The 576716-nt window shown below is 44.0% G+C and overlaps 1 protein-coding gene and 1 long non-coding RNA gene across 2 annotated transcripts; both read right to left on the reverse strand.

The window, feature by feature from the left end:
- Nucleotides 1-30958: 30958 nt before the first annotated feature.
- On the reverse strand, nt 30959-412816 carry arhgap39 (Rho GTPase activating protein 39). The gene is made up of 15 exons (XM_068052219.1): nt 412744-412816; nt 410238-410285; nt 391911-392339; nt 317930-317945; nt 309607-309637; nt 280874-280887; nt 239178-239200; nt 222448-223846; nt 196944-197505; nt 161981-162073; nt 132803-132876; nt 62652-62851; nt 44224-44315; nt 33340-33509; nt 30959-31434 (listed from the first exon to the last, which is right to left on the reverse strand). Exons 2-15 carry the CDS (start codon nt 410273-410275, stop codon nt 31240-31242), a joined length of 3336 nt encoding a protein of 1111 aa, XP_067908320.1. The 5' UTR covers nt 410276-410285; nt 412744-412816; the 3' UTR covers nt 30959-31239.
- A 71425-nt stretch (nt 412817-484241) lies between these two features.
- LOC137380310 (uncharacterized) lies at nt 484242-502475 on the reverse strand. The gene is made up of 3 exons (XR_010977003.1): nt 502403-502475; nt 502259-502291; nt 484242-484843 (listed from the first exon to the last, which is right to left on the reverse strand). It is a non-coding gene; the product is annotated as an uncharacterized lncRNA (long non-coding RNA).
- Between the last annotated feature and the right edge of the window lie 74241 nt (nt 502476-576716).

Here is a 576716-nt window from a genome sequence, read left to right on the forward strand (position 1 = left end):
CTTTAGCCTTCTATGTTCGAAGGAGAGCAAGCCCAGCTTCTCCAGTCTCTCCACATAACTGAAGTCCCTCATCCTGGTATTATCCTGGTAAACCTCCTCCGCATCCTCTCCAAGGCCTTGACATCCTTCCGAAAGTGGGGAGCCCAGAATTGACTCAATGCTCTACTTCGCTTACAATGAATTGCTTTGTGGTGTGTTGGACCTGGAGGCAAATGCAGCAGGCCATTTTTTTTGGACAGACCCAAATCCCACAAACAGGAATGAGGTGAATGACCAGTTCGTCTATGTTAACTGACCAAGACCAGGAGTGTAGCTGGATAGATTTTTCACTTCTCTGACCAAATGGCACTGAGGCCAATTTAACATTCTTATTATATTGGAGATGGGACAAAAAGACGAGTTGACTGACAGTCAAGAATTGTCCAATCAGGTAACAAACATTCTGTTTGCTTTCCAATTGGCTGTGGGAAGGTGTGTGTCAGGACGATTGACGTGTCAATTGACCAATGGTATGAACCTAGGGGGTGGGGGGGGAGGGAGGTAGTTGCAGGTCATGTGACAAAATCTCCAGGGACAGTTCAACCAGAGTTGGGAACCCAAAATTCACAGCCTTGTGAGGAAAACGCGTTCCAGATTTCCACATAAATATTTTCCCAAAACCAACAAGCTCGGGATAAATAAACATAAACCCTAAATTAAAAAGTGAAACAAAGGGTAGAATAGCCAGTTCAAATCCTCCGGGAAGAAAGGATTCATTGCGTTGAATACAAGAAATGGCAGAAATATGTTTTTAAAAACTGGTGATCAGTGAGGCAAAGAACGAAGTGAAAAAAGAGTAAAATATTCTTTCAGTCCTACAAGAACCAGGGCAATAAGAGAGGGGAAAAGGATTAATGATACAAACAGACTTAATACAAAAAACTTGCATTTATATAGCACCAAGGCGGACCTGCGAGGAGACAGGCACCGACGAGCGGGAGTTCCAGCAGTTTAAAAGAGGCGGCGAGGCGCCAGCGGACCTGCGAGGAGACAGGCATTCTCTCACAGGGACAGCGAGACAGTTCCACGACTGACATCACAGTTCAGAAAGTGACACGTTGCAGGGGGAGGCAGCTGATTGGTGAGTAGGAACAGGTGAGTATTTCTACCTTTTTTTACTAACAATAGCCGAAGTAAAGGTAGGGAATTTAGATTGTAGTAGGTAGTGTTTGGAGTGGAATAAGTAATTAGTACTCTGAATTAAAGGGAGTAACTAAGGAGCTTAATCTAAGGCTAAGTCATGGCAGGAGAGCTCAGTCCCATGGCATGCTCCTCCTGCGCTATGTGGGAAATCAGGGACACTTCCGCAGGTAATAGCTGCAGAGGCAGAAAAGGGATGGGTGACCACCAGGAGGAACAGTAGGCGCAGGCAGGTAGTGCAGGGGTCCTCTGTGGCCATTCATCTCTCAAACAGATACACTGCTTTGGATACTGTTGGGGGGGTGGGGGGCATGGCCTCCCAGGGGAAAGCAGCAACAGCCAAATTCGTGGCACCACGGATGGCTCTGCTGCACAAGAGAGGATGAAAAAGAGTGGGAATGCCATACTAATAGGGGATTCAGTTGTAAGGGGAACAGATAGGTGTTTCTGTGGCCGCAAGCAAGACTCCAGGATGGTATATTGCCTCCCTGGTGCTAGGGTCAAGGATGTCTCGGAGCGGCTGCAGCACATTCCGAAGGGAGAGGGTGAACAGTCAGAGGTCAAGGTACACATTGGTACCGACATAGGTAAAAAGAGGGATGAGGTCCTGCAACAGGAATTTAGGGAGCTGGGTGGCAGATTTAAAAAGGAGGACCTCAAAAGTTGTAATCTCTGGATTACTCCTGGTGCCACGCGCTAGTGAGTATAGGAAAAGGAGGATAGAGCAGATAAATGCGTGGCTGAGGAGGTGATGCAGGAGGGAAGGCTTTAGTTTCCTGGATCGCTGGGTCTGTTTCTGGCAAAGGTGGGACCTCTACAAGTTGGATGGCTTGCACCTGAACCGGAACAGGACCAACATCCTTGCTGGCAGGTTTGCTAGTGCTGTTGGGAGGGTTTTAAACTAATTTGGCAGGGGGATGGGATACTGAGTGGAGGTACAGTAGGGGGTGATACACAGTCAAATAAAGAAGAAAAACTGAGTCAGTCTGGAAGGCAGAGCAAATATAGACCTGTTAAGGCACAACTGATTGCATCTATTTTAATGCAAGGAGTCTTACTAGTAAGGCAGATGAATTGAGGGTGTTGATTAGTTTATGGGATTATGATATTATTGCTATCACAGAGACATGGTTGAGGGAGGGGCAGGACTGGCAGCTCAGTATTCCAGGGTATAGCATCTTCAGGCATGACAGGGGAGGGGGGTAAAAGAGGAGGTGGTGGTATTGCACTGTTGATCAATTACTGCAGTAAGGAGGGATGATATCTTAGAAGGTTCCTCAAATGGGGCCATGTGGGTAGAATTTAAAAACAAAAAGGGGGAAATCACTTAGCTGGGAGTGTACTGCAGGCCTCCAAACAGTCAGGGAGAGATAGAGGAGCAGATATGTAGGCAAATCTCAGAGAGATGTAAAAATAATAGGGTAATAATAGTAGGGGATTTCAACTTCCTCAATATTAACTGGGATAGTCTTAGTGCAAAAGGCTTAAAGGGGGCGGAATTCTTAAAATGCATACAGAAGAGCTTTTTGAGTCAGTACGTAGTGGATGAGGTTTATTTGGACTTTCAAAAGGCTTTCGACAAAGTCCCACATAAGAGATTAGCGTGTAAAATTAAAACGCATGGGATTGGGGGTAGTGTATTGCGATGGATAGAAAATTGGTTGGCAGACAGGAAACAAAGAGTAGGGACAAATGGGTCTTTTTCCGAATGGCAAGCAGTGACTAGTTGGGTACCACAGGGATCGATGCTAGGACCCCAGCTATTCACAATATATATTAATGATTTAGATGAGGGAACTAAATGTAATATCTCCAAATTTGCAGATGACACAAAACTGGGTGGGAGGGTGAGTTGTGAGGAGGATGCAGAGAGGCTTCAGGATGATTTGGACAAGTTGAGTGAGTGGGCTAATGCATGGCAGATGCAATATAATGTGGATAAATGTGAGGTTATCCACTTTGGTAGCAAAACAGGAAGGCAGATTATTATCTGAACGGCTATAAACTGAGAGAGGGGAATATGCAGCAAGACCTGGGTGTTCTCGTACACCAGTCGCTGAAGGTCAGCATGCAGGTGCAACAGGCGGTAAAAAAGGCAAATGGTATGTTGGCCTTCATAGTGAGAGGATTCAAGTACAGGAGCAGGGATGTCTTGCTGCAATTATACAGGGCCTTGGTGAGGCCACACCTGGAATATTGTGTGCAGTTTTGGTCTTCTTATCTGAGGAAGGATGCTCTTGCTATAGAGGGAGTGCAGCGAAGGTTTACCAGACTGATTCCTGGGATGGCGGGTCTGACGTATGAGGAGAGATTGAGTCAGTTAGGATTATATTCACTGGAGTTCAGAAAAATGATGGGGGAGGATCTCATAGAAACCTATGAAATTCTAACAGGACTTGACAGGCTAGATGCAGGAAGGATGTTCCCGATGGTGGGAGAGTCCAGAACCAGGGGTCATAGTCTAAGGATACAGGGTAAACCTTTCAGGACTGAGATGAGGAGAAATTTCTTCACCCAGAGAGTGGTGAGCCTGTGGAATTTGCTACCACAGAAAGCAGTTGAGGCCAAAACATTGTATGTTTTCAAAAAGGAGTTAGATATAGCTCTTGGGGCGAAAGGGATCAAAGGCTATGGGGTGAAAGCGGGAACAGGTTACTGAGTTGGATGATCAGCCATGATCATAATGAATGGCGGAGCAGGCTCGAGGGCCGAATGGCCAACTCCTGCTCCTATTTTCTATGTTTCTATGAGAGAAACATGGGGAAAGGGAGTGAGAGAAATACAGGAGAAATGAGAGGACGAAGAGAGAACACAGTTTGATTTGACCCCTCCTTGTGACCCACATGATGAAATTTTATCCACGTTATTGTGTTTGTTCACAGTTGATAATTGAGAACCTCGGCCTGGATTATGCCCAGTGCTGCCAGCTCTGGTATTCGAAGCAGGGCAGGGTAAGCAGATGTCTGATATCATTGATGCACACAGAAGTGGCCCTGACATCAGTAACATTTCTAGTGGGTTAAACACGCTGGCACTGTGGGCAGTGCGGTGTGAAATGGATGGAAAGGCTTCATTAACCTCTCGCTCCGGAAACCTCCCAGTTAATAAACCTGGGCTTTGAACTCCACACTAATTGTCACTAAAAAGTGATAAAAGCAGGATCTAGGAGGGTCACTCTGCCCCTCCCTCACTCAATCTGATTCTAAACAGCATGGCACTGAATGACAGCATCTCATTTGTGTGCGGTTGCATCAACCTGTGCATAGATCATCAGTACGCAAACACCAAGTGTCACTACGTGCTGAGGTTCTATCTGTCCCCGGTGTTGCGAAGGATGGGTCTGGTCACATTGCCGCGGAACGCTCCATCCAGTTGGACTGTGCCGTACCACCTATTCTTCGTGGGAAGGTTTCTGCAGGAAAACACCTTTGACCACCAATCCATCAGGCAGTGGTCTGCACGGAATGTCCTCAAGGCCCTATTGGAAAAGGAGATGGTGGATCCAGTCGGATGGTTCCCCGAGCAGACCGCCAAAGTCATTTGGCAGAATGCCTCATCACCAGAACTTTCAAATAAGCACCAAGACGTATCTTGGCTGGTGATGAGAAGGGCCCTCCCCGTCAGATCCTTCCTGCATGTCCGGAGTCTCACCCCCTCTGCACGCTGCCCTCGAGGTGGCTGTGGTAGGGAAGAGACAGTTGCCCACCTCCTTCTGGAATGTGTCTTTGTAAAGCAGGTGTGGAAAGAGATGCAGTGGTTTTTGTCGAGGTTCATCCCGAGCAGCTCTGTAACACAGGAGTCTGTGCTCTATGGGCTGTTCCCAGGGACGCACACCGAGATAAACATTAACTGCTGCTGGAGGACCATCAATTCGGTGAAAGACGCTCTTTGGTCTGCCCAAAACTCACTGGTCTTCCAGTGCAAAGAATTGTCCACAACTGAGTGTTTCAGACTGGCACATTCCAAGGTCCAGGACTACGTGCTGACGGACGCACTAAAGCTTGGGGCAGCCGCTGCAAAGGCTCAATGGGGAAAGGGCACTGTGTAAGGCCCTCGCACCAAAGTGAACTGAGGGGTGGAACTACGGGAAACCCCTCGGACTGTATACACCAAAATATGTTTTTGCTGTGTAATGCAAATGTACAATGCATGTAAAATGGAATGGTGAAGGTTGTGAGGCAACTTACATTCTGTATTGAAGGAATCTATTGTACTTTCTGAAACTGTTTTCTAATGTATTTTTTTACAGATTTTTTTATGAATAAAGTATATTTTTGGGGAAAAAATCTATCATATTTTTCACAGAGCTGTGAAACCCAACTTGACTGTACTGGAACAGGAGACCCATAGGAGATTCCTCAGTGCTACTTGTTTTGGAACGATACTTCTCTTGAGTACCTGAGTTTTCTTTCTCTCTCCGACCTGCACGATTTCCACACAGTAAACTCACCTCTGCAACAAACGCTCAATGACTTGAGTGTCTTTTAAAGGGGCAGACTTAAACAAAAACAAAATGCTGGAAATACTCAGAAGGTCTGACAGCATCTGTGAAGATAGAAACAGAGTTTACGTTTCGCGTCTGTGACCTTTCATCAGAACTGGAAGAAGTTAGAGATGTCACAGGCTTGTTACACTTTTAAAGGGAGAGGCCTTTAGACATTTACCAATTTCTAAACCTTATGTTCTAAGGAAAACTGAAACTATTTAAAATACGCAGTACCTCCTGTAAAGTTAGGAACATAAGAAATAGGAGCAGGAGTTGGCCTCTTGGCCCCTTGAGCCTGCTCCGCCATTCAATAAGATCATGGCTGATCTGATTGGCCTTAACTCCACTTTCCTGCTGGCCCCTCCATAACCTTTAACATTTCACAAGGACGTATCTCACCAGATCTTCAGAAACTGTGGTCATTTCTCATGTGCGAGGCTATTAGACAGTGCAGGAGAGGGAGGATCGGGTGGGGTGAGATAGTGAATCCTGTCCCCACCCAAAATCCTGCAGAGGCCTCCAGACAGCCTTCAGAAGTAGGACCCCCCTCGATCTTCACCCAGGGCCCAACTGTCCACTGAAATATTCGGGCTTCTCGATCTGAAGCTAGTCAGTTTCCCCCAATCACCGAGCGGATTTGGTTAAATAAACAGGGCATTTAACACATGGAATAAAGCCCTCAAGTAGATAGAAACCCTGGAATCATTTACAGAACAGCTGGATTTTGTGATGAGGAGACTGATGGATTTCTCCCGATGGACCAGCTAAGGATGGGCCTCCATTTATATCATGCGATCGATTAACCTTCAGGTTAAGAAGTTCTGCCTGAGTTCTCTTGTAAACTTCCTGAATTTTTAATTTGTGTCACCGGTATTTATTTTTCCACCAGCCAGATATCTGACACACATAGAGTCACAGAGTTATACAGCGCAGAAACAGGCCCTTCAGCCCATCATGTCTCTGCCGGCCATCAAGCATTTTCCAGCACTTGGCCCGTAGCCTTGTACGTTATGGCATTTCAAGTGCTCATCTAAATACTTCTTAAATGTTGTGAGGGTTCCTGCCTCTACCACCCCTTCAGGCAGTGCGTTCCAGATTCCAACCACTCTCTGGGTGAAATATTTTTTCGTCAAATCCCTCTAAACCTCTCGCCCCTTACCTTGAATCTATGCCCCCTGGTTATTGACAGCTCCGCTAAGGGAAAAAGTTTCCTCCTATCTAACCTACCTATGCCCCTCATAATTTTGTACACCTCAATCAGGTCCCCCCTTAGCCTTCTCCGCTCCAAGGAAAACAACCCTAGCCTATCCAGTCTCTCTTCATAGCTGAAATGCAATCACATCCTTCCTATAGTGTGGTGCCCAGAACTGTACACAGTACTCCAGCTGTGGCCTAACTAGTGTTTTGTACAGCTCCATCATAATTCCTGCTCTTATATTCTATGCCTTGGCTAATAAAGGCAAGTATCCCATATGCCTTCCTAACCACCTTATCTACCTGTGCTGCTGCCTTCAGTGATCTATGGACAAGTACACCAAGGCCCCTCTGATACTGTGTACTTCCTAGGGTCCTCCCATCCATTGTATATTCCCTTGCCTTGTTAGTCCTCCCAAAACGCATCACCTCACACTTCTCAGGATTAAATTCCATTTGCCACTGCTCCACCCATCTTACCAGCCCATCTCTATCGTCCTGTAATCTAAGGCTTTCCTCCTCACTATTTACGACACCACCAATTTCCGTGCCATCTGCGAACTTACTGATCATACCTCCTATATTCACGTCTAAATCATTAACATACACTACAAACAGCAAGGGTCCCAGCACCGATCCCTGTGGTACACCACTGGTCACAGGCTTCCAATCGCAAAAACAACCCTCGACCATCACCCTTTGCCTCCTGCCACTAAGCCAATTTTGGATCCAATTTGCCAAATTGCCCTGAATCTCATAGGTCTTACCTTCTTAACCAATCAACCCACTCAACAGCTTCCAAACTACTGAGACCTTAAAGACAAATGGCAGCATTTTTGCTCCAGGCCTCAGGATCCCACATGGGGGCTCGAGGCCGCACTATGTGGGGAACAGTCACTCATTGGTGAGTTTCCCCGAATTGGCCAACTAGTGACCAGAGGGTGGGCTCACTGACCTCTTAAGGATGGTGGGCAGGCTCTTGAAGCTGGTGGGCCAATAGGAGGCTCTCCAGCTCCAACAAAGCAGCAGGATGTCTTTCAAGGTAAATGAGAAGAGGGGGCCCCCAAGGCAGAGGCGCCTGCTCTCTCCAACTTCCTTAACTTTAAAATAAAAAATAGACCAAGCAGCCGGGTCACTGCTGTGTGGCTGCAGCTGAAGCCAAATTCCAGTTGGCCTCTGACAATAGGCCTTAATAGGCCATTAACCAGTTAAAGTGGCTACCTCCTGCTTGTGGGTGGGGAGCTCTGCGTCCTGTCCATCCTGCCTCCGGGAAAATAGCCCCATTGACAGGATGGAATTGGGGAACTAGCACACCAGCCAGCAGCAAGCAATTTCAAGGCTGCCTGCCTCCGTGCTTGCTCCCCCTCTCTCTCTCTCTCTCTCTCTCTCTCTCTGCCTGAAGCACACCTCAATTACTCATGTCCAGAGAATTTCAGCACTAGCCATGGCTGAGGTACTGCCAAGTACGATCAGGGTACTGCTAAAATATAACCAGCTAAAACCACACCATTTACTAGCATGGAGCAGTCATTAATTTCTGCCTCTTGGGTGGGCAGGACCACACTGGTTGGTCAGTTTCTGGCAGTGGTTTCAGGTAACTGTTTATCAAATCTGCTGTGACATGTTGATGGTTGGAGCCACTTTGATTGGATGGAAAACCTGCCCAAAGACGACAATACGTATCCAACTGACAGCAAGGGGGATTGGGCCCTCCTTAGACAGGCAGCCTTGGCAAGTATTGCTCCGTTAACGGCAAGATATCAGTGCAAGTTGTAGTTATCGATGACTAGAAGGTAACAGAGGCCAAAGTCCATATTCCGTTGTTTATATGGTAAACCTTATTATTTTGAACTGGATCACCCATCTCCTGGGAACCATTGCAAGGTGAGAGCAGTGAATAAACGTTCCTGGCTGAACTTGGTCAATCCCCGTGATGCACGTCTGCCCTTTATTCTCCTTCAGTGGCAGGTACAGTGAGGGAGGTGATAGTGAGATGAACAAAGCTGTTGCTGAGCAATAACTCCACATAGATGTGGGGGTCAGTCTTAAGACCAAGGCAGCACTGATTAAAATCATGGACAATATTCTTGGTGACCGTAACTGTGGTGCATAACACCTTGTTGTCCTTGACATTTGACATGTCGACCATTCCATTCTCCTCCATGATCCATTTCCCATGCAGTCTGTTTCATAGCTCCATTCCTACCGATCCCAATAAAGGCACAGATTGGAGAGACCTGTGCATGGATGTACACAAAGCTTTGAAGGGGGCAGGCCAGGTGGAGAAGGTTGTTTAAAAAAAATCATCTGGATGCAATGGCTTTATAAACAGAGGCATGAGTACAAATACAATAAAGTTATAACCAGAAGGCACAGGTTTAAAATGATTGACAATAGAACCAGATGCAACATGAGGAAAAAGCTTTTTATACGAGTGTTGGGATTTGGAATACACTGCCTAATAGAGGATACAGATTCAATAATAACTTTCAAAAGGGAATTGGAACAATACACAAAGGAGAAAAAAATTGCAGGAATGTGGGGAAAGCATAGGGGAGTGCTGCTATCTTCAAAAGAGCTAGTGTAGACTAGATGGGTTGAATGTCCGCCTTCTGTGCTGTACTGTTCTATGATCCTGTGCTAGACCTTTATAAAACACTGGTTAGGCCCCAGTTGGAGTACTGTGTCCAATTCTGGACATAGAAAACTTTAGGAAGGATGTCAATACCTTAGAGAGGGCGCAGAGATTTATTGGCATGGTACCTGGGACGGGGACTTCAGTTACATGCACTGGAGAAGTTGTGGTTGTTCTCCTTAGAACAGAGAAGGTTAAGAGGAGATTTGGTAGAGGTGTTAAAAATCATAAGGGGTTTTGATAAGAGTAGATCGGGGGAAAAATGAACAAAACACACAATTTGCTTAAAGTCTGTATGATGCATTTCTTTTTAATTCATTCATGGGACATGAGCGTCACTGGCATTAGTTGCCTCCCTACTTGCCCTTGAGAAGGTGGTGGTGAGCTGCCTTCTTGAACCGCTGCAGTCCATGTGGGGTAAGTACACCCAAAGTGCTGTTAGGAAGGGAGTTCCAGGATTATGACCTAGCGACAGTGAAGGAACGGTGATATAGTTCCAAGTCAGGATGTGACTTGGAGGGCAGCTTGCAGGTGGTGATGTTCCCATGCATTTGCTGCCCTTGTCCTTCGAGGTGATAGAGGTCGCTGGTTTGGAGGTTGATAGGTAAATTGGCCATTGTAAATTGCCCCTAGTGTAGGTAAGTGGTAGGAGAATGGTGGGGATGTGGTAGAGAATATGGGATTAATGTAGGATTAGTATAAATGGGTGGTTTTTGGTCAGCACAGACTCGGTGGGCCGAAGGGCCTGTTTCAGTGCTGTATCTCTAAATAAATAAATAAATAAATAAGATGCTGTCTAAGGAGCCTTGCTGCGTTGCTGCAGTGCATCTTGTAGATGGTACACACTGCTGCCACTGTGCGTCGGTGGTGGAGAGAGTGAATGTTTGTAGATGGGCTGTCAATTAAGCGGGCTGCTTTGTCCTGGATGGTGTCGAGGTTCTTGAGTGTTGTTGGAGCTGCACCCATCCAGGCAAGTGGAGAGTATTCCATCACACTCCTGACTTGTGCCTTGCAGATGGTGGACAGGCTTTGGGGAGCCAGGAGGTGAGTTATTCACCACTGAATCCCCAGCCTCTGGCCTGCTCTTGTTGTCACGATATTTATATGGCTACTCCAGTTCAGTTTCTGGTCAATGGTAACCTGCAGGATGTTGATAGTGGGGGATTCAGCGATCATAATGCCATTGAACAGCAAGAGGAGATGGTTAGATTCTCTCTTGTTGGAGATGGTCATTGCCTGGCACTTGTGTGGCATAAATATTACTTGCCACTTATCAGCCTAAGCTTGAATGTTGTCCAGGTCTTGCTGCGTGCTGGCATGGACTGCTTCAGTAACTGAGGAGTTATGAATGGCACAGAACACTGTGCAATAATCAGTGAACTTCTGACCTTATGATGGAGGAAAGGTCCTTAATGAAGCAGCTGAAGATGGTTGGGCCTAGGATGCTACCCTGAGGAACTCCTGCAGTGATGTCCTGGAGCTCAGATGATTGACCTCCAACAACCACAACCATCTTCTTTTGTGCTAGGTATGATTCCAACCAGTGGAGAGTTTCCCCCCTGATTCCCATTGACTCCAGTTTTGCTAGGGCTCCTTGATGCCATACTCGGTCAAATGCTGCCTTGATGTCAAAGACAGTGACTCTCACCTCACCTCTTGAGTTCAGCTCTTTTGTCCATGTTTGAAGCAAGGCTGTAATGAGGTCAGGAGCAGAGTGGCCCTGAGAGAACCCAAACTGAGCAGGTTATTGCTAAGCAAGTGCCGTTTGATTTTTTAGATTAGATTAGAGATACAGCACTGAAACAGGCCCTTCGGCCCACCGAGTCTGTGCCGACCATCAACCACCCATTTATACTAATCCTACACTAATTCCATATTCCTACCACATCCCCACCTGTCCCTATATTCCCCTACCACCTACCTATACTAGGGGCAGTTGCTAATGGCCAATTTACCTATCAACCTGCAAGTCTTTGGCATGTGAGAGGAAACCGGAGCACCCGGAGGAAACCCACGCAGACACAGGCAGTACCCGGAATTGAACCCGGGTCGCTGGAGCTGTGAGGCTGCGGTGCTAACCACTGCGCCACTGTGCCGCCCTGTTGATGACACTGTTGTTGACACCTTCCATCACTTTACTGATAACTGATGCTTTTTGTGAACATGACATACTTGGGCAATTTTCCACATTGTCAGGAACAGATTGGTTAAAGGCATGGCTAGTTTTGGAGCACAAGTCTTCAGTACTATTGCCAGAATTTTATCAGGGCCCATAGCGGTTTCTCTTTATTACGCGGAGGGAATCGGATTGGCTGAAGACTGACATCCGTGATACTGGGGATCTCAGGAGGAGGCTGAGATGAATCATTCACTCAGCACCTCTGGCTGAAGCTTGTTGCAAATGCTTCAGCCTTATCTTTTGCACTGATGTGCTGGGCTCCCCCATCGTTGAGGATGGGGATATTTGTGGAGCCTCCTCCTCCAGTTAGTTGTTATTTGTCCATCACCATTCATGACTGGGTGTGGCAGGACTGCAGAGCTTAAATCTGATCTGTTGGTTATGAGATTGCTTTCGTCTATCAATTGCTGTTTAGCATGCAAGTGGTCCTGTGTTGTAGCTTCAAGAGGCTGACACCTCATTTTTAGATATGCCCGGTGCTGCTCCTGGCATGCCCTCCTCATTGAACCAGAATTGGTCCACCGGCTTGATGGTAATGGTAGAGTGGGAAATATGCCGGGGCATGAGGTTACAGATTGTGGTTGAGTACAATTCTGCTGTTGCTGATGGTCCACAGTTTTGAGTTGCTAGATCTGTTCTAAATCTATCCCATTTAGCATGGTGGTGGTGCCTCACAACACAATGGAGGGTATCCTCAGTGTGAAGACAGGGCTTTGTGTCTACAAAGACTGTGCGGTGGTCAATCCTTCCAGTACTGTCATGGACAGATGCATCAGTGACAGGTAGATTGGTGAGGACGAGGTCAAGTAGGTTTTTCCCTCTTGGTTCCCTCACCACCTGCCACAGACCCAGTCTAGCAACTATGTCCTTTGGGATGTGGCCAGCTCGGTCAGTTTAGTTTAGTTTAGAGATACAGCACTGAAACAGGCCCTTCGGCCCACCGAGTCTGTGCCGACCATCAACCACCCATTTATACTAATCCTACACTAATCCCATATCCCCACCTGTCCCTATATTTCCCTACCACCTACCTATACTAGGGACAATTGCTAATGGCCAATTTACCTATCAACCTGCAAGTCTTTGGCATGTGGGAGGAAACCGGAGCACCCGGAGGAAACCCACGCAGACACAGGGAGACCTTGCAAACTCCACACAGGCAGTATCCAGAATTGAACCCGGGTGACTGGAGCTGTGAGGCTGCGGTGCTAACCACTGCGCCACTGTGCCGCCCAGTTGTGGTGCTTTTGAGCTACTATTGGTGATGGGCATTGAAGTCCCTCATCCAGAGTACATTCATTGCCCTCACTACCCTCAGTGCTTCTTCCAAGTGGCATTCAACGTGGAGGAGTACTGATTCATCAGAAAAGGGGTGGGGGGTGGGGGCAGTAGGTGATAATCAGCAGGAGGTTTCCTTGCGCATGTTTGAGCTGGTGCCATGAGACTTCATGGGGTCCGGAGTCAATATTGAGGACCCCATGAGGTCTCCCAGGACTGTATATCACTGTGCCGCCACCACTGGTGGGTCTGTCCTGCTGGTGGGACAGGACATAGCCTGGGATGGTAATGGTGGTGTCAGGGACATTGGCTGTAAGGTATGTTTTGGTGAGTATGACTATGTCAGGCTGTTGCTTGACTAGTCTGTGGGACAGTTCTCCCAATTTTGACATTGGTTATCTAGAAGCATACAGGGTAAGATAAAGCAGAAAAATAAAGCTTATGACAGTCACAAAAAACTTAATACTTTCGAAAAGCAAAGAGAGGTCCTGAAAAATTATTGGTAGGTAAATCAAGGAAAACTCAAAGATGTTTTATCAGTACATTAAGAGCAAGAGGATAACTAAGGAAAGGCTAGGGACTATCAGAGATGTACAAGGGAACTTATGCGTGGATGCAGAGGATATGGGCAGTGTTCTTAATGAGTTTTTTGTCTCTGTCTTCACAAAGGAGAGGGATGATGCAGACATTGTAGTAAAAGAGGAGGAGTGTGAAGTATTAGATACGATAAGCATAATGAGAGAGGAAGTACTAGAGGGTCTGACATCCTTGAAAGTGGATAAATCGCCAGGGCTGGATGGATTGTATCCCGGGTTGTTAAAGGAAGCTAGGGAGGAAATAACAGATGCTCTGAGAATCATTTTCAAATCCTCACGAGATACAGGAGAGGTACGAGAGATTTGGAGATCTGCGAATGTTGTACCATTGTTTAAAAAGGGTGTGAGGGCTAGACAAAATAATTATCGGCCGGTCAGTCTGACCTTGGTTGTGGGAATCAACTCTGAGAGATAGGATAAACTTCACTTAGAAAGACATGAATTAATCAGGGATAGTCAGCATGGATTTGTTAAGGGACGGTCATGCCTTACTAACTTAATTATATTTTTTGAGGAAGTAACAAGGAGGATTGATGAGGGTAGTGCAGTGGATGTGGTCTACATGGATTTTAGTAAGGCATTTGACAAGGTCCCAAATGGCAGATTGGTCGGAAAAAAAAAGCCCATGGGATACAGGGGAATGTGGCAGGTTGGATCTAAAATTGGCTCAGTGACAGAAAACAAAGGGCAGTAGTTGACGGATGTTTTTGCGATTGGCAAACGGTTTCCAGTGGCGTTCCACAGGGCTCAGTGTTGGGTCCCTTGCTGTTTGTTGTATATGTTAATGATTTGGACTTAAATGTGGGAGGCATGATTGGAAAATTTGCAAATGACACAAAAATTGGCCATATAGTTGATAATGAAGAGGATAGTCATAGACTCCAGAAAGATATCAATGGTTTGGTTGAGTGGGTGGAGAAGTGGCAAATGGCATTCAATCCAGAGAAGTGTGAGGTGATGCACTTGGGGAGGAAAAAAAGTGAGGGAATACACAATAAATGGGAGGATATTGAGAGGGGTAGAAAAAGTGAGAGACCTTGGAGTGCATGTCCACAGGTCCCTGAAGGTGGCAGGACAGGTAGATAGAGTGGTGAAGAAGGCATATGGAATGCTTTCCTTTATTGGCCGAGGTATAGAATACAAAAGCGGGGATGTAATGCTGGAACTGTATAAAATGCTGGTTAGGCCACAGCTGGAGTATTTCATACAGTTCTGGTCACCACATTACAGGAAGGACATAATTGCTCTGGAGAGAGTACAGAGGAGATTTACAAGAATGTTGCCAGACCTTGAATGCTGCAGCTTTGAAGAAAGATTGGATAGGCTAGGGTTGTTTTCCTTACAACAGAGGAGGTTGAGGGATGACTTAATTGAGGTGGACAAAATTATGAGGGGCCTAGAGTAGACAGGAAGGACCTGTTTCCTCTAGCGGAGAGGTCAAGTACCAGGGGACACAGTTTTAAGAGCAGGAGTAGGCAATTCAGCCCCTCAAGCCTGCTCCGCTATTCAATATGGTTGATCTCATCTCGGTCTCAACTCCACTTTCCTGCCCGTTCTGCATAACCCTTCAACACATTACTAATTAAAAATCTGTCCATCTCCTCCTTAAATTTACTCAATGTCCCGGCATCCACTGCACTCTGGGGTAGTGCATTCCACAGACTCACGACCCTTTTGAGAGAAGTAATTTCTCCTCATCTGTTTTAAATCTGCTACCCCTTATCCTAAAACCATGACCTCTCGTTCTAGATTGCCCCAGCAGAGGAAACATCCTCTCTACGTTTACTTTGTCAATCCCCTTAATCATCTTATATATCTCAATTAGATCTCCTCTCATTCTTCTAAACTCTAGACAGTAAAGGCCTAAACTGCTCAATCTCTCTTCATAAGACAAACCCCTCATCTCTGGAATCAATCTAGTGAACCTCCTCTGAACTGCCTCCAATGCAACTACATTCCTCCTCAAGTAAGGGGACCAAAACTGTATACAATGCTCTAGGTGCAGTCTCACTAATGCCTTTTACAGTTGCAGCAACACTTCCCTACTTTTATACTCTATTCTTTTAGCAATAAATGCCAAAATTCCATTTGCCTTCCTTATTACCTGCTACACCTGCATACTAGTTTCATATATGAGGACACCCAGATCCCTCTGCACTGAAACACTCTGAAGTTTCTCTCCGTTTAGATAATAATTTGCCTTTCTATTCTGACCAAAATGGATAACCTCACACTTATCCACGTTAAACTCCATCTGCCAAATTTTGGCCCATTCACCTAACCTATCCATTTGTAAATTTCTTTATTGCAACTTACTATCCCACCTATTTTAGTGTCATCTGCAAATTTGACTATAGTACCTTCTATCCCTGCATCCAAGTCATTAATATAGATTGTAAATAGTTGGGGCCCGAGGACCGAACCCTGTGGCACCCCACTAGTTACATCTTGCCAACCAGGGCGGCAAGTGGCGCAGTGGTTAGCACCGCAGCCTCACAGCTCCAGCAACCCGGGTTCAATTCTGGGTACTGCCTGTGTGGAGTTTGCAAGTTCTCCCTGTGTCTGCGTGGGTTTTCTCCGGGTGCTCCGGTTTCCTGCCAAAAGACTTGCAGGTTGATAGGTAAATTGGCCATTATAAATTGCCCCTAGTATAGGTAGGTGGTAGGGAAATATAGGGACAGGTGGGGATGTGGTAGGAATATGTGATTAGTGTAGGATTAGTATAAATGGGTGGTTGATGGTCGACACAGACTCGGTGGGCTGAAGGGCCTGTTTCAGTGCTGTATCTCTAAACTAAACTAAAACTAAAAAGGACCCATTTATGCCAACTCTGTTTCCTGTTGGTTAGCCAATCCTCTATCCAAGCTAATAAATTGCCCCTAAACCCATGTGATCGTACCTCGTGTATTAACCTTTTGTGCGGAACCTTATTAAATGCCTTCTGGAAGTCTAGATCTACTACATCCACAGGATCCCCATTATCCACGTTACATCTTCAAAGAACCCTGGCAAATTAGTCAAACATGATTTACCCTTCATAAAACCATGCTGACTCTGATGGATTGTGTTTTGATTTTCTAAATTTTAAACTTTAAGATGAATGGTAGAAGGATTAGAGGGGACATGAGGAAAAACCTTTTCACCCAGAGGGTGGTGGGTGTCTGGAATTCACTGCCAGGAATGGTGGTGGAAGCAGAAACCCTCAACTCATTTAAAAGTTACCTGGACATGCACCTTAAGTGCTGTAACCTGCAAGGCTATGGACCAGGAGTGGGAAGATGGGATTAGATTGGGCGCTAGTTTTTTTTTAGCTGGCACAGACACAATGGGCTGAATGGCCTCCTTCTGTGCCGTAACCTTTCTATGGTTTTATGACAGAATTTCCCAGATGTTAGTGAGGAAGTCTTTTTAGGGTCGACTGTGCCTTTGTTGTTTCTGGTGCCTTGGTCATGCCAGGTGGTCCATCTGGTTTTATTCTTTTTCGACTTTTCTTTAGCGGTTTGATACAATTGTGTGGTTTGCTTGACCATCTCAGAGGGCAGTTCAGAGTCAACCATATTGCTGTGGGTCTGGAGTCACATGTAGGCCAGACCAGGTAAGAGCAGCAGATTTCCTTCCCAAAAGGACATTAGTGAACCAGGTGGGGTTTTTTTTCGACAATTCAGTAGTTTCATGGTCATCATTATTGAGATTAGCTTTTAATTCCAGATTTATTTAAAACTAATTAATTGAATTTAAATTCTACCAGTTGCTGTGGTAGGATTGGAACTCGAGTTTCTGTATCATTAGTCCAGGCCTCTGGATTACTAGTCCAGTAACATTATCATCACGCTACCATTCCTATGGGTTGCTCACATCAGTGTCCTGGAGTTTCTTTCATTCCTGGAGACTCCAGGACAATGCTGGAGGTAGAAACTACTGGAAATTTATTAGATGTGCTTGCTGTAACCAGCAATGCTTGAAATATATATAGTCTGTATTTGAAATGTTGCAATCTCATAAGCTGATGTATTACTGAAAGCACACTCTTTCCCTCTTCATTTTAGGTAATATATTTAAGATGACCTCACCTACCTGAAGATGCTGATTCAGGCTAAAAAAATAGCTTGGCAGGTGCCAGGAACTTATTCTTTATGTGTAGCTTGGGTGTTGGTAGGCTATTTGCCTGCAAGTGCATCAAAGTCAAGCCCAATCCAGTCTTTGTCTGTTGTCCATACATTGAGAGCTTCGAGCAGGAGTCACAGGATGATGATCAGGTTGGGAGCGAGGGCATTATTTGATTCCTCCCCTCCTAAATGTAGTACCTCCTCTGTCAACCCAGCTGAGATCCGCTAAATCAGCACAGGCTGGAAACATGGGAACAGAAAGCCATTCAGTCCATCATGCCTGTTCCATTATTCAATCTCTGGACTTCAACTCCATTTACCCACATTAGTGGCATATTCCTTCATACCCTTACCCAACAAAAATCTATCAAACTCAGTCTTCAAATCTCTAAATGTCCCCCAGCATCAAAAGCCTTTTGAGGGGAAGACAGTTCAAGATTTCTGCTAAATGCTGTGAGAAAACATTGAGGTCTAGCTCTGATTTTAAGATTATTCCCCCTCCCCCCCACCCCGTCAATTTCCCCATCTAGGTTTCTATGTATCTACCCTTTCAAATCCAGTTAGTATTTTAATCACCTAGATTAGATCACCCTTTAATCTTCTATACTCAAGACAGTTGAACCTAGGTATTTCTGGAGTGTACGGTTTGGTGACATTTACTGATGTAACACAATTTAAGAGCTCCATAAATAGAGTAACGCCAACTATCCCTTTTTATGTTAGAGTCAAAACTCAGAACTGTGAAATGAGAAAAATAAAATAAGCAAAACTTCCATAATTTGCAACTACCATAACAATACATGAAATGCAACAGAAACACATAAATGGCACAAAAACAGAAATGTTAAGTGACTAAAAGATAATGTTGCAAATAGTAAAAGGAAGCATCCTGGAATTTGGCCATTTGCCCACCAGGTTTAGTGGCCTGTGCACCTCCTTTTCAAGTGCACTGGTTTCAGGCCAAGAGCTTGCTCTGTGGGACAGCTTGGACCAATAACAGCAGAGAGCTGAGGTGCATCTATCTCCCTCAAGAGAAAGGTGCATGTGGCATGGGAGGGAAATGGCTTATATAATGTGTATTTATATATCACCTTTAATGTAACACAATGCCCCAATGCGCTTCACAGGAGTGTTATAAAGCAAAATTTGACAACAAGCCACATAACGAGAAATTGGGGCAGATAGCCAAAAGCTTGGTCAAAGAGGTAGGTTTTAAGGAGTGCCTCAAAGGAGGAAAGCGTGGTGGAGAGACAGAGAGGGTATTCCAGAGCTTGGGACCTAGGCAACTGAAGGCGTGGCCACCAATGGTGCAGCGATTAAAATCAGGGATGCTCAAGAGGCCTGAATTTGAGCAGTACAGATATCTCAGAAGTTTATGGGACTGGAGGAGATTACAGAGATAGGGAGGGAAGAGACCAAGGAGGGATTTAAAAACAAGGATGAGAATTTAAGAACTGATAGAGAAATAAAACTAACCAAAAGAAACGAGCAAAGTTTTCAATAACTTGTTTATTCATTATTCACACAACATGGAGTCTCTATATATCCATGCGTTATAATTACAGAGTTAGGCTGACATTGTGCACCCTTTTGATCCCTGTAGTCCTTTCTAGCCTGGGCACTCTGAAATAGGCTGCAAAGGTGGAAGGTTAAGCATTGTGTACAAACAGCATTTCCACCTGCAGGGTCATTCATCCGACCTCCTATGTCTCATACAGCCTGTCAAATCACCAGCTTGTGACTCACTGGCTGAATAAATAATAATTCTCAGTTCTTCAAAGTCAACATATAAAAACTGGAGAAACTTTACAGCAAAAAAACCCAAAAAATTTACAAAGGTACATGTATAATCTGAGTCTTGTAAAAAAAAAGTTTCCTTACATGCAGCTCATTGTTTTCTGTGCTACGTGTGGATTAGGACAGGAATTTCCCCCTCACTTTATGGGATTTGTGTGCATGGGGTGGGGGGTGGTGTTTGTTCGTTTTATACAGTAAAACCCAAGAGGAGCCACTGATGCAGTTTAAAAAGAGCTGGTGTGTCTCTGCACTGAGAAACCACTTGTTCTATCGTTACCCGGTCATCCTATATCACACAGAGAGAAAAAAGATCCAATTTGCTATCTTTGTTTCTGACGTCCTTTTTGTTTCTCAGTACACAGTGTATATAAAATAAGTTATTCAAAGAATCAACGCCTGCACAACTTATGTGTATAATGATCGGGTACTGGTTGGCTGACAGCATGTTACAAGGCAACAATTCAAACCTCAGTGATCCTGGAATGGCTTGTCCCACGTGGGTGAAATGTGAACTGCTTACATTGATTAGCAGGAGTCCTCCCTTCCAGACCACCCGCCCTCACCACTTTAAAACACATATAGACATTCATACTTAAAATATAAAGTTTTGTTTTAAATAACATTCTTCGAACTTCCCTCACTGTTGACAAGTCACGGTTCCACAGCTGATAAGTAAATACACATCACATTTTTGGTACTGTAGCACTGAATTCTCCCTCCTCCCTGCCCCTTGTGCATTCAAGTTTTGTACATAACACTTCTTTAATATATTTTTAAAAATCTTAACATCTGCACCCACTTGCTGCCAATTTTTTCCATTGTAATTTCCTATGCCCACATTTATAATGGGAATTGCTGATGTAAACTTGTCTTGCTGCAGTTTTGTTCTCCTCCCCCGTGGAGGCATTGCAGGATGTAATTACAGCATGACAAATTCACATTGGCTGTTTCCATTGTAACTGTGGCCGCAGAAATTTGTAATGAAAATAGAATAGGGGCAAAAATGTGGGACATTAAAATCGGGACTGAATTTCGTCTGTGCAACTGCCCCAATTATCCTGTTCCCTAATCCATTTCACCCAAACACTATAATAAAAGCAAAATACTGCAGATGCTGGAAATCTGAAATAAAAACAAGAAATGCTGGAAATACTCAGCAGGTCTGCTGGCAACACCCAAACACTATACCTGGTCTTGATTTCTCGTGTGAAACGTCACAGAACAATTAGTCTTTGACATGGAAATAGTTTGGAAGTTTGAAACAAACATTAGTTATAAAGTGGGGACAGTATCATGTGATGAATTCTGCAAGATTGAAGAGCATTTATCTAAACACGCGATTATGATTACAGACTTTTACTCATACTCTGTTAGACCAGGATATTCATAGAACTACAGGAATGATGGACAAGGAGAGACAAAACCACACGGAGGACAGTCACTAGCTATTGTGCTATCACTGCAGCAGAATAACTTTATCAGGTGATTCACAAGCAGGTGCAATAAGAGAAACAAAGGCAACCGGTTGTTAGATTAGACGAGATGAGATCAATCTCGGCAGTCAGAGATCTGGATTTCCAATTAGTTTATCAGTGTGAAACCTGGTGAAGGATGGCAACCAAACTGTGTCAATACAAAGAACAAAGAACAGTACAGCACAGGAACTGGCCATTCGGCCCTCCAAGCCTGTGCCGATCTTGATGCCTGTCCAAACTAAAACCTTCTGCACTTCTGGGGACCGTGTCCCTCTATTCCCATCCTATTCATGTATTTGTCAAGATGCCTCTTAAACGTCGCTATCGTACCTGCTTCCACCACCTCCCCCGGCAGCACGTTCCAGGCACTCACCACCCTCTGTGTAAAGAACTTGCCTTGCACAATGTCCTGGAACTTCCTACACGTCAGCACTGGGGAGCACCTTCACAGCAGTGGATCAACAGGACGGTTCACAACCTTCTCAAGGGCAACTAGAGATGGACAATAAATGCTGGCCTTGAAGTGTCACTCATCCCAAGAAAGAATAAAGAAATCAAGGAAAGAGTTGGAGGGAAGCTGAGGTAAATCAGGAAGTTGTGATGAGGTGACAGCTGTAGGAAGGATGGAGGGAGATAAAGAGTTCCCACAATTTGGAAGTCTTGTAGGATACAGTGTAGTGAGCCATGATTAATAAATAGGACTTAGGAGCAGGAAAAGGCCATTTGGCCCTTCGAGCCTGCTCCACCATTTGATAAAATCATGGCTGATCCGGTTGTGGTCTCAACTCCACTTTCCTGTCTGCCCCCCATATGATTATAGGAACATGTAGAATCTTACACTGGTAGGTTGACAACTACAAAACAGAAGTGGATTTCTATGTTTTAATTAGAGGATGCATTGTTTAATAAGGAAAGGTGTATTATAGCATGTATTATTCCATTGCCAAAGTGCAGCCATTTAAGGGTGCAATGTGGAATTGTGTGTTCTTGAGGGCAATTAGAGGCAGGTTGTGCTTAGCAGCGTTTAAGGTCAATCAGAGTGCACATGAACTCTCATTGCCAAGTGTGACTCCTGAAGCCAATTAAAACCCATTTCTTTGTTGATTGGAAATGTTGGGCTTTCTTTCTCTTCAAGCCCCCTCCCCTTGAACAAACTTTATTTCCCATCTCTAACATTTGGATTGAGATAAATATGGGGCTGTTTGAAGCAAACTAACAGATGCTTACTGTGAGATGGAGGTTTTACAAGAACAGACGGTTACGCCAAATAATTTTACACAAGACACTGTTACCAATGCAGACACCTAGGAGAACTGGGAATGGGGGCAGACTGAGATCTCGCAGGACAGGTATAGAGTCCTGGTAAATACCGAATGAGAGTCCAGAGACATTCGGAATCTTCGATTAGTGGGAAAGGAATCCTGGGATTTGGGGAGAGGGAGGTTTCGGGATTTGGGAGCACTGGGTGGCCAGTTACTGGGATCAGGGAATAATGGAATGTGCTGGGGAATTTTTGAATATGAGGGGAAATCCCAGAATCCAGGGAGTGGTCTGAAGGTGAGGTGTTTGGGACTAGCAAGACTGGGCTGCTGGTTTTGCAGCATGAGGATAGGGGCGTCAAACAGGGGCCTAGGAGAATGAGACCCTAACTGCTGCTGGCCCACTTTCAAACCTTTAGACCCCAACCCTGGATTGTGTTTTCACTTGTCAGCCTTTCCCCACCACACCCCCGTCAAACCCATCTGTAGCATCTTTTACACACTGAGGTACCTTCCTCAATACTTTTCCCCCATCATCAACCAGTTCCTGTCCTAAAGTGTTTAAGTGTAAATCCTTAAGCTTAAGTTTTCTGCTTCTTAAATCACATGGTGGGAACGAGCTATTTCCTGCCTTTCAGTCCTGGTGTGTGTTAGGAGCAAAAGTAGAAAATTTTATGCAGCACTGGTGAGTTTACTGACCCAGTCTTTAACAATTAGACACTTCCATAAACAAAAAATACTTATCTAATATAATGCTCTAGAGTTCATAATTTATGGAATTTCTAAGCTTCTAAAAATGTAATTTTCAGATGTTTCAGAGAAGAGGATTTTGAACTGAATTTTTAACATTCCAAACACAGTAATCCATTCAATATAAACAGTCCCTTTGTTTTTCTTTCTAATTATTAGGAAAGAAACCACAATCTCAGCTGATTATGTCCATATAGCTTAATAAATTTACAGAAATGCCAGAACAGCCCAAAATAATAGTTTTGTCTGTTCAATCACCAGTTTCTTGTCAGGTCATTCGAACAAAGCAAATAAACTCTGAAATGCTCACAGAATGAGGGAAGCAGATCCTTATATTATTTAATTCATGCTGAAGTGCAGATCGTATGCTGGGAAACTCTGTAAACTGCATGGAGGTGGTTGGAAGCTTTCTGCAATTTTTCTGAGCTAAGAATTCCAGTCAAAGTTCAGGTTTTCAAGAAATGACCAAAACCTTCAAGTAAAAACTTCAAGGAAGGCAATAAGAGAAACATAAGTGATTCAATTCATAAAGAGTGGTTGGAAAATGCTCATAAATGGCAGTCCTCAGGTCAGAAGCACCAAATGTTAAATGGCAAACTTTCCCTTTTCTTTTAAAGACTGTTTCGCATTTATAAGAAATTGGGATGCTTGGAGTTTAAGAGACACAATGGACAGAATATTTAGGTCCCACCGAGGTCAGGAACAGAGGTGGACTGGGCGCAAAAATACCAGCGCTGGCCAGCATGCCTTTTTCTGACCCCATTCTCGGTGCCGGCCATTTTGGACGAGACAGGTTCAAGACCAGTTAGACTCATTAAGAGACTTGTTAAGGGCACAGACAGGAGGCAGACAGGAAAATCCCAATTTACAGATGCAAGAGAGGACAGTTCAACAGCCTGGAGGCGGGCACCCACAGGCAGGCTGGGATGCCAGCACTCCAGGCTGGCCTACAGACCCTGACTGCCTAGGTGCGGGTGCATCCTGTTGAGGCATTTCCCACAACACCCGCAGCCCTCCCCCCCCCCCCCCCGCCAAATCTGGCTACTTTCTCTATTTTTCATTTAAATTTTAAAGAAAGTTGATGAGAGGGCACCTTCATGTTGAAGCGCCCTCTCAGTTACTTACCCTTTACTGCTTCTCCTTTCAAGCTGGAAGGCCTCTGATTGGCTCTCCAGCTTCGACTGCTCATCTGCCGCCTTTAATTGGACAGGGAACCTGTCTCCATACCAAATAAGGGAGCATCTCCGTGAAAATCCCAGGTCAGAGCCAGTCTCCAACTGCCAGCGAGTCCCAACTCCTGTTTCCCACCACCAATGTGAAAATTCAGCCCAACCTAAAAATCCAATAATAAAAGCAAAATACTGCAGATGCTGGAAATCTGAAATAAAAACAAGAAATGCTGGAAATACTCAGCAGGTCTGGCAGCATCTGTGAAGAGAGAAGCAGAGTTAACCAGTTCTGATGAAGGGTCACTGACCTGAAACTCTCTCTCCACAGATGCCGCCAGACCTGCTGAGTATTTCCAGCATTTCTATTAAAATCCAAGAGTGGTTATGGTTAATACTGAGGAAGATGACAAGATACAGGATGATAATATTATAGAATGGGCATGTAAATGGCATTGAATTTCAACATAGATATGTGAGGTGACAGCAACTGGTGGAAGGATTAAGGAGGCTACTAACTCCCTGGGAAAGAAAATAGTTTAAATGGGGTAAAGGAGCAAAGGGATCTAGGGTACAGATTCACCAATCATTAAAAGCAGTGATGCAGGTTAACAAGGCCTTAAAATACAAACAAAGCAATGAAGTTCATTTCTAGAGGAATAGAATGGAAAAGCAGAGAAGTTATATTGCAGAGAACCTTGGTTAGACCACACTTGAAATACTTGCAAAGTACTGGTCTCCATACTACAAAAAGAATATAACAGCTTTGGGGAAGGTGCAAAAATATTTACATGGATGATACCAGAACTGAGAGGTTATATCTATCAGGAAATATTGAACAGGCTGGGGCTCTTTTCTCTAGAAAAGAGAAGGCTGGTTGTGGTCATTAAAATTATGAAGGGGGTTCGATAGTGTTGACACACAGAGGATGTTTCCACTTGTGGTGGAGTCCAAAACTAGAGATCATTAATATAAGACAGTGAATAATAAATTCAATAAGGAATTCAAGAGAAATTTCTTTACTCAGAGAATGTTTAGAATGTGGAACTTGCTACCACAAGGAATAGTTGAGGCTGATACCATAGAAACATTGAAGGGGAAGCTAGATAGACACATAGGGAGAAAGGAATTGAAGAATCTGCTGATAGGGTTAGATTAAGTAGAGTAGAAGGAGGTGTGGGTGGAACATAAACCAGTTAGGCCAAATGGTCCATTTTCTGTGCTGTAAATTCTATATAAATGTGCACACAAGCAGCTTATTTATATGCATTAGGAAGTCTGTATACTGTATCTGATATGAATCCTAAGTCATTGTTACTTAAAATAAATGCAATACTTTAAATAATTATTGACGGATTCATTTCCATGTCACTGAGTCTAATCCTGTTTTATGTCCCTTATCAACATAGAAACTGACCAGCCTCTTGTGTGCCATGGTCCCATATTAATTTTCAATCCAACTCTCTACAAAATGTTTCTAGTACCAGGCATGAAGAGAGTGACACTCTTTTCGATGATATTGTGGGAGTTCAGACTTGCAGTGTTGCTGAGCAATGGTATTTCGATCAACTGATGGTTTAAAAAATATAGCCAGACTATGCACAGAGCTGAGGACTAACCCAGGCTCCTTAATGTAGTTTTCCTTCATTACAACAGTGATGACACTTCAAAAGCATTGCATTGTCTGTAAAGTGTTTTGGGACATCCTAACGTCATAAGAGGTGTTGTTTAAATGCTAGTTCTTTCTTTAAGATGGTAACATGACTGAACTGATTCAATTTTCACAGGTGGACAAGCAGCGATGAGCTGCATTTTCTTCTGCATTCTCTCCATTTAGCCTCTCTCTAGATCTTTCCCATATCATGTATTAAGATTGGCTGAGAATGTCACATCAGCACAGAAGCTTCTCCTAGGATACTCTGTCTCAGTACTGTTCCCCATAACAATCTCCCAAAAAATGGGCACTGAGGCAAAGCAGGAGAATTTCATGAGTTAAACCCCTCCCCACTCACCAAAAGCAAGATCACTGATGCAGCTGATTTCCCACAGGGGAAACTGGGCTACACTCATCCTGTTATTGGCAGCTATCTCCGATCATATAATTGGAACGCTGGATAAATCTTGAAAATAAGTAAGAAATTGGCTGGAGGTTAGAACAAAGTGGGTACTTGCTACAGGAGTTATTTCAAGATCAGGGAGAAACACTGAGTGATGCACCCCCAGGCAACAGATTTGGGACCACTACTTTTTCTAATTTACTTTGATTCGAAAATCACAGCAAATTAGTGACTGAGAGCCCTGTTTTGTCCTGCCCTGATGGCCTTGCTCGTGAAAGCTTGGGTGTTGCATGATCCCAGCATCAGCTTATCAGTGTAAAACCTATATAGGAATTCTGGCTAGTCCCCTCCTGCAGGTGTCTCTAGCGACCCACAGCTGAGGCAAAGTTTTCATTGTAGCATTCACATCAGGCAGAGATTAATAGGGATTTGCGGGGATGTGAGAGCAATTACACAGGAAAATAATCATGTTGAAAGGTCCAGACTGTCACCTATGAGAGAAAAGCTTTAACTGATTGTGGTCTTTTTCCCAGAGAGAGATTTACACTGTAATTACTGTCACACATGTTTAAAAGAGAACCACACACACAGTGGGACCTCCAACATCCAACTTAACACAGGAGATTCCTGAGGACACAATGGGGATTAGTGGATTTATCTAGAGCCCTGGCTAGTGCTGTTACATACTGGTACAGTGATATCTTGGGCACCGGAGTCGAGGCCAATAATATCTAAATAATAAAAATATTACGATGCAGTGTTGTTCACCAAGAAAAGATGATGAGATAGACACAAGAAGTAGGCAGTGAGGTGATGCCTCACCCAAATCTTTATGCTGGGAAAATTCTGATTTATGATTGGTACGGTGGATACTAGGAGTGTGGATAATGGAGTTCCACTTTACTGCAGCGTTATACAGACTTGTAATAATTAAGTCTAACCTCTTATTCATAGTTGTGGATGACTTTTTGCTGTCAGCCTTCCAGTCATTGTCAGTGGCTGGACTGGCAGCTCCATTCAGTTGCTTTGTGCTATCTTGAAAAATGACACTCTGAAGCCATCTGAGGAGCACCTGAATGTGTGCAACCGGCAAATGAAACCAATCCATGCATTACACTAGGATCTTACACTGAGACTGCCACAGGTCTCAGCTCATCATTGTTTTGATATACTGGTAGTGGAAAAAATGTATTTTTAAAAAATAGCACATGGAATCGCTGGCTGCAGCTGTGGGAATGAGAAGGCTAGGTGTAAACCCACTTTGCGGGACTGGAAACACTTCTGTTCAGCGAAGGTTACGTCTTGTAGTTTCAGTGCAGGACTATGCATGCCTTACAGTGCCTAAAGTGAAAAAGAGGGAGCGATTTAATACCCGGCTGGCGGGGGTGGGGTGGGGTGGGGTGGGTGGGTGGGCAACGAGGTGAGGGGCAAACAGTATCATCATACTCCAGCCATAATGATCAGGAATATTCAGGCTGTGTGTTTTTCAATAGGATTCTCCGTCAAAATTTCAGTGTGTTTGGAAAAGACTTTTTGACTTTGGGACAGGCTTCTGACCACTCACGTCGAAATGTGGATGGACCAACTTTTGCAATCTAGGACCAGGAGAGGGACCCAGGTCCCATGTAGCACATTAAACACAACAATAGCTGCAAAGACTACCACTGTAGATCCCAGCTTCATACATTGCTACAGCAACACAGTCAGCAGTTCAAGTGGCAAGTTTCTGCTAACTTTACAGCAGTATTTATTCATTGTGGAATACCCAACAATGGCAGGACTCACCAAAATAATACGATAAGATACAAGACACATGGGAGAATGCAGGGCAGTAATTTAATTGAGGGCGGGGTCCTTGTACCCCTCCAGCTGTGCTTCTGCAGCTGGTAGCATCACCTGAACTTGGTGATTAAACCATCACTCTGCTGCTTGCTGTTAACCAAAGATCGCTGGTACAAGCAGGTTGGGCCAAATGACCTCCTTCTGTGCTAAGATTCTATGATCATTCATCCCTTCACATTATATAATGTGAACACCATCATGAATGTATATGAATGTGCATCATTCCTTCACAAATCCACAGTACATGAAGAGGTGGTAACATTATGTGACAAGAGAACGGTTCTGTCAATACAGAGCTGTGGGATATCAAGAATAATTCAATGTGATGGCTGGATAGTGGTGGCTTACAAGCTTGGAAGATGGGAATGTGATTTTACCATTCCATATACACGTCAGATGTCAGCAAATAATAACCAACATAATGTACAACCTTCCAATATGAATGCTAGGGATGGTTACGGGTTAACCCATGAGAATGACTCTATGACCTGAGGACACGAGTTACCATCAGCACATACAACTTTAAAAATCTGAAGAGAAAAAATGACCCACTGCCAGAATCTGAGTGGTTTAAAAAGAAACACTTGCTCATTTGAAGTTACATTCATGTTTAGTTGGAAAAAGTTGCTCTGCAGTTTCAGCTCTGAAAGTAGGTGAAGGAGATGGTGCTAAAAAGACAATCATCAACAGAAAGCCAAGTGTGAAAAAGAAAGTTCGGAAGGACAGGGACAACCGGGCAAAGCTTGAGGCACAGAAACCAAGAGTGATCCACTCGCAGAGCGCATGGATTGGGCAGGGTGGGTAGAGTCCTTCCTTCAGTGTTATATTTCCTCTCCAGTCTTAAAACAAGCACTCACTCTACAGAACAGTCCCAGCCAGAGCCTAACTACACCAGACCTTTACGTGATCTTTATAAATCGAAGGTTAATACGCTTAATTTAGACTGCAAAAAAGGCGGAGGCCCTGGTAAAACGGCTGAGCTTTAGAAAGTAGAACTAGTGTGCTCATTACAGCTGCCATCTGCATAAGGCTTTCAAGGTTCAGTGTGGAAATTGCTGGATCACTGTTAAGTGTTGCGGGTTGGTTGCTGAGGCAGCAAACAGGCTCTCGTGGAGAGACCAGTCATCAAGCCCGCACCATGCACTGAAAGTAAAACTAAAATGGGCAAAATCAACTCAAACAAAATGTCAATTCCACTCATAGTTAGTTAATCAAATGTCTTCCCAGCTGAGTCAGTTTGCTATTAGTTTAAACAAGAAACTGGAAGTTAATTGTAGCCACACTGAATAAGAGGAGCCAACTCAGCTGTACGACTCAGTCTGTAGGACTCAGCTGCTCTCTGGTCTACCGTCCAAACCATTAGGCAGAGAGTGGGGGAAGCAGGGATGGGGGTGTGGGGAAGCGGGGGGGGGGGGGTGAAGCAGGCGGTGGGTGGGGGGGGGGAAGGGGGGGGATTTGTGAGGGGGAGTGGGGATGGGTGAGGGGGGAAGTGGGGATGGGTGAGGGGGGAAGTGGGGATGGGTGAGGGGGGAAGTGGGGATGGGTGAGGGGGGAGTGGGGATGGGTGAGGGGGGAGTGGGGATGGGTGAGGGGGGAGTGGGGATGGGTGGAGATTTGTGAGGGGGAGTAGAGTGGGGATTGGTGACGGGGGGGGGAGGGATTGGTGACGGGGGGGGGAAGTGGGGATGGGTGGGGATTTGTGAGGCGGAGTGGGGATGGGTGGGGGGGGAGTGGGGAGGGGAAGCGGGGATGGGTGGGGATTTGTGAGGGGGAGTGGAGTGGGGATTGGTGACGGGGGGGGAAGCGGGGATGGGTGGGGGGGGGAGTGGGGATGTGTGGGGATTTGTGAGGGAGTGAGTGGGGATTTGTGAGGGGGGGGGAGTGGGGATTGGTGATGGGGGGGGGAGTGGGGATTGGTGATGGGGGGGGGGAGTGGAGATTTGTGAGGGGAAGCGGGGATGGGTGGGGATTTGTGGGGGGGGGAGTGGGGATTGGTGACGGGGGTGGGGAGTGGGGATTGGTGACGGGGGGGGAAGTGGGGATTTGTGACGGTGGGGTGAATTGGGGATTGGTGACGGGGGAGGGGGGGGAGTGGGGATTGGTGACGGGGGGGGGGGAGTGGGGATTGGTGGGAGGAAGAGGGGGAGAATGGGGAGGAAAGGTCACAGACCTGAAATGTTAACTTTGCTTTTCTCTCCACAGATGCTGCCAGACCTGCTGAGTATTTGAGATTATGAGCTGGTCACATTTCATTTACAGCTAAGTGGTTAATAATATTCGATAGAGAAAGAAAGCACAGTTCAACATTTTCTTTTAAAAACAGAATCATTATAAGCTATGGCATTACAGCAAGCAGATTAATTAAACACCCACTTTTACAAAGTGAGATTCTGGGATTTTCTGCCTGTGTTCTTGGCATTGACTACCATCATTCCGTGTAAATCTGAAAAACATGCAGACTTGCTCAAATCGATTAACCTTGAAAGCCCTAAACTGGGCACCTGGATGAAACACTTGCATCTAGGCTACCAGACTGATGAGATTTAGCACCAACGTGGGGCAATTCTACACTGCCCTGACACTTGAAAGGGATTTGAATTTTTTTTGTTGTTGGGAAAAAACCCCAGATTATTTACAGAGAGAGAAAAACACAGCAAAAACAATTCTTTCTAAAACTGTGGATCTTTTGAATGGCTTTCGCCCAAAATTTAAAATGACATAAGGTTTGGAATACGCTTGGCTACAATTCACAGCAATGTACCGTGGAATGGTAAGAAGTGAAGGAAGAAATAAATGGTATGAGGACGTCCCGCCCACATAAAGGGTGTCTTTTGTTTTCGGATTTTTTTATAGCCCTGTATAATTAAATGCTATAAAAATAAAGTTACTTTATAAAGAGGTTTAAAAACCCAAGTACGCATGCTAAACAAAAAAAAATAAACTATTAGTATACCGTGCCACAGGTGGGGAGGACCAGGATGGGAGCATCATACAGAGCAGACAAAAAAGCAGCATCAAAACCAGCATCAAAATTTACATATCAGACTATTTTTCTTGTTTTTTTTCCTTTTTTTTTTATAATGTAGACAACACCAACCAGTAAGGGACTGGCAAAAAGATCTCAAATCGGTATAAACAAAATGCAGACACAAACCCATTATGGTTTTTTTTTACAAGGCTTATCTTTGTGTTTTTTGTTTGTTTCTCTTCCTCCTTTCAATTTTTCCTAAACTTTCCTCGCTATAGCACATCTTTCATGAAGCTCGTGTCCAGGTGTTGGATTAGTACTCGGAGGAAGGACATCTCTTTCCGTGTGTTCTCAAATATTATCCGGGGGTTGTCGGATTGGCAGCGGAGGCAGTTGGGGGCCATGACCATGGCTAGGTTGTTGACATCCATCTTGGTAATGGAGACATTGGCCGGTTGGACGAAAATCTGAATGGCAGGAGAAAAGAGGGAAAACGCGATGGATTTTTCAGTTCAACCAACGTGTCTCAGGTCCCACTTGGCTTCGGTTAAGGGGGAGAGGAAGTGGACTTTAGATCTGAATTCTTTTTCTCCATCTCCTCATCTAGCCATACTGAACTCTGCAGTAACGGGAGGAGGTCATTCAGACACTCCAGCTAATGCAGTACTGACTGAGGGAGTGTGGCACTGTCGGAGATGCCGTCTTTAAGATGAGATATTAGATAGACATCGGGAACAGGAATAGGCCATTCAATCAGATCATGGCTGATTTGTATTTAAATTCCATTTACCCACACTGCTTCAATGTTCCTTAATACCCTTACCTAACAAAAATCTAGCAATCGCAGTTTTAAAATTTTCAAATGACCCCACCATCAACAACATTTTGGGGGAACACATTCCAGATTTCCAATACCCTTTGTGTGAAGTCCTTTCTGACATTACCCCTGAATGGCCGAGTTCTAATTTTAAGATTATGCCTCCTTGTTCTAGATTCCCTCATGAGAGGAAATTAATTTACTCTATCTACCCTTTCAACTCTTAACGCCTCAATTAGATCACCCCATAATCCTTTATATGCATGGTACAAGCCTAGCCTATATAACCTGCCCCCATAATTTAACCCCTTTTAGCTCCAGTATCGTTCTGCTGAATCTATGGTGCACCTCCTGCAGGCACCTCCCTCAGACGCAGTCCCAGAACTGAACACAATACTCCAAATGGGGTCTGAGTAGAGCTTCATACAATTCTAGGATAACTGCCACCCCTCTGTGCCACTCAGCGCCTTCAGTAAAGGAGGAGAAAACGAGAGGAAAAATAAAAGAACTGAAAAAGCCCCAGGTCAAACTGAAATTATACAGATCCTTTAATAGAGCAGGCCATTATGGTGCCATGAGAATTAAATATGGTTTTGAAGGGGGAAAAAAAACGTGTAATTCTCTAATCAAACCTGACCGTGGACTGTATAGGACTGAAGAAAATAACAAGTAAATTTCTGAATCTAGAGGAAAATAAAGTTGACAAAGACAGATCCTACCGCTAACAGTGGGCACGTTTGTGGGAATGCGAGTTAGCCGCTGTACACAATGGTGATACAGTGAGATTGCGCTATTATAACACTCTACCAGATAATAAGAATGTGTAGTGAAACTTTGCCATGTTGTTTCCAACTCTAGCCTGACCTGCAGCTTTATCTGAAGTGTAGTCAGTGCTTAATGCAAACTATAACTAAATGGGGGGCATAGTGGCGCAGTGGTTAGCACTGCAGCCTCACAGCTCCAGCGACCCGGGTTCAATTCTGGGTACTGCCTGTGTCTGCGTGGGTTTCCTCTGGGTGCTCCGGTTTCCTCCCACGTGCCAAAGACTTGCAGGTTGATAGGTAAATTGGCCATTATAAATTGCCCCTAGTATAGGTCGGTGGTAGGGAAATATAGGGACAGGTGGGGATGTGGTAGGAATATGGAATTAGTGTAGGATTAGTATAAATGGGTGGTTGATGGTCGGCACAGACTCGGTGGGCCGAAGGGTCTGTTTCAGTGCTGTATCTCTAAAATAAATAAAAATAAATAACCCCACATCACTTAGAGGGGATTAGAATGGTCTAAGTACACAAAAGGTAATTGAACATTATTGAGGTGTTATTTATTTACTTACTACACAAATTACAGCACAGAAATAGGTCATTCGGCCCAACTGTTCTATGCCAGTGTTTATGTTCCACATGAGCCTCCTCCTACCTTACTTTATCTAACCCTATCAGCAGATTCTTCTACTCCTCTCTTCTCTCGGCAGTTATCCAGCTTTATCCAATGTATCTGTGTGTTAACCGTAGATGTGTTAAGTGGTGGGAAGAGTCTGTAACAATTGTCGTACCTGTAGAAAGTGGATGAGGTAGCCGAGTACCAGACGGTTGAGCTTAGGTAAGGAGTGGACGACTGCAATCGCTGCCTCTGGGTTTTCATAATGATTGATGGACTGCTCGTAAAACTCATGAGGGATGAGTGGATCCTCTAGTTCACGGTACCATAATTTCAACAACGAGGCTGTCAGAAGTGTAAAGACAGAGAGAGAGAGAAAGATCCATTTCAATCTTATTGCTGAGGTTCATGCTTGGTTAGTGGAATGCAAACTCGAAGTCTCCGTGCCCAGCCTGTTACCAGCTATTACAATTTTTGATTTCGTTCAGACTTTTTTTTTTCCAAAAACCCTCAAGGCTTTTGATAACGGAATACAATCCATCCCAGTTCCAATTATAACATTTGAACATTAAAAAAAACACTTTAGTTAAGTATAAATGGATAAATAGGGCCCTTTGGTTGCAATGTGGGCTTGCTCCTGATGCTCTCTTCCTGCACTCATTGCAAGTTTAATTCCACAGTTAAGTTTATGATCCCTAGGAGTTGGAACCAAACATATGTTTTGGCATCTGGGATGGAATATGATGCAGGGGAGACAATCCTCCCACTGATTGTAAACTGCACGATACAAAGGATGCCACTGAGTCTCATCTCACTTCAGAAGATGGCTATAATTAACCATTCCCCACACTTCTAACAATAACAGCAACTTGCATTCATATATCGCCTTTAATGTAAGATGTCCCCATGAGCTTCACAGGAGTGTAGTCAGACAAAATAATTGACAAAGAGAGACAAAGGAGGAGACATGATGGCAATAACAGTCTGCAGTATTGAATGGGATTATTCACAAATAGAATTATTTATAAAAAGAAGTTATAGATGAGATATTGAATAGCCAAACAGGAGTCTGGAGAGAAAATCCGAAGGATTAATGAGGAATTAATCAAACAAGTCCCTTTCAATTCTTCTTACAGAATTTGAGATTGCACAAAGAAATAAGCAATCTTTCTTATCAGCATAAAGGAATAGGATCTTTCTTTGATCTGAAGCAAGCAGAAAGAACTTAGATCATCCGTGTGTGCCTTAGCAAGATAAACCAAAGTGAGCCATAACCGGCAGTCCTGTAACATTCATGATGCCCAGGATTCCACTTTGTTTTAAAAAGCAGTTTGTTCTGTTCTGACGAGCTTACACTATCCAAAAAACAGAAACAACGTGTATTTATATAGTACCTTTAACGCAGTAACATTCCCAAAGCATTTTACAGGAGCTAATCAGACAAAATTTGACACCGAGCCACATAAGGAGATTGTAGGGTAGCTGACTAAAAGCTTTGTCAAAGAGGTAGGCTTTAAGGAGCGTCTTAAAAGGATGAGAAGAGAGACGGAGAGGTGTAGGGAGATAATTCCAGAGCTTAGGACGTAGGCAGCAGAAGGCACTGTGGCCAAACAATCTAACAATTTAACCAGGTACGGTCGAACTGATGTGCAATTTATACAAAGAGTTAACTGTTGTGATCCCTGTGGACACCAACAAACCAAAAGAACCAAATTTACTGAACGACCCCAATAAAAAAAATTAAATGGACAATATTTCACTTTCATAACTTTTACATCATCAAACCAAAATCATAAATTAAACATGAATTAACAGTCAAATCACAGTCAATATATATTTTCCAAATTGCACATTAATAATAAGATATAACAAAGACAGATCTCACGGATTTACTGGCTCATCCACTCAGCAAATATGCACCAATTACAGCCACAAAGTTACAAAGTTCTTCAAAACACTGAACTTTTTCAGGTAGATTTCCAGCTCCAGTCTTCCAAGATGCAGTAAACAATTTTTACTCACTCTCCCTCTCCCCCATCTCCCCCTCCCTCTCCCCCATCTACCCCACTCCCTCTCTCCCCCTCCCCCCCCACTCTCGCCCCTCTCTCTTCCCCAACTCTCTCACTCCCCCCTCCCACCAACTCGCTCTCCCCCCAACTCTCCCTCCCTCTCTCCCCCTCTCCCTCCCCCAACTCTCTCACTCCCCCCACTCCCCCTCCCCCCGCACTCTCCTTCCCCATTCTCTCGCTCCTCCCCACTCTCTTCTACCCTCCCCCCACCTCTCGCTCTCTCTCCCCACCCCACTCTCTTTCCCCCCACCCCATTCTCTCTCCCCCACAACTCTCTCTCTTCCCCCCCACTCCCCCAACTCGCTCTGTCTCCCTCCCGATGAACCAGGATCAGAAACACATTGCCACTCGGTGCCGCCCCGCACTCTGACAGAAACCAAGGTGTTTGGAGAGCTGTGAAAGTTGACTGTCTGCCTATAAAAAAAAGTTTGCTCTGGCTCAAACAAGTCTTCCCTTTCCAGTTCTATCATTGCTTTCCTGTGCGCTATCCTATCTATTCTACTCACACAGACACTCTCCAGCTCAGATAATAAAAGCAAAATACTACAGATGCTGGAAATCTGAAACAAAAGCAAAAAGTGCTGGAAATGCTCAGCAGGTCTGGCAGCATCTGTGGAGAGAGAAACAGAGTTAACGTTTCAGGTCTGTGACCTTTCATCATCTCAGAGAGCACTTGATTGATGGCTCTGCCAGCTCCGCCTCCTATCCTTTCCCATTGGTCAGCGCCCCTGATTGATGGCTCCAATCTTCCCAGCGAGTCCTGCTTCCCTGTACCAGAACCGCCCCTGCCCTGCTCCCATTGGTCAGCGCGCCCTGATTGACAGCACCAGTGTCCCAGCGAGTCCCGCCTCCCCCGTGCTCCGACTGGACAGAGGTCTGTGCGCAGGCAAATCATTTGCGCTTTTGATTGGCAGGCTGGATACAATACTTTGGTGGGCTGTGGGAACTTGCCCGATGCCCCAATCCTTTGTCATTACTTTCACTCCTGATAATTATAAATGTTTTGCTCCATGCCTTTAAACTTGTGTTTGAGAAGGCAGGTGCGTACAGAGTCATAGCTGCCCCAGGGAATCACCCCAGCCCATAAGAGTGTCAGTGGGGCAAAGGGGGACTGGGCACTTGGTAAGGGGGTGTCTTAGGTGCTTCACAGGTGGCAGGGAGAGTGGGCACTCAGCGCCCAGGAATTGAACGGGGTCGGCACCCCCCTGGTATTATGGGGGCAGAAGAGCAGGGGGAAAGGCCTGGCCAGCTTGCAATGGGGCGAACTGTCAGTGGCGATGAGGGGCCAATACTCTCCACAGGAAGGGCAGAACCCTGGGTTCAGGAGGGCAATGTATGCCAAACCCTCAACTCAGGATCTACTGCCAAAGACAAAGCCACCTGGAGATGACCGAGAACCTGTGCGACAGGAGACTGCGACTCTCCAGGCAGATGGTCACAGACATCTGTGCCCTTGTTGCTGAAGATCTTGCATTGGTCACCATGCCCTGCCAGTGGTCGTCAAAGTCACTGTGGCCCTGAACATCTTCATTTATGGCTCCTCCCAAGGATCAGCTGCAGATCTGAGTGGCATCTCAAAAACGGCTGCATACCACTGCACTCACTGGTCACTGATGCCCTCCTAGCGAGAGCTGGAGAGCACATTCATTTAACGACAAACACTGCCTCGCAGGGGCAGAGAGTATTGGGTTTTGCCTCCATTGCTGGATTCCCCCAGGCAGGGTATCATCGATTGCACCCATGTGGCTATTAAGGCACCAAGTGACCGGCCAGTGAAATTATCAACAGGAAGGGCTTCTACTCCCTTGACATCCAACTCGTCTGCGACCACAACTAAAGCTTCTTCCATGGGTGTGGTCGCTTTCCTGGCAGCCGCTATGACTCCTTCATCCTCCACCAGTCCAGGCTGCCTTAAATCTTCACTCAATCCCCTAAAATACATGAATGGATCCTAGGGAACAAGGGTAATCCCTTGAAGAGATGGTTACACACCCATCTGCAGAAGCCCCATGCAGAGGCACAGAGGTGATGCAACCAATGCCATCTGTTCAGCAGGACAACCACTGAGCATGCCACCGGGCTTCTGAAGATGCAATTCCGTTGCCTGGACTGGTTGGTTGGTGCCCTCCAATACCCACCTGGAAGGGTCTCTGCCATTGTGGTGGTATGCTACGCTCTCTATAACAATGCCTTCCAGAAAGGTGAGGCCCTGGAAGGAGACAGCTGATTGGGGCAGCAATAGGGGGAGGGGGTGGAGGGAGATGACGCTGAACAGAAAGGTGCCTCTGCTGCATGATGAGGTGGCCTCCTTTTGCCACCCTCTGGGAACAGGAACTCCCACCTCTCCACTCACGGCCTTGAGCATTAGATCCAGATCAGAACGATGAAGCGAGGTTCCGCCCTGCCCCGGGTATCAGGCCTCCAGATCCCCATGCAAACAGGAGGTCAATCATCTCAGCTCCAGGACATCACTGCAGGAGTTCCTCAGGGTAGTGTCCTAGGTCCAACCATCTTCAGCTGCTTCATCAATGACCTTCCTTCAATCATAAGGTCAGAAGTGGGGATGTTCGCTGATGATTGCACAATGTTCAGCACCATTCGTGACTCCTCAGATCCTGAAGCAGTCTGTGTAGAAATGCAGCAAGACCTGGACAATATCCAGGCTTGGGCTGATAAGTGGCAAGTAACATTCGCACCACACAAGTGCCAGGCAATGACCATCTCCAACAACGGAGAATCTGACCACCTCCCCTTGACATTTAATGGCATTACCATTGCTGAATCCCCTACTATCAACGTCCTAGGGGCTACTATTGACCAGAAACTGAACTGGAGTAATCATATAAATACCATGGCTACAACAGCAGGTCAAAGACTAGGAATCCTGCGGCAAGTAACTCACCTCCTGACTCCCCAAAGCCTGTCCACCAACTACTAGGCACAAGTCAGGAGTGTGATGGAATATTCTCCTCTTGCCTGGATGGGTGCAGCTCCAACAACACTCAAGAAGCTCGACACCATCCAGGGCAAAGCAGCCCGCTTGATTGGCATCCCATCGACAAACATTCACTCCCTCCACCACTGACGCACAGTGGCAGCAGTGTGTACCATCTACAAGATGCACTGCAGCAATGCACCAAGGCTCCTTAGACAGCACTTTCCAAACCTGCGATCTTTACCAACTAGAAGGACAAGGGCAGCAAATGCATGGGAACACCTGCAAGTTCCCCTCCAAGTCACACACAATCCTGACTTGGAACTATATCGCTGTTCCTTCACTGTCGCTGTGTCAAAATCCTGGTACTCTCTTCCTAACAGCACTGTGGGTGTACCTACCTCACCTGGACTGCAGCTGTTCAAGAAGGCAGCTCACCACCACCTTCTCAAAGGCAATTAGGGATGGCCAATAAATGCTGGCCTGGCCAGTGACATCCCATGAATGAATAAAATTTAAAAAAAAATATACGGCACAGAAACAGGTCATTCAGCCCAACCAGCCATTGTTGGTGTTTATGCTGCACTCAACCCACCTCCTATCTTTCCTCTGGTGCAGTGGAAAGATTTGGCAAAAACCGCAGATCTCTCCCTCAGGACAACCAGCAGCTTCAGTGAAGGCTGCCACAGGGTGTCTCCTTGAGTCTCACACTTGATCTGACCCACCTCCATTCCTCCCCCCACTGGCTCTAAGTGGACACGAGCCCTGTCTCCATATCAATTAAGGGCTTAACCTCCTGAAAATCTGAACTTTAATCGGTTTCCCACCAGAGGCGGGTTTCTGACTAAAAAACAGACCCAGCTCCTGTTTCCTGCACTGTGGCAAAAATTCAGCCCCTTAACTCTATCTCCCAATAGCATTCCCTTCCCATCCTTTGCAGGGAATAGGGCAGAGAGCAGTACTGAAAAGCAGCTCAGTCACAGTGGGAACAAAGGTCCTGTCACAGGAACCAAGTCTGCCAGGTGAATGGGAGGTGAGCTAGCAAGTAACCCTCAGCATGTTTTATAAGAATCACATCGCCATGGCGTAAACACAATCTTTTTGATCAACTTATTTAAAATTTCCATCAGCATTCTCCTCGCCTGAAATGTTGACTCTCACTGAGCCACTCTTTATCGCCACCAACTGATCATTCCATAAGGGGGAAGCCGAGCATCAACCATGGCTTAGTGGGTAGCCCTCTTGCTTCTGTGTCAGAGGTTGTGGGTTCAAATCCCAGAGACTTGAGCTCAAAATCTATGCTGATGCCACCAGTGCAGTACAAAGGAGTGTTGCACTGGTGGAGGTGCTGTCTTTCAGATAAGACGTTAAGGCAGATGTTTCTCAGGTGAGCATAAAAGATCCCATGACATATTCTGAAGAAGAGCAGAGGAGTTTTTTTTTTAGCAGAGGCTAATATTTATCCCTCAACCAACATCACTAAATACAGATTAAATGCTCATTATCCCATTGCTGTTTGTGGGAAGCAGCTATGGGTACATTGGCTGTCATATTTCCTACATTACAACGGTGACTACACTTCAAAAGTACTTCATTGCCTGTAAAGTGCTTTGGGATGTCCTGAGATTGTAAAAGGAGCTATAAAAATGCAACTTTTCTTTTTTTTACTTCCAGCCTGCTTGTTTCCCCACCCCACCCTGCCTCAACCCAAAGTGCTGAGGTCAATTGTAGCAGCCCAACTCCAGCCCAGTCAAGTATCAACACAAGAACCTTTTCTTTGTCCAAGGTGCACGTGAGTAAAGCCAACACGCAGAACAGGGAAGGTAAATTTACAGATTTGCTATGCCCCACCATGACTGCTGCTGTCATGTGCTGTACCACAGCATGGGAGAGAAATCTTTTCTGGCACTAAAAGGGTTACTTTGGAAGAGAACATCAGAAGCATGGTAGGAATTCTAAACTGCTTCCTAACAAATTATGGCAGAACAGTACAGTTGCTTAATGTCTTCAAATGCGAAAGCAACTCCTGCTGCACTAATAGTGCCTCATGGGGCACTAATAGTGCCAAAATGTGTCTTATATTTAATTTGTCAGAATGACATCAAAGCACAGCTCTTGCATGTAGTGCAACATTTTGAGCAGAGGAATAGCAATACTATAATGTATCATTTTGTCAGTGCTCTCCACTTTCGTCTTTTGTAGGGTGACATGAGGAACGACATCCCATTGGCTTTCTTAATTTTAAAGCTGCTGCTGCTGCTTCTGGTGCATCGATGATTGCCAGCAATGCAATCTATTATCGAAGGCAAAGTCTGTTCTCTCTCTCACCATTTTGCTCCCCTAGTATGAATGCAATAACTTCTTGTTAAGGCACAGTCCCCACAGTGCCACGCTTAACTAGCTGTTCTTCTGGCAGAGAGCGTCTCCTGCTTATTCAATTGTTCAGATGGAGACATCACAATTGAGCCCAATTTTGCCGCTTATGGTGGGAGTGAGTGGAGAGTGATCAGAAGCAGGAGGATGGCTTTGGCTGATTTGATCCCCTTAAATCTGGAACATTTCTGCTCCGTATGGTTAGATAGCAAGGAGAAACTTTCTTTTTTTTTAAAGAAAGAAAATCTGATTAATGTAATAGATTTTGCAAGGACATGGCCAAAATAAACAAGCTACTGGTTATGAAAAGGGACTGGCAGCTAATCCAAAAGTCTACTACAGGCACATAAATAGTAAAAAGGTGGTATAAGGCGGAGTGGGGCCAATTAAAGACCAAAAGGGGGATTTACGCATGGAGGCAGAGGGCATGACTGAGATATCAAATGAATACTTTGCATCTGTCTTTATCAAGGAAGAAGATGCTGCGCAAGTCATGGTGAAAGAGGAGGTAATTCAGACTCTTGAAAGGTTTAAAATTGATAAGGAGGTGGTATTGGATAGACTGTCTGTACTTAAAGTTGATAAGGCACCAGGACCGGATGAGATGTATCCAAGGATACTGAGGGAAGTGAGAGTGGAAATTGCAGAGGCACTGGACATAACTTTCCAGTCTTCTTTAGACTCAGGGGTGATGCCAGAGGACTGAAGAATTGCACATCAGCCCAGCAATTTAGCAATAACCTGCTCAGTGACGCTCAGTTTGGGTTCCGCCAGGGCCACTCAGCTCCTGACCTCATTACAGCCTTGGTTCAAACATGGACAAAAGAGCTGAACTCCAGAGGTGAGGTGAGAGTGACTGCCCTCGATATCAAGGCAGCATTTGACTGAGTATGGCATCAAGGAGCCCTAGCAAAACTGAGGTCAATGGGAATCAGGGGGAAAACCCTCCACTGGCTGGAGTCATACCTAGCACAAAGGAAGATGGTTGTGGTTGTTGAAGGTCAATCATCTGAGCTCCAGGACATCAATGCAGGAGTTCCTCAGGGTAGTGTCCTAGGTCCAACCATCTTCAGCTGCTTCATCAATGACCTTCCTTCAATCATAACAGAAGTGGGGATGTTCGCTGATGATTGCACAATGTTCAGCACCACTCGCGACTCCTCAAATACTGAAGCAGTCCATGTAGAAATGCAGCAAGACCTGGACAATATCCAGGCTTGGGCTGATAAGTGGCAAGTATCATTTGTGCCACACAAGTGCCAGGTAATGAATCTAACCATCTCCCCTTGACATTCAATGGCATTACCGTTGCTGAATCCCCTGCTATCAACATCCTAGGGGCTACCATTGACCAGAAACTGAACTGGAGTAGCCATATAAATACCATGGCTGCATGAGCAAGTCAGAGGCTAGGAATCCTGCGGCAGGTAACTCATCTCCTGACTCCCCAAAGCCTGTCCACCATCTACAAGGCACAAGTCAGGAGTGTGATGGAATACTCTCCACTTGCCTGGATGGATGCAGCTCCAACAACACTCAAGAAGCTCGACACCATCCAGGACAAAGCCGCCCGCTTGACTGGCACCCCATCTACAAACATTCACTCCCTCCACCACCAACGCACAGTGGCAGCAGTGTGTACCATCTACAAGATGCACTGCAGCAATGCACCAAGGCTCCTTGGACAGCACCTTCCAAACCTGTGACCTGTACCAACTAGAAGGACAAGGGCAGTAAATGCATGGGATCACCACCGCCTGCAAGTTCCCCTCCAAGTCACACACCATCCTGACTTGGAACTATATCGCTGTTCCTTCACTGTCGCTGGGTCAAAATCCTGTAACTCCCTTCCTAACAGCACTGTGGGTGTACCTACCCCACATGGACTGCAGTGGTTCAGGAAGGCAGCTCACCACCACCTTCTCAAGGGCAATTAGGGATGGGCAATAAATGCTGGCCTGGCCAGCGACGCCCACATCCCATGAATGAATTTTAAAAAAAACTAAAGGCCTGTCAGTTTAATCTCGGTGGTGGGGAAGTTTCTAGAAACAATAATTTGGGACAAAATTAATAGCCACTTCAGCAAATGGGGATTAATTAAGGAAAGCCAGAACGGATTTGTTGAGGGTAAATCATGTTTAATTAACTTGGTGGAGTTTTTTGACGGGGTAACAGAGACGGCCGATGAGGGTAATGCTATTGATGTGGTGTACATGGACTTCCAAAAGGCATTTGATAAAGTGTCACACAACAGACTTGTGAGCAAAGTTACAGCTCACGGAATAAAAGGGACAGTAGCAACATGGATATGAAGTTGGCTGAGTGACAGGAAACAGTGGTTAATGATGTTTTTGGGCTGGAGGAAGGTTTGTAGTGGAGTTCCTCAGGGGTCGGTGTTGGACCCTTGCTCGTCCTGATATTATATTAATTACCTGGACCTTGGTGTATAGGGCACAATTTCAAAATTTGGGGATGATACAAAACTTGGAAGCATTGTGAACCGTGAGGAGGATAGTGTGGAACTTCAAAAGGACATAAGACAAGTTGGTGGAATGGGCAGATTAATGGCAGATGAAATTTAATGCAGCAAAGTGTGAAGTAGGAAGAATGCAGAGAGACAATATAAAATAAAAGGTACAATTCTAAAGGGGGTGCAGGAGCAGAGGGACCTGAGTGTATACGTGCATAAATCATTGAAGGTGGAAAGACAGGTTAAGAGAGCAGTTAATAACACATACAGCATCCTTGGCTTTATTAATAGGGGCATAAGGTACAAGAGCAAGTAAGTTATGTTAAACTTGTACAGGACACAGGTTCAGCCTCAACTGGAGTACTGTGTCCAGTTCTGGGCACCACAACTTAGGCAAGATGTGAAGGCCTCAGAGAGAGTGCAGAAAAGATTCACGAGAATGGTTCCAGGGATGAGGAACTTCAGTTATATGGATAGATTGGAGAAGTTGGGACTATTTCCTTCGAGAAGAGAAGGTTGAAAGGAGATTTGACAGAAGTTTTCAAAATCATGAAGGATCTGGACAGAGTAGAAAGGGAAAAACTGTTCCCATTGCTGGAAGGATCGAGGCACAGATTTAAGGCAATTGGCAAAAGGAGCAACAACAACATGAGGAAAATATTTTTGTTACACAGTAAGTGGTTGGGATCTAGAATGCACTGCCTGAGAGTGTGGTGGAGGCAGGTTCAATCGAAGTATTCAAGAGGGAATTGGATTGCTATCTGAAAAGGAAGAGAAGGCAGGGGAGTGGCACTAGGTGAATTGCTCCTTAGCAGAGCCAGCGCATACACGATAGGCCAAATGGCCTCACTCTTTTATATAATAATTCTGTGATTTTGTCTGCTGCCAGAGCAGAGGGAGAGGAAGCAAAGGGGAAAGAATATGTTATTGATGGTGCGTATGGGAATGATTGAGCCTTACTGCTCTGAGCTTTTGTAAGGGTCCTTAACGAAGATAAACAGGGCAAGATCACACAGAGTCAGCTTTGAGGAAAGGAGCTTGAGGTTCACTTCTCAGGTGTAATAGGGCGGGAGGGAGGGGGGTGGGGGATGGATGTGGCACAAATACTGACAAATGTGTCAAGCTGAAGAGCACCATCCCAACATACCAGTGACAACAAGTTGTACTCTCCTAGTACAGACATCCTTCACTGTGATTAGCAAGTGGCATTACCTGGAACATGGGGGTCTGTCAGCCCTTGTGGGATAACCCACTGATCCACTTGCAGCTTGAGGGCGTTGACCTCGTCGATGTCCCCGGGGACTCTGCAGAGAGACAGACAGAGCGCACAGGACTCAGCAGCAATGCTAATGTTATTCACAGCCATTTGTCAGTGAGTAGCCCGCACCAATAACCTGTCTTTGTCTCTGCACTGTGCTTCAAACTATCCATCTCTTAAGCAACTGACCCTCTTCCCTCCCTCCATCCCTGCCCGCCAAATGAAACAAGAGTCACGGCTTTCTGGAACAGAAGATTAATGTGGCCAATAGGATAATGCAGAGCTGAACAATGCAAAGCTAAAAACAAACGGGACAACTGATTTTCCTCTTTCAAAGCCTTTATCTCACTCTAATACTGAGGGATTGAGTGTCAAACCAGACTTCCAATGTTACCAACCTCCAGAGTCTCCAGGAATTAAAGGTTAATCTCCAGGATTCTGCTGTGAGCAGCACCCAGGAGAAAAATCACCGGAGCATTAAAAATACGTTTCTTCCCTTCTTTCAAAGTTTCATTTCTTAGTTATAAAAATATTGGAAAGAGGCCGTTTAACTGACAGTCAAGAATCATCCAATTGGGTAATGGAGAGTCTGCTTATTTTCCATTTGGGAATGGAAAGGTGAAGCGACACAAGGATACATATATCCGGTGACCAATGGTGGGTACCTGGGGACGAGGAGGTTGGAGGTGGGAAATCATGTGATGAAACTTCCAAAAATGCATCCAACCAGTGTTGACAATTGTCCAAAAAGTAAACAATTACCCGAAGAGGCATTTTGAGATGTTGGAACTCATATGAGTGAGCTAAATAGAAATGTTTTTAATAAGAGCAGAATACTGCAGCTGCTGGAACTCTGAAATGAGAACAGAAAATGCTGGAAATATTCAGCAGGTCGGGCAGCATCTGTGTAGCGATAAACAGAGTTAACGTTTCAAGTTTGTGACCCTTCATCAGAAATAATACCAAATTAGGGAATGTGGATGACTGTGAAACTTGTACAAAGGGTGACTGGATTCTGCTGGGCTGTGCAGTCCCTTGTGGTTAAAACACTTGATAATGCTCACCGCCAAGGTTTACACATGAATAATGGACGACGTGCTGGAGTATGCCAAATTCACATGGAACCGTGGTCAGGAAAAGAGGGGAGGAAAAACTGACAGCCCCAAAAATAAATAATGGAATTTTAAAAAAAAGAGATTTTAGTCACTGGAGTTGCTCAACATCACCCATTCCTGCCAGCACCACTCTGCAAGAAGGTTTCAAAGGGCAACTGGATAAATACTTGAAGGAGAAAAAATTGCTGGGCTTAGAGGAAAGTGCAGGGGAGTGGAACTAATTGGACCGCTCCTTGAAAGAGCCATTGCAGACTTTGATGGACCAAATGGCTTCCTTCAGTGCTGTACTATTATATAATTCTAGAAGGTGCACAGTCCAGGATCATGCTGCCTCCTCTTACCCTGTATGCACTGCCTGTGCTCTCCTTGCAGCTCCCCATATTAAGATGCTGAGACTGCACACAAACCCACGCTGCAATGCCCTGTGTTGCAGGACTCCCAAATGCTGAGGACTAATTTGAAGGGTTAGGTGGGAAAAAGCTGGGTTGCGAGACTAAATAGGACAGTTTTTTCAAAGATTGGCCAAATGGCCTCCTTCTGTCCTGTAAGATTCTATGATTCTGATGACTCAGAGCAGAGTAAAATAATGGCCCGGAGTTTGTGGTGTTAATGATAGCAAAACTTAGCATTCACAGTCATTACTCCATTGAAGCTGACAGCAATGAAACTGACAGCAACTTCTAGAGTCCGTATATGCACAGAATAACATGAAAATCCAGAAGTAGGTGTCAGTGATTCTACACTTTTCCAGAGGATGTGCTATTGGGCACAGCCCACCCCCCAACCCTGCCAGACTGCAATCAATAGGAAATCTATGAATTGATGAGAATTTCCACTCTTATGCTGTTAGCCTCATTGTAAAAATCCTTAAGATAAAGATCCTTAAGTTTTGCAGGACCAGTGTGGTAGCATGTGCGAGCTATTGTCTGAACAGATGACTTGTCGAATGTTCTGTTAGGTGCCCTCATCCTGGTTTCAAAGCTTGTTTTTTTTTTTGAGACAGACCCTAACTGAAAGGCAAACTAAAACTGAAACAGAAACTAAAACTTAGGTTTCTGGGGAAACAGAAACTGGTTGGAACCAGATAAAAGAGACACAGAGCCATCTAAGCTCAGATCACACAAGCAGTTATAGACCTGGTAAGGCACAAGGGAAAAATGCAAGGTTGGATTGCATCTATTTCAATGCAAGGTGTCTTACTAGTAAGGCAGATGAATTGAGGGCGTTGATTAGCACATGGGATTATGATATGATTGCTATCACAAAGACATGGTTGAGGGACAGGACTGGCAGCTCAATATTCCAGGGTATAGAATCTTCAGGCGTGACAGGGGAGGGGATAAAAGACGAGGTGGCATGCACTCTTGATCAAGGAGTCAATTACTGCAGTAAGGAGGGATGACATCTTAGAAGGTTCCTCAAATGAGGCTATTTGGGTAGAACTTAAAAACAAAAAGGGGGCCAATCACTTGGCTGATTACAGGCCTCCAAACAGTCAGGAAGAGATAGAGGAGCAGATATGTAGGCAAATCTCAGAGAGGTGTAAAAATAATAGGGTAATAATAGTAGGGGATTTCAACTTCCCCAATATTAACTGGGATAGTCTTAGTGCAAAAGGCTTAAAAGGGGCGGAATTCTTAAAATGCATACAGGAGAGCTTTTTGAGCCAGTATGTAGAAAGCCCTACAAGGGAAGGGGCAGTACTGGACTGAATCCTAGGGCATTAAGCCGGTCAAGTGGTAGAAGTGTCAGTGGGGGAGCATTTCGGGGATAGTGACCATAACTCTATTAGCTTCAAGATAGTTATGGAAAAGGATAGGACTGGTCCTCAAGTTGAAGTCCTAAATTGGGGGAAGGCTAATTTCAATGGCATCAGACAGGAACTCTCAAAAGTTGATTGGGAGAGGCTGCTTACAGGTAAAGGGACGTCTGGCAAGTGGGAGGCTTTTAAAAGTGAGATAGGAAGAGGTCAGGGCCAGCATATTCCTGTTAGATGGAAGGGCAAGGCTGGCAAGTTTAGGGAACCTTAGTTGACGAGGGATATTGAGGGTCTGCTCAGGACAAAGAAGGAGGCATATATCAGGTATAGGCAGCTGGGATCAAGCGAGTACCTCGAGAAGTAGAAGGGATGTAGCAGTACACTTAAGGAGGAAATTAGGAGGGCGAAAAGGGATTGAAAGGAATGAGATTTCCCTGGCAAATAAGAAAAAGGAGAATTCTAAAAGATTCTCTCAGAATATTAAGAGTAAAAAGGTAGCTAGAGAGAGAGTAGGTCCCCTTAAGGATCACTGTGGTAATCTATGTGTGGAGTCACGGGAAATGGGCGAGGTCTTAAATGAATACTTCTCGTCTGTATTTACCGTGGAGAAGGTCATAGAAGCTAGTGAGTTCAAGGGAGGGAACAGCGATATCCTGGAGCATATCAACATTACAAAGGAGGAGGTGTTGGAGGTTTTGAAGCGCATTAAGGTGGATAAATCCCCAGGGCCTGACCAGGTGTATCCCAGGATGCTATGGGAAGCAAGGGAGGAGATTGCTGGGGCCCTGGCAGAGATTTTTGTATCATCGTTAGCCACGGGTGAGGTACCGGAAGACTGGAGGATAGCTAATGTTGTGCCTTTATTTAAGAAGGGCAGCAGGGATAAGCCAGGGAACTACAGGCCGGTGAGCCTTACATCTGTGGTGGGAAAGTTATTGGAAGGGATTCTGAGAGACAGGATTTATATGCATTTGGAAAGGCAAGGTCTGATTAGGGATAGTCAGCATGGCTTTGTGCATGGGAAATCATGTCTCACGAATTTGATTGAGTTTTTTGAGAAGGTGACCAAGAGGATTGACGAGGGCAGGGTGGTGGATGTTGTCTACATGGACTTTAGCAAGGCCTTTGACAAGGTCCCGCTTGGTAGGTTGGTTTGGAAGGTTTGAACACATGGGATCCAAGGTGAGCTAGACAATTGGATACAAAATTGGCTTGGTGATAGGAGGCAGAGGGTGGTGGTGGAGGGTTGTTTTTCAAATTGGAGGCCGGTGACCAGTGGTGTGCCGCAGGGATCGGTGCTGGGCCCTCTGTTGCTTGTCATGTATATTAATGACTTGGATGAGAATGTCGGGAGCATGATTAGTAAATTTGCAGATGGCACCAAAATTGGTGGTATAGTGGACAGTGAAGAAGGTTGTCTAAGATTACAACAGGATATAGATCAACTGGGAAAGTGGGCAAGGGTTTGCAAATGGAATTTCATGCAGACAAGTGTGAAATGATGCATTTTGGGAAGTTAAACCAGGGCAGGACATATACAGTGAATGGCAGGGCCCTGGGGAGAGTTGTTGAGCAGAGAGACCTTGGGGTGCAAGTACATAGCTCCCTGAAAGTGGCAACACAGGTAGACAGGGTGGTGAAGAAGGTGTATGGCATGCTTGCCTTCATTGGACGAGACATTGAGTACAAGAGTTGGGACGTCATGTTACAGTTGTACATAACATTGGTTAGGCCGCACTTGGAGTACTGTGTGCAGTTCTGGTCACCGCACTACAGGAAAGATGTGATTAAGCTAGAGAGGGTGCAGAAAAGATTCACCAGCATGTTGCCTGTTTTGGAGGGCTTGAGTTATAAAGAGAGATTGGATAGGCTGGGTCTGTTTTCCCAAGAGCGAAGGAGGCTGAGAGGGGACATGATAGAGGCATATAAAATTATGAGGGGCATAGATAGGGTAGATAGCCAGAGTCTGTTTCCCATGGTAGGGGTGACTAAAACTAGCGGGCATAGATTTAAGGTGAAAGGGAGGAGGTTTAAAGGGGATCAAAGGGGTAAATTTTTCACACAAAGAATGGTGGGTATCTGGAATGAGCTGCCTGAGGAGGTGGTGGAGGCAGGAACAGTAGCAACATTTAAGAGGCATCTGGACAGGTACTTGAATGAGCAAGGCATAGAGGGATATGGAATTAATGCAGGCAGGTGGGATTAGTATAGATAGGCATTATGGTCGGCATGGACATGGTGGGCCAAAGGGCCTGTTTCTATGCTGTATGACTCTATGGCTAAGGGTGGAGTGCAGGTAGGTTGAAGAAAGTGAAGGCTGGATTGAGGAGCTGTTTCTGTTACTTAAGGTAACTGATTAATCAGGCACGGCCATAGAGTGCACAGGATTGTCACTGAAGGGCTCAGATAAAGATAAGACTAGTGGATTTATGTCATCAAGACTGTTGTGAGCAGAGCTGAGGTGGTTCTGGAGTAGTGCGTTGTTGTTTTGATGAAGACCGTACCCGTAGAGCTTGGGTTGAAGGGGAACTGCTGTCAGATGAGAATCAGGAGTACATCTTGGAAGACTACCTGAAAAAGTTCAGAAATTTGAAGAACTTTGTGGCTGTAATTGGTGCCATGCATGCTGAGTGGCCTGCCCAGTAAATCAGTGAGATCTATCTTTGTTGTATCTGATAGTTCATGTGTAATTTGTAAAATATATACTGATCGTGATTTGTCATGTTAATTTTGGTTTGATTGTTAAAGTAAAAGTTATCAAAGAGAAATCTTGTCTTTTTTTGGGGTCGTAAATTTGGTTCTTTTATTTTGTTGATCTCAATGGGGTTCATACAGGTGTAACTGGATTTTTAATGGCATAGTAATTTTATAATTACTGCTAAACACCCTCACTGGCCCTGAGAAACTAATTTTATATTTGTGGAATGTCAAACTACTCCATTGATAAAAAATTTAACCATTTTTTTAAAAGCTTGTTTATCTTTATTTTAGCTTCTATCTTAGTCCAATCATAATCATTTATTTTGTTACCTGAAAAATATTGGGCAGGATTGTCAAAGGCTGATGGGGGTGGGCCCGTAATTCCACGTCACTGGCCAGTGTGCCAGTTTGCCGGCACCTTCTCGCCTCTGAGCCATTTTGGAACAGGGAGTGTTGGGGGCAGAACAGTTACCTTCCTGCAAGCTGTGGGTAGCCAACTGAAATGATTAAGGGGCCTATTAAAGCAATTCTCCCATGCCAACTGGAATTTTGCAGTCGGCTTGCAGGCCCGCTGCAGTGGCCAAAACACAGCCAGTGAAGGGAGGTGGCCTCCCGGCAGCTGATGGGGGAAGAGCGCTTCATACAGATTTAAACCTCTAGTACCTATGGCGAACGATCGCTACAGTTGTGGCTGCAGCCCACCATTGTGGAGGGAATCTCCCTTCACAATGGCAGCCTGGCTGTTAGGGACCATCTGATTATTCAAAATTTTCAACGTGCTAAGAGGGCAACTCCATCCCCCATTTTGATATGTCCTCCCTCTCCCTCACCCGCATCGGCAGGCTACAGCTCCTATTGGCCCTCCAGCATCAGCAGCCCGACCACCATCCTTAATTGGATGGCGAGTGTGCCCTCTGGCCATTAATCGACTAATGCCATAAAAACCACGTCGGGTGACAATTTCTGACATGGTCCAGGGTCAAGACTTGGAAGTCGTCCCGACGCTGGGTTCCCGATCCTAAAATGAAAAATCCAGCCCACTAAGTGCTTTTAACTTCCTGGTTTGCAGTGTATGAATATTTCAATGTGATTGGCTGCTTACCTGCTTGCTGACATCACTGCTGCTACATGCCTGGAGATTCCCTTGACTTGGTGCTAGATTTAAACTGCCATCGGGAGAGGGAAAAAAATGCCAGAGATTGCTAGATTTGTGTGGGCAGCTTTCTTCAAGGTCTGTGGCGAGTGCTGTCGATTTGCCGCTGACCCAGTCCAATGAATGACTGTGATTTTTGTTTCCTCCACACCAACCCCCCCCCCCACCCCGCACCCCCCAGTCTCCTTTCTTCTTCCTCCTGAAGGTGCTGACTCTTACTGTGGTGTGGTTTCATGATGGGCAGTAACCCTGCAATACCTCACTGAAGTGACATTATTCATGAGAATGATTTGACCAAGGTTTATAAGATGATTAAGGGAACATTTTATGTTTGTGTAGAAAGTTTCTTTCAACTAAACAGGCTGGGAAAGATAGGGGTCACAGTCTCAAATTATACAAGACCAGATTGAGTTAGATATCAGGAGGAGGTTCTTTTCCCAGGGAATAGTGCAAGTCTGGAACAGGTTGCAAGCTCATGTACTGGATGTTGATTCACTGAATTCCTTCAAGCGAGAACCAGACCTGTTTCTGGCTGAGGCTGGGATCACCTCATACAAAAGGTAGGTTCATATAACATTAATCCAGGCCAGCCCCAACAACCCCACTGCCTTGTGGGCGTCTCGGGAGAGACCAAGGCTAAGGGAGTAAACCCTAACAGAAAATCCGGAGCGGAACCCCGTAGGCGGTCATGTGTCACCTTTGGCATGTTTCCGGCAGTTCCTGCAGCCATACTGGTGCCAAACGTCGTGTCCTGCACTCCTTTGGACCCCACCAGAAAGGCCGAGAGGGGGGTTTTGACGACTGGGCAACTCTCAACCTCCATAAATTTGCCCAGGCATGCGCCATGGAGAGGTCACTCCATAGTTGCCTCACAGCGACTGAAACAACACGGAAGGCAGCAGTTACGGGTTATAAGTCCAGCTGCAGCACCTGTGGAAGAGCCTGTCACTCCAGAATTGGCCTTTATAGCCACTCCAGGCGCTGCTTCACAAACCACTGACCACCTCCAGGCGCGTATCCATTGTCTCTCGAGATAAGGAGGCCCAAAAGAAAAGAAAAGAATCCAGGCCAGAGTGATCTCCTGGCCTAATTTTGATTGCCTAAGGGAGTCGGAGAGGAATTTTCTCGACTTTTTCCCCTAATAAGCCTGAATTTTTAAACTGGGTTTTCTCCTCCCCCCAGGTCTTATGAAAGTGCTTATGTTAATGTTAAATATAATTTTTGAGGAATTCATAGTCAAACTGAAGAAATGTTGGGCCAGTTTTTTTTTCCAAGAGGGTCATCAAGAAAACACTGAAAAGGCTTGTTTGACAACAATATTTACTGCTTGTCACATGACTCAAGTTAAAAATAGATCAGAAACCTTGGTAACCGGGGAAGATGTGTGCCGAGATGTGACAGGTCAGAAGGTGGACTTTCTGTTTCCAGTTTTACTTCTGAATTGTTTGGAGTTGCAGAAGAGAACTTCCAAGGAAAGCAGAGAATTCCCAAGGTAGGAGAGAAGACCACAACCCGGCTCATCTTTCCAGCACCTCTCTAAAAGACCCTGAGAAGTCCACCGTGTCAACTCATCTCATCTCCTGTCTGTGAAGAAAAGCCTGCTAAATTAATTTTTAACGCCGCCTGAAAAGAACTGTTCTAGAAGATCCCGGTGACCTGTCTACGTGTACTCAGAGGAAAGTGTGGGAACACAACATATCTCAGCTGCTGTTTCTTCAAGAATGAGCAAGTATTCAGTCCAAGTGTTTTTTTTTTGTCTGTTTTTTTAATAAGAGTTCTAAAATGCAAATCCCTTTATTTTTCCGGTTAACCGGTATATATGTGTGTGTCTGTCTGTCTGTGAGGGGCTAAGGTAAAAAGGGAACTTTAATATTTCAATCTATGTGTTTATGCTTTACTTCATTACTGGTTAAGACTTGTTTTATAATAAACTGATAATTTTGTTGTTTATTAAAGAAACCTGGTTGGTGTGTTTTATCCTGAGAAATACAGAGTATATGATTGACCGTATTGGTTAGTGGGAAAATTTAAATAGATGTTGTGACCTTTGGAGAAGTGGGACTGAATTAACAGTGCACTCCTCCCGCCTTGGTCGTAACACATGCAAGTACATGGCTTTCGGATAGTGTCTGTATAATGATGCACAAGGCATGTGTGGGAAAGGCTGGATAGAGCAGTCCAACAGTGTCGTATGTTTGTGGACTATGAGTATCCTTCCCTGACCTGATGTACACACAACATGCACACAGACACTTACATGTACAAACTTTCCATCAAGGACTACAGGAACCCTGGCTGGTTGATTATGTCTCTCTACCCCTCCCCTCACCTCACTCCTTAGCTCAGGAATATAGAAGCCAATTACAAGTGTAAAGGCCTAGAAGAGTTATGAGGAAGAAATTGGTGGAGTAATGTATCACAATATGATAAAAAGCATTCAGCATGAATTTAGAATGCAAGATTCTCTCTGACAAATCATCTTCATTTGTTTGAGAATGTCACAGATAGAATAGATAGTGGAACTCACTTTTATGTTGTTTCCTTGGACATTCATAAAGCTTTTGACAAAGTTCCATAAGAAAGACTTCTAAATGAACTAAAAGACATAGAAAGTGAGGGTAAAACAATGAAGGTGGATAAATGTTAGTCTAAAATAACAGACAACAGAAGGAGTAAAGGCACTTTGGGAGGTGCTGGATGGAGTACCATGATCTACATAAATGACCTTGATACTGAAGCTAATTCTACGTTTTCTAACAGAGTAGGGAAGACAGCAGAGACAAAGGATGCAGCTAAAGATTTAATAAAGGATTTAGACTGATTATATGATTGGGAGGACAAATGAAAATTTAACAATCAGCAATGGAAAGTAATGCACATTGATCAAAAATTATGCATCTAAATCAAAGTCATTAAATTGACTTTGGAAATCAAGAAATGGCAGACTTGCTAAATAATTAATTTGTATCGGTCTTCACAGCAGTGGAAGAGGATGAAGTACCAGACATACAAGTAAAACTAGAGGGAAATCAAGGGGATAAATTTACAAGATTGAATACAAGTTAAAAACAAAGGTAATGGAGAAAATAATGAGATTGACAATTGACAAGACTCCAGGACCTGATGGTTTCAATCTCAGGATATTAAAAAAGCAAGTGAAGACATTGTTGATGTGTTCGTGCTGATCTCCCAAACTCTCTTGATTCAGGCATTGTCTCCTTAGACTAGAAAATCTCTAATGTTTATTTAATGTCATTATTTAGGAAGGGTTGCAGAGAGAAACTAAGACATTATAGACCTATTAGTCTAATATCAGCTATGGAGATGTTACTAGATTCTGTGATTCGGGACAGAGTGACTGAGCACTCGGACAAGTATTAATTGATTAAGGAGAGTCGGTACAGGGCAAGTCATGCCTAACTAACCCAGCTGAATTTTGTTGTGCAGGTAAATAATGTGGTAGATAAGGGAATGTCTATGAATATTATATGGACTTCTAGAAGGCATTCAGTAAGAGAGTTATAATACACACACTGTTACACACACACACACCCTCAATATAGAATCTCAGTAGTAAGGGCGTGGAACGCCCTGCCTGCAGCAGTAGTAGATTCGCCAACTTTAAGGGCATTTAAGTGGTCATTGGATAGACATATGGATGAAAATGGAATAGTGTAGGTCAGATGGTTTCACAGGTCGGCGCAACATCGAGGGCCGAAGGGCCTGTACTGCGCTGTAATGTTCTAAAAAAAAGACTATTAGCAAAAATGAAAGTGTATGAAATTGGAGGCGACCTTTTGACATATCTAGGATATTGGTTAGGAGGTAGGAGAAAGAGAGTCGGGATAATGGCCGTGTACTCAAATTGGCAGGATGTGATTACTGGAGTCCCGCAGGGATCTGTACTGGGGCCTTAGCTTTTCACTATATTTATAAATGACTTGGATAAAGGAATAAAGAGCCATAAATTCAAGTTTGTTGATGAATCTAAGTTAAATGGCAAAGTAAGTAGTGTAGGTGAGGGCAGAAACTTGCAAAGGGACATTAATAGATTAAATGGACGGCACAGTGATTAGCACCGCAGCCTCACAGCTCCAGCGACCTGGGTTCAGTTCTGGGTACGGCCTGTGTGGAGTTTGCAAGTTCTCCCTGTGGGTTTCCTCCGGGTGCTCCGGTTTCCACTCACAGCCAAAGACTTGCAGTTGATAGGTAAATTGGCCATTGTAAATTGCCCCTAGTGTAGGTAGGTGGTAGGAGAATTGAGGGAAGGTGGGGATGTGGTAGGGAATATGGGATTAATGTAGGATTAGTACAAATGGGTGGTTGTTGGTCGGCACAGACTCGGTGGGCCGAAAGGCCTGTTTCAGTGCTGTATCAATAATAATAATAAAACTGTAGCTGATGGAGTTCAATGTTGGCACGTGTGAGGTCATTCACTTTGGACCTAAGATAGATAGATCAGAGTATATACTAAATGGTGAGAAGTTAGGAACTGTAATTTTAAGCTCACTAAAAGCTAGTAGACAGGTAAAAAACATTGAAAAGGCTAATGGAATGTTAGCCTTCATCTCAAAGGGGCTGGAATACAATGTCAGTTATACAAAGATCTGGTCAGACCCCATCTGGTGTATTGGGTTCAGTTCTGAGCAGTGCACCTCAGGAAGGATTTAAAAAAATTTGTTCATGGGATGTGGGCGTCGCGGTCTAGGCCAGCATTTATTGGCCATCCCTACTTGCCCTTGAGAAGATGGTGGTGAGCCGCCTTCTTGAACCGCTGCAGTCCACACCTGGTAGGTACACACACAATGCTGTTAGGAAGGGATTTTGACCCAGCTGCAGTGAAGGAACAGTGATATAGTTCCAAGTCAGGATGGTGTGTGGCTTGAAGGGGAACTTGAAGGTGGTGGTGTTCCCATGCATCTGCTGCCCTTGTCCTTCTGGGTGGTAGAGGTTGTGAGTTTGGAAGGTGCTGTCTAAGCAGCCTTGGTGAGTTGCTGCAGTCCATCGTGTAGCTGGTACACACTGCTGCCACTGTGTGTCGGTGGTAGAGGGAGTGAATGTTGAAGATGGTGGACGACGGTGCCCATCAAGCGGGCCACTTTGTCTGGATGGTGTTCAGCTTCCCGAGTATTGTTGGAGCTGCATCCATCCAGGCAAGTCGAGAGTATTCCATCACATTCCTGACTTGTGCCTTGTAGATGATGGACAGGCATTGGGGAATCAGGAGGTGAGTTACTCGCCGCAGAATTCACAGCCTCTGACCTGCTCCAGAAGCCACAGTATTTATGTGGCTGGTCCAGTTCAGTATCTGGTCAATGGTAACCCCCAGGATATTGATAGTAGGGGATTCAACAATGGAAATGCTGTTAAATATCAAGGGGTGATGGTTAGATTCTCTCTTCTTTGACATAGTCATTGCCTGGCACTTGTGTGGTGTCAATGTTACTTGCCACTTATCAGCCCAAGCCTGGATATTGTCCAGGCCTTGCTACATCTGGACATGGGCTGCTTCAGTATCTGAGGAATCGCGAATGGTGCTGAACATTGTACAATCATCAGCGAACATCCCCACTTCTGACCTTATGAAGAAGGTCATTGTTGAAGCTGCTGTAGATGGTTCGGCCTAGGACACTACCTTGAGGAACTCCTGCAGTGATGTCCTGGGACTGAGATGATTGCCCTCCAACAACCACAACCAACTTCTCTTGTGCTAGGTATGACTCCAACCAGCAGACGGTTTTCCCCGATTCCCATTGACTCCAGTTTTACTAGGGTTCCTTGATGCCATACTTGGTCAAATGCTGCCTTGATGTCAAGGGCAGTCACTCTCACCTCACCTCTGGAGTTCAGCTCTTTTGTCCATGTTTGAACCAAGGCTATAATGAGGTCAGGAGCTGAGTGGCCCTGGCCGAACCCAACCTGAGCATCAGTGGGCAGGTTATTGCTGAGCAAGTGCCGCTTGACAGCACTGTTGACGACACCTTCCATCACTTTGCTGATGATCGAGAGTAGACTGATGGGGCAGTAATTGGCCGGGTTGGATTTGTTCTGCTTTTTGTGTATAGACAAACCTGGGAAATTTTCCACATTGCCGGGTAGATGCCAGTGTTGTAGCTGTACTAAAACAGCTTGGCTAGGGGCATGGATAGTTCTGGAGCACAAGTCTTCAGTACCATTGCCAGAATGTTGTCAGGTTTGCAGTATCCAGTGCCGTCAGCTGTTTCTTGATGTCACGTGGAATGAATCGGATTGGCTGAAGACTGACATCTGTGATGCTGGGGACCTCAGGCGGAGGACGAGATGGATCATTCAAGTTGCACATCTGGCTGAAGATGGATGCAAATGCTTCAGCCTTGTCTTTTGCACTGATGTGCCGGGCTCCCCCATCATTGAGGATGGGGATGTTTTAAATTTTTTTTAGATTTAGAGATACAGCACTGAAACAGGCCCTTCGGCCCACCGAGTTTGTGCCGACCAATAACCACCCATTTATACTAATCCTGCACTAATCCCATATTCCTACCACATCCTCACCTGTCCCTATATTCCCCTACCACCTACCTATACTAGTGGCAATTTATAATGGCCAATTCACCTATCAACCTGCAAGTCTTTTGGCTGTGGGAGGAAACCGGAGCACCCGGAGAAAACCCACGCAGACACAGGGAGAACTTGCAAACTCCACACAGGCAGTACCCAGATTTGAACCCGGGTCGCTGGAGCTGTGAGGCTGTAGTGCTAACCACTGCGCCGCCCCTTGCGCCACTGTGCCGCCCCTAAATGTTTGTGGAGCCTCCTCCTCCTGTCAGTTGCATAAAGGCCTGAAAGGGAGTTGCTGTGCAGATTCACCAGAATGATACTGAGGGCTAAAAGGGTTAACTTATGTGGAAAGGTTGCATAGACTAGATTTGTATTCCTTTGAGTATAGATAAAGGGTGATCTAATTGACGTGTTTAAGATGATTAAAGAATTTGATTGGGTAGATCGGGAGAAACTATTTCCCCTGGTGGGGGCAGCCAGAACCATAAAATTAGAATTAGGCCATTTTGGGATGATGTCAGGAAGCATTTACTCTTACAAAGGTTAATGGAAATCTGGAACTCTCCCCCCCCAAAAAGCTGTTGAAGCTGGGAGTCAACTGAAAATGTCAAAACTGTGATCGATAGGTTAGGTATTAAGGGTTACGGAATCAAGGTGAATAAATGAAGTGAGGTTCATTCAGATCAGTCATGATCTACTTAAATGGCAGAACAGGCCCAAGGGATTGAATAATCTACTCCTATTCCTATGTTCCACTGTGTGGGCTCAAGACAGCTGAAGATGGCCAAATGTAGTGTGAAGGATATGGGATTGTAAAGGATACCAGGGTTTGAAGAGTAGAGCACGTCGGCGGTGCTATCAAGCAGCACTTGCTTAGCACTAACATGCTAGCTTGGTGACTGCAGAAGTATGGAGTGGCGAGGCTGTTGAAAGGCTTGTAGATAGGAACATGTAGATGAAAATGAGGTTTTGAATTTGACATGTTGGCAAATAGTGAGACAGAGAGTGAAGGCTGGCAAGGTTAGGGGAATGGGCGTTAGTCTGAGACATAATGTGCATAGAATAGTTCTGGTTAATGTTGAGATAGACAAGGAGAGTTTTGAAGTAGTCAAGACTTTCGATGACCAAGGCGTGGAGGAGGGTTTCGGCAACAGTAGAATGAGAAAGGTTGAACAAAGACAATATTGATTATAAATTATTATGGGGGAAGGCGGTGGCATAGTGGTAATGTCACTGAACTTGTAATCAAGAGGCCCAGGCTAATGCCCTGGGGACAGGGATTCAAATCCCACCATATCAGCTGGTGGAATTTAAATTCAATTAATTAATAAAAAACTGGAATTGAAAGCTAGTCTCAGTAATGGTGCCATGAAACTATCATCTGGTTCACTAATATCCTTTAGGGAAGGAAAGCTGTCATCCTTACTTAGTCCGGCCTACATGTGACTCCAGACCCACAGCAATGTGGTTGACTCTTAACTGCCCTCTGAAATAGTCTAGCAAGCCACTCAGTTGTCAAGAGCAATTAGGGATGGGCAACAAATGCTGGCCTTGCCAGTGATGCCCACATCCCATGAAAGAATTTAAAAAATGTGGGATTTGAAGGTCAGCTCAAGAGTCAAACAAGGTACCAAGTCCAGCTTGAGTGAATAACCTAGGAAAGAATGAAATCAGGGGATAATAAGTAGAGCCTCTAATGAAGAATTAGTAGGGTGGCTTGAGTGTTGCTGACATTAAATTGGAGAAGGTTTTTATTGATCTGTGACTTGATGTTGGACAAGTAGTGACTGTGGGCTCACGAGTGATGGCAGAGAAGTAGAGCTTGGTGGCATCTGTATATATTTTATTAAAGCTGACACCATGCCTATAGATGGTGTTGCCAAAGGAAAGCACGTAGATCGAGAAAAAGAAAGTACAGGATGAAACCTTGGGGGCTCACCCAAGATAATTATGTGGTGAAGGGGACAGAAACCATTGCGGGGAATATGCTGGAACAGAATCAAGGGCCACGCCGTGGAGGTAGATCACAGAGGGGACATGTTGGGAGGAAGATCTGGTTGACAATGAATAACTTTGTAGAGGGGAAGGGTTTCAACGATGGGAGGAAGGTGGTGTTGCGGGTCAGGATAGGTGGTTTTTGCGATAGTTATAAATGTGCGGTTTGAAGTTCAGCTCAGGCTCAAACAGGATAAGCTGGTTGAAAGCAGATATCTTCATTGAAGATTCTTAGCCACAGTGTTTATCTCTTTCCCTCTCATGATGAACTGCCCCAATAATCCTCCCAGCATATTAATATTGGATGGTTAATAAAAGGGCACAGCAATAAATGAGAGTGAAAGCATACATTTTACAATCATATCAATCTGTCATGCACCACTGGCTTTCCGACCTATTATTTGTGTAAAGGCATATTTGTTTTCTCTTTCCTGTCAGCTTCCTTCAATTGGTAGCAAGCACCAGTGCCTCTGAATCAGAAGTTATGAAGTCAAGGGGTGTGTGTGCAATTTGTCTTTGGGTCCAGGAATGCTTAAGTAGAAATTGCACCCTCGACCAACATTTTGTTGAGCACATATTCTAGGCTGTCACTTATCAGAGACTTACAGCACAGAAGGCGGCCTTTCAGCCCATTGTGCCTGTGCCAGCTCTTTTAATGATACAACTAGTCCCACTCCCTACTCTTACCCCACAGCCATGCAAACTTTTCTTTTTCAAGTATTTATCCAATTCCTTTTTGAAAGTTACTATTGAATCTGATGAAAGGTCACAGATCTGAAATGTTACCTCTGTCTCTCTCTCCACAGATGCTGCCTGACCTGCAGAATTTCCAGCACTTTCTGTTTTGATTTATTCTTGAATCTGCTTCCTCCTCTTTTGTGCATTGCATTCCATATCATGGAACTTGCTGAGTAAACAAATGTCGCCTCACTTTCTAGACCACATTTGCTTGTATGACTAACTCATTTTGTTGCATATTCCCTACCAGATCACTGAAGAAGGGCCTACCAGCTTCCCTTTTGACAATAAAAATGGGTCTGTGAGTGTGTGGGGTTTATCTTTGTATCCAGGATTGCTGACCTTCTAATTACACCCTTGGCCAAAACTTTCATTGGTTTTCCAGTCCTTGGGGTGAGGGCAAGTAGGTGAGTGCGAATGTAGCCTGTCTTTATCACCACTGCTTGCTTCCTAACAGTGTGCAGTGTACTGTAGGTTCTTTCTCACACTATACTCAAGGGTACCCCTTCCTTCCCCCCCCACCCATCAGAGTGCAGAGTTCACCTCTTCCCACCCACCCATCAGACTGCAGAGTTGACCTCTTCCCCCCCCCACCCATCAGAGTGCAGAGTTCACCCCTTCCCCCCCCACCCATCAGAGTGCAGAGTTCACCCCTTCCCCCCCACCCATCAGAGTGCAGAGTTCACCCCTTCCCCACCCCCACCCATCAGAGTGCAGAGTTCACCTCTTCTCCCCCACCCATCAGAGTGCAGAGTTCACCTCTTCTCCCCCACCATCAGACTGCAGAGTTCACCCCTTCCCCCCCACCCATCAGAGTGCAGAGTTCACCCCTTCCCCCCCACCCATCAGAGTGCAGAGTTCACCTCTTCTCCCCCACCATCAGACTGCAGAGTTCACCCCTTCCCCCCCACCCATCAGAGTGCAGAGTTCACCCCTTCCCCCCCACCCATCAGAGTGCAGACTTCACCCCTTCCCCCCCACCCATCAGAGTGCAGAGTTCACCTCTTCTCCCGCACCCATCAGAGTGCAGAGTTCACCTCTTCCCCCCCACCCATCAGAGTGCAGAGTTCACCCCTTCTCCAACTCAGTGATGCCAGTTTTTCCTGGACGCGAAAGTGAAGGCGCGTGTGTGCCGCTCGTTGCGATGAGGATTGGGAACTGAAGGGAAGATTGCAGTAGTTTAAATTTTAATTCATGCAAATACACAATTTAAATATGCTAACTTGGGTCCCGTCGCAGAGTGGTGGAGGGGCTCTCATTAGTTTCCCCACTGCTGAGAAGATCGGGGCCTGGCAATCCTGGCGTTGGGTTCCGTGGTGGCTGCTGCTGCTCCGATTTTCCAGCCCCCGCCCCCCGCCAGGGAACCTGATATCGGGCTGGGAACAAAATCCAACCCACAGTGTGCAGTGTACTGTAGGTTCTTTCTCACACTGCACTCATGATTGCTTCTAACCTCTGACAAGTGCTAGTCAATTCCAATTATTTTCTTAAACCAGCCAATGCATTTCTTAACTTTAGCTACACTAAGAGATGAAAAGATAGTGGCAGGAGGTTCATGTGGAGTATAAATGTCAGCATAGATCAGTCAGGCCAAATGGCCCATTTCCATGCTTTAGACTTGATGTAAGGACTCATCTTATTCATCAACACTGAATTTTGTTTTGGTATTTTTGAAAAAACTGGGTTGCTGCAGCTCCCCTTGATGGGTTTACCGGTCCAATTGTCATCCTACAATCCATGCTGGAAGTGTGTGCCAGGAAGAGATTGGGATTGGCTATGATGCCACTCACGGTCAAAGAGACCACCGACTTTTTTTTATTTGTTCATGGGAAGTGGGTGTCGTTGGCTAGGCCAGCATTTATTGCCCATCCCTAATTGCCCTTGAACTGAGTGGCAATTTCAGAGGGCATTTTAAGAGTCAACCACATCGTTGTGGGTCTGGAGTCACATGTAGGCCAGACCAGGTAAGGATGGCAGATTTCCTTCCCTAAAGGATATTAGTGAGCCAGATGGGTTTTTACAACAATCAACAATGGCTTCATGGTTGCTATTAGACTAGCTTTTTAATTCCAGATTTATTAATTGAATTCAAATTTCACCATCCGTCATAGTGGGATTCAAACCCACGTTCCCCAGAGCATTAGCCTGGACCTCTGGGCTACCAGTCCAGTGACATTACCACTACACCACCGCCTCCCTATAATAACCCAGGTCAGACTTGATGCAGATCAGCCATGAATGGTAGAACAGGTTCAAGAGGCTCTACCTATTGCTAGGTTCCACTTGTTCAATGTATTGGAGCATTCTTGGGGTGTGCGAACTGTATCCAAGTAAAGAGTTGACAATTACCAGTGTGATTCAACAACAGATAGCAAGTGTTACCTGAAGATCCCCTCAGTCTGTGCTCCATTGAGTTTCAGCACTTCCTCTGAGAGTCTAGTTTGGACCCATGGCAATTGTCGGTCTGGATAGTGCTCATTTTGCATGTTCATGATCTCTTCCAGGGAGCTGCCAAACATGGAAGGGCAGAAAACAGCATTTGTGGCATGCCTGATCTCGTCTGCACTGGGTTTCCGAAGTCCCTGTTGGATAGAAACAAAAAAAGACATTGTTCCTTTTTTCTACTTCAAAATCTACTTTCCATCCTTACATTTCAGTTTGAAGCACTGCACTCAAGGGCAGCAGCATGTGACCAAGGATTTTACTCTCAATTCATAATAGAATTACTAGAATTTACACCACAGAAACAGGCCATTCGACCCAACGAGTCCATGTCTGTGTTGATGCTCCACTCTAACCTTCCTGCAACATACTGTATATACTCGTGTAAAAGTCAACCTTAACTTTCAGACCACAGATAGAACATTCTAATCACGCACGAGTATAAATGCCAGAATGTTCAGCTAGGATCCCCACATTTTTTCAATACAGTGCCAAGGAAGAACAATAAATACACAGTGCAGTTTAAACTAAAAGTCATTGCGTGCACAGAGAAGGCAAATAATTCTGCGGCAGCAAGAGAATTCAAAGTATCAGAGAAGAAGGACAGAGATTGGAGAAAACTTTCCACACAGCTCATGAAGATGCCAAAGAATAAAAGTGCTAACAAGTGAAAGCCTAGTAAGTGGGCACAATTAGATGGTAAAGTTGCCGAATGGGTCAGTGAACGTCGCCAGAATGGATGCATAGTTCCCCGCACAGCCATCTGACTCTACGCCCTATCTCCATGGTGGCTATTATTTTGTGAATAAAAGTTTGAAAAGATGACTGGTAAAAGGCCAAATTTTAGCCTCAAAAATTCAACTTTTACACGGGTATATATGGCACTTCATCCCACTCTTAGCATAGCCTTCTATTCCTTTTTCCCTCATGTACTAACCTAGCTTTCCTTTAAATGAATTTATGCTATTTGTCTCAACTGCTCCATGTGGTAGCAACCTTCACGTTCTCATCACTCTCTGGGTAAAGAAGTTTCTTCTGAATTCCTCACTAGATTTATGAGTGACTATCATATTAGTGGCCTCTAGTTTTGGACTCCCCCACCAATGGAAACCGTTTCCCTACATTAACTAACTCTTACCCAAGCATCTATCACTTAAAATATTGACATCCTCAGAAATATGGAAGCATGGAAAGATTTATGACAAAGAAGGAGGCCATTTGGTCGTGCCAGCTGAAAAACAGCAATCCAGTCTAATCCCTCCTTCCAGCTCTTGGTCCATAGCCCTGTAGATTAAAGCAACTCAAATGCATATCCTTCTCTGGATTGGTTCAGCCATTCAATATGGATGCTGTATTTAGCCTAAAGCCTTCCCATCGCTTCATGCTACATTTCCATTTCAGGAGGCTGCCTGGGGGGTTGAGTAAGGGTTGAGTAGGGTTGAGTAAGGGGCGTGCACCTTGAATAGCAGCTCAAAGAAAATAACTCTTTACACAGTGGGTGTTAGAATATGAAATTCTCAGCCGTAAACCATTGACAAAGATGATTTCTTAAGTTATAACAAAAGAGAATTAGTTGCTTCTAAAACAGCAATGATAAAGGTTACGGGGAGCAAGCAGTAGACTGGATTAAGTAGCGGCCTCATGAGGAGAAAGACACCAGAATAGACTAGCTTGACTGAAGCATCTATTTCTTTGTTGTAACATTCTATCATTTCCCCCACTACAATTGCTCTAGTAATATTTACCTTTCGTTCTGCAGATGGAAGCTACGCTGCGGTGCTATGACAAGGCTGGTACAGTAATGTTGCATCACGGTGCCGTAACAAGGCTGGTACAGTGATGATGTGTCACTATCCTGTTACAAGGCTGGTACAGTAATGCTGTGTCACTATCCTGTAACAAGGCTGGTAAAGTGATGCTGTGTCACTATCCTGTAACAAGGCTGGTACAGTGATGCTGTGTCACTATCCTGTAACAAGGCTGGTACAGTGATGCTGTGTCACTATCCTGTAACAAGGCTGGTACAGTGATGCTGTGTCACTATCCTGTAACAAGGCTGGTACAGTGATGCTGTGTCACTATCCTGTAACAAGGCAGGTACAGTGATGCTGTGTCACTATTCTGTAACAAGGCTGGTACAGTGATGCTGTGTCACTATCCTGTAACAAGGCTGGTACAGTAATGCTGTGTCACTATCCTGTAACAAGGCTGATACAGTAATGCTGTGTCACTATCCTGTAACAAGGCTGGTACAGTAATGCTGTGTTACTATCCTGTAACAAGGCTGGTACAGTAATGCTGTGTCACTATCCTGTAACAAGGCTGGTACAGTAATGCTGTGTCATTATCCTGTAACAAGGCTGGTACAGTAATGCTGTGTTACTATGCTGTAACAAGGCTGGTACAGTGATGCTGTGTCACTATCGTGTAACAAGGCTGGTACAGTGATGCTGTGTCACTATCCTGTAACAAGGCTGGCACAGTGATGATGTGTCACTATCGTGTAACAAGGCTGGTACAGTGATGCTGTGTCACTATCCTGTAACAAGGCTGGTAAAGTGATGATGAGTCACTATCCTGTAACAAGGCTGGTACAGTGAGGCTGTATCACGGTGCCGTAACAAGGCTGGTACAGTGATGCTGTCTCACTATTCTGCAACAAGGCTGATACAGTAATGCTGTGTCACTATCCTGTAACAAGGCTGGTACAGTGAGGCTGTACCACGGTGCCGTTACAAATCTGGTACAGTGATGCTATGTCAGTATCCTGTAACAAGTTTGGTACAGTAATGTTGTATCATGGTGCCGTTACAAATCTGGTAAAGTAACGCTGTGTCACGGTGCCGTAACAAGGCTGGTACAGTAATGCTGTGTCACTATCCTGTAACAAAGCTGGTACAGTGATGATGTGTCACTATCCTCTAACAAGGCTGGTACAGTGATGCTGTGTCACAGTGCCGTAACAAGGCTGGTACAGTGATGCTGTGTCACTATCCTGTAACAAGGCTGGTACAGTGATGCTGTGTCACTATTCTGTAACAAGGCTGATACAGTAATGCTGTGTCACTATCCTGTAACAAGGCTGGTACAGTGAGGCTGTATCACGGTGCCGTAACAAGGCTGGTACAGTGATGCTGTCTCACTATTCTGCAACAAGGCTGATACAGTAATGCTGTGTTACTATCCTGTAACAAGGCTGGTACAGTAATGCTGTGTTCATATCCTGTAACAAGGCTGGTACAGTAATGCTGTGTTACTATCCTGTAACAAGGCTGGTACAGTAATGCTGTGTCACTATCCTGTAACAAGGCTGGTACAGTAATGCTGTGTTACTATGCTGTAACAAGGCTGGTACAGTAATGCTGTGTCACTATCCTGTAACAAGGCTGGTACAGTAATGCTGTGTTACTATCCTGTAACAAGGCTGGTACAGTAATGCTGTGTCACTATCCTGTAACAAGGCTGGTACAGTAATGCTGTGTCACTATCCTGTAACAAGGCTGATACAGTAATGCTGTGTCACTATCCTGTAACAAGGCTGGTACAGTAATGCTGTGTTACTATCCTGTAACAAGGCTGGTACAGTAATGCTGTGTCACTATCCTGTAACAAGGCTGGTACAGTAATGCTGTGTCACTATCCTGTAACAACGCTGGTACAGTAATGCTGTGTTACTATGCTGTAACAAGGCTGGTACAGTAATGCTGTGTCACTATCCTGTAACAAGGCTGGTACAGTAATGCTGTGTCTCTATCCTGTAACAAGGCTGGTACAGTGATGATGTGTCACTATCCTGTAACAAGGCTGATACAGTAATGCTGTGTTACTATCCTGTAACAAGGCTGGTACAGTGATGCTGTGTCTCTATCCTGTAACAAGGCTGGTACAGTAATGCTGTGTCACTATCCTGTAACAAGGCTGGTACAGTGATGCTGTGTCTCTATCCTGTAACAAGGCTGATACAGTAATGCTGTGTTACTATCCTGTAACAAGGCTGGTAGAGTAATGCTGTGTCACTATGCTGTAACAAGGCTGGTACAGTGATGATGTGTCACTATCCTGTAACAAAGCTGGTACAGTGATGCTGTGTCACTATGCTGTAACAAGACTTTTATGCAGCAGACCAAAAGGCTTGATACAATGACAAAAGTAAATCTTTAAGATGTACTGTCTGATGCACATTGCAATTGTCAGATAGCTGTAAGTACACTTGAGACTGCAATCTAACCTCTACCAATGAGCAGAAACCATTCTTTGTGATTTACAACCTTGTCAGAAGGTCCTGCCCTGCTCCCTGGTAATATACTGAAATGATAAATGTGGGGGTCCCAGAGCTTGAAAAGTAATAAATGGTTGCTGAATTCACAGGAGCTGCCTGTGTCTCCCCACTCCCCCACTGTGGCCAAGTAAATACTGCAGTCTTTGCATTAATCATTTTTTATATGTGCTGCGCTGTGCTTTGACAAGGCTCAGCTTGCAGTACATCTCATGATTGGTAGAAAGCAAACCAGAACTAGTGATTAGGTAACCAAGGGGGGAATTTTATGCTCTCCCCCACATCGACTTTGGAGGTGGTGAGAGCATATAATCGGGTCGGATGGTGGTGGTGGTGGGGTTTTGGGGGGCGGGAGACACTGGCACCTTTCTGCCTCCAACCCAATTAAGCATGTGGACGGCCTTCCTCCCCCACCATCAATTTAGGCTCTTAAGTGGGCAATTAATGCAAATTAAGGGCCTCATCCCACCTCTGCCGGTATTAGCCCAGAAGTGGGCGGGCCTGTTGCCGCACGGGGAGCACACCAAGCAAACCAATGTGGTTTCTTGCCAGCTCTGGGGTTGGGTGGTGGGGAGTCCCCCGTTAAAAGGCACTTAGTGCCTGATCGAGGGACCCGGCATCAGGAAGGTGTGGGGGGGGGTGGGGGGGGGGCTTGCTGAAAGCCAACCCCCTGCCTTTGCTGCCGACCCCCCACACCCCACCTCCCCATGACCCCTCATCCCGCAAAACCCCTCTCGCTGAGACATACCAGTGGCCTGGATCCAGTGCCTCAGGTGAATCCAGTACCGGCAGCAGCCCCACCTCTGCAGTGGTGCTGCTCAGTTAAAGAGCTGACGGCCTCTGATTGGCTGGCAGCTCTCACAGGCGGGACTTCCATCGGCAGGGTCCTTAATCCCAGGGAAGACCTGCTACTGACCACTTAAGTGCCTAATTGACTCCTGAGTTAGTAGTGGTGGGTTGGTGGGTGGGAGGGAGAACAAGAGGTGGATTCACCAGATAGTCTCAGTGCACCTAGGTTGTGGAGGGCAATGAATTCACAGCCTGAAATCCTACTCCTGGGAGCAATATCCAGTAACAACACCCCCACTCCACTTACTGGAAAGAGCATACATGTGGATGGAGGACAGGGTGGGGTTCACCTGCGATGCCACACATGTTGGCCTTTATTGCAATGGGATTGGAGTACAGGAATAAGGAAGTATTGCTACAATTGTACAAGGTTTTGGTGAGACCACATCTGGAATACTTTGCGCGGTTTTGGTCTCCACTTTTATGAAAGGATGTACTTGCATTGCAGGCAGTTCAGCAAAGTTTGATCCCTGGGATGAGGGGATTGTCCTATAACGAGAGACTAAGTAAACTGGGCCTGAATTCTCTGGAGTTTAGAAGAATGAGAGGTGATCTCATTGAAACATATAAGATTCTGAAGGGGCTGGATAGGGTCGACACTGAGAGATTATTTCTGCTGGTTGGGGAATCTAAAACATGGAGGCACAGTCTCAGGATAAGGGGCCGATCATTTAGGACTGAGTTGAGCAGAAATTACTTCACTCAAATGGTTGTGAATCTTTGGAATTCTCTACCCAGAGGGTTGTAGATGCTCCATCGTTTTAGTCTCTCAGGGAATCAAGGGATATGGCGAGCGGGTGGGAAAGTGGAGTTGAATCCGAAGATCAGCCATGATCGTACTGAATGGTGGATCAGGCTCGATGGGCCATATGGTCTACTCCTGCTCCTATTTCTTGTGTTCATGTGTTCTTGATTGAAAAGCTCATTCATTTCTGCCAGCATTCCTGCACCTGAAGGGGAGGGGAAGAGAGGGCAAAAGCAACCATTAAGAAGATAGATCAGATGAGGGGAGGCTGATTGTGGCCTCACCCAGGGGATGATTGAGTGCTGCTATTCAGCATTCTAGCATAACAAGGGCAGATAGAATACCAGTCACCTCCTATCCTTCTTCTCATTCCATCATTGCTGTGTGGCCTATATAACTTGACAAATATTTACACAGCTTCCACAGCCTCTGGCACTCACTGGAATAATACTGACCGTCAGACCACTTGTATGAAAAAAAAACACAACTTCTTCTCATCAGCCTGTTTGCTGCCTGAACAAAGTGCCTTTCTTTTCCTCCAACACATACAACAGGGTTCATGGGTTTGACTCTGGAGTTATTGGTGGTGGGTGGGAAGGAAAGAGGTAGAATTCACCAGACAGTCTCAGTGCACCTATTGTGGGGGTCAATGAATACACAGCCAGAATTCCCACTCCTGTTCAGAGGAACACTCAGTTCAGAAGAACACTCTCCTGCTCCCAGGAAGGGCACCACGTGGCAGTAATATTCCAAGGGACATCTTCAGACCAAAGACTTGTGATACTTCAACATAAAAACCCAATTATACAAGTGTTGGGAAATTAAAGCAATGGCAACATATTATTCTCGAAGGCAGGCGGGAGCGAGGTGGTGGAAGAATTTGGTTGAATTTTATACACATCACTCCAGCTCTCACGCCTTAGATTCAATGATGACTTTGTTCCTCCTTTCCAAATATTCACTGTGGGAGGAGATTTCATTTTGCAAGGTTGGCCTGAGTACGGTTTGGAAAATCGGGGCTACAGTTTGTTATAGCCCTATCTCTGCTGTGGTGCTCACTGCCAGTGAGGTTCCAATCTGGGCAGTGGAGCTTCACAAAATGATCCCGTTATATACAAATGCATATACAGTTGAAGTAATGTTCAACATGGTCTTTCAGTCTCATTCACTCACTCTCCTTATTCACTGCAGCACACGACAACAATGGAAAACGTTAATCTGACTGAGCATAGTTAGTTAGTTAATGACACCCTTGCCGGCCGCTGATTTGAGAGTCTATTTACTGTCACTCCCCTCCTGTAATTGTTTTTAAACATCAGATTCATCAAACACCACACTCCTGCAGAATGTGGGAGGTAAGGGTCGCCAAGAGTGTCCCTCCTGACTGCATCTGTGGGAAGTGCACCCAACTCCAGCTCCTCGAGAACCGCGTTAGGGAACTGGAGCTGGAGCTGGATGAACTTCGGATCATTCGGGAGGCGGAGGGGGTTATTGAGAGGAGTTATGGGGAGGTAGTCACACCTCAGGTAAAAGAAGTAGGTAGATGGGTTACCGTCAGGGGAAGGAGAGGGAACCATCAGGCAGTGCAGGGATCCCCTGTGGCCGTTTCCCTCAACAACAGGTATACCGTTTTGGATACTGTTGCGGGGGACGACTTACCAGGGGTAAGCAATGGGGTACAGGGTCTCTGGCACAGAGTCTGTCCCTGTTGCTCAGAAGGGAAGGGGGAAGAGGAGCAGAGCATTAGTCATTGAGGACTCCATAGTTAGGGGAACAGATAGGAGGTTCTGTGGGAACGAGAGAGACTCACGGTTGGTGTGTTGCCTCCCAGGTGCCAGGGTTCGTGATGTCTCGGATCGTGTTTTTGGGATCCTTAAGGGGGAGGGGGAGCAGCCCCAAGTCGTCGTCCACATAGGCACCAACGACATAGGTAGGAAGAGAGATGGGGATTTAAGGCAGAAATTCAGGGAGCTAGGGTGGAAGCTTAGAGCGAGAACAAACAGAGTTGTTATCTCTGGGTTGTTGCCCGTGCCACGTGATAGCGAAGCGAGGAATAGGGAGAGAGAGGAGTTGAACACGTGGCTGCAGGGATGGTGTAGGAGGGAGGGTTTTGGTTTCCTGGATAATTGGGGCTCTTTCTGGGGTAGGTGGGACCTCTACAAACAGGATGGTCTTCACCTGAACCAGAGGGGTACCAATATCCTGGGGGGGGGAGATTTGCTAGTGCTCTTCGGGGGGTTTAAACTAATTCAGCAGGGGAATGGGAACCTAAATTGTAGTTCCAGTGTACAGGATGTTGAGAGTAGTGAGGTCAGGGATAAGGTTACAAGGACGCAAGAGGGCACTGGCAAGCAAGAACCTGGTTTAAAGTGTGTCTACTTCAACGCCAGGAGCATCCGGAATAAGGTGGGTGAGCTTGCAGCATGGGTTGGTACCTGGGATCTCGATGTAGTGGCCATTTCGGAGACATGGGTAGAGCAGGGGCAGGAATGGATGTTGCAGGTTCCGGGATTTAGATGTTTCAGTAAGAACAGAGAAGATGGTAAAAGAGGGGGGGAGGTGTGGCATTGTTAATCAAGGAGAGTATTACAGCGGCAGAAAGGACGTTTGAGGACTCGTCTACTGAGGTGGTATGGGCCGAGGTTAGAAATAGGAGAGGAGAGGTCACACTGTTGAAAGTCTTCTATAGACCTCCGAATAGTTCCAGAGATGTAGAGGAAAGGATAGCGAAGATGATTCTCGACAGGGGCGAGAGTAACAGGGTAGTTGTTATGGGGGACTTTAACTTTCCAAATATTGACTGGAAATACTATAGTTCGAGTACTTTAGATGGGTCAGTTTTTAACCAGTGTGTGCAGGAGGGTTTTCTGACACAGTATGTAGACAGGCCAACCAGGGGCGATGCCACATTGGATTTGGTACCGGGTAATGAACCCGGCCAGGTGTTAGATTTAGATGCAGGTGAGCACTTTGGTGATAGTGATCACAATTCGGTTAGGTTTACCTTAGTGATGGACAGAGACAGGTATATACCGCAGGGCAAGAATTATAGCTGGGGGAAAGGAAATGATGATGCGATTATGCAAGATTTAGGATGCGTAGGATGGGGAAGGAAACTGCAGCGGCTGGGCACAATCGAAATGTGGAGCTTATTCAAGGAGCAGCTACTGCGTGTCCTTGATAAGTATGTACCTGTCAGGCAGGGAGGAAGTTGTCGAGCGAGGGAGCCGTGGTTTACTAAAGAAGTTGAAGCGCTTGTCAAGAGGAAGAAGAAGGCTTATGTTAGGATGAGACGTGAAGGCTCAGTTAGGGCGCTTGAGAGTTACAAGCTAGCCAGGAAGCATCTAAAGGGAGAGCTAAGAAGGGCAAGGAGAGGACACGAGAAGTCATTGGCGGATAGGATCAAGGAAAACCCTAAGGCTTTCTATAGGTATATCAGGAATAAAAGAATGACTAGAGTTAGATTAGGGCCAATCAAGGATAGTAGTGGGAAGTTGTGTGTGGAATCAGAGGAGATAGGGGAAGCGTTAAATGAATATTTTTCGTCAGTATTTACAGTAGAGAAAGAAAATGTTGTCGAGGAGAATACTGAGATTTAGACTACTAGGCTAGATGGGATTGAGGTTCACAAGGAGGAGGTGTTAGCAATTTTGGAAAGTGTGAAAATAGATAAGTTCCCTGGGCCTGATGGGATTTATCCTAGGATTCTCTGGGAAGCCAGGGAGGAGATTGCAGAGCCTTTGTCCTTGATCTTTATGTCGTCATTGTCGACAGGAATAGTGCCGGAAGACTGGAGGATAGCAAATGTTGTCCCCTTGTTCAAGAAGGGGAGTAGAGACAGCCCTGGTAATTATAGACCTGTGAGCCTTACTTCGGTTGTGGGTAAAATGCTGGAAAAGGTTATAAGAGACAGAATTTATAATCATCTTGAAAAGAATAAGTTCATTAGCGATAGTCAGCATGGTTTTGTGAAGGGTAGGTCGTGCCTCACAAACCTTATTGAGTTTTTCGAGAAGGTGACCAAACAGGTGGATGAGGGTAAAGCAGTGGATTAGAACATTAGAACATTACAGCGCAGTACAGGCCCTTCGGCCCTCGATGTTGCGCCGACCTGTGAAACCATCTGACCTACACTATTCCATTTTCATCCATATGTCTATCCAATGACCACTTAAATGCCCTTAAAGTTGGCGAGTCTACTACTGTTGCAGGCAGGGCGTTCCACGCCCCTACTACTCTCTGCGTAAAGAAACTACCTCTGACATCTGTCCTATATCTTTCACCCCTCAACTTAAAGCTATGTCCCCTCGTGTTTGCCATCATCATCCGAGGAAAAAGACTCTCACTATCCACCCTATCTAACCCTCTGATTATCTTGTATGTCTCTATTAAGTCACCTCTCCTCCTCCTTCTCTCTAACGAAAACAACCCCAAGTCCCTCAGCCTTTCCTCGTAAGACCTTCCTTCCATACCAGGCAACATCCTAGTAAATCTCCTCTGCACCCTTTCCAAAGCTTCCACATCCTTCCTATAATGCGGTGACCAGAACTGCACGCAATACTCAAGGTGCGGCCTCACCAGAGTTTTGTACAGCTGCATCATGACCTCGTGGCTCCGAAACTCGATCCCCCTACTAATAAAAGCTAACACACCATATGCCTTCTTAACAGCCCTATTAACCTGGGTAGCAACTTTCAGGGATTTATGTACCTGGAAACCAAGATCTCTCTGCTCATCTACACTACCAAGAATCTTCCCATTAGCCCAGTACTCTGCATTGCTGTTACTACTTCCAAAGTGAATCATCTCACACTTCTCCGCATTAAACTCCATTTGCCATCTCTCAGCCCAGCTCTGCAGCCTATCCATGTAGCTCTGTACCTTACAACATCCTTCGACACTATCCACAACTCCACCGACCTTCGTGTCATCCGCAAATTTACTAACCCACCCTTCTACACCCTCATCCAGGTCATTTATAAAAATGACAAACAGCAGTGGCCCCAAAACAGAACCTTGCGGTACACCACTAGTAACTAAACTCCAGGATGAACATTTGCCATCAACCACCACCCTCTGTCTTCTTTCAGCTAGCCAATTTCTGATCCAAAGCTCTAAATCACCTTCAACCCCATACTTCCGTATTTTCTGCAATAGCCTACCGTGGGGAACCTTATCAAACGCCTTACTGAAATCCATATACACCACATCCACGGCTTTACCCTCATCCACCTGTTTGGTCACCTTCTCGAAAAACTCAATAAGGTTTGTGAGGCACGACCTACCTTTCACAAAACCGTGCTGACTATCGCAAATGAACTTATTCTTTTCAAGATGATTATAAATCCTATCTCTTATAACCCTTTCCAACATTTTACCCACAACCGAAGTAAGGCTCACAGGTCTATAATTACCAGGGCTGTCTCTACTCCCCTTCTTGAACAAGGGGACAACATTTGCTATCTTCCAGTCCTCCGGCACTACTCCTGTCGACAATGACGACATAAAGATCAACAACAACGGCTCTGCAATCTCCTCCCTGGCTTCCCAGAGAATCCTAGGATAAATCCCATCTGGCCCAGGGGACTTATCTATTTTCACTCTTTCCAAAATTGCTAACACCTCCTCCTTGTGAATCTCAATCCCATCTAGCCTAGTAGGCTGTATCTCAGTAATCTCCTCGGCAACATTTTCTTTCTCTACTGTAAATACTGACGAAAAATATTCATTTAACGCTTCCCCTATCTCCTCTGATTCCACACACAGCTTCCCACTACTATCCTTGATTGGCCCTGTTCTAACTCTTATCATTCTTTTATTCCTGATATACCTATAGAAAGCCTTAGGGTTTTCTTTGATCCTATCCGCCAATGACTTCTCGTGTCCTCTCCTTGCTCTTCTTAGCCCTCCCTTTAGATCCTTCCTGGCTAGCTTGTAACTCTCAAGCGCCCTAACTGAGCCTTCACGTCTCATCCTAACATAAGCCGCCCTCTTCCTCTTGACAAGCGCTTCAACTTCTTGAGTAAACCACGGCTCCCTCGCTCGACAACTTCCTCCCTGCCTGACAGGTACATACTTATCAAGGACATGCATTAGCTGCTCCTTGAATAAGCTCCACATTTCGTTTGTGCCCATCCCCTGCAGTTTCCTTCCCCATCCTACACATCCTAAATCTTGCCTAATCGCATCATAATTTCCTTTCCCCCAGCTATAATTCTTGCCCTGCGGTATATACCTGTCCCTGCCCATCGCTAAGGTAAACCTAACCGAATTGTGATCACTATCGCCAAAGTGCTCACCTACATCTAAATCGAACACCTGGCCTGGTTCATTACCCAGTACCAAATCCAATGTGGCATCGCCCCTGGTTGGCCTGTCTACATACTGTGTCAGAAAACCCTCCTGCACACACTGGACAAAAACAGACCCATCTAAAGTACTCGAACTATAGTATTTCCAGTCAATATTTGGAAAGTTAAAGTCCCCCATAACCACTACCCTGTTACTCTCGCTCCTGTCGAGAATCATCTTTGCTATCCTTTCCTCTACATCTCTGGAACTATTCGGAGGTCTATAGAAAACTCCCAACAGGGTGACCTCTCCTCTCCTATTTCTAACCTCGGCCCATATTACCTCAGTAGACGAGTCCTCAAACGTCCTTTCTGCCGCTGTAATACTTTCCTTGATTAACAATGCCACACCCCCCCCTCTTTTACCCTCTTCTCTGTTCTTACTGAAACATCTAAATCCCGGAACCTGCAACATCCATTCCTGCCCCTGCTCTACCCATGTCTCTGAAATGGTCACAACATCAGGATCCCACATCATGGATGTGGTGTATATGGATTTCAGTAAGGCGTTTGATAAGGTTCCCCACGGTAGGTTATTGCAGAAAATACGGAAGTATGGGGTTGAAGGTGATTTAGAGCTTTGGATCAGAAATTGGCTAGCTGAAAGAAGACAGAGGGTGGTGGTTGATGGCAAATGTTCATCCTGGAGTTTAGTTACTAGTGGTGTACCGCAAGGTTCTGTTTTGGGGCCACTGCTGTTTGTCATTTTTATAAATGACCTGGATGAGGGTGTAGAAGGGTGGGTTAGTAAATTTGCGGATGACATGAAGGTCGGTGGAGTTGTGGATAGTGCCGAAGGATGTTGTAGGGAACAGAGGGACATAGATAGGCTGCAGAGCTGGGCTGAGAGATGGCAAATGGAGTTTAATGCGGAAAAGTGTGAGGTGATTCACTTTGGAAGGAGTAACAGGAATGCAGAGTACTGGGCTAATGGGAAGATTCTTGGTAGTGTAGATGAACAGAGAGATCTTGGTGTCCAGGTACATAAATCCCTGAAAGTTGCTACCCAGGTTAATAGGGCTGTTAAGAAGGCATATGGTGTGTTAGCTTTTATTAGTAGGGGGATCGAGTTTCGGAGCCACGAGGTCATGCTGCAGCTGGACAAAACTCTGGTGAGACCGCACCTGGAGTATTGCGTGCAGTTCTGGTCACCGCATTATAGGAAGGATGTGGAAGCTTTGGAAAGGGTGCAGAGGAGATTTACCAGGATGTTGCCTGGTATGGAGGGAAGGTCTTACGAGGAAAGGCTGAGGGACTTGAGATTGTTTTCGTTGGAGAGAAGGAGGAGGAGAGGTGACTTAATAGAGACATATAAGATAATCAGAGGGTTAGATAGGGTGGATAGTGAGAGTCTTTTTCCTTGGATGGTGATGGCAAACACGAGGGGACATAGCTTTAAGTTGAGGGGTGATAGATATAGGACAGATGTTAGAGGTAGTTTCTTTACTCAGAGAGTAGTAGGGGCGTGGAACGCCCTGCCTGCAACAGTAGTAGACTCGCCAACTTTAAGGGCATTTAAGTGGTCATTGGATAGACATATGGATGAAAATGGAATAGTGTAGGTCAGATGGTTTCACAGGTCGGTGCAACATCGAGGGCCGAAGGGCCTGTACTGCGCTGTAATGTTCTCAAAAAAAAGTAACATTTTTCAATAAGGATCAGGAATAGGCCATTAAGCTGATGAGTCTTTCCTTTCCTTTGAATAGACCTCCAACCCACCTGCCTTCTTGCCATAAATTCAATCACTTCCTTCTCCACACACCAACACTTTAATCCTCCCAAAACACACAAACTTCACCACCGAGAAGGATAAGGGCAGCAGGCACCTGGAAACACCATCTCCTCCAAATTCCCATTCAACTTAATTGTTCATACATTGCCATTCCTTCACTGTCGCTGGGTAAAACCCATGGAACTCTCTACCTAACAAAACTGTCGAAGCAACTGCACCCCACAGTCTGATTGGGTCAAGAAGAGGGAACCCCACCACCATCTGAAGGGCAACTCGGATGGACAATAAGTGCTGGCCTTCCTAATAATCCACAGATCATAAGTATGGATAATAAGAAACATAAAATTGCCCACTCCTCATTTTTTAATAAAGCGATTGTTTTTTTCTTGTTTCCTCTTCTTCCTGAAATCCTGAACAAGCCCAACTGCTTGTTGAAGTAGGGTTCCACAAAACGCCAAATGTTCCATGGGATACAGTTCCACAGGTACTAACTGCTTCATGGAGTATAGTTTCACATGCACCAAATGTTCCATGGGGTTTGGTTCCACAGTTACCAATTGCTCAAGGGGAATATAGTTATTACAGAAACCAAATGCTCAATGGGATTTATAGTTATTACAGACACCAATTGCTCAATGGGATTATGGAATTATAGTTTAACAGATACCAATTGCTCAATGGGATAATGGAATTAAAGTTATACAGATACCAACTCCTCAATGGGATTATAGTTAATACAGATACCAATTTCTCAATGGGATTATAGTTATACAGATACCAATTGCTCAATGGGATTATAGTTACACAGATACCAATTGCTCAATGGGATTATAGTTATACAGATACCAATTGCTCAATGGGATTATAGTTACACAGATACCAATTGCTCAATGGGATTATAGTTATACAGATTCCAATTTCTCAATGGGATTATAGTTATACAGATACCAATTGCTCAATGGGATTATAGTTATACAGAAACCAATTGCTCAATGGGATAATGGGATTATAGTTATACAGAAACCAATTGCTCAATGGGGTTATGGGATTATAGTTATACAGATACCAATTGCTCAATGGGGTTATAGTTATAGAGATTCCAAATGCTCAATGGGGTTATGGGATTATAGTTATACAGATACCAATTGCTCAATGGGGTTATAGTTATAGAGATTCCAAATGCTCAATGGGGTTATGCGATTATAGTTATACAGATACCAGTTGCTCAATGGGATTATAGTTATACAGATACCAGTTGCTCAATGGGATTATAGTTATACAGATACCAATTGCTCAATGGGGTTATGCGATTATAGTTATACAGATACCAATTGCTCAATGGGATTATAGTTATACAGATACCAGTTGCTCAATGGGATTATAGTTATACAGATACCAATTGCTCAATGGGGTTATGCGATTATAGTTATACAGATACCAATTGCTCAATGGGATTATAGTTATACAGATACCAGTTGCTCAATGGGATTATAGTTATATAGATACCAATTGCTCAATGGGGTTATGCGATTATAGTTATACAGATACCAGTTGCTCAATGGGATTTTAGTGATACAGATACCAATTGCTCAATGGGGTTATGCGATTATAGTTATACAGATACCAGTTGCTCAATGGGATTATAGTGAGACAGATACCAATTGCTCAATGGGGTTATGCGATTATAGTTATACAGATACCAATTGCTCAATGGGATTATAGTTATACAGATACCAATTGCTCAATGCGATTATAGTTATACAGATACCAGTTGCTCAATGGGATTATAGTTATACAGATACCAATTGCTCAATGGGGTTATGCGATTATAGTTATACAGATACCAGTTGCTCAATGGGATTATAGTGAGACAGATACCAATTGCTCAATGGGGTTATGCGATTATAGTTATACAGATACCAATTGCTCAATGGGATTATAGTTATACAGATACCAGTTGCTCAATGGGATTATAGTTATACAGATACCAATTGCTCAATGGGGTTATGCGATTATAGTTATACAGATACCAGTTGCTCAATGGGATTTTAGTGATACAGATACCAATTGCTCAATGGGGTTATGGGATTATAGTTATACAGATACCAGTTGCTCAATGGGATTATAGTTATACAGATACCAATTGCTCAATGGGGTTATGCGATTATAGTTATACAGATACCAGTCGCTCAATGGGATTATAGTTATACAGATACCAATTGCTCAATGGGATTATAGTTATACAGATACCAGTTGCTCAATGGGATTATAGTTATACAGATACCAATTGCACAATGGGGTTATGCGATTATAGTTATACAGATACCAGTTGCTCAATGGGATTTTAGTTAAACAGATACCAATTGCTCAATGGGGTTATGGGATTATAGTTATACAGATACCAATTGCTCAATGGGGTTATGCGATTATAGTTATACAGATACCAATTGCTCAATGGGGTTATGGGATTATAGTTATACAGATATCAATTGCTCAATGGGGTTATGCGATTATAGTTATACAGATACCAATTGCTCAATGGGGTTATGGGATTATAGTTATACAGATACCAATTGCTCAATGGGGTTATGGGATTATAGTTATACAGATACCAATTGCTCAATGGGATTTTAGTTAAACAGATACCAATTGCTCAATGGGGTTATGGGATTATAGTTATACAGATACCAATTGCTCAATGGGGTTATGCGATTATAGTTATACAGATACCAATTGCTCAATGGGGTTATGGGATTATAGTTATACAGATACCAATTGCTCAATGGGATTTTAGTTAAACAGATACCAATTGCTCAATGGGGTTATGGGATTATAGTTATACAGATATCAATTGCTCAATGGGGTTATGCGATTATAGTTATACAGATACCAATTGCTCAATGGGGTTATGGGATTATAGTTATACAGATACCAATTGCTCAATGGGATTTTAGTTAAACAGATACCAATTGCTCAATGGGGTTATGGGATTATAGTTAGACAGATACCAATTGCTCAATGGGGTTATGCGATTATAGTTATACAGATACCAATTGCTCAATGGGGTTATGGGATTATAGTTATACAGATACCAATTGCTCAATGGGGTTATAGTTATAGAGATTCCAAATGCTCAATGGGGTTATGGGATTATAGGTATACAGATACCAATTGTTCAATGGGGTTATAGTTATACAGATACCAATTGCTCAATGGGGTTATAGTTATAGAGATTCCAAATGCTCAATGGGATTATAGTTAATACAGATACCAATTGCTCAATGGGGTTATGGGAGTATAGTTATACAGATACCAATTGCTCAATGGGGTTATGGGATTATAGTTATCCAGATACAAGTTGCTCAATGGGATTATGGGATTATAGTTATACAGATACCAGTTGCTCAATGGGATTATAGTTATACAGATACCAATTGCTCAATGGGGTTATGGGATTATAGTTATACAGATACCAGTTGCTCAATGGGGTTATAGTTATACAGATACCAATTGCTCAATGGGGTTATGGGATTATAGTTATACAGATACCAGTTGCTCAAAGGGATTATAGTTATACAGATACCAATTGCTCAATGGGGTTATGGGATTATAGTTATACAGATACCAATTGCTCAATGGGGTTACGGGGTTATAGTAATACAGATACCAATTGCTTAATGGGGTTATGGGATGATAGTTATACAGATACCAATTGCTCAAAGGGTTATGGGATTAAAGTTATACAGATACCAATTGCGCAATGGGGTTACAGTTATACAGATTCCAAATGCTCAATGGGATTATCGTTATACAGATACCAATTGCTCAATTGGATTATGGGATTATAGTAATACAGATACAAATTGCTCAACAGGGTTATCGTTATTGAGATTCCAAATGCTCAATGGGATTATAGTTATACAGATACCAATTGCTCAATGGGATTATGGGATTATAGTTATACAGATACCAATTGCTCAATGGGATTATAGTAATACAGATACCGATTGCTCAATGGGATTATGGGATTATAGTTATACAGATACCAATTGCTCAAAGGGGTTATAGTTATTGAGATTCCAAATGCTCAATGGGGTTATAGTTATCCAGATTCCAAATGCTCAATGGGATTATAGTTATACAGATACCAATTGCTCAATGGGGTTATGGGATTATAGTTATACAGATACAAGTTGCTCATTGGGATTATGGGATTATAGTTATACAGATACCAGTTGCTCAATGGGATTATAGTTATACAGATACCAGTTGCTCAATGGGATTATAGTTATACAGATACCAATTGCTCAATGGGATTATAGTTATAGAGATACCAATTGCTCAATGGGGTTATGGGATTATAGTTATACAGATACCAATTGCTCAATGGGGTTATAGTTATAGAGATTCCAAATGCTCAATGGGGTTATGGGATTATAGTTATACAGATACCAATTGCTCAATGGGGTTATGGGATTATAGTTATACAGATACCAATTGCTCAATGGGGTTATAGTTATAGAGATTCCAAATGCTCAATGGGGTTATGGGATTATAGTTATACAGATACCAGTTGCTCAATGGGATTATAGTTATACAGATACCAATTGCTCAATGGGGTTATGGGATTATAGTTATAGAGACTCCAAATGCTCAATGGGGTTATGGGATTATAGTTATACAGATACCAGTTGCTCAATGGGATTATCGTTATACAGATACCAAGTTTTCAATGGGATTATAGTTATAGAGATTCCAAATGCTCAATGGGATTATAGTTATACAGATACCAATTGCTCAATGGGGTTATAGTAATACAGATACCAATTGCTCAATGGGGTTATAGTTATAGAGATTCCAAATGCTCAATGGGATTATAGTTAATACAAATACCAATTGCTCAATGGGATTATGGGATTATAGTTATACAGATACCAATTGCTCCATGGGATTATAGTAATACAGATACCAATTGTTCAATGGGTTTATGGGATTATAGTTATACAGATACCAATTGCTCAATGGGGTTATACTTATACAGATACCAATTGCTCAATGGGGTTATAGTTATAGAGATCACAAAAGTCCGAGTGTATCAGGCCTGTGTCCTCAGTACCTTGCTCTACGGCAGCGAGGCCTGGACAACGTATGCCAGCCAAGAGCGACGTCTCAATTCATTCCATCTTCGCTGCCTTCGGAGAATACTTGGCATCAGGTGGCAGGACTATATCTCCAACACAGAAGTCCTTGAAGCGGCCAATACCCCCAGCTTATACACACTACTGAGTCAGCGGCGCTTGAGATGGCTTGGCCATGTGAGCCGCATGGAAGATGGCAGGATCCCCAAAGACACATTGTACAGCAAGCTCGCCACTGGTATCAGACCCACCGGCCGTCCATGTCTCCGTTATAAAGACGTCTGCAAACGCGACATGAAATCGTGTGACATTGATCACAAGTCGTGGGAGTCAGTTGCCAGCATTCGCCAGAGCTGGCGGGCAGCCATAAAGACAGGGCTAAATTGTGGCGAGTCGAAGAGACTTAGTAGTTGGCAGGAAAAAAGACAGAGGCGCAAGGGGAGAGCCAACTGTGCAACAGCCCCAACAAACAAATTTCTCTGCAGCACCTGTGGAAGAGCCTGTCACTCCAGAATTGGCCTTTATAGCCACTCCAGGCGCTGCTTCACAAACCACTGACCACCTCCAGGCGCGTATCCATTGTCTCTCGAGATAAGGAGGCCCAAAGATACCAAATGGTCAATGGGATTATCGTTATACAGATACCAAGTGCTCAATGGGATTATAGTTATACAGATACCAATTGCTGAATGGGGTTATAGTTATACAGATACCAATTGCTCAATGGGGTTATAGTTATACAGATACCAATTGCTCAATGGGGTTATAGTTATACAGATACCAATTGCTCAATGGGGTTATAGTTATAGAGATTCCAAATGCTCAATGGGATTATCGTTATACAGATACCAAGTGCTCAATGGGGTTATGGGATTATTGTTCTACAGATACCAGTTGCTCAATGGGATTATAGTTATACAGATAACAATTGCTCAATGGGGTTGTGGGATTATAGTTATACAGATACCAATTGCTCAATGGGGTTCTTGTAATACAGATACCAATTGCTCAATGGGATTATGGTTATAGAGATTCCAAATGCTCAATGGGATTATCGTTATACAGATACCAATTGCTCAATGGGGTTTTGGGATTATTGTTATACAGATACCAGTTGCTCAATGGGGTTATGGGATTATAGTTATACAGATACCAGTTGATCAATGGTATTATAGTTATACAGATACCAATTGCTCAATGGGGTTATGGGATTATAGTTATACAGATACCAGTTGCTCAATGGGATTATAGTTATACAGATACCAGTTGCTCAATGGGATTATAGTTATACAGATACCAGTTGCTCAATGGGATTATAGTTATACAGATACCAATTGCTCAATGGGATTATAGTTATACAGATACCAATTGCTCAATGGGGTTATGGGATTATAGTTATACAGATACCAATTGCTCAATGGGGTTATAGTTATAGAGATTCCAAATGCTCAATGGGGTTATGGGATTATAGTTATACAGATACCAGTTGCTCAATGGGATTATAGTTATACAGATACCAATTGCTCAATGGGATTATAGTTATACAGATACCAATTGCTCAATGGGGTTATGGGATGATAGTTATACAGATACCAATTGCTCAAAGGGTTATGGGATTAAAGTTATACAGATACCAATTGCGCAATGGGGTTACAGTTATACAGATTCCAAATGCTCAATGGGATTATAGTTATACAGATACCAATTGCTCAACGGGGTTATAGTTATACAGATTCCAAATGCTCAATGGGGTTATACTTATACAGATATTTGTGGAGCCTCCTCCTCCTGTTCGTTGTTTAATTGTCTACCACCATTCACGCCTGAATGTGGCAGGACTCCAGAGATCTAATCTGTTAGTTGTGGGATCGCTTAGCCCTGTCTATCGCATGCTGCTTCCACTGTTTGGCATGCACGTAGTCCTGTATTGTAGTTTTATCAGGTTGACACCTCATTTTTAGATATGCCTGATGCTGCTCCTGGCATGCCCTCCTGCACTCTGTATTGAACCAGGGTTGATCTCCTGGCTTGATGGTAATGGTAGAGTGGGGGATATGCAAGGCCATGAGGTTACAGATTGTGGTTGAGTAAAATTCTGCTGCTGCTAATGGCCCACAGCACCTCATGGATGCCCAGTTTTGAGTTGCTAGATATTTTAGAAATCTATCCCATTTAGCACGGTGGTCGTGCCACACAACATGATGGTGGGTACCCTCAGTATGAAGATGGGACTTTGTCTCCACAAGGACTGCGCGGTAGTCGCTCCTACCAATACTGTCATGGACAGATGCATCTGTGACAGGTAGATTGGTAAGGACAAGGTCAAGTAGGTTTTTCCCTCTTGTTGTTTCCCTCACCACCTGCCGCATGCTCAGTCTGGCAGCTATGGCCTTTGGGACTCAGCCAGCTCAGTCAATAGTGGTGCGACCGAGGCATTCGCCCTTGCCACCCTCAGTGCTTCTTCCAGTTGATGTTCAACATGGAGAAGCACTGATTCATCAGCCAATGGGGGGTGGTAGCTGGTAATCAGCAGGAGGTTTCCTTAAGATGACTGACAGAGCTGATAGGTTCAAGAAAAGCTAATTCCTCTGGCAGAGAGTCCAGAACTGATAGCATGGCCTTAAAATTAGACCTAGACTCTTCAGGGGGTGATGTCAGGAAGCAGTTTTTCACACACAGGGTAGCAGAGATCTGGAACTCTCTCACCCAAAAAGCTGTTAAGGCTGGGGGTCAATTGAAAAATTCAAAACTGAGATTGATGTTGTTAGGCAAGAGTATTAAAGGTTATGGAGCCAGGATAGAAGATTGGCTGGCTGGCAGAAAACAGATAGTATGCATAAATGTCCTTTTTCAGATTGTCAGGATGTGACAAGTGGAGTCCCACAGGGGTCTGTACTGGGGCCTCAACTTTTTACAATTTATATCAATGACTTAGATGAGGGGAGTGATGGCATGCTAGCTAAATTTGCAGATGACACAAAGATAAGCAGGAAAGTATGTTATGAAGAGAACATAAGGAGGTTGCAGACCTGTATGGATAGGTTCAGTGAGTGGGCAGAAATCTGGCAGATGGAGCATCATGTATGAAAATGTGAAGTTGTTCACTTTGGCAGGAAGAAAAAGCAGAGTATTACTTAAACAGGGAAGGACTCAGAATTCTGAGGTGCCGAGGGATCTAGGCGTTCTAATGCATGAGTCACAAAAGGTTAGTATGCAGGTACAAGAAGTAATAAAGAAGGCTAACGGAATGCTATCCTTTATTATGAGTGGAACTGAAAATAAAAGTAAGGATGTTATGCTTCAGTTATACAGGGCATTGATGATTCTACATCTCGAATACTGTGTGCAGTTTTGGTCTCCTTGTTTAAGGAAGGATGTGAATGTGTTGGAGGCAGTTCAGAGGAGGTTTACAAAATTGATTCCTGGAATGAGTTGGTTGTCACATGAGGAAAGGTTGGACAGACTGGGCTTGTTTTCACTGGAGTTTAGAAGAGCGAGGGGAGACTTGATTGAAGTATATAAAATCCTAAACGATCTTGACAAGGTGGATGTGGAAAGGATGTTTCCTCTTGTGGGTGAGTCCAGAACTAGGGGACACTGTTTTAAAATTAGGGGTCGCCCTTTTAGGACAGAGATGAGAAGAATTTTTTTCTCTCAGTGGGTTGTGTGACTTTGGAATTCTCTGCCTCAGAAGGTGGTGGAGGCGGGGTCATGTAATATTTTTAAGGCGAAGGCAGATAGATTCTTGTTAGGCAAAGGAATCAAAGATTATTGGGGGTAGATGGGAGTGTGGAATTCGAGACAGAAACAGATCAGCCATGATCTTAGTGAATGGTGGAGTAGGCACAACAGGCTGAATGGTTTACTTCTGCTCCTAATAAATATGGTCGTATGGTTGGAAGACAGGTAGAAGGAGTTAAGCAGCAGATCAACTCCGATCTAACTGAGTGGTAGAATAGGCTCAAGGGGCTGAATGAGCTACTCCTGTCTCTACGTGAAAGCTTTGAAGAGAGTGCAGAGGAAATTTACGAGGATGGTACCAGGGATGGAGGACTTCAGTTACGTACAGAAACTAGGAGAAGCTGAAATTATTCTTAGAGCAAAAAATGGTTAAAGGGAGATTTAACAGAGTTGTTCAAAATTATGAAGGGTTTTGATAGCACATATAAGGAGAACCTGTTTCCACTAGCAGGACAGTCAGTAACCCAGAGGGCACAGATTTAAGATAGTTGCCAAAGGAAGCAGAGGGGAAAGAGGAGAATTTCTTTTTATGCAGCGAGTTGTTACGATCTGAATGCACTGCCTGGAAGGGAAGGCAAATTCAATAGTCGCTTTCAAAAGGGTATATACACTTGAAAAAAGGAAAATATATAGGGAGGAAAGGAACTAACTGGGCAGCTCTTTGAAAGAGCTGTCATAGGTACGATGGACTGAATGGCTTCCTTCTGTGCAATATGATTCTATGATTTGTCTGTACAATGTGATTGGACCACTTTATCTCCATGAAGTCACACTACACAGCCAAGCACAGAAAACTCACCTCTAAGAAACGAAAGACTCTTTTAAAGATTGTACGTTGACTTACGTAGCATAAAATCCTGCGCAAATAATTTCCCATTCTCCCATCCTCAGTTGCTTCCTCATATATACAAGTACACCATGCGATAGTCAGGGGACAGAAATACCAGTGGAAATGTTAAATTACATCACAATGATCAAGTGACATCACCTGGTTTCCATTCAGCTTTCCATGGGAAGGACAAGTTTCAAATTAAACACTTGCACACATGTTCTTCCCTTCCTTTCCTCTTGTTCGTACTTCAGGGGCTGGCACGGTATTGAGGTCAGCAATATGGTATGCTTCCCCGAGAGTGAGTTAGGGATTGTTACACACTCAGGGATGGGCAATAAATGCTGGCCTGGCCAGCGCACCCACGTCCCATAAACAAATTTTTAAAAAACCTTGCGCAATGTGGAGAAATGGCAAAATATCATTGATGTGGGATTGTTATGGATGTGGTTGTACTGGCCTGTGTAGTATAGCATTGCTGTACATCAGAGTTTACATTCAAGATGCATTTTCTGTTAATTTCACAGTGACAGAGGATAGCAGCCCCAGGCCAAGGGAAGTGTGGTGTTTCTCTAGGAACAGGAATGCTCTTCCTGTGTCCATAAAAAGTAGTAACGGTCTCTGGCCTCCTTTGACCTCTTTCTCAGTGATCGTGACACCCTCCCCTATACTTACCTTACTGCCAGCCGGGAGGTGGGGCCCAATATTGGTAGGTCTCAATCCAGTGAGCTGCACATGTCTGCTTGTCCCCCAGTAGCTGGCCCGGTGTCAATGAAGCTGTGATTCAGTATTACCCCAATTCTTCATGTGGGCGACTGGCCAGAGCAGTTTGTTTTTAAAATGATCAAGGGATTCAGTGGGGCAGATGCAATGAAACTAACTCCTTTAGCGAGGGATCCAGACCAAGCTCTTTAAATTAGAGCTGGACGGTTTAGGCATTAGATCAGTAAGCAAAGGATGGTTTTTTTTTTAGTTTTTAGATATACAGCACTGAAACAGGCCCTTCGGCCCAGCGAGTCTGTGCTGACCATCGACCATCCATTTATACTAATCCTACACTAATCCCATATTCCTACCACATCCCCACCTTCCCTCAATTCCCCTATCTATACTAGGGGCAATTGCTAATGGCCAATTTACCTATCAACCTGCAAGTCTTTGGCTGTGGGGGGAAACTGGAGCACCCGGCGAAAACCCACGCGGTCACAGGGAGAACTTGCAAACTCCACACAGGCAGTACACAGAATTGAACCTGGGTCGCTGGAGCTGTGAGGCTGTGGTGCTAACCACTGCACCACTTAATCTTCATATAGCTTGGACTAATCAAATTGGCAAAGGTAGCCTGGAGGATGAGTTCATAGAGTGTATTAGAAACAGTTTCTTTGCACAATACATTCTGGAACCAACCCAGGAGCAGGCTATTTTATGTACAATGAGTCAGGATTAATAAATGACCTCATAGTAAAGAATCCTCTAGGCAAGGGTGATCATAACATGATAGAATTTCACATTCAGTTTGAGGGTGAGAAGGGTCTGGACCGTGTCTTAAACTTAAATAAGGGTATGAAAACAGAGTTGGCTAAAGCTGACTGGGAAAATAAGTTAAAAGGTAAGACAGTACAGAAGCTGTGGTAGATGAGAGAAGGGGCAATACTGGACCTAATCCTAGGGAATGAAGCTGGACAAGTGGTAGAAGTGTCAGTGGGGGAGCATTTCAGGGATAGTGACCATAACTCTGTAAGATTTAAGGTAGTTATGGAAAAGGACAAAGACGGGCCAGAAATAAAGGTACTGAATTGGGGGAAGGCCGATTTCAATATGATAAAACAGAATTTGGCCAGAGTGGACTGGAAGCAGTGGAAGCAGCTACTGTAGGAAAGTCTACATCAGACCAGTGGGATTCATTCAAAGAGGAATTCAAAGGGTTCAGAGCCAACATGTACCTATTAAGGTGAAGGGTAGGACCAACAAGTCCAGGGAACCCTGGATGTCAAAGGATATAGGGGATTGGATCAGGAAAAAAAAGGAGGCTTATGGCAGATTCGGAGCACTGAAAACAGCGGAGACCGTAGAGGAGTATAGAAAGTGTAGGTGGGGGGGGGGGGTACTAAAAAAAGTAATTAGGAGAGCGAAGAGGGGACATGAAAAAACACTGGAGGGCAAGATAAAGGAAAATCCTAAGGCGTTTTATAAGTATATTAAGGGCAAGAGGAAAACCAGGGAAAGAGAAGGGCCCATTAGGGACCAAAGTGGCAATCTGTGTGTGGAGCTGGAGGACATAGGTGAGGTTTTAAATGATTACTTTTCATCTGTGTTCACTATGGAGAAGGACGATGTAGGTGTAGAGATCAGGCAGGGGGATTGTGATATACTTGAACATATTAGCATTGAAAGGGAGGAGGTATTAGACTGACGTATGAGGAGAGATTGAGTTGGTTCGGATTATATTCGCTGGAGTTCAGAAGAGTGAGGGGGGATCTCATAGAAACCTATAAAATTCTAACAGGACTTGACAGGGTAGATGTAGGAAGGATGTTCTCGATGGTGGGGGAGTCCAGAACCAGGGCTCATAGTCGAAGGATAAGGGGTAAACCTTTCAGGACTGAGATGAGGTGAAATTTCTTCACCCAGAGAACCTGTGGAATTCGCTACCACAGAAAACATTGCATGTTTTCAAAAAGGAGTTAGATATAGCTCTTGGGTCTAAAGAAATCAAAGGGTATGGGGCGAAAGCCAGAACAGGCTACTGAGTTGGATGATCATAATGAATGGTGGAGCAGGCTTGAAGGGCCGAATGGCCTACTCCTGCTCCAATTTTATATGTTTCTATCAGCTGTTTTAGCGGGCTTAAAAGTGGATAAATCCCCAGGCCCAGATGAGATGTATCCCAGGCTGCTATGTGAGACAAGGGAGGCGCTAGCAGGGGTTCTGACACAAATTTTCAAATCCTCTCTGGCCACAGGAGTGGTACCGGAGGACTGGAGGACAGCGAATGTGGTGCCATTATTCAAGAAGGGTAACCAGGGATAAACCAGGTAATTACATGCCGATGAGACTAACATCAGTGGTTGGGAAAATATTGGAAAAAATTCTGAGGGACAGGATTAATCTCCACTTGGAGAGGCAGGGATTAATCAGGGATAGTCAGCATGGCTTTGTCAGGGGGAGATTGTGTCTAATTAACTTGACTGAATTTTTTGAGGCGTGAATAGATGTGTAGATGAGGGTAGAGCAGTTGATGTAGTCTGCATGGACTTCAGTAAGGCTTTTGATAAGGTCCCGCATGGGAGATTGGTTAAGAAGGTTAAAGCCGATGGGATCCAGGGCAATTTTGCAAAGGGGATCCAAAATTGGCTCAGTGGCAAGAGGCAGAGGGTGATGGTCGAGGGCTGTTTTTGCGAGTAGAAGCCTGTGACCAGTGGTGTACCGCAGGGATCGGTGCTGGGACCCTTGCTGTTTGTAGGGTACATTAATGATTTAGACGTGAATATAGGAGGTATGATAAGTAAGTTCGCAGGTGACATGAAAATTGGTGGTGTCGTAAATAGTGAGGAGGAAAGCCTTAGATTACAGGATGATATAGATGGGCTGGTAAGATGGGCAGAGAAGTGGAATATGGAATTTAATCCTGAGAAGCGTGATGTGATGCATTTTGGGAGGACTAACAAGGCAAAGGAATATACAATGGATGGTAGGACCCTAGGAAGTACAGAGGGTCAGTGGGACCTTGGTGTACTTGTCCATAGATCACTGAAGGCAGCAGCACAGGTAGATAAGGTGGTTAGGAAGGCATATGGGATACTTGCCTTTATTAGCCGAGGCACAGAATATAAGAGCAGGGAGGTTATGATGGAGCTGCATAAAACACGAGTTAGGCCACAGCTGGAGTACTGTGTACAGTTCTGGGCACCACACTATAGGAAGGATGTGATTGCACTGGAGAGGGTGCAGAGGAGATTCACCAGGATGTTGCCGGGGCTGGAGCATTTCAGCTATGAAGAGAAACTGAAAAGGCTAGGGTTGTTTTCCTTGGAGCAGAGAAGGCTGAGGGGGGACATGATTGAAGTATACAAAATTATGAGGGGCATTGATAGGTTAGACCGGAAGAAACGTTTTCCCTTAGCAGAGGGTTCAATAACCAAGTGGCATAGATTTAAGGTAAAGGACAGGAGGTTCAGAGGGGATTTGAGGAAATATTTTTTCACCCAGAGGGTAGTTGGGATCTGGAACGCACTGCCTGAAGAGGTGGTACAAAGAACAAAGAAAATTACAGCACAGGAACAGGCCCTTCGGCCCTCCAAGCCTGCGCCGATCCAGATCCTCTATCTAAACATGTCGCTTATTTTCTAAGGGTCTGTATCTCTTTGCTTCCTGCCCATTCATGTATCTGTCTAGATACATCTTAAAAGATGCTATCGTGCCCGCGTCTACCACCTCCGCTGGCAACGCGTTCCAGGCACCCACCACCCTCTGCGTAAAGAACTTTCCACGCATATCCCCCCTAAACTTTTCCCCTCTCACTTTGAACTCGTGACCCCTAGTAATTGAATCCCCCACTCTGGGAAAAAGCTTCTTGCTATCCACCCTGTCTATACCTCTCATGATTTTGTACACCTCAATCAGGTCCCCCCTCAACCTCCGTCTTTCTAATGAAAATAATCCTAATCTGCTCAACCTCTCTTCATAGCTAGCGCCCTCCATACCAGGCAACATCCTGGTGAACCTCCTCTGCACCCTCTCCAAAGCATCTACATCCTTTTGGTAATGTGGCGACCAGAACTGCACGCAGTATTCCAAATGTGGCCGAACCAAAGTCTTATAGAACTGTAACATGACCTGCCAACCCTTGTACTCAATACCCCGTCCGATGAAGGAAAGCATGCCGTATGCCTTCTTGACCACACTATTGACCTGCGTTGCCACCTTCAGGGAACAATGGACCTGAACACCCAAATCTCTCTGTACATAAATTTTCCCCAGGACTTTTCCATTTACTGTATAGTTCACTCTTGAATTGGATCTTCCAAAATGCATCACCTCGCATTTGCCCTGATTGAACTCCATCTGCCATTTCTCTGCCCAACTCTCCAATCTATCTATATTCTGCTGTATTCTCTGACAGTCCCCTTCACTATCTGCTACTCCACCAATCTTAGTGTCGTCTGCAAACTTGCTAATCAGACCACCTATACTTTCCTCCAAATCATTTATGTACATCACAAACAACAGTGGTCCCAGCACAGATCCCTGTGGAACACCACTGGTCACACGTCTCCATTTTGAGAAACTCCCTTCCACTGCTACTCTCTGTCTCCTGTTGCCCAGCCAGTTCTTTATCCATCTAGCTAGTACACCATGGACCCCATGCGCCTTCACTTTCTCCATCAGCCTACCATGGGGAACCTTATCAAACGCCTTACTGAAGTCCATGTATATGACATCTACAGCCCTTCCCTCATCAATCAACTTTGTCACTTCCTCAAAGAATTCTATTAAGTTGGTAAGACATGACCTTCCCTGCACAAAACCATGTTGCCTATCACTGATAAGCCCATTTTCTTCCAAATGGGAATAGATCCTATCCCTCAGTATCTTCTCCAGCAGCTTCCCTACCACTGACGTCAGGCTCACCGGTCTATAATTACCTGGATTATCCCTGCTACCCTTCTTAAACAAGGGGACAACATTAGCAATTCTCCAGTCCTCCGGGACCTCACCCGTGTTTAAGGATGCTGCAAAGATATCTGTTAAGGCCCCAGCTATTTCCTCTCTCGCTTCCCTCAGTAACCTGGGATAGATCCCGTCCGGACCTGGGGACTTGTCCACCTTAATGCCTTTTAGAATACCCAACACTTCCTCCCTCCTTATGCTGACTTGACCGAGAGTAATCAAACATCTGTCCCTAACCTCAACATCCGTCATGTCCCTCTCCTCGGTGAATACCGATGCAAAGTACTCATTTAGAATCTCACCCATTTTCTCTGACTCCACGCATAACTTTCCTCCTTTGTCCTTGAGTGGGCCAATCCTTTCTCTAGTTACCCTCTTGCTCCTTATATATGAATAAAAGGCTTTGGGATTTTCCTTAACCCTGTTTGCTAAAGATATTTCATGACCCCTTTTAGCCCTCTTAATTCCTCGTTTCAGATTAGTCCTACATTCCCGATATTCTTTCAAAGCTTCGTCTTTCTTCAGCCTACTAGACCTTATGTATGCTTCCTTTTTCCTCTTAGCTAGTCTCACAATTTCACCTGTCATCCATAGTTCCCTAATCTTGCCATTTCTATCCCTCATTTTCACAGAAACATGTCTCTCCTGCACGCTAATCAACCTCTCTTTAAAAGCCTCCCACATATCAAATGTGGATTTACCTTCAAACAGCTGCTCCCAATCTACATTCCCCAGCTCCTGCCGAATTTTGGTATAGTTGGCCTTCCCCCAATTTAGCACTCTTCCTTTAGGACCACTCTCGTCTTTGTCCATGAGTATTCTAAAACTTACGGAATTGTGATCACTATTCCCAAAGTAGTCCCCTACTGAAACTTCAACCACCTGGCCGGGCTCATTCCCCAACACCAGGTCCAGTATGGCCCCTTCCCGAGTTGGGCTATTTACATACTGCTCTAGAAAACCCTCCTGGATGCTCCTTACAAATTCTGCTCCATCTGGACCTCTAACACTAAGTGAATCCCAGTCAATGTTGGGAAAATTAAAATCTTCTATCACCACCACCCTGTTGCTCCTACATCTTTCCATCATCTGTTTACATATTTGTACCTCTATCTCACGCTCTCTGTTGGGATGCCTGTAGTACAGCCCCAACATTGTTACCGCACCCGTCTTATTTCTGAGTTCTGCCCATATTGCCTCACTGCTCGAGTCCTCCATAGTGCCCTCCTTCAGCACAGCTGTGATATCCTCTTTGACCAGTAATGCAACTCCTCCACCCCTTTTACCTCCCTCTCTATCCCGCCTGAAGCATCGATATCCTGGGATATTTAGTTGCCAATCATGCCCTTCCCTCAACCAAGTCTCAGTAATAGCAATAACATCATACTCCCAGGTACTAATCCAAGCCCTAAGATCATCTGCCTTACCTACTACACTTCTTGCATTAAAACAAATGCACCTCAGACCACCAGTCCCTTTGCGTTCATCATCTGCTCCCTGCCTACTCTTTCCCTTAGTCACGCTGACTTCATTATCTAGTTAATCTGGTTCAGGCAGGAACCCTCACTACATTTAAGATGTATTTAGATGAGCACTTGAAACGCCATAGCATACAGGGCTACGGGCCGTGCTGGAAAATGGAATTAGAATAGGTAGGTGCTTGATGGACGGCACGGGCACAATGGGCCAAAGGGCCAGTTTCTGTGCTGTATGACTATGATTCCATGACGTTTAAGGAGATATTTCATAACTGTCAACAAAGATATATTCCATTGAGAAAGAAAGATTCTATGAGAAGGATGCACCATCCATGGCTAACGAAGGAAGTTAAGGTTGGTATCAAATTGAAAGAAAAGGCATATAATGCTGAAAAGGTTAGTGGTAGGCCAGAAGATTGGCAACATTTTAAAAACCAGCAGAGGATGTCTAAAAACAAGGGATCTAGAACTAGGGAGCAGTTTCAAAATAATGAGCCTCCCTTTTAACACGGAGATGAAGAGGAATTTCTTCTCTCAGAGGGCCGTTAATCTTTGGAATTCTCTGACCTAGCTTCCACTGTTCTCTGGGCAATTCAGTATATTCAAGGTTGAGTTAGATTTTTGATCTACAAGGGAGTTGAGGGTTATAAAGGGCAGGCAGGAAAATGGAGTTAAGACCACAATCAGATCAGCCATGATCTTATTAAATGGCGGAACTGTCTCAAGGGGCCAAATGGCCTACTCCTGCTCCTATTTCTTATCTTCTTATCCTGCTATATGGAAGCGCAAAGAAAATGCAGGGTCCCAAGGTAGCTCAGAAAAATTATCCAGTGAGAAGCTGAGCTGCAGAGGATGAGGAGAAGAAATCTGCAGTATTATGGGGAAAGGGCTGGGGAAAGGGCAGGGGAACAACTCTTTCAAAGAGCCAGCACTGGCACGATCAAATGAATAGCCTCCTTCTGTACTGTATAATTCTAAGAAGGTGCTGATCATGTTAGGAAATGATTCTACAAACACAGGTGCTTCCCCATCCTCCAGTCATTCTAAACACATCCTTTCTTCTTTCTTTGGCCTCCTTATCTCGAGAGACAATGGATAAGCGCCTGGAGGTGGTCAGTGGTTTGTGAAGCAGCGCCTGGAGTGGCTACAAAGGCCAATTCTAGAGTGACAGGCTCTTCCACAGGTGCTGCAGAGAAATTTGTTTGTCGGGGCTGTTACACAGTTGGCTCTCCTCTTGCGCCTCTGTCTTTTTTCCTGCCAACTGCTAAGTCTCTTCGACTCGCCACACTTTAGCCCCGTCTTTATGGCTGCCCGTCAGCTCTGGTGAACGCTGGCAACTGACTCCCACGACTTGTGATCAATGTCACAGGATATCATGTCGCGTTTGCAGACGTCTTTAAAGCGGAGACATGGACGGCCGGTGGGTCTGATACCAGTGGCGAGCTCGCTGTACAATGTGTCTTTGGGGATCCTGCCATCTTCCATGCGGCTCACATGGCCAAGCCATCTCAAGCGCCGCTGACTCAGTAGTGTGTATAAGCTGGGGATGTTGGCCGCCTCGAGGACTTCTGTGTTGGAGATACGGTCCTGCCACCTGATGCCAAGTATTCTCCCAAGAGATTATTCAACTCCAGGTGGCCTTTTACCCAGGCCTGCTCCTGTCCTCACTCGATGCCCACATACACATATTTTCTAGTAGGGTCTCTGGACAGTGATCAGCAGCAGGAATTCTGATTAAGTTTTTACCTCCTTAACCCGATATAAATATCTGACTAAGATTTCTGTTTCTGGGTTAAAAAGGTTAAGTTTTGAGGGCACGTTGCATAGCAGTGGCTTCCCTTGAATATAGAAGATTGAGGGTTGATCTAATTGAGGTGTAGAAAATTATTTCAGATTTTATAGGGTAGATAGTGAGAAACTATTTCCTCTGGTGAGTGAGTCCAGAACAAGGGGACGAAACTTAAAATTAGAGCTAGGCCGTTCAGGTGTGATGTCAGGAAGCACTTCACACAAAGGGTAGTGGAAATCTGGAACTCTCTTTCAAAAAAGCTGTTGAGGCTGTGGCAGGGAAGGGGGTGCAATTGAAAATGGAAAAACTAAGATTGATAGATTTTTGATAAGCAAGGATATTAAGGGTCTCTGCCTTTTGAAGACTTTCATTAGTTTGATCACCATTTGCTTTCTGTGGGTCTTCCTAGGCTGTGTATCCTGCAATTGTTCTGCTCTAAGGTTTATTCCAATGTCTGTTTACAATTGAGCGGCTGAGCATGACTTCTATTTAATTCCTGTTGGAAACGCACCTAGGCTGCGATGAACAGCAGGGCTGTGATCTGGGTCTCATGGAGTAGTGAGTGTGAACTCAGTGTACCATTGCCTTGGGTGAGCAATGACATGTTTGCATCCTTAAAATGTTACATGTTAGATAAAACGCAAAGCACAGAAACAGGCCCTTCAGCCTACTGATGAAAGGTCACTGACCAGAAACGTTAATTCTGCTTCTCTCTCCACAGATGCTGCCAGACCTGCTGAGTATTTCCAGCATTTCTTGTTTTTATTTCCCTTCAGCCTACTCCTGCTCCTAATTCGTATGTTCGTATGTAACTGGTCTATGCTGGTGATTATGCTCCATATAAGCCTCCTGTCACCCTATTTTATCCCACCCTATCAGTTTATCCTTTTATTCCTTTCTTCCTCATGTAGTTATCTTACTTCCCCTTCAATACATTTATGCTAATTGCTTCAACTGGTTCACGTGGTAGTGAGTTCCACATTCTCATCACTCTCTGGGTAAGAAATATCCGCTGAATTTCTTACTGGATTTATTGGTGACTATCTTTATATTTATGAGCTCTAGTTTAGGACACTCCCACAAGTGGAAACATCTCTACCCTATCAAACCCTTTCATAATTTTAAAAATGTGAATTCAGTCACCTCTCAGCCTTCTCTTTCCGAGAGAAAAGATCCCAGTCTGTTTAGTCTTTCCTGATAGTTAGAAACTCAGTTCTGGTATCATTCCTGCAAATATTTTTTTGCACTTTCTGCATATTCTTTTTGTAATATGGAGGCCTGAACTTTGCACAGTAAGCTAAGTGTATATAATGATATATATATTCATGCACACACGCTAATTAGATCCTAATCTCACCACACGAAACGGCACACATGGTTAGCTTGAGGTTTTACTGGAGAAGATTAATCTCACACAGTAATAGGAAGATATTTTTATAACCTACATGACAACATAAAGAAATGCCTTCACTGCTGCCGGTATGGCAATTACATTCCAAATTACCACTTATCTATTCAGAGGTATTGTGCTACTTATTTAGCATACAAGGCTACGGGCCAAGTGCTGGAAAATGGGATTAGAATAGATAGGTGCTTGATGGCCACCACGGACACGATGGGCCGAAGGGCCTGTTTCTGTGCTGCATAACTTTATGATTCTATGGGCTGCATTTTACCTTAAGCGGACGAGAATTTACGGGTCCCCAGGCTTTAATTGTCCTGAGGTGGGACTTCCACCCACTTGAGGGAGGAAGTCCCGCCTCAGTGAGCTGCCGGCCAATCAGCGGGCTGACAGCTCTTTGTCTCAGCAGCGCCACCAGGAGTGGTGGCGACTACTGGGACTGCAGCCCAGCCGACGACATGGAGCCAGGAGTGAAGGTAAGTTGGGCATGCTTCACCAGGGGGAATCGGTCATGCCCTGGTGAGGCTAGGGTGGTCGACTGGCAGGGGGGGGGTAAGTGTCTTATGTCCTGGAGGAGGGTTGGGAGGTGGGGGCGGCCCTCAATCGAGCACCCTGTGTGCCCTATCCGCCCCCACGCCACCATCTAACCTGCTGGGGCGGTATAAAAGTCATCCCTATGAATACTTCAGTCTCATCAAATCAAACTAGAAACAAACTCCACAATTCTTGGCATTGACCAGGGCTCGGACTACACTGGGCTTCCAGAGCACCAGAATATAAGTCTCAGTCTGAAAGCAATTCCTTACAATAGGGTGTTGCTGTGTATAAACCCCTTGCTGAAATAGGCCGATCCATGTGGTGTAATGAACGCCGAGAATAGCTGTGATCGCCCACTCATATGGATAATATGTGCCACTTTAAATAAGGGATGAAGAAAGTGTTAGTTTTAAATCACTACAGAAGAAATCCAAATGAAATCTCTGCTCCAGTTTGTTAACTTCAACTGATTAAGTAGAGCACAGCAGCTGAGGATGATTCATTTGTAATAAGTGTTCTCAGACAGGTAAACACAGGTCAGCACAGTCTCTGTCACACAGTAATTGGGTGTAAATTTTTTATAACACTGGTGTCTCTTCAGCCTGGATACAACGACAAGAACGAACCAGGGTCACACAATCACATTCATATTTACATGGCACACTCAGTAAGACTTTGCCACTGCAGAACCACTCACTCTGGGAGCCTTCTCCTGCTGTGGAACCACTCACTCTGGCAGCCTTCTCCTGCTGTGGAACCACTCACTCTGGGAGCCTTCTCCTGCTGTGGAACCACTCAGTCTGGGAGCCTTCTCCTGCTGTGGAACCACTCACTCTGGGAGCCTTCTCCTGCTGTGGAACCACTCACTCTGGGAGCCTTCTCCTGCTGTGGAACCACTGACTCTGGGAGCCTTCTCCTGCTGTGGAACCACTCACTCTGGGAGCCTTCTCCTGCTGTGGAACCACTCACTCTGGGAGCCTTCTCCTGTTGTGGAAACACTCACTCTGGGAGCCTTCTCCTGCTGTGGAGACACTCACTCTGGAAGCCTTCTCCTGCTGTGGAACCACTCACTCTGGGAGCCTTCTCCTGCTGTGGAGACGCTCACTCTGGGAGCCTTCTCCTGCTGTGGAAACACTCACTCTGGGAGCCCTGTCTTTTTGTGGAACTGGACATCTGATGAGCAAATGCCATATCTCAGAATTCTGTGTTGCCATGCACACCATGAGACCCTAGATGCCAACCATTCAAGGGAAGGATTAAAAGGAGGAAGAGAAAGGATATTAATGAGGCAATATTACAGTAATAGACCATAAAGACTTAAAAAGATCAGCAATCCAGCCAATATCACTTTGAAATGAGCTGGTGAATAGTAAGGGATCAGTTAATGGGAGTAGACCAGGTAGAGAGGAGAGTATGAAGAACAGTCAGACCCGAAGGAAATTTTAATTATCCTAAAACAATTGGGATAGGAAAAACATTTGTAAGAATGGGGAGGTCTTTTTCTTATCTTTTCTCAGCTCCTATTCCAACAACGAATGTAGCGCGTCTTGACCTAGTTCTGGGTAATGAAATACAGCAATAGGATGAGCTAAAAGTAAGGGAACATTGGGAAACCAGGATCTAATTAAGTTGTGTGAGGACTGAAACAAAAAGGAATAAAGTCAAAGGTAAATAACAGTGAGAAAGAAATCAATGAAAAGAAAAATAGGCAAACAGAACGACAGATCCACAATAGAAAATACTTAACTCGGAGCTGGAAAGGGTACAAATTAAGTACGTTCCAATAAGGAAACAGAAACTGAATCCAATTGAATGGATGAATACGGAGATTAGTTCAAATATGAAACAAAAAAAATTTAGTGCTTTTGGGTCAAGTTATAAAAGGTAAGCCAGGACAAATATGAAGAGAATACCTAAATGATAGAAAACTGAAAAGTGTAGATCCCTCAAGGCAGCAGGACAGATTGATAAGGTGGTTAAGAAGGCATATGGAATCATTTCCTTTATGGGTCGAGACATGGAATGCAAGAGCAGGGAGGTTCTGCTAGAACACTAGTTAGACCGGAGCTACGATACTGCATACAGTTCTAGTCACTGCATTACATTGCACTGCATTACACTGTGCAATCATCAGTGAGCATCCCCACTTCTGACTTTACAATGGAGGGAAATTCATTGATGAAGCAGATGAAGATTGTTGGGCCTAGGACACTGCCTGACAAACTCCTATGGTAATGTCTTGGGGCTGAGACACTTTGCCTCCAACAATCACAACTATCTTCCTTTGTGCTAGGTGGGGATGTGAGGAATAACTTTTTTTACACAGTGAGTGGTAATGAGCTCGAACCCGCTGCCTACGAGGGTGGTGGAAGTGGAGACAATGAATAATTTAAAAAAAAAATTGGCTGGGTACTTGAGGGAAATAAACTTACACGGCTACAGGGATACAGCTGGGGAACGGGACTGATTAGATTTCTCTGCAGAGAGCTGGCATAAACTTGATGGACCAAATGGCCTCCTTATGTGCCATTATGACTCTATGTACGAATCCAGCCAGTGGAGAGCTCCCCCCGCCCAATTCCCATTGATTTCAATTTTACTAGGGTTCCTTGATGCCATTCTCAGACAAATACAGACCAGATGACTCTCACCTCACCTCTGGAATTCAGCTTTTTGTCCATGTTTGGACCAAGGCTGCAATGAGATCTGGAACAAAGTAGTCCTGGCAGAACTCAAACTGAGCATCGGTGAGCAGATGTTTGGTGTGCAAGTGCCGCTTGATCGCACGATTGTCGAAACCTTCCATCACCCTGCTTGTGATTGAGAATAGACTGATGGGGTGATAATTGGCTGGATTGGGTTTCTCTGATCTGTGGGCAGGACATACCTGGGTAGTTTTTCACATTTTCGGGGAGATGCCCCTGTTGTAGCTGTACAGGAACAGCTTGGCTAGGGGCGTAGCTAGTACTGGAACACAAGTCTTCAACACTACAGCTCGGATGTTGTCAGGGCCCCCCAATAGCCTTTGCTGTATCCAGTGCCTTCAGCCATTTCTTGATATCATGAGGAGTGAATTGGTGGAATACACAGAAACAGACCATGATGGGCTGAATGACTTGTTTGAGCTGTAACATTCCATGGTTTTACATTCATACCTGTGTGAGTGGCCAGTCTTTTTTTAAAGCTGGGTCAAGCTTTTATTTTGAAGCTCTGGTTGGCCTTTTCTGCTTGTTCGGGATGCCATAGATGCAAAACTGCAAAGTCGACAAGGCAACATGCATTCAGCGAGCCCTCAAAAACTGAGCAAGTGCACTTGCTGAACCTCTGACTGTCACTGGAATCCCAACTAGAGGGCACAGATTTAAGATAATGGGCAAAAGAACCAAAGACAACATGAAGAAAAAATAAATTTACCTAGCCCGTTGTTATGATCTGGAATGTACTGCCAGAATGGTTTGTGGAAAGGGAATTGGATAAATACTTGAATGGGAAAAACTTGTAGGTCTATGGGGAAAGAGCAGGAGAGTGGTACTAATTGGACAGCTTTTTCAAAGAGCCAGCACAGGCACAATGGGCCGAAAGGCCTCCTTCTCTGCTTTAAGATTCTATAGTTCTGGTATCCTAACAACTGATGTGAATTCAACGATACTTGCTGACATGTTGCTGAATATAATATCTGCAAACTGGTTAGTATCAATCTGTATTGTATCCTTTCCATTGTGATGTCACAGATTAAGGTTCTCTGGCAAACAATGAGGGAGCAACTCTATGACACTAAACTCTCAGACAGCAGTGAGTTAGAGCAAACACAGCTAATACACAGAACTCACCATCTAATGGCAACTAGGCCAGTTTGTTTCTCATACCCTGGTAACCACAGCTATCCAATAGAACAGTAACTGAACTTGAGAATTGCTGATAAAAGGGACATGCTGTTGAAACTTTTTGTCTTGTACTCATCAGGCCAGATGCAAGAATGCCAAATTTCAAAGGGAGCAACAATTTATTTTGCATGAGAAGAGGGTGCGGACTGGTTGGCAAGTCAGCTCTGATTGCTCGAGGTGTTGCCATGGAAAATGCACCAGGGAACTATTGTTGCCCACGCTTTTGTTTAATTCAAAAAAGGCACAATGCCCGGACGTGCTCCTTTTACCTGCAGAGGACAGCCCCCTGCATATGAATATATGTAGCTTCTAGAAAGCGCAAGTGAGCCACATAGCAATACAAGTGATAGATATTTTCCACTTACAGGAGCTGCAGTCAAGCCAAAAATACTTTCTGCCTACCATACAAATAGGTAATGTGATAAATGAATTCCAGTGCCGGTGTGATGCCAGGTACATAAGCCATATGTCCCAACGACTAACGGATCATATCAAACAACACGTCTCTTCAGCTGTTTGCACAGGCAGAGTACTGACCGTACTCAATCAGTCCTTACGAGCAAAACTCAGAACATAATGTATAATGTTAGATATGATTCTGTGATTGGATAGCACTTACTGAGCAATCCAGAGTGTGCTAAGAATTACACTAACAACCAATTTAAGATTATCAGTCGGGCTCGCAATGTGGCTCACTTACGTTTGCTAGGAGCTACATATATTCATACGCAGGCATTGTCCTCTGCAGGCAAAAGGAACATGTCCAGGCATTGCGCCTTTTTTGAATTAAACAAAAGTGTGGGGGACGATAGTTCCCATGTGCATTCGCAATGGTAACGCCTTGACCAATCAGAGCCAACTTGCCAATCAGCCACCCTTTCCTCATGCAGTATAAATTGTTGCTCCCTTTGAAATTTGGCATTCTTGCATCTGTCCTGATGAGTGCAACTCGAAAAGCTTCAAAGGCGAGTCACTTTTTCAGCAATAGTCAAGAACTGTAACTATTCTCTTCTCACCACAATTTTCCATGTACTTTTCTCAGTGTGTACATTTTCCCAAACAATACCATAATGAACATGTAATGGGAATGGTCACATAGTGTTTATGTTTTGCATGAGTAAATCAAATGCCTGGACGAATGACCTGGAGGTATGAGTTCAAATTCCACCACAGCAGCTGGGGAACTTAAAATCCAGTTATTTAAATAAATCAGGAATTTAAAAAAGCTCATATCAGTCATAGTGAGCATGAAACTACCATTTTGTTGTTTAAAAACCCATCTGGTACACTAGTGTCCTTTAGGAAAGGAAATCTGCTGTCCTGACCTGGTCTGGCCTATATATGACTCCAAACCTACCAGCAATGTGGTTGACTCTCATCAACAATTCTCATCTTTGTTTTCAGTTCTCTCCATGGCCTTGCCCCTCCCGATCTCTGTAATTTCCTCCAGCCTCACAATGCTCCGAGATACCTGCACTCCTCTGAGATATCTGTCCTCTTGAGCAGCCCCGATTTTAATCACCTCACCATTGGTGGCCGCACCTTCAGTTGCCCTAAGCTCTGGAATACACTCCCGACACTTCTCTGCCTCTCTACCTCACATTCCTCTTTTAAGACACTCCTTAAAACCTACCTCTTTGATCAAGCTTTTGGTCATCTGGCCTAATATCTCCTTATGAGGCTTGGTGTCATATTTTATTTTATAATGCTCCTGCGAAGAGCCTTGGGACGTTTTATGACGTTAAAGGCACTATTTAAATATAAGTTGTTCTTGTTGTTGACTCTTAACTGTGCTCTGAAATGGCCTAGTAAACCACACAGTTGTCAAGAAAGTGCTCATCACCTTCTCAAGGGCTGTTAGGCTGGGCAATAAATGCTGGCCTTACCAATGACGTCCACATGCCGTAAATGGATAAAATATAACACAATAAAGCTATGTAAACAAGGAGCAGAACTAGGTCATTCAACACCTCCAGCCTGTTCTGCAATTTAATCAGGTCATGACTGTTCTGTACCTTAATCTCATTTTCCCATCTTTGTTCTCTTGATACCTTTATCTGACAAAAACCTGTCATTCGCTATCCTGAAAGTTACAATTGAGTAGAAAGGGCATGAAGGAAATATGTTTCTCCCATCTTCATTAATTACTTCAAGGAATTTGGAGTTGTGCTTTGGATTGTGATTGCCTAAGCCACTGTTTATATACTATTAAAATGTTGCATTCCCCCTACTTTCACAAAGATACTGCTGAGCTACATGAAAGGGCTCGGTCTAAATTCATCCAAACTCTTCTATAGGTTTCAGTCATCTGAAGACATTCATTTATGGAAAATATTGTGTAGTTCTCATACGACAAAGATTTCCCAAATTGCCCAAGAGTGACATAATGGGTTTATAATGAGAATAATTTATGAAAATTTCTTCATTATTGACTGTAACTATGGATTCTATATATCATTTTCTGTTCCACAGCTGGCACTGATTAAATATGAGTGCACCACAATGACTGCCTTGCGGTATATATATATATACTCTCCCTGAGCAGTAATTCTAGCTGGAGTCATCATATATACAACTGTAGCACAAATGTTTAAGCTGTGCAATGGGACATTGATTTCAATAGGATGAAATATATTCCCTCTCTTACTCGGTTACAGGAGTGCAGATTGAAAAGGGGTTTGAGCAATCTTAATCTACTTCTAGAGAGAGAAAAAAAGGACATCTTAATATTCCAGGTGGGGCACTTCATCAGAACAGTTATGACTTCTGACCAGGAATTCCACCTGGAGCACTAATGCTTTCATTGACCCACTGAGCCTTTCTGGCAATAGCTGTTTACATTTCAATTTTCCAGCAGTTTTTCTTTCCATCTCATTTTAGCTCCCAGCGGGTGCAACACAAAATCTGACACCGTATTGGCCGTGTTACTGAGAGGCAGTAATGCAATAAGGAAATGGAAATGTACCACTCCTGCATCAGGCTGTGCCTATCTATAGGTGAGGGATTGAGGCAGAGTTCTGAAGCAGAGAGGAAGAAAATTACTTTGCATCTACCAACTACTATATCTGATTTAGAAGCACTTAAAGAGCAAGAGCAGTACGATTTAACCCTCCTGTCTACTCGTGTTAAACCTGAACAAGGAGTGCTTGTTGCTTACACTATACTTATATTTAAAAAATTCAATAGAACTAAAGCTCCTTACTTTTACAGGTCATCAGAACACAATAATTAATTACTGTGCTGTAACAATTTCAGTGCTATCAGTTATTCAAATTCTGTTAATTTAAAAAGAGATTTGCTTGTTCTCTTGTCCTCCTGTCCCATGAGTGTCAGTGGGCCGTTCAATTGTGGAGCACATCACTTCTGAGCTGAATCCCAGCCCCACTTCACACCTTTGATACAGGCAATTTCCAGCAGGATTATGATCAGGAGCACAGGAACAGGGGAAGGCCACTTAGTCCCTTGAAAGAAAGACAAACTTGCATTTCTATAGCACCTTTGACAACCTCAGGATGTCCCGAAGTGCTTTACAGTAAATTAAATACTTTTTGAATTGTAGTCACTGTTCCAATGTAGGAAACACAGCAGCCAATTTACACACAAGTGATAAACATTGGTTAAAACATTCCTGCTCTTCTTTGAAATTATGCCATGGAATCTTTTACATTCATTTGAGGAGGCAGATAGGGCCTCGATTTGACATCTCATCTGAAAGTGCAACATCCTCTCAGTACGGTACTGGACTGTCAGCCTTGACTTTTATGCTCTAGTCTTGGGGCTGGATTTTAAGGGAAAAAATGGCAGCCCGCACATGCTGGCCAAACGCCACAGAGCCGCCGCGATCTACCGTGCAGCAGCTAACTTAAATACCCAGGTTGGCCCATCCCCGCCACCGCAAGCACGTGGGGGGAGGTGGGTTGTCCGACGCCAGCAACGTCATCAGCTGCCTCTGCACAGGCGCTGCCTCTATTTTTAAAGGGCAGCCAGGCCTGCTGGCAAGTTTAAATTTTTTAATACCCCTCAAAATGTACGGAATAAAATTCTAACGCCTCATTTCTACCCCCCAATAACAATTAAATTAGGTATCTGCCCTTCCCCGCCCCCCTCAAAACACTTATCTTTGGAATATGACCTTCCTCCCCCTCCACCAATACTGTACAAAATTCAGAGTTCACCCCTTTCCATTATCCCCTACACAGATGATTATTTTACCCCGTTCCCCCAAACCCGCACTAAAAGTCTTAAGTCTCTCCCACTCCACAACCACCCCCCCACCCCCTCCCAGTGTTGCACCTGCTTTCCCTAGTCGGGGAAGTGAAGGAGCGGGAGTGCTGGCTGCTGCTCTGAAGACCATAGAGGGCCCATTAGATCCCAAATAAGTTTATTTAAATTAATTAATTTCATTCATTTACATATGTAGATACAGGTCCCATTGCCCGGCGGTGGAGGGGCCACCACAGAGCCTCGCCACCGCTGGGAGGATTGGGCCTAGCCCTCCTGGCGTCGGGCTCCGTGGTAGGCTTCTGTCAGAACCATCTTCCAGCTCCCCCCGCCATGGAGCCCATGGACCCAGTAAAATCGACCCCTTGGAGTGGGACTTGAACCCACAAACTTCAGACTCAGAATTGAGAATGCTACCAACTGAGCCATAGCTGATTGCTCTGCTATTCAATTAGACCATGCTGATCTATACCTCAACTCTGTCACCACCTTTGCTCCATATCCTATCTGTACCTCAACTTTGTTACCCACCTTTGCTCCATATCCCTTATACCCCTACCAAACAAAAATTTATCGATCGTAGTTTTGAAAGCTCCAACTGATTCAACGTCCAAGGAGGACGGAATTCCAGATTTCCACTACCTTTTGTGTGGAAAAGGCACTTCCTAATTTAGCTCTAATTGTGAGATTGTGATCTCACACCAGAGGAAACAGTTTTTCTGAGTTTACCCCATCAAATCTGTTTAACATTTTAAACACCTCGATCACGTCACCCTGAACTTTCATATCTGAAGAGAAAATATGCCAAATTTATGCAACCTGTCCTCATCATTTAACCCTTTAAGCCTTGGTATCATTCGGTTGTACCTGTACTCCAGGAACCCTTGGCTAATTTTCCTCCTCCCTAGCATAGGGAACTGAGTTCCATTGTAGCAACCTAACTGCTGCTGAGCTGAGATTGTCACAAGTCATTAATCCATCCTGGGACTTCCTGCTCTGTACAGCTTTATTAACACATCAGTTGATGGGTGCCTTTTACCAAAGCTGTCTGTGTTGAGACTTTGCTCGGGTCATTGCACCAACAGGCGTTGAATGCCAATGTGCTTGGCGCTGTTTATGAGCAATGACATTCGCACCACTGGATAAATGAGTGTCACGCCACTTTTGCAGTTTCACAGGGATGTAATTTGCAGCTGATTACAAGGAAATTGTGCGACCGCTTAGACAACCTGCTTATTAGGAAGCAGTCAGCACATTTGCCCCTGCTAGTGAAACGGATACAATGTAAATGAGATACAGCTGGGACAACAGGAGGCTGCCCTCCATCTCCATTTACATACCGTGACCTATACTGAAATAGTAAACACACAGCACCCGCTAAATATTCTGTTAGGAATATCATCTTCAGCGATGTGTACTGTTTCTCTCTCAATTTACAGAGTGGGATCATTTCACCTCTTCAACCTTGAAGCACACACTTGATATATAACCTTTAGCTTTTGTAATGAGTTGTTTCTGTCCACGTTATGTGCTATTCTTAATTTGAGATGCCAAGCTAGTGATTTACCCAAAAGTCTGTCAATGCCTCTCAACCTTTTTCTTTCTTCAGCAGTTGCACATGTTAAGTTCCACACGTATGTACGTTAGCGTAGGGCTTATGGTACTGGACTAGCAATCCAGAGATCACGGGGGTGGGGGAGAGATTTGTCTCGGGCAGCAGCGTAAAACTGTAGTATCTCACCTGCTGCCTGTTATTCGCTCAGTTTGATATTCAGTTCTATTGATTTCCATTGAAACTGGATATCAGGCGGGTGTATATCAGGTGGGCAATGCCACACTGCCCATTTTGTGCTGTTGCTCCAAGACGAATTTCTAACCCCTGGGAGTTTAAATCCTGCCATTGCAAGTTGCAAAATTGACTTCAATGAATTTGGTCATTTACGGGCTGGCATCGGGGCAGGGAAGTAAGAGGATGGGGGAACGGCCAAGAAAGCTGTTGGTTGTTGTAAAAACCCAACTTGCGCAGCCATCTTCTAGGTCCCAGGCAGCATTTTGCTCTTAATGCCCTCTGAGGTAGCTGAACAAGCCAACCAGGGCTGGCCAAGGAATGCAGCATTGCCAATGTCACTCATCCTGAGAAGAAGAATACTGCTTCCCTCCCTCACCCTCGCAGTGCTTTGCCATTCTTTACCTGTGAACTAGAGAATGACCAGCACCATGGGCATCACATCCGAGTCTGATCTTTTTATCACACAAATGGGCCATTTTAACTGTTGGCAATAGTGCCAAACAGGATCAGACAACCATGGTAAACCTCTCCCAATTTTCATTCCCACTCACTTCAATGGAAATAAAACATCAGGAGAGATGCACAATCTGATATTGCTTGTTCTATGCCTGTCTCCACAAATCAGTTTTCCCAGTGGCTGCTGATTTTTGGACTCCTTATGACTGGTTGTGGCATCCCTCCCCATTGTCATGTTCAGAGATCAAACCTGGGGCTTCTGGTATTTTGCTTCAGCATCACACCAGCGTTTACTCAAGCACAGTTCTGCGCAGCATCTCCCAACATTATAAACTCCACAAGAGGGTTATTACATGCAGAGAGTTATCCAATTAGCCTCACTTCCACGCTCTTTCCCCATAGCCCAGGAGTTGTCTCCCTTCAAGTCTATATCCAATTCCCTTTTGAAATTACTCTTGAATCTGCCTCCATTGCCCTCTCAGGCAATGCATTCTAGATCACAATAACTCAACGTGAAAATCATTTCTCTGCATCTCTTGTCTGGTTCTTTTGGTGATTATCTTAGATTACTCTGATTACTGAGCCTACCACAAATGGAAACACTTTCTCCACATTTATTCTATCATTATTTTGAACACCTCTATTAAATCTCCCCTTAACCTTCTCTACTCCAAGGGTAAGAATCCCAGCTTCTCCAGTCTCTCCATGTAACCAAAGCCCATCATACCTGGTACCATTCTAGTAAATCTCTTCTCCATTCTCTCCAAGATCTTGCCATCCTTCCTCAAGTCTGGTGCCCAGATCTGAACAATAACTCCAGCTGAGGATCCAGCAGGAGTTAACTTGAATGGAGACAATGTATGTAATATACCGAAGGAATTAAAACCACATCTTTCTGCAGTGCTGGGCACCCATAGGGAAGACCAAGTTGATCTCCTAGTTTGTATACATTGGACTTGTAGGATAAAGGAAGAATTTCATATTGTCAGTTTGAATTTCTAGACAGCTGCACCCTTTAACTTGGCCATGGGATAGTGAACCCTAAACTAGCAATAAAGAAATAATTAGAATGGTCACAAGAAACAGAAAATTAATTGAAGCACCAGACAGATTACACCTTCAATAGGTAGCAGCGGTCATAATATGATTGAATTTTACATTCAGCTTGAGGGAGAAAAGAGTGGGTCCAAGACCAGTATTTTAAACTTAAATAAGGGCAATTATGAGGGCATGAAAGCAGAGCTAGCTAAAGTAAACCGGCAAATTAGGTTAAGAGATAGGTCAATAGAGATGCAGTGGCAGACATTTAAGGGGATATTTCAGAATACACAGATTAGATACAGTCCAATGAGAAAGAATAATTCCAAGGGGGGGACCTACCATCCGTGGTTAACTAAAACATTAAAGATAGTATCAAACTTAAAGAAAAAGCATATAATTGCGCAGAGAGGGGTGGCAGGTCAGAAGATTGAACAGAATATAAAAACCACCAAAGATTGTCTAAAGGATTGATAAGGAAGGTAAAATTAGAGTACGAGAGAGAGCTAGCTAGAAATATAAAAACAGATAGTAAGAATTTCTATAGATATTTAAAAAAGAAAAGAGTTAACAAAGTGAACGTTGGTCCTATAGAAAGTGAGTCTGGGGAATAAATAATGGATAACAAGGCGATGGCAGATGAATTGAACAGGTATTTTGCATCGGTCTTCACCATAGAGGATACAAGTAACATCCCAGAATTAGCTGTAAGTCAGGAAATGGAAGGGAGGGAGGAACTCAAGAAAATTACAATCACTCGGGAAGTGGTACTGAACAAATTGTTGGAGCTGTGGGCTGACAGGTCCTGATGGAATTCATCCTAGGGAATTAAAAGAAGTGGCTAGTGAGATCGTTGATGCATTGGTTTTAAATTCCCTAGATTCAGGGAAGGTTCTGCTAGACTGGAAAATAGCGAATATAACTCCTTTATTCAAAAAGGGAGACAGAAAGCAGGAAGCTATAGGCCAGTTAGCTTAACATCTGTCTTAGGGAAAATGTTAGAAGCTATTATTAAAGACGTTATAGCAGGGCACTTAGAAAGATTGAAGGTAATCAGGCAGAGTCAACATGGTTTTGTTAAAGAGAAATCATGTTTAACCAATTTATTGGAGTTTTTTGAGGGAGTTACATGTGCTGTGGATGAAGGGGAACCAGTGGATGTATTGTACTTAGATTTCCAGAAGGTATTTGATAAGGTGCCACATCAAAGGATATTGCAAAAAATAAAAGCTAATGGTGTAGGGGACAACATATTGGCATGGATAGAAGATTGGCTAGCTAACAGGAAACAGAGAGTGGGTATAAATGGGTCATTTTCTGGTTGGCAAGATGTAACGAGTGGTGTGCCACAGGGATCTGTGCTGGGGCCTCAATTTTTTACAATTTATATAAATGACTTAGATGAAGGGACCGAAGGTATGGTTGCTAAATTTACTGATGACACAAAGATAGGTAGGAAAGTAGGACAAAGCAGCCCGCTTGATTGGCACCCCATCTACAAACATTCACTCCCTCCACCACCGACGCACAGTGGCAGCAGTGTGCACCATCTACAAGATGCACTGCAGCAATGCACCAAGGCTCCTTAGACAGCACCTTTCAAACCCGCGACCTCTACCAACTAGAAGGACAAGGGCAGCAAATACATGGGAACATCACCACCTGCAAGTTCTCCTCCAAGTCACACACCATCCTGACTTGGAACTATATTGCCGTTCCTTCACTGTCGTTGGGTCAAAATCCTGGAACTCCCTTCCTAACAGCACTGTGGGTATACCGACCCCAAATGGACTGCAGCGGTTCAAGAAGGCAGCTCACCACCACCTTCTCAAGGGCAATTAGGGATGGGCAATAAATGCTGGCCTGGCCAGCGTCGCCCACATCCCATGAATGAATTTAAAAAAAGAGGACATAAGGAGGCTACAAAGGGCTATAGATGGGTTAAGTGAGTGGGCAAAAATCTGGCAGATGGAGTAGAATGTGAGAAAATGTGAAGTTGTCCATTTTGGCAGGAAGAATAAGAAAGAAGCATATTATCTAAATGGTGAGAGATTGCGTTGCTCGGAGATGGAGAGGGATCTAGGTGTCCTGGTGCATCAATCGCGAAAGGTTAATATACAGGTACAGCACGTAATTAGGAAAGCTAATAGAATGTATCGTTTATCGCAAGGGGAATAGAATACAAAAGTAGGGAGGTTTTGCTTCAGCTATACAGGGCATTGGTGAGACCACATCTGGAGTACTGTGTACAGTATTGGTCTCCTTATTTAAGGAAGGATGTAAATGCGTTCGAAGCAGTTCAAAGAAGGTTTACTAGACTGATACCCGGAATGGGCGGGCAATCTTATGAGGAACGATTGGACAGGCCAGGTTTGTACCTGCTGGAATTTAGAAGAGTAAGAGGCAACTTGATTGAAACATATAAGATCCTGAGGGGTCTTGACAGGGTGGATGTGGAAAGGATGTTTCCCCTTGTGGGAGAATCTAGAACTAGGGGTCACTGTTTAAAAATAAGGGGTCGCCCATTTAAGACAGAGATGAGGAGAATTTTTTTCTCTCAGAGGGTCATGAGTCTTTGGAACTCTCTTCCTCAAAAGGCAGTGGAGGCAGAGTCTTTGAATATATTTAAGGCAGAGGTAGATAGATTCTTGATAAGCAAGGGGGCGAATGGTTATCGGGGGTCGGTGGTAATGTGGAGCAATCAGTTCAGCCATGAACTTATTGAATGGTGGAGCAGGCTCGAGGGGCTAAGTGGCCTACTCCTGCTCCTAATTCGTATGTTCACTTAGTCTTCCCACTGTACAGGAGACTCCATTGAGATCTGCAAATACAGTTTACAAAGATTTAAATATCTCTTGCAATTTAATATATTTTATCAATAAACTATATTTACTGCTCACAATGTGGTCTGTAACATCTTCCAGCTCTGATGAAAGGCCATCATCTTGAAACATTAACTCTATTTCTCTCTCCACAGGTGCTACCTATTCTGCTGATCATTTTCTGTTGTTAATTCAGACTTCCAGCATCCACAATATTTTGCCACTGACTATTTGAAATCTGCATGCACCCATCAAAATTGATTGACATACTGGAAGGGATGTGTCTAACACAGTTAATCCTTTGGTTTTTTTAAAACAAAAATTGTCACATGGATGACACTTGCAAAGTCAGATTGTTACCTATCCCGAGTTGCCTGACAAGGCAGTGGCTGGTCTTCTCCTTGAAATGCTGTAGTGCTTGTGACGATGGGGTTCCAATGCTAGCATTAGGCAGATCATCCCAGCTTTCTGACCCAGCGACAGTGAAACAACGGAGAATTATGTCCAAGCCGGACATGGGCGGCACAGTGGTTAGCACTGCAGCCTCACAGCTCCAGGGACCCGGGTTCAATTCTGGGTACTGCCCGTGCGGAGTTTGCAAGTTCTCCCTGTGACCGCGTGGGTTTTCCCCGGGTGCTCCGGTTTCCTCCCACCGCCAAAGACTTGCAGGTGATAGGTAAATTGGCCATTGCAAATTGCCCCTAGTGTAGGTAGGTGGTCGGGAATATGGGATTACTGTAGGGTTAGTATAGATGGGTGGTTCTTGGTCGGCACAGACTCGATGGGCTGAAGGGCCTGTTTCAGTGCTGTATCTCTAAATAAAATAAAATAGAAATAAATAAGCCAGGATAGTTGTGGACTTAACGTTTCGGGTCAGTGTCTCTTCTTCAGAACTGACAAATATTAGAAAAGTCACAGACTATAAGCAAGTGAGGTGGGGGTGGGGCAAGAGATAACAAAATGAGAAGGTGCAGATTGGACAAGGCCACATAGCTGACCAAAAGGTCATGGAGCAAAGGCAAACAATATGTTAATGGTGTGTTGAAAGACAAAGCATGAGTACAGAATAGGTGTTAACGGACTGAATATTGAACAGCAGCAAGTGCAAACATGAAAAAAAAGTGGGTAAGCAAACTAAACAAACTAAGATGAAATGAAATGGGTACCCGCATGGGTCCTAGTTATGCCTGTCTTTTTGTGGGATATGTCGAGCATTCTTTGTTCCAGTCCTACTCAGGCCCCCTCCCCCAACTCTTTTTCCGGTACATTGATGACTGTATCAGTGCTGTTTCCTGCTCCCGCCCCGAACTGGAAAACTTTATCAACTTTGCTTCCAATTTTTGCCCTTCTCTCACCTTTACATGGTCCATCTCTGACACTTCCCTTCCCTTCCTCGACTTCTCTGTCTCCATCTCTGGGGATAGGTTGTCTACTAATATCCATTATAAGCCCACCGACTCCCACAGCTACCTCGACTACACTTCTTCACACCCTACCTCCTGTAAGGACTCCATTCCATTCTCCCAGTTTCTCCGTCTTCGACGCATCTGCTCTGATGATGCTACCTTCCATGACGGTGCTTCTGGTATGACCTTTTTCCTCAACCGAGGATTCCTCCCCCACTGTGGTTGACAGGGCCCTCAACCGTGTCCGGCCCATTTCCCGTACCTCTGCCCTCAACCCTTCCCCTCCCTCCCAGAACCGTGACAGGGTTCCCCTTGTCCTCACTTTCCACCCCATCAGCCTCCATTTCCAAAGGATCATCCTCCGCCATTTCCGCCACCTCCAGCGTGATGCCACTACCAAACGCATCTTCCCCTCCCTTCCCCTGTCAGCATTCCGAAGGGATCGTTCCCTCCGCGACACCCTGGTCCACTCCTCCATTACGCCCACCACCTCGTCCCCATCCCATGGCACCTTCCCCTGCAATCGCAGGAGGTGTAATACCTGCCCTTTTACCTCCTCTCTCCTCACTATCCCAGGCCCCAAACACTCCTTTCAGGTGAAGCAGCGATTTACTTGTACTTCTTTCAATGTAGTATACTGTATTCGCTGCTCACAATGTGGTCTCCTCTACATTGGGGAGACCAAGCGCAAACTGGGTGACCGTTTTGCAGAACACCTCCGCTCGGTCTGCAAGCAGGACCCTGAACTTCCGGTTGCTTGTCATTTCAACACTCCCCCCTGCTCTCATGCCCACATCTCTGTCCTGGGATTGCTGCAGTGTTCCAGTGAACATCAAGCTCGAGGAACAGCATCTCATCTACCGATTAGGCACACTACAGCCTGCCAGACTGAACATTGAGTTCAATAATTTGAGAGCATGACAGACCCCCATTTTACTTTCATTTTTAGTTGTTTTTTCTTTTTTCTTCTTTTTATCTTTTTTACAACCTTTTTTTTTGCATTTATTTCATTTCATCTTAGTATGTTCAGTTTGCTTACCCACTGTTTCTTTCATGTTTGCACTTGCTGCTGTTCAATATTCAGTGTATTTACACCTATTCTGTACTAATGCTTTGTCTTTCAACACACCATTAACATATTGTTTGCCTTTGCTCCATGACCTTTTGGTCAGCTATGTGGCCTTGTCCAATCTACACCTTCTCTTTTATTATCTCTTGCCCCACCCCCATCTCACTTGCTTATAATCTGTGACTTTTCTAATATTTGTCAGTTCAGAAGAAGGGTCACCGATCCGAAATGTTAACTCTGCTTCTCTTTCCACAGATGCTGCCAGACCTGCTGAGTGGTTCCAGCATTTCTTGTTTTTATTTATGGTTCAAATCCTGCTGCGTAAAGTAAAAGGTTAATTGTGAATGTGACTGGTTAGGGAGAACAACTGCAAACTATAGCAGTCAAGTTAAAAACTCCAGGATATCAACTGAAAAGCAAGGTACTTCTCAGAGCATTTCATGGAATACACAACAGATTTAGGGAATATGATTTCCAAAACTGTTTTAAAAGGTACGGCAAAAATCCTAGAATTCCATGTAAAAAAATTGGAATTATTCAGTCACTAACAGTGCCAATTATAAATGCATAGAACTCCAAAACAAGGTCTCAATATCAACCCTGAATCCTGAGATACAACAAAAAGTGAATTTGACTTAAATCAATCACTCTAAAACAGTGGGGACAATTACACATGCACGGGTGACAGCCGATCCTGCAGCAGAAACATATTTTTATGCATAGCATGTTACAGTATCATTTCAAGGCTGCTAATCCTCCAGGAATTAAAGACTGATCTCCTGGACATTGCTGTAAGCAGTCCAGGGAGGAAAGAAATGTACATAAAAAAAGTGTGTGCATTTTTTCCATTTTATTTGTACACTTTTATTAGTTATAAAAATTTTAGAGATGGGGAAAAAAAGCTGTTTGATTGGGTGGGCGATGCAGTCCATGGGATGAAACCAGAGTTGGCAGCACGATGTCAGGCAGCCAGAACTACTTTTCATTCATTAGAAATATTATGTAGTTGACTGACACAGTTTCCATTAATCTGTACACTGGGAATACCTTCCGTAAAGTCACCCTTGGTGAGAGAACCGTATCATAGACTCCTCCCTCCTTATTATGTCCAGATTTTGAAGAGCGTGTAGCACAGAACAACTTTTAAGGATACCTTTGACAATGCTAATCCCAAACCACAATTGATAACAGGGTTTCACTAGATTTCGATTAAACTGTCGTGTACATCAAGCAGCTCATGTAGACGCTGGAACACACATTATCAACAATCTGGACAATATAAAAATTCACCTGCCAAGATTAAGATCACAAGGCAACAGTTTGAGCAATTCAAATGATCGAGGGCTCAGGCGAACACTTAGAACAAAACACTTTCAGTCAATCTGAGGCTTTGTTGCACTGCAGTGTTGATCAGTCACTCATCGACTAACTTTACCACAGAACAAAGGAATTTTCTAACCACATCCAAAAATGGTAGCTGGCTCCTGCCATTTCAAACAAGCCCACCATAAATGTTCTAAAGGAAATTTCCTTTGACTTCTTAAAAAAAGAGCATTATGTCAACACAGAAATTCTATTTTAAACATATTTCTTTCCTTCTACAACCTTCAAACTTTTAAAACCCAAACTTGAGTGGCAATCAAACATTAGCCCCTGCTCTATCTCAGGTTCACTGACCTGGGGTTCGGCCTTTACCAGGGCTCCAGAAATTAAATCAATGTCTCCTTGACAAAAAGTTGCTGATAATTTCCTAAGTTTTACATTTTAACTTGCATTTATTTAGTTCTTTTAGTTTTTTTTTAGTTTTTAGAGATACAGCACTGAAACAGGCCCTTCGGCCCACCGAGTCTGTGCCGACCATCAACCACCCATTTATACTAATCCTACACTAATCTCATATTCCTATCACATCCCCACCTGTCCCTATATATTTCCCTACCACCTACCTATACGAGGGGCAATTTATAATGGCCAATTAACCTATCAACCTGCAAGTCTTTGGCATGTGGGAGGAAACCGGAGCGCCCGGAGGAAACCCACGCAGACACAGGGAGAACTTGCAAACTCCGCACAGGCAGTACCCAGAATCGAACCCGGGTCCCTGGAGCTGTGAGGCTGCGGTGCTAACCACTGCGCCACTGTGCCGCCCATATATAGTGCCTCTTTCACAACCACAGGGCACCCTAAAGTGCTTTTACAGCTAATTCAGTACTGTTTGAAGTGCAGCCATTGTTGCATTAGAGGTAATGTAGTAGCTAATGTGCAACAGCCCCGACAAACAAATTTCTCTGCAGCACCTGTGGAAAAGCCTGTCACTCTAGAATTGGCCTTTATAGCCACTCCAGGCGCTGCTTCACAAACCACTGACCACCTCCAGGCGCGTATCCATTGTCTCTCGAGATAAGGAGGCCCAAAAGAAAGAAGTAGCTAATGTGCACACAGAGAGCTCCCACAAACAGATAATGACCAGGTAATCTGCTTATTTAGTGCTGTTGATTGAGGGATAAATATTAGCCAAGGTGCTGGGGAGAACTGAACTGTCAGCCTGGATTGTGCACTCAAGTCTCTGGAGTGGGACTCGACAGGTGAGATTGCTCCCCACTGAACCAAGGCTGACACCATGTGGACAACTGGTGAATTGAAACAGTGGTGAGGTCACTGCTGGAATTAAGAGGCCTAATTATGATCACGCTCGTTTACATACAAGGTCAGGCACCAACATGTTGCACCACAGACATTTTGACAAAATTAGTGACTCAGCCACGGTCAGGAGGGCAATTAATCTGTATAAAGTGTATAGCTAAACTAACCTCATCAAAACACAGTCTGATTTAAAACACATTTATCCTCAAAAATAAAGTAGCTAAGCATACAAACATCAATGGAGAGCAGCACAACAGTATTAGCTAGCTAGCAAGCAAAATAGCATGCAATGCCAATGCGAATTATTTTTGTTGACAGAATACAGTTAGTTACACCATGTCACACGGTGGTAGATGGACCTTCATGGATGACCCTTGTGGATTCACACTGTGTCAGGAGTGCAAATTCATCCAATAAACCATGAACCTCAAGGAAAGGATTGTTATTGTGGTTACTGAGGTGAGGCAGTAGAAAAATCAGCAATAGGAAGACGGACCATTTCTCATACTGCTGTTGTCACAAGACAATTTAACCTGTGATGGTCATTGTGCAACTTCTCCACCTGCTTTTAATAGGAGTCTGAAGACAGAGGCAGCCAACAAAAGGGCAGTAATCTCCAAATCAAGAGACTTTTATAGGGTGAAGCAGATAGCACTTCAGAAGAGTCATGTAAAACAGAAAAGCAGAGTAGGATAGGAAGGGACAGAGATATTAACGGTAGGTAGTCAAGACTAGTTTATTCATCTTGACAGGCTATTAAACCAGGTCCTGTATTCTGATTCAGAAATAACAGAATCTCCCACAGACAAAACATTATTTGTTCACCAAAGCTAGTGACAAAATTAGATGAACAGTATTACAAATAAAGAGTGCCCTTCAGTTCTTCCAATAAAGTGACTCTCTTAAATCCACTTGCATCTATAACTCAGACTACCACTGTTGATTCTGATTCAGCTCTGACAACATAATAACAAAAAGCTTCTCTGTAAAATGTTGAGCGGTTGTTACTGCATGTATTATTCAGTTACAAAATGTTTAGTCACTATCTGTAAGAGTGTACTCCAGACTAACCAATTCATGTCCAAGCCAGATCTAGTACCTGTTAGAAAACATGCACTTTTAACGTAATGTGATAGTAATGTGACACAGACAACTTTCAAATGACACTGGCCACTCAAGTTATCTGCCCTCAAGCTGGAGAGTAAATGATGCACATTGTAGTTACTGATCTTTGACAAACTTGTGAAACTTGCCCTTTAATCCAATTACGTAAAAAAATCAGTTAATGACTGGTTCTAACATGTTCATTGAAACATGATAAATTTTTACTATGTCTTCCCTGACAGCTTTTAAAACTGCAAATGCAGCATAGATTTTGTTAAGGAATCAAAGACAATTCATCACAGATTAAGGTTTTTAAAAGTTATTCGTTACATTGTATTTACTAACTATTGTATATGGGTCAGCAGCATTCTGTTTTTGCCAATATCACTCAGCCCATTATACCACACTCTTGTATCAATGAGGAACTTACAGTGATGGCATCCGGAGATACCTTGGATTTTCTTGCCTGTTTTCCCCTCAATACTAGTTCTGGAACAATGTGATTCCAAATGAATAGCAGCAGAATTGCAACATTTATATAGAAGTAAAAGTCCAGTAACTTTCAACATGTCACTGAGCTTGTGACCCAGGTGAAAGTAATGCATGCCAGAGTGGAGAAATTGATATATTCCCTAAGAGACTTTTACCATTATTATTACGATATTTTAAAACCTAAGGTCAAAGTCGTAAAGCAGGGATATCCAACCTCTTTGCATGGGGAGGGGGCACATCACAATTTTTGACTTACATAGGGGGCCAGTGAGACAATTTCGGAAAGATAAAGGCATTAAAAATTTATCTTACTATCAAAACAACAAAAGTACATTTTTGTGAAGAAGCTTTAAATGAGAAGACTAACTTTTTGACTTACTTCCTTGTCACTACGTTGGACACTGATTCAGTGACATAACTGGCATTTTTTAATGCTTGCACAAGTAGATATTGTGTAGCAATGCAGAGTATTCCGGATAGATGTCCATCTGTCAGGAGTGTTCTTGATCTCTCTTGCCTCTCTCTGTCTCTCTCCCCCTCCCTCTCTGTGACCCTCACTCTGTGTTGTCCCACCTCTCTGTGTCATCTACCACTCTCTCTGTCCCCCCTCTCTGTTCCCCACTCTCTCTCTCTCTGTCCTTGATGGCTCCGATTTGCTTCAAAGTAGGACTGGTCTGGAAGAAGGACCATAGAAAAATTTCAGTGCAGGAGGCCATTCAGCCCATCGTGTCTGCGCCGGCTGAAAAATCTAGCCGCTCAATCTAATCCCATCTTCCAGCACCTGGTCCGTAGCCTTGCCGGTTACAGCACTTCAGGTGCATGTCCAGGTACCTTTTAAATGAGTTGAGAGTTTCTGCCTCCAATACCGATCTGGGCAGTGAATTCCAGACACCCACCACCCTCTAGGTGAAAAGATCTTTCCTCAGGTCCCTTCTGATCCATCTACCAATCACCTTAAATCTGTGCCCCCTGGTAACTGACCTCTCCACTAGGGGAAACAGGTTCTTCCTGTCTACTCTATCTCGGCCCCTCATAATTTTGTACACCTCAATTAAGTCACCCCTCAGCCTCCTCTATTCTAAGGAAACAACCCAAACCGATCCAATCTTTCCTCATTGCTGCAATTTTCAAGTCCTGGCAACATTCTTGTAAATCTCCATGTACTCTCTCCAGAGCAATTATGTCCTTCCTGTAATGCAGTGACCAGACTGTATACAATACTCCAGCTGTGGCCTAACCACCATTTTATACAGTTTCAGCATTACATCCCTTCTTTTTGTATTCTATACCTCGGCCAATAAAGGAAAGCATTTCATCAGTGAGAAAGCTTCAGTCTGCCATTACAGGTAATGGAGAGAGCGGGCACCTCAAAATGGAGGTGTTCCCTTAGCCCTTTTCAAATCTTCGAGAATAACAATGGCCACAGCTGCCAGACCAGCTTTATGGAGGGAATATCCCTTCATAGGGTGGCCAGTTGCCGCAGCTGAGGCAATTTTCCTGCATCAGCAGTGAATCATAGAAAATTTATGGCATAGCAAGAGGCCACTTGGCTCATTGTGTCTGCACTGGCTGAAAGAAAAGAGCCACCCAGCCCAGCCTAATCTTACTTTCCAGCATTTAGTCCATAGCCCTGCAGGTTATGGGACTTCAGATGCACGTCTGGGCACCTTTTAAATGAGTTGAGGGTTTCGACCTTTCAGGCAGTGAGTTCCAGACCCCAAACACCATCTGGGTGAAAAACCTTTTCCTCATCTCCCCTCTAATCCTTCTACCAATCAATTTAAATCTATGCCCCCTAGTCACTGACCTCTCTGCTAAGGTAAATAGGCCCTTCCCATCCACTCTAACCAGGCTCCTCACAATTTTGTACATCTCAATCAAATCTCCCCTCAGCCTCCTCTATTCCAAGGAGAACAACCCCAGCCTATCCAATCTTTCCTCATGGCTGCATTTTTCCCAGTCCTGGCAACATCCTCGTAAATCTCCTCTGTACCATCTCTAGTGCAACTACATCCTTTCTGTAATGAGGTGACCAGAACTGCATACAGTACTCAAGTTGAGGCCTAACTAATGATTTATGCAGTTCCAGCATAACCTCCCTGCTCTTATATTCTATACCTCGGCTAATAAAGGAAAGGATTCCATATGCTTTTTTAACCACCTTATCGATGTGTCTTGCGACCTTCAGGGATCTGTGGACATTCACTCCAAGGTCCTTCACTTCCTCTACACCTCTCAGTATTCTCCTGTTAATTATGTATTCCTTTGCCTTGTTTGACCTCCCCAAATGCATCACCTCACACTCCTCCGGGTTAAATTCCATTTGCCACTTTTCTGCCCACCTGACCAGTCCATTGATATCTTCCTGCATCCTATAGCTATCCTCCTCTCTATCAACCACGAGGTCAATCTTTGTGTCATAGAGTCATAGAGTTGTGTCGTCTGCAAACTTCTTGATCACTCCCGCTACATTTACATCAAAATCGTTAATACATACCACAAAAAGCAGGGGACCCAGTACTGAGCCCTGCAGAACCCCACTGAAAACCGCAGTGGAGGGAAGGAACGGGGGAGTGGGGTGGAATTTTAAAGTGCCTCAGGAGCACTGGTTCCCCCAGTATACCATCAGGAGGCCACCTCCTTTCATTGGCTGTGTTTTGGCCACAGCTGGAAAATTCTAGTCCAGGAAAACTCCTTAATGGCCTCAATTGGCTACCTGCAGCTTGCGGGTGGGTAGCCATCTCGGCTTCCTTAAAAATGGCCCGGAGGTGGGACTGTGCTGGCAAACCGGCAAACTGGCTGGCAGCAGGAAATTCCAGGCTATAATAAAAGCAAAATACTGCGGATACTGGAAATCTGAAATAAAAACAAGAAATGCTGGAAATACTCAGAAGGTCTGGCAGCATCTATGGAGAGAGAAGCAGAGTTAACGTTTCAGGTCAGTGACCCTTCTTCAAAACTGGCAGATATAAGAAATGTAAAAGATTTGCAGCAAGTAAAGCGGGGGTCGGGCAAGAGATAAGAAAAGACAAGGTGTTGATAGGACAAGGTCACAGAATAGCTGACCAGAAGGTCATGGAGCAAAGGCAAACAATATGTTAATGGTGTGCTGAAAGACAAAGCATTAGTACAGACAGGGTGTTAATGGACTGAAAACTGAACAGCCAAAAGCACAAACATGAAAAAAAAAACAGTGGGTAGGCACAGTAGAAACAAACTGAACAAACTAAAACAAAATAAACACAAAAAATAAAAAATAAAAAAATAACTAAAAATGAAAGTAAAATGGGGGCCTGTCATGCTCTGAAATGATTGAACTCAACGTTCAGTCCGGCAGGCTGTAGTGTGACTAATTGGTAAATGGGATGCTGTTCCTCGAGCTTGCGTTGATGTTCACTGGAACACTGCAGCAATCCCAGGACAGAGATGTGAGCATGAGAGCAGGGGGGAGTGTTGAAATGGCAAGCAACCGGAAGCTCGGGGTCCTGCTTGCGGACTGAGCGGAGGTGTTCCGCAAAGCGGTCACCCAGTCTGCGTTTGGTCTCCCCAATGTAGAGGAGACCACATTGTGAGCAGCGAATACAGTATACTACATTGAAAGAAGTACAAGTAAATTGCTGCTTCACCTGAAAGGAGCGTTTGGGGACTTGGATAGTGAGGAGAGTGGAGTCAAATGGGCAGGTATTACACCTCCTGCGATTGCAGGGGAAGGTGCCATGGGAAGGATATGAGGTGGTGGGGGTAATGGAGGAGTGGACCAGGCTGTCACAGAGGGAATGATCCCTTCGGAATGCAGACAGGGGAAGGGAGGGGAAGATGCGTTTGGTAGTGGCAGCACGCTGGAGGTGGTGGAAAGGGCAGAGGATTATCCTTTGGATATGGAGGCTTATGGGATGGAAAGTGAGGAAAAGGGGAACCCTGTCGCGTTCTGGTTCTGGGAGGGAGAGGAAGAGGTGAGGGTAGAGGTGCGGGAAATGGGCCGGACACGGTTGAGGGCCCTGTCAACCACAGTGGGGGGGAAATCCTCGGTTGAGGAAAAAGGAAGACATATCAGAAGCGCTGTCATGGAAGGTAGCATCATCAGAGCAAATGCGTCGGAGATGGAGAAACTGGGAGAATGGAATGGAGTCCTTACAGGAGGCAGGGTGTGAAGAAGTGTAGTCGAGGGAGCTGTGGGAGTCGGTGGGCTTATAAAGAATATTAGTAGACAGCCTATCCCTAGAGAAGGAGACAGAGAAGTCGACGAAGGGAAGGGAAGTGTCAGAGATGGACCATGTAAAGGTGAGAGAAGGGTGAAAATTGGAAGCAAAGTTGATAATGTTTTCCAGTTCGGGGCGGGAGCAGGAAACGGCACTGATACAGTCATCAATGTACCGGAAAAAGAGTTGGGGGAGGGGGCCTGAGTAGGACTGGAACAAGGAATGTTCGACATATCCCACAAAAAGACAGGCATAACTAGGGCCCATGCGGGTACCCATAGCAACACCTTTTACTTGAAGGAAGTGAGTGGGGTTGAAGGAGAAGTTATTCAATGTAAGAACAAGTTCAGCCAGGCGGAGGAGGGTTGCGGTGGATGGAGACTGGTTGGGCCTCTGTTCAAGGAAGAAGCGGAGAGCCCTCAACCCGTCCTGGTGGGGGATGGAGGTGTAGAGAGATTGGATGTCCATAGTGAGGAGGAGGCAGTTGGGGCCAGGAAACTGGAAATTGTCAAAATGACGTAGGGCGTCAGAAGAGTCACGGATGTAGGTGGGAAGAGACTGGACCAGCAGAGAAAAGACAGAGTCAAGATAGGAAGAAATAAGTGCAGTGGGGCAGGAACAGGCTGAAACAATGGGTCTGCTGGGACAGTCCTGCTTGTGGATTTTGGGAAGGAGGTAGAAGCGGGCTGTCTGTGGTTGCGGGACTGTGAGGTTGGAAGCTGTAGAGGGAAGATCTCCAGAGAACTGAGGTCAGTGACATTCCTGTGGTCAGTTACTTGATTTTTGGTGGTGGGGTCATGTTCCAGGGGGAAGTAGGAAGAAATGACTGAGAGTTGGTGCTGAGCCTCTACAAGGTGGAGGTCGGTACGCCATACAACAACAGTACCACCCTTGTCTGCCGGTTTGATGACAATTTCAGTGTTAGACCTGAGAGTATGGAGTGTGGCAAGTTCAGAGGGGGACAGGTTAAAGTGAGTGAGGGGCGCCGAGAAATTGAGATGACCAATGTCTCGCCGATAGTTTTCAATGAAATTCCAGGTTGTCTGCCTCCATTCCCACCTCTGGCACGCTTCCAAAATTCAGCCCACAAAGTCAATTACCTTTACTAAACATTTCGAGTGATCAGGTTTAATTGTCCTGTTTGTTCTGAAATGCAAAGTTCTGCATCCTGGAAAAGCAAATTCAGTGACTTTTTCTTCTTGTATCACCTTCATTATTGGTGAATCACAATGTAAACCATTTATCTTGCACAGAGGGAGCAGAAAAAGAGCCTTCCAGCTGTTTGAACAACAGAAATTGTCAGCATTTTGTTTCAATGTCCTACTGTTAAGCCCTCAATGCTTTTCAAGACAAGGTTCCCAATGACAATACAATTCTTAACCACAAAGCCACAATCAACAATTCCAACATTTAGATTTAAAAAAAGTGGAGCTTGATAGGATTCACACAGTACAATCAACAGGAAAACATTTGAATCTGCTAGAACCACTCGATAAATAGGTGCTGAAGCATTTACATTAGATAAAGTATTTACTCATTCAAGAGTTACACTGATGCACTCATAAGCAATTTAAATCCACAAGCCACTCTTGATTTAGGACCCCTTAAGCTACAGTCATTATATTTAAAGATGCAATCTATATATTTACAGCAGTTATGCTGTTACATTGACTCCAAATAAAAATTGTTCTGTTAATTTTTCTCCCTCCTTTTATAACAATAAATTACTTTCCACTGATATAGTACTCGTTACATCCCCAGGACGCCCAAAGCACTTCCCAGCATTCTCACAAAGGGAAGTTTCACAGGTGTTTACCACCCTCCATAGGAACAGGAGGAGGTCATTCACTCACTCCAGCCTGCTCTGTCATTCAATAAAATCATGGCTGATATCTAACCTAACTCCATCTTTTCTTTTGGGCCTCCTCATCTCGAGAGACAATGGATACGTGCCTGGAGGTGGTCAGTGGTTTGTGAAGCAGCGCCTGGAGTGGCTATAAAGGCCAATTCTAGAGTGACAGGCTCTTCCACAGGTGCTGCAGAAAAATTTGTTTGTCGGGGCTGTTGCACAGTTGGCTCTCCCCTTGCGCCTCTGTCTTTTTTCATGCCAACTACTAAGTCTCTTCGACTCGCCACATTTTAGCCCCGTCTTTATGGCTGCCTGCCAGCTCTGGCGAACGCTGGCAACTGACTCCCACGACTTGTGATCAATGTCACAGGATTTCATGTTGCGTTTGCAGACGTCTTTATAGCGGAGACATGGACGGCCGGTGGGTCTGATACCAGTGGCGATCCCGCTGTACAATGTGTCTTTGGGGATCCTGCCATCTTCCATGCGGCTCACATGGCCAAGCCATCTCAAGCGCCGCTGACTCAGTAGTGTGTACAAGCTGGGGATGTTGGCCGCCTCGAGGACTTCTGTGTTGGAGATACGGTCCTGCCACCTGATGCCAAGTATTCTCCAGAGGCAGCGAAGATGGAATGAATTGAGACGTCGCTCTTGGCTGACATACGTTGTCCAGGCCTCGCTGCCATAGAGCAAGGTACTGAGGACACAGGCCTGATACACTCGGACTTTTGTGTTCCGTGTCAGTGCGCCATTTTCCCACACTCTCTTGGCCAGTCTGGACATAGCAGCGGAAGCCTTTCCCATGCGCTTGTTGATTTCTGCATCTAGAGACAGGTTACTGGTGATAGTTGAGCCTAGGTAGGTGAACTCTTGAACCACTTCCAGAGCGTGGTCGCCAATATTGATGGATGGAGCATTTCTGACGTCCTGCCCCATGATGTTTGTTTTCTTGAGGCTGATGGTTAGGCCAAATTCATTGCAGGCAGCCGCAAACCTGTCGTTGAGTCTCTGCAGGCACTCTTCAGTGTGAGATGTTAAAGCAGCATCGTCAGCAAAGAGAGTTCCCTGATGAGGACTTTCCGTACTTTGGACTTCGCTCTTAGACGGGCAAGGTTGAACAACCTGCCCCCTGATCTTGTGTGGAGGAAAATTCCTTCTTCAGAGGACTTGAACGCATGTGAAAGCAGCAGGGAGAAGAAAATCCCAAAAAGTGTGGGTGCGAGAACACAGCACTGTTTCACGCCACTCAGGATCGGAAAGGGCTCTGTAGACCTGCCTTTATCCCACATCCCTTCATACCTTTGGTTAACAAAAATCTATCAATCTCATTTTTAAAATTAACTACTGATCCAGCATCAATTGTCATTTGCAGAAGAAAATTCCAAACTTGTACCACCCTTTCTGTGAAGAAATGTTTCCCAATTTCACTCCTGAAAGGTCTGGCTCTAATTTTCAGACTATGCCCCCAATCTAGACTCCACAACTAGTGGAAATAGTTTCTCCCAATCTACTCTATCTGCTCCCCTTAATATCTTGAAAACTTCAATCAAACCACTCCTTAACCTTCTAAATTCCAGGGAATGCAACCCTAGTTTGTTTAATCTTTCCTCATAGCTTGGTCCTTTGAGCCCAGGCATCATCCTATAAAATTTACGCTGCATTCCCTCCAAGGCCAATATATCTTTACTAAGGTGTGATGCCTAGAACTGCTCACAGTACTCCCAGTATAGTCTAACCAGTGCTTTGTCTAGCTGAAGCATGACTCCTACCCCCTTTATATCTACAGGACATGTACCTAATCCAAATGGCCCATTATTCACACCCAAATCTGATCAATAAGGTGTATGGGAGCAGTATGAATATATGTTATGTAAAGGAAATTACAGCTGAGCCTGCTTGTGTCCTCATTTGATTCTCATACAAATGTACTTTGCCTTCCAATAATCATTGCTGCTTTCAGTGGTGAGAAATGGAACTGATTTTCTTTTCCATCTGGAGATTGTTACACTTATGGTCTTGTTAGTTCATTTGCGCTTTGGCTTTACCAAGGGAGCGACTGGGAGAGTGTTCTACATGTCTTCGAAGAGAGGGAGTGGAGGAATAAAATAATTAGAGTCATAGTCCAGGATTTTATCTGGGAGACGGGGTTGCGACCTCCAGCAAAAGCGCCGCCGAGAACCCCGTGTTGCCTCTTCTATGAGAGCTCTGATGAATCAAGTAATAATTAGGCACTTAAGTGAACAGCAGCAGGCCTTCCACGGGATCAAGAACCCCAGCAGCAGAAGTTCTGCACTCTGAGAGCTGCCAGCCAATCAGAGACTGGTAGCTCTTTAACTGAGCAGCGTCACCACAGAGGCGGTGGCCTCTGCCGGTCGAACACCCATCCGAGGCCGAGAAACGTTGCTGGGCCCAGGCCACAGGTAGATCAGGGCGGGAGGGATCTTGCGATGTGGGGGTCATGGGGAAGGGGCGTGTCGGCCAGTCAGTAGCAAGGGCAGGGGCGTGGCTCTCAGTGGGCTCCCCCCTTCCCGATGCTGGGTCCCTCGTTCAGGCACTGTGCCTTTTAACGAGCGACCTCCCCCCCTCCTACCACCCCCCCCACCAAAGCTGGTTTTTCTTGCTGTGCTTCCTGTGATGCAACAGGTCCCTGGCTAATTGCGATGGCAGGATGAGGTCCTTAACTGGGCATTAATTGCCCACTTAAGGGCCTCAATTGGTGGCAGGCCAAGACAGCCATTCACAGGCCTTCCCGCCCCGAACTTAATTTTGGCAGAAGCAGGAAGGTGGCGGGGTCCTCCACCCCACCCAATTATATGCTCTCTCTGCCTCCAAACCCACCGCAGATGAGAGTATATAATTCTGCCATGAAGTCATTACGGCAGAGAAGGCAGCCCTTTGGCCCATCAAGTTGATATCGGCTCTCTGTAGAGCAATCCAGTCAGTCCCTATTGCACTGCTCTATCCCCATAGTCCTGCAAGTTTATTTCCCTCAAGTACCCATCCAATTTCCTTTTGAAATCATTCATCATTTCTGTTTCCACCACCCTCATAGTCAGCGAGTTCTAGGTCATTACCACTCACTGCGTTAAAAAGCTCTTGCCCCAAACCTTCAATCTGTGTCCTCTGGTCCTTGTACCATCAGCTCACGGAACAGCTTTTCTTGACTACCTTATTTAAGCCTGTCATAATCTTCTACACCTCTATCAAATCACCCCTCAATCTTCTTTGCTCCAAGGAGAACAATCCCAGCTTCTCCAAACTAACTCTGTAGCTAAAATCCCTCATCCCTGGAACCTTTCTGGTAAATCTCCTCTGCACCCTCTCAAGGACCCTCATATCCTTCCTAAAGTGTGGTGACCAAACTGGATGCAATACTCCAGCTGTTGCCTAACCAGAGCTTTATAAAGGTTCAGCATATCTTCCCTGCTTTTGTACTCAATACCTTTATTTATGAAGCCCAAGATCCCATATGCTTTGCTAACTACTCTCTCAAAATGTCCTCCCACCTTCAAAGATCTGTGCATATGGACCCCAGGTCCCTCTGTCCCTATATATTCTTTAAAACTGTGCCATTAAGTCTATATTGCTTTCTCTATCCCTTCTGCCAAAATGCATCACCTCACACTTCTCTGTATTAAACGTCATCTGCCACTTATCTTCCCATTCTGCTAGCCTATCTATGTCCCATCGTAGTCGATTGGTATCATCCTGTCTGCCACAACTCCAAGTTTCGTATCATTGGCAAATTTTGAAATTTTACTCTGTATTCGAACAACCAAGTCATTTATATATCCATCAAAAAAGCAGTGGTCATAGCACTGATTCTTGGGGAACACCACTGCCTACCACTGTTTACTATCCTATAGTCTGAAAAAGAATCATTTACCACGACTCGCTGTTTTCTGCCCTTAGCCAATTTTTTAAATCCAAGCTGACACTATTCCATAATCCTCAGTTTTGTTAACCAGTCTTTTATGTGGTACTTTGTCAAACGCTTTCTTAAAATTCATATAGACAACATCCATTGCTTTCCCTTCATCAACCTTCTCTGTTACTTCATCAAAAAAATAAATAAATTAGTCAAGCATGATCTGTCTTTTACAAATCCATGCAGGCGATCCTTAACTCATACCTTTCCAAGTGCCTATTGATTTTTTCCATGATTATAGTTTCTAAAACCTTACCCAACACTGATGTTAAATTAACTTGCCTGTAGTTGCTAGCACTGTCCTTACATGCTTTCTGAATAAGGGTGTCACATTTACCACTCTCCAAAACTTCGGCACCTTCCCCAGATCTGGGGAAGATTGGAAGGTTATGGCAAGCCCTTCTGCTATCTCCATCCCCACATCCTTTAGCAAGCCACCCGGATCAGGTGATTTATCTACCCTAAGCATAGCCAGCCTTTCCAGTACATCTTTCCTCTCGATTTTTACCCTATCCATTGCCTCTACTCTTCTTCTACTGCACTTTAATCAGTATTCTCTTCCTTAGTAAACACTGATACAAAGTATCCATTAAGTATTGTACCCTTGCCCTACGCCTCTGAGCATGCATCATCCTCTCTGACCCTAACAGGACCTACCCTGCCTCTTACTATTTACATGCTGGTAGAAGATTTTTGGATTTCCTTTTATGTTAACTGCCATTCTGTTCTCATTTCTCTCTTTGCCAGTCTTATTTTCCTCTTCACTTCCTCTCTCAACTTATTGTATTTGGACTGGTTCTCCCCTGAAAAATTCACCTGCATCATACACACTCATTTTTTTTTGTTTCATCATATTCTCTATCTCTCTTGTGTCCAACTAATCTAAACCTTGTTACAAGAGTGCCCCTGTGTTTTGTTAAGTATATTTTTTGAGGATTCATTTTTGAAATAAAAGAGCAAAAAGAGAAATACTGACCAACCAATCACATACCTGCTTTCCTGTAACATCATACTCATCTTTTTTTCAAACTTTTGAGTTGAACACGCTCCATCAGCTGCCAACAGAGCTCTTTATATCCCCGCCTCTGCTCTCACTACTGCTGCTGCTGCTGTTTCTGGTAATTGGCAGCCTTGGCTGATCGGTTATGGGTTCAAGTTCCACCTTGGACTGCAGCACAAAATCTAAGCCAATACTTCAGTGCAGGACTGAGGGAGTGCTGAATTGTCACAAAGTTCGTCTTTCTAAAGAGATATTAAACCAGTCCTTATCTGCCAGCTTTGTCTAAAAAAGTTTGAGATATATACCCCTGGCAGGGCTGTATGTGTCACCCATATCTAATTGCCCTGAGAAGGTGGTATTGGGCCCTTTCCTTAAACTGGTGTAGTTGTTGTGGCTGAAGGTGCTCCCAACATGGTGTCTGGTAGGAAATTCCAAGATTTTTACCCAGCAATAACGAAGGAACTTTAATATATATCCAAGTCAGGACGGTGATGATCTAAGGGGGCAGATGTTCTTATGACATTGCTGCTCTTGTTTTGGTAGTAGAAGGTGCAGGATTTAGCAGGTGCTGTTGAAGTAACCTTGCAGAGTTGCTGCAGGCCAACCTGTAATTTTATACTGGAACCACAGTGTGTCGGTGATGGGGACAGATGAAGAGCTCAGTGGCAGAGGTGGTAATCAGAGAATTGCTCAGTCCTGGATGGTGTTGAGCTTGAGTTTGCTGTGGCTGCACTCACCCAGGCAAGAGATGAAATTCCATCACACTCCTGATCTGGGCCTTGTAGGCTTTAAGGTGTCAGGAGGTGAGCCACTTGTCAGAGAGTGCCTAGGCCCTGATTAGGTCTTGTAGCTATGTTGGTCCGGTTAAACTTCTGGATAATGGTGATCCCGGGAGGTTGCTTGGGTATTTTCTTTTTGGAGATGGTCATTGCCTGGCACTTATGTGGCATGAACGGTACAAGCCACTTGTCAGTTCAAGGTTGGATGCTGTCCAGGTCACACTGTAGGCTGACATGGGTTGCTCCATTATCGCAGCAGTTGCGAATGGAGCTGAACTACGCAGAATCACCAACAGATAGTCCCAATCTTGACAGCGGGAAGGTCACTGATGAAGCTGAGGATTTGGGGCTGTGATGATTGGTCTCTGAAAACCACAACTATTACTTTATGTGCCAGCTATGACTCCAGCCACTGAAGGGTTTTGTTAGGGTTCCTTGGTGCCATACTTGATCAAATAGTGCCTTGATGTCGAGGATAACTACTCTCAATTCTCCTCTTAGGTATTTCTGAAAGACCCCTTTTTTATTTGTTCAGGGGATGTGGGCATTGCTGGCTAGGGAAGCATTTATTGCGCATCCCTAATTACCCTTGAGAAGGTGGTGGTGAGCTGGTCATATTTGAAGCACAGAAAATCTTCCCGATGTCCTGGCCAATCAATACCACCAAAAACAGATTCTCTGGTCATTTCATTCATTTTCCATTGATGTGGGCAAACTGGTATCACATTAACCCACGTACCAACCTATTGTACATGATAAAAGTAATCCATTGTATGTAAAGTGCTTTGTGACCTCCTGAGGAGGTGAGTAACAGTTATATTGTTTTATTTATTGTTTTAAGGTCCTATAGAAAAGTAGGTGGCTACTCTCCTGTTAATCTGGCTCTCTATTCACTCAAATCTGGCTGAGACTGATTATGCAAAGTTGTGTCTAATTCAATTTCTACTTCTGCTTTGATAAGGCAATTACACATCAGAGGTGCTGAGCACACTTCCATGCTCAATAAAATATTTCTGTTGAAAGAGACATTTGTTCTTCATTAAAGTGGACCTTAACTGCCACAGATTAAAGGCAACTCCCAGACCGTGAAGGAAAGGGTTTACAATGATTTTCTCTTGTTTGATGTGAGACAAATCAGCAGTCAAATGGTGGAATGAAGGATGGCAGGATTAACATCTGCTATAGGAGATGGTAACCTTACAGTGATTTCAGTTGCCAGCTAGAATCCTCTGGAGCTCACATTTGTTTCTAATTTGCAGTCAGTTCAGATTATGTTTAAACATAAATATCTGTTCCCCTCATAAACATAAAAAAAAGGAGCAGGAGTAGGCCATATGACCCCTCGAGCTTGCTCTGCAACTGCCTTCCAGGCAGTTCTGTTTAATTGAGTCACTTGCACCAGCAGGCCCTGGGGTTCGATCCCCTAAGTGCATTGAACAAGTAGTTTAAAGCTGAGGTGATGGCAGGGCTGCTGCAATTAGCAAGAATCCTGGTCCTAATTAGTGACCCCTCCCACTCATTGGAAATTTTAACAAGACTTGCCAAGGAGGAAATGGGCTTCAGTGAAGAGTAAAATCTATGGATATAGGAACAAGAGTCAGGCCATTCACCCTCTCAAGTCTGTTGCGCCATTCAGTTAGATCATGGCTGATCGGTATCTTAAATGCCTCTACCTGCCTTGGTTCCATATCCCTTAATACCATTACTGAATAAAAATCTATCATTTTCAGTTTTAAAATTGAGAGTTGCGTGGAAAGAGTTCCAGATTTCCACTACCCTTTTGTGTGAAGAAGTACTTTCGAACATCACACCTTGGCTTTAATTTTAAGATTAAACCACCTTGTTCTGGACTCACCCACCAGGCGAAATAGTTTCTCTCCATTTACCTTATCAAATTGTTATTAATCATCTTAAACACCTCAATTAGATCACCCCTTAATCTCTACACTTGAGGAAATACAAGTCTGGTCTATGTAACCTGTCCTCATAATTTAACTCTTTTAGCCCTGATGGTGTGTAAAATGAGCATCCAACCTTGCTCCCACTGGACGGGTTAGATTAAACTCAGGGCTAATGTGTGGCTAGACACTAGTGCGGAAAGAAGCAGGCTTATCTGTGACATTCTCGTCAGTCACACTGTCTAGCTTTGTGCGTTCAGAAAGGCCACTTCAGCAAGATCCTGGAGTACGTCCCATGCTCCTGGAATCACACCACAGCAGAAGTCAACTCATTCAGCTGGAGAAACTGCATGTAATGTATTCTAATGCCAGCATGTTGCATCATGAAGTTCTGAGTCATGTATTCATCATTGCTTCAACTCAGCCACTGTACTGCAATTTCTGATTTCACCTGAACCATCAGAGAGAGAGTAGTAAGGCACTTTCTCACAGGACCTGAATTAACATACAAAGATCACTACAATTCCAAAGTACAACACATTAATAAACATATTTCTATTAACGTTAATATAGGCCCCTCAATGCTCCCTAGCCAGTGTACCTGTGTTACAATCTCCACTGATGTTAAACCAGTTTTCTTGCACCATCAGGCTCAGTATCTCCACCCAGCCAGTCCCCTTGTGTTATTGAACATCTCAAGTGATGGTAATTCAGCTCTTACACTCAGCTGGATTGAATAAGTGGATCCTTTGATCTAATTGTCATAGAACTGATCACATCTTTATCCTGGATATCAACACTCAGTGTTCTCCTCTCCCTTCACCTCACAACATCATTCCTCCCAAAACATTGGAGCTTTTCTCTTTAGCATTTTTAGCTAGTGAAGGCCAGTACAAATGAACAAACATAGTTATGCATACATATTTACAGATCAGCACAATTTATACAGGAAAAAAAGGAATGAGGAAACTCAGTTACCTTCTTTGCTCCAGTCAGAGCCGATTTCTGCAGTTTACGGTAGCAGTACTTAGCATACGTGCTAATAGCAACACCTATCAAAGAAGAACAGAAAGCTATTAGACTTGGGATGTACACTGGGTTTAAGGGGGAGGCGGGTTGGGAGGGGGGGGTAAGGCATGCATCCACATGTACACATTGTCTTTTTGCTAAAACATCACCGCCTTTCAGTGCAACTGCTCATTGACTTAGCATTGAAAAGAGATTCTCATAATACACTGTTAATCTAGTCAAAAGGATATCTCAATTCCTTTTACTGAGTTGTAGATATATAGACGGTCTGACTGTCAGTACACTGGTGAGGTATTAAGTGCTCAAAGGGGGTTAGAGTCTCTCTTGATTGGCCTGGGCAGGGCTCATCAAACAAAGTGATGTGGGTTAGAGAGAAACTTTAGGTTAGTGGGATCCTGGGATCCTCCATGGGAATCCTGGCTCCCTACAGCTACTGAGCTAAGGAGAATGGTGCTAAGAGTCAAGTGAGCTAGCTGGAAGGATGTCTTGTGCTTCCTCGGCTCCAGAAAGTTTGTCACCTGATATGTAATCTCTCTCTCTCTTGCTATTTACCACAACCTTTCTAAATTGCATTGATACTACAGCCCAAGTTCTTCTAAAGTTTCATCTCCTGTCCATCCTAAGCTTCAAACTTCCACTGCCCACACTTCCTCCTCCAAGTTATCAGCTTAGCATTAATAGTAGTCTTGCCTCAGAATTAGAACATTATGGTTTCTGGCCTCCCCCCCCCCCGCCCCCCCCACCCCCCCATCAGGTCTTCAGCTGCATAATCCAGTTTGAGGATTGCCAGAGGTGTTGTCTTTTAGAGGAACTTTTAAATTGAGGCCTCTGGTACAGATGGAGTTTGAAGATCGCACAGGTGTTATTCCAAGAGAAGCAGCAAATTTTCCCGTGTCCAATCCAACATTCTTCCCTCAAGTAAACACCAAAAAAGGCAATTTATCTCATTTAAATGGTCATTTATCTCATTTGCAAGATCTTACTTTGTGCAAATTGCCTACAGAACAGTGACATCATTACAAAATACTATGTTTTGAAGTGCTTTGGGATGTCCTGAGGATATGAAAGGGGTTTTATTAATGCAAGTTATAACTTTTCCGACAGCCGCACTGTGCTGAAGTAAAGAATCTTCACACTGTCTCCGAGAACTCCCAAAACCTTGTTTCTCACCTTCTTACTTATATCCATCACGACCATCTTAACTAGGTAAGCAGGAAGTGGCCTGCTCCAAAACCTCAACAAATGCAGTCACCCAGTGAGTCTCAATCTGACGTTCCCTCACTCCCTGTTGGGAAACCTCACGTCCTCCGCTCAACCTATCTTCACAATGATATAGACAGACAACTTGCTCTGTGAACAGTCATGAATAGCAGTAAAAAAATTTCAGCCTTAATATGCTGCTATACAATTGCACTGTCCTTCAGCGAGTAATTTGAGCAAACACAGAGCAGTCATCATCCAATACAGTAACAACAGCTGCAGATAGAGAGCACGGCTCCTGTAATTGAAATACATGACTTATATTTGATGGTATCAGTGCAAAGGTGCAAATATGGTATAGATCTTGTCTCTTGCTCAGACTGAATCAATGGCACGACTTGAAGCCGAGCAAGGAGTTTTCCAATGTCCTGGTCAGCATTCCTCCCTCAACTAACATGCCCAGAAATCAGATGAACTACTCATTCAATCACCGATACTTGTGGCTATCAAAAACAAAATACCAGGATGAGAAATGTATTTTTTTCTTAAACCTGCTTATAGTTGAAATTAAAATCAAACAATAACATTTATCACATTCATTTTTCTTCAAGTACATATACATTTAAAATATTCTGGGCTTCACTTCACTTACCTACAAAAAAACAAAGACTAATACCAATTTTACTTTTTGATTTTTATAGAGGAAAATTGCATTAATCTATGGTCAGGTTAATATCTCGCAATGCTCTTAATTGCTCCAGTGATAGAATTGCGACCACCAGTACCTCACCCTAACATTGTATTACATAGAATTTACAGCAACGAAAAAGGCCATTCAGCGCAATGGATCTATTCCGAGAGAGCGGTGGAGGCAGATTCTTGACAAACTAGGGAGTCAAAGTGTAGCAAGGTTAGGCAGGAAAGTGCACAAACAGATCAGCCATGATCTTACAAGGGACCGAATGGCCTACTCCTGCTCCCAGTTCGTATGTTGTTGTTTATGCTCCACATGAGTGTCCTCCCACCCCTCTTCATCTAACCCTATCAACATAACTATCTATTCTTGGAAACATAGAAAGATTTGCATCATAGAAGGAGGCCATTCAGCTCATCGTCTCCATGTCGGCTGAAAAAAAGCTATCCAGTCTGATCCCACCTTCCTGAAAGTGAAGTGAAACCAAAGATCAACCATGATCATATTGAATGGCGCAGCAGACTCGACAGGCCTTGTGGTCCACTTCTTCTCCTATTTCTTATGTTCTTCTGTTCAAGTGCATATCCAAGTGTTTTTTAAATGTGATGAGGGTTTTTGCCTTTACCACCCTTTCAGTGAGTTCCAGACCCTTTCCACCCTCTGGGTGAAAAAATTACTCCTCAACTCCCCTCTAATCTTCTACCAATTACTTTAAAGTGATTTGCTAGCGTCACTCGGGAGGATTTAAACTAGTGTGGCAGGGGGGTGGGAACCAGAGCAGTAGGTCAGCAGGGGAAATAACTGAGGGGGAATTAGTAAATAAGGCCAGTAAGACTAAGAGGAAGAGCAGGCAGGGAGATGTTGCTGAGCACAGCGGGACTGGTGGTCTGAAGTGCATTTGTTTCAATGCGAGAAGTATAACAGGTAAGGCAGATGAACTTAGAGCTTGGATTAGTACTTGGAACTATGATGTTGTTGCTATTACAGAGACTTGGTTGAGGGAAGGACAGGATTGGCAGCTAAATGTTCCGGGATTTAGAAGCTTCAGGCGGGATAGAGAGGAATGTAAAAGGGGTGCGGGAGTTGCATTACTGGTTAAGGAGAATATCACAGCTGTACTGCGGGAGGACACCTCAGAGGGCTCAAGCAGCAAAGCAATATGGGTAGGGCTCAGGAATAGGAAGGGTGCAGTCACAATGTTGGGGGTTTACTACAGGCCTCCCAACAGCCAGCGGGAGATAGAGGAGCAGATATGTAGACAGATTTTGGAAAGATGTAAAAGCAACAGGGTTGCAGTAGTGGGTGATTTTAACTTGCCCTAGATTGACGAGGACTCACTTAGTGCGAGGGGCTTGGATGGGGCAGAATTTATAAGCAGCATCCACGAGGGATTCTTGAAACAATATGTAGATCGTGCAACTAGGGAAGGGGCCGTACTGGACCTAGTATTGGGGAATGAGCCCGGCCAGGTGGTCGAAGTTTCAGTAGGGGAGCATTTCGGGAACAGTGACCATAATTTAAAAAACACTTGGATATGCACTTTAAGGTACTTGTGGATAAGGATAAGAGTAGTCCTCTGGTGAACGTGCTAAATTGGGGGAAGGCTAATTTTAACAATATTAGGCAGGAACTGAAGAATTTAGTTTGGGGGTGGCTGTTTGAGAGTAAATCAACATCTGACATGTGGGACTCTTTCAAAGGTCAGTTGATTAGAATCTAGGACCAGCATGTCCCTGTGAGGAAGAAGGATAAGTTTGGCAAGTTTCGGGAACCTTGGATAACGAGGGATATTGTGAGCCTAGTCAAAAAGAAAAAGGAAGCATTCATAAGGGCTAGAAGGCTGGGAACAGACAAAGCCCTTGAGGAATATAAAGACAGTAGGAAGGAACTTAAGAAAGGAGTCAGGAGGGCTAAAAGGGGTCATGAAAAGTCACCGGCAAACAGGATTAAGGAAAATCCCAAGGCTTTTTATACGTATATAAAGAGCAAGAGGACAGCCAGGGTTGGCCCACTCAAGGACAGAGGAGGGAATCTATGCATGGAGCCAGAGGAAATGGGCGAGGTACTAAATGAGTACTTTGCATCAGTATTCACCAAAGAGAAGGACTTGGTGGATGATGAGTCCAGGGAAGGGAGTGTAGATAGTCTGGGTCATGTCGATATCAAAAAGGAGGAGGTGTTGGGAGTCTTGCAAAGCATTAAGGTAGATAAGTCCCCAGGGCCTGATGGGATCTACCCCAGAACACTGAGGGAGGCAAGGGAGGAAACTGCTGGGGCCTTGACAGAAATCTTTGTATCCTCATTGGCTACAGATGAGGTCCCAGAGGACTGGAGAATAGCCAATGTTGTTCCTTTGTTTAAGAAGGGTCGCAAGGATAATCCAGGAAATTACAGGCCGGTGAGCCTTACGTCAGTGGTAGGGAAATTATTGGAGAGGATTCTTTGGGACAGGATTTACTCCCATTTGGAAACAAATGAACTTATTAGCGAGAGGCAGCATGGTTTTGTGAAGGGGAGGTCGTGTCTCACTAACTTGATCGATTTTTTTGAGGACATGACGAAGATGATTGATGAAGGAAGGACAGTGGATGTTGTCTACATGGATTTCAGTAAAGCCTTTGACAAGGTCCCTCATGGCAGACTGGTACGAAAGGTGAAGTCACACGGGATCGGAGGTGAGCTGGCAAGATGGATACAGAACTTGCTCGGTCACAGAAGACAGAGGGTAGCAGTGGAAGGGTGCTTTTCTGAATGGAGGGATGTGACTAGTGGTGTTCCGCAGGGATCAGTGCTGGGACCTTTGCTGTTTGTAGTATAAAAAATGATTTGGAGGAAAATGTAACTGGTCTGATTAGTAATTTTGCGGACAACACAAAGGTTGGTGGAGTTGCGGATAGTGACGAGGATTGTCAGAGGATACAGCAGGATATAGATCAGTTGGAGACTTGGGCGGAGAAATGGCAGATGGAGTTTAATCTGGACAAATGTGAGGTAATGCATTTTGGAAGGTCGAATACAGGTGGGAAGTATACAGTAAATGACAGAACCCTTAGGAGTATTGACAGGCAGAGAGATCTGGGTGTACAGGTCCACAGGTCACTGAAAGTGGCAACGCAGGTGGATAAGGTAGTCAAGAAGGCATTCGGCATGCTTGCCTTCATCGGTCGGGGCATAGAGTATAAAAATTGGCAAGTCATGCTGCAGCTGTACAGAACCTTAGTTCGGCCACACTTGGAATATTGCGTGCAATTCTGGTCCCCACACTACCAGAAGGATGTGGAGGCTTTGGAGAGGGTACAGAAGAGGTTTACCAGGATGTTGCCTGGTCTGGAGGGTATTAGCTATGAGGCTGGATAAACTCGGATTGTTTTCACTGGAACGACGGAGTTGGAGGGGCGACATGATAGAGGTTTACAAAGTTATGAGTGGCATGGACAGAGTGGATAGTCAGAAGCTTTTTTCCAGGGTGGAAGAGTCAGTTACTAGCGGACATAGGTTTAAGGTGCGAGGGGCAAAGTTTAGAGGGGATGTGCGGGGCAAGTTTTTTTTTACACAGAGGGTGGTGAGTGCCTGGAACTTGCTGCCGGGGCAGGTGGTGGAAGCAGGTACGATAGCGACGTTTAAGAGGCATCTTGACAAATACATGAATAGGATGGGAATAGCGGGATACGGACCCTGGAAGTGCAGAAGCTTTTAGTTTAGACAAGCATCAAGATCGGCGCACGCTTGGAGGGCCGAATGGCCTGTTCCTGTGCTGTACTGTTCTTTGTTCTTTAAATCTATGCCTCCTGGTTATTGAACTCTGTACAAATGGAAACAAATCCTTCTAACCCACACTATCTAGTGTCCCTCATAATTTTATACATACCAATCAAATCTTCCTTCAGCCTCCTCTGTTCCAAAGAAAACAACCCCAACCTATCCAATTGTTCCTCGTAGCTAAAATTCTCCATCCTTGTAAATCTCCTCTGTACCCTCTCTAGTGCAATCACATCCTTCCCGTAATGCAGTGACTGGAACTGTACACAGTACTCTAGCTGCGGTCTAACTAGCAATTTATACAGTTCTAGCATAACCTCCCTGCTCTTACACTCGAGGCCTTGGCCAATAAAGGAAAGTATCCCCCATCCCCATGCCTTCTTGACCACCTCATCTACTTGTCTTGATACCTCCAGGGATCTTGTGGCCTTACACTCCAAGGTCCCTCTGTTCCTCTACACCCCTCAGAATCCTACCATTTATAATATATTCCTTTACCTTGTTTGTCCTCTCCAAATGCATTACCTCACACTTCTCGGATTGAATTCCATTCACTACTTTTCTGCCGAACTGACCAGTCTATTGATATCTTCCTGCAATCTACACTTTCTTCCTCACTATCAACCATATGTCAAACTTCTGTATTATCTGCAAACATTTTACTCATGCCTCCTACATTTAAGTTTCAGTGATTGATATACCAATTTCCCTTGGATCCCAAGAGCTTTTAATTTTCTGACCATTCTACCATGTGGGACCTCGTCAAAAGCCTTGCTAAAATCCATATAAATTACATCAAATGTGCTGCCTTCATCTTATCTTGTTTCTTGTTACCTCCTGAAAAAATGCAATCAAGTTAGTCAGACATGGCCTTCCCTTGACAAATCCGTGCTGACTGCCCTTGATTAATCTGTGCCTCTCTAATTGACTATTTACATTGTCAGAGCTTCTGCTATTTCTTCCCTTAGCAACCTGGGATACAATTCATCCGAGCCTGGTGATTTATCCACTTTCAAGAATGCTAAACCACTTAATATTTCCTTCCTCACTATGTTTATCTTGTTCCAATATTTCACACTCTTCCTCCTTAATTATAATTCTGCTTCGTGCTTCTCATTTATGAAAATCTTCTCTTCTTTGGCCTCCTTGTCTCGAGAGACAATGGGTAAGCGCCTGGAGGTGGTCAGTGATTTGTGGAGCAGTGCCTGGAGTGGCTATAAAGGCCAATTCTGGAGTGACAGACTCTTCCACAGGTGCTGCAGAGAAAATTGGTTGTCGGGGCTGTTACACAGTTGCTTCTCCCCTTGCGCCTCTGTCTTTTTTCCTGCCAACTGCTAAGTCTCTTCGACTCACCACACTTTAGCCCCGCCTTTATGGCTGTCCGCCAGCTCTGGTGATCGCTGGCAACTGACTCCTATGACTTGTGATCAATGTCACAGGACTTCATGTTGCGTTTGCAGATGTCTTTAAAGCGGAGACATGGACGGCCGGTGGGTCTGATACCAGTGGCGAGCTAGCTGTACAATGTGTCCTTGGGGATCCTGCCATCTTCCATGCGGCTCACATGGCCAAGCCATCTCAAGCGCCGCTGACTCAGTAGTGTGTATAAGCTGGGGATGTTGGCCGCCTCGAGGACTTCTGTGTTGGAGATACGGTCCTGCCACCTGATGCCAAGGATTCTCTGGAGGCAGCGAAGATGGAATGAATTGAGACGTCGCTCTTGGTTGACATATGTTGTCCAGGCCTTGCTGCCGTAGGGCAAGGTACTGAGGACATAGGCTTCATACACTCAGACTTTTGTTCCGTGTCAGTGCGCCATTTTCCCACACTCTCTTGGCCAGTCTGGACATAGCAGCGGAAGCCTTTCCCACGCGCTTGTTGATTTCTGCATCGAGAGACACATTACTGGTGATAATTGAGCCTAGGTAGGTGAACTCTTGAACCACTTCCAGAGCGTGGTCACCGATATTGATGGATGGAGCATTTCTGACGTCCTGTCCCATGATGTTTGTTTTCTTGAGGCTGATGGTTAGGCTAAATTCGTTGCAGGCAGCCGCAAACCTGTCGATGAGTCTCTGCAGACACTCTTCAGTGTGAGATGTTAATGCAGCATCGTCAGCAAAGAGGAGTTCCCTGATGAGGACTTTCCGTACTTTGGTCTTCGCTCTAAGACGGGCAAGGTTGAACAACCTGCCACCTGATCTTGTGTGGAGGAAAATTCCTTCTTCTGAAGACTTGAACGCATGTGAGAGCAGCAGTGAGACGAAGATCCCAAAATGTGTGGGTGCGAGAACACAGCCCTGTTTCACGCCACTCAGGATAGGAAAGGGCTCTGATGAGGCACCGCTATGCTGAATTGTGCCTTTCATATTGTCATGGAATGAGGTGATGATACTTAGTAGCTTTGGTGGGCATCCAATCTTTTCTAGTAGTCTGAAGAGACCACGTCTGCTGATGAGGTCAAAGGCTTTGGTGAGATCAATGAAAGCAATGTAGAGGGGCATCTGTTGTTCACGGCATTTCTCCTGTATCTGACGAAGGGAGAACAGCATGTCAACAGTCGATCTCTCTGCACGAAAGCCACACTGTGCCTCAGGGTAGACGCGCTCGGCCAGCTTCTGGAGCCTGTTCAGAGCGACTCGAGCAAAGACTTTCCCCACTATGTTAAGCAGGGAGATTCCACGGTAGTTGTTGCATTCACCGCGGTCACCTTTGTTTTTATAGAGGGTGATGATATCGGCATCGCGCATGTCCTGTGGTACTGCTCCCTCGTCCCAGCACAGGCAAAGCAGTTTGTAGAGTGCTGAAAGTATAGCAGGCTTAGCACTCTTGATTATTTCAGGGCCAATGCCGTCCTTCCCAGGGGCTATTCCGCTGGCTAGAGAATCAATGGCAACACTGAGTTCCGATTTGGTTGGCTGTACGTCCAGCTCATCCATGACTGGCAGAGACTGGGCTGCATTGAGGGCAGTCTCAGTGACAACATTCTCCCTGGAGTACAGTTCTAGGTAGTGCTCAACCCAGCGGTCCATTTGCTTGCGCTGGTCAGTGATCGTGTCCCCTGATTTAGATTTGAGGGGGGCGATCTTCTTGATGGTTGGCCCAAAAGCTCTCTTCATGCCATCATACATTCCTCTGATGTTTCCGGTGTCTGAGGCCAGCTGAATATGACTGCATAGGTATTGCCAGTAGTCATTAGCGCAGCGCCTGGCTGTTCTTTGTGCAGCGCTTCTGGCTGCTTTAAGTGCTACGGATGTTAACCTGCTGGGGCTTTCTTGTAGTTCAACAGTGCAATGCGCTTAGTGGCTATGACAGGTTCCAGCTCTTCAAAGTGAGAATGAAACCAGTCTGCATTCCGCTTCATACGTTTGCCATAGGTGGTCATAGCTGACTCATAGATGGTGTCTCTGATATGGGCCCACTTGGTCTCAGCATCCCCTGTGGGTGTGTTTTGAAGGGCTTTTTCAAGTGAATTTAGAAATTTACGTAACAACTGTGGATAAGAAATTCTGCTCGTGTTGATGCGCAGGTGGCCCTTCTGCTTGGAGTGATGCAGCTTCTTTGGTTTGAGTTTAACCTTGCTGCACACCAGGGAGTGGTCGGTGTCGCAGTCCGCACTGGGTGTGATTTGAACGCTGTTTAAGGAGTTTCGCCTTGTGACGATGAGGTCCAGCTGGTGCCAACGACGTGATCTTGGGTGCCTCCAAGAAACCTGGTGATAGGGTTTAGTGTGAATGAACGAGTTGGTGATGCAGAGGTTATGATAGGTACACAACTCAAGCAGTCTCTGTCCATTCTCATTCACCCTTCCAATGCCATAACGCCCAAGGCAGGAGGGCCATGAGTCCTGGTCAGCCCCAACCCTGGCATTAAAGTCCCCCAGCAGGAACAGATGTTCGGTATTGGGGATGCTACTAATGATATTATGGAGTTCCTCGTAGAACTGGTCTTTAGCTTCATGTGGGGAGCAGAGTGTTGGAGCATAGATGCTGAGTAGGTGTACTGGACCAGAGGCGGTGAGAAGTCTGATGGACAGTATGCGTTCTAAGCTATTTGAAGGTGGCTCTATCATGCTGAGCAAAGAGTTTCACTTCAGTTGCATGTCCAGATACCTTTTAAAAGAATTGAGGGTTTCTGCCTCCACCACCATTCCTGGCAGTGAATTCCAGACACCCACCACCCTCTGGATGAAAAATGTTTTCCTCATGTCCGCTCTAATCCTTCTACCAATCACCTTAAATCTGTGCCCCCTGGTAACTGACCTCTCTGCTAGGGGAAACAGGTCCTTCCTGTCTACTCTATCTAGGCCCCTTATAATTTTGTACACCTCAATTAAGTCACCCCTCAGCCTCCTCTGTTCTAAGGAAAACAACCCTAGCCAATCCAATCTTTCCTCATGGCTGCAACTTTCGAGCCCTGGCAATACTCCAGCTGTGGCCTAACCAGCATTTTATACTGTTCCAGCATACATCCCTGCTTTTGAATTCTATACCTTGGCCAATAAAGGAAAGCATTCCATATGCCATCTTCACTACTCTATCTACCTGTCCTACCACTTTCAGAGACCTATGGACATGCACTCCTTCTCAATATCCTGCCGTTTATTGTGTATTCCCTCGCTTTATTTGCCCTCCCCAAATGCATTACCTCACACTTATCTGGATTGAATTCCATTTGCCATTTTTCTGCCCACTCAATCAAATCATTGCTATCTTTTTGAGTCTATGGCTATCTTCTTCACTGTCACTATCAACGGTCAATTTTTGTGTCATCCGCAAATTTTCCAATCATGCCTCCCACATTTAAGTCCAAATCATTTATATATACCATAAACAGCAAGGGACCCAAAACTGAGCCCTGTGGAACGCCACTGGAAACAGCTTTCCATTCACAAAAACATCTGTCGACAACCTTTGTTTCCTGGCCCTGAGCCAATTCTGGATCAAACCTGCCACTTTCCTCTGTATCCCATGGGCTTTCATTTTACTAACCCATCTGCCATGTTAAATACCTTACCAAAATTCATGTAGACCACATTCACTGCACTACCCTCATCAATCCTTCTTGTTTCTTCCTCAAAAAATTCAATCAAGTTAGTAAGACATGACCGTCCCTTAACAAATCCATGCTGACTATCCCTGATTAATCCGCCTTTCTAACTGGCAGTTTATCCTGTCCCTCTGAACAGATTCTAACAATTTACGCACCACCGAGGTCATTCTGACCGGCCTATAATTATTTTGCCTATCCCTCGCACCCTTTTTAAACAATGGTACAACATTCGCAGACTTCCAATCAACTGGTACCTCTCCTGTATCCAGTGAGGATTTGAAAATGATCCTCAGAGCATCTGTTATTTCCTCCCTAGCTTCCTTTAACAACCTGGGATACAATCCATCTGGCCCTGGCGATTTATCCACTTTCAAGGATGTCAGACCCTCCAGCACTTCCTCTCATTATGCTTATCCTATCTAATATTTCACATTCCTCCTCTTTTACTACAGTATCTACATCAACCCTTTCCTTTGTACAGACAGAGACAAAAAACTCATTAAGAACCCTGCCCACATCTTCTGCATCCACGCATAAGTTCCCTTGTGCATCTCTGATAGCCCTACCCTTTCCTTTGTTATCCTATTGCTCTTAATGTACTGATAAAACATCTTTGGGTTTTCCTTGATTTTACCTGCCAATAATTTTTCATGTCCTCTCTTTGCTTTTCTAATTTCCTTTTTTATTTCACTCCTGCACTTTCTATACTCCTCTAGGCTTTCTAAAGTATTAAGATTTTTGTGATCGTCATAGGCTTTCTTTTTCTGCTTCAACTTACCCTGTATGCTTCTAGATAACCGGGGCTCTAGATTTGGCAGTACCACCCTTTATCTTTGTGGGGACATACCTACACTTTGCCTGTAGTGGCTCACTTTTGAATGCCTCCCACTGGTTTGCCACTGATTTTCCTTCAAGTAGCTGTATCCAGTCCACTTTCGCCAGGTCACCTCTCAGTTTCTTAGTTTGTCTTCCCCCAATTTAGAACTTTTACTCCTGTTTTATCTTTGTCCTTTTCCACGATTTTGCTAAAACATACTGTATTATGGTCACTATCTCCAAAATGATCACCCACTTGCGCAGCTTCATTACTGATGGCAAAATCTAGAATTGTGCCTCCTCTTGTTGGGCTTGTTATGTGCTGGCTAAAAAAGTTCTCTTGAACACAGTTCAAGAATTTTGTCCCCTCTGTGCCCTTCACATTGTTTGTATCCCAGTTGATATTGGGGTAGTTGAAATCCCCAACTATTACTGCCCTATAGTTTTTGCACTCAGAAATTTGCCTACATATTTATTCCTCTACCTCCCTCTCACTATTTGGGGGTTCATAGTACACTCCAATTAATGTGGCTGCCCTTTTCTATTTCTGAACTCCACCCATATGGCCTCATTTGATGATTCATTTAGCATATCATCCCTTCTCAAAGCTGTTATTGATTCCTGAACTAATAATTCTACACCCCCTCCTTTTTTTTTTATCTCCCTCTCTATGCCACCTGAAAACTTTATCCAGGGATGTTGAGTTGCCATTTTTGCCCCTTTTTAAGTCAAGTTTCTGTTATAGCAATGATATCGTGTTGCCATGTGTCTATCTGTGCCCTTAGCTCATTGGCTTTATTTACTATACTCCTTGCATTTAAATAAATACCCTTTAACACTGCCAAATTCCTGTGATGCACACTTTCTAACCTTTGCATCTTCTGTCTTTCAGAGTCACTCACTAATTTTCTGCCTCCTGTTCCCTACCCTGAAATTGTCCTATCTAAGACTGCGCTCAGGTTCCCATCCCCCTGCCAAGCTAGTTTAAACCATCCCCAACAGCACTAGCAAACCTACCTGCAAGGATATTTGTCCCAGTCTTGTTCAGGTGCAGACTGTCTGGCTTGTATATGTCCCATCTTCCCCAGAACCGGTCCCAATGAACAAAGAACAAAGAAAATTACAGCACAGGAACAGGCCCTTCGGCCCTCCAAGCCTGCGCCGATCCAGATCCTCTATCTAAACATGTCGCCTATTTTCTAAGGGTCTGTATCTCTTTGCTTCCTGCCCATTCATGCATCTGTCTAGATACATCTTAAAAGACGCTATCGTGCCCGCGTCTACCACCTCCGCTGGCAACGTGTTCCAACGCTGGCAATGCCCCAGAAATCTGAAGCCCTCCCTCCTGCACTATCTCTCCAGCCACGCATTCATCTGGTGTATTTTCCTATTTCTATACTCACTAGCACATGGCCTTGGGAGTAATCCATAAAGTACTACCTTTGACGTCCTGCTTGCTAATCTCATTCCTAATTCCCTAAACTCAGCCTGCAGGACCTCATCCCTCTTTCTTCCAACATTGTTGGTACCAAGGTGGACCATGACCTCTGGCTGTGCACCCTCGCCCTCCAGAATGCCATATAGTCGCTCAGTGATATCCATAACCCTTGCACCAGGGAGGCAACATACCATCCTGGAATCACGTCTGCGACCACAGAAACACCTATCTGTTCCCCCACTATAGAATCCCCTATCACTATTTCTCTCTCGTCTTCTGGAACATCCAGGTGAGAAACGGGAAAAAATTGTTCTGGATCCACACGGATACTCACTTGGTGAAGTCAGGGAAATTCTATTGCCTTTGGGGGTTGACTGCAGTATGAACTAGTACCTTAAGAGAAACATGGTGATGGGAGGGTTGAGGAGACCTCTCTCTCTTCCATCCTGTCCTTCTTGAGCTGCACCAAGTTCCTTAAATTCCAGTACCCAGTGAAGAAAATACTGCTATTTAAAATGAGTCTGTGAGTGTGAATGTGTGTGTATGTGACAGAAAGAGAGCGCGGGAGTGTGTGTGCAAATGGGTATTGTCATGCAGGCCCCCACCTGCCAAGAATGAAGCACATTGATTTTGCCACATGGACATTAAACTTCAAATTGTTGCTGGAAAGAGGAGAAGGCCTGTGAAAAGGGGTTGCCAGGCCCCTGGTTGGAAATACATTTTTGCATATTAACAGACAGTGTTTGGAACAAAGGAGCCATCCCCTGCTCCAATACAATAAGTGGTCAAACCAGTTAGTCACATGACTAACCTGTTTGGCAGTCTGAGTTTTTTTCTGAATTGTATAGTTTTGAACTGAGAGCCTGCAGAAAGCTGAATGCTCCTGGACTGAAGAAGACCTCCTAGTCTGCTCCTATCACCAAAACCCACAGAAGACACGTGGACCCCAAGAGAGAAAAGTCTCCTACAGTGAACAAGGTTTAAGAAGAATACTGGGCCCAAATGAAAAGCAAGATCTACCTACAATCAAGGACTCTACAGCGAGCTCGAAGCACAGTAACAAAAAAAAACCCTCTTCGGCGATTATCCTCAAACTTTTCCACTTTACTTTTCCTCTGCTCTTTCTGTTCCTATCTGCATGTGTGTATCGCGTATGCATGCTAGCCTGGGTGCGTCGTATATATGGAGGCGTTAATCGAATTAGAGTTTAAGTTTAACAAATTTAATTTTTCTTCTTCAAACCTGAGAAAACTGGTTGTGCTGGTTTCTTTGCCTTATAATTGGAAAAGATTCAAGAAAACAAGGATTCACCAAGGGGGAGCTAATAACACAATGGGCTGGATTTTACGTCGGGCAGATGGGAGCTAGCCACCGATGAACCCGCTTCTGCCCGGCCCGTGGATCCGTCCCGCATTTTACGGGTCCCCCAGGCTTTAATTGTTCCGAGGCGGGACTTCCACCCGCTTGAGGGAGGAAGTCCCGCCTCATTGAACTGTAGGCCAATCAAAGGGCCGGCAGCTCTTAGTCCCAGCAGCGCCACAGGGAGGGATGGCCACTGCTGGGACTGCAGCTCAGCCGAGGACATGGAGCAAACAGTCCAGGCAAGTTAGGGTTGCCTCGCCAGGCTAATTGTTCGCACCCCGGCGAGGCAAGGATGGTTGTTTGCGGGGGGTGGGTGGGGGGGGAACTCTCGGGTCCTGGGGATGGTTAGGGAAGCGGGGGCGGCCCTGAATCGAGCACCCTGTGCCCATTTGTCCGGCAACCCCCCCCCCCCCCCCCCCCACCCGGTGCACTCAGAGGCCGCCAGGTTTCACTGTGCTGCCTTTCACGTCTCCCGGATGCCCATTTGCCATGGGTAAAATCCCCACGGAGGCGGGCGAAGGCCCTTAAGTGGCCGTTAAGTGGCCATTTAAGGGCATTGATTGACCTGGGGTGGGCGGAGGCGGCAGTGGGTCGGGAAGGCCTTCCGCTCAATTTTACACCACCACCCCGCCACCATCCGGCTCACTGGGGTGACGTAAAATTCTGGCCAGTGTGTTTAAAAATAAAACCCTGTTACAGTAAGACCAGGTGAAGGATGGAAGGGAACCTGAGACCTCTTTCTCACCTGGTCGTAACAGTATGTATAACATCAAACACACTCTGCTGTACTGTTACATCGCATGACAAATGATAGTTTGATTATATATAATACAGCCTGTGGAATCCTGATCAGATTGTGAACACATTCTGCAAATAGAATGTAATTTTTAGAAGTCACTTGTCAAAACTGACCTTCAATACACTACTGCAGTGATTAAAAACACTGGGGCAGCCCATCTCCATTAACTTTCTGCATCAGACTGGTATTAGCATGACAAGATCCCACTAATATCTTTGGGACAAATAACCTACTGCTTTTAGAAGCCTGGTTTAAATGTTGATGCACATAATGCAACATGACTGTCTTGATTGGCACCCCATCTGCAAACATTCACTCCCTCAATCACTGACGCACAGTAGCAGCAGTGTGTACCATCTACAAGATGCACTGCAGCAACAAACCAAGGCTCCTTAAACAGCACCTGCCAAAACAGCGACCTCTACCACCTCGAAGGACAAGGGCAGCAAATGCAAGGGAACACCACCACCTGCAAGTTCCCCTCCAAGTCACACACCATCCTGACTTGGAACTATATCGCCGTTCTTTCACTGTCACTGGGTCAAAATCCTGGAACTCCCGAACAGCACTGTTGGCGTACCTACACCACAAGGACTGCAGCAGTTCAAGAAGACAGCTCACCACCACCTTCTCAGGGGCAATTAGGGATGGGCAATAAATGCTGGTGTAGCCAGTGACACCCACATCCCCCGAACGAATAAAAAAAATCTTGTTAATTGACTCCTTTATTAATTGCTGAAGGTGCAGACCTTGATTCTTGACTTCCCTAAAAAAAGATCAAAGTGTTAAAAGTAGCAGTAAATTAGTACTTGATTGCAGCGACTGTACAGCTTGCCTGTATGTGATTTCAGACACACAGCAACATGGTTGACTCTTAACTGCCCTCTGAAATAGCCTAGCAAGCCACTCAGTTGTCAAGGGCAATTAGGATGGGCAATAAATCCTGACCTTGCCAGTGATGCCCACATCCTGTGAATGAATTTTTAAAAAGAAAATAAATCTGTGTGGTCACAGAAAGAAACAGACTTTGGACAATCTTTGAAATTTCACAAATTCGATCCTCCTCCTTCACTCTATTCCCTGCTGAAGACAACCGTTCATTTTCTCCTGCCTCCTTCTGGTGCCAGGCTAAGAGGTTGGGCACAAAGTAAAATATATTAAAATGTCCCAAGGTGCTTCACAGGAGTGTAATCATACAAAGACCTGACACCAAGCCAAAGGAGGAGATATTAGGATGGATGGCCAAAAGCTTAGTGAAAGATAGGTTTCAAGGAGCATCTTAAAGGTGGAGAGAGGTGGTGTGGGCTGTGCTTACTTCTGCTTTTTTGGTGATAGTTCCCACTAATCACCAATTCACCGACCAGTGGAAACAGCTTTCCCTCACTTCATCTGTCATGAAATATAGGTATAATAGGCATAATTAGGTAGAATTTAGATATAATTAATACATTATACCTTTTAGAATTAAAGATCGAATAAATGGTCAGTTTTCAAGACTGACTGAAATTCCCTTGAAGGGCAGAATTAAAAATCCATGAACATCCCTGCTACAATGGAACGTGTATCAGAAACGCCTTTTAAGTTAAATGAGACAGGCTATACGTGTTCCGTACTGGTAATTATAAACCTAATTAGTTGATAATGTTAACGATATAGACAGACTGACTTAAGGAGATGGTGCAAGGTACCATCAAAAAACCATTAAAGATGATCAATCACAAAATGAAATGTTACCTACAAAAACAGATGCCACGTAAACCCAATTTAACCCAAAAAGGAAGAAAACAGTTACTGTACAAATTTAATTAAGTATAAAACACATTTATAAAGTTAAGTCTTAGTGTTACTATAAAACATTACAAACATTTTGACCAGATAAAAGCTCACAACCTCATGAGAAGGGAATTCTCAGCAGATAATTAATTGGGAATAAGGAACTCGTGATATTACCATATATGGATAACAAAAGTGGCAAAAACACACACAGAAAGGTAACACCTACATTCCAAAAGATGAGTTAATAGATTAGAAACAATATAAACGTGAGAGTTTTGAAAACAAAATCAGGAGTATTGTAATTCCTCATCAATGCTTCTCAACCTATGGTAAGAATGCTGACTGCCTGACAAGAGAATTCTGCTCTTAAGAAGAAGAAGGCTTATGTTAGGATGAGACGTGAAGGCTCAGTTAGGGCGCTTGGGAGTTACAAGCTAGCCAGGAAGGATCGAAAGGGAGAGCGAAGAAGAGCAAGGAGAGGACACGAGAAGTCATTGGCGGATAGGATCAAAGAAAACCCTAAGGCTTTCTATAGGTATATCAGGAATAAAAGAATGACTAGAGTTAGATTAGGGCCAATCAAGGATAGTAGTGGGAAGTTGTGTGTGGAATCAGAGGAGATGGGGAAGCGTTAAATGAATATTTTTCGTCAGTATTTACAGTAGAGAAAGAAAATGTTGTCGAGGAGAATACTGAGATTCAGACTACTAGGCTAGATGGGATTGAGGTTCACAAGGAGGAGGTGTTAGCAATTTTGCAAAGTGTGAAAATAGATAAGTCCCCTGGGCCAGATGGGATTTATCCTAGGATTCTCTGGGAAACCAGGGAGGAGATTGCAGAGCCTTTGGCCTTGATCTTTATGTCGTCATTGTCGACAGGAATAGTGCCGGAAGACTGGAGGATAGCAAATGTTGTCCCCTTGTTCAAGAAGGGGAGTAGAGACAGCCCTGGTAATTATAGACCTGTGAGCCTTACTTCGGTTGTGGGTAAAATGTTGGAAAAGGTTATAAGAGACAGGATTTATAATCATCTTGAAAAGAATAAGTTCATTAGTGATAGTCAGCACGGTTTTGTGAAGGGTAGGTCGTGCCTCACAAACCTTATTGAGTTTTTCGAGAAGGTGACCAAACAGGTGGATGAGGGTAAAGCAGTGGATGTGGTGTATATGGATTTCAGTAAGGCATTTGATAAGGTTCCCCATGGTAGGCTATTGCAGAAAATACGGAAGTATGGGGTTGAAGGTGATTTAGAGCTTTGGATCAGAAATTGGCTAGCTGAAAGAAGACAGAGGGTGGTGGTTGATGGTAAATGTTCATCCTGGAGTTTAGTTACTAGTGGTGTACCGCAAGGATCTGTTTTGGGGCCACTGCTGTTTGTCATTTTTATAAATGACCTGGAAGAGGGCGTAGAAGGGTGGGTTAGTAAATTTGCGGATGACACGAAGGTCGGTGGAGTTGTGGATAGTGCCGAAGGCTGCAGAGCTGGGCTGAGAGATGGCAAATGGAGTTTAATGCGGAAAAGTGTGAGGTGATTCACTTTGGAAGGAGTAACAGGAATGCAGAGTACTGGGCTAATGGGAAGATTCTTGGTAGTGTAGATGAACAGAGAGATCTTGGTGTCCGGGTACATAAATCCCTGAAAGTTGCTACCCAGGTTAATAGGGCTGTTAAGAAGGCATATGGTGTGTTAGCTTTTATTAGTAGGGGGATCGAGTTTCGGAGCCACGAGGTCATGCTGCAGCTGTACAAAACTCTGGTGAGACCGCACCTGGAGTATTGCGTGCAGTTCTGGTTACCGCATTATAGGAAGGATGTGGAAGTTTTGGAAAGGGTGCAGAGGAGATTTACTAGGATGTTGCCTGGTATGGAGGGAAGGTCTTACGAGGAAAGGCTGAGGGACTTGAGGTTGTTTTCGTTGGAGAGAAGGAGGAGGAGAGGTGACTTAATAGAGACATATAAGATAATCAGAGGGTTAGATAGGGTGGATAGTAAGAGTCTTTTTCCTTGGATGGTGATGGCAAACACGAGGGGACATAGCTTTAAGTTGAGGGGTGATAGATATAGGACAGATGTCAGAGGTAGTTTCTTTACTCAGAGAGTAATAGGGGCGTGGAACGCCCTGCCTGCAACAGTAGTAGACTCTCCAACTTTAAGGGCATTTAAGTGGTCATTGGATAGACATATGGATGAAAATGGAATAGTGTAGGTCAGATGGTTTCACAGGTCGGCGCAACATCGAGAGCCAAAGGGCCTGTACTGCGCTGTAATGTTCTAATTCTAATTTTTTTTTTTCGAGATACAGCACTGAAACAGGCCCTTCGGCCCACCGAGTATGTGCCGACCATCAACCACCCATTTATACTAATCCTACACTAATTCCATATTTCTACCACATCCACACCTGTCTCTGTATTTCCCTACCACCTACCTATACTAGGGGCAATTTATAATGGCCAATTTACCTATCAACCTGCAAGTCTTTTGGCATGTGGGAGGAAACCGGAGCACCCGGAGGAAACCCACGCAGACACAGGGAGAACTTGCAAACTCCACACAGGCAGTACCCAGAATCGAACCTGGGTCACTGGAGCTGTGAGGCTGCGGTGCTAACCACTGCGCCACTGTGCCGCTAAGTGTTTTGCCTTGTTAAGCAGGAGGCTTACTCGGGGAATTTAAGGTAACAGTTTACTTTGAATTGTGATGGATATTCTAAGATATTTTGCTGTAACATTGTCAAGGTTAAACTTTTGGATTCTATTTTAGAAATAGGGGCGGCACAGTGGTTAGCACCGCAGCCTCACAGCTCCAGTGACCCAGGTTCAATTCTGGGTACTGCCTGTGTGGAGTTTGCAAGTTCTCCCTGTGTCTGCGTGGGTTTCCTCCGGGTGCTCCGGTTTCCTCCCACATGCCAAAGACTTGCAGGTTGATAGGTAAATTGGTGATTATAAATTGCCCCTAGTGTAGGTGGTAGGGAAAATATAGGGACAGGTGGGGATGTGGTAGGAATATGGAATTAATGTAGGATTAGTATAAATGGTTGATGGTCGGCACAGATTCGGTGGGCCGAAGGGCCTGTTTCAGTGCTGTATCTCTAAATAAAAATAAAAAAAGATTATGCTTTACATTTCTTAGTAATCTTTGATATTGTAGTATATTTAACCACTTAAAAGTATATTGCATGTTAAATTCTTTACTAAATATATAAAAGTTAATAAATCGTCTCATGTAGCATTCTGTATACAACTACAAGAACCCCCTCTCGTTGTCTCTTTAAGTGGAGAGATATGTATTGAAGAGAGTTTCCCAGATCCTTATATCATCTGGGATATTTATGAAGCACCTGCTGCCCTTGTCCTTCTCGGTGGTGGAGGTCAAGGGTTTGGGAGGACGCCAGGTTTACTTTGAGACCCACAGCTTATGGTTCCAATATCGAAATGTTGAGATGATCATATTCTGATTTGGTCTCCTTGTTCCCTCACCCACTATCCTTCCTTTCAAATCTGGTTGAGGGTCTCTAATCTTTTCACCATGAAGGCCAAATTTTGTCCTATCTTTCTTATCCACCAACAGGGAACCAAAATGTTAAGGTGGTCAATATCTGCTCCAAGCTCACAAGGGGCCGACCTAGGCTCGGTGGTAGCACTCAAGCCTCTGATCAGTAGATTGTGGGTTCAAGTCTCACTCCGGAGACCTGATCACATAAACAACGACAATAACATATTTATGTAGTGCTGTTAATGTAATAAAATGCCTTGTGCTTCATGGAGGCATTATAAAACAAAAACAGCAATAAAGAGATGTAGGGAGGGAATTGCAGAGTTTGGGGCCCAGGCAGCAGATTGCACAGTCACCAATGGTGGAGTGATTAAAATCAGGGATGCTCAAGAGGCCAGAATTAGAGCAGCACAGATATCTCAGAGGGTTGTGGGGCCAGGGAAGATTACAGAGATGGGGATGGATGGGTGAGGGGACCATAGAGGGGTCTGAAAACAAGTATGAGAATTTTAAAATCAAGGCACTGCTTAACCAAGAACCAGTGCAGGTCAGCGGGTACAGGGATGATGGGTGAATGAGACTTAGTGTAAGTTAGGAAATGGGCAGCAGAGTTTTGGGTGACCTCAAGTTTATGGAGGGTAGAATGTGGCAGGCTTAGGCTGACACTTCAGTGCAGCACTGAGGGAGTCCCACACTGTCAGGGGTGCTGCCTTTCAGATGAACTGAGGCCCCTTCTTCCTTTTCAAGTGGATGTAAAATATCTCATGGCACCAATGAGGCACAGGGGAGTTCTCCCAGTGAACTTGTCAATTTTTTGAACATCCTAATTAAACTTCTTTGCTTTGAGGAGAACAATTCCAGCCTGACTAGTCTCTGCACATAACTGAAGTCCCTCATCCTTGGTATCAATCTGGTAAATCTCCTCTCTGCACCATCTCTAAGGTGCTTCCGGAAGTGTGGTGTCCAGAATTAGACACAATTCTTCAGCTGAGGCTTAACCAGTCATTTATAAAGGGGTGGCATAATTTCCTTGCTTTGTATGCTGAGTAATGCTTCTTGGGAAAAATACTGGAAACTATTGGTGCCCATAGAAATGTACCTGAGCAAGGAAGCAATTCTTTCTGGAAGGAAGAAGAGAAAAATAGTCAGGGAACCTAGATCTAGCCTGACCAACCTCCATACCCATAAGTCAGCTAAGGAGACAGATGCAATGCGACCCCTTCTGCACTCAACACAAAACCACACGACATTTCCTGGACAGGTATCTCTGCATAGCACCCTCCTGAAAATGGCCGAGAAACGTTAGAAAAGGAGGCTACTCAGCCCATTGAGACTGCTCTGCCATTCATTCAGATCGTGTCTGATCTGTATCTCAACTCCATTTTCCTGCCTATGTCCCTTGCCCCTTCACGTCTATACCTAACAAAAATCATTCTCTCTTGAAAGTGCCAATGCACTCAAAATCCACAGCCGCTTGGGGGAGAGAATTACAGATCTCCACTACCCTTGGTGTAAAATGTGCTACCTGATTTCACTCCTAGATGGACCAGCTATAATTTTATGATGCCCCCTTGTTCTTGATTCCACCAGCGAACCTCGTAGCTGCAGTCTACATGCCCTGGCTGTGAGCACAATGGCAGGACTGAAATTCTGCTAGCATCACTCCACTTATGGCCCTAGCCCCAGAGTTCTGAATATCAAAACAATGCTTCCAGACACTTTCACTGCAAGATAAAGGCAAACGAAGTGCTCCTACATGATGATTCACCTTATATGGAAAACCAGCAACCATCCATCAAAAAAAGATTCCAATACCGTCAGCAAGAGGCATTGTTCAGTCTAAGTAGCAACAAATCGGTTGGTTTCTGCTAGAAGAGAATAGCTGCCAGCATAACATTAAAATGATTGTACTAGTTGCAAGATGAGCAATGACTTCCATTAATAACAACTGCAGCACTATCTACAGGCCAGGTTCACTGGACATGTCACATCAGTTTAAAATTGAACCATGTACACTTCCTCCCCATTTTCCAAGCACAACAATAGTATTATGCTGTTTACAATACAATGCTGCTGATGGTGGGAGTGAACCATGAGATCGAGAAAACTTCATGGCTTTCAGAATGGCATTTCTTCAGATCAGGAAACTCAGAAAATTGTGTTGCTTTTCCATTTTCAACTGGCCCAAGGCTAATTCTTTTGTGCAACAGTTCTCTATTCATCCAGTGCAAAAGTGATGTATATTTGAGTAATTTTCTTAACATACGCCAAGAACCCACACTGTGAGGACTAGGGGTGGGAGAGGAGTATGAAAGAATCTTCAGTTTTCAAGCAGAAGGCAAGTTAAGGGCATTTCTATAAATAAGGAGTGTTTACTACATGGATTGGACTCCTGGGTAGAGTAGTGGAAAAGGAAATGCTGGAATCTTTTGAGACATAATTCCACGCTACAATGAGGAGTCTTTCTGGATGGATGTGTTAAATAGGCTGAATGGCTTTCCTCACCCATAATACTCTGCCATCTTGCAGTAGAGTAAATGAGAAACATCGATACTTTATTTTACGTACACACATAACAGAAAGTCAAGAGTCAGTCAACATCAACTGGGTTTAGGTGGAAGAGAAACCTTTGAACTGTTATTCATTTGCTATCATGAGAAGAAACTTAAATGTCAGCCACAGATCTTGCATTTTTAAAAAATTCATTCAAGGTTTGTGGGTGTTTCTGGTAAGGCTAGCATATATTGCCCAAGCCTAATTACTCTTAAGTGAGTGGCTTGCGAGGCCATTTCAGAGGGTAATTAAGAGTTAACCACAGTGCCGTGGGTCTTGAATTACATATAGGTCAGACTGGGTAAGGACAGGTTTCCTTCCCTAAAGGACATTCTTGAACTGATGGACTTGACAATTGGTAGTTTTATGGTCACCATTATTGATGATATCTTTTTATTCCGAATTTATTTATTAATTGAATTAAAATTCCCCAGCTCTCTTGTTTAATTCTTTCCAGGATGTGAATGTCACTGGCCAGGCCAGCATTTATTGCCCATCCCTAATTGCCCCTGTGAAGGTGATGGTGAGCTGCCTTCTTGAACCGCTGCAGTCCATGTGATGTAGGTACACCCACAGTGCTGTTAGGAAGGGAGTTCCAGGATTTTGACCCAGTGACAGTGAAGGATCGGTGATATAGTTCCAAGTCAGGATGGTGTGTGGCTTGGAGGGTACTTGCAGGTGGTGGTGTTCCCATGCATCTGCTGCCCTTGTCCTTCTAGGTGGTAGAGGTCGCGGGTTCGGAAGGTGCTGTCGACGAAGGCGTGGTGAGTTGCTGAAGTGCACCTTGTTAATGATATATACTGTTGCCACTGTGCACCAGTGATGGAGTAAGCGAATGTTTTCAGTTGATGGATGATCAAGCGGGCTGCTTTGTCCTGGGTGGTGTCGAGCTTCTTGAGTGTTGTTGGAGCCGCACTCATCCAGGCAAGTGGAGAGTATTCCATCACATTCCTGACTTGTGCCTTGTAGTTGGTGGCAGGCTTTGGGGAGTCAGATGAGTTACCTGCCACAGAATTCCCAGCCTCCTGACCTGTTCTTGTAGCCACAGTATTTATGTGGCTGTTCCAGTTCAGTTTCTGGTCATTGGTAACCCCTAGTGGGGGAATTCAGCGATGTCAATGGGAGATGGTTAGATTCTCTCTTCTTGGAGATGGTCACTGCCTGGCACTTGTGTGGCGCAAATGTTACTTGCTGTTATTAGCCCAAGCCTGACTGTTGTCCAGGTTTTGCTGCACGTGGACACGGACTACTTCAGTATCTGAGGAGTCGTGAATGGTACTGAACACTGTGCAATCATCAGTAAACATCCCCACTTCAGACCTTACGATGGAGGGAAGGTCATTGATGAAGCAGCTGAAGACAGTTGAGCTTAGGACACAGGTCCCACAACCCTGAGGAACTCCTGCAGTGATATCCTGGGGATTAGATGTTTGGCCTCCAACAACCATCTTCCTTTGTGCTTGGTATGACTCCAAGCAGTGGAGAGTTTTCCCCCCGATTCCCATTGGCTTCAGCTTTGCTAGGCTCCTTGATGTCACACTCAGTAAAATGCTGACTTGATGTCAAGGGCACTCTCACCTCATCTCTTGAATTCAGCTCTTTTGTCCAAATTTGGACCAAGGCTGTAATGAGGTCAGGTGCCGAGTGACCCTGGCGGAACTCAAATTGAGCATCGGTGAGCAGGTTATTGCTGTGCAAGTGCTGCTTGATAGCACTGTCAATGACACCTACCATCATTTTGCTGATGATTAACAGTAGACTGATGAGGTGCTAATTGGCCAGATTGGATTTGTCGTGCTTTTTGTGGACAGGACATACTTCAGCAATTTTCCACATTGTCGGGAATATGCCAGTGTTATAGCTGAATTGGAACAGCTTAGCTAGGGGGACAGTTAGTTCCGGAGCACAAGTCTTCAGTACTACTGCTGGGATGTTATCAGGACCCATAGCCTTTGCTGTATTCAGTGCCTTCAGCCGTTTCTTGATATCATGTGGAGTGAATTGAATTGGCTGAAGACTGGCATCTGTAATGCTGGAGACCTCAGGAGCAGGCTGAGATGGATCATCCACTTGGTACTTCTGGCTGAAGAGGTTACAAATGCTTCAGCCTTGTGGGATTTGAGCTCATGTCTTTGTATCATTAGTCTAGGCCTCTGGGTTAATAGTCCAGTAACATAACCACTATGCTACTGCTCCCTCAACTGCAAAGTATAATGCGTGTGGAATCAGCAGGAATGTAAGAAATAGTTGATAAAACATCACGAGTGGCAGACAGGGAAAAGTTGTTTTTTAGGTCCAGATTTGGAAAAGAGACGTGTACATGTACAGAACCAGGATCCTAAAATCAATTCCAACTTAAATCATCAATATCCAGAAAGGTAAGCTTGGAGTCAACGTGGAAGAAAGCATCAGTGTAGATGTGATGCTCTGCCCAGAGAGTTCTTTGTTCCTTCCTTTTTCTCCTCCTCTTCATTTCACAAAGGGGATGGGATACAGTTCCATACTGACTGGTAGCCATCTGGGTAAGTGACAGGATCTGCCTGTTCCTGTCTCCCTGCACTAACTGGACCAGACTGAAGAAGCTGGGTGGGCAGCTATTCTTGGTGAGGCAAAAGAGCAACAAGGTGGGGTGGAGGGGGTTAGTGCAACTTTTATTTAAGTACAAGTTTTATTTGAGCGCTGATGGGGGACTGGGAAAGTTTTGAAAAAAGGTGAAGAAAAATAAAGTGAGGAATGACTCCAATTTCACATATTCGCTTCATTGTGAAGTACACAGATCCTTAATTGAGTGATGCTTCCAGCATGCAGAGAAACTTCCAAGATATATGGAAAAGCATTGGAGATCATCAGACCTGTGTGCGGCAGAGAATTTCTATCAATGGCATGCCTCTTTATACGTCCCAAAGCTGTCTCACTTAAAACTCTGCCAACTTCACAGAATAAATTGGGAACTGAAAGCGCTGCTCTCTACAATTTGCAATATGGTCCATTTCATTCAAATCAGACAAAGAACTTGCTCCATTGAGAACTTCCCTTGCAGGGAAGGAAAAACTTGCACTTTATATAGTGTCTTTCATGATCTCATGTCATCCTAAAACACTTTACAGTCAATGAAGTACTTTTTAAACCAGCAATGTTTTAATGTAGGAAATATGGCAGCCAAATTGCACACAGCAAGATCCCACAGCACTGCTTTGGAGTGTCAGCCTGGATTTTGTGTTCAAGTCTCTGGAGTGGGACTTGAACCCACAACCTTCTAATTCAGATACAAGAGTGCTACCCACCGAGCCACAACATACGCTGCCAAGGCTGCTAAAACCCCTAAGGTATTCCATCAAATAATAGCTTGCAAACATATGTCACCTTAAGGGAAGCAGGGAGTGTTTCTGAACAGGTGGAATCGCTATATTCTGGGCTCCATGTTCAATTAATGTTTATTCTGTAAATGAAATGGGACTTATAAGGGGGAAACCTCATTTACGGAGAGCATTTCTCCCATTTTGCTCTCCTAATGTGTGGTCAACATAAAGGCAACTCATCAAGTTCAGAAAATCTTACATCTGTCAGCAGGTATTGACATTTACATTAGGGCCAATCCGTTATTCTTGCACGCTTAGATTGTAAGCAGATTAGAAATAGGGACAAAATAAACAGGAGGATAAAACTACAGAAATTCTACAAGAAATTATACGAACATATGAATTAGGAGCAAGAGTAGGCCACTTAGCCTCTTGAACCTGCTCTGCCATTCAACAAGATCATGGCTGATCTGATTGTAACCTCGACTCCACATTCCCAGCTGCCCCCAATAACCTTTCACCCCCTTGCTTATCAAGAATCTATCTACCTCTGCCTTAAAAATATTCAAAGACTCTGCTTCCACTGCTTTTTGAGCAAGAGAGTTCCAAAGACGCACGACCCTCAGAGAAAACAATTCTCCTCACCTCTGTCTTAAATGAGCGACCCCTTATTTTTAAACAGTGACCCCTAGTCCTAGATTCTCCCACAAGAGGAAACATCCTTTACACATCCACCCTGTCAAGACCCCTCAGAATCTTACATGTTTCAATCAAGTCGCCTCTTACTCTTCTAAACTCTTCCAATGCATTTACATCTTTCCTTAAATAAGGAGATCAATACTGTACACAGTACTCCAGATGTGGTTTCACCAATACCCTGTATAACTGAAGCATAACCTCCCTACTTTAGTACTCAATTCCCCTCGCAATAAACGATAACATTCTATTAGCTTTCTTGATCACTTGCTGAACTGCATACTAACCTTTTGCGATTGATGCACCAGGACACCCAGATCCCTCAAACATCTCAGAGCTCTGCAATCTCTCACCATTTAGATAATATGATTATTTTTTATTCTTCCTGCCAAAATGGACAATTTCACATTTTCCCACATTATACTCCACTTGCAGGAAAAGCTGACAATCCAGGCAGCTTGTGTATAAATTGTTATTATGCAAAGTGCGTGCGTTGTTCTTTCATCAAGTCAATAAATTCAACCTAGAGCCTGTGAATTTAATAATGACTCTCAATTGAAAATCAAGGGTTAAAAGATTAAAAACAAAGAGATCTGAGTTGATAAACTACCTGAGCATTATCTTATCCCCCCCGCCCCCGATTAATCATTGCTATGGGAACGTGGCAAAATGCTTGCCAATAACTGAATCAGGATAGTGCCACTCACCGTTAACATATTAAACTGAGACAAACAAAGGGTGAATAGGAGCAATGTAGAACAGAACCAGTGCATTTATTAATCCATTATTTCACCACAGCTAAACCACCACAGATCCGAAAGAAGCAGCAGAGACTCTGTAAAATGCAGCAAATGATGGATGCAGACAGGTGAGCGCAAAGGATTCGGATTTCCCACACAAGTTGTTACTTTACACGGAAGGTTTTTTTTTGTTGCAAAATTCAAAGCGAATGTGAAACTCCTTCTTTGCCTTATGCTTTCACTGAGTATAGACTGCTGGGCCCAGAAAGTAGCACTGGCCTAGCTGGAGATGGGGAAATCTGGGAGGGCGAGGGAAGGGAAGAAGAGACACTTCACAGTTTTGGTAAGCCAATGGAGAAATTTTCCAGCTGGTAAGTAACATGGTCTGTGGGTCTCAGCATCCAAATCACAGCAAACCTACTGGATTCACTAAACCAGCAGCTGGGAAGTTGAAGTTAGTTTTTAAAAAGGCCTTCCCGCCCAAAGGCCTTGCTGAATTCGGCAAGTTATTAAAGCCAGTATAAAAGCAACTTTCCTGAAGAATACCTTTCTAAACCCTGATACAAAGAATTTGTTAAGAAACCCAGCCAATTTCCACTGATCTTTGACTAAATCTTATATTTAATACACTTCTTTTTTTATTGATACATCTGTAGAATACCTTGTTACTATTTGTAGTATTTTTTGAAATTTCTTTCTCATAACTCCTCTTTGTTTTCTGTATCCCTCAGTCAATAAAGACTCAATGGCTCCAGATGAGAAAAGTTAGGTAAGCAAACCAGAAAAAAAAAGGAATTTGAGGTAGAGTGTCAGCGAGTGAATTCATCACATGGGAAGATGATTTCCAACTTGAAACATGAATTGCATTTCCCCATCAATACTCTTAAAAAATGAATGATAAACTTTAATATTCTTTTTACTCACTGCCCATTCCGGTGATTTAAAAAGTAAAAAGGTATTTGTTGTTTCTTTCGTTTAAATGTAGATATAACGGAGCCCAAGTATGCAAAAATATGAATAGTCATTAAACCTGGGATAACCTCAGCCCTCTCATACTGCAGATTGAAACTAAAGGACGGAAGGTAGAAAAAGGCCATTGATTAAAATTACATCTAGCCTTTTGGGAAAAGAAAGAGATGATGGTAAAATTATCTACTTAAAATAATTTATGTATAAAAATCTCAAACATTGTATCGAAGAGGAGATAAAATATGAGCACCTGTCTTGGGAAATCCAAAACCTTTCACTTTTCTTAAACCAGGAGACTGGTTAATCAAGGTTTGCTTCCCACCCTGGCTGTGGCTCTATGGAGTAGACGGTTTTTCCACCCTATTGCCTGTGGCCATTGCACTGCATCTTAGAATGGTGCAAAGCTGAAGGAGGAACAGCGCAAGCACATGCAACTGGACACTAGGCCAAGACACGCTGGCTCTCAGCATCAAACCCTACCATCAGCATCCGCAATACAAGGCTTTGCTTTCTTTCGCAATTTCAATTTCTTCTCAATTTTCCTTTCCTGGAGTTCTTTAATGTGCCGCGTCACTGGTAAAATAAATGAAAGTTTGAACAAAACGCAAAACAAAAAAAAAAACAGGCTCTGCTGTTTAAACACACCATCATAGAATGATACAACACAGAAGGCGGCCATTTGGTCCATCTTTGAAAGAGCTATCAAATTAGTCCCATTTCCCCACTCTTTCTCCATAGCCCTGCAAATTCCACTCCCGCCCCAAGCATTTATCCAATTCAATTCTGAGAGTTACTATTGAATCTGCTTCCACCACCCTTTCAGGCAGTGCATTCCAGATCACAACAACTCCCTGTGTAAAAAAAATTGCACCATATCTAATTGCTTTTCATTTTCTGTTTGTTGGTCACTGTTTAAAAGTTGATTAATAAAAAATTCCCAAACTTTTTGGCCCCTTGTCTAGACCACTGATCTCTTGCTCCCAACCCTTTGGAAATACATCTACAAACAGCGTGTTGTTATAACTTGCTCTCCAATTCTCCCTCCCTCCTATCCTGGAGATCTACATCAGGTGCCTCTACCCAAAGGTGTGAGAAGCTCACCATTTGAGGATAAACCAGGGTCTCCTGATATCACATTGCCACCTTTTACTGAATCAACAGATGGAAGCATGTCACTACCATCACTCCCACTCACCCACGTGCAGTGGTGTAGAGATAAGGACAGAAATTCTCACATACCACCCGAGGCTGAGAGTCAACCCGAGTTGGGTGCTGCAACATTCTGTACGCTGGAGCTTTTGGTTTAGACTTCTAGTTTAGATGTTAAACCACTCCAGCTGAGATAATAAAATGTTCTGCATTGGACTGAACCAAGTATCCACTGACTCCCCAACAGAATATTGGCTCGAGGGACCATATGGTCTACTCCTGCTCCTATTTCTTATGTTGATACCATGGGTGGGGTTATATTTGTCCAAGAAAGCAGTGCTGATGCTCTACCACTAGATATCTTCAGCACATTAAGACAAACTGATCCACACATGAAACATGCTGAAGACATTAAGGGATAGACCTGCAATGCACCAATGCGTGCTCTAGTTTGACTTCTTAATTTGGACATGAAGTGGATTCAGAGTTTCAGTCTTGGAACCAACAGATTTTAAAAAATTTGTTCTCAGGATGTGGGTGACACTGATGAAACTATGTTTTTTGCCCCAAGAGTTTAAAGATTATTCTCAGTAATTGGCTTAACTGTATCAATCACCTTGCTTGCTACCAGATAGTAACAAATCTTACCTCCATTAATGTAAGTTGTGAAACGCAGACAGGGAAAGCTCGTTCTTTCTCCAGTGCCCTTATTTTGTATGTATGTGTAATCTGTCCAGCTGTGAGGATTAGCCAACGTGTCATGTGTTTGCTACAGGAGACATTCACCTCATTCATCCTCAAACAGAGTCAACATGGTTCTGTGAAAGGGAAATGATTTCCAGAAGGCATTTGATAAGGTGCCACATAAAAGATTATTGCACAAGATAGGAGCTCACGGTATTGGGGGTAATGTATTAGCATGGATTGAGGATTGCTTAACTCACAGAAGACAGAGTGTCGGTATTTAATGGTTCTTTTTCGGGTTGGAAAGACGTAACTAGTGGAGTGCTACAAGGATCAGTCCTAGGACCTCAATTATTTACTATCTATATTAATGACTTGGAGGAGGGGGCAGAGTGTAATATATCCAAATTTGTTGACGATACAAAAACAGGTGGGAGGGCATGTTGTGATGAGCACAGAAGGAATCTGCAAGGGGAAAGAGATAGATTGAGTGAGTGGGCAAAAACATGGCAGATGGAGTTTAATGTAGGAAAGTGTGAGGTCATGCACTTTGGTAGGAAGAATCAAAAGACAGACTATTATTTAAATGGAGAGTGACTCCAAAAAAGTGCAGCACAGAGGGATCTAGGCTTGATAGGGTAGTTGTTGAGAATCTCGAAGGGGACATAGTTACAGAATAAGGGGACACTCATGTAAAACTGAGATGCGAAGGAATTTCTTCTCTCAGAGGGTAGTGAATGTTTGGAATTCTCTACCCCAGAGAGTTTTCGAGGGTAGATCACTGAAAGTATTTAAAGAGGAGGTAGATAGATATTTGAAATATCGGGGAGTTGAGGGCTATGAGGAGCTGGCATGAAAGAGGAGTTGAGGTCTGGGGCAGATCAGCCATGATCTTATTGAATGGCGGGGCAGGCTTGAGAGGTTGAATGGCCTACTCCTGCTCCTATTTCTTATGCTCTTATGTTTTCTGGTAGCAATGTTTTTTATGCAAACTCAAATACCTCGGCTAACACTATTAGACCAATCCCTGGCGGTGGAAAAATGTGACCTTTTAGTCTCTTATTTTGTTGTCATGAAAGTTAAACTAGACCATGAACAAGGTGATGTGTCATTACAAGGTGCTTGCACCCTGATATTATATTTTCTTTGTTGCCCATAGCAAGTCATTTTTTAATAGTGATCACTGAGGGGAAAACCAATCTGATGGTTACGATCGCAGGTCCTCATACTGACATCACTCTTTATAATTAGCCATTTTTTCTTTCATTAACAGAATTTTTTTTCTGCTTTTCCTTTACTTCAGATCAATCTCTCAACATCATGCACCATGATTCAACCCAGACGAGGGGCAAGCTCTTCAGAGGGATCCAAATTCCAGAAAGCTATCATTGCTTAAAATTGGCCACCAGGATAAACACAAGGAAGGCCCTCTATCAATTTACTTCTCTCCCTCGCACTGTACTCCTTCTTCCTTCCTGAACTAGATTCCCAGCTAAAATGGCAATGTGCCACTAAAGAAAAACAACAACTTGCATTTATACAGCACTTTTAATCCAGTAAAACATCCCACTGCACTTCATAAACTAGTGACTCGGGGGGAAGGGAAAGGGAAAACGACAGGGAGTATGATGATAAATAAAAAGGTAAGCAAAAGGCTAACATGTGTGCAGGAGGGTTTAAGTTCAAGGCAGACTATGAAAGAAGCAGAAAGGAAGGTTAACTCAGGAGTTATTATTAGAGATTAGATTAGATTAGATTAGATTAAAGATACAGCACTGAAACAGGCCCTTCGGCCCACCGAGTCTGTGCCGAACATCAACCACCCATTTATACTAATCCTACACTAATCCCATATTCCTACCAAACATCCCCACCTGGCCCTATATTTCCCTACCACCTACCTATACTAGTGACAATTTATAATGGCCAATTTACCTATCAACCTGCAAGTCTTTTGGCTTGTGGGAGGAAACCGGAGCACCCGGAGGAAACCCACGCAGACACAGGGAGAACTTGCAAACTCCACACAGGCAGTACCCAGATTTGAACCCGGGTCCCTGGAGCTGTGAGGCTGCGGTGCTAACCACTGCGCCACTGTGCCGCCCAGATGTTGGGAATCATGAGGGTAAGAAAGCTAGCATAAAGGCACTTTACCTGAATGCTCGTAGCATTCGTAACAAGGTTGATGAGTTAACGGCACAAATCATCGCGAATAAATATGATTTGGTAGCCATTACGGAGACATGGTTACAGGTTGGTCACGACTGGGAGTTAAATATCCAGGGGTACCAGACTATTCGGAAGGACAGACAGGAAGGTAAGGGAGGTGGTATGGCTCTGATACTCAAGGACGACATCAGGGCGGTGCTGAGAGATGATATAGGTTCTATGGAGAATGAGGTTGAATCCATTTGGGTAGAAATTAAAAACTCGAAGAAGAAAAAGTCATTGATAGGCGTAGTCTATAGGCCACCAAATAATAACATCACATTGGGGCGGGCAATAAACAAAGAAATAACTAATGCCTGTAAAAATGGTACGGCAATTATCATGGGGGATTTTAATCTACATGTAGATTGGTCGAACCAGCTCAGTCAGGGTAGCCTTGAGGAGGAATTCGTTGAGTGTATCCGTGATAGATTTCTTGAACAGTATGTAATGGAACCGACGAGGGAGCAAGCTATCCCAGATCTAGTCCTGTGTAATGAGACAGGAATAAGTAATGACCTCATAGTTAGGGATCCTCTTGGAAGGAGTGATCACAGTATGGTTGAATTTAGAATACAGATGGAGAGTGTGAAGATAAAATCCAATACCAGGGTCCAGTGCTTGAACAAGGGGGACTACAATAGAATGAAGGAGGACTTGGCTAAAGTAGACTGGAAACAAAGATTTTACGGTGGGACAGTTGACGAGCAGTGGAGGACTTTCAAAGCAATTTTTCAAAGTGCTCAGCAAAAGTATATTCCAGTGAAAAGGAAGGCCTGGAAGAAAAGGGGTAATCTGCCATGGGTGTCTAAGGAAATAAGGGAGGCTATCAAATTGAAACAGAAAGCATACAAAGTGGCCAAAAGCAGCATGAAACCAGAAGATTGGGAAAACTTTAAAGGTCAACAGAAAGCTACAAAAAGAACTATAAAGAAAAGTAAGATAGAACATGAGAAAAAACTAGCACAGAATATAAAGACAGATAGCAAAAGTTTCTATAAATATATAAAACGAAAAAGAGTGGCTAAAGTAAACGTTGGTCCTTTAGAGGATGAGAAGGGGAATTTAGTTATGAGATATGATGAAATGGCCGAGGCATTGAACAGGTATTTTGTATCGGTCTTCACAGTGGAGGACATTAATAACATGCCAGTAATTGACAAAGAGACGAACGTAGGTGAGGACCTGGAAACAATCATTATTACGGAAGAGGTAGTGTTGGGCAAGCTAATGGAGCTAAGGATTGATAAGTCTCCTGGCCCTGATGGAATGCATCCCAGGGTACTAAAAGAGATGGCGGGAGAAATAGCAGGTGCACTGATGGTAATTTTCCAAAATTCGCTGGACTCTGGGGTAGTCTCAGCTGATTGGAAAACAGCAGATGTGACGCCACTGTTTAAAAAGGGAGGTAGACAAAAGATGGGGAATTATAGACCGGTTAGCTTAACCTCTGTAGTGGGGAAGACGCTTGAGTCTATTATCAAGGAAGAAATAGCAGGGCATCTCGATAGAAATTGTCCCGTTGGGCAGACGCAGCATGGGTTCATGAAGGGCAGGTCATGCTTGACAAATCTTTTGGAATTCTATGATGACATTACGAGCAAGGTGGACAATGGGGACCAAGTGGATGTGGTGTACCTAGATTTCCAAAAGGCCTTCGACAAGGTGCCGCACAAGAGGCTGCTGCATAAGATAAGGATGCATGGTGTCAGGGGTAAAGTATTAGCATGGATAGAAGATTGGTTGACGAACAGGAAGCAGAGAGTGGGGATAAATGAGTGCTATTCTGGTTGGCAATCAGTCACTAGTGGTGCGCCTCAGGGATCGGTGTTGGGACCGCAATTATTTACAATTTATATAGATGATTTGGAGTTGGGGACCACGTGTAGGGTGTCAAAGTTTGCAGATGACACTAAGATGAGTGGCAGAGCAAAGTGTGCAGATGACTGTGAAACTTTGCAGAGGAACATAGATACATTGAGTGAGTGGGCAAAGGTCTGGCAGATGGAATACAATGTTAATAAATGTGAAGTCATTCATTTTGGTAGGAGTAACAGTAAAAAGGATTATTACTTGAATGGTAAAAAGTTGCAGCATGCTGCTATGCAGAGGGACCTAGGTGTCCTTGTGCATGAATCGCAGAAGGTTGGTCTGCAGGTACAGCAAGTAATTAGGAAGGCAAATGGAATTTTGTCCTTCATTGCTAAAGGGATTGAGTTTAAAAGCAGAGAGGTTATGTTGCAGCTGTATAAGGTACTGGTGAGGCCGCACCTGGAGTACTGTGTGCAGTTTTGGTCTCCTCACTTGAGAAAGGATATACTGGCACTGGAGAGGGTGCAGAGGAGGTTCACTAGGTTGATTCCGGAGTTGAGGGGGTTGGCTTATGAGGAGAGACTGAGTAGATTGGGATTATATTCTTTGGAGTTCAGAAGAATGAGGGGGGATCTTATAGAAACATATAAAATCATGAAGGGAATAGATAAGATGCAAGTAGAGAGGATGTTTCCACTGGCAGGTGAAGCTAGGACAAGAGGGCATAGCCTCAAGATTAGAGGGAGCAGATTTAGGACTGAATTAAGAAGGAACTTCTTCACCCAGAGGGTTGTTAATCTATGGAATTCCTTGCCCAGTGAAGTAGTTGACGCTTCTTCAGTAAACGTCTTTAAAGCTAAGGTAGATATCTTTTTGAACAATAAAGGAATTAAGGGATACGGTGGGAGCGCGGGTAAGTGGATCTGAGTCCACGAAAAGATCAGCCATGATCTTATTGAATGGCGGAGCAGGCTCGAGGGGCCGGACGGCCTACTCCTGCTCCTAGTTCTGATGATCTTATGATAGGAGCGTTATCAGACACAATTTGACACCGAGCCTCATAAGACGTTAAAGCAGTGACCAAAAGCTTAGTCAAAGAGGAAGGTTTTAAGGAGCATCTTGAAGGAGAGAGAGAGAGGTGAAGACGTGGGGAGGTTTAGCGAGGAAATTCCATAGCTTAGAGTCTACATAGGTGAAGGCACATAGGAATATAGGACGCCAATGGCGGAGCGAAGGATATCAGGGATGCAATAGCAGCAAGAATCAGAGGAATGCATTTGTATTGGAGCATTGTAAGGCTGGAGGAGGTTACAGAGATAAGGAAGGACATTGCTGGACCAGGAGTCAATGTAGGCCAGCGAGTAGGAGTGATTGACAAGTGCAAATTAGGATATGGGTAGCAGAGGTTTGGATGAGCTCAAGTTTACAGAGAGTGGAAGGTGGGAAACCTGAGCAGCAAGGTGGCATTTTCACCTTCCCATCGCGGTGCCCTGGGCCTTTTCAGTGCACATAGACTGACATTAAGTTGCTTCTTGTTTTCAAAATGGTCCCTACCCCCTGAATTCAGAGAAGCGATCTCTATAATTGATCATTTAGTGTGATTAAATCACAGTATCAACAGCATAGTTTAGAACTGTTTAGAATGTTAAAGAGCTACTGGGACTCTGAATTCATCCCAATCAGCTTGTGAAGCAGATTCAGGGCACTGGAGCAACTGCACCTGTGGTTGTTCAGCATCATTCTCAGAAAGTTGCATTTGGGACTGCAAGGGGTAAGTCCATACAGGATAGTGATGAAAAAACATCTCAACAGATTTTAATAAGGTTTTGTAAGTACAGACTGAAAGCTCAGCCCATCTACAGCCAGAACAAAATGGTGACCTGCCATATACAGCAGCCCTGGTGGAAGCCATTTGCTGTGTGTGGTGCCCTTAAAAACCCAACTCATCAACCTCAGTGCCTCTCCAGATACTATATACTGTGAGTGCAATCCGTTTCTCACACAATTCAGTTTCACCTGAAATTGGTGCTGGGATTGCAACGTTTCACCCTATATATAAATGACCATGATTTGGCAATATGGAGATCCGTTGTCCAAGTGACCACATGGTGCAAAGCTGGAAAAAATTACAGAAAGACTGCTAGATTAAACCAATGTGGAGAGTAGTGGCAGATGACAGATCCATGGAACAGAAGAAAGAGGAGGTACACTTCTGATGGAAGAATTGTCCGATGGAAGTACAATCTAAATGAGGAGGCACTAGTAGGGCGTGGATGGGTGAATAAAGGGAATTACAGGTTCAGGTACATAAGTTATTAAAAGCTAGCTTGCATGTGCAAAAAAAAACCAATCAGAATGGTTAATCAGAGGCTGTGCTTCATTACCAAAGGTATAAACCATTAAACAAAAAGGAATGGATACTGCAATTATAAAAAGGTGCTGGTCACTTGGAATATTTTGTTCAGTTTTTGGGCATCCCAAATTAGGAAGTGTATACTGAATTTTGAGAAAGTCTGAAGATTTGCAAATGTAACTCCTCTGTTCAAAAAGGGAGAATGGGATAAACTAGGTCACGATAGTCCTCTTGGCCTAATATCAGTAGTGGCCATACTATGGAATAAAATTAATATTCACCTGGAGAGCCAGGCCTTAACCAAGGACAGCCAGCATGGATTTGTGAAAGGTAAGCCATGTCTGAGAATGGTCTGAAAAGGTTTTTAATTCGGAATGTATAGGTCGTTTATCAATAAACTGAAGGAACACGGTATTAAGGAAGTTTGTTAATGTACAGCTAACTAAGAATAACAGTTAAATAAAAGCAAAATACTGCGGATGCTGGAAATCTGAAATAAAAACAAGAAATGCTGGAACCACTCAGCAGGTCTGGCAGCATCTGTGAAAAGAGAAGCAGAGTTAACGTTTCGGGTCAGCGACCCTTCTTCGGAACTCATGGGTGTTTTTTCCAACTGGAGGTATGTAAATAGTTATATACTTCGATATAGGGAGCACAGTATCAAAATAGGGAGTGTGTTAACTGTGAAGAGGACTGTTGGCCACTTCAGGAGGACAGATTACAGGTTAGTAAGTTAGGTAGATAAAATTAAAATTTAATTTAAAGTGGAGAAATGCAATATTTTGAGAGAATGAATAAGGAGGAGAAATATACACTCGGGATTCAGAGACATAAATATTTAGTTTAGTTTAGAGATACAGCACTGAAACAGGCCCTTCGGCCCACCGAGTCTGTGCCGACCATCAACCACCCATTTATATGAATCCTACACTAATCCCATATTCCTACCACATTCCCACCTGTCCCTATATTTCCCTACCACCTACCTATACTAGGGGCAATTTATAATGGCCAACTTACCTATCAACCTGCAAGTCTTTTGGCTTGTGGGAGGAAACCGGAGCACCCGGAGAAAACCCATACAGACACAGGGAGAACTTGCAAACTCCACACAGGCAGTACCCAGAACTGAACCCGGGTCGCTGGAGCTGTGAGGCTGCGGTGCTGACCAGTGAGCAGGAGGACAAGTTGATGAAGCTGTAAGCTTTATAAGTAGACAGATAGGGTACAAAAGCAGAGATAAAGCTCAACATATACAAACCATTGGTTAGCCTGTAGTTGCAGCATTGTGTCCAGTTTTGAGTGTCTTGCATTGGGAAGGATGTTAAGGTCATGGAGACAGTGCAGAAGAAATTCAGTAAAGATGAGAAACTGTATTTATGAGAACAGACTGGGAAACTAAAGCTCTTTTAATTACAATGAAGAATGTCATTGAGTCATTTAAGGCATAGAAGGAGGCCATTCGGTCCATTTGAGTCCATGCCAGCTGTCCACGGAGAAATCTAGTCAGTCCTATTCCCCGCTCAATCCCCCTAACAGCTGCAAGTTTAAGAGGAGATCTAACAGACAAAATTAAAAAGTGATAATAGGTCTTGATAAAGTATATCAGGAAAAATTTATTTCCACTATTTAGTAGGTCAGTAACCAGAGGGCATGAATTTAAGATCACCAGAAAAAAGAATGAAAGGAAAAGTTAGTTTTTTTTGCACAAAAACGGTTGTTGGGACATGGAATAAACAGAAACAGTAATGGAAGCACTCTTGATTATTTCAGTGGTAATGCTGTCCTTCCCAGGGGCTTTTCCGCTGGCTAGAGAATCAATGGCATCACTGAGTTCCAATTTGGTTGGCTGTATGTCCAGCTCAACCATGACTGGTAGAGGCTGGGCTGCATTGAGGGCAGTCTCAGTGACAGCATTCTCCCTGGAGTACAGTTCTAGGTAGTGCTCAACCCAGCAGTCCATTTGTTTGTGTTGGTCAGTGATTATGTCCCCTGATTTAGATTTGAGGGGGGCGATCTTCTTGATGGTTGGCCCAAGAGCTCTCTTCATGCCATCATACATTCCTCTGATGTTTCCGGTGTCTGAGGCCAGCTGAATATGACTGTATAGGTGTTGCCAGTAGTCGGTTGCGCAGCGCCTGGCTGTTCTTTGTGCAGTGCTTCTGGCTGCTTTAAGTGCTGCGGATGTTAAATTGCTGGGGGCTTTCTTGTAGTTCAACAGTGCAATGCGCTTAGCGGCCATGACAGGTTCCAGCTCTTCATTATGAGATTGAAACCAGTCTGAATTTCTCTTCGCACTTTTGCCGTAGGTGGTCAAAGCTGACTCAAAGATGGCGTCTCTGATGTGGGCCCACTTGGTCTCAGCATCCCCTGTGGGAGTGTTTTGAAGGGCTGTTACAAGTGAATTTAGAAATTTTTGTAACAGCTGTGGGTGAGAAATTCTGCTTGTGTTGATGCGCGGGTGGCCCTTCTGCTTGGAATGATGCAACATCTTCGGTCTGAGTCTAACCTTGCTGCACACCAGGGAGTGGTCGGTGTCGCAGTCCGCACTGTGGAAGCTGTGTGTGATTTGAACACTGTTTAAGGCGGCTCGCCTTGTGACAATGAGGTCTAGCTGGTGCCAACGACGTGATCTTGGGTGCCTCCATGAAACCTGATGACAGGGTTTAGTATGAAAGAACGAGTTGGTGATGCAGAGGTTATGATAGGTACACAACTCAAGCAGTCTCTGCCCGTTCTCATTCATCCTTCCAACGCCATAGCGCCCAAGGCAGGAGGGCCATGAGTCATGGTCGGCCCCAACCCTGGCATTAAAGTCCCCCAGCAGGAATAGGTGTTCGGTGTTGGGGATGCTGCTAATGATGTTATGGAGTTCCTCGTAGAACTGATCTTTAGCTTCAGGTGAGGAGCAGAGTGTTGGAGCATAGATGCTCAGTAGGTGTACTGGACCAGAGGTGGTGAGCAGTCGGATGGACAGTATGTGTTCCGAGCCATTTGAGGGAGGCTCTCTCATGCTGAGCAAGGAGTTTCTGATGGTGAAGCCCACTCCATGCTGTCTTGGTTCTTCAGGATCCCTGCCCTGCCAGAAGAAGGTGTAGTCTTGCTCTGCTAGAGATCCACTCGCGGGGAGGCGAGTCTCCTGAAGTGCTGCAATGTCTACATTGAGTCTACTGAGCTCGTTGTTAATGATGGCGGTCTTCCAAGAATCGTTGATTTGTGTAAGGTCTTCCGACAGGCCAGGACACATAGTTCTGACGTTCCAGCTTGCAAAGCGAAGGGCTGGTACCTTCTTTCCTTTTTTCGTGTTGTTTGGTGCGGTGTATCAGTCCACCTTTCGGGCAATGACCCTGAGCTCCAAGCACCCATTGAAGCAGGTAGCCTGCTATACTCTCAGCACTACATGAACTGCTATGCCTGTGCTGGGACGAGGGAGCAGTACCCCAGGACATGCGCGATGCCAATACCATCACCCTCTATAAAAACAAAGGTGACCGCGGTGAATGCAACAACTACCGTGGAATCTCCCTGCTTAACATAGTGGGGAAAGTCTTTGCTCGAGTCGCTCTGAACAGGCTCCAGAAGCTGGCCGAGCGCGTCTACCCTGAGGCACAGTGTGGCTTTCGTGCAGAGAGATCGACTGTTGACATGCTGTTCTCCCTTCGTCAGATACAGGAGAAATGCCATGAACAGATGCCCCTCTACATTGCTTTCATTGATCTCACCAAAGCCTTGGACCTCGTCAGCAGACGTGGTCTCTTCAGACTACTAGAAAAGATTGGATGCCCACCAAAGCTACTAAGTATCATCACCTCATTCCATGACAATATGAAAGGCACAATTCAACATGGTGGCTCCTCATCAGAGCCCTTTCCTATCCTGAGTGGCGTGAAACAGGGCTGTGTTCTCGCACCCACACATTTTGGGATTTTCTTCTCCCTGCTGCTTTCACATGCGTTCAAGTCCTCTGAAGAAGGAATTTTCCTCCACACAAGATCAGGGGGCAGGTTGTTCAACCTTGCCCGTCTAAGAGCGAAGTCCAAAGTACGGAAAGTCCTCATCAGGGAACTCCTCTTTGCTGATGATGCTGCTTTAACATCTCAGACTGAAGAGTGCCTGCAGAGTCTCCTTGACAGGTTTGCGGCTGCCTGCAATGAATTTGGCCTAACCATCAGCCTCAAGAAAACGAACATCATGGGGCAGGACGTCAGAAATTCATCCATCCATCAATATTGGCAACCACGCTCTGGAAGTGGTTCAAGAGTTCACCTACCTAGGCTCAACTATCACCAGTAACCTGTCTCTAGATGCAGAAATCAACAAGCGCATGGGTAAGGCTTCCACTGCTATGTCCAGACTGGCCAAGAGAGTGTGGGAAAATGGCGCACTGACATGGAACACAAAAGTCCGAGTGTATCAGGCCTGTGTCCTCAGTATCTTGCTCTATGGCAGCGAGGCCTGGACAACGTATGTCAGCCAAGAGCGACGTCTCAATTCATTCCATCTTCGCTGCCTCCGGAGAATACTTGGCATCAGGTGGCAGGACTGTATCTCCAACACAGAAGTCCTCGAGGCGGCCAACATCCCCAGTTTGTACACACTACTGAGTCAGCGGCGCTTGAGATGGCTTGGCCATGTGAGCCGCATGGAAGATGGCAGGATCCCCAAAGACACATCGTACAGCGAGCTCGCCACTGGTATCAGACCCACCGGCCGTCCATGTCTCCGCTTTAAAGACGTCTGCAAACGCGACATGAAATCCTGTGACATTGATCACAAGTCGTGGGAGTCAGTTGCCAGCGTTCGCCAGAGCTGGCAGGCAGCCATAAAGACGGGGCTAAAATGTGGCGAGTCGAAGAGACTTAGTAGTTGGCAGGAAAAAAGACAGAGGTGCAAGGGGAGAGCCAACTGTGCAACAGCCCCGACAAACAAATTTCTCTGCAGCACCTGTGGAAGAGCCTGTCACTCTAGAATTGGCCTTTATAGCCACTCCAGACGCTGCTTCACAAACCACTGACCACCTCCAGGCGCTTATCCATTGTCTCTCGAGATAAGGAGGCCAAAGAAGAAATGGAAGCAGAATTCATAACAGTTTTAAAACAGAAATAAATAAACATTTGAAAAAGGAAAACAACTGAGTTTTAGAAAGAGCAGGGAAATGAGACTAAATGGAACCCTCTTTTAAAGAGCTGGCAGAGGCATAATTGGCTGAATGGCCTCCTGTGCAATAAAACTCTATGGCTTATCCTAGGATGATTCCTGGGATCAAGGGACTGAACTACTATGAGGTACTGCACAAGTCAGGAGTGTGATGGAATACTCTCCACTTACCTGGATGCGTGCAGCTCCAACTTAAGCTTGACATCATCCAAGACAAAGCAGCCTGCTTGACTGGTACACTATCTACCACCTTAAACATTCACCTCCTCAACCACCAGCACACGCATGGCTGTGTGCGTACCATATAAAAGATGCACTGAAGCACCTTGTTAAGGCTCCTTTGAAAACACCTTCCAAACCCACGACCTCTACCACCTGGAAGGACAAGGGCAACAGGTGCATGTGAACATCACCACCTCCCAATTTCCCTCCAAGTCACACAGCATCCTGACATGGAAATATATCACCATTCCTTCATTATCACTGGGTCAAACTCCTGGAACTTTCTCCCCAACAGCACTGTAGGTGTACCTACACCACACAGACAGCAGTGGTTCAAGAAGGTGGCTCACTACCATCTTATCAAGGGAAATTAGGGATGGGCAATAAATGCTGGTCTCGCCAGTGATGCCCATATCCTGTGATGAATAAAAAAAAATTGGGGTACACTGGAAAATAGCAAGTGTAACGCCTCTGTTCAAGAAAGGAGAGAGACAAAAAGCAGGAAACTATAGGCCAGTTAGCCTGATATCTATCATACGGAAAATGCTAGAATTCATTATTAAGGAGGTTATAGCAGGAAATTTAGAAAATCATAATGCGAGTAGGCAGATTCAACATGGTTTTGTGAAAGGAAATCGTGTTTGATTAATTTATTAGAGTTCTTTGAGGAAGTAACAATCAATGTGGATAAAGTGGAACCTGTAGATTGGTGTATTTGGATTTCCAAAAGGTATTTGATAAGGTGCCACATCAAAGGTTACTACCCAAAATCAGAGTTCATGGTTTAGACGGCAACATATTAGCATAGATAGAGGATTGGTTAGTTAACAGGGAGCAGAGAGTAGGGATAAATGGGGTCACTTTTGGGTTGGCAAGATGTGACTAGTGGAGTGTCACAAGGATCAGTGCTGGGGCCTCAACTATTTACAATCTATATTAATGACTTGGATGAAGGGATTGAATGTTTGGTAGCAAAATTTTCAGACGACACAAAAATAGGTAGGAAGATAAGTTGTCAAGAGGATATAAAGAGATATAGATAGGTTACGTGAGTGGGCAAAAAAGTGATAGATGGAGTACAATGTGGGAAATGTGAACTTGTCCACTTTGGCAGCAAGAATAGAAAAGCAGATTATTTAAATGGAGAGGGATTGCAAAACTCTGAAGTACAGAGGGATCTGGGTGTCCTGGTACATGAATCACAAAAGGTTAGTATGCAGATACAGCAAGTGATTAGGAAGGCAAATGGAATGTTGTCATTTATTGCAAGGGGAATAGCATATAAAAGTAGGGAAGTTTTGCTACAGTAGTAAAGGGTCTTAGTGAACCACATCTGGAGTAAGGAGTCTCCCATTTAAGACGGAGATGAGGAGAAATTTTTCTCTCAGAGGATCGTTAGTCTGTGGAATTTGCTTGTTCAAAGAGCAGTGGAGGCTGGGTCTTGAATATAATCAAGGCTGAGTTAGACAGATTTTTGATAGACAAGGGAGTCAAGTGTTATGGGGTGGGGGGTAGGGGCAGATAGGAAAGTAGAGTTGAGGCCACATTCAGATCAGCCATGATCTTAGCAAATGGGGGAGCAGGCTCAAGGGGCCAAATGGCCTACATCTGCTCTTCATTTGTATGTTCGTATTCCCTAGAGACGAAGATGTTAAGGGATGATCGGTGGTGCTCAAAACAATGAAAGGAATTGACAAGGTAGACAGGGAATGCACTTCAGATCGAGGGAATATACCCTTAAAATTAGAAATCGGCTGGTTAACAGCAAATCCTGGAAAAATCCCTTTGCATGAAGGCTCATGAGAATGTGAAATGCATTGTTCCAGAAAGTCAGAGATGAGGAATCAAATGAAGTGTTTAAAAGGGAGTTAGAAACTTAATTGAGAAGTAAGCTTATCGAGGGATAAGGAGCAAGAGGAGAGAACTATGGTTAAAATGGCAGAGCTGCTCTGACTACAGTACAGTAGCATTGTGGTTATTGTACTAGACTAGTAATCCAGAGCACTGGACTAATGATCCAGTGACCCTGGGGCTGAATTTTATCCGGCTGCCTCACTGTGCAGCGGTGCCCTTTAAACTCAGCAGTGTGCCCACATTTAGCATCCGCCACAGAGCCCCCGCAATATTTCGCGCAGGGGCTCATTAGCATCACTACGCCGAGCCGCCACCGCCCCCCCCCCCACCCCACCCAATATTACATGGGGAGAGGCGGGACAGTCGGCGCAGTGAGAGACATTTTGACAGCTGTGCAGCAGGTCTTGGGGCTCTATTTAAAGTGCTCAAGCACCTGCTTCCTGACAGCTGTTAAAGAAATACTGAGCAGACTGCTGAAGAGTGGGGCTGCTGTCAATCTGGCAGCAAAGCAGAAAGTGCTGGGGTTACTCAGCAGGTCAGGCAGCATCTGTAGAGAGAGAAGCAGAGTAACTTGACCAAGTTCACAGACCTGAAAGTTAACTCTGCTTCTCTCTCCACAGATGCTGCCTGACCTGCTGAGTTTCCCCAGCACTTTCTGCTTTGCTGCCACATACTTACCCTGCTGTGTCCCAGTGTCCTGTGAAGTTGCAATACTCTTCTTCCACTCAAGTGTTACATTCCTTCTTATAGGCATGCCGCACCTGGGTGAATAATCTTAATTTTGCACATTCCAGGACGTGAGACTTAAAAAGACCATAAAAGGCAGATACACAACAGAAATAAAACCATAATTGCAGAATAATTGCCTATTATGAGCATCTAATCATCTGACTGTGAAAAGCAACAGATTAATATGCATTTGGATTCTGTATTCATTTCTCTGCTAACTGTTATGTGAAAATACATGTAACTGCTATTAAACGATCTTTGTGAAAAAAAAACAAAAATATGTTCATATTCTAGCTGCATTGCCAAGCAGAAATATTACACCAATAAATATGATGAGCTGCTGCAGAAGCAAAGTGTTCCTGAACATGTGTCGATGTGTAATAGTTGAAAAACCATGACAACAGCACAGATTTCCTCACCAGTCCTGCACTGGTTTTCAAACATGTGCAAGACAAACCTTGCAGCCAGAAGTTAGAGCAATTACATGGTGCAGTCACCTTTGCATTTAAAGGACCACACCAAAAGCCGAGGATGGCAGAGGGGTGCTCTAGGGCGGCCCCATAGGTCAGCGATGCCTCCCTGGTCACTTTTCTTCAGGCTGTGCGGGCAAGGTGGGAGGTTCTTTTCACCGGTGGTGGTAAGAAGAGGCCCTCCCGCCTGAACAAGGCAGTCTGGCTGGAGATGGCAGAGGAGGAGAGTCTCTGTGGGGCCATCAGCCGTCAAAGGATTCAATGCTGGAAGGGGATGAATGAGCACCCCTCCAGCCAGCCGGGGTCCGCTAGGCCTCGTGTGCACAGGGTATGAGCGCCAAAGTCATCCACAGCCAAAGGGCAATCAGCTCAGTAGCTTTCCTCCAGTCAGGCTGCTAGCACAGAGGTTGCACCAAGAAAGGGCAACCTCTCCGTTAACAGAGAACACACTGGCACAAATGGGAATGCACGGGGGTCACAGCAATGTAAATACGTCTTTTACTAAATGTTCCTCACCAACCTGTGTGTCCTTTTCTCTGTGTGAATGATGTATGCCAGCATGTAGCGCCAATGTCACATCTCTTTGCACCGTTGGCCCTTCAGGAGAGCCAACATATGCAATAACAGCATTGCCACACGACCATTACTCATGAGCGTCTCCACAGATGCAATGATATGGACATTGGTTCAATCAGCTGCTTCCTCTAATGGTCTACAAAAGGATGCTGCAGCTGTGGACTGATGCACAGCAGGTAAGCGAGTGTGGCTTGCAGAGCTCATGTCGGTTCCTATGGAGCAGACAGCCTTTGTCTGATAAGCCACTGCCGTACATCCCTACCTCACTGCTAGCCCTGCGTGCAGAGCCTGGGTGCATCTGCCTTCCAATGCGTCATTGATGTTGTAGGTCCTCATAGTCCGAGGAGGAATCCTGTTGTTGTCTCTCTTCATCATGCCAGGCCTGGCCCCTATTGGGTGCGTTGTTGTGCAGAGCAGCAAAGAAAGGAGCTGGCCTTTTCGGCCCGTAGTACAGGGCATCACCCTATCCAGACAGGCATTGGAAGTGCTCTTTCAGCATGCCGATCTCCTGCTCAATGGTGGCTCTTGTGGCTGGCGTTGTATCTCTCCTTTGCAGCAGTGGTGGGGTCTCTCACTGGTGCCAAGAGCCATGTCTGGAAAGGATAGCCCTTATCTCCAAGAAGCCACCCCTCCAACTGAGCCAGTTCAGTGAACAGCGGTGGCAGCTGGGACTGGCGCAGGTCCCAGGTGGCATGTAAGCTGTCTGAGAAGCAGCCACAGATTTACATGAAGCGTCTGAGGTGATCACATACCTGCTTCACCTACATTGAGAGGATTCCTTTAATGGTGACATCTGCAGGTGGTTGCCTGGTAGGAGGTCTGATGGCTGCATGAGTGCAGTCTATGAACATGACAACCTATGGTTCTCTGGCAATGGTGCCAGAACCACTGGCCCTCTGGGCCTGGCTGTGAGAGTCTGTCCTGAAGCAGACATACTCACAGGCCCTCCGGTGCAGGGCATTGGTGACCTCCCTGATGCAGCGGTGCACTGCTGACTTGTGTGACCCCACAAAGGTCTCTGGTGGGCCCCTGAAAAGCTGCATAGGCGTCAAGCTTGAGAACCCCTGCTATTATGAGGACCAAAGGCATAGGATGTCCACCGAAGCCCATGGGCTGCAGGTCATCTTTGAGCAGGGCACAGAGACGTGTCACCACCCTCTCTATATGCGCAATTTCCTCTGACATCCAGTGGCATGTCATGTGGGGCCTGTAGATGCACGGCAGTCATAATGGCGAGCTCCCCTTGGGGGTTGCTGCTCATGACCGGGGGCCTCTACGTGCACCGCACCTGCCTGCTGATATTGCCTCTGGCACATACCAATCCTCACGCGTAGAGAATCACACAATGTAGGATGAGCCATAGCTATTTCCACGTGATAAATAAAGTTGAACCCTTCATGTACTCGAAGGTTCCTAATAGGGCAGGGATTAGTTTTGATGGGTACATCAGCTGCTTTCATGGATCAACTAAGTGGTGTGCCATGGCATTGCCCATTTTGGCCAACACTCAGAGTGGAACAACGTGACCACACCAAGATCCTACCAGCTGAACTGATTGCCCCCACAATCCATATAACCTTAATACTGTGCTGTATAACTCTATGACGCTATGACTCCTACTCTTTCTGGCACCCTCCCACACACAGGGTAACTAGAGTGCCATTGCCTCCTCACAAACACAAACAAACGCAGAGGGTACACTGTTAACAGAGGGAGGGTACATAGTACCTTCTTTCATGCCTGCAGAGCTTTCCCTCCAGTAATCCCAGACCCCCTCTCTCCTCCCTTTAAGAATGCAGAGCTGCGACGCCTGTAATCCCCCCTCCCTCCTCCCTTCCAGTGTGCAGAGTGAGACCCCTGAAAACGGAACTTATCTTCTGTCCCGAAACCTTCTGCCTCTGATGACCCGCCGGCTTTTCTAATTGTGAACGGGACGGCACGAGATGGCCGCCCGTTCAAAGTAAAATCAGGAAGTGTCTATGGAGAGGCGGCGGGCTGCATAATCTGCAGAGGTAAGGACCGTTTTACATATTCTAATTGGGGTGCCGCTGCCATGCGGTGGGGGGGAGGGGCCACACTGAGGTTCCCCTGCCGCCGGTAATTTGTGGCGGGCCCTTCTCCATGTCGCAGGTCGAGGCAGGCCACTCCCCGCAGAATTTTACCAGCCACCCGCCATGACCCGCAGCGTCGAGGGGCAGGTAAAATCCAGCCCACTATTTTAAATTCCACCACGATAGCTGGGAATGTTAAATTCAGTTAATTCATTAAAGAAAGCTCGAATAAAAATCCAGTATCTGTAATGGTTACCAGATTGTTGTAAAAACCCACCTGGTTCACTAATGTCCTTTAGGGAAGGAAACTTGCTGTCCTCCCCAATTTGGTTGGATCTTAACTGCCCTCTGAAATGGTCTAGCAAGCCACTCAAGTTTCAGGATGGAGAATAAATGTGGGCCTTGCCAGAAACACCCACATTCCATAAAAGAATAAAAATAGTGCAGCAAGTTCAAAGGAACAAATGGGCCACTCTTGTTCACATATAGATAGTTTGGCACTCACTAGAATTCTACTGTTATGAAGAAACATATCTTTAATGGCACATTTTGACAGATTTTGTGTGGAGTTCCCTGGCTGTGGAAGAGAAAACAAATGCTGGAGGCTCATATTCTGATTAGCTTAACTGAAAAAACGCACGCTTTTGTTAGTCAGTAAGTGTTCAAACCAAACCCCTTGAGGACTCCAATCTACCATAACATAACATCTGACAACTGAGAGGAGCTCAGCACAGCCATGCCTGAATGATTTAAGTGGCAGTAGCACTGGGCATACAGAAACCTGCAGCAAGGATGGTGGCAACTGCCATAGTAATGGGAAGCATCCCTCAGGCCTCAGGGAACAGTGAATTACAGAAGGTTGCTGTCATTTTCATTCAGGCATATTGATGTCCAATGATCATGACAGTGGTACATACTATAGTAACCATTTTTTCAAAGTAAAAACAAATTATACAGTGCCTTTTGCAACCTCAGGACATCCCAAAGTGCTTTACAGCCAACGAAGTACTTGTGAAGTATAATCACAATTGTAATGTAGGAAACGTGGCAGCCAATCTGTGCACAGCAAGCTCCCACAAACAGCAATGTGATACTGACTAGATAATCTGTTTTTTTCTTGAAAAGGGCCAACTGGGCCTTGGTTTAATGTCTCATTGGAAAGATGGCACCTCCAAAAGTGCAGCATTCCCTCAGAACTACTTAGGCAGTGAAAGTGTAGACTGACTGCACAGGCAGAACTGAATTCCCAAAATGTGACACCATTCTTTTAAATGGATCCATCGCCCTTTTTGGGGCAGTTTACACACCAGTTCCCCTTCCACATGAACTCCCATTGCCAGTATGGGATAAGAGTGCACCTATACTATGTAAATTGGCTCCAGAGAATCATATGAACAAAGGAACAGGAAGAGACCATTCAGCCCCTCAAGCCTGCTGCACCATTCAATGAGATCATGGCTGATCAGTATCTTAACTCCATCTACCAACCTTGGTTCCATAAACATTAATACCTTTGCGTAACAAATAACTATTAATTTCAGAATTGCAATTTTCAATTGATCCCTGATCTCAGCAGCTTTTTGGGGGAGAGAGTTCCAGATTTCTACTGTCCTTTGTGTGAGTAAGTGCTTCCTGACATCACCCCTGAATGGCTCTAATTTTAAGATTATGCCCCCTTGTTCTGTACTTACACACCATAAGAAATAGTTTCTCCCTATTTACTCTATCAAATCCTTTGATCATCTTGAACACCTCAATTAGGCCACTCCTTAATCTTCTATACTCGAGGGAACACAAGCCTAGTCTATGAAACGTGTCCTCATAATGAAACCCTTTTAGCCCTGGTATCAAAAGCAGGCAGGTCCAGCACAGTAAAGGTTGGTCAGGTGCTAATAACACAAATCTGACTAGCACCAAATTGGAAAACCTACTTCCATATTTTTGTAGTTTGTGATTTTTAAAGAAGTTGCAGTCTTAGTTCCCAACATTAGAATTTAGGATATAGGGAACAGGAGCAGGAGGCGGCCATTCGGCCCTTCGAGCCTGCTCCAACATTCAACCAGATCATGGCCGATCTTCTACCTCAAAGCCATTTTCCTGCACTATCCCCATATCCTACTATATCTTTAATATCTAGAAATCTATCGATCTCTGTCTTGAACATACTCAATGACTGAACCTCCACAGCGCTCTGGGGTAGAGAATTCCAAAGATTCACCACTTTCTGAGTGAAGAAATTCCTCCTCATTTCATCTAAATGGCTTACCTCTTCCTGTATCTATCCTGTCGAACCCTGTAAGAATTTTGTACGCTTCAATGAGATCACCTCTCATTCTTCTAACCTCTAGAGAATAACGCGGGATATTGTGAGCCTCGTCAAAAAGAAAAAGAAAAATTCGTAAGGGCTGGAAGGCTACGAACAGACGAATCCCTTGAGGAATATAAAGACAGTAGGAAGGAATTTAAGCAAGGAGTCAGGAGGGCTAAAAGGGGTCATGAAAAGTCATTGGCAAACAGGATTAAGGAAAATCCCAAGGCTTTTTATACATATATAAAGAGCAAGAGGGTAACCAGGGAAAGGGTTGGCCCACTCAAGGACAGAGAAGGGAATCTATGTGTGGAGCCAGAGGAAATGGGCGAGGTACTAAATGAGTACTTCACATCAGTATTCACCAAAGAGAAGGACTTGGTGGATGATGAGCCGAGGGAAGGGAGTGTAGATAGTCTCAGTCACCTCATTATCAAAAAGGAGGTGGTGTTGGGTGTCTTGCAAAGCATTAAGGTAGATGTCCCCAGGGCCTGATGGGATCTACCCCAGAATACTGAGGGAGGCAAGGGAAGAAATGCTGGGGCCTTGACAGAAATCTTTGCATCCTCATTGGCTACAGGTGAGGTCCCAGAGGACTGGAGAATAGCCAATGTTGTTCTTTTGTTTAAGGGTAGCAAGGATAATCCAGGAAATTATAGGCCGTTGAGCCTTACGTCAGTGGTAGGGAAACTATTAGAGAGGATTCTTCGGGACAGGATTTACTCCCATTTGGAAACAAATGGACTTATTAGTGAGAGGCAGCATGGTTTTGTGAAGGAGAGGTCGTGTCTTACTAATTTGATTGAGTTTTTTGAGGAAGTGACAAAGATGATTAATGAAGGTAGGGCAGTGGATGTTGTCTATATGGACTTTAGTAAAGCCTTTGACAAGGACCCTCATGGCAGACTGATACAAAAGGTGAAGTCACACGGGATCAGAGGGGAACTGGCAAGATGGATACAGAACTGGCTCGGTCATAGAAGACAGAGGGTAGCAGTGGAAGGGTGCTTTTCTGAATGGAGGGATGTGACTAGTGGTGTTCCGCAGGGATCAATGCTGGGACCTTTGCTGTTTGTAGTATATATAAATGATTTGGAGGAAAATGTAGCTGGTCTGATTAGTAAGTTTGCGGACGACACAAAGTTTGGTGGAGTTGCGGACAGTGATGAGGATTGTCAGAGGATACAGCAGGATATAGATCGGTTGGAGACTTGGGCGGAGAAATGGCAGATGGAGTTTAATTCGGACAAATGTGAGGTAATGCATTTTGGAAGGTCTAATGCAGGTGGGAAGTAGAACAGTAAATGGCAGAACCCTTAGGAGTATTGACAGGCATAGAGATCTGGGCGTACAGGTCCACAGGTCACTGAAAGTGGCAACGCAGGTGGATAAGGTAGTCAAGAAGGCATACGGCATGCTTGCCTTCATCGGTCGGGGCACAGAGTATAAAAATAGGCAAGTCCTGCTGCAGCTGTACAGAACTTTAGTTAGGCCACACATAGAATATTGCGTGCAATTCTTGTCGCCACACTACCAGAAGGATGTGGAGGCTTTGGAGAGGGTACAGAAGAGGTTTACCAGGATGTTGCCTGGTCTGGAGGGTATTAGCTATGAGGAGAGGTTGGATAAACTCGGATTGTATTCACTGGAACGACGGAGGTGGAGGGGCGACATGATAGAGGTTTACAAAGTTATAAGCGGCATGGACAGAGTGGATAGTCAGAAGCTTTTTCCCAGGATGGAAGAGTCAGTTACTAGGGGACATAGGTTTAAGGTGAGAGGGGCAAAGTTTAGAGGGGATGTGCGAGGCAAGTTCTATACACAGAGGGTGGTGAGTGCCTGGAACTTGTTGCCGGGGGAGGTGGTGGAAGCAGGTTCCATAGAGACGTTTAATAGGCATCTTGACAAATACATGAATAGGATGGGAATAGAGGGATACGGACCCCGGAAGTGCAGAAGGTTTTAGTTTAGGCAGGCATCAAGATTTAGGCAGGCTTGGAGGGCCGAATGGCCTGTTCCTGTGCTGTACTGTTCTTTGTACAGGCCCAGACTCCCCAAATCTCTCCTCATAGGACAAACCCACTGTCCCAGGGATCAGTCTGGTGAGCCTTTGTTGCACTCGCTATATGGTAAGTATATCCTTCCTTAGATAAGGAGATCAGAACTGTATACAATACTTCAGGTGCGGTCTCACCAAGGCTCTATACAGTAGCAGCAAGACTTCTTTACTCCTGTACTCAAATCCTCTTGCAATAAAGGACAACATACCATTTGCTTTCCCAATTTCTTGCTGCACCTGTATGTTAGCTTTCAGTGACTTGTGAACAAGGATACCCAGGTCCCTTTGGACATCAACACTTCCCAATCTCTCACCATTTAAGAATCCTGCGGCGAGTAACTCACCTCCTGACTCCCCAAAACCTGTCCACCATCTACAAGGCACAAGTCAGGAGTGTGATGGAATAGTCTCCACTTGCCTGGGTGGGTGCAACTCCAACAACACTTAAGAAGCTCGACGCCATCCAGAACAAAGAAGCCTGCTTGATTGGCACACCATGCAGAAACATTCACTCCCTCCACCACCGACGCACAATGGCAGCGTGTACCATCTACAAGATGCACTGCAGCAACGCACCAAGGCTCCTTAGACAGCACCTTCCAAACCCGTGACCTCTACCACCTCGAAGGACAAGAGATGCAGATGCATGGGAGATTCACCACCTGCAAGTTCCCGTCCAAGTCACACACCATCCTGACTTGGAACTATATCGCCGTTCCTTCACTGTCGCTGGGTCAAAATCTTGGAACTTCCTTCCTAACAGCACTGTGGGTGTACCTACCTCACATGGACTGCAGCGGTTCAAGAAGGCAGCTCACCACCACCTTCTCAAGGGCAATTAGGGATGGACAATAAATGCTAGCACAGCCAGGAACGCCCACATCCCATGAATGAATAAAAAAAAAAGTTCTTCACGGTATCCTGGCCAACACTGATGTCTACCACTAAAACATTTACTTCATTACTATTTGTGGGACCTTTCTGTGTGACATTGGCTGCCATGAACCTTACATTATAACAGTGAATATACTTCAAATGTACTTCATTGGACGTTGAGCACTTTGGTACATCCTGCCATTGTGAAAGCTGCTATATAACTGGAAGTCTATCTTTTTGTAAGCTGCATTCCATGTTACTCCTCAATCTTTAACATGGTGGGGCACAGATTCAGCATAACTAGTATAACGTGGGAAGCGGGTATACTGCTATGACTTGGCATGTCAGATCAGTGCCAAATTCATAGAGAACAACCACAAGGACTAACCATGCAGAAATCAAAGTGGCATTTTACAATATGACATTTTAATCTAAAAATTACTGTTGGCAATATTGAGCAGATTTTAAGCAGCGAGGAGCACAGACTGTAGTATGAGTACAATAAAATACTCTATGCAAAACCCTATCTTTATAATCTGTGGGCAACACATCATTTCCTTAGCTCATAGCTAAAATTAAAACTTGGCAACTTTGAATAACTTTTGTAAATAAGAAAAATAAGCTGCAGTATAAAAAATAGATTAAAATGGTCAAGAGGGCAGGATATAGCCAAGGACAAAAAGCTCATTTTGAATCTGCTTACAACCTACTCCGTATGAAACAGAACAAAAGTAGCCTTGTATTTCTTGGAAAAAGCGCTGATTTCACAACGCTATGTATGATGTGGAACAATGTAGTCCTCATGTGGACAGCGTCTTTGACAGAACAGATGTTGTGGAGGTGGTAAGCGAGGGCGATGGGGAAAGGGATTCTAATGTAGTGCAAGATTCTATGCCCACAAGGGAGCAGCAAAAAGCACAGGCATGGCAACTAACTGCCAGCATCATTAAACACTTCTGAAACACCTCCATTAATAACCGAGTAAGTTAATGGACAGTGTGCTGCAGAACTCAGCCACACAGAACGATCTCCCTCCTGAACACTGGCCCGTGCTGCTAACCAATCTCAGCCCAAGCAGAAAAAGGGCTGCTACAACTGGGCTCTGAACCCTGGGATAGGTGATCAGACATTAACATCCATTCAGTTACCCTCACTGGAAAGTGTGCATCTCTGGGCATCAGCTGAGCACAGGCTTGTCAGTGATTTCCCAGCATTCATAGTCAAATAACTTTAACCACTAACTGGGGATCACTGGCCCAGGCTCACGCATATAGAATAGACACTTAGTGAAGTACAGAAGGGTGTTTCATGTTCAGAGAACTGTATCTCAGCAATGGTCAGCACAGGCGGGTATTGTGGATCAAATTGTGTCTTAACAAGCAAATGCACTTAATCTCTTCGAGATCAGTAGGTCCCCAACAAAATGAACAGGAGATCAACTTATACACAAACCATACAAGTCCTGTGAAGACTCTAAAGCTGCTGAAAATGGCAGGATCTACATATTGGAAGAATTCTTAGGAATACGAAAAGACTAAAGGCACTAAAGCCAGTCCTGTTTTCACCCTCACCCATGCCTCATAGTCTCTTCTCTTTCTACAGACACATCTAAATGTCTCGTGAAGTCTTTAGCTATTAACATCCTCTACTAGTAACATTCCACAACTCTGATCTACAGGCGAAAAAGTTTGATTCAACCATCTCCCATTGTCAATGCCCTCCTTTTAAACATGTGCCCCTAAGTATTTGCGCCCTTCACTACAGTGAACAATCACCAGGATAAATGTCATCAATTCACTTCTTGCAACTAGGTCACTTCAAAATGTCTTTTTCAAAGAAAACAAACTGAATTTCCTCAGTTTTTTATCCTTCAGAATACCTGGAATCCCCTTCTTTGCTTGTTCTATTCTCAAATGCTTCTTCCCTTTCTTTGTTCACTTATACACCCTCTTTTTGAATACCTTTTTCTGCTCAGACATTCAACTCCTCCCACTCTTTGTTGTCGAGATTCTCTCCATCCCAGAATATTCCTGAGTTCAAGTACCTCCTTTCAGACTTCTGCCAATGTCACTCTGAAGCAGGCTGGCATGTAGAATGAGCTTTGGTGTCTTGGATCCTGCCTCTCTGCAGGGAAAATGTCTGGTCTCACCACCTCTATGTAGGGGTGTTTCTGGTGCATTGAAGGCAGCACAAGGGAGGAATTTGGAAATGTAAACTCTTATCCCAACTTCACTCCAGCAGAACGCATTGATTATCCAGTGCTGTGTCTACTGTCCTGTCCTTTTCTACTTTTGGCTTCTTGTGCATGATCTCAGAGGGAAACCTTGCTTTGAGCTAAAATGCTGCTGTTTGTTCTTTGGGAGATCAAGCTGCAATGCTGGGCAGTCTTTGCTATTAGTTCGAGGGTCACTACTGCTCCGAGCATGGCATTTTTCATATCTTCAGGCTAAAAGCTATATATAAACATTACAAGTTTAATTTCATATTCTTAAATAGATCTGTAATAGATCTAAAGCTGCATATTATTACAATCAAAGAGAAAAGAAAAAGAAAGACTTGCATTTCTCTAGTGCCTTTCACAACCTCAGGACTTTGCAAAACAGTTTACTACCAATTAAGTACTTTTGAAGTGCAGTAACTGTTATAATGTAGGAATCACAGCAGCCAATTTGCACACAGCTAGATCCCACAAACAGCAGTATGATAATGACTGGATAATCTGTTTCAGTGCTAATGCTTAAGAATACGGTGCCGTGGGCTCATTTACATCTACCTGGGACCTTGAATTAATCTGAAAGATAGCACTTCCAACAGTGCAGCATTTCCTTAGTACTGCTGCATTGGAAATTTCAGCCTTATGCGCTCAAGTCTCACGTGTAGGAATTGAACCGACAACCTTCTGACGCAGAGGTGAAAATGTTATCACTGAGCCACAGCTAACACACAAAAAAAAGGATGTGTCAAGAACATTAAGTAAATTAAAGAAAAAGTTTTGGGGAAAACAAACTCCTTTTCAGCAGTGAAATGGTTAAGCTGCTAATCGTGGCCTTGTTGTGTGGCACTGTGGAGAGTGTTAGCAGAGATGTTGAACAAGGGCTGTCTGAAAAACTTCTCCTTCTTCAAGGACAAGCAACAGAATTGATTTTTAATGTTCATTCAAGGGGTCCCAGATTGCTGAAACCTATTGATTTTCCATTGTTTTACAGATTACAATTTCAATGAGAAAGATGGAGCAGGCAAGTATGAAAATTAGGTCTCAGAACAAAAGAGAGGCAGAAAACAGAAATGTACTGTCCCAGAAGTAATAAATCCCCTTTAAATTTGCTTTTGAAATGAAATTACATTCACCAGTTACAAAATTTACACTTTAAACATGAAAGGCAGGTGTTGTACTCCTGAGTGCCATCTCCCATTTTAGCAAAGCATACCATCATTTTTAGCTTCCATCTCAAATCTCAATATTTGAGGCATGTAATTTAAATTATAAAAAGGCAAAAACATTCCAGTGCGATGAAATGCTAACTCAATTTCAAAGAGTCTTGTGATTCCTCTCTCCCCAAAGGTACCTTTTAAACAAATAATTTACAGAACCAAGTTGAATGATCCTGCTCAGACATCCTATCAGTAAAAATGAGAGAACAGTCAGGCAAAAATATAACCATTGCCAAAAACCCAGCACTGCCTCTCCATTACTCAAGGGACTATTTGCACTAGAAACATGTCATTGATTTTAACATCCCTGTCTGGTCGGCTAGACTCGAAAGCAGGTATGCGAGTGATGTCTTGTAGCTGAGGGCAGTTTGAATATTCATTTTGTATAAGTGATACACACTGCATAAAATAATAGTTGGAAGAGGTTACAAGGCTGGAATCTAATTGAGTTCAGATGATTTATTGTTACAAACTTCAGGTCCGCACTACATATTCTTCTGAGTTCAGAAACACTGGTCATTGCTGTAATTGGACAGCCCATCCTTTATGATCAGGGATTTACCTTTACCACCAATATCTAGTCATACAATGGTGTGACCCACAGGGCCACAGCAATGAAACCCCTTGTTAGAGGGCTGGATGCTGTAATATCGCACATGTGCTTCACCTATTTTCTGATTAACACTTTAGTGAGGCAAGGCCAGTGTAATTCAATGAATAGGTTTAGTTTACTGTCAGGAAATGAATGACTAATATAAAAGCAAAATGCTGCAGATGCTGGAAATCTGAAATAAAAACAAGAAATGCTGGAAGTACTCAGCAGGTCTGGCAGCATCTGTGCAGCGAGAAGCAGAGTTAACGTTTCAGGTCAGAGACCCTTCTTCAGAACAATACACTCCTTGCTGTTACTGTTCGTGGTCTAAATATAACTTACCTAATTAGTACTCTTCCTGACCCTGGTCAGCTCTAGCTAAAGCGTAACAGCTCGCTGCCCATCTCCCTCAAGAGATCTTCTGAACAGATCATACGAAAATACATATGAACATACGAATTAGGAACAGGAATAGGCCCCTCGGCCCCTCGAGCCTACTCCGTCATTCAGTAAGATCACGGTTGATCTGACTGTAACCTTGACTCCACATTACCACCGACCCCCGATAACCTTTCACCCCCTTGCTTATCAAGAATTTATCTACCTCTGCCTTAAAACTATTCAAAGACTCTGCTTCCACTGCCTCTTGAGGAAGAGAGTTCCAAAGACTCACAACCCTCAGAGAAAAAAATTCTCTTCATCTGTCTTAAATGGGCGACCCCTTATTTTTAAATAGTGACCCCAAGCTTTAGTTTCTCCCACGAGAGAAAACATCCTTTCCACATCCACCCTGTCAAAACCCTTCAGGATCTTGAGACCATATTCTCATTTATTCTTCCTTTCTTTGTTCCTTAGCTGAACCCCCAACTCCCTGTCTGAGGATTGCCTAAAATTGACTCTACCTGATGCTGCCCTGCATGAGGGTTCCTTAAACCCTTCTCCTAGGAAGCTCAAACAAATAGACTTTCCTAATATAGTGAGTGTGGATCATGCACAGGAAGGCTTGAATTATCCAATTGTCTCAAGCTGAAGTGATACATAAGAAGCATGATTTCATCAATTGGTCTGTGAGGTTAAATACATACCCTCTCATGCTCGATTGTTTAATGAATTTAACCTTGGGAGCTAAATATAAGTTAAGAGTAACATCTTAATATAGATTATACTAAGATCGTTCCATGGCAACACAGTCAAAATGTGGCATAAATAGAGTAACCGATACTTGCAAATGAGCTACAGATTGGAATCTAATTGTGGGGTTCAGATGGTTTATATATAGAATAATAAATACCCAGGAATAAGTAACAAACTGGAATCTAATCGAAGGGTTTGGGTGGCTTATATATAGAATAATGGATACCCAGAGTGAGATACAAGCTGGAACCTAATCGAGGGGTTCAGATGGTGTATATACAGAATAATGGATAGCCGGGAGTGAGTTATGGGCTGGAATCTAAGAGGATTCAGATGGTTTATATGCAGAATGGGTACACAGGTTGGATGATAATCAAGTGAATCAGCTAGTCTATAAGTATAATAATGTTTACCTGAAAACGAGTTACAGATTGGGGTCTAATCAAGACACTCATTTGGTTTAAATATAGAATAATGTGTGACATAACAGTTAGAGCAGTAGGATGTGAGTTTTTTGAATCTCAGTCATGCCACTGTGGGAAAGCACGGAGCAATCAGATGTAATAAACTGAAATTCCATTGTGTTTGTTTCACTGCAGTAGCTACTTCTGACATGACTGGAATCGTAAATGTGGCAGGAATAATTGGGAATATTTCAAACAGATCATTTCAATTTGACTGATTTAGAATCTATTTATTCATTTGAAAAAAAACAAGCACTACGAATTTTCATATCCTTTTGTTCAAATTGAATATGTAACAGAATTTTAAAAATAATGCTGCCCATATCCTAACTTGCACCAAGTTCCATTCACCCATCACCCCTGCAGTCACTGACCTGCAGTGGCTCCTGGACCAGAATTGCCTCACTTTTAAATTCCCATCTTTGTTTTCATATCCCTCCATGGCCTCACCCCTCCCCATCTTTGTAACACCCTCCAGACCTACAACCCTCTAAGATCTCTGCACTCCTCCAGTTCTGGTCTCCTGTGCATCACTGATTTTAATTGCTCCACCTTTGGCTGTGCCTTCAGCTGTTTGGGCACTAGGCTCAGGAATTTCCTTCCTAAACCTTTCTCTACCTCTCTTTCCTTTAAACCTACCTTTGACCAAGCTTTTGATCACCTAACCTAATATCTCCTTATGTGGTTGTGCGTCAAAATTTGTTTGATAATCTCTTCTGTAAAGGGACTGGGAAGTTTTGCTATGTTAACGGCACGATATAAATGCAAGTTGTTGTTAGATTTCAGTGATAGATAGAATCATGAGGGTGTCGTTCTAACAGGAGTTCCAAGGTTATCCCCAAATATATAGGATACTCTGGTAACTGACACGATTAAGAAAATTACGCTTTGATGAGGGAGCCCAAGTAACTCTAAAGCACAGCAAGGTGATTGAGTTATATGGTGCTTGCAAATGAGTGCATTAAATTCTGCATTCAACAGCTTGGATATGTGTTGTACAACATAGCTGCTAAAATACTGTTTCAAATTTAATACCTGTTTTAATTGCAAATTGTTTGAATTCATTTGCTTTTATCCTACTTGCATGAAGATGACCCTTTGTTGAGGTACAGTTCTGTGGGCAGTGGTCACTCTCGCATAGCTCATTTAAGTTGATATGTGAACCTTCTCAGCAAGTATCGACGGACTATTGGGTCCATAGTAGCATCACAACTGAGCTCAGTCCTGCCCTCCCCCAAAACCCACAAACTCATGCGGTTCCAGCACGGGTTGCTGGATAGTGATCAGCAACACAGAACCAGAAACAGACCATTCAGCCCCTTAAGCCTGTTCCGCCATTCAATTAGAACATAGCTGTTCAGGAACCCACCATTCAATTAGATCAGGAGCAGGATCACTGACCGATTCTCCTCTCCTAACCCAGCAATGCAAAGGTCAGGCATGCTATCACTCCTACTATCCCAGCTGAAACCAGTTCTGCCTACACTGAAAAATCAACCAAGGCCCTTCCGGCTCTGCTCACCCAAAAACAGTCACTGTCTCTCCACTAACGTAGGTGGATAATCTGGTCCTTACCTTCTTGGCTGTGCTGTTTTTGGACAAGTTGGTAGGAGCTGGTGCTCACAAACGCAGCCCAGTTGTACCCTTTACCTTAGACTAAAACACATTTGTTAGCAGAGACAGATGAATGTTCAAACCCCCTTTTCTGCTAGGCTATCTCACATGCATGACTAAAGGGTGGCATTGCAAGCCTTTTGATGTTCTGTTCGTTCTTGCCTGTGCAAGAGTATGGGGCTGCTCCTTCTTTGTGCCTCCCCTTAGCAACACAGCTGGTATCAACAACTCAGAAGACAAGTGCATTGGACATGCGTTCCTCTGTGCCAACGTATAGCCCATTCTGTGCAGGGTGTCTGAGCTTTAGTCCCCACATGCTGCATTGATGTCCAGCATGAGCCTCGGGGACGCATATAAAATTTGAATCCAGGTAACCATTAATCTGCAAATCTCAAGCTGCTGATACGAACACATCTTTGTGTTCTGATTGAAGATTTACCTACAGTGCTAAAACAGCCCTTTCCAAATCCTCAGGTTTTTGAAATACAAACAGGACAAACCAAGGAGTAGGAAGTGCAAGTAGAACTTAGCTTCCTGGGCTGTGGGGTCTGGATTTTCAAGGATTGGGGCTCACATGTGGAAGCTTGGACAACCCTTGTCTAGGCTACTGTAAACACAGGTCAATTAATGCCCCTCATGACTTTACAGGAAGCTACCTTCTCTGCTCTTATAAAGACTTTATCTACCATCTTTAAATCCTATTATCGGGTATTTAGGGTTAAAAAGAAGTAGGGTAAGCTCCAACAATATTCTAAGAACTGGTTATGAGCCTTGTTTATGGGCTTGGTTTGCTGCAGCAGCTGACCTTGTGACGTTGCTTGTTAGTTTGACTTGTTCCTGTATGTTTTAAGCTTTAAAATCTTTTGCCCACAAAGTTGCTGGAAGTATGAGCTGATAACGGTGCAGTGAGGACAATGTAAACCATCCCACTACTTTCCAGTTAGCAGCCAAACAGGAGATAGGTTATTGGACAGTTCTGTCACTTATCTGCACACTTTCCTTTCCCTTCATTTTTCCTGGTTGCTTCTTTACCAACTCACCTTTCAGACTTGGGAAAAGCTATCAATGGAAATGAGATGTTATTTGAACTTTTCCAAAGTCTGTAAGAATTGATGTTGCCACATTCTCCCACTTCCCTTTCATTGTCCACATCCCTACACAGTTTTCCGTTCCCAGCCCCAGTGTGGTCTCTGCAACTTTCCAAATAGGCACCTGCAACTGTGAATAACTGCAAATGGAAGAGTCAGGAGAATTGAATGCTATGCGCACATTACCATTCTGCTAATTCTTTTAGAAATAGCGAAATCAGTAAACACAAAGTAGCCCCTTGCTCTTCATCTCTGTTCCTTTCCAAACTACTAATTTTTAGCTATTTACTTTGCCAATTATGGAGGTTTGGCCAGATCAGTTACACTCTTTATGGGTTTAGGTGCTACAGCACAATATGTTCTAGAATTTGGCACTAATTGCCAGTATCATTCAGAAAGGATGGGTGGTGAAGGAAATGTTCCACTGTCAAGTATGCTCTGAGGTTGCTGCTGAGGTATGCTGGTGGGGTACAATTGAGGGCATATTGCTCTGTAACCAAAACCTATTATATTGGTGTCAGTGGGTTGTTTGTGCTTCCAGTTCCTAAAGTATAGGTCTCACACAGCTGATATCAACCATAGAAACACAAGAACAGGAGGAGGCCATTCAGTCCCTCGAACCTGTTTCACCATTTAATTAGATCATGGCAGATCTGTACCTCAATTCGTTATCCACCTTTGATCCATATATCCTGATGCCAATACACAATAAAAATCTGTCGATCTCAGTCTCGAATGCAAACACGTCAAATTTGGTAAAATCCTTCTTTACAGGGTATATTCTTAGATTGAATGGGTCCCATACTTTGGAAGAGAGCAGCACAAATACTCCACGGACACCAACATAAAAGCACTTTAATTCTACTCTGCTTGGCATGGGAGTGATAAATAGGAATGTTGTGGGTCCAAAATGGAAAGTGGTCCATTTCCCAGCACTAGCATTTCTCAACTTGGTGGGCACAAAGTGCCATAGAGACAGATCTATAGATCAGCACTGAGATCAATTATTAAAACCTTCTTTCTGCAGCATTAATAGAGGCAAATGCTGGGGACTGAGTAGAAAATTAGTCCTGCTTTACACACTTGAATAAATTATTTAAATGGTGACTGAATGAAATAACTACTGCAATATCTATAGCTCTCCATGAGTGGTACTAGCAGAATGTGTATGAGAAACCATGGGATATGATTTATAGCCCAATAGTGGGCTGCCCTGCTAATTCATCACCAATAATATGAGTTATGGCCAATAATATTTGTGGGATTAGGACTCTAATAAAATCAGTCCTCTTTCTCCTTATGCTATATACTAGGTAAGCAATTAAAATGAAAAATGCTAATAGCTTGAGGCCAGAATTAGTTTTAAACAAGGACTAAACAGATGCTTTAACTGCTGACCTGTTCTGGTGAGGTTGCTGCAGAACCTTTTAACTCTATAATGTTGTCTATCAGCAATCGTAATGATGTCTTCATGAAATTCTGAAGGTATTTAAGAAGGTGACTCCTTTTCCTTAAGAGAAATCTAAGGTTGATTTGAAGACTCAATAAGTGAAAGTTCTGGGTATTACACAGTGACATTATTGATCAGCTTGTACTCTCAAGGTATTTCACTTATCAGTAGTAGAGGCTTTTCATTTGATCAAACTTAAGTATTAAAAAAAATTAAATTTGAGGAAACTCATTTGTTCTGTTATTGCCCAAATATCAAATTATATTTTGAAACCATTAAATATCCTGGTATATCTATACTAAAACATATGACAGAATCAAAAAACTGTAGGGGTTTAGGACGATTAAAGTTTTTGATAGGGTAGATAGAGAGAAACCATTTCCTCTGGTGAGGCGAGTCCAAAACAAGGAGGCAGAACCTTAAAATTAGAGCTAGGCCCTTCAGGGATGATGTCAGGCAGCTCTTCTTCACACAAAGGGTAGTGGAAATTTGGAACTTTCACCATCAAAAAGCTGAGGACACTGAGGGGTCAATTGAAAATTTCAAAACTAAAATTGAAAGATTTTTGTTAAGTAAGGATAAGGGATACAGATACAAGGCAGGTAAATGGAGTTGAGATACAGATCAGCCATGAATTAATTGAATGAACAGGTGTGTGGGGTTGAATGACCTCCTCTTGTTTCTATCTCTGCACACATTACACTCAGTATAAAATGGAAACAAGGATGTCCTAATCAATGCTTCAACAGTGTCCTATCTAATCTGTGCCTGGAACCCCTACAACTACTCCATCCCCTCCCATTTTGTGGCATTACATGGGACACCTGGACTCGGAGCAGCTGTAGTTTTTATGCAGTAGCTGCCTGCTATGACTAGATATCACAGCAAAAGCAAAGTAAAGCCATGACCAGCGTCCATAGCCACCAGTTCACAAGGTGCATAATGAGTAATACTCAGGCAGGGGAGCCGACTATATGTGCATATTTTGGAGATGTACTTGATATATACACATATAATATACAAGAGTAATGAAACATTTTCAATGAACTATGCATTTCAGAGAGGGGAGAGGCATATAAAATAGTTCTCTTTGTCCTCCTGTGAAATATGGAAGTTATGAATAGCACCCTTAGGTATTTTTTGTAATTATTAGAGACTTACCTTTTGCATCATTCACGGGATCCATGTGCCTGTAGATGTAGCCTTCTAGGTAGGAGTGAAATTTGGGAGTAGGAGGGAAGAAGGCCAGGCAGATGGCCATTAATTCCCAGCCCCTGGCAAGACTCTCATATCTAAAGTTTTCAGTAGTCTGCCGGCAGAGTTGGATGTACAGCTCGTCCCTCAGGCCTTGCATGCTCCAGCCCTTTGTGGCGATCTCCAGTGCCACGTTAAGCTGGTCCACTTTGGCCCGTCGGTCACCCATGTACATTTGGATCAGTTTGAACACTTCACACGCTTCCTTCTTCACATTACGGTCAGCCGTCATTATCATGGGCTTCTTGATGGATTCGCTGCTCCAAGCTAGCATGTTGGCGATGGAGACTTTGCGGCGGAAGATTCCCTGCGTGTGCTTGTTGAAGTGTTTGGAAGCCCAGTTCTCAATGTCTGTCTCGGAGGATGGCTTTCGCAGCATGAATCCAGGGAAGACGCAGCTGGCGCTGGGGATCATGCTCCGGCTCTGCCTTCCGATATCATACTGACTGCAAGTGCCCAGGTCTTCAGACTGCAGAAAGAGAAACGGGTCATCAGTGTTTGGATAATGTGATAGATTCCATTTCTACAAATCACATTCCTGCTGAGAAACCTTTCGAGCATGCAGAAAAATGGAACAGAAAATAAAAATATGCTCAAAATGCACAGCAGGTCAGTTAGCATCTGTAGAGAGAAAGAAGGGTTAACCACCTGTTCTGATGACATGTTGTACATAAAACATTAACATGTCTTTCTCTTTACAGATGGTGATAAACCTGCTGAACATTCCTAGCATTTTCTGAATTTATTTTGGATTCCTAGCATTTGCAAGCATTTTTGCTTCTAAAGATTTGTGCTCCCATCTTTGTTTTCAATGCAAAATGATACAAGTTGATCTCCTCCCACCTAAACATCAAAAAAACAAGAACTGCATCAACACACAAAATAAAATGACTCACAAATTACCTACCTAAAGAAACCATCCAATATCTCCTGCTGATTTGAGCTAGTCTCAATCCAGCACTTTTTGGGCAGTACTAAATTACATCTCCTTGTGGGGAAAGGAATGGAGCAAACAGATTTTCAACACCAATCCAGTTATGACGGACCTCTTAAACAGAATTTAAATACAAGTTAATTTTGAATATTAATGCAATTTGACTGAAGATAGTCATGACAGTTACAATCTGGATTGCGGGAATCCAACAATTTGCCGTAACGTCAACAGATAAGCATTCCTCACAAGAGTCCAATATTTGCATTTCCCACATCATTAATCCTTGTGGCCTCTCTAAAGCTGCTTTTAGATTGAGCCAAGACTTATGCAACTGACGCCAGCTCCTCTAATGGGTTTTCCTAATTGCTGGCCTGAGCGAATCCTGGAAATTTTACCTCTGTTTGCAACCGTCTGTCAGAGATCCATGTGTTGGGAGCTAGCACCGCTGAGATACAACTCGCACAACAGCTTAAGTGAAAGCACCAATTTTACCCCAAATTGTGGCCTCGTGTGGTGGATTTGAACCATCTGGGAACCTGGTTGAAATAATCCCAAGCTTAGCCTGTGCGACTTTTTGCAACCGAGAGCAGAGTTTCATCCTATTGGTCCCAGCTCAATTTACACCTAATCCCAGCGATGAAAGGTCAGGATTCTGACCCATTTAATCTAGCTCACTTTTCTGGTGTTCATTTTACTTTTAATTATAAGGCATAACTGTTTGATTAACAACAAATTTTCAACAGATGACATTCTATCATCACGAGCTTGCAGTTTGTTGATGAATTTGTCATTAGGCAGATTTTAAAAAAATTCTGTAAAAGAATACATCATCAGACAAAAAGGGAAATACACAAAACGCACAATCTGGACAAAGTAGTTTGCATTGGCTTTCCAAATGCTATTTCACTACAAATTAATAAAAGATCTGGTTTTTCTTCTCATATCCAAGATAGCAATGGACTCACAACTGTGGCTAAGAGGACAGAAAACCCGGTCCTAGGCCTCAGGTGATGCCCACTGGCTGTGCGAGTTTTTCTTTTAAATTTGTTCTCAGGATGTGGGTGATCCTGGCAAGACCCAGCATTTATTGCCCTGAGAAGGTGATGGGCCTGCTCCTTGAATCACTGCAATCCGTGTGGTGAAGGTACTTGCACAGTGCTGCCGCAGCTCTTTTCCCTCTCAGCACAGCTCAGAAATTCCCAACAGCGTGGGCTAAAGCTTACTGCTCCAATGATTAGCATTACCTTCCAAGTTCCCATATTACTGCTCATCAATGAAGTCTCAGGTTTGAAGTCACTGAAAGCTGCTTTATGCCGGTCATTTTGGTTTGGATTCTCAGAGGCAGGTGCTGTTGAGTGCTTCAAGTGTTTACTGAGTGCAGCTCCTTTGCCCCAATGTTAGAATTGTAGATTCATGAAAAAACTGGGATAAGAGAGCCGGAATAAGCTGTGTAAGGGCTGGGAGCCAGCACATGGTTGGTGCTCTCCAGGAAGCCAACGATAAACAGAGCAAAATCAAAATCATTGGCATCCAAATCAATACATGCAACTCCAGCAGTTCCTCTCCCCATCTCTCTTGAACATTGGGGTACAGTTCCATGTGCAGTGGCAGCTCTCCAGTTCCTCATGCAAACCCACACAGCAAATTAGTAAAACCTAATTTACGTATAGCACACTAAAGGGAATATCATAAACACTGTACATCACTCCTGTATGATAGACTTTATGGTCACAGTCAAGAGACAATGAGGTGCATGTCAATTGCAAGATGAAAAAAGACCAAGGTCTGTCCAGTTCACCTTCTACTATCCTGGTAGTCAAATGATACAATGATAACAGAGTTATTGATCAATCATGGTAATCAATTTCTGTCTAATAATCTATAACAGACCCAGACATGAGGCAAAGAAAACCTGAGTGATGGAAAGATTTGGGAATCCGAGGTATAAAGCTACCTGCTCCCCTCAAGCACCAGGTACAAATTAGAATTACCTTCAAATCTTAAAACCTAATATAATGTAATGAATTACATATTCAGATCACAACCTATTGTGTAGAAGAACTATAGATATATAATATATATATTTGATCAGTAGAAGCTAACAACTTCATCTCTGGAAAAGGAATATGAAAGTTCTCCCTCAGGTAATCAGATTATTAATTTGTTACATGAAGATCAATTGACCGTAACCCACTGTTTGCCCTTGGGCTGTAGTTCTGTGACTGGCTGAAAACCCAGTGGTGTAAATCAAAAGTGAGTGGTGAGAGTACATTAACTGTAATTCATCTCCACTGCAGGACTTTAAGAAACGTCTCTTCCTCTTCCCCTCCCAGCTTGCGACAATAATAGAGCTCTTTACTTCTTATGTCTATGTTTGGAATGTATATATGTGGGGCATATTGTTTTCAATGTATACAATAGGTTGTATGCAAGATACAGCCACAAGCACCCTGAACAAGGGCTAAATGGTTAGGCCTCAGCTGGAGTGTCAAGACCAATTCTGGGCTCCAAACATTAGGAAGCATGTCAAGAGTGTTAGAGATGGTGCAGAGGAGATTTACGAGAAAGGCACCAGGGATGACGGACTTCAGTTATGTGTAGAGAATAGAGTTATATAGCACAGAAACAGGCCCTTCAGCCCATCGTGTCTGTGCCGGCCATCAAGCACCTATCTATTCTAATCCCATTTTCCAGCACATGGCCCGTAGCCTTGCATGCTATGGTGTTTCAAGTGCTCATCTAGATACTTCTTAAATGTTGTGAGGGTTCCTGCCTCTACCACCCCTTCAGGCAGAGTGTTCCAGATTCCAACCACCCTCTGGGTGAAAAGTTTTTTCCTCAAATTCCCTCTAAACCTCCTGCCCTTTACCTTAAATTTATTAACCCCTCCGCTAAGGGAAAAAGTTTCTTCCTGTCTACCCTATCATGCCCCTCATAATTTTGTATACCTCAATCAGGTCCCCCCTCAGCCTTCCCTGCTCTAAGGAAAACAACCCTAGCCTATCCAGTCTCTCTTCAAAGCTGAAATGCTCCAGCCCAGGCAACATCCTGGTGAATCTCCTCTGCACCCACTCCAGTGCAATCACATCCTTCCTATAGTGTGGTGACCAGAACTGTACACAGTACTCCAGCTGTGGCCTAACTAGCGTTTTAAACAGCTCCATCATAACCTCCCTGCTCTTATATTCTATGCCTCGGCTAATAAAGTCAAGTATCCCATATGCCTTCCTAACCACCTTATCTACCTGTGCTGCTGCCTTCAGTGATCTAGGACAAGAACACCAAGGTCCCTCTGACCCTCTGTACTTCCTAGGGTCATAGCATCCATTGTATATTCCCTTGCCTAGTTAGTCCTCTCAAAATGCATCACCTCACACTTCTCAGGATTAAATTCCATTTGCCACAGCTCCGCCCATCTTACCAGCCCATCTATATCGTCCTGTACTCTAAGGCTTTCCTCCTCACTATTTACGACGACACCAATTTTCGTAGAGAAGCTGGGAGTGTTCTATTTAGAGCAGGAAATAAGGAGAAATACTTTTATGCAGCGATCTGGAATGCACTGATGAAAGGATGGTAGAAGAAAATTCAATAACTTTCAAAGGGGAATTGGATAAATATTTGAAGGGAAAAACATTTACAGGACTGTGGGGAAAGAACAGGGGAGTGGGACTAATTTCTTAAGCTTCTCTCTCTGCCAGCTCTAGGAGCCATAAAGGACAAACTCTGGTCAGTCTTGGCCGATGTTCTACCGACGAAGAGCCATCAGCACAAAACTTGTTTCTGTCTTGGCAATGTTATTCAGGATTGAGGATAGCTGGAATAGGAAATGGAAACATCACACTGGTGTAGTAGTGAGGGCTCTTCCGAGATTGGGGTTCAGGCACACTGTGGGACAAGAAAGAGTTTTACTTTGCATGTGACCATCTTACACCTTACTTGGAGTTCTTGATGCTGACAACCAGTGATAAAAGTCTGATTCCAGCACTAACATTACTGAGCTAGAGTTCACCAGAGGAAAAAAAATCAATGGAATCAATGTCAGTCACCATAAACTGGTACATTCTCCATGGCAACGCCTCGACCAGAGTTCACTTGCCAACCAATCAGCACTCTCTCCTCACAGTATAAATGTGTTGCTTCCCCTTACATTGGTATTCTTGCGACATGTCCTGATGCGTGCAAGACGAAAAGCTTTGACAAAATGTCTCTATTTTCAGCAATACTACTGTACTACTGAAAAGGTATTGGAAGAAAGGTAGCTGTTATACATTTATTTTAGAATTTGAATCTTGGACTTCCTTTTAGACTTCTCAAGTTGAGGGACGTCAGTAAGAAGAAATGGAAGAATTTTCCTTTTACTTCACATCCCACATCAGTATCAAGCACTCCCTGGTTGCGTACAGCAATTATCTATACACAACAAAGCTCTCAAACACCAGAAAAAAAAATTCAGATTCTCCCATCAGCCCTGTGCTCATTGACCTACTTTGGCTTGCAGCCCATCAGTGCCTCAAATTTAAAGTCCTCATACTTGTATTCAAATACCTCCTTGTCCTTGCTCCTCCCTCTCTCTGCAACCTCCTCTAGCCCTCCCCCCATCAAGAATTCCATTCCTCCAAATTCCAGCCTCTTGTGCATTCCTGATTCCCATCGCTCCACCATTGGTGGCCATGGCTTCAGCTGTCTAGGCCCCAGGCTCTGGAATTCCCTCCCTAAACCTCTTCACTGTTCTCTCTCCTTTTAAGATACTCCTTAAAACTACTTCATTGACCTTTGGTCACCTGTCCTAAATTCTCGTAGCTCAGTGCCAATTATAATCTGATAATGCTGCTGTGAAACAGCTTGGGACATGTTGCTAGTCCAACAAGAAAGCAGGCACTGCTAGACCTGGTTCTTGGGAATGAGGTAGGCCAAGTGGATCAAATATCAATAGGAGAGCATTTAGGGGATAGTGATCATTGGTTTAGGCTAATTATGGAAAAGGACAAGGAGCAATCCAGGGTAACAATAATTAACTGGGGGGAGGCCAACTTCAATGGGGTAAGAGTCATAGAGTTATACAGCACAGAAACAGGCCCTTTGGCCATCAAGCATCTATTTATTGTAATCCCATTTTCCAGCACTTGGCCCGTAGCCTTGTTTGCTATGGCGTTTCAAGTGCTCATCGAAATACTTCTTAAATGTTGTGAGGGTTCCTGCCTCTACCATCTCTTCAGGTAGTGTGTTCCAGATTCCAACCACCCTCTGGGTGAAAACATTTTTCCTCAACTTCCCTCTAAACCTCCTGCCCCTTATCTTAAATCTATGCCCCCTGGTTATTGATCCCTCCACTAAGGGAAAAAGCATCATCCTATCTAACCTATCAATCTTCTTTGGCCTCCTTATCACGAGAGACAATGGATAAGCGCATGGAGGTGGTCAGTGGTTTGTGAAGCAGCGCCTGGAGTGGCTATAAAGGCCAATTCTAGAATGACAGGCTCTTCCACAGGTACTGCAGAGAAATTTGTTTGTCGGGGCTGTTACACAGTTGGCTCTCCCCTTGCGCTTCTGTCTTTTTTCCTGCCAACTACTAAGTCTCTTCGACTCGCCACACTTTAGCCCTGTCTTTATGGCTGCCCGCCAGCTCTGGCGAACGCTGGCAACTGACTCCCACGACTTGTGATCAATGTCACAGGATTTCATGTCGCGTTTGCAGACGTCTTTAAAGCGGAGACATGGACGGCCAGTGGGTCTGATACCAGTAGCGAGCTCGCTGTACAATGTGTCTTTGGGGATCCTGCCATCTTCCATGCGGCTCACATGGCCAAGCCATCTCAAGCGCCGCTGACTCAGTAGTGTGTATAAGCTGGGGATGTTGGCCGCCTCGAGGACTTCTGTGTTGGAGATACGGTCCTGCCACCTGATGCCAAGTATTCTCCGGAGGCAGCGAAGATGGAATGAATTGAGACGTCGCTCTTGGCTGACATACGTTGTCCAGGCCTCGCTGCCATAGAGCAAGGTACTGAGGACACAGGCCTGATACACTCGGACTTTTGTGTTCCGTGTCAGTGCGCCATTTTCCCACACTCTCTTGGCCAGTCTGGACATAGCAGCGGAAGCCTTTCCCATGCGCTTGTTGATTTCTGCATCTAGAGACAGGTTACTGGTGATAGTTGAGCCTAGGTAGGTGAACTCTTGAACCACTTCCAGAGCGTGGTCGCCAATATTGATGGATGGAGCATTTCTGACGTCCTGCCCCATGATGTTCGTTTTCTTGAGGCTGATGGTTAGGCCAAATTCATTGCAGGCAGCCGCAAACCTGTCAAGGAGACTCTGCAGGCACTCTTCAGTCTGAGATGTTAAAGCAGCATCATCAGCAAAGAGGAGTTCCCTGATGAGGACTTTCCGTACTTTGGACTTCGCTCTTAGACGGGCAAGGTTGAACAACCTGCCCCCTGATCTTGTGTGGAGGAAAATTCCTTCTTCAGAGGACTTGAACGCATGTGAAAGCAGCAGGGAGAAGAAAATCCCAAAATGTGTGGGTGCGAGAACACAGCCCTGTTTCACACCACTCAGGATAGGAAAGGGAAACCTATCAATACCCCTCATAATTTTGTATACCTCAATCAGGTCCCCCCTCAGCCTTCTCAGCTCTAAGGAAAACAACCCTAGCCTATCCAGTCTCACTTCATAGCTGAAATGCTCCAGCCCAGGCAACATCCTGGTGAATCTCCTTTGCACCCTCTCCAGTGCAATCACATTGAGAACCAGGTTGAATAGAAGATCCAGAGGGGAAGTGAAAAAGCAAATAAGAGAAGCAAAGAGAGAGCATGAGATGAGACTGGCAGCTAGCATTAAAGGAAATCCCAAAGTTTTCTGTAGGCATAAAAATAGTAAAAGGCTGGTAAAAGGAGGAGTGGGACTGTTATGGACCAGAAAGGGGATTTACACATGGAAGCAAAGGGCATAGCTGAGGTATTACTTTGCATCTGTCTTTACCAAGGAAGAAGATGCAACCCAGGCAATGTTGAAAGAGGAGGTAAGTCAGACACTAGAGGGGTTTAAAATTGATAAAGAGGAAGTATTAGATAGGCTGTCAGAACTTAAGGTGGATAAAGCACCAGGGCCGGATGAGATGCATCCAAGGATACTGAGGGAAGTGAGGGTGGAAATCGCAGAGGCACTGGCCATAATTTTTCAGTCTTCCTTAGACTCAGGGGTGGTGCCAGAGGACTGGAGAATTGCAAATGTTACATCCTTGTTCAAAAAAGGGTGTAAAGATAAGCCCAGCAACTACAAGCCAGTCAGTTTAACAACGGTGGTAGGGAAACTTTTAGAAAAAATAATTCGGAACAAAATCAATAGTCACATGGACAAATGTGGGTTAAATAAGGAAAGCCAGCATGGATTTCTTAAGGGAAAATCATGTTTAAATAACTTGCTGGAGTTTTTTGAGGAGGTAACAGAGAAGGTTGATGAGGACAATGCTGTTGATGTGGTGTAGATGGATGTTAAAAAGGCGTTTGATACAGTGCCACAGAACAGACTTGTGAACAAACTTGTAGCTCATGGAATGGAAGGGACAGTAGCAACATGGATACAGAATTGGCTGAGTGGCAGGAAACAAAGAGTAGTGGTTAATGGATGTTTTTCAGGCTGAATGAAGGTTTGTAGTGGAGTTCCCCAGGGATCAGTGTTGGGACCATGGCTTTTCCTGATATATATTAATGACCTAGACCTTGGTGTACATGGCACAATTTCATAGTTTGCAGATGATACGAAACTTGGAAGCATTGTGAACCGTGAGGAGGATAGTGTAGAACTTCAAAATTAGAATTAGAATTAGAATTAGAACATTACAGCGCAGTACAGGCCCTTCGGCCCTCGATGTTGCGCCAACCATCTGACCTACACTATTCCATTTTCATCCATATGTCTATCCAATGACCACTTAAATGCCCTTAAAGTTGGCGAGTCTACTACTGTTGCAGGCAGGGCGTTCCACGCCCCTACTACTCTCTGCGTAAAGAAACTACCTCTGACATCTGTCCTATATCTTTCACCCCTCAACTTAAAGCTATGTCCCCTCATGTTTGCCATCATCATCCGAGGAAAAAGACTCTCACTATCCACCCTATCTAACCCTCTGATTATCTTGTATGTCTCTATTAAGTCATCTCTCCTCCTCCTTCTCTCTAACGAAAACAACCCCAAGTCCCTCAGCCTTTCCTCGTAAGACCTTCCCTCCATACCAGGCAACATCCTAGTAAATCTCCTCTGCACCCTTTCCAAAGCTTCCATATCCTTCCTATAATGCGGTGACCAGAACTGCACGCAATACTCAAGGTGCGGCCTCACCAGAGTTTTGTACAGCTGCATCATGACCTCGTGGCTCCGAAACTCGATCCCCCTACTAATAAAAGCTAACACACCATATGCCTTCTTAACAGCCCTATTAACCTGGGTAGCAACTTTCAGGGATTTATGTACCTGGACACCAAGATCTCTCTGCTCATCTACACTACCAAGAATCTTCCCATTAGCCCAGTACTCTGCATTGCTGTTACTCCTTCCAAAGTGAATCACCTCACACTTCTCCGCATTAAACTCCATTTGCCATCTCTCAGCCCAGCTCTGCAGCCTATCTATGTCCCTCTGTACCCTACAACACCCTTCGACACTATCCACAACTCCACCGACCTTCGTGTCATCCGCAAATTTACTAACCCACCCTTCTACACCCTCATCCAGGTCATTTATAAAAATGACAAACAGCAGTGGCCCCAAAACAGAACCTTGCGGTACACCACTAGTAACTAAACTCCAGGATGAACATTTGCCATCAACCACCACCCTCTGTCTTCTTTCAGCTAGCCAATTTCTGATCCAAAGCTCTAAATCACCTTCAACCCCATACTTCCGTATTTTCTGCAATAGCCTACCGTGGGGAACCTTATCAAACGCCTTACTGAAATCCATATACACCACATCCACGGCTTTACCCTCATCCACCTGTTTGGTCACCTTCTCAAAAAACTCAATAAGGTTTGTGAGGCACGACCTACCTTTCACAAAACCGTGCTGACTATCGCAAATGAACTTATTCTTTTCAAGATGATTATAAATCCTATCTCTTATAACCTTTTCCAACATTTTACCCACAACCGAAGTAAGGCTCACAGGTCTATAATTACCAGGGCTGTCTCTACTCCTCTTCTTGAACAAGGGGACAACATTTGCTATCCTCCAGTCTTCCGGCACTACTCCTGTCGACAATGACGACATAAAGATCAACAACAACGGCTTTGCAATCTCCTCCCTGGCTTCCCAGAGAATCCTAGGATAAATCCCATCTGGCCCAGGGGACTTATCTATTTTCACTCTTTCCAAAATTGCTAACACCTCCTCCTTGTGAATCTCAATCCCATCTAGCCTAGTAGGCTGTATCTCAGTAATCTCCTCGACAACATTTTCTTTCTCTACTGTAAATACTGACGAAAAATATTCATTTAACGCTTCCCCTATCTCCTCTGATTCCGCACACAACTTCCCACTACTATCCTTGATTGGCCCTGTTCTAACTCTTATCATTCTTTTATTCCTGATATACCTATAGAAAGCCTTAGGGTTTTCTTTGATCCTATCCGCCAATGACTTCTCGTGTCCTCTCCTTGCTCTTCTTAGCCCTCCCTTTAGATCCTTCCTGGCTAGCTTGTAACTCTCAAGCGCCCTAACTGAGCCTTCACGTCTCATCCTAACATAAGCCGCCCTCTTCCTCTTGACAAGCGCTTCAACTTCTTGAGTAAACCACGGCTCCCTCGCTCGACAACTTCCTCCCTGCCTGACAGGTACATACTTATCAAGGACACGCATTAGCTGCTCCTTGAATAAGCTCCACATTTCGTTTGTGCCCATCCCCTGCAGTTTCCTTCCCCATCCTACACATCCTAAATCTTGCCTAATCGCGTCATAATTTCCTTTCCCCCAGCTATAATTCTTGCCCTGCGGTATATACCTGTCCCTGCCCATTGCTAAGGTAAACCTAACCGAATTGTCATCACTATCGCCAAAGTGCTCACCTACATCTAAATCGAACACCTGGAAAAAGGACATGGAAAAGTTGGTGGAATGGGCAGACAGGTGGCAGATGAAGTTCAATGCAGAGAAATGTGAGATGATTTTGGTAGGAAGAACATGGAGGGACAATATAGAATAAAGGACACAATTCTAAAGGGGGTTCAGGAGCAAAGGGACCTAGGTGTATATGTGCATAAGTCATTAAAGGTGGCAGGACAGGTTGAGAGAGCAGTTAATAAAGCACACAGTAATCTAGACTTTATTAATAGGGGCATAAAGTACAAGAGCAAGGAAATTATGTTGAACTTGCATAAGACACTAGTTTGGCCTCAGCTGGAGTATTGCGCCTAATTCTGGGCGCCGCACTTTAGGAAAGACATGCGGGCATTGAAGACAGCACAGAAGAGATTCACGAGAATGGTGCCAGGGATGAGGAATTTCAGTTATGAAGATAGATTGGAGAGGTTAGGACTGTTTTCCTTGGAGAAGAGAAGGCTGAGAGGTGATTTGACAGAGGTATTCAAAATCATGTGAGGTCTGGACAGAGTAGATGGAGGGAAACAGTTTCCACTTGTGAAAGGATCGAGAATGAGAGGGTACAGATTTAAAGTATTTGGTAAGAGCAACAAAAGTGACATGAGGAAAAAAATTTTCATGCAGCGAGTGGTTAAGGTCTGGAATGTGTTGCCTGAGAACGTGGTGGAGCTTCAATTGAAGCATTCAAAAGGGAACTAGACAGTTATATGAAAAGGAAGAATGTACAAGGTTATGGGGAGAAGGCAGGGGAATGGAAGTAAGGGAATTGCTCTTTCAGAGAGCCAGTACGGACATGACGGGCCAAATGGCCTCCTTCTGCACTGGAACAATTCTGTGATTTTACTACATTAAAGGTGCATTATAAATGCAAGCTGTTGTTAAACCCTAGCGTCAGGGTTCCATCTCCTACAGACATATCCATTTTACACACCAAGAATTCTTCTGGCCTGAGTGAGACTGAATATTTTCTACTGAGTTATGGGCATTTCCCTGAAATGGACTCAGGCCAACAGAACACCAGTCTGACTTTACCCGATTATGCAGAAACCTTACAACCATCAGATAAGGGGGCTTTCTTTCTGGCAGCATGATCTGGATGCAAACCCATGTCCACCAGAGTAAAACAGCAGGTGAGTGTTTCACCTAAGCACACCAGTCAGTCAGTCACAAATTAATTTACCGCAGGAGGCAGTTCTCATCTTTTTAAGTAACGCTGTGCTAAAGCTGTGATGGTTGGATTACAGGAAATAAACGCTCCTGATGGGAAAACATCACTTTTGCTTCAAAAAATTAAATTCAGCTGTGATGGAGTGGCAGGATAGAAGCTGTGTTCTTGATTGCTTACACAGTGAGTGTGATGGGAGAAGCAATAGTTGGACCAGTGTGTGCACTATCTAGCAGCTGCTCATAGAGCAATACTGACCTGCTTGCTTTCTTGGCTGGGGACAGAGCGAGCTGAGGAAAGGTCACAGAAAGGAAAACAAAATCATTTGCATTTTTTTGTAATAAGATGACTCGACTAAGAGCGTGGGTGAGATTCTAATAATCACATGCTAGTGAGCTACTGCAATGTAAAAGACATTTAAAAAAAATCTACTCTGACAAGAGTAATTGTAAAGAAAGTAGCGTGACTCCAACCACATGCAGCAGTGCGGACAGTGCAGAAGGAAGTTAAAATATCTTTATGCTGACAATGTCATGGAAACATACGCATCCAGAATAAAAATCAGCCCTTAAGTTTAAAAACAAATGTAATACTTGGTGATATCAAGGGATCTAAGCAATGCGGAGACTCAATAAGCCTGTCACCAACCAAAACAGCAGAAAAATTAAATCATTTAAACAATGAAATTGAACATAACTTTTTAAAAATTCAGTAAAATACTGAGATGGCAGTGGTTATTTTTTCCACATAATACTCAACATGAAAGCCTTTTCGGGTATTATTCCTTTAAATGCTGCACCATCTGCGGTAACTATAGCAACTTAGCAGATTCCGAAGGTGTAACAAATTCCTCTTGTAATAAATGAGGTGACATGCGATGAGTGATTCAAGAATTAAAAAAAACTCAGGGTATATTCACTCATGCAGAAAAGATTAAATCTCCAAATCCACAATTCTTTGCTTTATACAAGGAAGTCTCATCACCTGAAAGGTGCTTTTCTCACTGGCTATTTTGTAAAGGGAGCTGTGGGGCACAGAGTTGTGAAATGAGGATTTAATGCCCACCTTCTGGCCCTCAGCTGCACCTCCATGGGGAGGAGACCGGCACTGCCCCACAGAGAGGGCAGGAATAATCAGAGGAAGCATTGTCACTGGGCCAATTTCACGCTGATCCGAGCAGCTGACCTCAAGCAGCACAAGTAAAAGGCTGGGAAGTCATTTGCTCAGTTGTAAGTTGCCTGCCGAGACAAGAGGAAATCTGGGGACCAGGGAAAAGAGAAATTTCAAGACTTCCCAATGGCTGGGTGTCCAATGAATGGGTCATGTAGATCAAGAGGACCCAGGATGTTCCAGAGTGTTGCAACTCGGGCTCATGGCAAAAGAGCACATTCTATGATCAGACCTGTACGCTCCATGAACTGAGACCTGCACTCCTTCACAACATGAATGGGCTGGTCTACTACAGGACTAATAACCACTCTTTCACCTCTCTGCTTCGCAGCAGAGATTACAGATAATTGGGTCAATTCATGACCGACTTTCAAGACCGAGTTCGATAGATTTTTTGCTCGGTAATGGTATCAAGGGATATGGAACAAAGGCAAGTAAATAGGGTTAAGGTACAAATCAGGCATGATCTAAATGAATGGGAGAACAATCTCGAGGGGCTGAATGGCCTCCTTTTCCGTCATTCTATCAAATGATAATTAATAATTCAGCTTAATTGCATGATTTACACAACATTTAAATGGCTCTAAAAATAGGCATGCAACCATGTTGATCAATTATACCACTCAAGTAGTCAGGGTGTAGGCAGCAATTTTCCAAGCATTCCTGTGGTTTTGTTTAGAGTTTGACAACTCTAATTTACCTGTTACCTACAAATAAAATAAGCTAGCAGAATATATATTTTAATACATATGGGTGTATTTTTTAAAAAGTCAGACTCATCAGCTTGCCAGTTCGGAGCTAGACCGACTAGATAAGTGTCTAACAGGAAGGAGTCCATAAAGTGAAAGCATTTCTTTCTTCTCAAAATCAAAATGAACAGTCAAGATAAAAATAGATAGCGTAGTTAACTATGAAGAGGACTGTGAGCGGCTTAAACAGAAAAGGCAGGTAACTGGATTGGCCAGGTAGATGACAATTACATTTAGTGCAGGGAAGTGAGGCAATTCATTTTGGACGGACATGTACATAAAATGGTAAAAAGTTTAAAGGGAGAAAAAAGAGCGAGGCTCAGATACATAAATCTTTAAAAAAGCAAGGACAAGTTGATAAGGCTGTTTTAAAAAAAGGCATCCTAGGTTTATGAAGAGGGATTAAAACGCAAAAGCAAAGAGGTAACAATAAAAGACAAGAACTTGTATTTTTTTTTTTAGAGATACAGCACTGAAACAGGCCCTTCGGCCCACCGAGTCTGTGCCGACCATCAACCACCCATTTATACTAATCCTATACTAATTCCATATTCCTACCATATCCCCACCAGTTCCTATATTTCCCTACCACCTACCTATACTAGGGGCAATTTATAATGGCCAATTTACCTATCAACCTGCAAGTCTTTGGCATGTGGAAGGAAACCGGAGCACCCGGAGGAAACCCACGCAGACACAGGGAGAACTTGCAAACTCCACACAGGCAGTACCCAGAATTGAACCCAGGTCGCTGTAGCTGTGAGGCTGCGGTGCTAACCACTGCGCCACTGTGCCGCCCTTTAGCACCTTTAACGTGGTAAAAGTCCTAAGGTGCTTCACAGGAGCAATAGAGGGCAAAATTTGACACCGAGCTACATAAAAAGATTATTAGAGCACATGGCCAAAAGCTTGGTCAATGAGGTAGGTTTAAAAGGAGAGTCTTAAAGGATGAAAGAGAGGTAGAGAGGTTTATGGAGGGAATTCCAGAGCTTAGCACCTTGGCAGCTGAAGGCTCAGTGCTGATGGTGCAGTGATTAAAATCGGGGATGCTCGAGAGGCCAGAATTGGAGGAGTGCAGATCTCTTAAAGGGTAATAAAAGCAAAATACTGCAGATTCTGGAAATCTGAAATAAAAACAGAAAATGCTGGAAATACTCAGCAGGTCTGGCAGCATCTGTGGAGAGAGAAGCAGAGTTAACGTTTCAGGTCTGTGACCTTTCATCAGAACATTCTGATGAAAGGTCACAGATCTAAAATGTTAACTCTGTTTCTCCACAGATGCTGCCAGATTCCTTGAAGGGTTATAGGGCTGGAGGAGATTACAGAGACAGGGAAGGGCAAGGCCATGAAGGGATTTGAAAGCATATGTAACTCATTGGTTAGGCTGCATTTAGAATACTGTGCCCTACTTTAAGAAGGATGTCTAGGTGAAGGGGCAGATAAATTACAAAGATGATATTGGGGATCAGAGGCTTTAGGAATGAGTACAGACTGGGAAAAAATGTGGCTCTTTCCAGAGGTGGTTGAGATGTTGAAACTTATGAGAAGTTTTCATGAAGTGATTGGGGATAAACAATTTCCACTAGTCAATGAGGGTTGAGAGTCTTTGGAATTCTCTTCCTCAAAAGGTGGTGGAAGCAGTCTTTGAATATTTTTAAGGCAGTGGTAGATAGATTCTTGATAAACAAGGGGGTGAAAGGTTATTGGGGGTAGGCAGAAATATGGAGTTGAGGTTACAATCAGATCAGCCATGATCTTATTGAATGGCGGAGCAGACTTGTGGGGCCAGGTGGCCCACTCCTAATGCGTATGTTCATGAGTTGATAACTAGAGGGCAAAAATTTAAAGTCATTTCTAAAAGGACAAAGTGATAAATTAGGAGAATTATTTTCATGTTTAAACATGATCTGCTCCATCAGAAACAATGGTAGAAGCAGAATTGAGAATGACGACCGAATGGCCTCCTATGGTGCAAAATTTGCTGATTTTATCAGTTTAGCATCTGTGCAGGACTGCTTCTACTTTGCACCAACATTAACTTGTGCAGTGTAAATCCAGAGCTAAAATATGGCCTGATACCAGAAAAAAGCTCATCTATGCAGCCTCACTGCACTTTGCTCTAGTGTTGAGTTGTGGGTTCACTCTAGATTTAGACTGTATTTACAATTGGTGCAAAGTGAAAGCCAGGAGGTAATTAAGAACCTATATAAAACTTTAACAGGACCTCAGTTTGAGTACTGTGTGCACCATTGTGCTCCACTATAGGAAAGATATTGAGACTTTAGAGAGGATACAATACAGATTCACTCAGTTTGAGGAAATACAAGCATGAAGCAGATAGGACAAATTGGGTCCTTTTTAGCTACAACACAGACTGCAGGCGATATAATAGAAGTGTTTAAAATTATGAAAGGATGGGACAGGGTAGATGTAAGCAGATTTTTTTCTGGTAGTTGAGAGATCAAGACTGAGGGGCCAGATTAAACATAATTAAGATTAAATGTAAGCGATTTAATAAAGATAACAGGAGAAACTTCTTTGCAGGAGGAGTGTAAGACCGTGGTATTCACTTCCAGCGTTAGTGGTCGAGGCAAAACTGTCAACATTCAACATTAGATTGGATATGCGGATGAAAGAGTTGAAGAGATAGGGGAACAGGGTGAGTAATTGTGATGAGGATAATTGGCTCACGTGGAGAGTGAAACATCAAAATAGTGCTGGGGCCGAATGGCCTGTTTCTGTGTTATAACTTCTATGTCATTCTGTGAAACAGCTTCAAATTGATGCTACCATCGTAATGACAAGGCCCCTTCAATTTCAGAACTTGAAAGCTGATTTATAAATTGTGAAAGGGAGTTTTCTAACACAATAAGCATGATTATTGCCGTCAGTGCACAAATAAATATTAGCCTATTCCATTAACAAGATGATATAACCACCGGGAGGAGCTTCAAAATATAATCAAGTATTTAATTCAGCAATTATCATGCTTTGGTATTTCACATTTTTATTTTGATTCAAGTTAGAGATTGCAGAAACATATTGTTGATGCAAACAAAATAAGCCAGCCACATAAAAATAAAAAGGTGCTGATCTCAGCCTGAGACTATAGTAAATGTCAAATCAGCTATAAAATAAAACTGAATTTGCAGAAGTTTTTTATTGTTTAGATCATAATGGGCTACTGAGTATAGCAGAGGCATCATCAATTCAGATTCCACCATGAATTAGTAGGAGATTCAACGCGGAACTCTGCTTCATTGATATTTAATATTCAGCATAGCACAGCTACACGGTTACAAATGCAAGGGTAATTATTATACGCACAAATATTCAAGGGAAACAACTGGAGAGTGCACATGTTCATCTGCTTTCTATTCTCAATGTGTACAAAGTATGACTGGTTATGATGTCCAATGTTAATTAAGACAGTTGACAATTTTTCAACAGTGGGTCAGCTTAAAGTTCTCATAACGCAAGGTTAAATCAAAAAAATTACATCATGTTGTGGCTAAACCTGACAGAAATTTTGGTAAGAAAACAAAACAACCTCTTCTGTTCCACTTGTGTTGAACTCTTTTTCTTATTCATCTGACAGACCACACTGAATTTTGGCTGCACAAGTGTTTACATGATCCAGGGAAAAGAAAATATAGTAAAAATCTATTGTCGAATGGGGGAACTAAAATAACTTGGAGAAATTGGGCAGAAAATACACAAACTTTATTTCCTCTCTCCAATATAACGTGAAGTTATTCCATACCCTATGCCTACAATGTTACCATGTGAATGTATTCCCTTATCCCATGCCTACAATGTTACCATGTGAATTTGGGATTAGATTGGGCGGCTAGTTTTTTTGGCCAGCACTGACACGACAGGCTGAATGGCCTCCTTCTGTGCCGTAATTTTTCTATGGTTCTATGTTACCATGTGAATTCATTTTTTACCCTATGCCTACATTACCATGTGAATTCATTTTTTACCCTATGCCTACAAAATTACCATGTGAATTAATTTTTTACCCTATATCTACAATGTTACCATGTGAATTCATTTTTTACCCTATGCCTACAACATTACCATGTGAATTAATTTTTTACCCTATATCTACAACATTACCATGTGAATTAATTTTTTACCCTATATCTACAATGTTACCATGTGAATTCATTTTTTACCCTATGCCTACATTACCATGTGAATTCATTTTTTACCCTATGCCTACAACATTACCATGTGAATTCATTTTTTACCCTATATCTACAATGTTACCATGTGAATTCATTTTTTACCCTATGCCTACATTACCATGTGAATTGATTTTTCCCCCTATGCCTACAACATTACCATGTGAATTAATTTTTTACCCTATGCCTACAACATTACCATGTGAATTAATTTTTTACCCTATGCCTACAACATTACCATGTGAATTAATTTTTTACCCTATATCTACAATGTTACCATGTGAATTCATTTTTTACCCTATGCCTACATTACCATGTGAATTGATTTTTTACCCTATGCCTACAACATTACCATGTGAATTCATTTTTTACCCTATATCTACAATGTTACCATGTGAATTCATTTTTTACCCTATGCCTACATTACCATGTGAATTGATTTTTTACCCTATGCCTACAACATTACCATGTGAATTCATTTTTTACCCTATATCTACAATGTTACCATGTGAATTCATTTTTTACCCTATATCTACAATGTTACCATGTGAATTCATTTTTTACCCTATGCCTACATTACCATGTGAATTGATTTTTTACCCTATGCCTACAACATTACCATGTGAATTCATTTTTTACCCTATATCTACAATGTTACCATGTGAATTCATTTTTTACCCTATGCCTACATTACCATGTGAATTGATTTTTTCCCCTATGCCTACAACATTACCATGTGAATTAATTTTTTACCCTATATCTACAATGTTACCATGTGAATTCATTTTTTACCCTATATCTACAATGTTACCATGTGAATTCATTTTTTACCCTATGCCTACAACATTACCATGTGAATTGATTTTTTCCCCTATGCCTACAACATTACCATGTGAATTAATTTTTTACCCTATATCTACAATGTTACCATGTGAATTCATTTTTTACCCTATATCTACAATGTTACCATGTGAATTCATTTTTTACCCTATATCTACAATGTTACCATGTGAATTCATTTTTTACCCTATGCCTACAACATTACCATGTGAATTGATTTTTTCCCCTATGCCTACAACATTACCATGTGAATTAATTTTTTACCCTATATCTACAATGTTACCATGTGAATTCATTTTTTACCCTATGCCTACATTACCATGTGAATTGATTTTTTACCCTATGCCTACAACATTACCATGTGAATTCATTTTTTACCCTATATCTACAATGTTACCATGTGAATTCATTTTTTACCCTATGCCTACATTACCATGTGAATTGATTTTTTCCCCTATGCCTACAACATTACCATGTGAATTAATTTTTTACCCTATGCCTACAACATTACCATGTGAATTAATTTTTTACCCTATATCTACAACATTACCATGTGAATTGATTTTTTCCCCTATGCCTACAACATTACCATGTGAATTCATTTTTTACCCTATATCTACAATGTTACCATGTGAATTCATTTTTTACCCTATATCTACAATGTTACCATGTGAATTCATTTTCTACCCTATACCTACAACATTACCATGTGAAATCATTTTTTACCCTATGCCTACAACATTACCATGTGAAATCATTTTTTACCCTATGCCTACAACATTACCATGTGAAATCATTTTTTACCCTATGCCTACAACATTACCATGCGAATTCATTTTTTACCCCATATCTACAACATTCCCATGCAAATTCATTTTTTACCCTATATCTACAACATTACCATGTGAATTCATTTTTTACCCTATGCCACAACATTACCATGTGAATTAATTTTTTACCCTATGCCACAACATTACCATGTGAATTCATTTTTTACCCTATGCCACAACATTACCATGTGAATTCATTTTTTACCCTATATCTACAATGTTACCATGTGAATTCATTTTTTACCCTATGCCACAACATTACCATGTGAATTCATTTTTTACCCTATATCTACAATGTTACCATGTGAATTCATTTTTTACCCTATGCCACAACATTACCATGTGAATTCATTTTTTACCCTATATCTACAATGTTACCATGTGAATTCATTTTTTACCCTATGCCACAACATTACCATGTGAATTCATTTTTTACCCTATATCTACAATGTTACCATGTGAATTCATTTTTTACCCTATGCCACAACATTACCATGTGAATTCATTTTTTACCCTATATCTACAATGTTACCATGTGAATTCATTTTTTACCCTATGCCACAACATTACCATGTGAATTCATTTTTTACCCTATGCCACAACATTACCATGTGAATTCATTTTTTACCCTATATCTACAATGTTACCATGTGAATTCATTTTTTACCCTATGCCACAACATTACCATGTGAATTCATTTTTTACCCTATATCTACAATGTTACCATGTGAATTCATTTTTTACCCTATGCCACAACATTACCATGTGAATTAATTTTTTACCCTATGCCACAACATTACCATGTGAATTCATTTTTTACCCTATGCCACAACATTACCATGTGAATTCATTTTTTACCCTATCCTTTTGGGCCTCCTTATCTCGAGAGACAATGGATACGCGCCTGGAGGTGGTCAGTGGTTTGTGAAGCAGCGCCTGGAGTGGCTATAAAGGCCAATTCTGGAGTGACAGGCTCTTCCACAGGTGCTGCAGAGAAATTTGTTTGTTGGGGCTGTTGCACAGTTGGCTCTCCCCTTGCGCCTCTGTCTTTTTTCCTGCCAACTACTAAGTCTCTTCGACTCGCCACAATTTAGCCCTGTCTTTATGGCTGCCCGCCAGCTCTGGCGAATGCTGGCAACTGACTCCCACGACTTGTGATCAATGTCACACGATTTCATGTCGCGTTTGCAGACGTCTTTATAACGGAGACATGGACGGCCGGTGGGTCTGATACCAGTGGCGAGCTCGCTGTACAATGTGTCTTTGGGGATCCTGCCATCTTCCATGCGGCTCACGTGGCCAAGCCATCTCAAGCGCCGCTGACTCAGTAGTGTGTATAAGCTGGGGATGTTGGCCGCTTCAAGGACTTCTGTGTTGGAGATATAGTCCTGCCACCTGATGCCAAGTATTCTCCGAAGGCAGCGAAGATGGAATGAATTGAGACGTCGCTCTTGGCTGGCATACGTTGTCCAGGCCTCGCTGCCGTAGAGCAAGGTACTGAGGACACAGGCCTGATACACTCGGACTTTTGTGTTCCGTGTCAGTGCGCCATTTTCCCACACTCTCTTGGCCAGTCTGAACATAGCAGTGGATGCCTTACCCATGCGCTTGTTGATTTCTGCATCTAGAGACAGGTTACTGGTGATAGTTGAGCCTAGGTAGGTGAACTCTTGAACCACTTCCAGAGCGTGGTCGCCAATATTGATGGATGGAGCATTTCTGACGTCCTGCCCCATGATGTTCGTTTTCTTGAGGCTGATGGTTAGGCCAAATTCATTGCAGGCAGACGCAAACCTGTCGATGAGACTCTGCAGGCATTCTTCAGTGTGAGATGTTAAAGCAGCATCGTCAGCAAAGAGGAGTTCTCTGATGAGGACTTTCCGTACTTTGGACTTCGCTCTTAGACGGGCAAGGTTGAACAACCTGCCCCCTGATCTTGTGTGGAGGAAAATTCCTTCTTCAGAGGATTTGAACGCATGTGAAAGCAGCAGGGAGAAGAAAATCCCAAAAAATGTGGGTGCGAGAACACAGCCCTGTTTCACACCACTCAGGATAGGAAAGGGCTCTGATGAGGAGCCACCATGTTGAATTGTGCCTTTCATATTGTCATGGAATGAGGTGATGATACTTAGTAGCTTTGGTGGACATCCGATCTTTTCTAGTAGTCTGAAGAGACCACGTCTGCTGACGAGGTCAAAGGCTTTGGTGAGATCAATGAAAGCAATGTAGAGGGGCATCTGTTGTTCATGGCATTTCTCCTGTATCTGACGAAGGGAGAACAGCATGTCAATAGTCGATCTCTCTGCACGAAAGCCACACTGTGCCTCAGGGTAGACGCGCTCGGCCAGCTTCTGGAGCCTGTTCAGAGCGACTCGAGCAAAGACTTTCCCCACTATGCTGAGCAGGGAGATTCCACGGTAGTTGTTGCAGTCACCGCGGTCACCTTTGTTTTTATAGAGGGTGATGATGTTGGCATCGCGCATGTCCTGGGGTACTGCTCCCTCGTCCCAGCACAGGCATAGCAGTTCATGTAGTGCTGAGAGTATAGCAGGCTTGGCACTCTTGATTATTTCAGGGGTAATGCTGTCCTTCCCAGGGGCTTTTCCGCTGGCTAGGGAATCAATGGCATCACTGAGTTCCGATTTGGTTGGCTGTATGTCCAGCTCATCCATGACATATCTACAATGTTACCATGTGAATTCATTTTTTACCCTATGCCACAACATTACCATGTGAATTCATTTTTTACCCTATGCCACAACATTACCATGTGAATTCATTTTTTACCCTATGCCACAACATTACCATGTGAATTCATTTTTTACCCTATATCTACAATGTTACCATGTGAATTCATTTTTTACCCTATGCCACAACATTACCATGTGAATTCATTTTTTACCCTATGCCACAACATTACCATGTGAATTCATTTTTTACCCTATGCCACAACATTACCATGTGAATTCATTTTTTACCCTATATCTACAATGTTACCATGTGAATTCATTTTTTACCCTATATCTACAATGTTACCATGTGAATTCATTTTTTACCCTATATCTACAATGTTACCATGTGAATTCATTTTTACCCTATGCCACAACATTACCATGTGAATTCATTTTTTACCCTATATCTACAATGTTACCATGTGAATTCATTTTTTACCCTATATCTACAACATTACCATGTGAATTCATTTTTTACCCTATATCTACAATGTTACCATGTGAATTCATTTTTTACCCTATATCTACAACATTACCATGTGAATTCATTTTTTACCCTATATCTACAATGTTACCATGTGAATTCATTTTTTACCCTATATCTACAATGTTACCATGTGAATTCATTTTTTACCCTATATCTACAACACTACCATGTGAATTCATTTTTTACCCTATATCTACATTACCATGTGAATTCATTTTTTACCCTATGCCACAACATTACCATGTGAATTCATTTTTTACCCTATATCTACAATGTTACCATGTGAATTCATTTTTTACCCTATATCTACAATGTTACCATGTGAATTCATTTTTACCCTATGCCACAACATTACCATGTGAATTCATTTTTTACCCTATATCTACAATGTTACCATGTGAATTCATTTTTTACCCTATATCTACAATGTTACCATGTGAATTCATTTTTTACCCTATATCTACAATGTTACCATGTGAATTCATTTTTTACCCTATGCCACAACATTACCATGTGAATTCATTTTTTACCCTATATCTACAATGTTACCATGTGAATTCATTTTTTACCCTATATCTACAATGTTACCATGTGAATTCATTTTTTACCCTATATCTACAATGTTACCATGTGAATTCATTTTTTACCCTATATCTACAATGTTACCATGTGAATTCATTTTTTACCCTATGCCACAACATTACCATGTGAATTCATTTTTTACCCTATATCTACAATGTTACCATGTGAATTCATTTTTTACCCTATATCTACAATGTTACCATGTGAATTCATTTTTTACCCTATATCTACAATGTTACCATGTGAATTCATTTTTTACCCTATATCTACAATGTTACCATGTGAATTCATTTTTTACCCTATATCTACAATGTTACCATGTGAATTCATTTTTTATCCTATATCTACATTACCATGTGAATTCATTTTTTACCCTATGCCACAACATTACCATGTGAATTCATTTTTTACCCTATATCTACATTACCATGTGAATTCATTTTTTACCCTATGCCACAACATTACCATGTGAATTCATTTTTTACCCTATATCTACAATGTTACCATGTGAATTCATTTTTTACCCTATATCTACATTACCATGTGAATTCATTTTTTACCCTATGCCACAACATTACCATGTGAATTCATTTTTTACCCTATATCTACAATGTTACCATGTGAATTCATTTTTTACCCTATATCTACAATGTTACCATGTGAATTCATTTTTTACCCTATGCCACAACATTACCATGTGAATTCATTTTTTACCCTATATCTACAACATTACCATGTGTATTCATTTTTTACCCTATATCTACAATGTTACCATGTGTATTCATTTTTTACCCTATATCTACAATGTTACCACGTGTATTCATTTTTTACCCTATATCTACAACATTACCATGTGTATTCATTTTTTACCCTCTGCCTACAACATTACCATGTGAATTTATTCCTAAACCTATTACTCTTTTTTATCGTCGCTGCGTCAAAATCCTGGAACTCCCTCCCTAACAGCACTATGGGAGCACCTTTACTGGACAGAGTTCAGTGGTTCAAGAAAGAGTCTCATCACCACCTTCTGAACTGCAACCGGGGATGGGCAATAGATGCTGGTTTACCAGTGGTGCTCATTGAACACAAAGCTGGGTTGAAAATCTCTTCAATTCTCTGCCTGTAACGATCTACGGGTTATCTGCATTTACATTGTGTCTGGTGCCATCTGCTCCTGGCAAATGAGGATTGCAAAAATAAACATGCCAGATTTGGTAAGACTGGTGGCCAAGACAATTCTGTTTGTGTTGAGTTTTCTTGACCACTGGCCTGAGCGAATCCGGTGAGGTTACTTCTCAGGCAATATATAAACTACCTGACCAGTTTCAGTTCAACAGAAGAAAAAATTCCTGCCATAATTTGAGAATGTCAAAGTGGTCACAAGAAATGCTCATCTAAGAAATGGGTATGTCATGTGGAGCCAAAAGTCTTTTACTCTGCATTAATCTTGTCTTGCACCCGATCTGTGAATGCTCAAATGACAGCACTGGGTACAAATAAAATGGGAAAATGTTCCATCCCCACATTCTACAACTTAATGAGCACAAAAGACACTTTGTGTGACTTTCTTCTTTTCTAAACTTTACAGTTACTCTTTCACATTTTTATTGATACTGGTTGTGCTGAAGACCTACCTGTGATGGGTGTAAGTAAGGCTCCGGTGAAGCCAAGTTAGTTTGTACAGAAACACTTTTTTCCAACAGTACTTGAGGAAAGCCGAGCTTTTCGAACGTGTTCCTTTTCCAGTGTTTGCTCTCCTGCTGAGCCAGTGCTTCATCCTCACTGAAAGCCCGAACCACAGGGCCTGGCATTGGTAGAGGAAGGGCTCCATCACTCTCGTAACCAGACACTTCCTTCTGCGAATCCCAGCTGCTGCGCTGCTTGATGTGATGCAGCTGCTGTGCCTCCCGCGCAAGTCTCGCCTGGGTCATGTGTACGTCAGGGTATCCCCGCAGCATCTCCACCTCAGCGCTCTTGCTGTCAGTTTGACTCATCTGTGGCTTGTCAAGGGGCGAGTGCCGCTCCTCTGCCAGCAGCTGTTCAGGAACCGGGTTCATTTCTCCACAGCTCTCCCCTACCATGCCGCAAGTCTCCTGCGTCAGTGAGGGCTTCCTGCTTTTCCTTTTCCTTGTGTTTGGGGAATAGCCTATTGAAGATAACGAGTCATGCTGGCTGGACCATGACATTGAGTCCTCATGAATCAGCTGGCTGCCTTGGTGACTGTACCTGGCTTCGGATGCTTCCAGGCCATTGTAATCGGTAGATCTTGATTCAGAACATTGAAAGTCTCTCACCAATGAATGGCTGTGCTGCAGCGAGTAAGAAATAGTGGAAGTAGCACTAGGTGAATACCGATGTTTTGTACTTGATTTGAACTTTGGGCTAGAGCCGGACTGCTCTACGTACACCAGTTGCTTCACGAGTTCTTTGCCCACTGGACTGTATTCTAAGCTCATGGATTTCTCTGGGCACTTTTGTTTTGTTAACACTAGATGCTGATAAGGAGAGTTCTGGCCCTGTTTGGGAGAGTGAAGCATTGGATGTGGCTTCCGAACTGGGGACTTCTGAGGCGACCCTGCTTTGTAGAGGCTCATTCCCTCACACTGTACCTCCATGGGTGGCTCATCATAAATAGGAGCCTGGTATTCAACAGGGGGCTCCTCGTAAAGAGGAGGCTCATAGCCATAGCGAGGAGATGAGGGCTGGGATTCAAAGGAATACTTTCTGTGCTGGTAATGGATTGGGGAATGATAGGGCTCTCCTCTTGTGAGAACTGGTGAACAGCCACCAACGTGCTCTGCCCTTTTCAGGTAAGGGGATGGCTTGCGTTCAGTAAAGAAGACCTGGTTGTCACTGTCCGATGCAAAGCTGTGAGCGTGAGACAGCTGGTGCCCTGAAGGCCTACGAGGCCGTGTTCCTGGCTGGTTTTCTGCATTCCCATTACCCTGATGCAATAAGTAACTTGGTTCCCGGTCTGTAACTTTTATCAACATTCGATCTTTGGTGCCAGTCATCCACCGATGAGGTGATGTCCTGAAAAAAGCGAAAAGGAAGAAAAACGAAGAGTTAAAACAAGGGGTCCAATAATAAAGACAGCAGCTACAGAATGCAAAACTATTGACATATGGATGCCTGTTTGTAACTCTCGTGTTTGGTTAATTCACTTGGCACACTCTCAATAAACATCGCGTTGACAAAAAGACATTTCCTCAAATGAATTTATTTTGTTTGGGATTTAGACGAGGATAATCTAGCAGGTCAGGTAATGTTCAGTGGGCAGCACACGAGTTGCTTCAAACACTTCCAAATTGTTCCAATCCAACAAAGAACACTCACCATTATAACTTGCTGCAAGCAAGTTTCTGCAAAATTTCCTTGCTCCTCCTCAACCTTTTCACAGAACCCATCAATTACAAGGCCATTTCTATCGTGACTAAAGATTTAAATTTAGGTTAAGAATAGATTTTTTTTTTAAATTATCAGTTTATACTGTTAAAAACAATTTGGAGAAAGCAACTACCTTTGAATGGGGGAAGGGGAATAAAAGGTTTACAACTATATTTGAAAAAAAATCTTTTAAATTGGAGCCAATTGTGTCAATGCCTCAAAATGAGATGCAATGCAATCAAATGATTTTTCATTAGGCTTAAAATCATAGAACATTGAAGCACAGAATTCTGCCCATTTGATTCTGTGCCAGGTCTTTCGAAAAGCAATCCAGTTAGTTCCATTCCACTGCTCTTTCCCCATATCCCTGCAATTTCTTCTCCTTCAAGTATTTATTCAATTCCCTCTTGAAGGCTACAGTTGAATCTGTTTCCATCACACTATGAGGTGGTATCATTTGGTTGCAGTCATTCCATAAGCAAATCAAAAAATCATAGAATGTTACAGAACAGGAGGCCATTCTGCCCATTGTGCTCGTTGAAAGAGCTATCCAATTAGTTCACAGCCTTGCAACTTTTTCCTTTTCAAGAATTTATCCAATTCCCTTTTGAGTTACTATTGAATCTGCTTCCATCGCTCTTTCAGGCAATGTATTTCAAATCACAACAACTCAATGAATAAAAACAATTCTCCCCTCTTTTTTTTGCCAATTATCTTAAACTTGAGTTTTAATGTAGTCAGTGTTCTACAAAAAAAGCGTTAGTACTCACTTTTATAAGACAGTTAACTAATAGGGTTTAGTGTTTCAATACGATTGCTGTGTATACTTTTGAAATTAATTGACCCAAATTCCTCTTGCCACCAGTGACAGATTTGGAACCGACGGTACTACAACACAGCTCAAAAAACAAGCAAACCATGTTTGGAAGGTCAAATGATATAGTTGTATGGTTCAGTTCTTTTCCAAGTTCAAACTCTTAGGGCTGAGTGTGTTTTTTTTTTGTTGTGTAGGCATAGCTGACGTTGGAACATCTGCACTTCTTGCCCAATTCCAAGTACCCCTGAGAAGGTAGTAATGGGATTTCTTCTCAAAACGCTGCTGCCGTATCCTAACCCACCCCGTGCTTACTGACCAACATTTGCTCCCAGTCTGGCAACACCTCAACTTTAAAATTCTCATCCATGTGCTCAAATTCCTCCAAGACCTCCACATCTCTGTAACCCCCTCCAGCCTTACAACCCTCCGAGATCTTTGGCCTCTTGAGCATCCCCCATTTCCTTTGCTCCACCATTGATGGGTGTGCCTTCAGCTGTCCAGGCCCTAAATGCTGGAATTCCATCCCTAAACCTCTTTGTCTCTCGACTTCTCTTTCCTGCTTTAAGACACTCTTTAAAACCTACCTCTTTGACCAAACGTTTGGTCACCTACCCGAATATCTCACGAGAATCCATGTCAAATTTTGTTTGATAGTCACTCCTGTGAAGGACTTTGGGATATTTTACAATGTTAATAGTGCTATATAATAAAATGCACGTTGTTGGTGTCGTTGTAGAAATTATGTTTTTAAAAAACTGAACAGCTTGCCAGATTACTTCAGAGGGCATTAAGAATAAATACTGCATTTGGACTGGGTAGGCATGACAGATTCCCTTCCCTGAAGGATATTGATACACCAGTTGGGTTTCATGATAATATGGCAGCTTTCATGCTCAGTTTTTTACAAAATACCAGGTGTATTGAATTCAATATCACAACTTATAGCGGGAATTATACTCATGATCTTTGAGATACTACTCCAATTCTACAACCACTGCATTATCTTGGGATGAGGAGACTTTCAGCCTATTTTATCATATCCTTTTATAGTACCAACCCTATCATTTTCTCATTTCAGCATCTAGCAGTTTAAATCGATCCAACATCTTAGCCTCAACCATCCCTCCTGGTTACCATATCTACCACTGATCAGCCTCTATCCTAAACATGCCCCTCTTGTCCAGTACCAGTGGACACGCTGTGAATATTTCAAACACACTTTGGAGGCAATTTTCACTCCTGACAAAACTGTTAAACAGGTGATATTGGATCTTCTGCCCATTATACACCTCTCTCCACTTCCCCTTTTATTGAAGGCATTAACATCCAAGTAAACACACTACAACAAAATGACCACAGTTGTGTGGCTGTAGTTCACTAAATAGCGACATACAACCCATACGCGTCTGTCTCCAAACTACATTAAATATCTCCCACTCAAACACACTACAACAACTTGCTGTTCTATCCTTCACCAATACCAACCTGTTCTCCTCTACACTCTCACAGAAATCCACATTTCAATTCTCAAATGCTAGTAACTATCTACTACCAGTACATAGATATAAGAACATAAAAAATAGAAGCAGGACTAGATTCCTTGAGCCGGTACCGCTATTCAATAAGGTCACGGATGATCTTTGACCTCTACTTCACTTTCCCGCCTGATCCCCATATCCCTAGATTCCCCTAGAGTTCAAAACTCTAGCGCTCAACCTTTAATATACTCAATGATTGAGCATCTCCAACCCTCTGGTTTGGAGAATTCCAAACATTTACAACAATCTGGGTGAAGAAATTTCTCTTCACCTCAGTCTTAAATGGCCAACCCCTTATTCTAAGATTATGCCTCTGTGTTCTAGACTCTTAAGCCAGGGGAAACAACCTCTCAGCATCTACCCTGTCAAGTCCCTTCAGAATCTTATATGTTTCAATGAGATCACTTCGCATTCTTCTAAACTACAAAGTGTATAGGCCCATTCTACTCAACATTCTCATCCCAGGAATTATTCTAGTGAAGCCTCGTTGCACCACCTCCAACCAAGTCTATCCTTCCTTAGATAAAGAGACCAAAATTGTACACAGTACTCCAGGTGTGTCTCACCAAAGCCCCGTACAATTGTAGCAAGACTTCCAAATTTTTGTACTCCAGTCCCCTTGCAATAAAGGTCACCATGCCATTTCCCTTCCTAATTGCTTGCTATACCTGCATGTTAACTTTCTGTTTCATCTATGAGAACTCCAAACACAGAATGTTAGCATGCAGATACAGCAAGCTTGCTTGTTGGGAGTGAGTTAGTCGTGGCTCAGTAGGACAAAACAACTAGTCCTGAAGTATTACAGGGAGGATGAAAAACAAGAAGACAGAACACAAACAACACAGTCATAAAAGAATGCTTCATACACACCAGCAATCATAGGTGTCAGCCATGGCTCAGTGGGTAACATGCTCACTTCTGAATTCGAATGTCGTGAGCTTAAGTCCCATTCAAGATAAGCACATAATCTAGGCTGACGCTTCAGTTCAGTACTGAGGGAGCACTGCACTGTTTGACGTGCCATCTTTTAGATGTCATTATTTCATTGCTGTGTGAGAGAAATTTGTGCTCAAATCGGCTGCTGCATTTCCTAAAGGTACTTTACTTCATTGGCTGTAAAATGCTTTGGGAAGCCCTGAAGTCATGAAAGGTGCTGTATAAGCTCTTTTTTTTTTAAGCTGATATTTCACAAGAAGAAACAGGGTTTTTCGGTCCGATTGCAAGTTGTCAATTTTGCAGCAATGCTGGTGTAACTTTCCATGCATCGTTACGTAGAGGAGGTTTGCTGACTGCCTCCCTCTAACCTGGAAGTGTTACTGAGATTGGCAGCCTTGTACTAAAATAACTGATGAATACAAACCATGTTTCTAGTTTCTTACTAAATGAAATTGCAAACAAATGCTACAAATAGGAACTGATCTGATCAGTCATAAGACAGGATCATGAAATTTCCTTTCATGCTTATATGTATATACACACATATTATATATATGTATTAGAGAGAGAGAGGAGAGTTCTGTGATTTTCCAATCCTTCCTTTCTAACTAATCAGATTGCTTCATTTTTGTAGCATTGCACAGAAAATATACATACACACACACAAATGCAGCTTAAATTAAAGCAAGCTTGTGGCCCACTGCAGTTTCAGTCTATCTCATTGTCTTCATATATCATATGGCCTGTATATAGGCAAGTATTTGAGTTGTCAAGTTTTTTGTTAAGCACTGTGTTAGCTTGTTGGTCAAATTTTGCTAGTTTCCTAAGCCATGGCTCAGTGGGTGACATGCTCACTTCTGAATTAGAATGTCGTGAGCTTAAGTCCCATTCAAGATAAGCACATAATCTAGGCTAACGCCTAGACAACTCTGGTGTTGCTGGAGATTTCATCATCGAACATCCAGCCCTACCTGGTCCAGCTGGTTTTTTTTGCCATTTCCGATATTTTTATAACAAATAAACAAAAATGATCAAAGAACATTTAAAAACCACATATTGGGCTGGATTTTGTGCTGGGCTCCCGGCACTGGGTTAAAAGGGCGGGGTTCTGTCTTTTTCTCCCCCCCCCACCCCCGCCCCCGGAGCAATCCTCCTGTCATTTTGTGTCAAAGTTTTAGGAGGCTGGATCCCTGACCCTTTAAAGTCAGCCAATCACAGCGCCGGCAGCTCAGCAGTGCCACCAGGAGCAGTAGCACTGCCGGTGCTGCTGAGGTCTCGGATCCGGGCCCAGTGCTGGAATTCCAGAGAAGAAGTAGGTGAAACCATGTTGCTGGGACCTTCCAGACTGGGATGTGGTCTTGAGGTCTGGATCCTGGAGGGTTGGCAACCCTATCCAAGTTGCTATGGACCATGCTTTACTTAATCTAAGAGCACTCTAAACGAGGCAATGATAAACCTAGCAGTAAAGCACTCCTCTTCAAATCAGAAGATTAGATTAGATCGGATAGCATTACGACCGAGGTGGGAGGAGTGCACTATTAATTGTAGAGTTCCTCATTTTCACATTTTACTGATATTGTCAAATTTTCACAGCTTACAATTGTCCATGATCAATTTTCACTTGAAATTTGACAGATTTGCAAACCTGCATAATTTCCTGAAACCTTGCAATAATTATTCAAGATTTTAAGCATTTGGTTTTGAACATGTACTGTACCGAGAGATCGGGCTGGATTTTACGCCTGGCAGACGGGAGCTGGCCACTGACATAAAAGTCGGTGGCGAACCCGCTTCCGCCCGGCCCGGGGATCCGTCCTGCATTTTACAGGTCCCTGGGCTTTAATTGTTCCGAGGCGGGACTGCCACCCACTTGAGGGAGTAAGTCCCGCCTCATTCAGCTGCCAGCCAATCATCAGGCCAGCAGCTCTTAGTCCCAGCAGCGCCACCGGGAGCTGTGGCCACTGCTGGGACTGCAACCCAGCTGAGGACATGGAGCCAGGACTGAAGGTAAGTTGGGGTTTGCCTCACCATGGGAATCGGTTGCGACCTGGCGAGGCAAATGTGGCCGTTTGGAGCAAAGAGGAGGGGTCTTGGGTCCTGGGGGTGGTTGAGAAACCAGGGGCGGCCGTCAATTGGGCACCCTGTGCCCGATTGGCAGGACCCCCCCCCCACCTCGGTGCGCTGACAGGCCATCAGGTTCCACTGGGCGGCCTTTCACGTCTATCGGACGCCTGCTTGCCACGGGTAAAATACCTGTGGAGGCGGGCAAAGGCCCTTAAGGGCCTTGATTGCCCTGAGGCGGGCGGCCCGTTTCCCGCCCCCCGTGGCCCATGTAAAGTGGGGCGGAAACGGGAGTGTGTTGGGAAGGCCTCCCAGAGCCTCCCGCTCAATTTTACGCCACTCCCCCCCAACCACCCTTGCCACCATCCAACTTGCTGGGATGGTGTAAATTCTGGCCATTATGTTTGGTCTACCTGAAGTGGTTGGTGGTGTCTGTATACCAACAGCGGAAAAGTCCTACAGGTTTGAAAACAGCCCTGCGATTTGCAGCTTGTTCCTGCACCAACTCTTTCTTCCAATCTGCTGTGTTCCTGCCGGCTTTTGCCTTGCTGCCGAATCCTGGTGACCTCTAACACTAGCTCTATCTCTGCTGTTGAACACCACCACCTGCAAGTTCCTCTCCAAGTAACACACCATCCTGAGTTGGAACTATATCACCGTTCCTTCACGGTCGCTGGGTCAAAATCCTGGAACTCCCTTCCTAACAGTACTGTGGGTGTACCTACCTGCAACAGTTCAAGAAGGTGGCTCACCACCACCTTCTCAAGGACAATTAGGGATGGGCAATAAATGCTGGCATGGCCAACGATGCCCACATCCCATGAATGAATAAAAATAGCACTAGCTCTATCTCTGCTGTATCCAGATAACCTCCAGCATCAACTCCATCCCATTTAAGTCTCTAATCTGCATCTGCTCAAATCCCAAATACAGTCAGAGGGTGGTCGTAGATGGAAAGTATTCAGCATGGAGCTCGGTAACCAGTGGTGTTCCACAAGGATCTGTTCTGGGACCTCTACGTGAAGTGATTCATTTTGGAAGGTCGAATTTGAATGCGGAATACAGGCTTAAAGACAGGATTCTTGGTAGTATGGAGGAACAGAGGGATCTTGGGGTCCATGTCCATAGATCGCTCAAAGTTGCCACCCAAGTTGATAGGGTTGTTAAGAATGCGTATGGTGTGTTGGCTTTCATTAACAGGGGGATTGAGTTTAAGAGCCACAAGGTTATGCTGCAACTCTATAAGGCCCTGGTTCGACCACACTTGGAATATTGTCTTCAGTTCTGGTCGCCTTATTATAGGAAGGATGTGGAAGCTTTAGAGAGGGTGCAGAGGAGATTTACCAGGATGCTGCCTGGACTGGAGGGCATGTCCTACGAAGAAAGATTGAGGGAGCTAGGGCTTTTCTCATTGGAACGAAGAAGGATGAGAGGTGGCTTGATAGAGGGGTACAAGATGATGAGAGGCATAGATAGAGTGGATAGTCAGAGACTTTTTCCCAGGGTGGAAAGGGCTATCACCAGGGGGCATAATTTTAAGGTGATTGGAGGAAGGTTTCGGGGAGATGTCAGAGGTAGGTTCTTTACACAGAGAGTGGTGGGTGCATGGAATGCGCTGCCAGCGGTGGTAGTAGAAGCAGGTACATTAGGGGCATTTAAGCGACTCTTGGATGGGTACATGGATGATACTAGAATGAAGGGTAGGTAGTTACTTAGATCTTAGAGTAGGTTAAAGGTTCGGCACAACATCGTGGGCCGAAGGGCCTGTACTGTGCTGTACTGTTCTGTGTTCTATGTTCTAATCGTGAATTTAAAAAAATATGTTGAAGAATAATTTAGTTCATACATTTAAAAATATTTGTCCTAGGTTTATTACAAATTAGCCTGGATCAAAAAAAAATACTGAAAGAACTACTTTATGTGGCAAATAAGAGTAAATTGTAAGAATGTTTTTGGCTTGGTTGCTGCAAGCTTTAATGATCCTCTCAGCCACATTGGTCACTCAACTGCTTGTGGTTCCTGACAGTGACTCGGACCCTTTGGGATTCAGATTGCCCATGCTTCTTCTCAGACACTCTGGCATCAGACAGTCTTCCATGGATCTGGGTCACTGACAGCTTACCTAACTCCTGAGCCACTCTGGGATTCACTGCCTACCCAGCTCTCCAGCTGTTCTAAGTTTCAGAGCAGCATCTCCCTAGACATGTGTTAATACTCAAGTAATATAAAACCAGTATCCTCGTAGCCACATTGGTAACTGAAGTGAATGTAAAAGTCTGAGACAAGATTTCCTTTTCCTGTACGTAAGGTAGACTAATAACAAGGTGCAGATGACGAAGAAATAGACCATGGACACCAGTGCCCGTGGTAAAAATTTTGAGGTCCGTGGTAATTTTAAATGTCTCTCTCCAAGCCTTTAAACTTGTGTTTTATAATAAATAAGGGTGTCACATTTTCCACTTTCCAATCCTCTAGGACCTCCCCCATATTTAGGGAAGATTGGAAGTTTATGGCAAGCCCTCCCGCTATCTCCATCCCCACTTCCTTTAGCAACCTGGGATGTAAGCCATCCTGACCAGGTGACGTATCTACCCTAAGCATAGCCAGTCTTTTCAGTAGATCTGTCGATCAATTTTCACCCCATCCATTACCCCTACCATCTCCGCTTCTACCAATATTTTATCAATAATCTCTCCCTTATTTAAGAAAGGGTGTAAGGACGTCCCGAGTAACTACAGACTGGTCAGTTTAACATCAGTAGTCAGTGATATTTCAGAAACAAAAAGCAGGCACTTGAAGAGGTTTGAGTTAATTAAGGAGAGACAGCATGGTTTTGTAAAAGGCAGATCGTGCTTTACTAATCTAATTGAATGGTTTAATGAACTAACAGGGAAGGTTGATGAAGAGAAAGTAATGGATGTTGTATATATGGATTTTAAGGTAGCTGCATTTGCTGACAATGCAACCACTAGGTGGCGCAGTACTGGCACATGCGCAAATGCAGCCTCATCCACTGAAACATCACTGTCTGTGACGTCTCAGGCAGCTGCCAGTAATAAAGATGGCGTTGCTCAATTTAACACAAAAAACAAACTGAATCCAAACCCCCTCATCCCTCAATGGCTGTGATTACTGCCTCCATCCCCACCTCCCCCAATAGTACCCTCTCGTGATTGCTGCTTCTGTTCCCCACACCCTCCTCCGATTGCCGCCTCAATCGCTACATTCAGTTCCCCGCTCCTCTCACGCCCGCCTTCTTGCTGCTCCCTCTTGCCGCTTCACACTGCTTGCCGCTTCATCCCGCCGTGCTCTCCCGCGGCCAACTGGTCGCCGTTCCCTCATGCCACTCGCTCCCTGCCTCGCTGCCTGGAGAAGCAGCGGGTTGAGGGGAGTGAGCTGGCAGCGAGGCGGGAAGCGAGCCATGGGATGGAGTGGCGACCAGTCGGGAGCGGCGAAATGGAGCAGCGAGCAGGCGAGCGTGGGTGTGAATGGCGGGAGAAGGCGGGGAAGAGAAGCAGCAATTGAAGCGGCAATTGTGGGAGGGAGCGGGGAGCAGAAGCAGCAATTGAGGCGCCGATTGCTGGAGGGAGCGGGTAAGATAAGCAGCGATTGCAGCCGCTTTCCAAAACTCGCGCTGGAGACGGACGTATCTTTGCGTGGACATATTCACATGCGTGCATTAGCGCTGGCAAAGCTCGGGTGCATTTTTCACGTGCGCAAGGATGAATGCCTTCTGTGCACATGTGCAGTTCGGTTGCAGTGATGACGTTGGCGCTTGCCTGTGTTGTCAGGAGACACTCCATTTTAAGAAAGCATTTGACAAAGTACCACATAAAAGGCTGATTAACAAAATTGAGGCTCATGGAATAGCAGGCTCAGTATCAGCTTGGATAAAAAAACTGGCTTGAGGACAGAAAATAGTGAGTCATGGTAAATGGGTGTTTTTCAGACTGCAGAATGGTCGACAGTGGTGTTCGCCAAGGTTCAATGCTCGAACCACTGTTTTTTTGACATATATAAATGATTTGGATACTGGAATACAGAGTAAAATTTAAATATTAGCCAATGATACCAAACTTGGAGTTGTGGCAGACAGTGAGGATGATACCAATCGATTGCAACAGGACCTTGATACGCTCGCAGAATGGGAAAACAAGTGACAGAATGGAATTTAACACTGACAAGTGTGAGGTGATGCATTTTGGCAGAAGGGATAGGCTTAATAGCACAGTTCTCAAGAATCTACAGGGACAGAAGGACCTGTGGGTCCATATGCACAGATCTTTGAAGGTGGGAGGACATAGTGAGAGAGTAGTTAGCAAAGCATAGTGGAACCTGGGCTTCATAAATAGAAATATTGAGTACAAAAGCAGGGAATTTATGCTGAACCTTAATAAAGCTCTGGTTAGTCCACAACTAGAGTACTGCATCCAGTTCTGATCACACTTTCGCAAGGCTGTGAAGCTCTTTGAGAGGGTGCAGAGGAGATTTACCAGAATGGTTCCAGAGTTGATGGATTTTAGCTACAGGGTTAAGTTGGAGAAACTGGGATTATTCTCTTTGCAGCAAAGGAAATTGAGGGGAGATTTGATAGAGGTGACAGGTTTAGATAAGGTAGACAAAGAAAAGTTGCTCCCATTAGCCGATAGTACAAGGACTAGGGGACACGAATTTCAGGATTTGGGCAAGAGATTCGGGGGGGGGTGTGGGGAAGAACTTTTTTACGCAGCAAGTGGTAATGACCTGGAAATCGTTGCCTACGAGGGTGGTGGAAGTGGAGACAATTAATGACTTCAAAAGGAAATTAGATGGGCACTTGAGGGAAATAAACTTGCAAGGCTACAGGGATAGAGCGAGGGAATGGGACTGACTGGATTGAAGTACAGAGAGCTGACATGGACTTGATGGGCTGAATAGCCTCCTTCTGTACCTCTATGACTCTATGAATGTTGGTGGGAAATCATCCTGCGACAACATAGGTTTAAAAATACAGGCAAAATTTGAGAGGCTTTGCTTTATTACCCAAAGCAAAAATAAAAGAACAAAGCTGTATTAAAACTGCAAATCAATAATGCGATTGACCACAGCTAACCAGGCTGTGTTTGCAATTTATGCACACAACATTACAGTAATTTTTTTAAAAAATGTACAAAATAACCCTGAGGTTTCTACAATATGGTGCTGGGAGGCAGCCAAGTTTAAAAATAAAAAATCAGACCCAAGCCACTGCAACGCCTTCACATCATTTAAACCCACAACCAAAAGCTTAATCAGTGCTCTCAGGAAGCAAGTGTCTCCCGCTTTTAAGCTTTTTCAATGGCCACATTGTGTTTCTCTGAAAGGCTCTCATTACAGCATCCAAATCATTCTCGTGATACACGGTTTGAGATCGGCTCATTAAAAATAAGCTTTTTAAAAAAAAATAAATTGGTGAGGAATTTTTAAAATCAGCTTTATTCATTGAATCCCACAAATATAATTGCACTTGCTATGCAAAAAAAAAAACTGGATATATTAAATGGAAAGATAGCAAACCAAGTTTAAAGATAGCTATTTCTGAAAAAACAAACGCCTGCACTGGGCCAGGGACTAGGAATCAATAACAGGCCATCCTTCACTGCTGTGCCTGTCCCAATCAAAGGTAAAATCCTGCAAGGAGCGCACAGGGAAGCTACAACTGAGCTGCACCTGAAACATTAAACTATCTGTTCTCTCAGCAGAAGCTGAAAGCTTGCTGTGTGTGTTCAGTATTTTCGACATAAGAAATAGGAGGAGTAGACCATATGCCCCATCGAGCCTGCTCCACCATTCAATACCATCATGGCTGATCTTGGGTTTCAACTCCACTTTCCCACCCACTCCCCATATCCCTTGGTTCCCCGAGACTAAAAAACGTTTTTTCTCACCCTTAAATATATTGAACAATGGAGCTTTTTTTGTTATTCATTCATGGAATGTAGGCTTCGCTGGTAGGCCAACATTTATTACCCATCCCTAATTGCCCTTGAGAAGGTTGTGGTGAGCTGCCTTCTTGAACCGCTGCAGTCCATGTGGGGTAGGTATACTCACAGTGCTGTTAGGAAGGGAGTTCCAGGATTTTGACCCAGCGTCACTGAAGGAACGGCGACATAGTTCCAAGTCAGGATGGTATGTGACTTGGAGGGGAACTTGCAGGTGGCAGTGTTCCCATGTATCTGTACCTATCCCACATGGACTGCAGCGGTTCAAGAAGGCGGCTCACCATCACCTTCTCAAGGGCAATTAGGGATGGGCAATAAACGCTGGCCTCGCCAGCAACGCCCATGTCCCATGAATGAATTTAAAAAAGTCTTGGGCATTTTAGATTTTAGATTTAGATATACAGCACTGAAACAGGCTCTTCGGCCCACCGAGTCTGTGCCAACCATCAACCACCCATTTATACTAATCCTACACTAATCCCATTTTCCTACCACATCCTCACCTGTCTCTATATTCCCCTACCACCTACCTATGCTAGGGGCAATTTATAATGGCCAATTTACCTATCAACCTGCAAGTCTTTTGGCTGTGGGAGGAAACCGGAGCACCCGGAGAAAACCCACGCAGACACAGGGAGAACTTGCAAACTCCACACAGGCAGTACCCAGAATTGAACCCGGGTCGCTGGAGCTGTGAGGCTGCGGTGCTAACCACTGCGCCACTGTGCCGCCACTGTGTCGGATTTTAGTTTCTCCAGTACTTTTCCTCACTTTTATTAGCCCCCAGGTTACCCTCTATTTCTGGTATGTAACTTGTGACTTCTACTGTGACCACTGGCACAAAATATTTGTTCAATGTCTCTGCCTTTCCCTCATTTCCCAGGATAGTTTCTCCTGTCTCTGCCTCTGACAGACCAATGTTTACTTCAGCTACTCTCTTCCCTTTTATATACTTGTAAAAGTTCTTACAATCTGTTTTTATATTCCTGGCTAGTTTACTCTCATTCTACTTTTTCCCTTTTCATCAACTTTTTGTTCGTCCTTTGCTGATTTCTAAAACGCTTGCAATCCTCAGGCTTACTACTATTCTTGGCAACATTATAAACCTCTTCTTTTAATCTAATACTATCCTTACCTTCCTTAGTACGCCACGGATAGATCTATCTTGCTGTGTTTTGGTTTTTTAATAGAATGTAATCCAAGATGTACACAGGAGTTTAACCTGCTAAAACCACTCAGTACGAAGAAGTGTAGTGGTTTTGTTACTGCAGTAGTAATCCAAAGGCCTGAACTAATAATCCAGAGAATGCGAGTTCACATCCAACATGGTAGTTTTAGAATTTGAATGCGATTTAAAAAAAATTGGAAATAAATTTTCCAATAAATAGGGCGGGCCAGTGGTGAGCACAGCAGCCTCACAGCTCCAGAGACCCGGGTTCAGTTCTGGGTACTGCCTGTGCACAGTTTGCAAGTTCTCCCTGTGACCGCGTGGGTTTCCGCCAGGTGCTCCAGTTTCCTCCCACAGCCAAAGACTTGCAGGTTGATAGGTAAATTAGCCATTGTAAATTGCCCCTAGTGTGGGTAGGTGGTAGGAGAATTGAGGGAAGGTGGGGATGTGGTAGGGGATATGGGATTAATGTAGGATTAGCGTAAGTGGGTGGTTGATGGTCGGCACAGACTCAGTGGGCCGAAGGGCCTGTTTCAGTGCTGTATCTCTCTATGACTCCATGACTCTATAAAAGTCGGTATCAGTAGAAGTGACCTTGAAGTTGTCAGATTTCTGTAAAAAGCTAACTGGTTCACTGATGTTTTTCAATGACGAAAACCTGCTGGTCTGGTCTATATGCGACTCCAGTCCCAACAATGCGGTGGACTCTGAAGTGGTCTAGCAAGTCACTCAGTTGTATCTTGAACCAGAGGTTCAAGAAGGTTCACCTCCACATTCTCAGGGATGACAATAAACCTGGCCTGGTCAGTAATGTCTGCATCTATAAAAGGAATCGAAAACGTACATGGGATGTGATCCTATGGAGAGAGTTTGTACTCTATATCAGGCAAACAGATCCTCCATGTTTATGGTTTATTCAGCATGCAAGCTCAGACACTCAAACATGGTATTTATGGGAATGCCAGATACCTTTCTAGCCCCACCTGTTCCACCAACTTCCATGCTATGGACACCAAATTATGGATAGCCTTGTGACAGCTTTAAGGGCTCACCAGCCCCATCACAAGGTTTGGCTGTTAAGGCTCACAATGCTGAGCCTCAGAAATGTAGTTGGCTCCCTAGGCCAGAAAACAATGATTGGGTCAGCCTGCAGTGGGAGATTAGGATTTTTTAAATTCAATCGTGGGATGTAAGCGTCACGGGCTTGGCCAGCATTTATTGCCCATCCCTAATTGCCCTTGAGAAAGTGGTGATAAGCTGCCTTTGTGAACCGCTGCAGTCCATGTCAGGTAGGTACACCCACAGTGCTGTTTGGAAGGGAGTTCCAGGATTTTGATCCAGTGACAGTGAAGGAACGGCGATATAGCTCCAAGTCAGGATGGTGTGTGACTTGGAGGGGAACTTGCAGATGGTGGTGTTCCCATGCTTCTGCTGCCCATGCTTTTCTAGGTGGTAGAGATCACGGCTGTTGAAGGACCCTTGGTGATTTGCTGCAGTACATCTTGTATATGGTACACACTGCTGCCATTGTGCATCGGTGGTGGAAGGAGTGACTGTTTAAGGTGGTGGCTGGGGGGCTGATCAAGCGGGCTCCTTTGTCTTGGATGGTGTTGAGCTTTGAGTGTTGTTGGAGCTGCACTCATCCAGGCAAGTGGAGAGTATTCCATCGCACTCCTGACTTGTGCCTTGTAAAATGGTAGCCAAGGTTTCAAAGTGAGGAGGTGGGTTACTCTCCGCAGAATTCCCAGCCTCTGACCTGCTCTTGCAGCCACTGTATTTATATGGCTGGTCCAATTAAGTTTCTTATCAATGGTAACCCCCAGGATGTTGGTGGGGGATTCAATGATGGTAATGCCGTTGAATATCAAGGGAAATGGTTAGATTTTCTCTTGCTGGAGATGATCCACTTGTGTAGCATGAATGTTACTTGCCACTTATCAGCCCAAGCCTGAATGTTGTCCAGGTCTTGTTGCATGTGGGCACGGACTGCTTCAGTATCTGAAGAGTTGCGAATGGTCGCGAATACTGTGCAATCGTTATTGAACATCCACACTTCTGACATTATGTTGGAGGGAAGGTCATTGATGAAGCAGCTGAAGATGGTTGGGCCTAGTTCACTACCTGGAGAAACTCCTGCAGTGATGTCCTGGGGCTGAGATGATTGGCCTCAAACAACTTCTTCCTTTGTGCGAGGTATGACTCCAAACAGTGGAGATTTTCCCCCTGATTCCCATTGGCCTCATTTCATTAGAACTCCTTGATGGCACAGCCAAGTTTTCCCTTGGTGTCAAGGGCAGTCGCTCTCACCTCACCTCTGGAATTCAGCTCTTTGTTTTGTTCATGTTTGGAGAAAGGCTGTATATAATCAGAGGTGGAGCTGAGCGTCCCTGGCAGAACCCAGACTGAGCATTGGTGAGCAGGTTGTTGCTGAGTAAATGCCATGTGATAGCACTGTTGACGCGACCTTCCATCACTTTGCTAATGATTGAGAGTAGACTTATAGTGTGGTAATTGGCCGGACTGGATTTGTACAGCGTTTTGTGGACAGGACATACCTGGGCAATTTTCTATATTGTCATGTGTTGTACCTGTATTAGTACAGCTTGGCTCAGGGCGCGGCTAGTTCTGGAGCACAAGTCTTCAGTACTACAGCTGGCATGTTGTGAGGGCCCATAGCCTTTACTGGAGGTGTTTGTTTACTCGGTCGTGGGATGTGGGTGTCGCTGGCTAGGCCATTTATTGCCCATCCCTAATTTCCCTTGAGAAGGTGGTGGTGAGCTATCTCCTTGAACTGCTGCAGTCCTTGAGGTGTAGATACACCCACAGCGCTGTTAGGAATGGAAAAGTTGAAAATCTGGAGGCTGGGGTCAAACCAATCAATGCAAAAGACACTAAGCTGGGTTACCACAGAACAACTGGATGTGAACAAATGGAGCTTCAGCTAATAGACAAGCTAATAGATCCTAGAACAGAAATGGACAAACTCACGTTTTAAAATAGAATTTACAGCATAGTGCAGGCCATTTGGCCCAACTGGTCGATACCAGTGTTTATGCTCCACACGAGCATCCTTCATCTCACCCTATCAACATATCCTTCTATTCCTTTCTTCCTTAAGGGTACAATTCTAAAGTGGGTGCAGGAGCAGAGGGACCTATCATTGAATTCTGCAGGGCAGGTTGAGAAAGCGGTTATTAAAGCATACAGGATCCTGGGCTTTATAAATAGAGGCATAGAGTACAAAAACAAGGAAGATATGATAAACCTGTAGAAAACACTGGTTTGGCCTCAACTGGAGTATTGTGTCCAGTTCTGGGTACCTTACTTTAAGAAGGATGTTGAGGCATTAGAGAGGGTGCAGAAAGGATTCCCAAGATTGGCTGCAGGGATGAGGGACTTCATTTGCATGAATAGGTTGGAAAAGCCGGGTCTGTTCTCCCTGGAGAAGAGAAGATTAAGAGGAGATTTGACAGATATTCGAAATCATGAGGGGTCTGGACTGATTAGATAGGGGGAAACTATTCCCATTGGCTGAAGGATCCCCAACCAGAGGACAGTGATTTAAGGTGATTGGTAAAAGAAACAACAGCGACATGAGGAAAAACTTTTTTACGTAGCGAGTGGTTTGGATCTGGAATGCACTGCCTGAGTGTGTGGTGGACACAGGTTCAAACGAGGCCTTCAAAAGAGAACGGGATAATTATCTGAAGGAAAAAATAATTGCAGGACTACAGGGAAAAGGCAGGGGAGTGGGCCTAGGTCAGTTGCTCTTGCAGAGAGCTGGCACAGATAGGATGGGCTGAATAACCTCCTTCTGTACTGAAACCATTCTATGGTTCTTATTTACTTGCCCAGATTCCCCTTCAACGCATCTATGCTATTTGCCTCAACCACTTCATGTGGTAGCAAGTTCCACATTAGCTACTCTGGGTAAAGATGTTTCTCCCGAATTCCTTACAGAATTTTTAGTGACTGTGACTATGGCCCCTAGTTTTGAGCTCCCTCGCTAGTGGAAACATCGTCTCTATGTCTACCCCATCAAACATAATTGCATAATTTTAAACAGCTCAATAGGTCATTCCTCAGGCCACTCTTTTCTAGAGAAAAGAGCTCCAGCCTGTTCAGTCTTTCCTGATAGTTAAAACCTCTCACTTCTGGTATCATCCTTGTAAATCATTTATTGATGTACTTAATAGGAGGTATCGTTATTTTAAAAAAAATTAAGCTAGTAAATTTCCAAAACTTCAGATCGTAAAAGGTTGCAAGACTTAATAGCCATCATTATCTCAACTCAAAAGGATTGAGAGATTTTGCATTAGCAATAGCAGTAATCTGGCAATACACACAGCAATATCAATTACAGCACAACACTAATAGCCTGTGGCAGAGGTACTTACTTCCCTGGTCTGTAATGTAGCTTACAGCAGCCACAGAGAATAGTAAGTGGAAACAGGATCAAAGTATGTGCATGGATTGGGGCTGCAATAAACCCAGAAAGTGAAGAGAAGAAAAGAGAAATAACTGGTGAGACAAACACATTTCCATCTCCTCCTCCTTCCCCACCACAATTTGTCTCTGTGCTAGTGAATCAATAGCCTAATTTATATCTCATTGATTTCAATTAAAGTAAAAATGGGGAGAATTGTAAAACAGGCTGTTGATTCGCTATTACACGTTCCATGCTAGCACACAAAGTCAGAGTAGTGCCAGCTAAAGAAAAAGTGGAGAGACACAAATCTCAGCTTGAACTTTTGTGACAATTCAATCTATAAATTATGCATTTAAGGGGAAGCCAGAGAAGCAAATGAGGGAGAAATAATAGAAGGAAATGCAGATAGAATTCGATGAAGAGGGGTGCGAGAGGGCTTTTGTCAAGCATAAACACCGGAATAGATCAGATGGGCTGAGAAGCCTATTTTGGGCTGTAGTTTCCATATCAACAATGTGAAGGGAGGAGTGGAACTGTGGCAGATAATTTTAGGAGCTGAGAGATGACCACGGGTGGATTGTAAGTTGCTTACAGAACAAGGTCATTGCACTTCAAGAAGTGTTCATTGTGTGAAATATTGAGATGTTGACTTCAAAAGGTGCTATAAAAATGTAAAAGCTCTTTTAATGTGCAAGCGACTTTCTTATATAAGCTTGGTGTTCCGTAACATTGCTCCTGGATAAAATGCAAAAGGAGGAGGCGGTGGTGTAGTGGTCATGTTGCTTGACGAGTAACTGGGGACATGGATTCGAATCCCACCATAGCAGACGCTGGAATTTGAATTCAATTAATAAATCTGGAATTAAAAAGCTGGTCTAGTGGTGACCATGAAACTATTGTTGAAAAAACCCATCTGGTTCACTAATGTTCTTTAGGGAAGGAAATCTGCCGTCCCTACCTGGTCTGGCCTACATGTGACTCGAAACCCACAGCAATGTGGTTGACTCTTAATTGCCCTCTGAAATGGCCTAGCAAGCCACTCAGTTGCATCAAACCGCTAAAAAGTCTAAGAAAAGGAATGAAACTAGACGGACCACCCAGCATCGACCTAGGCACTGGAAACGACAACGGCAAATCCAGCCGTTTCAACCCTGCAAAGTCCTCCTTACGAACATCTGGGGGCTTGAATGGGGCAGAATTTGTGAGGAGCATCCAGGAGGGCTTCTTGAAACAGTATGTAGATAGTCCAACTAGGAATGGGGCCATTCTGGACCTGGTAATGGGGAATGAGACCGGCCAGGTGGTCGAAGTTTCAGTGGGGGAGCATTTCGGGAGCAGTGACCATAATTCCATAAGTTTTAAGGTACTTGTGGATAAGGATAAGAGTAGTCCTCGGGTGAAGGTGCTAAATTGGGGGAAGGCTAATTATAATATTAGGCAGGAATTGAAGAATTTAGATTGGGGGCGGCTGTTTGAGGGTAAATCAACATCTGACATGTGGGAGTCTTTCAAACGTCAGCTGATTAGAATCCAGGACCAGCATGTTCCTGTGAGGAAGAAAGACAAGTTTGACAAGTTTCGGGAAGCTTGGATAACACGGGATATTGTGAGCCGAGTCAAAAAGAAAAAGGAAGCATTTGTAAGGGCTGGAAAGCTAGGAACAGATGAAGCACTTGAGGAATATAAAGACAGTAGGAAGGAACTTAAGCAAGGAGTCAGGAGGGCTAAAAGGGGTTATGAGAAGTCATTGGCAAACAGGATTAAGGAAAATCTCAAGGCTTTTTATACATATATAAAGAGCAAGAGGGTAACCAGGGAAAGGGTTGGCCCAGTCAAGGACAGAGATGGGAATCTATGTGTGGAGCCAGAGGAAATGGGCGAGGTGCTAAATGAGTACTTTGCATCAGTATTCACCAAAGAGAAGGACTTGGTGGATGATGAGCCTAGGGAAGGGAGTGCAGATAGTCTCAGTCATCTCAATATCAAAAAGGAGGAGGTGTTGGGCGTCTTGCAAAACATTAAGGTAGATAAGTCCCCAGGGCCTGATGGGATCTACCCTAGAATACTGAGGGAGGCAAGGGAAGAAATTGCTGGGGTCTTGACAGAAATCTTTGCATCCTCATTGGCGACAGGTGAGGTCCCAGAGGACTGGAGAATAGCCAATGTTGTGCCTTTGTTTAAGAAGGGTGGCAAGGATAATCCAGGAAATTATAGGCCGGTGAGCCTTATGTCAGTGGTAGGGAAACTATTAGAGAGGATTATTCGGGACAGGATTTACTCCCATTTGGAAACAAACGAACTTATTAGCGAGAGACAGCATGGTTTTGTGAAGGGGAGGTCGTGTCTTACTAATTTGATTGAGTTTTTTGAGGAAATGACGAAGATGATTGATGAAGGAAGGGCAGTGGATGTTATCTATATGGACTTCAGTAAAGCCTTTGACAAGGTCCCGCATGGCAGACTGGTACAAAAGGTGAAGTCACACGGGATCAGGGGTGAGCTGGCAAGATGGATACAGAACTGGCTCAGTCATAGAAGACAGAGGGTATCAGTGGATGGGTGTTTTTCTGAATGGAGGGATGTGACTAGTGCTGTTCCGCAGGGATCAGTGCTGGGACCTTTGCTGTTTGTAGTATATATAAATGATTTGGAGGAAAATGTAGCTGGTCTGATTAGTAAGTTTGCGGATGACACAAAGGTTGGTGGAGTTGGATAATGATGAGGATTGTCAGAGGATACAGCAGGATATAGATCGGTTGGAGACTTGGGCGGAGAAATGGCAGATGGAGTTTAATCCGGACAAATGTCAGGTAATGCATTTTGGAAGGTCTAATGCAGGTGGGAGGTATACAGTAAATGGCAGAACCCTTAGGAGTATTGACAGGCAGAGAGATCTGGGCGTACAGGTCCACAGGTCACTGAAAGTGGCAACGCAGGTGGAGAAGGTAGTCACGAAGGCATACGGCATGCTTGCCTTCAATCGGTCGGGGCATAGAGTATAAAAATTGGCAAGTCATGTTGCAGCTGTACAGAACTTTAGTTAGGCCACACTTAGAATATTGCGTGCAATTCTGGTCGCCACACTACCAGAAGGATGTGGAGGCTTTGGAGAGGGTACAGAGGAGGTTTACCAGGATGTTGCCTGGTCTGGAGGGCATTAGCTATGAGGAGACATTGGGAAAACTCGGATTGTTTTCACTGGAACAACGGAGGTGGAGGGGCGACATGATAGAGGTTTACAAAGTTATGAGTGGCATGGACAGAGTGGATAGTCAGAAGCTTTTTCCCAGGGTGGAAGAGTCAGTTACTGGGGGACATAGGTTTAAGGTGCGAGGGGCAAAGTTTAGAGGGGATGTGCGAGGCCAGTTTTTTGACACAGAGGGTGGTGAGTGCCTGGAACTTGCTGCCAGGGGAGGTGGTGGAAACAGGTACGATAATGACGTTTAAGAGACATCTTGACAAATACATGAATAGGAAGGGAATAGAGGGATATGGGCCCCAGAAGTGCAGAAGGTGTTAGTTTAGGCAGGCATCAAGATCGGCGCAGGCTTGGAGGGCCGAATGGCCTGTTCCTGTGCTGTACTGTTCTTTGTTGGGAGAGCTGTCCCACAGATTAGTCAAGGAACAGCCTGACACAGTCATACTCACGGAATCATAACTTGCAGACAATGTCCCGGAGACCCACCATCACCATCCCTGGGTATGTCTTGTCCCACTGGCAGGTCAGACCCACCAGAGGTGGCAGCACAATGGTATACAGTCGGGAGAGAGTTGCCCTGGGTGTCCTCAACATTGATTCCAGACCCAATGGAATCTCATGGCATCAGGTCAAACACAGGCAAGGAAACCTGCTACTGATTACCAGCTACCCCCCCGCCAACCCCTCAGCTGATGAATCCGTGCTCCTCCATGTTGAACACCGATTGGAAGAAGTACTAAAGGTCGCAAGGGCACAGAATGTACCCTGGGTGGGTGACTTCAATGTCCACCACCATGAGTGGCTCGGTAACACCACTATTTACCAAGCTGGCCCAGTCCTATAGGACGTAACTGCTAGACTGGGTCTGCGGCAGGTGTTGTGGGAACCAAGAGGGAAAAACCTACTTGACCTCGTCCTCACAAATCTACCTGTCACAGATGCATCTGTCCATGACAGTATTGGTAGGAGTGACCACCGCACAGTCCTTGTGGAGACGAAGTCCCATCTTCACACTGAAGGTACCCATCATCGTGTTGTGTGGCACTACCACCTTGCTAAATGGGATAGATTGTGAACAGAGCTGGCAACTTAAAACTGGGCATTCATGAGGCGCTGTGGGCCATCAGCAGCAGCAGAATTATATTCAACCACAATCTGTAACCTCCTGGTCCAGCATATCCCCCACTCTACCATCACCATCAAGCTGAGGTACCAACTCTGGTTCAATGAAGAGTGCAGGAGGGCACCAGGCATATCTAAAAATTAGGTTTAGGCCTGGTGAAGCTTCAACACAGGACTACTTGCATACCAAACAGCGGAAGCAGCATGCGATAGACAGGGCTAAGTGTTCCCTTAACCAACGGATCAGATCAAAGTTCTGCAGTCCTGCCACATGCAGTCGTGAATGGTGGTGGACAATTAAACAACTAACAGGAGGAGGCTGCTCCACAAACATATCCATCCTCAACGATGGGGGAGCCCAGCACATCAGTGCAAAAGACAAGGCTGAAGCATTTGCACTCATCTTCAGCCAGAAGTGACGAGTGGATGATCTATCTTTGGCTCCTCCTGCTGTCCACAGCATCACGGATGCCAGTCTTCAGCCAATCCCATTCACTCCACGTGATATCAAAAAACAACTAAAGGCACTGGATACTGCAAAGGCTGTGGGCGCTGACAACAATCCGGCAATAGTATTGAAGACTTGTACTCCAGAACTGACTGCGCCGCTAGCCAAGCTGTTCCAGTACCGTTATGAGCAGGCTTGATGGGCTGAATGACCTACTCCTGGTCCTATGTTTGTCCTTCTAGGCAGTGGAGATCACAGATTTGGCAGGTGCTGTCGAAGGAGGCTTGGTGAGTTGCTGCAGTGCATCTTGTAGATGTTACACACTGTTGCCACTGTGTGCCGGTGGTGGAGGAGATGAATGAATCAAACGGGCTGCTTTGTCTTGGATGGTGTTGAGCGTGAGTGTTGTTGGAGCTGCACTAATCCAGGCAACTGGACAGTATTCCATCGCACCTCTGACCTGTGCCTTGTAGATGATGGACAGGCTTTGGGGAGTTACAAGGTGAGCTACTTTTTGCAGAATTCCCAGTCTCAGATCACACCCAATATATTGTTCTCACAGACCAATTGCAGCACTCGAACAAATGAGCACCAGTGACCACAGAAATGGTCACATGGTAGTCAGGCTCCAATGAGCAGCAGTTGCCATGAGCAAATGACATTAAACTTTTCAGTCATGGGCTTCCCTCAAACCAGTTCCAGCACTCAGAAAATGCCACTGTTCCAATGTGACATTGACAGAACTGTCATGATTTCCTACTGACCAATAAGGTTGCTGGAAACTGACACTTTAACGGGTGACATGGCCATAACTAGTAGCCAATGAGATTTCTCAAAATGGACACATCAATTTATTTCTACATAGAAATATTAGATTTACAAATGGGAGAACTGAATTCGAAACAAGATAACCCAATATATCTAGGTAGGCAGTTAATGAAAACTTAACGGTTGGCTAGCTTAAAATAAAGGCTGTCACAGTATCTAACTGTTAACATTCCAGTTCTGTCAGACTCTTTTACAGTTCAGAAGCCACGGTGCCTTTCAATTTACTGCAGTCCTAAATATTTAGCAAGACAGTATCACAGCCTCACACAAACCCAAATAGTTGTGATTCACATTGACCAACAACATGGTCTTCCAGGTTCACTCAGGTAGTTGACCTGATTCTATCACTTTGTAGCCCATCAAGCACGTGCCCAAAGTCAGAGCTCTAATTATGCACAGATTACACAGTGAGAAAGTGAATTAAGATTGCCCTAGAATCAAGAGTCTCTTTTCACATCCCACTGTGATGTGCCACAGAGCAATAATATGCTGGTTTGGGTCGCGATTACCTACATGGTGAATGGTCAGGTATTGGTATGGGTGAGGTGTGTGCAAAGGCTTGACAAAGTTCCGTGTGGGCATTGGGAAAATAAACCTGAGTAAAAGGATTATATATTGGTCACAGCTGAATGTTTACATTGAATTGAGGCTAATTGTGAAATAGAAGACCTTGTTCTTGATAAATGGCGGTCGTAGGTGTATTTATATTTCAAATGCCTGATTAATAATTAACAATCAGTAAAAGGTCTGCCTGCTTTACCACAGCACAAATAGTTGAGAATTTTGGCCAGTGGCTTGTTAATCAGATCTCAATTCTGACAATTGGTGTGCACTGATTACTGACTCCAAGTCCTGCTAATTGGTGTCACTGCACAGATAAAACAGCAACAGCTTCCTTCACAGCCTGGCTTTCTCTCGCAGAAGGGATCGTTTACCAACCCGGAGGGGAAGAGAACACCGTTGTGCGCCTCTTCACAGGTTGAGCATTGAGAACAGCCCCATGGGGACCACAGTATCCTTTGAGTGCCACCAGTTGTGTAGACTTTATTCCGAATGTTTCTGCATGAGACCCTACAATAGCTGAATGCCAGCCACTGCTGACAGGATATCTGAATAGATTTTTAATCTTAACTATCCAATTAATTGAAACAAACAAAAAAGTAGCAAGTGTAAAACAGGTGCATCCGACTGCCTGATTGATCCATTACAGGGCATAAACAGCTGTATAACTTACACATTCATCCTGCTGTTCGCCCACATTGCAGAATAAAAACACACTTCGTCCCAGAACTTTTATTTTGATCATTTCCAAGGAAAGAAACTGAATGCGGATTTATCAAACTCAATCTGTATTCACTGAGTTGAAGTTAATGTTAGTTAGAATCTTCCCAAAACTTGACATTTTACTTCCTTCATCCTGCCAATGTCGGATCTCATTCTGGTTCACAAGATACTCGAGCTGCTATTTTGTCAATTGGAGGAATCACATGAAGCACTGCGGTGCTCACTCCAGCTCGGTTACTAATAGGCACATTTCATTCTTACTGTTACAGGTGTCAACTGTGGCTCAGTTGGTAGCACATTTCCCTCTAACTCAAGGTCATGGATTCAAATCCCACTACAGAGACTTGAGCACAGAATGCAGGCTGACATTTAGTACTGAGGATATGCTGTATCAGAGGTGCTGTCTTTCAGATGAGATGTTCAATGGAGGCCCTATTGCCCTCTCAGCAGAACGCAAAAGATCCCAAAGTGCTCTTTTGTAGAAGAGTAGGGGAGTTCTCCCCAGTGTCCTGACTAATATTTATCCCTTAATCAATATCACTGAAACAGCTTATCTGGTCATTATCTCATTGTTGTTTGTGGGATCTTGCTGTGCACAGACTGACTGCCATGTTTCTGACATTATAACGGTGACTGTACTTCACTGGCTGTAAACTCCATTGGGATATCCTGAGGTAGCAAAAGATGCAAAGAATGTAAATTCTTTCTTGATTGTACCTTCAATATGAATGGACGATATAACAGTTTGGGGGATTGGATGACGAGTGGGCTACGAAATGACCTTTCACCTCTGGTATCAGGTCCAAATCTAGCTCAGTCGATGGGATGAAATGATCCTCTTGCACCAGATAGTAGAGACCCAAAAAAAACTGGAGCAGTCTCAGTACACTTCCAAAATGGAAACCCAAAATGCCCAATGTGGTTGACTCTTAACTGCCCTCTGAAATGGCCAAGCAAGCCACTCAGTTGTAGGTGGCTCACAGCCAAAGAACAAATAAAAAAAAAGTGGGCCAACAGGACAAAACTACTCCTGAATGGGCAACCTCACTCAGACTCTACAGAAATGGCAGACACAGGAAATGGAAAAAGGTGAGAATGATGCAGCATGAAGGGTCTTCGCCCAACCTGTCGTGAGGAGATAAAGGATGGTACAAATATATCCAGAGTAATGCAAAAAAGATAAACAATAACTATTGTACACATTGCTTGCATGTAGAGACATATCTCAGCGTGCTTTATAGGGCAGTGAATAATGAGTGGGCACAGAGCAAGAGGAAGCAAACCCTTCCCTGGTCAGAGGTGGGTCATTAGGAGGCTTTCTGAAGATGGGTAGAGAGATGTCAATCTTTTCAGTAGGTGGGAATGACTATGATTGAGCTGAGGAGATAACGAAAGTGGGCAATTTACTAGCATAAGTAGTGATTATTAAGGGAAGACAGTGGTGTAGTGGCAATGTCACTGAACTAGTAATCTAGAGGCCCAGGCTAATGCCTTGGGGACACAGGTTCAAATCCCACCATGGCAGCTGGTAGGATTTAAATTCAATTAGTTAATACGAATCAGGAATTGAAAGCTGGTCTCAATAATCATCGATTGTTGTAAAAACCCATCTGATTCACGAATGCCCTTTAGGGAAGGAAATCTGCTGTCCTTCTGATGTGAACATCAACGCAAGCTTGAGGAACAGCATCTCATTTACCGATTAGGCACACTATAGCCTGCCGGACTGAACACTGAGTTCAATCATTTCAGAGCATGACGGGTCCCCCATTTTACTTATATTTTTAGTTATTTTTTTTCTTTTCCCTTTAAAAAATTTTTTTTGTGTTTATTTTATTTTATTTCATCTTAGTTTGTTCAGTTTGCTTACCCACTTTTTTTTTTCATGTTTGTACTTGCAGCTGTTCAATTTTCAGTTCATTAACACCCTATCTGTACTCATGCTTTGTCTTTCAACACACCATTAACATATTTGTTTGAGTAGCAGGCGGCACAGTGGTTAGCACCGCAGCCTCACAGCTCCAGCGACCCGGTTTCAATTCTGGGTACTGCCTGTGCGGAGTTTGCAAGTTCTCCCTGTGACTGCGTGGGTTTTCGCCGGGTGCTCCTGTTTCCTCCCGCAGCCAAAGACTTGCAGGTTGATAGGTAAATTGGCCATTATAAATTGTCCCTATTATAGGTAGGTGGTAGGGGAATTGAGGGAAGGTGGGGATGGGACAGGAATATGGGATTAATGTAGGATTAGTAAAAATGGGTGGTTGATGGTTGGCACAGATTCAGTGGGCCTGTTTCAGTACTGTATCTTTAAATAAATAAATATTGTTTGCCTTTGCTCCACGACCTTCTGGTCAGCTATTCTGTGACCATGTCCTATTTACACCTTCTCCTTTGTTATCTTTGCCCCACTCCCGCTTTACTTGCTTATAACCTTTTACATTTCTAATATTTGCTAGTCCTGAAGAAGGCTCACTGACCTGAAACGTGAACTCTGCTTCTCTCTCCACAGATGCTGCCAGACCTGCTGAGTATTTCCAGCACTTTTTGTTTTTATTTCTGCTGTCCTTACCTGGTCTGGCCTACATGTGATTCTAGACCCACAGCAATGTGGTTGACTCTTAAATACCCTCTGAAATGGCCGAGCAAACCACTCAGTTGTCAAGGACAGTTTGGAATGGGCAATAAATACTGTCCATGCCAATGATGCCCACATTGCATGAAAGAATTTTTAAAAAGTGAGGTACTTTTCCACGTAGAGGCCCACAGCTGGGTCAAGGGTAGTGCATCCAACTGTGTCATGGCAGGATCCAAGAACACTTGATGCTGGCACTAGAAATCCAAAATTAACACATCAGCTCATACCTTAAGCTCAGAATTCATGAAAAAAATATTGAAATTGAAATATTTCTTAATAAGTTTGTTAAACGAAGCTTCAGAGTTAGAATCAACATCATTCACCCCATAGTATCAAAAATGTCTCAGCTCATTTTGTTCAAGCTCCAACCAGACCCACACAAGGACCAACACAGATCCAGATCCATATATGTACAACCCAACAGTAGATTTCAAGCCAAGTGCTCCATACTGTGAGTGCAGATTGTAAGCAGAGTGTGCAGATAAGAGTTTGATAAATGGGGAGTTCGGTGGAGGGGGAGGAGGTGCTCCCTTTTTCTACTTTTTTAACCCTCCGGTATTTGCTTCTTACTTCGGTGCAGTGGAAGGAGCTGTTTGGTAAGTACCTGGTAAGCTATTCTACTTATAATAAATAGTCTGTAAAGTTAAGGCATGGCAGGTCAGCTCGGCCGAGTGGAATGTACAGCCTGTGACATGTAGGAAGTAATGGATGCACCAAGTATCCTGGACAAACACATCTGCCGGAAGTGTCACCAGCTGCACAAGACTGAGCTCCAGGTTTCGGAATTCGAGTGGCGGCTGGAGTCACTGTGGTGCTTCCACGAGGCAGAGAACTACGTGGATAGCACATTTAGGGAGATGGTCACACCTGAGGTTAGGAGCATTCAGGCAGATGGGGAATGAGTGACCACCAGGTAGTCTAAGAGAACCAGAAAGATAGTGCAGGAGTCCCTTGAGAAGATCTCACTCGCTAATCGGTTTTCCATTTTGGTACTGGCGAGGACGAAGGTTCCTCAGAGGAGTGCAGTCACAGCCAAGTTTGTGGCACCACATGTGGCTCAGCTGCACAGGAGGGGAAGAAGAAGAGTGGAAGAGCAGTAGTGATAAAGGACTCGTTAGTTAGGGGAACAGACAAAAATTTCTGCAGCCGCAGACATGACTGCACGATGGTATCTTGCCTCTCTGGTGCCAAGGTCAAGGATGTCACGGAGCAGCTACAGGACATTCTTCTGGGGGAGGGTGAAAAGCCAGAGGTAGTGATCCACGTTGGTACCAACAACATAGGTAGGAAGGGAAATGACGTCCTGAAAGCAGAATTTAGGGAGCTAGGAAGGAGATTAAAAAGCAAGACCTCAAAAGCAGTAATCTCAGAATTACTCCCAGTCCCACGTGCTAGTGAGCATAGGAATAGGAGAATTAAACAATTGAACATGAGGCTGGAGAACTGGTGTAGGAGGGAGGGCATCAGATTTGTGATGCCCCTTATTCTGAGGCAAGGTCCCCTAGTTCTAGGCTCACCAGCCAGGGGAAACATCCTATCTACATCCACCCTGTCACGCCCTAAGAATTTTGTAAGTTTCAAGAGATCACCTCTCATTCTTCGAGAATACAGGCATAGTTTCCTCAATCTTTCATCATAAGACAAACCCACCATCCCAGGGATTAGTCTGGTGAACTTCTGTTGCACTCCATCTATGGCAAGTACATCCTTCTTTAGATAAGGAGACCAAAACTGTCCACAATACTCCAGGTGCATCTCACCAAGGCTCTGTACAATTGCAGCAAGACTTCTTTACTTCTGTACTTAAATCCCCTTGTGATGAAGGTCAACATACCATTTGCCTTCCTAATTGCTTGCTGCACCTGCATGCTAGCTTTTAGTGACTCGTGAACAAGGACACCAAGTCCCTTTGCACATCAACACTTCCCAACCTCTCACCATTTAAGAAATATTCTGTCTTTCCGTTTTTTTCTACCAAAGCGAATAACTTCACACTTATTCCACATTATATTCCATCTGTCATGTTCTTGCCCATTCACTTAGCCTGTCCAAATCCCCTTGAAGCCTCCTTGCATCCTCCTCACAACTTACATTCCCACCTAGTTTTGTGTCATCAGTATATCTGGAAATATTACATTTTGTCCCCACATCCAAATCATTTATATAGATTGCGAACAGTTGTGGCCGCAGCACTGATCCTTGTGGTACCCCTGCCATCCTGAAAATGACCCATTTATTCCTACTCTCTGCTTTCTGTCTGTTAACCAATTCTCAATCCATACTAGTATATTACTATTATGTTACTGGTATATTGTGTCCAGTTCTGGGTGCCGCACTTTAGGAAAGATGTGTGGGCATTGGAGAGAGTACAGAAAAGAATCAGGAGAATAGTTCCAGGGATGAGGAATTTCAGTTATGAAGATAGATTGGAGAAGTTGGGACTGTTTTCCTTAAAGAGAAGGCTGAGAGGTGATTTGATAGAGGTATTCAAAATCATGAGGGGTCTGGACAGAGTAGATAGGGAGAAACTGTTCCCACTCGTGAAAGGATCGAGAACAAGAGGGCACAGATTTAAAGTAATGGGTGAGAGAAGCAAAAGCGACATGAGGAAAAACTTTTTCACGCAGCGAGTGGTTAAGGTCTGGAATGCTCTGTCTGAGAGTGTGGTGGACGCAGGCTCAATTGAAGCATTCAAAAGGGAATTAGACTGTTATATGAAAAGGAAGAATCATCAACTAAGAATGGATGTCACAGGCACTGTGTGGCTCTGAAATGATCATTAGTGCAGGGTGGAAATTGTCTCTTTATCCAGTGCTGACGTAGATGGATCAAACAACAAAAAGTCCCAACTGATCCTTCTAAATCTTCCAGGTGAAGTAATGCCAGGAACTCAGATTCCAATCAATCCCAGATCAGCAGCTGTTGACAACAGATGAGCTGCTATCATTACTGCAGGTAATGGCTGCACAGGCAGAAAAGGGATGGGTGACCACCAGACGGAGTAGCAGGCGTAGGCAGGTAGTGCAGAAGTCCCCTGTGGCCATCCCCCTCTCAAACAGATATACCGCTTTGGATACTGTTGGTGGGGGATGACCTCCCAGGGGAAAGCAGCAACAGCCAGGTCCGTGGCACCACGGAGGGCTCTGCTGCACAGCAGCGGAGGAAAAGGGGCGGAAGAGCTATAGTGATAGGGGATTCTATTGTCAGGGGTGCAGATAGGCGTTTCTGTGGCCGCAAACGAGACTCCAGGATGGTATGTTGCCTCCCTGGTGTCAAGGATGTCTCGGAGTTGCAGGACATTCTGAAAGGGGAGGGTGAGCAGCCAGAGGTTGTGGTCTATATTGGTACTAACGACATAGGCAGGAAGAGAGAAAAGGTCCTGCAAACTGAATATAAGGAGTTAGACAGAAGGTTAATAAGCAGGACCTCTAGGGTTGTAATCTCAGGATTACTCCCTGTGCCATGTGCTAGTGAGGGTAGGAATAGGAGGATTAGGCAAATGAATGCGTGGCTGAAGAGCTGGTGTAGGCAGGAGGGCTTCAGCTACTTGGATCATTGGGATCTCTTCTGGTGCAGAGGTGACCTGGACAAGAAGGACGGGTTGCATCTGAACTTGAAGGGGACCAATATCCTTGTGGGGAGGATTGCTAGTACTACTCGGGAAAGTTTAAACTAGTCTTACAGGGGGGTGGGACCCAAAGTAGTAGTCTCTCAGATGAGATAGTTGAGGAAAATGTAGAGGTTAAAGCAAGCAAGTCCAGTAGACAGACCGGGCAGGGGCAGGACAGGGAACGTGGAAGGTCTGGTAGGCTAAACTGCATTTACTTTAAGGCAAGAAGCCTTACAGGTAAGGCAGATGAACTCAGAGCATGGATCGGGACATGGGATTGTGATATTATAGCTATTACGGAAATGTGGTTGAGGGATGGGTAGGACTGGCAGCTCAATGTTCCGGGGTACCGAAGCTTCCGGCGTGACATCGGTGGAGGTAAGAGAGGAGGGGGAGTTGCATTATTGATTAGGGAGGACATCACGGCAGTACTTAGAGAGAAAATCCCGGGGGTAACGTCCAGCGAGCCCATATGGGTAGAACTTAGAGATAGGAAAGGGGTGATCACTTTGATGGGATTATACTATAGGCCTCCCAATAGTCAGAGGGAATTGGAGGAGTATATATGTAGGGAAATCACAGATAGGTGTAGGAATTATAGGGTTGTAATAGTAGGTGATTTTAACTTCCCTAATATTGACTGGGACTGCCTTAGTGCTAAGGGATCAGATGGGGAAGAATTTGTTAAGTGTGTCCAGGATAGTTTTCTGAAGCAGTATGTGGATGGCACTACTAGAGGAGCGGCTACACTCGACCTCCTCTTAGGAAATGAGGATGTATCAGTGGGGGAGCACTTTGGGACCAGTGACCATACTCGATTGGCTTCAAGATAGTTATGGAAAAGGGGAGGACTGGTTCTCAGATTGAAATCCTAAATTGGGGGAAGGCTAATTTCAATGGCATCAGACAGGAACTCTCAAAAGTTGAACAGAAGTGGCTGTTTACAGGGAAAGGGACATCTGACAAGTGGGAGGCTTTTAAAAGTGAGATAGGAAGAGTTCAGGGCTGGCATGTTCCTGTTAGATGGAAGGGCAAGGCTGGCAAGTTTAGGGAACCTTGGTTGACGAGGGATATTGAAGATTTGGTCAGGACAAAGGAGGAGACATATGTCAGGTATAGGCAGCTGGGATTGAGCGAGTCCCTTGAGGAATATAGGGGATGTAGGACTACACTTAAGGAGGAAATTAGGAGGGCGAAAAGGGGCCATGAGATTTCCCTGGCACATAAGATAAAGGAGAATCCTAAAAGATTCTATAAGTATATTAAGAGTAAAAGGGTGGCTAGGGAGAGAGTAGGTCCCCTTAAGGATCAGTGTGGTAATCTATGTGTGGAGCCACGGGAAATGGGTGAGGTCTTATATGAATACCTCTCGTCTGTATTTAGCGTGGAGAAGGTCATGGAAGCTAGTGACTTCAAGGGAGGGAACAGCAATATCCTGGAGCATATCAACATTACAAAGGAGGAGGTGTTGGAGGTTTTGAAGCACATTAAGGTGGATAAATCCCCAGGTGTATCCTAGGATGCTATGGGAAGCAAGAGAGGAGATTGCTGGGGCCCTGGCAGAGATTTTTGTCTCATCGTTAGCCACGTATGAGGTACCGGAAGACTGGAGGATAGCTAATGTTGTGCCTTTATTTAAGAAAGGCAGCAGGGATAAGCCAGGGAACTACAGGCTGGTGAGCCTTACATCTGTGGTGAGAAAGTTATTGGAAGGGATTCTGAGAGACAGGATTTATTTGCATTTGGAAAGGCAAGGTCTGATTAGGGATAGTCAGCATTAGTTTGTGCATGGGAAATCATGTCTCACGAATTTGATTGAGTTTTTTGAGGAGGTGACCAAGAGGATTGACGAGGGCAGGGCGGTGGACGTCGTCTACATGGACTTTAGCAAGACCTCTGACAAGGTCCCGCATGGCAGGCTGGCCCAGAAGGTTCGAACACATGGGATCCAGGGTGAGCTAGACAATTGGATACAAAATTGGCTTGGTGATAGGGGGCAGAGAGTGGTAGTGGAGGGTTGTTTTTCATTTTGGAGACTGGTGACCAGTGGTGTGCCACAGGGATCGGTGCTGGGCCCTCTGTTGTCTGTCATATATATTAATGACTTGGATGTGAATGTAGGGGGCTTGATTAGTAAGTTTGCAGATGACACCAAAATTGGTGGTATAGTGGACAATGAAGGAGGTTGTCTAAGGTTACAACAGGATATAGATCAACTGGGAAAGTGGGCAAGGGATTGGCAAATGGAATTTAATGCAGACAAGTGTGAAGTGATACATTTTGGGAAGTTAAACCAAGGCAGGACATATACAGTGAATGGCAGGGCCCTGGGGAGTGTTCTTGAGCAGAGAGACCTTGGGGTGCAAGTACATAATTCCCTGTGGCAACACAGGTAGACAGGGTGGTGAAGAAGGCGTATGGCATGCTTGCCTTCATTGGACGAGGCACTGAGTACAAGAGTTGGGACGTCATGTTACAGCTGTACATAACGTTGGTTAGGCCGCACTTGGAGTACTGTGTGCAATTCTGGTCGCCGCACTGCAGGAAAGATGTGATTAAGCTAGAGAGGGTGCAGAAAAAATTCACAAGGATGCTGCCTGGTTTGGAGGGCTTGAGTTATGAAGAGAGATTGGATAGGCTGGGTCTATCTTCCCTGGAGCGAATGAGGCTGAGAGGGGACATGACAGAGGTATATAAAATTATGAGAGGCGTAGATAGGGTAGATAGCCAGAGTCTGCTTCCCATGGTAGGGGTGACTAAAACTAGAGGGCATAGATTTAAGGTGAGAGGGATGAGGTTTAAAGGGATCAAAGGGGTAAATTTTTCACACAAAGAATTGTGGGTATCTGGAATGAGCTGCCTGAGGTGGTGGTGGAAGCAGGAACAGTAGCAACATTTAAGAGGCATCTGGACAGGTACTTGAATGAGCAAGGCATAGAGGGATATGGAATTAATGCAGGCAGGTGGGATTAGTATGGATAGGCATTATGGTTGGCATGGACGCGGTGGGCCAAAGGGCCTTTTTCTTTGCTGTACGACTCTATGACTCAATATGGCAAAGGCAAGCTTACTAGGAACATCAAAACTCTGATTGTATAACACTCCAATGAACAGTTGAGGCTCACAGACCAGGGAGGTCTGCAGGTTTGTTCCCTGATTTGTGTTTTTAGTTGGTCTCATCAAGAGTAGTATTAAAGCTATTTCAATTGGCCGCAGCACAACGAAGGTAGCAAGGGGAGTTCAGCTGTGGTTTTTGCTTCAAGCACCTAACCAGTGACCATGCTGAAAAATGCATTTGAATGTCAGCAGAGGACAAGGCCAAATCATCTGCCAACTCTCACCATCAAGACTGACATATGAATAGTTTTTGAGCAAGGGATCAGAGGATGCTGCTGCACAGGAATCAGTCAAAGCCATCAGATAAGGAGCAAAGGGGAGCAAAATCTCAGCAAAAGAAATAACTGTGTGCTCCAGGTGTGTGCAGGTAGCACAGTGGTGCATTGGCAGTGGCAGGCTCTGAATTTTTGGATTTTGTCAGGTGATGAGGTGGCCTCTGATCTCAGTCAGGTTACCACACGAAGCGAAGGAGAGTTATACCTAGGAGTATAGTCGTGAGCATAAACGGGATTTAATTTCAGCTGAGAGGCACATGCTCTTCCCTTCCTCGACTTCTCTATCGCCATCTCTGGGAATAGGCTGTCAACTAATATCCATTATAAGCCCACCGACTCCCACAGCTACCTCAAGTACACTTCTTCACACCCTTCCTCCTGTAAGGACTCCATTCCATTCTCCCAGTTTCTCCGTCTCTGACGCATCTGCTCTGATGATGCTACCTTCCATGACAGCGCTTCTGATATGTCTTCTTTTTTCCTCAACCGAGGATCCCCCCCACTGTGGTTGACAGGACCCTCAAACATGTCTGGCCCATTTCCCGCACCTCTACCCTCACCCCTTCCCCTCCCTCCCAGAACCGTGACAGAGTTCCCCTTGTCCTCACTTTCCACCCCATCAACCTCCATATCCAAAGGATAATCCTCCGCCATTTCCACGACCTCCAGCGTGATGCCACTACCAAACGCATCTTCCCCTCCCTTCCCCGTCAGCATTCCGAAGAGATCGTTCCCTCCGCGACACCCTGGTCCACTCCTCCATTACCCCCACCACCTCGTCCCCTTCCCATGGCACCTTCCCCTGCAATCGCAGGAGGTGTAATACCTGCCCATTTACCTCCTCTCTCCTCACTATCCCAGGTCCCAAACACTCCTTTCAGGTGAAGCAGCAATTTACTTGTACTTCTTTCAATGTAATATACTGTATTCGCTGCTCAGAATGTGGTCTCCTCTACATTGGGGAGACCAAATGCAGACTGGGTGACCGCTTTGCGGAACACCTCCACTCAGTCCGCAAGCAGGACCCCGAGCTTTCGGTTGCTTGCCATTTCAACACTCCCCCCTGCTCTCATCTCTGTCCTGGGATTGCTGCAGTGTTCCAGTGAACATCAACGCAAGCTCAAGGAACAGCATTTCATTTACCGAAGAGGCACACTACACCCAAACTATTTTTCTGGGGAAAGGCATAACTTTTCCACCAAAGATTGCACTGAATGCCAATATTTTAGTGAATGGTATCAGTGGGGAGTATTTACCCGTACCTTTGTATCGGGTGCATCTGGAGTGACCTATTGTCTGGAATGGTAACAGTAGGAGTTGTCCAGAGTTTGCTTGTAGACTGAGTTGACCTATTCCTGGGGAATGATTTAACCGGAGAGTAGGTAGTAGCTTCTTCAGTAGTCATGGGAAGACCAAGTGAAGTCAAAGAGAGACAACAGTTACAGGAAAAGGTTCCAGGAATTTTCTTTCATGTACAGTGACCCGAGCAAAGGCTACACAACTTCCATTGTTGAAGGTCAAATTGGCACCACAGACAGATAGCCGAATATCTGAAACTTTCTTTGGGGATTTGGATAATACGAAGGAAATGTTTAATAAGTCTTCTCTGATTAAGGCTCAGAAAGCTGATCCAGAGTTAAATAAAGTGGCACAATCGGCTCTAACTGAAGCTGAGGCAAAGGGCGTTGCAGAAGGCTACTATATTAAAAATCGGATTCTGATGAGGAAGCGGAGACCTCCTTATAGACCTGCGATCGAAGAATGGACAGTAGTTCACCAGATAGTGGTACTGCCCAAGTATCTCCGGAAAATATTTAGGAATAGCCCATGAAATTCTCATGGCGGGACATTTGGCAATCCAGAAGACCCAATCATGTATAAGTTGACATTTTTACTGGTCAGGTCTTTTTAAGGATGTGATGCAGATTTGTAAAACGTGCCATACATGCCAGATTGTGGGAAAACTGCAACCTGCCATAAAACTGGAACCTCTAATTCCCATACCAGTTTTTGGGTAACCATTTAGTAGGGTGTTGGTGTGAGACCTTTACCAAAGACAAAAGTGGGACACCAACATATACTCATTATTATGGATATGACTGCTTAGTTCCCAGAGCCATTCCCTTGAGAACAATTTCTGTCACTAGGTAGTGGTAGAAAAAACTCAGTTCTTCACTTGATATGGATTACCGATTGCAATCCAGTCGGATCAAGGTTCCAATTTTATGTCTCAAATTTTTCAGGAAGTTTTGAGTAATCTGGGTATATTACAGTTTAGGTCTTCAGCATACAACCCACAGGCACAAGGGGCTTTAGAATGGTACCATCAGACCCTCAAAAAGATGATCAGGGCATACTGTCATGAATATCCCCATGATTGGGATAAAGGGTTGGAATTTCTTTTGTTTGTCACCATGGATTCACCAAATGAGTCTATCGGTTTTAGTCCTTTAGAATTGGTTTCTGGACATGAGGTAACAGGTCCTCTGAAACTAATCGAAGAAAAGTTTTTAGAACAGAGGGACGAATCTTCCGTGTTAGATTAGGTATTCGTGTTCCAGGAACGGCTTACGAGAGCCTGCAAAGTGGCTCAGGGACACCCAAAAGCTTCCCAAACAACTATGAAGAAATGGGAAGACAAGCATGCAAAGACCCGAACATTTTAACCAGGGTATGAGGTGTTAGTATTACTGCTTTTATAGGGTGAACCACTGAAAGCATGGTTCAGTGAACCATATAGAGTCGTCAAAAGGATTAGTAAAGTAAATTATTTAAGTGACACCCCAGATCGCCGGAAAAAGAATCGCAGTGCCACATTAATATGCTGAAACAATATCACCGCCGGGAGGGGGATAAGCAAGCACCTGTATGTCAGGTAATAGAGACAGTGAAGGATGAAAGAGATCGTGAGGATGAGGCAGAATCAGGCCTAGACAATTCTCAAATCGAACCTCGTACTATCCAGTTAGCTAATAGGGAGTTGTGAGGGAGATTAAACACTATGCTTTCATATTTAGATTCAGAACAATGAGAAGACCTAGCAAGGCTACTCACAGCATTTAAAAGGAGTCTGTAGGGATAATCCAGGATGTACAACCTTAGCTACACATGATGTGGATGTAGGAGAATCCTCTCTGATAAAACAGCATCCTTATCACTTAAGTCCAGAGAAACAGGCCCAGGTGAAAGCAGAAATCCAATACATGTTGGAAAACCCCCTAACTGAAACCAGTCAAAGCAGCTGAAGTTCCCCAGTCATGTTAGTACCTAACCTGACGGTTCAACTAGATTTTGTATAGACTACAGAAAGGTTAATGCAGTAACAAAGGCAGACTCCTATCCAATTCCTTGCTTGGAAGACAGTATTGATGGAATTGGCAGTGCCACATTTCCTACAAAAATAGATTTGTTAAAGGTATACTGGCAGGTTCCTTTAACACTCTGAGCTAAAGAATTTTTTTTTTAGTTCATTCGTGGGATGTGGGCGCCGCTGGCCAGGCCAGCATTTATTGCCCATCCCTAATTGCCCTCGAGAAGGTGGTGGTGAGCTGCCTTCTTGAACTGCTGCAGTCCATGTGGGGTAGGTACACCCACAGTGCTGTTAGGGAGATCCAGAATTTTGACCCAGTGACAGTGAAGGAATGGCGATATAGTTCCAAGTCAGGATGGTGTGTGACTTAGAGGGGAACTTGCAGGTGGTGATGTTCCCATGCATTTGCTGCCCTTGTCCTTCGAGGTGGTAGAGGTCGCGGGTTTGGCAGGTGCTGTTTAAGGAGCCTTGGTGCGTTGCTGCTGTGCATCTTGTAGATGGTACACACTGCTGCTACTGTGCGTCAGTGGTTGAGGGAGTGAATGTTTGCAGATGGGGTGCCAATCAAGCAGGCTGCTTTGTCCTGGATGGTGTCGAGCTTCTTGAGTGTTGTTGGAGCTGCACCCATCCAGGCAAGTGGAGAGTATTCCATCACACTCCTGACTTGTGCCTTGTAGATGGTGGACAGGCTTTGGGGAGTCAGGAGGTGAGTTACTCACTGCAGGATTCCTAGCCTCCGACCTGCTCATGTAGCCACAGTATTTATATGGCTACTCCAGTTCAGTTTCTGGTCAATGGTAGCCCCTTGGATGTTGATAGTGGGGGATTCAGCGATGGTAATGCCATTGAATGTCAAGGGGAGATGGTCAGATTCTCTCTTGTTGGAGATGGTCATTGCCTGGCACTTGTGTGGCGCAAATGTTACTTGCCACTTATCAGCCCAAGCCTGGATAATGTCCAAGTCTTGCTGCATTTCTACCCTGAGGAACACCTGCAGTGATGTCCTGGCGCTGAGATGATTGACCTCCAACAACCACAACCATCTTCCTTTGCGCTAGGTATGACTCCAACCAGCAGAGAGTTTTTCCCCCTGATTCCCATTGACTTCAGTTTTGCTAGGGCTCCTTGATGCCATACTCGGTCAAATGCTGCCTTTTGTCCATGTTTGAACCAAGGCTGTAATGAGGTCAGAAGCTGAGTGGCCCTGGCGGAACCCAAACTGAGCGTCACCGAGCAGGTGATTGCTAAGCAAGTGCCGCTTGATGGCAGTGTTGATGACACCTTCCATCACTTTACTGATGATACTGGGTACTGCCTGTGTGGAGTTTGCAAGTTCTCCCTGTGTCTGCGTGGGTTTTCTCCGGGTGCTCCGGTTTCCTCCCACAAGCCAAAAGACTTGCAGGTTGGTAGGTAAATTGGCCGTTATAAATTGCCCCTAGTATAGGTAGGTGGTAGGGAAATATAGGGACAGGTGGGGATGTGGTAGGAATATGGGATTAGTGTAGGATTAGTATATATATGGGTGGTTGATGGTCGGCACAGACTCGGTGGGCTGAAGGGCCTGTTTCAGTGCTGTATCTCTAAACTAAACTAAATTGAGAGTAGACTGATGGGGCGGTAATGGACCAGGTTGGACTTGTCCTGCTTTTTGTGTACAGGACATACCTGGGCAATTTTCCACATTGCAGGGTAGATGCCAGTGTTGTCGCTGTACTGGAACAGCTTGGCGAGGGGCAGAGCAAGTTCTGGAGCACAGGTGTTCAGTACTATTGCCAGAATATTGTCAGGGCCCATAGCCTTTGCAGTATCCAGTGCCTTCAGTCGTTTCTTGATATCACGCAGAGTGAACTGAATTGGCTGAAGTCTGGCATCTGTGATGCTGGGGACTTCAGGAGGAGGCCGAGATGGATCATCAACTCGGCACTTCTGGCTGAAGATTGTTGCAAATGCTTCTGCCTTATCTTTCACACTGATGTGCTGGGCTCTCCCATCATTCAGGATGGGGATATTTGTGGAGCCACCTCCTTCAGTTAGTTGTTTAATTGTCCACCACCATTCACGGCTGGATGTGCTTAGATCTGATCCGTTAGTTATGGGATCGCTTAGCTCTGTCTATTGCATGCCGCTTACGCAATTTGGCACGCGGATAGTCCTGTGTTGTAGCTTCACCAGGTTGACACCTCATTTTGAGGTATGCCTGGTGCTGCTCCTGGCATGCCCTCCTGCACTCTTCATTGAACCAGGGTTGGTCCCCTGTCTTGATGGTAGTGGTAGAGTGGGGGATATGCCAGGCCATGAGGTTACAGATTGTGGTTGAGTACAATTCTGCTGCTGCTGATGGCCCCCAGCTCCTCATGGATGCCCAGTTTTTCATTGCTAGATCTGTTCGAAATCTATCGCATTTAGCATGGTGGTAGTGCCACACAACACGATGGAGGGTATTCTCAATGTGAAGGCGGGCCTTCGTCTCCACAAGGACTGTGCGGTGGTCATTCCTATCTATACTGTCATGGACATTTGCATCTGCGGCAGGTAGATTGGTGAGGACGATATCAGCCTTTGTCACACTAGACGGTCTTTTCCAAGGCCGAGTGATGCCATTCGGGCTAAAAAATGCCCCAGCACCTTTTCAAAGACTAATGACCAAGTGGTAGCCAGTGTTCCTAACTGTGTGGTTTACCTTGATGATGTGCTGGTATACAGTGAGACTTGGAAGGACCACTTGGAACAACTAAAAGCGCTGCTTACAAAATTACAGTCGGCTGATTTGGTGATAAACCTTGCCAAAAGTGAATTCGCAAAAGCGTGGGTAACCTACCTTGGGCATAGTGTAGATCAAGGCCAAGTGATGCCAAGAGCAGCAAAAGTACAAGCATTGATCAAGTTCCCTGCCCCTAAGACTAAATGACGAATCATGAGGTTTTTTGGATTGTATGGTTTCTATCGCAAGTTTGTACCAAATTTTAGCACTATAGCTGCTCCACTGACGGATTTGTGACAATAAAAGAAAGCTAAGGTAGAGTGGTCAGAAGAGTGTCAAGCATCGTTTAAGAGGTTGAAAACCATTTTGATCAGTGAACCAGTGTTGCCTGCCCCAAATTTCACTAAGCCCTCCAAGATAGCAATTGATGCTAGTGACCTGGGGGTTGGTGCAGTCCTGTTACAAGACGATGTATCAGGCATAGAAAGGCAGGTGGGATACTTTCCCAAAAAGCTAAATCGACACCAAAAGAGATACTCAACAGTGGAAAACAATCCCTGGGTTTACGACTAGCTCTTAAGCATTTTGAAGTTCATGTCCGCCACAACTATAGAGAGACACTGGTATATACAGATCATGACCCCCTAGCCTTTGTGGAAAAATTCAAAAACCAGAATGCCAAACTATTTCGATGGAGTTTACTATTGCAGCCCGATCACTTAAAGATTATTCACATTGAGGAGAAAAATAATGTAATTGCTGATGCTTTGTCTAGAATTTAACCTTGCTTTGAGTTATCTGAGTACAAAGATGGTACAAAGCAGAACTGTATTAGTTACAGGTAAAGAGTGAACGAGTGAGGAAATGTGTTTTAATTTTTTTTTGTCTTCTGTATTTTTCCCATACTTTGTCATGAAATGCATTTAAAAATAGTGTTTCATTCCTCCAAGGATGGAGGTGTTATAAAAGTGCTTCCATTTTTTAATATTTTTGAGGACTTGTGTTTTAGAATTGTGGAGATAGATTCATTTGAGACTGAAGGGATTGCATGGATGTGTTTTTTTTAAAAGGTCACTGGAAGGACTCTGTTTAAAAACAACATTTACTGCATGTCACATGTCTTCAGCTAAGTAAACAACAGGAAGTTGTTTATACAAGAAAAGAAGTGACAGGTCAAGATTTATGGTGCTCAAGAGTGGATTTCATTTTTGAATACTGTTTTGAGTAAGTTGGGGGTAAGACTGCTAAGAGAGAAGCACCCAACTCATCTTTTCTCCATCTTTCTGAGAAACCCTTCAAAACCCAGTGTGTGATAGCTGAAACCCCTGATGCCGCATTGCTCCTGGAAAGCCTGCCAGATTAATTCTCGAAGCTGCTTGAAAAGAACTGCTCCAGAAAAGATCCCAATGGCCCATCCACATGTACTCAGATGCCAAACTGTATGCCATCTGGAACATAACGTATCTTATCCTTTTTCTTCAAGGATTAACAAATACTTATTAGTGAGAGACAGCATGGTTTTGTGAAGGGGAGGTCGTGTCTTACTAATTTGGTTGAGTTTTTTGATGAAGTGACAAAGATGATTGATGAGGGAAGGGCGGTGGATGTTGTCTATATGGACTTTAGTAAAGCCTTTGACAAGGTCCCACATGGCAGACTGGTGCAAAAGGTGAAGTCACACGGGATCAGAGGTGAGCTGGCAAGATGGATACAGAACTGGCTCAGTCACAGAAGACAGAGGGTAACAGTGGATGGGTGTTTTTCTGAATGGAGGGATGTGACTAGTGGTGTTCCGCAGGGATCAGTGCTGGGACCTTTGCTGTTTGTAGTATATATAAATGATTTGGAGGAAAATGTAGCTGGTCTGATTAGTAAGTTTGCGGACGACACAAAGGTTGGTGGAGTTGCGGATAATGATGAGGATTGTCAGAGGATACAGCAGGATATAGATCGGTTGGAGACTTGGGCAGAGAAATGGCAGATGGAGTTTAATCCGGACAAATGTCAGGTAATGCATTTTGGAAGGTCTAATGCAGGTGGGAGGTATACAGTAAATGGCAGAACCCTTAGGAGTATTGACAGGCAGAGAGATCTGGGCGTACAGGTTCACAGGTCACTGAAAGTGGCAACGCAGGTGGATAAGGTAGTCAAGAAGGCATACGGCATGCTTGCCTTCATCGGTCGGGGCATAGAGTATAAAAATTGGCAAGTCATGTTGCAGCTGTACAGAACCTTAGTTAGACCACACTTAGAATATTGCGTGCAATTCTGGTCGCCACACTACCAGAAGGACGTGGAGGCTTTGGAGAGGGTACAGAGGAGGTTTACCAGGATGTTGCCTGGTCTGGAGGGCATTAGCTATGAGGAGAGGTTGGAAAAACTCGGATTGTTTTCACTGGAACGACGGAGGTGGAGGGGCGACATGATAGAGGTTTACAAAGTTATGAGCGGCATGGACAGAGTGGATAGTCAGAAGCTTTTTCCCAGGGTGGAAGAGTCAGTTCCTAGGGGACATAGGTTTAAGGTGCGAGGGGCAAAGTTTAGAGGGGATGTGCGAGGCAAGTTTTTAACACAGAGGGTGGTGAGTGCCTGGAACCTGCTGCCAGGGGAGGTGGTGGAAGCAGATACGATAGCGACGTTTAAGAGACATCTTGACAAATATATGAATAGGAAGGGAATAGAGGGATATGGGCCCCGGAAGTGCAGAAGGTGTTAGTTTAGGCAGGCATCAAGATCGGCGCAGGCTTGGAGGGCCGAATGGCCTGTTCCTGTGCTGTACTGTTCTTTGTTCTTTGGCCAAAGCATCTTTATTTTTCCTTTAACTGGTGCGTGTGTTTGTATTGGGGATTTAGAAGGGAATGTATATATTTACTGTCATATTTCAAACTGTGTGTTAAAGCTTTGCATTTTTATTGACGAAGTCTTGTTTTATAATAAATTAATACTTTTGTTGTTTATTAAAGAAACCTGGTTGAAGAATTTTATTCTAAAATAAAAATAGAGTATATAATTGGCCTTATTGGTAAATGGGTAAACATTTAAATATATGTTGTGACCTGTGGAGAAGTGGAACTGGAGAAAGACAGTGCAGTCCTCCTTCCTTGGTGGGAACAATTGTTAAAGTAAAAGTTATAAAAGTGAAATCTTGACTATTTGTTTTTTTTTAATTGGGGCCATTCGGTAAATTCGGTTCTTTTGGTTTGTTGATCTCCACGGGGACCATAACAGAATGGCAATGTTATAATCCTGGGGACTTCAATCTTCATATAGGGTGGACAAAACAAATTGTCAAAGGTAGTGTCGAAGATGAGGTTTGTAGAATGCTTTTGTGAGAGCTCCCTGGAACAATATGTAGTGGAACCAACGAGGGATAAAGCTACTTTAGATCTAGCATTGTGCAATGTGGTAGGTTTAATTAGTAATCTCATAGTAAAAGGTCCTCTGGGGAAAAATTGATCATAATACAACTGAATTCCACATTAAGTTTGAGAGTGACATACTCCAGTCCCAAACAAGAATCTAAAACTTAAACAAAGCCAATTACATGGGTATGAGAGGAGAGCTGGCTAAGGTTCATTGGGTAAATAGATTAAAAGTATGGTGGTAAATAAACAGAAACGATTCAAAATGTTCAACAAAAATACATTCAATTAAAGAAACAAAAACTTCGTGAGAAAGGTCCATCCGCAGCGTACTAGGGAAATTAAGGGTAGTATTAGATTAAAAGAAGAGGCTTATAATGTTGAGGATTGAGAGTGTTTTAGAAATGAGCAAAAGGTGACCAAAAAGTTGACAAAAAGGGAAAAAATAGAATGACAGTAAACTAGCCAGGAATATAAAAACAGATTGTAAGAGCTTTCACAAGGAAATAAAAAAAACAGAAGAGTAAATATTGGTTCCTTAGAGACAGAGACAGGAGAAATTATCATGGGGAATAAGGAAATGGCAGAGACATTGAAGAAATATTTTGTGTCTGTCTTCACAGTATAAGCCACAAATTACAAACCAGAAATAGAGAGTAACCAAGGGTCAAATAAGAGTGAAGAACTTATGGTAATCAATATCAGCTGAAAAAAGTATTGAAGAAACTTAAAGGATTAAAAGCTGACAAATCCCCAAGACCTGATGTTCTACAGCTGAGGATTCGAAAAGAGGTAGCTGCAGAGTTAGTGCATGTACTGGTCTGATTTTCCAAAATTCCCTAGATTCTAGACTGCTCTCAGCAAATTGGAAGTTCACTATTCAAGAAAGGAGAGAGAGAAAACAGGGAACTGCAGGCCAGTTAGCTTGACATCAGTTGTCAGGAAAATGCTAGAATCCGCTATTATAAAAGTCTTAATACACTTCGAAAATTATAGTATGATCAGCCAGTGTCAACATTGCTTTGCAAAAGGGAAATCCTGTTTGACAAATATATTAAGAGTTTTTTGAGGTAGCTAAAGGGGAACCAGTAGATGTGGTATAGTTGGATTTTCAAAAGGCGTTTGATAAGGTGCCACACAAAAGGTTAATACACATGATAAGAGCTCATGCAGTTAGGGATAATATATTGGCATGGATAGAGGATTGGTCAACAGACAGCAAGCAGCGAGTAGGGATAAATGGGCATTTTCATGTTGGCAGGCTGTAACTAATGGAGTGCTGCAAGGACCAGGGCTGGCACCTCAGTTATTTAGAATCTATATTAATGATTTAGGTGAAGAGACAGAGTGATGTATCCAAGTTTGCTGCTGATACAAAGCTAGCTTGGAACGTAAGCTGTGAGTCAGACACAAAGAGATATAGACAGGTTCAGTGAGTGGGCAACAAGGTGGCAGATGGAGTGTACTGTGGGGAAATGTGAGGTTATTTATTTTGGTAGTAAGAATAGAAAAGCAGCATATTTTTTAAAAGCTGTGAAATTTATAAATGTTGATGTTCATTGGGTGTACTCATACAAGTGGCAGAGAAAGTTAGCATGCAGCTACAGCAAACAATTAGGAAGGCAAATGGCATATTGGCCTTTATTGCAAGGGATTGGAGTATAAGAATAAGGATGTCTTGCTGCAATTGTAAAGGACTTTGGTGAGACCACACCTGGAGTACTGTGTACAATTTTGGTTTCTTTACCTAAGGAAGGATAGACTTGGTGAAGGTGGAGCAGCAAAGGTTCACTCGATTGATTCCTGGGATGAGAGGGTTGTCCTATGATGACAGGCTGAGAAAATTGGGTTTATACTCTCTAGAGCTTCGAAGAATGAGAGGTGATCTTATTGAACCAAGATTCTGAAGGGGCTTAACAGGGTAGACACTGGGATTCCACTGGTAGGGGAATCTAGAACACGGGGGCAGAGTCTCAGGATAAGGGGTTGATCATTTAGGACTGAGATAAGGAGAAATTTCTTCACTTAGAGGGTTGTAAATCTTTGGAATTCTCTACCCCAGAGGGTTATGGATGCTCCATCGTTGAGTATATTCAAGGCTGAGATAGACAGATTTTTGACTTCTCATGGGATCAAGGGATAAGGGGAGTAGGCGGCAAAGTGTTGAGGCAGGCGGTCAGCCATGATCGCATTGAATGGTGGAGCAAGTTCGAGGGACAATATCACCTCCTCCTACTCCTATGTTCTTATAAACACTAGTATGGACTTGTTGGGCCAAATGGGTGTTTATGTTCTGTGCATTCTATGTAATTCTATGTAGTAGCCCCTAGAAGTTTATTTCCAAAACCGCTATTACAAGTTGGGTGTATCCCAGAAAGGAAGTGGCGTGGGATAAGTGAAATAAAACAAACAGTAATTCAACATACGCTATCCTTTTATGCTTCCCCATGCAAGAATGGTATGGGCCGAGGAGATTAAAATAATATTGAATAAATGAAAAATGAGAAATATTTTCAAAAAGTATCTCTAGTTCAGGGAAGACTGTGGGGGATGGGAGAAGAAGTAATTAGCTAGCACACTTGCTCATGATCACTATGAAATATATGCACAGAGACCCGAGATGTGTTGGCCACCAAGCAGCTCTATGGTTCAGTACCAGTCACTACTTGACGTTCAGGCTTTCCAATTAAGAACACCTGCTTAGATGAGGTCCCAGAGGGTGGCTGACACCCACTAAACTTTAGTCCAACAAGAGTGTCTACTTTCAAAAAAGGTTGGGGGGGTAGGTTGAGGGATGGGTGTAGGCTGAATGAGTGAAGGAACTGGACATTAAAAGAAAAAGCAACAAGGGAAGAACTTCATTAGTGCTATTGGCTTTCAAGCTATTAAGGATGGTTGAATGCTTGTGTTCCATTATAAGCTGACTCTGTATCCCTGACAGCACAAAGTTTGAAGGTCAAACTGTCCAGCCATACTCAGGATGTGGACGTCATTGGCAATGCCAGCATTTATTGCCCTTTCCTAGTTGCTCTGAGGTGGCTCTTCTTTTTGATACAATTGAGTGGGTTGCCGGGCCACTTCAGAGGGCAATTAAGAATCACCCACATTAATGTGGGAATGGAGACACATATATGCCAAACCAGGTAAGGACATTCGTGAACTAGTTGGGTTTTTATGACAATGCGACAGCTTCATAGTCACTTTTACTGATAGAATCATGGAAACCCATCGTGCTTTGCCAGCTCTTTGGAAGAGACATCCAATTAGCCCCACTCCCCTGCAATTTTCCCACAGCCCTGCAATTTTTTTCCTTAAAGTACTTATTCAATTCCCTTTTGAAAGTTTTTATTGAATCTGCTCCCACCACCCTTTCAGGCAATGAATTCCAGGTCACAACAACACACTCCGTAACATTTTTTTCATGTTGCATCTGGTTCTTTTGCCAATTACCTTAAACCAGTGGCCTCTGGTTAACAAAGCTTCTGCCACGAGAAAAAGTTTCTCCTTATTTACTCATACTCCATAATTTTGAACGCTTCTATCAAATCTTCTTCTAACCTTCTCTGCTTTAAGGAAAATGTTTCTATTGTAAATTTTTTTTAACACTGAATTCAAATTCTCTCACTGGCCATGGTGGATATGAACTGACGTTCTCCGGATTATTAGTCCAGGCCTCCAGGTTATGACTCCAGTCTGATAACTACTACAATACTGCATCAAGTACATCAGTCTCTACAAAAGCAATGAGCCTGCAGGACTGACCATTTAAAAGGCTGCTCAGCTGTAAGCAAGATTCAAAAACAGCTGAAGATTGGACAGGAAAGGCCAACAGGCAAGAATTGCATTCCCGAAAGTTTGAAATGAAAAGGAAAAGGTCATCTGGCTCCAAATTAAAGGTCAACTGTTTGGTCTAAAAGCCACAGTTGTGCCATTAACCCCCACCCCCCCACCAGTCCTCATGAAACCCTTCACCACTTTCACTCATCAACTTCTCCGCTTGTTTTTCCTTTCAGATGATTTTTGTTAATAAAAGGTCTACAGAGAGCTGCACAATGACTGCTCCACCCACACGTTGAACAGACGTTACTTTAAGAGGCGGCAGGCACATACAGGGAGAGCATATTTACCACACAAAAGTCTGAATGACTTAAAATAGCTAAGAAGTCACAAATCCCAACAGAAAAAAGACTGGTATTTGTTCAATCCTTGTGCAATACAGTCAACAACAACTTGTATTTATATAGCACCTTCAATATAATAAAACATCCCAAGGTGCTTCACAGGAGCATCAAATAAAATTTGACACACAGGAAGATAGGACTTAGGAGCAGGAGTAGGCCATTTGGTCCTTCGAGCATTTCTTAAATGGTAAGAGATTAGAAAGTGTAGATGTACAAAGGAACCTGGGTGTCCTTGTCAATAAGTCACTGAAAGCTAAGATGCAGGTGCAACAAGCAATTAGGAAGGCTAATGGTATGTTACCCTTTATAGCAAAAGGATTTGAGTACAGGAGTAGTGAAGTCTTGCTTCAATTGTATAGAACAAAGAACAAAGAACAAAGAACAAAGATAATTACAGCACAGGAACAGGCCCTTCGGCCCTCCAAGCCTGCGCCGATCCAGATCCTCTCTCTAAACATGTCGCCTATTTTCTAAGCTTCTGTAGCTCTTTTCTTCCTGCCCATTCATGTATCTGTCCAGATACATCTTAAAAGACTCCATCGTGCCCGCATCTACCACCTCCGCTGGCAATGCGTTCCAGGTGCCCACCACCCTCTGCGTAAAGAACTTTCCACGCATATCCCCCCTAAACTTTTCCCCTTTCACTTTGAACTCGTGTCCTCTAGTAATTGAAACCCCCACTCTGGGAAAAAGCTTCTTGCTATCCACCCTGTCTATACCTCTCATGATTTTGTACATGTATTGGTTAGACCGCACTTGGAGTAATGTGTGCAGTTTTGGTCCCCTTACCTTAGGAAGGATATTATTGCCATATAGGGAGTGCAACAAAGGTTCACCAGACTTATTGCTGGGATGGCGGGACTGTCCTATGAGGAGAGATTGGTGAAACTGGGCCTGTATTCTTTCTAGAGTTTCGAAGAATGAGAGGTGATCTCATTGAAACCTACAAAATTCTTAAAAGGATAGACAAGGTAGATGCAGGTAAGATGTTTCCCCTGGTTGGGGAGTCTAGAACCAGGGGACACAATTTCAAAATAAGGGGGAAGCCACTTAAGACCGAGATGAGGAGAAATTTCTTGACTCAGAGGGTTGAGAGTCTTTGGAATTCTCTATCCCAGAGGACTGTGGAAGCTCAGTCATTGAGTATGTTTAAAGCAGAGATTGACAAATTTCTAAGTACAAATGACATACGGGGACATGAAGATAGTGTGGGAAAAAGGCATTGAAGCGGAAGATCAGCCATGATCATATTGAATGGCGGGGCAGGCTCAATGGGCTGAATGGCCTACTCCTGCTCCTATGTTCCTAGCACTCCAAATGTGGTCTCACCAAGGCCCTGTACAGCTGCAGTAAAACTTCCCTTCTTTTATACTCGATTCCTTTTGCAATAAATGCCAACATCCATTTGTCTTCTTAATCACTTGCTGCATCTGCATACTAACTTTTTGTGATTCATGTACCAGGACACCCACTGTACTACCAAGTTCTGCAATCTCTCTCCATTTAAAGAACAAACTGCTTTTCTATTCTTCCTGCCAAAATGGACAAGTTCACAAGTACTCCATCTGACAAATTTCTGCCCACTCACTTAACCTATCTACATCCCTTTGGAGAATCTTTACCTCCTCTTGACAACTTACTTTTCTTCCTATCTTGGTGTCATCAGCAAATTTAGCTACCATACATTCGGTCTCTTCAAGTTATTGAGAAAGATTGTAAATAGTTGAGGTCCCAGTACTGACCCCCGTGGCACTCCGCTAATTATAGCTTGCCAACCTGGAAAAGACCAATTTATCCCTATTCTCTGCTTCCTGTTAGCTAACCAATCCTTTATGCATGTTAATATGTTACCCCCTACAGCATGTGCTCTTATTCTGTGTTGCCTTTGATGGCCTGCATCCTAGGATCTTAAAAGAAGTGGCTGTTAAGGAACCTTATTAAATGCCTTTTGGAAATCCAAGTACACTACATCTACAGGTTCCTCTTTATCCACATTGCTTGTTACTTCCTCAAAGAACTGTAATAAAGTGGTCTGATATGATTTCCCTTTCACAAAACCATGTTGACTCTGTCTGATACCATTATGATTTTCTAAGTATCCTGCTATAACCTCCTTAAGAATAGTAGATTCTAGTAATTTCCGAATGACAGATGTTAGGATAACTGGTCTATAGTTTCCTGCTTTCTGTCTCCTTCCTTTCTTGAATAAAGGTGTTACATTTGCTATCTTCCAATCAGCTGGGACCCTTCAAAATCTAAGGAATTTTGGAAGATTATAACCAATGCCTCTACTATCTCTACATCCACTTCTTTTAAGACCCTTGGATGCAGACCATCTGGTCCTGGGGACTTTTAGCCTTTAGGTCTAATATTTTCCCCAGCACCATTTCCATGATGATGGTGATTGTTTGTTCCTCCCTTCCTTTCACCTTATGATTTTCAAATATCTTTGGGAAGTTTTCTAAGTCTTCTGCAGTGAAGACACAGACAAAATACCTGTTCAATGCCTCTGCCACTTCCTTGTTTCCCGTTAGCAATTCCCTAGACTCACTCGCTAGAGGACCAACAGTAGCTTTAGTTACTCGTTCCCTATTTAAATACTTGTAGAAACTCTGACTATCTGTTTTTATATTACGAGCTAGCTTTCTCTCATACTCTACTTTTTCCCTGTTTTTTGAGTCATTCTTTGCTGGTTCTTAAAATCTGTCCAATCTTCGGACCTCGCATGAATCTTTGCAGATTTGCACAGTCTGATACTATCCATAACTTCCTTATTTAGTCATGGATGATACATCCTTCTCAAAGTCTTTCTTTCTCACTGGGATAAATCTTTGCTGAGAGTTATTAAATATCTCCTTAAAAGTCTGCCTCTGTATCTCTACTGTCCTAGCTTTTAACCTAGTTCCCAGTTGCTAGCTCTGCCTTCATACCCTTATAATTACCTTTATTTAGGTTTAAAACACTAGTCTTAGACCCACACTTCTCCCCTTCAAACTGAATGTGAAATTCTATTATGCTGTTACCTGGAGGCTCCTTTACCATGAAGTTATTGATTAATCCTGTCTCATTGCACATTACCAGGTCTAAAATAGCCTGCTCGCTGATTGCCTCAAGAACGTTTGGTGCTGAGAAAATGTCCCGCATACACTCTATGAACTCATTTTCCAGGTTTTCAGGACACCAAGCCACAGAAAGAGATATTAGAGCAGTGACCTAGCTTGCTCAAAGTTGTAGGTTATAAGATGTGCCTTAAAGGAAGAAAGAGAGGTAGAGAGGCAGAGAGGTTTAGGGAGGGAATACCAGAGCTTAGGGTCTTGGCAGCTGAAGGCATGGCCACCCAAAGGTCCCTCTATCCCTGTACACTCTTTAGAACTATGCCATTTAGTCTATTTTGCCTTTCCCTATCCTTTCCGCCAAAATGCATCACCTGACACTTCTCTGTATTAAATTACATCTGCCACTTTTTACCAATATTTTGAAATTTTAGAGTCATACAGCACAGAAACAGGCCCTTCGGCCCATCGTGTCTGTGCCGGCCATCAAGCACCTAACTATTCTAGTCCCATTTTCCAGCACTTGGCCCGTAGCCTTGTATGCTATGGCATTTCAAGTGCTCATCGAAATACTTCTTAAATATTGTGAGGGTTCCTGCCTCGACCAGCACTTCAGGCAGTGCGTTCCAGATTCCAACCACCCTCTGGGTGAAAGATTTTTTCCTCAAATCCCCTCTAAACCTCCTGCACCTTACCTTAAATCTACGCCCCCTGGTTAGTGACCCCTCCGCTAAGGGAAAAAGGAAGGGTAATGGTCTCTTCCTTTCTATCCTATCAAAGCCCCTCATAATTTTGTATACCTCAATCATGTCCCCCCTCATCCTTCTCTGTTCTAAAGAAAACAACCCTAGCCTTTTCAGTCTCTCTTCATACCAAAAATTCTCCAGCCCAGGCAACATCCTGGTGAATCTCCTCTGCACCCTCTCCAGTGCAATCACATCCTTCCTATAGTGTGGTGCCCAGAACCGTACACTGTACTCCAGCTGTGGCCTAACTAGCGTTTTATACAGCTCCATCATAACCTTCCTGCTCTTATATTCTATGCCTCGGCTAATAAAGGCAAGTATCCCATACGCCTTCCTAACCACCTTATGACCTGTGCTGCTGCCTTCAGTGATCTATGGACAAGCACCCCAAGATCCCTCTGACCCTCTGTACTTCCTAGGGTCCTACCATCCATTGTATATTCCCTTGCCTTGTTAGTCCTCCCAAAATGCATCACCTCACACTTCTCAGGATTAAATTCCATTTGCCACAGCTCCGCCCATCTTACCAGCCCATCTATATCGTCCTGTAATCCAAAGCTTTCCTCCTCACTATTGACAACACCACCAATTTTCGTGTCATCTGCAAACTTACTTATCATACCTCCTATATTCATGTCGAAATTATTAATATACACTACAAACAGCAAGGGTCCCAGCACCGATCCCTGCGATACACCACTGGTCACAGGCTTCCACTTGCAAAAACAACCCTCGACCATCACCCTCTGTTTCCTGCCACCAATCCAATTTTGGATTCATTTTGCCAAATTGCCCTGGATCCCACGGGCTCTTACCTTCTTAACCAATCTCCCATGCGGGACCTTATCAAAAGCTTTACCCTCATCTACACATCGAGTCACCTCCTCGAGAATTTCAATCAAGTTAGTTAGACACGATCTCCCGCTGACAAAGCCGTGCTGACTATCCCTGATTATTCCCTGCCTCTCCAAGTGGAAAGAACAAAGAACAAAGAAAATTACAGCACAGGAACAGGCCCTTCGGCCCTCCAAGCCTGCGCCGATCCAAATCCTCTATCTAAACCTGTCGCCTATTTTCTAAGGGTCTGTATCTCTTTGCTTCCTGCCCATTCATGTATCTGTCTAGATACATCTTAAAAGACGCTATCGTGCCCGCGTCTACCACCTCCACTGGCAACGCGTTCCAGGCACCCACCACCCTCTGCGTAAAGAACTTTCCATGCATATCCCCCCTAAACTTTTCCCCTCTCACTTTGAACTCGTGCCCCCTAGTAATTGAATCCCCCACTCTGGGAAAAAGCTTCTTGCTATCCACCCTGTCTATACCTCTCATGATTTTGTACACCTCAATCAGGTCCCCCCTCAACCTCCGTCTTTCTAATGAAAATAATCCTAATCTACTCAACCTCTCTTCATAGCTAGCGCCCTCCATACCAGGCAACATCCTGCTAAACCTCCTCTGCACCCTCTCCAAAGCATCTACATCCTTTTGGTAATGTGGCGACCAGAACTGCACGCAGTATTCCAAATGTGGCCGAACCAAAGTCTTATACAACTGTAACATGACCTGCCAACTCTTGTACTCAATACCCCGTCCGATGAAGGAAAGCATGCCGTATGCCTTCTTGACCACTCTATTGACCTGCGTTGCCACCTTCAGGGAACAATGAACCTGAACACCCAAATCTCTCTGTACATCAATTTTCCCCAGGACTTTTCCATTTATTGTATAGTTCACTCTTGAATTGGATCTTCCAAAATGCATCACCTCGCATTTGCCCGGATTGAACTCCATCTGCCATTTCTCTGCCCAACTCTCCAATCTATCTATATTCTGCTATATTCTCTGACAGTCCCTCAGAATTTTTTCCAATAGTTTCCCAACCTCTGATGTTCGACTCACCGGCCTGTAATTACCTGGGTCTATGCCTGTTACCCTTCTTGAATAATGGTACCACATTCGCTGTCCTTCAGTCCTCTGGCACCTCTCCCGTGGCCAGAGAGGAAATTTGTGTCAGAGCCCCTGCTATCACCTCCCTTGCCTCACACAACAGTCTGGGATACATGTCATCTGGGCCTGGGGATTTATCCACTTTTAAGCCCGCTAAAACAGCTAATACTTCCTGCCTTTCAATACTAATATGTTCAAGTATATCACAATCCCCCTCCCTGTTCTCTACACCTACATCGTTCTTCTCCATAGCGAACACAGATGAAAAGTAATCATTTAAAACCTCACCTATGTCCTCTGGCTCCACACTCAAGATTGCCACTTTGGTCCCTAATGGGCCCTACTCTTTCCCTGGTTATCCTTTTGCCCTTAATATACTTATAAAACTCCTTAGGATTTTCCTTCATATTGACGGCCAATGTTTTTTCATGTCCCCTCTTCGCTCTCCTAATTACTTTTTTAAGTACCCCCCCTACAGTTTCTATACTCCTCTAATGCCTCCGAATCTGCCATAAGCCTCTTTTTTCCTGATCCAATCCTCTATATCCCTTGACAGCCAGGGTTCCCTGGACTTGATGGTCCTACCCTTGACCTTAATGGGAACATGTTGGCTCTGAACTCTCACTATTTCCTCTTTGAATGACTCCCACTGGCCTGATGTAGACTTTCCTACAAGTAGCTGCTCCCAGTCCACTTTGGCCAGATTCTGTTTCATCAAATTGAAATCGGCCTTCCCCCAATTCAGTATCTTTATCTCTGGTGCGTCTTTGTCCTTTTCCATAACTACCTTAAATCTTAGAGTTATGGTCACTATCCCCGAAATGCTCCCCCACTGATACTTCTACCACTTGTCCTGCTTCATTCCCTAGGATTAGGTCCAGTACTGCCCCTTCTCTTGTAGGACTTTCTATGTACTGGCTCAAAATGCTCTCCTATGTGCATTTTAAGAATTCTTTCTCCTTTAAGCCTTTTGCACTAAGACTATCCCAGTTGATAGTTGGTAAGTTGAAATCCCCTACTATTAATACCATCTTATTTTTAGACCTCTCTGAGATTTGCCTACATATCTGCTCCTCTATCTCTCCCTAACTATTTGGAGGCCTGTAGTACACGCCCAGCCAAGTGATTGCCCCCTTTTGTTCTTAATTTCTACCCATATGGCCTCATTTGAGGAACCTTCTAAGATATCATCCCTCCTTACTGCAGTAATTGACTCCTTGATCAACAGTGCAATACCACCTCCTCTTTTATCCCCTCCCCAGCATGCCTGAAGATTCTATACCCTGGAATATTGAATTGCCAGTCCTGCCCCTCCCTCAGCCACATCTCTGTGATAGCAATGATATCATAATCCCATATGCTAATCAAGGCCCTCAATTCATCTGCCTTATTAGAAAGTATATGCAATCCAGCCTTGCATTTTTCACTTGTGCCTTAACAGGTCTATATTTGCTCTGCCTTCCAGACTGACCCAGCTTCTCTTCTACATTTGTCTATGCCTCACCCCCTACTGTACCTTCACTCTGTATCCCATCACCCTGCCAAATTAGTTTAAACCCCCCCCCCCTCCCCCAACAGCACAAGCAAACCTCCAAGCAAGGATGTTGGTCCCGTTCCGGTTCAGGTGCAACCCGTCCAACTTGTACAGGTCCCACCTTTGCCAGAAACAGACCCAGTGATCCAGGAAACTAAAGCCCTCCCTCCTGCACCATCTCCTCAGCCACGCATTCACCTGCTCTATCCTCCTATTCCTATACTTGCTAGCACGTGGCACAGGGAGTAATCCAGAGATTACAACCTTTGAAGTCCTGCTTTTTAATCTGCTACCAAGCTCCCTAAATTCTTGTTGCAGGAGCTCATCCCTCTTTCTACCTATGTCGTTGGTACCAATGTGTATCACCACCGCTGACTGCTCACCCTCCCCCTTCAGAATGTCCTGCAGCCGCTCCGTGACATCCTTGACCCTAGCACCAGAGAGGCAACATACCATTCTGGAGTCGTGTTTGCGGCCACAGAAACGCTTATCTGCACCCCTTACAATAGACTCCCCTATCACTACAGCTCTTATACCCCTTTTCCTCCCCTGCTGTGCAGCAGAGCCCTCCGTGGTATTCCGATCCAAGTCATTTATATATATTTAAATATATTTCAACAAGTGATCCTAGCAGTGACCCTTGGGGAACACCACTGTCTTCCACCCTCCAGTCTGAAAAACATTTACCACAACTCACTGTTTTCCGTCCTTAAGCCAATTTTTTGTCCAAGCTGACATTGATCCTCCTATTCCATGAGCCTCAGTTTTGTTAACCAGCCTTTTATGTGGTACTTTGTCAAACACTTTCTTAAAATCCATATAGACAACACCCATTGCTTTCTTTTCATCAACCTTCTCTTACTTAATCAAAAAATTCAATTAGTCAAGCACATTCTGCCTTTTACAAATCGCTAACTCTGTGTTGTCAGACAGCTATCTAACATCCAGTGTTGGATGAGCTGCAATATCCCCAGTTAAACATTGGGAAGATTGAACCCATTGTCTTTGACTTCCCACCACAAACTCTGTTCCCTATTCACCAATTCCATCTCTCACCCCGGCCACTATCTCAGCTGAACAAAACTGTTCACAGCCATGGCAGGTTATTGAAGCCCAAGCTGAGCTTTAACCCCATATCCTCTCCATCATACTGCTTACTTCCATCTTTGTATCACCACCTCTGCATCAGCCCAACTGCAGCTGAAATCTTCACCCACGCCTTTGGTACCTCCAGACTCCATTATTCCAATACTCTACTGGCTTGTCTCCCATCCTCCATCCTTCATAAACTCCAGCTCATTGAAACCTCTGTGACCTGTATCCTAACCCGCACCCTGCGGATCCATCATCTGTCTTCGCTGACCTACAACTGACACCTAGTCCCTCAATGCCTCAAATTTAAGATTTTCAACCTTGTGTTTAAATCCTTACATGGTCTCACCCTTCCTGATCGCTACAAACCCCTGTAGCCCTATAATTCCCCCCTCTCAAATTTATTACTCTGATCCTGTCCTCGTGCATCCCCCCACCCCACCCCGAGCCCTTCCCCACCCTTTGCCTTAACATTGGAAGCCGTCCCTTCAGCTCTCTGGGCCCTCATGGTCAGGAATTCTCTTTGTAAATCTCTCCATTACTCTTTCTTCCTCTAAAACCCAAACCTTTTGGCCACCTCTCCCTCTTTGGCTCAACATCCTGTTTTGTTAATTACACCTCTACGAAGCATCCTGGCACTATATAAATGCAAGATGCTGTTGTTTGTCTCTCCTCTGTGCCAACAGTTTATCATCTCCATAATGTAACCAACTTCGCTTGTATACCTGAATTGAGATCATTCATATAGATCAGAAATAAAAGTCTCCTCTGCAGCAATACCTGAGCATTCAATCAGTACATCTCCCCAGTCGGACATTGATCCTACCTGGTACCTGTTGCCTGCTCTCTCCAAGACAACTCCTGATCCACTTTTAAGTTTCCATAGAAGAAGCACTGCCGTAAGCTTGTATAGCAGCTTTACATGTGAAAATTCACCAAAAGTTATCAAAGTTCGGGTGTGCTGTATCGTATGATTTTCCAATGATTTGGAATGTCAGGTAAGATCTGAACATTCTGAAACATTGCTGGTTACCAAGTTATTTTCAGACAAGAATTCCTCAACTTTACTCTGAATGTCCCAATTGTGCCAGTCACTGATGTAGGATCTGTAGCTACCTGGGTTTGTTTAAACAACGTTAAGTACCATTTCGGCTAGTTTCCAATCCAGTGCAGCTTGTTCATGATGACTCTTAGCACTCCATGGATTTTGTCACTTACTACCCTCCGGTATTCACTGTCCAGCTGTGGGGATTTATTGGTTTTGAGCTATTCCTGCCTGTCATGGCTGCCCATGCAAGAAATACTGAAGTCATTAAGTACACTTGTAAAATCTCCTATGATTGGAGAATTGCAATCATTTAGTATATTACAATTTTTTGCTTATCCTCTAATTCAACTCAATTTGCATCCTCTGAAGAAATGAAGTTTTTTTAAGATTCCCTCTGGCTGTTATTAAACTGGAAGGATTTCTTACTGTTGGATTTGATTGCTATAGCTTTGCTTGTGTCTGCTTCCTGCGTTGTCCACCACCACTCCCCATGCCCCCCACCATAGCCCCGACTGCATTTTGAAACTTCGTTTTAGTAGTTCCTGTGTAATGAGCACCAAAATAGCACATCAATTAACATTTCCATCAGTGGAAGTGTTCCTGCAGCTTTAACCAGAACTGTAACATATGGAAGGAACTGGAGACAAAGGGGCAAACAGAGAGTTTGATGAGTCACTTTGTTTGTCAGCTTCTTGAATGTCAGAAAACAGCTCATCGGCTGTTTGGGGACTGGAATTGTCCCAAGTTTCATCCTACCCAGACATACACCCTCAGAAATCCAACCCAGTCCAAACCTACCCAGACATACACCCTCAGAAATCCAACCCAGTTTCATCCCACCCAGACATACACCCTCAGAAATCTAACCCAGTCTCATCCTACCCAGACATACACCCTCAGAAATCCAACCCAGTCCAAACCTACCTGGACATACACCCTCAGAAATCTAACCCAGTCTCATCCTACCCAGACATACACCCTCAGAAATCCAACCCAGTCCAAACCTACCCAGACATACACCCTCAGAAATCTAACCCAGTCTCATCCTACCCAGACATACACCCTCAGAAATCCAACCCAGTCCAAACCTACCCGGACATACACCCTCAGAAATCTAACCCAGTCTCATCCTACCCGGACACACACCCTCAGAAATCCAACCCAGTCCAAACCTACCCAGACATACACCCTCAGAAATCTAACCCAGTCTCATCCTACCCAGACATACACCCTCAGAAATCCAACCCAGTCCAAACCTACCCAGACATACACCCTCAGAAATCTAACCCAGTCTCATCCTACCCAGACATACACCCTCAGAAATCCAACCCAGTCCAAACCTACCCGGACACACACCCTCAGAAATCCAACCCAGTCCAAACCTACCCAGACATACACCCTCAGAAATCCAACCCAGTCCAAACCTACCCGGACATACACCCTCAGAAATCCAACCCAGTCCAAACCTACCCAGACATACACCCTCAGAAATCCAACCCAGTCCAAACCTACCCGGACATACACCCTCAGAAATCCAACCCAGTCCAAACCTACCCGGACATACACCCTCAGAAATCCAACCCAGTCCAAACCTACCCGGACATACACCCTCAGAAATCCAACCCAGTCCAAACCTACCCAGACATACACCCTCAGAAATCCAACCCAGTCCAAACCTACCCAGACATACACCCTCAGAAATCTAACCCAGTCTCATCCTACCCAGACATACACCCTCAGAAATCTAACCCAGCCTCATCCTACCCAGACATACACCCTCAGAAATCTAACCCAGTCTCATCCTACCCAGACATACACCCTCAGAAATCCAACCCAGTCTCATCCCACCCAGACATACACCCTCAGAAATCCAACCCAGTCTCATCCTACCCAGACATACACCCTCAGAAATCCAACCCAGTCTCATCCTACCCAGACATACACCCTCAGAAATCTAACCCAGTCTCATCCTACCCAGACATACACCCTCAGAAATCTAACCCAGTCTCATCCTACCCAGACATACACCCTCAGAAATCCAACCCAGTCTCATCCTACCCAGACATACACCCTCAGAAATCTAACCCAGTCTCATCCTACCCAGACATACACCCTCAGAAATCCAACCCAGTCTCATCCTACCCAGACATACACCCTCAGAAATCTAACCCAGTCTCATCCTACCCAGAAATGCATCCTGAGAAATCTAACCCAGTCTCATCCTACCCAGACATACACCCTCAGAAATCTAACCCAGTCTCATCCTACCCAGACATACACCCTCAGAAATCTAACCCAGTCTCATCCTACCCAGAAATGCATCCTGAGAAATCTAACCCAGTCTCATCCTACCCAGACATACACCCTCAGAAATCTAACCCAGTCTCATCCTACCCAGAAATGCATCCTGAGAAATCTAACCCAGTCTCATCCTACCCAGACATACACCCTCAGAAATCCAACCCAGTCTCATCCTACCCAGACATACACCCTCAGAAATCTAACCCAGTCTCATCCTACCCAGACATACACCCTCAGAAATCTAACCCAGTCTCATCCTACCCAGACATACACCCTCAGAAATCCAACCCAGTCTCATCCTACCCAGACATACACCCTCAGAAATCCAACCCAGTCTCATCCTACCCAGACATACACCCTCAGAAATCTAACCAAGTGTCATCGTACACGGACAGCTACTCTGCAGAAAATCGAATGGTTGAAATGAGTGGCAGGGATTTTATTAGCCCCAGTAATGAGAGATATATGGGCCACATCAGTACGGCTCCCCGACGCAGTCACACTGCTGGGGTGGTTTCCCAGCAAAGGGCTCTGTGCCACAATGGAGGTGGGCAGCCAATTTGAATAATTAAAGGCTCAATTAAGGGCCATTTTCCCAGGCCACTGGCATTTTGCCTGTGGTGGTGCAGAACCTCGCTGTGTGGGAAGGCTGTCAGCTTCATGTCGACGGTCATACAGTAGGCCAGAAAAGGGGGGAGGGATGAAACAAAGCCAGAGGCTCCATGCCCCGAAGATGGGGTCACTGCCAGGAAAGGCCCCTTGGCTCCAAAGACGCATCCGGAGGGGTCTCCCCTCCAATCGGTGTGGCCTGCCACCTTGGCCACCTATTTTTTAAAAATCAGATTATCTTCTTGAGGGCCCCTCCAAATTGAGGCACCTTCATGTTCTCCAGCCTACCTCAGCAGCGGCCACCTCTCCCGGTGGTTTCTGCTGGGACTCTAGAGAAGCCAGCCCTCTGACTGGGCCATCAGCAGCTTTCCCACTATCCTTACTAGGCAACCAATTAAGAAGCCGCCTACAGGAAAATTGCTGCTGCGATCCCTTTGCACACCCATGCAGGCTTGCAACCCTCATATGGTCCCGACATCAGGACTTCTCCCCTTCTGATAAAGTTCTGCCTACTGTCTTTGTCAGGATATAATAGTGAACTCATTTTTCAGGTGCAGTGGCCAACTGAAGTTTTGAATCATAAATCTTATTAATATTCACATCCTTTTAGATTACTCCTTGGCCTTGCTGCCTTATCTCTGCAACTTCTTCCAGCTCTATACTCCCTCCCAAAGCACACCAATCCTCTGACTCTGGCTTTGAATGTAACCCCACCCTCTCCCACACTACACCCTTCTATTGGCAGCACAGCCTTCAGTTGTCTCCTCTGTGTTCCACACCCCTAACCCCTACTCACTATTTATATGATTGATTTGGATCAATACCATATTAGGCTCTTTTATTATTATATTATTACCATATTAGTAAAACGGAATGATGCAGTTGAATACAGAAAATGTCAAGCAATATATTTTAGTGGGAAGTATGCCTTAAACTGCAAGTTTTTGGGGTGGAAGGACAGAAATCTAAGGCTTTTTAAAAATTCATTCACAGAATCTATTTCCCTTAGCAGAGAGGTCAATAACCAGGGGGTATGGATTTAAAGTATTTGGTAGAAGGATTAGAGGGGAGTTGAGGAGTAACTGTTTCCCCCAGAGGGTGGTGGGGGTCTGGAACTCACTGCCTAAAAGCATGGTAGAGGCAGAAATCCTCATCACATTTAAAAAACACTTGGATTTGTACTTCAAGTGCCAAGCCTACAGGGCTATGAAGCAAAAGCTGAAAAGTGGGATTCGGCTAGATTGCTTTTTCTTGGCTGGCATGGAAAGGATGGGCTGAATAGCCTCCTTCTGTGCCAAAAATCTGTATGTGGGTGTCATTGGCAAGGCCAGCATTTACTGCTGATTCCGAATTACCCTTGAGAAGATGGCAGTGAGCCACCTTCTTGGACCACTGTTGTCCTTGGGGTGAAGGTACACCCACAGTTAGTTAGGGAATTCCAGGTTTTTGATTCTGTGACAATGATGGAATGGCGATATATTTCTAAGTCAGGATGGTGTGTGACTTGGAGGGGAACTTGCAAGTGGTGTTCCCATTCATCTGCCGCGCCTGTCCATCGAGGGGTTAGAGGTCACGGGTTTGGAAGATGCTACTAAGAAACCTTGGAAGTGTTGCAGTACATCTTGTAGATGGTACACACTGCTGTCACTGTGCGCCAGCGCTGGAGGGAGTGAATTTTTAAGATAGTGGATGGGTGCCAATAGATTGAGCTGCTTTGTTCCTGATGCTGCTGAGCTTCTTGAGTTCTGTTGGAGCTGCACTCATTCAGGCAAGTGCCATGTATTCCATCGCACTCTTGACTTGTGCCTCATAGATCATGGAAAGGATTTGGGGAATCAGGAGGTGAACCATTCTCTGCAGAATTCCCTGCCTTTGACCTGCACTTGCAGGCACAATATAGATGTGTCTCATCCAATTAAGCTTCTGGTTAATGGTAACCCCCAGGATGTTGATGGTGGGGATTTAATGATGGCAATCACATTGAACATCATGGGGAGATGGTTAGATTCACTCTTGTTGGAGATGGGCATTGCCTGGGCACTTCTGTGGTGCGAATGTTACTTGCCATTTATCAAATCAAGCCTGAATGTTGTCCAGGTCTTGCTGCATGCAGTCACAGACTGCTTCATTAGCTGAGGAATTGCAAATTGGTGCAGGTACATAGATCTATAAAAGGTGGAAATGAAGGTAGAAAAGGCTGTAAAGGAAATTGGGTTTCTGGATTTTATACAACAAATTGGTTAGGACACTACTGAAGTCTTCCATGCAGGCTGGGAAGTGTATTACAGGAAGGAGGTTAGAGTTATGGAAAAAGGACAGTAAAATTAGAGGTTAAAATTTATGAAAGGCTTGAAAATGTGGGTCTCTTTTCACTGGAATAGGGTTAGGGGATTTTCAACAAGCATGAAAGGTTTTAAAGAGGGTTAAGGTAGTTTCTACAGTTTGGTGAATTGGTAAAAAGTGAGAAACATGAACTGAAAAGAACAAAGGGAAAATTGGAAGAAACTTTTTCCCAGAAAATGCTTCACTACAAATAACTATAGAAGCACAGACTGTAGCGTTTAAAAGGGAACTGGATACTTGAACAGCAATATGAAGAGACAAAGGAAAAGGGAAGGTAAATGTGGTGAGAGTAGATAGTTCCAGTTGAAAATCTTGCACTGGCAAAGTAATAATGGGCCAAATGGTTGTTTTTGTTGCTGCAATTCCTGAGATTCTATGAACACTAGCACATTGATGACTGACAGTAGCGGGAAACAGTGAGAGCAGAGCAGGGCATAAAGAGCCCAGAAGAGAGACTGAGAGTTCACTGAGAGAGCAGCAGGAAACAGCGAGAGTAGAGCGGCACATAAAGAGCCCAGAAGAGAGCGAGAGTTCACTGCAAGCGGGAAACAGTGAGAGCGGAGCTAGGCTAGCTGCTGCCGCTACCGCCAGTCTGTAGGTTCAAAACCTGCGTTCGAAAAGAAAATTCAAGGTGTGACATCACAGAGAAGTAGGTAGGTGATTGGCTGGTGAGTATTTCCTATTTATCTTATCAAAACTAGGGAATAAACTGGTGACTCATAGGTTTCATTTTTTAAAAGTAAGGTTGATTATTGCTAGTAAGGTGCATTATGTAATAGTAGGGTTTATCAGTATTAATAAGGTTTATTAGCAGTAGTAAGTCGAAGAGTTGAAGAGACTGAGCAGTTGGCAGGAAAAAAGACAGAAGCGCAAGGAGAGAGCCAACTGTGTAACAGCCCCGACAACCAATTTTATCTGCAGCACCTGTGGAAGAGTCTGTCACTCTAGAATTGGCCTTTATAGCCACTCCAGGTGCTGCTGCACAAACCACTGACCACCTCCAGGCGCTTACCCATTGTCTCTCGAGACAAGGAGGCCAAAGAAGAAGAAGAAGGCTTATTAATATTGGTAAGGGTTTATTAGCAATAGTAAATTTTATTAGCAGTAGCAAGGTTATTAACAAACTGATAGAGGAATGGCAAGGCTGCTCCAACCTCTAGAATGCACGTCTTGTGCTATGTAGGAACTCCAGGATACTTCTCGTGACCTGGATAACCATATGTACAGGAAGTGCTGTCAGTTGCAGCAGCTTGAACTTCAGGTTTCGGAATTTGAGCAATTGCTAGCATCACCACGGCGCATCAGTGAGGTTGAGAGCTTCGTGGATAGCGCGTATATAGATGTGGTCACCCTGCAGCTTAAGAGTATGCAGGGAAAGAGGGCATGGGTGACCGCTAGACAGTCAAGAAGAAACGGGAAGGTAGTGGAGGAGACCCCCGAGTGTGTCTCACTCTCCAACCGGTGTTCAGTTCTGAAGACTGAGGAAAGTAGTTCATCTGGAGATTGCAGCCACAGCAAGGGCCATAGCACCACGGGTGGCTCAGCTGCACAGGGAGGCACAAAAATACTGGAAGAGCAATACTGATAGGAGATTTGATAGTCAGAGGAACAGACAGGTGTTTCTGTGACCTCAGAATTGAATCCAGGATGGCATGTTACCTCCCTGGTGCCAGGGTCAAGGATGTCACTGAACGGCAGCAGAGAACCCTGAGGGGGGAGAGTGAACAGCCAGCAGTCATGGTCCACATTGGTATAAACGACATAGGTAGGAAAAGGGATGTGGTCCTGTAGAAAGAGTTTAGTGAGCTAGGTAAGAAATTAGCAAGCAGGACCTCAAAAGTAGTAATCTCCAGGTTTCTCCCAGTACCACACGCAAGTGAGTATAGAAATAGGAGGACAGTGCAGATGAATGCATAGCTGGAAAGATGGTGCAGGAGTGATGGCTTTAGATTCCTGGGACACTGGGACCAGTTCTGGAGAAGGGGGACCTGTACAGGCCAGACAGGTTGCATCTGAAAGAGCTGGGACAAATTTCCTTGTGGGGTGATTTGCTAGTGCTATTGGGGAGGGTTTAAACTAACTTGGCAGGGGTGTGGGAACCAGGAGGAAATATCAGTGAAGAATACCAAGGTGTACAGAATACTGGGAGAGATAGATGGCACTAGAGTAGGGAATAGTTAGTTATTAGGTGGGGTCAGAGTAAGGGAGAAAGTAATAAAGTCTAAATCAGGGTTAATGCGCATGTATGTGAACGCACGGAATGTTGGTTAATAAGATTGGCGCAGATTGACATGTGGAAATATGAGGTTGTGGCTATAACAGAGACCTGACTCAAAGAAGGGCGGGACTGGGTGTTAAATATTCCTGGATACAAGGTGTTCAGGAAAGATAGAAAAGGAAGAAAAGGGAGAAGAGTACTGATTAAGGAGATCATTGCAGTGCTGGAAAGCGAGGATATCCCTGAGGAGTCAAGGACAGAATCTATTTGGCTAGAGCTTAGGAACAAAAAGGCGCAATTACTTTGCTCGGTATGGTTCGTAGGCGACCAACTAGTGGAAAGGATGAAGAGGAACAAATTTGCAAGGAAATTGCAGAGAAATGTAAAAATTATAGAGTAGTTATGATGGGGGAATTTGATTATCCACATAGAGACTGGATAGTAGTAGTGTAAAGGGCAGAGAGCGGCAAGAGTTCCTAGAGTGTGTTCAGGAAAAATTTTCTGAAGCAGTATGTTTCCAGTCCAATGAGAGGGGGGGGGGGCACTGCTAGACCTGGTTCTTGGGAATTAGGTGGGCCAAGGTGAATCAAATATCAGTAGGAGAACATTTAGGGGACAGTGATCATTGTATCATAAGGTTTGGTTGTTTATTGAAAAGGACAAAGAACAATCTAGAGTAAGAATAATTAACTGGGGGAAAGCCAACTTCAATAGAGTAAGAATGGATCTGGGCCAAATAAAGTGGAATCAAGGAAGAAAAAACAGTTGCTGAACAAGGGTCTACCTTCAAAGAAGATAGTTCAGGCACAGTCAAGGTATAGTCCCTTGAAGGGGAAAGGGTGGGCAAATAAATCCAGAGCTCCCAGGACGACAAAAGAGATGGAGAAGAAGAAGAAAAAGTGTGCTTACGACAGATGCCAGGTAGACAATACAGTGGAAAACCAGGCTGAATATAGAAGGTTCAGAGGGGAAGTGAAAAGCAAATAAAAGAAGCAAAGAGAGAGTATGAAAAGAGACTGGCAGCTAACATAAAAGGGAATCCAAAGATCTTATATAGGTCTCATTACAAATGGGCCAAAGTGTCTCAAATTTCAGTAGGAGAACATATCTTGACTGTGCCCGAACTATCTCTTCTTTGAAGATAACCCCTTGTTCAGCTACTGAGGTATAGAATACGAAAGCAGGGATGTGATGCTGGAACTGCATAAAAAGTTGGTTAGGTCACAGCTGGAGTATTGTGTACAGTTCTGGTCACCACCTTACAGAAAGGACATAATTGCTCTGGAGAGAGTACAGAGGAGATTTACAAGAATATTGCCAGGGCTTGTAAGTTGCAGCTATGAGAAAAGATTGGATAGGCTAGGATTGTTTTCTCTGGAACTGAGGAGGCTGAGGGGAGACTTAATTGAGGTGTACAAAATTATGAGGGGCCTAGATGGAGTGGATAGGAAGGACCATTTCCCCTGGCGGGGAGGGGTGTTACCAGGGGACACAGATATAAGGTGATTGGTAGAAGGATTAGAGGGGAAATGAGGAAAAACTTTTTCACCCAGAGGGTGGTGGGTGTGTGGAATTCACTGCGAAGAATGGTGGTGGAGGCAGAAACCCTCAATGCTTTTAAAAGGTACCTGGATATGTACCTGAAGTGCTGTAACTTGCAAGGCTATGGACCAGGTGCTGGTAGGTGGGATTAGATTGGGTGGCTAGATTTTTTGGCCAGCACGGACACAATGGACTGAACGGCCTCCTTCTGTGCTGTAATTGTTCTATGGTTCTAAATAGTAAAAGGGTGGTAAAAAGGTGGAGTAGGGCTGACTAGGGACCAAAAGGAGGGTTTATGCATGTAGGCAGGGGGCATGGTTGAGGTATTAAATTAATACATTGCATCTGTCTTTACCAAGGAACAAGATGCTACCCAGGCAGAGAAAGAGGAGGTAATTAATACACTAGAAGGATCTAAAATTGATAATGAGCAGGTATTAGATAGGCTGGATGAGATGCATCCAAGGATACTGAGGGAAGTGAGAGTGGAAATTGAAGAGGCACTAGTCATAATTTTCCTTCGACTCAGGGTAGTGCCAGAGGACTGGAGAATTGCAAATGTTACACCCTTGTTCAAAAAGGGATATAAAGACAAGCCCAGCAACTACAGGGCAGTCAGTTTAACTTCGGTGGTGGGGAAACTTCTAGAAACAATAACTCGGTCCCAAATTAATAGTCACATGGGCAAACGCAGGATAATTAAGGAAAGCCAGCACAGATTTGTTAAGGGAAAATCATGTTTAACTAACTTGCGAGAGTTTTTTGAGGAGATAACAGAGAGGGTTGATGAGAGCAATACTGTTGATGTGATGTACATGGACTTCCTAAAGGCATTTGATACAGTGCCACACAATAGACTTGTGAGCAAAATTATAGCTCATGGAATAAAAAGGACAGTAGCAACATGGATACAAAATTGGCTGAGTGACAGAAAACAGAGAGTAGTGGTTAATGGATGTTCTTCGGGCTGGAGGAAGGTTTGTAATGGAGTTCTCCAGGAGTCAGTGTTGAGACCCTTGCTCTTCCTGATATATATTAATGACCTAGACCTTGGTGTACATGGCACAAATGATCAGATCAGAGTAGCCATTGCCACGCAGGATGTCTTTAATTCGCCCTATTTCAACATCAAGCTTGCATGGTGAGCAAATGGCTCGGGCCATATTTACGAGATGCCGATAAGGCCAATCTTATAGCGTGTGGAACTGTAAGAATCCCAATGCATGTATTGACCAGTGAAGGAAGGTTTGTGGTAGACTGTGGTAGAGAACACCTTAATGGATTTCTCAACTAGTAGGTCAAGGAAAGGGAGCTAATTTTACTGCTTCATTTCAAAGGTGAATTTGAGCGCTGGATGGAGCCCATTAAGACGTACAAGGAAATTATTGCATGCAGCTGCGGATTCAAATATAGCAAACATATTATCGTCATTTTTGGCCCTGAAAAGTGCCTCGTCTACCTCAAAATACCCTGGAGAGAGAAAGGGGGTGGGGCAGAGAGAGAGAGGGAGGGACAGAGGAGGGAGGGACAGAATGGGGGTGGGGGGACAGAGTGGCACAGCAGTGGGGGCAGAGCGGGGTTGGCAGAGCAGGGGTACAGAGGAGGGTAAGTAGAGGGACAGAGTGAGGGGGGGGAACAGAGAGAGGGGGGACAGAGACAGAGAGGGGGGGGGCAGAGACGGGGGGGGGAGACAGAGACAGAGAGGGGGGGCAGAGACAGAGAGGGGGGGACAGAGACAGAGGAGGGGGGGGGGACAGACAGAGAGGGGGGGGACAGACAGAGAGGGGGGGGACAGACAGAGGGGGGGGGGGAACAGACAGAGAGGGGGGGGGAACAGACAGAGAGGGGGGGGGAACAGACAGAGAGGGGGGGGAACAGACAGAGAGGGGGGGGGACAGACAGAGAGGGGGGGGACAGACAGAGAGGGGGGGACAGACAGAGAGGGGGGGGACAGACAGAGAGGGGGGGGACAGACAGAGAGGGGGGGGACAGACAGAGAGGGGGGGGGACAGACAGAGAGGGGGGGGACAGACAGAGGGGGGGGACAGACAGAGAGGGGGGGGACAGACAGAGAGGGGGGGGACAGACAGAGAGGGGGGGGGACAGAGACAGAGAGGGGGGGGACAGAGACAGAGAGGGGGGGGACAGAGGGGGGGGGGGACAGAGACAGAGAGGGGGGGACAGAGACGGGGGGGGGGGACAGAGACGGGGGGGGGCAGAGACAGAGGGGGGGGACAGAGACAGAGAGGGGGGAGACAGAGACAGAGAGGGGGGAGACATAGACAGAGAGGGGGGGACAGAGACAGAGAGGGGGGGGGACAGAGAGAGGGGGGACAGAGAGAGGGAGGGGACAGAGAGAGGGAGGATACAGAGAGAGGGAGGATACAGAGAGAGGGAGGATACAGAGAGAAAGGGGGGGACAAGCAGAGAAAGGGGGGGACAAGCAGAGAAAGGGGGGACAAGCAGAGAAAGGGGGGACAAGCAGAGAAAGGGGGGACACAGAAGGAAAGGGGGACAGAGAGAGAAAGGGGGGACGGACAGAGAGAGAAAGGGGGACACAGAGCGGGGAATACAGAGGGGGGAAACAGCATAGAAAAGGGGGAGAGAGAGAGAGAGGACACAGAGACAGAGAGAGAGTGATCTAGATCACTCCTTACAGATGGACATCTATCCGGAACACTTCGCATCGATACAATTGTGCAGACAAACATTGAATACTTGTGCAAGCAAAAAATGCCTTAATCAGTGTACAACATAGTGACGCGAAAGTAAGTCAATAAATTAATCTTCTCATTTAAATCTTCTTCACAAAAATGCATACTCGCTGTTGCTTTAAGAGTAAGATAAATTTTTAATGCCTTTATCTTTCCGAAATTGTCTCACCGGCCCCCTACGTAAAACGAAAATTGTAATTTCGCCGCCCCCCCCACCCCCCCAATGCGAAAAGCTGGAACAACCCTGTTCTAGAGGGTGTACCGCAAGGATCTGTTTTGGGGCCACTGCTGTTTGTCATTTTTATAAATGACCTGGAAGAGGGTGTAGAAGGGTGGGTTAGTAAATTTGCGGATGACACGAAGGTCGGTGGAGTTGTGGATAGTGCCGAAGGATGTTGTAGGGTACAGAGGGACATAGATAGGCTGCAGAGCTGGGCTGAGAGATGGCAAATGGAGTTTAATGCGGAAAAGTGTGAGGTGATTCATTTTGGAAGGAGTAATAGGAATGCAGAGTACTGGGCGAATGGGAAGATTCTTGGTAGTGTAGATGAACAGAGAGATCTTGGTGTCCAGGTACATAAATCCCTGAAAGTTGCTACCCAGGTTAATAGGGCTGTTAAGAAGGCATATGGTGTGTTAGCTTTTATTAGTAGGGGGATCGAGTTTCGGAGCCACGAGGTCATGCTGCAGCTGTACAAAACTCTGGTGAGACCGCACTTGGAGTATTGCGTGCAGTTCTGGTCACCGCATTATAGGAAGGATGTGGAAGCTTTGGAAAGGGTGCAGAGGAAATTTACTAAGATGTTGCCTGGTATGGAGGGAAGGTCTTACGAGGAAAGGCTGAGGGACTTGAGATTGTTTTCGTTGGAGAGAAGGAGGTGGAGAGGTGACTTAATAGAGACATATAAGATAATCAGAGGGTTAGATAGGGTGGATAGTGAGAGTCTTTTTCCTCGGATGGTGATGGCAAACACGAGGGGACATAGCTTTAAGTTGAGGGGTGATAGATATAGGACAGATGTTAGAGGTAGTTTCTTTACTCAGAAAGTAGGAGGGGTGTGGAACGCCCTGCCTGCAACAGTAGTAGACTCGCCAACTTTAAGGGCATTTAAGTGGTCATTGGACATATGGATGAAAATGGAATAGTGTAGGTCAGATGGTTTCAACATCGAGGGCCAAAGGACCTGTACTGCTCTGTAATGTTCTAATTCTAAAAAAATTTTTAGAGTACCATTCTCAAAGATCACTACCATCTAAGTACTCATCATAATCATTGGGCTAAAGGGATGCTCACTACAATGACATGGAAAATAAACTTTCCCCCTCAACAAATAAGATCACAAGGACCCTGCTTGCTCAAGTGGTGAGATAATTTAGTAATTAGTTACCATCTCAATACATAACTTGTGATTTAACATATTTTAAAGCCCAGTAATTCCCCCATTCGATAAATTGTGTTTCACATTCCTGGATGAAATAGCAGGATCCTTTATAAATAATATATTTCTTTAAGCTTAGTAGAAGCTTATTACAATGCCTGATTTGCCAGCCAGATGTAGGCCATGGATTGGGTGCATGTGGCAGAGATAAACGGACAGGGGAAGAAACTTACTTTGAGAGGATAGAATGATTGAAAGAACTGACAGTTCTTTCTGGGGCAAAGCATACACTGTGCCACAAAGCAGTAGCATATAATTGAGTCTGCAATTACCCACACATTTCCCAATCTCAGTCATACCATTATCAGGCGGCAACAAGCTACAGCATAAGGAAGAGAAAGGTTCATGGGGTAAAATATCTGCTGACTTTTCTGCATTTCCACGGGCTGGCTGCAGAGTAGCGCTGACTGAGACCTTGCAGCAAGTCACCTGGACATAATAATAGGAAATGCAAGAGGGGATGGAATAAAATAATTTCTTACAAGTCCAGAATGGAGAACTGGTTATAGAAAAATAATGAAATAAAGTAGAAAAAGATAGTTATTTATAGACTATCAGTGGTTAAAACTCAATCCGATCCTGCAATAGTTGTGATAATCCATATGGAGACTACACAGGCATTGCTATTTCCAAAACACCAGAAGGGGGACACAGTGTAGCACAGAATGCACCTCAATATTCTGCTGAAGCACACATCCAAGGTGTGTGTACTGCCATGGCCAGCTGTAATCAGAAAACAGTACAAGAATAGTCCAGTTTTGACAGTTCTGAAAAAGGTAGGGATTGTTTGGGAGGTGATAAACCTACAGACTTGCATAGACCACAAACGCTTAGCTTGATCCTAGACACATGCTGATCTTAATTTAGGGAGGGTTATTCACACCTGACCAGTGTTCAGCAACATCTGTTGGAATGGGCACTTAAGCGAACGTCAGGTGAGAACAAGATCACCATTGACTGTGATACCTTTCAATGTGAGTTGCATCTCTGCAGTTTTACGATGGACATGTGGCAGATCAGCACACACAGAAGCAGTTAGCAACATCAACTGATATGTGATTCCCTCTTACACCTGATATTTGGGCAAATGGCAAAGGATTGTTCATCAAAGAACATCAAAGGCAACCAGCAAAGCACTCGGCTGAAGACTTCTAAGGGCCAATGAGCCACAAACTGCTTAGCCAGGGACATCAAAGGAAGTAGCAGGTAGTCAGCAGTGGCCAGATTTATCAGAAGTCACACTCTTCAGGCAGAGACACAAAGGAAGTTACAAGTAGGTAGTGGGGTACTGAGGGAGAAATTGGAAGGAAAAGTTTACCTCCACTAGTCAATTGTAATACCAGTAAGCGGCCACTCTTGAGTTCAGTATGTGATAGGGCAACAGAAAAGAATGTGGTCCATTGTCTCCTCCTATAATCTTCATCTGGAGATAGCTTTTCAGCCTTTATTATGGTATTAGCTGCTACATTGTGATGGCATAATCAGTGAAATGGAAAAAAAGTCAAAATATTGTGTTTTGTGACTCTTGATGGCAGAGCAAACAGTTGCAGAAACTGCCAAATATGCAACACACGGCTGTAACACAGAATCCAAATCTATTAAACACCAAGGAGGATTTAATCGGCAAAGCACATCAAAGAAGGGGAAGAAGAGAACAGAATGGTAAAGCAGATATGGCACAAACACTGCTGTCATCAGATCTACAGCAGAGACAGAACAAAAACCTTTGCCTTAATTCCCAAATATTTTCAAGCACACTCGCTGTTTTAAATCTTTTCTGTGGGGAATTTAAAGACATTTACAAAAGGAATATTACTCAATTGAAATGGAAGACATTTGTGTTCGCTTCCACCCCACACATATGCACAAGCACACGCTCAGCTTAGTTCTGCAGGCAGAGATAAGAATAGATTTTCTGTCATACAGTGTGCACTAATCTTCTTAATGGAGAATGCATTCCTTTTGCTGTATTCAACAGGAGGGGATTACAAGCTGCAGGAACCTGAGACTTATACAGTTTCCCTTGTTACAGCCAGAAAGTTAAGTGGGAGGTAGGAGGGAAGAGGAGGATGGGGGTTTGGCATTTTACACAGTATAGGGAAGAAACAGAGGTTCCTTCTCCACATCCTCAAAAGATGGAAGCAGATAGTGCTGCGAAATTAGGTCTCCAAATCTTAACTTCATGATTCTGGTTACTGTGTGAGAAGTGAATGGGGGTGGGTGGGGGGCAGTGTAGAAACAGTTGGTGCTGGAGCAGCACAAATTGCATACTTACAAACCAATCCTGACTGTAAGTTAAATCTCTTTCAAACTGCAGCACACTCTACTTCTTTAGTTTGCCACCAAGACACTGATGGGGGTGGAGGGGGGAGTAAGAAACATCTCATTTATGGGAGACTTCACCTTTCCAAAAGGAGAGCAAGAGGACTGCTAGGTGCAAAGGTCCTTTTATCTTGGGTATCGGCTGCAGGAGATCAACACTAAAACACCATTCTCCTGCCTGAATTTAGTGCTATTATTTTTCTCTGTTCCTCTGTAGCACCTTTGGAAAGTAGTTCAGAAAATGGATCCTAGTAGTCTGACTGCGCTTAGCTTCAGCAGACACCTGTTCTGGCAGTCGACTGCATTCACTCAGAGTAAAAGCCTTTAAAATGTGGGTCAAACCCAGCCAACAAGCGATGAAACTCTTCTTCTCCTCCCCAGTTGACCTGCGGGTAAAGATCCCATTACAGACCACAAAGTCCTAATCAGATCCGAGATCCATGCTGAATTAGCTGATCTTAGTTCAGGCAGGGTTATCACTCCTGACTGGTGTTCAGTGACCTTTGGTGAAAAGTGCACTTAAACGAATATCAAGACAGAACAGGATCACCATTGACTGTTAGACAAATGATGGTAAACCTTTACAAATCACTGGTTGGGCCCCAGCTGGAACATTGTCTCTAATTCTCAAGATCTTAGTGAATGTGCAGAGAAAATTACTAGAATGTTACCAGGGAAGAGGCTAAAGAGCTGGCATTGTTTTCCTTGAAACAGAGAATGTTCAGGGGAGATTTAATAGAGGTGTTGAAAATTATGAGGAGTTCTGATAGAGTAGATCAGGAGAAACTGTTTCTACTGGCAGGAGGGTTGGCTACCAGAGAACAGAGATTTAAAGTATTTGGCAAAAGGCCAGGAGAGAGAAAATGAATTCATTTATTTTCTCACACAGCAAGTTGTTATGATCATGAAAGCATTGCCTGAAATGGCAGTGGAAGCAGATTCAACTGTAACTTTCAAAAGGGAATTGGTAGCTGTTTCAAAAGCCCAGCATGATATGATGGAACAAATGGCAACCTTCTGTGCTGTATGATTCTATGTGATGCCTTTCAATGGGAGTTGCATCCCTGCAGCTTCACAAAGGACACATGGCATAACAGGCAGGCCCAAAAGCACAGAATAGAAGCCATTAGACGATAACGACTGATAATCGATTCAATCTTCCACTAACTCAGGAGGAAACTTTCTCGTGCTAATTACACACTTGCGTGCATTGCGTCGTAAATTCTGGGTCCTATTTGTTTTTGCAAAGTTTCCTGTGGGGGTCCAAGACTTGGTTGCTGTGTAAGGCCTAAATCACTTGGCGGGCCTTTTCTTACATCACTCAACCTGGGAAAATGCCAAGTTGATCCGATCTTTATTGTTGTCCTTACATGAGGCTGTGGATTTGGACTTGTGTTCATCCAGAGCAGTTATGATTCACCTGAAGGACTGACCATTCTAACCTATTTTAGAAAATGAGATAGCTTGAGATAGCAATTTGATACTAAATTTAAAATGACTGAATGCATATAATTTTGAAATACTTTCTAACCTTAAATATCCTTCCCAACATTTTCCCTCCTATCTGTATCCTCTCTGTGCTAAAATCATTCTTTGCCAGAATCGTGACACTATGGAACTTCTGTTACATCAGACTTTGCTTTCTCTTAAGCACAACAAGCCTGCATCATATAATCACTACTTCCTGATCTTAACCTTAGTTTCTCAATGAAAAATGAATACAATTTACTTTCAGTCTCTGTGTGACATGACTCACATTCTGTCACAATCTGGTTAGAATGTTAACCAAAGCAGCAGGCATTTAGAGAGAAACAACTTGCATTTTTATGTAGTACCTCATGACATCGTCAGGACATCTCAGAGTCCCTGACAACCAGTGAATTACATTGATAGTGGAGGTACATGCATCAACCAATCCACAAAGGGCAAATGAGATGCATGATGAGTCAGTCAATCTGTTCCTGGTACTCACGAGAGGTATAATGTCAGATTGAGGGGGTGGGTGGAGGGGAAATGGAATTCATGGGGCTCAGTGGTTAGACAACATTTGTCATCAACATAAATAACCTGGTTACCAAAACTAAGTGTTGTGTATTGTAGTAGCGTAGATTGAGTGTTGTTTAAAGAAGTCTCAGGTTCTTCGTAGGGCTAAAGAATAACTCCATTATATACATATAACTATTTACACTCTCCACAAGCCTGTCTAGACAGCACCTCATGCTGCTTCAAGCTTCTTCCCAGCGTAATACCCTTGTAACTATTACATCATCACTACAGTGGGAGGGGTTTACTCTCACTGTTTCAAACATTAACCCTTTCAAACCTTTATAGTACATCTCCCCCCAAGTCATTATGCCCATCTATTTTTGATATTTTTTATACACACATTCATTCATTTTGACCTTTCATACTATCCTATCTCCCTCCAAGTCTCTGTCCATCAGAGATTCAGCCTATCAGGATGCATCATGACTCTCACTGATAGTGTTCTTGTCGGGTTCGGAAGATCGGTAGTCTTGCTTGAAAGTCTTTTTGGACAACTTGGACGGCCTTGACCAATGTTTGTAGTACCCTGTCATCTCTGGGTTTCATGATCATCATCTGGTTCATCCAGATAAATGATTGATTGTTGCTTCTGTGGAATAGGATTAATGTTTCTCCTATTTTGTCACATCATACTCTTTGCCATGCGTACTAGATACAATCTCTGATCATTTTTATCTTTTTAAATGACAACATCTTCCCATTCTAGGTCATGTATCCATACATTCTCACCTTCCTTTAGCTGAGGCAAGTTTCTGCTATGAAATCTTTTGTTATAATTGTGAGCATGTTGGTTCCTGCAGTACTTCTATCTTGGACTTTTCAGTAGTCTTTGACGTCTAGCCCCAGAAGTAGTTTTCTAGGCAAAATGGGAAGTTAGGTTTTTATCCTCCTCCCATCAACAGCTCAGAAGGTGATACACACACAACAGAGTAGATCAATAGTTAATCAATGTAGTTGGAAGATCTTCGTTCTTCTTCAACAACCCCTTTACTCCTCTTTCGGCTTTGCTGTTCGACTGAGGATATTGTGGTGAACTCGTGAGATGGTCAAATTCCCATTTTCTTGCCAGCTGTGTGAAGTATTCATTTGCGAACTGTGGTCTATTGTCTGACACGACTTTGTCAGGATACCATGCATCACAAAGATCTCCTGCAAAGCTCACATAACAGATTCTGTTGTTGTTGTGTACAACCTTTTCACTTCAATTCATCGTGAGAAATAATTGATCACAATTATATAGGATTTTCCGTTGTCATAAATAAATCTATCCCTAGCCGTTTCCATGGTCTGGTTGGAAATTTTGTTGTGATCAGAGATTCTCACTGTTCAGGTCTATGTATTGCATATACTTGGCAGTTCAGGACCATGTTTTCTATGTCTTTTGATATTCCTGGCCACCACAAGGATGACTGAGCCCATGCTCTGCACTTCGTTATGCTATATGGCCCTGATGTAGATGTAAAAGATATCCAATCTGAGTGAACTCAGAATGACTAGTCTGTTATTATACACCAGCAAATCATCGATGATTGTACAGTGTTTTCTGAATTCGTAGAACGTTTTCATGATCTTACCACCAGGATGTTCTTGAGGCCAACCCTGTGTACAGTATTGATGTACACAAGTACATTCATCTTGCTTTTGGGTGTGATGAATTTCATGCAGTTTCTGTATACTTGCTGGCCACTGTTGTGCAGTATCTTGTGAATACCACTCTATCTCATCCACAAAGTTCACGTCCTGTTGAGTTAGACATTCAAACGTTGCCCTTAATAACGCATCAGCGGAAGTTTGCATCTTTCCCTGAACATATTGTCACGAGAGTTTTGTTTTAAAAAAAATAACGAGGAGGTCTTTAAGACTGCGAAAAAAGGACTTTCCGTGAGCACTGAATGCTGACACTTGGTGTTTGAAGTGCAGGCTGTAAAACTTGTATCCAAGCAACAGACAGATTTATGACTGTTTGTGACTTGGTTATTGAAGGTTTAGTTTCACTTTTGGGTTGAAAAGCCAGTTGCTGCTGGGGGGACCTGTGTTTGCAGAACAGAAAAAGACCTCTCCCTGAAAGGAAGGCTTGTCTCTCTTGTCAAAAAAGGAATCCTACATTTGAGTTGCGGTTGTATTCCTCCTGGAGAGACAAAAAGACTCCTGGAGAGGAAAAGACCCAGACAAAGAGGAGTTGCTGCTCTCTGTGGAAAAAGGCTCTTTTGCTAAGAAGTCCTGCATTGTTAAATGTAACAAATTCCTATTGTCTCCAGTCTCTGAAAAATCTCTGCCTCAAGCATAATTCCTGTTATTCCTGTGCTGTTTTGGGAGATCCTGAAATCTCAAGAAAGTTTCTACTGTTAGACTGCTATTTTAAAATTTAAGTACACCAGTTGCTATACCTTTTGCTGAAAGATCTATGTGATGCCTGCTGGATATGCCTTGAATGCCTACCCATCACAGATTGTTCATCAAACTCGCCTGGAGAGACTTCGAGTGGCATCTGACTATTTGACTCTGGGACACCTCACCAATCCAGAAATATCCTACCAGACTGTGACAATTAATTACTTTATTATTCCTAAGAAACCATTAAAACTTAAAACAACCTTTTAAAACCTGTTAACCATTGATTTTTGAATGTATGTGTGTGTGTATGAGGGTTAGGAAGAATAAGTTATAAAATCTTATTGGTTTAATAATAAATAGTTAATTTTGTTGTTGTTTAAAGAAACCTGGTTTGGCGTGCTTTATTCTGAAGGATAAATAAAGTGTATTAATTTGGCTATTTTCTGGTCGGTGGGAAACTTTACTAATATGCTGTGACCTGTGGAGTAGTGGGACTGAATTAACAGTGCATTACTCGCGCCTTGGTCGTAATAATATACGGTCTTGTACATATATCCTACTTGAAAGCGACTGTTTGATTCTGGCTGTTTGACTTGCCCATCTCTTTGAGTGAATGTAGGTCTCAGCACGCCTTTCTGCTTAACAGGGAAAATTCTTGGTTTTTCAAAACGAATGGTGTTTCCATAATCTGTCTTCCTTTACATTGGAGAGTTGCTTGAAGCTTACCCTTCACCTTTAGTTGGATCCCTCCTGGACCGTACAACTGTGTGTCCGCTGGTTGTAAACAATGTATTGTCAACCATGCCTCTTGGTCTGAGAGAATTGTGACACGATTTGAAATGAGTAATATGTCCATTGACATAGATGTCTGCCATCCAAAATTCTTGATTGGGATCATTAAATTCCCCTAGGAAGTCTCCTGGTTTATCTTTCACTGGAAGTTGTTCCACCTCATTCACCACTCTATGTGTGAAAGTTTTTTGTTTTGTAAATTTGAGAGACGAGGTCTTGCTCTGGCACAGCTTTCCAAAGTGGCCTGTCTTTTTGCAATTAAAACATTCTGCTTTATTAGCAGGACCCATGATCACGTCCATGGGTCTTTCTGGCTATACAGCGCTGGCACGGTTTCACAGTGTCTTGCACCCTCTCACCTGTGTGTATCTTCTTATCCGGAGATAGATTTTCCATCCTAGGCTTCAGGAACCGAACCATCATCGGATTTTTTCTGATCAAAGGCCTCTCATCAGGCAGCAAAATAGCTCTGTTTTGTCTTTGGACTTCTGCCTGTCACACCATCTGAATCGCTTTCTCAAGTGTAAGGTCATCTTTGGACTGAAAGGGGTCTGACAAGGACTCATCAGCTATTTCCACTACTATTCAGTCCCTCACCAAGTCAAACTTCAGCTCTCCGTACTTGCAGCTCTTTGTCAATCTGTACAAATCATTAATGAAAGCATCCATGGATTCACCTATCTTCTGGACTCGATTATTAAATTTTGCTCTTTCCAGGATCTTATTACTTCTCAAATTAAAATATTTGTCGAAAGCTTGTAATACGTCTTCGAATTTGTCCGAAGCTTCATTTATGCCTTGTCTTACGATCATGTCATCAGCAATGGCACCCACGGAGTACAAAAAAGTATTAACTTGCTCAGCCTCTGATTTAGTGTAGCTGAAAAGCAAGCAGTGGAGGCCAGGTCACTGAATTTATTCAAGGCCGAGTTAGATTTTTTTTATAGACAAGGGAATCAAGGGTTATGGGGGGCAGACAGGAAAGTGGAGTTGAGACCACAATCAGATCAGCCATGATCTTAGTGAATGGTGGAGTAGGCTTGAAGGGCCTTCTCCTACTCCTAAGTCCTATGTTCCTATTTGAAATCTTGGAAATCTTTTTCTGCACATTGACCAATTTCTATCTGATTGGGTCCTTCCCAATTCTGGAAGCTTTCAGGCATCATATGTTTCAAATCCCTTCTAGTAGAGTGTTTCCCTTTGTTTAAGAATTTTCTTTTCTAGGCTTGCTTGCTTTACTGGAGGTGTCCCAGTTCTTTTCGGGAGTTCTCGTTCTTTTTGGGAGTTCCATGGTTTTTGAGGATTTCCTGCTTTTCTCAGGAGTTCCCGCACTGTTCGAGGATTGTCTGTTCCACCCTCACGGAAAACCTGAGTGAAGTATTTTTTTTTCTCTGTTCACAGTGCGCAGTTAGAAAATTACTGCACACTTTTCAAAAGGCTTCTTACTCGACCCCCAATCGTGGGTACTATGACTCGCCCGATTGCTGGATTCTTCTCACAGGCCATCACGCTTCTGTGATGCAGCCTGTATGTCTCTGCGCTGACATGCCAACTGTCCTTGTCGTCCTTCGGCTACAAGCAGCTCCAGAGTGTTTCACAGCCTTTTCTGCAGGTAAGCAGTTTTCTTCAGTCTTTTGGCTCTACTGTACCAGGCAAGTATTTTTCTTGAAATTCTTTCATCGTTTGCTGCTGCTGTCATATTGTGTATTGCAGTAGCATCGATCGAGTGTTGTTTAAAGAAGTCTCAGGTTCTTTGTACGGCTAAAGAATAACTCGATTATATACATATAACTATTTACTCACCTCTTGCTTCTTCTAGCTTCTTCCCAGCCTAATACCCATGTGACTATTACATCATCATCACTACAGTGGGAGGAGTTCACTCTCAGTCTCAAATATTAACCTTTCAGGCCCTTATACGACACTAAGTTCAAAGTTTGTGAAATTTGCTCACAATGGTAATGTGGTAAGTCCATAGCCAGGGGCATAGATTTAGGGCAAGAGATAGAAGGCTTAGAGGGGATTTGAGTTTTCACCCAGAAGGTGGTGAGGATCTGGAACTCACTGCCTGAAAAGCAGAAACCCTCATTAAATTTATAAAGCACTTGGATATGCCTTGAAGCACCGTGACCTACAGAGCTACAGACCAAGGGCTGGAAAGCGGGATTAGGCTGGATGGCTACTTGTCGGCCTGCATGAACACAATGGGTTGCATGGCCTCCTTGCATGCTGTAAATTACTATGATTCTATACTTAAAAATTATGTTCATTATTGGCCGCCATGTTATTAAAAAGACACTGGGAAAAAAAGTGTAAAGGGCAACAGGCTGAGCCCTAATGTAAAGGGGATGATCTATGAGAAAAGATTAGAGAGGCTTAAAGTTTACAGATTAGAAAAAAGGCCTTACTGAAGTAAATAAAATTAAATAGAATTTACAGCACAGATACAGACCATTTGGCCCAAATGGTCTATGGCCTGTGTTTATGCTCCATACGAGCCTCCTCACATTATTTATCTCACCCTATCAGGATCCTTCTAATCCTTTCTTACTCATATTAATCTAGCTTTCCCTTGAATGTGTCAAATGGTACCGATCGTGTAAATGCAGATTGTTACTTCAGAGTAAACAATGAAACAGACTCAGAGGACATGAGTGGAAATGAGTGAAAAACACATATTCAGAAGAATATATTTTCTCAAAGAATAATTTACGTTTGTGAGGGTCTGCTATGTAAGATTGTTGAGGGAAAGTTGGATGATGTGATAGGTGGATCAGGGCATGAGAGGGATGATCTTCAATGGGATGAAGAGCCACTGTTAATGCTGCTATGAAAGGACAACAGTTCCTGTTTCCACAAAGTGCCACAACTACCCCATCAATATTACCATTTCTATAGCATAATAGAAAGCATAAAAGTGAAGCCTCCTGTACCCATATCTTCTCAGCAAAGCTGGTTAATGCCAAGTGAAATTGCAACCACCTTAAAACTGAACTGGTAAATTTTTCAATTAAAACATTATCTGACCAAAGTACTATTTACAAAACTGGATGCTCCAGATTAAAGAAACTAGGGCAAGTAAGCAAGGTAGCTCAAATAATCTGTCTTTTACACCTGGTAAATTATTACAGCAGACATAGTAAATGGAGCACCAACACTATCAGTGAAGGGGTTGAAATGGTTAAATATTTTGTTAGGTTGGTCTTTCAGTACAACCTTACAGGTTTAAAGGCACCTACTCAATATAACCCCTGCAGACAGGACATACAACAGGTGCATCAGAGCGGGAAACCAGGAAAACAAACCGTTACATGTATAAAAATTACAGCCTCAAATATCTAGTGGATAGTCCATCGCTTGAGCATACATTGCGTTCCCCACAAAGGCAGCATAAAATGGATATTCTTTTTAAACAATTCTCTGTTGCATCAATATTTGGGCGGCACAGTCTCACAGCTCCAGGGACCCGGGTTCGATTCTGGGTACTGCCTGTGCAGAGTTTGCAAGTTCTCCGTGACCGCGTGGGTTTTCGCCGGGTTCTCCGGTTTCCTCCCACAGACAAAGACTTGGCCATTGTAAATTGCCCCTAGTGTAGGTAGGTGATAGGGAATATGGGATTACTGTAGGGTTAGTATAAATGGGTGGTTGTTGGTCGGCACAGACTCGGTGGGCCGAAGGGTCTGTTCCAGTGCTGTATCTCTAAATAAAATAAAAATTAAAAAAAATAAATAAATTTAACTTCACGGTCACCAAATCCCTTCAGCTGTTAAGTGTGGCTGCGCTGATTTTTCAGTTACTTTTGTAAAGACTCCCTCTTTTGTAGGATAATAGCTCATTCAAAATCAGATGCCCCTTTCCTCCTGCCCCCCCCCCCCCATAAAGTACTCCACTGTCATTCTACACTATATATATGGTGATAAGGAGAGAAAAAGAGAGGGAGAGAAAGAACTACATAGAATATACAGCACAGAAACAGGCCATTCAGCCCAACTAGTTAGCAACATCATCTGAAAGCACAGCATTAGTTTTCACATGTATGCTGACCACACCCAGCTCTACCTTACCATCACTTCACTTGATTCCTCCACTGTTACTAAATTATCAGACATCCATTACTGGATGGGTAGAAATTTCCTCCAATTAAATATTGGGAGGACTGAAGCCATTGTTTTCGATCTCCATTCCAAACTCCATTCCCTAGCTACAGACTCCATCCCTCTCCCTGGCAACAGTCAGAGACTAAACGAGTATGTTTGCGAGCTTGGTATTATATTTGACCCCGAGGTGAGCTTCCGGTCACATATTCTGGGTATCACGAACTTTGCTCCGCTCAGCTCATCTGCTGTTGAAATCCTCATTCGTGCCTTTGTTACCTCTAGACTTGACTATTCCAACACACTCTTGGCTAGTCTCCCACATTCTACCCTCCATCATCCAAAACTCTTAACCCTCATCAAGTCCCATTCACCTATCACCCCTGTACCCGCTGATTTACAGTGGCTCAAGGTCAAGCAACATCTTGATTTTAAAATGATCATCCTTGTTTTCAAATCCCTCCATGGTCTCGCCCCTCCCTATCTTTGTAATCTCCTCCAGCCCCACAACCCTTCGAGCTATCTGCACTCCTCTAGTTCTAGCCTCTTGAGCATCCCCGATTTTAATCACCCCACCACTGGCAGCCGTGCTTTCAGTTGCTTATGCCTAAGCTCTGGAATTCCTTCTCTGCCTTGCTACCTCACTTTCCTCCTTTAAGACACTCATTAAAACCCTCTTCTTTGACCAAGCTTTTGGTCACCTGTCCTAATACCTCCTTATGTGGCTTGGTGTCACATTTTGCTTTATAATGCCCCTGTGAAGTGCTTTGGGATGTTTTGTTACGTTAAAGGCGCTATATAAACCATTGTTGTCAATGCTCGTGTTTATACTCCACTCAAACCTCTTCCAATTCCAACTACCTCATTGCCTTTCAGCAGATCTTTCTATTCCTTTTGTGTCAGGATGGATCTACCAGGAGGCCAGGCAGACAACCATGATGGAATGGATACCACTGCTCACTACTGTGGCTGAATTGAAAGGAAGAGGTAGTATGAGATTAAGGAATCATACTGTTAAAGCTACAAGCTAATCAGCAATATTCTTAACTGGGCTTACCTGACAGATTTACTATTTAAAGCTGTTAACACCCAACTAGATGTGAAACCTCACCATAAATTAACCTCGCTACTTTACGTCAATCTTGGACATTAAGCATAATTTAATTTTGTACTGAGGCCATCTGATGTCGAGTTAGCGCAATATATTTAAACCACCTGTAGGATTACTCATTTAGTTAGTGAATAACAAATGTTCAAGTATCGTTTATGTAGTCTCTAATGCTTAGTCTTCAGATACTAGTAATCATGTGACCTTACGTGTGCTAATAAAGAAACATTAGTCCATGATTTAACTGCCTGATAATTTCTTTATTGACTTAGGAAAACTCTTTCGCTCATGTGTCCTAAACAGAGGGCTTGATCAGAACAACAGTCAATGTGTTTCGTTCCTGTAAATGCAAGTTGGCTCAAGCTTGCTAAATTGCAGACAACCAACAAATTACTGACACGAAATGTAAATCTCTGACTGGTTCTCGCATGAGGAGTTAAGGTAAACATGTTAAAGAGCTACCTGTGCCTTCAATTACTAGTCATAAAGTGTTAGCTGTGGCTCAGTTGGTAGCACTCTCACCTGAGTTCAAGTCCGCCTCCAGGACTTGAGTACAAAGATCAAGGCTGACACTGGAGTGCTGTCCGTCAGAGGTGCTGTCTTTTGGATGAGACGTTAAACCAAGACCCCATGGACATAAAAGATCCAATGTCAATTTTTCAAAGGAGAGTAGGGGAGTTATCCCTAGTATCCTGGCCGATATTTATCCCCCCGAATAAACATCACAAAAACAGATTATCTGGTCAAATTGCTGTTTGTGGGAGCTTGCTGTGTGCAAATTGGCAGCCATATTTCCTACAACTTACTTTGCTGGAAGAATTAGAATAGGTGGATCGTTTTTCGGCCAGCACAGACACGATGGGCCAAGTGGCCTCTTTCTGTGCTTTAAACTTTCTATGATTCTAACAGTAACTACATTTCAAAAATACCTCATTGGCTGTAAAGTTCTTTGAGACGTCTTATGGTTGTGAACGGTGCTATATAAATGCAAGTCTTTTTTTTCCTTATAGGGTTTGCAAACCACAAGATTCTTACCAAGGAGATTGCAGTTTAATCCTTAAATGTTATTAATAAATTATACTTGGTCTGTGTGAACTCCTTGACTGGTTTTAATTTCCTGAGCAGTTTGGAGGGGAATTTTCCATGGTCTTTTTTTCCCCTCGTTGGCTCTGATTTTCTTCACAGTTGTGCAGTGAAAACAGAAAGTGCTGGAAATACTCAGCAGGTCAGGCAGCATCTGTGGAGAAAGAAGCCAAGTTAACATTTCAGGTCAGTGACCTTTCATCAGAAAAGACCTGAAACGTTAACTCTGTTTCTCTCTCCACAGATGCTGTCCGACCTGCTGAGTATTTCCAGAACTTCCTGTTTTTATTTCAGATTTCCAGTTTCCGCAGTATTATGCTTTTATTTTATGGTTCTGGAGTGGCTTAGGGGGTTGGGGGAGGGATGAAGAAGTGTTTAGTCATGATGCTCCAGTCATTCTGAGTGTGGGGCAGGCTTGATGGACCAACCGGTCTCTAACTGACCATTAATTTTGGAGATTTGTGTGCAATATTTGAAGAGCAGCTGGCTCTCATTGTCCAAGCTCACCTGCTGATGTTCATGAAAAAAAAGTGAGGAGATAAACAAAAACATGATTTAGGGCCCCAACATTAATGAAGATCTACTCAGATGAAACTGAACAGAACCACTGGAGGGAGAGAGAGAGGGAGAGAGGGAAAGAGAGAGGAAGGAAAAGTAAGTAAGTAAGTAGTGCAGTCACTGTTGTAATGTAGGAAACGTGACTGGCTTCTACATCAGATCATTGACACCTGAAGGTGAATCCTTGCAATAAAATACTTCACTCAGTTTATCGTCTCGTCAGAAAGACGGCACTTGTTACAGCACAGTCCTGGAGTGTCAATATGGATTATGTACTCAAGTCTCTGGATTGGGGTACAAGAGGAGCTCTTTATTCTGAAGTCGGTAAAAGGCATTTTAAAATGCATTTTGCCACACGTCGAATGAGGGAAGAGTAATTATTTAATGTTGGAAGTATCCCTTCCTTATCAAAATCTTTTTGCCAACTGTAGATGGTGGAAACAGACAGTGCACATGTACACCTTGAATACTTATGCTGCTTTTAACAATGTGACCCTGGAATAGCAACGGAATAGCATCAGTACATTTAATACTAAAGAACTCCCAAATCCCAAAGAGATTGCAGTTTAATCCTTTAATATTAGGCTAACAGTTGGGAGATGCCAGTTAGCTGGAAAGATGCGGTCACAGACAACTGCTTTAATTTCTGATGCAAACCGAGGCCCTGATATCTGTGAAGCCTCAGGCTGAGCTATCCTGACCCTTACAAGTAGGCTCTAATTGCAATGTTTAACCTCCTAGTCTTGCCAAGTATCACAGTGTCTGTTTATAAACCACACACCAATCATGCTGCACTATATGCTGGAAGCATCAATCAAATCAGAACTGTCAGAAACAATAAGCTGCCTGTAATAGATGGCTGTTTTTTACATCATTGGAGCAGGCTGCAAAAGCCATCACACACAATCACAGCATTTCTTTCTCAAATTGAGAAACCAGGGTGAGTGATCAATAGTGCAGGAGATCACAAAGATTGAAAACAACTGCAACAATAACATACATTTAGATATTATTTTTAAGATTGTGAAATGCACTTCACTAAAGGTGAGTGAGACTGAGCGGGGAGTTCGGGGAGGTGGACAAAGCAGAGGCTGAAGATGTAGGTTTTGTGAGTGAAATAAGACCCTACAAGGCAGATGGGCTCAGGAAGATAGCTGAGACTGTGATAGCTGAAAGGCCTGCTAATGATGCTGGAGGGCAGAAGGGGAAATCCATTTGGTTCACTAACTCCCTTTAGGGAAGAAAATCTGCCGTGCTTACCTGTCTGGCCTACATCTGACTCCAGACCAACAACAATGTGCTTGACTCTTAAATGCCCTCCGAAATGGCCTAGCAAGCCACTCAGTCTGCCTTGTAGGGTTTTGTTTCACCCACAAAACTTAAATCTACAGCCATTCAGTTGTACCAAACCACTAGAGAGAAGTCTAAAAGGAATGAAACTAGATGGACCATCAACCTAGACACCAGAAACTGTTCAGCACCATTCGCGACTCCTCAGATACTGAAGCAGTCCATATCCATATGCAGCAAGACCTGGATAACAATCAGGCTTGGGCTGATAAGTGACAAGTTACATTCACACCACACAAGTGCTTGGCAATGACCATCTCCAACAAGACAGAATCCAGCCATCTCCCCTGGACATTCAATGGTATTACCATTGCCGAATCCCCCACTATCAGCATCCGGGGTGTGGGATTACCAGTGACCAGAAATTGAACTGGATCAGCCATATAAGTACTGTGGCTACAAGAGCAAGTCAGAGGATGGGAATTCTGCAGTGAGTAACTCACCTCTCGAGTCCCTATTGCCTGTCCACCATCTACAAGGCACAGGTCAGGAGTGTGATGGAATACTCTCCACTTGCCTGGATAAATGCAGCTCCAAAAGCACTCAAGAAGCTCCACACCATCCAAGACAAAGCAGCCTGCTTGATTGACACCTTCAACATTCACTCCCTCCACCGCCAACGCACAGTGGCAGCAGTGTGTACCATTTACAAGATGTATTGCAGCAACCCACCAAGGCTCCTTCGACAGCACCTTCCAAACCCGTGACCTCTATCACCTAGAGGAACAAGGACAGCAGACGCATGGGAACACCACCACCTGCAAGTCCCCCTCCAAACCACACACCATCCTGAGTTGGAACAATATCGCCGTTCCTTCACTATTGCAGGGTCAAAATCCTGGAACTCCCTTCTTAACAGCACTGTGGGTGTACCTACACCACATGGACTGCAGCAGTTCAAGAAGGCAGCTGACCACCACCTTCTCAAGGGCAATTAGGGATAGGCAATAAATGCTGGCCTAGCCAGCGATGCCCACATCCCGTGAAATAAAGAAAATTATAGAACAAGCTCAGAAAAGGAGAACAACAGCAAAGTACTGCAGATGCTGGAAATCTGAAATAAAACAGAAAATGCTGGAAATACTCAGCAGGTCAGGCAGCATCTGTGGAGAGAGAAACAGAGTTAATATTTCAGGTCAACTGGGAAAAGTTATAAATCTAATAATTATAAGCAGGTGAAATGGGGGAGGGTGGAAAAAGAACAAAAGGGAAGGTCTGTGATAGGGTGGAAGACATGAGAGATTAACTGACAAAAGAGTTGGTAGTGCAGGACCAAAGGGAGTGATAATGGGACAAATAAAGAACCAAAAGATGTGTCTCGAGGAGGTGTGAATGGCAGAATGATAAACAGCTGCCATCCAAAAGCAAAAACCAGAGAAAAGCAAGAATAAGACTGAAACATGCAAAAAAAAGGGAACCAAAATGGGGGCAGTGATTACGATCTAAAACTGAACTCAATGTTGAGTCTGTAAGGCTGTAAAATGCCTCAGGAAAGAGAGGTCAGCATGACAGCAAGATGGTAGGTGCTCAGCCTACTGAAGTGTTCCCATGAAGCTCAATGTAAGCTCACAGAATGGTACCTCATCTTTCGATTAGGTATTTACAGATGGGCGTGCTTTCCAAAATGGGGTTTGGGGAGGGAATCTGCAATTGGATCCAACTGCTCTACACAAACATCAGTAGCGCAGTCTCAATCAACGGGTGGGAATCGGAAAGTTTCCCGATCAAATCTGGAGTCAGACAGGGCTGTCCTCTGTCCCCGGTCTTGTTTGTTTGCTGTATTGAACCCTTTGCTGAGTCTATTAGGAAGGATGCGAGCATAAGAGGGGTGACAATCCCAGGCAGCGGAGGCACTCAGGTCAAAACCTCCCTGTACATGGATGACGTCGCCGTCTTCTGCTCGGATCCGCTGTCCGTGCGCAGACTGATGAGCATCTGCGACCAGTTCGAACTGGCCTCGGGAGCCAAAGTTAACCACGGCAAGAGCGAGGCCATGTTCTTTGGGAACTGGGCTGACCGATCCTTTGTCCCCTTCACCGTCAGGTCAGATTACCTGAAGGTGCTGGGGATATGGTTCGGAAGGGCCGGGGCGTGCACCAAAACATGGGAGGAGCGAGTAGCCAAGGTACGACAAAAGTTGGGCATGTGGGGGCAGCGATCTCTCTCCATTGTGGGTAAGAACCTGGTCATCAGGTGCGAGGCGCTCACGTTGTTGCTCTACGTGGCGCAGGTCTGGCCCATACCCCACTCCTGTGCCGTGGCAGTCACCCGAGCCATTTTCCGCTTCGTCTGGGGATCTAAAATGGACCGGGTCCGGAGGGACACGATGTTCAAATCTCTGGACATGGGCGGGAAAAATGTACCCAACGTGGCCCTCATCCTGATGACCACCTTCGTGTGCGGCTGCATCAAGCTATGTGTAGATCCCCAGTACGCAAACTCCAAGTGTCACTACGTGCTGAGGTTCTATCTGTCCCCGGTGTTGCGAAGGATGGGCCTGGTCACATTGCCGCGGAACGCACCATGCAGTTGGGCGGCGCTGTACCACCTATCCTTCGTGGAGCAGTTTCTGCGGGAAAACACCTTTGACCACCGGTCCATCAGGCAGTGGTCTGCACGGAATGTCCTCAAGGCCCTACGGGAAAAGGAAACGGTGGATCCTGTCGGATGGTTCCCCGAGCAGACCGTCAAAGTCATTTGGCGGAATGCCTCATCACCAGAACTTTCAAACAAGCACCAAGACGTAGCTTGGCTGGTGGTGAGAAGGGCCCTCCCCGTCAGATCCTTCATGCACACCCGAAGTCTCGCCCCCTCCGCACAGTGCCCCCGCGTTGGCTGTGGTGGGGAAGAGACGGTCGCCCACCTCCTCCTGGAATGTGCCTTTGCAAAGCAGGTGTGGAAAGAGATGCAGTGGTTTTTGTCAAGGTTCATCCCAAGCAGCTCTGTAACACAGGAGTCTGTGCTCTACGGGCTGTTCCCAGGGACGCACACCGAGACAAACATCAACTGCTGCTGGAGGACTATCAATTCGGTGAAAGACGCCCTTTGGTCTGCCCGAAACTTGCTGGTCTTCCAGCGCAAAGAGTTGTCCACCACCGAATGTTGCAGACTGGCACATTCCAAGATCCAGGACTACGTGCTGAGGGATGCACTAAAGCTTGGGGCAGCCGCAGCAAAGGCTCAATGGGGAAAGACCACAGTGTAAGGTTCCCCCACCAAGCTGGACTGAGGGGCTGGATCCATGGGAAACCCCTCGAACTGTATCGTTAATATTCTCAATTGCTGTAAATGTAAAACTGTAATTGACATGACAATTGTGAAACGGAAGGGTTGGGAAGAAACTCATGACAGTATTGAAGGAAACTGATCTCCCTTGCAATGTTTGTATTTTTTGGCGCTGTTTGGAAACTGTTTGGCAATGTAATTTTTACAGATTTTTATGAATAAAGTATATTTTGAAAATTAAAAAAAAAAAATTTACAGCCTCTTCTTCCTGCTTAATGTTGACTACAAGATTCTGTCCAAAGTCATAGCCAGTCGAGTCAAGTCTGCTCTGGAGTTGGTGATCCACCCTGACCAGACCTGTACTGTACCCGGCAGGAAGATCTCTGATAGCCTCGCGCTACTCAGGGATACGATCGCCTATGTACAGGACAGGAGGGTGGACACCTGCCTCATCAGCCTGGACCAGGAGAAGGCTTTTGACAGGATATCGCACACCTACAAGATGGACGTGCTCTCTAAAATGGGGTTTGGGGAGGGAATCTGCAATTGGATCAAACTGCTCTACACAAACATCAGTAGCACAGTCTCAATCAATAGGTGGGAATCAGAAAGTTTCCCGATCCAATCTGGAGTCAGACAGGGCTGTCCTCTGTCCCCGGTCTTGTTTGTTTGCTGTATTGAAGCCTTTGCTGAGTCTATTAGGAAGGATGCGAGCATAAGAGGGGTGACAATCCCAGGCAGCGGAGGCACTCAGGTTAAAACCTCCCTGTACATGGATGACGTCGCCGTCTTCTGCTCGGATCCGCTGTCCGTGCGCAGACTGATGAGCATCTGCGACCAGTTCGAACTGGCCTCGGGAGCCAAAGTTAACCACGGCAAGAGCGAGGCCATGTTCTTTGGGAACTGGGCTGACTGATCCTTTGTCCCCTTCACCGTCAGGTCCGGGGAGTGCGCCAAAACCTGGGAGGAGCGAGTAGCCAAGGTACAACAAAAATTGAGCATGTGGGGGCAGCGATCTCTCTCCATTGTGGGTAAGAACCTGGTCATCAGGTGCGAGGCGCTCACGTTGTTGCTGTACGTGGCGGCAGGTCTGGCCCATACCCCACTCCTGCGCCGTGGCGGTCATCCGAGCCATTTTCCGCTTCATCTGGGGATCTAAAATGGACTGGGTCCGGAGGGACACAATGTTCAAACCTCTGGATAAGGGCGGGAAAAATGTACCCAACGTGGCCCTCATCCTGATGACCACCTTCGTGTGCGGCTGCATCAAGCTGTGTGTCGACCTCCAGTACGCAAACTCCAAGTGTCACTACGTGCTGAGGTTCTATCTGTCCCCGGTGTTGCGAAGGATGGGCCTGGTCACATTGCCACGGAACGCTCCATGCAGTTGGACCGTGCCGTACCACCTATCCTTCGTGGAGCAGTTTCTGCGGGAAAACACCTTTGACCACCGATCCATCAGGCAGTGGTCTGCACGGAATGTCCTCAAGGCCCTACGGGAAAAGGAGACGGTGGATCCTGTTGGATGGTTCCCCGAGCAGACCGCCAAAGTCATTTGGCAGAATGCCTCATCACCAGAACTTTCAAACAAGCACCAAGATGTAGCTTGGTGTTCCGAAGAAGGGTCACTGACCCGAAACGTTAACTCTGCTTCTCTTTCCACAGATGCTGCCAGACCTGCTGAGTGATTCCAGCATTTCTTGTTTTTGTGCCAAGATGTAGCTTGGCTGGTGATGAGAAGAGCCCTCCCCGTCAGATCCTTCCTGCACACCCGAAGTCTCGCCCCCTCCGCGCAATGCCCCCGTGGTGGCTGTGGTGGGGAAAAGACGGTTGCCCACCTCCTCCTGGAATGTGTCTTTGCAAAGCAGGTGTGGAAAGAGATGCATTGGTTTTTGTCGAGGTTCATCCCAAGCAGCTCTGTAACACAGGAGTCTGTGCTCTACGGGCTGTTCCCAGAGACAAACATCAACTGCTGCTGGAGGACTATCAATTTGGTGAAAGACGCCCTTTGGTCTGCCCGAAACTTGTTGGTCTTCCAGCGCAAAGAGTTGTCCACCACCGAATGTTGCAGACTGGCACATTCCAAGGTCCAGGACTACGTGCTGAGGGACGCACTAAAGCTTGGGGCAGCCGCAGCAAAGGCTCAATGGGGAAAGACCACAGTGTAAGGTCCCCCCACCAAGCTGGACCAAGGGGCTGGATCCATGGGAAACCCCTCGAACTGTATCGGGAAAATTTTTGTTTGCTGTAAAATGTAAATGGCATGACAAATGAAATGGAAGGGTTGTGAGGCAACTCATGATTGTATTGAAGGAAACTGATCAGCTTTGCACTGCTTGTATTTTTTGACTTGGTGCTGTTTGAAACTGTTTGGTAATGTATTTTTTTAACAGATTTTTATGAATAAAGTATATTTTGGAAATAAAGATTTTTTTTTACAGCCTCTACACAAGATAAAGATCAGCTGTTGCTGGAGGACCATCGACTCGGTGAAAGACGCTCTTTGGTCTGCCCGATACATGCTGGTCTTCCAGTGCAAAGAGCTGTCAACGACCGAGTGTTGCAGACTGGCACATTCCAAGGTCCAGGACTATGTGCTGAGGGACGCACTATAGCTTGGGGCAGTTGCCGCAAAGGCTCAATGGGGAAAGGCCACTGTGCAAGGCCCTTCTGCTATAGTACAACGAGGTGCTGGAACCCATGTAAAACCCCTCAGGCTGTATGCACCAAAGACTGTTCAACATGAAATGTAAATTAGGGTACGTTGCAAATATAACCTGTAATGGCAAGTGTAGTGAGGAACCTCATGTACTGTATCGAAAGAAACTGATCAGTATTGCATTTACGTAATGTCAAATTTGAACTTATGTAATGTATTTTTACAAATTTTATAAATAAAGTAATTTTCGGAGAAAAAAAACTTTACAGCCTCTACATGGCACAGGTCTATACCCCACAGCCCATACCCCACTCCTGCACCACAGCAGTCACCCAAGCCATCTCCCGCTTTATCTGGAGATTGCAAATGGGACGTGTCCACAGGGACACAATGTATAAACATCTAAAGGGAGAAAAAATGTACCCAACGTCACCCTCATCCTGATGGCCCCCTTTGTGTGTGGCTGCATCAAGCTGTGCGTAGACTCTCAGTATGCAAATACCAAGTGTCACTACGTGCTGAGGCTCTATCTGTCCACGTTGCCGCAGAATACACCATTAAGTTGGACCGGACCATACCACCTGCGACTCGTGGAAAGGCTTCACAGTAAAACACCTTTGACCACAAATCCGTCAGGCAGTAGTCCACACGTAACGTCCTCAAGGCCCTGCGAGAAAAGGAAATGGTGGACCCTGTCAGATGGTTTTCTGAGGAGACTGACAAACTCTTTTGGCCTCATTGCTAGAACTTTCAAATAAGCACCGAGAAGTAGCTTGGCTATTGGTGTCAGATCCTTCCTGAAAGCCCAGAGTCTCCGGCTGGAATGTGCCTTTGCAAAGCAGGTCTGGAAAGAGATGTATTGGTTTTTTTCAAGGTTCATCACGAGCAGGCTGTTCCCAGGGACGCACAGCGAGATAAATATCAACTGCTGCCGGAGGACCATCAACTCGGTGAAAGATGCACTTTAGAATGCCCGAGGGCGAGCCCAGCACATCAATGCAGAAGATAAGGCTGAAGCATTTGCAACAATCTTCTGCCAGAAGTGCCGTGTTGATGATCCATTTCGGCCTCCTCATGAAGTCCCCAGTATCACAGATGCCAGACTTCAGCCAATTCGATTCACTCCATGTGATACCAAGAAACGACTGAAGGTACTGGATACTGCAAAGGCTATGGGTCCTGACAAAATTCCGGCAATAGTACTGAAGACTTGTGCTCCAGAACTTGCCGCGCCCCTAGCCAAGCTGTTCCAGTACAGCTACAACACTGGCATCTACTCGGCAATGCGGAAAATTGCCCACGTAAGTCCTGTACACAAAAAGCAGGACAAATCCACCTGGACAATTACTGCTGCATCAGTCTACTCTCAATCATCAGTAAAGTGATGGAAGGTGTCATCGACAGTGCTACCAAGCGGCACTTGGTCAGTAATAACCTGCTCGCTGACACTCAGTTTGGGTTCTGCTAGGGCCACTTAGCTCCTGACCTCATTACAGCCTTGGTTCAAACAGGGACAAAAGAGCTGAACTCAAGAGGTGAGGTGAGAGTAACTGCCCTTGACATCAAGGCAGCATTTGACCAAGTATGACATCAAGGAGCCCTAGCAAAACTGGAATCAATGGAAATTAGGGGGAAAACACTCTGTTAGTTGGAGTCATACCTAAACACAAAGGAAGATGCTTGTGGTGTTGGAGGTCAATCATCTGAGCTCCAGGACATCACTGCAGGAGTTCCTCAGGGTAGTGTCCTAGGTCCAACCATCTTCAGCTGCTTTATCAATGACCTTCCTTCAATCACAAGGTCAAAAGTGGAGATAGTCGCTGATGATTGCACAATATTCAGCACCATTCAAGACTCCTCAGATACTGAAGCAGTCCATGTAGAAATGCAACAAGACCTGGACAATATCCAGGCTTGGGCTGATAAGTGGCAAGTAACATTCACGCCACACAAGTACTAGGCAATGACCATCTCAAATAAGAAAGCATCTAACCATCTCCCCTTAACATTCAATAGCAATACGATTGCTGAATCCCCCACTATCAACATTCTGGGAGTTACCATTGACCAGAAACTGAACTGGAGTAGCCATACAGATTTTGTGGCTGCAAGAGAATGTCAGAGGCTAGGAATCCTGTACTGAGTAACTCACCTCCTGACTCCCCAAAGCCTGTCCATCATCTACAAGGCACAAGTAAGGTGTGTGATGGAATACTCTCACTTCCCTGGATGGGTGCAGCTCCAACAACACTCAAGAAGCTCGACACCATCCAGGACAAAGCAGCCTGCTTGATTGGCACCCCACCCAAAAACATTCACTCCTTCCACCATCGACGCACAGTGGCAGCAGTGTGTACCATCTACAAGATGCACTGCAGCAACACACCAAGGCTCCTTAGACAGCACCTTCCAAACCCGTGACCTCTACCAACTAGAAGGACAAGAGCAGCAGATGCATGGGAACACCACCACCTGCAAGTTCCCCTCCAAGTCACACACCATCCTGACTTGGAACTATATCGCCGTTCCTTCATTGTCGCTGGGTCAAAATCCTGGAACTCCCTTCCTAACAGCACTGTGGGTGTAGCTACCCCACATGGACTGCAGCTGTTCAAGAAGGCAACTCACCACCACCTTCTGAACGGCAATTAGGGATGGGCAATAAATACTGGCCTGGCCAGCGACGCCCACATCCCAAGAATGAATAAAAAACAAGCCTGCTGGTCTTGCAGTGCAAAGAGCTGTTGAAGACTGAGTGTTGCAGACTGGCACATTTCAAGGTCCAGGACTATCACAGAAACACAGAATTTTTGCAGTGCAGAAGGAGGTCGTTTGGTCCATCGTGTTCGCACTGGCTCTCCGAGAGAGCAATTTACTCAGTTCCATTCCCCTGCCTTCTCCCCTTGACCCTGCACACTTCCTTTTCATGTAACAGTCTAATATAATAGACTACGTGCTGAGGGACGCACTACAGCTTGGGGCAGCCGCCACATCGATGTCCCATGCTTAGCAGTAATATTGTCTCCTGAAGTCAGTATGTATTTGAGGAATAAAAGAGATGATAGCGGGTGCTGAAGTGTTCCAAAATCAAGAAAAAAGACTTCTTATAACTGGTCAGGATTTTGGTAGCCATTTTAATCTTGCTTGGTTTCTGTAGGTTGGGAGAAGTCCTTAAGTATTGCTCAAAATGTCATGAATAATTGATTTGCCTTTTGTTATTAAGCTGGGTGACTGCAAGCAATCAGCTCAATTGTTTACTTAATCAGCAGGTATATGAAAAATATATGAAAATATCATTCCTAACAGCTGGGTTATCAGAATCCATTTTGTTCTGTATAAAAGTTAGGTTTGATTGTCATTTTGAACTCTTAACTCTATGTCTTGAATTCAAGGTGGGAAAGGTAAATGGCCCACAAGGTATCTCTGATCATGCCCAGGTTGGAATATTTTGCAGCCTTCTTCCAATTCAATACTCTTCCACAGAGGCTCAATGAACATCAGATACTAGATTTATCATATCGATGTTGTTCCAATTTTAGTATCATTAGGAGTGCTAGCCAAGTGTTGTCTCCTTTATAATTTTTGCATCCAGACAGGTGTGAATTATATACTGCATAACCAAGGAAAATGTTGTTTTTGTTACTGTTTATATTCTTATTTCTTTAATAAACCCAATTCCTAATTTGTAGCCTGACAGGTTGATCATTCTTCTGTTATTTAAAGGCTAGAGCAAATTTCCAGTCAGCCATATATGTATCCCTTCCTAACAGCACTGTGGGTGTACCTACCCCACATGGACTGCAAAGGTTTAAGAAGGCAGCTCATCACCACCTTCTCAAGGGCAATTAGGGACGGGCAATAAATGCTGGCCTAGCCAGCGATGCTCACATCCAGGAACGAATTAAAAAAGGATGTCTGAGACAAATATCTGATGCAAAATTGTAACAGAGCTAAATTAGGTAGAGCGATTAAGTGATGTGCTAAGCTCTGGTTTAAAATACCTGTAGGAAGAAAAGATTGAGGGGGGTTAGAAATTAAATTGTTTTTGAGGTCCTGAGGAATAATGAGTTTGAGTAAAACATAGCATACAGAGTCTTAATTTCAACACAATAAGGGTTCAGTGAGGACAACAGCAATTAGGTCAGTATATTTGGTAATTAGAGCAAGGCATAAAGCATGACTGACTAAAGTACCATCAATAAAAAGACAATTATTTTGTGATATAGAGATTGAAATTAGAAGCCATTTATGAGGAAGAGTTGCTGGACAGGTACCTTGTCCAGGAGCATGAGAGGAGGCATTAGAAGGGCTTTGTCAAATATGGACAGGTGGATGTTGGCTCCATACAGACAGTTTAGGATTGTTGACAGAAAACAAGTGTTTTACATGAAATAGAAAACCAAGTTTCTTGGATGCAGCTTTAGCAATGCAGGAATGTGTGGAAGCTCCTGCTGTAAACAAGGGTGTTACTACATGGAGGACTAAAGGAAGATCTAAACGGTAAGAGGTGAAACCTCAATTTGTTGATCCAGTGTGTCTCTGCCAAAGTTCAACAAAATTTTTGTTTGTGTGAGCTCATCATATAAAAGGAGAATGTTACCAATATTTGTACTGTGCATATTTATTCTAATTATTTCCTCAGAACTCATTCTTTTAATTATTGTGCAATTTAACATAGCCACACAAGGGAGACAGGTGCTGTTTTTTTTAAAAACAGCTTCATAGCATTCCAAACACTTAAAAACAAAATTCTCTCATAACCCCAATGGTAATTATCTGGTCTCAGCTTCTTTTCAGTCTCCATCAGTTACTATATAAGTTTTAATAACCTGAAGTCCATATCTGAAATATTAGGGGCATATTTATGGACACTTCTGAAATCTCAGCCTTGTCAACTACAGTCAATTACCTGGAAAGGGCACCACATGAAAGTCAACCATCCATTTCAAGAGAAGAAAAGCCGACACTACCCATCTCAACCTACTTGAATTATCCTTTCACCTGTTCAACACAACGCTGATTATAATTGCAACAAAAATTGCCCCACCACTATTCAGCCCTCCCTTCTGAAGGACATTGCTTGAGAATGAATAGTCTATAAATGGTAAAAAAAAGAAATGTTACAACTGGTATTAAAATAACGCTGATTGGAAAATCTAGGTGACCACCTGTTAGCTGGATTTAAAAATACATTTTCTGTGGCTTTCATATCTTTTCAATAATAGGCACTGAAACCTCATAATACTCAAACAATTGCCTTGTACTAATTTATTCTTAACTGTGTGTTTATACTCTATGCCTCTATTTGTAAAAGCAAAAAAGTGCTGTTAGCCTTTTTTTTAAAAAAAAGGGTTTAATCTACCAGCATTCAAACATTCAAGAAATGATGTAGTTGCATCTCCAGGTGCCTCTGTTCCCTTATACCCTTTCCATTGAGTTTATACTTATTTATTTAAGGACTGAGATGAGGAGAAATTTCTTCACCCAGAGAGTGGTGAGCCTATGGAATTCGCTACCACAGAAAGCAGTTGAGGCCAAAACATTGTACGTTTTCAAGAAGGAGTTAGATATAGCTCTTGGGGCGAAAGGGATCAAAGGATAGGGGGGAACAGCGGGAATAGGTTACTGAGGTGGATGATCAGCCATGATCATAATGAATGGCGGAGCAGGCTCGAGGGGCCAAATGGCCTCCTCCTGCTCCTATTTTCTATGTTTCTATACTTCCATTGCTTGGTCATCCTCACATCTTATGTAAGTCACAATCTTTCTGGAGAAAGAAATGTCACAAATTGAAAAAATATATAATCTCCAGTGGCATTCAGCAGCACAATGCTTCTACACTTCAAAAGGGTGAATAGCTTTGTTCTTGCAAATGAGATGCTTCAGTTCGACTAAAAAGAGCTAAGTGTATAAATCCTGTCCTGTTTTATGCCAATGTTAAAGGGATGTTGCATTGTCAACTGATTCATGTCATTCAAATTTGAAACAAGAATAGTTTAAAAGTTGTTCATTCATGCAATGAATCCAGACATAAATGTGTTTTAGTTGCCATTTCCGTACTATAAAGACTATCATAAGGAGGCCCAAAAGAAGAAAGACTATCATTTACATGAAAGCAATCAAGTGATATGTAGTGTGAACAGATGCCCCTCTACATTGCTTTCATTGATCTCACCAAAGCCTTTGACCTCGTCAGCAGACGTGGTCTCTTCAGACTACTAGAAAAGATCGGATGTCCACCAAAGCTACTAAGTATCATCACCTCATTCCATGACAATATGAAAGGCACAATTCAACATGGTGGCTCCTCATCAGAGCCCTTTCCTATCCTGAGTGGTGTGAAACAGGGCTGTGTTCTCGCACCCACACTTTTTGGGATTTTCTTCTCCCTGCTGCTTTCACATGCGTTCAAATCCTCTGAAGAAGGAATTTTCCTCCACACAAGATCAGGGGGCAGGTTGTTCAACCTTGCCCGTCTAAGAGCGAAGTCCAAAGTACGGAAAGTCTTCATCAGAGAACTCCTCTTTGCTGACGATGCTGCTTTAACATCTCACACTGAAGAATGCCTGCAGAGTCTCATCGACAGGTTTGCGTCTGCCTGCAATGAATTTGGCCTAACCATCAGCCTCAAGAAAACGAACATCATGGGGCAGGATGTCAGAAATGCTCCATCCATCAATATTGGCGACCACGCTCTGGAAGTGGTTCAAGAGTTCACCTACCTAGGCTCAACTATCACCAGTAACCTGTCTCTAGATGCAGAAATCAACAAGCGCATGGGTAAGGCTTCCACTGCTATGTTCAGACTGGCCAAGAGAGTGTGGGAAAATGGCGCACTGACACGGAACACAAAAGTCCGAGTGTATCAGGCCTGTGTCCTCAGTACCTTGCTCTACGGCAGCGAGGCCTGGACAACGTATGCCAGCCAAGAGCGACGTCTCAATTCATTCCATCTTCGCTGCCTTCGGAGAATACTTGGCATCAGGTGGCAGGACTATATCTCCAACACAGAAGTCCTTGAAGCGGCCAACATCCCCAGCTTATACACACTACTGAGTCAGCGGCGCTTGAGATGGCTTGGCCATGTGAGCCGCATGGAAGATGGCAGGATCCCCAAAGACACATTGTACAGCGAGCTCGCCACTGGTATCAGACCCACCGGCCGTCCATGTCTCCGTTATAAAGACGTCTGCAAACGCGACATGAAATCGTGTGACATTGATCACAAGTCGTGGGAGTCAGTTGCCAGCATTCGCCAGAGCTGGCGGGCAGCCATAAAGACAGGGCTAAATTGTGGCGAGTCGAAGAGACTTAGTAGTTGGCAGGAAAAAAGACAGAGGCGCAAGGGGAGAGCCAACTGTGCAACAGCCCCAACAAACAAATTTCTCTGCAGCACCTGTGGAAGAGCCTGTCACTCCAGAATTGGCCTTTATAGCCACTCCAGGCGCTGCTTCACAAACCACTGACCACCTCCAGGCGCGTATCCATTGTCTCTCGAGATAAGGAGGCCCAAAAGAAGAAAGACTATCATTTACATGAAAGCAATCAAGTGATATGTAGTGTGAACAGCTTAGATTCCAGGTAATGTAGCACTAACATAAATTCTTCTTCAACAATAATACGTATTTAAATAGCACCTTTAATGTTCCAATATATTTCAGAGGTACATGGGAAGGAAATGGACACTGAGCCAAAGGGGAAGATATCAGGAGGGGTCACCAAAAGTTTAGACAAAAAGGCAAGTTTTAAGAAAGGTCCTTAAAAGGAGGGGGACATAGACAAGCACAGAGGTTGAGGAGGGAATTCCCAAGCATAGGGCTAGAGGCATAGCTGCCAATGGTGGGGGATGTGAGTTCAGCGCTCCAAGATTCCACATGCAACACCTACCTAAGGAACCCACCTCAAGACAACATTCAATTTACCAGAGGCAAGAGAAGGAGCTTCAGTTTCAGTCAAAGAAATATTTCCCTTTCACAAAACTAAGAACAGCTAGAAAAAGATTTTCTGAAATGCTGAAAGTGAATTAATGACTTAACCTTCTGTGGTTGGGTTGCAGACCTTTTACCCAGTTATTATTGTACTCTACAATATTTGTTCAACATCTTTGCTAATGTAAAATGTTTTAAGTGTTGTGTAAGCCTGTAACAGAAGGTTCCAAACTTTCTACCTTTTAAGAGACATAGCAAGATTTTCATTGTATAGTCTTTCTGCAAAATAGGGCAAACTAAGATATTCACTTTTGATTCTTGAGAAGCAAAGCTGATTTGAGGGAAATATACAACCATTGAAAGAGAAAAAATGTTTAAACAGCTTAAACTGCAACAGTGTGCTATAAATTAACATAATTTGTTCAAGAATAGCTCTCAGCGTCCATAATTACACAGTTCAAATTCCTTATTTTACTCTGCTAAAAATACTTTTCATGGATAACTGTGTTTTCTGGGAATGCCTTGCCATTCACTCTTATGCCATTTGCTTTAACCAGCACCATTACTTTGAACCAAATCACAGACAGGACGGCAGCAGAAGAGCGATCTCTCAACCTGATCCCAGAGAAAAACTGAAGGAGTGTCAACAATCAGGCAGCTATTGACCCTCTACAGTACAAGGTTTAATTAGATACCAAATTTTGAACAAACAATTAAAATTTGCTCTCTAGCGCTTTCAAGTAAAGAAAAATGTTATGGGCTATAAGTTTTAACTAAAGATATAATTGCCAAAAGTTAGATTTATACAAGGATACAGGAGTTTTTTGGAACAGAAAATGTAATTTGGACAATCAACTTATTTCCCTATACATTCTAATCTTATTGCCCAGTGCTTACTCCCTTAAATGTGTTTGCAGTGTCCATTTCAACAACCTTCTCTGATAACTCACATCTGACTTCCTTTCTAATTCCCAAATTCTTAATCTTGAAACTCTACTTCCACCTTCATAATATCACCCATCTCAGTCCATCTGTTTATTTAGAGATACAGCACTGAAACAGGCCCTTCGGCCCACCAAGTCTGTGCCGACCATCAACCACCCATTTTTATACTAATCCTACACTAATCCCATATTCCTACCACATCCCCACCTTCCCCTACCACCTACCTATACTAGGGGAAATTTATAATGGCCAATTTACCTATCAACCTGCAAGCCTTTGGCTGTGGGAGGAAACTGGAGCACCCGGCGGTCACAGGGAGAATTTGCAAACTCCGCACAGGCAGTGCCCAGAATTGAACCCAGGTCGCAGGAGCTGTGAGGCTGCGGTGCTAACCACTGCGCCACTGTTGCTGGACACACATCTTTTTTTTAATCTCCAGTTTTGACTATTCCAATGCTCTCCTGGCCTCCTATCTTCCACCATCCATAAACTTCATCCAAAGCTCTGCTGTTCATATCTTGACTCGCGCCAAGTCCCACTTGCTCATCAACCCATGCCCATTGACCTGCATTGGCTCCCAGTCTGGCGACACCCTGATTTTAAAATTCTCATCCTTGTGATCAGATCACTCCATGGCATTCCCCCACCCTCTCTACGTAACCACCACCAGCCCTACAACACTCTAATAACTCTACCTTCCTTCAATTGTGGCCACTTGAGCATCCTATTCACCGATAAATTGGCAGCCGTGCTTCCAGCTGCCTATCCACTAAGCTCTGGAATTCTCTCCCTAAACCTCTCCACCTCTCTCCCCTCCTCTAAGATGCTCAGTAAAACCTACCTCTTTGAACAGGCTTTTAGTCACTTGTCCTCATATTTCCTTAAATGGCTCACTGCCAAATTTTGTTTGCTAAGAGCTCCTGTGAAACGCCTTGGGATGTTTTACTACATTAAAGGTGTTATATAAATGCAAATTGTTGTTGATATTTGAACCTGCTTCCATTGCCCTTTCAGCCAGTGCATTTCAGACATTAACAACTTACCATGTAAAAATATTTCTCGTCATCTCCCCCTGGAGTTTTTGCCAATTATCTTAAATCTGTGTCCTCTGGTTCCAGTGGAAACAGTTATTCCATATCTACTCAATCAAGATCCCTCATAATTTTGAACACCTCTATAACCGTGTGCCTCATTTACATTTTTATAGCCACTGAGCGCAGGGACGCAGGGATGATAGTTTTGCTGATTGTCCCCAGGTCCTTCCTGACGAACACACTGTATCACTGTTCCAAACTTAAAGAACCATAACCTCACAAAAGAACACTAGATCAGAGTAATTCAGAGTCTTTTAATGTACCTTAATTGAGAAGTAAGAATGCAATAGCCATTATGAAGGTAAGTTTGTGATGAAGTAGTAATCCTGATCTCTGTAAACATATCACTAGAAATCCACTTCTACGACTTTAATATATCAGGAAATAAAAGAATTGCAAACATTTATCATTAGATGGTAATTGAGATTCTGGGTGTATGATCCTGCAACCTTTACACTTTTGCTTAGTGATTATTTTAACAAACTATTACCTCAGGTCACACGTGTGTTTGACCGACCAGGTTAGTAAGAGTAGATACAAGTTATTCATACAAGGTCTGAAAGCCAAAGTAACGATAGTTTATCATTTTAAGCATGGATCAAATTTCCTTTAAGACATACAGCAATTTGGCTAAGATTTTATTTTCACAATCTGCAAATCAATGCTGTTCAGGGTCTGGGAAGCAATTCTGTAAATTGTACCTCAAATCTTGTTCTCACAATTTCATATAGCACAGACAGTGAATTCTCAGAAGCAGCCATGTCTTCCACCACCGTGATTGTAAATTTTTAATAAATGCCTCAAGAGCACCTCAAATACAGCATAAACAATGCCCTGTTGGGACACAGAGGTGTCAATGAACCTACAGTACAGGATACAATCCCAATGTGCTGCCAGCTCTGCAATGCATGGGACACTAGTGTGACTCTTGATATGATAGCCTGAAAATAGCATTATTAGGCTATCCCACCATAGAGAGTTTCACAGCCAGATACAACCCTGCCCTCACCCAATAACTTGCGCATATCCCTGGCATGGACAGAGATTTTGTTCTAATTTATTCGTTTGTGGGATACGGGCATCGCTGACAAGGCTAGCATTTATTGCCCATCCCTAATTGCCCTCGAGAAGGTGGTGGTGAGCTGCCTTCTTGAACCGCTGCAGTCCATGTGGGGTAGGTACACCCACAGTGCTGTTAATTCCTTATTGACTTTGTTTGATACAACTGAGTGGCTGGCTAGGCAATTTCAGAGGGCATTTAAGAGTCAACCACATTGCTGTGGATCTAAAGTCACATGTAGGCCAGACCAGGCAACGATGACAGATTTCCTACCCTAAAGGACATTAGTGAACCAGATGGGTTTTTTCAACAATCGACAATGGTTTCATGGCCATCATTAGATGTGCTTTTAATTCCAGATTTATTAACTGGATTCAATTTAATTGAATTAATTGAATTCAAATTCTGACTATCGATTAGGTGCATGGGTGGAAGTTACTCCAATCTACTCGATTTACTGCCCCAATCTCACTGATCCAGTCTGGGGAAGAGCACAGTGATGGCCCCCATCACTCTACCTGACGGGAAAACATGCTCGGAGGCCAACCAAACAAGTTGAAGGGAAAATCTAAATATCTTCTAATAGAATTTAAAACATGAACACCCTCAGGTGAGCAGGTATTATTTTCTTTTTACATAAACCAATTGAAAATAAATTTAAGCAAGCTAGCTCCATTATGAGGTTACAAATTGTTCAGCTGTGCATTTTCTACTACAAAGCATTTTCTAAAGACGTATCGCTTCATGCCCTGTAGCATGTTCTTGTGATATCCATCTCACCACATTTCTAATTACATGGTACAGAAAGCTTTAACATTCTAAAGCTCAATCCAGTATACCTATTGAGACTGCCTGTCTCAATAACGATTACACAGCATTAGAATAAGCCACAGTTCAGAACACTTTCAAGTTCATGACTGCAGCTAGATCAAAGCTTTAACAGTCTATACTTGGAGCCATTTCCAATGCCCACTGCAACAGCCATTGATCAAGTTGTTAGACAATGACAAAGAATGATATGGGCACCAAAGTTCAGACTGCAGCAAAGCAATGCTGCCAGACTCTCTGGTCAATCCCACTGCTGTTTACATTTCTCACATTCCTTGCAAGCTGCACAGAAGCTGTCGCAACCTAACAAACACGTTCACCACAACAACAACTTAAATTTCTATAGCACCTTTAACTTAGGAAAACATGCCAAAGCTCTTCACAGGAGCTTCCTGCAAAAGAAGTATCACTTTTCACCTTATCCAACAGAAATTGCACCACCCCCCCCCGACAATTAACATACTTTTTATTAAATCTTTTGGTTTATTATGCATGGAACATATTGGCTGCACGTTGCAGCATGAAATAAAAATTAGTGATCGTCAGATTCTCTCAACTGCAAGATTTTATTTATTTATTTATTTAGAGATACAGCAGTGAAACAGGCCCTTCGGCCCACCGAGTCTGTGCCGACCAACAACCACCCATTTATACTAACCCTACAGTAATCCCATATTCCCTACCACCTACCTACACTAGGGGCAATTTATAATGGCCAATTTACCTATCAACCTACAAGTCTTTGGCTGTGGGAAGAAACCGGAGCACCCGGCGAAAACCCACGCGGTCACAGGGAAAACTTGCAAACTCCGCACAGGCAGTACCCAGAATCGAACCTGGGTCCCTGGAGCTGTGAGGCTACGTGCGAACCACTGCGCCACTGTGCCGCCCACATTTTAATAAATGTCCTAGCTTGGTACTCCAGTGCAGTACTGAAGGAACACTACGGTGTCAGATGAGGCTTTAAACAACAACAACTTGTATGTACATGGCACCTTTAACATCCCAAGACACTTCACAGGAGCGAACAACAAACAATTTGACACTGAGCCACACAATGAGACATCAGTACAGGTGTCCAAAAGCTTAGTCAAAGAGGTAGTTTTTATGGAGCCTCTTTAAGAAGAAAGAGTAGAGGTGGAAAAGTTTAGGGAGCGAATTCCAAAGCTTAGGGCCCAGGCATCTGAAGGCACAGTCACCATTGGTGGAGGGATTAAAATTGGGCATTCACAAGAAGCCAGAATTGAAAGAGTGCAGATATCTCAGAGGACTGTAGCGCTGGAGAAGGTTACAGACAAAGCCTGGTCTTCCTGTTCTGGTGGTTCATGTACATGTTATAAGTTTTAAGGCATTTGCCAACATTCCTTCTCCAACTAAACACCAGCAAAAATATTCCTCATTCATCTCATTGCTGTATGGGACCTTTCTGCATTCAAACTGGCTGCCACACTTGCCAACATAGCAAAAGTCAACACATTTCAGAGAAAACCCCTGTGCATTTCTGAGACATAAGGTGCTGTATGAATATAATAAGTGCTTTTTAAAAAAACACATCTTCAAACTGGCTGCTAAAGATATGTTCATGTTGGTCACTTTCTGATCCAGGACTGGATAGAAATTCAAGAGTCAGAAGAAAGAATCGGGCAAGAATCACAAAATGCCATTCAGCCTATCTGCCTATGCACAACAACAACATGAGTAGTTCCCGTCTCCTATTTGTCAATGCCAGCCAATATCCTTCACTCAGTATGGAACCAGGAATGCCTCCAAAATCTTTGTATGCTTTAACCAAGTTGCCTATTCTTCATGTTATTTCTACAGTGAAGTAATTACCTCATATCTTATATATAGTTAGTTTACAATCGCGCCACTTGGCTTATCAAAAAGACATTCTTCACAGATGCCTTACCAAGATTTTAATAAATCTGAATTATGTTTCTCCTTTGAAAATGTTTCCCACTGGAAATAGATTGAGCTACTTAGCCTCTCTTCATAGCTCACTGATTTGAATATAATTCTAGTCTTGTTCTTTGAAGCCTTCCCAATACTTTTAAATCTTTTAATGAATTCAATGAAAAAACTCCCAGATAGAGCCTAATCAATAACTCAAGATGTCAGCATAACCCCCTCCATGGAGCCAAAAGCTCACTGGATCTATTTACATGCCTCTAGTTTACATACCTTAGTAAAATTGTTCAAAACAACTTAAGGATACCTTGGGGGAATTTTATGTTCTCACCCGCAGCAGGTTTGGAGGCGGGCGGAGCATAAAACAGGGTGGGATGGTGGCGGGGAGGTGGGAGGACCCTGGCACCTTCTCGCCACCACCAAAATTAAGTCCTGGGCAGGAAGACCTATGAACGGCAATTAATACCATTTAAGGGCCTCATCCCACCACCACAAGGGAAGCACGACACAAAAAACCATGCGGGCTGCTTCCCGGCTCCAGGGGGGTAGATCCCTCGTTAAAAGGCACAGGGTCTGAATAAGGAACCTGATATCGGGAAGGGCGGGGAGGCCCCACTGAGAGCTGCCACCCTGCCCTCGCCACCAACCCCCCCCCTACGTCCACCTCCCCCATGACGCCCACCCCGACCTACCTGTGACCTGGGTCCAGTGCCACTCCCAGGCCTCGGGTGGGAGCTCCACTGGCAGCAGCCACTGCTTCCACGGTGGTGCTGCTCAGTGAAAGAGCTGCTGGCCCCTGATTGACCTGCAGCTGTCCGAGGGTAAAACTTCAATCGTCGGGGTCCTTGATCCCGTGGAAGGCCGGCTGCTGTCCACGTATGTGCCTAATTAGCACTAGATTTGGGAGGCCTGCCACAGAAGAGACGATGCAGGATTCTTGGTGTTGCCTTTTTCTGGATGTTGAGACCCCCCCCGTTGCCAGGATAAAATCCCAACCGTAGGATACTGGAGAGATTTAGGGCGGGAATGCCAGAGCTTAGAACCTTGGCAGCTGAAGGCACAGCCACCAATGATGGAACAATTAAAATCGTACCAATTAGGAACACAATTTACAGTTTCATCTTTGACTCCAAGGGCTTTCATGTCAAACTACAAATCAATGTTCCCTCTAATTTTATTTTGTTGTGCGCAGTTTGTTCATTTAAATGCTCAATACCTTTAATTTTATTTGCGCAGCCGCAGGTTATCTTAAACAAGACAACTTGTGAGGGGCCTGCAAGGTTTCTGCCAGGTTGCTACTTATCCATGCAGGTGCACATCTTCGAGGGCACACTACTTATATATTATTATTTCCACTATTCTGTTCCATCCTCAAAGAATTCCAATAAACTTGTTCGGTGTGATCAGCCTTTCATAAATCATGTCAGCTTGGATTTAATATCCCCAATGGAATTAAGTTCTGTCAACAGCAGATGTCAATGTCCAGATATACTGTTGTATGTGAACCTAAAGAGATCATATTACACAATGGCCACAAGCTCTGGAGCATTTTTTTGTAGAGCTGTTTTGGTGATCGTGAGGTGCAAACAATTAGAACTCACTTGGCTCCTATCATGTTACAGTTCTACTCCATTCACAGACATTGAAGTATAAAATGAAACCATATCCATACATAAACTCCAACACATCAAAAGACAGAATTATATCAGGTGTACTCCAGAAGACACAGCCTGCGCTTGAAGCAGGGTCAATTCATAACCTGTGAATGGCCTTCCCACCCCGCTGCCAATTGAGGCCCTTAACTGGGCAATAAACCGCCAGTTAAGGGTCTCTTCCCGCCGCAGCCGCAATTATCTGTGCGGCGGGCAGTCCTGTCGCCATAGGGTAGGAATAACCAGGCGGGTTGCTTCCTGTCGCCGGGGGTGGTTCCTCGTTAAAAGGCACTTAGCCTCTGATTGGCTGGCAGGTCTCCAAGGGTGGGACTTCTGGCAATGGGGTCCTAAATCCTATGGAAGGCCTGCTGCTGTCTACTGAAGTGCCTGATTGGCACTAAATTCCGGCGGGCCTTCAGGAAAAGAGGTGACATGAGGATCTCAGCGTGGATTTCTCCTGACATCGAGACCCCCGTTGCCAGCATAAAATTCCCTCTATGATTTCAATAAGCCAGTGGTATATCAACGGAACAGTCTCCCTAAGGAAAGGGTGGAAGCAGATAATGCTGAGTCAGTCACTGCAAATTAGGCAGATTTCTTCCAGAAGGTACTATTTTGGGATACTGTATATGAATAATTTGAGATGTGACGTGTGGCAAGTGTAGCATGCTTGAAAGGAGCAGGAGATTTTGGGCATATGATTCCCAAAGTTCTTGACCATTGGCATTATGACATTAGTGTAGATTAATTGATTAGTATGATTAGTTAACAACTCCATTATAACTGTACCAGGACAGTAGAAGGCAAATAGATGGGCTTGGTCTTTTCTTGTCTAGCAATTCTCATGTTTCGAATTACATATTAAATAAACTTAAGTTCTAACAGTAACTTATGAAAATTATTTTCTCTTGTCATGTTTAAACCCAACCTGCATTTTCAGCAATAAAGTATCAGAACATAATGAGAATATACTTTATCTTTTAAAGAAAGCTGCACTAGGGAAACATTACAAGTGGAACAACCTCCACTTTGCAACTACCCAGATCAGTACCATAACAGACCAAAAACAATGCTCAAACCTGACCCTCTTCCCATGCTCAGTGAGCACCCTGACCCACAATACTCATCCCACTGGCGCCTCTCTCAATAAAGGAAACAATCCTGGCCGGTCAGCCATCAATACATGTTGCTAACGATTATATAATCTCCTGACTCTACCTATCTGGAAGTAGCGTGTAATCTAACAAGAGAAATGATGAACATGCACCATAATGGCAAATAAATCTACATGCACACATGTGAGATACGGTTGCATAGTTCTGCTGCAGGCACCCTTAAGGTCATGCGCCTGAAATGTTAACTCTGTTTTTGTCCCTATGAAGCTGCTACCTGACCTGCTGTTTATTTCCAGCATTTTCTCTTTTTTATTTCTAATTTCCAGCATCTATAGTATTTTGCTTTTGGACCCTTATTGTTCAATCAGTTTACAATGTTATGACCAAAGCAGAAGGAGTGCACGGTTTATTCTAGATCCACTTCTCCACGGGTCACAGCATATATTTAAATTTTTTCCCACTTACCGATACGGTCAATCATAGACTCTATTTTTATCCCAGAATAAAACACAACAAACTGGTTTCTTTAATAAACAACAAAATTATCCAGTTTATTATAAAACAAGTCTTAACCAGTAATGAAGTAAAGCGTAAACACATAGATTAAAATATAAACGTTCTCTTTTTACCTTAGCCCCTCACACACACATACATACGTACACCGGTGAACCATAAAAAAAAAAGGGATTTTTGTTTTAGAGCTCTGTTACAAAAAAAGACAGAAAAACACAGGTCAAATACCTGCTAATTCTTGAAGAAAGAGAAGATATGGAAAGGTGTACTTTATTTTGGTTTAGCATCCCAAATGCGTATAGCCTGTCACTGGGATCTTCCTGGAACAGTTCTTTCCTGGCGATGTTGAAGATCAGTTTGGGTAGGCTTTCCAAGAAATGCAGCAACAGAGATTTCAGGCAGGCCTTACAGCAGAAATGCAGCAACGGAGGTTTCAGTTCCCACACATTCGATATGCAGGGTTTCTTCAAATACAGGAGGAAAGAGGAGACTGACACACTGAATATGCAGGGTTTCTTTCCAGGAAAGAGAAAGAGTTGAGCTGGGTTTCCTTGGCAGGCAAAAAACTGTCTTCCAAGCAGTTTACACTCCAACTGTCTTTTTAAATCATTTTCCGTATACCAACTCACTGTCCAAAGCAAAACCATAAACAATGTCACAAGAGACAAGCCTCCTGATCTCTATAAATCTTGACCTGTCACTTCTCTGCAAACATCTTTCCCCGAGTCAAAAACCAGCCCTGCTGGGTAATTATCTACAGATAGGTGCCTTCCAGTAATTGTCTGTTTTCAAGCTCAGTCCAAAACCTTCTGGTGACCTCCCTTAAAAACAAGAAGTTCAGCATCTCTTCAAGATTCCAGATGAATCAATGTCCATAATTCAGCCATATGTCCTTCAAAACATATTTTACAAAACAAATAGAAGAACTCTCGTAACAAATAAAAAAGCAAGCAAGTAGCATGGGTCTTTTACAAATTAAATGTAAACTAATTCATTTGCAAGTTGCATCTCCTAAATAAAATTACTGTAGCCTCGCACGCCACCTCTGCGCAAAGTAATTTAAGCCTAATTTAAGTGTTCCTCAACTCACGAGCTTTTCCAATTTACCTGTCCCCAGATTTCAAATCAGTTTGAAGCAAATTCCAATGCAGACACACAGACCATATACAGAAAACATTGAACTTATAACCCAAAGTAAGCAGAAAAGGTTCCGATTATTTATGTTATTTCCATTATTCAGCACATTGAATGATGTTAGGCTAGTACCCATTTACACACCATCAGCCAGTAGCGAAGATCATGGGTTTGTTTAATATATTGAAATGCTTGAATCTCAGTCAACACACCAGCCATTCAACTTTAATGAACTAAGGGGGGCTTATTACAATTGGTCCTTTATGACAAGTTACATCAGCAGTTTGCCAAAAAATGTCGCATTGGAATCACGATTTCCAGATAAACTGGTTGTGGATTTTTTTCAGCATTCAATCACCTAGAAAGTGGTGATCCACTCAAGTGTATACAATGTATTTGGTGTATCAACATTTTACACTATGGAACAGCTAGCAGTGGGTCCACCCTTACGATCCCCTGTTCTTTGAGATCCCAAGCCCCAGCTAGAAGGAAGCACTTTGTAAGGATGATCTACTTCCTGCCATGGCCACAATGGGAGGTGGGACGGGGTACAGGGAGAGAAAGGAGATGTGACAAGAATGATTAAGCTGGAAGGAAATGAATCCAACTGCTCTCACACACCCCATAATATTTTAGTTGCAGGGCTCCACTGACAAAGGGCTGCCTGCTCAATGGGGGTACAGTAGCATAATGGTTATGTTACTGGACTAGTAATCCTAGAATACTGATCTGGCGACTTGAGTTCAAACTCCACCATGGCAGCTGGGAAATTTGAATTCAATTAATTGAATAAATCTGAAATAAAAAGCTGGTATCCGTAATGGTGACCATGAAGCTACCAGATTGTCAACCCATCTGGTTCAGTAAAGTCCTTTATGAAAGGAAATCTGTTGTCTTTACCTGGTCTGGCTCCAGACCCAGAGAAATGTGGCTGACTCTTAACTACCCTCTGAAATGTGGCAAAGTGGTTCTCAAACATTTTTAGGTCCCCTTTTCAAATAGATTAGTAATCAAGTACTCCCCATCTAAATTATACTAAATAATACTCATAGTATGAAAGTGCTGCATGTGGACAGCATTTTAATAATACTTTTAAGAAAACAGATATTTATTTACGATATCAGTGAGATTGATGTGCCTACTTAAATATTTTAAAAACTCCCCTCTCTTCAACAAGGCTGAACTCACCTGCCACCCACCACCAGCCTTGGGAACTGCGGATCTATCTAGCGATATTCGGTTGCTCTCAGCGTTCCTCCATGTGAGCTTCCCTAGGTGAGAGAGCCAGCCTACTCTGCGCTGCACATGACGGCCGCACTCCGCTCCCACCTCCCGGCTCGCAACAAGCCCATCTCCACTCACTGCTATAATAAAAGCAAAATACTGCGGATGCTGGAAATCTGAAACAAAAACAAGAAATGCTGGAATCACTCAGCAGGTCTGGCAGCATCTGTGGAAAGAGAAGCAGAGTTAACGTTTCGAGTCAGTGACCCTTCTTCGGAACTCGGTCAGTTCCGAAGAAGGGTCACTGACCCGAAACGTTAACTCTGCTTCTCTTTCCACAGATGCTGCCAGACCTGCTGAGTGATTCCACTCACTGCTAGTTCATTTACTAACGGACTCCCAGAAAGTCTATAAATCCCAAGGGTCTGCCTCCCTATTTTGACAGCCACTGGCCTAGCAAGCCACACAATTATACCCAGCTGCTACAACAAAGTCTAATCACTGTGGTTCAAGACGACGGATCAGCAACATCTTCTCGAGGGCAATTAGGGCTGGGCAATAAACACTGACTGGCCTTACCATCAATGCCCACATCCCGTGAATAAGAAAAAACGTGCATTTACATAGCGCCTTCAACATACGTCCCAGGGAGCTTCACAAGAGTGTTATCAAACAAATATGTAACAAGAATATAGTCAATGTGAAATAAGAAAGGTTCATGAGGCCAACTGACTCGTCCCCTCCTCCCAATCCCACCTCCACTTTTGAGCAAACCCTTAACATTGATCCCACCCAATTCCTTTCAGCTGTTAAGAATACAGTGTGCAGCAGGGAGTCTAATATAGGATGAAAATCCTACTCATTTTTTTCAAAAATATGTCCAATTTGCAGGCAAGTTAATGGAAAGTTTCAGAGCTACACTCGATGTCAATGATTTTAAGTGGAGTTTTGCAGTAGCTTTTTTTGGGAAGGCAGGTTAGGATTAATAAGAGTTGCTGAATTATAGATTACCCCCACAGCAGTTTTCAAAGAAAATCACTCAGGCAAGATTCAATAACTTTAAAACAAAGGATGAAGGTACAAGTCAGCAATAATTACCATAATTATTTTGTGGAGTGGATTTTTTTAATCCATTAAACCAGAAACCCATTTACTTAAAGGTCAGGATAAAATAATGAACACATATGAAACATAGAGAGGACATCATACATGGACAAAACTGGTAATATTTGGATCCAAAAATGGAAATAAAAGTATGCACTTGGTCATTAATGTTCTTACATGGATCTTGATTTTTTTTTAAATCCAGTTTTCTTTTTATTGTTGATCCTTGTAATGTATAATTTTAGTTCAGCAGAAATAGACCAGGGGAGGAATTTTAGGCCGATGGGGACGAGCAGGGTTCCCCAGCTCTAACCCGCCCCCAGGCCATTTTCCCGGACGTGGGATGGGGCGGTGGAAGGTCTACCCGCCTGCAGCCAACAGCCGATTAAACTAATTAAGTCCTACGGTTGGAAGCCAATTAGAATTTTCCAGTCAGCCTCCAGGTCCCCACAGGTAGTGGGCAACAGTGCAGCTACCTGGAGGCAGCCTCCCGGTGGCAGACTAGGGGGCCAATGCTCCACGCAGGCTTAGAGGCTGCAGTGGTAGCCTGGCTGCTAAGGCCTTTTTTAAATTTTAGATTTAACAAAGTTAGGGAGAGGGAGCATCCACCTTGGGGTGGCCTCTCCCTCTCTTACCTTGAAAGGCATCCTGCTGCTGTTTCCGTGCTGGAGGGCCTCCTATTGGCCATCCAGCTTCAAGAGCCCACACGTCATCCTTCGTTGGTCAGCGAGCCTGCCCTCTGGCCACTAATTGACCAATTCGGGGAATTTTGTGCAACATACAAACAGCTCCATAATTCTTTCATTGTCCAATATAACCAGCAGGAATCTCTTCCAGGTCCTAATCTCTTCCAACCCCCAAGTCACTGACGTTTTATATGATTTTAGGGAAGATGAAAAACAATAAAACTGATTTACAGCTTTAATTGTTCAATCAGGAATTCAAACAAGCCCACCACAAAAAAAACAACCCATTAACAGCAGAGAGGAGCCAGAAAGAGACAAATTAACATCTTCATGTGTCAAAGGATTGATCCTAAAGTCCCAGGAAATGCAGCACAGAGGGTTGTCAGTCCAGTGCTAGTACTGTAACAGCCTATATTATAGTGCATTTACTGTATTTAAAGGGTTGGGCGCCACGGGTTGCCTTTGTCGGTGGGAGAGGTCATCGCATCTCACTGGACAGCTACCGCCCGCCTCAAACTGGGCAGCCCCCGGTCAGAAAGGTTCTGTCCCGCCACAGTCCACCTGCTTCAATGGGTGCTTGGAGCTCAGAGTCATTGCCCGACAAGTGGACTGTAACACCGCACCAAACAGCACGACAAAAAAAGGAAAGAAGGTACCAGCCCTTCGGTTTGCAAGCTGGAACGTCAGAACTATGTGCCCTGGCCTGTCGGAAGACCTTACACAAATCAACGATTCTCGGAAGATCGCCATCATTAACAAAGAGCTCAGTAGACTCAATGCAGCACTTCAGGAGATACATCTCCCTGTGAGCGGATCTCTAAGAGCGCAAAACTACACCTTCCACTGGCAGGGTAGGAATCCTGAAGAACCAAGACAGTATGGAGTGGGCTTGGCCATCAGAAACTCTTTGCTCAGCATGATAGAGCCACCATAGAAACGCATATTGTCTACCTGACTGCTCACCGCCTCTGGCCCAGCACACCTACTCAGCATCTATGCTCCAACACTCTGCTCCCCACCTGAGGTTAAAGACCAGTTCTACGAGGGACTCCATAATATCATTAGTAGCATTCTTAATACCTAACATTTGTTCCTGCTGGGGGACTTTAACGCCAGGGTTGGTTGGGGCTGACCATGACTCATGGCCCTCCTGCCTTGGGCGCTACGGCACTGGAAGGATGAATGACAATGGACAGAGACTGCTGGAGTTGTGCACCTATCACAACCTCTGCATCACCAACTCGTTCTTTCATACTAAACCCTGTCACCAGGTTTCATGGAGACACCCAAGATCACGTTGTTGGCACCAGCTATACCTCATCGTCACAAGGCAAGCCTCTATAAACAGTGTCAAAATCATACACAGCTTCCACAGTGCGGACTGCGACACTGACCACTCCCTGGTGTGCAGCAAAGTTAGACTCAAACCAAAGAAGCTACATCACTCCAAGCAGAAGGGCCACCCACGCATCAACACTAACAGACAGACATTCTTATCCACAGCTGTTACATAAGTTTCTAAATTCACTTGAAGAAGGCCTTCAAAACACTCCTGCAGGGGATGCAGAGACGGAGTGGGCCCACATCAGAGACACCATCTATGACTTAGCAATGACCACCTTTGGCAAACACGAGAAGCAGAATGCAGACTGGTTTCAATCTCACATTGAAGAGCTGGAACCTCTTATAGCCGCTAAGCGCATTGCACTGTTGAACTACAAGAAAGCCCCCAGCGAGTTAACATCCGTAGCACTTTAAGTAGCCAGAAGCGCTGCACAACGAACAGCCAGGCGCTGTGCAAATGACTACTGGCAACACCTATGCAGTCGTATTCAGCTGGCCTCCGACACTGGAAACATCAGAGGAATGTATGATGGCATTAAGAGAGCTTTTGGGCCAACCATCAAGAAGATCGCTCCCCGCCCCCTCAAGTCTAAATCAGGGGAAACGATCACTGACCAACGCAAGCAAATGGACCGCTGGGTGCAGCGCTATCTAGAACTGTACTCCAGGGAAAATGTTGTCACTGATACCGCCCTCAATGCAGCCCAGTCTCTGCCAGTCATGGATGAGCTGAAAAAATTGGAACTCAGTAATGCCATTGATTCTCGAGCCAGTGGAAAAGCCCCTGGAAAGGACGGCAATACCCCTGAAATAATCAAGACTGCCAAGGCTGCTATACTCTCAGCATTCCATGAACTGCTTTGCCTGTGCTGGGATGAGGGAGCAGTACCACAGGATATGCGCGATGCCAATATCATCACCCTCTATAAGAACAAGGGTGACCGCGGTGACTGCAACAACTACCATGGAATCTCCCTGCTCAGCATAGTGGGGAAAGTCTTCGCTCGAGTCGTTTTAAACAGACTCCAGAAGCTGGCTGAGCGTGTCTACCCTGAGCCACAGTGCGGCTATCATACATAGAAACATACATAGAAAGTAGGAGCAGGGGTTGGTCATTCTGCCCTTCGAGCCTGCTCCGCCATTCATTATGATCATGGTTGATCATCCAACTCAGTAGCCTGATCCCGCTTTCGCCCCATACCCTTTGATCCCTTTAGACACAAGAGCTATATCTAATTCCATCTTGAAAACATACAATGTTTTGGCCTCAACTGCTTTCTGTAGTAGCGAATTCCACAGGCTCACCACTCTCTGGGTGAAGAAATTTCTCCTCATCTCAGTCCTGAAAGGTTTACCCCATATCCCAATTCAGCACAGCGGTGCCTCATCAGACCCCTTTCCTATCCTGAGTGGCGTGAAACAGGGCTTTGTTCTCGCACCTACACTGTTCTGGATCTTCTTCTCACTGCTGCTCTCACATGCGTTCAAGTCTTCAGAAGAAGCCTCAATACAAGATCAGATGGCAGGTTATTCAACCTTGCCTGTCTTAGAGCGAAGACTAAAGTACGGAAAGTCCTCATTAGGGAACTCCTCTTTGCTGACGATGCTGCATTAACATCTCACATTGAAGAGTGTCTGCAGAGACTCATTTGACAGAATTGCGGCTGCCTGCAACGAATTTGGCCTAACCATCAGCCTCATCATGGGACAGGACGTCAGAAATGCTCCATCCATCAATATCGGCAACCACGCCCTGGAAGTAGTTCAAGAGTTCACCTACCTAGGCTCAACTATCACCAGTAAACTGTCTCTCTATGCAGAAATCAACAAGCGCATGGGAAAGGCATCCGCTGCTACATCCAGACTGGTCAAGAGAGTGTGAGAAAATGGCGCACTGACACGAACACAAAAGTCCACGTGTTTCAAGCCTGTGTCCTCAGTACCTTGCTCTACAGCTAGGCGTGGACAACATATGTCAGCCAAGAGCGACGTCTCAATTCATTCCATCTTCGCTGCCTCCGGAGAATCCTTGGCATCAGGTGGCAGGACCGTATCTCCAACGCAAAAGTCCTCAAGGCAGCCCACATCCCCAGCATATACACCCTACTGAGCCAGCGGCACTTGAGATGGCTTGGCCATGTGAGCCACATGGAAGATGGCAGGATCCCCAAAGACGCATTGTACAGCGAGCTCCTCACTGGTATCAGACCCACCGGCCGTCCATGTCTCCACTTTAAAGATGTCTGCAAACGCGACATGAAGTCCTGTGACATTGACCACAAGTCGTGGGAGCCAGTTGCCAGTGATCGCCAGAGCAGGTAGACAGCCATAAAGGCGAGGCTAAAGAGTGGCGAGTCGAAGAGACTTAGCAGTTGGCAGGAAAACAGACAGAAGTGCAAGGACAGAGCCAACCTTGTAACAGCCCCGACAACCAATTTTATCTGCAGTGCCTGTGAAAGAGTCTGTCACTCTAGAATTGGCCTTTATAGCCGCTCCAGACACTGCTCCACCAACCACTGACCACCTCTAGGCGCTTACCCATTGTCTCTCGAGACAAGGAGGCCAAATAAGATGAAGACGACTGCAAAGTATAAAATGAATTGGAACCAAACAGAAATCACACAAAAGTTAATGGCGTGGAATTTGCAGCTGCAATGAAGTGAGACTGTGCTCACCATCATTACTCTGTAAAACAGACAGCAACTACTGGGGACAAACATGCAAAGTTAAACTTGGAAATCTGGAGGTTGATGTGAGCGATATCCTATTGCTCCACAGTCTCCGTAATCAACGCAGAATCAGTGATTTGACATAAACATAAGCTTTTTACACACTATTCTCGATGTAAAAATCAATTAAAGAGTTAAGCCTTGTTCGATCAGGAGCAAATGAGTTTTATTGGTATACTAAGTCATAGGGCTGGATTTTAAAGCCCCTCCGCCGTCGAGAATGTTGGCGGAGCGGCAATGAAGATTGCTGTGGCGGAGGCCCGCCACCGACCCCAATGACGACAGGCCCGTGCTGATCTCGGCGATGGAGGCGAGGTCTCGTGGCAGCCCCCCCCCCCCACTGCTCGGTGACGGGACCCCCATTTAAATATGGAAAGTAATTTACATAATGAGAGTCCCATCCCCTCCTAAATCTTCATTCGGGCGGTTGACAATGCTGCACCTTTGAATCCCCGGTTGGGGAAATGTGGCGCGACATCTGTGGGGAGGGGGGAGGAGGATTTTTTTTATCTGCGCGGAAGTGGGGAGAGAGGTTAAAATGATGCGGATTGGTCGAGGGAGAGGGGTGATGAGAAGGGGCAAAGGGCGAAGTTGCTGAACTTTGGAGGGGGAAAAGGGCAAATTCTAAATATCCGCATTCTGTTGGCCGGGGGGGGAGGGGGGGGGCATGAATGGTTGGGAATGCCATTGGTGGGAGGCGGGGCTGGGAAAATGCATTCAAACATCATGACATTATGTTTTGGTGCAATGTGACTTACCTGGCCCTTTAATTTTTAAATGTCCATGAAAGGCTGTAAACCCTTTAAAAATGGTGCCGGCGCCAGACGCTGTTGCCTGCGATGGCTCTCCCGCCCCCTGCATGTGTTCGGGGGGGGTGGGGGTGGGGAGTGGCGGGGTTCTGCGGCCATGCAAATGAGCTGCCACGTTTGAAATTGCAGTGGCTCTGTGACGCGATGCCTGTGTGAGCAGGGCGTATTTTTTTACGTTCACAACCTACTTTGGCAGCAGACTCTTAAAATGTGGCCCATATTTACTTCATAATTTTTTTCAAGTTCATTTATGATATGTCATCTTCTCCTTAATCCCAAGTGTATGGCCCAATCTTTATTTCGCTTTCTATACAACAATTAAAATGAGAATTATAATCCCTGCTTTTTGTTTCCTGCTTTGATGTCTGTAAGAATTCTTCAAACTGATTTGCTGATCAGCCTGTAATGTTGCTGGACGCCAGTGATGGTGGCAAATTCAAAGTTGCGTCGGAATAGAGGAAATCCATGCTCGACATCCCACTAAGTCTCTGTGGGCAGCTTATATCGAAGTTAATGGCAAGAACCATCCCTTCACCTCCAAAAGCAAAATCCAGGCCATTATGTTTTCCCCTTATATGTTGCTCTGAATGAGACGTTTTTTTTTTAAGTGTCTCCTGACAATGCAGAGCATGCAGAGAGCGATCGCCAATGTCATCAGTGCGTTAAACACTTGTCAGCATGAATCTGCCAACTGGGGGTGGGGGAGAGAAGCAGAAGCGGCGAGGGGGACAAGCAGTGAGACGTGGAAGCAGTGTCAGGAGGGGAAAGTGAGCAGCGAGGTGGGGAACGGGCGGTGAGCAGTAGGGAGCAGGAGAGAACAGCGGGATGAAGGTAGCGATTGAGGCCATTGAGGGGTAAAGGGGTTTGTGTTCAATTCGCATCTTTTGTGTCAAATTGAGCAGCACCATCTTTATTACTGGCAGACTGTGATGTTTCAGTCGATGAGGCTGCATCTGCCAGTGGTGCTTCTCCTAGTGCTTACGAGGTCAGCAAAAGCAGCCTTTTTGTTATTTTTCATGGGATGTGGGTGTCACTGGCAAGGCCAGCATTTGTTTCCCATCCCTAATTGTCCTTGATAACAGAATGGCTTGCTAGACCATTTCAGAGGACAGTTAAGAGTCAAGCACATTGCTGTGGCTCTGGAATCACATGTAGGCCAGACCAGGTAAGGACGGCAGATTTCCTTCCCTAAAGGACATTAGTGAACCGGATGGGTTTATATGACAATTGGTGATAGTTTCATGATACCATCACTAAGACTAGCTTTCAATTCCAGATTTTTTAAAATTAATTAATTGAAATGGCCTAGCAAGCTACTAACTGCCCCAGAGAAGGTGGTGGCCATTTCAGAGGCCAGTTAAAAATCAACCAAATCCTGTGGGTCTGGAGACACATATAGGTCAGATCATGTAAGGGCAGCAGATTTCATAGAGTCAAGAGAGAGATACAGCACTGAAACAGGCCCTTTGGCCCACCGAGTCTGTGCCGACCAACAACCACCCATTTGTACTAATCCTACATTAATCCCATATTCCCTACCACATCCCCACCTTCCCTCAATTCTCATACCACCTACCTACACTAGGGGCAATTTACAATGGCCAATTTACCTATCAACCTGCAAGTCTTTGGCTGTGGGAGGAAACCGGAGCACCCGGCGGAAACCCACGTGGTCACAGGGAGAACTTGCAAACTCCGCACAGGCAGTACCCAGAATCGAACCTGGGTCGCGGAGCTGTGAGGCTGCGGTGCTAACCACTGCGCCACTGTGCCGCCCCATTTCCTTCCCTAAAGAACATTGCTGAACCAGCCTTCAACAACAATCCAGTAGTTTCATGGTCACCTTTACTAGCTTTTTATCCCAAATTTATTTAAGTGGCTCAGTTGGTAGCACTTTTGCCTCGTCGTCAGAAGGTTATGGGTTCAAATCCTCCCGGGACTTGAGCATAAAGTCAAAAAAAAGCTGGCACTCCAGTACAGTACTGAGGGGAGTGCTGCACTGTTGGAAGTGCTGTCTTTCAAATGAGACATTAAACCGAGGCCCTGTCTGCCCTCTCGGGTGAATGCAAAGGTTCCCAAGGCATTATTTTGACTAAGAATAGGGGAGTTTTCTACAGTGTCCTATACTTATCCCTCAAACAAGATCACTAAAATGATTATCTGGCCATTATCACATTGCTGTTCGTGGGAGCTTCCTGTGTACAAATTGGCTGCCCTGTTTCCTACATTACAATACTGAGTAAACTTCAGAAGTACTTCATTGTTTGTAAAGCAGTTTAGGACATCCTGTGGTCATGAAAGGTGCTGTATTAATCCAAGTATTTAACTGAATTTAAAGTCCCCAGCTGCTGTGGTGGGATCTGAACTCATGTCTCTGGATCATTAATTCAGCTCTTTTGATTACTAGTCCAGTAACATAACCACTATGCTACTGTACCCTCTATGAATTATCAAATTATTTAATGCCCTGAATTTCATTTTTATGTAGGATTCACTAAGAAATGGCTGAAGGCACTGGATACAGCAACATCTATGGGCCCTGATATCTCCTCGGCCGTAGTACTAAAGACGTGCGCCCCTAGCCAAGCTGTTCCAGTACAGCTACAACACTAGCATCTACCCGACAATGTGGAAAGTTGTCCAGGTACATCCTGTCCACAAAAAGCACAACAAATCCAATCCGGCCATTTCCACCTCAACAGTCGACTCTCAATCATCAGAAAAGTGATGGAAGGAATTGTCAACAATACTATCAAGTGGCATTTACTCAGCAATAACCTGCTCAGCGATGCTCAGTTTGGGTTTCCCAGGACCATCCACACCCTGACTTCATTACCGCCTTGGTCCAAATATGGGCAAAAAAGATGAATTCCAGAGGTGAGGCGAGAGTAACTGCCCTCGAGATCAAGGCAGAATTTGACCAACTGCGGCATCAAGGAGCCCTAGCAAAAGTGAAGTCAATAGGAATTGGGGGAAAACACTCCCCCAATTGGTTGGAGCCATACCTAGTACAAATGAACGTTGTTTGAGGTTGTTGGAGGCCAATCATCTCAGCTCCAGGACCTCGCTGCAGGAATTCCTCAGGGTAGTGTCCAAGGCTGAACCATCTTCAGCTGCTTATCAATGAACATCCCTCCATCATAAGGTCAGAAGTGGGGGTGTTTGCTGATGTTGCACATTGTTCAGAGCCATTCACAACTCCTCAGATACTGAAGCCTACAGCAAGACTTGAACAACATTCATGCTTGGGTTGACAAGAGGCATTTTTATGGCACCTTTCAAGACCACAGGACAAAGTGTTTTACAACCAAAGAAGTACTTTTGGAGTATATCGCTGTTGTACTGTAGGAAACACGGCAGCCAATTTGCACACAGCACTGCACCACACAAGTGCCAAGCAATGACCATCTCAAACAAGAGAGATTCTAACTGTCTCCCCTTGATATTCAATGGCATTATCATCGCTAAATCACCCACTATCAACATTCTGGGGTTACCATTGACCAGAGACTTAACTGAACCAGCCATATAAATACTGCGCTACAAGTGCAGGTCAAAGGCTGGGAATTCTGCAGTGAGTAACTCACCCCCCTGACTTTCCAAAGCCTGTCCTCCATCTACAAGGCACAAGTCAGGAGTGTGATGGAATACTCTCCACTTGCCTGGATGGGTGCAGCTCCAACAACACTCAAGAAGCTCGACACTATCCAGGACAAAGCAGCCTACTTGATCAGCGCACCATCTACCACCTTAAACCTTCACTCCCCCCAGTCCCGGCGCACAGTGGCAGCAGTGTGTACCATCTACAAGATGCACTGCAACAACTCGCCAAAGTCAGCACCTTCCAAACCCGCGACCTCTCCGATCTAGAAGGACAAGGGCAGCAGATGCATGGGAACACCACCACCTGCAAGTTCCCCTCCAAGTCACACAACATCCTGACTTGGAACTATATCGCCGTTCCTTCACTGTCGCTGCGTCAAAATCCTGGAATTCCCTTCCTAACAGCACTGTGGGTGTACCTACACCACACAGACTGCAGCAGTTCAAGAAGGCAGCTTATCACCACCTTCTCAAAGGCAATTATGGATTGGCAATAAATGCTGGCCTAGCTAATGATGCTCATCCCAGGAATGAATAAAAAAGTTATAAACTGGCATGTGACTGAACTCTAGAATATTCCTCATACATAAGGCCTTGTAAGGATTACAGTTTCAAGGACTAACGGCAATTTTTAAGCATGTAATTACTGTAGCACTGAAGATTCCACAATAAAAGAGTGAATGCAGTGGATGTGTTAGATTTAGAATTTTGAAAGCATTTGATAAAGTGCCATATACTCTGAAAATTAAGGCTTATGGTATTAAAGGTAATGTGGTGGCATAGATAGAGGATAAGCTGAAAGATAAATTGGTGGCAGGAGTAAGTCAGTGTTTCCCAGATTACCAAACTAGATTGTTTTTGATCTCCATGTACACAAGCGATTTTAATACTGCAAGAGGGAATATCTTCAGAATTTGCTGCCCATATTGGGGAAATTGTGAGGGAAGATGCAAGAGACCACAGGTACATAGGCATATTTGTGATTGGAAAGAGATGCAGGAAGTGTAGTTTAATAAAGAAGTGATACATTGTGGGGAAAGAAAGAATGTTACAATTTTCAATAGAGTGGTGTGATACTGGTGGGAAACTCCCATAGAAAGTGCATAAGAGACTCTGGGCCATAGGGGCATTGAATACAAAGGAAAGGGGGTGATGATGAACCTGTACAGATATTGATTACGCTGTTGATGGATTACCCTCTGCAGATTTCAGCACCCCATTTTAGAAAATATATTGGAGCTGCAGAAAAGGTAGACTCGCAGGCGTGATGATTAAATTGTTCAAAAACAAGGGCAAGGAGCAAGCAAATGAAGGCGGATCTGATAACTAAAAATTCTGAAAGTTTGAGAAAGTAACTAGTGAAAGATTATTTCTACTAGTTGGTGAAGATGGTGGCATAGTGGTAATGCCACAGAACTAGTAATCTAGAAGCCCAGGCTAATTCCCTGGGGACACAGGTTCAAATCCCACCACAGCAGCTGGTGAAATATAGTTAATAAAAATCTAGAATTGAAAGCTAGTCTCAGTAATGGTGCCATGAACCTATCATCAATTGTTGTAAAAACCCACCTGGTTCACTAATGTCTTTTAGAGAAGGAAATCTGCCATCCCTACCTGGTCTGGCCTACATGTGACTCCAGACCAACAGCAATGGAAACTATTGGAAAAAATTCTGAGGGACAGGATTAATCTCCACTTGGAGAGGCAGGGATTAATCAAGGATAGTCAGCATGACTGTGTCAGGGGGAGATCATGTCTAACAAATTTGATTAACATTTTCGAGGAGGTAACCAGGTGTGTAGATGAGGGTAATGCAGTTGATGTAGTCTACATGGACTTTAGTAAGGCTTTTGATAAGGTCCTGCAAGGGAGATTGGTCATGAAGGTAAGAGCCCATGGAATCCAGGGCAATTTAGCAAATTGGATCCAAAATTGGCTTAGTGGCAGGAGGCAGAGGGTGATGGTCAAGGGTTGGTTCTTGCGATTGCAAGTTTGTGACCAGTGGTCTACCACAGGGATCGGTGCTGGGACCTTTGCTGTTTGTAGTGTACATTAATGAATATAGGAGGTATGATCAGTAAGTTTTCAGATGACATGAAAATTGGTGGTGTCGTAACTAGTGAAGAGAAACATAGAAACATAGAAAATAGGAGCAGGCCATTCGGCCCCTCGAGCCTGCTCCACCATTCATTATGATCATGGCTGATCATCCAACTCAGTAACCTGTTCCCGCTTTCGCCCCATACCCTTTGATCCCTTTAGACCCAAGAGCTATATCTAACTCCTTCTTGAAAACATACAATGTTTTGGCCTCAACTGCTTTCTGTGGTAGCGAATTCAACAGGCTCACCACTCTCTGGGTGAAGAAATTTCTCCTCATCTCAGTCCTGAAAGGTTTACTCCATATCCTTAGACTATGACCCCTGGTTCTGGATTCCCCCACCATCGGGAACATCCTTCCTGCATCTAGCCTGTCAAGTCCTGTTAGAATTTCATAGGTTTCTATGAGATCCCCTCTCACTCTTCTGAACTCCAGTGAATATAATCCTAACCGACTCAATCTCTCCTCATACATCAGTCTCGCCGTCCCAGGAATCAGTCTGGTAAACCTTCGCTGAACTCCCTCTATAGCAAGAACATCTGATGAAAAGTCATCAACCTGAAACATTAACCCTTTGTTTCTCTCTCCACAGATGCTGCCTGACCTACTGAGTGTTTCCAGCACTTTCTATTTGGTATTTCTGATTTCCAGAATCTGTAGTATTTTGCTTCCACCTCCATCATCTACTGATCTCAATTGACTCCTGGTGGTCAGCAAGGACATGGCTATAGCAGGAGCCAGCTCAATGGCCCTTACATGCTGTTAACGGCAAGTAGCCAACTCAATCAGAATTGGGAGTTTTCATCTTCTTTCTGATTTTAACCTACATGGAAAGTGGAAGTCTTTCTGTATTCCTAAATAAATAGGAGTAGGAGTATCTAGATTATGGATCTGTTGCATTTTCAGCTGTAAGTTCTGAATTGCCACTGAAATCTTGACCAATAAGGTATGATGCAATCGTTTGTAGTCACAAAGTGTCAGGAATGGACTCGATGGGCTGAATGGCCTCCTTTTGTGCTGTAAATCTTTCTATGTTTCTAACCAGAAATTTGTTTCCCAAACAACTCCAGACATGCAGTGTCCTTCTACAGCAAGAGCGGGCAAAAACAGCAAAGAGAATTCATGAAGTGATCCTTGTTAGAGGTTTTGAGTAAAGAAAAGAGCAGGCTGGGCTGTAGTGATGCTGAAATTATACGCTCAAATTTCTACACTAGGGCTTGAACCCACATCTTTCTGACATGGACACAAGACTGTTTGAGGTTAAACCAAATTGGTCGCAACCTCATGTCTGCACCATCACTAAGACGGCCTTTTTCCACCCTTGTAACATTGTCTGATTTCGTCCCTGCCTCAGCTCATCTGTTGCTGAAACCCTCCTTCATTCCTTTGTTACCTCCGGACCTGACTACCACAATGCACTCCTGGCTGGTCTCCCATATTCTACCCTCCGTAAATTTGAGGTCATCCAAACTCTGCTGCTTGTGTCCTCACTCACACCATCACTCATCACCCTGTGCTCGCTGGCCTACACTGGCTCCCAATCAAGCAAAGTCTAATTCTCATCTTTGTTTTCAAATCCCTCCATGGCCTCGCACTCCCTATCTCTGTAATCTCCTCCAGAGCCACAGACCTCAGAGATATCTGCACTCATCCAATTCTGGACTCTTAAGCATCCCTGATTTTAATTGCTACCTCATTGGTGGCTGTGCCTTCAGCTGCCTAAGCTCTTAGCTCTGGAATTCCCTCTCTAAATCTCTCTGACTCTCTACCTCTCTTTATTGTGTAAGATGCTCCTTAGAACCTACCCCTTTGACCAGGTTTTGGCCATCTGCCCTAATATTGCCTTATGTGGCTCAATGTCTAATTTTGTTTTATATTGCTCCTGTGAAGTACCTTGGGACATTTTATTACGTTAAAGGCACTACATAAATATAAGTTGTTATTGTTGTTGCCACCACTAGGCCAAGGCTGACACAAAGATGAAAAGCTACCATAGTTGAAGGGAGAAGGAAGAGTGCTACAATGGTTCACTGGCCTGGTGCCTGGGATGAAGGGATTGTCTATGAGGAGAAATTGAGTAGATTAGACCTATAAACCCAGGAGTTTAGAAGAATAAGAGGTGATCTAATTGAAACATATAACAATTCTTAAGGAGCTTGTCAGGGTAGATGTTGAGAAAATGTTTCCCCCTGCTGGGGAATCTATAACATGGGGTCACAGTCTCAGAATTTTTAAAAATTATTCATTCATGGGATGTGAACGTCGCTGGCTAGGCCAGCATTTGTTGCCCATCAGTAATTGCCCTCGAGGAGGTGGTGACGAGCTGCCTTCTTGAACCGCTGCAGTCCATGTAGGTGCACACACTATCTATACGTGCTGTTAGAGAGGGAGTTCCAGATTTTTGACCCAGCGACAGTGAAGGAACGGTGATATAGTTCCAAGTCAGGATGGTGTGTTGCTTGGCGGGGAACTTGCAGGTGGCAGTGTTCCTATGCATTTGCTGCCCTTGTCCCTCTAGGTGGTAGAGGTCGTGGGTTTGGAAGGTGCTGTCAAAGGAGGCTTGGAAAGTTTCTGCAGTGCATCTTGTGATGGTACACACTGTTGCCACTGTGCAAGGGAGTGAATATTTAAGGTGGTGGATGGGATGCTGATTAAGAAGACTGCTTTGTCCTGGATGGTGTCGAGCTTCTTGAGTGTCGTTGGAATTACACTCAGCCAGGCAAGTGGAGAGTATTCCATCACATTCCTGTCTTGTGCCTTATAGATAGTCAACAGGCTTTGAGTAGTCAGGATGTGAGTTACTTGCTGCAGAACTCCCAGCCTCTGACCTGCCTTATAGCCATAGTAATGATATGGCTGGTCCAGTTCCGTTTCTGGTCAATGGTAACCCCAGGAGGTTGATGGTAGGGGATTCAGTGATGGCAATGCCATTGAACGTCTCGGAGAGATGGTTAGATTCTTCCTTGTTGGAGATGGTCATTGCCTGGCATTGGTCTTGCTGCGTGCGGACACAGACTGCTTCAATATCCAAGGAGTTGTGAATGTCAGCAAACATCCCCATTTGTGACTGTATGTTGGAGGGAAGGTCATTGACGGTTGGACCTAGGACACAACCCTGAGGAACTCCTGCAGCGATGTCCTGGAGTTCAGATGATTGGCCTCCAAAAACAACAACCATCTTTCTTTGTGCTAGGTATGACTCCAACCAGTGGAGAGTTTTCCCCTGACTCCCATTGACTTCAGTTTTACTAGGGTTCCTTGATGCCATACTCAGTCAAATTCTGCCTTCATGTCCAGGGCAGTCACTCTCACCTCACCTCTGGAGTTCAGCTCTTCTGTCTAGGTTTGGACCAAGGCTGTAATGAGGTCAGGAGCTGAGTGGCCCTGACAGAACTCAAACTGAGCAATGGTGAGCAGGTACTTGCTGAGTAAGTCCCTCTTGATAGCATTGTCAATGACAACTTCCATCACTTTGCTGATGACTGAGAGTAGACTGATGAGGTGGTAATTGTCGAGATTGGATTTGTCCTGCTTTTTGTGGACAGGACACATCTGTGCAATCTTCCACATTATCAGCTGGATGCCAATGTTGTAGCTCTAGTGGAAAAGCAGAATAAAGGGTCGGCAATTTAGGATAGAGATGAGGACACATTTCTTCACTCAAAGGGTTGTGAATCTTTGGAATTCTCTACTCCAGAGAACTGTGGATGCTCAGTCGTTGAGTATATTCAAGACAGTGGTTGATAGATTTTTGGGTACTAAGGAAAATAAAGGATATGAGGATAGTACAGGAAGGTATATTTGAGGTAGAAGATCAGCCATGATCTTGTTGAATGGTGGAGCAGGTTCGAAGACAATATTTCCTCTATTTTTTCTTGTTGTGTCTGGCCTGTTCATTTAAGTGCACGGGCCCTATAACGTTTTTGTGAGGTAACTTAAAGGGGCCAACTTGAGCTTGGCCTGCTCGAAATTTCTGGGTTACTGTGCGGCTTAGTGGGACCATTGCTCAAAGAACCAAATGGCCCACTTCAGCACCTATTTCTTATGTTCTTGAGAGAGATGGGTGGGAAGGGAGAGAAAGTGCATGGGGAAGGGCTATGTGGAAGGAAGAGCAAGAAGCAAGGGGGAAATTGCCTCAGTGATGGGAGTTAATTCTGCTTCAGCTAGAATGCTGGTGTGATTCCCCACCCCAGTCAGAATTATGCCTCAGCAGAGAGTAGGGTGGTTGTCATCATCTACCTTTTTTGTGGATGAGTTCTCTTTGCCAGCTTATACAAGGGCACATTCAGCTCTGCTTCCTAAAATTATTATTCCATTCCGTTCCCTGTTCAAATAAATTGTAGAATGTTTGTTAGCACGTTCTTCATTTTTTTCTTTTTCAGATCCTTTTTTAAAATTTCTTTTTCTGTGTGGTTCTAACAATTGGTTTTCAATTTCTTTGCTTTAGATGATCCTTTCACATAGTGTTGTCATAACACTGATTACAAGTACAATACCTTTGTAATGTTGCCATTAAACATTGATTTTAATATAATGGATATATACAAAATACATGCTCATATATAAAAATCTTATTGGTACTTGTATTCCATAATTTGAGGAGCTCTCATGATGGATGTGCATAACAGGCCAATAATAGTTGTGAGAAACAAAAAGGGACTACAGCAGATCCATGCCACCAAAGATGCAAAATGCTATTGACAATTAACAATAAATTATGAGCTTACTAAATACAGCCCTTTAAAAATCAATAACTCTCTGTAATAAGGCAAGATTGAACATGGTTATATCAAACTAAGAATGCATAATACATGTCTGCCTTGCCAGTGATACCCACATCTCAATACTGAATAAAAACAAAGGGAAGGGATCTACAGGTTTCTTTCCAGTCTTCTGATATCCTGATATTTTATACTTTATAACTGGTGTTCAGGAGCAGCCTAGAAGCAAACATTTTGTGCAGAAAACCCCTATATGGTGACATTACTAAAAGTGTGAATTTCCATTTCTGAAGGCATCAAAGCAAGAATTTATCAGGTTAGCTTTAGGTCCATGTTTAAATTGTTAGCATCTGTAGCAGTTGTAATAGGACTTAAGCTGAGCTTCGGTCCCAGCATTCACTAGCTAGGAGAAGCCTGAGCTTGAGGTTGTGGACACATTACAAATGTTCCCAAGGAGTTAAATACATATTGTCACATTTTAAAGGCTGATTGGAAGCAGGGGTACTCTCCGAACCCACAAGAAGTACAACTACAACTTTCCAGAGAATTAACCTTTAGCCATGTTGCTTTCAATGTACTCTCAATCCTCATGGTTGTACTATTGCTTCAGGAGCTTCTCAAGGCAGCATCATAGGCCCAACCAGCACAGATGCATTTAAGGGGAAGCTGGATAAGTATATGAAAGAAAAAGGAATAGAAGGATATGCTGATAAGGTGAGATATAGAAGGGTGGGATGAGGCAGTGTAAACACCTGCATAGACAGGTTAGGCCGAATTGCCTGTTTCTGTGCTGTAAATTCTATGTAATGTGCTTGTTTTTCTCCTTCTGTCCCTGAAGACAGTGACTCACAGTGGGGGGCAGTTCCACAAGCAGTGACTGCTCTCCAGTACTATGAGCAAGGAGCCCATCTTCATGCATGAAGATGAACAGCAAATATTAATAGCCCATTTGGCCTGTGATTTGGGGACATCACAGCCAAGTCCAAACCCTGCTCTCACCCAATATCCACAATATCCACCTTCTTATCAGAGCTGGAGCCCTGGCTGAGGCGATGCCTCTAAAGCTAACTGGTGAGGAGGCTAATTGTAGCTCCTCAGATGGGACCAGCAAGCCAAGCACAGCCTGAGGCACTACCTGCCCTGTATGGCTCAGTATCACACCACAGAGTGCGTTTACCACCAAGTCATTAGGGCAATTGGTATGGTTATTTAAAAGGTAAAACAATTCTACTTGTTAAAAGAATCAAGTATTGGACTGAGAACATTTCAATACCATGCAGTTAGTAGGACACACTGGACATTTGTCAGTGAAGTGAGGAAAGAACTGGTTAGACAGTTTTTTAAAAAATGCCCTTTCACATCTACTCCCTGGATTTGAATCCAACCTAGACTTATGGGGCCCTTCTCCCTCTGCCAACTGTGATCATCTGTAGTGAATAAATGAGCACCACTCTCAATCAAATCTAATGAGTGTGGTCTAAGCATAAAATTGTCCATAATTCAGCAAAAAATTGCCACTAGATTGACAGCCTCACTCACAGCATAAGGATAGCTGGTGTAGGAAATGGAAATATCACGCTGTTGCAGCAGGAAGGCTCTTCTGAAATTTGCATAATATAGGTAATATAAAAGGGAGATAGATATGCTCTGCATCTAACTGTGCTGTAATAGCACAAGTGGAAAAGCATTTCTCACCAAACGAGATAAGCATAAAAATTTATCCAAAAATAAGAACCTATTTTATAAAGGCTAAAACCAGAATGAGACGGATTAGCCAAAACGGAAGGAGCTGAAATGAGAGAAAGGAGACTGTCAAATAACAAACACACTCTATACAGCACAAATACATCACATACATGGAATAGCTCCAAGATTGCTGGCTGATTGATTTCAAATGTGTGTAATTGACGAGAAAGCTGGTTTGAAAAGGGATATTGCAGGTAGTTTTAAAGCTGTTATGTAAATGCAAAGCAAAAGGGATTAGGCCAAAATGTCAATCCTTCTCCGAGAGATGTTATTGTAAAAGATTCCATAAAAGGAATAACTTTATTATACAATTACCCACTAACATCATTTGAGAAGGATAACACAGCATTACATCGAGGGAAATTGGACTCCAAAGGCAGGCCTTGCCTCCTGCTGCTGTGTTCTGACAACAATCTGTCACTTCTAGGATGTGAGTGCTCAGGAAAGCTGCAGCAGTTAAAATGGCAATGATTCAGGAAAAAGCAGCTGACAGAGACATAAACCGCGTGTGCTACACGCTACAAAATAGCACATTTGCAATCAACAAGGTCAGCACTAGGTTACAGTTTTTCTCTCTAGAATTTGATTAGGCTGTTGACTGCTTGGAATTAAAATGTGGACCACATATTACTGATATTTCAATTCTTCCAAGTACTTTCTTGGATAGAGGGGAACAGAAAATGGGAAAGTTACTGTCTATGCTGTATGGTGGTAAGAACCTATCCTTGTGCATCATCCACATCTGGAACCCCAATACAAACAACAATTTGGCAAGATCCAAATTGAATACAGTGATTACTGAACAGGGTTTTGTAAAAACACTCTGCTCAAACACTGCATTGGAAGTTTCAATTGGGGCATCTGCACTCCACACTATTAACTAATGCTCCTACAGCTGGTCACAAGATCACAAAATAATTTCAGATGAGGAATGCCAATGATCCCATCTTTATTCAACCAAACATAGTTACCTTACAGTCTCCCCCAATGCAACATCCAATTGCTTCTTCAGTGACTCCAGGATTTTTGATTTCATCCAACCCTTATCTGGAAATCTGTTCCCAGATTTTGGTCCGTGTATGTGAAGAAGACCTTCTTGCTATAGGTCTTAAATTGATCTTTTATTCGTCTGAATCAGTGTTTCTTATCCAAGTCCTTCATTAAAAGCTTTATTCTGGAATTACCTTTTCCATTCCCTTAACTATCTTGTATATCTCTGTAGGATCACCTCTCAGCTGCCTGTTTTCCTTGCTAAAAGTCTAAGTTTCCCTATTCTTTCCTCATAACTCCTACCTCTAATACTGGGGAATCTGCTTCATGGCACTGTTCTGCACTGCCATCAGCCCTAAACATCACCTTTGTGCATCAGCAACCAAAACGTAATACAATACTCCAGGCGCAGTCTGACCAGAACACTGCATAGTTTGTTCATAACTTTCTCTGACTTGTACTCCACTTTTCAAGTTCTATAGTTCAAAATGCTACTGAGTGGTGCTCTGCTTTGGTTGGACATGGTTAACATCGAGTCTACCAAGACTCCCAAATCCCCTTAGCTATCTGACCATTGATGGAGTATGTGTGTCACGTGGTTGTCCATATTATGTAGGCTGCCTGTCTGCTTTATTCTACTCACATATTTACTTTGTGCAGTTCATTCTTTTATTTCTGACCTCACAGAATAACAGAATTGTTCCAGTGCAGAAGTAGGTCATACAACCCATCATTTCTGCACCGGCTCTCCGATCAAGCAATTCACTTAGTGCCATTCCCCCGCCTTCTCCCCGTAACCCTGCACATTCTTCCTTTTCATATAACTGTATAATTCCCTTTTGAATGCTTCAATTGAACCTGCCTCCACCACATTCTCAGGCAGTGCATTCCAGATCTTAACCAATCGCTGCGTGAAAATTTTTTTTCCTCATGTAGCTTTTGCTTCTCTTACCAAATACTTTAAATCTGTGCCCTCTCGTTCTCGATCCTTTAACGAGTGGGAACAGTTTCTCCCTATCTACTCTGTCCAGATCCTTCATGATTCTGAATACCTCAATAAAATCACCTCTCAGCCTTCTCTTCTCCAAGGAAAACAGTCCCAACTTCTCCAATCTATCTTCGTAACCGAAGTTCCTCATCCCTGGAACCATTCTCGTGAATCTTTTTTGCACTCTCTCCAATGCCCACATGTCTTTCCTAAAGTGCAGCGCCTGCCCCTATTAATCAAGCCCAGGATATTGGATGTTTTATTAACCTTTCTCTCAACCTATCCTGCCACCTTCAGTGACTTATGCACATATACACCCAGGTCCCTCTGCTCCTGCACCACTTTACAATTGTACCCTTTATTTTATATTGTCTCTCCATATTCTTCCTACCAAATGAATCACTTTACATTTCTCTGCATTGAACTTCATCTGCCACCTATCCACCCATTCCATCAACTTGTCTGTGTCCTTTTGAAGTTCAACACCATCCTCCTCACAGTTCACAATGCTTCAAACTTTCGTATCATCTGCAAACTTTGAAATTGTGCCCTGTACACCAAGGTCTAGGTCATATACATCAGGAAAAGCAAGGGTCCCAACATTGACCGCTGGGGAACTCCACTACAAACCTTCCTCCAGCCCGAAAAATAACCATTACCACTACTCTTTGTTTCCTGTCACTCTGCTAATTCCATATCCATGTTGCTACTGTCCCTTTTATTCTATGAGGTATAACTTTACTCACAAGTCTGTTGTGTGGCACTGTAGCAAACACTTTTTGAAAGCCCCTGTACACCACATCAACAGCATTGCTCTCATCAACCCTCTCTGTTACTTCCTCAAAAAACTCCAGCAAGTTAGTTAAACATGATGTGCCCTTCACAAATCTGCGCTGGCTTTCTTTAATTAGCCCACATTTGTCCATGTGACCTGCTTCTTTTGATTCCGCTGCTCCTTCCAGTTTGGTATCCTTTGCAAAATTGGACCACTTTTCATTAAGTTTTTGATTCCTGGATAATTAAACAAATTAGAAATAGTACTGAGTTCAACACCTGGTTCTGAGGCACCCCACTCAGTATTACTCCACCCTCACATAACTCCTTTCATAAATATTTTAGCCAGCTTCTTATCCACACCTGAAGCATTTAGCCTTGAATTCCCTTAACTTTAAATCTGACCAAAAGCCTTTTATGTGCATTTTTGTCAAATGCTCTTTTGATCATCTCCAGATTCAAAATGTGTGTATTGCTTTCTTAAGCACGCTCCTCATGGAAAGAAAAAAAAGTATTGCATTTATATAGCGCCTTAAAGGACCACCAGACATTCCGAAGTGCTTTACAGCCAATTCAGTACTTTTGAAGTGTAGTCACTGTTGTAATGAAGGAAACACGGCAGCTGATTTGTGCACAGGAATGAGCTAATGACCAGATAATCTGTTTTTGTAATAAAAATAGAAAGTGCTGGGAATACTCAGCAGGTCAGGCAGCATCTGTGAAGAGAGAAACAGAGTTAACATTTCTGGCCTGTGACCTTTCATCAGAACTGGCAACGAATCAGTTTTGAGGAAGAGAAAGGGGGGAGGGGGGAGGAAGAAGAACAAAAGGGAAGGTGTGTGATAGGGCAGAGGGCAGGAGAGATTAAATGATAGATGTCATGGAACAAAGGCAAAGGGAGTGGTAATAGTTGTAGTAAAAGACAAAGCATTAGTCCAAAGTGTTTATGGCAGAATAACAAACAGTTCTGTCCAAAAGCAAAACATGAAAAACAAGTTTAAGACAGGCACATAGCTAAAACATAAAATAAAGTAAAATAAAATAAAACCTGTTTTTGTGATGTTGATTCAGGAATAAATAACTTCCAGGACTCAAGTGATAACTCCCCTGCTCCTTTCCAAAATAGTGTGCCAGCTGTAGCTCAGTTGGTTGTATTTTTGTCTCTGAGTCACAAGATTCTGGGTTCAAGTCCCACTCCAGGGCTTAAGCACAAAATTCTACTCTGATACTCCAGGGGAATGCCGCACTGTTGAAGGTGACAATTTTGCAATGATACGTTAAACCAAGGCCCCATCAGCCTGCTTGGGTGGATGTAAAAGATCCCATGATGCTATTTCAAAGAAGATCAGTTGTCCCTGGTGCTCTCACTAATATTCATCCCTCAATAAACATCACAAAAGAACAGATTGTTTGATCATTATCGCATTGCTGCTGATGGGAGTTTGCTGCTGCGTTTCCTACAATACCATGACTATGATTCAAAAGTACTTTGTTAACTGTAAAGCACTTTCAGACGTCTGGTAGTCTTGAAAAGCACTATATAAATGCAAGTCTTTCTTTTTTTAGTGCCATGGGATCTTTTATGTCCACCTGAGAGGAAAGACAGGTCTTCGGTTTAATGTCTCATTCGAAAGACGGTACTTCCGACAATGGAGCACCATCAACATGAACCCAGAAGTGGGCTTAGCTATGAGGATCCTCACAGATAAACAGCCTGCCAATGTTCATTGCCTATCCTCAGGCATGATTAGCCATCTGGATGAGGTACCCAAGGACTGTTCACCCATGGAATTGTAAGAGTGCTTGGCAGGGGTGGGGGGGCTGTGAAGGGCTTCATAGAAAAACAAAGCACAAGAAAAATGGATAGGTTAATAAAAAGTACTGGCAGCAGTGAGAATGTAGGTTAGCCGAGGAGATAATGCAACAAGTGTTAGAGATAACTGTAGGAAAGGAAACAATTCTCAGAATTCAAGGAGAATTTCACTGTTGAAATATGTCAGAGAGGAGACAAAAGAAAAGCTTGCGTTTATATAGCGTCTTTCACAACCTCAGGATGTTCCAAACTGCTTTACAGCCAAAGAAGTACTTTTTGAAGTCTAGCCACTGTGATAAGATCGGAAACACAACCGCCACTTTGCGCACAGTTAGGTCCCATAAACAACAATGTGATAACGACTAGATAAACTGTTTTAGTGACGGTGGTGCCTTGGCCTAAAGACTCGGCAGAGGATCTACTCACAATTTTTCAATTCCTAAAATATGCAAATTGCAATGTGGGGCTGGAGTGTGACTGATGTAACACCCTTGTTCAAGAAGGGTAAAGGGATAAGTTATAGACCAGTTAGTTTAACATCAATTGTGGGAAAACTCTTAGAATCTATAATTCAACATAAAATTAGCAAGCATTGAGAAATGCATGGATTAATCAAAGGACAATCAACAGAAATTTGTTAAAGGCAAATTACGTTTGACAAATTTAATAAGCTTTTATAAAAAAGGTTGCCAATTGTGTCAGATAAAGCATGAAGAGTACATTGTTTTTCAGAAGGCATCTGGAGAAGGTGGGTCATCAAAACTCTTAACTGCCCTCTGTAATGGTCCAGCAAGCCACTCAGTTCAAGGGCAATTAGGGATGGGCAACAAATGCTGGCCTTGCCAGTGACAGCCACATGCCATGAAAGAATAACAAAAATCACAAGAGGCTCAACAGAAAAATGTAAGCAAATGGTACAAGAGGGTATTTGAAGAGAAAAGGGGGGGAAGGCTATTTCCTCTCACTGGAGAATCAACAACTTGTATTTACATAGCCCCTTTAACACAATAAAATGCCCCAAAGGTGTTTCACAGGAGCATTATAAATCAAAATTTGACACTTTAATTTAATTAAAGAGATATTAAGGGAAATGACCAAAAGCGTGGTCAAAGAGGTAGGTTTTAAGGAGCGTCTTAAAGGAGGAATGAGAGATAGCAAGGCAGAGATGGTTAGGGAAGGAATTCCAGAGCTTAGGCCCGTGGCAGCAGAAAGCACGGCTACCAATGGTGCATTGATTCAGGTATGGCCAAGTGGCCAGGATTAGAGCAGTGCATGTATCTCAGAGGGTTGTGGGGCCGGATAAAATTATGTAGAAATTTAGGGGTAAGGCCATGGAGTGATTTTTTAAAAAAAAAGATGAGAATAGAAAATAAAAACAAGAAATGCTGGAAACACTCAGCAGGTCTGGCAGCATCTGTGGACAGAGAAGCAGAGTTAATGTTTCAGGTCAGTGACCCTTCTTCAGAACGAGAATAGAAAAAAAACTGTTTAAAATAGTCACTAGGTATAAGAAGAGAATTTAGGAGAAATTTGTTCACGCAGATATTTGTTGGAACAGAACAATGCTTTGCTGCAGGGAGTGGTTGAGGCGTTGCCCATTGCATCTTTCAAAAGAAAACTGAATATATATTTTAAGTACTGGATGAGACAGGGCTACATGGAGAGGGCAGGGCAGTGGGATTAGTTGCGGATTGCTTTAGCAAAGAGCCAGCACAGTCACAATGGCCTTCTTCTGTGTTCTAACTGTTATGATTTTATGCTTTAGAGAAAGATGCTACCCCACTTCCATAAGCAAATAGATTAGAGTTAAAATAACAGTAAAAAAGAAAACTGAATGCTGGAATCTGGAATTTAAATCAGAAACTGCTCAATTGTACAATTGGCAGAAAAACACAGGCAGAAACCCTCAACTCACTTAAAAAGTACCTGGTCATGCACCTGAAGCGTTGTAACCTGCAAGGCTATGGAGCTAGAAGGTGGGATTAGATTGGACAGCTAGTTTTTTCAGCCGGCACAGACAGGATGGGCTGAATGGCCTCCTTCTGTGCCGTAATTTTTCTATGGTTCTATAGGTTGATCAGCTTCCTAACAAAGTTTCACATGTGAGCCTTGAAAACTGCATTTTCAGCAGTGTGCTGTTAAATATTAAATTAAATATTACCCCTCCCCTCTCCACAGCATATAGAAAGAGCGAGTTCAGGGGAAATATACCATGCTGATGATTTTTTTTGTATGAGGTGAAGACAGTTGACAAAGCAATCACTGAGCTGGAATTTTAGAAAGAGCATAGTTCATTGTAAATATCTTAATACAGGATGAACTTCCATTATATCCATTTTACAGTGGAAGATATTTGTGCCTTATTACAGCAAAGTCATCTCACCAAAAAATTGTATATTATATATAAAATATAAGTGCATCACTGTAACAGCCACACACCCTGAGGTAAAATCCTATTAAATCATGAAAAGAAACCTAAAATCTGAAAAATAAGTTTCAGGATTTGGAGTATTCAGTAATGTTATGATCATACCCAGTTTGATTTTTTTTTAAATAACTACAAAACAAGAGGTGTAACAATTTTGAAAACTAAAAGCACTCATCGTCTTTTGCTACTTCAGCCATGTGATCACTTTTAATATTCAAATTTAGAATGTCAGAAGCCTAGTTGACTGATAAAAGAAAGATGTGTACATTATAGAACACCTTTCACAACCTCAGGACATGCCAAAGCACTTGCAGCCAGTGAATTATTTTTTTAAGTCACTGTTGTAGGGAAATTGGCAGCCAATTTGTACACAGCAAGCTCCCACAAATAGCGATGAGGGAAATGACCAGATAACCTATTTTAGTGATGTCTGTTGAAGGATTAATAATGGCCAGGAAAATGGGGAGAGCACCCCTGTTCTTCTTCAAGTTGTGGGATATTTTTATGCCCACCTGGGCAGCATCACAAGTTGAGCCTTCTCCCGTTCTCATTACCAACAAACACAAGCAAGCACATTTTCCATCAGGTGATTGCTGGATACTGATCAGGAATGGGAAGCCCAGTTGGGTTCACTTCTTTCTGTTCGCGACTGCACTGATGACAATTGTTGAGCCCTCATTATTGCTGAGGCGCAGATCATATACCTTAGTACAGATCTGGAACTCTCCTATATGAAACACATTGAGCCATGGGCAAAGTTCACAAATCATGTGTAACTGGAAGTAAAATGTCAAGATGAGGATCAGCTGAGGGTTCATAGCTCAAGCCTTGACAATAGAGCTTGAGATGTAACAAAAATAGCAAACTCAAAGTATCCAAATAGATCACAAAACCACATACTGTTAAAAAGACAATGACAGCTTGCATTCAGATTGTGGCCTTTTCCCTCCCAAAAATGCTGGAAACAGAAATACAAGAATCCAAGGCCAGTAAAGGAGAGATTAGAATGGATGATCAAAAGCTTAGTCAAAGATAAGGATTGTGAGATAAAAACAAGAAATGCTGGAACCACTCAGCAGGTGCTGCCAGACCTGCTGAGTGGTTCCAGCATTTCTTGTTTTTATTTCAGATTTCCAGCATCCGCAGTATTTTACTTTTATTTATATAAGGATTGTGAGAAAGCTTTTAAAGGTGGAAAGGTAAAGAGATGGGTGAGATTAGCGAGTAAATTTCACAAAATAGGGCCAAGGTTGCTGAAGTCTCCGCAACCAATCGCAAACAATGGTGGGGTGGGATTAAAAACAGATTATCTGATCATTTGTGGGAGCTCTTGTTTTTCATTCATTTTTTTGTGGGATGTGGGCGTCGCTGGCCAGGCCAGAATTTATTGTCCATCCCTAATTGCCCTTGACAACTGAGTGGCTTGCTAGGCCATTTCAGAGGGTATGTAAGAGTCAACCACATTGCAATGGGTCTGGAGTCACATGTAGACCAGACCTGGTAAGGACAGCAGATTTCCTTCCCTTAAGAACATTAGTGAACCAGATGGGTTTTTACAGCAATCGACAATGGTTTCATGGCCACCATTAGACTAGTTTTTTTAATTCCAGATTTCTATTTTTGCTTTGTGGATATTGGACGTTGCATTTCCCACATTACAACAGTAAATACATTTCAAAGAAAGAAAGACTTGAATTTATATAGTGCCTCCCACAACGGTCAGACATCCCAAAGTGCTTTACAGCCAATTAAGTAGTTTTTAATTGTAGTCACTGTTGTAATAGAACAAAGAACAAAGAAAATTACAGCACAGGAACAGGCCCTTCGGCCCTCCAAGCCTGCGCCGATCCAGATCCTCTATCTAAAGATGACGCCTATTTTCTAAGGGTCTGTATCTCTTTACTTCCTGCCCATTCATGTATCTGTCTAGATACATCTTAAAAGACGCTCTCGTGCCCGCGTCTACCACCTCCGCTGGCAACGCGTTCCAGGCACCCACCACCCTCTGCGTAAAGAACTTTCCACGCATATCCCCCCTAAACTTTTCCCCTTTCACTTTGAACTCGTGACCCCTAGTAATTGAATCCCCCACTCTGGGAAAAAGCTTCTTGCTATCCACCCTGTCTATACCTCTCATGATTTTGTACACCTCAATCAGGTCCCCCCTCAACCTCCGTCTTTCTAATGAAAATAATCCTAATTACTCAACCTCTCTTCATAGCTAGCGCCCTCCATACCAGGCAACATCCTGGTGAACCTCCTCTGCACCCTCTCCAAAGCATCCACATCCTTTTGGTAATGTGGCGATCAGAACTGCACGCAGTATTCCAAATGTGGCCGAACCAAAGTCTTATACAACTGTAACATGACCTGCCAACCCTTGTACTCAATACCCCGTCCGATGAAGGAAAGCATGCCGTATGCCTTCTTGACCACTCTATTGACCTGCGTTGCCACCTTCAGGGAACAATGGACCTGAACACCCAAATCTCTCTGTACATCAATTTTCCCCAGGACTTTTCCATTTACTGTATAGTTCACTCTTGAATTGGATCTTCCAAAATGCATCACCTTGCATTTGCCCTGATTGAACTCCATCTGCCATTTCTCTGCCCAACTCTCCAGTCTATCTATATTCTGCTGTATTCTCTGACAGTCCCCTTCACTATCTGCTACTCCACCAATCTTAGTGTCGTCTGCAAACTTGCTAATCAGACCACCTATACTTTCCTCCAAATCATTTATGTATATCACAAACAACAGTGGTCCCAGCACGGATCCCTGTGGAACACCACTGGTCACACGTCCCCATTTTGAGAAACTCCCTTCCACTGCTACTCTCTGTCTCCTGTTGCCCAGCCAGTTCTTTATCCATCTAGCTAGTACACCTTGGACCCCATGCGCCTTCACTTTCTCCATCAGCCTACCATGCGGAACCTTATCAAACGCCTTACTGAAGTCCATGTATATGACATCTACAGCCCTTCCCTCATCAATCAACTTTGTCACTTCCTCAAAGAATTCTATTAAGTTGGTAAGACATGACCTTCCCTGCACAAAACCATGTTGCCCATCACTGATAAGCCCATTTTCTTCCAAATGGGAATAGATCCTATCCCTCAGTATCTTCTCCAGCAGCTTCCCTACCACTGACGTCAGGCTCACCGGTCTATAATTACCTGGATTATCCCTGCTACCCTTCTTAAACAAGGGGACAACATTAGCAATTCTCCATTCCTCCGGGACCTCATCCGTGTTTAAGGATGCTGCAAAGATATCTGTTAAGGCCCCAGCTATTTCCTCTCTCGCTTCCCACAGTAACCTGGGATAGATCCCATCCGGACCTGGGGACTTGTCCACCTTAATGCCTTTTAGAATACCCAACACTTGCTCCCTCCTTATGCCGACTTGACCTAGACTAATCAAACATCTGTTCCTAACCTCAACATCCTTCATGTCCCTCTCCTTGGTGAATACCGATGCAAAGTACTCGTTTAGAATCTCACCCATTTTCTCTGACTCCACGCATAACTTTCCTCCTTTGTCCTTGAGTGGGCCAATCCTTTCTCTTGTTACCCTCTTGCTCCTTATATATGAATAAAAGGCTTTGGGATTTTCCTTAACCCTGTTTGCTAAAGATATTTCATGACCCCTTTTAACCCTCTTAATTCCTCGTTTCAGATTGGTCCTACATTCCCGATATTCTTTCAAAGCTTTGACTTTCTTCAGCCACCTAGACCTTATGTATGCTTCCTTTTTCCTCTTAGCTAGTCTCACAATTTCACCTGTCATCCATGGTTCACTAATCTTGCCATTTCTATCCCTCATTTTCACAGGAACATGTCTCTCCTGCACGCTAATCAACCTCTCTTTAAAAGCCTCCCACATATCATATGTGGATTTACCTTCAAACAGCTGCTCCCAATCTACATTCCCCAGCTCCTGCCGAATTTTGGTATAGTTGGCCTTCCCCCAATTTAGCACTCTTCCTTTAGGACCACTCTCGTCTTTGTCCATGAGTATTTTAAAGCTTACGGAATTGTGATCACTATTCGCAAAGTAGTCCCCTTCTGAAACTTCAACCACCTGGCCGGGCTCATTCCCCAACACCAGGTCCAGTATGGCCCCTTCCCGAGTTGGACTATTTACATACTGCTCTAGAAAACCCTCCTGGATGCTCCTGACAAATTCTGCTCCATCTAGACCTCTAACACTAAGTGAATCCCAGTCAATGTTGGGAAAATTAAAATCTCCTATCACCACCACCCTGTTGCTCCTACATCTTTCCATACCTGTTTATGTAGGAAACACAACAGCCAATTTGCACACAGCAAGTTACCACAAACCACAAATGTCTCATTCAAAAGATGGCACCTCCGACAGAGCAGCACTCCCTCAGCACTGCACTGGAGTGCCAATCTTGATCTTTGTGCTCAAGTCCTGGAGTGGGACTTAAATCTAGAACCTTCTGAGTCAGAGGTGAGAGTGCCACCAACTGAGCCAGGGCAGACAGGGCTTTACAAAGGTATTTTATTGGCTGTAAAGTGCTTTGAGCCATCCTAAGGTTGTGAAAGGACCTATAGAAATGAAAGTCTTTCTTTCTCCTTGCATAAAATACCAGAGTCTGAAGGCTGGAGCATGAGGGAAGGGGCTGCAACGCAGGTAGAGACTGCAAACAGGGTGTGGAGTGAAGTCAAGGAGGAATTTGAAGTGAAGGACAAGAATTTTAAGTTTGGAATACGGAACCATTGTAGGTCAGCAAGGATCATAGGCAAGGGGACATAGGGCAGGAGGAAGAGGTGGGTTTTGGACAAATTGGAGTTTTTCGATGAAGACTGGCAAGGAGTGCATTTGGAATAATCAAGTCCGAAGGTGACAATGCAAAAAAGCTAGCAGGATAGGAGGGGCAGGATGCAGAGGGCATGTTGCAAAGGTGGAAAAAGGTGGTCTTGACTTTAATATTTTTGGGAAATTAATCCTTCGTCCTCCTCCAGGCAATGGAAAAATTAATATTATGACTATTGAGACCTGCAGGTTTGGTCACATCCTATAAAACTAACGCTTGCTCCATCTGGCTAATGCAATTTTCAGGTCAAAGCTTCAAGTGCTATAGTCTGGATTTCTCCGCATGATTGTGCCATTGATCTCAGCTTCATACATTACAGTTAAGACATCAATTACTTGGCTATCTAATTGAATTAATGCAGTTTCCGAAAAGGATATTTCCAAGGGAGGTAAGCAAGCAGTGAAGCAGTAACATTCATTTACCAATTTGTGGCCATCTTGCATTCTTATTTAAAGGCATAAGAATATGCACACCACATACACACACCCACACACACAGACACCACACACATGCGCATACACAAGCTCTGTGCATCCTCCATGACCTTCCATTGGCACCAAAGTGAATGCACAGAACTCACACTTCAGATCTTTAATTCGAGCACAGTCATTGAAACCGAGGAAGGAAGCAGCTATTGTAAAACCAAGTTCCCAATAACCAGCACACACATTTGCACACGACAGGCTGGACTTTATTTTCCCGCTGCCTGAAAACAATGGCGGCCCACCGTGCTGCCACAAATGCGGTGACTTATTTAAATATGCACAGTGGCCACCCTCCCCCAAATCACGTGATGGGGGCGGCATCAGCGTCACCGTGAACTGCGTCAGCTGTCTCTGCGCAGGCGCTGGCACCATTTTTAAAGGGCTGCCAGACCTGCTCAGAGAATGCAAAGTTTCCTCCCCGCACATGAAAAATAAATGTTTGGCCCATTTCCACGCCACCCCACCCCCCCACCCCTCACCAATACACTGAAATTGTAGGGTTGATCCCTTTCCTCACCACCACCCACCTCCCCACAACTGCAAAAAGTGCAGAGGTCACCCCTTCACCACCCCCCACACTAAAAATGCTGCGTTGACCCAGTCCCCCCCCGCCACCCCACTACATGAAAAAATGCTGTGATCCCCCCTTCCCCACCTCAGTGGCGTCAGCTTTCCCTGGACAGGAAAGTAAAGGCTTGCGAGTGCCACTCATCACACTGAAGATGCAGAACTGAAGGTCAGATCGCAGCAAGGAATTGGATGTAAATGTACGGATAGAGTTTATTTAAATATTTAAAGTCGGGTCTTGTTGCCGAGCGGTGGGGGGGTGGGGGGCGGCCACAGAGCCTCGCCACTGGGAAGATCAGACCCGGCAATTCAGGCATCGGGCTCCATGGTGGGCTGCTGCAATCTTCCTGCACTTCCCCATCCCCCACCGCCACAGAGTCTGACATCGGGACTCAACAAAATCCAGCCCCACATCTGGGTCCTTTTCCCAATCATTGGCACACATAGCAACCATAACTGGGTCCTTTTCTTAATTGCCATACACTTCCTTATTGTATCTTATTCACTAATGCACCACAGAAGCTAATCACACCAATTAAATTTATTTAGGTGAGCCAACATTACCCTCCTGTAAGGCCATGCTCTCTCAGTTATGAATTTCCTGCAATCCTCCCTGGGTCACATTCGTCTACAATTATGATAACAGTTTATTTTTGAGCAGACATGGAGTCATGGGGCACAAATCTCATACACCCGTATGAATTTTCCTTCAGAAATAAAAAGGAATGCCTGGCATGTAAACATGGCACTGGATGGCTGTGATCCAGAACCCAGATGTGTCTGAATCAAATCTGTGCCCTTCCAACTGCAGCAGTAATGGAAGAAACAACAACTTGCATTTATATCACGACTTCCACATAGTAAAAGGATGAGAATTTTAAAACTGAGGTGGTGCCAGACCAGGAGCAAACAATGGTCAGCAAGCACAAGAGTAATGGGTAAACAGGACTTGGTGCGAGTTAGAATATGAGATGACCTCAAGCTTACAAAGAATGCAAGGTGGGGGGCCGGCCAGGAGTGCGTTAGAATAGTCAAGTCTGCAGGTAACAAAAGCATGGATGAGGGTTTCAGCGGATGAGCTGAGCTAGAAGACTAATGATGTTATGGGGGTGACATGGTGGTGTAGAGGATATGGGGTCTCAATCTCAGCACAGCGTCAATTAGGAGGCTTAGATTGTGAACAAACAGGTTCAGCCTCAAAAAGTTGTCAGGGAGAGGGTTGGAGTTGGTTAATAAAGCATGGAATTTATGGCGGGGACCGAAGTCAATGATTTCGATTATCCCAATATTTAAATGGAGGAAATTTCTGCTAATCCATTACTGAATGTTGGAGCAGTAGTGTGGCGAATCAGAGGCAGTGGAGGGGTCAAGAGAGGAGGTGTGGTGGCACTAACTAGATGCACAAATTCAATTTTCAGTTTTTGATCTACAACAAATGCATAAATCTATGATGTATAAATAGAACACTGCAAATGAATTTGCAGAATAGCTTGTTAATTCCACTTATGAAGTGCGTGCAGGCAGACACACACACGTACACAGGCACCAATATTAAAGCACTTTTACCAGTTCTGATGAAAGGTCATCAACTTGAAACATTAACTCTGTTTTTCTCTCCACAGATGCTGCCTGATCTGCTAAGTACTTCCAGTATTTCCTGTTTTTGTTTCAGGGACCAATATTTATCAAATCCAATGGGCAGCACAATAAAAGAGTAAAAGCAAAATACTACGGATGCTGGAAATCTGAAATAAAAACAAGAAATGCTGGAATCACTCAGCAGGTCTGGCAGCATCTGTGGAAAGAGAAGCAGAGTTAACGTTTCGGGTCAGTGACCCTTCTTCGGAACTGACAAATATTAGAAAAGTCACAGATTATAAGCAAGTGAGGTGGGGGTGGGGCAAGAGATAACAAAGGAGAAGGTGTAGATTGGACCAGGCCACAATAAAAGAGTACCTGAGACAGAAAGTTGCAGATGTACAAAGTCAGATCCACCCACTGGATGTTAAATTTACCCAGCTGCCCTGTGCGATGGTTTCTGTTTGCCGCATGAGAAAAAAACTAGAGAGAAGTGATAGCAATTGGAATTGGTTAGAAAATAGGAATTAAAGCAAGATTATGTTGGGTACAGTTGTGTAGCAGTTATGTTGCTGGACTAGGAATCCAAATACAAGAGAAAAATACTGCAGATGCTGGAAATCAGAAATAAAAACAGAAATTGCTGGAAATACTCAGCAGGTCTGGCAGCATCTATGGAGAGAGAAACAGTTGAGATAACGTTTCAGGTCGAGGAACTTTCATCAGAACTGGGAAAAGCTAGAAATATGATAGGTTTTGGGCAGGTGAAAGTGGGGAGTGTGAGAAGAACAGCACCCTGGCCCATTCTTCAGCCACACCCAGCACTCCTTCCCTTTCCTACGGCACCTTTCCATACAAGTGCAGGAGATGCAACACCTGCCCTTTTAGAATCGTAGAAAGTTCAAGGCACAGAAAGAGGCCACTTGGCCAATCGTGTCTGTGCCAGCCTAAAAACAATCCACCTATTCTAATCCCACCTTCCAGCATTTGGTCCGCAGCCTTGCAGATTATGGAACTTGAGACGCATATCCAGTCTCCTTTTGAATGAGTTGAGGATCTCTGCCTCAACTACCCTTTCAGACAGTGAGTTCCAGACCCCCACCACCCTCTGGGTGAAAAAGTTTTTCCTCCTCTCCCCTCTAATTTTTCTACCAATCACTTTAAATCTATGCCCCGTCATCACTGCCCTCTCTGCTAAGGTGAATAGACCCTTCACCTCCACTCTATCCAGGCCCCTCAAAATTTTGTACATTTCAATTAGATCTCCCTTCAGCCTTCTCTGTTCCAAGGAGAACAACCCCAGCCTATCCAATCTTTCCTCATAGCTGCATTTTTCCAGTCCTGCCAACATCCTCGTAAATCTCCTTTTACCCTCTCTAGTGCAATTACATCCTTTCTGCAATGAGGTGACCAGAACTGCACACAGTAGTCAAGTTGTAGCCTAACCAACGAGTTATACAGTTCCAGCATAACCTCCCTGCTCTTGTATTCTATACCTCTGGTAATAAAATAAAGGATTCCATATCTCTTCTTAACCACCTTATCGACCTGTCCTGCTACCTTCAGGGATCTGTGGACATTCACTCCAAGGTCCCTCACTTCCTCTGCACTTCTTAGTATTTTCCCATTGAAGTGAATGTGGCTCAGGAGTGGGCCAGGGTACTGTTCTTCTCACGTTCCCCACTTTCACCTGCCCAAAAACCTAATCATGTATTCCTTTGCCTTGTTTGACCTCACCAAATGCATCACCTTCTCCAAGTTGAATTGCCACTATTCTGCCCATCTGCCGGACGATCAATATCTTCCTGCAGCCTACAGCTAAACTCCTCGTTATCTACCACATGGCCAATCTTTGTGTCGTCTGCAAACTTCTTGATCATGCCCTCTACAATTATGTCCAAATCGTTAATATACACCACAAAAAGCCGGGAACCCAGTACTGAGCCCTGCGGAACGCCACTGGAAACAGCCCTCCAGTTGCTAAAACAGCTGTCAACAGTACCCTTTGTTTCGTGCCACTGAGTCAATTTTGTATCCACCTTGCTGCATTTCCCTGGGTCCCATGGGATTTTATTTTTTTAACCAGTCTGCCATGTGGGACCTTGTCAAAAGCCTTGCTAAAATCCATGTAGACCACATCAACTGCATTACTCTCATCTATCTTCCTCGTTACTTCTTCAAAAAATTCGATCAAGTTGATCAAACAAGAACTTCCCTTAACAAATCCATGCTGACTATCCTTGATTAACCTGTGCCTTTCTAAGTGACAGTTTATCCTGTCTCTCAGAATGGATTCCAATAATTTGCCCACTATTGAGGTTAGACTGACGGACCTGTAATTATTCGGTTTATCCCTCGCTCCCTTTTTAAACAGAGGTGCAACGTTAGCAGTTCTCGAATTCTCTGGCACCACACCTATATCCAGTGAGGACTGGAAAATGATGGTCAGACCTTCTGCTATTTCCTCTCTTCCTTTTTTAAACAGTCTAGGGTACATTTCATCCAGCCCTCGTGATTTATCAACTTTCAAGGATGCTAATCCCATTAATACGCCCTCTCTAGCTATGTTTATCACATCCAATACTTCACACTCCTCCTCCTTAACTACAATATCTGCATCGTCCCCCTCTTTTATGAAGACAGACACAAAGTATTCATTAAGAACCATACCAATATCTTCCGCCCCTACACATAGGTTACCTTTTTGGTCTTTTATGGGCCCTAATCCCTCCTTAATTATCCTCTTACTCAATGCATTGATAAAACATCTCTGGGTTCACCTTGATTTTGCTTGCCAATATTCTTTCATGCCCTCTCTTTGCTTTCCTAATTTCCTTTTTGATTTCTCCCCTCCACTTTTTATACTCCTCTCGGCTTTCTGTAGTATTGAGTTCTCAATGTCGGACATAAGCTTTCCTTTTCTGCCTTATCCTACCCTGAAAGCTCCTTGACATCCATGGGGCTCTAGATTTGGCCGTCTCACCCTTTTTCTTTGTGGGAACATGTTTACTCTGAACCCCTTGAATACCCCCTTTGAATGCCTCCCACTGTTCTGACACTGATTTACCTTCAACTTTCCAGCCCATTTTCACTAAATTAGTCCTCAGTTTAGTAAAATTGGCCTTGCCCCAATTGAGAACTCTAACTCCTGTTCTTTCTCTGTCCTTTTCCAGAATTGTTAAAACTGACTGAGTTATGATCACTGCCACCAAAATGCTCTCCTACTGCCACCCCTTCCACCTGCCCATCTTCATTTCCTAAAACTAAGTCTAAAATTGCACCCGCTCTTGTTGAACTTTTTACATTCTGGGCAAAAACGTTCTCCTGAATGCACCTCAAGAATTCCCCTCCCTCAATTCCTTTCACACTAAAACTATCCTAGTTAATATTGGGGTTGTTAAAATCCCCTATTACTGCCCTATTGTTCTTGCACTTCTCAGAGATTTCCCTACATATTTGCTGACCTATCTCCCTCTGACTGTTTGGGGGCTCTATAGTACACTCCCAGCAGTGTGATTGCCTCTTTTGTTTCCTTAGATCAATCCATATGGCCTCATTTGATGAACCTTCCAACAGATCATCCCTCTGCACAGCTGTAATAGTTTCCTTGACCAAAATTGCCACTCCCCCTCCTTTCTTATCCCCCTCCCTATTGTATCTGAAAGCCCTATAACCAGGAACATTGAGCTCCCATTCCTGTCCCTCTTTAGGCCATGTTTCTGTAATAGCTATGATATCATACTGCCACATGTCTATCTGTGCCCTCAGCACATCTGCTTTATTTGCTATACCCCTTGCATTGAAATAGATACCCTTGAGCACTGCGAAGCTTTTTTAAAAAAAATTTCTAACCCTCGTTTCCTCTTTCTTTCAGATTCAATTAATTTTCTGCCTTCCATTTTCTCCTCCCTTCTCACTGTCCAAAGCCCCAAAGACTCCTTCCTCATGAATCAGTGATTTACTTGTACTTCTTTCAAGTTAGTATACTGTACTTGCTGCTCACAAAATGGTCTCCTCTACACTGGGGAGACAAATTGCAGACCTCGAAAAAGTTCTGCTCTTCTCTCTGACGGGATGTCCCTTTGTCTCTTCTACCTTGTTCATCTTCATTGCTTTTTATTTCCCTTCTTGTGTTTGATCAGGTATCAACCAAAACTTACTTTCACAGCCACGTCTCCTTCTTAGCAACTGTCTCCAGCTCCAACTTATTCCACGTAGGTTCCAATTGAAATTCCACCCTTCATGATTCAGATCTACCCACGATTACAGATATCTCCTAGACATTCAGAATTCCTTAATTGCTGTTCTCACCGCATCCTAAGATTAACTTTCAAATGCTATGCGCCAACATATGCACTCTCGACCTCTCTCAAACAGCACCAACTCACTCTATCTCAAAGCTGGTCCAGTTTCAGTTCATCCTTCACTTTAACAAAAAGCCTTTTATCCTCCTTTCAGGTGTCAAGGATTGCAAGCTTCAACAACTCATGGGTACCAACACCCCTCTGGAGCCTTCTTTGCCTTCACTTCCTACTGACCCCATTCCTTCTTCTAATCTCACCCCTCTAATCCTGAACTATCTGTCCTCAGCAAAGGCCTCAGCTTTATCCCCTTACGCCCCCAACTCAATGAATTTTGAGCTAGGCACAACACTGAGCTCTTCTTCCGTCTCCTTTGCCTCCTCACCTCCTTTGGCCTGCAGTCTTCTCCCACTCAGCCTTTCACTTTTCTGCAGTATTCTCCCTCCACCTGGACACCCCCCACCCCCCCCCCGTGGCCTTTTACACTCTCTTGATCTTTTCATTGAGAACTGTCAGCGTGACTTTGGCCTTCTCTGCTCCCCTGACTCACTCTGAACTTGCTGTACTCTGTTCTCTCAGGTCCAACCCTAACCGTCATCACACCTACTGACAAGAGTATTGTCGTTGTGGTCTGGTGTACCGATCTCTATCAAGCACAGGCTGAATGCCAACTCTCTGATACTTCCTCCTACCTCCCCCGGACCATGACCCCACCACCAAATATCAAACCAATGTATCCAGGACTGTTAATGACCTCATCTCCTCTGGAGATCTTCCCTCCATGGCTTCCAACCTCATATTCCTCAACCTCATACAGCCCATTTCTACCTCCTTCCAAAATCCACAAACACTGGTAGACCCAGCTTGTTCCTGCTCCACTGAAATAATTTCTTCCTATCTCTCTATTTTCTTCTCCAAACACAAAAGCAAAATGCAGCAGATGTTGGAAATCTTAAAAAAACCCAGAAAATTCTGGAAATGCTCAGCAAGTCTGGCAGTTTCTGTGGAGAGAGAAAGAGTTAATATTTCAGGTCAATGACCCTTCATCTATTTTTTTTCTCCCTTTGGCCAGTTTCTTCCTACCTACATCCATGACTCTTCTGATGCCCTCTGTCACTTCAACATTTTCCAGTTTCCTGGCCCTACCTATCTCCTTTTTACCACAGACGTTCAATCCCTCCACACCTCCATCCCCCACCAGGATAGTCTGAGGGCTCTCCGCTTCTTCCTTAGAAGGAGGCCCAACAAGTCTCCATCCACCACCACTGTCCTCCACCTGGCTGAACTTGTTCTCACATTGAACAACTTCTCCTTCAACTCCACTCACTTCCCCCAAAGAAAAGGTGTTGCTATGGGTACCCATATGAGTCCTAGCTATGCCTGTCTTTTGTGGGATATGTGGAATGTTCCTTATTCCAGTCCTAGTCATAAACCCCCCTCACCTCTTTTTCTGGTACATTGATAACTGTACTGGTGCCATTTCCTGCTCTCATTCTGAAATGGAAAATTTCAATGACTTTGCTTCCAATTTCCACCCTTCTCTCATCTTCACATGGTCCATCTCTGACTCTTCCCTTCTGTTTCTTGACCTCTGTCTCCACTTCTGGGGATAGGCTATCAACCAATATTCACTATGGACTCCCACAGCAACCTTGATTACACTTCCTCTCACCCCACTTCCTGCAAGGACTCTATTCCATTCTCCCAGTTTCTCCATCTCGGTTGCATCTGTTTGGGTGATGCAACCTTCTGTCCGAGAGCTTCCAATATGTCTTCCTTTGTCCTCAACTGAGGATTATTCCCACCTCCAACTCTACACCTTGGTCAACAGGGCCCTCAACTGTGTGCGTTCTATTTCAGGCGCGTCTGCTCTCATCCCTTCCCCTCCCTCCCAGATCCATGATAGGGTTCCCCGCGTCTTCACCTTCCACCCCACCAGCCTCCGTATTCAACAGATCATCCTCCACCATTTCCGCCACCTCCAGCATGATGCCACCACCAAACACATCTTCCCCTCCCCTCCCCTTTCAGCATTCTGAAGGGACCATTCTCTCCGTGACACCCAGGTCCACACCTAAGCTACCCCTAACAAACCCTCCCTTTCCCTCGGCACCTTTCCATGCAAGCGCAGGAGATACAACACCTGCCCTTTTATTTCCTCTCTTCTCACAGTCCAAGGCTCCAAACACTCCTTCCATATGAATCAGCAATTTACTTGTAATTCTTTCAATTTCATATACTTATTTGCTGCTCACAATATGGTCTCCTCTACACAAGGAAGACCAATAACAGACTGGGTGACCGCTTTGTGGGACAACTCCATTCTGCCTGCAAGCGTGACCCTGAGCTTCCTCTCACCTGTCATTTCAATTTTCTACCTAGCTCCCACTCTGGTCTTTCTATCCTTGGCCTGCTACAGAGTTCCAATGAAGCTCTATGCAAGCTTGAGGAACAGCACCTCATCTTTCGATGGGCCTCTAGACTCAGCATGGAGTTCAACAATTTTAGATCATAACTTCTGCCCTCATTTTGTTTCATATCTTTTGCTGGTTTGTTTTTTTCTCTTCTTTCTTTCTTAATTCCTTTTCTTTGCGTTCTGATAGCTGCGATCCTGCCATTCACACCTCATCTAGACACATCTTTTATTTCTTTCCGAAGAAGGGTCACTGACCCGAAACGTTAGCTCTGCTTCTCTTTCCACGGATGCTGTCAGACCTGCTGAGTATTTCCAGCATTTCTTATTTTTATTTCTTTACTTGATCCAAAACCACTCCCTTTGGCTTTGCACCATGAAACCTTTTGTCATTTAATCTCTCCTGCCCTCCACCCTATCACAGACCTTTCCTTTTGTTCTTCTTCCCACCCTCCCTCCTTTCACTTGCTCAAAACCTACTACATTTCTAACTTTTCTCAGTTCTGATGAAAGATCACAGACCTGAAACATTAACTCTGTTTCTCTCTCCACTGCTGATGTCAAACCTGTTGAGAGTTTCCAGCATTTTCTGTTTTTGGTAATCCAATTTTAGAAAACAATTGTACGTATCCAACAATAGCAGTTTGAGAATTTAACAAATAAAAAGCTGATATCAGTAAAAGTGACCATGAAGCTGTTGGATTGTCATTAAAAACCCAACTCACTAATGTCATTTAGGGAAAGAAACTTATTGTCCTTATCCTGTCTGGGCTTATATGTGACACCAGTTCCACTTTTAACTGTCCTCTGAAATGGCGTAGCAAGCCACTCAGTTGCACAGGGAAACGAGAGATGGCAAAGAATGCCAGTCTTACTAGTGATGCCCAGCTCGCGAGAATTAATATTTTTCTTCTAAATTTCCTGTTAACTAAAATTAAAGAGATTTTTTCTCGCATTACAAAATTTTTCTCAAGAGTCAAAAAATAACTTGGTATTGCACTGTGAGTAGAAAGGGCTGTTCACTGGTGATGGCACAGTTTAGGAAAATGTTCATGGGTCACAAGGAGATTTTCTAGAACTTGTTGAAAGAGGGACAAACAGAATTTCTAATATCTCAGAGGGTAAGTGCATTGAACGTGTGGTACTGAACTATATTTACCAACAAGACAATATCAGAAAATGCTGTAAATACTCAGCATGTCAGATGGCATCTGTGGAGAGAGTTTTCTGAATGGTCATCGATCTGGAACATTGGACAGAATTTTCTGGACATAGAAAACCTTTGGCTGTTGGGACCATTTTCAGGTCCCAACCCCATTCGCAGCAGCAGCGCACCTTCCAGTTCAATCTTTCAGCAAGCGGCCAATTAAGAACCCACCTTTGAGATCGCTGGGCAGCCTGAGAAGGCAGGAGGTTGATTCAGTGCGCTCCATTGGAAGGGTGGCCAGCAGTCTTCAGTGTGTCTGCAGTGACAGTGCTGCTGATGCGGAGGAGAATGCAGCAGGAGAGGAGGGATGCAATGGAGGCGCGATCAGTCTACAGCTGCTACTGCTTCATTCTCAGCACTATCGAAGATATTAGTTTCTAATAGCTCCTTATACATTGGCAAGCGTCTGTTAGCAGAAGACATCAACCTTGCCATTTTTTGCTGTTGGAGGTTAGAAAGCCTTGAACTCTCACCCCATTTCAACCTTCCAATGCGCAGTCACCTCCTCTGAGTTGCTGAGGTGCTGACACAGTGTGGGGCACGTGTGATGCTAAGAAAATTGCAATGTCGGTGGAAGATTGCAGTTAATTGCCTAATTATCCACCACAATTGGCTTCCTGACACTGTCAAGATGGGGTTTGCTGATATCAGATTCAGCCTTCCCCTGGGAAAAGCAGCCGGAGGCAGGAACATGTTGGCAAACCGGCCCCACGCATGTTCTGTACTTTTGCTCGCACCCTCCACCCACTTTCCCCCAACGTCAAAGGGCCTGGTAAAACTACCCCCAATAACTCACTCTCTCTCCACAGATGCTGTGTGACCTGCTGAGTATTTCCAGCATTTTCTGTTTTTATTTCAGATTTCCAACATCTGCAATGTTTTGCTTTTGGGTTACTAGCAAGATCGGTAGCAAGTTAGCTGCTCAATTGGACGCTGCACCACTGGGAACATATGGTGAAAGGAAAAAAATGAGCAAGGTTCCCATTTTAGGAGATGGTTGCCGACACATCTGTGGATATTGGGAGAGGATGTAATCAGGCCAAACCTGTGAAGACTCCCAATTCTCACTTTTGTAGAACTGCATCCAAAATCTGTAACGTCAAAAGCACAGCCCATGGAACCATTCCATAGAAATGAAAGTGTACAGCTGTTCAGGCAGCATCCAATAGACGAATGGTAAGTAATGATGTTGGAAGGGGCCCCCTCTGTGAGAGATTTAATGTGAGTTTCTTTTTATTAGCTCTCAAGCTTGTAATTTTGTTGCTCTGAAGAACACCCGCAAATCATTTTGAAATCTGTTTCTTGGCACAGTCTGTTTATCCTTTCCATCTTAAGAGACAGTGCATTAGGATCCAGTGAACAGTCTGGCAGCCTACAGACACAAAGGCTTCATTCTGCTCCCCAAGAAATTTTACTTTTGAAGCCAGCCAAAGGCACTTTCAAAAATATAAATACATTTCAAATTTTAAACACCTGTGTCATATTTCCATGAGAAGTACTATACCCTCAAAAGGTTACTGTGTCTGATGGTGCAATGTGTGTGTTTTAATGTCAGGCAGGGAAGTGGGGTTGAAGGAGGAAGCTACAGGCTGATTAAAGTTCTCTGTCTGCATTTACAGAGCTGGTCAGGAACACACAGTGGAAGGTGTCCACTGCCCCAGCACATCAGTCACCTATCCAGTAATAAACATGATGTTAGCATGGATGCATGTGGTCGGTAATTAAATATATATATTGTACTAGACTGACAGTCTGTCCCTCCACCTGTAGTTTACATCAGTAGAAGCTAGTTTATGTTTGGACCCTGTAGGGTCGGATTTTTTTTAATTAAATAATAAATTGGTAAAAAAAGACTTTAATAAAGTAAGATTACCACAAAAATACATAACCCTACCCAGCATCCACACAGAGAATTTACTAAAAGTAAGCATCACATTAGAACCAGATTCGCTAACTAAAAATGAAAATTAGAAATCATTCATCAAACCATAAGCATTTCAGCACAAGCTGGTCTCAAGATCCACCCCATATTTAAAACAAGCTATTCTTTAAAATCATTTGGTCTTCAAGAACCTTTCTTCAGGAGTAAGGGGAAAAAACACTGCCAATAAAACCTCAGTACTCAACAAATAAAACCTCACCCATCACTCCACAATACAGCGTATCTGCACTACAGTCTGTACTGCAACCCTTTCAAAACTAAAGAGTGTATTAAGCTGCAGTCTCCAAGGTAACAGCAGCATGCTGGAGGATGTGAAAAGCCCACTTAAGGTAAGAATGCGAGTGCCTGCTTCATACATATGTTCCACATATTGTCAGTCACACCACAGAACTTCATTAACCTATATCTAAATGTACTGTTCTCTCCAGCTTGTCTAGTTTCTAAACACAAGGGAATTTTTTAGATAAATATGAAAGGGTTCGATCCAGCAAAGCCACAGAGTGCAGACACCATCAAAATGTAGTTATTAGAGTTGTCACAGAAGTCATTTCCCAATTTTAGTTCCTTCTTGAAGGCAGAAACAGTGCAGTCAGCACCCACTGCATCAGTGAGCAATGTATTTCAGAGGTTCACTACTCTCTGACAAAAGACCACCTAACATCCACTCTATTCCAACACTTACATTTTTAAACTCTCGGCCCCTAGTCCTCACCAATCTGTTAAACTCGATTAATCTATCAATAGGAACGCCATCAAGCATTTCAATTATTTTATAGAGCACTACCAGGTCATCTCTAAGTCTACACTGTTCTAACATTACATTAGAATTTCCAGCACAGAAACAGGCCTTTCGGTTCACGTAGCCAATGTTTATGCTTCACACGAGCATCCTCCCACCCAACTTCATCTAACCCTATCAGTAAAACCATTTATTCTGTTCTCCCTATATAAACGCAAAATACTGCAGATGCTGGAAATCTGAAATAAAAGAAATGCTGGAAATACTCAGCAAGTCTGGCAGCATCTGTGGACAGAGAAGCAGAGTTAACGTTTTAGGTCAGTGACCCTTCATCAGAACATTCTGTTCTCCCTCATGTTTATTTCGCATCCTCTGAAAGGCATCAATGTTTTTCAATCAACCACTCCATGTGGTGGCAAGTTCTATATTCTAACCACTTCCTGGATAAAGAAGTTTCTCTTTAATTCCCTACAGGATTTATCAGAATTATAGAATGGTTACTGCACAGGAGGCGGTCATTCAGCTCATCATGTCTGTGCCGGCTCTCTGCAACAGCAACTCACATAGTCCCATTCCCCCAACTTTTCCCCGGAGTCCTGCAAATTCTTTCTTTTTAGATAATTATCTAATTCTCTTTTGAAAGCTCCGATTGAATCTGCCTCCACCACACTCTCAGACAGTGCATTCCAGATCCTAACCACTCGCTGCATAAAAAAGTTTTTCCTCATGTCGCTGTTGCTTCTTTTGCCAATCACCTTAAATCAGTGTCCTCTGGTATTTGACCCTTCCGCCAATGGGAACAGTTGTTCCCTATCTACTCTGTCTAGACCCCTCATGATTTTGAAGACCTCTATCAAATATCCTCTTAATCTTCTCTTCTCCAAGGAGAACAGACCCAGCTTCTCCAACCTGTCCATGTAACTGAAGTTCCTCATTCCCGGAACCATTCTAGTGAATCGTTTCTGCACCCACTCTAATGCCTTAACATCAGTCTGAAAGTGTGGTGCCCAGATTGGACACAATATTCCCGTTGAGGCCAAACCAGAATTTTGTACAGGTTTATCATAACTTCATTGTTCTTGTACTCTATGTCCATATTTATAAAGCCCAAGATTCCATATGCTTTATTAACAGCTTTGTCAACCTGCCCTGCCATCTTCAATTTGTGCACATATACTCCCAGATCCCACTGCTCATGCACCCCCTTTAGAATTGTACCATTTAATTTATATCGCCTCTCCTCATTCTTCCTACCAAAATGAATCACTTCACACTTCTTTGTATTGAATTTCATCTGCCACTTTACTGCCCATTCCACCAGCCTACGTCCCCTTGAAGTTTGTTATTATCGCCCTCACGGTTCACAATACTTCCAAGTTTTGTGTCATCTGCAAATTTTGGAATTGTGCCTACACCTAAGTCTAGGTCATTAATATATATCAAGAAAAGCAGGGGTCCTAACGCCGATCCCAGGGGAACCCCACTATATACCTTTCTCCAGTCCAAAAAACAACCATTAACCACAGCTCTCTGTTTCCTACCACTCAGTCAATTTCGGCTCCATGCTGCCACTGCCCCTTTTATTCCATAGCTCGAACTTTGCTGACAAGCCTGTTATGTGGTACTTTAGCAAGTGCCTTTTTAGGGAGATGGTAGTGTAGTAGTAACGTCACTGGACTAGTAACCCAGAGACCCAGGCTAATACTCTGGGGACATGGGTTCAAATCCCAACATAGCAGCTGGAGGAATTTAAATTCAATTAATTAATAAAAATCAGGAACTGAAAGCTAGTCTCAGTAATAGTTTCATGGCACCATCATTGATGGTTGTAAAAAAAAAACATCTGGTTCACTAATGTCCTTTAGGGAAGGAAATCTTACCTGGTCTGGCCTACATGTGACTCCAGACCCACAGCAATGTGGTTGACTCTTAACTGCCCTCTGAAATGGCCTAGCAAACCACTCAGTTCAAGAGCAATTAGGGATGGGCAATAAATGCTGGCCTTGCCAGCGATGCCCACATTCCATAAAATAAAAAAGCCCCTTTACTCTCATTAACCCTCTCATCAAAAACCTCAAGCAACTTAGTTAAACATGATTTGCTTTTAATTAATCCGTGCTGTCTTTCCTTAATTAATCCACATTTGCCCAAGTGACCATTAAGTTTGTCCCGAATTATTGTTTCTGAAAGCTTTCCCACCACGGAGGTTAAACTGACTGGCCTGTAGTTGTTGGGCTTGTCCTTACACCCGTTATTGAACAAGGGTGTAACCTTTGCAATTCCCCAGTCCTCTGGCACTACCCCTGTATCTAAGGAGGATTGGAAGATTTTTGCCAGTGCCTCCACAATTTCCACCCTTAAATCCCTCAGCATCCTTGGATCCACATCAACCGATCCTGGTGATTTAACAACTATAAGTACAGCCAACCTTTCAAATACTTCCTCTTTATAAATTTTTAGCACATCCAGTGTCTCACTTACCTCTTCTTTCACCATGACTTAGGCAGCATCTTCTTCCTTGGTAAAGACAGATGCAAAGTACTTATTTAGTACCCTCTGCCATTCCCTCTGCCTCCATGCATAAATCGCCTTTGAGGTTCCTAATCGGCCTCACTCCTCCTTTTACCACCCTTTTACTATTTATATACCTATAGAAATCGTTTGGATTCCCTTTCATATTAGTTGCCAGTCTCGTCTCATACTTTCCCTTTGCTTCTTATTTGCTTTTTCACTTCCCCTCTGAATCGTCTATATTCAGCCTAGTTCTCAATTGTATTACCTGCCTGACATCAGTCATTTGCACCTTTTAGTGACTATTTTATATTTTATATTCCACATCTACTCTATCAAACCACTTCATAATTTTAAAAACCTCCATTAGGTCACCCCTCAGACTTCCTTCTTTTAGAGAAAAAAGCCCCAGCCTGTTTAGCTTATCCTGATAGCCTAACCTCTCACTTCTGGTATTACCCTTGTAAATCCTTTTTGTACAGTGCTGTGCATAGTCCACCCAAGTTCTATACAAGTTTAACATAATTTCTCTGCTTTTCAATTCTATTCCACTACAAACGAACGCCAGCGTTTTGCTTACATTTTTTATGGCTTGGTCAATTTGCCATGATTTTTATGATTTGTGAATGTGTACCCTACATCCATTTGCTCCTCTACTACTACTCCTTTTGTATGACAGGTGTTATCAAATTGATGGTTTCTTTTTAAAAATTATTTTTAAACAAAAAACAATCAAGAGGACGGAGGGAGCCGGATTGGCAACAGTGTTGCTGTTTGTCACATGGCTCGGGTTAGGCTTGGAGCAGAACCCCTGGCAACAGGGGCAGAGAAATGACAAGCGCTCCTTTGATTGGACAAGCCCAGTAGCAACAGAGCACCTGGATGGGCAGAAAAAAAAACTGTCAAGCTTTTTGATTGTCAGTAAGTATGTGTGTGCTTCACCTTCTGGAAGGAGATAAAAGTCAAGTCTGCTGAAGAAGTATAAGGAGAAAATTCCAAGGAAGAACAGAACACTACAACCTAGCTCCCTTTCCCGCAATTCCCTACAAGATTCTGTGAAGTTCACTGTGTCGATTAATCTTGTTTCCTATATTTGAGAAAGGCCTGCTAAATTACTTTTCAACTATTCTGGAAGATTCTCAAGGATCTGCCTGCGTGTGCTCAGAAGTTGGACTGTGTTTCAGTTTTGGTGCAGCGTGTCTCAAGGTTGGGCAAGTGATCTGCCCAGGTGTGTTTTTTTGTCTGTAATAGAGCTCGGATCTAAAAATCCTTTTTATATTTTTTTGATTAACCGGTGTATATGTGTGTGAGTGCAAAGGGCCTCAGGTAAAAAGGGTTAAAATTTGGTTAAGGTATAAAGGGGATTTTTTAAAAATTTAACATTGGAATTTTTAAAATTTGATCTGTGTGAGATGTTGTTTTACTTTATTACCAGTTGACTTGTTCTATAATAAACTGCTAATTTTGTTGTTCAGTAAAGAAACCTGGCTAGTGTGTTCTATTCTGGGGAAAAACAGTGTATCTGATTAACTGTTTAAGTGAGTGGGAAAATTTAAAAAAAATGTTGTGACCTGTGGAGAAGTGGGACGGAACTAACAGTGCACTCCTCTCGCCTTAGTCGTAACACAGAAAAAGGGATATCTCGCTTGACTATCGATTCGATGTCCTCCTGAGATGCCAACTGGAGAAATGACATGCCTCTCCCAACAGACCTGAGCGGGCAGTTGATGTGATGTATTCTATGGTCTGGGACTAATGGCCACAACTGCACTTCTGGTCATCCCTCAACTTCCACTTACAGAGTAGGTGGCCATGCCCTGTGTGGATCTGGTTCAGTGCTGGCCACTGCCTTTGAGGGAGGCCAAAGCCAGGGACTGCTGCTGCTGAGTCAATGATGGGTGTTGGTTTTTATGCTGCATGCATTCCACTATTCCCTCCATGACTATTAGCTGCAGTTTCCTAGAACGGCCGGCGCAAGTTTAAGTGCTTTCTTAGTAGGTTTTTCAAGTCTCTGGTTGTTGGTGACAATCTACCCATGATCTCCCTGTGTGTGCTAGTTAATTGAGAACTTGCCAGTTAATGTCATCAAGAAAATCGAAAGCGGAAGACTGGTCTGAAAAGCTTGAAAGCATCTACTCTATTTGGACTCTTAATTCCAAGGAGTCTGTGAAGACCAACAGCGAAAGCTGAGTGAGAGAAGCAGGGGTAAACAGAGTGGCAGTGCAGAGGAGGGCCAAGAGCAGCAGCCAGAGCTAAGCAAGACCAGTGAGGATAAATAGAGTGTTGGCAGCAGAGGAGGCCCAAAAACTAAATGAGATCAGGGGTGATAAAACAGAGATGAGTTGGAGTTGGGTTGGGAGCAGGTTTGAGGAGAGAAAAAAAATGAAAGTGTTAGTGGTCATTTCCTCTCTAAACTAGGGCATTGGTTTAAACTCATGAAATTAAATATTCAATCGTGGTAAGTATAATAGTAAGTTAATTAATAAAAGGAGTATTAGCAAAGAGCAGATCTAAAGGCATTAATTAATAATAACAAGATACTAACGAGTTTCCAAAAGAGGGAATAGAGATTTTTTTTAGATCGTGAATGGGCAGCTGAATGGACAGGTAATTCCTGCACCATGTGGTAACTTCAAGACAGTTCATGTGTCTTGGGGGAACCATGTGTGTCGGAAGCATCTCCAGCTACTTGAACTCGAGTTCTGGATTTCTAAGCTTGAGGGGCAACTGGAGCACTGCGGAGCTTCAGGGAGGCACAGTGTTTCCTGGATTGTACATTTCAGGAGGTGGTGACCCCACAGGCAGAGAGAGTTCAGGATAGTAGATGGGTGGCCATCTGGAAGAGTAGAAAAAGGCAAGAAGTGCAGGAATCTTTGGGACGTGTGCCACTCTCCAACTGGTACTCAGCGCTGGAGAATGCTGGGAGAGACGACATCTTGAAGGAGTGCAGTCCAGACCATGGTATCAATGTGCTAGGGACTGCACAGCGGGAAAACAGCAAAGCATAGAAATGCAGTCGATCTAGGAGATTCCATTGGTGGGGGACAGACAGGCATTTCTGCAACTGCCACTGAGAGTCCTGCATGGTGTTTTGTTGCCCTCAGAAAGGGTGCAGAATATTCTGCAGGGGAAAGGGAGTGAGCCAGAAATTGTGGTACATGTCGGTGCCAATGACAGAGAGGGGACAGGTATTGAGGTCCTACAGTTAGACTTTCAGGAGTTAGGCAGGACATTACAAAGGAGGGCCTCAAAGGCAGCAATCTCTGGATTACTCCCAGTGCCGCACACAAGCAAGAGTAGAAATAGGAAGACAGGGAGAATCAATGCATGCAGGAGGGAGGGCTTCAGACTCTTGGGACAATGGGACAAGTTCTTGGGGAGAAGGCATTTATTCAAATGGGACAGTTGCATCTCGACAGGACTGGGACCAATGTCCTCATGGGGAGGTTCACTATTGTGGTTGGAGAGGGTTAAACTAAATTGGCAAGGGGGGATGGGCATCAGCATAAAGAAGTAGAAAAGAGTAATGAAATGCAGAAAGGATTGAGTGGTAGATAGTACTAAGAAGGACCATATCGGATAGTAGCAGACTAAGATGGACTACAAGGCAGGCTTAGAAAGTATTATTTCTTTTTAATGGGATGTGGGGCCGCTGACTACCATTTATTGCCCATCACTAATTGCCCCTGAACTGAGTGGCTTGCTAGGCCATTTCAGAGGGCATTTTAAGAGTCAACCCCATTGCTGTGGGTCTGGAGTCACATGTAGGCCAGACCAGGTAAGGACAGCAGATTTCCTTCCCGAAAGGACATTAGTGAACCAGATTTTTTTTTTTAAATGACTATAAACAATGGTTTCACGGTCATCATTAGACTAGCTTTTAATTCCAGATTTATTATTTGAATTCAAATTTCACCATCTGCCGTGGTGGGATTCAAACCCAGAGCATTAAGGTGGGCTCTGACTTACTAGTCCAGTGCCATTACCACTATGCCACTGCCCCTCCCTAAGTATGTACGTAAATACACAGAGTGTAATAAGATTGGTGAGCTACAAGCACAAATAGCCATGTGGGAATATGATGCAGTGGCAATAACAAACATGGCTTAAAATGATGAGGACTCAACATTTAATATTCAAGAATATGAAGTCATCAGAAAAAAATAGGGAAGGGAAAAAGGGAGGTGGGGTGGCAGTACTGATTAAGGAAGATGTTGCAGTATTGGAAAAAGAGGATGTCCTTGAAGGGACAAGGACAGAAACCATTTAGTTCGAGTTGAGAAACAAGAAAGGTATGATCACACGACTGGGGGTATTCTACAGGCTTCTAAATAGTAAGAGAGATAGTGATAGAGGAGCAAATCTGCAGGGAAATCACATAGAGGTGATACTGGGGAACTTTAATTGCCCCAATATCCATTTGGATATTAGAATAAAGCGTAAGGAGGGAAGGAATTTCTGAATTGAGTTCAGAAGATCATTGACTAGTATGATTTAAGGAGGCATTGCTGGAGCTGGTGCCGGGGAATGAGGTGGGCCAAGTGAACCAAGTGTGTGTGGGGGAAACACTTGAGTTTGAGAGAAAACCAGCAAGAAATATAAAAATAGACAGTAAAAGCTGCAGAGAAGGTTCACTAGCCTGATTCCTGGGATAAAGGGGTTGTCTTATGAGGAAAGGTTGGGCCTATACTCAATGGAGTTTAGAAGATTGAAAGGTGATCTTATTGAAATGCAAAAGATTCTGAGGGAGCTTGACAGGGTAGATGCTGAGAGGATGTTTCCCCTCGTGGGCTATCTAGAACTAGGCACAGTTTAAGTTAAGGAGTCTCCCATTTAAGATGGAGATGAGGAGGAATTTCTTCGCTGATGGTTGTCAGTGCCTGGAATTCTTTTCGCCAGCAAGCAGTGGAGACTGGGTCACTAAATATATTCAAGACTGGGTTAGACAGATTTTTGATTAACAAAGGAGTCAAGGGTTATGGGGGGCAGGCAGGAAAGTAGAGTTATGGCACAATCAGATCAGCCATGATCTTACTGAATAGGCTTAAGGAGCCAAGGGGTCAACTCCTATTCCTTATGTTATGTCCCCACACCACACAGTTGATCATTAACGTCCTCAGGAGCGATCAAGGAACTCGGCCTTACTGACATATCACTCACATCCCAACGAAAATAATATGTTACAAGGGTTTCCATTTTTTGTTAAAACTTAAGAATCTATATTTTAAAATTGAAAAGGGATTCCATGGATGCTGTAATTTTGAAGAAGCTGAACTTTGGGTGTTTATCTTAAAAGAAGTTACCAGAAGGTTTGGACTGAATGTAAACAAGTTTACTGAAAAGTACCTGTTTGCAAACAACCCAGCAGGGGTTGTGTTGTAACCCTGAAAGAGCTATTTACAAGGAAATAACAAGTCAAGATTTATGGTCATCACACAACTTGCCTCGGGAAAGATTTTAGTTTCATTTTGAACTGTGAAAAAGCCGGAGTCAGTTGGAGTTTGCTTATTAACCTGCCAGGAGAACAGAAGATTCAGCAAGCCCATCTTTCTCTTAAAAAGCAAACTCTGTGTCAAGTGTGTTTCCTGTTGTCTCCTATAATTGAAGAAATCTTGCATGTTTGCAGAAACCTTGCATCTTTAAAGGAACTTTGCATCGAATGTATGAGAATTGAAACTTTGTTGCTGCACCTCTGTAGCTGCATCTCTTTGAAAGGCTGCCCAGATTGTTCATCAACATTGCCTAGGAATGCTCTAGGAAGATTCCTAGTGGCAGCCTCCTATTCAGCTTTAGGACACCTCGCCAAAACAATGGATTTCCTTCCATACCTTCTTTAAGCCCAAGTGTTTTTTTTTATTCCTTCTATTTCTTTAAACAGCTGTCAACAAAAATCCCTTTTTTCCCCCGGTAAAGATGTATATGTATGTATGTGTACGTGAGGGCTAGGATAAAATAAGGAGCTTTAATATTTCAATTTGGGTTTATGTTTTACTTCATTATTGGTTAAGACTTGGTTTATAATAAACTGATAATGTTGTTGTATATTAAAGAAACCTGGGGGAAAGCAGAGTATCTGATTAAACTTTCCTACTTACTGAAACAATCAAATATATGTTGTGACCTGTGGAGAAGTGGGACTGAATTTACAATGCACTCCTCCCACCTCGGTTGTAACATATATAAAAAGAAACAGGAAGACAAAAATGGAAAGGAGCGTACATGACATGTGGCTATGCCAGCAGAGCTCCAAGTACAGTCTGCTCATACAACAGCACCAGATGATGGAAAAAAAAACAGGAACAGGAGGAGACCATTCAGGCCCATGAGCCTGTTCTGGTACTCAATTAGATCATGGCTGATCTGTAATCTTATCTCCATCTGCCTTGGTTCTATAACTTAATACAGTTACCTAACAAAAATCTATTCATTACAGTCTGAAATTTTCATTTGATCCCAGCCTCAAAAGCTTTTTGGAAGAGAAAGTTTCAGATTTCCACTACCCTTTGCGTGAAGACTTTTTTCCTGGCACCATCCCTGAACTTAAAATCACCTTACGAAATGAATGCATGCATGTATGAATGAATGAATGCATGAATGCAGATTTAGTAAGTAAATCTGGCAGCTGGTTTAAGGCTGAATTCAATATTAGGGTTTCTCAAATACCCAAAAACTGTGAGACTAAAGCTTAAGCACTCTATAAAATGTTAACAGAACCCCAAGACTGAAACACAGCCTGAAACCAACTGCCAACTATGTGTTACCAGATAATTATTCTTTAGAATTAACAAGCACTTTAAGATTACTTCCAATATCGTTTTAATGCCAGTTACCTTCAAAATAATCTCTACCAAGTGCTGTCATATCTATTTATTTTATATATTTTTTAAATTATAAAATGAGCGGTTATAGAACAAAACTAGGCTAGCTCTTCAGCTCTGCTTCAAGTCTTGAGTACTATCAATGCAGAAAATATGAGTTCAGAGGTCCAATTACTGAGATTACTCGAGGGTACATTACAACATACCTCAATCGATCTCCTTCAGATTCAAGATCTGTACAAGTGCTAGTAAATTAAAAAGAAAAAAAGATTGGTTTCCAATTCCCTTACTGAAAAATAAAAAAATAAACAAAAATTGTAAAAATATTGGATTGTTTGTTCTCTGTGGCCAGGAGTCCTATCAAACAATGAATCCCACTTTTATTAGCCTTTGCGATGGGCATGCAAAAGGTTAGATATGGTGCACCAATATCACTAATAGAGTAAGTACAGATCGTTGCAACACTATTAGAGAAACAATTCTCAATTTTGAAAATATTGATTTACTAAACATTTCATAAGGCATTTCAATAGCTTTTATTCTGAAAAATAATGAAACTTCCAAGGCTAGGGGAGGCATTTGGTGGGATACGGACTCTTCCCAATTTTTTCTTTAGATTAGAGATACAGCACTGAAACAGGCCCTTCGGCCCACCGAGTCTGTGCCGAACATCAACTACCCATTTATACTAATCCCATATTCCTACCAAACATCCCCACCTGTCCCTATATTTCCCTACCACCTACCTATAGTAGTGACAATTTATAATGGCCAATTTACCTATCAACCTGCAAGTCTTTTGGCTTGTGGGAGGAAACTGGAGCACCCGGAGAAAACCCACGCAGACACAGGGAGAACTTGCAAACTCCACACAGGCAGTACCCGGAATCGAACCCGGGTCCCTGGAGCTGTGAGGCTGCGGTGCTAACCACTGAGCCACTGTGCCGCCCCTCCGGGCAGTTTTCATCACTTGCATTGTTGACTGTTCAGCAGGGGCCTAATGCAAGTGATAAAAACTGCCCGGAGGGGCGGCACAGTGGCGCAGTGGTTAGCACCGCAGCCTCACAGCTCCAGGGACCCGGGTTCGATTCCGGGTACTGCCTGTGTGGAGTTTGCAAGTTCTCCCTGTGTCTGCGTGGGTTTTCTCCGGGTGCTCCGGTTTCCTCCCACAAGCCAAAGACTTGCAGGTTGATAGGTAAATTGGCCATTATAAATTGTCACTACTATAGGTAGGTGGTAGGGAAATATAGGGACAGGTGGGGATGTTTGGTAGGAATATGGGATTAGTGTAGGATTAGTATAAATGGGTGGTTGATGTTCGGCACAGACTCGGTGGGCTGAAGGGCCTGTTTCAGTGCTGTATCTCTAATCTAAAATCTAAAAAAATCTAATTGCACAACCAACATCGTCTGAGAAATCCCCAAATTCAAAGAAAGAACTTGCATTTATATAGCGTCTTTCCCGACCTCAGGCTGTTCCAACGCACTTTACACAGCCAATGAAGTACTTTTGAGGTGTAATCGCTGTTGTAATAAGAGAATGGTAAATCCTCACAAAAGCCTTGAAGGGCGGACTCACAAAATAGAACTTGCTCTTCATATTCCACAGATGCGAGCACTGGGCTTGGTACACATACTGGAAGTAATATGATAGCATAAATGTCATTACATATTAAACCTTGCTGCTTTTTTGGAAAGAAATAAGTTATTTTCAGAGGACTGTTGTGTTCAATAATAAATGTTGGAGGGAGGGACAGCAGAGTAAGAAGCAACAACCTACTGCTCACACAGATGAGACTTGAATTGCCTTATTATCCATTAGTCTGACTGCGAGGGGTTTGAAGCTACGCAGTGTTAGGAGGAGCAGAGAAATTGTGTCAAGTCAGCTACAAATTTCTTTCCTGAAGCGAACCACTTCACTTCCAACTTACCTGTCCCTAGAAATAAAATTCAACCAACTTCACTGCAGGGACCGTGGAACTACTGAAATACAACCAGGGCAGCTTGTCATTTTCATTTGATTTTTAATGGACTTTCTCCTTTCTATCTCTTCAAACCTTGCCACCCTCAGCATTTTTACCCAATGACCCAAGACGGGAATGTACCTTGGGCCACAATCTTTTCAACAACCAGCAAGAGATCATACTTTTGGAGGGAGGGCAGTAGCAATCTAGCACACAAATATCCGCCCCCTCCCCCCGACCCCCAGTAGAATCCTCTATTTTCACCAATGCTTGGAATCTGCAATCATTTTTTTGCCCTCACCACTCACTTAAATGTACAGGCTTTCAGTTTAGTATTTTTTAAAAAACATTATGATGCAGAAGACCATCTCTAAAAGGCAGCCTTTCAGCTCCATAGTTACCTCCTATAATTACTACTCGGAACGTCAAAGACTTGAGCATTATTTCTGAATTTAAAAACACCAATCATGCAATATTTCCCAGAGGGAAAAAATTTCAGCTCCACATCCTCCAGAAATGGTACAGTCAATGATTGTAGGATTTAACAGAGAGCTCGGGGCAGAGGCAAGAGTGAAAAAGAAAACTGCATTACAGACCTGAAAAACTGAAGAGACCTTCCCATTAACAATTTGGTTCCACCACTTCAACACACCACATCTTCATGAAATTTAAGGTCCCCTTTCCTCCAACTGCAATACACTGAACCAGTCCTATAAGAGATGGCAACCAAAATAATCCCAGTCTTCTGCAAACTCCACTTTAGCTTGTTGCTGGGAGTTGCACCAGAGCAGGTTTGGTGGTTGATCCTTTCATATGTTGTTGGATAAAGTTTCAGCTGAGATTGAAAATTTACTATTGGAGAAATTATGGATCCAGTTCCAAACAATACCAAGAGGAGATTTGAGAGGCAATTCAGTAACAGTCTGTTTGCCCATCAATAAAATATAAGTCACGGAACCAGTTTTAAGTCAAAACAACTCAGTGACGGGCAACACTTCTCCCCTGCCTTGTAGCTCAGAGTTTAAGTCTGTATTGTAGGCAGAAAGACAAAACACAGTGTTCAAGATTATGAAGAAAACTGACAAAAAATGATCTAGGCAAATTGTGCACTGTGGAAGAAGATCCAAATACCATGGAACACAAGTTAAAAATAAGAAAGTTTGGAACCAAAAGAAAGTGTGGGAGAAGTTTTTGATGTAGAATAAGTTTCCAAGAAAGGGCCCTGATGTGTGCAGCGCAAATGGGTTCAAGAGGTAATTAGATGCTATGTTAGAGAAAGAAAGAGAAAAATACAGAGGGGAATACAGCAATATAATGAAAAAGTGTAAATGATCTGAGAGAAAGATTTGTTGGGCATTCATGGACTTCTCTGATTCCTATTCTATTGTTCTTAAAAAATCAAATTCTTATTGACAGTTGCAGAGAGATTACTCCACCAAGAAAATAAACTTTCAGTTGCAGGCTAAATTGATCCTCATGGAATATTCATTTTACCATATTTATACTTTCAAATTCAGAGATCAATGGAACTGTAAAAGCTGCCCATGCTTGTTTGTATCTTAATACACTAAATCATTCCAAGAGTCTACCCAGTGATGAAGCATCACTTTCTTTGTGAAGTTCACTGCCAAATGGTGTCATCACCTTTGATTTCGTCCCTTGTTGGTATTAATTCAAATCACAGCTAACAATTAGCTGCCGAACACAGTCATTTAAGGATTCATTAGACCAAAGAAAGGTTCACATACTGACGACCAGCATTACTTGTCGCACAGTCTAACCAATGATATCTGTCACAATTGTCTATCACTTCATTAGGCCATCCAATAGCCCACCAGAAACCAAAGCCTCACCCACCAGATGGCAGGTATATTTTCCTGCTCAAGAGGAGGGGTTATGAACAAGTGAGAGCAAACCCATGATGTGCACAAATCACAGAGGGCATGCAGGAGCTCTAAATCTTACCTCTCTGGTTCCTCTTTTCCAATAATCTGCTGGGTTTGTTTTGGTCGTGCTTGTTCTTGTGTCCTATCCGTTTCCAGTTCCTGTTCTAGGGAAGAGCTGGTGCTCCCTTCTCTACTCATATTACTACTACGGCCCGGACTGTTGTCTGCCGAAGCTCGGCTTGGTGAGTCAGTGTTCTGTTTCAACGTCTGCAATTTGGCCAGTGGGATGATGTCACAGTTCTGAGGCCGATGCCAGACAGTTCGCTGTGTTGTGGCATTGTAGTAATAAAACCTAGAAGTGTTGGGATCAAAGAGCTCCCACCACTGATTTTCATTGGTACGTTTTATCCGGACACCAGAAGGCGGATCCCAGACGCATTCTCCAGTGGTAAGGTTAGCATACATACGCTCCCGTGTTCGAGGCTCAATGATCTCCACCCATTCCAGCCTTGAAAAAAGATAAAAGACAAAAGGCTTATTTTATATATATATATGCACCACATTAGCTCATTAGAAAGAGTATTCCTGGCTGTAGTTTAAAAATTTCAGCACTTTTGTCAACAAACAGCTCCTCATTCAGTCGGACTGAGACATTAAAAAAACCTTTTACCTTGTGAGGTGCACCAGGGGTAGATAACATCTAGAATGGGTACTGCCACGACACAGACCCTGCCTGAATGATCACTTGAGACAACCACTGAATGACTAGATAGCAACTTGCAATCTCTACCACTAACTGGAGACAAGAGGAATGATTCCAGGGTGCTGATAGATCACAAGACCATTCCAAAAGAAGGAATTCAGAAAAAACAAATCTTTATGAATTCTAGAAATTTAGAGCACCGAAACGGGCACATTATGCTGTACTGATGGATTTTCTCTGAGCCAATTAAATCTAATCCAACTCTCCTGTTTTCTCCCTATAGTCTTAATCAAGCAACTATCTAATTCTCTTAAAATAATTCATGGATTCAGTGAACTTAATTAATTAGGTAAGGTGGCTGACCCAGTGATTTTGGTTTTGAGGGGGTTTTTGAAGGAAGGCAGGGTTGTGGTCTCTGGGACCCAACCAATATTTAAGCCAATGGCCGTGAGGCTTACCACAATGTAACAGCCCTTATAAACAAGGGAAGAAGAGCAACAGCATTCCTATGCTGATTTCGTAATGCTACATGGAGTAGAATGGTTCAGTGGAAATGATTACAAAAAACATTTCTTAATTTTAGATCATTTGAACCCTACAAAGTCCAACTTAAGCAAGATAGTTATGAGAGAAGATAAGGTACTGGGACTATTTCTTGTGGAGCACTGATGGCTCACAGTTTTTAAAAAACTCTATCAAACTCCTATGAGAAGTTTGATAGGGCACATGGAAAGATTATTTCGTTTTGTTGGGGAGTTAATGAAATGGGAACATCAATTTAAAATTAAATAGAAGCCACTGATTTTTTTAATTCATTCATGGGATGTGGGCATTGCTGGTGAGGACAGCATTTATTCCCCATCCCTAATTGCCCTGGGGAATATGGTGATAAGCCACCTTCTTGAACCACTGCAGTCCATGTAGTGTAGGTACATCCACAGTGCTGTTAGAAAGGGAGTTCCAGAATTTTGACCCAATGACAATAGTAAACATAGTTCCAAGTCAAGGTGGTGTGTGGCTTGGAGGAGAACTTGCAGGTGGTGGTGTTCCCATCCGTTTGCTGCCTTTGTCCTTCTAGGTGGTAGAGGTCACGGGTTTGGAAGGTGCTGTCAAAGGAGTTTTGGTGAGTTGCTGCAGTGCATCTTGTAGATGGTACACACTGCTGAACACTGTGTGTCGGTGGTGGAGGGAATGAATGTTTAAGGTGGTTAATGGGGTGCCGATCAAGTAGGCTGTTTTGGTCTGGATGGTAACAAGCTTCTTGAGCATCTTTGGAGCTGCTCACATCCAGGCGAGTGGAGCGTATTCCATCACGTGTCTGACGTGTGCATTGTAGGTGGTGGACAGGCTTTAGCGAGTCAGGAGGTGAGTCACTTGGCGCAGTGGAGTGGACTGTTTAATACTGTATGCAGCTTAAATGCTCTTTTCTTAATTTACAAATAGTTTTTTAAAAAGTCTAATTTCTTTTCCCTTCCCCACTCAGACTACTGTTTTTGACACTTACTGGAGTTCCTAGCCATGTTAAAAAAGGAACACATATTTCAAGAACAACTTGCATTTATACACTGTATTAACATAGAAAAACTTCCCAAGGCGCTTTACAGGAACGTTATCAAACAAAATTTGATCACAAGCCACTTAAGGAAACATTAGGTCATGTGGTCAAAGAGGCAGGTTTAAAGATTATCTTAAAGGAGGAGGGAGAGGTAGAGTGATGGAAAGATTTAAGGAAGAAATTCCAGAACCTAAGCTACTCAAAAGGGGGGAGGCGACGAAAACTCAGGGTGCCAGAATGGAATTTATAGGAAGGAGTCCACAGTTGACTGAAAAGCTCCTGGAAATTTGTATAAAAAGAAAATTCAGCATCAATACATTTCCAGAAAGGCAAACTTACAGTGGGGCACCATTTATTCAAACACCACTTATCTGAACCAGCTGGACCCCCCAGAATGCCCTATGTGAATAATTATTTCCTCACACTGTATGGGGTTTCTCTGCCAAATCAGTACAGCTCAATAATGTGCTGCAAGTCACATGCGATCAGTTATCCAAATTATTCACATCCAAACAAGGGCAATTACACAGCACAAAGGAGGGCCATCCCTGCAGCTGAAGTCAGCCGTTTTGTAGCAGATTAACACACTGCAGGTTCACTTCAATAACATGTTGAAAGTCAGCTGTTCACATACGTCCAAAGTGATGGACTTCCCCAATAGCAATTCTCTCCACTGAATTTATTTTTGACTTTATCTTGTAGATCCTTTTACAAAGGGGAAAAAATTAAAACTTTCTTCCTTATTTCATAAGGTGGAAGAAACATATTTATAAATAAAAACTTTACTGCAATCCGAGGATTTAAACATACAATATCTGCAAGCAATGTTGGGTCCTTAATTCTCATCATATTACATAGACTTTTACAGCACAAAATTTGCCATTCGACCTAACAGGTCCTTACCACACGAGCCTCTTCCCACCTTACCCCCATCACCATATCCTTGTATTCCTTTCTTCAGATACTTATCTCTGCTATTCACCTCAAGCACTCCATGCGGTGGCAAGTTCTACATTCTCACGGCTCTGAGAAATGTAGTTTCTCTTGAATACCTATTGGATTTATTTCATTGCTGGGTGTGAGAGGAAAGAACAGGTAGCAGTGTGAGCTCAGAGGGATTAGAGTGGGTTGGGGGCAGGGGCTGCTGCTGTACATAGCCAGCTGAAATCAAAGATGAGACAAGAATGTCAAAAGATTTACTGTAGTTTGGTAATGTATGGGATGCTGGTAGGGCCAGTTTGGTTGAGTCTGATTTAAGGCAATTTATAATGCATTGTGGTTCAGGGCATTGTTATCAGAACAAAATACATCATTTAAACACTTGTACTTCTGGAATCCACCAGGCTTTTTGCAGACAAGACAACTCGAACAAGAGGTTGGCATGTCAGTGAAACAGCATTAATAAGTAAATCACAAACTACTTAAAATAGTAGGTAGAGTAGAATAATTTTCCAAGATCAATCACAAACCTGATTATATATTCTGATGCACAGTCATACACCACAGAGGGAGGGCATTTAGCCCACTGTGCCTATGCCTGGGAAAGATTTAGTCCCACTCTTTCCCCACAGTCCTGCAAGTTTTTCATTTTCAAGTATTTATCCAATTTCCTTTTGAAACTTACTATTGAATCTGCTACCTTTGCAAGTAGTACAATCCAGATCACAATTGTTCACTGCTTAAAAAAAATTCTCTTCATCTCTCCTCCAGTTCTTTTGCCAATTATCTTAAATCTATGTCCTCTTTGTTACATCCGAGGTGGGAGGAGTACACTGGTTATTCTAATTCCACTTCTCCACAGGTCACAACACATACATTTCTTCCCACTTACTGATACGATGAATCATAGACTCTATTTTTATCCCAGAATAAAACACACCAACCAGGTTTCTTTAATAAACAACAAAATTAGCAGTTTATTATAAACCAAGTCTTAACCAACAATGAAGCAAAGCATAAACACACAAATTTAAACATAAAAGTTCCCTTTTTACCTTAGGGACACACACACGTACGTTAACTGGAAAAATAAAGGCATTTACTCTTTAGAGCTCTAGTATTTAAAAAAAAAAGAGAATATGTTGGCCAAAATACTTCAAGAAAAGATATGAAAAGATGTCAGAAGTCCTTTTTTGTCTGGCATCCCAAATACATGTAGATGGCTGTCACTGGAATCTTCCTAGAACAATTCTTGACAGGAGATGTTGAAGATCAGTTTGGGCAGGCTTTCCAGGAAAAAGGCAGTAACAGGGGTTTCAGACAGTTTTGCACTTGCTTCTCAGCTTCTCAAGAGATGGAAAACTGGCAGGCTTTTTTCAAAGAGCTGGGTGTTGCTCTCTTCGGCAAGTTTTCTCCAACTGTTTTTTCAAACTATTTTCCATTTCACAACTCACTGTCCAAAGCCAAACCAAAACCAATGTCACAAGAATCAAGCCTCCTGACTCCTATAAATCTTGACCTGTCACTTCTTTGTAACATCTCCCCAAGTCAAAAGCAGCCCCTGCTAAATAATTATTTGAAGACAGGTGCCTCCCAGTAACTGTTTGTTTTCCATCTCAGTCCAAAAAGCTTCTGCTGATCTCCCTTAAAAATAACACACAAAAGTTCCAGCATCTATGGATCTTTTCAGTATTGAAACACAAATTCTCATAATTTAACAAAAAATTGAAGCACTTGTAACATCTTTTACTGACACTTTTGCCATTAGAAAGTTTCTCCTTATTTCCTTTATCAAAACCCTTCATAAATTTGAACACCTCTATTAAATCGCCCCTTAACTTTCTCTGCTCTAAACAAACATAACTTTTTTTTTGAAGAGAAAATATGAAACATGAAAGCTTTCTGCATATCAATTCTTCCATAGATCAATTTCAGCTGTTGTTAATCTGACCACTATTTCATGTAATAGGAAAAAACTCTGTACAAAGGAAATTCAAAGCTCATCATGTGAAATTCTGAAATTCCCCCTGAAATAAATCTATCCTTGCTTACACACTAATCCAGTCACAGAAGTGACTGCTGATCATCCATCCCTCTCGTGAGTGGCAAGTGTTTATCAGCCACTTAACATCTTGGCCACCTACCTCTAATACCAGTAGTACAGTGAACCATACCCAACCACAATGTTGCAGCAGCAGCATTCGCACTGCTGCACAGCTCCATGTTTGACAATCCCAGTTACTGTTGAATTATACGGGCTGAATGGTTGCCTTCTGTGCCCTAATGACTCGATGACTCGATATAGGGCTTCACTTTTTGCTACCAGAGTAATTCATATTTTGGAGAACGCATGGCTTTTTTTTATTAATTCACAGGATATGGGTCTCACTGGAGAGGCCGGAATTTCTTTATGATATGTTCATTGGATCTGAATGTTGCTGGCAAGACCATCATGTTTTGCCCATCTCTAATTGCCCTCGAGCCACCTTTTTGAATTCTGCAGTCCATGAGGTGTAGGTACACCTACAATGTGTTAGGGAGGGAGTTCCAGGATTTTGACCCAGCGACAGTGAAGGAGCAGTGATATAGTTACAAGTCAGGACGGTGTGTGACTTGGAAGACAACTTACATAGAATGGTTACAACACAGAAGATGACCATTCAGCCCATCGTGCCCATGCCTGATCTCTGTACATAGCCCCACTCCCCCCCCCCCGCCTTTTCCCCATAGCCCTGCAAAGATTTTCTCTTAAAATAATTATCCAATTTCCTCTGAAAGCCATGATTGAATCTGCCTCCACCACACTCTCAGGCAGAGCATTCCAGATCCTAACTACCCGCTGCATAAAAAGATTTTCCTCACGACGCCTCTGGTTCTTTTGCAAATCACTTAAATCAGTGTCCTCTGGTTCTTGGCCCTCCACAAATGAGAACAGTTTTTCCTTATCTAGACCCCTCAGGATTTTGAGTACTTCTGGCTGAAGATGGTTGTGAATGCTCAGTCTTGTCTTTTGCACTGATGCCCTGGGCTCTGCCATCAGTGAGGATGGGGATGCTTGTGGAGCCTCCCCTTCTGGTTAGTTATTTAATTCACGACTGGATGTGGCAGGACTGCAGAGTTTTGATCCGACTCGTTGGCATGGGATCGTTTAATTCTACCTATAACATGTTGCTTCCAATGTTTAGCATGCACATAGTCCTGTGTTGTAGCTTCACCAGGCTGACATCTCAATAATTTATTGCCCATTCCTAACTGCCCTCGAGAAGGTGAGCCCCTTTCTGGAAATGCTGCAGTCCATGTGGTTTGATGTGACTGAGTAGCTTGCTCAGCTATTTTAGATGGCAGTTCAGAATCAACCACAATGCTATGGATCTGGAGTCACATATAGATCAGACCAGGTAAGGATGGCAGATTTCCTTCCCTAAAATCAATCTCGTTTACTAATTTTTTTTTTAAACAATCTGGTAGTTTATGGTCACCATTAACAATGATAGCTTTTAATTCAAGGTTTAATTTAATTAACTGAATTTAAATTCTCCAACTGCCATGGTGGAATTTGAACTCATGACCGCAGATTACGAGTCCAGGCTATTGTGGGCCATCAGCGGCAGCAGAATTGTACTCAACCACAATCTGTAACCTCATGGCCTGGCATATCCCCCACTCTACAATTACCATCAAGCCAGGAGACCAACCCTGGTTCAATGAAGAGTGCAGGAGAGCATGCCAGGAGCAGCGCCAGGCATACCTCAAAATGAGGTGTCAACCTGGTGAAGCTACAACACAGGACTATCTGCGTGCCAAACTGTGTAAGCAGCATGCGATAGACAGAGCTAAGCGATCCCATAACCAACGGATCAGATTGAAGCTCTGCAGTCCTGCCACAGCCAGCCGTGAATAGTGGTGGACAATTAAACAACTAACTGGAGGAGGTGGCTCCACAAATATCCTCAATGATGGGGGAGCCCAGCACATCAGTGTGACAGATAAGGCTGAAACATTTGCAACAATCTTCAGCCAGAAGTGCCAGGTTGATGATCCATCTCGGCCTCCTCCTGAAGTCCCCAGCATCACAGATGCCAGACTTCAGCCAATTCAATTCACTCTGCGTGATAACAAGAAACAACTGAAGGTACTGGATACTGCAAAAGCTATGGGCCCTGACAATATTCCGGCAATAGTAGACATGCGCTCCAGAACTTGCCGCGCCCCTAGCCAAGCTGTTCCAGTACAGCTACAACACTGGCATCTACCCTGCAATGTGGAAAATTGCCCAGGCATTGAGAGAGCTTTTGGGCCAACCATCAAGAAGATTGCCCCCCTCAAATCTAAATCAGGGGACACAATCACTGACCAACGCAAGCAAATGGACCGCTGGGTGGAACACTATCTAGAACTGTAGTCCAGAGAAAATGTTGTCACTGAGACTGCCCTCAATACAGCCCAGTCTCTGCCAGTCATGGATGAGCTGGACGTACAGCCAACAAAATCGGGACTCAGTGATGCCATTGATTCTCTAGCCAGCAGAAAAGCCCCTGGGAAGGATGGCATTACCCCTGAAATCATCAAGAGTGCCAAGCCTGCTATAGTTTCAGCACTGTACGAATTGCTTTGCCTGTGCTGGGACGAGGGAGCAGTACCACAGGACATGCGCGATGCCAATATCATCACCCTCTATAAAAACAAAGGTGACCGCGGTGACTGCAACAACTACCGTGGAATCTCCCTACTCAGCATAGTGGGGAAAGTCTTCGCTCGAGTCACTTTAAACAGGCTCCAGAAGCTGGCTGAGCGTGTCTACCCTGAGGCACAGTGTGGCTTTCGAGCAGAGAGATCCACCATTGACATGCTGTTCTCCCTTCGCCAGCTACAGGAGAAATGCCGTGAACAACAGATGCCCCTCTACGTTGCTTTCATTGATCTCACCAAAGCCTTTGACCTCATCAGCAGACGTGGTCTCTTCAGACTACTAGAAAAGATTGGATGCCCACCAAAGCTACTAAGTATCATCACCTCATTCCATGATAATATGAAAGGCACAATTCAGCATAGCGGCGCCTCATCAGACCCCTTTCCTATCCTGAGTGGCGTGAAACAGGGCTGTGTTCTTGCACCTACACTGTTTGGGATCTTCGTCTCACTGCTGCTCTCACATGCGTTCAAGTCTTCAGAAGAAGGAATTTTCCTCCACACAAGATCAGGTGGCAGGTTGTTCAACCTTGCCCGTCTAAGAGCGAAGACCAAAGTACGGAAAGTCCTCATCAGGGAACTCCTCTTTGCTGACGATGCTGCATTAACATCTCACACTGAAGAGTGTCTGCAGAGACTCATCAACAGGATTGCGGCTGCCTGCACCGAATTTGGCCGAACCATCAGCCTCAAGAAAACGAACATCATGGGACAGGACGTCAGAAATACCCATCCATAAATATCGGCGACCATACTCTGGAAGTGGTTCAAGAGTTCACCTACCTAGGCTCAGCTATCACCAGTAACCTGTCTCTCGATGCAGAATTCAACAAGCACATGGGAAAGGCTTCCACTGCTATGTCCAGACTTGCCAAGAGAGTGTGGGAAAATTGCGCACTGACACAGAACACAGAAGTCCAAGTGTATAAAGCCTGTGTCCTCAGTACCTTGCTCTATGGCAGCGAGGCCTGGACAACGTATGTCAGCCAAGAGCGACGTCTCAATTCATTCCATCTTCGCTGCCTCCGGAGAATCCTTGGCATCAGGTGGCAGGACCGTATCTCCAACACAGAAGTCCTCGAGGCGGCCAACATCCCCAGCATATACACCCTACTAAGCCAGCGGCATCTGAGATGGCTTGGCCATGTGAGCCGCATGGAAGATGGCAGGATCCCCAAGGACACATTGTACAGCGAGCTCGTCACTGGTATCAGACCCACCGGCCGTCCATGTCTCCGCTTTAAAGACGTCTGCAAACGCAACATGAAGTCCTGTGACACTGATCACAAATCGTGGGATTCAGTTGCCAGCGATCGCAAGAGCTGGCGGGCAACCATAAAGGCAGGGTTAAAGCGTGGCGAGTCAAAGAGACTTAGCAGTTGGCAGGAAAAAAGACAGAAGCGCAAGGAGAGAGCCAACTGTGTAACAGCCCCGACAACCAATTTTATCTGCAGCACCTGTGGAAGAGTCTGTCACTCTAGAATTGGCCTTTATAGCCACTCCAGGTGCTGCTTCACAAACCACTGACCACCTCCAGGCGCTTACCCATTGTCTCTCGAGACAAGGAGGCCAAAGAAGAAGAATGATCCGTACACAAAAAGCAGGACAAGTCCAACCCGGCCAATTACCGCCCCATCAGCCTACTCTCATCATCAGTAAAGTGATGGAAGGTGTCATCAACAGTGCCATCAAGCAGCACTTGCTTAGCAATAACCTGCACAGTGACGCTCAGTTTGGGTTCCGCCAGGGCCACTCAGCTCCTGACCTCATCACAGCCTTGGTTCAAACATGGACAAAAGAGCTGAACTCAAGAGGTGAGGTGAGAGTGACTGCCCTTGACATCAAGGCAGCATTTGACCGAGTATGGCATCAAGGAGCCCTAGCAAAACTGATGTCAATGGGAATCAGGGGGGAAACCCTCCGCTGGCTGGAGTCATACCTAGCGCAAAGGAAGATGGTTATGGTTGTTGGAGGTCAATCATCTCAGCTCCAGGACATCACTGCAGGAGTTCCTCAGGGTAGTGTCCTAGGCCCAACCATCTTCAGCTGCTTCATCAATGACCTTCCTTCAATCATAAGGTCAGAAGTGGGGATGTTCGCTGATGATTGCACAATGTTCAGCACCATTCGTGACTCCTTAGATACTGAAGCAGTCCGTATCGAAATGCAGCAAGACCTGGACAATATCCAGGCTTGGGCTGATAAGTGGCAAGTAACATTCGCGCCACACAAGTGCCAGGCAATGACCATCTCCAACAAGAGTGAATCTAACCATCTCCCCTTGACATTTAATGGCATTACCATTGCTGAATCCCCCACTATCAACATCCTAGGGGCTACCATTGACCAGAAACTGAACTGGAGTAGTCATATAAATACCGTGGCTACAAGAGCAGGTCAGAGGCTAGGAATCCTGAGGCTAGTAACTCACCTCCTGACTCCCCAAAGCCTGTCCACCATCTACAAGGCACAAGTCAGGAGTGTGATGGAATACTCTCCACTTGCCTGGATCCGTGCAGCTCCAACAACACTCAAGAAGCTCGATACCATCCAGGACAAAGCAGCCCGCTTGATTGGCATCCCATCTATAAACATTCACTCCCTCCACCACCGACGCACAGTGGCAGCAGTGTGTACCATCTACAAGATGCACTGCAGCAATGCACCAAGGCTCCTTCGACAACACCTTCCAAACCCGCGACCTCTACCAACTAGAAGGACAAGAGCAGCAGATGCATGGGAACACCACCACCTGCAAGTTCCCCTCCAAGTCACACACCATCCTGACTTGGAACTGTATCGCCGTTCCTTCATTGTCGCTGGGTCAAAATCCTGGAACTCCCTTCCTAAGAGCACTGTGGGTATACCTACCCCAAATGTACTGCAGCGGTTCAAGAAGGCAGCTCACCACCACCTTCTCAAGGGCAATTAGGTATGGGCAATAAATGCTGGCCTGGCCAGTGACGCCCACATCCCATGAATGAATAAAAAAAAGGCCTCTTGATTACTAGCCCAGGTCATAACCACTAAGCTACCATCCCCTATCTACTGCACTGAGATCTTTTAAAAATAGGGTTTGATTTTATAATACGACATTCGTAAGTGCATTCTCTGTAGAACATTCGCACAAACTGAATTTATCACAGAGAGCACTAGTGATGATGTGGGTATAAGTATGATGATCTGCAGCTCTGGAAGTTATTAAGCCCCATCCAGTGGAGTAAGTGTGATCATATGCCAGAGTGGTAATAAATAACATCACTGCCACCTATAATTTCCAACTAACAGAAAACACAGCTTCAGAAATTCAGTTTTGATCCCCATCATAAAAACATCCCATCACTCAAGAGTTATGATCCAGACCTTCAATGCCTTCTTTCCTTACTGAAGAACAACTTGCATTTATATAGCGCCTTTCACAATCAGAGTCAATGAAGTCTTCACTGTTGTAATTTAGGAAAAGGCAGCAACCAATTTGTTTCCCGTTTGTGATGTTGGTTGAGAGATAAATATTGACCAAGATTCCAGGAGAATTCCCTTGTTCTTCTTGCAATAGTGCGCGGGATCTTCTACTTCCACCTGAGATGGCAAACCATTGAATCTCTCATCTAAATGACGGTACCTCCAACTGTGAAGCACTCCCTCAGTACTACACTGAAGTGAAGTCTGGTTATAGACATACGGCTATGGAGCGAGACATGAAACCACGAGATTCTGACTCAGCACAAGAGTGCTGTCCACTGAGCCAAGGCCAACACTAAACTATGGAAAAGTAATTCAGCCTCCAAAATGAAGCAACCTATTTGGTAGCACAGTAATTCAAGAGTCACGGGTTCTTTCTGTGATTTTCCTCACGTGTTCTTGCAAGTTAAAAATTAGTTTGGCCATTTTGGCAGCGGATAGGGGAAAGGGATAAACACTCTGAGTGACTCTCATCTGTAACTCAGTCATCTCATAAGATTATGAAAATGGCACAGAGATAAACTAATGCACAAAGTAGGAAGAGCATAATGATTTTTTTTAAATAGTGGGAGACCAGGTCCTTCTGCATCACTGCAATTAAATGGAGATCTTTCAGACACCAATGCTAATTCACTCACAATCCATCTTTCTAGTAACATGGAACTTCAGCTCGGATTGAACAGCTGTTTCACTACAGTACATAAGAGACATAGAGTCGTTTACTGCATAGAAGGCAGCCATTCGGCCCATTGAGTCTATGCTGGTTCTCCACAGAGCAATCCAGTCAGTCCCACTCCCCTGCTTGATCCCCAAGTTTATTTCCTTCAAGTGTTCATCCAATTTCCTTTTGAAATCATTGATTGCCTCCGCTTCCACCACCGTTGTGGGCAGCGAGTTCCAGGTCATTATCACTCACTCCTCACATTCCCCCTGCATCTCTTGCTCCAAACCTTCAATATGTCTCCCCTAGTCCTTGTACAATTAGTTAATGGGAACAGTTTTTTCTTGTCTAACTTATCTAAGCCTGTCCCAATCTTGTACACTTCCATCAAATCTCCCCTCAATCTCATTTGCTCCAGGGAGAACAATCCCAGCTTTTTCAACCTAATCTTGTAACTAAAATCCCCCCATCCCTGGAACCATTCTGGTAAATCTCCTCTGCACCCTCTCAAGGACCCTCACATCCTTCCTAAAGCATGGTGACCAGAATTGGATGCAACACTCCAGTTGGGGCCTAACCAGAGTTTTATAGCTCTGGCTAGATTAGAAGGTCGCAAATGTCACCCCACTATTTAAGAAGGGAGGGAGAGAGAAAACAAGGAATTACAGACCTGTTAGCCTTACATCAGTCATTGGGAAAACGCTAGAACCTGTTCCAAAGGATGTGATAAATGGACACTTGGAAAATAATGATCTGATTGGGCATAGTCAACATAGATTTATGAATAGGAAATCATGTTTGACGAACCTGTTGGGGTTTTTTTGAGGATGTTACTAACAGAATTGATAAAGGGAGTCAGTGGACGTGTAACAACTTGGATTTTCAGAAGGCTTTTGATAAAGTCCCCCACAGGAGGTTGGTTAGCAAAATTAAAGCACATGGGATAGGAGGTTAAATACTGGCATGGATTAAGGATTGGTTAACAGGCAGAAAGCCGAGAGTAGGAATAAATGGATTATTCTCACATTGGCAGGCTGTGACTAGTGGGGTACTGTAGGGATCAGTGCTTGAGCCCCAGCTGTTCACAATATCTATCAATGATTTGGATGTGGGGACCAAATGTAGTATTTCCAAGTTCGCAGATGACACAAAACTAGGTGGGAATGTGCGCTGTGAGGAAGATGCAAAGCCGCTTCAAGGGGATTTGGACAGACTTAGTGAGTGGGCAAGAACATGGCATATGGAATATAATGTAGAAAAATGTGAGGTTATCCACTTTGGTAGGAGGAATAGATGTGCAGAATATTTCTTAAATGGTAAGAGATTAGAAAGTGTAGATGTACAAAGGGTGTCCTCGTCAATAAGTCACTGAAAGCTAACATGCAGGTGCAGCAAGCAATTAAGAAGCTAATGATATGTTAGCCTTTATAGCAAAAGGATTTGAGTACAGGAGTAGTGAAATCTTGCTTCAATTGTATAAAACCTTGGTTAGACCAGACCTGGAGTACTGTGTGCAGTTTTGGTCCCCTTACCTTAGGAAGGATATTATTGCCACAGAGGGAATGCAATAAAGGTTCACCAGACTTGGTCCCGGGATGGCAAGACTGTCCTATGAAGAGAGATTGGGGAAACTGGGCCTGTATTCTCTAGAGTTTTAAAGAATCAGAGGTGATCTCATTGAAAACTACAAAATACTGAAAGGGATAGACAAGGTCGATGCAAGTAAGATATTTCCCCTGATTGGGGAGTCTAGAACCAGGGGACACAATTTCAAAATAAGGGGGAAGCCACTTAGGACAGAGATGAGGAGAAATTTCTTTACTCAGAGGGTTGTGAATCTTTGGAATTCTCTATCCCAGAGGACTGTGGAAGCTCAGTCATTGGGTATGTTTAAAGCAGAGATTTCTAAATACAAATGGCATAAGGGGATATGCGGATAGTGTGTAAAAAAGGCATTGAAGTGGAAGATCAACCATGATCATGTTGAATGGCAGGGTAGGCTCGATGGGCTGAATGGCCTACTCCTGTTCCTATAAAGTTCAGTCTATCTTCCCTTTAAAATAGTTAAAGACTTATCTTCAAACCAAGAAGAAACATAGGCATTAACAACAGAATCAAATAATTTGAAGAGAGAAAGTTACAAATCTAAGAAGCAGAATTAGGTTGTCTCTTCTAATCGCTCGGGAAGAGTATCCAGCACAGGCCAGGAGGGTCCTGGGTTCAATCCCTGCCTGCACCTGGCCAGCTGATTTCAGGTGGAACAGCAGTAGGAATGCTGCAATTTGTCTCAGTGCCCAAGGTTAGAGAGAGAAGTATTAGCCAGGGTTCCTGCTCTGATCATAATTTAGTGGTGCATGCCGGAGGCGTAACTGTGTGAATGTCGAGAGCAGGGTTTGCTTTCAACTGTCAACCAGTCCTCTGCCATTCACTTCCCATGCTAAATACCTGAAAAATGGCCAGAGGTGAGGTTCCAGAGGATACCTGGCACCTGTGTGAAACAAAAGGAGTCAATGGGCTGGATTTTCTTGGTTGGGTTGCGATCCCAACAGCAATTAAGAAACCACCTCCAGGGTCCCTCCAATTAAGAATGGCAGGAGGATCAGTGAAGCAGGAAGCCCCGATGTCCAGCTGGCAGCCCGACAGCGAGAGGTGGGCACTGCTGAGACAGGCAGGAGCCAGTAAGGGAACCTCAAAATGGAGGTGCTCTCTGCAGAATGGTAGAACTGTTAAAAATCCCTCATAGCCACAGCTGTCAGGCCATTGTTGTGAAGGGAAACAATTTAGGAACACAGGAACAGGAGAAGGCCATTCAGCCCCATGAGCCTATACCAGTTAGATCATGGCTAATCTGCACCTCGATTCCATTTATCCATCTTAGCTCCAGAATCCTTTCATACCTAACAAAATTCTATTGATATAGGAACATAGTTTGTAACACTTCGGTTAAGAATTTCCCTATCTTCCATCCGCACACCACTTAACTCATGAAAAAAATCAATCCGGCCAGAAATGCATAAAGATTAGAAGGCAGTTTTTAACAAATGTGGCACCGATTTCAAAATGACAATGTCAGTTGCACTGGCGTGGAAAATATTAAGCAACTAACAAATCCATGATTTTAGTAGGAGTGGTGTCTTAGGCGGAGCCTGAAGGGAGCTGCTTAGGAAATGCAGCTGCAGGAACTGAAACCAGATATTTCAGCTGGCATATCTTTATTTTTTTCTTCACAAGTTGGCTGCATTTTTTTTGGGCGGGGGGTGCAGACACATAAACTCCAAAATCAATTCACAATTAATATAAGTGAAATGCATACCATGAAATTTGCCAGCAGTGGAGGGAATAACAGACTCGTTGCATTTCAAATCATATAGTCTATATATTTTTAATATAAATTTATGGGAAGGAGCTGGTAATTTTAAATTCTATTACTGCCTGTTGTGAACTGTCCAGCTGCTCGTCTCCCAGCTGATTTGTTTTTGCTTGGTTAAAGACGATACACAGTGCTGTCTGGTATGCAAAATGTCACTTCAAAGGCATTCTTCCATTGCAATTATTGCAAAGTAAGTGGAAACTACTTAACACAGACCATTTGCTTTGTCCTAGAATCAATCAATTTAAAGCAAAGGGTTTTAAGTCACACGTTTCAATGGGCTTCAGTTTGTTGTTTTGTTGTAATTCAGGAATAATTCAATGAGCTTTGTTTAATAATGGAAAACACCTGTTGGTTCCGTGTATCCCAGTTTTGAATTTCAGAAAAGATACAGATAGACCATAAGATGATTACAGACGAGGTACTCTATTCATCCCATCTCAGTTCAATCACCCAGAAATACCCGAATATCCGCCCCATTGCAGCATCTACTTCGTTCTTATAACGATTCCAGAGTTGTTTTCCTCCATTGGGAGCTATTCGATGTGTTGGTCACACATTGTGGGCAGAGCTTCCTGACTTCAGTCCTAAATTTGCCTTTTACTAGTTTAACCTATGTCCACCTATGTTACTTTCAATATCATTTCCAATTTCGTCTGCTTCTCCAATCATCCATTTCAGGAAGCATTGTGCCAGCTCTTCCTGTACTGGTTCACATGTGAATTTGGAGACAAGAATGACTCTTTCTGGTTAGATAAAGCCTCACGTATAAGTTTCATGTCACAGATTTGTCCAGGTTCGTAATACCAAGAGAACTACGACAGTATCACAACCAATATTTTTACCCAAACAGAGGTAGTCACACATTCTTAATCAAATGAATTATGCAGTATTAATTTCCCACTACTACCTAATTTTATTTTTATAAACCTGATTCTTAGTTTATAGCCCAAATAATTCAGAGACCTATCATAACCTCTGCATCACCAACTCGTTCTTTCACAATAAACCCTGTCACCAGGTTTCTTGGAGGCACCCAAGATCACGTCATTGGCACCAGCTGGACCTCATCGTCACAAGGCGAACCTCTTTAAACAGCTTCCACAGTGCAGACTGCGACACCGACCACTCCCTGGTGTGCAGCAAGGTTAGACTCAAACCAAAGAAGCTGCATCACTCCAAGCAGAAGGGCCACCCGTGCATCAACACGAGCAGAATTTCTTATCCACAGCTGTTACATAAATTTCTAAATTCACTTGAAAAAGCCCATCAAAATACTTCCACAGGGGATGCAGAGACCAAGTGGGCCCACATCAGAGACGCCATCTATGAGTCAGCTATGACCACCTATGGCAAACGCGTGAAGCGGAATGCAGACTGGTTTCAATCTCACTTTGAAGAGCTGGAACCTGTCACAGCCGCTAAGCGCGTTGCACTGCTGAACTACAAGAAAGCCCCCAGCAAGTTAACATCCGTAGCACTTAAAACAGCCAGAAGCGCTGCACAAAGAACAGCCAGGCGCTGCGCAAATGACTACTGGCAACACCTATGCAGTCATATTCAGCTGGCCTCAGACACCGGAAACATCAGAGGAATGTATGATGGCATGAAGAGAGCTTTTGGGCCAACCATCAAGAAGATCGCCCCCCTCAAATCTAAATCAGGGGACACAATCACTGACCAGCGCAAGCAATGGACTGCTGGGTTGAGCACTACCTAGAACTGTAGTCCAGGGAGAATGTTGTCACTGAGACCGCCCTCAATGCAGCCCAGCCTCTGCCAGTCATGGATGAGCTGGACGTACAGCCAACAAAATCGGAACTCAGTAATGCCATTGATCCTCTAGCCAGCGGAAAAGCCCCTGGGAAGGATGGCATTACCCCTGAAATAATTAAGAGTGCTAAACCTGCTATACTCTCAGCACTCTACGAACTGCTTTGCCTGTGCTGGGAAGAGGGAGCAGTACCACAAGACATGCGCAATGCCAATATCATCGCCCTCTATAAAAACAAAGGCGACCGCGGTGACTGCAACAACTACCGTGGAATCTCCCTGCTCAGCATAGTGGGGAAAGTCTTCGCTCGAGTCGCTTTAAACAGGCTCCAGAAGCTGGCCGAGCGTGGCTACCCTGAGGCACAGTGTGGCTTTCGAGCAGAGAGATCCACCATTGACATGCTGTTCTCCCTTCGTTAGCTACAGGAGAAATACCGTGAACAACAGATGCCCCTCTACGTTGCTTTCATTGATCTCACCAAAGCCTTTGACCTCGTCAGCAGACGTGGTCTCTTCAGACTACTAGAAAAGATCGGATGCCCACCAAAGCTACTAAGTATCATCACCTCATTCCATGATAATATGAAAGGCACAATTCAGCATAGCGGTGCCTCATCAGACCCCTTTCCTATCCCGAGTGGCGTGAAACAGGGCTGTCAGTTAAGTGAACTAATTACAGCATTACATTACCAGATATTGCATGTATAAAGTCACACAAGACCACAGCAGGTGGTCATTCAGCCCCTTGAGCCTGCTTCACCATTCAATTAGATCAAATCTATCCCAATTTGCCTGCCTTTGCTCTATGTTGCTTGATACCCTTACCCAAACTGAGGTTGTTGTGTTATTTAACTGCTGCCAGACACTTAATGACCAGTCACAGGCAGTAACATCTACTGTTATTATGGTAGCAGGTTTTAGCACCTGACCTGACTCCAGCTGATGGACACTGTGGCTAGTAGCAGCATTTCACTATGGTCAGCTAACTCACAAAGAGGCAACACAGGGCATTCCTCCTCTCTACTGCTCACCATCACAGTCAGCAATTCAATAACCTGCTAATCAAATGAGGCAATTCCAATCACTGTGTGCTTAAATCAAGCTATAATTAATGCACAGTTGATTCCTGGAGAGGAAAAAAACATGCTTGCTATGCATTATAAAGTGGTAAGTCCAGTCATAGAATTTTACTGACATCACAAACCACAATTCATAAATAAATAGCCTGAATTTTCTTTGCCATTTTCTTCTTACCATGTGGTAGTGCTTTCCGTCTCAGTTTCAAGCTGCATGTCGTAAGACCTGAAAGAACATTGATTTCATAAACTTAGTAAGCGCAGTTACCATTTAATTTTTCCAGTAACTATTACAATTAACCCTTTTATCAAAGTACAAATACTGTTTTTAAAACAAAAACTTTTGAATAAATGGCCTCCTCCAAGTAGTGTACCATATATGGCCATGTCATACCATGCCAATGCCTGGAATTCCCTACCTAAAACCATGGTGGAAGGACCATCACCATGTGGACTGCAGCCAGACAAGAAGATGACCCACCAACACCACTGCTAGGGACGGGCAATAAAAGCAGCTTTGCCAACATCATCCACAGCACAGGAACTTTTTTTTATAAAGATATTGTTGTTTGTTACCCAAGGGTGGATGCATTAAGATTTGGTCTTGATTCATCAGAACCAGAACTCCTGATCCTCAGTGAGGTGTTTTGATGAGCGAAGGAGGTAAGGTGTTGTTTCCACACAGGGAGTGCGAGAGGGAGGGAGAAAGAAAAAGAGATAAAGACTTGCATTTATATAATCCCTTTCACAACCACCAGACGACTCAAAGAGCTGAACAGCCAATGAAGTACTTTTGAAGTGTGGTCACTGTTGTAATGTAAGAAACGTGACAGCCAATTTGCGCACAATAAGCTCCCACAAACGTCAATGTGATAATAGAAACATAGAAAATAGGAGCAGGTGTAGGCCTTTCGGCCCTTCGGGCCTGCTCCGCCATTCAAAAAAGATCATGGCTGATCGTCTAATTCAGTACCTTGTTCCCGCTTTCTCCCCATATCCCTTGATCCCTTTGACATTAAGAAATATATCTATCTCCTTCTTGAATATATTTAATGACTTGGCCTCCACTGCCTTCTGCGGTAGAGAATTCCACAGGTTCACCATCCTCTGAGTGAAGAAAATTTCTCCTCATCTCGGTTCTAAATGGCATACCCCCTGGTTCTGCACTCTCCAGCCATTGGGAACATCCTCCCTGCATCTATCAGGGACCAGATAATGTTTTTTATGATGTTCATTGAAGGATAAATATTGGCCAGAACACCAGGGAGAGCCCTCCTGCTCTTCTTTGAAATAGTGCCATGGGATCATTTACATCCACTCAAGCAGGCAGATGGAACCTCGGTATAACGTCTCATCTGAAAGAAGACACCACCAAAAGTGCAGCACTCTGTCAGTACAGTATCAGTGGAGATTTTTGGGCTCAAGTCCTGGAGTGTGACTTGAACCTGGAACCTTGTGATGCAGAGGTAAGAGTGGTCCCAACTGAACCACAGCTGACAAGAGGCTAAAAAAGATTGGTAGCAAACAACAAAACAAACAGCACCGGCAAAGTCCTGAAAGCACCTTCTCATTGCGCATAGACTAAACATAAGATATAGCAGACTAGTGTGGATTACCAAGGCAACAGCCTACTAGGGGAGTTAAAACAGCATTACAAAAAGCACAAAACTTATTGGTCACCTGAATCTCAAGGCTATGTGACTGCCTATAAAAGAAAGTCTTGCATTTATATAGCACCTTTCATGACTGCAGAACATCCCAAAGCATTTTACAGCTAATGAAGTACTTGTGAAGTTATGTCACTGTTGTAACGTAGGATATGCAACAGCCAATGAGCACAGCGAGATCCCACAAACAGTAATGAGATTGATGGACTGATATTCTGTTTTTAGGAGTTACTTAAGGGATAATTAGTAGGCAGTGCATTTGGCACTTCCACATAGTAATGCCTGGAGATCTTTTGTGTCCATCTGAGAGGGCAGATAGGCTCTCAGTTTAACATCCAATCCGAAAGTCCTTTGACAGTGTAGGACACCCTCAGTACTATACTGGAGTGTCAGCCTGGAATTTTAGCTCAAGTCTTCTGTTAGCCAACATTTTTCCCTTTAAAAAACTTCTGCTGGGTAATATTGTGACATGTGATCAAATTCTGTCAGATTATGATTGCTACATTTACAACAATTAAGACAAGATGGACAATGTCACGAGAGAGAGCCAAGTTCAAAAAGAATAGCTATTAGGAATGATGTTAAGTGCAGTAAAGCCTATAAATTTCAAATCAGTGTCAACTAGATACAATGCACATAAGCAGGATGTTAGGAAATTTTCTTTGTTATCTCCTGAATCAGGACACGATGCTAACATGCACCAGAACTACAAATGGTAACAAAGTCTGATTATATAAGTCACACCATTGATTGGGGGGTGGGGGGGGTAAATCATTTACTTCAAAAATGTGTGTTCCCCCACTAGCTCAGTAGGTTTTAGCGCTCAACTATGGTGACAGTGTGGGCATTGCAAATGTCTTTAGTGCTTTGGGAGGGGATGACTGGGAGCCTGCCCCCAGCAGCTGAGGGTGCATTTGGACATCAGGTGAGGGCAAGATCAGATTTGGCAGTGAAGCGGCTTTGGTGGAAGGGCCCGTCAACACTCACTATGCTCACGCAGGAAGAACACAGAGGTACCTTAAGCGAGGTTCCAGAGGGCGGCCAGTAACTGTAAAATCGTACGCCAGCAGAAGTCGACGCCCTCTGAAGAAGCCCTGAGGGGAGAAAATTAGCAAATAAACATTTTAAAGGAAGGACTCTCGCTGCTAGCAGTGAGAAGATAAGCTTCCCCTCCTGCAGTGAAGTCACATTGCCTTCAACAAAAGCCTGTGGATTAACAAAAACCTGTGGATTATATGTGCCAATCACAGCATATGATGTACAGCCTCTATTTAGCACTGAGAACATAATAACCTAAGAAATAAAAGTAGTAGGCTCTTTGAGCCTTCTCCGCTACTCAATAAGATTATGGTTGAACTTCTACCTCAACTCCATAGAAACATAGAAAATAGGAGCAGGAGTTGGCCATTCGGCCCTCGAGCCTGCTCCGCCATTCATTATGATCATGGCTGATCATCCAACTCAGTAACCTGTTCTGGATTTTGCCCCATACCCTTTGATCCCTTTAGACCCAAGAGCTATATCTAACTCCTTTTTGAAAAACACAATGTTTTGGCCTCAACTGCTTTCTGTGGTAGCGAAATCCACAGGGTCAACACTCTCTAGGTGAAGAAATTTTTCCTCATCTCAGTCCTGAAAGGTTTACCCCGTATCCTTAGACTATGGCCCCTGGATCTGGACTCCCCCACCATCGGGAACATCTTTCCTGCATCTACCCTGTCAAGTCCTGTTAGTATTTTATAGGTTTCTATGAGATCCCCCCTCACTCTTCTGAACTCCAGCGAATATAATCCTAACTGACTCAATCTCTCCTCATACTTCAGTCCCGCCATCCCAGGAATTAGTCTGGTAAACCTTCGCTGCACTCCCTCTATAGCAAGAACATCCTTCCTCAGATAAGGAGACCAAAACTGCATATAATATTCCAGGTGTGGCCTCACCAAGGCCCTGTATGATTGCAGCAAGACATCCCTGCTTCTGTACTTGAATCCTCTCGCTATGAAGGCCAACATACCATTTGCCTTTTTTACCGCCTGTTGCACCTACATGCTTACCTTCAGCGACTGGCGTATGAGAACACCCAGGTTTCGCTGCATTTTCCCCTCTCTCAGTTTATAGCCATTCTGATAATAATCTGCCTTCCTGTTGTTGCTACCAAAGTGGATAACCTCACATTTATCCACATTATACTGCATCTGCCATGCATTAGCCCACTCACTCAACTTGTCCAAATCACCCTGAAGCCTATCTGCACCTTCCCACTTGATCCCATATCCCTTAATTCCTTTTGGACCCAAAAAAATTTATCGATCTCTGTCTTGCATATACTGAATGACTGAGCATCCTACATCTGTTGGGGGTTGAGAATTCCAAAGATTCAAAGGCCTTTTGAGTGAAGAAATTTTATCTCAGTCCTATATGGCGGACTCTATATTCCAAGACTGTGACCACCACCCCCCGCACAAAGTTCTACACGGCACAGTGACGCAGTGGTTAGCACCGCAGCCTCACAGCTCCAGCGGCCCGGGTTCAATTCTGGGTACTGCCTGTGTGGAGTTTGCAAGTTCTCCCTGTGTCTGCGTGGGTTTTCTCCAGGTGCTCCGGTTTCCTCCCACATGCCAAAGACTTGCAGGTTGATAGGTAAATTGGCCATTAGCCTACACAGAGGGTGGTGAGTGCCTGGAACTTGTTGCCAGGGGAGGTGGTGGAAGCAGGTACCATAGAGACATTTAAGAGGCATCTTGACAAATACATGAATAGGATGGGAATAGAGGGATAGGGATCCCGGAAGTGCAGAAGGTTTTAGTTTAGGCAGGCATCAAGATCAGCGCAGGCTTGGAGGGCCGAATGGCCTGTTCCTGTGCTGTACTGTTCTTTGTTCGCCTCTTACTCTTCTAAACTCCAGCTGAACAAGCCTAGCCTGTCCAACCTTTCTTCATAAGACAACCTGCCCATTCTAGGTATTAGTCTAGTAAACCTTCCCTGAACTGCTTCCTATGCATTTACATTCTTCCTTAAATAAGGAGATCAATACTGTACATAGTACTCCAGATGTGGTTTCACTGTATAGCTGAAGCATAACTTCCCTACTTGTGTATTCAATTTCCCTCACAATAAACATTCTATTAGCTTTCCTAATTACTTGCTGTACCTGCATACTAACCTTTTGTGATTCATGCACTGGACACCTAGATCCCTCTGCATCTCAGAGCTCTGCAATCTCTCATCATTCGGATAAAATTCATTTTTATTTTTCCTGCCAAAATGGATAATTTCACATTTTCCCACATTATACTCCATCTGCCAGATTTTTGCCCACTCACTTAACCTACCGATATCCCTTTGTAGCCTCCTTATGTCCTCTTCACAACTTACTTTCCTACCTATCTTTGTGGCACACCACTCGTTACATCTTGCCAACCAGAAAATGACCCATTTATGCCTACTCTCTGTTTCCTGTTAGCTAGCCAATCTTCTATCCATACCAATATGTTACCCCCTACACCATGAGCTTTTATTTTCTGCAATAACCTTTGATATAGCATTATCAATTGCCTTCTGGAAAACTAAATACAGCACTTCCACTGGTTCCCCTTTATCCATAGCACATGTTACTTCTTCAAAGGATTCAATAAGTTGCTGAAACATGATTTCCCTTTCACAAAACCATGTTGACTCTGCCTGATTACCTTGAATGTTTCTAAGTTCCCTGCTATAGCGTCTTTGATAATAGTTTGTAACATTTTCCCTATGACAGATGTTAAGCTAACTGGCCTGCAGTTTCCTGCTTTCTGTCTCCCTTCCTTTTTGAATAAAGGAGTTACATTCACTATTTTCCAATCTAATGGAACCTTCTCTGAATCTAGGGAATTTTGGAAAATCAAAACCAATGCATCTACTATCTCACTAGCCATTTCTTTTAAGACCCTAAGATGAAGTCCATCAGCACCCAGGGACTTGTCAGCCTGCAGTTCCAACAATTTGCTCAGTACCACTTCCCTAATGATTGTAATTTTGAGTTCCTCCAATTTCCTGATTTACAGCTATTTCTGGGATGTTACTTGTATCCTCTATGGTGAAGGCTGATGCAAAATATCTGTTCAATCCGTCAGCCATCTCCTTATTTTCCCTTATTAATTCCCCAGGTTCACCTTCTATAGGGCCAACGCTCACTTTAAGTCTTTTCTTTTTTAAGTATGGTCTCACCTAGGCCCAATATAATAAGTGCACTAAGACTTGTTTACTCTTACACTCCAATCCCTTTGTAATAAAAGCTAAAAAGACCATTTGCTTTGTTTATTCCTTGTTGTACCTGCATATTTAATTTTCTGTGATTCGTGCACAAGGACATCCAGGTCCCTCTGAATACCAACATTTCCCAGTTGCTCACCAATTTTAAAAAATAATTTGCTTTCTATCTTTCCTACCAAACTATATAACTCCACTTATCTCCACGTTATATTTTATCTGCCTCATTCTTGTCCACTTAACCTGTCTATATCCCTCTGCAGCCTCTTTTCGCCCTCCTCACAGCTTAGTTTCTCACTTAGCTTTGCATCGCCAGCAAATTTGGATACAACATATTTGATCCCCTCATCCAAGTCATTAATATAGACTGCAAATTGCTGAAGCCCAAATACTGATCCTTGCAGTACCATCCTAGTTACAGCCTGCCAACCAAAAAATAACCCATTAGTTTCTGTCAGTGAACAACCTTCAATCCATGCTGATATATTACCTAATTACCATGAACTCTAACTTTGTGTAAATCTTCTAGTGTGGCACCTTATTGAATGCTTTTTGAAAATCCAAATACAGTACATCCACTGGTTCCCTCTTATCTACCCTGCTAGTTGTAAGCCCCAAAAAACAGATTTGTTAAACATGATTTCCCTTTCATACATGAGTATTGACTGAGCCTAAAAATAGATTCTAGCATTTTCCTTACAACTGGCGTGAGGCCAACTGGCCTATAGTTTCTCGTTTTCTCTCCCCCTCCTTTCTTGGATAGGGGCATTACGTTTGCTACCTTCCAAACTGTGCGAACGATTCTAAAACGTAGAGAATGCTAGAAGATCAAAACCAATATATCCGCTATCTCTCTAGCCATTCTTTTAAAAGCCTAGGGTGTAGGCCATCAAGTCCAGAGAATCTGCCGGCTTTTAGCCCCATTTATTTTTCCAGTACAATTTCCTTACTAAAACTGATTTCTTTAAGTTCCTCATTCTCACTAGAATGTTTTTTTGCATCTTCTACCATAAGGACAGATACAAAGTATTTGTTTAATATCTCTGCCATTTCCTTATAATTTCATGTCATTATTATAATTTCTCCTGTTGCTGCATGTAAGGGATCCACATTTACTTTCACAAATCTCTTCCTTTTTACAAATCTACAGAAGTTTTTACCGACTGTTTTTATGTCTCTTGTTAGTTTACTCTTGTATTCTATTTTATCTCTCTGTCAATTTTTTGCCAATCCTGAAATCCTCCCAATCCTCAGACTTGGGACAGTAACAAGCACTCAAAACATTCTCCTGGAAGCCTATACCCACTCCCCCAACAAACAAAACACATCTCCACAAAGTGATGGGCAGAAAATGGAAGAGCATCACCATCCTTTCCCAGACATACATGAATACTGCCTCAACACCGTCATGCCACCAGAACACTGGGCATCAGTGACCAAGTATCCACACTCCTGCTATATCTGCCTAAACCCTTAAGTGAGTGGGAAATAATTTGGCAGATAGAGTATAATGTGGGAAAATGTGAAGTTGCCCACTTTGGCAGGAACAATAGCAAACGGATGCAGCTTATTTAGATGGAAAGGGACTGCAGAATGCTGTGTTACAGAAGAATCTGGGTGTCCTTGTACATGAATCACAAAATGTTAGCATGCAGATACAGTAAGTAATTAGAAAGGCAAATGGAATGTTAACATTTATTGCAAGGGGGTTGGAGTATAAAAGTAGGGAAGTTTTGCTACAACGGTTGGTGAGACCACACCTAGAGTACTGCATACAGTTTTGGTCTCCTTCCTTAAGGAGGGGATATACGTGCATTGGAAGCAGTTCAGCGAAGGTTCACTCGGCTGATTCCTGGGATGAAAGGGTTGTCTTATGAAGAAAGGTTGGATCTATATTTACTGGAGTTTAGAAGATTGAGAGGTGATCTTACTGAAACATAAGATTCTGAGGGGCTTGACAGGGTAGATGCTGAGAAGATGATTCCCCTCGTGGGGGACCTAGAACTAGGGTGAACAGTTTCAAAATTAAGCGGTCTCGTTTTTAAGAAGGAGATGAGGAGGAATTCCTTCTCTCAGAGGGTTGTTAATGTTTGGAATTCTCTTCCCCAGACAGCAGTGAATGCTGGGTCAAGGAATATATTCAAGGCTCAGTTCGACAAATTTTTTTAGAGTCATAGAGTTATACAGCACAGAAACAGGCCCTTCAGCCCATCGTGCCTATGCCTGCCATCAAGCACCTACCTATTCTAATCCCATTTTCCAGCACTTGGCCCGTAGCCTTGTATGCTATGGTGTTTCAAGTGGTCATCTAAGTACATCTTAAATGTTGTGACAGTTCCTGCCTCTACCACCTCTTCAGGCAGTGCGTTACAGATTCCAACCACCCTCTGGGAGAAATTTATTTTCCTCAAATCCCCTCTAAACCTCCTGCCCCTTACCTTAAATCTAAGCCCCATGGTTATTGACCCCTCCACTAAGGGAAAAAGTTTCTTCCGGTCTCACCTATCAATGCCGCTCATAATTTTGTATACCTCAATTATGTCGATTTTGGGTACTGCCTGTGCGGAGTTTGCAAGTTCTCCTTATAACCGTGTGGGTTTCCGCCGGGTGCTCCGGTTTCCTCCCACAGCCAAAGACTTGCAGCTTGATAGGTAAATTGGCCATTGTAAATTGCCCCTAGTGTAGGTAGGTGGTCGGAGAATTGAGGGAAGGTGGGGATGTGGTAGGAATATGGGGTTAATGTAGGATTAGTATAAATGGATGGTTGATGGTCGGCACAGACTCGGTGGGCCTGTTTCAGTGCTGTATCTCTAAATAAATAAAATAAAAAAAATTAAAAAAAATTTATACAGTTCCATCATAACCTCCCTGCTCATATTCTATGCCTCGGCTAATAAAGGCAAGTATCTCATATGCCTTCCTAACGACCTTATCTACCTGTGCTGCTGCCTTCAGTGATCTATGGACAAGTACACCAAGGTCCCTCTGACCTTCTGTACTTCCTAGTGTCCTACCATCCATTGTATATTCCCTTGCCTTGTTGGTCCTCCCAAAATGCATCACCTCACACTTCTCAGGATTAAATTCCATTTGTCACTGCTCCGCCCATTTTACCAGCCTATCTATATCGTCCTGTAATCTAAGGCTTTCCTCCTCACTATTTATGACACCACTAATTTTCGTGTCATCTGTGAACTTACTGATCGTACCTCCTATATTCACGTCTAAATCATTAATGTGCACTACAAATAGCAAGGGTCCCAGAACTGATCCCTGCGGTAAGCCACTGGTCACAGGCTTCCACTCGCAGAAACAACCCTCGACCATCACCCTCTGCCTCCTGACACTCAGCCAATTTTGGATCCAATTTGCCAAATTGCCCTAGATCCCATGGGCTCTTACCTTCTTAACCAATCTCCCATGCAGGACCTTAGCAAAAGCCTTACTGAAGTCCATGTAGGCTACATCAACTGCTTTACCCTCATCTACACATCTAGTCACCTCCTTGAAAGATTCAATCAAGTTAGTTAGACACGATCTCCCCCTGACAAAGCCATGCTGACTATCCCTGATTAATCCCTGCCTCTCCAAGTGGAGATTAATCCTGTCCCTCAGAATTTTTTCCCAATAGTTTCCCAACCACTGATGTTAGACTCACCGGCCTGTAATTACCTGGTTTATCCTTGCTACCCTTCTTGAATAATGGCACCACATTCACCATTCTCCAGTACTCTGGTACCTCTCCTGTGGCCAGAGAGGATTTGAAAATTTGTGTCAGAGCCCCTGCTATCTCCTCCCTTGCCTCACATAGCAGCCTGGGATCCATCTCATCTGGGCCTGGGGATTTATCCACTTTTAAGCCCGCTAAAACAGCTCATATTTCCTCCCTTTCAATACTAATATGTTCAAGTATATCGCAATCCCCCTCCCTGATCTCTACACCTACATCGTCCTTCTCCATAGCGAACACAGATGAATAATAATCATTTAAAACCTCACCTATGTCCTCTGGCTCCACACAAAGATTGCCACTTTGGTCCCTAATGGGCTCTACTCTTTCCCTGGTTATCCTCTTGCCCTTAATATACTTATAAAAATGTCTTAGGATTTTCATTTATCTTGCCCGCCAGTGTTTTTTCATGCCCCCTCTTCGCTCTCCTAATTACTTTCTTAAGTACACTCTCTATACTCATCTAGAGCCTCCGCTGTTTTCAGTGCTCCGAATCTGCCATAAGCCTCCTTTTTTTTCCTGATCCAATCCTCTATATCCCTTGACATTCAGGGTTCCCTGGACTTGTCGGTCCTACCTTTCACCTTAACGGATACATGTTGGCTCTGAACTCTCACTATTTCCTCTTTGAATGACTCCCACTAGTCCAATGTAGACTTTCTTACAAGTAGCTGCTCCCAGTCCACTTTGGCCAGATGCTGTTTTATCATACTGAAATCGGCCTTCCCCCAATTCAGTACCTTTATTTCCAGTCCGTCTTTGTCCTTTTCCATAACTATCTTAAATCTTAGAGTTATGGTCACTATCCCCGAAATGCTCCCCCACTGACATTTCTATCACTTGTCCAGCTTCATTCCCTAGGATTAGGTCCAGTACTGCCCCTCCTCTTGTAGGACTTTCTGCGTACTGGCTCAAAAAGCTCTCCTGTATGCATTTTAAGAAATCCGCCCCCACTTAAGCCTTTTGCACTAAGACTATCCCAGTTGATGTTAGGGAAGTTGAAATCCCCTACTATTATTACCATATTATTTTTACACCTCTCTGAGATTTGCCAACAGATCTGCTCCTCCATTTCTCCCTGACTGTTTGGAGGCTTGTAGTACACTCCCAGCCAAGTGATTGCCCCCTTTTTGTTTTTAAGTTCTACCCATATGGCCTCATTTGACAAACCTCCTAAGATATCATCCCTCCTTACTACAGTAATTGACTCCTTGATCAACAGTGCAATATCACCGCCTCTTTTATCCCCTTCCCTGTCATGCCTGAAGATTCTCTACCCTGGAATATCGAGCTGCCAGTCCTGCCCCTCCCTCAACCATGTCTCTGTAATAGCAATTAAATCATATCCCATGTGCTAATCAATGCCCTCAATTTATCTGCCTTACTAGTAGGACTCCTTGCATTAAAATAGATGCAATCCAGCCTTGCATTTTTCACTTGTGCCTTAACAGGTCTATATTTCCTCTGCCTTCCAGACTATTTTTGATATTATTTTGATATATTTTTGATCTATAAGGTGCCAAGGACTATGCGGGGCAGGCAGGAAAGTGGAGTTAAGGCCACAATCAGATCAGCCATGATCTTATTAAATGGCAGAGCAGGCTCGAGGGGCCGAATGATCTAATCTTGTTCCTATTTCTTATGTTCTTAAGCATATAAGACAACTAACGGCCCAAATATCATAGCTCTGCCATTGAAGTACCATTTTTAAAAGCCATTTGAATAAAATGTTCCACCAACTAATATGTGAAGCAACATGTAAAACATTATGATTTTCCTCTGAAGAATTTTCAGAATATGTTTGCACCTTGCCTGTTTATAGTGAAATGATGGATTTCTTGTTGGAATTTGTACAGACGGGAAAAGGGAAAAAAGGACCCCCATGTCTCTCCAGAAGAATTGAGATGTGCTTCATCTGAAGGCCTGAACAAGGTACAAATCCAGTTATAAGAATATATGTCTGAGGATGCGACTGACACATGGCTTTGCAAAGCGATTGCGCTGAATGCAAGAACTGTTATCTTTCCTTTGCGGGATTTTAGATCAGGTAAATCGCAACTTAAAAATCGCCTTGGCCAGCTGTGACTCTAGAGATGAACATGTAAAAACACCCTTTGCTCTGAGACAGTTAGTCTGTAGGTAACCTATATAGATAATTGGCTGCATGCTATCAGACATAGTCATTGTATTGAATAGGACATAAGTCCTAAATGAGATTTCAGTGTTGTTTCAATCTCTGTCTGACCAACTAAAACAAAACCAATTCTCTGTATACATTGCTACTTTATGTGAATTTCTCTTGGCAATAGCTATCACAAAATGTAATTTCTTTTGTCAGAGTATCACAGATATGAACATCACTAAGAGATACGATTCCTGGACTGTTAACTCATTGCTTACTGTGATGCATTATTTCTCAGAAAGTGTTTGTTCTTTAAAAGGACTGCTTTCACATCAAAGGAGGAGGCACCCTTGGAATCCGAGGACTCTCTCCAGGCATTGAATCTTCAGTTCACCTCTATGTGCAAGGGTGGATAATCAGAGTGCCACAGGACATGAGACATACAAGAATCATGTGGGTTCAACTCAATTTGTAATAGTGCCAGTCTGATTACTGTAGTTAGTATCTTTCCAATCTTTTGTATGTAAATCTGGATAAGCTGTCTTGGTCTATACAATGACCCAGTGGCATGCCATTTTTGCGACCTTCAAGGCAACAGGAAATGTTAACAAGGGGAATGTCCTACGTATTCTCCAGTTAGTGACATATCACAATAATGGAGTTCAGTGTTAAAGTTGGGTATACCAGCTCATACCCAGCAGCAAATTAAAACACAGATTTTAGAATGAGAGCCTTGGTTCGGTTATTGAACTGTACTAGACAATAAACAAGAAAGTACTGGCAGAGGAAACAAAAGCCAAAATGTAAGTGTCACAGTGCAGAAACTCCACTGTACAAGGATTTTGGGATGGTGCGCAGATCAACTGAACTGAACTACTGTACCTGCAGAATGCTCACTGCTTGTATCGTTGAAAAAAATGTTGTTCATGGTGTGGAGTTTGGGACAATACAGATTATTTGTTCCTCTCCAAGTGGAACCATTTAGTTTCCAGTGAGTGAACTGAGATTATAATTTGCTAGGAATGTTTAGGGTGTACATGTCCTGCTAATTGAAGAGGTTCCCTTTGAAGTCTTCATTTGCCCATTGTGCTAAATTCTTTCACATATTCAGTTTCTAATACCCTGATAACAGCCAATGCTGTCAAAATGGGGAAATGGAAGAATTAGGGAGGATTATGTAGCATGTATTCAGAACAGACATCAACTCAGGCAGTTTCACTAATCCAACAGCTGCAGAGATTTGTTTAATCTCAGGCTTCGGTACCATTCAAGTTTCTATGGCGTTGCTGAGAAGGCCCGCATTTATTGCCTGTCCTGACCTGCCTTGAGAAGGTGGTGGTGGCCCATTTTCTTGAATTGATTAGTGGTTTGGATACAACTTGAGTGGCTTGTTAGGCCACTTCACAGGAGTTGAGTCACTACGGTGTTGTGGGACTGGAGTCACAGACGTCAGACCGGGTAAGGGCAAGAATGGCTGATTTCCTACCCGAAAGGACATTAGTGAACTAGTTGGATTTTTACAACAGTTCAACAGCTTCTTGCCAGACATTGAGAATTTGAATTCAAATTCTCAAATTGCGTTAATGGGATTTAAACTCACGTTTTTTGGATTATTTGACCGGGTTTCTGGATTACTAGTTCAGTTATACAACCACTGCATGATCAGATGCATATCTATGTGTTTCATTAAAGTATAGTATTACAGTAACAGCAGAAACAGAAACAGAGAGGGTAGGGTAGAGGTGTAAATAAACACACGTGTGCACACACATGCATATACACACAGATACACATATGCACACCCGTACACACAAACACATACATATGTGCAAACACGCATCTGCGCACACGCATGTACACACGTAGATGTACGCAACTCCAATGCAAGAGCCAGAAACAAACTGTGAACAGATCCTGCTTTAACTTCAAACAGGAACAGATTATTACAGATTGTACTGTCCCTTTTGAAACAGTCTACTATTTGACACAGTTTATGTTCTTTACGTCAGTAACACAACTCTGATAAACAGATAAAGGTTGGCTAGAAATTATTTCTTATTTACAGTTCCTTTTCTTTTCTTCTACATCCTTAATTTCCCACAGCTCCCAAGGCAGTAGATAATCTCTTCACAGGGTTTTTACAATACTATTTGAGCTGGCCACAGGTGAATGTAAGAGCACCACTAAGGTGAACAACTCAACCTGCAAACATTTGACAGCAAAAAACTATCTGCCATCACTCTGTAATGCAGTATATTTGTATACAGATATCCCATTACCCTTAGATTCGGATTCAGTAACAGTGGCTTTTAAAGGAAAATAATACAAAACATTTGCCATCAAATTTCTTAAAGGTAGAGACTCAAGTTGGGAAACAACATAGAAACCAGCAACTCTGTGGTCGTGCACAGACTGGCTATTCTTCAATGTGAGCCTGGGCAGAAGCCAGCAAGCTAGTCAACCATAAGAGCCATCATAGCCAAGCTCAGTTCTGTCCAGCATCCAAATCCACATTTCCAAGCCAGGAGGGTGGGGTGAAGGGGATGGCAAGGGGGTGCGGGGGGGGGGGTGGCGGGGAGATTAAACTGTAAACAGGAACAGAAAAGCACAGCTAATCTTTCTCCTGCCAGCCAGAGGACGCTAAGGCCAAATGCACTGTTGCCACAGGAAGGGTCATGTCTGGCTTTTAAAATGCAAAGTTGCTAACTTCTATTGTAGCTGTCATGTAATGGTTACGTTGGGGAGCCCCAAAGAAAGTGCATAAAGCCTGGCTTAATGTTATGTCACACAACACCTTCCACTAGCAGGGCTGGGTATTTGGGCATGATCAGAAAACATGGAACTTTGTGCCCTCCCCTCCACAGTCCCCATCAGACTCCGAGATGCTACCTGTCCATGCGGAAAGAGGTATGGAGGTGTCAGGAAGTTAACTTTAATGTTAATTTTTAATTGTCTTACAAGTTGAGACTGCATGTTATTTCATTGTTAAATTTCAAATCACTGTTAAGGAAGGTTTCAGTCCGGGTTCCTCTCCAAAGACTATCTGTGCTGCATAACAGGTACAGTAGCATAGTGGTTATGTTACTGGACTAGTAATCCAGAGAATGTGACAGAATGCTACCATGGCAGTTTGAGAATGTGAATTCAGTTCTAAGAAACCAGAAATTAGAATTTGGTAAAGTGACCGTGAAGTTGTCAGATTATTGTTGAGATCCAGTTCACTAATGTCCTTTTGAGAAGAAATTCTGCCATCCTAATCCAGTCTTCCCTTTCTTTGATCATGCTTTTCGCCACCTGTCTTAATATCTCCTTATGTGGCTCGGTGTCAAAAATTTGTTCAATAACGTACCTGTGAAGCGCTCTACAATGTTTAACTATGTTACACAAATGCAAGTTGTTGTTGTTTATATGGGACTCCAATTCCACACCAACATGGTTAATTCTTAACTGCCCTCTGAAGTGATCTACCAAGCCAGTCAATTGTAATGAGGGATGAACAATAAATACCAACCTTACCAGTGATGCCCACATCCCAAGAATAAATAAATATAAAATATATGTAATGCCAGGAACATGAAAATAAAGATTTTGCACAATTTTGAAATTAGATTCACAGTGTCTTCTGCTTTTTATTGGGTTTAGTGGGCCTCTAATGCTGCTGATTTCTGATGCGCACATCCTGTGAAGCTGGTGGTAACTCCAGGGAAAACTTGTCGGAGTCACTAAGGCCAGTCACAGAGAAGATCCACTGGCAATCAGCTGCACATGACATGCACCTCGGGAGCCAAGCCACTCACCTCTAAACCCCATATAAAAGCAGCTATTTGTTTTCTCAGGCCGAGTGGCCATGTGACTTGACTAGTTGACCTCCATAATTAGGAAGAATTTCATTAACCAGCACAAGGTGGTGGCGTTCAGATGTAACTGGAATATGGCTTGAAGGGTACAGGCTTCACATATGAACATAAAAAATTTTCACTAACCTCTTTTGAGTTGCAAGTGAGCAGACAGAGTCAATCATGTTCTGAGGCAGCATTATTTTTCTTAATATATACATATAATGATTTGCTCTATTCCTCTCCTAAAGACACTGACTCCTTGCTGGATGCAGCTCCACAGGCCTCAACAGCCATTCAGTTCCTTGCCTGACTGGCCATTCTCTGTGCGTGCGTCTAGACAGTGAATGCTGGCAGGCTTCTCCCCAAAGTCACCAGTCTTTCCCCACACAGTCAACAGCCTTTCCCACCGCCAATGTTGGCAGGATTCATGCCCACCCCCCACAATGTCACGAGTCTTCCCCCAATGCTGACAGGATTTCCCCACCATGGAGGGCATCAAGCTCAATCCAATCTCAAGCCCATCAGATATTTATCTGCATACAGTCCAGCAAGGGTGGGGGGCAGGGGGGGAGGTCACAGGACAGCTATCAGGAATGGAAACCCTGGCTGATTTACTATCCCCTAACCATTGGGCACTGAAGCCAACTGCACACCCCTAACACCCTAGATTTTTTTATATAAAGTAAAAGGAGCAAGTACTTGATACGTGGTATAGTGCAAGACATCAGAGAATAGCACAACACAGGGTTGAAGCAATCACTTGGATAAAGCCCAGAATGCAGGCCACTTGCTTGCCCTGCTTACTCCAATCGATGACTGAGGATATTAAATTTAACATATCCTCAAAGAAAGGCATGCAAGGGGAGAATGCAGCATGGTGGTGAGGAAACTGAATCCCAACTACCCTTGCTCCTGACTGGCTGGTTTCAAAGGCGCTACTTAAAATTTTTGCTGTGCGCAAATTGGCTGCCCCGTTTCCTAGATTACATCAATGACTATACTTCAAAAGAACTCCGTTGGCTGTAAGGCGCTGTGGGGATGTCCTGAGGTCATGAAAGCTGCTATACAAATGCAACTTAGTCCTTTCTTTCCACATTAAAAAGGCAAGCAGATTAAAGACAGGTCCGGCTTGGGAGGAGCTGCAGCGTTGCTTCCTTGCTCCTCACTAACTGTCTTCCTCTAAAACAGCTTCTTGTGAATTTTACAGTAAACTCCAAAGCAATAAATGCACCTTACTCACTGTATAAGGCAAAGACTAAAGCGTTCACACCATGCTCACTTGAGCATTTCAAATTGGAAAGAGAAATCTTTTCTCTGATTACATCTGGAAAACCACAACAGAATACAATTTTTTTTTAAATTCATTCGGGGAATGTGGGCAACGCTGGCTAGGTCTGCATTTATTGCCCATCCCTAATTGCCCTCGAGAAGGTGGTAGTGAGCTACCTTCCTGAACCTCTGCAGTCTTTGGGGTGTAGGTACACCAACAGTGCTATCAGAAAGGGAGTTCCAGGATTTTGACCCAGCGACAGTGAAGAAACGACAATATAGTTCCAAGTCAGGATGCTCTGTGACTTGGAAGGGAACTTGCAGGTGGTGGTGCTCCCATGCATCTGCTGCCCTTGTCCTTCTAGGTGGTAGAAGTTGAGAGGTAGGAAGGTGCTGTCAAAGGAGTCTTGGTGAGTTGCTGCAGTGCACCTTCACACTAACACAAAAGGGGACTACATACTTTTGAATCCCAAAGCCATAAAGTCTCTTCCTACCTTCAAAGCAACATTTGTTACAACAGCTATCAGACAGAGCACTTTCATCAACTTTCAGCTGAAAATACGTCTGGAATCATGCATTGCTCACATGCTCGGTGTACGTACAATACATTTACAATAATAATCTTCTGAAAATCTCAGATTTAATACTAGAAAATCAATCCTTGGTTTCGTCTCATTTTTCCAGATTATTTTCTCTCCTTCCGTCTGCCACTCCTGAAGACTTGGACACCTTGCTGAGTCCTCTGGTTACTAATTCTTTTGTCACTGGAAACAGTTTCTACCTACCTATACTATTTTGAACAACTCTACTAAATCTCCCCTTAAACTTCTCTGCTCAAAGGAGAACAATTCCAGCGTCTCTAGTCTCGCCACTTAACTGAAGTCCCTCAGCTTTGGTACAATTCTGATAATTCTCCTCTGCACCCCTTCCGAAGACCCTGACATTCTTCCCAAAGTATGGTGGCCAGAATTGAACACAATACTTTAGCTGAGACCTAGCAGTGAGTTATTAGAGGTTTACATCACCTTCCTTGCCAAAGATCCTGTAGACTTTCTTTTTTGAAAAAAATAACCCTCATCAACTTGGCCTGCCACCCTCAAAGATTTGTGCATGTGACTCCCAGGCATTTCTGTTCCTGCACCCCCTTTAAAATTGTACCATTTAATTGATATTAACCATCCTCATTTTAACTTCCAAAATGCCTCAGCTTCACACATAGAATCTTACAGCACAGAAGGAGGCCATTCGATCTGCCGTGCCAGTGCTGGGTTCTTTGAAAAAACTATCCAATTTATTCCCACTCCCCAGCTTTTCCCCATAACCCTGCAAATTAGTCTCCTTCAAGTACATATCCAATTACTTTTTGAAAGTCTCTATGGAACTTGCCTTTTTAGATAGAGGATTGTTATGATCTGGAATGCACTGTGATAAAATATCACCTTAGAACCCGAGGCCATTCGATCTGCCGTGCCAGTGCTGGGTTCTTTGAAAAAACTATCCAATTTATTCCCACTCCCCAGCTTTTCCCCATAACCCTGCAAATTAGTCTCCTTCAAGTACATATCCAATTACTTTTTGAAAGTCTCTATGGAACTTGCCTTTTTAGATAGAGGATTGTTATGATCTGGAATGCACTGTGATAAAATATCACCTTAGAACCCCTCTAGAATTTTTGCCAATCATCTCTGGTTAATTACCCACTTACCAAAGGAAACAGTTTCTCCCTCCTTGCTCTATCGGAACCCATCAAAATTTTCAGTACCTTTATTAGTTTCTCCTTAACCTTCTCTGCTCGGAGAGCAATGCCAGCTTCCCCAATCTCTCCACATAACTGAAATTCACCCATCCCTGGTATCATTCTGGTAAACCTCCTCTATACCCTCTCCAAGGCCCTGACATCCTTCCTGAAATGGAGTGCCCAGAATTGTGTACAATATTCCAGCTGCGGTCTAACCAGTGAATGACAAAGGTTTTGCATGCTTTTGTATTCAATGGCTCTATTTAAAAAGGCAAGTATCCTGTGTGTTTTCTTAACTGCCTTATCAATTTGCCCTACCACCTTCAAAGACTTGTGAATATGCACTCCCAGGTTCCTCTGCACTTACACCCTGCTCAAAATAGTACATTTAGATTATACTGCCTCCTCATGTTGTTTTGCCCCAAGTGCATCACTTCACACTATCTGCTTTGAATTGGATCTGCCAAGTATCTGCCCATTTCACCAGATCATCTATGTTCTCCTCAGGTCTGCTACTATCCTCCTCACTATTTACTATGTTGCCGTTTTTATCAATAGCAAAATTTCAAACTGTACTCCCTATTATGCCCAAGTCATTTATATACAAGAAAAGCAATGGTTCGAATACTAATACCTATTGACTATCCTTTTACTGTTTGTTTATTTATCAAAAACTTTAATGTAATTTGAGTACAGGAGCAAGGATGTCTTACTGCAGTTATACAGGGCCTTGGTGAGACCACATCTGGAGTACTCTGCGCAGTTTTGGTCTCCTTATCTGAGGAAGGATGTTCTTCCATGGAGGGAGTGCAAAGAAGATTTACTTGGCTGATTCCTGGGATGGCAAGATTGATGTATGAGGAGAGATTGGATTGACTTGGCCTATATTCACTAGAGTTTAGAAGAATGAGAGGGGATCTCATAGAAACCTATAAAATTCTAACAGGACTAGACAGGCTATGTGCAGGGAGATTGTTCCCGATGGCTGGGGAGTCCAGAACCAGGGGTCACAGTCTCAGGATACGGGGTATGCCATTTAGAACCAAAATGAGGAGAAATTGCTTCACTCAGAGGTTGGTGAACCTGTGGAATTCTCTACCGCAGAAGGCAGTGGAGGCCAAATCATTAAACATATTCAGGAAGGAGATAGATATATTTCTTAACGCCAAAGGGATCAAGGGATATGGGGAGAAAGCAGGAACAGGGTACTGAATTAGACGATCAGCCATGATCTTTTTTGAATGGCGGAGCAGGCCTGAAGGGCCGAAAGGCCTATTCCTGCTCCTGTTTTCGATGTTCCCTTTTACGTTACCCTCTAATCTTTTCTCATTCACTCGTTTTGCCCCTCTTATTTCATTTTTCAGTTCTCCTCTGTACTTTCTGAAAACAAACATTTAATCCAAAAGAATGAGAGAGATAGGCATTGTAAATGATTCATATTACATCTGATAGCTATTACACAGTTCAATACAAAAGCAGGGCCAGTTGCTTTTTCTCCAGCTCATGTCACAGCTTTAATTTACAAGATGGTAAGAGTGCCATGGAGGGCAATCCTGTAACGTAAACACAAGTCCGAGGCTTCTCGGAAAGGGGTTTTCCTGCTGCATTTTGGCAGTTTGCTGCACATTAGCAGTTTGGCCTCATCAGTCATTTTTGGTCTTGAATGCAGTCCAGCATAGGCCAGCATTGTGTGCCTGGTATTTGGAGACCTCTCCAGCATTGGCAAGATCCCCACCTGAGTGGCAAATACAACTTGGCATTAACCGCACATGCACAAGGTTCCTGTGGGTATAGCTACTATAAAGTCACATTTGCAGCTTCAAAGCAAAGCATACCTGCATAAATCTCTCACAGTGTTAATGTTAAATTCACCTCCCAGGATAAAGTGGAGGGAGTGGCCTAAAGAGAATCATATGATGTTACGGAACCACTACTAATGAAAAGGATTTTGTATTATTAATGTGGTGGGGGACTTCTACATTGGAACTTCATGAATAACACCGTGAATAACAAGCAGGAGTTGCAAGCCAAGCTTCTCAAAACTGCTGAGAATAAATCAAAAGTTCTGAAACTTCATCGCAGGCTCATTTCTTTGCTTAAGTTCAATAACATTGAAGAGAAATTCACCCTTGGGGACCAAGGTTTAATCCTATTCAGACTGATAGGATGATAGCATTCTCTCTGCAACTTGTAAGGATCTTAAATAAAACGGGTTTGGGCTGTGGGAATAAAAACTGTTGCACAATACTGAACTAAATGGTCAGGAAATCTCACTGACTGGAATGTGAGGAATGGAAAAATGTCAGTGGTGCAAGAGGGAACATTAATCGTCAGTCCTGACTCAGTGGTAATACTCTCGTCTCTGAGTCAGGAGATTGAAGGTTCGAGTTCCTCTCTAGGCTGACACTCCATTACAGTACTGAAGGAGTGCTGCACTACTGGAGGTGCCATCTTTCGGATGAGATGCTAAATCGAGTTCCCGTTTGCCCTTTCAAGTGGGCATAAAAGATTGTGTGGCATGATTTTGAAAAGGAGCAGGGGAGTTTTCTCCAGCGTTTTGGCCAATATCTATTCCTCAACCAACGTCAAAAAAATAGATTATCTGGCCAATAAAGGTTTGTGGGAGCTTGCTGTACACGAATTGGCGTCTGCATTTCCAACAATACAACAGCAGCTACATTTCAAAAATACTTCATTGGTTGCAAGGCACTTTGGGACATCCTGAGGGCAGTGAAAGGAGCTATATAAAGGCAAGTCTTCCTTTTCTTTGGAGTCTGGGCCTGAGGCAGAATTTATACTGTTACATCAAACCTATGCTGTATCAGACTAGGGAGAATGATGGGAGAAATAATTACCAAAAATGAAAAGGATTGCATTCCCCAAATTGAATGCACCTTACTCTCGATTACCACAAAACAATCACAATAACAAGAACTACAAATATAGGTTGCTACTTTCAATGACACTCCAATATCCTGACAGCATCTATTCATTGCACATACATAACAACCTCCTACACAAAGCGAAACAACTGCAGTTTCATGTACACTGTACAGATAAAGTACTGGCCTTTATTGGTTAAGTGTAGGGAAATTGAATTTGGCAAGCCTTCCATTTAAATTAAAGTTAAATAAATAAATACATTCCCTAGGTCAATCTATATCAGGTGCACAACTCATGAGAAAATTAGCACCTGGCATAAACCAGATTTCAATAATAGAGTATCACACTAATGCACTCAGAAAGGACAATATTCTTCCATCAACATCTGCACAGATCATATTTGTCCCTTCTAGCTGTTCATCAAGTATGCGTGTGTGCATAGGAACCACATCAAGTCTGTGGTTTCCTTGGAGAACCTCAATGGCTATTTTAAAAGCTTATTTGTGGTATTCAAATTCCATAGAGATTGAAGCTCACAAAAAATCCGCTTGCATCATTATTTCAGCTCTGATGAAGGGCCCGAAACACTAAGTAGAATTTGGGCCAGTCAGTTACAAATGAATGGCATTCAACATTCATTACACTTGCCCACAGAATTAATGTGGGCTTTTGCACTGTGATTTGCTGTTATTAGAGAGCCGAAACTGCACTGTGCCCTCTACAAGGGATCTGGGACCTATGTGAACAGGGTAAGCAACGGCGCGTCTCCTCAGACTATCAGATGGAGAATCTTTACTGAAGCATGCAGCGTCTAAACTAGGGCATGTAAGTTGTAATATTTAATTCAACGTAAAATTATGTATAGAAAGTGAAATAAAGAGAGGGAAAGAAAATGGGATTGAGAGGGATATAAAAGATATAGAAAGAAAAAGTTCAAAATAAATTTTAAACTTATTCAATCTCCAATAATAATTAAAATCTGAAGGAAGGACCCCAAGCTGTTTTTATGGAATCCTCCTCACCGTGAACTAAAATATATGTATACGTTTCACTTTTTAGAAGATCTACATATAATCAGATAGTGCCTTACTGCATCTCTCAGTAATAACTCAATAACTTCACAGGTTTTGCAGTGTTATGAAAAAATGACACTTTTATATCAGCAAATGCAGCAGCCATTTTATACCCAGCAAAATCCCACAATTGGAGATAAATAAAAACAAAATACTGCGGATGCTGGAAATTTGAAATAAAAACAGGAAGTGCTGGAAATACACAGCAGGTCAGGCAGCATCTGTGGAGAAAGAAACAGTTAACGTTTCAGGTCTGTGACTTTTCATCAGAACTACTGCCAGACCTGCTGAGTATTTCCAGCACTTTGTTTTTATTACTGAGATAAATAAAGTTTATCTCTATTTTGTCAGTCTCAGTTGAGGGAGAAACCTTTGGCCAACAGAATTCCCTACTGTTCTTTGAATATTGCAATGGAATCTTTAAACCATCCACTTGAAGATGCAGACTTGGTTTCACCTCCAACAATGCAACACTCCCTCAGTCAGCACTGTATTGTCTGTTGCACAGGTAAGACACGAATCCATGACCTTCTGACTCAATAGGTGAGAATGATAACTACTCCACGTTGACACATATCACAGAGTTATAATATAGAGAGCTGCATTAGCAGAGGATTTGCAGCTGTTAACTTATCCTTAGCCTCGGTCAGAATGTATGCATTCTGGAGCGGAGAAAGCAAGGGCATCGGGGAATGTTCAGTTAAAAAGAATCATGACTGAATACAGAATGATACTCCACAGTTGAAAAGTCCGCTACATACTCTGTCTAGGTTCACACACGACAATGGTGGCCAAGACATCAGAGAGCATCCAAGAGAGGTTAGCCCAGCAAGAGGTCAATACAAAGAGGAAAGAAGGGAAGAAAATACCAGAACAGAGCTATCAATATTTTGTGCTGCACAAGCCAAAATTTTTTCTTTGTAAACAGGGCCATGAAAACTGCATTTATGACAACACTCTCCAATTTCAGCAAGGTTTTCAATTACATCTCTTAAACCATTTAAAAATAAATACGAACATTTACAAGAAAACAAACTCTCGAGTTCAAAGCCATCAGTCTCTGAAGATAATGTCTCTTTAACCAGAGTAGGGTGGATACAGTTGAGGTTTGGCAAGTTATTCCCAATGGCTGTTTCTCATTGCATATTTGTTAAAAATTATCCTCACTCACTCTAATGTTGCTTCCCATAGATGGGAAATATCAAATGAATAAAACAAGGAGCTGACTGACCATTGTTGCAGCACAAAAAAAGCCTCGTTTCTCACGTTCACCTGCTCACCCAAACAGTTCCACAAATCTGCTTTTCTTCCTTTCAACCGGGAAGAGAAAATTAGAAAGGATAGAAGCCAAATTTATAGCTATAATCTAAATTCCGATGAGTAACTCTGGAGCTCCAGACTTGAAGGGGAATGCAGATTGGCAAGTAGGTGGCAAGTAGGAAACAATGGGAATACTAACACTTACATGCCTTTGTTGAAAAATTCAGATTCCTTGTGCATCTTCAGTATCAAAATCCCATTAGAATTTTTTTCTCCAACAGACCTGGAAGCATAAAGCAGCTGTGTGTCTTGGACCCCATGTTTATGGGGCACAGACCACCCATTTGTTTCCTGAACGATCACAAGCTCAACAGCGTGACTGCTTTTGGGGCATATTTCATGCTTCAGAAAAATGTGCCACTTTCATAGCCAACATGCCACCAACAGATTGCCTAACCCAAGACACCATGACAAAAGATGTTACAGTGCACGCAAACAAAATAATTAATTGTGAATATTCCAAGTTCTCTTGACCTATACAATCCAAGAGCAAGTAAATTACAGTTAGGTTTTTGAAAAAAGATCCATTTTATATACTAGATCTTACAATTACTATTCACTCTGTCTAATCTCAAAGAATCATGAGGAATGAAACCGTGAAGTCGGCATATACAAGGTACAAAGACATTCTTTAGCGCTAAATTATTCAAGTGTGTTAAACTGGCATTTAAGTTAATTATGGGTGTACGTGGGGTAGTAAGTCATCTGAATAAAACCTAGAAAAATCCAATACTCTCCCCATGTTTTAAAAGGAATTTGCACAGTTTAACTGCAGAAAGGTTGACTCCATTCCAATTGCAATCGGTCAGGACTCATTTTAATGAAAAGCAGCCTTCAGTAGAGGTTGGGAACCCAAATTGTACAGCATTACCTCCTCTGGATTATCCCTATAAAAGGAAAAGAACAGGACTATAAGCATTTTAGCAAATTAACCTCACTCGGGCAATATAAAGGCCAACAGTCACTTTTAAAAAAAAAGATATTTTTGGAAATGTATTTTTGTCCCAATCATAGTGACTGGCATGTGGTCCTGTGAACAGAATATTCTTCTAATTTTTGGCACTTCTGTTGGAATCACACATAGGTTAGCTGCTGAGTATAGCTTTCTGTACACAATTAATCTCAAGACGATAAGAACACCCCATGCTACACCACTGACATTTGTATTTCCTAAACCAGCTCTGAGTGACTGACAATTTGTGACAATTATGGGCAATACACTAGGAAGGTACTAGAAATTCTGTTCAGCCTCCCCAACTGTATTTTACATGTACAATTCATAGCTAGAAAAACAAGCGGACTTTTATTCTGCACTTGAATGTGATACTTCAAAGCATGTGTAAAGCTTCCCTTTTTTCCATGTGTAAAAGCTACAGAGCAAGTTCTGAACATCTGTAATTTCACGAGTTACTTCATATGGTAAATTTTGCAGCTACTCACAAAGCCTCTGATTCTGTCAAAAAAATTACATTAAAAATGTATCAAATGCTGGAAATGTTCAGCAGGTCTGGCAGGAGCTCTGATGAAAGGTCACAGACCTGAAACATTAATTCTGTTTCTCTCTCTGCAGATGCTACCTGACCTGCTGAGTATTACAAGCACTTCCTATTTTTATTTCAGGTTTCCAGCATCCATAGTATTTTGTTTTAAAAAAAAATTACATGCTGGCCAGCATTTGGGAAGGGAAACTAATGTGAATTACAAACATTACTAACAATAAATTATGACAAGTAATGAATTATAAAAATATGACTGTGTATAGGCTACTTCTCAACCTCAGTTGGCTGATTCGCCGATGATGTGAATCTCAAGTCATGTTCTTTGCACCATTCATCCAACTAAACAACACAGCCAGATAACTGGCATGGAACAAAGGGTACAGAGTAATGCTAAAAGAAAAACTTACATTTATATAGCACCTTTTGCAACCACTGAACGTCCCAAAAAGTGCTTTATAGAACATAGAACAGTACAGCACAGTACAGGCCCTTCGGCCCACAATATTCTGCCGATAGCCAATGTAGTAATTTTGAAATGTAGTCACTGTTGTAATGTAGGATACATGACAGGCAATCGGAGTACAGCAAGCACCTACAAACAGCAATATGATAATGGCCAGATAATCTGTTTTTGTTTTGACAATTGAGGGATAAATATTGACCATGTCACAGGGGATAACTCCCCTGCTCTTCTTTGAAATAGTGCCACCTGAGAGGGCAGCGGGGCCTCAGTTTAACATCTCACCCGAAAGACAGCATCTCCAACTAGCACAGCACATCCTCTGTACTGCACTGGAGTGTCAGCCTTGACTTTTGTGCTCAACCCACAACCTTCTGACTAAGAGGCAAGAATGCTACCCACTGAGACACTGCTGACACACTAGCAATAAAACACAAAAGGAGACTTTTACACAAAAATTACAGAGAGATTATGACACAAACCAGCTGATCAGTCCAAGCAGCCCATGTTGGTGTTTGTTCTCCATATAATCAATGGCCCCAATCCAATGTGCTCATCCTGTTCCCTTATCTGTTTCTTTCAACCACCTTTCTAACCTATTTCTGCACGTTGATATTGTCACTGCTGCAGTCACAAACTGGTAGTGCATTCCACAGTCTTAAAACCCTCTGCATAAAAAATCTTCTTGCACCTAAATTCTATGATACTTTGTTCTAGGGCTCTCAACCACTGGAAACAGTCTGTTTCTATCTACTCTGCCTTACCCTCTCTCAATTTTAAACACCTCTATTAAATCACACCTTAATCTCTTTGAACTATTTTGCCACTCAGCATTATATAGCAGTCAATGGTATCACTAAGGCCTCACTCAGGTGCAATGGCATCAAGTGAAATATTACACTACACCCACTCAGATTGTTAAAAATATTCAGGGACGCAATTATAGGTTTTGTCCTGCCAAGCCAGGGTTTTGTTTGTACAGTATATTTAGAGCTGTATAAAAGTAGAGTGAGATACAGGAGGTGGTGGTAGCAGTGATAGCAATTTGGAGGTGCCAAATTAAAATCATCACACAAGAAGAGTATTGGCAAAACCAAGTGTTTAATCTTATGATTTTGCATTATGTCTGGTAACATCAGATAATCAATAATCAAATGCACCAGACAAATATTCAATGCTAGACACAATAACATACAAACAAAACCCACAAATATGCACACAATAAAGTCAATAGTACATCTTTGGGAGCGCAGAAGCCAATTTCTACTCTTGTATACTGCAATGAATCAGCTGCTATCAGTCCCTGGACGACATCCAGTGATAGACCTCTGATCGGCATTATTTGATCCACAATAGGTTAGATCTCTGCAGCAATTTGTCAGTAAGCCTTCAAAGAAGAAAGGATAAACCACAGATAGACAATGATCAGCTTTATCTGGTTAGTTACTGCTGAATATTGACAGAGCAACAATTCAACGCCATCAAATTATTATTCCATTTAGCCTAACACTCCAGGACCCCAGATCATGACAAGCAAGCTAACGTCTCTACATATAGCAAACTCTCAACGTGGATATCGGACACCAGACCAAGGGAGGCACAGAACAGCCCCTTAGAGTCATAATGGCACCGCAGGCTATTCGGCCCATTGAATCCATGCCGACTCTCTCAAGGGCAATCCAATCAGTCCCATTCCCTGGCTTTATCCCCGTAGCCCTGTAAGTTTATTTCCCTCAAGTGCCCATCCAATTTCCTTTTGAAATCAATCAATCATATCCGCTTCCACCACCCTCATCGCAGCGAGTTCCAGGACATTCATCCAGGTTTTACAAAACTTCTAGAAATAAAAGCACTCAGGAGACAGTGCATGGTACAAAGTGTTTTTTAAAAAATGCAAGGACTGATACTTTAAATAATGGTTAGTATTGCATGCACATTCAATGGAAACTAGATTCTAGATCAGGCATTATGCTAACTCCAAACCCAAAGACTTATTCAGCAAAATAATGACCTTACCCAAGGTTTAGTCCAAGTCAGAAATATAAAGCAGCAAAGCTGCGATCAGATCAAGGGTGACACACAAAGAATTAACCTACCTGGACATCTCAAACGCTGACTATACACTTCTACCACTTTCCGTTTTTATTTTGGATTTTGCAGTCGCTCTAATGCAACACACAATATGGATTTTTTCAATCCAAAATCTCAACAACTGAATGGCTTTTTCAGCCGTAGTAATTTGCTCGAAGATTTGTACAATTTGTATGCACACGGGAGACAGTGGGGGCTACAGCTGGAAGAGCTGACGTGTCTGAAGAGGCTGCCTTTGCACACATTGTTCTGCACAGTAAGGAGGCTGTTTCACAGCTCACTGCACACATTTACTATATTTACTTTGTGTCACTTGCTCACACCCTGGACTCCATTTATTGTCTGAAGAAAATAATCCAACAAAATAATAACAAGCATTTTACGGATGCTGTAATGCTTCAAGCAGTCACTAAATTATTCCTTTCATTCTTGTGTTCGGCTAACAGCTAAAGAATCCAATCTTCAAATGTGTTCCCAATATCATTCAAGAACATCCCCATTGACAGCTGTGGTTACTTTGAGAAGGTTTCCCATTATTTTCCAAACTCGGATTATGGGATCAGAAAAAAAAAGCAGGAGGGTCAGTAGAACATAAAAACTTAAGAGATAGGAGCTAGAGTAGGTCATTTGACTCTTCAAGCATGCTCCACCATTCAATAAGATCATGGGTGATCTTCTACCTTAACTCCACCTTCCCGCATGATCCCATAATTCCCTTATTATCCAAAAATATCTCTACCTCTGTCTTGAAAATTCTCAAGAAATGAGCATCCACAGCTCTCTGGGGTAGAGAATTCCAAAGATTCGCAATCCTTTGAGTGAAAAAATTTCTCTTCATCTCTGTCCTAAACAGCTGACCCCCTTATTCTGAGACTCTGACCCCATGTTCTAGGTTCGCCAGCCAGGGGAAACATTTTCTCAGCATCTACCCTGTCAAGCCCTTTAAGAATTTTATATGTTTCAATGTACAAGGATACCTAGGTCCCACTAAATGCAAACATTTCCCTGTCTCACACCATTCAAAAAAATCCTGCTTTTTTACATTTCTTCCCAAAGTGGAAAACGTCACACTTTGCCACATTGTATTCCATCTGCCATGTTCCTGCCACTCACCCACACTGTCGATATCCCTCTGCAGCCTCTTTGTGTCCTCCTAACCACTTACTTTCACACCTAACTTTCTATGGTCAGCAAATTTGAATATATTAAACACATGCCCCTCAACTAAATCATTTATATAGATTGTAAACACCCCCTACTTACGGCTGCCAACCCAAAAATGCCTGTTTATTCCTAACCAATCCTCAATCCATGCTAATACGTTCCCCCCAATCCCACAAGTCCTACTTTTGTGTAATAATCTCCTGCGACACCTTATCGAATACCTTTTGAAAATCCAAAAACACTACCATCCACTGGTTCCCCCTTACATATCCTACTGATTACATCCACAAAAAAAAAAGTTCTGTCAAACAAGGTTTCCCTTTCGTAAATTCATGTTGACTCTTCTTGATCATCTTTTGATTTTCCAAATGCCCTATTACCACATCCCTAATAATAGATTCTAGCACTTTGCCCACTTTGATGTAAGGCTAATTGAGCTATAGCTCCCAGTTTTCTCGCTTCCGTCTTTCTTAAATAGCCAAGTTATGTTTGCTACCTTCCAATCCTCGGGATCTGACTTAGAATCTAAGGAATTCTGGAAGAACAAGGATATTAAAACATCATCCATTGAGATAGCATAATGCCCCATACAATGGGTACCGATCCCAACCACATCACCATGAACCAGAGAAAGGTTATGGCACAGAAAGAGGCCATTCGGCCCATCGTGTCTGCACTGGCTGAAAAAACTAATCCCACCTTCCAGCATCTGGTCCCTAACTGTGCAGGTTACAGCACTTCAGGTGCATGTCCAGGTACCTTTTAAATGAGTTGAGGGTTTCTGCCTCCACCACCGATCCAGGCAGTGAATTCCAGACAGCTTTTCCTCATGTCCCCTCTAATCCTTCTACCAATCACCTTAAATCTGTGCCCCAGTAATTGACCTCTCCTCGAGGGGAAACAGGTCCTTCCTGTCTACTCCATTTAGGCCCCTCATAATTTTATACACCTCAATTAAGTCACCCCTCAACCACCTCTGCGCTTAGGAAAACAACCCTAGCCAATCAATCATTCCTCATAGCTGCAATTTTCAAGCCCTGGCAACATTCTTGTAAACCTCCTCTGTGCTCTCTCCAGAGCAATTATATCCTTCCTGTCATGTAACCAGTGTTCTATACAGTTCCAGCATTACATCCCTGCTTTTGTATTCTATACCTCAAACTAAAAAGAAAAGCATTCCATTTGCCTTTACCACTCTATCTACCTGTCCTGCCATCTTCAGGGACCTGTGGACATGCACTCCTAGGTCTCTCACTTCTACCCCTCTCAATATCCTCCCATTTATTGTGTATTCCCTTGCTTTGTTTGCCCTTCCAAAATGCATTACCTCGCACTTCTCTGGATTGAATTCCATTTGCCACTTTTCCGCCCACTCAACCAAACCATTGATTTCATTCTGGAGTCTACAGCTATCCTCTTCATTATCAACTACATGGCCAATTTTTTTGTCATCAGCATATTTCCCAAATTATGCCTCCCACATTCAAGTCCAAATCAATATATACCACAAATAACAACACCCAGCCCTGTGGAACACCACTGGAAACCGCCTTCCATTCGCAAAAACATCCGTTGACTACTACCCTTGGTTTCCTGTCACTGAGCCAATTTTGATCCAACCTGCCACATTCCCTTGTATCCCATGTGGGACCTTGTCAAATGCCTTACTAAAATCCATGTAGATCACATCCACTGCACTACCCTCATCAATCCTCCTTGTTACTTCCTCAAAAAATTCAATTGTTAGACACGACCATCCCTTAACAAATCCATGCTGACTATCCCCGATTAATCCATGGCTTTCTAAGTGACAGTTTATCCTATCTCTCAGAATTGATTCTCTTAATTTGTCCACCACCGAGGTCAGACTGACCAGCCTATAATTGTTTGGCCTATCCCTCACACCCTTTTTAAACAATGGTACAACGTTCGTAGACCTCCAATCGTCTGCTACCTCGCCTGAATTTAGTGAGGATTTGAAGATGACCCTCAGAGCAGCCGCTATTTCCTTCCTGGCTTCCTTTAACAACCTGGGATACAATCCATCCGGCCTTGGTGATTTATCCATTTCAAGGATGTCAGACCCTCTAGTATTTCCTCTCTCATTATTTAATATTTCAAACTCCTCCTCTTTTAATACAATGTCTGCATCATCCCTCTCCTTTGTGAAGACAGAGACAAAGTACTCATTAAGAACACTGCCCACATCTTCTGCATCCACACATAAGTTACCTTGTACATCTCTGATAGTTCCTACCCTTTCCTTAGTTATCCTTTTGCTCTAAATGTACTGATAAAACATCTTTGGGTTTTCCTCGATTTTACCTGCCATTATTTTTTCATGTCCTTTCTTTACTTTCATAGAACATAGAACAGTACAGCACAGTACAGGCCCTTCGGCCCACGATGTTGTGCCGAACCTTTAACCTACGCTAAGATCAAACTAACTACCTACCCTTCATTCTACTATCATCCATGTACCTATCCAAGAGTCGCTTAAATGCCCCTAATGTATCTGCTTCTACTACCACCGCTGGCAGCGCATTCCACGCACCCACCACTCTCTGTGTAAAGAACCTACCTCTGACATCTCCCCGAAACCTTCCTCCAATCACCTGAAAATTATGCCCTTTCCATCCTGGGAAAAAGTCTCTGACTATCTACTCTATCTATGCCTCTCATCATCTTGTACCCCTCTATCAAGTCACCTCTCATCCTTCTTCGCTCCAATGAGAAAAGCCCTAGCTCCCTCAATCTTTCTTCGTAGGACATGCCCTCCAGTCCAGGCAGCATCCTGGTAAATCTCCTCTGCACCCTCTCTAAAGCTTCCACGTCCTTCCTATAATGAGGCGACCAGAATTGAACACAATATTCCAAGTGTGGTCGAACCAGGGCCTTATAGAGCTGCAGCATAACCTCGCGGCTCTTAAACTCAATCCCCCTGTTAATGAAAGCCAACACCCCATACGCCTTCTTAACAACCCTATTAACTTGGGTGGCAACTTTGAGCGAACTATGGACATGGACCCCAAGATCCCTCTGTTCCTCCACACTACCAAGAATCCTGTCTTTAAGCCTGTATTCTGCATTCAAATTCGACCTTCCAAAATGAATCACTTCACACTTTTCCAGGTTGAACTCCATCTGCCACTTCTCAGCCCAGCTCTGCATCCTGTCAATGTCCCATTGCAACCTACAACAGCCTTCCACACTATCCACAACTCCAGCAACCTTCGTGTCATCAGCAAACTTGCTAACCCAGCTTTCCACTTCCTCATCCAAGTCATTTATAAAAATCACAAAGAGCAGAGGTCCCAGAACAGATCCTTGTGGAACACCACTGGTCACCGAGCTCCATGCTGAATACTTTCCATCTACTACCACCCTCTGACTTCTATGGGCCAGCCAATTTTGTATCCAGACAGCCAACTTTCCCTGAATCCCATCCCTCCTTACTTTCTGAATGAGCCTACCATGGGGAACCTTATCAAACGCCTTGCTAAAATCCATATACACCACATCCACTGCTCTTCCTTCATCAATGTGTTTTGTCACATCTTCAAAGAATTCAATAAGGCTTGTGAGGCATGACCTGCCCCTCACAAAGCCATGCTGACTGTCTCTAATCAAACCATGCTTTTCCAAATATTCATAAATCCTGTCTCTCAGAATCCTCTCCAATAATTTGCCCACTACCGACGTAAGACTGACTGGTCTATAATTCCCAGGGTAATCCCTATTCCCTTTCTTGAACAAGGGAACAACATTTGCCACCCTCCAATCATCCAGTACTACTCCAGTGGACAGTGAGGGTGCAAATTTCATCGCCAAAGGCGCAGCAATCTCTTCCCTCGCTTCCCGTAATATCCTTGGGTATATCCTGTCTGGCTCCGGGGACTTAACTGTCCTCATATCATTCAGAATTTCCAGCACATCCTCCCTCTTAACATCAACCTGTTCGAGCATATCAGCCTGTTCCACGCTGTCCTCACAAACGACCAGGTCCCTCTCACTAGTGAATACTGAAGCAAAGTATTCATTTAGGACCTCCCCTACCTCCTCCGACTCCAGGCACAAGTTCCCTCCACTATCCCTGATCGGCCCTACCCTCACTCTGGCCATCCTCTTGTTCCTCACATAAGTGTAGAACGCCTTGGGATTTTCCTTAATCCTACCCGCCAAGACTTTTTCATGTCCCCTTCTAGCTCTCCTAAGTCCATTCTTCAGTTCCTTCCTGGCTACCTTGTAACCCTCTAGAGCCCTGTCTGATCCTTGCTTCCTCAACCTTAAGTAAGCTTCCTTCTTCCTCTTGACTAGCTGTTCCACATCTCTTGTCATCCAAGGTTCCTTCACCCCACCATCCCTTCCCTGCCTCATCGGGACAAACCTATCCAGCAGTCGCAGCAAGTGCTCCCTAAACAACCTCCACATTTCTGTCGTGCATTTCCCTGAGAACATCTGTTCCCAATTTATGCTCCCCAGTTCCTGCCTAATAGCATTGTAACTCCCCCTCCCCCAATTAAATATTTTCCCATCCCGTCTGCTCCTATCCCTCTCCATGACTATAGTAAAGGTCAGGGAGTTGTGATCACTATCACCGAAATGCTCTCCCACCGAGAGATCTGCCACCTGGCCTGGTTCGTTGCCAAGCACCAAGTCCAACATAGCCTCCCCTCTAGTCGGCCTATCTACATATTGAGTCAGGAAACCTTCCTGGACACACCTGACAAAAACTGCTCCATCCAAACTACTTGCACTAAGGAGGTTCCAATCAATATTAGGGAAGTTGAAGTCACCCATGACAACAACCCTGTTACTTCTGCACCTTTCCAAAATCGGCCTCCCAATCTGTTCCTCCATGTCTCTGTTGCTATTGGGGGGTCTATAGAAAACTCCCAATAAAGTGACTGCTCCTTTCCTGTTTCTGACTTCCACCCATAATGACTCAGTAGACAAACCCTCCTCGACGACCTCCCTTTCTGCAGCTGTGATACTATCCCTGATTAACAATGCCACTCCCCCACCTCTTTTACCTCCCTCTCTATTCCTTTTGAAACATCTAAACCCCAGAACATCCAACATCCATTCCTGCCCCTGTGATATCCACGTCTCCGTAATGGCCACAACATCGTAGCTCCAAGTACTGATCCATGCTCTAAGTTCATCACCCTTATTCCTGACACTTCTTGCGTTAAAATAGACACACTTCAACCCATCATACTGGCTGCAACTTTGCCCTGTCAACTGTCTAACCTTCCTCACAGACTCTCTGCACTCGGTATCTGCCTGTTCAACAGCTACCCCATCCACTGATCCGTGGCTCCGGTTCCCATCCCCCTGCCAAACTAGTTTAAACCCTCCCAAAGAGCTCTGGCAAACGTCCCGCCCAGGACATTGGTGCCCCTCCAGTTCAGATGCAACCCGTCCTTCCTGTACAGGTCCCACCTTCCCCAGAAGGTATCCCAATGATCCACATATCTGAATTCCTCCCTCCGACACCAGTTTTGTAGCCACGTGTTCAGCTGCACCCGCTCCCTGTTTCTAGCCTCACTAGCACGTGGCACCGGTAACAATCCTGAGATTACTACTCTGCTCGTCCTGCCTTTCAGCTTCCAACCTAACTCCCTATATTCGCTTTTCAGGTCCTCATCCTTTTTCCTAGCTATGTCACTGGTGCCAATATGTACCATGACCTCTGGCTGCTCCCCCTTAAGAATCCTGTGGACTCGATCCGAGACATCCCTGACCTTGGCACCCGGGAGGCAACATACCATCCGGGAGTCTCGTTCGCGACCACAGAATCTCCTGTCTGTTCCTCTAACCATTGAATCTCCTATCACTATCGCTCTCCTATTCTCCCCCCTTCCCTTCTGAGCCACTGAGCCAGGCTCAGTGCCAGAGACCTGGCCACTGTGGCTTTCCTCTGGTAGGTCCCCCCACCCCCCCAACCGTATCCAAAACGGTATGCGTATTATTGAGGGGAACGGCCACAGGGGATCCCTGCACTGTGCGCCTATTCCCTTTTCCTCCCCTGACTATTTACTATTTTACTTCACCCCTACGTTTTCTGTACTCCTCAAGGCTTTCTAAAGTATTAAGTTTTTTGTGACTGTCATAGCTTTCTTTTTCTGTTTTATCTTAGTTTAGTTTAGTTTAGAGATACAGCATTGAAACAGGCCCTTCGGCCCACCGAGTCTGTGCCGACCATCAACCACCCATTTATACTAATCCTACACTAATTCTATATTCCTACCACATCCCCACCTGTCCCTATATTTCCCTACCACCTACCTATACTCGGGGCAATTGCTACTGGCCAATTTACCTATCAACCTGCAAGTCTTTGGCATGTGGGAGGAAACCGGAGCACCCGGAGGAAACCCACGCAGACACAAGGAGAACTTGCAAACTCCACACAGGCAGTACCCAGAATTGAACCCGGGTCGCTGGAGCTGTGAGGCTGCGGTGCTAACCACTGCGCCACTGTGCTGCCCTTGTATCTTCCCCTGTATGCTTCTAGATAACCAGGGAGCTCTAGATTTGGCAGTACCACACTGTGCCTGTAGTATCTTGCTTTTGAATGCCTCCCACTGGCTTGCCACAGATTTTCCTTCAAGTAGCTGCATCCAGTCCACTTTCGCTAGATCACCTCGCAGTTTCATAAAATTTGCCTTCCCCCAATTTAGAACTTTTACTTCTGATCTATTTTTGTCCTTTTCCATGATAACGCTAAAACTAACTGTATTATGGTCACTATCTCCAAAATGATCACCCACTGCTACTTCATCCACTTGCCTAACTTCATTTCCGAAGACTAAATCTAGAATTGTGCCCCCTCTCATTGGGCTCGTTACGTGCTGGCTAAAAAAGTTCTCTTGAATGCAGTTCAAGAATTTTGTGTCCTCTGTGCCCTTCACACCGTTTGTATCCCAGTTGATATTAGAGTAGTTGAAATCCCCACCTATTGCCCTATTGTTTTTGCACTCAGAGATTTTGCCTACATATTTGTTCTTCTATCACCTTCTCACTATTTGGGGGTCTATAGTACACTCCAAGTAGTGTGGCTGCCCCTTTTTTCTGAGCTTAACCCATAGGGCCTCATTTGATGATTCATTTAGCATATCATCCCTCCTCACAGCTGTTACAGATTCTTTAACCAATAATGCTACACCCCCTCCACTTCTATCCCCCTTTCAATCCTGCCTGAAAACTCTATATCCAGGGATGTTGAGCTGCCATTTTTGCCTCTATAGCAATGATATTGTGTTCCCATGTGTCTATCTGTTGCCTCAGCTCATCTGCTTTATTTGCTATATTCCTTGCATTTAAATAAAGACCTTTTAACACTGCCAAATTCCTGTGCTGCATACTTCTTAACCTTTGCTTCTTCTGTCTTTGAGTCACTCGCTAATTTTCTGCCTCCCCTTCCCTGCCCTGAATTTGTCCTATCCGAAACTGCCCTCAGGTTCCCATCCCCTTGCCAATCTAGTTTAAACCATCCCCAACAGCACTAGCAAACTTCCCTGCAAGGATATTCGTCCCAGTCCTGTTCAGGTGCAGACCGTCCGGCTTGTACAGGTCCCACCTTCCCCAGAACTGGTCCCACAGCACAACCATTATCTTTTGGCAGAGGGTGAGGTGTCCCAAACAACCACAACACAATCACTGCCCTTTGGCAGATGGCAACAAGTCCAAACACATCTTTGTGAACACAGCACAGCCACTGTCCTTTGGCAGAGGGTGAGGAGGAGCAAATCTGGACAAGAACGACTCACCATAGACAAAGTTATCATACCTACAAATGGTACTTGCTTAGAACTTGCTTTTTTCTGCTGGAAGATGAAAGGAAGCATGACGCACAGAATAATATATTTATTATTGCCTTCTAAACCACTATCCCTATAGAAATCAAATAACTCGGTAACTAACAGAAATCAGTCCTGGCACTTCCTGGCGTGGTACAACTTAGTACTAAAGTAGTACAGGAAATCTTTCAAAATAGTCTGAAAGTAATCTGAACAGTAACTTTCTGAAGAAAAAATTAACTATGATGTGCAGAATATTATGCAGCCAGTACAGGATGCTGTGTAGTTTTCTAGCTGCAGTTGAATTTCCACAAGTGCTGTTAAAATGACAAGATTGTTGAAGCCCAAGGACTTCCTCTACCTCCAATCCATGTTAATTCAGTTCACTTGCACCTGTCAGCAGTACATCAATCCAGTCAATCCCTCCAGTAATGTCATCAGCAGTCTGGTCTTCCATTAATGCATGGTCAAGACTGGTAGGGAAGACACAGTGTAGCGAAAGTTACAGGGGCAATCACTAACTGCACACTAATGCACCCCATCATTTAAGACTCATTTCCTACATTACGGCTGTGACTACCCTTCAAAAGTACTTCATTAGCTGTAAAGTGCTTTGGGATGTCCTGAGGTTGTGAAAGGTACTATATAAATGTAAGTCTTTTTTTTTCTTTTTATCGAATTACTTATAACACCTTCCATTCTTTCACTTAATTCCCCCTCAAAGAGCGAATGTGTTTATATTTAATATACACATTGATCAAATATAGAATACCAATACTGAGTTATTTATTTCAGTCCAACAATTGGCATGACAACACCTTGTATGCATTATGAATCATCACTTCAATCTGAGCCGTGTGCACAGATGTGAATTACTGCTCAGTTCCACACATAGTAGCCTCTTTAAATCAAGTCCATTTAATATGTTCTATGATACACGGCACAGCAAATAACCATGGAGAACATTTGAAACCAATATTACAGCTCCCTATACACACTGTTTCATAAAGCTTTTTGCCCTGCTCTCCAAGTTCAGGACCTCACCAGCATCCAAAAATGTATTACTGCCTGAAACATACTCATCCATCTTACTTTCTTGACTATTTTGCAGTTCAGACTGCGTGCTGTTATTATTGATAGGGCTGGGTCACATTACCATTATCCCTTTAATTGGATACAAGTACAACAGAACTACTGCAGATGTGAAAGATCCCAAATCAAAACACTGGCAACCATCTGAAATGACTTCCTCCATTTAGGTTTTGGTAGAACATTTTGGGAACAGTAATGAAAACTGTAACACAAAAAACATTCAACTCTCAGGTGCTACTGTCATTATAAAATGTTTTTAAAACTCTGCATCCGCCTCCCAAAACACACCCCCCCAAAATAATCTAATTTAGAGGGTATAGGCAGAAAAGGCAAGCCCCACATCAGAGATGGGTGATGACAAAGTATCCATTTAGAAATGACTTTTTTTGGATGACTTAAGTAAAGAATAATTGCATCAGAATGTGTTATTAAGGTTAATGCTGCTTTTATATTGAGCTAAGTCTGATGCTCATATGGTCAACTGCAGCATCAAAAATAAACTTAGCAGCATTCACCAAGACTATAAGGACGAAAGTCCATTTTACCAGGTTGGACTTTCAGAGCATCACACTAAACACTCTAATCAAGTTTAATGTCACTAGCCACGCCTACAAGTGTGCCTTGTGTCCTCTGCAATCTGGATAAACAATAGCATGACTCCAGGATCTTAACAGAGAATGTGGACTTGGCACTCATGACCACTGGCTGTTCACCTTCCCCCTTCAGAATGTCCTGTAACTGCTCTGAGACATCCTTGACCCTAGCATCGGGGAGGCAACATACCATCCTGGAGTCTCACAACATTTAAGAAGTATTTGGATGAGTACTTGAGGTGCCGTGGCATACAGGGCTACGGGCCGGGTGCTGGAAAATGGGATTAGAATAGATAAGTGCTTGATGGCTGGCACAGACACGATGGGCCGAAGGGTCTGTTTCTGTGCTGTATAACTGTGTGACTCCAGTTCTGGGAATCTAGCACACTCCACTATGTGGCGCCTCTTTTCACTACAAACGGTGGACTCAATAAGCACTCATCCAAGTTTAGACACAGGTTTTGAACCAATGAACGGTTTTATTTACATCTCAAGGCATGCATTTCTATATACTGCTTGCCGAATAAAATGACACGGCTTCTTTTCTTATTAAAAATGAGCTTAAAACAAGGCCGTTCATGGTAAACCTCCTCTAGAATAACTCTTCCTGGATATGTTGGCTTAAGATGGCATATCGACTATGAGTCAGTCAGTCTCTCTCGGTTGACAGCCAATCAGTCTCCGTCAATCACAGAGGGCTTTAGCCAATCAATGCACTGCCCATTTACCATTGGTCTCAGAAACAGCCTTCAAAGTCATGACCCCAGGTTGTGGCCTACCATTGAACTGTGACAAGAGGGAACAGGATCCATCACCCCTGGCCCACCGTAATATCTGGAAATTTATACTATTTGCATTTATAAAGTTTATAAACTGATGTTTCCCTTTGAGAAATACTAAGTGTAATGTTGTTTTAACACCTTGCAGGCAGATTCTAGCAACACAAAAAATACAAGTTAAAATATTCAACATGGCCATAAAACCATTTTCCCCATGTGACCTTTTGCAACCCAATAGTATACTTGCCAAGGAATTCCTTTTATCAGGGATTTGTCATTAATTCTGGCACGTTTGCTTTCAGTCTGAGAGAGATCTGCACCCATCGTACTATGAGAGTGACTTAACATTCTTAAGGGATTGTGATAATGTTGACACAACCTACAGTGAGCATGTCATACTTTCAAACTGCCAGCCAACAGTGCCATAGTATATAGTCTACACCGTAAACTTGTTTTTTTTTTTGCTGATCCAGTAATTTAAATAAACAGTTCACGAGCTGTATTTGTGTCAGACACATTTTCAAAGTCAGAGATAATTCAAATGAAGTGACTCTGAATTAACAGTAGCATCTATACACATTCCAGAATTCCATCATTTGAGTCTTCCCATTAGAGGTTGCATCTTCCACTGCATTTGCCAATTTGTCCTCAGCGACATCAATATGCACTTGCCAAGATTCTCCGTGCTGCATAGCAAAAAGATTTTTGCCAAAAAATTGAATTGTACATTTTTCCTAGTAATGGGGATAGAATATTTTGCAAACTAAAATAAATTCTTTTGTGAAGTCATATACATTGCTATACAGAAAGAAGTCCTGATGGCTGTGTAGGTAAATACAATCATGTGATGTTGCACTGAACTATACACAACCAAAAGGGTCTTGGGCTCAATCCATGGTCTGTAAGTTAGCAGATCTCAGCAACACAATTGGCCTCAATATCCTGCAATAGGGGAAACAAACAAATAGTCACACGTCTGATTGCTTTCCAGTCACTCGCTTCATCGGGCTGTGGAAGCTCAGTCATCGAGTATGTTTAAAGCAGACATTGACAGATTTCTATATACCAATGACATAAAGGGATATGGGGATAGTGTGGTAAAACGGCATTGAAATGGATGATCAGCCATGATCGTACTGAATGGCAGAGAGGGCTCGATGGGCTGAATGGCCTACTCCTGCTCCTATATTCCTAATGAGTATGAGTCTGCCGATGGGCTCATGATCAATTGTGATGCCCTCCATGCTCAATCACACATGAAAGATAACTGATGGAATATGGTAGTAAAAACACAGAGTATTGAACTGTACTCCAGCCAGAATCACCACCTTCAGGACAAGGCAGAAAAGCTGGCAGGGGGTGGGAAAGGAGTCATTATGAAGCTCTATGTGATATGACTTGTATCTCTCAAGTAATCAACAGGGGAACTTACAAGAAATGGAATTCTAGTTCTAGTGAGTGCCATGAGTGGGATATAACATCACAATATGCCTCTTTATGCCATTCATTAAAAATGAAAACTGTAAAGTAAGATTAAAGCCAATTCAGTAGAGGTAGGAAATAGAGCACTGCATTCCCATGGGATTGTTTACATTAAAATGGAGGCAGTGAAAACATGAAGTTTACTCATGTGTGGGTTTAAAATGTTTTCTATTTTGAACATTTCTATTTGAATTTTCGCAGGAAAAGCAATTCTAGGTCAGCTCCATCAGATTTAAAAAGCATGTTATGACAGTTCAACATTTCAAATGGACCATTTCTTCCCATTTACTCCTATTGCACAGAATTACTGGCCCAGTGCTTTATACAAAATCCTCATTTAAACAAAAAAAAATTCTCCCACTTCTCCTTTTGATGTTCACCACATTGAACTTATTCAATCTATCATCATGTTCCACCTTCACAAGTCTGGTCATGTTTTGCAAAAAGTATCAACCATTTTCTATAAGCTTTTGTTCACAAGGAATAGCAAAATGCATAATTTAAGGGGATGTATTACAAAGATTTGCCAATTGACCAACTTAAAAGAGAAAGATAAAGTGCCAGAGATGTTAGAAATTGAAAAGTTCCTTCTTAGCACTCAATCCTCCATACTGTGGTGTGCTCAGAACTAACTGGATGGACTGCAGCTGGTACTTGTACAGTTGGTAAGGTGAGCAAACAGTAAGGGAGACAAAAGGTGAAAATGCGAGAGGGTGGAAGTAGGAACATTAAAAGGGAGAGAAAATCTGGCCAAGAATTCACCTCCAACTTATATTGGCACATGGCTAAAACAAACTCTGTATTTGGCAGGTGTAATGTTGACCACTGACAGATGTCAGACTCTAGCAGATTGTGGTCACATCTAACCTCTGGTTAAATAAATGTAAATTGTGGTGATCTCCAGTGTGAACTCTCACTTTCCACTGTTCTGTTGAAGATTCAGCAGATTTAGCCAGTGAATAGCAAAGCCACAAAGGGCAAGAGGTACCAGGCTGATCCTCTATCTGACCCAATGAGCTGATTTCAACCGAGGCAACAGCAAGAAAGTCAATAACTAGCCTTTAATGAACAGGTAAAAATGTCCAATACTGATCACTACTCAGTAAATCTGTAAGAAGTTCATGCATGTGGTCAGCGGGCAAGGACAGGACTAGGTTTGACACTTGATACTTCCCACTTGGGTGAATGATCGGACAATGCTACTGTTCAGACTCACACGTGAAGAATGTCTGCATGGCGCAGTACCCGAGAGAAAGTGCCTTGCTGGTGCAAGGCACTTGCCCTCACCTGCCCTTTTCCCACAGCCCCTTAAATGTTTTTTCCCTTTTCAAGTATATATCAACTTGATTTTTTGAAGTTGCTATTGAATCTGCTTCCACGCACCCCGCCCCCACCCCCCTGCCCCCTTTCAGGTAATGCCTTCCAGATCATGACAACTGTACAAAAAGCTGATTGATCAGTAGAAGAAATAAAACAGCCAAGCAGATAATAAAACAAGACTGGCTAATTGAAATAGGTTGAGTGGGGAATGCAAGAAAGATACCAGCAGCTTCCAGAAGCTACTTGAACTGCTTATTGTTAATGGCCCAGAAATTGCTGGAGCCGGGCATCTCATTAGACTTTCTCCCTCACCATCAGCTCATAAAAGTTTTGCCCTGTAAGTTGCAGGAAGTGCAAGCTAATAATGGGACATCTTGGTGAAGAGACAAAGAATTTTTTTTATATTTTTTAAAATCTCAAACAATTATTTACTACCTATAGGAATGGGACACTAGAGTTTAAATTGTTCCTTTCTGGGTCTGATAGATTGAGCAGCATTGCAAGAACACAAATTTCATTAAAGAGGTGCTATAATTTTTTTTATTCATTTAAAGGATGTGCATGTCGCTGGCAAGGCCAGCATTTGTTGTTCATCCCCCATTGCTGGAGACGATGCAGATGCAGGTACACAGCAGTTATTCCGCAAATGCAGTAACTTCATGAAACTCGCAGTGTGACGTGAATTGTCCAGCAACTTGGCACAATTTGGAATTCATGAGGTATCATTCCTCACCACAAGGTGCTGGACGATTTTGTGGTGAGGAAAAGATACCCCATGAATTCCAAATTGTGCCAAGTTGCTGAATGATTTACACATCAATAACAGTGATCAACAAACTCAACATTATTTTGGCACCAAAATTTGGGCCATTATGTTGATTTTTCGCACTTTAAGAAAAGCACTGTCACCTATTCGTTCACAGTACTATTTCACAAAACCCTGCTGACACTCTGGTGCAGTACAGATGGAATGCAGCACTATCGGAAATTTCATCTTTAAGATGAGTGTAAACTGATGCCCCATCTGCCCTCTCAGGTGGGAATAAAAGATCCCATGGCACGATTGGAAGAACAGGGGAGTTATTCCCAGCTTCGGGTCAACATTTATCCTTCAACCAACATCATTAAAAAGAAAAAAAGATTACCTCGTCATTATCACATTACGAATATAATAGGAGCAGGTGTGGCCAAATGGCCCAGCATGCCTGCTCTACTATTCAAGAAGATCATGGCTGAACTCATACATCAACACTTTCCCACCATATCTTTTGATTCTCTTAGTGCCAAAAAAATCAATCAATCCTGAACATGCTCAATGACTGGAATTTCCTACCCAGATGCTCAAAAGATTCTCAACCCTGAGTGAAGAAAATTCACCTCATCTCAGTCCTAAATGGCTGCCCCCTTATCCTTGAGAATGTGATCCTCAAGTTCTAGACTCAACAGCCAGGAGAACCAACCTCTCAGCATCTACCCTGTCAAGCCCTGGAAGAATTTGATTTGGGGCGGCACAGTGGCGCAGTGGTTAGCACTACAGCCTCACAGCTCCAGGGACCCGGGTTCGATTCTGGGTACTGCCTGTGTGGAGTTTGCAAGTTCTCCCTGTGTCTGCGTGGGTTTTCTCCGGGTGCTCCGGTTTCCTCCCACAAGCCAAAAGACTTGCAGGTTGGTAGGTAAATTGGCCATTACAAATTGTCACTAGTATAGGTAGGTGGTAGGGAAATATAGGGACAGGTGGGGATGTTTGGTAGGAATATGGGGTTAGTGTAGGATTAGTATAAATGGGTGGTTGATGGTCGGCACAGACTCGTTGGGCCGAAGGGCCTGTTTCAGTGCTGTATCTCTAATCTAAAAAGATCACCTCTCATTCAACTAAACTCCAACAAATACAGGCCCATTGTACTCAAATTCTCCTCAAAGAACAGCCCTTTCATCCCAGGATTCAACTAGTTCTGATGAAAGGTCATCAACCTGAAACGTTTACTCTGTTTCTCTCTCCACAGATGCTGCCTGACCTGCTCAGTATTTCCAGAATTTTCTATTATTTCAGATTTCCAGCATCTGCAGTATTTTGCTTTTGTAACTATCTAATGAACCTTTGTTACACTCCTTCTAAGGCAAGTATATCCTTCCTTGAGTAAGGGGACCGCACACAGTCCTCCAAGTGTGGTCTCACCAAAGCCCTATATAATTGCAACAAGACTGCTTTACACCATTTGCCTTCCTAATTGCTTGCAGTACCTGCATCACTTTCCATGATTCACATATAAGGCTACCCAAAACCCTCTGAGCACCATATTTACTAGTCTTCACCTTTCAGAAAATATTCTGCCGTTTGTGGGATCTTGCTGGGCACAGATTGGCTGCTGCATTTCCTACATTAAAACAGTGATGACACTTCAAGAGTATTTCATTAGCTGTCAAGTGCTTTGGGACGTCCTGAAGTTAGGAAATGCAAGTCTTTCTTTCCTTTTTCTTCATTCACCTCTCCTTTACCTGTGTTAATGGTAGTACCAACTGCTGCAACATTACAGACTTTTCCATGTCTAGAACTTACTACCACTCCATGCTACGTAGGAGCTCAAAATTTTTTTTTTAAACAAATGCAACTTTTTAAGAAAGGAATTATTACAAATTATTATTAATTGTAACGGCAGTAATTGTGTTCAGCAATCATTTTGCAAAGTGTATCCATGGAAAAAGTTTGTACAAAGTATTTAAGATAAGAAATTGGTGAAGGGGTGAAAGATTCCAATTCATCACATATCATCCTCAGGTCACAACGAAACTAATTTTCAACACAAACACTGGAAACATTATACAGAATCTACAACACAGAAACAGGCGATCTAACTCAACCGGTCTATGCTGGTGTTTATGCTTCAAACAAGCTTCCTCCCACTCCTCTTCATCTCACTTTTTTCAGCATTTCCTTCTGTTTCTTTCTCCCTTGTGTGTTTATCTAGCTTCCACTTACATGCATCTATTCTAATCACCTCAACTTCTCCTTGTGGTAGTGAATTGCACATTCCAACCATAAAGAAGTTTCTCCTGAATTCCCTATTGGATTTATTGACCCCTAGATTTGGTCCACCCACAAGTTGAAACATCTTCTCTATGTCTACTCTATAAAACGTCTTCATAATTTTAAAGACTTCTTTTCCGATCAGCCGTCAGCCTTCTCTTTTCTGGAAAAAAGTATTGCAGTATGTTTAATCTTTCCTCATAGATATCATCTCTCAGTTCTGATATCAAATAGTAGGAGCAGGACCTGCTCCGCCATTCAGTAAGAACATGGTTGATCTACAACTGATACCTCAACTCCGCCTTTCCACACTATCCCATATTCCTTGATTTTCTTGGTATTCAAAAACCTACCGTTCTCGGGCTTGAATATATTCAACGGGTAGACTATTTCAAAGATTCACAACCCTTTTCTTATCTCAATCCTAAATGGCCGACACCTTATTCTGAGACTAGTTCTAGAATCTGCAACCAGGAAAAACATCTACCTGTGAAACCCCTCAAGAATTTTATATGTTTCAATATGATCACCTCTCATTCTTCAACTCTCAGGAATGTAGGCATATAGTTTACTCAATCTTTCCTCATAGCACAATCCCCTCATCCCAGGAATCAGATTAGTGAACCTCCGTTGCACTCCCTCTAAAGCAAGTAAACCCTTCCTTAGGTAAGAAAACCTAAACTGTATACAGTGCTCCAGGGTGGTCTCACCAAGATCCAGATAATTGCAATAAGACTTCTATATTCTTCGTGCAAATCAAATTTCTTTATTAACTATCTCCAATGCCTGCATATGCTTTTTTATAATACGGAAACCAGAACTATGCACATAACTACCCTGCTGCTGTAGCGATACTAAAACTACTACTGTAGTCTTTATTTATTTATTTATTTTTTATTTAGAGATACAGCACTGAAACAGGCCCTTCGGCCCACCGAGTCTGTGCCGACCATCAACCACCCATTTATACTAATCCTACACTAATCCCATATTCCTAATACATCCCCACCTATATTCTCCTACCACCTACCTATACTAGGGGCAATTTAGAATGGCCAATTTACCTATCAACCTGCAAGTCTTTTGGTGGTGGGAGGAAACCAGAGCACCCGGCGAAAACCCATGCAGACACAGGGAGAACTTGCAAACTCCACACAGGCAGTACCCAGAACTGAACCCGGGTCGCTGGAGCTGTGAGGCTGCGGTGTTAACCACTGCGCCACTGTGCCGTCTTAGTTCCAACCAGTCTGCAACCAGTTTTTAGCAACTGCAATTTTCCTGCTCAGGAGAGAATTCTGTGCGTAGACTCAACATTAGAATGCTAACTCCACGTAGGTTTTACACAGTATCTAGGAAAGGGACCAACTGAGCATTTTATAAGCTCAGTTTGAACCATGATGGAGTTATACCTTGTGCAGCATCAAACCCAAGAGGCGAGACTGCCTCATCAAGAGATTTTAATACCGTTGAATTTTAAAGTATAGCACACTGCCATTCAGCCCAATGCCCAAGTAGCAGCCGTCTGAAAGTCCCAAACATGTATCTTATCCTCCTGTCACTTCTCTCCAGAGTCAGGTCAGGCCACATCTCATTTACGCTGGCAACACCTCCCATGCCTGTGAATTGCGCTGAGATGGATAAGGACAGCAGGTGCATGGGAACACCATCACTTCCATGTGCACATCATCCCAACTTGGACATTTATTACTATTGCTTGTTCAAAATGCTGGAACTCTTTACCCAATTGTATTGAGAGAGTACCTTCACCACACAGATTGCAGCAGTTCAAGAAGGAGGCCCAGCACAACATTCTTAAGGGCAACAAGCAATGGTCAATAACTGCCAGTCTTGCCAATGACACCCACAGCCCAAGAATTAATTAAAGAAAATTGCTGACAAGCAGAAACTGTTCTAAGATTGCATTATAAATGCACCCAAAAAAGAAAATGCTGGACAGTTGAAGAGACTTAGAAAAGTTACATACAGTAACTACAAATCTTTCAGTGCTACCTGCACATTTAAAGGAATGGCCCAAGGTGGGACACACAGACACACACACCTAATTTGCTAAGTAACCCTACCTAAGCAGCTAATGTTGCCTTAAGCCTACTAAAACTGAACATGTGCAGGCTTTATCCTAAGATAGCCTAACTGACCCTGGAAAAGGCTTTGGCAGATCAACAAGGTTCAGACCGATGAGAAGTTTCATTCAGAGACTTTCAGAGAGCTACACGTTCATTGCTGAGAAGAATCTGGAGACACTCAGATGAACAACTGCACATTCATTTGTTAGAAGAATCTGAATCAGTTTTATTATCGGCTGGAATAAAACCAAAAAAGTGCTGGAAATACTCAGCAGCTCTGGCAGCATCTGTGGAGAGAGAAACAAAGTTAAGGTCAGTGACCTTTCATCAGAATTGGCAAAGGTTAGAAATGCAATAGGTTTTAAGCAAATAAAGTGGGGGTGGGGCAAAAGAGAACAAATGGGAAGGTGTTGACAGGACAGAGGGTCACAGAGAATAACTGACAAGAAGGTCATGGGGCAAAGACAAAGAGTGTGTTAATGGTGTGGTGAAATACAAAGCGTTAGTGCAGAGAGGGTGTTAAATACAAAATAACGAAAGCCCTAGCCAAAAGCAGAACATGAAAAAAAAGCGGGCAGGCACATGGTAAAAAAAATGTAATGATGAAACAAACTAAAATAAAATGAAATAAAAATAAAAAATACAAAGTAAAACTAAAAATGGTAAAACCAACAAAAAAAAAAGGTAAAACTAAAAAAAAAAAGGGGGGGCAGTCATGCTCTGAAATTTTTGAACTCAATGTTCAGTCCAGTCGGCTGTAGGGTGCCCGATCGGTAAATGAGGTGCTGTTCCTCGAGCTTGCGTTGATGTTCACTGGAACACTGCAGCAATCCCAGGACAGAGATGTGAGCATAACAGCAGGTGGGTGTGTTGAAATGACAAGCGAAAGGAAGCTCGGGGTCATGTTTTCGGACTGAGTGGTGATGTCCTTCTGCGTCAGTCTGCGCTTGGTCTCTTCAATGTAGAGGAGACCACATTGTGAGCAGCGAATGCAATATACTAAATTGAAAGAAGTACAAGCAAATGACTGCTTCACCTGAAAGGAGTGTTTGGGGCCTCGGATAGTGAGGAGAGAGGAGGTAAGAGGGCATGTATTATACCTCCTGCGATTGCATGGGTAGGTGCCGTGGGAAGGGGACGAGGTGTCCGGTGTAATGGAGGAGTGGGCTAGGGTGTCGCGGAGGGAACGATCCCTTCAGAATGCTGATAGTGGAGGGGAAGCGAATATGCGTTTGGTAGTGGCATCACGCTGGGCATGGCGGAAATGGCAGAGGATGATCCTTTGGATGTGGAGGCTGGTGGGATGGAAAGTGAGGACAGGGGAACCCTGTCGCAGTTCTGGGAGGGCCGGGAAGGGGTGAGAGCAGAGGTGCAGGAAATGGGCCAGAAATCTTTTATTTCAGATTTCCAGCATCTGCAGCATTTTGCTTTTATTACAGGCTGGTTTGTCTTTAAGGGGGGCACAGATTTAAGGTGATTGGTAGAAGGATCAGAGGAGACATGAGGAAAAACTTTTTCACCCAGAGGGTGGTGGGTGTCTGGAATTCACTGCCCAGATCGGTGGTGGAGGCAGAAATCCTCAACTCATTTAAAAGGAGCTGGACCTGCACCTGAAGTGCTGTAACGTATTGCATAGAGCATTTATCCACTCAATGAGCAGCGGAACTTTTCAGAGACAGATTCTTACAGCTTGTGAAAAAAAATATTCAATTGGTTCACCAATTTTTAGAATGTTTTGACTCTATAAGGCAATTTCTTGTTACATACAATGTACAGCACAGAAACAGTGAGAAGATTTCTACTTCTTGAAAACTGTGTCTGAACTGATGCTGGGAAACACAGAGTTTAAACTCAGGAGATCAAACTATTTGGTTTCATCCAGGACAATACCTCATGAATTTGGAATTAGCTAACAGCTTCACTTCTAATGGAAAAACATTCAAAACCATTTTGGAACATTAACAGTGGAGTCATACTTCCAGGGGGTGAACATTGACACAATGAGACTCAGGAGAGATTGAAAATATCTAGATTCGAATCTAATTAAATTGCAAATGAGGACACTGGACAATCATGTGACTGGCTCCCCATCTGTGGAAAAACTAGCAGTGGAAAATTGCCCAAGTATGTCCTGTACATAAAAAGCAGGACAAATCTAACCCAACCAATTACCGCCCCATCAGTCTAATCCCGATCATCAGCAAAGTGATGGAAGGTGTCGTCAACAGTGCTATCAAGCAGCACTTGCTTCACAATAACCTGCTCAGTGACACTCAGTTTGGGTTCCGCCAAGGCCACTCAGCTCCTGACCTCATTACAGCCTTGGTTCAAACACTGACAAAAGAGCTGAACTCAAGAGGTGAGGTGAGAGTGACTGCCCTTGACATCAAGGCAGCATTTGACTGAGTATGGCATCAAAGAGCCCTAGCAAAACTGGAGTCAATGGGAATCGGGACAAAACTCTCCACTGGTTGGAATCGTACCTAGCGCAAAGGAAGATGGTGGTGGTTATTGGAGGTCAAGCAGGAGTTCCTCAGGGTAGTGTCCTAGGCCCAACCATCTTCAGCTGCTTCATCAATGACTTTCCTTCAATCATAAGTGATAAGTGGGGATGTTTGCTGATGATTACAGAATGTTCAGCACCATTTGCGACTCCTCAGATCCAGAAGCAGTCCGTATAGAAATGCAGCAAGACCTGAACAATATCCAGGCTTGGGTTGATAAGTGGCAAGTAACATTCATGCCACACAAGTGCCAGGCAATGGCCATCTCAAACAATAAAGAATCTAATCATCTCCCCTTGACATTCAATGGTATTACGATTGCTGAATCCCCCACTATCACACCATTGACCAGAAACTGAACTGAAGTAACCATATAAATTTTGTGATAACCAGAGAAGGTCAGAGGCTAGGGATCCCGCGGTGAGTACCTCACCACCTGACTCCCCAAAGCCTGTCCACCATCTGCAAGGCACAAGTCAGGAGTGTGATGGAATACTCTCCACTTGCCTGGATGGGTGCAGCTCCAACAACACTCAAGAAGCTTGACACCATCCAAGACAAAGCAGCCCACTTGATTGGCATCCCATCCACAAACATTCGCTCCCTCCATCACCAAAGTACAGTGGCAGCAGTGCGTACCATCTACAAGATGCACTACAGCAACCACGGCTACTCAGGCAGCACCTTCTAAACCCACGACCTCTACCACCTAGAAGGACAAGGGCATAAGATGTGTAGGAACACCACCACCTGCAAGTTGCCCTCCAAGTCACACACCATCCTGACTTGGAACTATATTGCCGTTCCTTCACTGTCACCGAGTCAAAATCCTGGAACACCCTTCCTAACAACACTGTGGGTGTACCTACCCCACATGGACTGCAGTGGTTCAAGAAGGCAGCTCACCACCACCTTCTCAAGGGCAATTAGGGATGGGCAATAAATGCTGGCCTGGCCAGCGACGCCCACATCCATGAAATGAATAAAAAAAGTGGTAAGCACAACCACTGTTTAAAAGGAATAAATCCTGTTGTGATCATGCAAGGAGAAGGACAAGCTTTGTGACCCCTTCTCACCTGATTGTAACAGAAATTTGGGGGCTCAAGTCAAATTGAAATCTTCAATACAGGTTTTCTTGTGGTTTTTGTTGTTAGAGTACTAACATGTCCACATTCAAGGCCAGTACCTTCCGAAATCTTGGTGAAGTAACTTGGGACAGGTTAAATGCCCTACTGAAGAGTTGAGGAATGTAGCTGGGCTGTTAGGGATTGCTATCTGTCCAAAAGCTAGGAAACCCAAAGTCCTAAAACATGCGACCAACCATTTTGCACTTGAACCTGAGAACCTGAGGTTTAGAGTCGGAAACAGACAAAGTAACATTAGCTAAGGTACGACTAGAACAAAGGAGACTAGAATTAGAGTTTCAGGAAAGAGAAAAGGAGAGCTTTCCAGAAGGAGAAAGGAAAGACAGTATCATGAAGGGGAAAAAGGAAGAGCTTTCCAGAAGAAGGAGGAAAGGTAGTTAAGGCGGCTCGAACTAAGTCGGGGAAGACTCAATACACCCAGTGAAGGCATGGCTGGTGAGGTAGCTACCCCTAGCACAGGATCGAGTGCTGAGCTCTTAAAATTCTCTCCGTTGATATCAAAGTTCAATGAAGGGGATGTAGAAGTATTTTTCGTCTCTTTTGAAAAGCTTGCAAAACAGCTGAAGTGGCCGGCAGACTGTATTGCTAAACAAACTAACAGGAAAAGCCCATGAGGTTTATTCACTGTTGCCAGATGAGAATTCATTAGACTACAAGAAAGCTAAAAATGCTATCCTGGGCACATATGAGCTCAGGCCGGAGGTATACTGCCAAAAACCTTTCCTTTATTAGCCGAGGTAGAATACAAAAGCAGGGAGGTTATGCTGGAACTGTATAAATCATTGGTTAGGCCACAACTTGAGTACTGCGTGCAGTTCTGGTCACATCATTACAGAAAGGATGTAGTTGCACCAGAGAGGCTACAGGGAGGATTTACGAGGATGTTGCCAGGACTGGAGAAATGCAGCTATGAGGAAAGATTGGATAGGCTGTGGTTATTCGCTTTGCAACAGAGAAGGCCGAGGGGAGATTTGATTGAAATGTCCAAAATTGTGAGGGGCCTGGATAGAGTGGATGTGAAGGGCCTATTTACATTAGCAGAGAGGTGAGTGACTAGGGGGCATAGATTTAAAATGGTTGGTAAAAGGATTAGAGGGGAGATGAGGAAAGTTCCTCACCCAGAGGGTGGTGGAGGTCTGGAACTCACTGCCTGAAAGGGTAGTCGAGGCAGAAACCCTCTACTCATTTAAAAGGTGTCTGGATATGCACCTCAAATGCCGTAACCTGCAGGGCTATGGACCAAATGCTGAAAGGTGGGATTTGGCTGGGTGGCTCCTTTTCCGGCCGGCGCAAACATGATGGGCCAAGTGGCCTCTTTCTGTGCCATAAACTTCCTATAGTTCTATGATTGTGTGGGGCCCCTGCCAAAAACAAAAAGGGGGCGATCTGTATCTTCTTACCATTATGGACATTGCTACCTGATTCCCAGAGGTCATTCCCCCAAGAACTATCTCTGCCAAAGTAGTGGTGGAGGGGCTAACCCAACTTTTTACCCGATATGGGCTTCCTGCCGAGATCCAGACCCAAACTTCAGCACTACAGCCGCCCCACTGACAGACTGACTACAGAAAAGTGGGGTGAGAGAGATACCAAACAGCATTCGAGAGGCTAAAAGCCATTCGAACCAATGAACCAGTGGGCGCAGCTCCAAATTTTCATAAAACCTTTAAAGTGGAAGTTGATGCTAGTGACTTAGTGGTAGGTCGTGCCCTGCTCCAAGACAATGAATCGGGCATTGACAGACCAGTTGGGTACTTCTCCAAAAAATTAAACTGACACCAAAAGAGGTATTCCACTGTGGAAATGGAAACACTGGGAATGTTGCTGCTCTCCAGCACTTTGAGGTCTATGTCCAAAATGATGAGAGAGAGACTATCGTCTACACCGAGCATAACTCCTTAACCTTTGTAAAGAAACTCAAAAATCAAAATGCAAGGCTATTTCAATGGAGCCTGCTTTTACAACCCTACCACTTAAAAATTACCCACATTGCAGGAAAAAAATGCGATAGCTGATGCGTTGTCCAGAGTCTAACAACACAGAATCATCCCAAAAGAAAAATTAAACCTGAGCCTAGCTAGAGCAGTGTGAGTTTGAGAAGTGAGTGTTTGAGAATGAATGTTTTTTCCCTATGGCCTTGTAATGAAATGTTCCTGTCGTCACATTTCATTCCACGTGGGTGACGGCGTCAAAAAAACATGCTATACCAAATGAGAATTTTTAATTCATCAGTTGGAAATCTACATAAAACTTTTAAAAAGGAGCTGGGATCCTACAGTTAACTTTTAAAAAGCTGGCAGCCAATATGGCCATGACAATTTGTATTGAAATAACTCACATTCTAAGACATGGAATTGGAGACGCATGTCTAACGAGGTTGCATCCAGGACAATGCCTCATAAATCTGGAATTAGCTAACAGCTTCACTTCTAATGGCAAAACATTCAAAGCTATCTTAGAACATTTACAGTGGAGTCCTACCTCCAGGGGGTGCACATTGACACAATGAGACTCAAGAGAGATTGAAAATACCTAGACTTGAATCTAATTAAATTGCAAACGACAACACTGGACAATCATGTGACCAGTTCCCCATCTGTGGAAAAACTAGCAGTCTTTTGCAAAAGGACAAGCTCCTGAGACTTTGAAGCAGACAAGCTTTGAGTGCTAACCGTACAAGATCCCAATGGGGCTGTGTGTGTGTGTGTGTGTGTGTGTGTCTCTCTCTCCAGATAACATCACAAGTTTGAAACCTGTCTGTGTCTGTGGAACACTACCATTGCTACAGATAGAGATCCCAGGGAGGAAAGCCACCTACAACTCTGTCTCCAAAAAAAACCCTAAACCAGGTGGGCCACAAAGTGCACTTCTACCAGTCCAAGCCTTCAAGTTCACAACTTCAGCCGGAAGACAATGAAATTACCAGACCCCACAGAGAACATATTATTTTTATTTGCTCTGGACTCGAATCCAACTCAACTATGCCTTACCACTGTTTGTATGTACGTGCACATGAGAGTGAAAGTGTAGCATAGTTTATTATTTTATTTAGGTCAGGTTTAATTTTTTTTAAAATACAATAAACAAACCTCTTTCTTGTTTAAACTCGAGAAAACCTGTCCGACTGGTTCTTTTACGATCACAACAAAGGTGAAAGGTAAAACACTCACTGAAGTGGTAAGCAAAGCCACTGTTTTAAAAGGAATAAACCCTGTTGTGGTCATACAAGGAGAAGGACAAGAGGGGAGCCTTGTGACCGCTCATCACCTGATCATAACACCAGATCAAAACCACATGATATATTGAATTATGGAGAAAGAAGATAACTCTTTTTTCTTCAATTGTTTCTCTGAAAGGAGACGATGTCTTGAAGAAATTAAATAACATGGATTTTTTTTTTAATTCTTTTCAGAACTCTCAAGTGTGTCGGCACTAATCAAACAGAGGTGGCTTTGGTGGATCAGACATGTCCGCAGGGTGGAAGACTGTCATATACCCAAGGACCTTCTGTATGATGAGGTAGCCAGGGCCAGCCAACCAGTGAGGCGCCCAATGCTCTGCTTTAAGGATGCTTGCAAGTGTGGCATGAAGGCCCTAAATGTTGACTATCATACCTGGGAGTCACCAGCTGGTGAAAGAAGAAAATGGCGACATATCCTGTGGACTGGTGTGCACTACCATGATGACCAGTGGCTACAGCAGCTTGATAACAAGCGCCAACGCCGAAAACAACTCACCGCGTCACTTGGCAGCTTCACACGCGACATTGCGGCAGAACCACTCTCGCGAGGACTGGACTTCATGACCATCAGTAAAGTTACACCAAGAGAAGACACCCACCTAAATGGATTATTTGCTGCGTGCCCATCATCTTTCATAGATGGAAGGATGCCCATCCCTAATTGCCCTCGAGAAGGTGGTGGTGAGCCGCCTTCTTGAACCGCTGCAGTCCATGTGGTGTAGGTACACCCACAGTACTATTAAGCAGGGAGTTCCAGAATTTTGATTCAGCGACAGTGAAGGAGCAGTGATATAGTTCCAAGTCAGGGAGGTGCGTGGCTTGGAGGGGAACTTGCAGGTGGTGTTCCATGCATCTGCTGCCCTCGTTCTTCTAGATAGTAGAGGTTGCGGGTTTGGAAGGTTCTATCGAAGGAGCCTTGGTGAGTTGCTGCAGTGCATCTTATATATGGTATGCACTGCTGCCACTGTGCGCCGGTTGTAGAGGGAGTGAATGTTTAAGTTGGTGGATGGGGTGCCAAATCAAGTGGACTGCTTTATCCTGGATGGTGTCGAGTTTCCTGAGTGTTGTTGGAGCTGCACCCATCCCCCTTCCTATCAATGTCATTGGTGCCAACATGGACCACAACCTCTGGGTGTTCACCAACCCCCAGAAGAATGTCCTGCAACCACTCCGTGACATCCTTGACCCTGGTACCAGGGAGGCAACACACCATCCTGGAGTCCCTTCCGCAGGGTTCAGGAGAGAATTTCTGGATTGAGGAATATGTTGGAAAAGTGCAGAGGTGAGGTTCAGATCCATCGGAAAGGAATGGGCTCGTTGGCTTAATGGACTTTCACAGTTCCTAAAGCATTTAATTATGTTTGCACAAACTTCTCACCTATACCAAAATGTTACTCTATTCTCTTATTAAAGCTACAGGAATAGTTTGAGAGCAAATCTTATTCACATGCAAGTTCTCACAATTTGGGGAGAAAAGCAGTTTACCTGAATTGTAATCATGGTTTAATTTTAGAGAAAAGTCAATGTAAATCAATCAAACTTCTTTGATTAAGAAGCCCAGAACAGAGTAAGTATCAGAGGAGACATTATACGAGGGAGTTAAGGGATTAACTATACTTCAATATCTCTATCAGCTTCTAAAATTAATAATGTATATTACCCATTACTTTCTGAAGTTAAACCTAATTCAATATATCCAGTTACACTTTTAAACATCACAATTTATCTGCAAGGCCAGTTACTGCAAGTTAATATCTGACACTTTCACCAAGCTAGATTTAAAGCATAATTACAGACTTCGAACAGCTTGAGTGTAAAAAGCAAAAGGAAAGATTAGAGAAGTGACTTTTTGTATACTTATCTTTTGAAAACCATCCAAGTCCATAGGGAAAAAAATGACATTCAATTGGCAAAGGAAGACGAGTTGGTATTCAGTCTCTCAAGCGTGTTTTGCCATTTAATCAGCTAACGGTTGATCACCATCTCAACTCTATTTATCCAGCTCGATCCCATTACCTAATAGAAATCTCTCAATCTCAAGTTTGAAAATTAAAATTAACCCACAATCCACAGCCTTTTCGGTGGAAGAGAGTTCCATATTAACAGAATCACAGAATAATACAGTGCAGAAGAGGCCCTTCGGCCCATCGAGTCTGCACCGATGCATTAAAGACACCTGACCTGTCTACCTAATCCCATTTGCCAGCACTTGGCTCAGAGCCTTGAAGTTATGACATGCCAAGTACTCATCCAGGTACTTTTTAAAGGATGTGACAGTCTGGAATGCACTGCCTCTACCACCCTCCCAGGCAGTGCATTCCAGACCGTCACCACCCTCTGGGTAAAACAGTTCTTCCTCAAATCCCCCTTAAACCTCCCGCCCCTCACCTTAAACTTGTGTCCCCTCGTAACTGACCCTTCAACTAAGGGGAACAGCTGCTCCCTATCTACCCTGTCCATGCCCCTCATAATCTTGTACACCTCGATCAGGTCACCCCTCTGTCTTCTCTGCTCCAGCGAAAACAACCCAAGCCTATCCAACCTCTCTTCATAGCTTAAATGTTCCATCCCAGGCACCATCCTGGTGAATCGCCTCTGCACCCCCTCCAGTGTAATCACATCCTTCCTTTAATGTGGCGACCAGAATTGCACCCAGCTGTGGCCTTACCAAAGTTCTGTACAACTCCAACATGACCTCCCTGCTTTTGTAATCTATGCCTCGATTGATAAAGGCAAGTGTCCCATATGCCTTTTTCACCACCCTATTAACCTGCCCTTCTGCCTTCAGAGATCTATGGACAAACACGCCAAGGTCCCTGTGTTCCTCAGAACTTCCCAGTGTCAGGCCATTCATTGAATACTTTCGTGTCACATTACTCCTTCCAAAGTGTATCACCTCACACTTTTCAGCGTTAAATTCCATCTGCCACTTTTCTGCCCATTTGACCATCCCGTCTATATCTTCCTGTAACCCAAGACACTCAACCTCACTGTTAACCACTTAGCCAATCTTTGTGTCATCTGCGAACGTACTGATCCTACCCCCCACATAGTCATCTATGTCGTTTATATAAATGACAAACAATAGGGGACCCAGCACAGATCCCTGTGGTTTGCCACTGGACACTGGCTTCCAGTCACTAAAACAGCCGCCTGTCATCACTCTCTGTCTCCTACAGTTAGGCCAATTTTGAATCCACTTTATCAAGTTACCTCGCATCCCATGTGCATTTGTTTTCTTGATTAGTCTCCCATGTGGGACCTTGTCAAAGACTTTGCTGAAATCCATGTAAACTACATCAACTGCACTACCCTCATCTACACACCTGGTCACATGCTCAAAAAATTCAATCACATTTGTTAGGCATGACCTCCCTCCGACAAAGCCATGCTGACTATTCCTAATCAAATTTTGCCTCTCCAAGTGGAGATAGATTCTCTCCTTCAGAATTTTCTCCAATAGTTTCCCGACTACTGACGTGAGACTCACTGGTCTATAGTTCCCTGGCTTATCTCTACAATCTTTCTTAAATAGTGGGACCACATTAGCTGTTCTCCAGTCCTCTGGCATTTCCCCCGTGGCCAAAGAGGAATTAAAAATTAGGGTCAGAGCCCCTGCAACCTCCACCCTCGCCTCCCACAGCATCCTGGGACACAAATCGTCCGGACCTGGAGATTTGTCCACTTTTAAGCCTGCCAAAACCTCCAATACCTTGTCACTCCCTATGACAATTTGCTCAAGAACTTCACAGTCTCTCTCTCTGAGTTCCATATCTACATCCTCATTCTCTTGGGTGAAGACAGATGTGAAGTATTCATTCAACACCCTACCAATGTCCTCTGGCTCCACCCACAGATTTCCCCCTTGGTCCCTAATGGGTCCTACTCTTTCCCTGGTTATCCTCTTCCCAATGATATACTTATAGAATATCTTGGGATTTTCCCTACTTTTACCAGCCAGAACATTCTCATATCCCCTCTTTGCTCTCCGAATTGCTTTCTTAAGCTCCATCCTACACTTTCTGTACTCCACTAATGCTTCCAAAGATTTGCTCTCCTTGTATTTGCTAAAAGCCTCTCTTTTCCTTCTCATCGTACCCTGAATATTTCTGGTCATCTATGGTTCTCTGGGCTTGTTGCTCCTACCTATTACCCTAGAGGGAACATGTTGGGCCTGTACCCTCCCCATTTCCTTTTTGAATGCCTCCCACTGCTCCTGTAGATTTCCCGACAAATAACTCTTTCCAGTCTACCTTGGCCAGATCCTGCCTTATTTTACTAAAATTCGCTCTCCCCCAATCCAAAACCTTTTTTTGCAACTTGTCTATTTCTTTCTCCATAACACGTTTAAATTGTACCATCCAATCGCTCTACACCTCCATCCCCCACCAGGATGGTTTGAAGGATCTCCGCTTCTTCCTGGAACAGAGGCCCAACCAGTCCCCATCCACCACCACCCTCCTCCGCCTGGCTGAACTTGTTCTTACATTCAACAATTTCTCCTTCAACTCCATGCACTTCCTTCAAGTAAAAGGTGTCACTATGGGTACCCGCATGGGTCCTAGTTATGCCTGTCTTTTTGTGGGATATGTCGAGCATTCTTTGTTCTAGTCCTACTCAGGCCCCCTCCCCCAACTCTTTTTCCGGTACATTGATGACTGTATCGGTGCCGTTTCCTGCTCCCGCCCCGAACTGGAAAACTTTATCAACTTTGCTTCCAATTTCCACCCTTCTCTCACCTTTACATGGTCCATCTCTGACACTTTCCTTCCCTTCCTCGACTTCTCTGTCTCCATCTCTGGGGATAGGTTGTCTACTAATATCCATTATAAGCCCACCGACTCCCACAGCTACCTCGACTACACTTCTTCACACCCTACCTCCTGTAAGGACTCCATTCCATTCTCCCAGTTTCTCCGTTTTCGACGCATCTGCTCTGATGATGCTACCTTCCATGACGGTGCTTCTGGTATGACCTCCTTTTTCCTCAACCGAGGATTTCCCCCCACTGTTGTTGCCAGGACCTTCAACCGTGTCCGGCCCATTTCCCGTACCTCTGCCCTCAACCCTTCCCCTCCCTCCCAGAACTGTGACAGGGTTCCCCTTGTCCTCACTTTCCACCCCATCAGCCTCCATATCGAAAGGATCATCCTCCGCCATTTCCGCCACCTCCAGCGTGATGCCACTACCAAACGCATCTTCCCCTCCCTTCCAGTCAGCATTCCAAAGGGATCGTTCCCTCCGCGACACCCTGGTCGACTCCTCCATTACCCCCACCACCTCGTCCCCATCCCATGGCACCTTCCCCTGCAATTGCAGGAAGTGTAATACCTGCCCATTTACCTCCTCTCTCCTCACTATCCCAGGCCCCAAACACTCCTTTCAGGTGAAGGAGCGATTTACTTGTACTTCTTTCAATGTATTATACTGTATTCGCTGCTCACAATGTGGTCTCCTCTACATTGGGGAGACCAAGCGCAGACTGGGTGACTGTTTTGCGGAACACCTCTGCTCGGTCCGCAAGCAGGACCCTGAGCTTCCGGTTGCTTGCCATTTCAACACTTCCCCCCCTGCTCTCATGCTCACATCTCTGTCCTGGGATTGCTGCAGTGTTCCAGTGAACATCAACGCAAGCTCGAGGAACAGCATCTCATCTACCGATTACGCACACTACAGCCTGCCGGACTGAACATTGAGTTCAATAATTTCAGAGCATGACAACCCCCCATTTTACTTTCATTTTTAGTTGTTTTTTCTTTTTTTCTTCTTTTTTACAACCTTTTTTTTTTGCATTTATTTCATTTCATTTTAGTTTGTTCAGTTTGCTTACCCACTGTTTTTTTTCATGTTTGCACTTGCTGCTGTTCAATATTCAGTCCGTTAACACCTATTCTGTACTCATGCTTTGTCTTTCAATACACCATTAACATATTGTTTGCCTTTGCTCCATGACCTTTTGGTCAGCTATGTGGCCTTGTCCAATCTGCACCTTCTCCTTGGTTATCTCTTGCCCCACCCCCACCTCACTTTTTTAGAACCTGTGACATTTTTAATATTTGTCAGTTCCAAAGAATTTCACTGACCCGAAACGTTAACTCTGCTTCTCTTTCCACAGAGCGGCACAGTGGCGCAGTGGTTAGCACCGCAGCCTCACAGCTCCAGGGACCCGGGTTCGATTCTGGGTACTGCCTGTGCGGAGTTTGCAAGCTCTCCCTGTGACCGCGTGGGTTTTCGCCGGGTGCTCCGGTTTCCTCCCACAGCCAAAGATTTGCAGATGATAGGTAAATTGGCCATTATAAATTGCCCCTAGTGTAGGTAGGTGGTAGGGAATATGGGATTACTGCAGGGTTAGTATAAATGGGTGGTTGTTGGTCGGCACAGACTCAGTGGGCCGAAGGGCCTGTTTCAGTGCTGTATCTCTAAATAAATAAAAATAAATAAAAAGATGCTGCCAGACCTGCTGAGCGGTTCCAGCATTTCTTGTTTTTATTTTATATTAAATTGTACCATGTTGTGGTCGCTATCACCAAAATGCTCCCCCAACAAATCATTCCCCAGAATTAGGTCCAGCACTGCACCCTCCCTTGTTAGATCCTCTACATATTGAGCTAAAAGGTTCTCCTGAAAACATTTTAAGAACCCCACTCCATCTAAGCCCTTAACACAATGACTATCACAATTAATGTTGGGAAAGTTGAAATCACCTAATATAATTACCCTATTATTATTTTTACACACCTCTGCGAATTACGCACATATTTGCTCCTCAACTTCCTGCTGACTATCTGGGGGTCTATAATTAACACCTAGCAATGTAGCTGTCCTTTTTTTATTCCTAAACTCTACTCATAAAGCTTCATTTGATGCCCCCTCCAAGATATCATCTCTCCTTTCAGCAGTAACTGACTCTTTAACTAATATTGCAAAGCCCCCTCCTCTTTTGCCCCCTCCTCTATCCCGCCTGAAGATTCTATATCCTGGGATATTGAGCTGCCAATCCTGCCCCTCCCTCGACCATGTCTCCGTGATGGCTACTATATCACAATTCCACGTGTCAATCTTTGCCCTTAACTCATCTGTTTTACCTGCAATACTCCTGGCATTAAAGTAGAGGCCATCCATCCTGGTCTTACTCCCTTGAAACTTACTTCTGTTGTATTCCCTCTGACTTGTTCGCTTTCCTGTGTTTAGCTGTGTCCCTATTCTGCTAGGAGTCTGCGTCCCCTCCCCCTGCCAAATTAGTTTAAACTCATCCCAACAGCACTAGCAAACCCACCAGCAAGGATGTTAGTCTGCCTCTGGTTCAGATGTAGACTGTCCCGCTTGTACAGGTCCCACCATCTCCAGAAACGGTCCCAGTGGTCCAGGAATCTAAAACCCTCCCTCCTGCACCAACTCTTAAGCCATGCATTCATCTGTTCTATTCTCCTATTTCTATACTCGCTAGCACGTGGCACGGGGAATAATGCAGAGATTACAACCCGAGAGGTCCTGCTTTTTAGTCTACTGCCTAACTCCCTGAATTCTTGATGCAAGACCTCATCCCTCTTTCTATCTATGTCATTGGTACCAACATGTATCATGACCTCTGCCTCATCACCCTCCCCCTTCAGGATGCCCTGCAGTCGTTCAGTGACATCCCGGACCCTGGCACCAGGGCGGCAACACATCATCCTGGAGTCATGTTGACGGCCACAGTAGCGCCTGTCTGTACCCCTGACTATAGAATCCCCTATTACTATTGCTCTTCCTCTCTTTCCCCCTTCCTGTACAGACAGGCTGCTTGTGGTGCCAGAAGCTTGGCTCTGTCCACATTCCCTGGAGGAATCTCATCAGCCTCCAAAATGGAATACCGATTTGCAAGCGGGACCCCAGGGGACTCCTGAACTTCCTGCATGATTCTCTTGGACTGCCTAGTGGTCACCCATTCCCTTCCTTCCTCAAGTCCCTTAAGCTGTGGTGTGACCACCTCTCTATACGTGCTATCCACGATGCTCTCAGACTCACGGATGCTCCACAGTGTTTCCAGCCGCTGTTCCAGCTCTGAAACCCGAGCTTCCAGGAGCTGCAGCTGGACACACCTCCTGCACACATGCTGGTCCTGGGGACTGGAAATGTTCCCAGATTCCCACATGCAGCAAGAGGAGCAAACCACGGCTTTAAGCTCTCCTGCCATGACTAAACCCTTTAAATTTAAAAACTTTAGAAGACTGTTATAATTTTTGAAAATAAATCAACTAAGTCTTGCTAAAACAATGACTTACAATTCAATCCGGCTTGAAAAATACCCACCAGGACTTACTCACCAGTCAGCTGTGCTCTGTGGAAACTCTCAGCTCCCCTCTCTCTGAGGACAGGGAGGAAATGAAAGGAGCTCCTCGCTCCCTCCTCACTGAACTCCCTCAGTCACAAAACTCCCTCTTTAGCACTCTAATGCAACCCAAGTCAGCACTCCAGTGCAAAAGAAGTCAGCACTGTAAGATGGCCCACTTTTATACTGTCTGACTCTAGCCCCTGAAAACTGGTTTAAGCCAATTATCTAATTAACAAGGTGCAGCTGCAAGCAGAGCCTGAGTGAACTCTGTTTAAAGTTGGTCTAAAACTCACCTTCTCCAACCCAAACAGTAACTGTTAAGTTTATTTGCTAAATAAAAGAAAGACTGGACTTTAGATAAAACTAACCCTTAGTTACCCTCAGTCACAAAACCCCCACTTTCGCACTCTAATACAATGGAAGCCAGCACTCCAGTGTGAAGTGTTTCCTGAACTCAATTGTGCCCCATTGTTCTGGGTTCCCTACTAGAGAAAATAGTCTTATGCAGGTGGCAACGTCATGCAGGGACAGTTGGCACAGTGTTATGACTGACCGCTCATGTCAAAGCCCCCAATCAAAATGAACGATTCTGTTTGTGGTAGGAGAAACGCGCTGTTGATGCAGTCCCGTCTCTCCACACATCGCTTAACATATCATTTTAAACTTTCCAAATTAAAGAAAGATCCAGCTAAATTGTACCATCCGAATGAGGCTAACCAAACTAGATGTCTTTAGATCAACAAATTAACTGTTTATTTAGAAGAACGAAATTCATAAACACTAAGATATACACAACATATAAAATAGAAAAAATTAGAGTGCTTGCATATTTACGCTCCTGCCGAAGTTAAATCTTCCAATGTGGAATAGTCCAAGGCTGTTTGAAGTCCCACAGCCCACCGATGGGGATAAAAAAGGTTCTTTAACAGTAGAGCAGTCAGTAGTCTAATTCAGCGGTTGAATTGATGCTCTTCTTTTCCAGCGATGAATTTCAACAATTACAGTTCAGTAGTTAAACCAATTTAGTTATTGTCTTTTCAGAAATTAATCTGGCTTGACATCAGAATTCTGAGAGTATAATAAATAAGGTTTAAATAAACCAAGAGAGCTCTCTTTTCCTTCCATATATGCTGGTCCAGCTGTCCGTCTGTGTCTGAGAGTTAGAACAGTCTACTTCCACTATAAGCCAGTTCACAATTAAATTGTAACATTGTATCTCTCGATCTTCAGTCTCTTGAGTGGCTGTATCCCGGGGCAATGAGAATGCATTCTTTGACTCAGTCCTGGAGCTTGTTGCCTGAAGAGGTGGAAGAGGCAGGAACCCTCACAACATTTAAGAAGCATTTAGATGAGCACTTGAAACGCCATAGCATACAAGGCTACAGGCCAAGTGCTGGAAAATGGGATTAGAATAGATAGGCTTGGTGGCTGGCATGGACACGGTGAGCCGAAGGGCCTGTTTCTGTGCTGTATAACTCTATGACTCTATTAAAGCAGTACTGCTCCTTTTCCAGCCTTAAAGGCACACCACATTCTTCCCGAAAAAAAACTACAGGACCAATGACATTCAATTGGCAAAGGAGGATGAGTTGGTATTCAGTCCCTCAAGCGTGTTCTGCCATTTAATCGGCTAACGGTTGATCACCATCTTAACTCTATTTATCCAGCTCGATACCATTACCTAATAGAAATCTCTCAATCTCAAGTCTTGAAAGTTAAAATTAACCCACAATCCACAGCCTTTTCGGTGGAAGAGCGTTCCACATTAACACTATCTTTTGTGTGAAGAAATGCTTCCTAAACTAATTTGTGCCCCATTATTCTGGATTCCCTACGAGGGCAGGTGGCAACCTCATGCAGGGACAGTTGGCATAAGAAAGGGAAATGTGTTACTAGCCCAGGAGGAATTGTTCCTCTGAGGTTTTTCCCAGGCCCACTGCCAGCACGGAGTAGAGGGAATTTCATTTTCATTAAATGTCTGCTTGAACTGGCTTGGTATGAAAGACACTAGGTTAATAAAAAAGTTTATTCTCCAGCAGTGATCATTTCACAAAAAAAAATTTTAAATTAAAAATAGTGAAGAATTATGTTTGAGAGAATCACTTTTTTGATAATTTTTTGTTGAAACAATGAATGCTGGTTTGGAAGAAGTTCTCAAGTTCATCAGGATGAAGAAGCTAAATTAATTTTACATATGCTCTCCTAAGTTGAAGCATCCAGAAGTTATTATTTCAATGATGGTTAATTAATAATACTCATATTGTCAGGTAGGATAACTCCTCCAAACTACTTCATTCAATGAGACATGTGAAGATTGTGGCAACGTCTGCATGCATTCACCTGAACTGGGATAACAGAATGCTGAAAAATCACAAATACCAACTCACAAGAAATGAAGCTTAAGAAGTTTCATTTCTAAAAGAGGTACTTATAGAACTCTTCTTTTATAACTAAAGTGCTACAGAGTGAAGGTTTTTCACCCTCTCATTGCCCCTCCTAATTGCAGCCCACTGAGGTGATTAATGTGTATTGTATCAGATGGAGAACAACCCTGTCCAGGTAGAAAAACATGCTTGAAATAAAGACGTGCATTTATATAGCACCTTTCATGAGCACAGGATGTCCCAAAGCATTTTAGAACCAATGAAGTACTTCTGAAGGGTAGTGACTGTTGTAATGTATGAGATATAGCAGCCAATTTGCACACAGCAAGCTCCCACAAACAGATACGTGATAATGATCAGATAATCTGTTTTTGTGATGTTGATTGAGGGATAAATATTGGCCAGGACACCAGGGATAACTCCCCTGTTCTTCAAAATAGTGTCATAGGATATTTTACGTCCACCCGAGAGAGCAGATGGCGCCTCGGTTCAATGACTCATCCAAAACGTGATACCTCCCACAGTGCAGCACTCCTTCAGTACTGCACTGGAGTGTCAACCTTGATTTTGGTCCTCAAGTCTGCAGTCAACTGACAACATGGCCGTAAAGCAGCTCGTTTTGGCAGAACTCCTAAATTCCAAATCATTAGAATTAGCCCACAGTCATCCGTAAACCATAACACGCTCCCCAGCAGGTACAAACATAGACCAATGAATACGATTTCCATGAGAACATGTCTGATTGTTTTACTGAAGAATTGCTATAGTTAAAAAGTTAATCATAAATCTGCAGGGTCCAACATTCATATTAGCTGACCTGTAAAACTCAGACCCTTGTAAAACAGCCAACTGTTGTTTTCATATCTTTAAGCTCTTCCTTTGGAGAACAGTGTGAAGTAGTGGAAGGATTTGCAGGCTGATTAACAGTTGGACAGGCCATCTTTATAGCAGCAGATAGGGTGATTAGTCCTACATGACAGTGGGAGCGGGTTAGGAACGGGTTCTATGGGTTCCCAAAACCCCATATGATGGGTCAAGGGGAGCCATCCACAACCACTGGATACAAGCATCCTGCTGGATATAAATCCACAGTTCAAAGCCGGAGCTCCAGCCTCTACCCATCTAACGGACCTACTCCAGCAATACTACAGCCATGTTTTCACTAGGAGTTCAGCAAAATGTGTCAAATTTCCATTCCATGTTCACTTGAATTGTGGAAAAATGAGCAGTACCATTATCTTCTGTCCTTTCAAACATCAGTCATGTCTCGAGAGCATTCAAGCAGTGTGACACTTGGGTGAAAAATTGGCGGATATAGTAACAGTCTAATTAGTAACATACGGGCATAATGTTAAAATGCATCAGCCTTCTGTTGAACAATAACAACTGCAGCAAACATTGGACCCCCTCCCTCAGCAGAATTTGTAGCCGCAGGTGAATTGCAAGATATGAACAATGAGAAAACGGGAACAAAGTACAGAAAAGCTAAAAAAAAATGTAAAGAACTTTAAAAAAGTAAGAGAATATATTAACTTTTTTTTGAAAAATACAAACCAGAAATAAAGACTGGCTGTTCAAAGTAAGCAGTTTCAGAACCTCCCTCGCACTCATCGCCAGACGTTAGTTTTATTTTTGATTTATTTAGCAACCATAAGCATTAAAGAATTGCGCAATGAATCCACCGCCCATTACCCCACAAGCCGATGCCGAGCAACAGGTAGACAATATCATCTACACTGAATCCACCTTTCATTGTGCAGATAAAATTATTTAATGGAATGTACCAGTAATTGCCGCAGCAGAAACGCTAACAGAACGCTCCATTATAATTACAAATGCATGTTGTGTCTAAAATTTTCCATCAAACTGCCGTAACCTCAACTACAGTGGGCCCTTGACGTCCCTTAACGTCAATGGGTTTAGCCTATAAGTAGCTAAGCCTAAAGGCAAGGATGTCCCAGGTTCTCTCATATGTTAGGGGCAAGCGTAATATTCCCTCTAGGCATCGCAGCCATGTGGCATCCCAAAAGTTGCAGCATACAAGTCGGACCCTCTAGGTTTCCACGCATATGTGGCCGCACGGAAACATTTAAAACGGGCCACACGCTTAAACGAATTGCCCGTGGACACCAAGCAAAAATTAGAGACGACGTTGGGCTGGAGCGATAAAAAAAAATTATTGACCAACCTCTGGCAGAGCCAGAGCCAAGGTCAGACTAGGCCAGGGTAACCTGCACAATGAAAAAGCCTGCTGTCTAGTAGCATTTTTCTTTATTCATTCATGGGATGTGGGCGTCACTGGCTAGGCCAACATTTATCGCCTATCCCTAATTGCCCTTGAGAAGGTGGCGAGCTGTGGTCCATGTGGGGTAGCTACACCCACAGTGCTGTTAGGAAGAGAGTTCCAGGACTTTGACCCAGTGACAGTGAAGGAACGGTGATATAGTTCCAAGTCAGAATGGTGTGTGGCTTGGAGGGGAACTTGCAGGTGGTGGTGTTCCCATGCGTCTGCTGCCCTTGTCCTTCTAGATCGCAGAGGTTCGGGTTTGGAAGGTGCTGACTTTGGCGAGTTGTTGCAGTGCATCTTGTTGATGGTACACACTGCTACCAGGGGTAGTCACTCTCACCTCATCTCTCGAGTTCAGCTCTTCTGTCCATGTTTGAAACAAGGCTGTAATGTGGTCTGGAGCTGAGTGGCCCTGGCGGAACCCAAACTGAGCATCACTGATAAGGTTCCCCATGGTAGGCTGATGGAGAAAGTGAAGTCGCATGGGATCCAGGGTGTACTAGCTAGATGGATAAAGAATTGGCTGGGCAACAGGAGACAGAGAGTAGCAGTGGAAGGGAGTTTCTCAAAATGGAGACGTGTGACCAGTGGTGTTCCACAGGGATCCGTGCTGGGACCACTGTTGTTTGTGATACACATAAATGATTTGGAGGAAAGTATAGGCGGTCTGATTAGCAAGTTTGCAGACGACACTAAGATTGGTGGAGTAGCAGATAGTGAAGGGGACTGTCAGAGAATACAGCAGAATATAGATAGATTGGAGAGTTGCGTGGAGAAATGGCAGATGGAGTTCAATCAGGGCAAATGCGAGGTGATGCATTTTGGAAGATCCAATTCAAGAGTGAACTATACAGTAAATGGAAAAGTCCTGGGGAAAATTGATGTACAGAGAGATTTGGGTGTTCAGGTCCATTGCTCCCTGAAGGTGGCAACGCAGGTCAATAGAGTGGTCAAGAAGGCATACGGCATGCATTCCTTCATCGGACGGGGTATTGAGTACAAGGGTTGGCAGGTCATGTTACAGTTGTATAAGACTTTGGTTCTGCCACATTTGGAATACTGCGTGCAGTTCTGATCGCCACATTACCAAAAGGATGTAGATACTTTGGAGAGGGTACAGAGGAGGTTCACCAGGATGTTGCCTGGTATGGAGGGCACTAACTATGAAGAGAGGTTGAGTAGATTAGGATTATTTGCATTAGAAAGACGGAGGTTGAGGGGGGACCTGATTGAGGTGTACAAAATCATGAGAGGTATAGACAGGGTGGATAGCAAGAAGCTTTTTCCCAGAGTGGGGGATTCAATTACTAGAGGTCACGAGTTCAAAGCGAGAGGGGAAAAATTTAGGGGGGATATGCGTGGAAAGTTCTTTACGCAGAGGGTGGTGGGAGCCTGGAACGCGTTGCCAGCGGAGGTGGTAGAAGCGGGCACGATAGCGTCTTTTAAGATGTATCTGGACAGATACATGAATGGGCAGGAAGCAAAGAGATACAGACCCTTAGAAAATAGGCAACATGTTTAGATAGAGGATCTGGATTGGAGGCTTGGAGGGCCGAAGGGCCTGTTCCTGTGCTGTAATTTTCTTTGTTCTTTGTTCTTATTGCTAAGCAAGTGCCGCTTGATAGCACTGTCTACGACACCTTCCATCACTTTACTGATGATTGAGAGTAGACTGATGGGGCGGTAATTGGTTGGGTTGGACTTGGCTTGCTTTTTGTGTGCAGGACATACCTGGGCAATTTTCCACATTGCTGGGTAGATGCCAGTGTTGTAGCTGCAATGAAACAGCTTGGCTAGGGGCGCGGCAAGTTCTGGAGCACAGGTCTTCAGTACTATTGCTGGAATGTTGTCAGGGCCCATAGCCTTTGCAGTATCCGGTGCCTTCAGTCGTTTCTTGATATCATGCGGAATGAATCCAATTGGCTGAAGGCTGGCATCTGGGAGAGTGGGGATCTAAGGAGGAGGCCAAGATGGATCATCCACTGGGCACTTCTGGCTGAAGATTGTTGCAAATGCTTCAGCCTTATATTTTGCACAGATGTGCTGGGCTCTCCCATCGTTGAGGATGGGGATATTTGTGGATCGACCTCCTCCAGTTAGTTGTTCAATTGTCCACCACCATTCACGAGTGGATGTGGCAGGGCTGCAGAGCTTAGATGTGATCCGTTGGTTGTGGGATCGCTTAGCTCTGTCTATCGCATGCTGCTTATGCTGTCCAGCATGCAACTAGTCCCAGGTTGTAGCTTTACCAGGTTGGCACCTCATTTTGAGGTATTTCTGGTGCTGCTCCTGGAATACCCTCCTGCACTCTTCAATGACCAGGGTTGATGCTCCGACTTGATGATAATGGTAGAGCGGGTATATGCCAGGCCATGACGTTCCAGATTGTGTTCGTGTACAAATCTGCTGCTGCTAATGGCCCACCACACCTCATGGATGCCCAGTTTTGTAATGCTAGATCTGTTCGAAATTTATCCCATTTAGCATGGTGGTAGTGCCACATAACAAGATGGAGAGCATCTCAATGTGAAGACAGGAATTCGTCTCTACAAGGTGGTCACTCCTACCAGTACTGTCACGGACAGATGCATTTGCAGTAGGTCAATTGGTAAGGATGAGGTCTACTAGATTTTTCCCTCTTGTTGGCTCCCTCACGACATGCCACAGGCCCATGGTAGACATGTCCTTCAGGACTCAGCCAGCTCGATCAACAGTGGTGCTACCAAGCCATTCTTGGTGATGGACATTGAAGGTCCCCTCCCAGGGTACATTCTGCACCCTTACTACCCTCAGTGCTTCCTCCAATTAGTGTTCAATATGGAAGAGCACCGATTCATCAACTGAGGGGGGGTGGGCAGTCAGTGGTAATCAGCAGGTTTCCTTGCCCATGTTTGACTTGATGACATGAGACTAAAAGGGCCCCTCCTTTTTATTTTTTTTTTCATTATTTATTGTTATTTGTTTATTTTATTTTAGTTTGTGTCATCATTCATTTTTTAACCATGTGCCTACCCACATTTTTTTAAAATCATATTTGTGCTTTCGGCCAGGGCTGCTCATTCTTCTGTCAATTAACACCCTCTCTGCACTAATGCTTTGTCTTTCAACACACCATTACATACAGTTTGCCTTTGCTCCATGACCTTCTGATCAGTTATTCTCTGTGACCCGCTGTCCTATCAACACCTTGCCTTTGTTATCTCTTGCCCCATCCCCACTTTATTTGCTGAAAACCTATTACATTTCTGACATTTGCCAGTTCTGATGAAGGGTCACTGACCTGAAACGTTAAATCTGCTTTGCTCTCCACAGATGCTGCCAGACCTGCTGAGTTTAGTTTAGTTTTTAGTTTAGTTTAGAGATACAGCACTGAAACAGGACCTTCGGCCCACCGAGTCTGTGCCGACCATCAACCACCCATTTATACTAATCCTACACTAATTCCATATTCCTACCACATCCCCACCTGTCACTATATTTCCCGACCACCTACCTATACTAGGGGCAATTGCTAATGGCCAATTTACCTAACAACCAGCAAGTCTTTGGCATGTGGGAGGAAACCGGAGCACCCGGAAGAAACCCACGCAGACACAGGGAGAACTTGCCAGTGTCCAGTGCATTAATCACAAAAGGTTAGTATGCAGGTACAGCACGTAATTAGGAAAGCTAATAGAATGTTATCACTTATCATGAGGGGAATTGAATACAAAAGTAGGGAGGTGATGCTTCAGCTATACAGGGCATTGGTGAGACCACATCTGGAGTACTGTGTACAGTACTGGTCTCCTTATTTAAGGAAGGATGTAAATGAGTTGGAGGCAGTTCAGAGAAGGTTTACTAGGCTAATACCTGGAATGGGAAGGCTGTTTTATGAGGAAAGATTGGACAGACTAGACTTGTATCTGGAGTTTGGAAGAGTAAGAGGTGACTTGATTGAAACATATAAGATCCTGAGGGGTCTTGACAGGGTGGATGTGGAAAGGATGTTTCTCCCTGTAGGAGAATTAAGAACTGGGGGTCATAGAGTCATAGAGAGATACAGCACTGAAACAGGCCCTTCGGCCCACCAAGTCTGTGCCGACCAACAACCACCCATTTATACTAATCCTACATTAATCCCATATTCCCTACCACATCCCCACAATTCTCCTACCACCTACCTAAACTAGGGGCAATTTACCATGGCCAATTTACCCATCAACCTGCAAGTCTTTGCCTGTGGGAGGAAGCACCTGGCAGAAACCCATGCGGTCACAGGGAGAACTTGCAAATTCCACACAGGCAGTACCCAGAATTGAACCCGGGTCGCTGGAGCTGTGAGGCTGCGGTGTTTGTTTTTATTTCAGATTTCCAGCATCTGCAGTATTTTGATTTTATTATGGTAGCTTTTAAGGACTATCTTAAAGGAGGAAAGAGAAGGAGAGATGGAGGGGTTTAGGGAGCAAATTCTAGAGCGTAGTGCCTAGGCAGCTGAAGGCATGGGAATGGTAGTGTAGTGGTAATGTTACTGCACTAATAATTCAGAGGCCTTGACGAATGCTCAGGAAACATGCGTTCAAATCCCACCACAGTAGCTGGTGGAATTTAAATTCAATTAATAAATCTGGAAACATAAAACTAGTCTTAATAATGGTGACTGCAAAACTACCAGATTGTCATTAAAACCCATCTGGTTCACTAATGTCCTTCAGGGTAGGAAATCTGCTGTCCTTATCTGGTCTGACCTGTGACTCCAGACTCACAGCAACGTGGTTGACTCTTAACTGCCCTCTGAAATGGCCTAGCAAACCTAGTACTAAACAGCTACTGTGGGTGTACTACACCAGATGGACTGTAGCGGTTCTAGGTGGCAGCTCACCATCACCTTTTCAAGAGCAATTAGGGATCGGCAACAAATTCTACCCTGCCAGCGATGCTCAGATCCCCTGAACAGAACAAAAATTGTGGAGTGATAAAAATCAGGGATGCTCAAAAGGTTTGAATTAGACAGTGCAGATATCTCTGACGGCTGTAGGGCTGGAGAAGATTACTGAGGTAGGGAGAGGCAAGGCCATGAAGCGATTTGAAAACAAAGATAAGAATTTTAAAGATTTGCTTGTCTGGGAGCCAATATAGAATTCAGAGCATATGTGTGATGGTTGAATGGTTCTTGGTGCGAGCCATGACTTGGGTGGCAGACTTTTGGATGAGCTTAAGTTTGTGGAGGGTGGAAGATGGGAGGCCTGCCAGGGAGTACGATGAAATAAAAAAATCTAGAGATAACAAAGGAAAGTTTCAGCAGCAGATGACCTGAGGTAGGGGCGGAGTTGGGTGATGTTACAGAGGAGAAAATAGTCAGTCTTCGTGATGGTGTGATATGTGGCCAGAAGCTCATCTTAGGTTCAAATACAACAAGGTTGCGGTTCAGCCTCAGACAGTTGCCAGGGATAGAGTGGGTAGCTAGGGAATGAAGTTTGTGGCAGGACTGAAGACAATGACTTCAGTCTTCCCAATATTTAGTTGGAGGACATTTCTCCTCATCCAGTGCTGGATGTCAAACAAGTAGTCTGGCAATTTAAGACAGTGGAGGGGTTGAGAGGGGTGGTAGTAAGGCAGAGAAAGGAGTCAATCAGAGAAAGACATAGAGAAGGATGCTAACATTGTTTCCACTTTTAAAAACAATGATAAGGCAGAGCAGGGTAACTATAGGCTCATTAGTTAGATGTTACAAAATCGGCAAGATATTTGACCACTTAGCTAAAGAAGGGCTGATCAGGCTTCCGGAAAAAGGTTGCATCTTACAAATTTGAATGCTTTGAAGTCATCAAGTTAGTGGATGAGGCTTACCCAGTGGACATTAACTGCCTGAACTTTCAGAAAGCTTTTGCTAAGGTGCCTTCCAAGAGGCTTCACCACAAGATCAAATCTAATGGAATTAGTGGTAACTTAGTTTGGTGAATGGAAAATTGGTTACGGCAAAGATTGGCATTAAGACTTTTGCTCTTTGCTATTTTCATGATGACCTAGATGTTTGATGCTGGGGGGAATGATCCAAAAACTTTTGGATGATGTCAAGTTATGTGTAAGCATTAGGACTGTAGAGGATGCTCAACTACTGCAAGTAGATAGCAATATATTGAGGGAATGGGCTCACGATTGGCAAATGCTGTTTAACTCAAGTGTAGGGTTATGCACAGGGCAGGTCTAAAGCTAAATATACATAAGACTCTATGACAGGGAAAAAATTGAAGCCAGCAGTGAATGAAAAAGATCTCAGTGTTACATAGTGCACCAATGCCGTGAAGCTATAGCTAAAGCAAGCACAGTTCAAAGTTGAATTCATAGGATCAATCTCAAGGTCTCCAACAGCAATAAAAATTAAATTGCCATCTGTTCTGATGATATTGGTTGAGGGATAATTATTGGCTGGGAGATTGGGAGAACTGCCCAACTCCTTCTTCAGATAGTGGCATGGGATCTTTTGTGTCCATATGAACAGCAGGCGTGATCTCAGTATAACACCCCATTCAAAAGACAACACCTGAGACGTAGCAGCACTCCCGTAATAAAGCAGTGAAGTGCCTTCCGAGATTACATGCTGAAGTCTGAGTGCGGCTTGAACCTACCACCTTCTGACTCAGAGACTTGAGTCAAGCTGACACTACTTAATAAAAAGGAATAATGCAACCATAATCTTTATATCTTCAAGAGAACCGGATCAATAGGCGGCAGATGCAATTTAAATACGACTTGATTACTATGGGAGTAAGGAACAAGTTTTAAATGACTGAATCGATAAAACTAACCCAGACAAATTGTTCACTGTGGTGAGCAGATCAAATGCCAGGGAACATTAGGAGTAAGAAGGAAAAGTGAGATGGAACTGTTTTTGGAATAAGTTACTCATTTCGGTAGTTTTTACTTTTTTTATTATTCGTTCATGAGATGTGAGCACTGCTGGATATGCCAGCATTTATTGCCCATCTCTAATTATCTTTGAGAAGGTAGTGGCGAGCTGCCTTCCTGAACTGCTGCAGTCCTTGGGGTGTATGTACACTAATAGTGCCGTTAGGAAGGGAGTTCCAGAAATTTGACCCAGCGACAGTCGAAATGGTGATATATTTCCAAATCAGGATCTTGTGCGACTTGGAGGGTAACTTGCAGGTGATGGTGCTCCCATGCGCCTGCTGTCCTTGTTCTAGGTGGTAGCTGTGGTGGGTTAGAAGGTGCTGTCGAAGGAGCCTTGGCAAGTTGCTGCAGTACATCTTGTAGATGGTACACAGCTGTCACTCTGCATCGATGGTGGAGGAAGTGTATGTTTAAGGTTGTGCACGGTGTGCCAATCAAATGGGCTTTGTCCTGGATTGTGTCGAGCATTTTGTGTGATGTTGGAGCTGCACCCATCCAGGCAAGTGGAGAGTATTCCATCACACTCCTGACTTGCGTAGATGGTGGACGGCTTTGGGGAGTTAGGAAGTGAGTTACTCGCTGCAGAATCCCCAGCCTCTGACCTGCTCTTGTAGCCACAGTATTTGTATGGCCGGTCAAGTTAATTTTCTGGTCAACGGTTAACACCCCGGATGTTGATGGTGGGGGATTCAGCAATGATAATGCCGTTGAATGTCAAGCGGAGATGCTGAGATCCTCTCGGAGAATAATAGAAAAAGCAGAATTTTATTTTTTTAAGAAGGACAGAAATTTTTAAATGTTGATGTTGAGAGAGATTTGGATGTACTCGTACAAAGAACATAAAAAGTTAGCAAGCAGCAGTCACCATTGTCCTTTTTAACAGGAGAATGAAATCCCTTTTGGTTGCTCATCCAGGGCATGTTTAATCATAATGTTTCCACCCGGGATTGAACTGAGGACCTTTCACATGTAAAGCAAACGTGATAACCATTACACAACAAAAACCAGTGGCATTAGCATGCAGGTACAGCAAACATTTAGGAAGGCAAATGGCATGCTGGCCTTTATTGCAAGGGGATTGGAGTACAGGAATAAGGAATTCTTGCTACAATTATATAGGGCTTTTAGTGACATCACATCTGGAATACTGTGCACAGTTTTGGTCTCCATAATCTAAGAATATATTTGTCTCGGAGGCAGCACAGCAAAGGTTCACTAAGACTGTTCCTAGGATGAGAGGGTTGTCTGATGATGAGGGGCGAGTAAATTGGGTCTATATTCTCTGGAGTTTAGAAGAATGAGAGATGATCTCATTTAAACATACAAGATTCTGAAGGGGTTTGACAGGGTAGACACAGAGGTATTTTCCCCCTGGCTGGGGAATCTAGAACACGGGGGCACAGTCTTAGCAATAAGGGGTCAATCATTTAGGACTGAGATGAGGAGAAATTTCTTCACTCAAAGGTTGTGAATCTTTGGAATTCTCTACCCCAGAGGGTTGCGGAGGCTCTGTCATTGAGTATATTCAAGGCAGAGATAGATTTTTGATCTCTCAGGGAATCAAGATATGGGGAGCGGATGGGAAAGTGGAACTGAGGCAGAAGATCGGGCATGATTGTTTTGACTGGTGAAGCAGGCTCAAGGAGCTGTATGGTCTACTCCTGCTGCTATTTCTTATGTTCTGAAATGGCTCAAGAGATGATTAAATTAATTCCTGAAGAGATTGAAGAAGATGGTAAGAAGGACAGAATTGTTGGGCCTAATGTTCTGAATGCAGAGAGTTGGCAGAGGGTATAAGGCACTTCTGATACAATCACAAGCTACAGAAGCTGAAAACTGAATTGCTGCAGTAGATACACTTTGTTATTTGTTCATAATACATTTGATACTATGGCATTTCCTACATCAGCTGGTAAAACAAATTCTAAAATAACTTCTCCCGCACACAAACATACAGTCCAATATCATTTAAACCCAGCAATATTATTTACACCCGATCACCAGCTGACCATTTCTCACCATCTGACATGAGAAAGAAAAAACATAAAACAGTAAGCTAAAGAAAAAGTAGGAAAATTACCAGATTATATATAAAAACACACCCATGAGTAGATTATAACACAATTTGGGTCTTAGATTAAACACAGCTGTAAAGCACTTTGGGAGGTCCTGAAGTTGTGAAAGGTGCTATATAATTGCAAGTCTTTGTTTTTCAAATGTGCAACAGCTGCTCATCAAGATCAAATCATGGAGAGTTAATTGTTACGACCAGGTGAGAAGGGGTCTAGGGGTTCCCTCTCAGCCTTTGCCTGGTTTAACCGTAACAGGGTTTAATTTTAGAAACACTGTGTTTTTAGCTCCCCCTTAGTGAATCCTTTTTCCTCCACACAAGATCAGGTGGCAGGTTGTTCAACCTTGCCCGTCTAAAAGCGAAGACCAAAGTACGGAAAGTCCTCATCAGGGAATTCCTCTTTGCTGACGATGCTGCATTAACATCTCAACTGAAGAGTGTCTGCAGAGACTCATCGACAGGATTGCGGCTGCCTGCAATGAATTTGGCCTAACCATCAGCCTCAAGAAAACGAACATCATGGGACAGGATGTCAGAAATGCCCCGTCTATCAATATTGGCGACTACACTCTGGAAGTGGTTCAAGAGTTCACCTACCTAGGCTTAACTATCACCAGTAACCTGTCTCTCGATGCAGAATTAAACAAGCGCATGGGAAAGGCTTCCTCTGCTATGTCCAGACTGGCCAAGAGAGTGTGGGAAAATGGTGCACTGACACAGAACACAAAAGTCCAAGTGTATCAAGCCTGTGTCCTCAGTACCTTGCTCTACGGCAGCGAGGCCTGGACAACGTACGTCAGCCAAGAGCGACGTTTCAATTCATTCCATCTTCGCTGCCTCCGGAAAATCCATGGCATCAGATGGTAGGACCGTATCTCCAACACAGAAGTCCTCGAGGCAGCCAACATCCCTAGCATATACACCCCACTAAGCCAGCGGCGCCTGAGATGGTTTGGCCATGTGAGCCGCATGGAAGATGGCAGGATCTCCAAAGACTCATTGTGCAGCGAGCTCGTCACTGGTTTCAGACCCACCGGCCGTCCATGTCTCCGCTTTAAAGACGTCTGCAAACGCGACATGAAGTCCTGTGACACTGACCACAAGTCGTGGGAGTTAGTTGCCAGTAATCACCAGAGCTGGCGGACAGCCATAAAGGCGGGGCTAATGAGTGGCGAGTCGAAGAGACTTAGCAGTTGGCAGGAAAAAAAAGACAGAAGTGCAAGGAGAGAGCCAACTGTGTTACAGCCCTGTCAACCAATTTTATCTACAGCACCTGTGGAAGAGTCTGTCACTCTAGAATTGGCCTTTATAGCTATTCCAGGCGCTTGTTCACAAACCACTGACCACCTCTAGGCGCTTACCCATTGTCTCTCGAGACAAGGAGGCCAAAGAAGAACAGGATTTGGTGCACAGGTTGCACATAGACAGTAAAAATGGGGATAATTTAACCCCCTCACCCCAGTGCAGTCAAGTGATGACACCTGGAACACTAGGAGAATTGTCACGGTGGTGGCCTTCTAGGTTGAAGGCTTCATATAGTCTCAGATCCTTCTGGTCTAGATACATTAGTAGATGTCAGGGTTCATACCCATCTGTAGATGTGGAACAGGCTTGAGGGGTTGCTATGCCATACATTTGGCAAATTTTAAAGTTACCTGCTAAAAAAACTGTTGCACTGGTGTTGTTATTTTAAGTGATTATTTAATATATACAGGAATTGGTTCAAATGTGCCTCTTTCCGTTACTCTCCCTTCCAGTCTTTAATGCTCAACTTTAGAACCATCCAATGTTAGTCACTATGTCCTTTTAGTGAGTTGGTCCAATATGCTCTGGGGGAAATTACACTTAGGCTACTGAACAATATGTTATGCAACACACAATTCTTCATTTCAGATTGCTCTCACCCCACTACAACCATCATAAGTGACAGATCACTTAACCATCAACATGCTGTGCAATTAGACAGCTCAAATTTTTCTCCAAAATTGAAAATTCTGATGCCAAGTGCTTTTTCACAGCTCAAGTGGAATTGGTACAGATTTCTCACAAGCACCAGAACTCTTTATGGTCATACAGTCATCTTTCTTATATTGTCCAGACAGGCTGCTCCACACGCCCTCCATCATTCAACAATAGCTTGTTTTTACACTTGCTTCAAGCGCAGAACAAACTGCAAAAGTACACGGGCTGTACTACTGCTAGCGTTTAATACACCTCGGACCCAAAGTGTTGGTTTTAAGAGATTGAGACCCAAAAAAATGGAATGTCTAAAATGAATGAATCTTGGTCAAAAGCATGACATTAAATTTGAGGTCAAACACATTTGCCAGTTGTGGGCACAACTCAATTATGCAAGCTGTAAATGTAGACAATGCATGCTCAGACTCAGCATGCTAAAGTCAGCCAACATCACAGGATACTTATAATCTTTCACTGTTGTCTGGTCTTGGTGATTTTTCCTGATTAAATTTTAACATTTACAGTGACAAGCCTATGTTTTTCCTGAAACCAAGATAAAATCTACCAAAAGGTATTAAACTTTTATACCTGCTGGATATTGTATGCTGCGATTATTTTCATATAATTCCCACAGTTCACTCTGTTGCATTCCCATTCCCTCATTTACCCCCTCTTAAGATTTGCATTTGGGTAGATTGGACACTACCATAAGCCAACAGGTCTGGTATATCTGAAAAGTGCTCATGGCTCATATGAGAGCCTGAACAGCAAGGGTTAGCATGCAGAATGATGGTTTCTAGTTGAGAGGTAGAAAGAGTAAGAGAAAAGAGCCAACACAACAAGCCAGTTCCCATCCTCATCCCTCTCTTCAATTTTTTTTTGTTTATTCGTTTCTGGGGATGTGGGCATTGCTGACTAGACCAGCATTTATTGCCCACCCCTAATTGCCCTTGAGAAGGTGGTGGTGAGCTGCCTTCTTGAACCGCTGCAGTCCAGGTGAGGTAGGTACACCCACAGTGCTTTTAGGACGGGAGTTCCAGGATTTTGACCCAGCGACAGTGAAGGAACGGCGATATAGTTCCAAGTCAGGATGGTGTGTGGCTTGGAGGGGAACTTGCAGGTGGTGGTGTTCCCATGTATTTGCTGCCCTTGTCCTTCTAGTTGTTGAGGTCGCGGGTTTGGAAGGTGCTGTCGAAGGAGTCTTGGTGAGTTGCTGCAGTGCATCTTGTAGATGGTACACACTGCTGCCATTGTGCATGGAGGGAGTGAATGTTTGTGGATGGGATGCCAATCAAGCGGGCTGCTTTGTCCTGGATGGTGTCGAGCTTCTTGAGTGTTGTTGGAGCTGCACCCATCCAGGCAAGTGGAGAGTATTCCATCACACTCCTGACATGTGCCTTGTAGATGGTGGATAGGCACTGGGGAGACAGCACGTGAGCTACTCGCCTCAGGATTCCTAACCTCTGACCTGTTCCTGCAGCCACTGTATTTATATGGCTTCCCCAATTCAGTTTCTAGTCAATGGTAACCCCCAGGATGTTGACAGTAGGGGATTCAGCAATAGTAATGCCATTGAATATCAAGGGGAGATGGTTAGGTTCTTTCGTGTTGGAGATGGTCATTGCCTGGCACTTGTGTGGTGTTAATGTTACTTGAGACTTATCAGCCCAAGTCTGGATATTGTCCAGGTCTTGCTGCACTTCTACATGACTGCTTCAGTATTTGAGTAGTCGCGAATGGTGCTGAACATTGTGCAATCATCAGCAAACAAGCCCACTTCTGATCTTATGATTGAAGGAAGGTCACTGATGAAGCAGCTGAAGATGGTTGGGCCTAGGATACTACCATGAGGACCTCCTGCATTGATGTCCTGGAGCTGAGATGATTGACCTCCAACAACCACAACCATCTTCCTTTGCGCTAGGTATGACTCCAACCAATGGTTTCCCCCGATTCCCATTGACTGCAGTTTTGCTAGGGCTGCTTGATACCATTCTCGGTCAAATGCTGTCTTGATGTCAAGGGCAGTCACTCTCACCTCATCTCTGTAGTTCAGCTCTTTTGTCCACGTTTGAACCAAGACTGCAATGAGGTTAGGAGCTGAGCGGCCCTGGCAGAACCCAAGCTGAGCGTCACTGAGCAGGTCATTGCTAAGCAAGTGCCGTTTGATAGCATTGTCAACGACACCTTCCATCACTTTACGGATGATTGAGAGTAGACTGTTGGGCAGTAATTGGCCGGGTTGGACTGGTCCTGCTTTTTGTGTACAGGACATACCTGGGCAATTTTCCACATTGCAGGGTAGATGCCAGTGTTGTAGCTGTACTGGAACAGCTTGGCTAGGGGTGTGGCAAGTTCTGGAGCACAGGTCTTCAGTGCTATTGCTGGAATGTTGTCAGGGCCCATAGCCTTTGCAGTATCCAGTGCCTTCAGTTGTTTTTTTTTTTTAGAGATACAGCACTGAAACAGGCCCTTCGGCCCACCGAGTCTGTGCCGACCATCAACCACACATTTATACTAATCCTATACTAATTCCATATTCCTACCACATCCCCACCAGTCCCTATATCTCCCTACCACCTACTTAACCTAGGGGTAATTTATAATGGCCAATTTACCTATCAACCTGCAAGTCTTTAGCATGTGGGAGGAAACCGGAGCACCCGGAGGAAACCCACGCAGACACAGGGAGAACTTGCAAACTCCACACAGGCAGTACCCAGAATTGAACCCGGGTCGCTGGAGCTGTGAGGCTGCGGTGCTAACCACTGCGCCACTGTTTCTTGATATCATGCGGAGTGAATCGAACTGGCTGAACACTGGCATCTGAGATGCTGGGGACTTCAGGAGGAGGCAAAGACAGATCCTCCATTCGGCACTTCTGGCTGGATTGTTGCAAATACTTCAGCCTTATCTTTCGCACTGATGTGCTGGGCTCCATCATTGGGGATGGGGATATTTGTGGAGCCACCTCCTCCAGTTAATTGTTTCATTGCCCACCACCATTCACGACTGGATGTGGCAGGACTGCAGAGCTTAGATCTGATCCGTTGGCTCTGTCTATCGCATGCTGCTTATGCTGTTCGGCATGCAAGTAGTCTTGGTTGTAGCTTCACCAGGTTGACACCTCATTTTGAGGTATGCCTGGTGCTGCTCCTGGCATGCCCTCCTGTACAGGGTGGGGGATATGCCGGGCCATGAGGTTATAGATTGTGGTCGAGTACAATTCTGCTGCTGCTGATCACCCACAGCACCTCATGGATGCCCCGTTTTACATTGCTAGATCTGTTCGAAATCTATCCCACTTAACATGGTGGTAGTGCCACACAACACGATGGAGTGTATTCTCAATGTTAAGGCGGGACTTCATCTCCACAAGGACTGTGTGGTGGTCACTCTTGGTGATGGACATTGATGTCCTCCACCCAAAGTACATTCTGCGCCCTTGCCAACCTCAGTGCTTCCTCCATGGTGTTCAACATGGAGGAGTACTGATTCATCAGTAATGATGGTAAATGGTAATCAGCAGCAGGTTTCCTTGCCCATGTTTGACCTGATGCCATGGGGTCCGGAGTTAATGTTAAGGACTCCCAGTACAACTGCTCCTGACTGTATACCACCGTGCCGCTACCTCTGGTGTCCTGTCCTACCAGCAGGACAGACTGGGACACACACCTGGTGTCTGGGACAATGTCGGTAAGGTATGATTCTGTGAGTAGGACTATGTCAGGGTGTTGCTTGACTAGTCTGTGGGACAGCTCTCCCAATTTTGGCACAAGCCTCCAGATGTTAGGAAGGAGGACTTTGCCGGGTCGTTTCCGGCGCCTAAGTCGATGCCGGGTGGTCCGTCCGGCATCATTCCTTATTGACTTTGTAGCGGTTAGATACAACTGAATGATTTGCTAGGCCATTTCAGAGGGCATTTAAGAGTCTGGAGTCACATGTAGGCCAGACCAGGTAAGGACGGCAGATTTCCTTCCCTAAAGGACATTAGTGAATTTTACAACAATTGAGAATGGCTTCATGGCCATCATTAAACTAGCTTTTTTTAAATTCCAGATTTATTAATTGAATTCAAATTCCACCTTCTGCCATGGGAATACCCTGGGTCTCTGGGTTACTAGTTCAGTTACAACACCACTACGTCACCACCTCCCCATAATATTTGCCACAGATAGTTACAGCCTAGGTCAGTTCTGCCCTCCCCAGACTGGAGTCATTGAAATCAATTATAGTGGTCACTTAGCTACTCTAATTAAGAACAGAACATAGAACCAAACCTTGGTTTGTATGGCTGCACCATGTGGTGCATTCATCTAATGTGACACCAGGAAGGTACATAATTACAAAATATTCACACATCGCAGGGGAGGGCGAGAGAAAGAGTGATCTAGAGGGAGCAAAATCAAGAGTGAGAAGTGATAGTGAAAATGAGAACGAGTGAGTGTGAAACCTAGATAGACACAGCCCAGAATACATCTGAAAGGTCAGTCTATATACAACAAACAAATCTGCATCAGGAAGAGAATGGAGAATATTTTCTTCAATAAATTAAAAAGCAGAAAAATATGCTATATCTTGTATTCAAATGTTATTTTCTGAAAAACAAACCTATTTGTTCTGTAGTTCCAAAGTGGTAGAAATGAGATGCAAAAAAAGTGGTGGAGGTCTGGGGCAGTGGGGTTGGGGGGTAGTGGGGGGGAGTGGAAGAGAGAGGCAGGCAGTAGGAACATAGTAAGTTTTAAATTCATTTTTCATTGGCAGATTGATATGACAGCATCAGAAAGGAAAGCACAGAAACTGATGAGGGGGGAAGGAAAGGAGGAGAGGAGAAAGGAAACATTTGAATGCAAGTTGATTTCTGTGGAATGTAATTAAACACCCACGAGCTTGCCGTTTTTCCTCTTCACCTGCCATTCTTCACACTGATATTAAAAAAAGTCAGAAATTTAAAAAAATGACATATTACCCACATAAAAGCAATAAAAGAAATGATGGGGCATGTTTAAAAAAATGCTTCATCTCACTGTCAGTTTGTGAATAGAATCCATCCTGGTTAGCTACACCAGGACTCAGACCTGCATTGCGTTTAATGAATTATTGAAATAAAATGGTAGAGGCACTTGTCCTCTCTCTTAATATATTACATACATATATAGTTTAAAAAATGTAATACCACATTTGAGCTTTTCAGCGTTAAATATCCTAAGAACCTTTCAGAATACCAGTGTTCAATCTGAATGAGTCTTTCCACTTGTACAGACTAAATCTACAATAGCAGACTGCACTATCACTCCAGCACGTACCAATTAGTCCTATGAACTGCACCTCCTATAGGTGGAGAACAACATTGTCATTCATGGAGAAGTATGGGAGGCGGAGGCATTAAAACAGCTTTCAATCTTTCACAATGCTGTATTCTAGATGTCCCTTTAATTCAGACCGGTTGGGGAAGAGACTGAAATAGAAATAAACATGGACAGAAAACAAAACAAGCTATGGGGGAGCCTTAAAAGTGATTACTGAAAAAAATTGGTCACTTGCAAAAGGCTGCAGGCTGTAAATGAGAGTCAGCGTTTGTAAAAAAAAAAAAGGGGGAACTGACAGTGAAGGAAGTTGAAGAATTGTGAATAGGTTCCAAACAACAGCCAGTTCTTAGCCTCCGAGTCTTGGTGCTCAGAATTTTCATTGCTTTTTATGAACAAAGCAGAGGGGAAAATTAATGCTGCATTTCTTTCTAAAACTGGTTACTATACTTTTGACATTGGAGCAATTGAAAGAGCCATGGTCCATGCCATAATTATACAAAATTGCATGCTCTTGCCTGCAACACAGATACTAAAATGTGTGTATCTTTGCATTCAATCACGTGCACATCTGTCCCCTTTTTTATATTTATTTATTTAGAGATACAGCACTGAAACAGGCCCTTCGGCCCACCGAGTCTGTGCCGACCAAGAACCACCCATTTAGATTAGAGATACAGCACTGAAACAGGCCCTTCGGCCCACCGAGTCTGTGCCGAACATTAACCACCCATTTATACTAATCCTACACTAATCCCATATTCCCACCAAACATCCCCACCTGTCCCTATATTTCCCTACCACCTACCTATACTAGTGACAATTTATAATGGCCAATTTACCTATCAACCTGCAAGTCTTTTTGGCTTGTGGGAGGAAACCGGAGCACCCGAAGAAAACACACGCAGACACAGGGAGAACTTGCAAACTCCACACAAGCAGTACCCAGAATCGAACCCGGGTCCCTGGAGCTGTGAGGCTGCGGTGCTAACCACTGCGCCACTGTGCCGCCCTCACTAACCCTAAAGTAATCCCTACTCTGGTACGATTCTTTGGTGCAATATGATGTTCACACATTCTGTCCCTTCCTTTTATTTTCTGGTAACAGTCAGCCTCACCACTAACCTGCACTCCTACCTTCTCCTTTAACTTCCTGTTTTTCCATGCAACTGAACCCTCCCCCCGACTATTTAGTTTAAAGTCCTATCTACAGCCCTAGTTATGCGATTCGCCAGGACTCTGGTCCCAGCATGATTCAGGTGGAGCCCGTCCCATCGGAACAGCTCCCTCTTTCCCCTGTACTGGTGCCAATGTCCCACGAATTCAAACCCATTTCTCCCACACCAATCTTTGAGCCACTCATTTACCTCTTTAATCTTATTGATCCTTTGCCAATTTGCTCGTGGCTCAGGTAGTAATCTGGAGATTATTACCTTTTTGGTTCTGCTTTTTAATTTAGCCCCTAGCTGCTCATATTCCCTCAGCAGAACCTCCAACCTCGTTCTACCTATATTGTTGGTACCTACGTGGACCACGACAACTGGATCTTTCCCCTCCCACTCCAAGTTCCTCTGCAGCCCAGATGAGATATCCTGAACCCTGGCACCAGGTAGGCAACAGAGCCTTCGGGACTCTCGATCCTGGCCACAGAGAACAGTGTCTATGCCCCTAACTATACTATCCCTGATTAGGACTACATTTCTCTTTTCTCCCCCCACTTGAATGGCTCCCTGTACCATGGTGCTATGGTCAGTTTGCTCATCCTCCCTGCAGTCCCTGCTCTCGTCCACACAGGGAACAAGAATCTCGAACCTATCGGACAAGGACAATGGCTGAGGCTCCTGCAGCACTACCTCCTGGATTCCTCTACCTGCCTCATTCATAGTCACACCCTCCTGTCCCTGACCACTGGCCGAATTCAAGGTAGTTAATCTAAAGAGTGTGACTGCCTCCTGAAACACAGCATCCAGGTAACTCTGCCCCTCCCTGATGTGTTGCAGTGTCCGAAGCTCAGACTCCAGCTCATCAACTCTGAGCCGGAGTTCCTCGAGCAGCCAGCACTTGCTACAGATGTGTTCACCAGGAACCACAATGGGGTCCACCAGCTCCCACATCAGGCAGGTACAAGACATCGCCTGGTCCTGCATCTCTATTTTATATAAATAGATTTTAATTTGTTATTTAAATTTCTGACCGGTCTTTTTTAAAAAATCCGCTTTAGTCTTTAGTGCATTTACTTACAAATCAATCAAGTCTTACTCTAATATAAAAGCAAAATACTGCGAATGCTGGAAATCTGAAACAAAAACAAGAAATGCTGGATTCACTCAGCAGGTCTGGCAGCATCTGTGGAAAGAGAAGCAGAGTTAACGTTTCGGGTCAGTGACCCTTCTTCGGAACTGACAAATATTAGAAAAGTCACAGATTATAAACAAGTGAGGTGGGGGTTGGGCAAGAGATAACAAAGGAGAAGGTGCAGATTGGACCAGGCCACACAGCTGACCAAAAGGTCACGGAGCAAAGGCAAACAATATGTTAATGGTGTTTTGAAAGACAAAGCATTAGTACAGATTAGGTGTGAATATACTGAATATTGAACATCAGCAAGTGCAAACCTGAAGAAAAACAACCTGAAAAAAACAGTGGGTGAGCAAACTGAACAAACTAAGATGAACTGAAATAAATACAAAAAAAGATTGTAAAAAATGTAAAAAGGAATGCCAAAAAAAAAAAGGAAGAAAAAATAACTAAAAATGAAAGTAAAGTGGGGGGCTGTCATGCTCTGAAATTATTGAACTCAATGTTCAGACCGGCAGGCTGTAGTGTGCCTAATCGGTAGATGAGATGCTGTTCCTCGAGCTTGCGTTGATGTTCACTGGAACACTGCAGCAATCCCAGGACAGAGATGTGAGCATGAGAGCAGGGGGGAGTGTTGAAATGGCAAGCAACCGGAAGCTCAGGGTCCTGCTTGCGGACTGAGCAGTCTTACTCTATGTTGATTCAATTAAATTAAATTAAAAACTTACCTGAATACTGACCCCAGCTGCTTTCCGTTTCCCTGCTCTCACTGTTCAATGTGACGTCACTCTGATGTCACTTTTCGAGTTTTCCCCGGCTCCGCTCCTTCTCTGTCTCTCCCCCACACGGGTTTTGGCGCTCTTTTTCAAACCTCTGGTCCTGCTGCTCCTCGGGCTCCGCTCCTTCTCTGTCTCTCCCCCACACGGGTTTTGGCGCTCTTTTCCAAACCTCCGGTCCTCTGCTCCTTACCAAAGGATCATCCTCTGCCATTTCCAGCATGATGCCACTACCAAACGTATCTTCCCCTCCTCTCCCCTGTCAGCATACCGAATGGATCATTCCCTCCGTGACACCGAGGTCCACCCCTCCATTACCTCCCGACACCTCGTCCCCTTCCCACTGCACTTTCCCATGCAATTGCAGGACGTGTAATACCTGCACTTTTACCTCCTCTCTCCTCACTATCCAAGGCCCCAAACACTCCTTTCAGGTGAAGCAGTGATTTACGTGTACTTCTTTCAATTTAGTATATTGTATTCGCTGTTCACAATATGGTCTCCTCTACACTGGGGAGATCAAATGCAGATTGGGTGACCACTTTGCGGAACACCTCCGCTCAGTCTGAAAGCATGACTCAGAGTTTCCGGTCGCTTGCCATTTCAACATTCCCCCCTGCTCTCATGCCCACATCTCTGTCCTGGGCTTGCTGCAGTGTTCCAGTAAACATCAACGCAAGCTCAAGGAACAGCATCTCATTTACCGACTAGGCAGGCTACAGCCTGCCGGACTGAACGTTGAGTTCAATAATTTCAGAGCATGACGGGCCCCCCTTTTTATTTTTTAGTTATTTTTTATTATTTATTATTTTTTGTTTATTTCATTTTAGTTTGTTTCATCTTTTTTTCACCACGTGCCTACCCACTGTTTTTTTTCATGTTTGTACTTTGGGCCAAGGCTGTTCATTTTTCTGTCAATTAACACCCTCTCTGCACTAACGCTTTGTATTTCAGCGCACCATTAACATACCATTTGCTTTTGCTCCCCGACCTTCTGGTCAGTTATTCTCTGTGACCCGCTGTCCTATCAACACCTTGCCTTTTGTTATCTCTTGCCCCACCCCCACTTTATTTGCTTAAAACCTATTATATTTCTAACATTTGCCAGTTCTGATGAAGGGTCATTGACCTGAAACGTTAACTCTGCGTCTCTCTCCACAGAAGCTGCTGAGTATTTCCAGCATTTCTTGTTTTTATTTCAAATTTCCAGCATCTGCAGTATTTTGCTTTTATTTTATTATAGTATTCCATCACACTCCTGACTTGTGCCTGCAGATGGTGGACAGGCTTTGGGGAGTCAGAAGCTGAGTTACTCGCCACAGAGTTCCTAGCCTCTGACCTGTTCTTGTAGCCACAGCAGTTATATGGCTGGTGCAGTTCAGTTTGTGCTCAATGGTAGCCCTTCAGGATGATGATAGTGGCAGATTCAGCGATGATGATGCCATTGAATGTCAAGGGGTGATGGTCTGATTCTCTCTTGCTGGAGATAGTCATTGTGTGGCGCAAGTGTAACTTGCCACTTATCAGCCCTAGCCTGAATGTTGCCCAGGTCTTGTTGCATGTGGATACAGACTGCTTCAGTATCAGAGGAGCCACGAATGGTGTTGAACATTGTGCAATCATCAGCGAACATCCCCACTTCTGACCTTATGATGGAGAGAAGATCATTGATGAAGCAAATGAAGATGGCTGGGCCTAGGATACTACACTGAGGAACTCCTGCAGCGAAGACCTGGGACTGAGATGATTGACCTCTAACAACCACAACCTTTGTATTAGGTATGACTCCAACCAGCAGAGAGTTTTCCCTGATTCCCATTGACTTCAGTTTTACTAGGGCTCCTTGATGCCACACTCAGTCAAATGCTACCTTGATGTCAAGGACAATCATTCACCTCCCCTTTTGAGTTCAGCTCTTTTGTCCATGTTTGGACCAAGGCTGTAATGAGGTCAGGAGCTGAGTGGCCCTGGCGGAACCCAAACTGAGTGTCAGTGAACAGGTTATTTCTGAGTAAGTGCCGCTTGATAGCACTGGCGACAGCACCTTCCATCACTTTGCTATGATTAAGAGTAGACTGATAGGGCGGTAATTGTTTGGGTTGGATTTGTCTTGCTTTTTGATATACCTGGGCAATTTTCCACATGGCTGGGTAGATGCCAGTGTTGTAGCTGTACTGGAACAGCTTGGCTAGGGGCATGGTTAGTTCTGGAGCACAAGTCTTCAGTACTATTGCCGGAATGTTGTCAGGGCCCATAGCCTTTGCAGTATCCAGTGCCTTCAGCCATTTCTTGATATCGCATCAAGTGAATCGAATTGGCTGGAGACTGACATCTGTGAGGCTGGGGATCTAAGGGAGAGGCCGAGATGGATCATCCACTCGGCACTTCTGGCTGAAGATGGATGCGAATTGTTCAGCCTTTTGCAGAGGTGCTGGGCTCCCCCATCGTTGAGCATGGGGATATTTGTGGACGTTCCTCCTCCTGATAGTTGTTTAATTGTCCACCACCGTTCACGACTGGCTGTGGCAGGATCTGATCTGTTGGTTGCAAGACCACTTAGCTCTGTCTGTCGCATGCTGCTTCCGCTGTTTGACATGCATGTAGTCCTGTGTTGTAGCTTCACTAAGTTGACACCTCATTTTTTAGGTATGCCTGGTGCTGTTTGCATTCTTCATTGATCTTATTGCATATAATTTCACAGCCAGCAACTGCTTTCCCCATACCTCAACTAAATGGTCATTTGCCTCCACACAAAAACCTATACAGAAAGCAGCAACAGGCTAATCAATCACTTGTGGCATCACACCACAACCCAGCCCTATCCTCATACAGTGTATAATGCTAAGGAACAGTGACCTAGAAGTAGGAATCCTGACCCTAGCACAAGGACAGTGCAGTATATTGTATCTCCCTGTGGCTAACCTTGCTGAGATCAGCTAATCCAGTACAGGGCAGGAAATGAACTATGGGCCTTCCCAATTGGAATCGCTGAATACTCTATTTATCCATGGAACAAGTGGAGAACTCCCTCACCACACCCCTTCCTCCCACTCTTACTTAAATCCTGGGTTTTAAAGCATTCAAATTATCTTAGTGCCACTTGCAGCTCTTGTATCTTTCAAATCCACACATTTGAAAGTGCCCCACCTCCCTCTCAGATGGATGTAAAAGATCCCATGGCACTATTTTGAAGAGCCAGGGAGTCCACTCTGATGCCCTGGTCAATATTTATCCCTCAACTAACATTACTTTAAAAAAAAATTACCTGGTCATTATCTCATTGCTGTTTGGGAGACCTTGCTGTGCAGAGATTGTTGTAACGTTGGGAATCACAGCAGCCAATGACTACATTTCGAAAGTACTTCGTTGGTTGTAAGAAGCTTTGGGGCATCCTGAAGTTGTAAATGACGCTATATAAATACAAGTCTTCGTTTTTGTAAAATCTAGATCCAATTTATAAAGGAGAGAAAAGAATCCACACATACAAAAGTGCCATATGTATGTTAAATAACACCATCTGCCTCAAACACACGGCAGCAATTTCTGTGCAAGAATAAAGCACAGGCTGTACACCAGCTACCATAAAGCTGACATTATTCATCCTGCTGATATACTGTTAGCACCTAAAGACTTGGAATCTGGCCCACAACCACAAGACATGTCTGGCCACCAGGCTCTCAAATAAGTTTAAGTCTGGTTACACTCAGGGAATTAAAGCTGTTTTTTTTTCCAAAGGCAAATTTGAAACCTTACATGGGTGGTAGGATGTGGCCGAACAACAACTTTTTGTTCTCCCCCACCACCCTCAGCAATGTTTCTCCCCTCTGCCTCAGGAAGAGGCTGGTGCAAAAGGTACAAACCATCTTGCACTGCCTTAAACCATGGACATACGAACATACAAATTAGGAGGAGTAGGCCACTCAGCACTCCGAGCCTGCTCCGCCATTCAATAAGTTCATGGTTGAACTGATTACTCCACATTTCCACCTACCCCGGCTAACCTTCCACCCCCTTGCTTATACGAACATACAAATTAGCAACAGGAGTAGGCAACTCACATTAGTCACATGTGATCCTTCACCCAGAGGGTATTCTGGCTGTTTAACCAATTGGGCATCACAGTCAAACCCACTAAGTCACAATGCAACGTCAATACATCTGCATGTTTCAGAAGAGACTGTTGCAACGGCATCATGAGCAGAAATCCTGGCCTATTTCTCCCATCATGAAACCAGGGGAGCAGAAGCTAACATTTTCACATGGCTAATGTTGTCCCAGCAGAGAGGAGTTAGCATACCTCAAGATCATCCTTGTCTGTACTTTGTGGCTCCATTACTGGATAAATGTAATTAGGCATCAGATGACTATTTTTTGAGCCTTCTTTGGCATAGGTCACCTACTCCCCCATGCACACATCTCCTGGCCCTCAAATAACAAAGTAGCCCATGTCCATATGCAGCAAGACCTGGACGACATCCAGGCTTGGGCTGATAAGTGGCAAGTAACATTCGTGCCACACAAGTGTTTGGCAATGACCATCGCAAACAGGAGAGAATCTAACTATCTCCCCTTAATGTTCAATGACATCACCATCACTGAATCCCCCACTATCACTCCTGGGAGTCACCACTGACCAAAAACTGAACCGGAGCAGCCATATAAATACTGCGGCTACAAGAACAGATCAGAGGCTGGGAATTCTGCGGCAAGTAACTCACGTCCCGTCTCCCCAAGGTCTATCCATCATCTACAAGGCACAAGTCAGGAGTGCGATGGAATACTCTCCACTTGCCTGGATGGGTGCAGCTCCAACAACACTCAAGAAGCTCGACACCATCCAGGACAAAGCAACCCCATCCAACACTTTCAACATTCATTCCCTCCACCACCGACACACAGTGGCTGCAGTGTGCACTATATACAAGATGCAGTGTAGCAACCTACCATGCCTCCTTCGACCGCACCTTCCAAACCCGCGACCGTTATCACTTAGAAGGACAAGGGCAGCAGATGCATGGGAACACCACCACCTGCAAGTTCCCCTCCAAGCCACACACCATCCTGACTTGGAACTATAATCGCTGTTCCTTCGCTGTCACTGGATCAAAATCCTGGAACTCCCTTCCTAACAGCACTGTGGGTGTACCTACACCTCGGACTGCAGCGGTTCAAGAAAGCAGCTCACCACCACCTCTTCGAGGGCAATAAATGTTGGCCTAGCCAGCGACGCCCACATCCCCCAAATGAATAAAAAAAAAATAGGAACAGGAGTGGGCCTTTTGGTCCCTCAAGCCTGCTCCACCATTCAATTAGATCGTGGCTGATCTGTTACCTCGACTAGAGTTACCCACCGTTGCTTCATTTCTTGATACCCTTATCTAACAAAAATCCATTGATGTCAATCTTGAAAGCCCCAACTGTCCTGCCATCTAGCCCTTTGCGGGAAGAGTTCCCGACTTCCACTACCATGTGAAAAAGTTGTAACATTATGTTCCCCTGTTTTTGATTTTGCCCAGTTCAGTGTTAAAGCTAGCAACGGTACTGCTGAGTTACACTGTTGTCTATGAATACAGAAGTGGGCCAGGCTGAGTGGAGGAGATGTGAGAATTGATGAAGTTCATCACAAAAAATGTTGCCTTGTTTGCAAAAGATAATAAAGAGAGAGGGATTTTAAGTCTGTATACTATGGTGGTTATATTACTAAACTGGTAATCCAAAATAACAAGAGTTCAAATCTCACCATGGTGTTTGAAAATTTGAATTCAGTTTAAATCTGGAAATAAAAAAAAACAGTATCAGCAAGTGACAATGAAACTGTCAGATTGTCATAAAAACCTAAATAGTTCACTAATGTTCTTTAGAGAAGGAAACCTGACGTCCTTACCCGGTCTGGGGCTACAAGTGACTCCAGTGTCACATCAATGTAATTGACTTTCAACTGCCCTCTATACAGAGCAACTGGGGATGAGCAATAAATGCTAGTCTTGCCATTGACAGACACATCCTGAAAATAATTATTGAAAAAACTACTCAATTATACAACCTTAAACCATGCTCTCTTTCCATTTTAACCTTTCTAATCTCATTCCATTATCAATAATACATGGTCACTGCACCACAGGACGTTCCACTCCATCTAAATGGCATCTATTAAATGTTAAACACGTCAAAATCATTCGCATAGTGAATTATTATTTTTTGAAGTATAGTGACTGCTGGGTGTAAGCAAACACAGCTTTTTATTCACAAGGTCTCACGAACAGTAATTGCTACTTAATTTGGTTTTGGTGGTGTAGTTGAGGGAGCAATATCAACCAGCTCATCTGAAGAATTCCCAGTTCGGTTTTGAATAGTGCAACGGACCTTTAAGATGCACCTGAAGCACCAGACAAGGCAAAGTTCTGACCTTTCAGAAAAAAAGATTTTTTTCAGTCCTGATGAAAGGGTAACCTGAAGTGTTAACTCCATTTCTCTCTTTCCAGATGCTGCCTGACCTATTACTTTCAGTTTTTATTTTATATTATTTATAGGCCGACAAAGCAAAGTAACTTCCAGATTTCTATGTGAAGTATTCTGGCTCGGAATTTGTGATATTGCTGACAAATGACATAAACCAGACCGCTATGTTCTTCAATTCCCAAGTGATGAATTTACACCATAATTTCCTGGAAAATCAGAATGTACCACATTGCGGCAGAATGGGAGCAACCAAAGGACAGTAAATGACTGAAAGATAAAAACAGAAATTAATTTTGATTGATCTAACTTGACAAAAGCACACTGGTAAATTATAATGAAGATATAGAGTAAAAGTATTAGCTTCTTTTTGGTTTCATATATGTCATCAGTAACTGTATAAAAGGGTGACGCTCAGGCAATAGAATTTCTCTTTATTTCCTCCTTTCCCTCCCTGTACGTGATGAAAACCACCCCTGCCAAGAATGAGACATATTAATTTTGTCATATGGAACATTAATTTTTAAACTCTTACTGGACTGAAAACATGGTTGCACCTGCATTCCAACAGGACAGTGGCTGAAACATTTGCATTCTATGAGACAGTTGCCTGGAGAAGATAATGGAACTGCTCCCTGATTCAATTAACCCAAATGGATTTTGATCACCAGACATTGAACGTGTGAAAGTCAGCATTCCATTCCCCTACTGAGGATGTCTACTATGATTGAAAGAATCCACAAAACCTCGCCAGGCAGGTAGTCCTGAAAAAAAAAGAGCTAGTCACATGACTGGCCTGCTGGCCCTGGTTTGAACTGTGTTCACAGAACAGCTTGAAGACAGACTGCAACTGAACATTTGAGGAAGACAGCATTCTCCCTGTCTCGCTCGCTCTCTCTCACGAAAAGAGACAGCAACTGGATTTCAAGAAGACAGAAAACCATTGAAACAAGTTTGAAAGTGTGTACTGGACCCCAACGAGACAGCAAGATTTAACTGCAACCAAAGACTTTAGATCAAAGGCAAAAGACAGTAAATGAACTCCAGCTATTGCTTCAAACCTTTCACCTTTATTCTTGCTGCTTTTCTGCCTCTATGTGCGTATGTGTTAATCGCGTATGCATGCTAGTATGGTCGCATCGCATATTTTTAGTAGTTGTAACCAAATTAGAGTTTTAAGGTTAATAAACTTGCACCTTTCTTGTTTAAATAGAAGAAAACCTGTCTGGTTGATTTCTTTACCATTACAATTGGAGAGAAGTGAACAAGGATTCACTGAGGGTGAAGCTAAAAACATGGTGTTTTAAAAAGGCTATGTTCGTTGACAACGCAACCACTAGGTGGCACTGCAGTGGCACAAATGCAGTCAGCAACATCAGGCAGCTGCCAGGACTAAACATGGCGCTGCTCAAATAATCACACGAAGGCAACCTAAACACATGGCAGCACACAATGGCCGGAGGGAGAGAGCGATTGGGCCGGGGAGGGAGACACAGAGCGAGCAGGCGGGTGGGAGCGAGTGGGTGGGGGGGGGGGGGGGGGAGGGAGGGGAGGAGGAGAGCACACCCGCCACCACCAAGGTCTTCGGACGCTCTCTCCCCGCTTCCCCCACCGCCCTCTGCCTGCGTTATGCGATGACGTCTACTGCGCATGCGCCAACCAGTCCTGGCAATGCGCAGAGAATAGGAGCCAAACTGCGAATGTGCGCAGATTGGCGCAGTCTGATGTCATCAGCTGCCGGCTACATTGTCAATAATCACTTTGTTTTAAAAATTAAACCCTGTTACTGTCAAACCAGGAAAAAGCTGAGAGGGAACCCCTAGCTCCCTTTCTCACCTGGACATAACATGTGCTAAATTCGATCTGTTGCCACTTTGTCCTGGCTTCATGCTTCAGTTCACAGATTTTCCTGTCCAAGATTCACAAAATACATTTTCTTTTAATCATTCACTGGATGTGGGTGTCACTGACAAGTCCAGCATTAATTGCCCATCCTTATATAACTGATTGGCTTACCAGGTCATATCAGAGGGCAGTTAAGAGTTAACCACATTGCTCAGAGTCTGGAGTCACATATAGGCCAGACCAAGTAAGGACAGAAGATTTCATTCCCTAAAGAAACCAGGGTTTTTACAACAATCCAGTAGTTTCATGGTCAACTTTACCAATGTTTTTTTTTGATTCCAGATTTAACTAAATTTTAAATTCACTGCTGCCAAGAAGGGATCTGTACTTGTGGCTCTGGATCATTAGCCTCCGGATTTCTAGTTCAGTAACACGTGGCCTATTCATGTAAGTGAGCGGGCTCTGAAAATGTTTTTGCGCAGCCGTACAAGTGTAGTAACTTAAAGGTGCTGACTTGTGCTCTGCCGGTGCGGGAACTTCCAAGTTGCCAGTTTAGCAGCTTAGAGAGAACATTGAACATAATTATTATGTTACTGTACCCCAATCCTATACTGTGTAGCCCTACTATAGAAACAAAGTGCAATTAAAAAGGTAAAATAGCAATTGATATTTATGTTAGAACATCTTCCAGCGTCATTTCACAATTTTAGTGGCAGTAGTGATCACAGTGACACTGTCAGCAAGTTCGAAATTGCCACTGATTTTAAAGGGGACAGAGCTATACAAATTAATTGTTTAATGCTTTCAGAGAGCAAAACAGTGGAGTGGTGCAGAGGTTCCAGGAAATAATGGCATGGCATAAGCAATGGTGTGGGTCACATATACTGTAATTTTCTAGGACTTCTGCGACATAAAACAGGCCATATAACTTAGGCCATTACAATCTGTCAGCCAGAGCGTGCTGGTAGTGCTCTCCCCGACTAGTCAGAAGGTTTTGCATTGAAGTCCTAGCCAAAATTTAGGTTGACATTTCAGTGCAGTACTGAGGACATGCTGCACTGTTGGGTGTACCGTTCTTCAGACGAGAGGTTTTATGAAGGCCCAGTCTTCATAAAAGATTCCATAACACCATTTCAAAGAAGAGCAGGAAATTTCTCCCTGGTGCCCTGGCCAATATTTATTCCTCAATCAACATTAAAACAAATTATCTGATGATTATTTCATTGCTCTTTTTGAGACTTTGCTGTGTGCAACACAGGAGGATACATTAATAGGGTTAGTCGAGAAAGGGTCAGAGGACGCTCCACACTGGCATGGATCTTTTCAGCCAAATGGTCTGTTTCTGCGCTGCAAATACTGTGACTATGTGACAGCTCCTGAAAATAGCACCCCTTTAAAAATGTACTTTTATAGTTGCCTGGATCTGCCACATTCCCATGGGTCCCACTCAGTCTGCTACAAGACAACTGTTAACACCAATGGGACTGGGAACTGGAAAACCCATTTTTGGACTAGATTTTGGATACGCAATGCACCTTAAAGAAAAATAAAATATACACAAAATTGCATGTTAAAACATTTCTGTAAGCATAAATCAGAACTCTGAGTAGCCTACTCAACAAAATGCAAGCTTTTCCTTATGGTAAAAATTTGAAGAACACAGAGCGATAAACAACCCAGTGATTTTTTTTTATGTCAAGATTGTTTTTTTCCTGCTTTGTTTAATTAAACTTTTTCTATTAACTGTAGGAGAGGCAGTGGTGTAATGGTAATGTCACTAGATTAGTAACCCAGAGCCCCAAGCTAATGCTCTGGGGATAAAAACAAGAAAATGCTGGAAATACTCAGCAGGTCTGGCAGCATCTGTGAAGAGAGAAGCAGAGTTAACGTTTCAGGTCAGTGACCTTTCATCAGAACTGGCAAAGGTTAGAAATGTAATAGATTTTAAGCAAATAAAGCAAGTGATAACAAAAGGCAAGGTGTTGATAGGACAGTGGGTCACAGAGAATAACTGACCAGAAGATCATGGAGCAAAGGGAAAGGGTGTGTTAATGGTGTGCTGAAAGACAAAGCGTTAGTGCAGAGAGGGTGTTAATTGACAGAAAAATGAACAGCCCAGGCCAAAAGCACAAACAGGATAAAAAACAGTGGGCAGGCACATGGTGAAAAAATGAATGATGAAACAAATTAAAATAAAAACAAAAAGAAAAAATATAGTGAAAAATAAAAAAGGCCGGTCATGCTCTGAAATGACTGAACTCAATGTTCAATCCAGTAGGCTGTAGCGTGCCTAATCGGTAAATGAGACGCTATTCCTCGAACTTGTGTTGATGTTCATTGGAATACTGCAGCAAGCCCAGAACAGATATGTGGGCATGAGAGCAGGGGTTGCGTTGAAATGGCAAGCAACCGGAAGCTCGGGGTCATGCTTTCGGACTGAGCGGAGGTGCTACGCAAAGTGATCATCCAATCTGCATTTGGTCTCCCCAAAGTAGAGGAGACCGCATTGTGAGCAGCAAATACAGTATACAAAATTGAAAGTACAAGTAAATTACTGCTTCACCTGAAAGGAGTGTTTGGGGCCTTGGATAGTGAGGTGGTAAAAGGGCAGGTAATACACCTCCTGCGATTGCATGGGGAGGTGCCAATCAGGGTGTCGCAGAGGGAACGATCCCTTCGGAATGCTGGCAGGGGAGGGGAGGAAAAGATGCGTTTGGTAGTGGCATCACGCTGGACGTGGCGGAAATGGCGGAGGATGATCCTTTGGATGTGGAGGCTGGCGGGGTGGAAAGTGAGAATCAGGGGAACCCTTTCGCGGTTCTGGGAGGGACGGGAAAGGGTGAGGGTAGAGGTGTGGGAAATGGGCTGGACACTGTTGTGGGCCCTGTCAACCACAATTTGGGGGTGGGGTGGGGGGGAAATCCTCAATTGAGGAAAAAGGAAGACATATCTCTGCCAGTTCTGATGACAGGTCACTGACCTGAAGCGTTAACTCTGTTTCTTTCTCCACAGATGCTGCCAGACCTGAGTATTTCCAGCATTTTTTTGTTTCATTTCAGATTTCCAGATTCAGCAGTATTTTGCTTTTATTTTAATGCTCTGGGGATATGGGTTCAAATCCCATCACAGCAGAAGGTGGAATTTGAATTCAATTAATAAATCAGGAATTAAAAGCTAGTCTAATGATGGCCATGAAACCATTGTCGATTGTTGTAAAAACCCATCTGGTTCACTAATGTCCTTCAGGGAAGGAAATCTGCTGTCCTTACCTGGTCTGGCCTACATGTGACTCCAGACTCACAGCAATGTGGTTAACTCTTAACTGTCCTCTGAAATGGCCGAGCAAGCCACTCGATTGTATCAAACCACGAAAAGGTCGAAGAAAAAGAATGAAACCGGACGGAACACCTGGAATCAACCTAGGCACCGGAAACAAAAACACCAAACCCAACCCTGTCGACCCTGCAAAGTCCTCCATCTGGGGGCTTGTGCCAAAATTGGGAGAGCTGTCCCACAGACTAGTCAAGCAACAACCTCACCGAATCATACCTTACAATGTCGCAGACATCACCATCACTGAGTATGTCCTGTCCCACCGGCAGGATAGAACCACCAGAGGTGGCGGCACAGTGGTATAAGGTCGGGAGTGTGTTGCCCTGTGAGTCCTTAACATCGCCTCTGGACCCCATGAAGTCAGATGGTATCAAGCCAAACATGAGCATTTGTCAAAATCCTGCTGATTACCTCCTACCGCCACCCCCCACCTCGGCTGATGAATCAGTGCTTCTCCATGTTGAACACCAATTAGAAGCAGCACTGAGGATAGCAAGGGCACAAAATGTACTCTGGGTGGGGGTCTTCAATGTCCATCATGAAGAGTGGCTCGGTGGCATCACTGCTGACCGAGCTGGCCAAGTCCTAAAGGACATAGCTGCGAGACTGGGTCTGCAGCAGGTGGTGAGGGAACCAACAAGAGGGAGTTCCGAAGAAGGGTCACTGACCCGAAACGTTAACTCTGCTTCTCTTTCCACAGATGCTGCCAGACCTGCTGAGTGGTTCCAGCATTTCTTGTTTTTATTTCAGATTTCCAGCATCCGCAATATTTTGCTTTTATTATATAAGAGGGAAAAACATACTTAACCTCGTCCTCACCAATTTTTTTTTTTCAAAAAATATATTTTATTCAGAAAAATTTGCAAAAATACATTAGAAAACAGTTCAAATTTCACATTCTGGAAAGTATGAGAGATCAGATTTCTTCAATACAGAAAAACGAAGTGCCTCACAATTCTTGCCATTCCATTTTAAATACAATGCATATCACATTACATAGTAAAAAAATATTTTGGTACATACAGCCCAAGGGGTTTTACACAGGTTCCAGACCTCCGTATACTACGGCGAGAGGACCTTAAAACAGTGGCCTTTCCCCGTTGAGCCTTTGCGGCAGTTGCCGCAAGCTTTGGTGCGTCCCTCAGTATGTAGTCCTGGACCTCGGAATGTGCCAGTCTGCAATACTCGGTCATGTACAACTCTAGGTACTGCAACACCAGCATGTTTCAGGCAGACCAAAGAGCGTCTTTCACTGAGTTGATGGCCCTCCAGCAGTTGATAGTTATCTCGGTGTACGTCCCTGGGAACAGACCATAGAGCACAGACTCCTGTGTTAGAGCTGCTCGGGATGAACCTCGAAAAAAAAATCACTGCATCTCTTTCCACACCTGCTTTGCAAAGACACATTCCAGGAAATGGGCAACATTCTCTTCCCCACCACAGCAACCTAGAGGGCAGTATGCGGAGATGGTGAGATTCCGTGCATGCAGGAAGGATCTGACGGGAAGGCCCTTCTCATCACCAGCCAAATTACATCTTGGTGCTTGTTTGCAAGTTCTGGTGATGAGGCATTCTGCCAAATGACTTTGGCAGTCTGCTCGGGGCACCATCCAACAGGATCCATAATCTCCTTTTCCCGTAGGGCCTCGAGGACATTCCGTGCAGACCACTGCCTGATGGATTAGTGGTCAAAGGCGTTTTTCTGCACAAACTTTTCCACAAAGGATAGGTCGCACAGCACGGTCCAACTGAATGGAACATTCCACGGCAATGTGGCCAGACCCGTCCTTCACAACACCTGGGACAGATAAAACCTCAGCACGTAGTGACACTTGGTGTTTGTGTACTGGGGTTCTAAGCACAGCTTGATGCAGCCACACACAAAGGTGGCCATCAGGATGAAGGTGACGTTGGGCACGATTTTTCCCCCCTTTATCTAGAGGTTTGAACATCATATCCCTCTGGACACAGTCCATTTTGGATCTCCAAATAAAACGGAAGATGGCTTGGGTGACCCGCAGGCGCAGAACTGGGGTATGGGCCAGACCTGCGCCACGTACAGTAACAACATGAGCGCCTCGCACCGGACGACCAGATTCTTACTCACAATGGAGAGAACACGCTGCTTCCACATGCTCAGTTTATGCTTTACCATGACTACTTGCTCCTTCCAGGTTTTGGCGCACGCCCCAGCCCCTCCAAACCATTTCCCCAGCACCTTCCGAACCATATCCCTAGCACCTTCAGGTAGTCTGACCTGACGGCGAAGGCGACAAAGGATCGGTCAGTCCAGTTCCCAAAAAACATGGCCTCGCTCTTGCTGCAATTTATTTTGGCTCCAGAGGTCAGTTCGTACTGGTTGCAGATGCTCATCAGCCCGAGAAAGGACAGCGTATCCGAGCAGGAAGGCTTTGACTTGAGTGCCTCTGCTGCCTTTCCTCATGGATTCTAACATGCTGCCATCCAGAAGTATACTCTCGCACACGTCCAGCAGGTCTGGGTTGATTCAGTCCCAGAGTCAAATACAACTCAACCAGTAAGTCGGCGCTTCCGGGAGTTTTACTCGTCTCGAAAGACCCGATGGCCTTTGTCAGCTCGTCCAGAGTTAGCGGTTTGGCCAGACTCTCCCACTTACCATCATGGAAGACCTTCGTGATAGATGACAAGAAAGTCTGGGAGGCGGTGCTGCCCACAGGCTTCACATCGCACAGCCCAGCATAAAAGGATTTGCTGATCTGTAGTATGTCAGACATTACCGAGCCATCCTCTTCCTTCAGGCTGCTGATCAGAGCTCTCTCCGTCCTCACCAATCTACCTGTCAAAGATGCATCTGCCCATGACAGTTTTGATTGGAGTTACCACCGCACAGTCCTTTATTTATTTATTTAGAGATACAGCACTGAAACAGGTCCTTCTGCCCACCGAGTCTGTGCCGACCATTAACCACCCATTTATACTAATCCTACATTAACCCCATTACCCTCTCACATCCCCACAATTCCCCCTACCACCTACCTATACTAGGGGCAATTTATAATGGCCAATTTACCTATCAACCTGCAAGTCTTTGGCTGTGGGAGGAAACCGGAGCACCTGGCAAAAACGCACGCGGTCACAGGGAGAACTTGCAAACTCCGCACAGGCAGTACCCAGAATCGAACCCGGGTCGCTGGAGCTGTGAGGCTGCGGTGCTAACCACTGCGCCACCCTTGTGGAGATGAAGTCTCGTCTTCATAATGAGGGTACCCATCATCATGTTGTGTGGCACTACAACCATGCTAAATGGGATAGATTTCGAACAGATCTCAGAACTCAAAACTGGGCATGCATGAGGTGCTGTGGGCCATCAGCAGCAGCAAAATTGAATTCAACCACAATCTGTAACCTCATGGCCCAGCATATCCCCCACTCTACCATTACCATCAAGCCGGGTGACCAACCCTGGTTCTTAGAAGTGTGCAGGAGGGCATGCCAGGAGCAGTACCAGGCAAACCCAAAAATGAGGAGTCAGCTTGGTGAAGCTTCAACACAGGACTACTCGCATGCCAAACAGCGGAAGCACAGACAGGGCTAAGCGATCCCACAACCAACAGATCAGATCTATGTTTTGCAATCCTGCCACATCCAATTGTGAATGGTGGTGGACAAGTAAACAATTGACAGGAGGAGGTAGCCCCCATCCTCAATGATGGGGGAGAGCATCACATCAGTGCAAAAGACAAGGCTGAAGCATTTGCATCCATCTTCAGCTACAAGTGCCGAGAGGATAATCCATCTCAGTCTCCTCCTGAGGTCCCCAGTATCACAGACGCCAGTCTTCAGCCAATCCGATTCACTCAACGTGATATCAAGAAACAGCTGAAGGCACTGGATATTGCAAAGGCTATGGGCCCTGACAATATTCAAGCAATAGTACTGAAGACTTGTGCTCCAGAACTAGCCATGCCCCGAGCCAAGCTGTTCCAGTACAGCTGCAATACTGGCATCTACCTACAATGTGGAAACTTGCCCATGTATGTCATGTGCACAAAAAGCACGACAAACCCAACCCGGCTAATTACCACCTTATCAGTCTACTCCTGATCAGCAGCAGTGTGATGGAAGGGGTCGTCGACAGTGCTATCAAGCAGCACTTGCTCAGCAAAAACCTACTCACTGACACTCAGTTTGGGTTCTGCCAGGGCCACTCAGCTCCTGGCCTCATTACAGCCTTGGTCCAAACATGGACAAAAGAGCTGAACGCCAGAAGTGAGGTGAGAGTGATTGCCCTTGACATCAGGGCAGCAAAACTGGAGTCAATGGGAATCAGAGGGAAAATTCTCCACTGCTTGGTGTCATACCTAACACAAAGGAAGATGGTTGTGGTTGTTGAAGGTCAATCATCTGAGCTCCAGGACATCACTGCAGGAGTTCCTCAGGGTAGTGTCCTGGGCCTAACCATCTTCAGCTGCTTCATCAATGACCTTTCCTGCATCATAGGGTCAGAAGTGGGGATGTTTGCTGATGATCGCACAATGCTCAGCACCATTCGCGACTCCTCAGATACTGAAGCAGCCCATGACCATATGCAGCAAGACCAGGCTTGGGCTGATAAGTGGCAAATAACATTCGCGACACACAAGTTCCAGGCAAAGGCCATCTCAAACAAGAGAGAATCTAAACATCGCCCCCTGACATTCAATGGAATTACCATCGCTGAATCCCCCACTATCACCATTGACCAGAAACTGAACTGGACCAGCCATATAAATACCGTGGCTACAAGAGCAGGTCAGAGACTGGAAACTCTGCAGCGAGTAACTCACCTCCTATCTCCGCTATCTACAAGGCACAAGTCAGGAGAGTGATGGAATACACTCCACTTGCCTGGATGGGTGCAGACCAACAACACTCAAGAAGCTCAACGCCATCCAGAACAAAGCAGCCCGCTTGATTGGCACCCCATCCACCAACTTAAACGATCACTCCCTCCACCACTGACGCACGATGGCAGCAATGTGTACCATATACAAGATGCACTGCAACAATTCACCAAGGCTCCTTCAACAGCACCTTCTAAACCCGCGACCTCTTCCACCTAGAAGGACAAGGGCAGTAGATGCATGGGAACACAACCACCTGCAAGTTCGCCTCTCAGCCACATACCATCCCGACTTGGAACTATATCGCGGTTCCTTCACTGTCGCTGGGTCAAAATCCTGGCACTCCCTTCCATATATATGTTGCACATAGACTAATATAAAGAAGTGCAGCTATCATGAGTTTTTGGCTTACTAGTCAAAAACCATATGTTGTAAAACAAGCCAATGTGGAATAACCAAGATAGATGGAAATACAAGGATGTAGAAGATAGCTTCAAGGCACCTGAGTGCATGTGAGGAGAGAGAGGAAATAAACCTAGAATATTAAATTAAAATGCAGGAATAGGACAAGGGGACACAGGCTCAAATCAGTGAAAGGAAACAAAGGAAAAATACTACGGACGTTGGAAATCTGAAATACGAACAGGAAATGCTGGAAATACTCAGGTCAAACAGCATCTGTGGAGAGAGAAATAGAGTTAACGTTTCAGATCGATGACATTTCACACCTGAAATATTAACTCTGTTTCTCTCTCCACAGATGGTGCTTGACCTGCTGAGTGCTTCCAGTGTTTTCTGATTCTATTATAGTAAAAGTAGGATTGATATCAGGAAAATTTTCTTCAAACAAAGATTGACCAAATAGGCTCCCAGTTAGAGCATTGGAACTAAATGCACTTCAATCATTTAAGAAACAAATAGATACTACAAAAGCACTAAGATTTCCGACATTACAACCGTAACTACACTTCAAAAGGACTTCACTGGTTGTAAAGCACTTTGGGACATCCTGAGGTTGTGAAAGGCGCTATACAAATGTCTTAAACATATGAGAAAATGGGTCTTTCACTGAAAATTTGGAAAATGAAGGTGCTCTTCCAACCAGCTCCCACAGCACAACACCTCCTCCTGTCAATCGAGATCATTGGTGAAATCCTTTAAAATGTGGACCATTTTGCAAATCTTGGGAGACTCCACTCGGCAAAGGTAGACATAGACGACAAGGTTCAGCATCGCCTCCAATGTGCCAGTTCAGCCGTCGGCTGACCGAGGGAGAGTGTATTTCAGGATCAAGATTTCAAACCCAAGACTAAGGTCATGGTTTACTTGGCAGTAGCGATTCCTGCGCTCCAAGATGCTTCGGAGACTTGGAGAACGTACAGCAGGCACCTAAAATCACTGAAGTACCACCAGAGGTGCCTCTGCAAATCCTCCAAACCCAGTGGTAAGAAAGGCAGTCCAAAGTTGAGGCGTCAGAGGGAGTGTACAAAGGGACCGAAGCTACGGTTGCTAAATTTGCTGATGACACAAAGACAGGTAGGAAAGTAATTGGTGTAGAGGACATAAGGGGGATATAGATAGGTTAGGTGAGTGGACAAAGACCTGGCAAATAGAATATAATGCGGGAAAATGTGAAATTGCCCACTTTGGCAGGAAGAATAAAAAAGAAGCATATTATCTAAATGGTGAGAGATTGCAGAGCTCAGAGATGCAGAGGGATCTGGGTGTCCACTGCATGAATCACAAAAGGTTAGTATGCAGGTACAGCACGTAATTAGGAAAGCTAATAGAATGTTATCACTTATCATGAGGGGAATTGAATACAAAAGTAGGGAGGTGATGCTTCAGCTATACAGGGCATTGGTGAGACCACATCTGGAGTACTGTGTACAGTACTGGTCTCCTTATTTAAGGAAGGATGTAAATGAGTTGGAGGCAGTTCAGAGAAGGTTTACTAGGCTAATACCTGGAATGGGAAGGCTGTTTTATGAGGAAAGATTGGACAGACTAGACTTGTATCTGGAGTTTGGAAGAGTAAGAGGTGACTTGATTGAAACATATAAGATCCTGAGGGGTCTTGACAGGGTGGATGTGGAAAGGATGTTTCTCCCTGTAGGAGAATTTAGAACTGGGGGTCATAGAGTCATAGAGAGATACAGCACTGAAACAGGCCCTTCGGCCCACCGAGTCTGTGCCGACCAACAACCACCCATTTATACTAATCCTACATTAATCCCATATTCCCTACCACTTCCCCACAATTCTCCTACCACCTACCTAAACTAGGGGCAATTTACCATGGCCAATTTACCCATCAACCTGCAAGTCTTTGGCTGTGGGAGGAAGCACCCGGCAGAAACCCATGCAGTCACAGGGAGAACTTGCAAATTCCGCACAGGCAGTACCCAGAACTGAACGCGGGTCGCTGGAGCTGTGAGACTGCAGTGCTAACCACAGCGTCACTGTTTACAAATAAGGGGTCGCCCACTTAAGACAGAGATGAGGAGAAATTTTTTCTCTGAGGGTCGTGAGTCTTTGTAATTCTCTTCCTCAAAAGGCGGTGGAAGCAGAGTCTTTGACTATTTTTAAGGCAGAGGTAGATAGATTCTTGATCTTGAAGGTTATCGGGGGTAGGTGGAAATGTGGAGTAATCAGTTCAGCCATGAACTTATTGAATGGTGGAGCAGGCTCAAAGGGCCGAGTGGCCTACTCCTGCTTCTAATTCGTATGTTCGTACGTATGTCCAAACCACTCATCTACCTGACCCTTCAAGCACCACCTGCCTCTCATGTGGCAGAGTCTGCAGATCACGCATTGGACTTATCAGCCATTTCAGAACCCACAGAACCGGAGTGGAAGCAAGTCATCCTCTATTCCGAGGGACTGCCTAAGAAGAAGAGATAGAAATCAAAGTCTTTTCTTTAGGATCTTTCCAATGAATTAAAATGGCCGAATAGAATTCCTCATCCATAACTGTCTCATGACCTTAAGCAACAGAGAGGCAGAGAGTGAGGCAAACAAGGAAAAGAATTACCTGTTAATCAGTGTTCCATCAGTACTGAAGAATTGAGCATTTTTCTGCTTAAAGCACCTACATATTTTTATTCATTCATGGGAAGTGAGTGTGGCTGGCAATGTCAGCATTTATTGCCCATCCATAATTATCCTCGAAGAGGTGGTGGAGAGTCACATTCTTGAACCACTACAGTCTGATGTAGGTACACCCACAGTGCTGTTCGGGAGGGAATTCCAGAATTTTGACCCAGCGACAATGAAGGAACAGATGGTGTGCAACTTGGAGGGGGAGCTTTCAGGTGGTGGCGTTTCCATGCATCTGATGCCCTTGTTCTTTGAGGTGGTACAAGTCACAGGTAGCATGCTCAGAAGGAGCTACACTGAAATAAACAATGAATTGAAGGAATTATGAAAATAAAAAAAGTCAACTGTTAAACTGAACCACAAGAACATGGACACTTGTACCACAGACAAAATGACACCCCCCCCCCCCCCCCGGTCCTGGAAATATACACCTCAGTCTGTTAAGGATAAAACTCGTTAGCCTCATCTAAAATAGCTCGGGGGAGAACCCATTGGAATTGAAAGGAGCACCATTGCATATTGATGACTCCTAGCTACATGAAGGAACAAACAAAAGGTTCTGGAGACAGACAGACTCATAGGCAAAACAAAAATAAATAAGTGTGAAGTAGCACCATTATAACAGAATGGTCCCCATTCAGACATCAATAGATAGCCATAGTTTCCATATCCTGGTCCATTGTATGGTCACACCAGAGGAGAGGGCCATGTGTCCCCTAACAGAAACTTTGACCTTAAAAGGTAACCCTCTGGAGAGAGGGGCAGATCAAGCCAACACCACAGAAAGCCAGTTTCCAGCCAACGGCTGTAAGAGAGATCCAGCTAAACAAAAGGACCCTGCTGAACAGGAACTGAACAACCACCACAGCAGAGAAATTGCAAAGTGACTTTGAGATTGTCCATCTGCAAAGGTAAACCAAATTCACACCACCAACCTTGGACTGATTTTTAACCACTTGAACTCTACAACACCTCAAGTTCAGGACTGCAAATATCTAAGCTTGCACCTTTAACAAAGGCTTTCCTCCCAAGAAGCCTCAACAATATTCTGTAAACCACAAATTGTATCCAACCCTTTTCTATCTAACAATTCTTGCGTGTATGCATGTGTGTGTGAATGGGTCAGTGGGTGAGGTTGTGACCATTTCGGGAATTGTTTTAAAAATAGTTATCTTCCTTTTTAAAAAAACCTATGAGAAACCTTGTCATTTGTCTGTTTATTTGGCCCTAAAAGCACTCGGGGACTAACACACCATTTATAACAAAACACAATTGCTGTCAGTTGGGAGGTAAAAACTGGAAGCCACCCACACCGCTTACCACCTGTCCATTACATGGGTTTGGAAGGTGCTATCGAAGGAGACTTGCGTTGCTAAAGTGTATTGTGTGGATGGTACACACTGCTGCCACTGTACGCCAGTGGTGGATGGAGTGAATGCTTAAGGTGGTAGATGTGGTGTCAAGCTTGAGTGTTGTTGCCGATGTACTCATCCAGACAAGTGGAGAGTATTCCATCACTCTCCTGGCTTGTTATGCATTTGATCACACTTCCCATTGACTTCAGTTTTTCTAGGGTTCCTTGATGCCATACTCAGTCAAATGCTGTCTTGGTTTCAAGGGAGTCACTCTCACCTCTGGAATTCAGCTTTTTTGCCCATATTTGGACCAAGGCTGTAACGAGGTCTGGAGCTAAGTAATGCTGGTGAAACCCAAACATAGCATGTCACTCCCTGAACAGATTAGATACACAGATCGCTTATTATTCCCCCAAAATATCCCTTATCCCAATTTTGGACAAGCACCCCTTACAATAAAGTGACATGTCCAATTTTTTGCCCAACTGTGAAAAGCATTTTTTATTGCACTCTTTTCAATGCAACATTAAAGCAAAGCTTCAATCTGTCTGTTCCAATGGTTTCAGATGAACATTAAGGCCCCACAGTATTATTCAAAGAGAAGCAGGTTCTCTCAGTATCCCAGGCAACATCCTTCCACGCAGCCACCATGAACAAAACCAGATTCCCCTGGAATCTCTTTGCTGTTTAAGGAATTACACAAAATGGCTGCCACTATAAATCACTTCTGAGAGGTAAAGAGGCACGCCAGAAATGCAAGTCTATCTTTGTTTCTTTACGAGAATCTGTTTGCACAGGATTTTTATAGCCTGCAGGGAGAGGAAGGGAAAGAAAGAAGGTAAAGAAAGAAGGGAAAGAAAGAAGGGAAAGAAAGAAAGAAGAGAACAAGTGCTTCAATTGCGCTTCAAAAGTACTTCATTGGCTATAAAATGTTTTGGGATATCCAAAGGTCATGAAAGGCAATTTATAATTGCAAGTCAGTCTTTATTTTTAGTTGGGTGTGGATTGGAGCCCAGGTCCCACAGAAGCAAAAACATTATGTTTAAGAACTTTATCATTTCAATCTCTATTCTTAAACATTTCATACCTCCAGATGTGCTGCCCTTCTTAATAAAAATAAAATAGTCCCTCCACTTTCTTTTAACAAACCACACCCTTAGCCTCCCCATGAGCAATGGCACAGGGGATCCACTAGCTTTAAACAAGAGAGAGAAGACCATCAGAGATTTCCAATGCTTTTGTTGTACAAATTAAGAACCTCTCACAAACTAGCACTGGAAAGGTATGGACCTGGTTACATACCCACACTAAGTTGGGAAAGATGGAGAGAAATTAATGATGGAAAAGTTTTTTTTTAATAAAAAAGGTGTTATTTAAACTTTAAATTTTAATAACCTAGCTCTTTTATCGAACGTTTGGCCACATGTCTAATGTCTCCTCCTTTGGCTCGGTGTCAAGTTTTGTCTGATGCTGCTCCTGTGAACTGCCTTGGGATACTTCACTGCATTAAATGTGCTATATAAATGAAAGTGGTTTTTGGAAAAACTTAAATCTTATTTGTAATAATATTTCATGTGTGTAAAAATGTCAAGCTGACAAGTCACCCCTCCAACTCCCATCTGCTCCACCAGCCCTGTACAATTTCGACAAACACCGTTCACTATTGGAGACACCATCTACTGCAATCTAATAAATTAGTGTATTCCCAGCAATAATAAAGGTGCTGAAGAAAGGGGAGAGAATCACTGCTACTCTTCCTTTTCATTTCAGGTAAGAGAGCTCCAAGCTTAAGAAAGTCTCTGAAGTTGAAGCATCAGAAAATAGGAGACCTTCTTTTGCTGCCAATTGTTTCCCTTTCTTCCCCTTTCCTGGGCTAAGATTCCACAGATGTAGGCAGACTTAAACAACCCCATCAAAGTAATAATTCCAGGCATTTAGAGTCAGGGTATCACAAGCCCAATCCCACATATGTGCACACACAATATGTGTAGATGTCAGGCAAAGGGCTTCGGATGCCCAACAGTTAGGGAATCGGAATGGGACCTCTAGCTGATTTTAGCTTCCCTCCTACTCATTGGCACTGAAACACCTGTAACCAGTAGAGATCAGCTAATTGAGTTCAGACCAGGGATCAAACTGTATGATTCAGCCAATGAGATCCCCAGAGGCTAGGATTTCTGTCAGGAAATTCAACGCGTTTGGATAATTACCTGCAGAAAAATTTGATAGCGGGAAATGAAAGGTTCTGTGGGATATGATATTTTATAGAGACTGGAACCTGCCAGAGGGACCACCATGGTCTTTTTTGGCTCTGCACATTCATATGATCCTAGATCCACTGGACACCCTCAATCAAAACTAAAACAAATTATATCACTTTTTCTTACTGGGTGAATGGAATGGAATATTTTAAAAAGGGTTTTCGCATTTTTCAGTCTTTTCTTAAATGAATACATTAAGCCGCCTACAAGAGCTTTAATTTTTCACGTATCCACCGTGGTTCAGTGGGTAGCACTCTTGCCTCTGAGTCAGAAGGTTGTGGGTTCAAGTTCCACTCCAGGACTTGAGCATATAATACAGGCTGACATTCCAGTGCAGTATTTGAGTGGGTGCTGCACTGTCGGAGGGGCTGTCTTTCAATTGAGATGTTAAACTGAGGCCCCGACCACTCTCTGAAGTGGATGTAAAAGATTCTGTGGCACGATTTTGAAGAGGAGGACGAGCATTATCCCCATCATAAAAACAGACGATCTGGTCATTATCACATTGCTCCTTGTGGGAGCTTGCAGTGTGTAAATCGGCTGGCATGTTTTCTACATTACAACAGTGACTACGTTTCAAAAGTACTTCCTTGGCTGTAAAGCATTTTGGGACGTCCTGAGGTTATGAGGCTGTATAAATGCAAGTCTTTCTCTCAAATAGACAGGATCTAATGGCACAATGCCAACATTTTAAGATGGTAATTTATTTGCTGTGTACAAATTGGCGATTGAGACGTAACTCTGTGATGTTATACCTTTCATGCAATTTATGATGAATATTGTTACGACCAGGTGAGAAAGGGATCCAGGGGTTCCCTCTCAGCCTTTGCCTGGTTTGCCCGTAACAGAGTTTAACTTTTAAACACGTGTTTTAAACCACCCCTCAGAGAATCCTTGTTCAACGTTCTCTAATTGCAATGGCAAAGAAATCAACCAGACAGGTTTTCTGAGATTTAAACAAGAAAGGTGTAAGTTTATTAACCTTAAAACTCTAATTTGGTTAACTCCTAGAAATAGGCGACACAACCACGCTAGCATGCATACGCAATAAACATATGCAAATAGAGACAGAGGAGGAGAAAAAAGGAGAAAGGTTTAAAGTAATAGCTGGAGTTCAGTTACTAGCTTTTAGGTTCGATGTTAAGTCTTGGATTGAAGTTGTCTTGCAGTTCTCGTTGGGGCCCAATACACTCTTTCAAACTTGTTTAGCTGTAGGAGTCTTCTCTCGAGGTTTGAGTGGCTTCAGTGGATCCCCCTGGAACTTTGAGAGAGAGGGCGAGACCTTCCTTCTCTGTCGTCTTCAAATTGCAGTCTGTTTTCCAACTGTTCTGTAAGCACAATTCAAAACTCCAAGTTGGCCAGCAGGTTAATGATGTAACTAACCCCTTATTTGGAACAACCGCTCCTGCGGTTTGTGGATTTCAAAGCTCTCACTCGGGGGGTGGGGGGGGTGGTGCAGTGCTGTCTCTTACACAGACAAGATGTGAATCACTGTTGCCCAGATCAATCTCTGTTAATTGAATCAGTGAACAGTTCCCATTGTCTTTTTTTTTCCCAACTGTTTTTTAGAATGCAAAATGAGCAGTCATGTTTCAGTCAGTCCTTTTAAACCAAGCTACTTTTTTCAGTCCAGTAACAGTTTAAAATTAATGTTGTTTTCATCAGATGGAACATGTCCCACTTTGGCAGGTGTGGTTTTCATGACAATATTAATACTCATTACAGTGAGCCAGACCACACACAGTATTCTTATGGCATACTGTACATACTGGCATACTTCAGTCATCCTATTCCACTCTTCCCCTCTTGCAGCATCACTACCAAAATCAAAACTAAATGCACCATTTCTTATCCCAAATACATTCTATGATATCAAAACTGTGGAACACCTCATCACCCTCTGTCTTTCCTCTTCTAATCTTGTAAAACCCCAATATGCTGCCACATCTATTCTTTTAAACTTTGGTGGTGTCGTCCTCTTCTGAAGTCCTCCAAGTCCAGCATTACAGGGCTTCGCCGTGAGCACTAACTTTATATACTTTTATTGTACTCTAGGAAGAAAAGTTACATTGGTCATTGCCTCCCACTTCTTCAGTAGTTTTTGTTAGGCAAGGGTTATTGAGAGTTAGGGAACCAAGGCGTGAAAATCGAGTTAAAATACATATCACCCGTGATATAATTAAGTGGCAGAACAGGCTAGCGGGGGCTGAATGGCCTGCTGTTCTGAAGTCCTAACATACTCGAGTGTGGTTTCACAGATGCTGGCAACCCTCCAGTGACCCACAGCTAGCCATGCTTTATATGTAAACTTAGACAGTAAGTGGACACAATCTATTTTCCATGAGGAAAAGAGGTATCACATCCGATCCGGACCTCTCCAAACGTCCATCCGCGTGGAATGATGGGGGCAGGGTCACTAGACAGTGTTTTGGAGCGGAAACTAAGGCCAAGTTTTTTCAGTCGTAACTCAGAGGCACCTTAATAGCCTTCTGGTGCAGTGTGTTCCACATTCTCAAACCCTGTTATAGATCAACTGGGAAAGTGGGCAAGGGAGTGGCAAATGGAATTTAATGCCGACAAGTGTGAAGTGATACATTTTGGGAAGTTAAACCAGGGCAGGACATATACAGTGAATGGCAGGGCCCTGGGGAGTGTTCTTGAGCAGAGAGACCTTGGGGTGCAAGTACATAGTTCCCGGAAAGTGGCAGCACAGGTAGACAGGGTGGTGAAGAAGGCCTATGGCATGCTTGCCTTCATCGGCTGAGGCATCGAGTACAAGAGTTGGGACGTCATGTTACAGTTGTACATAACGTTGGTTAGGCCGCATTTGGAGTACTGTGTGCAGTTCTGGTCGCTGCACCACAAGAAAGATGTGATTAAGCTAGAGAGGGTGCAGAAAAGATTCGCAAGGATGTTGCCTGGTTTGGAGGGCTTGAGTTATAAAGAGAGATTGGATAGGCTGGGTCTGTTTTCCCTGGAGCGAAGAGGACATGATAGGGGTATATAAAATTATGAGAGGCATAGATAGGGTAGATAGCCAGAGTCTGTTTCCCATGGTAGGGGTGACTAAAACTAGACGGCATAGATTTAAGGTGAGAGGGAGGAGGTTTAAAGGGGATCAAAGGGGTAAATTTTTCACACAAAGTATAGTGGGTATCTGGAATGAGCTGCCAGAGGAGGTGGTGGAGGCAGGAACAGTAGCAACATTTAAGAGGCATCTGGACAGGCACTTGAATGAGCAAGGCATAGAGGGATATGGAATTAATGCAGGCAGGTGGGATTAGTATAGATAGGCATTTTGGTTGGCATGGACGCGGTGGGCGGAAGGGCCTGTTTCTATGCTGTACGACTCTATGACTATGTATGTGAAGATCGTCTTCCTCAATTTATTATTAACCAGCTTTGATTAACTTCAATTGTAAAGCCTAAGTCATCCCCCATTTACCCCCATCAATTTCCTTTATTATTTTAAATTTTAAACTTCAAATCAGACTGACCCTTAACCTCATCTCCAGATAAAATATCACCCAAGTTTATCCATTGTACTTAAGTACTTTCAAGCATAGTATCATTCTGGTGGATCATTTTTGCCAAGGCAAGTATAAAATTCATGAAATGAGATACCCAACACTGAATATTATCCAATGAGGTCTACAAGCACCCTATATAACTGAATGGACACGTCCTTGTTTTTATATTCTGCACCTCGTAATGAAGCCTGGCATCCTATTAGCTTTTATGTTTACCTTTTGCACCACAGTTTATCTATTAATGACATGTACATGGAACCCCTGCATCCCTTTCTTAATGCTTTCCCATTGCCAGCATTTTCCTTCTCAAGACTTCACAACATTGCTTGCATCAGAAAAAGCATTTTTGCGATAAGATAGTTTTCATCCAGGAAGCTCGTACATCTTGCAGATATATCTATATTAAAACTTATGGTAACCCAGTTTGACGAGGAATTCCATTTGCTTTGACAATTTAAAATGGCTGCCCAGAGACAGACAATTCATTTACAGGCCAAGGGATGAATTAGATTATTTAGTATAGGTTACTGCGAATCAAAGTCATAGCAGGTATCAGAAGTTTACATTCTCTCTCATTAGCATTCCAGGGCGGCTTCACCATAGTAACTGGTGTTACTGTTCCTTTGATCAGCATTGACCGACATCCCTATCTTCAAAGAAATTATAAAAGTATACAACTTGAGAACCCTTCAACAGCCAGCAGTTACAGCACAGTTACCAAATTATGTTTAGGGACACAGTGACTATTAGGGCCAACATGTTCTACCTCAACCCAGAGGACACATCTCAAGGCAACGTTCCATGCATCAAGGAGCAATTATGAACTATTAAAAAAATGAACTGACGAATTAATCTTCCAAAAAATGGACATATTTTTGCTACCAGACAAAACAGAGTAAGGTCAGCTGACCTCTCCTGTACTGTGAATATACATCGTGACTGCTGAAGACTGAAACCATCATGATGTCTGGACCAGCCTCGAAAAAAGCATCTGAAATGTTAATGGCTATCTTTTACAACCAGTTGGACCAACAAGGTCTTACAATGAGCTCTTTAAAAAAAAACAGACCTAAATGCATGCTACCTTTTAATTTCTATCTTTCTTCTGCGAGTGCATGTGGGTGCGGGTGAAGTTGCGAATTTTCGGATTTTTGTTTAATAAACATTTATCTTTCTTTAAACTTATGAGAAAACCTGTCATTTGCGTTTATTGACCATTAAAACATAATTCTGATAAAAACACTGTCTGCAGTCAGTTGAGAGATGAAAAGGGAAACCTCTTATTTCTACCCTTCTGCAACACAATTTCCTACCTGTCCTTAACACAAGTAACAAGACATGGTTCACCCAATAAACTAGAAGGTGGAAAGAGCTATTATTAGACTGGTCCATCTAAAAACTGAGATCTGAGAAGGATAAAATATACAGACACCTTGTGGACAGTTCCTACAACTTTCATATGCCTTTATTGTACCATGCAGTATTCATTTGGTACTGTAGATTCGTCATTAGTAAATAAATTGGATTAATAGTTCTCAGGTCCTCAGTGTGCTATTTTCTACTTTTCAGTTTGACAAGCGACATATTGAGAATACTGTGCAATTTCCAGTGCAGTGAGTTGCTGCTAAATAGGGTAATTATTAGCCCTGGGCTATTCAATCCATATATTGCCAGTTCTTAATAGCACAGCCCGCTCAAGTAGAAATTATTACAACCATTAGAGTACAGTGTTTAAGAAGCCTAAACCGTTACAACGTTATTATTTTCATGGCGTCGCAGAAAATAAAATGCTTTCAGTGATGGCTGGGAGCATTACAGGCATGCTGCCTAGGCCCTATGCTCAGGAGTTACCTCCCTAAACCTCTCCACCTATCTAACTCCCTTTCCACCTTTAAGATACTCCTTAAAACCTAGCTCTTTGACCAAACTTTTGGTCATCTGACCCAATATCTCCTTTTGTGCCTCGGTGTCATATTTTGTTTCATAATGCTCCTGTGAAGCGCCTTGGAACATTTTATTATGTTAAGGGCTGTATATAAGTACAAGTTTTTCTTGTTGATGTGAAAAGTTCTTGTAAGCATAAGGAAAGTATCACACAGAAAGTGAAGAGTCTCACCTTCCCACCACTTCAGAAAAACAAAAAAAGAAGAATTTTCTCTTCCCATACCTACTTCAACACTTTCCCACCATCCAAAGGAGTGGCCACTTGCTGTGGTATCGCTCCAGTACCTGATCCAAAGGAGTCAGTAGGCATCTGCAGGCTATTGTACTGAGCCTATCCTTGCCTTATATCAAAGAGCAGCCTGATCCAACGGTCACCCAACTTTGACAAGTGTTAATTTGAACAGCAGTCACTATGCAGCAATTAACAGTGCCAATGTGGACTGATCCTTCTTCCCTCAACCCCCACACCTGAGCCACTGAATTCAGTTGTAGCTCCCCTACTGCCAGCAAGGAATCTACTCTGAAACTATCCTTGTCTGTGTACCGCATTTTTACACTGTGCAGTATTTCTGTCAACTGACCCAGTGGATAGCCAAAAATAAATAATTTTGGGGAATGTATATAGAAGGAAAGATTGATCGTAAAAAAAAACGAAATCTTTGAAAATTAAGATTGCATAAACAGTTTTGCATGAATCATTATGACTCAACAAAGCTCAGAATTTGGCTTTTAGCATAATATGCAAGTACATCATTCCCTTACCCCCAATGACACAACTGTGGCCTGCGTGGGGCAATTATCCCTCCCTCAACGGTCAAGCCATGGCTCAGCTTGTAACACTCTCGCCTCCAAGTCAAAAGGTTGTGGATTTAATTCCCACCCCAGGAACCTGAGCACAAAAGTCCAATCTGACACTTTAGAGCAGTACTGAGGGAGTGCTGCACTGTCGGAGGTGCCGTTTTTGAAATGAGACATTAAACTGATGCGCCATCTGCCCTCTCAGGTGCATACAAAAGATCCCTTGGCACTATTGCGAAGACGAGCAGGGCAGTTATCCCCGATGCCCTGGCCAATATTTATTCCTCAATCAACATTGCAAAAACAGATCATCTGGTCATCATCACAATGCTGTTTGCAGCAGCTTGCTGTGTGCAAATTGGCTTCCGCGTTTCCAACATTACAACAGTGACTATATTTCAAAAGATACAAAGATTCCTGAGACATTGGAACTGGCTCTGGGGAGATGGAACCTGTACAGACTGGATGGGTTGCACCTAAACAGGGCTGGGTCTAATGTTCTTTTGGGGCAGTTTACTGCTGCCACTACTAATTTGGTAGGGGTGGGAATCAGGATGCAGCATTAGAAAAGGAGAAACCAGGTGCACAAAGGATTGGGAGAGTCAGATATCACTAGAGTAAGAAATAGTAAAGCATTATGTGGTTTCAAACTAAGAGAAGATACAGAAAGATCTCATTCAGGTTTACAGTGTATCTGTAAATGCACAAAGCGTAGTTAATATGGTTAGTGAGCTGCAGGCTCAAATAGGCACATGGGAATATGATGCTGTGGTGATAACAGAGACCTGGCTCAAAAAGGGCAGGACTGGATACTAAATATTCTTGGATACAATGTGTTCAGGAAAGATAGGGTCGGAAAGAAAGGAAAAGGGGTAGCAGTATTTATTAAGTAGAAAAATATAGTGCTGGAGAGAGGAAGTTCTAGAGGGGTCAAGGAGAGAATCTATTTGGTTAGAAGTAGTAAAGACGTAAAAGACATAGTAAAAAGGGGGGTGGGGCCAAATAGGCACAAAAAAGGGGATCTATGCATGGAGGTAGGGGACACGGCTGAGCTGCTAAATGAATCAGAGTCATTTACGGCACAGAAGGAGACCATTCGGCCCATTGAGTCTATGCCGGCTCTGGAGCAATCCAGTCAGTCCCACTCCCCGGCTCGATCTCCGTAGCCCTGCAAATCTATGGAAGATGATGCTGCCAGAGTTATTGTGAATGAGGTGGTCATTGAGATACTAGATGGGCAAAAAATTGATTAAGAGGAGATATTAGCTAGCTGTACTTAAAAGTTGATAAGTCACAGGTTCGGATCAGATGCAACTGAGAATATTGAGGAAAGCAAGGGTGGAAATTGGAGAGATATTGGCCATAATCTTCCAATCCTCCTTTGATGCATGTGTGGTGCCAGATGACTGGAGAATTGCAAATATTATACCCTTGTGCAAAAAAGGGTGCAAGGTTAAACCCAGCAACTATAGGCCAGTCAGTTTAACCTTGGTGGTGGGAAAGCTTTTAGAATCAATAATCCGGGACAAAATTAAGGGTCACTTGGAAAAATGTGGATTAACTAAGGAAAGCCAGCATGGATTTGTTTAAAGCAAATCGTGTTTAACCAAACTTTTATTGTGTCTGTTGATGAGGTAAAGAGAGTTCAGGAGGTTAATGCAGTTGATGCAATCTATATGGACTTCCAAAAGGTGTTTGATAAAGTGCCACATAACAGGCCTGTTAGCAAAGTTGAAGCCCATGGAATAAAGGGGACAGTGGCAGCATGGATACCAAGTTGGCTGAGCAACAGGAAATAGAATAGCGAACAGTTCACAGAGTCACAGAATCCTTACAGTGCAGGAGCCCATTTGGCCCATCATGTCTGCACTGGCTCTCCGAAAGAGCAATTCCCTCAGTTCCATTCCCTTGTCTTCTCCCCATAACCCTGCACATTCTTCCTTTTCACATAAACGGTTGTTTTTTGGACTGGAGGAAAGTATACAGTGGCGTTCTTTAGGGGTTGGTAGTACGACCACTGCTTCTTGACAAATTAAATCACCTAGACTTGAGTGTATAGGGCACAATTTCAAAATGTGCAGATGACACAAAACTTGGAAGTATTGCAAACTGTGAGGAGGATAGTGAAAGACTTCAAGAGAATATAGACAGGCTGGTGGAATGGACAGATGAATTTAATGCAGAAAAGTGTGAAATGATACATTAAGGTAGGAAGAATGAGGAAAGGCAATATAAACTGAAGGGTACAGGAACAGAGACCTAGAGGTATATGTGTACAAATCGTTGTGTCAGTGTAGGTTGAGAAAGTGATTAAAAAGGCATACAAAATCCTGGGCTTTATAAATAGTAAGCAAAAGTAAGGAAGTTATGATGAACCTTTGTAAAACACTAGTTTGGCCTCAGCTGCAGCATTGTGTTTAATTCCGGGCACCGTACTTCAGGAAGAATATGAAGGCTTTTACAGAGGGTGCAGAAAAGATTTACAAGAATGGTTCCAGGGATTAGGGACTTCACTTATGTGGATAGATTGGAAAAGCTGGGGCTATTCGCCTTAGAGAAGATTAAAAGGAAATTTGATAAAGGTGTTCAAAATTATATGGGATCTACACAGAGTAGATAGGTGGAAACTGTTCTTATTGGTGGAAGGGTAAAGTACCAGCGGACACCGATTTAAGGTGATTTGTTTTTTATTCGTGGGATGCGCTCGTCACTGGCAAGGCCAATATTTGTTGCCCATCCCTAATTGCCCTAGAAAAGGTGGTGGTGAGCCATCTTTTTGAGAACCGCTGCAGTCCACATGGTGTAGGTACCCACAGTGCTGCTGGGAGAGAGTTACAGGTTTTTGACCCAGCGGCAGCGAAGGAACCCTAACCAAAGACAACACGAGGAAAAACCTTTTTACGCAGCAAGTGGTTAAGATCTGGAATGCACTGCCTCAGAGGGTGGTGGAGGCAAATTCAACTGTGGCTATCAAAACAGAATTGGATAAGCACCTGAAGGGAAAAAAATTGCTGAGCTATGGGGAAAGGGGTGGGGAGTGGGACTCGCTAAATTGCTCTTGGAGAGAGCCAGCATGGACTCGATGGGTCAAGTGGCCTCCTTCTGTGCTGTAACCATTTTATGATTCTATACTTCATTGTCTGTAAAGCATTTTGGGACTTTCTGAAGTCATGAAAAGCGCTAGATAAAGGCAAGCCTTTCTTTTGTTCTTCAAAGCCAAAAAAAATTAGGTTTTTGTCTTCAAGTATATCTCCTGAGTTGTCTACTGTGAAATAATTAAGGGCATTGAGACAATGCACAACATGTAGCAAAATAGAAATTGGCTTCTTTTTGGAGAGGAAGGAATGGAAAAGGTGTGTTAGAATGGCTTAACTTTCTATCCTTCCAGTCAGAGGACATATATTCAATTCCAACTCAAACCAATGAGAAGAAATTCTCCTCACTGGCTGCAGCATTTCTTCATATTACAACAGTGACTGCCTGGTAACAGTAGGGGAATTACAATTGGTCTCAGAACTTCATGGCTAGGCAAGCTTTGTTTCTAAAAAAAATCATTCTGGGCCACTGTACCTAACTTTGTTGCAGTATTCCAGAATCAGCACTTTAAATAAAGGGTGGGGGACCGGGCCCTAATTTAGCAATCTTATCCAGCTGGACCACATAAAGAACAATTGTGATAAGTGGATCTATTGAAGTCGAGACTAAAACAATTGACCAGCTGCAGATTAAAGCCTTTCCTATTCTAGCTCAGTATGTTGCTGTGGCATTGATCCTAATAATGGGTGCCACAAGTAGCAAATTGTCCACTCATCAGACAGAACACAAAAATTCGTCAGATCTTATCCTTACCTCCTCTTTAAAAAGTGCAGAGATGTAAAATAATTTCAGGGCATAGAACTCTCCAATATGTAGTTAGCAACAGAATGCTACTTTGATCCACTCACTGTCTGAGGAGAAAGGTTCATTTCTCTTATTCACCAGCAGACCTGCTGGAAGTCCACATCCTTTGAGTGATGTATTAAGAAAAAGAAACAGAGACACGCGCAGCTGAAATATGTGGCTGTTTGCAAGTAGCTCGTCATAGCAACACATGCTGGCATCCTTCCCAATCCTTGATACCAGTCCCAGACATCCGAAGCAATTTATAAATTCAGTAACAAGCAAGTCTGGGTCCCTGGTAAATTTATTCCCATTAAAATTAAAAAAGATTAATATCACCAGCTTTTAAAAGTTGTGGCTATTGCTATTTTGGAGTACTGTTCAATTAAAGAGATCCATCACAACATTGTAAGGTCATTATGGATAAATTCAGTCCATCTTAATTTATCTGTTCAAAAAGAATCTACAATCTCCCCATATCAGTCATGAATCAGCCTGTTACTCATTTCATCCTGAATCAACAACTTGTTACAGCACTTTTACGCAGAAAATCATCCCAGGGCACGTCATGCAAGCTTAATCAGACAAAAATGAATGAGTAGGGTAACCAAAAGCTTGCTCAAAGAGGTGGAAACAAAGAAAATTTATGACACCCAAGGAGGCCATTTGGTCCATCGTGTACAAGCCAGCCAAAAAAGCTAAACCTTTTCCAGCTGCTGTCCGTAGCCCCGTATGTTACAGCACTTCGAATACATATCAAGGAGTTTTTTTTTTAAATGCGATGAGGGTTTCTGCCTGAACCATGCTTTCAGGTAGTGAGTTCCAGACCCCCACTAGCCTATGGATGAAAAGGTTTCCCTTCAACTCCCCTCTAATCCTTCCACCAATTACTGCAAATCTAAGCCCGCTGGTTATTGATACCACTGCTAAGGGAAATAGGTCCTTCCTATCCACTCTGTCCAGGCCCATCTATTTTTATACACCTTAATTAAATCCCCCCTCAGCATCCTCTTCCAAGGAAAGCAACCACAGCCTATCCAATCTTTCCTCATAACTAAAATACTTTATTCCTGGCAATATCTTCATAAATCTCCTTTGCATCCTCTCTGGTATGATCACATCCTTCCTGTAATGCAGTGAACAGAACTTTATGCAGTATTCTAGCAGTGGTCTAACTAGTGTTTTATGAAGTTCTAGCATAACTTCCCTGCTCTTGTATTCTATGGCTCGGCTAATAAAGAAAAGGTATCCCATATGATTTCTTAACCACCTTATCTACCTGTTCTGGTAGATCTACAGCAATCTGTGGACATGCACTCCAAGGTCCCTCCGTTCCTCTACACTTATCAGTATCCTACCATTTATTTTGAATTCCCTTGCCTTGTTGTCCTGCCCAAATCAGGGGCTTGTGGAAGTAGTGGGAGGTGAAGGAAATTCCAGAGTTTACAGCTTAGATGGCTGAAGGCATGCCTAACATTGGAGGGGTGACAGGAGTGAGGGGCAGGGGGGCTGCATCAGAGTTCTTGGATGGTAAACGGGCTGGAGGAGGTTACAGAGATAGGGAGGGGTTAGTCCATCCATGAATTTAAACGAGGGTAAGAATTTTAAATTTCATGTGTTGGGGTACCGGGAGCCAAATTTTAGGTCAGTGAGGACAGGGGTGATGGCTGAATGGGACTTAGTACAGGATAGGATACAATAAATGGAGTAAATGGAGATTTGTGTGAGCGGAGTTTTATGGAAGCTGGTATAATATTGTGGCTGGAGAGGATAACGACAAAGGTCAGTTCTATCAGATGAACTGATGCCAGAGTAGTGACAGGCAATGTTGGAGAGGGGGAAGGAGGCACTTTGTGTAATGGGAGAGAAAATGAGGTTGGAAGCTCTGCTTGGGGTCGAATAGTCTGTGAACAGTCTGTTTCAATGCAAGTCAGTATGCAGGAAGGGGCATTTTTTTTATATTAGTTCACGGGATGTGGGCAAAGCCAGCATTTATTGCCCATAGGTGGTGGTGAGCTGCCTTCTTGAACCACTGCAGTCCATGTGGTATAGGTACACCCACAGTGCTGTTAGGAAGGGAGTTCCAGGATTTTGTCCCAGCAACAGTGAAGGAACAGCGATATAGTTCCAAGTCAGGATGTGGCTTGGAGGGGAACTCACAGGTGGTGGTGTTCCCATGCGTCTGCTGCCCTTGTCCTTCTAGGAGGTAGAGGTGTTTGCAGGTTTGGAAGGTGCTATCGAAGGAGCCTTGGTGAGTTGCTGCAATGCAGTTTGGAGATGGTACACACTGCTGCCACACGATCAACAATTCTGGCAGCATCCTACTCAGTACTTCCTCTCCCCATCCCCAGCTGTGACATAACTTTTCTAACCAAGATTCATTGTTTTCTGCCCTCCAGCCAGTTCCTATTCATTCTCTGGGTTTACCCTGAATACCCACAGCTTTGAGTTTGACAGATAATTTCCCAAATGGGAGAGTTCACTATTAGACAAAAGCAAAATACTGCAGCTGCTGGAAATCAAATAAAAACAAGAAATGCTGGAAATACTCAGCAGGTCTGGCAGCATCTGTGGAGAGAGAAGCAGAGTTAACGTTTCAGGTCAGTGATCCTTCATCAGAACTGACTTGTTTTTATTTGAGTTCACTTTTAGATTTGACAAAAGATAAGATTTTTGTATCAAGGCTTCAAGTTGCAAGTTCTTGAAGAGTCTCACTTGTACCATGAGTCACAGAATGACTAAAAGCATCACCACAAAAACTCTCCGTCACAATTTTCTTGTTGAAACTCCGGTAGGCTGAAAACATTGCCTTTTAAATGAATGAAGTAGAAAATATTTACTATGTAGTTTCACCACCATACATGTGTCACTTTCATTACTTGAATTGTTCTAAATACTGAGATATAACTGACCTCAGTTTACCAACAGCACGTTCTGGAAATACCAAGCAGGATAGATTCTGAAAAGTACAGGTTCACGTTTTACAGGAGACTTTTCATCACAGCTTGAAGATACTATTGAAAAAAGTTGATACCGCAGTTTCAGTGTAAACTTTGTTCAGTTTTTTAAAAATGAGATTGAGAAACTTAAGGCAGTAAAATTAGAGAGACAAGGATTGATTCATTCGGTCTCTCACCGAGAGTTTTCTGCAATGAATACTGCAAGTTGATTTTCTGGTTGGCAAGATGTAATGAGTGGTGTGCCACAGTAACCAGCACTGGGGCCTCAACTTTTTACAATTTATATAAATGACTTGGATGAAGGGACCGAAGGTAAGGTTGCTAAATTTGCTGATGACACAAAGATAGGTAGGAAAGTAAGTTGTGAAGAGGACATAAGGAGGGCTATAAAGATAGGTTAAGTAAATGGGAAAAGATCTGGCAAATGGAGTCTTTTCTTTTTTTTTCTTCTTTGGCCTCCTTATCTCGAGAGACAATGGGTAAGCGCCTGGAGGTGGTCAATGGTGTGTGGAGCAGCGCCTGGAGTGGCGATAAAGGCCAATTCTAGAGTGACAGGCTCTTCCACAGCTGCTGCAGAAAAATTTGTTTGTCGGGGCTGTTACACAGTTGGCTCTCTCCTTGCGCTTCTGTCTTTTTTCCTGCCAACTGCTAAGTCTCTTAGACTCGCCACACTTTAGCCCCACCTTTATGGCTGCTCGCCAGCTCTGGTGAATGCTGGCAACTGACTCCAACGACTGGCAAATGGAGTATAATGTGGGAAAATGTGAAATTTCCATTTTGGCAGGAATAATAAAAAAGAAGCATATTATCTAAATGGTGGGATATTGCAGAGCTCTGAGGTGCAGAGGGATCTGGGTGTCCTAGTGTGTGAATTGCAAAAGGTTAGTATGCAGGTACAGCAAGTAATTAGGAAAGCTAATAGAATGTTATTATTTATTGCGAGGGAATTGAACACAAAAGTAGGGAGGTTATGCTTCAGTTATACAGAGCATTAGTGAAACCCTATCTGGAGTACTGTGTACAGTATTGGTCTCCTTATTTAAGGAAGTATGTAAATGCGTTGGAAGCAGTTCAGAGAAGGCTGACTCGACTAATAACTGGTTGTCTTATGAGGAAAGACCTGATTGAAAGAATACGTAGATAGTCCAACTAGGGATGGGGCCGTACTGAACCTGGTATTGGGGAATGAGCCCGGCCAGGTGATCGAAGTTTCAGTAGGGGAGCATTTCGGGAACAGTGACCATAATTCCATAAGTTTTAAGGTACTTGTGGAGAAGGATAAGAGTAGTCCTCGGGTTAAGGTGCTAAATTGGGGGAAGGCTAATTATAACAATATAAGGCATGAACTGAAGAATTTACGCTATTTGAGCGTAAATCAACATCTGACATGTGGGAGTCTTTCAAATGTCAGTTGATTAGAATCTAGGACCAGCATGTTCCTGTGAGGAAGAAGGATAAGTTTGGCAAGTTTCGGGAACCTTGGATAATGCGGGATATTGTGAGCCTCGTCAAAAAGAAAAAGGAAGCATTCGTAAGGGCTGGAAGGCTGCGAACAGACGAATCCCTTGAGGAATATAAAGACAGTAGGAATGAACTTAAGCAAGGAGTCAGGAGGGCTAAAAGGGGTTATGAGAAGTCATTGGCAAACAGGATTAAGGAAAATCCCAAGGCTTTTTATACGTACATAAAGAGCAAGAGGGTAACCAGGGAAAGGGTTGGCCCGCTCAAGGACAGAGAAGGGAATCTATGTGTGGAGCCAGAGGAAATGGGCAAGGTACTAAACGAGTACTTTGCATCAGTATTCACCAAGGAGAAGGACTTGGTGGATGATGAGCAGAGGGAAGGGAGTGTAGATAGTCTCAGTCATCTCATTATCAAAAAGGAGGAGGTGTTGGGTGTCTTGCAAAGCATTAAGGTAGATAAGTCCCCAGGGCCTGAATACTGAGGGAGGCAAGGGAAGAAATTGCTGGGGTCTTGACAGAAATCTTTGCATCCTCATTGGCTACAGGTGAGGTCGCAGAGGACTGAGAATAGCCAATGTTGTTCCTTTGTTTAAGAAGGGTAGCAAGGATAATCCAGGAAATTATAGGCCAGTGAACCTTACATCAGTGGTAGGGAAATTATTAGAGAGGATTCTTCGGGACAGGATTTACTCCCATTTGGAAACAAATGGACTTATTAGCAAGAGGCAGCATGGTTTTGTGAAGGAGAGGTTGTGTCTCACTAATTTGATTGAGTTTTTTGAGGAAGTGACGAAGATGATTGATGAAGGAAGGGCAGTGGATGTTATCTATATGGACTTCGGTAAAGCCTTTGACAAGGTCCCTCATGGCAGACTGGTGCAAGAGGTGAAGTCACACGGGATCAGAGGTGAGCTGGTAAGATGGATACAGAACTGGCTTGGTCATAGAAGACAGAGCGCAGCAGTGGAAGGGTGCTTTTCTGAATGGAGGGATGTGTCTAGTGGTGTTCCGCAGGGATCAGTGCTGGGACCTTTGCTGTTTGTAGTATATATAAATGATTTGGAGGAAAATGGAGCTGGTCTGATTAGTAAGTTTGTGGACGACATAAAGGTTGGTGGAGTTGCGGACAGTGATGAGGATTGTCAGAGGATACAGATCAGTTGGAGAATTGGGCGGAGAAATGGCAGATGGAGTTTAATCCGGACAAATGTGAGGTAATGCATTTTGGAAGGTCTAATGCAGGTGGGAAGTATACAGTAAATGGCAGAACCCTTAGGAGTATTGACAGGCAGAGAGATCTGGGCGTACAGGTCCACAGGTCACTGAAAGTGGCAACGCAGGTGGATAAGGTAGTCAAGAAGGCATTCGGCATGCTTGCCTTCATCGGTCGGGGTATAGAGTATAAAAATTGGCAAGTCATGCTGCAGCTGTACAGAACTTTAGTTAGGCAACACTTAAAATATTGTGCGCAATTCTGGTCGCCACACTACCAGAAGGACATGGAGGCTTTGAAGAGGGTACAGAAGAGGTTTACCAGGATGTTGCCTGGTCTGGAGGGCATTAGCTATGAGGAGAGGTTGGATAAACTCGGATTATTTTCACTGGAACGACGGAGGTGGAGGGGCGACATGATAGAGGTTTACAAAGTTATAAGTGGCATGGACAGAGTGGATAGTCAGAAGCTTTTTCCCAGGGTGGAAGAGTCTGTTACTAGGGGACATAGGTTTAAGGTGAGAGGGGCAAAGTTTAGAGGGGATGTGCGAGGCAAGTTCTTTACACAGAGGGTGGTGAGTGCCTGGAACTTGTTGCCGGGGGAGGTGGTGGAAGCAGGTACCATAGAGACGTTTAAGAGGCATCTTGACAAATACATGAATAGGAAGGGAATAGAGGGATATGGGCCCCGGTTTTAGTTTAGGCAGGCGTCAAGATCGGCGCAGGCTTGGAGGGCCGAATGGCCTGTTCCTGTGCTGTACTGTTCTTTGTTCGTTCTTTGAAAGGTTGGACAGGCTAGGCTTCTATCCGCTGGAGTTTAGAAGAGTAAGAGGCAGCTTGATTGAAACACAAATTCTGAGGGGTCTTGAGATGGCGGATGTGGAAAGGATGTTTCCTCTTGTGGGAGAATTTAGAACAGGAGGTCACTGTTTAACATAGAAACATAGAAAATAGGAGCAGGAGGCCATTCGGCCCTTCGAGCCGACTCCGGCATTCATTATGATCATGGCTGATCATCCAACTCAGTAACCTGTTCTTGCTTTCCCCCCATATCCTTTGATCCCTTTAGACCCAAGAGCTATATCTAACTCCTTCTTGAAAATATACAATGTTTTGGCCTCAACTGCTTTCTGTGGAAGCAAATTCCAGAGGTTCACCACTCTCTGGGTGAAGTAAATTCTCCTCATCTCAGTTCTGAATGGTTTACCTCGTATTCTTAGACTATGACCCTAGTTCTGCACTCCCCACCATCGGGAACATCCTTCCTGCATCTACCCTGGCAAGTCCTGTTAGAATTTTATAGGTTTCTATGAGATCCCCCCTCACTCTTCTGAACTCCAGAAAATATAACCCTAACTGACTGGTCCTCAGGTTGAAGTCCTGAATTGGGGGAAGGCTAATTTCAATGGCATCAGACAGGAACTCTCAAAATTTGAATAGGAGAGGCTATTTACAGGTAAAGGGACGTCTGGCAAGTGGGAGGCTTTTAAAAGTGAGATAGGAAGAGTTCAGGGCTGGCATGTTCCTGTTGGATGGAAGGGCAAGGCTGGCAAGTTTAGGCAACCTTGGTTGACGAGGGATATTGAGGGCCTGGTCAGGACAAAGAAGGAGGCATATGTCAGGTATAGGCAGCTGGGATCGAGCGAGTCCCTCGAGGAGTATCGGGGATGTAGGAGTACACTTAAGAAGGAAATTAGGAGGGCGAAAAGGGGCCATGAGATTTCCCTGGCAGATAAGATAAAGGAGAATCCTAAAAGATTCTGTAAGTCTATTAAGAGTAAAAGGGTAGCTAGGGACAGAGTAGGTCCCCTTAAGGATCAGTATAGCAATCTGTGTGTGGAGCCACGAGAAATCGGCGAGGTCTTAAATGAATATTTCTCATCCGTATTTACCATGGAGAAGGTCATGGAAGCTAGTGAGTTCAAGGAAGAGAACAGCAATATCCCGGAGCATATCAACATTATAACGGAGGAGGTGTTGGAGGTATTGAAGCACATTAAGGTGGATAAATCCCCAGGGTCTGACCAGGTGTATCCTCGGATGCTATGGGAAGCAAGAGAGGAGATTGCTGGGGCCCTGGCAGAGATTTTTGTATCATCGTTAGCCACGGGTGAGGTACCAGAAGACTGGAGGATAGCTAATGTTGTGTCTTTATTTAAAAAGGGCAGCAGGGATAAGCCAGGGAACTACAGGCCTGTGAGCCTTACATCAGTGGTGGGAAAGTTATTGGAAGGGATTCTGAGAGACAGGATTTATATGCATTTGGAAAGGCATGGTCTGATTAGGGATAGTCAGCATGGCTTTGTGCGTGGGAAATCATGTCTCACGAATTTGATTGACTTTTTCGAGGAGGTGACCAAGAGGATTGACGAGGGCAGGGCGATGGACGTTGTCTACATGGACTTTAGCAAGGCCTTTGACAAGGTCCCGCACGGTAGGCTGGTCCAGAAAGTTCAAACATATGGGATCCAGGGTGAGCTAGCAAATTGGATACAAAATTGACTTGGTGATAGGAGGCAGATGGTGGTAGCGGAGGGTTATTTTTCAGTTTGGAGGCCAGTGACCAGTGGTGTGCTGCAGGAATCGGTGCTGGGCCCTCTGTTGTTTGTCATATATATTAATGACTTGGATGTGAATGTAAGGGGCATGATTAGTAAGTTTGCAGATGACACCAAAATTGGTGGTATAGTGGACAGTGAAGAAGGTTGTTTAAGGTTACTACAGGATATAGATCAACTGGGAAAGTGGGCAAGGGAGTGGCAAATGGAATTTAATGCCGACAAGTGTGAAGTGATGCATTTTGGGAAGTTAAACCAGGGCAGAACATGTACAGTGAATGGCAGGGCCCTGGGGAGTGTTCTTGAGCAGAGAGACCTTGGGGTGCAAGTACATAGTTCCCGGAAAGTGGCAACACAGGTAGACAGGGTGGTGAAGAAGGCCTATGGCATGCTTGCCTTCATCGGCTGAGGTACTGAGTACAAGAGTTGGGGCGTCATGTTACAGTTGTACATAACGTTGGTTTGGCCGCATTTGGAGTAGTGTGTGCAGTTCTGGTCGCCACACTACAGGAAAGATGTGATTAAGCTAGAGGGGGTGCAGAAAAGATTCACAAGGATGTTGCCTGGTTTGGAGGGCTTGAGTTATAAAGAGAGATTGGATAGGCTGGGTCTGTTTTCCCTGGAGCGAAGGAGGCTGAGAGAGGACATGATAGAGGCAAATAAAATTATGAGAGGCATAGATAGGGTAGATAGCCAGAGTCTATTTCCCATGGTAGGGGTGACTAAAACTAGAGGGAATAGATTTAAGGTGAGAGGGAGAAGGTTTAAAGGGGATCAAAGGGGTACATTTTTCACACAAAGAATAGTGGGTATCTGGAATGAGCTGCCAGAGGAGGTGGTGGAGGCAGGAACAGTAGCTTCATTTAAGAGGCATCTGGACAGGTACTTGAATGAGCAAGGCATAGAGGGATATGGAATTAATGCAGGCAGGTGGGATTAGTATAGATAGGCATTATGGTCGGCATGGACGCGGTGGGCCGAAGGGCCTGTTTCTATGCTGTACAACTCTATACCATTTGCCTTTTTTGCCGCCTGTTGCACCTGCATGCTTACCTTCAGCGACTTGTGTACGAGAACACCCAGGTCTCGTTCATATTCCCCTCTCTCAGTTTATAGCCAGTTAACAATCTGCCTTCCTGTTTTTGCTACCAAAGTGGATAGCCTCACATTAATCCACATTATACTGCATCTGCCATGCATTTGTTCACTCACTCAACTTGTCCAAATCACCCTAAGCCTCTCTGCATCCTCTTCACAACTCACCCTCCCACCCAGTTTTGTGTCATCTGCAAATTTGGAGAAATTACATTTAGTTCCCTCACTTAAATCATTAATATATGTTGTGAATAGCTGGGATCCTAGCACCGATCGCTGTGATACCCCACTAGTCACTGCCTGCCATTCTGAAAAAGACCCATTTATTCCTACTCTTTGTTTCCTGTCTGCCAACCAATTTTCTATCCATCGCAATACACTACCCTCAATCCCATGCGCTTTAATTTTTCATGCTAATCTCTTATGTGGGACTTTGTTGAAAGCCTTCTGAAAGTCCAAATAAACCACATCCACTGACTGTCCCTCATTAACTCTACTAGTTACATCCTCCAAAAATTCTAGTAGATTTGTCAAGCATAATTTCCTTTTTATAAATCCATGCTGACTGTCCAATTCAACCACTGTTCGCCAAGTGCTCTGCTATAAAATCTTTGATAATGGAATCTAGAATTTTCCCCACTACTGACGTCAGGCTGACTAGTCTGCAATTCCCTGCTTTCTCTCTCCCTCCCTTTTTAAATAGTGGGGTTACATTAGCTACCCTCCAGTCTGTAGGAACTGTTCCAGAGTCTATAGAATCTTGGAAGATGACCACCTATGCATCCACTATTTCTAGCCCCACTTCCTTAAGTACTCTGGGATGTAGGTTATCAGGCCCTGGCGATTTATCAGCCTCAATCCCATCAATTTCCCCAACACCATTCTCTACTAATACTGATTTCCTTCAGTTCCTCCCTCTCACTAAACCCTATGTTCCCCAACATTTCTGGTATGATATTTGTGTCCTCCTTTGTGAAAACAGAAACCAAAGTACGCATTTAGTTGGTCAGCCATTTCTTTGTTCCCCATCATAAATTCGCATGTTTCTGACTGCAAGGGACCTACATTTGTCTTCACCAATCTTTTTCTCTTCACATACCTATAGAAACTTTTACAGTCAGTTTTTATGTTCCCCGCAAGTATACTCTCGTACTCTATTTTCCCCTTCTTAATCAATCCGTTGGTCCTCCTTTGCTGAATTCTAAACTGCTTCCAATCCTCAGGTCTGTTGGTTTTTCTGGTAAATTTGTATGCCTCTTCCTTGGATTTTTTAAATTCATTCATCGCATGTGGGTGTCGCTGGCCAGGCCAGCAATTATTGCCCATCCTTAATTGTCCTTGCGAAGGTGGTGGTGAGCTGCCTTCTTGAACTGCTGCTGTCCATATGGGGCATGTACACCCACAGTGCTGTTAGGAAGGGAGTTCCAGGATTTTGACCCAGCGACAGTGAAGAAAAGGCGATATAGTTCCAAGTCAGGATGTTGTGTGACTTGGAGGGGAACTTGCAGGTGGTGGTGTTCACATGCATTTGCTGACCTTGTCCTTCTAGCTGGTAGAGGTCGCAGGTTTGGAAGGCGCTATCTGAGGAGCCTTGGTGCATTGCTGCAGTGCACCTTGTAGATGGTACACACTGCTGACACTGTAAGTCGCTGGTGGAAGGAGTGAATGTTTGTAGATGCGGTGCCGAACCAAGGGGGCTGCTTTGCCCTGGATGGTGTCGAGCTTCTTGAGTGTTGTTGGAGCTGCACCCATCCAGGCAAGTGGAGAGTATTCCATCACACTCCTGACTTGTGCCTTGTAGATGGTGGACAGGCTTTGGGGAGTTAGGAGGTGAGTTACTCGCCGCAGGATTCCTAGCCTCTGACCTGCTCTTGTAGCCACAGTATTTATATGGTTACTCCAGTGCAGTTTCTGGTCAATGGTAGCCCCGAGGATGTTGATAGTGGGGGATTCAGTGATGGTAATGCCATTGAGTGTCAAGGGGAGATGGTTAGATTCTCTCTTGTTGGAGATGGTCATTGCCTGGCACTTAAGTGGCGAGTAACATTCGCACCACACATCAGCCCAAGCCTGGATATTGTTCAAGTCTTGCTACATTTCTACATGGACTGCTTCAGTATTTGAGGAGTCACGAATGGTGCTGAACATTGTGCAATCAGCAAAACATCCCCACTTCTGACTTTATGATTGAAGGAAGGTCATTGATGAAACAGCTGAGAATGGTTGGGCCTAGGACACTACCCTGAGGAACTCCTGCAGTGATGTCCTGGAGCTCAGATGATTGATCTTCAACAACCACAACCATCTTCCTTTGCGCTAGGTATGACTCCAGCCAGTGGAGGGTTTTCCCCCTGATTCCCATTGACCCAAGTTTTGCTAGGGCTCCTTGATGCCATACTCGGTCAAATGCTGCCTTGATGTCAAGGGCAGTCACTCTCACCTCACCTCTTGAGTTCAGCTCTTTTGTCCATGTTTGAACCAAGGCTGTAATGAGGTCAGGAGCGGAGTGGCCCTGGCGGAACCCAAACTGCTAATGCAATCTCTAATTTCCCTTGTAAGCCACGGTTTGGCGACCCTTCCCGTTTTACTTTTGCGCCAGACAGGAACAAACAATTGTTGCAGTTAATCTAAGCGCTCTTTGAATGTTTGCCATTGCCTATCCACCGTCATCCCTTTAAGTAACGTTTCCTAATCCATCATAGCCAACTCACGCCTCATACCTTCGTAGTTTCCTTTATTAAGATTCAGGACCCTAGTCTCAGAATCAACTTGATGAAGAATTCTATCATATTATGGTCGCTCATCCCCAAGAATTCTCGCACAGCTAGATTATCAATTATTCCTCGCTCATTACACAATACCCAGTCTAGAATGGCTTGTTCTCTCGTTGGTTCCTCAACGTATTGGTCCAGAAAACCATCCCGTATACACTCCATGAATTCCTCCTCTACGGTAATGTGACTAATTTGATTTGCCCAGTCTATATGCAGATTAACGTCACCCATAATTACAGATGTTCCTTTATCACATGCATCTCTAATTTCCTGTTTAATGCCATTCCCAACACCAGCACTACAGTTTCAGGGTCTATATACAACCTCCACTAACGTTTTCTGCCCCTTAGTGTTTCTCAGCTCTACCCATACAGATTCCACATCGTCAGAGCGAATATCCTTCCTCACTGTTACGTTAATTTCCTCTTTAACCAGCAATGCAACTCTAACGCCTTTTTGTCTGTCCTTCCTAAATACGGAATACCCCAGGATGTTCATTTCCCGTCCCTAGTCACCCTGCATCCAAGTCTCCGTAATCCCGACTATATCATACCCGTTTACATCTATTGCGCGATTAATTCATTGACATTATTGCGAATGCTCCGCGCATTAAGGCACAAAGCCTTAAGGCCTGTCTTTTTAAAGATTACTTGTTCCCTTCCCACTATTGTTCACTGTGGCCCTGTTTGATTCTGGCCCTTGATTTCTCTGCCTATCTCTTTTCTTATTCCCCTTACCGTCTTTTGTTCTTGTCGTTGATCCCCCCTCCTCTGACTCCTTGCAAAGGTTCCCATCCCCCTGCCATTTTCGTTTAAACCCTCCCCAACCACTCTAGCAAATACTCCCCTTAGGACATCAGTCCCGGTCCTGCCCAGGTGTAACCTATCCAGTTTGTACTGGTCCCACCTCCCCCAGAACCAGTCCCAATGTCCCTGGAATCCAAAACCCTCCCCCTCACACCATCTCTTCAGCCGCGTATTCATCAGATATATCCTGATATTTCTACTTTGACTAGCACGTGGCACTGGTAGTAATCCTGAGATCACTACCTTTGAGGTCCTACTTTTCAACTTACTTCCTAACACCCTATATTCTGCTTTTAGGACCTCATCCTTTTTTTTTTAAACCTAGGTTGTTTGTACCAATGTGTACCACAACCATTGGCTGTTCACCCTCCCCCTTCAGAATGTCCTCTAACAGCTCTGAGACATCCTTGACCCTAGCACCAGGGAGGCAACATACCATCCTGGAGTCTCGTTTGCGACCACAGAAACACCTATCTATTCCCCTTACAATTGAATCCCCTATAACTATTGCATTCTCACACTTTTTACTCCTCCCTTGTGCAGCAGAGCCAACCGTGGTGCAACGAATTGGGCTGTTTCTGCTTTCCCCTGAGAGGCCATTCCCCCAACATTATCCAAAGCACTATATCTGTTTTGCAAGGGAATAGCCACAGGAGATTCCTGCACTGCCTGCCTAGTCCTCTTGCTCTGCCTGGTGGTCACCCATTCCCTTCCTGCCTGTGAAGTCTGAGCCTGCGGTGTGATCACCTCTCTATACATGCTATCCACGATACTCTCCGCCTCGCGGATGCTCCACAGTGTCCCCAGCCACCACTTCAGCTCTGAAACCCAGGCTTCCAGGAGCTGCAGCTGGAGACACTTCCTGCACACATGCTGGTCCCGGGTACTGGGATTGTTCCCGGCTTCCCATATAGAGCATGAGGAGCACACTGTTGCTTTGAGCTCTCCTGCCATGACTTAACCCTTTAAATTAAACCTTTTGGAAGATGCTTAATATCAAATAATTCAATTACTCTCGGGCCCTTCTTCCCTGGTCCTCGTTACTACAGAATTCCCTAAAAAAATACTGCTTACTATATATGAAAATAAACTGTAGACCTTTCTTACCTTAGTTACTAAGCCAGCTATTTAGAGCTATTCCCTAACAGCAGTTACTGACCAACCAATCACCTTGCAACTTTCCTCAGATGTCACTGTTGACTTTTTTCTCAAAAATCCGCTCCCTGTGCTCGTCCCACTCAGTCTCACTCCTTCCCGCTACCACTGCACTTTTAAACTGTACCTACTGATCCCACTCAGTATCACTCCTTCCCGCTACCACTGCACTTTTAAACTGTATCTACTGATCCCACTCAGTATCACTCCTTCCCGCTGCACTTTTAAACTGTACCTACTGGTCCCACTCAGTCTCACTCCTTCCCGCTGCACTTTTAAACAGTACCTACTGATCCCACTCAGTCTCACTCCTTCCCGCTTCACTTTTAAACTGTACCTACTGGTCCCACTCAGTATCACTCCTTCCCGCTGCACTTTTAAACTGTACCTACTGAACCCACTCAGTCTCACTCCTTCCCGCTGCCGCTGCACTTTTAAACTGTACCTACTGATCCCACTCAGTATCACTCCTTCCCTCTGCCGCTGCACTTTTAAACTGTACCTACTGGTCCCGCTCAGTATCTCTCCTTCCCGCTGCTGCTACACTTTTAAACTGTACCTACTGATCCCACTCAGTATCACTCCTTCCCGCTGCTGCTATACTTTTAAACTGTACCTACTGGTCCCGCTCAGTATCTCTCCTTCCCGCTGCTGCTACACTTTTAAACTGTACCTACTGATCCCACTCAGTATCACTCCTTCCCTCTGCCGCTGCACTTTTAAACTGTACCTACTGATCCCACTCAGCATCACTCCTTCCCGCCACCGCTGCACTTTTAAACCGTACCTACTGATCCCACTCAGTATCACTGCTTCCCGCTACCACTGCACTTTTAAACTGTACCTGCTGGTCCCCCTCAGTATCACTCCTTCCTGCTGCACTTTTAAACTGTACCTACTGATCCCACTCAGTATCACTCCTTCCCGCTGCTGCTGCTCTTTTAAACTGTACCTGCTGGTCCCCCTCAGTATCACTCCTTCCCGCTGCACTTTTAAACTGTACCTACTGATCCCACTCAGTATCTCTCCTTCCCGCTGCTGCTATACTTTTAAACTGTACCTACTGGTCCCGCTCAGTATCTCTCCTTCCCGCTGCTGCTACACTTTTAAACTGTACCTACTGATCCCCCTCAGTATCACTCCTTCCCGCTACCACTGCACTTTTAAACTGTACCTACTGATCCCACTCAGTATCTCTCCTTCCCGCTGCACTTTTAAACTGTACCTACTGGTCCCGCTCAGTATCTCTCCTTCCCGCTGCTGCTACACTTTTAAACTGTACCTACTGATCCCACTCAGTATCACTCCTTCCCGCTGCTGCTGCACTTTTAAACTGTACCTACTGATCCCACTCAGTATCACTCCTTCCCGCTACCACTGCACTTTTAAACTGTATCTACTGATCCCACTCAGTATCACTCCTTCCCGCTGCACTTTTAAACTGTACCTACTGGTCCCACTCAGTCTCACTCCTTCCCGCTGCACTTTTAAACAGTACCTACTGATCCCACTCAGTCTCACTCCTTCCCGCTTCACTTTTAAACTGTACCTACTGGTCCCACTCAGTATCACTCCTTCCCGCTGCACTTTTAAACTGTACCTACTGATCCCACTCAGTCTCACTCCTTCCCGCTGCCGCTGCACTTTTAAACTGTACCTACTGATCCCACTCAGTATCACTCCTTCCCTCTGCCGCTGCACTTTTAAACTGTGCAGGTCCCACTCAGTATCACTCCTTCCCGCTGCACTTTTAAACTGTGCTGGTCCCACTCAGTATCATTCCTTCCCGCTGCACTTTTAAACTGTGCTGGTCCCACTCAGTATCATTCCTTCCCGCTGCACTTTTAAACTGTGCTGGTCCCACTCAGTATCATTCCTTCCCGCTGCACTTTTAAACTGTGCTGGTCCCACTCAGTATCACTCCTTCCCGCTGCCACTGCACTTTTAAACTGTACTTACTGGTCTCACTCAGTCTCGCTCCTTCCCGCTACCGCTGCACTTTTAAACTGTGCAGGTCCCACTCAGTATCACTCCTTCCCGCTGCACTTTTAAACTGTGCTGGTCTCACTCAGTCTCGCTCCTTCCCGCTGCCGCTACACTTTTAAACTGTGCAGGTCCCACTCAGTATCATTCCTTCCCGCTGCACTTTTAAACTGTGCAGGTCCCACTCAGTATCTTTCCTTCCCGCTGCACTTTTAAACTGTGCAGGTCCCACTCAGTATCATTCCTTCCCGCTGCACTTTTAAACTGTGCAGGTCCCACTCAGTATCTTTCCTTCCCGCTGCCGCTGCACTTTTGAACTGTGCAGGTCCCACTCAGTATCACTCCTTCCCACTGCACTTTTAAACTGTGCAGGTCCCACTCAGTATCTTTCCTTCCCGCTGCCGCTGCACTTTTGAACTGTGCAGGGCCCACTCAGTATCACTCCTTCCCACTGCACTTTTAAACTGTGCAGGTCCCACTCAGTATCTTTCCTTCCCGCTGCCGCTGCACTTTTGAACTGTGCAGGTCCCACTCAGTATCACTCCTTCCCACTGCACTTTTAAACTGTGCAGGTCCCACTCAGTATCTTTCCTTCCCGCTGCCGCTGCACTTTTGAACTGTGCAGGTCCCACTCAGTATCACTCCTTCCCGCTGCACTTTTAAACTGTGCTGGTCTCACTCAGTATCTTTCCTTCCCGCTGCCGCTACACTTTTAAACTGTGCTGGTCCCACTCAGTATCTTTCCTTCCCGCTGCCGCTACACTTTTAAACTGTGCTGGTCCCACTCAGTATCTTTCCTTCCCGCTGCCGCTGCACTTTTGAACTGTGCAGGTCCCACTCAGTATCACTCCTTCCCGCTGCACTTTTAAACTGTGCTGGTCTCACTCAGTATCTTTCCTTCCCGCTGCCGCTACACTTTTGAACTGTGCAGGTCCCACTCAGTATCACTCCTTCCCGCTACACTTTTAAACTGTGCTGGTCCCACTCAGTATCACTCCTTCCCGCTGCCGCTACACTTTTAAACTGTGCTGGTCCCACTCAGTATCACTCCTTCCCGCTGCACTTTTAAACTGTGCTGGTCTCACTCAGTATCTTTCCTTCCCGCTGCCGCTACACTTTTGAACTGTGCAGGTCCCACTCAGTATCACTCCTTCCCGCTACACTTTTAAACTGTGCTGGTCCCACTCAGTATCACTCCTTCCCGCTGCCGCTACACTTTTAAACTGTGCTGGTCCCACTCAGTATCACTCCTTCCCGCTGCACTTTTAAACTGTGCTGGTCCCACTCAGTATCTTTCCTTCCCGCTGCCGCTGCACTTTTGAACTGTGCAGGTCCCACTCAGTATCACTCCTTCCCGCTGCACTTTTAAACTGTGCAGGTCCCACTCAGTATCACTCCTTCCCGCTACACTTTTAAACTGTGCTGGTCCCACTCAGTATCACTCCTTCCCGCTGCCGCTACACTTTTAAACTGTGCTGGTCCCACTCAGTATCACTCCTTCCCGCTGCACTTTTAAACTGTGCAGGTCCCACTCAGTATCTTTCCTTCCTGCTGCCGCTACACTTTTAAACTGTGCAGGTCCCACTCAGTATCACTCCTTCCCGCTGCACTTTTAAACTGTGCTGGTCTCACTCAGTATCTTTCCTTCCCGCTGCCGCTACACTTTTAAACTGTGCAGGTCCCACTCAGTATCTTTCCTTCCCGCTGCCGCTACACTTTTAAACTGTGCAGGTCCCACTCAGTATCACTCCTTCCCTCTGCCGCTACACTTTTAAACTGTGCAGGTCCCACTCAGTATCACTCCTTCCCGCTGCCGCTGCACTTTTGAACTGTGCAGGTCCCACTCAGTATCACTCCTTCCCGCTGCACTTTTAAACTGTGCTGGTCTCACTCAGTATCTTTCCTTCCCGCTGCCGCTACACTTTTGAACTGTGCAGGTCCCACTCAGTATCACTCCTTCCCGCTACACTTTTAAACTGTGCTGGTCCCACTCAGTATCACTCCTTCCCGCTGCCGCTACACTTTTAAACTGTGCTGGTCCCACTCAGTATCACTCCTTCCCGCTGCACTTTTAAACTGTGCTGGTCTCACTCAGTATCTTTCCTTCCCGCTGCCGCTACACTTTTGAACTGTGCAGGTCCCACTCAGTATCACTCCTTCCCGCTGCCGCTGCACTTTTGAACTGTGCAGGTCCCACTCAGTATCACTCCTTCCCGCTGCACTTTTAAACTGTGCAGGTCCCACTCAGTATCACTCCTTCCCGCTACACTTTTAAACTGTGCTGGTCCCACTCAGTATCACTCCTTCCCGCTGCCGCTACACTTTTAAACTGTGCTGGTCCCACTCAGTATCACTCCTTCCCGCTGCACTTTTAAACTGTGCAGGTCCCACTCAGTATCTTTCCTTCCTGCTGCCGCTACACTTTTAAACTGTGCAGGTCCCACTCAGTATCACTCCTTCCCGCTGCACTTTTAAACTGTGCTGGTCTCACTCAGTATCTTTCCTTCCCGCTGCCGCTACACTTTTAAACTGTGCAGGTCCCACTCAGTATCTTTCCTTCCCGCTGCCGCTACACTTTTAAACTGTGCAGGTCCCACTCAGTATCACTCCTTCCCTCTGCCGCTACACTTTTAAACTGTGCAGGTCCCACTCAGTATCACTCCTTCCCGCTGCCGCTGCACTTTTGAACTGTGCTAGTCTCACTCAGTATCTTTCCTTCCCGCTGCCGCTACACTTTTGAACTGTGCAGGTCCCACTCAGTATCACTCCTTCCCTCTGCCGCTACACTTTTAAACTGTGCTGGTCCCATTTAAAACAGAGATGAGGAGAATTTTTTTTCTCTCAGTGTCGTGAGTCTTTGGAACTCTCTTCCACAAAAGACCACGGAAGCAGAGTCCTTGAATATGTTTAAGGCAGAGGTAGTTAGATTTCTCATGAGCAAGGGAGTGAAAGGTTATTGGGGGTAAGGGGGAATGTGGAGTTGAGGTTACAATCAGATCAGACATGATGTTGTTGAATGGTGGAGCAGGCTCGAGGGGCCGAGTGGCCAACTCCTGCTCTTAATTAGTTTGTTATTTTAAGCAATTAGTTCCCTGTTTCGTGTTCTCTTCCATCATTGTCTCCTGGAGGTTTCTGGAAATAGAATGCCTCCTTAACTCTGATCTCAAATCACTTACAGCCTAAGCACTGAAATAACTGTGTGATGAAGATTTTCTCAGTTTTCTCACATCACATTCTCCAAATGCTAGTAAAACCTTGCAGAGTATTCGAACCAACTGCAACAGTGGACAAATAGTTTACATCAAAGTCATGGATAATTTCCCATAACAACAGTATCTGCCTAACAGTCAGTTGCCACAACCAGGTCCGCCATACACACCATTGTATTCATTGATCATCATCTGCTGGCTCCCACATCTGACCTGGCATAGGCAATCTTCCAATCAGGTGTGTCTCACCCTTTTAGCGTTGCCTTCCACCTGGGCCCTTTCTCAGGATAGGATCTAATCCATCACTTTCCAAGGTTACCACAATTTACCGCAAATATCTGTTGTGTTGCAACAATATTAAATGAGGACAGTGTCAGAAATCATGAAAAGCAGGTTCCATCTGCAGATATTCTTTTCGTTCCTGCTCGATTCTGAAGATTTTCCAGTGTAAAAGAGCCCCTCAGAACTTGATTTGTTATATAAAATAATATTCTGTTACCAAGTGTTACGAGTGCTTCCTTTTTTTGTAAAATTATGAGGATTTGTGTTTTAAAACTGAAAAAAGATTCCATAGATGCGAGAAACTTTGTTTTTTTTTTAAAAAAGAGGTCATCAGAAGGTCTTTTGGACTTGACTTGTAAACAACAGTTACTGGAAGGCACCTGTTTTCAGATAAATACCCAACAGGGGTTTTTTTGACTTGGGGAAGTCTGTGTGTTAATGCTTTGCTTCGTTACTGGTTAAGACTTGTTTTATAATAAACTTATAATTTTGTTGTTTATTAAGGAAATCTGGTTGGTGCATTTTATTCTGGGACAAAAATAGAGTCTATAATTGACTGTATCGATAGCTGGGTAAAAATTTAAATATATGTGACCTGTGGCAAAGTGGAACTAGAAAAACAGTGCACTTCTCCAACCTCAGTCGTAACACAAGAGAAATGAGACCAGACATTTAACAGAAGAAACTTTCAATGTACCAGCTTTTAGTAATTTATTCCCACCTGCCACCAACCAAGAAATGCTTAATTCTGACAGACTATTCTAACTACTGAAGAAGGGAGTCTGATAGTGGTAATGAACTTCAGGTTTATAAATCCAGCTGTCTTGTGTTAGTCGAATCCTCTATTTTGCAAGTCTACTTAGCTCAAGACTATGCTTAACTCCATATCAGTACCATAACTGGCCCCTGCACATTGCTGGGGCAGAAAGTGAAAAGAAACCATTATCTTGCATACAATTTCATAACTATTACTTATCTGCCTAAAGTTAACAAGATTCTAATCCCCTTTTCTAAAAAAAAAAGGAAAGGCTGGACGAAGATTACAAGGAAAACCATTACTTCAACTGTTCTCAAAAGGTGTCTGCTCAAGACACAAAATCTTAAAAAGAGCATAAAATGTTTAATCTGTGCTCCAATGTGCATGAAAAGAAAATTAATTAGCCAACCTCTAAAACAGCATCTCTTTCTCTCCTCCCCCAATGGAATGGCAAGTAAAACTAGGCCTGTCAAGTCATTTTCATTTTGATTAAAATTTGATGTCAAAATCTAATCTATTAATTCCCCAAAATGTATCCATCTGCCATGCCAAAACAGTTTTTCCAGATCCGATTAATGCACCATCTGTAGCAAAATAGTGTTTTAAGCAGTATTTCTAAGCAATTTTTCTTTTCAACATTGCTGTAAAACATACCTACCATCTGCATAAACAGAATTTTACATGCTGTTTTTGCACTGAAATTAAAATGAAATAAGCTCCACGCCAATTTCAGATTCATTTCCACCTAAGTGTATACTTCAGTGCTATGCCTGATAATGTTATTGAGCGCATGACCAAGCAATATTAGCAGTTTGCAAATAATTTTCAAGACACTCAATTTAATGTTTAAATCTCTTAGGTGTAATATAGACAGGATTTCCGTTTTCCTTTCAGCCTTCCCCTGACTAAGGCAGTAATGATTTATTTATTTATTTTAATTAAATCTGAAGCTAGTGAGATTGGGTGACAAGTAGATGAGCTGTAACTGGATGAGTAGATGATCAAAGTTTAAAAACTATCACATTTTCGGGCTTCGCTGCTGTGCCACTAGGGCTGCTGTGGGAATGCCATTACTGGCAGACACATGCAACCTAGCGACAACAGTATTGACATGCTGGGCAGGAAAGAAATTCTTGCTGTGCCTTCAGGTACCAGGTCAAAGTATTTAATTATGCATTCATGGCCTTTATGCAGTGCTCATTTGTGGATTTTTTGAAATCAGAGCAAGATGAGGAATGTTCAATGCTTGAGCGCAGTCACCAATGAATTATCAATAACAAACAAGTCTCACACCAGTGCCTGATCGTGCAGACTTAAAACTTATTCTTACTCAATAACCTGAAAATGTTGCCAATATTTAACTGCAACAATATTGACAGATCACTCCATTCATACTCAACAGCTGTGGCTCAGTGGGTAGCACTCTTGCCTCCGAGTCACAAGGTTCCATGTTCAAGTCCCACTCCAAGGCATGAGCACAAAAAAAAAAAATCCAGGTTGACATGCCAGTGCAGTGCTGCACTGTCGGAGGTGCCACCTTTCGGATGAGACGTTAAACCGAGGCCCCATCTGCCTACTCGAGTGGATGTAAAAGATCCCAAGGCACTACTCCGAAGAGGAGCATTGGAGTTATCCCTAGCGTTCTAGCCAATATATAACCCTCAACCAACGTCACTAAAAACAGATGATCTGGTCATTATCGCATTGCATAGTAAGTTAATTGGCTGTTAAGTGCTTCTTGTAACAGGCAGAGTGTGAATAGCTAGCTTAGGACACCAGACTGAAGATAGATCTATTAAAGGAACTAACACTTTAAAATAAAAAATAAAGGTAAAATAATTAAAACAAATACCTAAAACACATATCTGTGTAATTGAGAAAAGTATAACTTCAGTCATAGTAAATACTAGCATTTAATAAACACAGTAAATTCTACTATACATAGTAATCATTCTAAGTTAATAAGAAAGTAACAATGGCAGGACAAGTGTTATGTTGCAGCTGTGTATGTGGGAGCTTTTCGATGCCAAGTCAATCCAGGTCAAACACGTCTGCAGAAAGTATAAGCTGCTAGAGGAATTGCAAATCAGGATTACTGATCAGGAAGCCGAACTACAAACACTGCGCAACATCAGGGAGGGGGGAGAAATACCTAAAACACTTTGTTTCAGAAGATGGTCACACCTCTTAGAACAGGGTCATCTGTTTTGGTCAGCAGTGAGGGACAGAAGGATGCGACCGTGAGTGAGGCAAGTAAAGGGACCGAGCAGACTGGTCTGCAAGTCAGGTCTGCAAGGTGGATGAGCAGACTGGCCAGGGCACTGTGGCACAGGAAGCCATTAAAGTGGGGGGAGCAAAAAGGAATGATGTGGTAGTAGGGGATAGTACAGTGAGGGGGATTGATACTGTTCTGTGCAGCCAAGAGCGCAGGTCCAGAAGGCTGTGTTGCCGACCTTGAGCCAGGGTTCGGGACATCTGCTCAGGGCTGAAGTGGGGTGGGGAGGATCCAGTTGTCATGGTCCAATAAGGTACCAACGACATAGGTAGAACTAGGAAAGAGATTCTGCTTAGACAGTACGAGGAGCTAGGCGCCAAATTGAAGAGCAGAACCTCAAGAGTAATAATCTCTAGATTATTACCAGAGCCCATGTGCCAATTGGCAGAGGGCACAGAAGATTACTGAAATGCATACGTGGCTCCAAGATTGGTGTGGGAGAAAAGCGGGTTTCGGTTCGTGGGGCACTGGCACCAATACTGGGGTAAGTGTGGGCTGTACTGTTGGGATGGTCTGCACCTGAACTGTGCTGGGACCAGTGTTCTCGCATACCGTACAACTCGGGAGGTAGAGAGGGCTTTAAACTAAACAAGGTGGGGGGAGAAAGAGGGATCAAGCTTGAGCAGATGTAGCAAATCAAGGGGTAGAATAAAGGCAGGAGAGCAGAATAGTAATATGAGAAATGAAGGTCAGAGAATGGCAGGAAGGGACAGAAGGAAAAAAACCTAAGATCACACCAACAGTCGAGACTGGTTGTTACAAAGATAACAAAAAGACAAAACTAAAGTCTGTGTATGTGAAAGCACATAGCATTCATAACAAAGTAGATGAACTGACAGCGCACATTGAAGTAAATAAATATGATCTGATAGCGATTATAGAGACGTGGCTGCAAAATGACAAGGACTGGGTCCTGAATATTGATGGGTATGTTACATTCAAGAAGAATAGGAAGATAAGTAAAAGGTGGAGGAGTAGCACTGTTAATAGTGCAATAGTTAGAGATGACCTTGGTTCAGTAGATCAGGATGTAGAATCTGTTTGGGTGGAGATGAGGAATAGTAGGAGAAAGAAGTCACTAGTGGGAGCGGTCTACAGACCTCCTAACAGTAATCATAATGTAGGACTAAGTATACAAAAAGAAATATTGGGTGCATGTGATAAAGGGATCGCAATAATCATAGGTGATTTTAATCTACATATAAACTGGAAAAATCAGATTGGCAATCGTAGCCTGGATGAAGAATTCAGAGAATGCTGTCGAGATAGCTTCTTGGAGCAGCACGTTCTGGAACCAACCAGAGAGCAGGTAATATTAGACTTATTGTGTATTGTGTAATGTGACAGGATTAATGACCTCAGTTTTTTATTTAAATGTATTCATTCATGGGAAGTGGGCATCGTTGGCCAGGCCAGCATTTATTGCCCATCCCCAATTGCCCTTGAGAAGGTGGTGGTGAGCTGCCTTCTTGAACTGCTGCAGTCCATGTTGGGTAGGTACACCCACTGTGCTATTAGGAAGGGAGTTCCAGGATTTTGACCCAGCAACGGTGAAGGAACGGCGATATAGTTCCAAGTCAGGATGGTGTGTGGCTTGGAGGGGAACGTGCAGGTGCTGGTGTTCCACAGCATCTGCTGCTCTTGTCCTTCTCGGTGGTAGAGGTCACGGGTTTGGAAGATGCTATCTAAGCAGCCTTGGTGCATTGCTGCAGTGCATCTTGTAAATGGTACACACTGCTGCCACTGTGCGTCGGTGGTGGAGGGAGTGAATGTTTGTAGATGAGGTGCCAATCAAGCAGGCTGCTTTGTCCTGGATGGTGTCGAGCTTCTTGAATGTTGTTGGAGCTGCACCCATCCAGGCAAGTGGAGAGTATTCCATCACACTCCTGACTTGTGCCTTGTAGATGGTGGACAGATATTAGGGTGTCAGGTGGTGAGTTACTCGCTGCAGGATTCCTAGCCTCTGACCAGCTCTTGCAGCCACGGTATTTATATGGCTACTCCAGTTCAGTTTCTGGTCAATGGTAACCCCCAGCATGTTGATAGTGGGGTATTCAGCAATCATAATGCCATTGAATGTCATGGGGAGATGGTTAGATTCTTTCCTGTTGGAGATAGTCATTGCCTGGCACTTGTGTGGCGCGAATGTTACTTGCCACTTATCAGCCCAAGCCTGGATGTTGTCCAGGTGTTGTTACATTTCTACATGGACTGCTTCAATATCTGAAGAGTCGCAAATGGTACTGAACATTGCACAATCATCAGCGAACATCTTCACTTCTGACCTTATGATTGAAGGAAGGTCATTGATGAAGCAGCTGAAGATGGTTGGGCCGAGGACATTACCCAGAAAAACTCCTGCATGGATATCCTGGTGCTGAGATGATTGACCTCCAACAACCACAACCATCTTCCTTTGTGCCAGGTACAACTCCAAATTGCGGAGAGTTTTCCCCTGATTCCCATTAACACCAGTTTTGCTAGGGCTCCTTGATGTCATACTTGGTCAAATGCTGCCTTGATGTCAAGGGCAGTCACTCTCATCTCGCCTCGAGTTCAGCTCTTTTGTCCATGTTTGTACCAAGGCTGTAATGAGTTCAGGAGCTGAGTGGCCCTGGCGGAACACAAACTGAGCATCACTGAGTAGGTTATTGCTAAGCAAGTGCCGCTTGATAGCACTGTCGACGACACCTTCCATCACTTTACTGATGATCGACAGTCGACTGATGGGCGATAATTGGCCGGGTTGGATTTGTCTTGTTTTTTGTGTACAGGACATACTTAGGCAATTTTCCACATGGCTGGGTAGATGCCAGTGTAGTTGTAGTTGTACTGGAACAGCTTGGCTAGGGGTGCAGCATGTAATGGAGCACAGATTCAGTAAAGGCACCCCTAGGGTAGCAGTGACCACAATATGATTGAATTTTACCTCCAGTTTGAAAGAGAGATGAGTGGGTCTAAGACTAGTATTTTAAACTTAAATAAGGGCAACTATGTGGGCATGAAAGCTGAGCTAGCTGAAGTGAACTGGGCTGCTTGGCTATGAAATAGATCAATAGAGAAGCAGTGGCAGACATTTAAGGGGATATTTCAGAATACTCAGAATAAGTATCTTCCTACAATAAAGAAAGATTCTAAAGGGAGGACCCACCATCTGTAGTTAACTAAAGAAGTTAAGGAAAGCATCAAACTTGAGGAAAAAGCATATAATTGCGCAAAGATGAGTAGCAGATCAGATGATTGGTCAGAATATAAAGAACGGCAGAGAATGACTAAAAGATTAATCAGAAGAAAGAAATTAGAGTATGAGAGGAAGCTAGTTAGAAATGTAAAAGTGGATAGCAAGAGTTTCTACAGGTATTTAAAAAGGGAAAAAAAAGTTAATAAAGTGAGTGTTGGTCCTCTAGAGAGTGAGAATGGGGAGCTAATAGTAGATAATAAGGAAATGGCGGATGCAATGAACAAATATTTTGCTTCTATTTTCACTATAAAGGATAGCACAGAAAGAGTGGGGCCCATTAGGGACCAAAGTGGCAATGTGTGTGTGGAGCTGGAGGTCATAGGTGAGGTTTTAAATGATTACTTTATATCTGTGTTCACTATGGCAAAGGACGATGTAGGTGTGGAGATCAGAGAGGGGGATTGCGATATACTTGAACATGTTCGCATTGAAAGGAGGAAGTATTAGCTGTTTTAGCGGGCTTAAAAGTGGATAAATCCCCAGGCCCAGATGAGATGTATCCCAGGCTGTTATGAGAGGCAAGGGAGGAAATAGCAGGGGCTCTGACACAAATTTTCAAATCTTCTCTGGTCACAGGAGAAGTGCCAGAGGACTGGAGGACGTCAAATGTGGTGCCAATATTCAAGAAGGGTGGCAGGGATAAACCAGGTAATTACAGGCCATGATCAGTGGTTGGGAAACTATTGGAAAAATTTCTGAGGGACAGGATTAATCTCCACTTGGAGAGGCAGGGATTAATCAGGGATAGTCAGCATAGCTTTGTCAGGGGAGATCGTGTCTAACTAACGTGATTAAATTTTTCGAGACGGTGACGAGGTGTAGATGAGGGTAAAGCAGTTGATGTAGTCTACATGGACTTCAGTAAGGCTTTTGATAAGGTCCCACATGAGATTGGTTAAGAAGGTAAGAGCCCATGGGATCCAGGACAATTTGGCAAATTGGATGTAAAATTGGTTTAGTGGCAGGAGGCAGAGGGTAATGGTCGAGGCTTGTTTTTGCGAGTGGAAGCCTGTGACCAGTGGCGTACCGCAGGGATCGGTGCTGGGACCCTTGCTGTTTGTAGTATACATTAATGATTTAGACGTGACTATAGGAGGTATGATAAGTAAGTTTTCAGATGACATGAAAATTGGTGGTGTCGTAAATAGTGAGGAGGAAAGCCTTAGATTACAGGACGATAAAGATGGGCTGGTAAGATGGGCAGAGCAGTGGCAAATGGAATTTAATCCTGAGAATTTTGAGGTGATGCATTTTGGGAGGACTAACAAGGCAAGGGAATATACAATGGATGGTACAGTGTGGCTTTCGTGCAGAGAGATCGACTGTTGACATGCTGTTCTCCCTTCGTCAGATACAGGAGAAATGCCGTGAACAACAGATGCCCCTCTACATTGCTTTCATTGATCTCACCAAAGCCTTTGACCTCGTCAGCAGACGTGGTCGCTTCAGACTACTAGAAAAGATTGGATGCCCACCAAAGCTACTAAGTATCATCACCTCATTCCATGACAATATGAAAGGCACAATTCAACATGGTGGCTCCTCATCAGAGCCCTTTCCTTTCTTGAGTGGCGTGAAACAGGGCTGTGTTCTCGGACCCACACTTTTTGCGATTTTCTTCTCCCTGCTGCTTTCACATGCGTTCAAGTCCTCTGGAGAAGGAATTTTCCTCCACACAAGATCAGGGGGCAAGTTGTTCAACCTTGCCCATCTAAGAGCGAAGTCCAAAGTACGGAAAGTCCTCATCAGGGAACTCCTCTTTGCTGACGATGCTGCTTTAACATCTCACACTGAAGAGTGCCTACAGAGTCTCATCGACAGGTTTGCGGCTGCCTGCAATGAATTTGGCCTAACCATCTGCCTCAAGAAAACGAACATCATGGGGCAGGACGTCAGAAATGCTCCATCCATCAATATTGGCGACCACGCTCTGGAAGTGGTTCAAAAGTTCACCTACCTTGGCTCAACTATCACCAGTAACCTGTCTCTAGATGCAGAAATCAACAAGCGCATGGGAAAGGCTTCCACTGCTATGTCCAGACTGGCCAAGAGAGTGTGGGAAAATGGCGCACTGACACGGAACACAAAAGTCCGAGTGTATCAGGCCTGTGTCCTCAGTACCTTGCTCTATGGCAGCGAGGCCTGGACAACGTATGTCAGCCAAGAGCGACGTCTCAATTCATTCCATCTTCGCTGCCTCCGGAGAATACTTGGCATCAGGTGGCAGGACCGTATCTCCAACACAGAAGTCCTCGAGGCGGCCAACATCCCCAGCTTATACACACTACTGAGTCAGCGGCGCTTGAGATGGCTTGGCCATGTGAGCCGCATGGAAGATGGCAGGATCCCCAAAGACACATTGTACAGCGAGCTCGCCACTGGTATCAGACCCACCGGCCGTCCATGTCTCTGCTTTAAAGACGTCTGCAAACGCGACATGAAATCCTGTGACATTGATCACAAGTCGTGGGAGTCAGTTGCCAGCGTTCGCCAGAGCTGGCGGGCAGCCATAAAGACGGGGCTAAAGTGTGGCGAGTCGAAGAGACTTAGTAGTTGGCAGGAAAAAAGACAGAGGCGCAAGGGGAGAGCCAACTGTGTAACAGCCCCGACAAACAAATTTCTCTGCAGCACCTGTGGAAGAGCCTGTCACTCTAGAATTGGCCTTTGTAGCCACTCCAGGCGCTGCTTCACAAACCACTGACCACCTCCAGGCGCTTATCAATTGTCTCTCAAGATAAGGAGGCCAAAGAAGAAGAAGAACAAGGCAAGGGAATATACAATGGGTGGTAGGATCCTAGGAGGTACAGAAGGTCAGAGGGACCTTGGTGTACTTGTCCATAGACCACTGAAGGCAGCAGCACAGGTAGATAAGGTGGTTAGGAAGGCATATGGGATACTTGCCTTTATTAGCCGAGGCATAGAACATGAGAGCAGGGAGGTTATGATAGAGCTGTATAAAACGCTAGTTAGACCACAGCTGTACTGTGTACAGTTCTGGGTACCACACTATAGGAAGGATGTGATTGCACTGGAGAGGGTGTAGAGGAGATTCACCAGGATGTTGCCTGGGCTGGAGCATTTCAGCTACGAAGAGAGACTGAAAAAGCTAGGGTTGTTTTCCTTAGAACAGAGAAGGATGAGGGGGGACATGATTGAGGTATACAAAAGTATGAGGGGCATCGATAGGTTAGATCGGAAGAAACTTTTTCCCTTCGCGGAGGGTTCAATAACCAGAGGGCATAGATTTAAGTTAAGTGGCAGGAGGTTTAGAGGGGATTTGAGGAAAAAAAATTTCACCCGGAGGGTGGTTGGAATCTGGAACGTACTGCCTGAAGAGGTGGTAGAGGCAGGAACCCTCAACATTTAAGAAGTATTTAGATGAACACTTGAAACGCCACAGCATACAAGGCTACAGGCCAAGTGCTGGAAAATGGGATGAGAATAGTTAGGTGCTTGATGGCCAGCACGGACACGATGGGCCAAAGGGCCTGTTTCTGTGCTGTATGACTCTATGACTATGACAAGAAACATTCTGGCAACAGCTGTAAATCAGGAGGTGGAAGGAAGAGAGGAACTTGGTGAAATTGCAATCACCAGGGAAGCGGTACTGACCAAACTGATGGAACTGCGGGCTGCCAAGTCCTCGGTTCCTGATGAACTTCATCCTAGAGTCTTAAAAGAGGTGGCCAACGAGGTAGTAGATGCATTGGTGTTAATTTTTCAAAATTCGCTAGATTCTGGAAATGTTCCATGAGATTGGAAATTAGCAAGTTAGCAAAATAATCCCTCTATTCAAGAAGGTGGGTGTGGGGGGGAGGGGGGGGGGTGGGAGTGCAGAGAACAGGTAACTTATAGGGCGGCACAGTGATTAGCACCGCAGCCTCACAGCTCCAGCGACCTGGGTTCGGTTCTGGGTACTGCCTGTGCGGAGTTTGCAAGTCCTCCCTGTACCACGTGGGTTTCCTCCGGGTGCTCCGGTTTCCTCCCACATGCCAAAGACTTGCGGGTTGATAGGTAAATTGGCCATTGTAAAAAAAATTGCCCCTAGTGTAGGTAGGTGGTAGGAGAATTGAGGGAAGGTGGGGATGTGAGAGGGGAAAATGGGATTAATGTAGGATTAGTATAATACGGGTGGTTGTTGGTCAGCACGGACTCGGTGGGCCGAAGGGCCTGTTTTGGTGCTGTATCTCTCTATGACTCTATAGTCATGTAGCTCATGTCTGTCATGGGGAAGGTGTTAAAATCAAATCATTAAGGAGGTTTTAGCTGCGCACTTAGAAAAACTCAAGGTAATCAGGAATAGTCAGCATTGTTTTGCGAAAGGGAAATCATGTTTATCCAATTTGTTGGAGTTTTTTGAAGGAGTGACATGTGCTGTGGATAAAGGGGAGCTCGTTGACATACTGCAGTTGGATTTCCAGAAGGCATCTGACAAAATGGTACATAAAATGTTATTGCGCAAAGTAGGAGTTCATGGTGTAGGGGGTAACATATTAGCATGGACAGAAGATTGGCTGGCTGGCAGAAAACAGAATATACATAAATGGGTCCTTTTCTGATTGACAGGATGTGACGGGTGGAGTCCCGCAGGGGTCTGTGCTGGGGCCTCAAGTTTTAACAATTTATATCAATGACTTAGATGACGGGAGCGATGGCGTGGTCGCTAAATTTGCAGATAACAAAGATTGGTCGGAAAGTATGTTGCAAACAGGACACAAGGTGGTTGCAGACCGATATAGATAGGTTGAGTGAGTGGCCAAAAACCTGGCAGATGGAATATAATGTATGAAAATGTGAAGTTGTTCACTTTGGCAGGAAGAATAAAAAAGCAGAGTATTACTTAAACTGAGAACGACTGCAGAATTCTGAGGTGCATAGGAATCTAGGTGTTCTAGTGCAGGAGCCACAAAAAGTTAGTATACAGGTATAGCAAGTAATAAAGAAGGCTATTGGAATGCTATCCGTTTTTACAAAAGGAATTGTAAATAAAAGTAAGGATGTTATGCTTCAGAGAGACAGGGCATCGGAGACCACACCTCAAATACTGTATGCAGTTTTGGTCTCCTTATTTAAAGGAAGGATGTAAATGCATTGGAGGCAGTTCAGAGGTTTACTAGATTGATACCTGGAATGAGCGGGTTGTCTTTTGAGGAAAGGATGGACAGACTGGGCTTGTTTTCACTGGAGTTTGGAAGATTGAGGGAAGACTTGATTGAAGTTTCTAAGATCCTGAACGGTCTTGACAAGGTGGATGTTTCCTCTTGTTGGTGAGTCCAGAACTAGGGTGCACTACTTTAAAATTAGGGGTCACCCTTTTAGGAGAGATGAGAGAATTTTTTTCTCTCAGACAGTTGTGCAACTTTGGAACACTCTGCCTCAGAAGGTGGTGGAGGCGGGGTCATTGAATATTTTTAAGGCGGAGGTAGATAGATTCTTGTTAGGCAAGGGAATCAAGGGTTATTGGGGATAGACAGGAGTGTGGAATTCGAAACACAAACAGATTAGCCATGATCATATTGAATGGCAGAGCAGGCTGGAGGGGCCGAATCGCCTACATCAGCTCCTAATTCGTATGTTCGTTTACATGTTTGAGAGAGTTTGCCGTGTGCATACTGGCTGCCGCGTTTCATGCATTACAACAATGACTGCAAAGCAAATAAAGCGAGGGAATACACAAAAAACGGGAGGATATTGAGGGAGGGTAGAAGAAGTGAGAGACCTTGGAGTGCATGTCCACAGGTCCCTGAAGGTGGCAGGACAGGTAGATAAAGTGAGAAAGGCATATGGATTGCTTTCCTTTATTAGTCGAGGAAGAAAACAAAAGCAGGGATGTCATGCTGGAACTGCATAAAACACTGATTAGGCCACAGTTCGAGTATTGTATACAGTTCTGGTCACCACATTACAGAAAGGACACTGGAGTGCTGACTTGAGTGCTAAAGTGGAAGTTTGGTGACTGAGGGTAATTAAGGGTTAATTTTATCTTGAGTCTAGTCTGTCTTTTATTTAGCAGATTAACTTGGTTGGTAGGTAAATTGGACATTACAAATTGTCCCTAGTATAGGTAGGTGGTAGGGAAATATAAGGACAGGTGGGGGGGGGGGGGATGTGGTAGGAATATGGGATTAGTGTAGGATTAGTATAAATGGGTGGTTGATGGTCGGCACAGACTCGGTGGGCCGAAGGGCCTGTTTCAGTGCTGTATCTCTAAACTTAACAGTCACTGTTTGGGTTGGAGGTGGTGAGTTTTAGACCAGCTTTAAACATGGTTCACTCAGGCTCTGCTTGCAGCTGCGCCTTGTTAATTACAGAATTGGCTTAAACCAGTTTTCAGGGGCTAGAGTCAGTCAGTATAAAAGTGAGCCATCTTACAGTGCTGACTTCTTTAGCATTAGAGTGCTAAAGTGGAAGTTTGGTGACTGAGAGAGTTTGGTGAGGAGGGAGCGAGGAGCTCCTTTCATTTCCTCCCTGTCCTCAGAGTGAGGGGAGCTGAGAGTTTCCAAAGAGCACAGCTGACTGGTGAGTAAGTCCTGGTGGGTATTTTTCAAACTGGATTGAATTGTAAGTCATTCTTTTCGCAAGACTTAGTTGTTTTTTTAAAAATTATAATAGTCTTCTAAAGTTTTAAATTTAAAGGGTTTAGTCATGGCAGAGTGTGTCCAGCTGCAGCTCCTGGAAGCTCGGGTTTCAGAGCTGGAACAGCGGCTGGAAACACTGTGGAGCATCCGCGAGTCTGAGAGCATTGCGGATAGCACGGATAGAGAGGTGGTCACACCGCAGCTTAAGGGACTTGAGGAAGAAAGGGAATGGGTGACCACCAGGCAGTCCAAGAGAAACAGGCAGGTAGTTCAGGAGTCCCCTGGGGTCCCGCTTGCAAATCGGTATTCCATTTTGGAGGCTGATGAGGCTGGTTCCTCCAGGGAGTGCGGACAGAGCCAAGCTTCTGGCACCGCAAGCAGCCTGTCTGTAAAGGAAGGGGGAAAGAGAGGAAGAGCAATAGAAATAGGGGATTCTATAGTCAGGGGTACAGACAGGCGCTGTGGCCGTCAACGTGACTCCAGGATGGTGTGTTGCCGCCCTGGTGCCAGGGTCCGAGATGTCACTGAACGGCTGCAGGGCATCCTGAATGGGGAGGGTGATGAGGCAGAGGTCATGGTACATGTTGGTACCAATGACATAGGTAGAAAGAGGGATGAGGTCTTGCATCAAGAATTCATGGAGTTAGGCAGCAGACTAAAAAGCAGGACCTCTCGGGTTGTAATCTCTGGACTACTCCCAGTGCCACGTGCTAGCGAGTATAGAAATAGGAGAATAGCACAGATGAACGCGTGGCTTAACAGTTGGTGCAGGAGGGAGGGTTTTAGATTCCTGGACCACTGGGACCGTTTCTGGGGAAGGTGGGACCTGTACAAGCGGGACGGTCTACATCTGAACCAGAGGGGAACTAACATCCTTGCTGGTGGGTTTGCTAGTGCTGTTGGGAAGAGTTTAAACTAATTTGGCAGGGTGAGGGGATGCAGACTCCTAGCAGAACAGGGACACAGCTAAACACAGGAAAGCGAACAAGTCAGAGGGAATACAGCAGAAGTAAGTTTCAAGTGAGTAAGACCAGGATGGAAGGCCTCTATTTTAATGCCAGGAGTATTGCAGGTAAAACAGATGAGTTAAGGGCAAAGATTGACACGTGGAATTGTGATATAGTAGCCATCACAGAGAAATGGTTGAGGGAGGGGCAGGATTGGCAGCTCAATATCCCGGGATATAGAATCTTCAGGCGAGACAGAGGAGGGGGTAAAAGAGGAGGGGGCATTGCAATATTAGTTCAGGAGTCAATTACTGCAGTAAGGAGAGATGACATCATGGAGGGGACATCAAATGAAGCTTTATGGGTCGGGTTTAGGAATAAAAAAGGGACAGCAACATTGCTAGGTGTTTGTTATAGACCCGCAGATAGTCAGCGGGAAATTGAGGAGCAAATTGCGCAATTTGCAGAGGTGTGTAAAAATAATAGGGTAATTATATTAGGTGATTTCAACTTTCCCAACATTAATTGGGATAGTCATCGTGTTAAGGACTTAGATGGAGTGGAGTTCTTCAAATGTATACAGGAGAACCTTTTAGCTCAATATGTAGAGGATCCAACAAGGGAGGGTGCAGTGCTGGACCTAATTCTGGGGAATTAAGTCAGACAGGTGGTTGATGTGTTGGTGGAGGAGCATTTTGGTGATAGCGACCACAACATGGTACAATTTAAGCTTGTTATGGAGAAAGAAATCAACAAGTAGCAAAAAAAGGTTTTGGATTGGGGGAGAGCGAATTTTAGTAAAATAAGGCAGGATCTGGCCAAGGTAGACTGGAAAGAGTTACTTGTCGGGAAATCTACAGAAGAGCAGTGGGGGGCATTCAAAAAGGAAATGGGGAGGGTACAGGTCCAACATGTTCCCTTTAGGGTAATAGGTAGGAGCAACAAGCCCAGAGAACCATGGATGACCAGAAATATTCAGGGTATGATGAGAAGGAAAAGAGAGACTTTTAGCAAATACAAGGAGAGCAAATCAACGGAAGCATTAGTGGAGTACAGAAAGTGTAGGATGGAGCTTAGGAAAGCAATTAGGAGAGCAAAGAGGGGAGATGAGAAAGCTCTGGCTGGTAAAAGTATGGAAAATCCCAAGATATCCTCTTCCCATTGATATACTTATAGAATAACCAGGGAAAGAGTAGGACCCATTAGGGTCCAAGGGGGAAATCTGTGGGTGGAGCCAGAGGACATTGGTAGGGTGTTGAACGAATACTTCACATCTGTCTTCACCCAAGAGAAAGAGGATGTAGATATGGAATTTAGAGAGAGAGACTGAGGTTCTTGAGCAAATTGGAATAGGGAGTGACAAGGTATTGGAGGTTTTGGAAGGCTTAAAAGTGGACAAATCTTCAGGTCCGGACGATTTGTGTCTTAGGGTGCTGTGGGAGGCGAGGGTGGAGATTGCAGGGGCTCTGACCCTAATTTTTAATTCCCCTCTGGCCACGGGGGAGGTGCCAGAGGACTGGAGAACAGCTAATGTGGTCCCACTATTTAAGAAAGTTTGTAGAGATAAGCCAGGGAACTACAGACCAGCGAGTCTCATATCAGTGGTAGGGAAACTGTTGGAGAAAATTCTGAAGGAGAGAATCTATCTCCACTTGGAGAGGCAAAATTTGATCAGGAATAGTCAGCATGGCTTTGTCAGAGGGGAGGTCATGCCTAACAAATTTGATTGAATTTTTTGAGCAGGTGACCAGGTGTGTAGATGAGGGTAGTGCAGTTCATGTAGTTTGCATGGATTTCAGCAAAACCTTTGACAAGGTCGCACATGGGAGACTTATCAAGAAAACAAATGCACATGGGATACAGGGTAACTTGATAAGGTGGATTCAAAATTGGCTTAGCTGTAGGAGACAGAGAGTGATGACAGACGTCTGCTTTAGTGACTGGAAGCCAGTGTCCAGTGGCAAACCACAGGGATCTGTGCTGGGTCCCCTATTGTTTGTCATTTATATAAACGACATAGATGACTATGTGAGGGGGTAGGATCAGTAAGTTCGTGGATGACACAAAGATTGGCTGAGGGGTTAACAGTGAGGTGGAGTGTCTTAGGTTACAGGAAGATATCGACGGGATGGTCAAATGGGCAGAAAAGTGGCAGATGGAATTTAACGCTGAAAAGTGTGAGGTGATACACTTTGGAAGGAGTAATGTGACATGGAAGTATTCAATGAATGGCGGGACACTGGGAAGTTCCGAGGAACAAAGGGACCTTGGCGTGTTTGTCCATAGATCTCTGAAGGCAGAAGGGCAGGTTAATAGGGTGGTGAAAAAGGCATATGGGACACTTGCCTTTATCAATCAAAGAACAAAGAACAAAGATAATTACAGCACAGGAACAGGCCCTTCGGCCCTCCAAGCCTGCGCCGATCCAGATCCTCTCTCTAAACATGTCGCCTATTTTCTAAGGTTCTGTATCTCTTTTCTTCCTGCCCATTCATGTATCTGTCTAGATACATCTTAAAAGACTCCATCGTGCCCGCATCTACCACCTCCGCTGGCAATGCGTTCCAGGTGCCCACCACCCTCTGCGTAAAGAACTTTCCACGCATATCCCCCCTAAACTTTTCCCCTTTCACTTTGAACTCGTGTCCTCTAGTAATTGAAACCCCCACTCTGGGAAAAAGCCTCTTGCTATCCACCCTGTCTATACCTCTCATGATTTTGTACACCTCAATCAGGTCCCCCCTCAACCTCCGTCTTTCTAATGAAAATAATCCTAATCTGCTCAACCTCTCTTCATAGCTAGCGCCCTCCATACCAGGCAACATCCTGGTGAACCTCCTCTGCACCCTCTCCAAAGCATCCACATCCTTTTGATAATGTGGCGACCAGAACTGTACGCAGTATTCCAAATGTGGCCGAACCAAAGTCCTATACAACTGTAACATGACCTGCCAACTCTTGTACTCAATGCCCCGTCCGATGAAGGAAAGCATGCCGTATGTCTTCTTGACCACTCTATTTACCTGCGTTGCCACCTTCAGGGAACAGTGGACCTGAACACCCAAATCTCTCTGGACATCAATTTTCCCCAGGACTTTTCCATTTACTGTATAGTTCACTCTTGAATTGGATCTTCCAAAATGCATCACCTCGCATTTGCCCTGATTGAACTCCATCTGCCATTTCTCTGCCCAACTCTCCAATCTATCTATATTCTGCTGTATTCTCTGACAGTCCCCTTCACTATCTGCTACTCCACCAATCTTAGTGTCGTCTGCAAATTTGCTAATCAGTCCACCTATACTTTCCTCCAAATCATTAATGTATATCACAAACAACAGTGGTCCCAGCACGGATCCCTGTGGAACACCACTGGTCACACGTCTCCATTTTGAGAAACTCCCTTCTACTGCTACTCTCTGTCTCCTGTTGCCCAGCCAGTTCTTTATCCATCTAGCTAGTACACCTTGGACCCCAAGCGCCTTCACTTTCTCCATCAGCCTGCCATGGGGAACCTTATCAAACGCCTTACTGAAGTCCATGTATATGACATCGACAGCCCTTCCCTCATCAATCAACTTTGTCACTTCCTCAAAGAATTCTATTAAGTTGGTAAGACATGACCTTCCCTGCACAAAACCATGTTGCCTATCACTGATGAGCCCATTTTCTTCCAAATGGGAATAGATCCTATCCCTCAGTATCTTCTCCAGCAGCTTCCCTACCACTGACGTCAGGCTCACCGGTCTATAATTACCTGGATTATCCCTGCTACCCTTCTTAAACAAGGGGACAACATTAGCAATTCTCCAGTCCTCCGGGACCTCACCCGTGTTTAAGGATGCTGCAAAGATATCTGTTAAGGCCCCAGCTATTTCCTCTCTCGCTTCCCTCAGTAACCTGGGATAGATCCCATCCGGACCTGGGGACTTGTCCACCTTAATGCCCTTTAGAATACCCAACACTTCCTCCCTCCTTATGCCGACTTGACCTAGAGTAATCAAACATCTGTTCCTAACCTCAACATCCGTCATGTCCCTCTCCTCGGTGAATACCGATGCAAAGTACTCGTTTAGAATCTCACCCATTTTCTCTGACTCCACGCATAACTTTCCTCCTTTGTCCTTTAGTGGGCCAATCCTTTCTCTAGTTACCCTCTTTCTCCTTATATATGAATAAAAGGCTTTGGGATTTTCCTTAACCCTGTTTGCTAAAGATATTTCATGACCCCTTTTAGCCCTCTTAATTCCTCGTTTCAGATTGGTCCTACATTCCCGATATTCTTTCAAAGCTTCGTCTTTCATCAGCCGCCTAGACCTTATGTATGCTTCCTTTTTCCTCTTAGCTAGTCTCACAATTTCACCTGTCATCCATGGTTCCCTAATCTTGCCATTTCTATCCCTCATTTTCACAGGAACATGTCTCTCCTGCACGCTAATCAACCTCTCTTTAAAAGCCTCCCACATATCACATGTGGATTTACCTTCAAACATCTGCTCCCAATCTACATTTCCCAGCTCCTGCCGAATTTTGGTGTAGTTGGCCTTCCCCCAATTTAGCACTCTCCCTTTTGGACCACTCTCGTCTTTGTCCATGAGTATTTTAAAGCTTACGGAATTGTGATCACTATTCCCAAAGTAGTCCCCTACTGAAACTTCAACAACCTGGCCGGGCTCATTCCCCAACACCAGGTCCAGTATGGCCCCTTCCCGAGTTGGACTATTTACATACTGCTCTAGAAAACCCTCCTGGATGCTCCTTACAAATTCTGCTCCATCTGGACCTCTAACACTAAGCGAATCCCAGTCAATGTTGGGAAAATTAAAATCTCCTATCACCACCACCCTGTTGCTCCTACATCTTTCCATAATCTGTTTACATATTTGTACCTCTATCTCACGCTCGCTGTTGGGAGGCCTGTAGTACAGCCCCAACATTGTTACCGCACCCTTCCTATTTCTGAGTTCTGTCCATATTGCCTCACTGCTCGAGTCCTCCATAGTGCCCTCCTTCAGCACAGCTGTGATATCCTCTTTGACCAGTAATGCAACTCCTCCACCCCTTTTACCTCCCTCTCTATCCCGCCTGAAGCATCGATATCCTGGGATATTTAGTTGCCAATCATGCCCTTCCCTCAACCAAGTCTCAGTAATAGCAATAACATCATACTCCCAGGTACTAATCCAAGCCCTAAGTTCATCTGCCTTACCTACTACACTTCTTGCATTAAAACAAATGCACCTCAGACCACCAGTCCCTTTATATTCATCATCTGCTCCCTGCCTGCTCTTCCCCTTAGTCACACTGACTTCATTATCTAGTTCCTTACAGGCTTTTGTTACTACCTCCTTACTGTCAACTGACCTCAATTTGTTCCCATCCCCCTGCCACATTAGTTTAAACCCTCCCCAACAGCGTTAGCAAAAGCACCTCCAAGGACATTGGTTCCAGTCCGGCCCAGGTGTAGACCGTCCAATTTGTAATAGTCCCACCTCCCCCAGAACCGGTCCCAATGTCCCAAAAATCTGAACCCCTCCTTCCTGCACCATCTCTCAAGCCACGCATTCATCCTGACTATTCTTTCATTTTTACTCTATCACGTGGCACTGGTAGTAATCCTGAGATTACTACCTTTGAGGTCCTACTTTTTAACTTGGCTCCTAACTCCCTGAACTCTGCATGTAGGACCTCATCCCGTTTTTTACCTATATCATTAGTGCCTATGTGCACAATGACAACTGGCTGTTCACCCTCCCCCTTTAGAATGTTCTGCAGCCGATCTGAGACGTCCCTGACCCGTGCACCTGGGAGGCAACATACCATTCGGGAGCCTCGTTTTCGACCACAGAACCGCCTATCTACTCCCCTTACAATCGAATCCCCTACGACTATAGCCCTTCCACTCTTTTTCCCGCCCTTCGGAACAGCAGAGCCAGCCACGGTGCCATGGACCTGGCTACTGCTGCCTTCCCCTGGTGAGCCATCTCCCTCAACAGTATCCAAAACGGTATACTTGTTTTGGAGGGAGATGACCGCAGGGGACTCCTGCGCTGCCTTCCTGCTCTTTCTCTGCCTTTTGGTCACCCATTCCCTTTCTCCCTCAGCAATCCTAATCTGCGGTGTGACCAATTCACTAAACGTGCTATCCACGACCACCTCAGCATCGCGCATGCTCCAAAGTGAGTCCATCCGCAGCTCGAGAGCCGTCATGCGGTCTAACAAGAGCTGCAGCTGGACACACTTCCTGCACGTGAAGGAGTCAGGGTCATCAGCCATGTCCCTGAGCTCCCACATTGAGCAAGAGGAGCATGATACGGGTCTGAGATCTCCTGCCATTTTTAATCTTAAATTTAAACTTAGTTAAATGAAAAAGGAACGAAAAGTTTTTACCAATCACAATAAAACCAGAGAAATCGAAAAAGCCTTACCTTATAAACACCCCACCGAGTCCTTTTTTTTTTGGTTAGAGGAGGAGGGCGGGTGGGAGACACTACAAGTGTGGTGTCTCGGGTTCAGAAACCGCCGAAATATATAGTGTTTTACTTACCCAGCAGCCCCCTGGCCTCCGCCGAAAAACAAAAGGAAATTAAATTTACTTTCAAACGGACTTTCCCAGCTGCTCACACGCTGCTCCCGAAAAAGCTGCTGCACTGAAAGGAAAGTTATTTTAAACCGCCCAAATATATAGTGTTTTACTTACCCAGCAGCCCCCTGGCCTCCGCCGAAAAACAAAAGGAAATTAAATTTACTTTCAAACGGACTTTCCCAGCTGCTCACTCGCTCACACGCTGCTCCCGAAAAAGCTGCTGCACTGAAAGGCTTCGACGTATAGATTACAAAAGCAGGGAGGTCATGTTGGAGTTGTACAGAACTTTGGTAAGGCCACAGCTGGAGTACTGTGTGCAATTCTGGTCACCACATTATAGGAAGGATGTGATTGCATTGGAGGGGGTGCAGAGACGATTCACCTGGATGTTGCCTGGGATGGAACATTTAAGCTATGAAGAGAGGTTGGAAAGGCTTGGGTTGTTTTCGCTGGAGCAGAGAAGACAGAGGGGTGACCTGATCGAAGTGTACAAGATTATGAGGGACATGGACAGAGTGGATAGGGAGCAGCTGTTCCCCTTAGTTGAAGGGTCAGTTACGAGGGGTCACAAGTTTAAGGTGAGGGGCGGGAGGTTTAAGGGGGATTTGAGGAAGAACTTTTTTACCCAGAGGGTGGTGACGGTCTGGAATGCCCTGCCTGGGAGGGTGGTAGAGGCAGGTTGCCTCACATCCTTTGAAAAGTACCTGGATGAGCACTTGGCACGTCATAACATTCAAGGCTATGGGCCAAGTGCTGGCAAATGGGATTAGGTAGATAGGTCAGGTGTCTAATGCATCGGTGCAGACTCGATGGACCGAAGGGCCTCTTCTGCACTGTATTATTCTGTGATAATTGCTCTGGAGAGAGTATAGAGAAGATTTACAAGAATGTTGCCAAGGCTTGAAAGTTGCAACTATGAGGAAAGACTGGATTGGCTAAGGTTGTTTTCCCTAGAACTGAAGAGGCTGAAGGAAGACTTTATGGAGGTGTACAAATTATGAGGGGCCTAGATAGATTGGACAGGAAGGACCTATTTCCCCTGGCAGGGAGGTCAGTTACCAGGGGACACAGATTTAAGTTGATTGGTAGAAGGATTAGAGGGGACATGAGGAAAAACTTTTTCACCTGGAGGGTGGTGGGTGTCCGGAATTCACTGCCAGGAATGGTGGTGGAGACAGAAACCCTCAACTCATTTTAAAAGGTACCTGGACATGTACCCGAAGTGCTGTAGCCTGCAAGGCTGGAAGGTGGGATTAGATCGGGAGGCTATTTTTTTTCAGCTGGCACGGACACGATGGGCTGAATGGCCTCCTTCTGTGCCATAATGGTTCTATGGTTCGAAAGCACTTTGAAACGTCCATGAGTGAAAGGTGCGATATAAATGCAACTTTTGTTTTCCTTTCTGAATTACAAAGTTAGAGCACTTTGCTTCACATTCAACTGCAGAATAGTGCATCTTTGAACAATATATATCTATATATATCTATATAGTTAACATTTCAGGTCTGTGACCTTTCATCAGAACTCATGAAAGCTTTTCTAATGAAAGGTCACAGACCTGAAATGTTAACTTTGCTTCTCTCTCCACAGATGCTGCCAGACCTGCTGAGTATTTCCAGCACTTTTTGTTTTTGTTTCAGATTTCCAGCATCAGATGTATTTTGCTTTTATATTTTTACATAGTTCCAGTAACATAGTAAAACTTATCAAATCAGATAAAGAATATTGACACCGAACCACAGGAGGAGCATTAGGACAAGTAACCAAAAGCTTTTGCAGAGAGGTAGGTTTTATGGAACATCTTAAAGGAGGATAGAGAAATGAAGAGGTTTGGAGAAGGAATTCGAGGGGCAAGGGCCTCCATAGCTGAAGGCAAGGAAGGGATACACAAGAGGCCAAAATTAGAGGAGTGCAGAGATCTCGGAGGTTTGCAGGGCTGGAGGAAGCTATAGAGATTGAGAGACAATGCCAGACCAGGAGCCAATATAGAGAAGCCAAAACAGGGGTGATGGGTCAACAGGACTTGGTGAGAGTTAGAATGCAGACAGCACAGCTTTGGATGAGTTGAAGTTTATGGAAGGTGGAGGCCAACCAGGAAAGCATTGGAATAGTCAAGTCTGGAAGCAACAAAAGCTTAGATGAGGGTTTCTCTTGCAAATAGATCGAGGCAGTTGTGGCTTAAATATTGTATTTTAGGACCAGATCAGGGAGCACAGAAAGCTTCCAAGAAGTGGAATGGAAGAGCAAGAGTTCACTAGACCTTGATTTCACTATCATAAAAAGATACAATTAGAGTCATAGTTATACAGCACAGAAACAGACCCTTCAGCCCATCGTGCCTATGCCGGCCATCAAGCACCTACCTATTCTAATCCCATTTTCCAGCATTTGGCCCATAGCCTTGTATGCTATGGCTTTTCAAGTGCTCTTTCAAATACTACTTAAATGTTGTGAGGGTTTCTGCCTCGACCACCTCTTCAGACAGTGTGTTCCAGATTATAACCACCTTCTGAGTGAAAAAAATTGTCTTCAAATCCCCTCTAAACCTCCTGCCCTTTACCCCAAATCCATGCCCCCCAAGTTATTGACCCCTTCACTCAGGGGGAAAAAGTTTCTTCCTTGCTACCTTATCAATGCCTCTCATAATTTTGTATACTTCAATCATGTCCTCCGTCAGCCTTCTCTGCTCTAAGGAAAACAACCCTAGCCTATCCAGTCTCTCTTCATAGCTGAAATGCTCCAGCCCAGGCAACATCCTGGTGAATCTCCTCTGCACCCTCTCCAGTGCAATCACATCCTTCCTATAGTGTGGTGCCCAGAACTGGACACAGTACTCCAGCTGTGGCCTAACTAGCGTTTTATACAGCTCCATCATAGCTTCCCTGTTCTTATATGCCTCAGCTAATAAAGGCCAGTAACCACCTTTTCTACCTGTGCTGCTGCCTTCAGTGGTCTATGAATAAGTACACCAAGGTCCCTCTGACCCTCTGTACTTCCCAAGGTCCTACCATCCATTGTATATTCCCTTGCCTTGCTAGTCCTCCCAAAATGCATCACCTCACACTTCTCAGAATTAAATTCCATTTGCCACTGCTCTGCCCATCTTACCAGCCCATCTATATCGTCCTGTAATCTAAGACTTTCCTCCTCACAATTGCCAGGATTAAAGACGGTGTTGCTCAAATAATCATACGATGGCAGCACACAAAGGCCGGTGGGGGGGGGGGGGGGTGTGAGGTGAGCGAGTGGGCCGGGAGCTGTGAGGTGAGCGAGCGGGCAGGCAGCAGGTGAAGAGGAGGAGAGCGCACCTGCCACCAGCAAGATCTTCGACCGCGCTCTCCCCACACCCGCACTCTACCCACTCCCCAGACCCCCTCCCCCCACCCCTGCTCATCTGCGCATGTGCCAACCCCATCTGCCCACATTACCCAATGATGTCATCTGCGCATGTGCCAACCAGTCCTGGCACTGAGGAACGCAGCGCATGCACAGAGGGTGGGAGCCAATCTGCGACGTGCGCAGATTGGTGCAGTCGGATGACGTAAGCTGCCGGCTGCGTTGTCAGTAATCACTGATTATTTTTACACCCGAGAGTTGCCTACATATCTGCTCCTCTATCTCTCCCTGACTATTTGGAGGCCTGTAATACACTCCCAGCCAAGTGATTGCCCCCTTTTTGTTTTTAAGTTCTCCCCATATGGCCTCATTTGACAAACCTTCTAAGATATCATCCCTCCTTACTGCAGTAATTGACACCTTGATCAACACTGCAATGCCACCTCCTCTTTTACCCCCTTCTCTGTCTCGGCTGAAGATTCCATACCCTGGAATATTGAGCTGCCAGTCCTGTCCCTCCCTCAACCATGTATCTGTGATGGCAATAACATCATAATGCCATGTGCCAATCAACACCCTCAATTCAACTGTCTTACTAGTAAGATTCCTTGCATTAAAATAGATGCAATTCAGCCTTGCATTTTTCACTTGTGCCTTAACAGGTCTATATTTGCTCTGCCTTCCAGACTGACTCAGTTTCTCTTCTATATTTGACTGTGCATCACCCCCGACTGTACCTCCACTCTGTATCCCATCCTCCTGCCAAATTAGTTTAAAAACCGCACACCACCCACCCCCTCCCCCCGCCCCAAACAGCACTAGCAAATCTCCCAGCAAGGATGTTGGTCCCATTCCGGTTCAGGTGCAACCCGTCCAATTTGTACAGGTCCCACTTTTGTCAGAAACAGACCCAATGATCCAGGAAACTAAAGACCTCCCTCCTGCACCTTCTCCTCAGCCACACATTCATCTGCTCTATCCTCCTATTCCTATACTCACTAGCATGTGGCACCGGGAGTAATCCAGAGATTACAACCTTTGAGGTCCTGCTGTTTAATCTGCTACCTAGCTCCCTAAATTCTTGTTGCAGAACCTCATCCCTCTTTCTACCCGTCTTTGGTACCAATGTGTACCATGACCTCTGACTGTTCTCTCTCCCCCTTCAGAATGTCCTGCAGCCTCTCCGTGACATCTTTGACCTTAACACCAGGGAGGCAACATACCATCCTGGAGTCACGTATGCGGCCATAGAACCGTCTATCTGTACCCCTTACGATAGGGGATTCTATCGTTATAGCTCTGCCACTCCTTTTCCTCTCCTCCTGTGCAGCTGAGCCACCCGTGGTGCCACAGACTTGGCTCTTGCTGCATTTCCCTGAGAAGCTATCTCCCTCAACAGTATCCAAAGTGGAAAATCTGTTAGAAATGGAGATGGACCCAGGGGACTCCTGCACTACCTGCCTAGTTCTTCCACTCTGCCTGGCGGTCATCAATTCCTTTTCTGCCTGAGCAGTCTTTACCTGCGTGCTATCCCTGTATGTGCTATCCACGATGATCTCACCTCGCAGATGCTCCAGTGACTCCAGCCGCCGCTCCAGATCCGAAACGTGGAATTAAACTAGCTGCAGCTGGAGATACTGCCTGCACACGTGCTCGCCCAGGACACTGGAAGTGTCCCTGACTTCCTACATTGCACAGGAGGAGCATTCCACACTGCCAAGCTGCCCTGCCATGAATTACCCTTAATTTATCCCCTTAACTTACCCAAAAATTAGATTTAAAACTAGGGACCTTGATTTCCTGAAAAAAAAACAACAAACACTACCTACTACATTAAAAAAAAACTGTAGACCTTTCCCTTTACTTTTAGTTATTTACTCAGCTATTTAGAGTTATTCACCAACCAATCACCTTGCAGCCTTCCTGTGACATCACTGCTCACTTTGTTTTCAAACTACTTCAAATTACTCCAGTACTTCACTCATGTGACAATTCTTCACAGGTTTTGGCAGTCAACAAAGCTGAATCCAATCCAGTCCTCACTTCTCATTCATACATAGATACATACCTGTACTGTCCAGGAGAGGTGACTGGACTGCAATGTGGAGTAGCAGCGCCATCTTTTCCTGTCCCAGGGACACTGAGACTAACTGTAATATTGGTGCTCCAGCTAAGATCAGTTAATTTAGCACATATCAGGGATCCATTCTAGAGCTCAGAGGACAGCTATTCTTCACTGAGGCCAGACATAGGAAGATAGGAACATAGGAGGAGTAGACCATTCAGCCCATTGAGCCTGCTCCGCCATTCAATTAGACTATAGCTGATCACCTACCTAAACGCCACTTTCCCGCACTATCCCCATATCACTTAATGTCATTAGAATCCAGATATCTACCGATTTCTGTCTTGGTCGTTGTTATGACCAGGTGAGAAAGGGGTCTAGGGTTCCCTCTCAGCCTTCACCTGTTTTACTGTAACAGGGTTTTAGTTTAAACACACCATGTTTTTAGTTCCCCCTTGGTGAATCCTTGTTCACTAACTTCCAACTATAAGGCAAAGAAACTAGCCGAACAGGCTTTCTTACCTTTAAAGAAAAAAGGTCGAACTTTATTAAATTTAAACTCCAATTCGGTTAACGCCTACTGATACGTGACGCACCCACGATAGCATGCATACACATGCAGACAGTGACAGAAAACAGAAGAAATAAAATGGAAAAGATTGAGGCAATATCTGAAGATCATTTTGGTTACTGCTCTTTAAACTCATTGTAGAGTCCTTGATTGTAGGTAGGTGTTGCTTTTCGTTGGGGCCCAGTATTATTCTTAAACCTTGTTCGATGTAGGAGACTTATCTCTCTTGAGGTTCATGTGTCCTCAGTGGATCCAGAGGCTTGTGAGAGATGGGAGCAGACAGAGAGGTCTTCTCACTCCAGGAGCAAACAGTTTTTTCTCCACTTCAAACTCTTTGTATAATTCAGAAAAACCCAGGTTGCCAAGCAGGTTAGTCATGCGACGAGCTGGTCTGATTACATCCATTTGTGGATTCTCTTGTCTTAGCCGACCCTCGAATGTCTCTTCTTACACACAATATCTGGTCTCAAAGTCCATTGTGGGTTAAATTGGAGCAGGGAATAGCCCTTTTATCCCTCCAAACACTGTCTGTTAGCATGCAAATGTTTTTTCCAGCCACAGCTGATCTGTTTAACATGTAATTTCCTTGCTCCAGCAACAGTTTAAAATCAATGTTCATATGACAAAATTAATATGCCTCATTCTTGGCAGATGGGGGGGTCTGCATGACAAACATGCTTAATGATTGAGCTTCCACTGTCCTCCGTTTGCTCCTGGAGTGAGAAGACCTCTCTGTCTGCTCCCATCTCTTTCTCAAAGTCTCCTTTTTTCAAGTTGCAACTATGACCATCATTGGCAACTGTATTCTCCTCAATGACTGTAGAAACATTTTTGTACAAATCCCTTCAATACACAGAGACACACAGTCTTGCGGTTGGTCAAAAAACATGACTATCTGACTTCTGATCTTCTAACGGCAGAGCTTGCATCATGTTCTTTCCCTGGATATTAGCCCAGATATATCTTCCACAGAATGTTTTAAT

Source organism: Heterodontus francisci, chromosome 2 (assembly GCF_036365525.1).
Source record: "Heterodontus francisci isolate sHetFra1 chromosome 2, sHetFra1.hap1, whole genome shotgun sequence".
In the NCBI taxonomy this organism is placed as follows: domain Eukaryota; kingdom Metazoa; phylum Chordata; class Chondrichthyes; order Heterodontiformes; family Heterodontidae; genus Heterodontus; species Heterodontus francisci.

Bases quoted from the DNA above. Each gene is read 5' to 3' on its own strand.
- arhgap39 (XM_068052219.1), bottom strand. From the start codon at position 410,275: ATGCAGCTTGAAACTGAGACGGAAAGCACTACCACATG. The intron at 392,340-410,237 runs GTAAGAAGAAAA...TCTTTTTTCAAG, and splicing joins ACGGAAAGCACTACCACATG to GCTGGAATGGGTGGAGATCA. The intron at 197,506-222,447 runs GTAGGTCTTCAG...CTCTTTCTGCAG, and splicing joins CTTACTTACACCCATCACAG to TCTGAAGACCTGGGCACTTG.